Source organism: Cervus elaphus, chromosome 20 (genome assembly GCF_910594005.1).
Source record: "Cervus elaphus chromosome 20, mCerEla1.1, whole genome shotgun sequence".
Lineage (NCBI taxonomy): Eukaryota > Metazoa > Chordata > Mammalia > Artiodactyla > Cervidae > Cervus > Cervus elaphus.
The window spans coordinates 132,384,429-132,815,954 of record NC_057834.1 but is presented as its reverse complement, the minus strand read 5'-3'; the positions used below and the strand labels follow the sequence as shown (position 1 = coordinate 132,815,954).

Here is a 431,526-nt window from a genome sequence, read left to right as displayed (position 1 = left end):
CAGCCCTCTGCCCTACCCTGAGCTTTCCACCTTCCTGTCTACTCCCTCTGACATGCCCATGGGCCAGAGGCTCACAGGGCTGGGCTTCTCAACTGGGGCTGAGGCCTGCACCCCCACCCCCTGCCGAGGGGGGTACCAGCCGAGCCCCCCTACTCATACCGAGACACACAGGGCCACCTGGGCACCATTCAGCTCCTGGGGGCTGGGAAGACCTTGGGCAACACCACCCGTGGGCCCCCTGGGGACAGCTCTGTGACACTTTATATCCATCATGGGGGCCGGCAGTTATATGGGAGCCCATGGCAACCCTTTTCCAGGGCAGCACATCCTGATCCCAGCGGCCCAGCGGCCCAGCTTAGGGACGGAGCTGGGAGGGCTCTTGGGACATGGACCTTTTGCAGGGTGACACCTCTGGATCTTTCTGGGACACTTGGGACACTCACACATGCCCCCACCACCCCCGGGGAAAGTTGGCCACCTGGCAAGGATGGCGTTCCTTCCTGAGTCCCACGTCTCAGGTAGAGCTGGAGTTGGAGGTGGAGGTGGCTGGGCATGGTTGCGTTGGTCCACAGCTCAAAGGTGGGGGGGGGGGCACTGCCTTTGAGGAGGTGGGGCCCACCACCCAGGATCAGTAGGTACCCTGCTTGGACCCCAGACAGGGAGCCCTCAGTGCTCAGGTCAGTGCCCCAGGGTGAAGGGGCAGGTGCCGGCCTGTTGCACAAGACCCCCGGTCCTGTCTCGGCCCTCAGCCAGCCCCCGAACATTGACAGAAGAAGCCGTGTCCAGGCAGCTGGGCCAGGCAAGCCTCCACTCAAATCCGGTCCTCTGCGTCCAAGCTGCAGGAGCTGGCTGGTTCCTTCTCCCTCTCGGCCTCGGTTTCCTCTTCTCTGCCTGAAGGAGAGCAGCCCCAGAGGAGCTCACATGTGCCCTGCAACAGTTGATTCTGAAAAGCAAAACTAACTGCTCTGATTCTTGAATCCTGAATCCTGGACCCGGCTCGCCTCCTGCCTGAGGGAAGAGTGGAGGGGTGCGGGGGGGGGCGGGGAGGAGATGGTCAACTCAGGCCTGAGGTGGGGGAAACTGGGCCCATTAAAGGGGCCCCACGGGGTGGGCTGCTCCCCCTGTGGGGTCATCTCCGGGGTCCTCTCCAGCAGGGGTATGGTCAAGGCGTGGCTGTCCTCCGGCAGGCCTTCTTGGCTTCTAAGGGCAGTTCCTTTTGGAAACCTAGCCCAGCGAACTCCCTGGTCCCCGCATTCACCTTCTCAAAGCCAGTTCCTCCTCGAAGCCAGTTCCTCCCCCAGCTGCTCTGAGCTTCCCCTTCCCTAACACTGCCCCCTCCCTCCCCCCCACCAATGCCCCCTCCCTGCTCCTCTGTCTGAACCCAGGGAAGAAACTCCCAAGCCTTCAGAAAGCCCGTATCAAGGCTGAGCTAGGTATGGGGCCACCGAGTTGGGGCTAAGAGACTTGCTCCTGGGATGCTCCCACCATACACTTCCCAGCCTTCTCCTCGTTCCCCTGCTGAGCTCCATCAGCTTCCTTCCTCGAAGCCCCCAGGTTGCTTCAGGGTCCTTCAGGAGGATCCACCCACAGTGCTGGCCCCATAGCACCTTGACCAGCTTATCCACAGAGACCCACCCTCTAGCACATCCAAGACCCTTCCACTTACATCGATCTCCCCTAACACTCCTTCTGACCTGCCATGCCTCACCTCTGTTCCCACTGAGTCCCATCGTTCAGCAGGGTCGGGGTGGCCAGTGGGACTGTCCCTGCCATTTGGTCCAGTGTGGTTTCCCTTTGACACACACCACGCATTTAAGACAGACACAACATATACAAGACACACACAACACATACAGGACACACACAGCACACACAAGACACACACATGTCATCCATGTTCCCCTAATTTTTAAAGTCCATCCTATCCTGTCATGTCCTCCTGAGAAACCTGTATGCAGGCCAAGAAGCAACAGTTAGAACTGGACATGGAAGAACAGACTGGTTCCAAACTGGGAAAGGAGTATGTCAAGGCTGAATATTATCACGCTGTTTATTTAACTTGTATGCAGAGTACATCACGTGAAATGTTGTGCTGGATGAAGCACAAGCTGGAATCAAGATTGCCAGGAGAAATATCAATAACCTCAGATATGCAGATGATACCACCCTTATGGCAGAAAGTGAAGAAGAACTAAAGAGCGTCTTGATGAAAGTGAAAGAGGAGAGTGAAAAAGTTGGCTTAAAACTCAACATTCAGAAAACTAAGATCGTGGCATCTGGTCCCATCACTTCATGGCAAATAGATGGGGAAACAATGGAAACGGTGAGAGACTTTATTTTTTTGAGCTCCAAAATCACTGCAGATGGTTACTGCAGCCATGAAATTAAAAGACACTTTCTCCTTGGAAGAAAAGCTCTGACCAACCTAGACAGTATATTACAAAGCAGAGACATTACTTTGCCAACAAAGGTGTGTCTGGCAAAGCTATGGTTTTTCCATGAGTCATGTATGGATGTGAAAGTTGGACTATAAAGAAGGCTGAGCACTGAAGAATTGATGCTTTTGAACTGTGGTGCTGGAGAAGACTCTTGAGAGTCCCTTGGACAGTGAGGAGATCCAACCAGTCCATCGTAAAGGAAATCAGTCCTGAATATTCATTGAAAGGGCTGGTGCTGAAGCTGAAGCTCCAATACTTTGGCCACCTGATGCGAAGAACCAACTCATTGGAAAAGACCCTGATGCTGGGAAAGATTGAAGGTGGGAGGAGAAGGGGAGGACAGAGGATGAGATGGTTGAATGGCATCACCGACTTGATGGACATGAGTTTGAGTAAACTCCAGGAATTGGTGATGGACAGAGAAGCCTGTTGTGCTGCAGTCCATGGGGTCGCAAAGAATTGGACACAGCTGAGCTACTGAACTGAACTGAACTGATCCTGTCATGGCAGTCTGAAGGCAGGTTGGAAAAGAATTTCCTGACATAGAGCATTTCAGAAAGGAGTGAGTTTATTATGAACAGAGAGCAGAGACAATGTGGGCACTGTGAGCACAGCAGGCCAACCTCCTGACAGACCAGGGAGAGCTGACAATTTTCGTGGGTTAGTAGCCAATTTTTATAGCCTCAAGACAAAGAAAATTCCTGCTGGAAGGTTGGCGTTAGGTGATTGGTTAGGGCATTCTATGGTGATCACTGAGGTGGGCGTTTTTGCCTAATTTGAAGTGAGGAAGCCTGCTGGTGATGATCAGGTGCGGGGGGTGGTGGGGGGCTTTGGGGAACATTTACAAAGGGACTCAGTCATTTTCAGAGGGGATCTTGGTTCTGGGCTCCACTTCTGTGGCCTTGGGGCAGGGCTCCACACATCCCGTCTTCACTTCCTTCCCAACCCAGTTACCTAAACTGTCTCACACTGTCAGCTTCCTTGTCCGCCAGCCCTTCTGCCCCTGACGTTCAGAAAACCCCAGCTTCTAGATCAGAAATGCCCTTATGGTGAATGGGGCTTCAGTAAATATTTTCTTCTGCAGGACCCCTGTCTACATATAAACAATTTCATTAAAACTTGTCTTTTAAAATTCAGGGGCCCATGTAAGGTAGGGATTTCTCAATGACAGTTTAGAATAATGGACAGAGAGGAGATAATTATGTATGTTCCGGGTCCAATTGGCACCCTAGAAGAGTCTTTGTGATGTCTTTCTCTTCCTGCTCAGGTGCTGTTTTTTATTGTCAAATGCATCTGGCTGATTTTATATCCCCTCCAGCAAGAGGAGGGGAGCAGGGCTGCTATTATTCACAGTCTGGTGGCATTCAGAACCTGTTCATAAAAACATAGGCAGAACACTCTCTGACATAAACCACAGCAGGATCTTCTATGACCCACCTCCCAGAATATTGGAAATAAAAGCAAGAATAAACAAATGGGACCTAATTAAAATTAAAAGCTTCTGCACAACAAAGGAAACTATAAGCAAAGTGAAAAGACAACCTTCAGAATGGGAGAAAATAATAGCAAATGAAGCAACAGACAAAGGATTAGTCTAAAAAATATACAAGCAACTCCTGCAGCTCAATTCCAGAAAAATAAAACACCCAATCAAAAAGTGGGCCAAAGAACTAAAGAGACATTTCTCCAAAGAAGACATACAGATGGCTAACAAACATATGAAAAGATGCTCAACATCACTCATTATCAGAGAAATGCAAATCAAAACCACATGAGGTACCATTACACGCCAGTCAGAATGGCTGCTATCAAAAAGTCTACAAGCAATAAATGCTGGAAAGGATGTGGAGAAAAGGGAACCCTCTTACACTGTTGGTGGGAATGCAAACTAGTACAGCCACTATGGAGAACAGTGTGGAGGTTCCCTAAAAAACTGGAAATAGAACTGCCATATGACCCAGCAATCCCACTGCTGGGCATACACATTGAGGAAACCAGACCTGAAAGAGACACATGTACCCCAATGTTCATCGCAGCACTGTTTATAATAGCCAGGACATGGAAGAAACCTAGATGCCCATCAGCAGACAAATGGATAAGAAAGCTGTGGTACATATACACCATGGAATATTACTCAGCCATTAAAAAAGAATACATTTGAATCAGTACTAATGAGGTGGATGAAACTGGAGCCTGTTATACAGAGTGAAGTAAACCAGAAAGAAAAACACCAATACAGTATACTAACGCATATATATGGAATTTAGAAAGATGGTAACGATAACCCTGTATGTGAGACAGCAAGAGAGACACAGATGTACTGAACAGTCTTTTGGACTCTGTGGGAGAGGGCGAGGGCGGGATGATATGGGAGAATGGCATTGAAACATGTAAATTATCATATGTGAAATGAATTGCCAGTCCAGGTTCGACGCATGATACAGGATGCTCGGGGCTGGTGCACTGGGATGACCCAGAGGGATGGGATGGGGAGGGAGTTGGGAGGGGGTTCAGGATGGGGAACACATGTACACCCATGGCGGATTCAAGTCAATGTATGGCAAAACCAATACAATGTTGTAAAGTAAAATAAATAAATAATTAAAAAAAAAAAGAACCTGTTCATTTTGAGACATCACTCTGCCTCTGCATTTTCTAACCCTGTTCTTTTATGTCATTACTCGTGGCACTGCTTCATCCATTGTGCCGCCTGTGAATACTGGCTTCCAGGGGTCCCCTCTGAGGTTGTTCTTTTGCTTGCTTGGTACCCACAGATCTTACCTAGAGCATGCCAGGAAATGCTAACAAGAAAGGAGGCAAGATGGCAGAGTAGGAAGCCTCTGCCTCTCTCTCTCTCACTTTCTGTGTGTCCCTGTCTCTCTCTTTCTCCTTCCTTCCTCATCATCCCTCTCCCCTTCCCTTCCTCCCTCCCTCTCCCTCCACTCCCTTCCTTCCTCCCCTCTCCTCTCCCCACTTCCCCACCTCCCCCCTCCCTCCCTCCACCCATGAACCCTGAGCCCACCTCCACCCATGGTCACACCAAAATTAACCTTCTTACAGAGCAACTATCTAAAGAGTAGCAGGACAGATTTCCCACAGCTGAAGATGTAAAGAAGGGACCACAATGAGATGAGCAGGAAGGGCAGAGACGCAACAGAGTTGAGATCCACACCCCCTGGGGTTGGCAGCCCCAAATGGGATGACTATCACAACCACGGGCATCCTCCCCAAGGAGTAAGGCGTCTGACCCTTACATCAGTCTCCTCAGCCCAAGGGTCCTACACCAGGATGACAAGCCCCTAGCATGTCCAGTTTTGAAAGCCAAGCAGGGCTTATGTTCAGGACAGCCAGAGGGCTTTAGGAACCAGAGACTCTGCTCTTCAAAGACACACACAAGATGATGTAACAACAACATCTTACACATTCTGAGACCCAGTACAGAGGCGGTAGTTTGAAAGGAACCTGATAGATCAGACGTATTTGCTGACCTTGGAGAGGCTCCCAGAGAGGGTGCAAGGCAATTGGGACTCCCCTGGGGACAGGGACACAGGTAGTGTCCATTTGGGGGAGCTTGTTCTACCCCAATAACACTGGCACTGGCAGGTGCCATTTTGGAGTCTTCCCTCTAGCGTATCAGTGTTGGGGACTCACACCCACTGACCAGTGAGCTGGTACCAGGTCCCCGCTAACCCTACCCTGGGCCACAGAGACAACCATGCAGGGATCCAACCCCACTCACGAGAGGGCCAGCAGAGGCCCCAGTCCCCTCTGGGCTGCACAGCCAACCATGGAATAAGCCTACCCTGTCCTCCAGTGGGCCCACATCACTGCATAAGGCATGGCCTTGCAGTTATCTGGGCTGGGGTCCAGCCTCATCTACCACTGTGCCCACAGTACCTGACCTCACCACAACAGAAGGGCACACGCCGCCATACAGGGCCACTTCTAGAGCCTAAAGCTCTGGTGACCAAACAGGAGTTCGCTGTTGGACCCCATAGGACATCTCCTATGTAGGGCCACTTCTCCAAGATTGGGAAAGGTAACCAACTTAACCTAACACAGATAAATAAACACAGAAAGTTGAGGAAAATAAGGAGACAGAGGACTAAGTGCCAAATGAAGGAACAAGATATAACCTTAGAAAAAGAACTGAACCAAGAGGAGATAAACAATCTACCCCATAACAGGTTCAAGGTAATGATCATAAAGATGTTTACCAAACTCAGGAGAGGAATTGATGAACACAGAATTTCAATAGTGTTAGAAGACATAAAAAAGAATCGAAAAGAACTGAAGAATACAATAACTGAAACAAAAAGACACTAAGAGAAATCAACAGTATATTAAATGATACAGAGGAACAGATCAGTGATCCGAAAGACAAAGTAGTGGAAATCACCCAAGCTAAACGGAAGACAGAAAAAGAATTTTTTAAAGTGAAGATAGTTTGGGACTTCCCTGGGGGTCCAGTGGCTAAGGCTCCATGCTCCCAATGCAGGGGTCACTGGGTTTGATCCCTGATCACGGAACTAAGATCCCATATGCCACAACTAAGACCAGTACAGCCAAATAAATTCATCAAATAAATTTTTTAAAAGAATTTTTAAAAAATGAAGATAGTTTAAGAGACCTCTAGAAGAACATCAAGCATACTAACAGCTGCACTATAAGGGCCTCAGAAGAAGAAGAAGAGAGAGAAAGGGTCAAAGGACATATTTGAAAAAAATAACAATTGAAAACAGTCCTAACCTGGGGAAGGAAACAGGTTCAGGAAGCACACAGAGTCCCTAATAAGATGGACCTGAAGAAATCCGTGCTAAGATGCATCATAATTAAATGGAAAAGATGAAAGATAAAGAGACGATCTTAAAAGCAGCAAGAGAAAGCAACCAGTTAGATACAAGGGAACTCCCTTTAGACAATCAGCAGACTTTCAGCAGAAACTGTGTAGGCCAGAAGCAAGCAGCACAACGTATTTGAAGTGATGAAAGACAACCTCTTCAGTGAATGGTTTGGGGAAAGCTGGATAGCTACATGCAAAAGAATCAAACTGGACTACTCTCTCACATCATGCACACACACAAAAATTGTTTGCTGGGTTAAAGACTTAAATGTACGACCTGAAACCATGAAACTTCTGGAAGAAAATGTAGGCACTATGCCATCTAACATCAGTACTAGTAATAATTTTTGGCACTATATCCTCAGGCAAGGGAAACAAAACCAAAAATAAACAAATGATACTACATCAAACTAAGAAGCATTTGCATAGTGAAGGAAGCTATCAACAAAATGAAAAGGCCACCTACTGAACGAGAGAAGATATTTGCAAATGATATATCCTACAAGGAGTTAACGTCCAAAATACCCAAAGCATTCATACAGCTCAACGTCCAAAAGCCAAACGACTCGATTAAAGGTGGACAGAGCGTCTGAATAGAGCATCTCTAGAAGTTCTGGAAAAAACAGACAAAACTTCAGTGTTGAAGAAACGAACTTCCATGGCAGGTGCCAAGGCATAGGAGGGACTCTGCTTCTGAAATTTCCGGAGGTGGCAAGTGACAGAGACAGGAGCCAAGAGAGAAGTGTGATGATCCCGTGGGACCATGAAGCTACTTGTCCAGGGGTCTTTCCACCATGGACAGGAAGCAGAGTGGGTTTCAAGGTCTGGGAAGGGGGTCAGACGAGGAGAAGGATTATGGAGTCCCAGGTGTCAGGATGAGGGTTGGGGAGGAGGAGGAGGTAGAGATGTAGATCACTTCACACATGGTGGACAATATTTCTAAGTATTAATCACCATGTTTCCCCTTCGCTCCTTTGCTCACCAAAGCACTTTACTGTACCCCAGGGCTCCGCAGTCCCCACCAGCCTTGGCAGAATTGGTGTCAACCATACAATCTTATGGGAAGGAAGTGGGGGAGTGAAAGTGGTTACTGAGTCATCAAGAACAAAAGGAGCTGAGATAGTTTTAAGTGTCAATGTGTCTGGGCCAGCGTACCCAGATATTTGGCCAAACATTATTCTAGATGTCCCTGTGAAGATATTCATAGAAGTGATCAGCCTTTGAATCAGTAGACTCTGAGTCCATTGCTCTCCAAAGCACAGGTGGGCCTCATTCAATCAGTGGAGGGCCCTAATAGAAAAAGACGGAGGTTCCCCAGGGAAGAGGGAATTCAGTAAGCAAACCGCCTTCAGCCTCAAACCACAGCCTCAGCTCCTCCCTGAGTCCCCAGCCTGCAGCCCCACTCTGCAGATCTGGGGCTTGCCAGCCTCTGCAATCACATGAGCCAATTCCTGAAAATAAATCTGTGTACATGCATTGCACTGGCATTGTTTCTCTGGAGAACCTAATACAGAAGGAAATACGTGACAATGAAGTTTGAAAGCTGCTCACTCAGCCGCGTAATGAGGAGTGAATTTCCCTCACCCCAGACCTGCCGTCTATGGGGTCGCACAGAGTCGGACACGACTGAAGCGACTTAGCAGCAGCAGCAGCAGACGTGATACAAAGGCATCTTGGGGTTGTAGAAGGGGGTGGAGTACCGCTCACAGAGAACCAGGTAGGATGGGAGGCCCGAGCCTTCCCTCTCGGTCCAGGTCAGGGGGGTCAGGCCCCCCGTCCCAGAAGGAGCGACACCCTCCTCTGTCCTGATTAACTTACCTCCCCCCGTGTTTATTTGTTGTTTTAGTCATTCAGTCCTGTCCAACTCTTGGCGACCCCATGGACTGCAGCATTCCAGGCTCCTCTGTTCAGGGGATGTTTTTCAGGCAAAGATACCGGAGTGGGTTTCCACTTCCTTCTCCAACCGCCCCCCATGGGCCCCTCTCAAATCAAAGGCCAGAGACGACTATTACAGAGGGATCATACCTTTGACCCTCTGCTGGGAAGGAAGTCTTCCTCCCCGCTCAGCCCTCTCTGTCCCAGCCCCGCTCCCAGCTTGTTCTGGGGGTCTGTCGGACCCCCGGCTCCCCCACCTGCTGACTCCTCCACTTCTGCGGCTGGCATCTTTGAGAGGACCTTTCCACATCCTCTCCCCAGGCTCCTGAAGACACCGATTGGCTTCCCTTTGGGTCCAGCAGTCCTCAGAACACTTGGCTGGGCCTCTCCCAGGCCCCTAAGCCTCAGGCCCCTGAAGAGCAGGAAGGTGTTGCCTGGTTCACGCACCGCCCAGCCCCCCACCTTCACCCCACCCGCACCACCCCACCCCTCACAAACCAGGCCCAGAGGAGGAGGCCAGGGCGGCAAATCTCACTCAGTCATAAATGCCTGGGGTCTGTGGCGTCAGGTAAGGTGCCTGGCGAGGTGGGTGCTGTCAACCCGGCCAGAGTCTCAGAGGGGACCCTCTTGACTGGTGTCTGGAGGGCCAGAGCAGTTGCGGGGGCGCTCCAGTCTGCAGACGGCGTCCGTGACGCTCGCTGTTGGTTTATCAAGACGGCAGGACTCTGGTCATTTCTGGAAATAACCTGAAGGGGTCAGATTCCAAGCCTTATCATTCCCTGCCACCAGGGGGAGCCTCGAACTCCGCCCTCCACCCAGGAGTCGTGTGTGACCTGCTGCCCGGCTTGTCGCTTTCCAAGAGTCTCAGTTCACAGATTCCTGTCCTAACGAGTTCAGCAGGAACGGATGCAATTTCCCCAGGGATCCGTGGGCTCACAGAGTCCATGAACTCTGCTCCAGGACGTCCCTGGAGTACCACAGGCCTGGCAGTGAGTCACTCTCCCCTTCCGCCAGAGATGAAACAGACGAGAAAATCAAATGGACTTGAACTGCCACTGGGAATAATGAAGCTCGACTTTGGGGAGAATTGGGTGATGGACACTCACAACCATGAAAACAATGAGGGTCCTTCACTAAGATTGTTAAGGACACCGGAAAATATTCATAATACAGTGTTAAGTAAAAAGACAGAGAGAGAGAGAGAGACAGAGAAAATCTCAGGAAACTGGAAATGCTGATTCTAGCTATGGAAAAAGCTTTATCTTGAGAAATCACCAAATACGAAGATTGCAGAGTTTGGCGGCAAATCTTCTTTCTACTTTATCCTATATGACCGCATACTACTTTTATGAGAATAAAGATTAAGTAAATTAAAAAGACAACGCTGGCTCTGGATGGTGTGTGTGAAATCCCATGGGGCAGCTTGGCTTTATGTGGATGGCTGGTGGTATTCCAGGTGACACCTCCCCCAGCTCTCCTCCCTCGGGATTCGTGAGGAAGAGACGGATTTTTTTTCTTTAACTGAGAAGTAATACATTCACAGAGTAAAAAGTCAGCCAGCACAATGCGAAATAAGTTTCCCTGCCATGGCAGACTCACCCACATACCCCACCCACTGTCACAGTGTATAGTATAAGTTGCTCAGTCATGTCCGACTCTTTGTGACCCCATGAACTGTAGCCCTCCATGCTCCTCTGTCCACGGGATTCTCTAGGCAAGAATACTGGAGTGGGTTGCCATTCCCTTCTCCAGGGGATCTTCCCAACCCAGGGATCGAACCTGCATCTAACTGCACTGCAGGTGGTCTCTTGCATTGCAGGTGGATCCTTTACTATCTAAGCCACCAGGGAAGTCCCCCCACTGGTCCAGGGCCAGCATCTTATGTCTTCTCGCAAAACTTTCTGCACACATGCAAGCATATTTTTGTAGATCTTTTCTTTTTACCCTGTTGTACACCTGGCTTTTTTCACTTAGCGATGTTTCTGAACATTTCATGGAGCTTTTTCTTTGTATCTACCATATTCTTTTTAAAGCCAGCATACTATGCCTATAGCCCAGCACAGTGCATTGGACCAGTCACCTGTTGACAACATGACAACCTGTACAATGGCCATTTGTCTTTGGGCTCTATGCAGTCAGGTATCCATAAGATATATACCTTAATATTAAGAGAAACTTTAGGGTAAGGGGTCAGTAAGCATTACCCAGTGGCTCAGCAATTAAGAAGCTGCCTGTCGATGTAGGAGACACAGGTCCGATTCCTGGGTTAGGAAGATCCCCTGGAGGAGGAAGCGGCAACCCACTCCAGTATTCTTGCCTGGAGAATCCCATGGACGGAGGAGCCTGGTGGGCTACAGTCCATGGAGTCGCACACCCACACACACACACACACCAGTAAGTAGCTTGAGTTTCTGCAGATGTTCTGAATGATTTTGTCAGGTCAAAAGATCAGATTCCATCCAGGCTGGGATGTAATTGCACTCATCTCACACTCTAGCAAAGTAATGCTCAAAATTCTCCAAGTCAGGCTTCAACAGTACGTGAACCGTAAACTGCCAGATGTTGAAGCTGGATTTAGAAAAGGCAGAGGAACCAGAGATCAAATTGCCAACATCCACTGGATTATAGAAAAAGCAAGAGAGCTCCAGAAAAACATCTACTTCTGCTTTATTGACTACGCCAAAGCCTTTGACTGTGTGGATCACAACAAAGTGTAGAAAACTCTTCAAGAGATGGACTACCAGACCACCTGACCTGCCTCTTGAGAAACCTGTATGCAGGTCAGGAAGCAACAGTTAGAACTGGACTTGGAACAACAGACTGTTTCCAAATTGGGAAAGGAGATCGTCAAGGCTGTATATTGTCACCCTGCTTATTTAACTTATATGCAGAGTACATCATGAGAAACATTGGGCTGGATGAAGCACAAGCTGGAATCAAGATTGCTGGGAGAAATATCAATAACCTCAGATATGCAGATAATACCACCCTTATGGCAGAAAGTGAAGAAGAACTAAAGAGCGTCTTGATGAAAGTGAAAGAGGAGAGTGAAAAAGTTGGCTTAAAGCTCAACATTCAGAAAACTAAGATCATGGCATCTGGTCCCATCACTTCATGGCAAATAGATGGGGAAACAGCAGAAACAGTGGGAGACTTTATTTTGGGGGGCTCCAAAATTACCTCAGATGGTGACTACAGCCATGAAATTAAAAGACTCTTGCTCCTTGGAAGGAAATCTATGACAAACCTAGATAGCATATTAAAAAGCAGAGGCATTACTTTGCCAACAAAGGTCCATCTAGTCAAAGTTATGGTTTTTCCAGTAGTCATGTATGGATGTGAGAACTGGACTATAAAGAAAGCTGAGCACTGAAGAATTGATGGTTTTGAACTGAGGTGTTGGAGAAGACTCTTGAGAGTCCCTTGGACTGCAAGAAGATCCAACCAGTCATCCTAAAGGAAATCAGTCCTGAATATTCATTGGAATATTCACTGATGCTGAAGCTGAAGCTCCAATACTTTGGCCACCTGATGCAAAGAGCTGACTCATTGGAAAAGACCCTGATGCTGGGAAAGATTGAAGGTGGGAGGAGAAGGGGACGACAGAGGATGAGATGGCTAGATGGCATCACTAATGCGATGGACATGAGTTTGAGCAAGCTCCGGGAGTTGGTGAAGAACAGGGAGGCCTGGCATGCTGCAGTCCACAGGGTCGCAAAGAGTTGGACATGGCTGAGTGACTGAACTATTGGCCCCCTGGCACCACTTTCATTTCATTTTATTTTACTAACTGTGCCGTGCAGCTTGCAGGACCGCAGTTCCCTGACCAGGGATTGAACCTGGGCCACAGCTGTGACAGCGCTGAGTCCTAACCACTGAACTGCCAGGGAGTTCCCTGCGGTAGGATTTTTATGTGACTTTTACCCTCTTATTTTTAAAAAATCCTTTCTGCTATCAGTTTTCTAGATGTCCAGGGCATAATATGTATAGAATAGTTGACAGGGAAAATACTGGAAGAAGAGACCAATCAAATTTCTGTTTCAGTAGCTCAGAATTACATGATGAGTCAAGTGAAGAAAAAGGTAAGAGAGGAACAAGATCAAGATGGTTAAGAAATTCCCCAGCTAGGCCACCAGGGGATTGTCCTGGCTCCATTTTAGACAGCTCTCTTAGCGATACCGACTCCATCTTTACTTTCCTTTACAGGCGGCTCAACACCTTCCTTGTACGAAGCCCACACCGAGGGTGCGAAAGTTAGGCAGTCAGTGCCCGAGGTAACTGAATTGCCAGAACAACTGCCACCCTCTGCAGGCTCCCTGACCCCTAGGGTCAGATTTGCCAAACTCTGGAGACGGTAACTCTGACCCTCAGACTTGGGTACACCTGCCTGGACCAACTGCCACTGACCTGTCCTAGGGCAGCTGTGCCGCCCTGGGCCCCTTTTCCACCACACCCTCTGTCATGGTACCGGGCACTTCCCAAGCCTGAGTCGTGATCATCCTCCCTTGGCAGAGCCTGTTGCCATGTCCCCTAAATGCGTCTTCTGCCCACGGCTGTGGGGATTACATGCCAGCCCCTTTCCAGCTTCCTATTCTGTTCCTCTGCCTCTCGGCCCTGGCAGCCAGCAGTTCTCTTAGCTGATGCGCCAAAACCCAAACACCCAGTGGGTTCCAGTGTTATTCCCATCAGAATCTTCTGCCCAGTGTCCTCAGGTGCACTTCCTCCTCCTGTGTGGGTGCCCAGGGTCTCCGGAAACCCTGGGTGTCCCGACTACATCCTTGCCCATCATTCGGCTCCCAGAACTGCCTGGAAGTCCTCTCTGGATCGCCACGCTGCCCCCTCTCCCACCATCGCCCCATGGCACCCTCTCTTCCCTGATGCTCCAGACCCCCAGGCTGCCGGAAGCAAGGGCTTTTTTCTGACACATGTGCTAAATAGCATCGCTTCTCTTGGAGCCCAAGACCGGAGCCTTCACAACTTTGCTTGCTCAGAGCGTTTCCTATCACGACTCACACTTGCATTGTTTCGTGTGCACCTCTCCTGTGTGCTGTGTGGAGTCGCTTAGTCGTGTCCAACTCTCTGCGATCCTATGGACCATCCAGCTCTCTGAGATCCTATGGACCGTAGCCCGCCAGGCTCCGCTCCTCTGTCCATGGAGTTCTCCAGGCGAGGATACTAGAGTGGGCTTCCATTTCCTTCTCCAGGGGAATCTTCCCGACCCAGGGAATCCCCTCCTTATCACCTCCTCAAGAATCCACATTTGTCTTTTAATCCCTCAGGGCTGTAGTATCCGGCCCAGAGTGCCAGGTAGGAGGTATCATAGCACAAGCTGCCATAGCAAAACATCACAGACCAGAGGCCTTCAACATTAGACATTTGTCAATATTTTCTCACAGTTTTGGAGGCTGGAAGCCTGAGATCATGACACAGATGGCTGCTTCTCGCTGTGTCCTCATTTGGCTTCCCTTCAGTACCTATATATATAGAGAGATAGACAGAGACAGACAGACAGACAGACACACACACACACACACACACACACACACAGAGGTATCTCTCTTCCTCTTATAAGGTCCCCAACCCAATAGGATTAGGACCCCATCCTTATGAACTCATTTAATCTTTTTTTTTAATTAAAAATTTTTTTTAATTGAGGTATAGTTAGTTGATGTATAATATTATATGTTTCAGGTGTTACAACACAGTGATTCACAATTTTTAAAGGTTATACATCCAATATAAAATATTGGCTATATTCCTCGTGCTGTACAATATATCCCTGTAGCTTACTTATTTTTATTTTTTTTAGATCTGTTTTTTTTTTTTTTTGATGTGGACCATTTTTAAAGTCTAAAATTTGTTACAGTGTCATTTCTATTTTATATTTTGTTTCTTTGGCCACAAGGCATGTGGGATCTTAGCTTCCAGACCAGGAATCAAACCCACGCCCCCTACCTTGGAAGTTCATTTCAGTTCAGTTCGGTCACTCAGTCATGTCTGACTCTTTGCAACCCCATGAACTGCAGCACACCAGGCCTCCCTGTCCATCACCAACTCCCAGAGTCCACCCAAACCCATGTCCGTTGAGTCGGTGATGCCATCCAACCATCTCATCCTCTGTTGTCCACTTCTCCTCCCACCTTCAATCTCTCCCAGCATCAGGGTCTTTTCCAATGAGTCAGCTCTTCACATCAGGTGGCCAAAGTATTGCAGTTTCAGCTTCAATATCAGTCCTTCCAATGAACAACCAGGACTGATCTCCTTTAGGATGGACTGGTTGGATCTCCTTGCAGTCCAAGGGACTCTCAAGAGTCTTCTCCAACACCACAGTTCAAAAGCATCAATTCTTTGGCATTCAACTTTCTTTATAGTCCAGCTCTCATATCCATACATGACCACTGGAAAAACCATAGCCTTGACTAGACAGACCTATGTTGACAAAGTAATATCTCTGCTTTTTAATATGCTGTCTAGGTTGGTCATAACTTTCCTTCCAAGGAGCAAGCATCTTTTAATTTCATGGCTGCAGTCACTATCTGCAGTGATTTTGGAGCCCCAAAAAATAAAGTCAGCCACTGTTTCCACTGTTTCCCCATCTATTTGCCATGAAGTGATGGGACCAGATGCCATGATCTTAGTTTTCTGAATGTTGAGCTTTAAGCCAACTTTTTCACTCTCCTCTTTCACTTTCATCAAGAGGCTCTTTAGTTCTTCTTCACTTTCTGCCGTAAGGGTGATGTCATCTGCATATCTGAGGTTATTGATATTTCTCCCGGCAATCTTGATTTCAGCTTGCCCAGCGTTTCTCGTGATGTACTCTGCATATAAGTTAAATAAGTAAAGTGATAATATACGGCCTTGATGTACTCCTTTTCCAATTTGGAACCAGTCTGTTGTTCCAAGTCCAGTTCTAACTGCTGCTTCCTGACCTGCATACAGATTTCTCAAGAGGCTGGTCAGGTGGTCTGGTATTCCCATCTCTTTCAGAATTTTCCACAGTTTTCTGTGATCCACACAGTCAATCTTAATCACCTGTTAAAAACCCCATTTTGAAATAGTCACTTTAGGGGGGTCAGGGTCTCAATATGTGAATTTGGAGGGAAAACAATTCAGTCCATAGCAGGACCCACTAAATATTTATTGAATTATAACAGCAAGGAGAGCACACCAGTCAATCCTAAACGAAATCAACCGTGAATATTCACTAGAAGGACTGACGCTGAAGCTGAAGCTCCAATACTTTGGCCACCTGATGTGAAGAGCTGACTCATTGGTAAAGACCCTGATGCTGGGCAAGGTTGAAGGCAGGAGGAGAAGAGGACAAGAGAGGATGAGATGGTTGGATGGCATCATCGACGCAATGGACATGAGTTTGAACAAACTTTGGGAGATGGTGAAGGACAGGGAAGCCTCGTGTGCTGCAGTCCATGGGATTGCAAAGAGTCAGACATGACTGAGTGAACAACAAGGACAACATCAGTTAGTGAATGTCTTTCTACCAGCACCCACGTGTAAGACCCTGAGCAAAGCTCTTGGCGTGAACTACCGCATTCAATCCTCATGAAACCTCATAAGGGAGGTCCTGTCATTATCTCCATTTTACTAGTAGGGAAACTGGGAATGAGAGAGGTAAAATAATCCACCAGCAAGTGAGTGGCAGGTCGGAGATTCTAGCTCATGTCTGCTGAATCATATAACCGCTATGCATGCTCCACACTTTGAGTTAGGTGGGCCCCAAATTCTGCGCTTGACTCTGAAATTCTCAGGGCAGAACCTTTGCTCCGTTCACCTAAATCCTCTTGGAAGCCCCTGAGGCCCCCATCACTGCAGTCACCCAGACCATTGTTAGAGGTGGCGCAGATGCAGGAGTAGCTAGGTTCCAGGCCTGGGGGATGGACCCCTGCATAAGGTTTCAGAGGATCATTTTAAGGTCCTTGGAGATGTGTATGGACCCCAGAATCAGAACAGGTTCCTGGTAGAAGAAAACCTGGTGGAATAGTCTACCCAGTCCTCTAGGCTTTGTGTGGTGTGCTCAGAAATGACTTGATGAGCACCCGGTAGACTGTGGTAGAATAGCCTGGGCTGGCTATCAAACCATCAGACTGCAAATCCCTTCCCACCAGAAGGGGCTTGTTCAAATTATAACTGTGACCTCTTTCATGTCCCAAACCTAAAGTTCCAAGCCCCGGTTTGCAAAGAACATCCAGGTGCATCTTCTTACAAGACTTGCTTGTAAGAAGCACCCATCACTCCCCTGCTGACAATCTTTGAGTAGCTCTTACAGCCTACAGAACAAAGTTCAAAATCTCTTCCTTGTAAAGACTCTCTAATCTGGCCAGTACCCATTCCTCTCCTTATTTCCCATCCTGCTCCTGGGTGCCTGACAAGAGTCCTCCTTACCCCCATGTCTGGATTGGCCTCTACTCCCACCTCTGCCCATGGTAGCTGCCGCCCTTGAAATGTTTGTAACCCAAACCTTGACCTCTGGACCTAGCTCCACCCCTCAGACCCAGTTCTCCTTCCCTTCCATCTCTCATAAGCCCCAGTCTTTGCCCCAAACCTGCCTTTTTCCCTGCCCACGTCCACACATTCAGCCCCTATCACACACAGCATCCACACCCTGGACTCCTCTCCTTGGGGCTTCCAGTCACCTCATCACCCCCCTCCTCCTTCCATAGCTCCCTGAAAACCTCCAGCTAGACTGCCTCCTGATGGGATTACTGACCCTCACCAGAGAAGTCCCCCTGCCAGGCAGCTTAGCACCGAACAAACCCACAGCTCCAACCAGAATGGTGGCCAGGGTTTTCCAGACATCAGTTTTGCCTTCCTTATTGGCTGACCTATCAAAACCTGTGTTTTTCTAGTTCATCTTGCTTTCCTATTTCAACCCTCCACACTCTTCAGAGCAGCTCATTAAAAAAAAAAAACTCATTTTTCTGCCCACAAACAGTAGATGGGTCTCCCAGACCACTCACGAATGCATCGTCAGCCTCTAGCCCCATGGTCCTCTAGTATCTCTCCATGGTTCCCTTGGCACCTGCTGGGATAGCTCCCAAACCACCCTGACCCTTCTGGATATTCTCCTCTCCCCCATCTCACTCCTCCCCCCTCCCTATAAGCAAGTTCAGTGTTCTTCCATCTTTAAAAAACCACAGCAATCTCCCCTGCTAATGGTTCTCAGCCTTGACTGTGTATTTGAAAGGCTCCACCCCAGGCCAATTAAATAGACATGTCTCTGCTGGGGTGCACACATCCTCTGGCTTGGCCCATGGGCAGTCACGACTGAGAATCAGGCATCCACTTGCCTCCTCCTTGCCTGCTCTTTTTCCCATTACCTGATGACTTTGGCCACCTGCCTGATGCAAAGAACCGACTCATTGGAAAAGACCCTGATACTGGGAAAGATTGAAGGTGGGAGGAGAAGAGGACAACAGAGGATGAGACGGTTGGATGGCATCACCTACATGATGGACATGAGTTTGAGTAAACTCCAGGAGTCAGTGATGGAGAGGGAAGCCTGGTGTGCTGCAGTCCATGGGGTCACAGAGAGTCAGATACGACTGAGCTACTCAGCTTACTGACTGACTGATGACTTTGGGGAATGATTTGCCCTCACTCACTGTCACATTTCTTCGCCTCCCGTTGAAAGCGTCTCATCTGGATCTCCACGGACTTCCTGCTCCCGAGTCCTCATCACAGCACGTGACCCTGGAGGCCTCTCCTGCCCCCGCTGCAGTGCCTCGGGTTTCTTCTCCAGTTCCCCATCTTCCTCTCTGACCACCCATCTCATCTCCACCCTCTAAGACCCTGGCATCTCCCCAGCTTGTGTTATTGAACTTCTCTCTGTCTGTCCCATGATCTCAGGGTGTTACCCCACTTCACAGCTTCCAAACCTGCACTTCCCACCCTGACCTCCTTCCTAGGCTCCCACCCACACTTCCGCTGCCTTCGTGCATATCCAACGGACACGTGAGCCCCGCCTCGTCTGAGTTTTCCATCCGTACATCATAAACCTGCTCTGCCACATGCATCACCTGTCTAGATTACCCAGTCTCCCAAGCCGGAGTCTGAATGGCATCTTCATCCCCACCCACATCTGCTGGATCACCGACGGAGCCCTCTGGGATCCACTCCCTTCAATGCACTTGGTTTCACTCCACTCTTCTGTGGTTTGTCCCCTGCATTTTCAGGAGGACCTTCTCCAGCCCATCCTCCTTCAGGCTCCTTACCAGCCCACCCACACCTCTCACTCTGTCCTCCACATTTCTACCAGGGCTCTCTAAAATGCAAATCTGAGCCTGCCCTTCCTCCAGGTGAAATTCCCTGATCGTGCATGCTAAGTCGCTTCAGTTGTGTCCGACTCTGTGTGACCCTAGAGACTGCAGCCTGCCAGGCTCCTCTGTCCATGGGATTCTCCAGGCAAGAATACTGGAGTGGGCTGCCATGCCCTCCTCCAGGGGATCTTCCTGACCCAGGGATCAAACCCACATCTCTTATGTCTCCTGCATTGGCAGGCGGGTCCTTTACTAACATGACCTATACTGATCCTCTAATGTTGGATGGAATTCTAGCTCCCTGGCAGCTCATACCAAGCCCTTCAAGGTCCATACCTCACCCACCTTTCCTGGTCTTTTTGACCCTCTCCCATGCTCACTCCAGCTCTGCTGTGACCACCTCGGATCCTCACATGTGTCCATTCATCCCTTCATCCTTCACTTAATAGATATTGACTGAGAGCCTGCCCTGTGCCCACATGCTGCCCCGGACCCTAGGGCACAAGGCCTCTGCCGCCCTGAAGTTCCCACCCTATGCTGTGCTGTGACACGCCCACCACCTCACTCCTCCCGAGTCAGGCAGGAAAAGGGCAGACTAAGAGATCTGACCTCCTGGTGTGGCCGCTTCCCAGCTTGTACTAAAATCATGGTTAAGAGGCTTCGTTCTGCTCTGCCTCAGTTTTCTCCTCTGTAAAATGGGGGTGATAATAGTGACCTGCCCCACAGTGCGGTTGGAAGGGCTGAATGAGCGAGTGCCTGCAAAGAGCCTGGGATGATGCCTGTGGCACAGTCAGGCCTCAATAAGCAATCACTTTTTTAAAGATTTTTTTGATGTGTACTGTTTTAAAGCCTTTACTGAATTTGTTACAGTATCACTTCTGTTTTTATTTTGGTTTTTTGGCCTCAAGTCATGTGGGCTCTGAGCTCCCCAACCAGGATTTGAAGCTGCATCCCCTGCATTGGAAGGCAAAGTCTTAACGACTGGGCCACCAGGGAAATCCCCAATAGATGTTCACTTTTGTTTTATACACTCAGCTAAGTGTCTAACACACAGTGAGGATGCAATACATGCTTTCTTCATGGATTAAAGAAAAAAAGAAAGCATTTAGCACACTGAAAGTTAGGTTCTCACTGAAAATCAGTGGCCCTGTGGTTATAAAACCACACTCAGAATGTCACCCTGAAAGTTCTAGAAAGAAGGAAAATGCTCCACGTGTGGATGGAATATGAGTCAGATGACAAGGGCTAACTGAGCGCCCTCTGACCCAGAGCCTCCTTGGGTGGAAGAGAGGGTCTGACGGAATGAAGGAAAGGGAAGGGAGGTGACAGTGGTCGGGAGGCCACATTTTTTTCCTGGGACCCTTGAACTTCTGGTCCAGGGAAGGGTGGGAGTCGGGGTACCTGCAGGGGCCTGATACAGTCCAGGCCCGGGCTGTGTGGCTCTGAGCAGTCACTCATCTCCCCAGACCGCTGTTCTCATATTGTCAGATTGTGAGCCAAGTTCGAACAGGTGATATGCAGGGCCATTTTGACCTTTTTGATTCTAGAAAAGTGAAAGTTAAAGTCGCTCAGTCGTGTACAACTCTTTGCGATCCCATGGATTCCAGGCCGGAATACTGGAGTGGGTAGCCTTTCACTTCTCCAGGGGATCTTCCCAACCCAGGGATCAAACCCAGGTCTCCCGAATTGCAGGTGGATTCTTTACCAGCTGAGCCACAACGATTCTAGATGTCTTATATGCTCAGTCACTCAGTTATGTCTAACTCTTTGCGACCCCATGGACTGTAACCTGCCAGGCTCCTCTGTCCATGGAATTTTCCAAGCAAGAATACTGGAGTGGGTTGCCATTTCCTACTCCAGGGGATCTTCCCCACCCAGGGCTCAAACCCATGTCTCCTGTGTCTTCTCTATTGCATGCAGTGTCTACCTCTGGTATTTAACCAGGTTATAAACCACATCAGAGAGAAAGCAGGGGCCATGATTAATGAATTAAAGGACAAATGCATGACATTCATCTTTTCTGGGAGCTCAGCTGTGTTACAGTATAAAAGGAGAAAGCTATTTCAGGGCATTTTAAACTCATAATAGGGAGTTGGGCCTTCCATTTACAAACTACACATTTCAAGAAAATTCAACTGCTCATCTTTGACTCAGCAATTCTTTTCAGGGGATTAAATTTACAGAAATAACCACAGATAAGGACTAAAAGGTACTCACATAGTTTTTCACCTCAGTGTATTTATAACAGAAAAAAATGTAAGTAACTTCAATTTCTTATATTCAGGGAATAGTTAAATAATTTGAGGTACATCTCTTGATGTCTTATCTTTTGCAAGAAAATGGTGTGGAGGAAATGCTTATGATATAACCTCAAGTGGGGGTAAAAAGCGTGATTCATTGTGCAGCATATTCTCAATTTTTGGGAAAAAAGAAAAGTTCACAGATTAAAAACCCAGAAGAAAATGTGCCTCTTGTTAGTGGGATTATGGGTGGTTTTTTTTTTTTTTTTGCTTCTTTGTACTTCGAAATATTTGGCACCTGTTACTCTGAAACCCTCCCCTAAAAAGAGTACAGAAACGGAATTTGAAAAAGCAGCACCTTGCCAAAAGTACAGTCAGCTTTCTCACTTCTGCTTGGAGCAGCATGATTTAAGCATCACATTTCAGTGTTGGATTCTTTCCTTTCGTCTGCACGTGGTGGGATGAGACGCGGGTGGCAGTGTGGCCTGAAATCTCACGACGCAGCACAGGAGCCTTGAGCCCTGAGCTCTCTGGCTCCTCCTGGCTCTGCATGAATCGCCACTTTCTCAGGCACACCAGGCTGGCAAGACCACACACCGGGGCTGACATCCTGGCTCCCTCTCCACCCACTTTGGTGAGGCTAGGAGGGAATGCCCAGGAAGGCGGCACAGTGCTCGGAGTTAAGGACACAGGCTCTGGAGATGGGCCAAGCAGAACTCCATGTTCCAGAACCCACAAGCATGAATCTCTTTGAACTTCTTGGATGTTCAAGACGAGATGAAGGAGACAACTTGGAACAGATGTACGAACATTGGTTTGGGCTCAGAAAACCCAATGCTCCGCTGGCCCTATCTCCAACTGGCTGTCTGTGTGGTCTTGAGGAAGTCACCATGGTCCCTGGGGGAGGGGAGGAGAGGATAGGAGAGAAACTGTGTGAGTGTCTGCATGTGGGTGCATAAGTATGTGCACCTGTATGGGTGTGCATGGGTGTGCATGGGTGTGTGTGCATGTTTGCATGCATGTGTGCATGCATGGGTGCATGTGTGTGCACACAGGTGTGTGTGCATATGTGCATGCATGGGTGTGTCTGTGCACGGGTGCATGTGTGTGCACAGGTATGTGTGCATGGGTGCATTGTGTGTGCACGGGTACGTGTGTGTGTGCATGGGTGCATGTGTGTGGCTTTGGCATGATTAAAACTCTAGGGAGGAGACAGATTCTACCATGGCCATAGTGGACCACACCAAAAGATGACTCTCACAGCTTTTTCATTTTTGGTCTTAACAAATTTCAGACAGTGCCCACTGTCATGAGATAGGCTGTCCAGTGGACGACTTCATTAAACTCATGTCCCATGATCTTGTGCACCTGGCACATGCGTTAGTTAAAGGAACAAAGGCCAGTGGTAGACTTGTCAAGAGCAGGAGGACCCCCCACATGGAGAGCCTGTGCACACAGAGGCTGCAGAAGCTCTCTGTGTAGCTTCATGGCTTTAGAATCTAGCAAAAATTCACTGTCAACCTTACTGTTAGGTTATGCTAATTAGAAATGTATACTTAAGCTACAGAATGGTCAAGGAGGGACCAGACTTACCTGCCAAATGCTCAGAGGTGTAGTTCAAGATTTGCAAAAGAGGAAGGGCATTAGCTGAGCCAGGGTTGGGGTGGACCACAGCTGAGAGAGGAGGGCATAGTTGTAAGAGGTCAGCAGAACAAGAGTGGGCTGCAGACCCACTGGTCCCAAAGGAAGGCTAATTGAGACATCGTGGGCCTTTATTCCAGGCCCAAAGAATATCCTTTTCTGATCATTCTGACCAAGTTAGACAGGTGTGCCCAGTCATACCTTCTCCTCTGGGGAGAAGGCAGGGTGGAAGCCCAGGGAAGGAGGAGCTTTGTCAACTTTCTTTCCCATCATCAACCACCCTCCTCTGGGGGCCATGCATTAAATCCCACCAGGGCTGTTTGTATCAGGAAGACCACCAGGGTGGCAAGGGAGATTGTAGAACCGAGAGGCTCTTCCTGCATCTTGAACAAAGTCCTGAGCAGGTTGGGCCCTATACCAGGGTTTCTTTAAGTTGTCAAACTTCCGCACATGTCAGAATCATCTGGAGGGCTTGTTAAAAGCCAGCTTGCTGGGCACTCCCGGCTGCCCCTAGTGTTTCAGATTCAGAAGGTCTGTCGGATTCAGCAGGACCTAAGGATTTGCATTTCTCACGGCTCTTCAGGTGATGCTTTTTCTCTGGGGACCACATCATGGTAGCCTCTGCTCTATGTACATGGCAGATGGAAACCCATGATGTGGACCCCAAAGGCAACACTGGGGCAAGGCCAGAGACTGAGGTCCTGGGGGCCAGCTGCCAGCTGGACGCTGGTGAGATGCTGGGTCCACGGCTATACCTCCTTGAGGGGAACAAAGTGTGTTGTTGTTTCTCCAGGGCCTCTGCTCAAGTGTCACCTCCTCTTATCTTCTTGCTGTTATTTAGTTGCTAAGTCGTGTCTGACTTTTTTATGACCCCGTGGATCATAGCCCACCAAGCTCCTCTGTTCATGGGATGTCTCAGGCAAGAATACTGGAGTGGGTTGCATCTCCATCTCCAGGTGCTCTCCCTGACCCAGGGATTGAACCCATGTCTCCTGCGTTGGCTGGCGAGCTCTTTATCAATGATCCATCAGGGAAGCTCTGAGCACATGTACATTCTCTTTATTGCTAACCTGGGTTGCAATTCACTCTAAATTGCTTACATGTTTATCAACCACTTCCTCCCACGCGGTCCAGGTTTCTTGAGGATGGGGCTCTGTCTTGTCACTGTTGAATCCCCAGCTCCCAGAGCATCATCTACTCCATGGCTGACACTAAAAAACACTCCTCTGTGTAATGGTGGACTCAGCCATCCCAAGGAAGCAAACCAAACTCTTGGCACCTGGAGTGGGTGGTGTGGGAAAGGGTGCCTTGGCCATGTCGCTGACCGTGATGATCCATTCCTGCGTCCGTAGGGGACCCATTCTGCAAAGTTTCAGCAGTGCGTGTGGCCACAGGAGAGACCCGGCACGTAGTTCTCAGCTCTTCAATCAGTTCCCATGAGCTATCAGCTGTTTGGGCAGAACAAAGACAGTTCAGTCACTCAGTCGTGTCTGACTCTTGCAGACCTCTTGGACTGTGGCCCACCAGGCTCCTCTGTCCATGGGATTCTCCAGGCAAGAATACTAGAGTTTATTGCCATGCCCTTCTCCAGGGGATCTTCCCGACCCAGAGATCGAACCCAAGTCTCCTGCATTGCAGGCAGATTCTTTACTGACTAAGCCACCAAAGAAACTCCAGAACTTCCAGAACAAAGAGGGGAAATAAATGGGGACATTTTGGAAATGACGATCCTGTCCCAGGATTTCTAATAGTGACAAGAGCACCGACTCCTTGGCACTGATTGTGCTTCTGAGCTCTGGTCTCTGGATGACAGATATCTAGCAGGTCCCCGATCCTCAGGAAGCCTGCCCCCATCAGAGAGGCAGGGGCTGTAGAGATAGTGCATGTGTAATGGGGCTCCATCGATCCTATTTGACCACAAATAGAAGGACCCGGGTGGGGCTAAGGAGTCTCTGGATACCAGTACATTCAATATAGGCTTCCCACATGGTGTCGGTGGTAAAGAACCCACCTGCCAATGCAGGAGACATAAGAAATGCAGGTTCAATCTCTGGGCCGGGAAGATGCCCCTGGAGAAGGAAATGGCAAACCACTCCAGTATTCTTGCCTGGAGAATCCCAGGAACAAAGGAGCCTGGAAGGCTACAGTCAATTCCACATTTAACAGGTCAGGAAGGGTCCTGGACACTAACCCCTTGCCACAGACAGTACCTCTTGGGACATGGCCCAGGTCCCTGAGGGCTGACTGGTGGGAGTAGAAGGTTGCCATGGTAACATAGTCTACCTTCCCTCTCCTGAGGGTTTGGAAGATGGAGTCCTTTCAGAACAGGAAGGCCTGGGTTCCCCGGGATGGACGGGAGGATTCTGTCATCCCAGGAAAGGTTGTGACAACAGGGAAGTTAGACGTCAATACTCCCCTTTCTCCTCCCTCGAGTCATCAGATATCAGGACGGGCCAAAGAGAGGAATTACATGACATGACAGAAATGTGACAGAGGATGAGATGGTTGGATGGCATCACCGACTCAACGGACATGGGTTTGAGCAAACTGCGGGAGATAATGAAGGACAGGGAAGCCTGGCATGCTGCGGTCCGTGGGGCCGCAAGGAGTAGGGCATGGCTTAGGGACTGAACAACAGCAAACATGATAGAAATGATCCCTTTCCTAGCTTCTCATTTTCTGTATGTTTTGGGGGGCACTGTGACCTTGAGGTGTCCCGGGATGCGCTTGTCACGCTCAAAGCTGAGCACAGAAGCAACCTCTCACCTCACCACACCCGGTCCCCCTTCTCAGCTGCTGAGGCAAGAAGACTAGGGTTGTACAAACCCCCACCCACTTGGTGGCTTAAAACTATACACGCTTATTCTCCTCTGGGATTGCCAGGTGGCTCAGTGGTAAAGGATCTGCCTGACAGTGCAAGAGACTCAGGAGATGTGGGCTTAATCCCTGGGTCAGGAAGATCCCTCGGAGGAGGAAATGGCAACCCACTCCAGTATTCCTGCCTGGAGAATCCCATGGACAGAGAAGCCTGGCAGGCTACAGTCCATAGCGTCACAAAGAATTGGACACGACTGAAGTGACTTAGCAGGCACACATTCACGTGTGTGTGTGTGTGTGTGTGTGTGTGTGTGTGTGTGTCTAAGGACACAAATTACAGTAAAAATTCAGTTTCACTGAATGTATCCTGGATTGAATCCCAGAACAGGAAAAGGACATCGGTGGAAAAACTAGAGAAATCTGAATGAAGCCCAGAGTTTAGTTAATAGTAAAGTACCAGCGAAACCTCTTTGTTTTGACAAATGTACCACAGTTACATAAGATGATAATATTAGGGGAGACTGGGTGTGGGGTGTTCGGGAACACTCTGTACTAACTTTGTAACTTTTCTGTAAATCTAAAATTATTCCCCCCCAAAAGTTCATTAATAATATTCACCCCCTCCAATTTTTTAATTAAAAAGTCTTCCCTTCCAAAGTTTTACAACTCAACACAATATACTGATGTGGAGATTTAACTAACACATCTACTGTTCTGTTCAGTGTTTATTTTATTATTGAGGTATAACATGCATAGAGTGAGGTACACAAACCTTGTGCTCATAAGCTCATTCTTTTTAACACATGGAATCACTCACGTCACCAGCACTAGATCAAGCAAGAGAAGGTCCCCAGCACCCAGAAGTCTCCTTTTAGCCCATTTTTAGTCAACAGCTCTCCTCCATAGAGCTGGCCACTGCTGATTTATTTGGAAGACTGGTTTAGTCTGTTCTTGAATTTCATATAAATAAAATCATAAAGTGTGTCCTCTTTTGAGTCAGTCTTGTTTCACTCAACACAGTGTCTGAAAATCAAGCATGCTATTGCGTGTAGCGGTTCATTCTTTACTGTTGCGTTGTTGAGTTGTTGCGTTGTTGAGTTGCGTTGTTGAGTCGCAAAGTCGAGTCTGAGTCTTTTCAACCCCGTGAACTGCAGCATGCCAGGCCTCCCTGTCCTTCACCATCTCCTGGAGTTTGCTCAAACTCATGTCAGACATGAGTAAAGCACTTAGCATGCAACCACACAACCTCTGCGAAAGGAGAATGTTTCAGATGTGATTTTTTCTTAAACTTGCATTGGGGTTTTTGTTGTTGTTTAGTTGCTAAGTTGTATCCTACTTTTTGTGACCCCTGGACTGCAGCACACCAAGCTCCTCTGTTCTCCAATATCTCCCAGAGTTGCTCAAACTCATGTACATTGAGTTGATGATGCCAGCCAACCATCTCATCCTCTGCTACCCCCTTCTCCTCTTGCCCTCAATCTTTCCCAGCATCAGAGTCTTTTCAAATGAGTCGGCTCTTCCCATTAGGTGGCCAAAGTATTAAAGCTTCAGCATCAGTCCTTGCAATGAGTATTCAAGGTTGATTTCCTTTAGGAATGACTGGTTTGATCTCCTTGCTGTCCAAGGGACTCTCAAGAGTCTTCTCCAGCACCACAATTTGAAAGCATCAGGGCTTCAGTGCTCAGCCTTCTTTATGGTCCAGCTCTCACATCCATACATGACTACTGGAAAAACCACAGCTGTGAATGTGACATTATTTGGAAAAGAGTCTTTGCAGATGTAGTTAAGTGCAGGGTCATCCTGGATTGTCCAGGTGGGCCCTCAGAAGAGAAAGCAGAGAGGAAGGAGGAGGGAGCCATGGGAAGACAGAGGCAGACCTGAAAGTGATGCAGCCACGAGCCAAGGGAGGCCTCAGGTTCTGGACGAGGGAGGGAAGGACGCGCCCCATGCTCCCTTGGGGTGAGCACAACCCTGTGGACACCTTGGTTTGGGGCTTTTAGCCTGCAGAACTGTGAGAGAGTAAATTCCTGTTGTTTTAAGCCACTGAGTTGGTGGTACTTTTTTACAGCAGCCCTGGGAAGCTTATACAATATAAGCCAGCTTACTTTTCCTAGCCCCTGCTTTACCTCCCTGCAAAGCCATGCTCATGGTCCCTGCTCTAACGCATTGAGGACACACAGAGAGACACACACAGACACACAAACGTACATGCACGTCTCTGCTAATTTGCATCTTTGTCCCAGCCTGAGCCCAGGAACATGATGAGCTAAGGAGAAATGGGCTGGACTAGATAATTCATGAAGGCCTGCAGAAAACCCGGGCTGTGGGGGAGCAGGCAGGCTGACACCAGGGGCTCCAAGAAGCCAGGTTCCTTCAGTTTCTGGGCTGAAAATAGAATCCTCTGGGGAGGCTGAGACAATGGAGGAGGGAAGGAGCCCAGCGGCAGACACACACTAGGCACACTTTTGATCACACGTACAACAAAGGGAAGCAGGAGGCGGCCCCCCCCCCGCGTCCAGAGGGGCCTGGGTGGAAGAGAACCGCCAGCCCCTTGGTGGGCAAAGCCCTCGTGGGCAGCACCCAGTGGGCTCGCTGCTCACTGCGGCAAAAACTCAGCTGGGAAGGCTTGTTTCAGGGTGAACATGACAAAGACGATCTCCTTGTAATCATTCGATTCATACAGACACCCAAACTGGGGTGACCCGTCGGGGCCGGTGCCCATGCTCTGCAGGTCTGAGTAAGCACAGCTGCCGGGAGCCAGCAGGGTGGGCTCCGACCAGGTAGCGGGCGTGGGGGGCCACCGGTTGAGGTACACGCCCAGGTTGGATCTCTGCTGTGGGTCAGTCGGGTGGGTGTAGAGCAGCCACCAGGCCGGGGGTTCGGAGCCTGCGTGGGGGCTGGGGAAGCCAATGATGCTCCCTTGGCAGCCGTGGGGGGGTTCCACCAGCTTCTGCACTGACTGAGACTGATTGAAATCCAGGCCGTTGTTGGCACTCTGGGCCTGGACCCTGACTCGGAAGGGGCTTCTCGCATTCAGATACACCACCCTCTGTTGCCCATCCCCGACTTCGGCCACCTGGCACTCCAGGGTGCCCTGGGCCACGAAGCTCCCTCTCGCCCAAGTGGACCCGTGGTCGTGGCTGACCAAGCAGAAGGCGGAGGGGGAAGGCGCCTGCAGGGAGGAGAGGCAGCGGTACGCGTAGGCCGGCACCACCAGGCTCCGCGTGGGGTTGTTCAGCTGCAGGCAGTGCCCGGGGCCCACCGCGAACGTGGCCCAGTCGCTGTGGGCGGAGGCAATGACGGAGTCTGTGAGGTCGATGGCGGGGCTCCAGGACCTGCCATGGTCCCGGCTGGTGACCTGGCACAGGCGTGTCATGTTGACCCTGCTCTCCAGCTGGTGATGCTCCGACACCTGCCCGGGGATGGCGATGAAGAAGAGGAAAATGGTACCCGTGGTCTCATCATGCAGGGGGCTTGGGTTCATGGATCGGTAGCCCTGCAGCTGGGCTTGGGACACCGCCTCCTGCGAGTGCCACTGCGGGAGAGGAGAGGAGGAGAAGCGTAACCCGGAGACGGCCAGAGACCCTGACAAGGGTGGTGCTCTGGGGGCGGGCGAGTTAGCGTGAAGGCTCGTGGAGGAGAACTCTTGGTCTAGCATTCATTCATTTTCACAGCACTTCCCAGAGCGGGAGCCAGGGCTCCACCTCACGCCCTGCAAGATGGCCCAACTCCACCCAATCCTTCCAGCACACATCCGGGGCAACCATGATGTGCTAGACCTCAAGTACAAAGATGCTTCGGGCACCAGCCCTGCCCAGCTCCATCCAGCTTCCGCTTCTTGAAAAGCAAAGCCTTAGCTAGGAATAACAAATGGTCTGCCAGGGTGGGACCGAGCGTGACAATCACCTCCCATCTTTTATACTTCATACGCTACTAATGTGGTCTGAGAGGGGGCAGCACCTTGACCCTAGGACTCAGTGAGCTTCCCTAGTACCCGAGTCGATGTCATAGATGCTGCCACTCTGCTGTCTATCCCTGTTCTTTAATGTGAGAATACTGGAGTGGGTAGCCTTGCCCTCCTCCAGGGGATCTTCCCAACCCAGGGATTGAACCTGCATCTCTTACATCTCCTGCATTGGCAGATGGGTTCTAGCAGGGAAGCTCCTATTCCTTAATAACCATCCCCCAGTGAGTGAGTCTAAGGGCAGACACGTGCCGAGGGTCTAACACTCATGGTCTTATCTAACCCTAAGCTCTAACTCCTGGGGCGCAGGTAGGACTACCTCCATCCTACATCTGCAGACTGAGAGGCTTAGATAAGGTAGATGAGCTTCCCAAGGCCATAGTTCTGGTAAGCCGTGGAACCGGGACATGAACCCAGGTCCCTCTGCTTCAAACCCATGCTCTAAGCAACTACAAGGAAGCAATGACCACACAGTAAAGATAGTCACAATATTAAATCCTTCATATGTAGTAAGCCAGCTTTGAGGATCTTCATCAGAATTACTTATCTACATGCTGGAACTTCAGGACCCAAGCAACCGCCCCAATTACCCACTCCAGGTCAATTTTACTCAGAGGATGAACTGCCTCGCAGGTAGGTGATGCTGAGCTGGTCCTCCCTCAGTGTCTCAAGGATGTAGGGAATCTTTCCAAAACCAGTTTCCCCGACTGACTTGTACCGAAGCAGATGCAGCCAGGCCAGCCAAACTTGTTCCGGGTGAACCCATGTGAGATCCGGGCGATCACCGGGGGGTACCTTCTCTGTCCATCCCTGATGGGTCCTTGAACACTCTGGCCCCCAGACCTCAGTCATCTAAAGGTGAGCTGGTCCCCGTATGCCTGGCAAAGCGGCGGTACCCCCATCTGGCCTTACCTGGACCTGGCGGGTGGTTGCATCGTAGCTTCCCCTGCGCAGGACAATGAGCTTGGCATGCTCGTCCTTCTTGCTCGTCCGCTCTTCTGCAAAGGCCAGTAGGGTCTCCTGCTGAGGCAGGTAGAGCAGAGCCGGGATTCTGTAGATGTGGTCTCCCGACTGGAACACCTTCTCCCTCTGCAGGACGGGGCAGGATGCCATGGTGCTGGAAGGGGCACAAGAACAGAAGATGAGTCCCTGGCAGTCCCGTCCTGAGATGCGCCAGAGCCACCCTCCCAGGCAGGTGCAGCGCAGCCCTCGGGCCAGCTGACTGTTGGTCCTTTATTGGACCGGATCCTGGTGGTCCAGAGTTGACGATAAGGAAGTGAAAGAAGGAAAGAGGTTAATATTCCCTGGGTTACACAGCCGGCCTTTGTGCTCCAGGGAATCAGCCAGAGAGAGAGAGAGAGCAGAAGAGAAAAGAAAGAAAGACATGGGGACCCAAGCTCTGATGGAGCAAAGGTGCTTTATTGAATCCTGTAAGAGTATATATATCAGTAGCTTCTTTAGTTAAAGATCAAGAGACCAGACTTTACAAGTTTACCAAGGAAGCAAGGAACAATAGAGGCCATAAGGCCAAGAGGAGATCCATATCAAAAGAGGGTTGTAAATAACACCTTTCACCAAATGGAAAAGCTAATGAAGGATGAAGGAGTCTTTTGGGCCTAGGAAAGAAAACAACAGTCTCAAAGGCCCTTGCTGAATCATCTAACTTTGGAGAAAACAGAACAGAACTTTAGGTCCCGCCCTGATGCTCCAGGCCAGTTGCATCTATCTGGGACTCATCACCCGCTGTCCAGAAACCTTCCACCCCCTACACCTGCCCAGAAGACTTATCACCCCCTGTCCAACTACAAATGCCATCTCAACTAAAGAATACCCAAAGCATCCCACCTGATTAACGTTTCCCTTATCGCTTCCGCAAACCTCCCTATAAATATGGAGCCTCCCTGATCCCTCTCGGCGCTCAGCCTGGTTGTTAGGCCGACTGTCGCCCTTCCTTGCCTGAATAAAGGTGACCTACTTCTGTTTATTCCCTGGTAGCTCAGACGGTAAAGCGTCTGCCCACAATTCGGGAGACCCGGATTTGATCCCTGGGTCGGGAAGATCCCCTGGAGAAGAAAATGGCAGCCCACTCCAGTACTCTTGCCTAGAAAATTCCATGGATGGAGGAGCCTGGTGGGCTACAGTCCATGGAGTCGCAAAGAGTCAGACAAGACTGAGTGACTTTTCACTCACTTCTGTTGAGGTCGTCTTTCCTTTTCTGCCTCGGCCCAAACTGTGCCTTACAAAGAAAATCCTATGCAAGCATCCCATCTCTTTGGATCTCTGTCCTGGGAGAGGCTTGCCTGCTCCTCTCGCCCAACATGGACTGATAAGGAACAGAGGGCTCAAGAGAGATAGGAAACAGCACACAGGAATCTTACTGTTAAATCTTCCTGACAATTCCCCCTATTTTATTATATTTGTAAAAAAGGTCCTGACCAAATGAGTTTGGTTAGTATTAACCAACCTTATAGAAAGGCGACGATAAACAACAAATACAATTATCAAGACAATCACCAAAGTTACAGTTCCAGACCCGATGCTGTGGGTAACACTTTGAAACCATCTTCGCGGGTCTAGCCCAGACAATTGATCTGCGAGCTGTTTAGCTAAAGTTTCCAAATTAGTGAAAGAGGGCAGATGTTTAGAAAAAGTTTAAAAGATTCCCTTTTGCAGTAATTGTACATTCAGAGAGTCATTATCATGTAAATGAAATTTGATTTGTTCCCAATTGTAGGCACTATGATTGAACAGGAGTAACACAAAATTGGCAATTAACACCAAGTTACAGAACATAAAGTCTTATTAAATTGTAAATTTCTTATGGCTATAACAAAAGGAAGTGGGACACAGGCCTGTATAAAATATGACTGATTATAGCGAAAGAAAGAGTTACTATGACCATGACTGGTCTCTGTGAAATGTCTAGTCCAAGTTTCAAGTTCTTCGGTGTTTGCAGCAAGTTTTTATATGTCCCATAGTTCAGGCCCAATTTGTTTATCGAGGACAATTCGAGGATGAGGAGGGGTGCCATTTCACCCTCAAGCCAGCCAAGAAGTCCTTTGTCATGGTAATGTTCCATTAGTAACCTTTTACATAATATTTTTTGTTCTTTCCCTAACTCTTTCTGTAAAGTTTCTGTTCATGGTTCACAGACAAAGGACAGCAGTGTCCGAAAGTCTTCTTTTGGAGGCAGGAAAAAAGCCCAAGTTTGTCGGCTAACATTTACGCATAATTTTGCTTGGCCCATGCACAATGGAAGGACTTCATAGCCTAAAGAAATGTTAATTAGCTTTCCCTCCTCCCCAGGGTGTGAGGCTTCCAGGGAGGGGGCATATGGGTGGAGTCATTGGTTGATACTATAGGTCTTTTCTCCGTCCATTTCATATGACCTATAATAAAGGGGGGTTGGGTAAGTAAGCCCAGTTAAATCTGATTTGTTAATCTGGCTCAACCAGGGGTCACGCAGGTCAGCATAGCGATAGAAAGGTTTTTAGGACTCAGGCATTTCTTGTTGAGAAACCAGATTTTTAACTTCATTAGTAAGGGTTTTCATTTGTCCCCAAGTGGGGTGATCATAGGGTTGATGTTGCTGAGGACAGCACTTCCTGGAGATGTTTAGAGCCGCCATGGCCCGTATTGGAACTTCTTCCTCCGGGGGTTCTAGTTATTTCATCTCCATTTTGAATGCCCAAGGGGGGCCCCCTTGGGTTGAATTTTCCGAGGAAAAAGTTTGTTGGATCCATCTGGGGAAATACAAACATATCCCTTTCCCTGTAAGATTAATATCCCAGATTTCCATTGTTTATTGAATCCATCTTGATACCAAACGGGCAGAGGAAGAGAAGTGTCCTTCAATTCCTCGAAATGTATTTCTGTTCTTGTCAAGATATCCCCTTGTGACAAGTTTAAAAAATTTAAAACAAATAAAGCTGTATTAACAATTGTTATAGGCTTAGAAAATATCTTATGTTGGAATCTGGTAAAGTCTGCTTTAGATAAGGAAGACAGTAGTGTTCCTGTGTATTCCCCCTTTTTAAATTTTTTTTATTTGCAACTTTAGTGTGTGATGTGTTTGTTCGACTGTCTTGTGTCTGTGGATTATAAGAAATACCTGTAATATGTTTAATAGAAAAAGATTGTATGTGTAACATAAATGGGAGAAGAGCGGTTTTTAATAACAGATTGTAGTTTAAAAAAAGAGTTGTTGAATAATAGGTTGATTGGAGTTTATGGTGGAGGTTTTTGTATTTTTTAATACAAAAACTGAATATATAGAATCAGAGACTATATTAATGGGGTAAGGATGTAGGCAAATTACTTGAATAAGAGCATATCATTTATTTGTTGAGCAGAATGAAATTTAGTATAAAAGACTTCATATTCTTTAAGAGACCAGAATGAAGCTTTGGTGTTTTTAGTCCCATCTATATAAAAAAAACCTCAGCTTGTGGTATAGGCTGTGAACTGATAATGTGGGAAATAATAAATTCAGTATTTTTGAAGAAATTTCACAGCTTACCAGAAGGATAATGAAATGAAATTTCTCCAAAATATTTTAGAAAAGCTATTGGGAAATTGGTAGAAGTTTGTAATGTGTTTTCAAATTGAGATTTATTTGTAATAAGGTTTTATTAAAGTATAAAGGAGATAGAGAAAGCTTCTGACAGATATCAGAAGGGGGCAGAAAGAGTGCCCCCCTGCTAGTCTTTAGCCAGATGTCTTATAACTACTAGCAGTCTGCTAATTAGAGAATTAGAGAAAGGAAATGTATCAAAACTCAGAGAATAGCACCAGGCCCCTCACCCACAACATGCATTTTGAGATAACCTTGGCACCAGCTGAGTTGTCCCGGGCCATAAAATGATTGACATGAATCTTGAAGAAAGGCAGATTACCATACAAATAGTTTTGTTTACATAGATTAGGGGAACAATATCTGAGTATAACATACTGGTTTGTCAAGTAGGTTCTGAGCCATTAGGCAGAACCGACTTGAAGACAGAGTCTGGGGTAAATGTATAGCACATTAACATAGCTTAAGACAAACATTTTCATAAGAAAAATGCATTGGTTAACTCAGGGTTTGAGAATAGTTAACTTTAGGTGAAACCAGATATCATTATGGCAACATAGTATTTTAAGAGAAACCTCTTTTTAAATTTGTATGGAGAAGGAAAAACAAAAATATATCGCTAGTTTGTTTCCTCCTGCCGCTTAAAAGAGATAAAAATGTCTGACACTTGCAGCCTATTTTCTCCATTTGGAGACCCCCGGCCTTCCTGCCTGTTAAGTCAAACTAGATCGGCCAAGCAAAAGACCGAAGGTTTGTGGGGGCAGGGACCCAAAAAGTCTGGTAGATATTCTAGAGGGGATTGCTTGAGGGTAAAGGAGAAAGTCATTTAGGGCTAGTATATCAACAGCAGCATTGCTGGATGTTGAGGGTTTGAGGGAAAAGATGGAATTTGCTCCTGCTTTTTGTTGAAGGGGACCTGGGGGGTCTCCTGCTTGGGGTTTTCTGGAATAGGTTTTCCTTCAATATCAAATTTAGATTTATACTCTTTGGCACAATGCATTTCTCTACGGCAGCAGGGGCAGACTTTTGGAGGTTTTTTTTTTTTTTTTGAGCTTTCTTAGGGAAGTCCCTTTTTAAATCTTATCTCCACATGTAACGCATCCTTCATTTCCCCTTCTAAAGGTAGCAACCATTGTTTTAGCTAGCATTTGCACCTTTTGAGTTTCTGATCCAATATTGCAACAGGCTTCAAATAATCAATAATAGTCCCTGTCTCACAAATTGAAGCTATAGCCTTTTGACATACTTGCTTTGCATTTTCATAAGCAAGTAATTTTTCTAGTTGCCTTTTATCTTTTTCTCTGATTACAGTACGGGAAATAGCAGTTTCTAATCTAGCTAAAAAATCAGCGTAAGTTTCATTAGGTCCTAGTAAAGGAGAGACTTTTGGATTTGCACCTGTTGGCAGAGGAGGAGCATTTGGAGCAGCCAGGGCAAGGCTTGTAGGAAAATTCTGAAATATTTTATGTTGCCGAATATCAGGAGGGCTAGAATTACCTTGAAATGGCAGAATCACAGGTTTAATGAGAGCCCACAGGGGCCAGAAATCTATCAGAATATCTTTTCCCTGTCTGGTGGCTTGTTCAACATTCTCTTTGACCCAGTGCCAAATTTTTAAATCAAAACTGCCTTCATCAGGGCACCAGGGGACAAGCCTCTACTCATTGGCATGAAACCAAAAGTCCCTGAACTTTAAATAAGTGATGAAGTAAAGCAGAAAAGTGAGGGGGCTTTCCAGCTGATTGACCCGTGTCTTAGTACTTACCAGCCTCAACAGGCCCTCTGGGGTCACTCCGTCTGAATCTGCCACGTGTATTGGAGTCCCTGTTCAGTGACCACTTGTTGGCCCCTTATTGGACCGGAACCTGGTGGTCTGGAGTTGATGATAAGAAAGTGAAAGACGGAAAGAGGCTAATATTTACGCAGCCGGCCTTTGCACTCGAGGGAATCAGCCAGAAATACAGAGACAGAGAGAAAGAGCAGAGGAGAAAAGAAAGAAAGACACGGGGACCCAAGCTCTGATGGAACAAAGGTGCTTTATTGAATTCTGTAAGAGCATATATACCAGTAGCTTCTTTAGATAAAGATCGAAAGACCAGACTTTACAAATTTACCGAGGAAGCAAAGAGCAATAAAGGCCATAAGACCAAGAGGCGATCTTATATCAAAGGGGCTTCCGTGGTGGCTCAGAGGTTAAAGCGTCTGCCTGCAATGCAGGAGACCTGGGTTCAATCCCTGGGTCCAGAAGATCCCCTGGAGAAGAAAGTGGCAAACCCTCCAGTATTCTTGCCTGGAGAATCCCATGGACGGAGGAGCCTGGTGGGCTACAATAGTCCATGGGGTCACAAAGAGTCAGACACAACTGAGAAAAGAGGGTCGTAAATAACTCCTTTCACCAAATGGAAAAGCTCATGAAGGAAATCCTATGCAAGCATCCCATGAGGCTTGCCTGCTCCTCTCGCCCCTGACAGGGACTGATAAGGAACAGAGGGCTCAAGAGAGATAGGAAACAGCACACAGGAATCTTACTGTTAAATGCTTCCTGACAGTCGACCACGCTGGGGGCCTGTCCCCTTCCCACATAGGGTTCATCCTCCATTATTACTCACCAAGCCCCTGTTCCCTCACTCTCACCTCCCTCCCATGGAGTCTGTCAGCACCTCTGTCCATGAGATGTTAGGAATGGCTATTCGGAAGAGAGTATTTTGTGTTGTATTTTTATTACCAGATGACAAACCTCCTTAAGACAGATTTGTGATAACCTGCAACTACTTTTGCTAAACCCAGCATATCTTAATCAAACGCTGAGCCCCTGGTGGGATGGGAGGAGCGCTGAGTGGCATTCTGCAACTGTCCAGCCTCCAGAAACTGACATATGTGAGCTTTATATAAATCCAGAGCTCCAGAAAGTTGTCTTTGAAAAAAAGGAGGAGTGGGGGGGGGGGGGGTAGTGAAAGTGTTAGTGGCTTAGTCCTGTACAACTCTTTGCAACCCTGTGGACTGCAGCCCAGCAGGCTCTTCTGTCCATGGAATTCTCCAGGCAAGAACAATGTGGTGGGTAGCCAGTCCCTTCTGCAGGGGATCTTCGCAACCCAGGGATCGGACCCAGTTCTCCTGCATTGCAGGCAGATTCTTGACCTTCCGAGCCCCCAGGGAATCCTGAGGGGTGGGGGGAAGCCTTGATTCTTGAGGTTCTCCTCTCCAGGTTGCTGAGGCTGAGGCCCCGTTGCCCTTCCATGTGGACTCCGACCCTGGAGAAGGGGCAGGGCGCTGGGAATGGAACAGAGAGGCCCCTGACAGCTCATTCAGGCTCAGGGGATCCTCCAGAGTGACAAGAAAATGACACTTTACAACAAGCATTTCAGGGGTCTTCGCTGGAGGTCTAGTAGCTAAGAGTCCACAATTCCACTGCATGGGGCATAGGTTCAATCCCTGGTCAGGGAACTAAGATCCCACATGCCATGAAGGCAGAAATAAGAAGTCAATAAATAAACATTTTAGGAGGTTTCCTGGTGGTCCCGTGGTTGTGACTTTGCGTTTCAATACAGACACTGCATTTTCAATTGCTGGTCAGGGAGCTGAGATCCCACATGCCTCATGTCCAAAAACCCAAAGCAGAAAAAAAATACAGAAACAATATTGCAATATGGGCTTCCCTGTGGCTCAGTTGGTAAAGAATCTGCCTGCAGTGCAGGAGACATGGGTTCAATCCTTGGGTTTGGGAAGATCCCTGGAGAAGGAAATGGCAACCCACTCCACTGTTCTTGCCTGGAAAATTCCCATGAACAGATGAGCCTGGCAGGCTACAGTTCACGGGGTCACAAAATTCAGACACAATTTAGGGACCAAACAACCACCACCAATTTTGTAACAAATTCAGTAAAGACTTTAAAAATGGTCTGCATTGAAAAAAAAAATCTTAAAAAAAAAAAAAGCATTTGGCTCAAAAGGGTGACTTTCCCGGTGGCTCAGATGGTAAAGAATCTGCCTGCAGTGCAGGAGACCCAGGTTCGATTCCTGCCTCAGGAAGATCCCCAGAGGAGGAAATGGCAACCCACTCCAGTATTCTTGCCTGGAGAATTCCATAGATGGGCCATAGGCTACAGACATGCCTGAGTGACTAACACACACATGAAAAGGGTGGCAAGGGCCAAAGGGAACTTGGAGACCATGAATGACATGAACTCCATTGGTGCTGGGCCACCTTGGTCCCCTTCAGGGGGCTGAAAATAACTTCCTCCTGGTCACACTCCAGGAAGGACTGTATTTGATGACTGGCCTGCCCAGAATACACAGACCTGATCCTCTTGTCCTGACTGATAACTCTAAAGTGTCCCAGCTCCAGGGCTCCCCATGGGCTGAGCCAAAAAGTCCTTTAGATTCTCAGCCCAGCATCTCCCTCTGCACAATCCCCACCATCTTCCCTTCCTTTCCACAGCATTGGCCCCAGGAGGCTCCCCTATAAACATTGGGCATTGGAGCCTACTTTCTGGGGAGTCCCACCTGTGATGTGATTCTGGGGAGGGAAGTAGGAAGTGAGGTGAGGTCTAACAGTCACATGGCCTCCTGTGTACGCCCGTTACAGTACAGTTCAGTTGCTCAGTTGTGTCTGGCTCTTTGTGACCCCATGGACTGCAGCACGCCAGGCTTCCCTGTCCACCACCAACTCCCGGAGCTTGCTCAAATGCATGTCCATCAAGTTGGTGATGCCATCCAACCATCTCATCCTCTGTTGCCCCCTTCTCCTGCTGCCTTCAATCTTTCCCAGCATCAGAGGCTTTATCACTGTGTCAGTTTTTCAGCTCTTCGGATCAGGTGGCCAAAGTATTGGAGCTTCAGTTTCAGCATCAGTCCTTCCAATGAATATTCAGGACTGATTTCCTTTAGGATTGATTGCTTTGATCTCCTTGTTGCCCAAGGGACTCTCAAGAGTCTTCTCCAACACCACAGTTCAAAAGCATCAATTCTTTGGTGCTCAGCTTTCTTTATGGTCCAACTCTCGTATCTATACATAACTACTAGAAAAACCATAGCTTTGACTAGATGGCCCTTTGTTGGCAAAGTAATGTCTCTGCTTTTTAATATTCGCTCTAGGCTGGTCATAGCTTTTCTCCCAAGGAGCAAGCGTCTTTTAATATCATGGCTGCAGTCACCATCTGCAGTGGATTTTGGATCCCCCCCAAAATAAAGTCTATCAATATTTCCATTGTTTCCCCATCTATTTGCCATGAAATGATGGGATGGGATGCCAAGATCTTCATTTTTTGAATGCTAAGTTTTAAGCCAAAATTTTCAATTTGTTCTTTAACTTTCTTCAAGAAGCTCTTTAGTTCCTCTTTGCTTTCTGCCATAAGGGTGATGTCATCTGCATATCTGCGGTTATTGATATTTCTCCCAGCATTCTTGATTCCAGCTAGTGCTTCATCCAGCCAAGCATTTTATATGATATGTTCTGCATATAAGTTAAATAAGCAGGGTAACAATATACAGCCTTGATGTACTCCTTTTCCAATTTTGAACCAGTCTGTTGTTCTATGTCCAGTTCTAACTGTTACTTCTTGACCTGCATACAGATTTCTCGGGAGGCAAGTAAAAGCGGCTTGGTATTCCCTTCTCTTTAAGAATTTTCCAGTCTGTTTTGATCTACACAGTCAAAGGCTTTAACCTAGTCAATGAAGCAGAAGTAGATATTTTTATTGAATTCTCTTGGTTGCTTTTTCTATGATCCAGTGGATGTTGGCAATTTGATCTTTGGTTCCTCTGCCTTCTCTAAGTCCAGCTTGAATATCTGGAAGTTCTCGGTACATGTACTGTTGAAGCCTGGCTTGGAGAATTTTGAGCATTACTTTGCTAGCGTGTGAGATGAGTGCAATTGTGTGGTAGTTTGAGCATTCATTAGCATTGCCTTTCTTTGGGATTGGAATGAAAACTGACCTTTTCCAGTCCTGTGGCCACGCTGAGTTTTCCAAATTTGCTGGCATATTGAGTGCAGCACTTCCACAGCATCATCTTTTAGGATTTGAAATAACTCAGCTGGAATTCCATCACCTCTGCTAGCTTTGTTTGTAGTGATGCTTCCTAAGGCCCACTTAACTTTGGACTTCAGGATGTCTGGCTCTAGGTGGGTGATCACACCATCGTGGGCCATTCAGATCTTTTTTTGTATAGTTCTTCTGTGTATTCTTGCCACCTCTTCTTAATATCTTCTGCTTCTGTTAAGTCCATACCATTTCTGTCCTTTCTTGTGCCCATCTTTGAATGAAATGTTCCCTTGGTATCTCTACTTTTCCTGAAGAGACCTCTGAAAGGTCGGGGCATGCCCCCGGGAAAGTGCTGCAAGGCAAATTCCGGAGGCTGGCTAAACTTCCAGGGGCTGGCCCCCTGCAGCCTGGCCCAATCAGGTACCAACATAAAGCCCTCGGACACTGACCACCGCTGTAGCCCGCGCTTTCTTCCTTATATGAAAAGACCTGGCCTGGATGCCTGCCCGGACTATAAAACCCCTCCCCACCCCTCATACCTTGCAGACTCCCTTTGTCTCCTCACTCACCAGCCCCCCGGGAGTTCTGCCCGAGAGCGACGCTTAATAAAAGGCCTTTACCACCGGTCCTTAGAGGCGGCTTTTTCCTCCCGCGGCGTTTTTCCTAACATCTGGCGCCCCAACGTGAGGCCCGAGGTGAGGGCCCCCGGCACTTGCCGTTGAGGCCCCCTCGAGCTCCACCGCCACGGAAGCCTCGGACCCAGGCGGCCGACCAACCCCCTGGACGGCAGGATACGGAGTAAGTCTCTTCGGCTTTGGGGCCTGCATTCCCTGACGACCACCTCCTAGGGCCCCGTAACGAGTGCGCACTTACTGGGCCCTCCCGGTCACCAGCTGGTGGGGAGACGTCCCCAGCGGCTGAGTAGACCTCCGGCTTCGGCCTCCGGCTTCGGCCTTTCCGGGTCCCTGCGGTCATGAGGAAGACGTTCCCCGCGACTACACGGACCTCCGGCTCCGCTTGACTCATCCGAAGACGTTCGGACAGCGGGGGTTGCCTCCACGCCCCGTGGTCGTCATGGGATTGACAGCCTCCAAACCCGATCCCCGATACTCCACCCCCTTAGAGTGCCTGCTAGCTAACCTGCAGACTCTAGGGCTAAAGAGAGATATCCGCCCCCAGCAGCTCACTTTTCTGTGCTCACAGGCCTGGCCTCAGTATTCCCTAGATAATGGCTCACAATGGCCAGCCACAGGGACACTAGACTTTGACGTCCTCCGTGATTTGGATAATTACTGCCGGAGAACGGGAAAATGGTCTGAGGTCCCCTATGTTCAGGCCTTTTGGGCGTAGCGCTCTCGCCCCACCCTGTGCACTAAGTGTGCTCCTAGCCAGATCCTACTCACCATGGCCCCCCGACTCCACCCTCCCGAGCTAAGCCAACCCCTCCCGCCTCTGAGTCCTCTGCTTTCTCTGTTCCCCCAGAAGATCTGGTGGCCCCCCCTCCCTACGCCTCTCCCACGGCCCCCTCCCCTTCCTCTCCGGTTCCTACTCCCTCCCCTTCCACTCCGGCCCCTCCTAACCTCTCCCCCTCTAACCCTACTCCGGCCTCTTTTGCTCCTGTTCCCGCCCCTGAGGCTTCACCGCAGGCCCCAGATTCTCCGGCCCTTAACCCTATCTTGTATCCTCCTCTTCCCCCCGTCACTCCCTTCTCGTCTCCGTTTAGCTCCCACACTCGCTCCCATAGCAACCCTCCAGGGGCCTCCCCGCCCCCTCCCCCAGCCCCACTACTCCCTCTGCGACAAGTAGCCGGAGCTGAGGGTCTAGCCCAGGTCCACGTCCCCTTTTCTCTCCAAGACTTAGCACAGATTGAGGCCAAGCTGGGATCCTTTTCCTCCAACCCCACTCAGTACATTAAGCAGTTTACTGGTCTGACCCGCGCCTACACCTTAACATGGCAGGACATATATGTCATCCTGGGATCTACCACCACCCCCGAAGAGAGGCAGGCCATTTGGACGGCAGCCAGGGCTCAGGCCGACCAGCGGCACTGTGCCAACCCCTCCCTCGAGCGCCCCCCGGGAGCTCAGGCAGTTCCTGGCACCGACCCTGATTGGAACTACCAGGAAGGGGGTGGCGGCCAGCTGCGGGTACGCTATATGATAGAGTGTCTCCTCGATGGGATGGAAACGTCCTCCCATAAGGTAGTAAACCTCCTCAAACTAGATGAGGTGACTCAGGGGCCCGACGAAAACCCAGCCATGTTTCTTAATCGGCTGACTGAGGCCCTTGTTCAATACACCAGACTGTCCCCTGAGTCCCCCATTGGGGCAGCTACCTTGGCCAATCATTTTATCTCCCAATCCGCACCTGACATCTGAAAAAAGCTGGCCAAGGCCGAGGACGGCCCTCAGACCCCTATTCGAGACCTGGTAAAAATGGCCTTTAAAGTTTATAACGCCCGTGAAGAAACTGCTGAGGCCAGCCGAAAGGCAAGGCTCAAGCAAGAGGCCAAATTTCAGGCAAGCCTCCTAAACCAGCAAACCCAGGCCTTAATAGCGGCCCTGCGGCTGGCGGCGGGCTCAGGGTCCCAAAACCCCCCTCCGGGGGCCTGCTTCAAGTGAGGCCAAAAAGGACACTGGGCCAAGATGTGCCCCAATCCGCGGCCTTCTTCCAAGCCGTGCCCGTTGCGCAAACAACGAGGACACTGGGCTAGTGACTGTCCCCGGGCCTCTCGGGCCCCGACCTCTAGGGGCTGGGGACCAGAGCGCCCCAGGGAGACCTCCTGCCCTCCTCCGGCCTTCGAGCTGCTGAGCTTCGACGATGGCTGACATCGCCCAGACTCGGGAACCCTGATAACCCAAGCCAAGCCCAGGGTAACGCTCCAGGTAACGGGTAAAGTCTGGTTAATGCGGGGGCTACCTATTCGGTCCTTCCCTCTTTCAGGGACACTTTACGTCCTTCCCAGGTTTCGGTTATGGGCATTGACGGCCAACCCTCATGTCCACTCCAAACCCAACCACCACCCTGTCAATTAGCTTCCTGCCTATTTACCCACTCCTTTCTGGTCATCCCCTCCTGCCCTACTCCTCTCTTAAAAAAAAATAAAAATAAATATATATATATATATATATATATATATATATACTCTCACAGATCTCCCAGCAGGTGGCTACGGCCCTGGACATCGACTGGCATCTCCACAGCCCCTATCGGCCCCAACCGTCAGGCCTGGAACAAAGGCGCAGACAGCTCCAAGAAAGCCCCCTCTGGACCAGACTCAATGGTTTACTCCCATACCTCTTGCCCTTTCTAGGCCCTATACTCCTGCTGGTTCTGGGCCTCACCACAGGCCCCTGCCTCGTCCAACTTATTCTTCGCTGGGTCCAAGAAATAGCGCAGGCTGCGACCGGACGGGCCATGCTCCTAACAGCTTATACTCGACTCAATCAAAAAGACATAGACCCACTTCACAATCCTGCATAAGCTGACCTTTCGTCCCGGCTGGCCCCTACCCCTCGTCGCCCCCGTTCAGCAGGAAATAGCCAGAGAGAACCGGCGCCCCTTGTTCTATAACAAAAAGGCCGGGATGAAAGGTCGGGGCATGCCCCCGGGAAAGTGCTGCAAGGCAAATTCCGGAGGCTGGCTAAACTTCCAGGGGCTGGCCCCCTGCAGCCTGGCCCAATCAGGTACCAACATACAGCCCTCGGACACTGACCACCGCTGTAGCCCGCGCTTTCTTCCTTATATGAAAAGACCTGGCCTGGATGCCTGCCCGGACTATAAAACCCCTCCCCACCCCTCATACCTTGCAGACTCCCTTTGTCTCCTCACTCACCAGCCCCCCGGGAGTTCTGCCCGAGAGCGACGCTTAATAAAAGGCCTTTACCACCGGTCCTTAGAGGCGGCTTTTTCCTCCCGCGGCGTTTTTCCTAACAACCTCTAGTCTTTGCCATTCTATTGTTTTCCTCTGTTTCTTTGCATTGATCAGTTAGGAAGACTTTCGTATCTCTCCTTGCTATTCTTGGGAACTCTGCATTCAGATGGGTATATCTTTCCTTTTCTCCTTTGCCTTTCACTTCTCTTCTTTTCTCAGCCAGTTGTAAGGCCTGCTCAGACAACCATTTTGCCTTTTTGCATTTCTTTTTCTTGGGAATGGTTTTGATCACAGCCTCCTGTACAATGTTACAAATCTCCATCCATAGTTCTTCAGGCACTCTGTCTATCAGATCTAAACCCTTGATTCTGTTTGTCACTTCCACTGTATAAATTGTAAGGAATTTGATTTAGGTCATATCTGAATGGTCTAGTGGTTTTCCCTACTTTCTTCAATTTTAGTCTGAATTTTGCAATAAGGAGTTCATGATCTAAGCCACAGTCAGCTCCCAGTCTTGTTTTTGCTGACTGTATAGAGCTTCTGTTGCAAAGAATATAATGAATCTGATTTCAGTATTGACTGTCAGGAAGCATTTAACAAGAGGCTTCCTGTGTGCTGTTTTGGATCTGTCAGGAACCTTCTGGCCCTTATTAATTACTGAATATTCAGGAATTAAGAGGAGAGGCACGCCTTTCCTGGGGCTGAGGAATCCAGGCATTTCTCATTACGGTGATAAGTACCCTCTTCCTTTTTATGAACTATACGGTAAAAAGTGATTGTTTGCAACACTCTCTTTGATAGGGATTGTCTTAAGTTTTGTATATCTGGAATTTTAATCTTTATCTTTGCTGAGAATAACTACCTTGTAAGACAGTATATATGCCCACACCATGTTGATTAAAGCATCTTTGCTCCATCAGAGCTTGGGTCCCCGTGTCTGTCTTTCTTTCTTTCTTTCCTTCCTTCCTTTCTTTCTTTCCTTCTCTGTCTCACTCAGGCTAATTCCTTGGGTGCAGAGGCCCGCTGAGCTCACTTTCTTGGGCTTCTAAGACCCTCTCGAGAAGGTGCACTGTGCCTTCACCCCACTCAAGAGGGCGCCTGGTGCCTACGTGCAGCAGCGCGAGCTCTTCTAAGAACAGGGCTTTATTGGCTTTCCGCGTAAACCAGGGGCTATCAGCCTCTTCCTCTCTCTTACTTTCTTATCTTCAACTCCGGGCCACCAGGTTCTGGTTCATTAAAGGACCAACAATTGACCATCTGGTGATGTCCATGTGTAGAGTTGTCTTTCGTGTTGTTGGAAGAGGGTGTTTGCTATGACCAGTGTGTTCTCTTGACACAACTCTGTTAGCCTTTTCCCTGCTTCATTTTGTTCTCCAAAATCAAATTTGCCTGTTAATCCAGGTATTTCCTGACTTCCTACTTTTGCATTCCAGTCCCCTATGATGAGAAGGACATCTGTGTTTTGGTGTTAGTTCTAGAAGTTCTTGTCAGTCATCATAGAACCGTTCAGCTTCTTTAGTGTTAGTGGTCGGGGGGCATAGACTTGGATTACTGTGATATTGAATGATTTGCCTTGGAAATGAACAGAGATCATTCTGTTGTTTTTGAGATTGCATCCAAGTACTGCATTTTGGACTCTTTTGCTGACTATGATGGCTGCTCCATTTCTTCTAAGGGATTCTTGCCCACAGTAGTAGATGTAATGATCATCTGAGTTAAATTCACCCATTCCAGTCCATTTTAGTTCACTGATTCCTAAAATGTCAATGTTCACTCTTGCCATCTCCTATTTGATCACTTCTTTTTTTTTTTTTTTTTTTCTATTTGATCACTTCTAATTTACCTTGATTCATGGACCTAACATTCCAGGTTTTTATGCAATATCATTCTTTACAGCATTGGACTTCACTTCCATCACCAGTCACATCCACAGCTGGGTGTTGTTTTTGCTTTGGCTCAGCCTCTTCATTCTTTCTGGAGTTATTTCTCCACTCTTCTCTGGTAGCATATTGGGCACCTGCCTACCTGGGGAGTTCATCTTTCAGTGTCATATTCTTGTGCCTTTTCATACTGTTCATGAGGTTCTCAAGGTAAAAAGACTGAAGTGGTTTGCCATTGCCCTCTCCAGTGGACCATGTTTGTCAGAACTCTCCACCATGACCTGTCCCTCTTGGGTGACCCTGCAACACATGGCTCATAGTTCCATTGAATCAGACAAGGTTATCATCCATGTGATCAGTTTGGTTAGTTTTCTGTGATTGCAGTTTTCATTCTGTCTGCTCTTTACAATTTCTTGCATTTTCTTTACCATGTGCACGTATCATTTATTTAAAACTTAATTCAACATTTTTGAGAAAGAAATATAATCTATCATTATTTTACTCAGTCCATTATGAATATTATTGCTTGGACATGTGATTGCCTAAGAATATGTGATTGTCTAAACACAGCTGGAAGAACAGTCTCCATCATAAAATGACCTGCAAAGGGCAGTCCAAGAGAATGGGGCTTGTAATACATAATGGTGTTGCTAAGTTGAAACTTTATTAAGAAACGTAGATGGGAAAGAAATATAATTAAAAATAGAAATGAAAATAGGGTAGAAAGATGCAGTTCAACAGTGTCCTCTAGAAAATCGATCAAGAGTTTGTAGGTATTTACAAGAGAAGGCTCTTAGGTATTTACCCAGGAGAAGAGTTACTGGGTAGGGTGGTAATTCCGTGTTTAACTTTTTGAGGAGTTGCCAGGCTATTCTCACATCAGCTGCAGCACTTTACATTCCTAGGAGCAATGTGTTAAGATTCTAATGCCTCCACGTCCTCATCAACACTGGCTATTGTGTCTTTTTTAATAACAGCCACGCCAGAGGGTGTGAAGTGGTACACTGTGGTTTTGATTGGCATTTGATACAATGATGGCTAATGATGTTGAGCATCTCTGCATGTGCTTATTGGCCTTTGGAGCTGGACTTCAGCCTGGAGGCAATGGTAAGATTTCAAACTGCTTTAGACAAGGGAGTGATCTTACCTGATTTACTTTTTAGGAAATCCCTCTTTGGGTTTCAGGGGAAAAGGGACAGAAAGTGAGTCTATTATTTTCCAGGTGAGAGAGGGCAAGCAGTAGAATGAATAGGATTGGGAGAGCAAATTGGGGAGGAGTTGAGCGTGTCCCAGTTTAAAGAAGTCTGAATTGATTTCCACAGCCTCTGTGACTGTTTTCTGGATTCCTCTTTCAGACCTTAATCTCCTGTAGGGCAGGGACAAATTGATTCATTCATATTGCAAAACTGTATTGTGTTCCTACCCTGTGCCTGCATTGTTCCAAAAACTTGGGATGCTTCATGGATGAAACAGAGATCCTGGCCTTGTGAAGTTTGCATTCTAGCAGGGATGAGTGGGTTATTATTATTGCCCCATACCAAATAGTCATGGCTGATACCTGTCCAAGGACCTGACGAGGATAGCCTCCTGTGACCTCACAAATGCCCACAAATGTCTTGTTCTGTAAAACCTATGAGGTTGATGATGACGCCCCTGTGTGAGAGATGTTGATGTGGAGTGGGAAGGCTGTGGATACATGCTAACTCGAGCCCCTATGGGCTGCTGGTGTAAGTATTTGTCACGTGTGTATTTAGGACCAAAGCTGGCACAGGACAGGGCTTCCCAGGTGGCACTAGTGGTAAAGAATCCACCTGTCAGTGCAAGAGATGGGTTTGATCCCTGGGCTAGGAAGATCCCCTGGAGTAGGCAGTGGCAACTCACTCCAGTATTCTTGCCTGGAAAATTCCATGGACAGAGGAATCTGGAGGGCTGCAGTCTATGGGGTTGCAAAGAGTCAGTCTGAGCATGCATGCTCCCTAGAACAGGACAGGGGAGTGGGGAGGAAAAAGGGGACCCCAGTGTCTGCTTAAGAATTCTCTATCCTCAGCCACTCAGTGCGGGCCCAAACATGCACACCCACCAGCAACACCAATTTCTAAATATCTTCATAGTAATAACAGCAAATACTTCAGTGGCTCTTCCAAAGTGCTAGACACTCTTCAAGTACCCTACAATAATTTTTAAGTGTTTTGTAAATTGTATTTACAGACTCTATTGCTTACAATACAAATTACAACTATTCATTCATTTAATCCCCACGACATCCCCATGACATAGACATTATTATCATTCAATTGTACAGATGAGGAAACCGAGTTCACTCAACCCTCCAGTGTCTGAGCTGGAGCTAAAAACACTTCTAACCCCATGCAATACTGCCTCCAAGAGGAGGTCTGGAAAATGCCATCTTCCTGCATCTCGTGACATTTCCACTGATGCCTCATGTAGTTAGCTGGCCCCCTGGACCCCCTTATGGCTCCAAGCTAGCAGCAACCTCCAATTGGCCTAGTGGGAAGAGAACTAAATCAGCAGTCAGAACTTCAGAATCTGGTGGTAGGTCCACTCTTAAGAGGTGTGTGGGAAAAAAGTGAAAGTGAAAGTCACTCAGTCATATCTGACTCTGAGACCCCATGGACTATACTGTCCATGGAGTTCTCCAGACCAGAGTACTGAAGTGGGTAGCCTTTCCCTTCTCCAGGGGATCTTCCCAACCCAGGGATCGAACCCAGGTTTCCCACATTGCAGGCGCATTCTCTACCAGCTGAGCCGCAAGGGAAGCCCAAGAATACTGGGGTGGGTAGCCTATCCCTTCTCCAGCAGATCTTCCCGACCCAGAAATTGAACCAGGGTCTCCTGCATTGCAGGCAGGTCCTTTACCAGCTGAGCTATGTGCATCTTTGGGTAAAAATCCACCTCCCTGGGTTGTCTCCCCACCCGGCAAGAAGGTAGCTGTAGGGGTGTCTCGTGGTCCCGCCATCTCCAGGGAGGGGGCTGAACAAGGACCTGACTCCTGGGGGTGGGCAAGGTCCTCAGCACAACCCAGTCTGATCCATGGCATCAGGCAATCAGAGAGAGGACAGTGTCTGCGGTTGAACTTCAAGAAGGTACCATTTCAGAGGTCAAAAATAGAGGCATAGCAGCGAGTCAGAAAGTCCTACCTGATGCCACAGCAGCTGCTGCAGTTTGTGGCCTTGTGGGTGCTGAGCCCAGAGCAAAACATCTTATAAAGGACACTCACTTGTCTCCACATGGCATCTCAGAAGCGGGGATGCTGAGACGTGGATCAGGGAGGCAGAGGGTGGATTTGACCTGGGTCTGCTGGATTCCAGAACCCGCAGCCCTAACCACTGGGACTGCCCAGCAAAAGACGCACAGCCGGGACCCTGAGGCCTGAAAGCCTTGCTCAGAAAGCCTTGCTCAGTGGAGGGTCCCTGCCTGCCTCTCTCCCTCTCCCGTTGGGAACACAACCTCACAAGCACCATCCAGATCCAGGGGCTCCGTCACCAGCATTCACCTGCCCAATTTCAGAAGATGCTTTCACAGTTTATAAATCCACACTGCACCCCTTCTGTGTGCCAAGAAACAGATGAACAGGTGGGTCCTAGTCCCTGCCCTCCAGAAGCCAAGGACAATGAGAGCCATTAAATCTGGGGAGCAAGAGAGAGGACCCCCGCAGCCTTCCCACAGGAAGAGCCTTGATTGTGGGGCAGATTGGGATGAAACATTTGGCCCTGGCTACCCTGTTGAAATAATGCCTCTCTCCAAAGCAGGCAGCTGTGGGCACCTCGTCTGCCAACAAAACTGGCAGAGTCAGGCAGTGGGGCAGGAGCCTGAAGCTTGGGCAGCCTCTGCCTAAAAAGACCCCATTTCCAGAGGACCCAACACCTCTGCTCAGATTCAGCTTGCTGGGATTCCAATCCCAAAATAAGAGGACATCTCTCCACACCCCCGCCACTGAGCACTGACCTGGAAGTTCAGACCATTGATTAAACCATGGGCAGAATTAGGGGCTCTACTGAGATGAGCCTTCTCCCCACATTCCCCATCTGACATGTCCTCTGGACACCCTGAGAACAGAGCAGATGCCATTATCTAGGGGTTGAGGGGCCATGATCTGGCTGGATCTTTAAAATTGCCACCACCTTCAGCATTCCCAAGAATCCCACCCTCACTCTATGATTACCTGGTGCAGAAGAGCTCTGGTTTATGCCAAGAAAGAAACAGGTGGGTCGACTTGTTGAGAAGGTCGTGCCTCAAGGAGCGTGTTCCAGTTTGGATCCCAAGGCTCTGGGTGGGAAGTCGGGGGTGTGAGCAGAGGCCGTGGGGACCCAGCTTCTAGAACAGGGCAGCTCTCGTATCCTCCAGCCTCACCTGGAGCCTCAAGGCCTCCTCTGTCCAGCTCGTGCCTATAAACACCTACGGGAGGCTGGCACCTCTCCGCCTACTCACCTGCTCCGGGAGTGCAGGACCAGCCTTGACCTAGTTAGGATGCTGCCTCTCATTAGTCAGGAAGCAATCTGTCTAGTTCTCTCCACAGCCTTGCTGAATCAGAATGAACCACAGGAAGCCTGAGCCAAGCTCACCCCTTGAATGAAACCAGGGCCCGGGAGGGTCCGGAAGGGCAGCAAAAGGGAAGCGGAGGGGCTGGATCTTGGGAGGACACAGCTTCCCTTGGGGCTCTGCGGCTGGGTGAGTGGGACCTCCTGACCTCTTGGGACCTCAGTTTCCTCCTCTGAAAAATTAAAGCAAAAATAGCACAGTGGGCTCCAAGCCGCATGAGTGCAGACCGTACCCCTCATGGGCTACCACCACCCAGAATCCAGAGTGTTTCTGGATGGACCTAGAGATCTTCAGACTGCATGAAGTCAGAGGGAGAAAGACAAGTATCCTATGATTTCATTTACAAGTTCAATGTTTTAAAAAACAGAAGTGCAAGTGGACTTATCCACAAAACAGAGTATAAAATAGAGTTATAAACGTAGGGCACAAACTTATGGTTCTCAAGGGGTAAGGGAGTGGAGAGGGATAAATTGGGAGATTAGGATTGACATATACATGCTACTACATATAATATATAAAATATATGAAGTGTGTACGTATTTAGTCGCTTCACTTGTGTCCGACTCCATGGACTGTAGCCCCCCTCCTCTGTCCTTGGGGATCTTCCCGACCCAGCAATCGAACCCACGTCTCTTATCCCTTGGTAGCTCAGTTGGTAAAGAATCTGCAGCTGATAAGGAATGCAGGAGACCTCAGTTCGATTCCTGGGTCGGGAAGATCTGCTGGAGAAGGGGTAGGCTGCCCAATCCAGTATTCTTGGGCTTCCTGACTGGCTCAGACAGTAAAGAATCCTCCTGCAATGTGGGAGACCTGGGTTCAATCCCTGGGTTGGGAAGATTCCCCTGGAGAAGGGAATGGCTATCCACTCCAGTATTCCGGCCTGGAGGATTCCATGGACTGCGTAGTCCATGGGGTTGCAAAGAGTCAGACACAACTGAGCAAATTTCACAGCTCATGTCTCCTCAATTGCCATTAGCACCACCTGGGAAGCCATTTATATATTATGGGGAGCCATAATATATAAACTTCATATAAAATATATAAAAATACAGATATATATTAATCAATTCAGTTCAGTCATTCAGTCATGTCCAACTCTTTTTGACCCCATGGACTGCAGCACGCCAGGTTTCCCTGTCCGTCACCAACTCCTGAAACTTACTCAAACTCATGTCCATTGAGTCAGTAATGACATCCAACCATCTCATCCTCTGTCATCCCCTTCTCCTCCCGCCTTCAATCTTTCCCAGCATCAGGGTCTTTTCAAATGAGTCAGTTCTTCGCATCAGGTGATCAAAGTATGGGAGTTTCAGCTTCAGCATCAGTCCTTCTAATGAATATTCAGGACTGATTTCCTTTAGGTTTGACTGGTTGGATCTCCTTGCAGTCCAAGGGACTCTCAAGAGTCTTCTCCAACACCACAGTTCAAAAGCATCAATTCTTTGGTGCTCAGCCTTCTTTATAGTCCAACTCTCACATCGATACACAACTACTGGAAAAACCATAGCTTTGACTAGATGCACCTTTGTTGACAGAGTAATGTCTCTGCTTTTTAATGTGTTGTCTAGGTTGGTCATAGTTTTTCTTCCAAGGAGCAAGCATCTTTTAATTTCATGGCTGCAGTCACTATCTGCAGTGATTTTGGAGCCCAAAACAATAAAGTCTGTCACTGTTTCCATTGTTTCCCCATGGATTTACCATGAAGTGATGGGATGGAATGCCATGATCTTAGTTTTCTGAATGTTGAGCTTTAAGCCAACTTTTTCACTCTTCTCTTTCACTTTCATCAAGAGGCTCTTTAGTTCTTTTTCGCTTTCTGCCATAAGTGTGGTATCATCTGCATATCTGAGGTTATTGATATTTCTCCCAGAAATCTTGATTCCAGCTTGTGCTTCCTCCAGCCCAGTGCTTCTCATGATGTACTCTGCATATAAGTTAAATAAGCAGGGTGACATTATACAGCCTTGAAGTACTCCTTTCAAAATTTGGAACCAGTCTGTTGGTCCATGTCTGGTTCTAACTGTTACTTCTTGACCTGCATACAGATTTCTCAGGAGGCAGGTCAGGTGGTCTGGTATTCCCATCTCTTGAAGAATTTTCCACAGTTTATTGTGATTCACACAGTCAAAGGCTTTGGCATAGTCAATAAAGCAGAAGTAGATGTTTTTCTGGAACTCTCTTGCTTTTTAGATGATCCAACGGATATTGGCAATTTGATCTCTGGTTCCTCTGCCTTTTCTAAATCCAGCTTGGACATCTGGAAGTTCATGGTTCACGTACTGTTGAAGCCTGGCTTGGAGAATTTTGAGCATTACTTTGCTAGCAGGTGAAATGAGTACAATTGTGCAGTGGTTTGAACATTCTTTGGCATTGCCTTTCCTTGGGATGGAATGAAAACTGACCTTTTCCAGTCCTGTGGCCACTGCTGAGTTTTCCAAGTTTGTTGGCATGTTAAGTGCAACACTTTAACAGCATCATCCGTGCATATAATGTATAAAATAGATAAGTAATAAGGACCTACTGTATAGCACAGGGAACTCTACTGAATACTCTGTAATAACCTATGTGGGAAAAGAATCTAAAAATGATGGATATATGTAAATATATAACTGAGTCACTTTGCTTCGCACCTGAAACTGACACAACACTGTAAATAAACCAGACTCCAGTGAAAAAAAATTTTTAGACAAAGAGCATTTCTGATGCATCACTGATGAGCCATCAATGCCTTTCATCAGTTGAGTGAATGGCTGGTGCCACCTTCCCAGGCAGAGCCGATGATGTGAGGATTACATGTGAAAAGTCATCCACATCTCTTAACCCAGCATCCGGCATATGGCAGGGACCCGCTAGATGCTAGTGCCAGGCAAGGAGCACTTTCCTTCTGTACCCACTGCAACCAAGCCTAAGGCTCCATGGGCCATGAAGATGAGTCATTTGCTGGCCCACAGCCAGAAGATATAGCCCTTATCACCCCAGTTCATAACCATTGTGGGGGAGGCTGCAGGAATTAGAAATGTCAAAAGGCAGCCCCATTCAGTTCAAAGTGCATTTCTTGCCTCAGTCTAGATCCGGGGTGAGGGCAGTCTCCCTAATGTGTTCCCCCTCCCTGCTCTGGACACAGGCCTTTCTCAGCATCTTTAGCTCAGAGTCAAGTGCAGACATACCCTGTCACCTCTCTCCTGGGAGGTCAGCTCCCCCTGGGTGATGGTTCTGGGCCCTCTTGTCCCTGCTCTGGTCTAGCCTCTCGTTAGTTCTCAAAGGCACGGTCACCTGGCTTCAAAGTTTATCACTGAAAGCCCCACCCAAAATCCAGCCTACATGAAGGCCCAGTGAACTCCCACCTCCAGCGCTGACTCACTCAACCCAACATCCATGAATCCCCTTGAAGTGGATGCCTTTACGTTCCTGTTTTTCTCCTGCTAATTCATCGGGCTGCAGAAGGGGTTCTTTTAAAGTGGGTTAAGTGCAGGAGTAATGACTCATTGCAGAAACTGTGACATATCAATAAAATGGGATATTGTTGCTTAGTCACTCAGTCATGTCTGACTCTTTTGCTACCTCATAGACTGTAGTCCGCCAGGCTCTTCTGTCCATGGGATTCTCCAGGCAAGAATTCTGGAGTGGGTTGCCGTTTCCTTCTCTGGAAGGTCTTGCTGACCCAGGGATTAAACCTTTGTCTCTTGCACGGGCAGGTAGATTCTTTACCACTGAGCCACCAGGGAAGCCCAAGGCACCAATTAATTAAAATCAAGCCTTGAAGACTAGACAATGTGTGAGTTAATGCTGGGATGATGTAAAGTATAAAAAATAGGATACATGACAGCATATAAGGTAGGATCCCACTTTTGTAAATGTGTATATTGTCTATTCAAAATTAATATTAAAAATAAACAAAAACCCTATGAAAAATATGTATTGCTACCCTGCTAAAACTTAGCATGGTACTTGGAATAAAATAGATATTTAGCAAATGTCTGTTGAATGTAGAATGAATAAATAAATATTTTCAGTAATTAATGTTGACCAGGAGGATGACAAATGATGTTTATTTACTTCTTTGTACTCTTTCAGGCACACATGGATTTTGTTATTAGGTTAAAAATAATGGTAAGTACTAAAGTGAAAGGCTTTAAATGTGGCTGGATAATGCCTATTAACTTCATTCTGGCCAGATCATCAAGTAGAGAAATAGGCTTTCAAAAGGGCCTAAAGAACCTGTGAAAATGGACTTGACTCAGCATGCAAATTCAGCTTACATTTGGCTCCAAAGGACCGACTGATGAAGTGTTCAAAGTATTTGTTCAACACATCTCGTGTAGCCAACACCACGCTCACTTGGGCAGGAGATGGAGAGGAAGTTCACAGAGATGCTCCCAGAGCTCCGAGGGCTTATTATTTATGTGAGGGAACCAGTCGAGCCCACAGGAAACAGAGGCCAGTGAAGACAGGGGCATGGTGGTGGCAGGCGGACTGTGATGGTGGCAGTGATGAAGAGTGAGGGGAGAGGCGAGGACAGGAGAAGCCTTGGAGACTTCCTGGGCCTGGGCTGGGCCAGGAGGAGGGAGATGTACAAGGTGGAGCTGGAACATCTCAGCAGGAATGCACAGAGCACCCAGTGGGTTCCCCCACTGGAGAAGGTGGGAGAGGATGCCTGGAGATGAGCTTGTATGGAGACAGTGGGGCGGGGAGGGGAGGGGGTGGGCACCCGGCTTGGCAGGGCCATCAGGGCTTGGAATGTAGTCTGTTTTCTCTCTGCTGGCTTTCATGATTCTCCTCTATCTTTAATGTTCTGCAGTCCCAGTATGGCTTGTCCAGGTGTGAATTTATTTACCTCGTCTAGGACTCAGCACACTTTTTCAAATTCAGAACGTGTGTCTTCAGTTCTGAAAATCTCTCAGTCATTAATGCTTTGAACACTGCCTTTTCCCACTCTCTCTCGTCTCCTTCAGAACAGCCTATTAAATGCAAATTGAGTTTTCTTGATTTAGTCACCAAATGTCTTTTGACTTATTTTTCACATTTTTCATCTCTTTGCCTCCTGGTGCTTTATTCTGTGTGATTTTCTCAGATATACCTTCCAAATTACTAAATCTAAAATCGTGTCTAGCTAAGATTTTTTTAAATGCAATATTTTTTATTTCTGTGGTTTCTACTTAGTTCTTTGGATTCACTTTTTAAAAAAATTAATTTCCTCAGCACTAAAAAGAAATGAACTAACAAACCTTTGAAAAGACTTGGAGGGACCTTAAATATATATTACTAAGTGAAAGCAGCCAGTCCGAAAAGGCTATATACTGTACAATTCCAACTATGTGACATTAGGGAAAAGGCAGAATAAGGAGACAGCAGAAAGTGCAGTGGTTGCCAGATCTCACGGAAATGGGGGTAGGTAATGAATGGGAGAGGCATCCATGATTTTTCATGGATGAAAATACTCCGTATGATATCATATGATGGACATATGTCATTATTCATTTGTCCAAGCCTATACAAAACCAAGGATAAACTATAATGCAAACTATGCACTTGCGGGTGATTATGACGTGTCAGTGCCGGTTCATCAGTTATAACAAAGGTCCTGCTCTGGGGAGCTGGGAATGTTGATAATGGGGGAGGCTGTGCATGTATGGGGGCCAAAAGCCATATGGGAACTTTCTGTACTTTCCCCTGGATCTTGCTGTGAACCTAAAACTTCTCTGACAAGTAATGTCTTAACTTTAAAAACATGATTTTTTATTCTTATTTTATAGATTTTATTCCTTTATCTCTTTAAGCACCTAAGGATACTTATTTTTTAAGTCTTTTATATTCTAGCATTCCATTTCCTCATGGGTCAACTCTCTTATTGCTGTGGGATACTTTCCTTCATATTGGACTTCCCCAGATATTTTATAATGTTTGTGTGTGAGCTCACCCTCAGTGGGAATGATCTTTTGGCTGTGGTGGTGGAGTTGCTCCCACTGGTGCCCCAGATTGTGAACACCTTCCCTCGTTGTCCCTACGTAAGTCTCAAAAGTTCACGGTTTCTCAACTTTCTTTCTCAGTTTCTGTCTTAGGCTTTCTGTTCTCTGTGAGTGGTGAAATTTTGGGCTATATGTACAAAACCAAATTACCCTCAGTTTCTAGAGGATTTTATTTCTATTCATGGCCTGTACATTTAAAAAAAAATTTCTTAGCCATAATTTCTGTCTAAACTTCTTGCTGTGTTCAGGTCCAAAGGTTTTGATTCTTATCCCCTCATAGCTGTTGAATTAAAAGACAAACATATTTCCTGGCGATGGAAGTAACAGTCCCTAAAAAATGATATCTCTGAGGTAGATATAGAATGACTTAAGAATAACTTATTTATTTAAGGCACTGGAGATGAAAGATTATTTCTCTTTCTTGCTCTTGGGACCAAATATATATTTATATCACATATATATGATTTTATATTTTTTCCAGCATTTCTGTGTGTCTAGGAAATTTCATGTGATCTTGAACAAGCTACTAATATTTAACATCTACATGTCTGGCCTTATCATCATAGGACTGTAATGATGACTAAACAAGATAATTCATGTAAGGTGCCTAGAACAAAACCTGGCCTGAGGGCAATCCATAAATATTATAATAATAATTCCTGCTTCAGTTCATTTCTTTTTCTTGACCAGACCTGGCCACTCACCTCTATATACTTCAAATATTTTTTTAAATAACCACAACTTTTTTTTTAACCTCAAGCTTTTAAATTCCTCTCCCTTCCCCACCCCCAACAGCAAACTCAATACAGGAAGTTATTAACCTTAAAAGAAATTCTCTTACAATGAATTAAACTTACTATACTTGAATATTCAACTTATGCTGATGCACAATTATAATAATTACTTTAAAATAACTGGTTTATGATTACTAAATGATTACTGAATGATTTACCAAAAATTATTGCCCAGAAATCATGCAAAGATGGGCACAATAAAGGACAGAAATTGTATGGACGTAACAGAAGCAGAAGATATTAACAAGAGGTGGCAAGAATACACAGAAGAACTATACAAAATAGATCTTCATGACCCAGAAAACCATGATTGTGTGATCACTCACCTAGAGCCAGACATCCTGGAATGCAAAGTCAAGTGGGCCTTAGGAAGCATCACCATGAACAAAGCTAGCAGAGGTGATGGAATTCTAGGTGAGCTATTTCAAATCCTAAAACATGAGGTTATGAAAGTGCTGCACTCAATATGCCAGCAAATTTGGAAAACTCAGCAGTGGCCACAGGACTGGAAAAGGTCCGTTTTCATTCCAGTCCCTAAGAAAGGCAATGCCAAAGAATGCTCAAACTACTGCACAATTGCACTCATCTCACCTGCTAGCAAAGTAATGCTCAAAATTCTCCAAGCTAGGCTTCAACAGTACATGAGCCAAGAACTTCCAGATGTTGAAGATGGATTTAGAAAAGGCAGAGGAACCAGAGATCAAATTGCCAATATCCATTGGATCATCTAAAAAGCAAAAGAGTTCCAGAAAAACATATACTTCTGCTTTATTGACTATGCCAAAGCCTTTGACTGTGTGGATCACAACAATCTGTGCAAAATTCTTCAAGAGATGGGAATACCAGACCACCTGACCTGCCTCCTGAGAAATCTGTATGCAGGTCAAGAGGTAACAGTTAAAACCGGACATGGAACAACAGACTGGTTCCAAATCAGGAAAGGAGTACTTCAAGGCTGTGTATTGTCACCCTAATTTAACTATATGCAGAGTATGTCATGTGAAATGCCAGGCTGGATGAAGCACAAGCTGGAATCAAGATTGCCGGGAGAAATATCAATTACCTCAAAAATGCAGAAGATATCACCCTTATGGCAGAAAGTGAGGAAAAACTAAAGAGCTGCTTGATGAAAATGAAAGGAGAGTGGAAAAGTTGACTTAAAACTCAACATTCAGAAAACTAAAATCATGACATCAGGTCCCATCACTTCATGGCAAATAGACGGGGAAACAATGGAAATAGTGGGAGACTTTATTTTGGGGGGCTTCAAAATCATTGCATATGGTGACTGCAGCCATGAAATTAAAAGATGCTTGCTCCTTGGAAGAAAAGCTATGACCAACCTAGACAGCATATTAAAAAGCAGAAACATTTCTTTACCAACAAAGGTCCACCTAGTCAAAGCTATGGTGTTTCCAGTAGTCATGTATGGATGTGAGAGTTGGACTATAAAGAAAGCTGAGCACCAAAGAATTGATGCTTTTGAACTGTGGTGTTGGAGAGGACTCTTGAGAGTCCCTTGGACTGCAAGGAGATCCAACCAGTCCATCCTAAAGGAAATCAGTCCTGAGTATTCATTGGAAGGACTGATGCTGAAGCTGAAACTCCAAAACTTTGACCAACTGATTTGAAGAACTGACTCATTTGAAGAGACCCTGATGCTGGGAAAGATTGAAAGCAGGAGGAGGTGATGACAGAGGATGAGGTGATTGGATGGCATCACCAACTCAATGGACATGAGTTTGAGCAATCTCCAGGAGTTGGTGATTGACAGGGAGGCCTGGCGTGCTGCAGTTCATGGGGTCTCAAAGAGTTGGACACGACTGAGCAAGTGAACTGTACTGATTGCCCAGAAAACACCACAAAAGCTCTGGTCAAGGGCATCCCAGTTTTTGAAAGGGATTTCTCAGTGTCTTAGTCCATTCATGCTTTCTGTACACCATAGACCGAGGTGCTTATAAGGAACAGAAATTTATTTCTTGCTTTTCTGGAGGCTGGGAAGTTCAAGATCCAGGTACTCGTAGTTTGCTGTCTGGTGAGAACCCTCTTGGGCTTCTCAGGTGGCGCTAGTGGTAAAGAGCCCACCTGTCATTGCAGAAGACATAAAGAGATGCAGGTTTTTTCCCCTGGGTCAGGAAGATCCCCTGGAGGAGGGCATGGCAACCCACTCCAGTATTCTTGCCTGGAGAATTCCCATGGACAGAAGAGCCTGGAGGGCTACAGTCCATAAGGTTGCAAAGAGTCAGACATGACTAAAGTGACTTACATGCACAAGAACCCTCCCCCTGGTTCACAGAACGTCTTCTCTCTGTATTTCACATAGTGGAAGTGGCAAGCGAGCTCTCTGGGATCCCTTTTTAAGGACACTTGGGTTCCTCATTGGTAGAACCCTCACAACCTCAGCACCTCCCACAGACCCTATCTTCTATATCATCACATCGGGGAATTGTTTCCAACACATGAATTCGGGCTGGGGGGAGGGACAGATTCAATCTATGACACTCAGTTTCATCCCAAATACTTCCACAGTAGGGCAGTGGACAATGGTTAAAAAAAAAGAATGAAGAATTTAAAGTGTGTTGAACTGGAAAACTACCAAGAAATAGATACAGAGCAATATGTACATACTGTGGTCCTGCCTGAGTAAACAAAGGATATAGGGGTGTGTATGTGTGTGTGTATGAGAGAGAGAGGGAAATGGTATATAGAGAGAATGTTTCTAGAAGGATTCTGCAGGAAATTGTGAGCTGAGGTTATGTAAAATGTTTTGGAGCAGGGAAGTGACAGGTTCAGGACTGTATCCGCAGACTTGCATGGCATGCTGAGTGGACGTGGTGGAGAGGACTGGGAGGAACTGGGAGAGCCTGCAGCCTGGAGTCTGTTTAAAGGACACGCAGTGGTACAGCTGAGAGTTGACGGGGTCTAATCTGAAGCAGGGGGATGCAGCGGAGAAGGAAAAAAGAAACTGGATTCATTTTTGAGGGGCTTCCAGCAGTAGCCCCAGTGCCTAGGGCAGTACCTTCAGCCCATAGGTGCTCATCAATGTCTGAAATGAATGGTCTCCTGTATAGAAGACTTAGAACTCCAGCCCCTCTAGGCATCTGCTTGGCAACTCCAGACAGCATCCCGTAGGCCTTCTTCTCGGAGTTTGCTCACCCAACCCCGGACCCTGGGAGGCAGGGGCAGGAGGCAGGGTCCACAGGCAGGCGAAGCCAGGGCCCACATTTCTGTTGTGCCCTCTGGCCCTGCCCTCCTGGGAGTGTGGTGTCACTTCCTGTCCCACTGCCCTTGCTCCACCAGGCCCCCCACCAGCAGGACTGCAGGCACCTCTGAGCTGGCCTCTGTGTTTATGTGGCAAGGAAGAAGTGTCTCTAAAATGCTGAGGCCCTGGCCTCCCTTAGGACCTAAGGAGAGACAGGAAAACAGAACAATGAGAAAGAGGGGAAGAAGACAGCCAAGAAAATCAGATCTAACCTTACACTCAGGTATACTCTCAGTCATGCACACGCCTGCACCTGCCTTCATAACACTGTGTACTTAGGAGGAGCTTAAAATAGGTTTTCTGAATACATGAGACAGTGATAGAGAGAGAGCAGGAGAATGAGGACTCCCAGGAGGGTGGCGGATGAAGGAAAGAAAACAGATCCTCCTGAACAACAGACATTCCCCCAGACCCCACACATGTGAAAGCTCCACTGGGATCCTTTGGTCATTGAGGACAGTGAGGGGCAGAAGGAACAATTTCATTCATTCTGGTATCTGCTGAGCCTAATGTGGGATTTGGTTTATAGTGTCCTGCTCAAATGTTTGTTGAATAAATGAAAGGGTGTGTGGACGGATGGATGGGTGGGTAGGTGGGTGGGTGGATTGATAGGTGGGTCTATAGGTGGGTTGATGGATGGATGGATGAGTGATTGGATGGATGGGTGGGTGGGTGGATGGCTTGATGGATGGATGGATAAAAGACCAAGTCTATTTAGCTTTCAGAGGAAAAACTGAAACCATAATTTCACAGTAATCAGAGGGCTGTCATAGACAGCTTTCAAAGCCGGCCCTCAGCAATTCCTTTATCTTGGGATTCGTGCCTCTGTGTGACCCCCTAGGTCTGAATGTGGGCTGTACCTGATGACTTCCTCCCAGTGAGTAGAGTATTTTGAGACTGAAGGGATGTTACTTGTGTGTGCATAGACTACAAAGCCTATGACTTCTATCTTCTTGGACTCTGTTACCCACCCCAGAGACAAGCTGCCACAGAGGAGGGGCCCTTGTGGGGGCTTCGGGTCCACAGTCAGCGAGGAGCTGAGACCCTCAAGTTCAAGAGCCGGCAGGAACTGAATGCTGCCAGCAAGCTTGTGAACGTGAAGGGAGATCCCACCCAGGGGAGCTTCGAGATGTGGTCCACGCCTCACTGGCAGCTGGACTGCAGCCTGTGAGGGACCCTGAGCAGAGAACCCATCCAAGCCGTGCTCTGATGCCTGGTTCTCAGAAACCGTGAGGCTTCAAGCCACTACATCTAAGGTTAATCTGTTGCCAGCAATAGCTAATACAACGGCTGATTTGAGTTTAATTTAAAAATGGACATGATGACAATTAAACTTGACAGGTGATGGCAGTGGTTCAGAGCCCAGGTTTTGGTACTGATGAGATGGGGTTTGAATCCTGGATTCCCACCTTACTAGTTGTGTGGCTGTGGGCCAGATGATCAGCTTCTCTGGGTCTTTATTTCTGTGTCTTTAAAACGGGCATAATTCTCTGTGCATAGAGCTAGCACAAGGATTATATAAAACAACCGTGTAAAGTACCTAGCCCAGAGACTTCGCAGGTAGTCCAGTGGTTAAGACTCTGTACTCCCAAAGCAGGGGGCCTGGGTTCAATCCCTGGTCAGGGAACTAGATCCCACATGCCGCAGTTAAAATCCCACACATGGCAATGAAGATCGCATGGGCTGAAGTTAAGACCCAGGGCAGCAGAAAAGAAAAGTACTTAGCCCAGGACCTGTCACTGAATAGAAGGTTGCTGTTCAGTCGCTCAGTCGTGTCCAATTCTTTGCATGGACTGCAGCACGCCAGGCCTCCCTGTCCATCACCATCTCCCAAAGCTTGCTCAAACTCATGTCCATTGAGTCGGTGATGCCATCCAACCATCTCATCCTTTGTCATCCCCTTCTCCTCCTGCCTTCAATCTTTCCCTGCATCAGGGTCTTTTCTGATGAGTCAGCTCTTCACATCAGGTGGCCAAAGTATTGGAGCTTCAGCTTCAGCATCAGTCCTTCTAATGAATATTCAGGACTGATTTCCTTTAGCACTGGCTGGTTGGATTTCCTTGCGGTCCAAGGGACTCTCAGCAAATAGAAGGTAGCTATTAGCAACAATAACAGCAGTGGTAACAGTAACAGAGGAAGGTCCGGCATGAGGCAGCAAGTGTCCCTGCCTGGAAGGGATTGAGCTGAATCATGATGCCATGTGCAACCTTTTCCAGGTCTTAGATGGAGCGCTGTGGGGCTGCCTGGCCAAGACCGTGGGCTGGGGGACCAGCTGTCACAGGGCCACCAGGCTTACCTTGCGCCCGGGTGCGGCACCAGCTGCTCCTGGGCTTCACCGTGGACAGCGCCTTCCCTCCTGCACGGCCTCTGGTTCAGGTGCGGGGCCGCCACCCTGGCTGGGCCCAAGGGAGCAGGAAGGTAAACACCCAGGCAGGAAGTGATTGTCACGGGCACGGGGCCAGCGCGCAGCCAGGCGAGTCTGAAGGTCAGGAATGCTTCCCCAGGAGCCCCTTCCAGCAGAGGTCAGAGTCTCCGGCTGCAGGTTCTCGGGGAGCCGAGGAGTCCAAGAACAGCCCCCTGCTCTGAGACCCCGACAGGACACAGGACAGGAGAACAAGAGCCGTCCAGGGGGCTCTAACCCCCAGGAGCTCCTCACTGGCAGGTGAGCAAATGGTTTGAGTGTTTTGTTCTGTTTTGTTTTGTTTTGTTATGAGATGAAATGGGATGGAAAGCGGGCTGCAGCCAGGGCAGCACAGGCAAGGCCCCAGGCAGGTGAGTGAAGAGAGGCAAGCCCACTCACCCTTCATTGAGAGGGAGCTTCAAGAGAGAAAACAGCCCCGGGTCTCTCACTCACCTTGGCTTCACCATTCTCCCCTCTGGGACTCAGTTTAACCACCTGGGAACTGGGGTAATAACTCCTTCCGGGCTCCTCTCCTGTGAAGGCTACAGGAACAAGTGAGGTAATGAACATGACCAGCTGCAGAAGTTGTGGGATCCCGTGAGAAATGAACAAGGGAGCCCCTTGACCTGGGTTTGATCCCTGGGTTGGGAAGATCCCCTGGAGAAGGGAAAGGCTGCCCGCTCCAGTATCCTGGCCTGGAGAATGCCATGGACTGTATAGTCCATGGGGTCAAAAAGAGTCTGACACAACTGAGCGACTTTCACTTTCACTTTGATCAAGCACTACTAAGAATTCTAAGAATTAAGCATCTGAAGATGATTAAGAACTGCAACCACAGAACGTTAAACTAAGTGAGGGGTCCGTCTAAGGCCAGGGCCTCCTGTGACTGCACGGGTCACATGCCCGTGGCTCCAGCCCTAAAAATAACTGTGCATGTAAACTGTGAAGGGCTAAACAAACTGACGTGACTACATGCCCGAGGCTCGAGCCGCAGGGTCAGGGAGCACACGGGGGGAAGTCAGAGGGGAGCGCTGTCCCCAAGGCTGCTCCCCTGCCTCCGCACCTGCTGCTCAGGGTCCCATCTCAGAGGCCCCAGCCTCCCACCTGCTGAACTTGCACCCCTGGCCAGCATCCAGCCAGAGCCTGGTACAATTCAAAGGTATGAGGACACAGATTTCTCAGATGTGGCAATCAATGGGAGATTGTTCTTTTCAACCTTGATTTAAAGTTTCAGGTGGGCATTTGCAGTGACATGGATGGGTCATGAGGTTATTATACTAAGTGAAGTAAGCCCAGAGAGACAAATATCATTTGATGCTGCTTATACGTGAAATCTAAAAAAAAAAAAAAAAACAAATGAACATATATATGAAATAGAAATAGACCCACAGACATATTAATAGAAAACAAACTTATGGTTATACCAAAGGGGAAAGGAAGGGGAGTGCTGAATTGGGGATTAGTAGACACACACTACTACATATAAAGGAGATCAGTCCTGGGTGTTCATTGGAAGGACTGATGCTGAAGCTGAAACTCCAATACTTTGGCCACCTCATGCAAAGAGTTGACTCATTAGAAAAGACCCTGATTCTGGGAGGGATTAGGGGCAGGAGGAGTAGGGGATGACAGAGGATGAGACGGCTGAATGGCATCACCGACTCGATGGACATGGGTTTAGGTAGACTCCGGGAGTCGGTGATGGACAGGGAGGCCTGGCGCGCTGAGGTTCATGGGGTCGCAAAGAGTCGGACATGACTGAGTGACTGAACTGAACTGAACTACATATAAAATAGATAAACTGCAAGGACAGACTGTAGAGCGCAGAGTCAATATTTTATAATATCCTCTAAGGGGGAAGAAGCTGAAAACAACAGGTATATATTTATGCATAATGGAATCACTTTGCTGAACACCTGAACATTGTAAATCAATACAACATTGTAAATCAACTATACCTCAACAAAAAGGATTTAGCTTATCAATTACACCAGCAAAGAAAACCCCCAAAACATAAATTAAATTAAAAAGAGGCCTGGCGGCTCAGTGGGTAAAGAATCTGCCTGCAATGCAGGAGATGGGGGTTCGATTCCTGGGTCAGGAAGATCCCCTGGAGAAGGGAATGGCAACCCCCTCCAGTATTCTTGCCTGGAGAATGCCATGGACTGAGGAGCCTGGCAGGCTACAGGCCATAGGGTTGCACAGAATCGAACGTGACTGAAGTGACTTAGCACATATGCCAGTTAAATAAAATTTGGGATGTTCACAGCCCCTGGCTAAACCAGACTGGGACTTGTGACAGTTCTGCCGAGTTCTGACAATGGTAATTGGAAAAATGCCTATGGTGGGATTGTCCCAACATGCCTGCCCCCCATTGCACCTTTGTCCTCCCACACCTTCTCCTGCTTGGCTCTTGCTTTCAGATTGTCTCTTCCCTTTCCACTCCTGTCCTGGCTGCCTTGGCTCTCCTTAGCTTTGCAGCAGTAGAAACCAGGGTGTCTGGGAGGCATCTCAAGCTTTCTAGTCTGTGAAAACAAACAATAGACCATCTTCCTTGACCCCATCCTCAACTCTACCCCTTCCTGGGGTCCACCTTGTCTTGAAAACCCTCCCTGGAAAGGGCTCCCCACAGGAAAGGCAGGAGGTCATGTGATCAGAGATCACTGAAGGAGGAAGATCATTGCTTTAAGAACTTGCCCATGGGAGACCTCTCTGGCCTCCGTAAAGGCAGCCCAGGAAACTTACACCGGTGGACAAACCAGCCCAGAGACTCTGAGGAAGGAGGCCAGGTCGAGTCGCTGTGCCTGCTGGTTCCACCATTTACACTGTAGCCACTGTTTGTCTCAGCAGTTAGCGACCCACCAGACCCACATCAGACATCACAACTCCCAGGACGAGTCTTTCCTCCACATCCGAGAGCCTATCTCCTCCCTAAGTAGGGGTCAGTGCTGACGCTCTAAAGTTACCCCCAGCATCACCCTAGAGAGGCAGAAGTCCTTCCCTTGTTCTTTCATCAAATCATCGCAAGCACCTGGGGCAAGTGAGGCTTTGGAGAGGGGCTGGGGGCACACACGTTTCCAGGGCTGCCCTCAGGCTGGCAGAGGAGATCCAGGACAGAGGCTCCTCCTACACAAAGCGGGCACAGAGCGCCCCACCCCCAAATACAAGGACGGTTATGGCGTCGTGGGGTTGAGAGGTGTTTGGCCGACCAGGCAGGGAGTTACATCTCTGAGTCTGTGGGCTGTTTCTTTCCAGATCCCCCACTTGGCATCTTCAGGGCACTGCTGGGGCAGAGCAGCCAGGCTGCAGGAGGAATTTTCACCTTGGGCTCCCTTTCCCCAACTTTGGAGCCATCAAGCTCAGCAGATGGGGCTCTGCCTCTGGATCTACAGGACATGCCTAGGGAAGACTGTCAGCCTGACTCCTTTCTTTGGCCAGCAGAGGTTCTTGAAGCCCAGCTCCCCGGGAGACCAGACTGGGTCTGGGCAAAAACCTTGAGCACTAAAGAGGGGGCATATGTCTATAGCATCCCTTAGTGGGTTTCCTTTGGGAGAATGTCTCACGTGGTTGATTAATGACCTGGTGGTCTGGGAACCTGGGTCAGGCCATCTCTCAATCTTTCTACCTTAATAGGCCTTACCTTCTGAAGGGAAAATAATGGGGATCATCAGAGGGCTACCATCATGGAGGCCTGCATGGAGGAGGTGGCCTTTGAGCTGAGCATCACTAAACAACCTTACATCCCTTCTTAGTTATTCCACAAGAGCAGAAGAGCTGATGAGTACTGTTTCATATATGATGAAGTAAGTCTCTCTTGGAAAATAAAGTAGTCATTTTTTCACACTTAACCCTCATTGAATGTTGCAAGTTCTTTAAATAGCATTCTATTACATAGAACACATTCACAAAGAAGAGACAGCAGGGTTTCAACAAGGTGAAATGGGAGCCCTGCAGGGCCTGGGAATGGCAGAGGCAGAGGCACGAACCTGGGGAAGCAGGGGTTTTGTTTAAAGGATGCTGACAGAACAGGTTTGCTAGCGCAAAAGGAAGGTGGAGGGGGCTGGCCCCAGCCCATGAGGCCCAGACCTGGAAGGTCCCCCGGAGATCACAGCAGGGGTCTGTATGGCCAGCGTGTCTCAGGGGCACCCACTTCTCACTTCTGGACTCCAGCACTAGCTGGCTTTTGCCCCTATCACCTTTACTTCTGGCTGGAGGTTTGTGCAACAGTGCTGGTGTCTCCCATAGCCAGGAGCTCTGACCATCAGTTATCCAGGTCTTTGAGGAATTTAAAATGGGACGTTGATTCATTATTATTTAATGACTATGTTTCCTATCAGAAATAAACCCTTCAAAACCCAGGCCCTCCAGTGGACAAGCAGCTTGGACTATGCCTTAAAAAAGTCAGAGATGCTTGGGAGCCAATGGGGCAGGGACCAGCTGGGATGAGGAATGCAGGCAAGTTAGGCCTGAGGACTTGGACCCCTCGGCTCTGTCGGGAAATGACAAGGGTCGGTCCTGGGTGGCTGACTTGGGGAGCACCGTTCGATCCCACATGCTAGTCTGTATGACCTGCTAGTGTTCGTCTCTCAGTCGTGTCCAGCTCTTTGTGACCCCATGGACTGTAGCCCGCCAGGCTTTTCTGTCCTTGGAATTCTCCAGGCAAAAATATTGGCGTGGGTTGCCATTCCCTTCTCCAGGGAATCTTCCTGACCCAGGGGTCAAACCTGGGTCTCCTGCATTGCAGGCAGATTCCTTACCGTGTGAGCCGCCAGGGAAGCATTCGGGATGACTTGCTTATCTCCACGTTTCAAACCATCACAGCAGTGCGCTCCTTGCAGACTGACTCCCCAGAGAACCCCTCATTCAGCGGGTCAGCCTTTGCTGGCTTGTCCCGGGCCAGCAGCGATAAAATGTGATAGGATGATCAGAGCCGCTGCCCCTCTGCCAAGCTCCCCACCTTCACTCCAGGCCTGTCAGCTGCCCGCACCCTTCTACTGCTGTCCAAATAAGTATATAAAGAAAACCCAATTTCCTGTTCACAGCTGATTCATTTGTCATTCTTGAGCCAAAGCAGATTCCCATTAAATCCCACTAATGGGACAAAAAGCTTCCAAGTATTTTAAATTTATAACGCCTTGGCATAATGGGCTTTGTTTTTCATGGTGCTCTCTAGATGTAAATCTGCTCATAAAAGTGAGGACATCTATAAAGACATTTTTGCTCTCATCTGAGTGACAACAAAATTCCTGTGTGGATTCTTGAATGCTGGAGAAAAGCCCTCTTTTCTGCTGAGGTCCTTTTTAGGAAGTTAGCGTTGAACTTTAAAAATGATTTTGAGGTTCTTTATTTCTGGATTTAAAAGGCATCTGGCACGTTGACAATTTTTCCTGGTGCCTGAAATATCAGAGCCGTCCTCTGGCACTAACTTGCTACAATTTTCTGGCTTCTTTGGAACTGGTTCAGAGCCGAGATCAAAGCCATTTGCAGTTGGCTAATACGGGTTACAAGTCAAGGGTAAAATAGGAAAAGATGCCAGCTCGGGGTCAGAATGAAGCCATCTTGATGCTCAATCAAAGATAAACAGACCCACCTAAGCTATGCTTGCAAAAACATTATCAAAGCTGATTTGTGTATCCACTGGCGAAATATCACAGAAACTGCCAAAATAAAGAAGCATGGGTAGATACGCAGCATCTTTTAACAGGCTATGGAAGCCAAGGTGACATTTGTGTAACCACTGGGGCCCAGGCTGGATCAATGTCTACTTTTTATCTCTTTCTGAATTTTCTGTAATCTTATATGTCTGTTTTCTCGGGAAAGGCTGTTTGCTTTAAATAAGAATGTCCTAAATTAAAAGCAGTGAGAAGTAGTTTTGAAACGGTACTCTGAACCACTTTGCCAGAGCCAGGCTGCCTCCACCACTCATGGGCTGTGTGACCTTGGCTGAGGCAGTTAAACTCCCTGACCCTCTGAGTTCTCTACTGTGAAAATGGAGGACATGGGACAAGGACAGTAATGACCATATAGGCTCGCTTTGAGTGTTCGATGAGATGATGAATGAATCGATGATGAACTACTTAATGAGGAATAAGTGTGGTTCTCATTACTATTATCCCAATAAGCCTTGAGCAAGAAAATGAATGCTTTTTTCCAAAATACAAGTTGATTTTAAGTAGCAGGGAGTGGGAGTTCTCTGGCAGTCCAGTTGTTAGGACTCACTGCTTTCACTGCTGAGGGCCTGGGTTCAATCCCTGCTCGGGGAGCCAAGTTCCTACAAACCATGCAGAGCAGCCAGGGAAAAAAAAAATAGCAGGAAGAGAACTTGTCAGCTCACAATAGTTAGAGAACTGAGCACAAAACAGGAGTGTGTACACGAGAACCCTCAGACATAAAGAGAACAGGCTTCCTTTGAAAACTTGACCCAATCTTTCTCACAGGCTCTGAGCTTGTCCAGCTTTGAGAACCTCCCTTCCTCGACCACACCATTCATGCCTGTGAGTGGTCAGCTGGGAAGACCACACACCAGCAAAGTCTCCCTCGATGTGTCAGCATGTTGGATCCAACGATTATTTTCCTCCAGTAAACATTTCTTGGCGAGTGAAGGCATTGTTTCTGGCGAAAACCTATTGCTCCAAAAAATTTTTTTTCCTTCCAATTTTATTGAGATATAATTTACAGGCAGCACCGTGTAAGTTCAAGGTGGAAAGCATAGTGATACATCATGAAATGATGACCACAGTAAGTCTGGTAATCACCTCTCATCTCATATAGATACAGCATTAAAGAAATGGAATAAAAAATAGTTTTTCTTGTGATGAGAACTCAGGATTTGCTCTTTAACAAATTTCATACATAACACACAGCAGTGTTATATCTATCATGTTGTACCTTGCATCTTATAACTGGACATTTGTTCCTTTTCAATGCCTTCATTCAATTCCTCCTCTCCATACGCCTTACCTCTGGTAACCACACACCTGATCTCCTTTTCTATGAGTTTGCTTGTTCATTTGCTTTTGAAGTGTAATTGACCTACAGTGCTATGTTAATTCCTGTTACACAACATAGTTGGATATTTCTATACATTTCAACATGATCATCACGTGAAGTCTAGTTACAATATGTCATCATACAAAGGTATTATATAGTTATTGCTGTATTCCCCACACTGTACATTTCATATCTGTGACTCATTTATCTTGCAACTGGAAACTTGTATCTCTTAATCTCCCTCAGCTATTTTTTTCCTTCCCTACTCTCCTCATCTCTGGCAACCACCCCTTTGTCATCTGTATTTATACTGTTTCTGTTTTGTTGCATTTGTTCATTAGTTTTGTTTCATAGCTCCCACATGTAATGAAATCACACATTTATCCATTTATCTGTGGATAGGTACTTAGGTTGCTTCCATGTCTTGGCTACTGTAAATAATGCTGCAATGAACATAGGGGTGCATATTGGAATTAGTGTTTTTATTTCCTTCATACAAACACCCGGGAGTGGATTGCTGGATGGTACAGTAGTTCCATTTTTAATTTTTTGAGGAACCATCCTAATGTTTTCCACAGTGGCCGCACCAATTTACAGTTCCACCAACAGTGCACCAGGGTTCTCCTTCTCCACATCCTCACCATCACTGTTATTTGTTGTCTTTTTTATAACAGACATTTTGACAGCTGGTATCTCATTGTGGTTTCGATTTGCCTTTCCCTGATGGTGGTTAGTGATGTTGAGCATCTTGGCAAATGTCTGTTGGTGATCTGTATGTCTTTTTTGGACAGATGTCTATTCAGATCATCTGCCCATATTTTAATAAGGTGGTTGTTGTTGTTTTGGTATTGAGTTGTGTGAATTCTTTGTACAGTTTGTATATTAACCCCTTGTAGGATATATCACTTGGAAATATCTTCTCCCATTCAGTAGATAGCATTTCAATTTGTCAGTAGTTTCCTTCTATGTGCAAAAGATGTAGTCCCATTTATTTATTTTTGCTTTTATTTCCCTTGCCTGATGAGACATATCCAAAGAAATATTACTAAGACTGATGCCAAAGGGCTGACTGCCTATGATTTCTTCTGGAAGTTTTATAGTTTCAGGTCTTACTGTTAAGTCTTTAATCCATTTGGAATTTATTTGTGTGTGTGGTATGAGAGAGTAGTTTGGTGTGATTCTTTTGCATGTAGCTGTCTGGTTTCCCCAAAACCATTTACTGAAGAGGTTCTCTTTTCCCCATTGTATACTCCTGTCTCCTTTATTGTAGATTAACTGCCCGTACAAATGTGGGTTCATTTCTGAGCTCTCTATTCTGTTCCATTCATCTGTGTCTGTCTTTGAGCCAGTACTACATTGCTTTAATTACCACAGCTTTGTAGTAGAGTTTGAAAACAAGGAGCATGATCCCTCCTGCTTTGTTCTTCCTTCTCAAGATTGTTTTGGCTATTTGGGGTCTTCATGTTTCCATACAAATTTTAGAATTATTTGTTATTGTTCTATGAAAAAAAATGTCTTTGGTATTTTGTATTGAATCTGTAGCTTACCTTGGTTAGTATGGTCATTTTAACAATATTCATTCTTCCAACCCATGAACACAATATATTTTTCCATCTGTTTGTGTCATCTTCAATTTGTTTTACCAACATCTTATAATTTTCCAAGTACAGGTCTTTTATCTCCTTGAAAAGTGAAAGTGATAGTTGCTCAGTCATGTCCAACTCTTTGCAGCCCATGGACTATAGCCTGCCAGGTTCTTCTGTCCATGGAATTCTCCAGGCAAGAATACTGGAGTGGATAACCATTGCCTTCTCCAGGAGACCTTCCTGACCCAGGGTTTAAACCCAGGGCTCCTGCATTGCAGGAGGCTTCTTTGCCATCTGAGTTTATCCCTAGGTACTTTATTCTTTTTGATGCAATTATAAATGGGATTATTTTCTTAATTTCTCTGATAGTTTGCTGTGTATAGAAATGCAACAGATGTCTGTGTATTAATTTTGAATCCTGCAACTTAACTGAGTTCACTGACTTCTAGTAGTTTTTTCTGGTGTATTTAGGATTTTCTATGTATAGCATCATGTCATCTGCAAACATGATAGTTTTACTTCTTTAGATTCCTTTTATTTAGGTTTAGATTCCTTTTATTTCTTTTTGTCATCTAATTCTTGTGGCTAGGACTTCCAATACTGTTATCAAGCAAAGGCTCTTTGCCCCATTGGCACTAGTGGTAAAGAACCTGCCTGCCAATGCAGAAGACATAAGAGACGTGGTTTGATCCCTGGGTTGGGAAGATCCCCTGGAAGAGGGCATAGCAACCCGCTTCAGTACTCATGCCTGGAGAATCTCATGGACAGAGGAGCCTAGTGGGCTATAGTCCATGGGGTCCCAAAGAGTCGGACACATCTGAGCAACTAACACACCTAGATAATACAGGATAATCTCCTTATCTCAAGAGTCTTAATCACATCTGCAAAGACCCTTTTGCCATATAAGGAGACAGATTCACAGGTCCTAGATATTGGGACATGAACATTTAGGTGTGGGGTGGGTGAATGGGCATTATTCATTGAACCACTGAGAGATATGAGAGTTTTCTTAAATATCTTTGATGTGTTTGGAAACAATGAATGACTTTTTGACATTTTTTAAAAATTTCTAAAGCCATGTAATCAAAAGTAAAATATAACATGTAATATAGACTATTTGCAATGAACGTCTCATAATGTTTATTTTTATACAGATTTACTTTTTTCCCTTTGGCCGTACCACATGGCATGTGAGATCTTAGCTTCCTGACCAGGGATTGAACCCACACTTCCTGCATTAAGAGCACAGAGTCTTAACCACAGAACTGCCAGGGAGGTCCCTATGTGTGCCAAGTCACTTCAGTCAAGTCTGACTCCGTGTGACCTCATTAACTGTAACGTGCCAGACTCCTTTGTCCATGGGATTGTCCAGGCAAGAATATTGGAGTGAGTTGCCATTCCCTTCTCCAGCGGATCTTCCACACCCAGGAATCAAACCCATGTTGCTTCTGTCTCCTACATTGGCAGGTGGAGTCTTAACCTCTAGCTTACCTGGAAGTCCCTATTCAGTTCTATATTTTTTAACTTCAGCTGACAAAGGATGGGTCAGTGGTATCTGCTGTTTTGTTGAAACCCTCTGGCAATTCCAGTGTTTATGTCTGAGACTCTGTTGTCCCCAGTCCATGTGAACATGCCCAGAGTATGTTTTTGCCCAACCCTAAGCAGTTCAAGGCAAAAAGAGGTTTTTCTGTGATACCTCTGGGGTTTAGTTCTTGCAGGGGAGGGGGTGTGGTGCAAGCACGTGGTTTTTCTGACCTCAGAGGAGCCATCCACAGGGTCAGCAAAGACCTTCTTCTCTCTGAGAACCTGGACGGAAGTGTGTGGCAGTGTGTCTACTTCCTGCTGGTGCTCGGGACTGTGCCCACGGTGTGTAGGGACAACCGCATGGGCACTGCTTCCTTACCCCATCCTCCACATGGAGACACATCTGAGGATGAGCTGTCCTGCAAGCTCAGTTGTCCCTGTTGTAACCACAGGTCTGAGCACTTCAGGGAGAAGCAAAGAGATGAGAGTGGGGAACCTGAAGGTTCAGACTGACGGAGTGCTCTCATCAACCTCAGGAGAGGATGAGGAAGTTGAATGCAAGGCTCTGAAAGTCCAGGGGTTGACCAGCATTCCGGGCTGTATTCCAGAAATGGCAGATAGGAACCATCACGTGTTGGCTCCGATCCACACTGATAGCTTCCCAGAGAATCTACTGAGTTCATTCCAGTTCAGTGGCTCAGTCGTGTCTGACTCTTTGTGACCCCCATGGATGGCAGCATGCCAGGCTTTCCTGTCCATCACCAACTCCCAGAGCTTACTCAAACTCATGTCCATTGACTCAGTGATGCCATCCAACCATCTCATCCTCTGTCATCCCCTTCTCCTCCTGCCTCAATCTTTCCCAGCATCAGGGTCTTTTCAAATGAGTCTGCTCTTCGCATCAGGTGGCCAAAGTATTGGAGTTTCAGCCTCAATATCAGTCCTTCCAATGAACACCCAGGACTGATCACCTTTAAGATGGACTGGTTGGATCTCCTTGCAGTCCAAGGGACTCTCAAGAGTCTTCTCCAATACCACAGTTCAAAAGCATCAATTCTTCAGTGCTCAGCTTTCTTTATAGTCCAACTCTCACATCCATACATGTCTACTGGAAAAACCATAGCCTTGACTAGATGGACTTTTGTTGGTAATGTCTCTGCTTTTTAATATGTCTAGATTGGTCATGACTTTTGTTCCAAAGAGCAAGCATCTTTTAATTTCATGGCTGCCGTCACCATCTACAGTGAATCTACTGAAGACAAGGCCAATCTTGGCTTAGAGGGGGAATGTGCTGTGACTGATTAGTAATGTCTGTCATGTCAAACAGACAGGAAAAGTGGTCCGTGTGCACAGGACCTGCCATTCCCTGTAGGAAAGGCGGCTTTCCATGCAGATTGACGCTTGGGAAACCAGGGGAGAAGCTGGGTCTTATCTATGTGCCCCTGAGAAGCTCTGCTGACAGAGTCTTAGCTTCCTCATCTTTAGAATGAGAGAGACTGGTGAAGCGCTTACCAGCTCCCTGAGAGGGTGATGGGCTGTGAATGGGAAGAACGTTACCCATAACCAACTGCCCAGGCCTTCATTTGGGGACAGAGGTCCAAGTAGCCTGGGTCTGTGACTCAGGTCTTGGTGAGAGGGCCTGGGAGTTCTTCCACCTGGTGCGGGTCTGAGCCTATGTCCTCAGCCCCATGGGCGCTGGTCTGTCTGGAAGAAACTGTCCACTTGGGTGGACTCCACAGACATGCACCGCGGCACATGAGTCTCAACTTCCAGACTCGCTGAGGTGGAGCAGGGCTTCACCTGAACCCCTGCGGGGGGCTTGTTACAGCCCAACTGTCCCCTCCCCCAAGACACCCTCTTCCCCACCCAGGCTTCTGGAAGGTCTGGGGTGGGGCCAGGAATCTGCATATCTTAAAAGTTCCCAGATGCTGCAGCTGTTGCTTAGAGTGGACCACGTTTTTGGAACCACTGGCTTAATGTGAGGGAAAAAAGACTCAGTTCAAAGAACAATGAACCAGGTGATGTCTGGTTCATCCAAGTCGCTTCAGTGTTTCCGGAATGTCAATCACTTACTTTCCACATGTACAATTCTTAACATATCCATGTACCATCTGTCCCACTAATACTGTCTACAGACTGGCTTTACATTGAATTCTCTGTTTTCATCCTCAGCATTAATACCTATGAAATCGCAGCTTTGATGTGCTAATTGGATTTCTCTTAAAGATACATAGAGCACAAAACTACTGGTTTTTTTGCATGTTTGACTGCTGCACCTCTTAGAATCAGCCACTGGTTCAAATCTCCTGCAGCTGGAAGGCGCAGGGAGGGACTGTCTAGATTCATCCAAATCTCATGAATATTTTGAATGAGAGACAATTCAAAGAAATCATAGTCCCTCAATGATTCTGCTAGGTTGTTTGCTTTTGAAAATACCTCCTTCTTGAATTACTCACCCCAGTGGAAACAGAAACCCTAGCCCCTCTGCCCGGCTGCCCCCCATGGCTCGTGGCCTTCCATGTCTTCTAGCGCCCTGTTCTCTTTGGCTGTCCCCATGCGCCTCTCTGCCCACCTTCAAGGCTCAGGCACACTCTGCCAGTCCTGATTCCAACAGCCTATGCCTCCATGTGCCTCAGTTGACCTAACCTCCCAGGTGAACCTTCCCCAGGGCCTGCCTCACCTCCCTGCTACCCACAGGCCATGGGGAGATCCCAGGACCACGCTGGGAGGCAGGCAAAGGCCCTGGGATGCTACCCGCACCGCAGAGATGACAGAAGGTACCAGAGAGAAAGAGAAGCCAGAGGAGGAGCAGCATTTGGGCTGATGAGGGATGTCAGGAAATTCCCTCCTGCCAGTCCCTTGGGGCCCACATCTGTGAGGAGACCCTGTCTGTCTCAAGAGCTAGGGCTGAACACAGGGGGACCACAGCCGTGCTCAGTGAGTGAGTGGATGGAACCCACAAGGACACAGCTGACCAGTTTAACTCACATCCTAAAAGCAGTGTAAAAACCTAGATCTATGCAAATAGGAAAGGCCAGATTTGGACAACTGGGAAATAATGCATAAGAACCCCTTCAGGGTGGGATAAAAAAAGATTTTAAGAGATTTTATGGGAAAAATACACAAACAAAACAAACACCCCAGCTTGCAGATGGTTAACCAGGAATGAGTAACAAGAAAGTTATTTCTCCCTCCCTCTTTGTGTGTGTGTGTGTGTGTGTGTGTGTGTGCGTGTGTCTGCCCCTCCACACCAGCTGTCCCTGCTACACACATACATGGCATGGTTAATTCAAAATACCCCTCCTACCCCCATGGCCATCCAGCCCAGAGCCCCTGCCTACTGGCCTGATCTCCATCTCAGTCCTTATCTCTGGCAGAAGGAATCCAATTGGCTCAGCCCAGCCTCTGGCTTGACTCCTCCTGGGTCACAGGCCCACTCTCTGGGGTCAAAGGTCCACCCTGTGCTGGTCAGCTATGGCCAGGAGGCTGGGGGCAGTGGTACTCAAGGTCCCCCCCACGCAGGGCTAAGGATGGAGCAAACACTGTAGGAAGGGCTCTAGAGCAAGAGGAAGGAAGGATGGCTACCTTCTGCACAAATCCCTGCTCCCCAGAACCATTTTGAGAAACCAGGTTGGAATTGAGATTTTCCCAACCAGAGATGCAAGTACCATCTTCACTCCCTACCAAGTGCTATAAACTAAGTATTCATGCCCTTCCAAGGTTCATATGTCAAAGCCCAAACCAGCAATGTAACGGCATTTGGAGATGAGGTCTTTGGGAAATATTAGGGTTAATATTTATGGTTAATAATTAATCCTAATATTAGGTAAATATTAGGGTTAGTAGGTCATGAGGGTGGGGCCCTTCTGATGGGGTTGTTGTTGTGTTCAGTGGCTAAGTCGTGTCTGACTCTCTGTGACCCCATGGACTGCAGCACGCCAGGCTCCTCTGTCCTCCACTATCTCCTGGAGCTTGCTCAAACTCATGTCCATTGAGTTGGTGATGCCATCCAACCATCTCATCCTCTGTCCTCCCCTTCTCCTCCTGCCTTCAATCTTTCCCAACATCAGGGTCTTTTCCAATGAGTCCGTTCTTCACATCAGGCGGCCAAAGCATTGGCACTTCAGCTTCAGTCTCAGTCTAATGGGGTTAGTAGCTTTATAAGAAGAGGAAAAATAGCTTTTTCTCTCTCTCTCCCCCCTCATCCCCATTTCTCTCACCCCTCTTCCTTCTCTCTCTCTGTCTCTCCTTCCTCATGCACAACCTAGGAAAGGCCATGTGAGGACGTATCAGGAAGGTGGCTGTCTGCTGGCCAGGAAGAGGGCCCTCACCAAAACCCCAGAACCCAACCATCTTGATGTCGGACTTCAGACTCCAGAACCGGTAGCAAACAAATTTCTGTTGTTTAAGCCTCGAGTCTACGGTATTTTGTTAAGGCAGCCCTGGCTGACTAAGACATCACCAGGTCTTGTCATTTTTAGCAGGCAGGCCTTTTTGTAACTCCTCTAGGATTTGGGTGGATACATGAGTTCACAGCAGCTCCATGTGAATGGCCCCACTGCTAGAATCCAACAAGTCCCAGTGTTGGGAGGGCAGCTTCCTGAACGTGAAGATCCCTGTCTGGCTACTGAGATGACATCGCCCACTTTCACACAGTGTCTCTTTTGCACTGTGCCTGGGAGCTTGGCCGCCCTGACCCGCCTTCCTCTGGCTGGTCCCCAGACCTTGGCCCACAGGCGGGCGGGAGTTTGCCAAGGGCGGTGGCCGATGGAGGTCACTCACCCCAGAAGGAGTGGTCCTGTCCCCAGCTCACTCTCTCCTATTGCTCACAGCCTGTCTGGTGGTAAGGGCGTGGGACAGAGGGTCAGTGTCCACGGAGTGAGTAAAAATCTCTTAGCAACAGGACAACTCTGCAGCAGCTGGCTCTCCCTTCACTCTGAGAAAGTAGGTTGTGCCCTGTCCTTCCCCCACCAGCTGAGAAGGGCTGCTGTCCCCATGGTGCCCAGAGAGGATGACTCTTGGGAGCTGCCACCAGCCAGTCGCCAGAGATGAGGCATAGATTCCGCTCGCTGGGACAGAGACAGGGCTCTCATGGACCCTAGAGCTGTTTTGTTTTGTTTTCAAACTCCATACCTGTTTTTTTATGTCAATCATTATATCCACTTTATAATCTTGGAGTCTTTTTAATACCCAAATGTAAAAATGAGTTACATAAGTGGCTCATTCATTTAGCTTGCAAAGAGTAAAAAGCACAGCCTGGGAGTATCGTTCTGGGTGTTGATGCCTTGCCAGACGCCATAATCCCATTTAATTCTTGCACTTTCAATGCACAAATGAGAGACGGTTCCAGAAGGAAAGCAAAGCCAGAGGAAAGGCGAGCTCGTGTTTGGGATGACAGAGGATGTTAGGCAGTTCCCTCCTGCCAGCTCTCTGGGGCCCGGAGTAAGGGGCCTCCGCTATCTCACAGCCCAGAGCCCGGCATGGGGCGGACATAGGCATGAGTGGACAGAGCCCACCCAGGACGCCACTGGCCAGTTTCACTCCATGGGAGCCTGGAGAGCACCATTGCCCTCCAGATGGTGAGTTGAGGGTCGAGGGTGTGTCAGGGGCCCATCCCCGGAGCCATGCCTGTACTCCGGAGGTCCTGAAGCTTCAGCCTTAGACACTGGAGGAAGGAAGGAGACCACCCAACACTAGCTGGGGTGTGCAAGAAGTGAGCGGGTAGGGGACACCATGAGAAGTCACCAAATAGGCGACTGGGGCCACAGCCACTTAGGAGAGGACACCTCCCACACCTGGCTTGAATCTTTGCACCCATACTGCCCAGGGCTCCCCGCAAAGCCTCCCCACACAGAAGGAGAGGGGTGCTGAAAAGACATGAGTGCCTAAAGGAGCCTGCTGGCGCAGCCCGCAGACATCCCCACGCTGCATGCCCCGCTCTCTGCTCTCTCCATGGTCGTCTCTGACTTCCTACGTGCTCCCAGGGTATCTCTCCACCCTCTCCTGTGCTCAGCCCCTCTCCTCCCAGTGGCAGCAGGGTTCTGGGACCAGCAACACCAGCATTCAAATCCAGCCTCAGTCACTTCCCGGCTGCATGACCTTGGACAAGTCCCTGAGTTTCTCCAAGCTCCAGGATGTGACTAACAATGGTACCCTCCCTCCCCAGGATTGTATAGGAGGAACCAATGAGTCAAAGGGAAAGTGCTGAAAGTGAGATGAGGCCTGAGCTCCTCTGAGAGCAAGGATGAGGTGTCTGCAGCTGGGGGCATTTCCCTCCAGAAGCATCTCGGTTGTTGCTGTTCAGTCACTCAGTCGTGTCCAACTCTTTGTGACCCCATCAACTGCAGCACGCCAGGCCTCCCTGTCCTTCACCATCTCCCGGAGTTCCCTCAAACTCATGTCCACTGAGTCGACGTCTCAGTTCGGTCACTATTTCCTGACCCGGGTCACCACTGTCCTTCTCAGACTTCAAGCCCGAGTCCTGAGCTCTTCAGAGACCAGGATGGGGCTGCCTGGGTGACCAGGAGTCTCCTCCTATCCTGCAGGCATGGCCCTTCCCAGCCCCGGGCAGGACTTGAGGCTGGCAGTCCACCTGTGGGGGCTGCACAATATTCCAGGAGGAGCCTCAGGCTATCAGATCCGGTGCCTCTGGGAGGAGCAGCAGTGAAGGCCCCGGAAGTAGATGAGATCTGGAGAGAGGGGCAGCAGGAGAAGAGAAGGACAAGGAGGATGTTGAAACGGGAGTGGACTTGACCCGTGAGCAGGGAGGGAGCCTGGGTGCTCGGGCCCTCGTCCATTCATGTCTCAAATGAAGAGGGAAGACGGAGAAGGACAGTCCTCACCTAAGGCCCCTCTGAGACTGAGGTGGCCAGGGTCCAGTTGGCGGTGGCAGGGGTGGGTGAGGGAGTGAGCTGACCAGTGCTGTGTGCCCAGACCCCGGGGCCTCTGGCCAGTGTCTGACCAGCTTACGGTCTGGAAATCTCCACTGTATCCACCCACGCCTTGAGGAGCCAGAAAGCCCTGGCTCGGGTGTGCCCAGCTCATAAATCGAGAGTCATGAACCACAGCAGTCCCTGTCAGGAGCAGACAGGAGAGGGTCTTAATTCTCTCTCTCACCCTGGCTGACGACCAGCGACCCCCGAGGACACCAGCTCTGGCCTCCGCACTCTCCCACCCCTCCCCAGGCTCGCTGCTTAGGCTTCCAGATGCAACAATGATGTCCTTCTTCAGGGCAAAACGGGCCTTGCCAGATTGGAGGGGTGGTTCTCCAGGTGTGGTCCCCACACCAGCCGCAGCAAACGCTGAGAACTTGTTGGAAACACAGATTCTTGGGCCCCACCCTCAACCTCCTGCATCCAGAAGCTCTGAGGTGGAGCCCCCAGAATCTGTATTTAACTGTCCGGGTGATTCTGAGGCCCCTGCATCGTGAGAACCACAGAGCCCTGACAGCAACGTGTCCCCACGACGTGGAACAGCGTGGATGGGTCTCCAGGGCCAAATGTCACGGGAAGAAGTCAGACAAGAGAGAACATTGTGAACGAGTCCATTCACACAAAGGACCGAAACAGGCAAAGCTAGTCCTTGCTGTGAGAAGTCAGAGACTCCCCCTGGGGCCTGGGGAGGAAACGGCAGAGTTTCAGAGGCCTGGGTGATGTTCTGCTTCTGGGCCTGGGTGTGGTTACAGAGGTAAACATTCAGCCTCTATACTTAGAATATGGGCGCTTTCTGTATTCTACTATACTTAGATTTTTAAAAAAGAAAAAATTTAACTAGATGACAAGATAAAATAGAAGCATCACCTCCCTTTTCATTGTATAGCCTAGTAATTGGTTGAATTCATTTCGGGATGACCTAGGGGTCCGCTACAGGTTACAGAGAGTAAAACGTTCAGTGTTCTTTGATCCTCAGCCAATAAGGTTTTATGACTTCAACCTAAAAGTGGCCTCAACGAAGACAAGATGGGCTGACTAATTAAAACCAGAAAGGAGCCGGAGGTCCACACGTCTAAAACTGACGCTGTCATCTTTGGTCAACGCTGCTGCTCCCATTTCGCCCCTGGTTTATAGGTAATATTTCCCGAGAACAAGCTGCCTCATTCAGTTACCTTCACAAAAAGTTTATCTTGGAGGAGACACTAGGAAATCAGGTTGCACAAGGAGAGGCATTCTGTGGATGTTTGACTCTGGGTTGGGGTGGGGGGCAGGTTGGAAGCCAGCAGAAGAATCTTGCCTCACCTACCAAGGAATTTTCCGGGCGAGACGCTTCAGGACGGTGGGGACAACCAGAGCATGCAGCTGTGTGGCTCCGTGGCCTGTCTGCCTGTGGGCTGGAGGAGATTCAGAACAATGCTCTTTATGAAGATAATCTGGGCCCTCCTGGAGGGACGCTGTGCCCTGTCGTTTCCCTTAAGGATGTCAGCTCTCCGACCCCCTCCCCTGTTCTGCGTGGGAAGTTAACAGACAACCGGACGCACCACCTCTGGGTACTTACTCCAGCTCAGGATAATCCCTCCAAATGTTTACCGAACATTCCACCAAAGGGAGGAGGGCCATTCCATGTCTCCTTCTGAAATCTAAAATCTCCCCCAGGGCTTCTCTGCTGGTCCAGTGGCTAAGAATCTACCTGCCAATGCAGAGGACACAGGTTCGATCCCTGGCCCAGGAAGATTCCACATGCCGCAGAGCAACCAAGCCCAAGAGCCACAACTACTGAAGCCCACGCACCTAGAGCCCCTGCTCTCCAACAAGAAAAGCCACCACGATGAGAAGCTGCAGCTAGAGAGTGGCCCCACTCGCTGCAACTAGAGAAAGCCTGAATGCAGCAACAAAGGCCCAGTGCAACCAAAAATACATAAACAAATTCGAAAAGTAAAAGAGGATACCATAAAAACCCTTGAGGGAAATCTCTTAGTATTCATAATTTCTCCTGAGCAACTGGTCAATTTTTATCCCTGAATGAAGGAGAATGAGTCACCGACCCTTTCCTGTTTTAGTACCACACACTATTCTCGATTATGTTGCTTTGTAGTAAGTTTTGAAATCAGAACGTGTAAGTCCAACTTTATTCTTTTTCAAGATTGTTTTGGCATGGGTCCTTGAATTTCCACATAAATTTTAAAATCAGTTTATTAATTTCTGCAAAGAAGCCAGCTGGGATGTTGATTTGGATTGTGTTGAATATCTAAATCAATTTGGGGAACAATACTACCTTAATGGGGGCTTCCCAGGTGGCGCTTGTGGTAAACAACCCACCTGCCAAGGCAGGAGACATAAGAGATACGAGTTCGATCCCTGGGTCAGGAAGATCCCCTGAAGGGGTGTGTGTGTGTGTGCGTTAGTTGCTTATTCGTGTCCAGCTCTTTGCAACCCCGTGAAGTGTGACCCACCAGGCTCCTCTGTCCTTGGAATTCGCCAGGCAGTAATACTGGACTGGGTTGCCTCTCTAGGGGATCTTCCCAACCCAGGGATTGAACCCAGATCTCCTACATTGCAGGCAGATTCTTTACTGTCTGAGCCACCATGGAAGCCCTGGAAGAGAAAATGGCAACTCATTCCAGAATTCTTTCCTAGAAATCCCATGGACAGAAGAGTCTGGCAGGCAACAGTCTCTAGCGTCATAAAGAGTCAGACACGACTGAAGTGATTTAGCACGCTCACACATACCACCTTAATATGAAATCTTCTCATCCATGAAAATGGAATGTTTTTCCATTTATTCAGGTCTTCCTTAATTTCTTTCAACAATATTTTATAGTTTTCAGAATATAAATTTTGCACTGCTCTGTTAAATTTATATTTTTTAGTATTTTTTATCATATTATAAGTGAAATTCTTTTTTTAAAATTTCATTTCTGGTATGTTCATTCCTACTGTGTAAAAATACAGTGGATTTTTGTATGTTGATCTTATATCATGAGAACTTGCTGAACTTATTTTCAAAAGTTTTCTTAGGGAATTCCTTAGGATTTTCTAACCACAGGGTCATGTCATCTGCAAACAGAGTTTTACTCTTTCCTTTCCAATTTGAGTATCTTTTGTTTATTTTTATTGACCAATTTCTCTGGTTCAAACCTCCAGTGCAATGTTGAGCAGTAGTGGTGGCAGTGGGCATTCTTATCTTCCTTTTGATTTATAAGAAAACATCCAAAAAAAGAAAAAGAAAACATCCAATCTGTAACAAGTGTGATATTAGATGTGGGGTTTTCATAGATGCCCTTTATCAAGTAGAGGAAATTTTCTTCTTTTATCTGTTTTGTTGGCTATTTTTATCATGAAAGATTACTGGATTTTGTCAAGTGCTAATTGATGCCAAATAGTGGAGATATCATGTAGTTTTGTCCTTTGTTTAATTGGTATAGTGCATTATATTAATCAATTTTTGTGTGTTAAAACAACTGCATTTCTGGGATAAATTCTACTTGCTTATGGTGTATAATCTTTTTTATGTAACAGTTTGCTAGTCTTGCATTGAGATCTCTTTCATTTATATTAATAAGAGATATTGGTATATATTTTTCCTTTCTTGTGACATTTTTGTCTGGTTTTATAATCCCTCCATTTTTTGTATCTGTGATACCTGTTTTATAAAACAACACTTTAGTACATAAGTACTCATTCCTGAGCTGGCATTCTGTTTCATTGACGACTCCCTTGTTGCATTACCACACACCTTTTATTATTGCAGTATTTTATGATATTTAGGAAAAGAAGACTCTCTCTATTACCTATATTTCTCAAAATTTGAGCTAATCTTGCCTATCTGCCAATCTTGCCTATGAACTTCATATTCATTTTATGAAAATACTCCAGTGAAAGTTTTTCAATTGGAATTTGCTAGGTGGAATGGCACTAAAACTCTATATTAACATAGTGAGAATTGACATGTTTTTAATTTTCCATTTTCCCATCCAAGAAAAATCAATGCTTTTCTTTAAAAAAAAAAAAAAACTCAAAAAAATAAATAAATAAAATATTTTAAAAAACTCATAACCTGAAAAAAAATAAAAATAAAACTCATACTTTTCTAAAGATGTCAGTTTCTTCCATCTCCCATGTTTTTCCTTTACATAGGTTATATTTATTTATGCAATTATCCTACATTTTCTGATTTTGTTTCTACTGTGATTGGGAGTTCGCTATTTTCTTGCTGTTGACATGAAGTCAATCTATCCTATTCTGGCCCTGGGCTGAATTCTTTATAATTCCAATAGTTTCCATTGGTTCTTGGGGCTTTCTAGGCATTCAAATCATCTGCAAATTGCAGTTTATTTCATCTTCTTTTCTGACAACATTTGTTTTATGTCTCATTACTTTGGCTAAGCCCCCAAGGAACAAGTTAATAAAGATGAGAGCAGCATCCTGCCCTGACTTTTCAGCATCGCTGCATTCGAGACGTGCTCGGTGCCCTTTTTCATGATGACTTTTCCTTCTAGTCTTATTTTTGAAGGTTTTTCCTGGAGACTTGTGTTTAATTGTATTGCTAACTCACTGGCAAACTATATTATATTAAGACTGCCTAAAGATTATGAAACTGCCTCTGTTTTATTAAATTACTCTGAGACTCTTTTAATTAGGGGATTAAAACAGCCCATTTAACAGTTCATTCTTCTTCTGTACTGATTTCTTGAAGGTATAAACAGAAGACAGCTTTATTTTTCCCTGTTATGGCCACCAGTTGCCTTCTGTCCACACCCACTTGCCTGCTGCTGAGCAGGGCTCTCAGTGGCTTCCTGTCAGATGCCATAACTTCTCCATCTCCTTCGGTTTTTAGAATCGATTCATTTCTGCATCTAAGATTCTGTCCTTCTCATTTTTTTTTCTCAAAAGATTTATCTACTTAATTTTGAATAGGTTGATACATTGACATAACCTTTAAAAACCCAAAAAAAAAATATTAAGTGGTATATGAAGTCTGCCTCCCTTCCAATCCTATTTTCCATCTGCCCAGGCTACCCCCTCTAATAAAAGTACATTTGTATATGTAGCCATTGATACTAAGTTTTTGTAACTCCTTCCAGAAGTTTTCAGGCACATCCAAATAAACTTGTTCCCCTTTTACACTGGTGAAAACATGATACTCTCCTGATCTTTTGTTTTCTTGAGATACCCTAGGATTCTTTCTTGATAAATACAACCACATCTGATTCCATTGATGGAAATGTTTAGACTTTTCTAAAAGATGCTTGCTCCTTGGAAGGAAAGTTATGACCAACATAGACAGCATAATAAAAAGCAGAGACATTACTTTGCCAACAAAGGTCCATTTGGTCAAGGCTATGGTTTTTCCAGTAGACATATATGGATGTGAGAGTTGGACTATAAAGAAAGCTGAGCACTGAAGAATTGATGCTTTTGAACTGTGATGTTGAAGAAGACTCTTGTGAGTCCCTTGGACTGCAAGGAGATCCAACCAGTCCATCCTAAAGGAGATTAGTCCTGGGTGTTCACTGGAAGGACTGATGTTGAAGGTGAAACTCCAATACTTTGGCCACCTGACGTGGAGAGCTGACTTATTTGAAAAGACCCTGATGCTAGGAAAGATTGAAGGCAGGAGGAGAAGGGGACGACAGAGGAGGAGATATGTTGGATCACCGACACAATGGACATGGATGTGGGTGGACTCCGGGAATTGGTGATAGACAGGGAAGCCTGGCGTGCTGCGGTTCATGGGGTCACAAAGAGTCAGACACAACTGAGCAACTGAACTGAACTGAACTGAACAGTGTAATCAGTTCCTGATTGAAATTATAACATCTTCAATCTGTTTCTCCCAGACAAAGCTGTGCAGATTCACAAGTACAGGCCACTTCCCACATCTGCAAGCAGATCCATAGGGCAAATTCCTGCAGATGGAATTGCTGGGTTAAAGCATATATGCTTTTTACCTTGATAGAGGTTTCCAAACTGCCTTCGTTAGGATGGAATCTATGTAAAATCCTACCAGTGATGATTCGGGAGGGAGATGCCTCTGGTTCCTCAGCTTCACCAATCACTTTTCAAAGTTTTGATTCTTTGCTAGTGTAATAAGTGCAAAAAACTTTTCACAGTGTGGTTTGGAGTTCCTCTCCTCTTATGAGACATGGGGTTGAAAATCTCTCATGGATTGTTAAGGATTTGTATTTTCTGTGCGCTATCTCATCATATCCTTTGCCCATTTCAACCATGTTCATGTTTTCCAAAGTTTAAACTCACACTGTTCAAAGTTTCTCTTCCTTTCTTCTAGCACAGGCTAGACTGTTGGGATGGGAAATGGGAGATGGGGGATGGGAGACATGACCTGGAGCCACCTCAACACCCTCTTCCCTTCCTAGGGGTGGGGGAGGGAGCAGGGGCAACCCCCTCTCATTGTGGTGGCTTCTCTTGTTGTGGAGCAAGGGTTCTAGAGCATGGGCTTCAGTAGTTGTAGCATGCTGGCTCAGTAGTTGCAGCTCACAGGCTCTAGGGCTCTGGTTCATTAGTTGTGGCACATGGGTTTAGTTGCCCCTCAACATGAGTGATCTTCCTGAACCAGGGATCAAACCAGTGTTCCCTGCATTTGCAGGTAGATTCTTATTCTCTGTACCACCAGGGAAGTCCTTCCTCTTGTTCTATAAAGGTAGGATGCAGGGGGGAGGCATACCTCTTTCAGTAATCCCTCATGGTGGCTGGTTGGCTGATGCAAGCTGCAGCAGAAATTTCGATAGAACTAAACCCTGTTTAGCCTTAGCAGCAATCCCAGAACAGGAGGAAAAATCCTGCTCTACACCTGTGATGCTTCCTTCACCTTGTTTAATGCCTCTCCTCTGTATGCATGCACACGTGCTTGCTCAGTCGCTTCAGTCATGTCCAGCTCTTTGCAACCCTATGGACCATAGCTCACCAGACTCTCCTGTCCATGGGATTCTCCAGGCAAGAATACTGGAGCAGGTTGCCATACCCTCCTCCAGGGGATCTTCCCAACACAAGGATCAAACCTGCATCTCTTATGTCTCCTGCATTGGTGGGTGGGTTCTTTACCACTAGCGCCACCTGGGAAGCCCCACTAAAGTACAAGGACCTCCAAATATTGAACTCCTAACTATTGTACTTGAAGCTCTTTGGTTCCTTGAGGAACTGCTTTAGAAATTCCATTGTCTGCAACTTTTCTGTAAATCTAAAGTAAAAGGTTTATTTTTTTTTTAACTTCCATTACCTGTTTCTCTAGCCTCCTATGTCCCTACCATAACCTGCAGGAGATACCTGGAGTCCTTTCATCTGACCTTTTCCTTCCTTCTTCACCCACAGTGACATAGCTCCATGGTGCTTTGACCTCTGCTCCTTATGCTTGTCACTAACCATTTTTTGCGAGCAAGAATATTTGGTTTGGTTTTTTAACCTCTGACTTTCTCTTCCCTCATGTTGCAGGTTATATGTAATGTGGATGGATGGGTGGATAGATAGATAGATCTTACAGAAAAACCTAAATGAACTTTTTGGCCAACCCATCTATATAGGTAGACAGATGGATGGGTAGGTAGGCAGACAGATGGGTGGATGGATAGATAGGCAGATGGATAAATGGATGGATAACTAGATGGATGGATGGATAGGTCGGTGGATAGATAGATGATGGATAGATAGGTGGGTGGAAGGATAGATGGATGGATGGATAGATGGATGGGTGGATAGATAGGTAGATGGATGGATGGATAGATAGATAGATGATGGATAGCTAGGTAATGAATGGATAGATGGATAGAGAGTTGCATTCATATCGATGTCCCACCATTCTCTGGCATTTAAGTACTGTCCTGTGAGAAAGAAATGCCTTTACCCTCTCTATACCACTGTCTAGGTCCCAGTTTTAAAATTAATTCCACTGATTTCTGTTGCATTTTGGGGGAAAGCAGTGCTGTTCACACTTGATCTATCACCATCCATTTTATCCTGCACATGTATCTTGTCCCTGTATGTAACCCACTTCTGTCTTGTGTGTGTGTCCTGGGCTGCTAGGATACAGTGCTGAAGGAGGCTCAATGGGAAGCGTGTGGTCCCAGAGGAATGCAGCAGCCTCATGGCCTTGAGAACATCCCTTATCTCCCTGTGTTCTATTGTTCTCACCTCTAAAGAGACAGTTGTTTGGATTAGAAACTGTTATTGTTAAGTCAGTGTTCAAGGAATTGTCACTGTGATTTGTATTCAGCCTTCCAGGGTACTTTGGTAGGCTCAGCGCCAGTCACAAAGGACCATTTTCAAGTCCAGCTTCCTGCCAAATGTGTCTTCTCTTTGATCTCAGACCTAATGTCTCCTTCAAGCTCCTGCTTTCTTTCCCAGTGTATCAACTTTAATAATCTACAAGGAGAATCAAGGTTCATCTCTCCTTTTCTCCCTCAAGCCAAAAGCAAGTCAACAAATCCAGTTTAGAAGCTCTGCCTCCCATCATCCCCAGGCTCCTCCCTAGCTTCCTCCAGGCCTCTGCACAAACTTGCTCTAGAGAGGCTCCCCAACTGAACCCAAGTCCCACCCCCTGCCCCACTGTGCCTGTCCCCTTCCCCCTCCCTCTCCACTCCCTTATTTCTATACACTCAACTTTCCAATTCACCCTGGTCTGGGTCTTACAAGGACTCCCCCACCTCCTGAAGCCAAGCCAGCCCCCCAGCACGGCCCCAGCGCAGCCGGAGCTTCATCCCATGTGCAGAGCCCGTGGGTGCCTGAACCTTGCCCCCAGCTCCCCTTCTCCCGCTGCCTTTCTGATCTGGCCCCTCCCCCACTACCTGTTCCCCACTTTCTGGATGTCCACTTCAGATTCTCCGAGGCTCCTATTCTCTTTGGGTCTCCCATTCCCTTCCTCTCCTCTGTTCCCACTGAGAACACCAAGACATTCCCAGCGGCATCTCCTCCAGGCGCAGGGGCAGCAGCGGTATTCCCTGCAGTCAAGCGGTATTCCCTGCTTTTCCACAGTTTCTGCAGCTGGCACGTGTTACGCGTGTGATTCTCGCAGTGAAGGTCATCCTCCTGGCAGAGCAGCTCCCGGGGCGGCTTTCCTCCACACTGAGGCTTTCCTCCCAAACCAGAGAGTTCAGGCTTTCTCGTCTGGTGTTCCCAGAATCTTCCTCACTAGCTTTCCTTCTTTGCTCCAGGGGAAGGAAAGAAAGAGAGAGAGAGAGAAAAGGAAAGAAAGAGAGAAAGAAACAAAGAAGGAAGAAGGAAAGAAAAGAAAAGTCTTTGTCGTTTGAAGCTCAAGGCAAACTCTGTTGCTTACCTGGGAGGAGTCTTAGGCACCAATTCAGTTCTAGGACAGGAATGAAATGATGCAGGTGAGCTGGCTTGAGCCAGCCTGCCTCCCCCTTAGGGTCTCAACTTGCCTGCCCCTGAGTTAGTGCACTCAGGCCCTTCCTGCTGTCATGTCAAGTCACAGCTAAGGGGCCTTCATTCTCCCACTGCTTTCAGGTCACAATCCCCCTGCCCCACAGCCCCCCACCTGGATAGCTAACACATCCCAGGGTCACAGTGCCCTGGAGCCTCCCTGGAGATGAAGGCAGTCTTCAGTGTGGTCCTGTTGAGCCTTTTCCACAAGTGTTCCTGCCTGAAGCTGCCAGGGTCTCCCCCTGCTGAGCCCCTGCTTGGCTGAGCCCGAGCCCAAGGCCCTGGCCCCAGGCACTGACCTTGAGCTGCCTTCCAGGACGTTCATGAGAATGAAGCTCCCTGACTCAGGCCTCCCTGTGACCTGTTCACCACAACCCTTCCCAGCAAGGCACCTTCCACTGTTCCTGTTCATCGCTGCCTCCCTTCCCTGTAGTCTTTACTCCCTCCTGTAGCCCCCATTAGCTACAGGAAGGCATGGCCAGGTCTTACTGGGCCACCCCAGCGCCTAGAAGGCCTGTTCAGAGCAGGTGCCCAGGGCTCTCATCTAGAGCCCACATGTGCTTCATCCCCTGGCCCCTGGAGGACTCTTCCTCCACATCCTCTTGTTTCCCACCACCCCTCCACCCCAACACTTCTTTCCCTTGTAAGAGGCAGAAGGGGACATTGAAGGGACAGCACCTGCTTCAGTCCCCTCCCCCTCCAGACCTCTCCTCCTCTTCCCTCCCCAGCCCTGCTGTCCAGCAGGACTTCTGTCTTCTACCTCTGACCAGCGGCAACGCCTCCCAGACCTGCCCAAAGCGAAGGGCAGCTTGGGCCCCGCTCACCCCCACATCTGTCAAGGATGCTGTGGTTTTGCTCAAGGCTGGTCCTCAGACTCACAGCATCGGCATCCTGAGCCCCGCCCTGGACCTCCTGAGTCAGAATCTGCCTCTTTAGAGCCCCTGCACATGAATGCCTGAGACGCCCTGGTCTAGGGGACGCATATCCTAGAGCCCACCATGACATCATAGGCGCTCCCCTCTGACAGCTGGCTTGCATGGCCACAGCTGGGCTTGTGGTCAGCTCACCCACTCCCCTCTTCATCACCTACTCCCATGAGTCCTGACCTCCCAGGCAACTGACTCACAGAGGGAGGCCCCCTGGCTCTCAGCCCAGTGCCCGGAGGTCTATTGGTCGCCCTTGGCTCATGTACCAGCGGCCACACAGCTAGCAAGGAGAGAGGACCCACCTTCACTAACCCAGGCCAGCCTTCAGCCAGTCCTTACAACAGCATCTTCTGACCCCATCACAGGTTCCCCCAACAAAGTCAGACAGATGTGGCGTGATCCTTGCTGTACCACTTAGCAGCTGTGCAATCCTGGGCAAGTGACCAAAGCTGTCTCACTTGCAGCTTCCTTATCTATGAAATGATGCTAATGATCACCTCCACCTCGCAGAAGGAACTCAACCATTCGTCCGTTGTTGTAAGCAGCACGTGTTTACAGCGTGCTGTTGTGTGCCGGGCACGAGGAACGGCAGTGAACACAACAGACCAAGTCCTGCCCGTCTGGAGCTTCTTAAGGAGGGAGTGTGGGCTGACACGGAACAGATACGTGTATGCTGTGCCAGCAGGTGCCAGACGTGGACGACGTGGCACCAATGCTTATGAGTGAGTGAGCGAATGAATGAATGGATGCTATGCAGTTTTGCCATAAGGGTTCCCTTCCAATCACAAAGTCACGCCCCCACACTTCCCCCCTGAAGCCACCCAGAACAGGAAGATATGGGGCTTAAAGCTACTGGGAGTTTAAGAAAAATAATCGAAGACAGGGGAGGGCAGTCAGGCTTTCCAGCAGTTAACGGATATGGAAGAAGTGTAGCGATTATAAAAACATTGGAAAGCTAGAACACATCTGCCTGAAATAGGCAGTAATTGAGGTAGAATCAGAATTGTTTTTTCTAGGTTTCACAAATTATGTGTTTGCATGTGTATGTGTGTGTGGTGTCTTAAGGATGGAATATGTTTTTCAGGCTTTCAGAGCTCCCTCATTTAAACATAATGATAGGGACATTTGGGAACATTCTCCAGGGTTCCTGTCACTGTGAAATTCTCTCTGAGGGCTCTCTGAGTCTCCCTGGATCACAGAATTTGAAATCTGGCTAAAGTGAAAGTGAAAGTCTTAGTCACTCAGTCGTGTCTGCCGGCCCCATGGGCTGTAGTCCATCAGGCTCCTCTGTCTATGGTATTCTTCAGGCAAGAATACTAGAGTGGGTTGCCATTCCTGTCTCCAGGGGATCTTCCCAACCCAGGGATCAAACCTGGCTCTCCTGCATTGCAGGCAGATTCTTAACTATCTGAGTCACCAAGGAAACCCTGAGGCTTGGCTAAGGAGCCCCCAAGAACACCCACCCAACCCCATGTCTCCTGGACAGGAAACTGAGGCCCTGACTTGCCCCGTGTAAGTAACTGACTACAAGCAGCAGGAAATGGAGATTCAAACCTAAGTGCCCTGACTCCCAGCAGAGAGCCCTTCACGATATATTGTGTTGGCTTCCATGAATTCATAACACTGGTGACTGTTACTGATAGAACTGGGCTGCGTGGCGGATGCACCACACCAGCCAAAGGAAGCCAGACGCCAAAGGCTGCAGTTCCACTGACACAATAGTCATGAAAAGGCCACCTAGGGGAAGAGATACAGGTCAGTGGTCTCTGGGGCCAGGGGCAGGGGAGGGGCTGACTATAGAGGCGCACAAGGGAATTTCAGAGTGATTGAATATCCTGTGTTTCCACTGTGGTTACATGAACTGTCTGCGTTTGTCAAAACTCAGAACCAAGACAAAAAAAAAAAAATGTAATAAAAAAAAAAAGTATAAAAAAAAAAAAAACTCAGAACCATACAGTTAACAAAGACACATTCTACTGCATAGAAAGTATACCTTAAAAAAAAAAAAAAGAAAGTATACCTTAATTTTTTTTGAACAGCCTAAAATGATGGGGCTTCACTGGTGGCTCAGCTGGTAAAGAATCTGCCTGCAATGCAGGAGACCCAGCTTCAATCCCTGGGTTGGAAAGATCCCCTGGAGGAGGGAATGGCAACCCACTCCAGTATTCTTACCTGGAGAATCCCATGAACAGAGGAGTCTGGCAGGCTACAGTCCATTGGATCACACAGACACGACTGAGTGACTTTTTCACTTTCAAAATAATAATGGTGGTGATAACAATAATAATAATAACCTTGAAGTCCAAAGGGCTGCCACGTAGTAGGGGCCTGTGAGGTGCCCCACGGTCAGAGCAGGAGATGCTATGAAACCAGCACGCTCCAAGCCCAAGCTGGCTTCTAGCCCACTCCACACCAGCCTGCCCAGTCACCCCAACCCACCAAGGCCATTGGGACGGTCCCCTCCCTGCTCCTCTCAGGACCATCTTGAGTCACAGATCCTGTCATTCCTCTCACACACCTTCCCCACCCTCGCCCCACCTGCCACACCTGGGTGATACACCTGTGTGATGCCTTCCAGCCCAGCCTGCCTAGAGCTTCCAGGATCCCACTACCTCCTCCCTCACAGTCAAGAATGCGGTAGAAATTCCGCAACCCAGTTCAGAGACCTCCTCAGACTGGCCCCAGCACATTCTTCACTCCTGCATTACCTGCCCACGGGATGCCTGCCCACTTAATGCCCCCTGATCAATTCTAAGCTAAGAACAGCCTCAGGATGGAAGTGTCTAGGCCCTGGGTCTGAGAGGCCCAGATCAGGGGCATAGGGCAGAGTCACTGAGTCCTAAAGTCCCAACAGTCTCGTCTGGACACCTCCAGTGACCCAGGAATTCACGACCACCTTCAGACTGCTCTGAAACCCACAGCTGAAGACTGTCCTTGCCTGTGGTCCTCATTCCAACCCCTCCTATCCCAGGCCCCAGAGGGCATAGCTTTAACGACCTTGTCCCTCCTGGGGCTCCTCTGCTTGCCCACTCAGCCCCTTTGTGGATGGGCAGGTTCTCACAGAGCATAGAGCAGGGGTCCCCAGTCACCTGGTGGGGACAGAACCATCCCTTCCATGTCGTCATCTGAGAACAGTTGAATGTTCTTTGTAGTTTCATCTTCAGGAGGCTGACTCCAGGGCCTCCCTCGTAGCTCAGTTGGTAAAGAATCTGCCTGCAATGCAGGAGACCCAAGTTCGATTCCTGGGTTGGGAAGATCCCCTGGAGAAGGAAATGGCAACCCTCTCTGATATTCTTGCCTGGAGGATTCCATGGACAGAGGAGCCTGGTGGGCTATACAGTCCATAGGGTTGCGAGAGTCAGACACGACTTAGCGACTAAGCCACCCTTGCTGACTCAGATTAAATCTGCTTTCAGTGAAAATCGCCCAACCTGCCCACCAGCTGTGGGTTCCTTGCTGCGTCTGTAATAAACGACGCCCCTCCCAGGTACTCCTATTAATTGTCCAGTACCTAAATGTGACCTCTTAGCCACTGCTCTCTCCTCTCTGGTTACCTGAAATTGCAGCCAGGGACTTCCCTGGTGGCTCAGTGATAAATAACCTGCCTGCAGGAGACACAGGTTCGATCCCTGGTCTGGGAAGATCCCACACGCCGCAGAGCAACTAAGCCCAGAAGCCACAAGTACTGAGCCTGACTCTAGAGCCTGTGCTTGACAAGAGAAGCCACTGCAGTGAGAAGCCTGGCACCGTAATGAAGCGTACCCCCCCGCCACTCACCACAACTAGAGAAAGCCCACATGCAGCAAACAACCAAGACCCAGCACCATCAAAAATAAATAAACATTTTTTTTCTTTAATGCAGCCGGATTCTCGAAGGGATGCCTGGCTTAGCCAACAAGACAGCGCCTGTCCGATCACTCCCATGTTGCACACCCAGCTGGGACCATGGGGGTCTTGCTGGTGCTGCATAGCTGACCTTGACAGTGAAGGAGCTCCCGCTGCCCCCAACTGAGCTTCCTTAGGGCAGGATCTCATCTTAACGCTTGTCAGTCTCTAACACCATAGTGCTTGGGTCTCTGGGCTGATTCTTCTTGTGTGTGTATGTGTGTGTGCAAGCGCTCAGTCGTGTCCAACTCTTTGTGACCCCATGAACTGCAGCCCGCCAGGCTCCTCTGTCCATGGGATTCTCCAGGCAAGAATACTGGAGTGGGTTGCCATTTCCTCCGAGGGGGTAACCATGGGATCAGGGAGGGTTTCTGCTTCCCGCAGCTGCTGGACAACCTCATCTTATCGAAGAGGTCACTAAGCCACCAACCAGACTTGGCTCCCAGTGGACAGCAAGAGGTTTGCTCTTGCAGGGTTCAGACTTCCCATCTCTAAATTTACTGTCTCGGGACCTGTCACTCACTGACAGCCCTTCCTATTCTTCCCACAGCTCTTTCTTTTTGGGGTCCATACATCTTCCTTTCCTCCCCGCATCGTTTTTGCTACTCTGTCTTGAATTATTCAGCAAATGTTTATTTGCAAGTTAGCTCCACAAGCCACTTTCAGCATTTTCCCCATAAGTGCAGCTTCTGAGTAGAATTAACAAACCTCAATTATAAAATGAGACATGAATGCATTTAAATTGCAGTGGTTAAACTGTAATTTTCGTCGACAAAGATGTGGTTTGCCAGGATGCACAGATTATTGCAAATTTCATCAAATCTGAATGGGAGCGGAATTCCATGTTCTGCACAGCAACTTTAGTCTGATGACCCTGACGGAAAACTGGTCTCTTTATCTTCTAGAGCACTCAAAACCAGGGACGTTGGAGAAAGGGTACTGATCTCTAGTCATCCTGCCGAGAAACAATCAGACATATGTCAATGGAGACCAGGGACTCTGAGGACTCGGAGAAGCTGCAGAAGAAATCAGTGAGTGGTTCATGGGAGGTTGATGAGCTGGCCAGTGTGACACCTGAGGTCCTCTCAGAAGCGGGAATGCCCCATGCCGACCAGGAGACGCAAGACAAAGCATCCCGTACCAACGCAATCCAGAGAAACTCCATCTTCAATCGAGCCGTGAGACTCCGAAGCAGAGGCAAAGCCAGAGGCACTTCTGAGAGGAAGGCCGGCCACCCAGCAGGTCAGTACCAGGCATGGCGGTCACAGCTGCTGGTTAATATCCAGCTGAAGTCAATAGGGCTGAAAGTCAATGGGGCTATTAAATGAAAAGAGATGAAAGGCATCGAGAATGATCAAGGACAGGTCCAATAAGGTGGAATTCTCTGAAGCCATTATCCAAAGAATTCAAATTCCCCCAATAAGATGATGCAGATACTACAGGAGGAAATGTTGACCCAAATGATCCAATAGGACTGGCTTCTATTTTAAATACATGTCTTGTTCCAGGGCTCAGTACACCCCCAGATTCCATGCCTTCTAGGAGGGAGGCTTGGTGCTGTGTGTTCGGATGTCTGGGAACATGAGTTTCCTGGGTGGTCAGAGTCTATCCTGTTCTCTCTCCATCGCCATGATAGCCAGAGTTTCTTTTGCCCTGAAAATATGTGAGATTAATACCTGGGGATTAATGCTGGGAAAGATTGAGGGCAGGAGAAGAAGGTGGCAACAGAGGACCAGATGGTTGGATGGCATCACCGACTCAATGGACATAAGTTTGAGCAAACTCCGGGAGATAGTGAAGGACAGGGAAGCCTGGTATGCTGCCATCCCTGGGGCCGCAAAGAGTTGGACACGACAGTGGCTGAACAACAACAATACCTTGGGAATAGCTTTACATCAGGATCCCTTTTTTTTTTTTTTTTTTGGCCTCGCTGCATGGCAAATGGGATCCTAGTTCCATGAGTTCCCAGAGCAGGGATCCAACCTGAGCCCCCCTGCCTTGGAAGCGCGGGGTCTTAACCACTGAACCCAGAGGGAAGTCCCTTTCCCTTAATCTTTTAAACCAATTCCTAGCACATTTTATCTAGCATATTCAAAGCATATTTGAAAGCATATTTGTTCAAAGCATATTTGTTGAGCACAACAAGTCCATAAACGCTTACAAATGCGGTTCGTCAGATCAGCCCCACTCTGCCAGTGGTTGGCCTAGAGGCTGAGAGGACAGCATGCTGGGGTTGTAGAGAGGGTGACAGGTTCTTAGCCTCTGGGGGACAGACAGCACGCTGCCCTGTGTGTGCTGGGGAGGCCTTAACTGGTTCAAAAACTTGCACTAAACACTGTTGAGTAGCCTTCTGCCACGTGTCAAACCTCCCTTAAAACACAGAGACAGAATTAATGATGTTTATTATTTCTCCTGATTCTGGGGGTTGATTGGATGGCTCCTGGCTCCTGGCTCTGGGCCACTTTGTCTGACCTCTGCAGTGGACTGATGGCTCAGCTGGGGTTGAAAGGTCAAGGACAGCCTCCCGGGCCACTAGTGAGCTGGTTGGTCCCGGAGGGCCTCAGCTGGGACTGTCTGTCTCCGCTCCCCGTGGTGGTCACCCTCCAGCAGCCTAGCTCGGGCTTGCCCACCAGGCGGCAGGGTTCCCAGAGAGCAGGAGCAGAAGCCCCCAGGTCTTGAGACCCAGGCCCAGAGCCCGCACGGTCACTTCTACCACAGTCTATTGGCCCACGCAGTTCACAAGGCCAGTCCAGAAGAAAGCAGATGGAGAAACTGACTCCACTGCTTGATGGAAGGAGCCGCAAAGGAAGTGTGGTGGTCTGCCATCGACCACAGACACAGAATCGTGTGTTGAGTGCCCTGAGAAGCAAGAGAAACACAGTGATGGGGAGACTATAGCCATGGGATCAGGGTGGCTGATACACTATGTTACTCTCTTAACTTCTGCACATGCTTGAAAATTTCCACAAGAGTTAAAAGCAGGGACTTCCCTGGTGGTCCCGTGGTTAAGAATCTGCCGTGCAGTGCAGGGGGTGTGGGAACGTAGTTAGGGAACTAAGATCACACATGCCACGGAGCTACTGAGCCCGCATGCCACAACCAGAGAATCCATGCACCGCAACAAGGACCCTGCATGCTGCAACTAAGATCCAATGCAGCCACAGAAATAAATAAATTTTTTTAAAAAAAGAATTAAAAGCACATACTCACACACAAAGAAGTGGGACTCTCTGCCCTTTGAGAAAAACCACAATACTGTAATGATGTCATTTTATTGCAAGCAATGCATCAAGAGAGGTAAAGGCAAAGAACTAGACCCTTCCCACAGAGTTAGGAATGATCCCCACAAAGATGATATTTTAGGTGAGCTTTGAGGGTTGCATTAGGACATGACTAGAAACAATAGCAGCTAACTTGGTTGAGCACTTGTAGGTACTCAGTGGCTGAGGTAGACAGGCATTTCAATATGGTTCCTACCATACCCATTTTACAGATTTAAAAAAAAATAACTGAGACCCAGAGAGATTGAGTCACTTATCCCAGATCATGCAGCTAGTGAACGATATGGCTTGAACCAGAGTTCACATTCTTCTGGTTCCAGAGCCTGGGCAGAGAAGAGGGTTAGAGAAGCTCTGTCAACAGAAACACAATGAAAGCCACATAAGTCATTTAAATTTTTGTAATATTAAGAAGTAAAGAAATGAGTAAAATTTATTTTAACAATGCATTTTATTTAACCCAATACATCCAAAATACCATCACTTTATCATGTAGTCAATAATCAATATAAAAATTACTAATGAGATATTTTATATTCCTTTTTTTTTCACTGTTGTGAAAATCTGTTGAGTATTTTATTCTTACAGTCTCTATCAATTTGCATACTAAATTTTCACTGGAAATTCTCGATCTGGATTTAGATTTCACAAAAGGCACAGTTAAAGAGTCGTTTACAGCCAGAAAAGTTATTAAATGTACAGCCAGAAGTTAAAGTAGAGATAATCCTCAAATTACTCCAAATATCCTCAAAAGTTTTCCAATAATGAAATTGACTCTGTTTTTATATTTAAATTTAAATTAGCTTAATTTTTTTTTTAAATGAAGAATTTGCTTCTTTAGCCACACAGGCCACATTTCAAGCGTGTAATGGCCCCACGGAGTTATCAGCTACCCCACGGGGGACTTACAGGGATAAGCAGGCGAGCAGGAAAGAGCAGATACAGATACAGCTGGTCAGGGCGGGGGTCTTCCCGAGCAGGAGGAAAGGTGGGTGTGGGACTGTGTCTGAGATGAGGTTGGAGGGGAAACGGGATTGATGATGGGGGAATCCACCCAGCAATTCAGGAGACATAAGAGACGTGGGTTTGATCCCTGGGTCAGGAAGATCCCCTGGAGGAGGGCATGGCAACCCACTCCAGTATTCTTGCCTGGAGAATCCCATGGACAGCGGAGGCTGGCGGGCTACTGTCCATAGGGTCACAAAGACTCGGACACAACTGAAAGGAGTTAGCATGCGTGGGCCTCAAGTTTGTGGCTTCCAAGCTGAACAGAGGCTGCTGACACCAGTGTAGACACAGGGACCATGGCACACCGTCCCGCAACCAAAGACACCATTTACGTTCAGACTGTAAATACTCTCATTAAACTCACAGTTTTATTTGTAGAGTGACTCCCTCATTTCACTTCCTTGAAGCTAACTCTCAAGACAGCCCAGCATCCCCTGATCCAGGGTCCAAGGAGAAAACACTCTTCTGCTAAGGAGCGGACAGAACAGGCCACCCAGCACCAGGTTTCTCCATTCTATCCCCTGACAAGGAAGGGAGCTGGTGCTCTGAGTCAGCGGTTTGTGATCTGGGTCTGGAAAGGGAAGACAGTCTCCGTTTCATTTGCTGAGAGGTATCCATTCAAAGTCACAGTAGAACATTAACTGACAACCTCACCTTAGCTGATCTGACACTCTAGGGGAGGTGATTTATTACTTAACATCTATTAGGACTCAGACATTGTAAAGTCAGATGTTAAACAACTGGTAAATTGCAAAGGATTTTGTTCAGTAGAAATGATAACACCAGTGGTTATGGTTCTATTGTCCTCTGAGACATTAACCATAACATGTATCCAAGTTTTCAGGCTCATTCATGATTTTCTTTTTTCGACTGTGAGTGCATGGATGGATGGATGGATGGATGGATAGATAGATGGATATATGCATGGCTATGAAATTTCTTGTACCATAAGTATGATTTTCGTAGTGAAGGCATTCCAGGTCATTTAATAGAGCACGAAGAGCGGCAATTTCCCCTTCAAGGGCTTGAGGGGAAGGGCATCCTTTTCACTCCACTTCCTTCCCCTCTCAGGGTGACAGCTGCTACAGTCTCTTAGAATTGCCTGAAAAGGGGAGATACACGTTTCTAACTCCCTACGTTTCTCACACATCACAGATCCACTGGAAAATGAGCCCCCGACCTTGAATTTGCCGCAGAGCAGAAAGCATCTCTGGAGGATACCCACCCAGACAGACCCAGGAGCCAAGAGAATAAGGTAAGGGACAGCAAATCCCGAGGGGCTGGTTCATGAAACAGTGTAACAGGGTTCGATCTGCAAAGTCTTGGCAGAGCTACAGGAGTGTCTTCTTGTGTTTGAAAAATAACACAAGTGTTTTAGTTGTTCATATTTTTTAAAACTCTACAATTTCCTTAAAAAATAAAAAGCTCCACTGTTACTCTATCACAAAATTAGGAAACTTTAGATACTAAATACAAGAAAACTCACTGCATCACCACCACCCAGAGGCTTTTGTGTGTTGCAACTCTTTCAAGTCTTTTTTTCTATGTCTTATGCATGCTATCTCTTCATAAATTTGGATCTTATATACATGGCATCTTGAAACCTACTTAAAAATATAGGCACACCTTGGAGATATTGAGGGTTTGGTGCTGGATCATCATAATAAAGTGAATGTTGTAGAAGAGCAAGCTGCATGAATTTTTTGGTTTCCCAATGCATATAAAAGTTATGTTTACACTACACTGTGGTCAATACTACTCTTGTGCAATAGTAGGATGTCTAGAAAACTGTACAATCTTCAGCTTAAAAATACTTTATTGCTAAAAAATCCTAATCGTCATCTCACAACACAAGGTTGCCACAAACCTTCAATTTGTAAAAGAAAAAAAAAAAACCTTTCCAATATCTATGAAGCACAATAAAGCAGAGTGAAATAAAACAAAGTATCTCTGAATGTCATATTACTAAATATTTTTCTACACCATGATTTAAAGGCTATAAAATAATCTATAGTATGATTGGATTGTTACTAATTAATCATGCTCCTGTTGTTTGGATGTTTGGATATTATATCAGCTGGGACTGAATTTAGCTTCTTGTAACCAAAAAAACCCAAATAACACAGCCTAACAAGGCAGAGGTTATTTTGCTCTTGTGTGAAAGAAGTCTGGAGAGTTGTGACAGCAGCTTCTCATGCCATTAAGGACCCAGGTTCCTTCTAGCTTTTCCTCCACCATCTGTCAAAATGACTACCAGATCTCCAGCCATCACAGCCACAGTTTAGATGGAGGGAAGGAGAAAAGCAGAGGATAGGCGGGCATATGCCAGCCAAGTCTGCTCTCCTTTAAGATTTCCTGAAGCTTACTTAACAACTGGTGGCCAAATTGGGTCAAAAAGTCAGTCACATGGCCACCTCCCCCTGCAAGGAAGCTGAAAAATGTATGTTGTTTTTTAAATCAGGTCTATTTCTGTCCCCTGTAAATTGGTTCCACAGGAAAGAAGAAAGGAAAATGGATACAGGGAAGCAATAGCAATTTCTGATCTGGAAGAAGTTTACATTTTTGCTATGTAAATATATGTGTGTGTGTGTGTATTTGCTTATTTCTTTATTTGACTGTGCCAGGTCTCAGCTGAGGCACACAGGATCTATGATCTTCATTGAGGCATGTGGATCTTTTAGCTGTGGCATGAGAACTCTTAGTTGCAGTAAGTGGGATCTAGTTCTCCGATCAGGGATGGAATCCAGCCCCTTCATTGGGAGCACAGAGTCCTAGCAACTGGATCACCAGGGAGGTCCTGGTGGACTTCATTTTCGCTATTTTGTAAGCTACACTATGATAAATATGATTGTGACAAAATCCTGAAGCCAATCCCTCATTATTGCATTAAGTTAATTCCTGGAAACTTCACACCCTACAAATTCCTGGATGGTTATGAGAAATCGTGTTTCCATATCTGCCCTTGAGAAGCATGGACTGGACCATCTGTCCCACCAGGAGGTGGTGAGGCACCCTTCGCTTCCTGATGTTGCTTTCCCCACAGGGCCTTGATTTATATAGAGATATAGTAACAATGACCTAATTTACTTACATGTAAGCATATATTACATGTAATTCCTAAGAGAAAGAAATGAAAAAAGGCAAAATGGTTATTGGAGGAGGCCTTACAAATAGCTGAGAAGAGAAGCTAAAGGCAAAGGAGCAAAGGAAAGATATACCCATCTGAATGCAGAGTTCTGAAGAAGAGCAAGGAGAGATAAGAAAGCCTTCCTCAGTGATCAATGCAAAGAAATAGAGGAAAACAATAGAATGGGAGAGACTAGAGATCTCTTCAAGAAAATTAGAGATACCAAGGGAACATTTCATGCAAAGATGGGCACAATAAAGGACAGAAATTGTATGGACCTAACAGAAGCAGAAGATATTAAGAAAAGGTGGCAAGAATACTCAGAAGAACTATACAAAAAAGATATGCATGACCCAGATAACCACAATGGTGTGATCACTCACCTAGAACCAGACATCCTGGAGTGCAAAGTCAAGCAGGCCTTAGGAAGCATTGCTATGAACAAAGCTAATGGAGGTGATGGAATTCCAGCTGAACTGTTTCAAATCCTAAAAGGTGATGCTGTGAATGTGCTGCACTCAATATGCCAGCAAATTTGGAAAACTGAGCACTGGCCACAGAACTGGAAAAGGTCAGTTTTTGTTCCAATCCCAAAGAAAGGCAATGCCAAAGAATGTTCAAACTACCACACAATTGCACTCATCTCAGTTCCATTCAGTTCAGTCACTCAGTCATGTCTGATTCTTTGCAACCCCACATACTAGCAAAGTAATGCTCAAAATTCTTGAAGCCAGGCTTCAACAGTACATCAACTGAGAACTTCCAGATGTTCAAGCTGGATTTAGAAAAGGCAGAGGAACCAGAGATCAAATTGCCAACATTCGTTGGATCATCCAAAAAGCAAGAGAGTTCCAGAAATACATCTACTTCTGCTTTATTGACTATGTCAAAGGCTTTGACTGTGTGGATCACAACAAACTGGAAAATTCTTCAAAAGATGGAAATACCAGACCACCTGACCTGCCTGCTGAGAAATCTGTATGCAGGTCAAGAAGCAACAGTTAGAACTGGACATGAACCAACAGACTGGTTCCAAATTTTGCAAGCAGTACTTCAAGGCTGAATATTGTCACCATGCTTATTTACTTACATGCAGAGTACATCATGAGAAGCACTGGGCTGGATGAAGCAAAAGCTGAAGTCAAGATTGGCAGGAGGAATATCAATAACCTCAGATATGCAGATGACACCACCCTTATAGCAGAAGTGAAGAACTAAAGAGCCTCTTGATCAAAGTGAAAAAGGAGAGTGAAAAAGCTGGCTTAAAACTCAGCATTCAAAAAACGAAGATCATAGCATCTGGTCCCTTCATGGCAAATAGATGGGGAAACAATGGAAACAGTGACAGACTGTATTATCTTGGGCTCCAAAATCACTGCAGATGGTGACTGCAGCCATGAAATTAAAAGATGCTTACTCCTTGGAGGAAAAGCTATGACCAACCAAGACAGCATATTAAAAAGCAGAGACATTACTTTGTCAACAAAGGTCCATCTAGTCAAAGCTATGGTTTTTCCAGTAGTCATGTATGGATGTGAGAGTCTGACCATAAAGAAAGCTGAGTGCCAAAGAATTGATGCTTTTGAACTGTGGTGTTGGAGAAGACTCTTGAGAGTCCCTTGGACTGCAAGGAGATCCAACCAGTCAATACTAAAGGAAATAAGTCCTGAATATTCACTGGAAGGCCTGATGGTGAAGGTGAAGCTCCAATACTTTGGTCACCTGATGCTAAGAGCTGACTTACTGGAAAAGACTCTGATGCTGGGAAAGATTGAAGGTGTGAGGAGAAGGGTACGACAGAGGATGAGATGGTTGGATGGGATCACTGACTCGATGGACATGAGTTTGAGCAAGCTCCGGGATCTCGTGATGGACAAGGAGGCCTGGTGTGTTGCAGACCATGGGTCACAAAGAGTCGGACACAACTGAGCAACCAAACTGAATTGAATTATATATTAGGAGCAGCTGCTTCCTGTTGTCTCTGATAAATCTCAGGAGCCAAGTACAACATCATCAGCATGCAACCACCTACACGGGACACTCCAAGAGACAGTAGGATTGCCCATGTCATGGGCTCAACAGGGGGGATTCAGGACACTGGCTCTTCCCCAATTATCACATAAGTGTTTTCATGTCTTAACATTCAATTTTTAAAAAGAGGGTAGAGATGAGAGTAACTGCCAGGTTTTGTTTGGAGGGAATTGTCAGGGTGCCCTCAATTGTCCATTTGTCCCTGTGGGAGGCTGCTCCTTGAGTCTGTCCAGGTCAGACAGACAGAGAAACAGAACCAACAGGATATGGAGAGAGAGGCAGAAAGAGAAAGCTTGAGAGAGATTCATTTTAAGGAACTGGCTCCCACAGCTGTGGAGGCTTGCTGAGTGGAAAATCTGCAGGGGGTGCCAGCAGTTGGGGATTACCACTGTCATTTGAGCCCATAGGCCATCTGCTGGCACAATTCCTTTTCCCTTGGGTGAGGTTAGTCCTTTTTCTATTAAGAACTTCAACAGTTTGGATGATGAGACACATTCACATTAAGGAGGGTCATCTGCTTGACTCAGTCTGCTGATTTAAGTGTTACTCTCATCCTGAAAGCACCTTCTTGGAAGAAAAGCTCTGACAAACCTAGACAGCATATTTAAAAGCACAGACATTACTTTGCCAACAAAGGTCCATAGAGTCAAAGGTATGGTTTCTCCAGTAGTCATGTATGGATGTGAAAATTGGACCATAAAGAAAGCTGAGTGCCAAAGAACTGATGCTTTTGAACTGTGATGTTGGAGAAGACTCTTGAGAGTTCCTTGGACAACAAGGAGTCAAGCCAGTAAATCCTAAGGAAATCAGTCCTGAATATTCATTGAAAGGACTGATGCTGAAGCTTAAGCTCCAATTCCTTGGCCACTTGATGTGAAGTACTGACTCATAATAAAAGACCCTGATGTTGGGAAAGATTGAAGACAGGAGGAGAAAGAGACAACAGAGGATGAGATGGTCGGATGGCCATCAGTGACTCAATGGAAATGAGTTTCAGCAAGCTCCAGTAATAGGTGATGGACAGGGAAGCCTGGCATGCTGCAGTTCATAGGGTTGCAGAGTCGGACATGACTGAGCAACTGAACTGAACTGAACTGAACTGAAAAAACACCTTCACAGAAACATCCAGAATAATGTTCGACCAAATATCTGGGCATCGTGTCCCAGGGAAGTTGATACATCAAATTAATCAACACACTTCTCACTTTGACCCTGGTAAGGGGGGCTTTAAGAGGTTGTGGGGGAGAGGGGGTCTTAGAAATCTCAAATGTGGGAGATACAAGGCATGAAACATCTAGAGGTGAGCTGGCTGGCAGCCTGCATGGGAGGTGAGGGGAGAGGGCTGGGTAGGGGTTGAGGGTTATCTACACCAAAGGCAAGGCAGAGGTGTGTGTTTTCTTAGAATCAAGTGTGGACCCCAAGGAAAGGAGCCACCTCTGAACCACTTTGAAAAGGACTTCACCCAAAAGGCTGCCTGCTAGGGTCCAGGTGGATCTTGGCAGGAAGTGGCTATAGAAACTTGGAGAGTCATGAGTGACCAGCTTGAGAGCTTTGTGCGTGCCCAAGAACTGCAGTCAGAGACACCCCCCCCAAAATGGCATGTCTGAGGAGCCCCCAAAAGCTTTGGAGGCCCAAAGTGCAGTTAGGGGGATGGAGAAAAGACAGCAAGAAGCAGAGGTTTCACAGGAGGCCTGGATGGCCAGAAGGAGTTGGAGTTCTGAAAGAGCTTTCAGATGCACTTTTTATACCCAGCGAAAGAAGCCATTTGTTTATAAGCCAAGAGTGACCAGAAAAGCTTTGCATGTGGTCTGCCTGAAATTTCACCCAAGGCTGGGCAGGCAGTTCCAACCCACACAGCAGGCTGAAGTGGGGAGTCAAGGGGGAGATGAGAGCCCTTCCTGTCTGCTTCCCAGTGAGTCCAGCTTGGCCCACAGAGGTCACCTGTGTTCCTTCTGTCTCAGGCTTCATGAGGACAGAGGTTTTGAAGAGTGTATCTAGGTCAGTCTCAGATGCCCCACTGTGACCCTTGTTTCTATTATGTTTTCTGAGTTGGATTTCTATGGCCAGGTAGGTCATCATGTACCTGTACTGGAAAAGTTTTCTAGACAAAAAGTTCCTGATGGGCTGTCAGGCTTCCACAGCTCTGAGTTACCACTTTAATGTAGAGTTCAGGATACGAATTTCTCCTGGGAAACACTACCACTCAGCAGCTAATGAGCCACCACGTCAATATTTGCTTGACATGCGATGTTTGGGGTACCATTCTGTGTGCTGTCCATCCTCTTCTGCTCACTCTTCATTTCACTAGCACCTTGGCATCAGAGGCTCAGATCTTTATTTTTGTAAAGTAATTTGATCTCTGCCCTCCCCCATATCTCTGTCCCTAACTTTGTATACTGTGTCCTTCATATAAAGTGCCATGTTTGACTCTAAGCATCTCTTGTTCAGTTTCCATTGTCACTTTCCCAATGCTATTAACCATCCATTCCTGTTAAATTCCAAAGTCCCCTTTGCTCTAAGAAAGAAAAACAATCTCTGACTCTTTGGTAATTTGTACATGTAAATGCAAGCTTCTGATCTAAATTTGAACCCCTTCAAAATTTTTTTAAAAAACAGAACTCTACAATGTACAAAGACTGGAAGCAATTGAAGAAGGACTCAAATATTATCTCATGCTGGGCCCCAAATATTTCAGCTCTCTTTTTTGTAATTGCCATCATAGTAAATGCTTTCATAAAGGCATTTTTAATAGTACTTATTAAAAGAAATTTTACATTACAACAAAATATACAAATCTTGGGTATAGAGCTTGATGAATGTATCAGCTTGGGCTGCCATAACAAAATACCATGTATTGGGTACTCAGATCACAGAAATTGGTTTCTCACAGTTCTGGAGGCAGAAGTCCTAGATCAGGGCACCAGTATGGTCGAGTTCTTAGAGGACTCTCTTCCTGGCTTGCAGACAGCTGCCTTCTTGCTGTGTCCTCACATGGTGGGAGGGAGAAGTGAGCTCTGGTCTTTTCCTCTTCATGGGGGCCCCACCTTCCCAAAGACGCCCTCTCCAAATACCATCACACTGGGAGTCACGGCTTCAACATAAAAATTTGAGGCAGAGGTGGTGGATTACAATTCAGTCCATAGCCACGAATGTTTACGTACATATACACCCACTTCACCATGAACCAGGCCAAGATCTAGAACATTAGCCATGAAGCTAAGACCCTTTTCCTGTTAATAACCATCCCTCTTAGTCAGAAACATCTTCTGGTTTCCAGCATTATTAGATTAATTTTGCTGGCTCCTGAACTTCATAAAAATAGGATCATATAGTATGTCATCATGATGTCTCTCTCACTTGGCTCAACATATTTGAGATTCATATTCATGTGTGTGTGTGTGTGTATAAGACTGTTCTTTTATTGCTGATAATAAAATAATTATTAACAATTTTTTATTATAAACAATTATTACCAATTACCAATTGTTTATTAATTAATAAACAATTATTACCACAATTTGTTTATCCATCATTCTGTTAATGAATATTTGGAGTGTTTCTAATTTTTGACTATTACAAAGTTGCTATGAATGTTCCTAGAAATGTCTTTTTATGGATGCATGTACTCATTTCTCCAGAGTGTGTCCCCAGAAGTGGAAGTGTTGGGTCTTAGGATAGGTGTTAATATGTGTTAACATTAATGTTGGTGGCTCAGACAGTAAAGAACCTGCCTGCAGGAATCTCTGCAGGAGACCCGGGTTTGATCTCTGGGTCGGGAAGATCCCCTAGAGACAAGAATGGCTACGCACTCCAGTATTATTGCCTGGAGAATCCCATGGACAGGGTAGCTGGGCAGGCTACAGTCCACGGGGTCAAAAAGAATCAGACGCAACTGAGCGACTAAGCATGCACACAACATTAATAGTTAATGTTATTAGAAACAGCCGAGTAATTTTTCAAAATGATTGACTATTTTATATTCCCATCAGCAAGATATGAAAGTTCTGGGTGCTCTAGAGTCTCACCAGCATTTGGAATTGTCAGTCTTTGTAACTGTATCCACTCTAATACATTGTGGTTTCTCACTGTGGTTTTAAGTTTTATTTCCCCTGATGACTCATGATGTTGTATGTTTGTTGGCCATTCATGTGTCTTCTTATGTGAAGTTCTTGTTCAAGTCTTTTGCCCATTTATTATTATTATTTCTTAATTTTTTGGATACTTTATAAATCTTGACCACAAGCCCTTGATCAGATAAATGAATTGCAAATACATTCTACTGGTCTGTGGCTTGTCTTTTAATTGTACTGTGTTTTAAAGAGCAGACATTTTGACAACGACTAACTTATCATTTTTTTTCCTTTATTGTTTGTCCTTTTCCATTAAGAGAAAGATTTGAGTACTTCAAAGATACTCTCCTATGCTTTTCTTATGGATTTTTTATACTTTTAACTTTCACATTTAGGTCTATGATCCATATGGATATCCAGTTGCTCTGGCATCATTTATTAAAAAGAACTCCTGGCTCTCCCAATGAACTGCTTTGGTGTTTTGTCTGGTTTTGATTTTGCTTTTCCAAAAATCCACTGACTGTGGACACATGGATCTTCTCTGGACTTTTATTCTGTCTCACTGATCTAATTGTCTCTCCTTATGCCAATATTACACTGTCTTAGATACTGTAGCTTTATGATAAGTTCTAAAATCTGGTAGAGTAAACCCTCCTACTTTATTCTTTTTTAAGATTGTCTTGGCTATTTTAAGTTGTTCACATTTCCATATAAATTTTAGAATCAGTTCATCAATTTATCTTCTGAAAACAGCCTGCTAGGATTTTGGTTAAGATTACATTAACTCTATAAATAAATTTGGAGATTATTGACACCTGAAGATTGAACAATTTAAGGTACCGATCGATGAATATGTCCTAATTCTCTATTTATTTAGGTACTCCTTAGGTTAATCCAGGACTTCTCTCATAGCTCAGTTGGTAAAGAATCTGCCTACAATGCAAGAGACTCCGGTTTGATTTCTGGGTCAGGAAGATCTGTTGGAGAAGGGATAGGCTACCCACTCCAGTATTCTTGAGCTTCACTTGTGGCTCAGCTGGTAAAGAATGCGCCTGCAATGCGGGCTAGACCTGGGTTCAATCCCTGGGTTGGGAAGATCCCCTGGAGAAGGGAAAGGCTACCCACTCCAGTATTCTGGCCTGGAGAATTCCATGGACTGTGTAGTCCACAAGGTCAAAATGAACTGGATACAACTGAGCAACTTTCACTTTCACTTTTCACTTTTAAATTTATCCAGCAATGGCTTTATAGTTTGCTATAGAATATTTTTACATATTTTATTTTTATTTGTTCTTATGTATTGATTGAATCATTTTGATCCTATTTTAAATGCTTGTGTTTTGTAATTTAATTTTTCAATTGTTTTAGTAGTATACATAAATGCAATTAATTTCTGAGGGTTCACTCAGTATCCTGTGACCTTGATTAAGGTCACATGTAGCTCTGTTGTACATTCCTTCAGATTCTCCGTGCACTCAATCCTGCCTTCTGTGAACAAAGACAGTTTTAACTGTTTCTTTCCAATCAGCATGCTTTCTATTTGTTTTTTCATGTCTTATTACACTTGTGAGGAATTCCATTGTGATATTGAAAGACGTGGTGAGAGTAGGAATCCTTGTCTCATTCTTTGGTCACAGTTGCTTTGATTGCAAAGATTACAGCCACACAAATTTGTTCAAGTGAAAGGGGCACATGGTAAGGATTCTGGAATCTCAAAGAATCCAAGTAAAAGAGGTGAAACCCAACTGTATTGGAAGGGAAATGCCATCAGGAGAGCCACTTCCTCCTTTGCTCAGGGTCCATGGGACCTCCTGCTTTCTGCTCTTTGGACTGCCTTATTCTCCTGCTCGCTCCTCAGACCATCTTCTCTGGCTTGTCACCTTGCGTATGACCCAGAATGGCAGCTATAGTGGATATGACCTTGCAACTTGGCTCTCCACAGCAATGGGGACTTTTGGATCTCTAAAACAGAATTTCTAAGGAAAAGAATCTGATTAGCCATCCTTGGGTCAGGGGTTTAGCTTTGGGCCAATCAACTTAAAAAAAAAAAAAAAGGCAGGATTAACGAGGTCATTCCCACTGCAGAGGGACCTACGTTGGGGAGAATCTTTGGAAAGTATGTGAAGGAGAGCCAGGCACCCAAAACATGTCTCGTGTGGTTACAGTCTGGGTCTCCCATACGAGGGAATGCCAGTGGGGACTTGACTGAGGTGAGAAGTGGAAGGATGGAAATTAGAGCAGTAGGGCTGAAAGTTAGATGAGAGGACTAACGTCTTCTGAGACTCAGATGGCCAAGGAACCAGTCCTCCATGTGCTAGAAGTATGTTCTTCTTACTGGTCAGTGCCTGTCCCCAGAGGTCCTAGAATTGTCCACGGCTCACCCAACGGTGTGCTGCAAGTCCCCTTCCATACGGCCACAAGCAGGGGTATTGGTGGGCAGTGCAGCAGGAGGGGAACACAATTACTGTAGACAGATGTGCTAGAAACAGGAATACTGGAAAGGAACTAATCTCTGTTGAGGATTTTTATGTGTACTATCACTTTAAAGTCTCTTATGTTATTCCCATTTCACAGATCAGAAAACTAAGACTCAAAATTAGTAACTAGCCTGAGGTTGCACAGCTAGTAAGACAGCCAGACCATCAATCCAGAGGCTCAGACTCCACACCCCACATTCTCCCACCCGCCTAGGCTGCCCCGATGGAGGTATTGCAGGATAAACTTGGCTGTGCAAAGGAGGGTGTTACTGTTGAAATGCCCACAGTGGGCAAAGCCCTAAGGTACCCCCAGTCCATCACCAGATTGGTCCCTTAGAAGTCCTCTTAAGTCAAGATGTTATAAATTGGGTCTTTACTATAGATGCACTGTCCCAGAAATCACTTCGTACCACAAAATCACCAAATTGATAAATATAGATGCACACATATGAGAAAAGGATAGAATGCAAACATGTGCTTTTTATAAATTGACATTTCTATATAAAATTAAACTACATTATAAAATTTCACATAGGGTAATTTTTCTGCATGAACTGGGCAGGCTGATGCTTCTTAAAATATTTGTCCACTGACCTTCCCAGTGAAGATGCGTTTGTCTATTCCTGGCAATGACCTGAGGGAACTGCAGAAGTTTCTAATTGTTCTAAGGATGGTCAGCCTGCATTAAGCATTAGATTTACCCCAGGGCTTACACTCAGGGGGCAGCCAAGGACACCCTCAGTAAGTGTTAACAGCTCTGCTCTAGTCGGTCCAGCCAAACCTTCCTAATTATTAAATATTGTGACAACTTTCCCTGGATCCAGCTCCAGAATGATCACTGCATGAAATCCCTCATCACCATTAAAGACTCATTAAAGACTCATGAACGAAAAGACAGCGTTCACTGCAGCACTATTTACAGCAGCCAGAACATGGAAGCAACCTAGATGTCCACCAACAGATGAATGGATAAAGATATACACATACACAATGGAATGTTATTCAGCCATAAAAAGAACGAATTTGGGTCAGTTGTAGTGAGGTGAATGAGCCTAGAGCCTGTTATACAGAATGAAGTAAATCAGAAAGAGAAATACAAATATCATATGCTAATGCATGTATATGGAATCTAGAAAAATGGTACGGATGAACCTATTTGCAGGGAAGGAATGGAGACGCTGATGCAGAGAATGGATGAGAGAAGGAGAGGGTGGGATGAATGGAGAAAGTAGTCTTGATATGTACACAATATCATGTGTAAAATAACCAGCCGGTGGGAAGTTGCTGTAACACAGGGAGCCCATATGGGTGCTCTGTGATGGCCTAGAAGGCTGGGAGGGGGGAGGGAAGGGAGGCTCAAGAGGTGATATATGTATATTTATGGCTGATTCGCATTGTTTTACCGCAGAAACCAAGGCAACATTGTAAAGCAATTTCCCTCCAATTAAAAAATAAATAAATAAGATTTTTTACCAGTAGGGAAAGAAAAAGAAAAGACTCATGAGTCTTTGAATGCTTACATGAGGCAAGGACCAGTTTCCATATAGGGAACTGTACACATTTCCATGGAAATACAGAAGTTCCATGTATTATAACCATGGGGCAGCTTGTCAGATGTTCATAAGTGCTAGTTCAGGTTGTCACTAGCAGAGTCTCACAGTCTTTACAATCTGTAAACCCAAGAAACAATTGCCAAGTCATTGCAGGTTGGGGGGCTGCCTCTTTGATTCAAGGAAGCCGTTTTAGGGTTTGCCATTAGTCAATCATTTGTGACAATACAGATCTGAAGAAATGCAGCCGGACTCTAATCAGCCTCCAGAGCTACCAGTTTAGAAGAAACACAGGAGACAGAGAAGCCAGTGAAACACACTGCAGTCACAATCAACAGAATCCGGGCAGGACGGATGACCCAATTTCTCAACCAAGTACAAGCAGAAGACAAAAGTGAGGTAGTGATCCAAAGGTTTTCAGGCAACATCAACCAACTGCACTGTGTAAACCTCACTTGAATCCTGTTTCAAACAAACGCTTTTCCCCTTTTCTTGTGGGAAAGTTTCAAAGACAATCAGGGAAATTTGAACTCAGATCGGATGTTTGATGACGCTGTGTGTGCCGTCACTCAGGCACGTCTGACTCTTTGCCACCCTGTGGATTGTAGCCCACCAGGCTCCTCCGTCCATGGGATTCTCCAGGCAAGAGTACTGGAGTGGGTTGCCATTTCCTCTTCCAGGGGATCTTCCCCACCCAGGGACTGAACCTGAGTCTCCTGTGTCTCCTGAACTATAGGCAGATTCTTTACCTGCTGAGCCATGGGGGAAGCCCCTTGATGATGCTAAGAAATTGCAAATTTTTTAAGACATGTTAAAGGTACAAGGGCCATTTTTAAAGTCCTTTTCTTTTAGAGATACACTCTGAAAGATTTTGGATGAAATGATAAGATGTCTGGGACTTGCTTCAAAATCATGCAGGCCCAGGAAGGCGTGGGGAAGAATAAAGATGGAAGAAGATAAGACTCACGTATTTAACAACTGCTGAGCTGGTGAGGGGAGTTCATTATACTTTCCTGTCTGCTTTAGTATATGTTTGAAATTTTCCATAATAAAAAGCTGGCTTTTATTATATTTTTGAGAGCTTATTTTTAAAATAAATAAATAAAAAGGGCTTCCAGATGTTCAAGCTGGATTTAGAAAAGGCAGAGGAACCAGAGATCAAATTGCCAACATCCGTTGGATCAACAAAAAAGCAAGAGAGTTCCAGAAAAACATCTACTTCAGCTTTATTGACTACGCCAAAGCCTTTGACTCTGTGTATCACAACAAACTGTGGAAAATTCTTCAGTTCAGTTCAGTTCAGTCGCTCAGTCATGTCTGACTCTTTACGACCCGAAGAACTGCAGCACGCCCAGGCCTCCCTGTCCATCACCAACCCCCGGAGTCCACCCAAACCCATGTCCATTGTGTCGGTGATGCCATCCAACCATCTCATCCTCTGTCGTCCCCTTCTCCTCTTGCCCTCAATCTTTCCCAGCATCAGGGTCTTTTCAAATGAGTCAGGTCTTCGCATCAGGTGGCCAAAGCATTAGAGTTTCAGCTTCAACATCGGTCCTTCCAATGAACACCCAGGACGGATCTCCTTTAGGATAAACTGGTTGGACCTCCTTGCAGTCCAAGGGACTCTCAAGAGTCTTCTCCAACACCACAGTTCAAAAGCATAGAAATACCAGATCACCTGACCTGCCTCCTGAGAAATCTGTATGCAGGTCAAGAAGTAAGTCAGAACTGGACATGGAACAACAGACTGGTTCCAAATCGGGAAAGGAGTACGTCAAGGCTGTATATTGTCACCCTGTTTACTTAACTTATATGCAGAGTACATCATGCGAAATGCCAGGCTGGATGAAGCACAAGCTAGAATCAAGATTTCCAGGAGAAATATCAATAACTTCAGATATGCAGAAAGTGAAGAAGAACTAAAGAGCCTCATGATGAAGGTGAAAGAGGAGAGTGAAGAAGTTGACTTACAACTCAACATTCAGAAAACTAAGATCATGGCATAACTTCATGGCAAATAGATGGGGAAACAATGGAAACAGTGACAGTCTTTATTTTTGTGGGCTCCAAATTCACTGCAGATGGTGATTGCAGCCGTGAAATTAAAGGACGCTTGATCCTTGGAAGAAAAGCTATGACCAAGACAGCATACTAAAAAGCAGAGACATTATTTTGCCAACAAAAGTCTGTCTAGTCAAAGCTATGGTTTTTCCAGTAGTCATGTATGGATATGAGAGTTGGACTATAAAGAAAGCTGAACACCAAAGAATTGATGCTTTTGAACTGTGGTGTTGGAGAAGACTCTTGAGAGTCCCTTGGACTGCAAGAAGATCCAATCAGTCCATCCTAAAAGAAATCAGACCTGATTATTCATTGGAATGACTGATGCTGAAGCTGAAACTCCAATACTTTGGCCACCTTATGGGAAGAACTGACTCATTGGAAAAGACCCTGATGCTGGGAAAGATTGAAGGTGTGAGGAGAAGGGGACGACAGAGGATGAGATGGTTGGATGGCATCACCGACTCAATGGATGTGAGTTTGAGCAAGCTCTGAGAGTTGATGATGGACAGGGAGGCCTGGCGTGCTGCAGTCCATGGGGTTGCAAAGAGTCGGACACGACTGAGTGACTGAACTGAGCTGAACTGGATGTAGAGAGACCCTTCAGTCCCCACTCCCATCCCCCTGCCTCTGTCCCGCTCTCCAGGAGGCTGGGCAGAATCATCAGCCCCCACCACTGATCTTGGTGGCCTGGGGGAGTGTTGACCGTCAGACACAACTGAGCACTTGTCAGTAGCAGCAGGGGGCATTGACCACAGGCTCCCTGAAGGCCCAACCATGCCATGTTTTGTTCCCCCTGTGCACTTAGCACATGGCTGACCACCAGAAGCACTCAACATTTGCAGAGGCAGGGACGCTCCCTGGGCAGAGGCTGTAGCCTGGGAACTTGACAAAGCCTTGAAGGCTTACTTGTGCAGGCTACTGCAGCAGGGGCCCAGGACTGCTCCAACCAAGGTTCTCACAGTCAGGTCATGATGTCACCAGGATAAGTAAACACAGCCCCGGCGGGAAGACAGCAGCTCTAATGTGGATGGGTTTGCCTGCCCAGATCCTTTTGGAGATAACCCACTTCTGCAGCTCCCCTAGAAGGACAGGAGACCCAGTACCCTCAGCAAAAAGAATGCAAACAGAGCATCAGCAGGTAACTTCCTCTCCAGCATCCCTCCAGCTGGGCATTGGCTAAGCCCTGGTAGTTCCAAGAACGTGAGCATCAACTGTGCAACATGAACAAAGGACCGGGACACACTCAAAGGATCTCAGGCCACTTGGACACGGTGACTGCAGAGGTTTAGATGTTCTATCTCTGAAATCGTTTCTATTCTTACACTATCTCAGAACAAATATAACTGTGACTTATGTTTCACAGTTTAGGCAGCTAATTTCATATACTTCTGACAGTTCTATCTTATTTTCAGCCTTTAGCACTGTTTCTTCTCGCTGGGAGGTTGAAGGAGCTTATTTCTCACCTCCCTACCAGGCCTTGCCATGGGCTGAGGGGCCAGTGGCTCTTTTAGGGTGACCTTGGGGCGGTGACCCCTAGCTCTCCCCACTCCTGCTCAGCCTAGAGGAGACTAGACACAGGCTCGAGAACTTGCAAGGACTCAGATCTTAAGGGGTTAAAAGGACAGTCTCTTAGACTTGTTAGCTCCTTTAGCATTTGAATTAATAGTAATAATAATAATGGGCATTGGACTGAACTTGATGCATGGGTTTTACCTATGTAATTATATCTTTGGTGTTTTAAACTGTTGTTGTTCAGTTGCCGAGTCATGTCCTCTTTTTTGAGACCCCACGGACTGCAACACTCCAGGCCTTCCTGTCCCTCACCATCTCCCAGAGTTTGCCCAAGTTCATGTCCATTGAATCAGTGATGCCATCCAACCGTCTCATCCTCTGTTGTCCCCTTCTCCTCCTGTCTTCAATCTTTCCCAGCACCAGGGTCTTTTCTAATGAGTCAGCTCTTCGCATCAGGTGGCCAAATTATAGGAGCTTCAGCCTCAGCATCAGTCCTTCCAATCAGTATTCAGGACTGTTTCCTTTAAGATGGACTGGTTTGATCTCCTTGCAGTCCAAGGGACTCTCAAGAGTCTTCTCCAACACCACAGTTTGAAAGTAACAATTAAACTGTAGACATCTTGCTATTTGTTAAATTGTCCTTTTAGGGTTATTTTGCCTTAATTTAGTTATTCTAGTTTATTTTACATATCATTATTTTAATTTTTAGGCTTCCTTACTTTACCTTCCTTCTTGGGTACATGTTTGGTCACTTCAGTCCTGTCTGACTCTCTGCAACCCTATGGAAGTATAGCCCGCCAGGCTCCTCTGTCCATGGGGTGCTCCAGGCAAGAACACTAGAGTAGATTGCCATGCCCTCCTCTTATCTTCCTTTTTATTCTCCCTCTATTTAAATCACCTTTTAAATGTTTTATTTTTGCATTTTACCTTTCTGGTTATTTCCACTATTAAAATTCAGTGCTTCTGATTTTGCTTTACTATCAATTCCTTCCCTCCCCCGATCCCATTTTGTTTTTATCTTACTTTTTAAATACCTAAACTTTTGAGGATTTGTAGGTTTTAACTTATTATTTCTTGTTTCTTTTAAAGCTATTGATATAATCCTTTATAAGTCCTTTTATTTTGTTTGCTTGGCTGCTTACAACAACTTCTCAGTAACCTAATGTTGATCTTAAATTATTATTTTAGTGGTTCTATCCCTTGAGCGTAATGTGAATTATTCCGTTTCTTTGGTTGTCCCAATCCTGTATCTTATTAGTTGTACTTTCTCTAATTCTTTGAATTCTTAATTTCAAAAATTTTACCTCCTGGCCTGGCCTTGGGGAGGATGTGCCTCCATCATTTATTAGATGTGACCTTAGGCAAGTTATTCAGGCTTGCTTTGACTCAGTTCATGCATCTTTAAATTGGGGGTGATAGCAATGCTTAACTCACTGGAGTTGTTACAAAGAAAACTAAAGTGCTGAGAACAATGGTCAATACCCATTATTACTCATCCAGGATTTACAAGTGCTCTAAATTCAGGGCCTTTGCTGCTCCCCCAACCATCAGTGTTGCCTGGATACTTTCTATTCATTCTTCAGGTCTCACTTAGCTTCTTCCAGGAAGCCTTCCCTGACCACCCCCCTCCCCCCCAGCATCCCTCCCTCACGCTTCATGCCACAGGCTGCATTAGAAGCTTCTCTCTCAAGCTCACAGAGCACCATGTACTATCCCCATTGTATTTATTTCCTGATGACTTATCATTTCTATCAGATGATACTTTGTTCATGGTCACATCCCTAGGCCTCAGATAGCTGATAAATGAATGAAGTGGATGTTTGCCTCCCCTGCCATGGATTTGAGAAGGCAGTATCTTTTGTTTGAGGAACCATTCACACTGTCATCTATGTAACCCCCTGGTGTTGGGCAGTGCACAACCTGAGCTGCTGTACGTGACAACCCTGAGGACAAAATCAACAGCTGCTTTCATAGATGATCTGTTCTGTTATCCATATACTGGTGCAAAGAATGAATCATTTTTGCGGTTAGCTGCTTTGAAACAAAAATCATTACTCTTGGCAGATGTTTCACCCCTGCAAGCCAGAGGAACGTATTATTTATGTGTTCATTCATTTAATAAATGTTTATTAAGCACCTCCACTGTTTTGAGTGCCAATTTCTATCAGAAAACTCCTTATTTGGTGCCTCAGGGACACATTAAGCAACCACTTTCCTGGAAATGTCCCAGAAAACCTCAGTGCCCTAAAGCCCATCATCCAGGAGGCTATTGTTTAGCTTTAGTTGTGTGGCTCTGATGCATTCCTTGAAAAGGTTTCTAGATGCTTGGAAAGGTTCCTAGACCCCAATCACCTCAAGTCATGCTCTGTGGAAAGAACTGTGACCTTGACTACATGACCTGAAGGCAATACAGAACAGCTCTTCCAGGGGAGATTCTGGTTGTTGGCAGATTACTGAGAAGTTTGTGCTACTTAATTCTCATAAAAGGATGTATGTCAACGATCCTCTGGCCTGATTTCTTACTGCCTGTTCCTCACTCATTCATTTAGTATGTTGGTTGTATAGGAATAGCAGTCACAGATTTAAACCACCAATACTGAGAGGTAGATACACTAATCCCTTTTTAAAGGTAGGTTGGTAAAGTCAATTGGTTATATTGCCAAAACTTCACAGCAAAAAGATGGCAAAGTTAGAACATACAACCCCCGAAATATTGTTTTGCGAATAATACTATTTCTTTGTAGAAAATGATATATGAAGTTAACTAATCTACTATTGGAAAAACATAGTAATCAGTAAAAAGTTACTAGATGCAATGAGAGATCATCTCCCAGAATTTATAATGAAATGTACATTGGCTGGTATATAAAAAGAAAAGCAAATACCACACAGCGGAAGAGTTTCTGAAATTTAATAAGTATTACCCTGCTCTACAGGCTCCCCAGGTGGCGCTAGTGGTTACGAACACACTTGCCAATGCAGGAGACAGATGTAAAGACGGGGATTTGATCCCTGGGTCAGGGAGATCCCCTGGAGAAGGGAAAGGCAAGCCACTCCAGTATTATTGCCTGGAGAATCCCATGGACAGAGGAACCTGGCAGGCGACATTCCATGAGGTTGCAAAGAGTCGGACATGACAGAGAAGCTAACACACACCCTACTCTACAGAGTCACGAGAAAGTAATGAAAGAACATACGGAAAATACTGAAAACAGTGCTTGCCACATAGTAGGTCCTTGATAAATATCTGTCAGAGCTCGAACAGCTTGAATTTCCTCTGTAATTCTTATACGTATTAACAATTCTTATATTACATGGTTCTTATGTATTGTCCTTGGATTTATATTCCTATCTCCAGTTTCCATTAGCATGACTCTGGCCTTATTTTTAAAAATCTGCCTCAGTCACCACGCAGAGCACACATAGCCCAGGTCTTCGCCTGAGGCGTGAGCCCCAGCCTCTCACCCACAGAGCCCCCCTGGAGCCCACTGAAGGTTTTGCGGCCCCTTCATCCTATGGTAACCTGGGTTTTGCCCCTGGAGGGTGCCAGGCCCTCACAGGCTTTGTGCTTCCCCTTGGCCTTTCAACTCCAGCCGCAAAGCCTCCACTAAGCCTCTCCTCAGCGTCCTGCCTCTGGCTCACGTTACAGGATAAGTGAGCCACAGAAAGACAAATGCTGTGTGCCTTCACTCATGAGACATCTGAAAAATAAACCAGCAAAACGGAAACTGACTTACAGATACAGAGAGCAAAGAAGTGGCTGTCAGTGGGAAGAGAGGGAGGGGTAAGATGCGGGAGGGGGATAAATAGACACAAACTACTGGGTATAAAAAAAATAAGACACAAGGATGTCATGTATAAATCAGAGAACATAACTGATATTTTATTTTATTTTTTTTTAATAGCTGATATTTTATAACTTTAACAGAATTCAATGGAACATAATCTGTAAAAATATTGAATCACTATGTTGTTCATCTGAAACCGGGCTTCCCTGGTGGCTCAGATGGTAAAGAATCTGCCTGCAATGCAGGGTTCAGTCCTTGAGTTGGGACTATCCCCTGGAGAAGGTAACGATTACTCAATCCAGTAAAACCAGTAATTGACTGGTAAAACTAGTCAATCAGCTATACTTCAACTTTTAAAAAGGAGATACCAAGAAAAACTGCCACTCAAAATTTCCGGTCACTGACAACAGCGATACAGTCAAGCAAGTCATCTTTCTTACAAGAATCCATGGGAGGGACTTCCCTGGTGGTCCAGTGGTTAAGACTCTAATCTTCCACTTCAGGGGCCATGGGTTCGAGCCCTGGTTGAGGAACTAAAATCCTGCATGCTGCATGGAGTAGTCAAATACATTAAATTAATGTTTAAAAAAGTAATTCGTGGGAGAGAGGACTTCTTTTGCCCACAGACAATGTACTGGGATTTCCACTGAACATAAGGGAATGGCTTCCCTGCTGGCTCAGAGGGTAAAGCACGTGCCTACAATGCGGGAGACCTGGGTTCGATCCCTGAAATGGGAAGATCCCCTGGAGAAGGAAATGGCACTCCACTCCTGGGGTGAAGCTTCCTGGAGAAGCCTGGTAGGCTACAGTCCATGGGGTCACAAAGAGTTGGACACGACTGAGCAACTTCACTTTCACTTTTAAGGGAATGGGGTGGGAGTAGGTTACAGAGAGAAAAGAGTGAGTGGCAGGGCCCTTGGCACCCTGGAGGCCCCGAGAGCCTCCACGCAGCGAGAGAGCCTCCACGCAGAGAGAGGCACGCAGCGCCCTGGAGAGAGTGTCAGACCTCCCCGCCCTCCCCTCACCTCGGCTTTCTCTCTCTGACGTGGGTAATTGGCACCGTCGGCCTCCCAAATCCTGACACTGCCAGTCATGCAACTACAAAACCTCCAAATTAAGATCTTGACTCCGCGCTGTAACATAATCGCCTGCTCTATTTTGGCCAAGTTTAATTAGTATGTCAGGAGTCAGGTCTTCCCAGGTTGCAAAGTCACATGCCAGCCAAGACAAGGCCACCCCGCCTGGCCTGGGGAGAGAGCTAAGAACCTGTAACAAGCCAAAGAGGCAACATGCTGGATCTGGGCTCAAGGCGGAACATTAAATCACAGGTAGTGCATTTTACCGCAAGAGTCTGCTACATGGAAAGAGGGCCAGAGGCAGTGCCTGGGAGGGTTCACGAGTGGAAAACCCCGAGCTGACCGAGATAACTCCTGGCCCCCCCAGACAGGACACAACTAAGCTGACTCTCTCTCTCTCACACACACACACACACAATAGGTAATTAACACATTGGAGACATTCTATAAACTGGGCTAGAAAGTAAATTCTACCCATATACAGGATATGCTGGGCAGAATGCTTGGCATCAGGTCCGTCTGACCCCATCTGCCTTTCTCCTGTTCCCCTGCCATCCAGGGGAATGTACATACATATACCGATACACACACACAGTGTCCTCAGAGCCCTCAAGTAGCAACTGACATCAACGTATAAATTTTCAGCTTTCTTGTGACCAAGGGGCAGTTCATGTCCCAGAGCCCCTCTGGAAGAAGCTGAGACAGGCTCATCCTGAAACCCTCAAGCTTGGCATTTCATCTCTTCACTTCTTCCCTCCCTCTCTCATATTTCCTGGGAGCTCTTCCTTAAGGGGGCTTCCTTGGAGGCTCGGATGGTTAGGAATCTGCCTGCAATGCAGAAGACCCAAGTTGGATCCTGGGTTGGGAAGATCCCTTGCAGGAGGGAGTGGCAACCCACTCCAGTATTCTTGCCTGGAGAATCCCATGGACAGAGGAGCCTGGCGGGCTACAGTCCATGGGGTCACAAAGAGTCAGACACGACTGAGTGACTAACACACACGCACGTGCACATTTGTCAGCTCTTCTTCCTTTTTTCTGAAGCGTGCGGTGAAATCAATCATAGGTTAGTGAGAAGGAGAATGAAGTGACAGACAGGCAGAAGTCTGGTTTTGATGGCGACCGTTTCAGGACAAACCATCTCAGACAAGGGCAGGGCGGCAGAGGCAACGGGTCTCCCTGTAAGTGACCTGAGGTCACAGCAACCGCCAGGACTAGGAGGCTCCCCGAGCCCCTCCTCGCCCACTCGGCCCTGGAACGGCACGGGTCCATGCACAGAGGTCTTGCCCTCTTGATCGTCCTTTCGGTAAAACTGGAATACAGCTCTCTAGCCTGACTGAAGGCAGGGGCTGGACCAAAAGACCTTGTGAGGCCCCTCTTTGCCTCCCGAGACCCTCATCTCCAGGCCTAAGACCTTGCCCACCCTCCAGTGGGAAAGTGGAGTCAGGAATCCTGGGGAGGAGGGAGAGGAGAAAGGAGAGGGGAGGGGCTGCAGAGTCGACCCCGCTGCCCAAGACTCAGCACCCAGAGCCCTCACTGATACTTCCACTCATACATATCTTAGAAATGAGCTTTCCCTACAAAATGGCCCATGTTTTCAATTTTTTGGCAGCACTGTGCGGCTTATAGCATGTTTGTTCCCTGACCAGGGATTGAACCCAGGCCCTCAGCAGTGAGAGCATGGAGTCCTAACCAGTGGACCGCCAGATAATTCCCAGGTCATGCTTAAAAAAAAAAAAAACTTAGACAAACAAAACAGCTCACTGAATGTACTAATCCATTGGAAAGCCATATTATCTTAAAAATTAAAACAAGCAAAAGATATGAAAAACATCACTGAACCAAGTTGGCTTTGCCCCACATGCAGCAAGCCAAAATTCTGAGATGCCAAGGTTTGCAGCAGCGAAAGAGTTTACAAAGGAAAAGGGCAGGCCAAGGCATGTGGGAAGCCTGGGGAGCTGGGGAGGGGAGACTGGGGGAAAGATTCAGGCTTGTCTTCCTGCGCAGGTGAAACCAAGCTACAGGCCTCTGCATGTTCAAAAATGCAGGCTCTTAGCACCATGTGAGGGTGGAGTTTTCGGCACTTTGCTGTCGAAGGGTCTCTGTGTGAACACTTGCTAGTGCCCAGTTGGCTGAAACTAGACACAAGTGACTCCAAGTTCCTGGAAAACAACTCAGGCAAACATCTTATCATTTAGGCTAAACCCTGTTTGGAAGAAATGCAAGTTTTAAAATGACCTTGATTCATAAAGGCAGGAGACGTGGATTTGACTAATAATTCCCCATGGTTTCAAAAAGATTATTCACAAAAGAAAAATACAAAGCCATCATAAACGCATACAAGAAACCAACTTCACTGGTAAAGAAAAAAAAATGCAAAACAGAGCGTGATATCATTTTTCATGTATCACACTGGCAAATTGCTTAAAATTCAAATCCTGAATACCAGAAAGGGTACAGAGAGAGACACTGGTTGAGTATAAATTGGTATAACATTTCGTAGTTTCATGGAATACGTGAAAAGCAATAAAAATGCTTTTAAACTTTGACCAAGAGTCTCTCCTGAAAAAACAAACCAGAAATCGGATAAAGGTGTTTATCACTGAGCTATTCACAGTTCATTGTGTCAGATGGATGTTCTTGAGTACCTAGTAGGATCCAGGCTTTGCTCTAGGTACCAGGGGGTCGGCAGTGGACAGAAGACCTCAAGCTCTGCCTTCCTGGGGCTCACATTCCAGTAGGGCCTCCTTTGGGCCACCTCACCTAGCAAAGGCCACTTCACTCCTTCAGCCTTTATACCATGCCTGACTCAACATCCTATACCTTACATCGGATTGCATTTAAAATTGATTGTTAATACGGTTTTTTAAATCAAATGTGCTTTTTCTCTAAGTACTTTTTTCCTTTCCCCCAATTTTTTATAAAGAAAGAAATTTAACATACAGAAAAATGGAAACAAAAGTACAACGAACTCCCATGTACGCTCAACCTAGATCCTCTAAATTATTAACACCTAGCATATTTGCATGCTCTTTCTCCCTCCTCTGTTTCCACTAAATCATGAGAAAGTAAATTGCAGGCATCAAACACTTCTCCCCTAAACATCCATCATAAAGCTTCTAGGAATAAGGTTATTCTTCTACATAATCACGATGCCCTTCTCACGCCTAAGAACATTCACAATCGTTCCATAATCTATCTAATAGCCAGTCGATATTCAATTTTCTTCCACTTTTCCCCAAAATGCCTTTTTTTGTTTTTGGCTTTGGGATATCAGTTCCCTGACCAAGGATTGAACCCAGGCCACCAAAGTGAAAGCTCTGAGCACTAACTGCTGGACTGCCAGGGAATTCTCCCCTAAAATGCCTTTTACAGCTGGGGTTCATGTTGTTCATTGGCTCAGTCGTGTCCGATTCTTCGCAACCCCATGGACTGCAGCCGTCCAGGCTTCCCTGTCCTTCACAATCTCCCGGAGTCGTCTCAAACTCGTGTCCATTGAATCGATGATGCCATCCAACCCTCTCATCCTCTGTTGCCCGCTTCTCCTCCTGCCCACAACCTTTCCCAGAACCAGGGTCTTATCCAAACTTGTGAATCAAGGTCTAATCAAAATTTGAGCACTGCATTTGTCAGGTGCTCTCCTTAGATTCCTATCATCTCAACAGTTTCCCCATTTTTTTCCATGACTGACTTTGTGAAAATCCAGGCTTATCAACTGCAGAATGGCCTCCATCGTGTCTTTGTCTGACTACATCCCTGTGCAGGGTTTTAACTTGTTCCTTTACTCCCTGTATTCTCTAGCTCTGAAGTCAGAGCTAGATACTTGGTTAGATTCATGTTAAACATTTTCAGCAAGAATGCACCCAGGTGGTGTGTACTTCAAACTGTACCCCATCCAGAGGCATTAATGTCAGCTGGCCTGCTATTCCTGATGCTAAATTTGAGCGTTTGGTTAATTCAGATGCTGCCAGATTGCTCCAAAGTAAAGCTATAATTTTTTTCCTTTTGCAACTAACAGGTTATCTGTAAAAGTGATAGTTTAAGACCATGTACATACCCTCTTTCCTTCACTCCGTGGCTTTTAGCATTCATAATGATTCTTCCTGAATCAACCATTGCATTGGGAATTGCAAAATGGGAATGTTCTTTTATTCCTCCTTCTTATATTAATCAATATTCAGTGAAGAAGTCCTCTTCTCTGTCTTTTATTTTGTTTTTGAGTTTTACTGTGAATTCATATAGTTATTTGTTGTTGTGGTTTAATTCAATATATCCATTGAATCTATTAGTGTCTTATTCCCGTTGGTGTTCAAACTGTCACAAATTTGGCCAGTAAAAGCCCTTTAAGCTGACTTTTATGTCCCTTTGATATATTTCTTCATGTCCTTGAGCACTTCCTCATTATCTGACACAGGAAGATCTTAATATAATTTCTATATCCCAATCCTGGAGTCAGCCATTTCTCCAAGAAGTCCCAGTTCCTGAAAGGATTTTGAAAATGCAGAATAATATTTAGAAACCAAGATCTTTGGGCTCTATGTGCTCATTACTACTGGAAAGTCATTGCTACTACAGTAGACAGAGCTATGAAACATGTGTGCGTGTGTATACACACACGCACACATGTGAGTTCACATGGACACCTTCAATTCCAGCGCAACACACAGCATTCCTACCCTTCCTCCCTATTCCATATGAGGCCCTCGGTTCTCAACATCAGTGTATTTACTATAGGATAATGCTTTATCCTATGAACACACAAAGAAGAATTTCACAGTTACCCTACCTGTACCATAACCAATAACGAACCTCCCATATTAGTCTCCCAGGGCAGCTGCAATAAAGCACCACAAAGGGTGGCTTAAGAACAACAGAACTTTGTTCTCTCACAGTCTTGGAGATCACAAGTCCAAAATCAAGGCATGGCCACACTCTGAAGGCTGCTGGGGAGAACCCGTCCCATGCCTCTCCCCTAGATTCTTGGGGGTGCTGGCCACCCTTGGCATTCCTTAGCTTGTAGATGCATCACTCCAGTCTCTGCCAGCATCTTCACACAGTGTTCTCCTGTCTACGTGTCTATGTCTCTGTGCCCAGATTTCCTTCTTCTTAAGACACCAGTTACTGGATTAGGGCTCAGCAGTATATCATCTTAAGGCCATGACATCTGTAAAGACCCTGTTTCCAAATCAAGTCACATTCAAGGTACCAGGCATTGGGATCTCAATGTATCTTTTCAGGGTACACAGCTCAATCCAGAACACTTACCAAGTAAAGTTTAAAATGTCTTTGCTCTTTTTTATTCCTAGAATAGATCTCAGTAACAGCACAAAGACAGAACACGTTTTACAAATTGCTTGAATTTTTTTCTCTCATTTTTTCTCTCATTTCTCTCATTTTCTCTCATTTATTTCTCTCATTCTCTATCAATTTGATAATTACTTAGGCTCATTTGTTTCCGTTTATTTTCAATTCTAGGATTTGATGCTCCCCCATACTTTTAATCTTTCAAAAACTATTTGAATATGTAAAACATCTACATGGTTATACATTCAAAACTATATAGAAAGTACATTCAGAAAGATCTTACTCTCTACCCTAACTCTGGAAATAGCCATCTTTACTAGTTTCCCTTTTTTCCTTCCTGTGTTTCCTATTTGGGACAGGGGTGCAGTGGGGTGTATAATTATATGACTTCCTCTTCTTTAGTTCACAAACTGCATGCGGTCTTCCATACCTCGCTTCTTTCACCTAGCTTTGGAAATCACTCCATATCAGTTCAGAAACACCTTCCTCATTCTCAGTTCTGCCACATAGGACTTCATCCTGTGACTATACCATGGTGTATTCAACCAACCTTCTTTGCATGGGTATGTGGGTTGTTTCCAATATTTTGCTATCAAAACAATGCCATGGAGAGTGACCTTGTACACATTTTGTTTCATATTTCAGGATGTGTCTTCAGGGTAATTCTGAGAAATGGAATTTCTGGGTCAAAGGGATAATGCCTGTTGTTTTAGTCCAACCAGGCCCTTCTAACAAAATAACATAGAATGGGTGGTTTGTAAGCTGCAAACATTTATTTCTCACAGTTCTCGAGGCTGGGAAAGCCAAGATCAAGACAAGGGATCTCTCTAGGGCCTCTTTTATAAAGGCACTAATCTCATTGATAAGGACCCCACCCTCATGACCTAATCATCCTCCAAAAGCCCCACCTCCATCACTTCAGGGGTTAGGATTTCAGCATACGAATTTGTTGCTGCTGTTCAGTCACCCAGGTGTGTCCGACTCTTTGCTACCCCATGGATGGCAGCACGCCAAGCCTCTCTGTCCCTCACCATCTCCTGAAGTTTGCCCGAGTTCATGTCCATTGCATTGGTGATGCCATCCAGCCATCTCATCCTCTGATGCCCTCTTCTCCTTCTGCCCTCAATCTTTCCCAGCATCAGGAACTTTTCCATGAGTCAGCTGTTCACATCAGATGACCAAAATACTGGAGTTTCAGCTTTAGCATCAGTCCTTCCAACGAGTATTCAGTGTTGATTTCCCTTAAGATTGACTGCTTTTATCTCCTTGCTCTCCAAGGGACTTTCAACAGTCTTCTCCAGCACCACAGTTCAAAGGCATCAATTCTTCAGTGCTCTGCCTTCTTTATGGTCCAGCTCTCACAACAGAAAGTGACCACTGGGAAGACCATAAACTTGACTATATGGACCTTTGTCAGCAGAGTAATGTCTCTGCTTTTCAACACACTGTCTAGGTTTGTCACAGATTTCCTGCCAAGAAGCAAACGTCTTCTGATCTTGTGGCTGCAGTCATCATCCACAGTGATTTTACAGCCCAAGAAGAGGAAATCTGTTACGACTTCCGCCTTTTCCCCTCTATTTGCCATGAAGTAATGGGGGCTGGATGCCATGATCTTAGTTTTTTTAATATTTAGTTTTAAGCCAGTTCTTTCACTCTCCTCCTTCACCCTCATCAGGAGGCTCTTTAGTTCCTTTTCACTTTCTGCCATTAGCGTGGTATCATCTGCATATCTGATGCTATCGATGTTTCTCCCGCCTATCTTGATTCCAGCTTCAGCTATTCGTAAGGCCTCCTCAGATAACCACTTTGCCTTCTTGCTTTTCCTTTTCTTTGGAGTGGTTTTGTTCGCTGCCTCCTGTACAATATTACAGACCTCCATCCATAGTTCTTCGGGCACATTGTTAACTAGATCTAATTCCTTGAATCTATTCATTACCTCCACTGCATATTCATAGGAGATTTGATTCAAGTCATGCCTGGCTTTCCCCACTTTCTCTAAGCCTGAATTTTGCTATGAGAAGCTGCTGATCCGAGTCACAGTCGGCTCCAGGTCTTGTTTTTGCTGACTGTATACAGCTTCTCCATCTTCTCTGGGTGGGTCTGTGGGGGAACATAAACAGTCTGGGGCTTCCCTGGTGGCTCAGCAGTAAAAAAAAATCTGCCTTCAGTGCAAGAGACACAGGAGTCGTGGTTTTGATTCCTGGGTCAGGAAGATTCCCTGGAGTTGGGCATGGCAATCCACTCCAATATTCTTGCCAGGAAAATCCCATGGACAGAGGAGCCTGGCGGGCTACGGTTCATGGAGTTGCAAAGAGTCAGACACCACTGAAGCAGCTGAGCACACACGCACACACTTGGTCCATTGAACTTGTGTGGTTCTGTTAGTTATGGCAAGATCCCTTCCACATGGGGTGGGACAGTTTTGCTCTCCCATCAGCAATGCACAGCACCTGTTTCCCCTGAAGATTTTCAGGTTGGTCATAACAGAAAATTTAGTGCACTCCGTCTTTAAGACACACACACAGTCGATGGAGATTAACAGCCTGTGAAGGAAACGGAGGCCTTGGGTTAGGAAGGGACACGGCGTATGCTCAGGTGCTCTCAACAGGAAGGAATTTTCCGGTTCTGTTCTGTCATTTCTCTGACTCACAGTGTCAACGAGGCTTTTCTCTCTCCTGGTAAAAATCCATCACTTCTTACAGAAAACATTCAACTGATGACAGGTTAGAGTCTCCTTCTTTTTAAAGAACAAATGCTAATTTCAAATGCAAGAATGCTGAGCTTAAGACCCTCCTTTGAGACTCCCCACAAAAGACCCTCTTTGTTAGGAAGAAAAGAGACAAATAAGGACCATCTTATCCTGAGCCTAATAAAGAAACCAGCCTCGAGATCCCGCTGACTCTGTGACAAATAAAAGCTACTCCAAGGGCTGAGCAACACTTTAGAAATAGCAATAATTTAGCATGCAATCTTCACTGCGTGGAAAAAATGAGACATGGGTTTAAAATTAGGAAAAGAAGCATCAACTGGTCAGCTCAGGGGAGGGGTGAACTACAAATAGGTAAAGAAACAAGAATGAAATTTCACTTCTCTGCTGGTAAGCTGCTGTTTCCCCCAGGAAATGATGGTATTTCAGCTACCAGTGCACTCACTTGCTTCGGGAGTAGCAAGGAGAGTAGGTTTGAGGAAAGGGTTTGTAAACATTTCTCTGACTGTAATTTACCGAGAAACACTGGGAAGAGACCAAAAGAACGCCTATACTTTCACACCTCCTCCACTTCACCTCCATCCGGCGACAATGTCTTGAATGTCCAGGATGCACAAGGTCTCTCCCAACATAGTGGCGGCAGGGGGTTGAGGGGGCGCGGGAAGGGAAACATTAGTCAGGCTGAGTCCTGTCTCCATGCACAGTCCAAGAGGACAGAGAACTCATTCTCCAAGAAAATGATCACACCTCCAGAGCAGCCCTGGTGAAGTGCTACAGGAGATCCTTAGCCATGGGATGGGCTGCAGGGTGGGCTTCATGGGGCAGGTGGCGTTTAAGCCAGCACACGTGGGACAGAGCCATGCAGCTGGGCAGGGAAAGGCTTGTGGTGTGGGGAGAACCGCCTTTTACTGGAGACAGTCATTTCTTGGATGACTCCTTTAATGAGACCAGGACTTCAGTGAAAAAAAATAAAGCAGCATTCTGGTTAGGAGTGTACACGTGGGTTTGTGGAAGGTAAAGGGGGATTTCTGGGGGAAAAAAGACTATTTATACAACCAGGCAGATCAGAATATCAGGTAAGTGCTTTAATTTTAGAGATGCCAGGAAGTAATCTACTGTAAAACTTGAATTCGTGAGTCTTTGGAAACTGAAGAGCTTTTAAAAGATAGGTTTATGTAATGAATTGAGTTGTTTTTCCCCAAGTAAATCTAGAGAATGTACCCTAATGAACTGTACTCAGCTCCCCCTTTTCAACTTCATCAAGACTCCCTATGGTCATATGAACACTTTAAACTCATGTTCTAAGTGTTTGCACACTAAGGGATTGATGTTCTCAAGTAATTTTTTCCCTTATTACATAAGTGACACATTTTTTGCAAAAAAATAAAAATTTTTTTAAACACATATGAGTAAAAAGATGAAAATTCCCTCAGAATCTGACCAATCAACTACTAGTACTATGAAATGTTTTTGGTGATCATTCTTCCGGTCCTTTTCAAATGTATATGTATGCTTAAAAGTCTATAAAGTCTAACTCTATAAACAGAATAAGATTGTACTACCATCCAGTTTGGGAATCTACTTTTCTAGTCAGTATATTATGGGCATCTTTCCAGATTTTCAAAAAATCATTTTAGGGACTTCTCTGGTGGTCCACTGGTTAAGAATCTGCCTTGCATGCAGGGGACACAAGTTTGATCCCTGGTTGGGGAACTAAGATCCCACCTGCCAAAGAACAACTAAAGTGCACCTCACTGTGTGCTACAATGAAGACCTCGCCTGCCGCAGCTAAGACACAATGCAGCCAGATAAATGAATATTTTTAAATGAATAAATAAAACTATAGTTCCCTGCTCCAACCAAAAAAAAAAAAAAGATCATTTTAATGATATTTTATTTTAGAGACATGTCATAGTTTATTTTTTAACTTTTTATTTTATATAGGAATATAGCCAATGAACAATGTTGTGATAGTTTAAGGTGAACAGCAAAGGGACTCAGCCATACATATGTATGTATCCATTCTCCCCCACACTCCCCTCCCATCCAGGCTGCCACCTAACAATGAGCAGGGTTCCCTGTGCTGTACGGTTGGTCCTTGTTGATTATCCCTTTTAAATATTGCAGTGTGTACAGAGATGTCAAAATTTAAATAGTCAATCTCCTATTATTGGACAGTTAGGCTACTCCAACTATTCCATTATGATAAATAATACCATAATAAACATTCTTGTTGCTAACTTTCCACATGGATTCCTACAGTTCATTAGGATACATTCCTAGAAATACAATCTCTTTGCCAAAGAGTATGAACATTTGCAGATTTACGAAATGAATGCCCTCTAAAAAGGTTGCATCAACTCGCATGCCCACCTCCAGAAGCAAACAGGAGTTCACAAGGCTTGGCTAACACTGGCTGATCAGTTTTTTAATTCTTTGACTGCTGTGTATCTGATATGATTTTGAAATATCGTGCTTTGTCTTTACAATAACATTCCTTTGTTTATTGTACACTGTGGTCACCAGTTCCCTTATTTCAGAAATTTCAAATAGATACTCCCAACAGTAGTCAAAAGCTTTGAATTCCTGGGATGAAACGAAAGGCATTTTTGTCATCATAGTGACGGGCAGTCAAGGGCCTGGAAGCAGGCACCCTGTTTGGTAGGACACCTCATTCGAGCCTGTAATAGCCCTTGTAAAGTGACCAGTCTCTACCAAAGACATCTTGGTCTTTTTATGAGACTCTAAATCCTTGAACGTTTAGTCCTGGTGACTCAACATAGAACATTCTTTCTAGTGGATGTTAAGGACGAGGTGGTTTGTTTCAGTAGGAAATAAGAAGTTTTTGCACTGCTAACTTCTTGCTAAGGAAAGCATTTCTCTAAAATCCAATTCGATTTTAGAAAATTGCCATTTTCAAGGAACAACGTATGAATAACGTCTAGTTATTAATTTTGTCAACTATTAACACGTGCTTTTCCTTCAAGTCTATTTTATTCATGATGGACATCTTTTTCTTTCTGGTTTTATACCTTAAATAATTTTACTACATTTGGTTAATAGTTAAGGCAATGTATTCTCCATCACAACAAGTGCAGACTTCCAAATAATAATAGTATCACTTTCTATCTGTATAGTGTGCTATAGTTTACAAAATGGTCTAATTAATATAGGACTAAATTAGATCTAACTATATAATTTGTAAAGTGATTTAAAATGAATAAATGTTTAAATGGGAGAAAGTAGGGTATTAATGCCTTCACAGTTTGAGTTCCAACTAAGAGTGTATAAATCCTAATGGCCACAACCTAACATGTAACTGATGTGTACAGAGGCAACTCACAATCTCATTTTCTCCAAATTTCATCCTCAACATATTTTGGAAATAACTGTATTTTCCCTTAGGTCCCTCTTATTTCTGAAATGCTCCTGTTGGTCAAAGTATATGACATCACCCACAATCAAAATCCTCAGACCCCATGTGTTTCTGGCTCCCTGGTTAGTAATGTTCCAAACAAACCCATATTCCAGGCCCTCTTTTATTTTCTGCAGTTTCAGATAAAGACACAGCATTATAGCATCTTACCCATAAGTTATTTTGGGGAGCCTGTTTTGAGAAATACATTTCCATCAAGACCATACAATTGTCTGCATCTCATAATTGACTATATGGCCACTATTTGTCTCAGCCTTTGAAGGACGGTACCAGGGACACACAAACCATCAAAGTGTTTTGGAAATTTTGACATTTCACTAGCCACGTAACATCATCCAGGCCCCTCTCACGCCTGGAAGTGGAGCAAAGCTTGGCTGCCTATTTTTGATTCCAAAGATGTATTCAACAGAGCAATGTCAAATCTTCGGCAGCTAAGCCCTAAGACCACAATGCCTGCTTCCCGTGATCACTGAAACCTGTCCAACACTCACATATCTCCCTAAACCAGACAAATATTTGCATGCATCTCTTCATCCCTCTAGGTTTTTCCCTATTTAAGCAAAACTATAAACAATCGTCCACCCTAGCAACCACGTCAAAAAAGAACAAAAACAAAACGCTCCTCACTTCACCAAAACGGTGAATCCAGTTTTCATAGGTTTTTTTGATTCACCACAGCAGGTCAGTTACATCCTCAACACTTGGTGCATCAAACCCCAGAAGGCCTGCTAGTTCCCAAAGAGGTCGGTTAAAGAAATATCTTCATTAACCAAAGAAAGGCAAGATGTAATACCAAGGGCGTGCTAATGTTACACTCAATAACTGCAGAAGAGAGACTGAAACCCAGGACGCGACAACAGAACAGCTATCAACTTCCCCATATTTTTTAATTCACTCTTTCCCGATGCCTCCTGGATGGGCAGGATGCTGGAGATGCAGAGATAAATGACATCTTCAGAGCTGCCCCGTCCCCACACCTCAGGTCACCGGGAAGAGGAACCGTGAAAGTGGGTGATAACAGGGCAGAGCAAGCAGAGCAAAGACAGAGCCGTGGGTGCTCTCAGGGTGACCCAGCTCCCTGGGTCAGAATGGATGCCATGATATCTCATTGTGACTTTTATTTGCATTTTTTTGACTAGTAAGAGGGTAAAAACACTGTTTCCCACCCTTTCGGCCTTTGGGACGTCTTCTTTTGAGAACTGACTATTCAGATCTCTTGCCAATATTTGACTGAGTATTTCTGCTTGCTTTTTCCTTGCTGATTTTGGAGACCTTTGTCATAGGTATAGTGAATATCTTCTCTCATTTTGGGAGTGAGAAGCCACTGCAGGCTGCACCTTAACTCTGTTAGCAAGGAAGTACCGGCCAGGTGCTGGGGTGGGGGAGGTCACTGAAGACAGCAGATGGGTGGAAACAGATGTGTTTGAGGAAAACTAACCCGCCAGTTGTGTATGGGGCAGACTAAGGGAGAGAAAAAGAGATCAAGAAAACTGAAGGCTCTAAGAGGAATGTAGTCACTGTACTTTAGGCCGGATTCAAGGTTTGCAAAGTCGGGGACAGCGCACAAGACCTCCATCAGTTCCAAAATTCATGAAAAGGACTCAGAACTATTACTTAATGGTTATGGTTTATTACAGTGAAAAGCTACAGTTTTAAATCAGACAAGGGTAGAGATGCACAGGACAGCATCCGTAAAAGTTCCACTCAGAACTTTCAGTTATCTTGTCCCTATGAAACTGCAGACAGAGCCAACATTCCTGGGGAACAGGATGTGACCATACTGCCAGCCAGGAAGCTCCTCTGAGCCTGGGCACACAGGGCTTTTACTGGGGCTCCATCAGCTAGGACTGACTGGCTACCCAGGTGACTGACCTCCGTCTTCAGCCCCTCTGGAGGTCAAGCTGTTGTCACATGGCCCAAAGCCTCCACCTTATCTGATGTGGCCCCAGCCCCTGGGTAAGCAAAGACACTCTGATCAGGTATTTCAGTGGCTTAGCTAGGTCACCTCCCAGGAGCCCAAGGAAAAGGCCAGACCTCTCTTTAGGTAAGATTAATAAACAGGGATAAACTGATTGTGTTTGAAACATTTCTATAACATGTGACGATCCCACATTTACAAATGAGCCTCATGGTAAAAATCAAGGAAAGATCTCCACCTCCACGTCACCAGTAAAATATTTCCAACTATGCAACAGAAGAATCTACTTCCAGGAGAGTCTTCTTGTGGGGAAATCTTCTTATCTCACCGACTTGTTGGACATGAGTTTGAGTCAGCTCCGGGAGTTGGTGATGGACAAGGAAGCCTGGTGTGCTGCAGTCCAAGGGGTTGCAAAGAGTCAGACACGACTGAGCAACTGGACTGAACTGAATGGCTTCTCTTGGAGCTGCAGAGAAAGAAACTACGTCTTGTCCTTTTCCTAATTGTCCTAATTTGGGAGGTCACTTAGCTTCTGTGGATTGACGGCTGGCACTGCCTCTCTGGTTTAAATGTGTTGATTTTCAAGGCAACTGAAAGGTATTTTAAGAATGACAAAAATAAATTGTGTTTATAGATTTAAAATATATACTTAATTAAGAGTTATCAAGTACCTGTTTCTAGAAGATTTTAAATGTATATTTGAGGATTTTCTTCTCACTACAAAGTCACTTTCCTACTAGATGTAAGCATACAGATGCATTTTAATGTTTGGTAATCTGGTGGTATATCATACGGCCCTAAATTTTGAAAAGTATTTATTTATTCATTTCTTTTACTTGACTGTGTGGGATCTTTCCTTGCCACGCCCGGGCTCTCTAGCTGTGTCATGCAGGTTTAATTGCCCAGAGGCATGTGGGATTGCAACAAGTTCCCCAACAAGGGATCAAACTGGAGTCCCTGCATTGGAAGGCAGATTCTCAACCACTGGACCACCAGGGAAGTCTCCCTAAAAATATTTAGAATAAGAACACAGAAATTTGCCGCTCCTTATCCCACACAATGCAGTCTTGACTTACTAGCACATACTTCCAAAATTGACCATTAGCCAGCTTTGGGATCTTGGGCTTGTCATTTCAACCCTCTGGTTCTGCTGCTTCTTTTTCTAAATAAGAACTGGACCAGATCATTTCTAACTTCCTTCTGCTTAGAACAATTCTCTCTCAGAATAAAGTTGATGTTTTGTAAACATACATGGGAACTCCTGAAGACTGAGGTTGCTACACAAATAAGAATCCACTTCGTTTCTAATATTTACCTTTTATAACCCAAAGTAAGAAATAATCTTTAGATAAAATACATAAAAAATTAAATATTTTTTAAGAAACATATCATTAATTCCTTAACAAATACAGAGCAACAACTATGGACTAATGGAGCATAAATACTTAAAATATTTACCTGTACTTTATTTTGTGAATGATTCAGAACGAAATGTCAGTTAAATAGAGACTTTAATAATAGCCTGCCCAGTAAGCACCAAGTGTGATAGAAAATAGAACATGAGGAATGGAATGTAGCTTCAGGTGATATGCCTTCAGAACTCAGTGACTTTCTAAACTGATTTTATAATTAGAAGGATATTTTTAGCTTATTTTTCAATTGGAAGGTTTTATTATACTCATCTTAATATACGTAATTTCACTTGAATATTTTCTGATTTTAAAAAAAAGGATCTTTCCTCCTTGGTGCAGCCCTGTGTTCCCAGCTTCCATTTAGTTTTATACCATGTTTCAGGGGTGCTGAAACCACGCAAAGCAGCAGGTCCCAGTGACTGCCCACCCACTGCACCTCCTGGGACCCCGAGGAAAGACATCAGGACAGCAGGGTGACCAGTCCATGTCTCGGTGTAGGGACAGCCCTATTCACCCCGAATACAGTGCCAGGCGGTGCCGCCGCTTATACAGAGTTAAAGGCCCAGTGGCGATGCCCTAGGGAGCCTCAACCAGGAAGGGTGAGGACTTAGGGGATGGATTGGGCAGAGTCCTAGCAGAGGAAGATGGCAAGGAGTGGGATACATGGTAAAGAGCCTGTTACAGAGCCAGGAGGTGACCTTCACCCACAAGGGTTGGGACCCCAGCAGAGGTTTGTAAGCAGAGAAGAGACAAGAGCAGACCCATAGGTTAAAAGGGGGACAGAGAGAAGGCTGGACAGAAAGAGTGAAAGTGAAAGTGACTCAGTTGTGTCTGACTCTTTGCAACCCTGTGGACTATACAGTCCATGGAATTCTCCAGGCCAGAATACTGGAGAGGTTAGCCTTTCCCTTCTCCAGGGCATCTTCCCAACCCAGGGATCGAACCCAGGTCTCCCGCATTGCAGGCAGATTCTTTACCAGCTGAGCCACCAGGGAAGCCTGGGCAGAGAGAGAGAGAGGGGTCCAAATACCAAAGAGGGGACTGCTTTGAAAGCCTCAAAGGATTCAGGGGACAGTGAGGCTTTGACCTGGGGGGTGACAGGAGGTACAAGCGCACTTGAGGCTGGCTCTGGGTTCTGCCTGGTCTCCTGGTTGGCTGGGGGGCATCCGGCAAGGGGAATGTGAGCCCTAGTGGAGTGTTTAGCAGACATCCCAGTGGAGAAGGCCGGTTGACAGATGAAAGTGCAGAGCTCGAGAGAGGACTGTCTGGAGAGACTCAGAATGAGTCAAGGAAGGGAGGGGCTTGGATTGGAGATGATGACCAGATGGTTGTCGTGCAAATATCCTGGGGCCTTAAGGGCAAGAAGAGACCAGACCTGTGCGTTCTGGCCCTTCGCGGGGGAATGGGGCTAAGAGGCAGGTATAGGAACCGGTTTGTGTCAGCCTGAGCACCTGTTGAGTGGAATGCGCCCAGATCGCCAGGGGCGCCCACTGTAGTCTGCGTAGGGGAGTTAGTTTCCTCCAGGCAAGAAAAACTGACTCATTTGAAAAGACCCCGATGCTGGGAAAGATTGAAGGAGTGAAGAGAAGGGGACAACAGAGGATGAGGTGGTTGGATGGCATCAGCGACTCAATGGACATGAGTTTGAGTAAGCTCTGGCATTTGGTGAGGGACAGGGAGGCCTGGCGTGCAGCAGTCCATGGGGTCGTGAAGAGTCGGACATGACTGAGCGACAGAACTGAACTGAACTGAGGCAAGAAGGCCCCTTCCTAAAATGCTTTCTCACTGTTGCCGCGAGCTCTAGGCGGCTGGCTAAGTAAGTGTTAGGCGCTCAGTCATGCCAGACTCTGCGACCCCATGGACTGCAGCCCACCAGGCTCCTCTGTCCATGAGATTTTTCCAGGCAAGGATACTGGAGTGGGTTGCCATTTCCTTCTCCAAGGGATCTTCCCAACCCAGAGATCGAATCCGGGTCTCCTGCACTGCAGGGAGATAGGCGGCTGGCTAAAGATGCATTAAAGCCAAACAGCTAACTAGTTGGTGAACCCCTCCCACCAGGAGTATTTGCATCGGGAAAAACGGGGAATTTGTTAATTTAAACAAATGCCCCGTGGGAGGACCGTGCAGGGGGAGATGCGGAGATTTCCCACGTTGGCCTAGTCTGTACTGCCCTGCACCCAGGTGCCCTCCGGAGAGCTGGGCTGGTCTTGGCCCGCAGAGACGGCTGTCCGGGCATCCGCACCGCCCAGGGTAGCGGCGAGGGGGATGGGCTGCGCGCAGAAAAGGACGCCAGGGATTGCAGCCACTTGTCTTGCTGGACTTGGAGTCGGATTTTGGAGCCGTCCCTCTAGATTTCTACTTCACACCCGACCACTCGCACTCCCCTCCACTCCAGTTTCCCTTGTTTGCTCTCTGTATCCCTAAGCGCGTTGAACTAGCTAACACAGAGGCGGTTGTTGTTGCTTAGTTGCTAAGTCTGACTCTGCGACCCCGTGGACTGTATGTAGCCTGCCAGGTTCCTCTGTCTATGGAATTCTCCAGGCAAGAATACTGGAATGGGCTGCCATTTCCTCCTCCAGGGGATCTTCCATAGCCAGGGATCGGACCCACCTCTCCTGCTTGGCGGGCAGTTTTCTTTGCCTTCCAAAAGTCAGTGTGAGTGGGCAGGGGGACTGAGGGTAGGATTGAAGACACTTTGTTTCTCCTCCTCTCTCCCCTGTACCCATCCCGGGCCGCCAAGGCCTCGGGGTACCTGGGGGCAGCCAGATTCCTCCGTGAGAGGCCTCGCCGCTGGCCCCCTCTCCACAGTCTGGTCAGGAGCGGACGCCCTCGAGGGTCCCTCTCGGGGCTGGACCCGGGGCGGCAGAGGCGGGGGTCTTCTGGCCGGTCCCTGTGATGGACCGCAGGGGATGTGCGGCGTGGGCAAGGCGGGGATTTGAGGGCGAACCGGGCAGAGGGTCGCCTCGCCCCTTCCTTCCAAGCTCGCCCCGCGATCTGGCGAGGTCTGGCCAGATGTCGAGCAAGGGCCCAGAAGACCAAGACCGCAGCGCGCCGGCCCCCACCCATCCTGCCCTCCAAGTCTCCTCTGGTGGGGCCAGGCCCGCGGCCGAGGAGCGAGGCGCGGATCCGGCGGTGAGGTCCCGGGCCGCAGTCGGCGCCCTGTGGGCCCGGGTCGCGCCGGGTCCAGGCTCCCCCGCCCCGCTGCCGCCCGGCCTCGCCCCCGCCGCGCGCGCCCCTCCCGCCTCCCCCGTTGCCGTGGCAACCCCGGGAGCCTCCAGGCGCGCGCCCGCCCGCCCGCCTGCTGGAGCGCTCGGCGGCGGCGGCGGCGGCGGCGGCAGCTCCGGCTCCAGCCGAGCGCGCGGTGACCCCGCTCCGGAGCCCGTTCGTCGCCCCTGGCCCGGCTCGGGGCCCCCAGCGCGGCTCCCGACCCGGCCCCAGAGCCGGCCTGGCTGCCGGCCCTCATGGAGCTGCTGGCCGCAGCCTTCAACGCCGCCTGCGCCGTGGACCACGACAGCTCCACCTCGGAGAGCGACACGCGCGACTCAGCGGCGGGACACCTGCCCGGCAGGTGAGGACGAGCGGCCGTGCCGACCCCCGAGCGCCGCCGCTGCGCGTCCGTGGCCCCAACTGGCGTCTCCGGCCAGGGACGCCTACCCGAACGGCCTGTCCCCCGCACCCCTTCCCGCGGACCAGGCAGCCCCTCACTGCCCCCCGCGGCCCCTCGTCGTGCCGGCAAGCCGCCTGGGGTCGGGGGTGCGCCCCAGCCGGACCGCCGACACCCCGGTCCCCGTCCTGGCCACCTCCCGCGCCCTCTCCCGGGAACCCTGGGCGCACGCGTCCCGTTGGGCTCCCAGTCTCCGCGCCGCGTGGCCCTGGGGCGGTCGCTACCCGGAGGGGACAGGGGGCCGTGTGACGGCGCGCGGCGCGGGGTGCGCAGTGCGCGCAGGGCTCCTGGCCGCGGGACCCGTCGGGGCGGCCGCTCGGCGCCGCGGAGCGGACAGGGCGCGCCAAGTTTCCTACGCCTGCCCGCGAGCTCCGAAAACATGAAGGTCTGGGCGGGCTGGGGTGGGAATGAATCACCCGGTCGCGCCCTGGTGCGGTGACAAAAAGGGCCTGTGGGGCGCGCTCGGCCGGGAGGGGCGGCGGCGGCGGCGGCCGCTCGGCCTGGGCATCCCGGGGCAGAGTCCAGTTGGCCAGGGCCGCCCGTGCGAACGCCTCTCGCCGGCTGGCCGAGGTGGGTCGCTGCTTAAAAATAACCCGCCCTGCCCCTCCTACAGCGAGTCGTCCTCCACCCCAGGAAATGGGGCCACGCCCGAGGAGTTCCCAGCCCTCGCCGACAGCCCCACCACGCTCACCGAGGCCTTGCAGATGATCCACCCTATTCCCGCCGACTCCTGGAGAAACCTCATCGAACAAATAGGTGGGTGTCCCTGGCGGCGGCGCGGCGTCCCTGGGGGGAAACGGGGGCTCCTGGTGGGCTCAGGGGAACCCTGCTCCTGGAATGCAGTTGCGTTTCACCTGGGCAAAACGCACCTGACAAGGAAGGTTCTTAACATATTTGGCTCTAATGGTTCCATAGGCAAAACTGCGGCACGTTACTAGTAAGCTGTATAATTGGGCTTGAGCGAATGTGTTTCTTTCCTGCTCCCTTGGACAGGTGTACTTGCCCAGCTCTTTCCTGGGCAAGGAGGGCTTTCTGTCCTCTTATCTTTTCTGCCAGGAAGTCCAGGGGCGAAGTGCTTCTGGGCCATGCAGGAGGGAGGGCTCCGTGAGCCACTCTGGCCATCCCAGGGGGCTGGGGTAGACCTGGAAAGGGAGAGGGGTCTGCAGAGAGTCAGGCTGACCCGAGCCATTCTGGAAGGAGAAACAATGACCAACTTTGCTCCGGGGAGGAGAGGTACGGTAGAGAGAAGGCGGGAGCCCCAGAGGCCCCCACCCTCACTCCCCGGGTTAGGGAGAGAAGCCTGGCTCCACCTGCCTGTTCCCATTGTGGCTGGAAGTCCAGCTGCCTCACAGCTGCAGCTGAGACTCTGAAAGCAGTCCGTGGAGTGGGAAGGTGTCCCAGGAACCCGAGCACTTGCAATTAAAAGAACTGTTGATGACATCGAACTAGTTCTCATTGTCCTCATGAGAGGGGGCTGTGAGTGCCTAACATGGGGAATGGGACGGCCTCTAGATCTTTTCTGTTCTTCAGTGTTGTCAGAGCAGCCGTTTATTCATTGAATTAAAATTTTGACTTGAAAATGCCCTTCCCTAAATTGATCATCATTGTCCTTCATCCCAAACACTCGGACAGACACAAAGTGTCTCTCGTAGAAGGGGGCTTCCTTTGCCCTGGGACACCGGTGTTTAGGAGACTTTTCAGGCAAGTTCTCTCTTCCCCTGGCTGGGGTTTTTCTGGACTGAACCCTGGGAGGAGCTGAGCCCCTGCAAAGCTGAGGGTGGAGCCCTACACAGTTAAGCCTCGCCAGACTCCAGGATTTTGTTCCCAGCCCCCTGGATGTGGGGCTGAGTGGTAGCAGCTTTTCCCTTTGTTCACTGGGGCAAATGGAGAGGGGCTGTTCTGAGGACAGGCACCCACGAAAATCCCTTTGTCCCACCTCGGTCACATTGCCCTTTATAGCGAGGAGGGCCACTGTGGCCTCAGCATAAGCTGGGAGCCTTGACTCTCACCCTCTAGAAAGGGATACCTCTGGCTGGGATCAACGTCAGAACTAGGAAGGAAATCGGGGTGGGGGTGGGGAGATCCGTGCCTCAAATCACGGGAGAGAGGCTCCCTTCTGCGGCGTGGGCGTGTGGAGACCTCCTTCCTGGGGAGCCAGCGGCATCAGCTCAAGGCTGGGAGTTGGAAGCCCTGAACTGGGGTACAGCGCTCCTCCCGGCCCTCGTTTCCTCCTGTGGTGAACAGTGGAGACTGACATCCCCAGGCGTTTCTCCCACCCTGTGCTGGTGGGAGAATATGTATTTCCGGCTTCTGGGCTGGATCCCGGGTAGGTGCTCAACAGATGTGCTGAACACGCAGGGCCGAGGCTGCCTCCTTCTCACATCCTTCGTCCTCGACTCGAGGCCTGTGCCAAGCAGATTCCTACAAGAGGCCAGCTGCTCCCACTTAGCTCAGTGAATGAAGGGGATTCTTTGCCAGGTATCAGGAGAGGACAACACGTTCCTAAAGACGCAGACGAGTTAAGAGGGGAGGAAAGTGGGAAGACGCTGGGCATTTATGCACCACTGTGTTGGACTGTGGCGGCTCCCACTCAGGCCAGGAGAGAATGATGCCAGGACTGTGTGGCGTGGTGTACAATTGTCGTTGTTGCTGGTGGCCCTAGAGGTCACAGACCCCGAGGCCCTGTGATTGCACGTGTGTGTGTTTGCGTGCGCACACGTGCGTGTGTGTCCTGTGGTTGTCTCTGGCACCTAGCAACTGCTTGGGGCCTAGAAGGTGCTCACTAAGAAACAAAATTCCCTGCCCTTTGGAAGTTTCTATCTGAAGAATTCAAAGGAAAAAGAAGAAAAAATTCTCTTCAAAAAGTAAGATTTTGAAGGACTCCAGGAGCCTTGCTTCTGCAGGGCAGCATGGCCAGCCTGATATAGATCATTTTAATTAAGAGAGATGAGAACTGAGCCTTCTAATTCTGCTTGGATATAATACCAGGTGCAGGCTTTTACAGGGAAAGTTAATTTTGCTTAATGAATGTACAAAATTGAAAAACATGATACATCATCAGTATATCTCAAATACAAAACTTTAATCTGCTAATCTAGTTCCTCAGTTATAGCTACTTTGTTTCTATTGTAATCTGAATTTTAAGGCTAATAAAAATAAACACATTACCAAAAAAAAAAAGGTTACCCAGTGTGTCAGGTAATCCTTTGTAATCACAGTAACTCCAGGAAAACTGGTATTTAAATTCATATTCTGAAGGCTTCAGAAAGAAGTATGAAGTTTTAAGAAAATGCTAAAATTACTTGTATTGGAAGTCTTTGGCTTATTCTAATAGAATATCCAGGTTTAAAAAAAAAAAAATGACCTGAAAGAATGAATGTATTCTGTCAGTCCAGGAATGAGGAAGAAAGTTCTGGAGTTGGTTCAAGTCAAGCAGTCACCTAGCTCCCTTCCCTCCTCCATTCTCAGTGTTTGGGCTTCATGTCACCAGATGGCTGCCACAGCTCCATGCCTCACATCCTCAAGCAGTCACATATAAAAACCAATAAATAAATAAAAGCAGCTTGTCCAGGGATCAAACCCATGTCCTCTGCATTGGCAGGCAAATTCTTAACCTCTGGGCCACCAGGGAAGTTCCCCTGGTTTCTTTAAACCTCCATAAAAATAGTATTGAAATCACAGAAGATTAATTGATACAGTGTTGCCAACAATAGTTATATCTTATGCTTATCACTGAACCGGTTTGTGTACTGGCTTTAAACCTCTGCCATTACAGCTCAATCTGGGTTGCATTTAGCATAGATTTAGATTCTCTTTTTTGTTCCTTTGTCAAATTAACTCCATGTTGTAATCTGCTAGATTCTAATGTAAAATCACATCATCTTTTTTTTTTTTAAGTAAAGCTATATTAATCATAAAGGATTTATAATTTAGCATTACGGAGCATAAGAAGCCAAGTAATTTAACCCACACGTAATTTATTGGGTTCCTGTTATTTATAAACTATGAATATAATTTATCCAGCCATTTTTTAGGACTTAGAAGATGGTCTGTTTTTCCCTTCCTTTTCTCTTCAGGTTAGATGTACTTAGCAATTAAAGAAGGAATAATAGGTAATATTTATACTGCATTGCGTGAGAAAGTGCTTTACAAGTAGTACACTTATCCTTGTTAGAACTTTCCCAGGAAAATCATCTTTTGGGCGGGGGGGCAGTTTGTGCCAGGTCTTACCTGTGGCACACAGGATCTTTGATCTGTGTTGCAGCACATGGGATCTAGTTCCCTGACCAGGAATTGAACCCTGGCCCCCTGCAATGAGAGCAAGGAGTCTTAGCCACTGGACCACCAGGGAGGTCCCCATCTTTGTTTTTATAGATAGAAATATCAAGGGCCTCAACTGCTCTCCCAGGCTCCAGACCAGTCCAGCGTAGCCATCAGGTGGACCCACATCTCTCCACCACCCTATCCCCAGTCAGACCCTCCTCCCATGTTCCCCATCTCCTGAATAGGGCCACCAGCCCTCCCCTGCCTACTGGTCACCCGAATATCAGTCATCACCCAGCACCCGCCAATCACCAGGCCCCATCTTATACCATGTAACTATCCCTGAATCAGGCACACGGCCCCATCCTTCCCCCACCACGGTGTGCAGGCCTCCATCACTGCTCCCCTGGAGAGTGGGCATGGCCTCTTTCTTCCCGTCCGTGGGCCTCCTACAATGCAGACCAGAGCTGCTTGCCTGAGGGGCTTCCCCTGGGGCTTGCCTTTTGCCCGCAGGATGGGTAAGACCCCAGAGGTGACCCTCTTCTCTTCCCAGTCTCATCGCCAGCTGGGCAGCCCTGCCTCCCCTCTCCCTGGGCCGGGAGCCTTCTTGCCCCTGATCCTTTCCGCTGCTCCTCTGTGGGGAGACCATCCCTCGCCCTGTGGCCAGGACATCTGAAAAGGAATTTTTCCCTGTGGAGGTGCTGCATTTTTACTGACTCCTCTGTACCCCCAAATCTCCTTGGAAACTCAGAAGGCACTTATTTCAGATCAGGGAAGTAAATCTAAAAGTACGAAAGAAAAAAAAAAAAAGGAATGTTTCCCTTTTGAATCATAAGATTGATGAAATATTGTTTTTTTTCCTTCAAAATGAGAATTTACAACGACTCCCATTTTACCGATGAATAGACTTGAGTTTTAATATTGAAGCACTTAAGGCTTTGAGAAGCGTCCTGCTGGGATGCTGAAACATAATCGGGCCATTTCCATCAACTCTGCACATGTTGGTTATTAACATGACAAGTTCTGGATCCTTGTTGTTTGCTGATTATGTGTGTGAAAAGCATTTATTTGTGCGACTGGGTTTTGATTCTATTCAGGGATTTCTTTATTCCTTGTTAGAAAAAAAAAATAAACTTATGCGCGCAGATCCTTCCCAAAAAATGAAGACAGTGGCAGTCCGTTCAGTGGCCCTTCCCTGAGACCTGTGGGGGTCTGGCTTCTTTGTGTTTTCATGGGCAAAGCATTTGCCCTTGATCCCTTGTGGCTCAGATGGTAAAGTATCTGCCTGCCATGCAGGAGTCCTGAGTTAAATCCTTGGGTCAGGAAGATCCCCTGGAGAAGGGCCTGGCAACCCCCTCCAGTATTCCTGCCTGGAGAATCCCAAGGACAGAGGAGCCTGGAGGGCTACAGTCCATGGGGTCACAAAGAGTTGGACAGGACTAAGCAACTGACACTTTTGACTTTTTTGCTTTCAGGAGTCTAAAGCTGTGACTTAGTGATTTGGAAAGCTCCGCATCTGAAATCTCTATCGTGTCTTCAAAATGGTTTGATTTGATTTCAGGGCTCCTGTATCAGGAATACCGAGATAAGTCAACTCTCCAAGAGATTGAGACCAGGAGGCAGCAGGATGCAGAAATACAGGGTAGTGCTGACGGGTGCCCGTCCAGCGAGGAGGCTCCGGAGGAAGATGACGGGGAGGAGGAGGAGGAGCCAGCAAGCCCACCCGAGAGGAAGGCCCTGCCCCAGATCTGCCTGCTCAGCAACCCCCACTCGCGATTCAACCTCTGGCAGGATCTTCCGGAGATTCAGAGCAGCGGGGTGCTGGACATCCTCCAGCCGGAGGAGATCAGGCTGCAAGAGGTAACGGGCTGCCCGGGGTGAGAGCTTCCGGTCAGAATGAATGGGTGTTTTAACAGCTTGGGTGAGGCGTCCTCTCTGGGGTGAGGCTGGTTCACCAGAGGAGTTACTGGCAGGGTACCTCTACCCCCAACATGCAGGAAAATTCACATTATTTTACGTGCGTGGGTGCATGCCACATCACTTCCATCGTGTCCAACTCTGTGCGACCCCAGGACGGGAGCCCAGCGAGCTCCTCTGTCCATGGGATTCTCCAGGCAAGAATACTGGAGTGGGTTGCCATTTCCTCCTCCAGGGGATCTTCCCAACCCAGGGATCGAACCCACATCTCCTAAGTCTCCTGCATTGGCAGGCGGGCTCTTTACCCCTGGCACCACCAGGGAAGCACAGGCAACAAAAACTACCTTGTTACCTCCTAAGGTAGCTCAACCCCGGTGCTGTGTGTTCTCCACGTCGTTGTTTCTGTAGACAGTAAGACTGCATTCTCTAAGCTCTTGCTTGTTATTGTGGAGACTCTCCGTGGCACGTGTGAGCACCGATACAGTTGGTGATGCTGAACTCGTGACCGTGAACTGGCTCTGTTCCTCCGTGCTTTACTTTTCACTGGCACATCTTTATTTCTAATTTTCACCTGAACCCTGGGTGAGTGGGGCTCTGAAAGAAAGCCCTCAGCATGTCCACCCTTCCTGAAATGGTGTGGAAATCTAGGACTTGGTCTCTTCTTGGCCTTCATCCGATGGTCCAGGCAGACCCTGCCTGTCAGGTAGGCTGAGGCAGGGTCACAGAGTCGCTTAATAGTTTGTGGCTAACAGGGAAAAATAACCTATAAAACACAAACAGTAATAGAAATGAGAAGCTAAGAAATGTAGGTGTTGGTGTATATATATATGTAGTCATATATATATATATACACATGTAGCTTTATATAGAGAGAGTCGAATCAGTTCTTTTAAGATTTTTTTTAATGTGGGCTATTTTTAAAGTCTTTAATGAATTTCTTACAATGCTGCTTCCATTTAATGTTTTGGGTTTTTGGCCATGAGGCCTGTGGGATCTTAGCTGCTCGACCAAGGATTGAACCCACACCCCTTGCATTGGAAGGCGAAGTCTTAACCACTGGGCTGCCAGGGGTCCCTGTTCAATCCAATTCTGTCATCTCTAACCTCTCACGCCCCGTTTCCCCAGCCCCACCACTCACATGCTCCTTCAAGCCCACCCTTGAGCTTGTTCCTAGTTGCAGTCCTGACTTTCTTTAGCTCTTGGCCCGCCTGTGCGAGATTCTGTAGAAACGTTCATTCTTCTCATTTATTTAAAAGGCAAGACTGCAAACTGTGCGCACACGTACTGACCAAGGCTGAGACTAGTTCCCGACCGGGTTCATCAAACACAGGCTCGGGTGGTATGATGCCTTTGCTCCTTGAGAAGCCTTGATGACACTCGATTTTTGAAGGGCCACCCAGGGTCCACTGCGTCCTGCCCAGCAGACTCAGAAGAGGTGGTTTTAGAGTCTGACACCACTTGTGACTCATGAGCGGTGATTTGTAAGCAATGCCACAGGAATTTTGTTTTGTTTTTTAATGAAACTGATGTCAGAAGTGTCTAGTCATACTACAGGGCTCCTCCCAGCTTCTCACAGGATACTGTGAGAGGACATAAAGAACCACATGCCCCACCTGAAGCAAAGATGCATGGTCAGGAGATCTCCACGAGGCAGGTGGAGCTAGACTGGGGAAATCCCAGCAGGCTTTACCACCCAGAGCAACCACGTGGAAGGTCTAGAACCCAGGGAGAAGCCCCCCTGCAGGTGGCCATCCCTCCTACCTGAGAGACCCAGGGGCTCCACCACCTGCAGATAGAGCCACCATCACTCACCTTTTTTTCCTTCCAGTTTTATTTGAGATATAATCGACACACTTCACTGTATAAGTTTAAGATCTATGATTTGCCTTCCATGCGTCATGAAATAATGACCAGAGTAGTTTTCATCGCTAAGCTGTTTCTGACTCTTCGTGACCCCATGGACTACAGCACGCCAGGCTTCCTTGTCCTTCACCATCTCCCGTAGTTTACTCATATTCATGTCCGTTGAGTCTGTGACGCTATCCAACCATCTCATCCTCTGCCACTCCCTTCTCCTTTTGCCTTCAACCTTTCCCAGCATCAGGGTCTATTCCAATTAGTCAGCTCTTCACATCAGGTGGCCAAAGTATTGGAGCTTCAGCATCAGTCCTTCCAGTGTATATTCGGGGTTGGAAAATTCCGTTTTGGATTGACTGGTTTGACTTCCTTGCTGTCCAAGGGACTCTCAAGAGTCTTATCCAGCCCAATTCAAAAGCATCATTTCTTCAGCATTCAGCCTTCTTTATGTTCCAACTCTCACATCCATACATGAGTACTGGAAAACCATAGCTTTGACTCTGTATGGACTTTGGATAGCAAAGTGATAGCTCTGCTTTTTAACATGCTGTCTAGGTTTGTCATACCTTTTCTTGCAAGGAGCAAGCATGTTTCAATTTCACGGCTGCAGTCACTGTCCACAGTGATTTTGGAGCCCAAGAAAATAAAATCTGCCACTGTGTCCACTTTTCCCCCATCTATATGCTGTGAAGTGATAAGAATGGATGCCATGATCTTCGTTTTTTGAATGTTGAGTTTTAAGCCAACTTTTTCACTCTCCTCTTTCACCTTCATCAAGAAGCTCTTTAGTTCCTCTTTGCTTTCTGCCATAATGGTGGTGTCTTCTGTATATCTGAGGTTGTTATTTCTCCTGGCAATCTTGATTCTAGCTTGTGATTCATTCAGCTCGGCATTTCACATGATGTGCTCTGCATATAAGCTAAATAAGCATGGTGACAATATATAGCCTGGACATACTCCTTTCCTGATTGTGAACTAGTCTGTTGTTCCATGTCGGATTCTAACTGTTGCTTCTTGACCTGCATACAGGTTTCTCAGGAGATAGGTAAGATGGTCTGTTAGTCCCATCTCTTTAAGAATTTTCATCAGTTTGTTGCCATCCACGCAATCAAAGGCTTTAGGGTAGTCAGTGAAGCAGTTTTTCTGGAATTCTCTTGATTTTTGTATGATCCAGCAAATGTTGGCAATTTGATCTCTGATTCCGCTGTCTTTTCTAAATTCAGCGAGTGCGTCTGGAAGTTCTTAGTTCTTGTACTATCAGAGCCTCGCTTGAAGGATTTTGAGCATTACTTTGCTGTCATGTGAGATGAGTGCAATTGTACAGCAGTTTGAACATTCTTTGGCATTGCCTTTCTTTGGGACTGGAATGAAAACTGACCTTTTCCAGTCCTGTGGCCAAATTTTGGTAAGGTTTGCAAATTTGCTGGCATGTTGAATGCAGCACTTTAATAGCATCGTCTTTTAGGATTTGAAATACCTCAGCTGGAATTCCATCACCTCCACTAGCTTTGTTTGTAAGTAATACTTCCTAAGGCCCAGTTAACTTCACACTCCAGGATGTCTGGCTCTAGGTGAGAGACCACACCATCATGGTTAACCAGGTCATTAAGACCTTTTCTGTACAGTTCTTCTGTGTATTCTTGTCACTTCTTCTTAATCTTTTCTGCTTCTGTTAGGTCCTTGCCATTTCTGTCCTTTATTGAGCCCATCTTTGCATGAAATGTTCCCTTGGTATCTCTGATTTTCTTGAAGAGATCTCTAGTCTTTCCCATTCTGTTGTTTTCCTCTATTTCTTTGCATTGATCGCTGAGGAAGCCTTTCTTATCTCTCCTTGCTATTCTCCAGAACTCTGCATTCAGTTGGGTGTATCTTTCCCTTTTCTCCTTTGCCTTTCACTTCATTTCTCAGCTATCTGTAAGGCCTCCTCAGACAGCCACTTTGCCTTCTTGCATTTTTTTCCCTTTGGGATTGTTTTAGTCACTGCCTCCTGTATGGTGTTACAAACCTCTGTCCATAGTTCTTCAGGCACTCGTCTATCAGATCTAATCCCTTGAATCTATTTGTCACTTCCACTGTATAATCATAAGGGATTTGATTTAGGTCATACTTGAATCGTCTAGTGGTTTTCCCTACTTTCTTCAATTTAAGACTGAATTTGGCAATAAGGAGTTCAGGGTCTGGGCCACAGTCAGCTCCCAGTCTTGTTTTTGCTGACTGTATAGAGCTTCTCCATCTCTGGCTGGAAAGAACATAATCCATCTGATTTCAGTATGGACCATCTGATGATGTCCATGTGTAGAGTCTTCTCTTGTGTTGTTGGAAGAGGGTGTTTACTATGACCAGTGCGTTCTCTTGGCAGAACTCTATTAGCCTTTGCCCTGCTTCATTTTGTACTTCAAGGCCAAACTTGCCTGTTATTCCAGGTATCTCTTGACTTCTTAATTTTGCGTTCCAATCCCCTATGATGAAAAGGACATTTTTTTTTGTTGTTCGTTCTAGAAGGTCTTATAGGTCTTCATAGAATCGTTCAGCTTCAGGTTCTTTGGCATCAGTCCTTGGGGCATAGACTTGGATTACTGTGATATTGAATGGTTTGCCTTAGAAACAAGATCATTCTGTCATTTTTGAGATTGCACCCAAGTGCTGCATTTTGGACTCCTTTGTTGACTATGAGGGCTGCTCCATTTCTTCTAAGGGATTCTTGTCCACACTAGTAGATATAATGGTCATCTGAGTTAAATTCTCCCATTCCCATCCATTTTAGCTCACGGCATTCCTAAGATGTCGATGTTCACTCTTGCCATCCCCTGCTTAACCACATCCAACTTACCTTGATTTGTGGATCTAACATTCCAGGTTCCTATGCAGTATTGTTCTTTACAACGTCAGACTTGACTTTCGCCGCCAGACGCATCTGCCGCTGGGAGCTGTTTCTGCTTTGGCTCAGCCTTTTCTACCGTAGAGCCTGTGGACTCCAAGACTGGGCCGCCTCAGGCCAAACAAATAACAGGGAGGGAGCATGAACCCCACCATCAGCAGAATATTTGATTAAAGATTTGCTGAGCGTGGCCCTGCACCAGAGCAAGACCCAGTGTTTCCCCACAGCCAGTCCCTCCCGCCAGGAAACTTGCACAAGCCCCTTCTCATCCGTCAGAGGGTAGACAGTAAGTTTAGTGATCCCCTGTCATCTCATTAGATACAACATTAAAGAAATAAAGAAAAAAAAAAAAGGAAAAAAAAAGAAATAAAGAAAAAAATGTTTGTTTACGCTGAGAACTCAGGATTTACTCTCTTAACTTTCATATATAGCATGTAACTAACAGTAGTGTTAATTATATTTATCATATTATACATTACATCTTATTACTGGAAGTGTGTACCTTTTGATTGCCTCAGTCAGTTTCCTTTCCCCATCCCCGTACTTCACCACACCCCACTCCCGCCTTGTTAACCATAGTCTGATCTCTTTTTCTAAAAGTTTTTTGTTTTTGATATGTTGTTAATCTACAACACTGTATTAGTTCCCATTATACAATGTAGTGATTTGGTTCTTCTATACATTTCAAAATGGTCACCTAAGATGTTTTGACTTAGTCTAGTTACAGCATGCCACCATACAGAAGTGTTGCATAGATATTCACTATATTCTGATTTCCTGGTGGCTCAGACGGTAAAGAGTTTGCCTGCAATGCAGGAGACCCGAATCTGATCCTTGGGTAGGGAAGATCCCCTGGAGAAGGAAATGGCAACCCACTCCAGTATTCTTGCCTGGAGAATCCCATGGATGGAGGAGCCGCACAGTCCCTGGGGTCACAGAGTGGAACAGGACTGAGCAACTTCACTTTCTTTCACTGTTTACTATATTCCCCACACTGTACGTTTCATACCCATGATGTTCACACCCCTGACTCACTTATTTTTCAGCTGGAAATTTGTACCTTTTAATCTCCCTTACCTATTTCTTTCCTTCCCCTACCCTTATCCACTCTGTTTTCTGTATGTTTCTATTTGGTTGTGTTTGTTCATTTGTTTTGTTTTTTAGATTCCACATGTAAGTGAATCTTATACACTTACAGTATTTGTCTTTGTCTGACTTATTTCACTTAGCATGATACTCTCTAGTTCTATCCATGTTGTCTCAAATGACAAGATTTCATTCTTTTTTATGGCAATTATTCCATAGCGTGTGTGTGTGTGTATAACATATCTCTTTATCTGTTCATCTGTTGATGAACACTTCAGTTGCTTCTGTATCTTGGCTGCTAGAACACAGAGGTGGAGACATCTTTAGAATTAGTGTTTTTGTTCTCTTCAGATCAATACCCAGGAGTAGAATTGCTGGATCATATGGTAGTTCTATTATTAATTTTTTGAGTGATCTCTATACTGTTTTCTATAGTGGCTGAATCAGCTTACAGTCCCACTAAGAGTGCATGAATGTTCCCTTTCCTCCACATCCTCTCCAACCCTTGTTATTTGTTGTCTTTTTGATAATAGCTTTTTTAACCAGTGTGACGTGACAACTCCCTGTGGTTTTGATTTGCATGTCCCTAATGATCAGTGATGTGGAGCATCTTTTCATGTGTCTTTGGTCATCCGTGTGTCTTCTCTGGAAAAACATCTATTCAGATCCTCTTCTCATTCTTTAATCAAGTTGTTTTTTAATGGTCAGTTGTATAAGTTCCTTGAATACTTTGGATATTAATCCCTTATCAGATATATCATGTGTAAATATCTTCTCCCATTCAGTAGCTGGCCTTTTCATTGGTTGATAGGTTCCTTCTCTGGGCAAAAGGTTTTTAGTTTGATGTAGTCCCGTGAGTTTGTTTTTGCTTTTGTTTCCCTTGCACCGTTCCTAAGTTTGACTTTCATATAAAAGGAATTATACAGTGCAATTTTGCATTTGGCTGTTTTTCACACAATATTACCATCATGGGCCTTTTTCCTAGTCCTCAAAATAAGGAAAAGTGTCTAGTTTTTTGAGAGAATTCTTGTTGTTGTTTTTTTTTACCTTGATAATTAGATAAATAAATTTAAATTACTTTGGAAAGCTTAGAGATAAACCCCAGTGGAACTTAAAACATGGTATAAGTCCCTTACAACAACAAGCAAAAAGCAGAGAAAGCAGGGATCTTATAAGAAAAGGAAAGCAAACAGTGAAAGGTCAGCATAAAAAAAAAGTATAAAATAAGGTGGCAGAGTTCATAGCAAACATATGTGCTGTAACCATAAATGTAAATTGCTTAAATCCTCCATTGAAAGCCAGAAATTATCCAACTGATGAGAAAACTAAACCCACAATATTATCACACAGATTAGAATTCAGAGCAAGAAAAGTTACCAAAGAGAACAGTGATGTCATTTTGCACAGTTAAAGATTATCACTTTATTTTTGTTTTAAAATTAAATAAGCTACTCATTAATACATTTTCATTGTTTAAAAAAATGTACTTGTGTGCAAGCCTTTTCTTGGCTCCTGGCTGGAGGACCAACTGTTTTCACTTTCTCCTGATAAATTACAGTCATTACATGCTGTGTGATTTTGGACTTTAGACACTTGTGAAGACTCTTAAGTGCAAAATCCTTATCGATCCTTATGATGCTGTCCCTGTATTTTACACTTGTTTTATTCAAGAGCAGTTTGATTCTGGTTTTGGTTTTTAGCAACTTGACTTTCACTGATCTCTGAGAGCTTCCAGGTTACTTTCATAAAAACAACTCCCTTTGCACTGAAAATTCTTTCGTTTTTTTTCACTTAAGGACATAATTGCAGAACAAGTACAACTGGCTTGAATAAGTGTAAGGACAAGCACGGGGCTCACAGATGGGGAGAGACGCTTCAGGTGGCGGGGGGACGGTGGGGGACAGCCTGTGCCCGGCCCGCAATGGACCCTCGCAGGAGCATGGGTCACTCAGGGCTTGGTTAGGAGAACTTCTGTGGGCCTGCATCTTCATGCTCCCAGGAGACCACAGCTGTCCGATCCATCAGTCACTCACTGCTCACTCAGTCGTGTCCAACTCTCTGGAACCCCTTGGACTGTAGCTCGCCAGGCTCCTCTGTCCATGGAATTTTTCCAGGCAAGAATATTGGAGTGGGTTGCCATTTCCTCCTCCAGGGAATCTTCCTGATCCAAGGATCAAACTCAGGTCTATTAAGTCTCCTGCATTGACAGGTGGATTCTCTACCACTAGTACCACCTGGGTAGCCTCAGCTGTATGATAGATACCCGGAAATGGAATTGTGGATCGAAAGTGAAGTGCGTTTTAAGTGATGGAGGTGGTGGTGTGGTGGTTTAGTTGTGTCTGACTCTTTGTGACCCCATGGACTGTAGCCTGCCAGGTTCCTCTGTCCATGGGATTTCTGGATACTCCCAGTCGACTAAAAAGATGCACAATGTGAGAGTTGCAAGTCATTTTATTTGGGGCAAAATGAGGATTGCAGCCTTAGGGACAGCACCTCAGATAGCTCTGAGAGCCTACTCCAAAGAGGCAGTGGGGCAAGGTCAATATATAAGGTCCTGGTGAAGGAGGAGTTCAGTAGAATCAAGCATTCCTTTTACAAAGGCTTTCTGCTAGTCAGGAGGAGCTGATATCATCATGAAGGGATTTAGTGCTTTTCTAGATAGGAGGAGTTGCAAGGATTGGGGTCATGAAAGGAGTTCCTAAAAATATCTAACTATCTAAAGACTCGTTCCACCACATTCCCTGGAGCACAGAGTGCCTCACTCTCCACCCCGAACTCCCTCAGGGGGTGTTGAAGGTCAACAGCCGCAGCAGCACGGGGTTCAGTCTCCGCAGAGGCAGATGGCAAATGCCCTTGTGGTTCGTGCATGGGTGCGTGCTAAGTCGCTTCAGCTGTGTCCGACTCTTTGTGACCCCACGGACTGTAGCCTGCCAGGCTCCTCTGTCCATGGGGATTCTCCAGGCAAGACTGCTGGAGCAGGTTGCCACGCCCTCCTCCAGGGGATCTTCCCAACCCAGGGATCAAACCCAGGTCTCCTACATTGCAGGCGGATTCTTTACCGTCTGAGCTACCAGGGAAGCCCATGAATACTGGAGTGGGTAGCCTCTCCCTTCTCCAGGGGATCTTCCCGACCCAGAAGTTGGACAAATTACTGAACTTCTCTGTGCCTCTGCTTCCTTGTCTGTAAAACTGAGCTCATACACAGGGTTGTGGAGATCAAATGAGTGAGCACAGATAAGGAGCCGGCTGACAATGCTCAAGCCTTCTTCAGTTGTATCTTTCTCTACTGAAAAATCTTTTTTCATTTTTATAGAAAATCCATCAGTCTTTTTCTTCATTTAAACCTACTCTTCTGGATGTTGTGTTGTATGATTAGGAAGTCCATTCCCAAGAGGTACAGTTTACAGGGATAGGTAACTGTGACAATGTCTTGAAATGGAAGCTTGGGTGGAGCAGTCAGGCAGAGACCTGCTCCGAAGCTGTCATGCCCACCCTACTGCTTCTGTAAGAATGGGGCACAGCTGGGGTGCAAGGAGCCTACCGACAGGAGTGAGGCTGACTTTACGTGTTTTCACTGGACTCTGTGCTCTCTAAAGCTGCACTGCCCACTTGGTTAGCCCCCGGTGACACATGGCTCTTCAACACTTGACATGTGACCAACCCTCATTGAAACGGGCTGAGTGTATAAAACACATACCAAGTCTTGCAGACTTGAGACACAGAAAAAGAAAGCCAACTGTCTCATCAATAGTTTTTGTATTACATGTTGACTTAATATCCTGGATATATTAGATTAAATAAAACATATTAGAAATTTTTTTTACCTTTTTAAATATGATTACTAGAAAACCTTAAATTGTATATGAGACCCAGATTATATTTCTGTTGAACACAGTGCTCAAAAAAGAGGCAATATTTTATTTCCCCATGTCCATAAACACCATCAAAAAGTGGCCATATATTAAGCCTTAAGAAAAAGCTCAATAAATATTTATTAAAATTGTATAGGCCCTACTCTCTCACTACAATGCAGCAAAACAAAAAAATAAGTTTAAACAATGTAAAAACCTCAAATCGGAAATGTTGGGTTGCCGTTTCCTTCTCCAGGGAATCTTCCCAACCCAGGGATCATACCATTGTTGCTTATGTCTCCTGCATTGGCAGGCGAGTTCTTTGTCACTAGCACCACCCATTTTCACATTAAAAATAAAATCCACAATTATAAAGACGTCAGCACTCCTCTCAGTAATTAGGAGAACTAGGGAACATAAAATCAGTAAGGATATAAGAAGAATTGAATGCCCTCAAACCAACTGGAATGAATTAACATTTATAAGGCACTCAACAGTAGCAGAATACACTTTTTCAAGTGCACGTGGAATATTCACCAAGATAAACCACACCGCACTTTCATAAATTAAAAGAATTTAAATCACACAGAGTGTGACCTCACCATAATAGAATTAAACAGAAATCAACAACATAGAGATAACAGGAAAACCTCCTAGCACTTGTAAATCAAGCAGCATGTTTCTATGTAATCTCTGAGTTAAAGAGGAAGTCTCCAGGGAAGTTAGCAATGAACGAACTACCCTTCTTCACAGATGGTATGATGTGGACATAGAAAATCTCAAAGAATCTCCCCCCAAAAAAGAAAAACTCTTAGAACTAATAAAACTAGGGCTTCCCTGGTGGTCCAGTGATTACGAGTCTTCCTTGCAATGCAGGTGACGTGGGTTCAAACCCTGCTCTGGGAACTAAGATCCCACGTACTGCAGGGCCGCTAAACCTGAGAGTCACAACTAGAGAAGCCCGCCTGCCACAGCTAAGACTCAACACAGGCAAATAAATAAATGAATATTTTTTAAAAATAGTAAACACTGACTGAAAACACCTGAAATACAATGCCCAGTGCTGCTGTGGAGCAACTGGAACTCTCACACACTGCTGATTTCAAAACGGTACAGCTGCTCTGGAGAATCATTGACAGCTTCCTATAAAGTGAAACGTGCACTTCCCTCCAAGCCAGCGATCCCAATCCTGGGTATTTACCTACAGCGGTGTCTCCATAGCAACGCTACTGAATTTGGGGCTGCTCCCTCCTTGGTTCAGGGAATGCTCTCCTTCCTGTTCTTTGCAGGTTTAGCACCATCCTGGCCTCTGCTGCTGGACGCCTTGTAGCACCCCTGCCCCCACATGTAACAACCCACAATGTCTCTCCACCTCGCTAAGTATCATCCAGGGAGCAAAAATAGTTTGTAGCTGAGAACCACTACCCCTGAGAAGCAAAAATCTGTGTTCATACAGAAATCTGTACACGGATGTTTATACTAAGTCTGTTCATAATTGTCAAAAGCTGGTAACAACTCAAGTGTCCTCTAACAGATGGATAAACAGACACAGGAGCATTCATACAATGCATATTATTGTTGTTGTTTAGTCGCTAAGTTATGTCCAACTCTTTGCGACCCCATGGGCTGTAGCCCGCCTGGCTTCTCTGTCCATGGTCTTCTCTAGGCAAGAATACTGGAGTGGGTTGCCATTTCCTTTTCCAGGGGATCTTCCCGACCCAGGGATCGAACCCATGTTGCTTACATCTGGCAGGTGGGTTCTTTACCACTACTCAGTAATAAAAAGAAATGAACTGTTGGCACAACTCAGATGAATCTCAGAGGCATTTTGCTGAGTGAAAGAAGTCAGAAAGTTTCCATAGTATGTGATTCCACTTATATGACATTCTGAACAGGACAAGGCTATAGGGATAGAGAACAGATGAGTGGTTGCCAGGGGTGAGGGGTGGGGGGAGGCTGTGACTCAAGTGGGAAGCCCAGGAGTGTTTGAAGCGATGGAGCTCTTGTGTGTCCTGCTTGTAGTGTTGGTGACAAGAATCTATACAAAGGTCGAAATTCATACAACGGTATACACCAAAAAGTCAATTTTACTGTATGTTCATTTAAAAGCTGACACGTTGTAAAAAGAGATGTCCTCATTTAGGTTAAGTATTTTCTGCCCCCTCTCTCCAAATATAATAAAACAGTGATCTGTCTGGCTCTGAATTAAGGCAGACATTTACATACAGCATAAGAAAATCAAATCTGGAGATACTTTAGAAGAATAACATTGGGCACAGAAATTACTTCAAACACAGAATAATGTTTGAAATAAAAATTTATCATATTAATAGGCCAGAGGAGAAAAATACCCCAATCTTCAAAGAGGTTGGAAAGGGAAGTGGTACATCAATTTCCATCTAAACAAAACTCAGAAGCATGCTTGCTGAAATTTGTAAAGAGCATCTCAGATCTATAAAAGCATCCTATGTAATGAAGAATTGCTGGTGGCAATAAAGGCAAGACGATGATGCTTGATAACCCTGTGGTGGTTCTGGAAGCTGTGACTAGTGCAATGCAATGAGGAAAGAATAAGACATAAACCCATAGAGAAGGAAAGTCAGACCCACCGTTGTCTGTCAGGGATGGCTGCCTACGTAAGATCCTGAGGGAGTCAAAGATACTGGATCTGACAAGGCAGTTCGGGGAGGTGGTGGATTATAAAATAAGCATGCAAAAATTAGTCGTTTGGGAGATTTCCCTGGTGGTCCAAGTGGTTAAGACTCTGCCTTCCAATGCAGATGGCATTGGTTTGATCCCTGGTCGAGGTACTGAGGTCCCAAATGTCATGAGATGTGTCCAGAAAATATATTATAAAGAACTGAAAATTAGTTCTTTTTGTGTACATCAGCAAAACGCAGGTTTTCCATCAATTAGAGAGCTCTGTTGATAAGAAAACAGTGAGCACCCTAAAGAAAAATAGGCTAAACAATTCTCTTAAGAACAGTGGCTGGTGATTAAATGAAAACAGGAAAAAAAACCCACCAAACTCACTGGTAATGACAGAAGTACAATTAAGCAACACAGAGGCACCAGGCATTTCAAAATAGCAGAGACTTTTGAATATAAATACATTTAAAACCTCATGTTGGGCGTATTTTTAAATGAGTGCTCTTGAGCACAGCTGATGGGAAGAGAGAGAGCAATATTTGTACCAGTCTCCTTATAAGAACATGTTCGTATACTGTCTAGTGTTTCTGCTTCTGGAAATTTATCTTGAAGAATAATCAGAAAGGTACACAAATATTTATTAGGCTGTCCTTTCAAGAAAAAATTTAGGGAGGGATGGAGGAAGAAGCCTAAATGCCCAACGATAGGGAATTTTTTATTTTAAAGACAGTGTACAGCTATGCAAAGACACAAACATTAAAAAGCATGTTTTCAAAGAATGGGTGAATATTCATGACATACTATTTTTAAAAGGCAAGATAGAGCATTACATGTATAGTAGAGTGGGCATAGGAACTAAAGATATTTTTGTCATTTTCAATGTATCGGACCAAAAATATTTAAGTAAATTAGGATGACATAAGAGTAACCGTGGTCCCATGCAGTGGTGAATAACACAGGCATGCAAGCTTCAGTGCATCTCGTCCTGAGTCTTTATGGACTAGTGACTCTTCATGTCTATGTTAAAGAACTTAATGTGAGTTTCTATTTAACATCTGGCAATGGACACAACACTGAGATCTTCAGATTTTATGTTCCAAATCAGAGACTTCTGCATCAGGTTATCTTTTCATTTATCAAAGCAAGTCAGGCAACTTGTTCTGGCAGCTCAATCTGTTGTTGAAGCATCTCTTTCTTTAGCTACAAAAGCAGCAGATCCCAGCGAACTCCCGTTCACACGAGGAAAATACCCCCAAATGGTGGCCTTTTGGTAGGTCTGAGTCTCAGTTGGTCACTGAAAGAATCAGGATTTAAGAATAAAATTGTCTGTTTCCCCCCCTCCTCTTTGAAGTATAAAAATTAGGCAGCTGACATTTGAACATGTTCTCTTAGATGTCATGTAGGATTTCCTGGGTTTACTTTTTGTTTTTTAACTTAACTCTGAAGCTCTTGGTTCCCACCCTCCTGTTTGGAATGTTTCTCAATTACTGATTGAGAACGTGACGGTTTGAGAAAATAATTAGACAAATACTCAAATCACAAACTTAAGAAGAAGGCCGCTGAGGAAGGGCTGAGTGTTCAAATGGGAGAGGTGGGGACGGTCACTGCATTGCTTGACTTTCACCACACCTGGCACCAGTGTCGTGAGAAATAAAGGAGAAGCTGGGGTCCTGCTCTAGCACCATCCCCTGGAGAAGTCGCCCCTGCCGCTGGTGTGGTTGTGTCCCCAGACCAGATAAAGACGAAGTCCCCATGATCTTGGGGGACTGGCTGTATAGAGCTCAAAAAGTTGAGCAGGGCATGATATTTCGAGCATCTCCATGGAAACAAGGATGCACGCACACGCCCCGGCTGGCACGGTGGTGACACCGCCCATACGTGTCTGAACTAATTTCCCAATTCCATTCCCCTGGGAACAAGGTGGAAGGGGACTTCCCAGGGTGCTAGCCAGTTTGGGTGGGACTTGCAGTCTGAGTCTGATCAGCCTCTGAAATCAGAGTTGTGTTTTTGTCGCTTTTCAACCTGTTTTTACAACTTAGTACTTAAATATAAATATACTTTCTTTCTTTTTTTCTCCCCCCAAAAGAAGACTGTCCATTTGACTAGGAAACTGCTCGTGTTTTTTAATGATATACTTCTATCAGAAAATTAAGTCATGGTTGTTTTATTTACCAACCTTCATTGAGTCATATATTTGTCTCTGTAGGATAAACCCCAAATAATTCAGCAAATTAGTCCCCAATTGTCCCATGCTTTAAGATGGACAGTAGCCATCACCCAAAACATCAGATACTGCAAGCATTTATACCTATTTTGGGCTTTCCAGGTGGTGCTAGTGGTAAAGAACCTGCCTGGCAATGCAGGAAACATTAGAAACACTGATTCAGTTTCTGGATTGGGAAGATCCCCTGGAGGAGGGCATGGCAACCCACTCCAGTATTCTTGCCTGAAGAATCCATGGACAGAGGAGCCTGGTGGGCTACAATGGGGTCACAAAGAGTTGGACATGACTGAAGTGGCTGAGCACGCACATACCTGTTTTAACAAAGTGATGTTACCATTTAGCATTTTTAAAATAAATCTGTTGGATACATAACTTACTCACTTGGCATAAATTTCCAACAGAGCAAACAGAATTATGGTGAAAAAAGCCTCCCTGTCTAACCCCTGGCCGTTGGGGCCAGTATGTGTGTGTGTTACACAAATAATAAGCTATTTATGTTTGGTTGCGCTAGGTTCTTCATTGCTCTTCACAGGCTTTCTCCAGTTGCAGCAAGCGGGGTCTACTGTCTAGTTGTGGAGCTTGGGCTTCTGTGATGGGTTCTCTGTTGCAAAGCACAGGCTCTGGGCACACGGGCTTAGTTACTCTGTGACATGTCGAATCTTCCCAGACCAGGGATCGAACCCATGTCCCCTGCTTTGGCAGGCGGATTCTTATCCAATGTGCCAAAATGTTTTGACAGTTTTTCCAGATCAGCCCAAGGAGAGTTCCCAATTTTTTTTTCTTCTCTCTCTCTCTCTTTTTAAGCTTTATGGAGCTCCCCTGCTTATGATATTCCATTATCGATTCAACCAGTCCCCTGTTGATGGACATTTGCAACTAGAAATGTTGTGTATCCAGGATGTTCATTACAGTGTTATTTATAATAATAAAAGACAGCTCTATACAATGGCATACTGTAGGAATTGCCAAGTGAAACTGTTGGGTGAAAGGTTATATACTTTTGAAATTTTGAGACCTTATCACCAGGCTGTCTTCACACTTCAGCTGTGTGTGAAGGTGCTGGCTCACTCTGACCAGTGAGGTACAACATCCGACAGGTTTATCTTGTGAGCTGGACATAAATGATGCCGCGTTGTGGTTTTACTTTGCATTTCTCTTGTTGTGAATGAGGCTGAGCATTTTCTCTAGCATGTGTCTTTTCAAATCTGTATCTGTTTTGGTACCAAGCCATCTTGAGAAAAAACTAACAATCGGCTTGTGATGTGTGTGAGCTTGCCAAGGCTTGGGTTTGGGCACACCAGGCTTGGTTAGTGTGGGGGCACACCAGGCCCCCCGGGGCCTGCAGGTTAAGTGTGACCTGTAGTCCCACAGCGAGCGGGGGAGTAGCTGTCAGCTCCCAGGGTGACACCGAGGTCCCGTGGCCCCCATGGCGGCCCTCCTTGCATTTCTCACACGGACTAGACACCACGCTGCAGCAGGACTCGGCCTGGGCTCTGAACTCCAGCTGCATCGTCATTAATCAAGGATAAAAAGAGGTGCTCTAAGGGCCGCTTCTTAACTGCAAGCCTTTTCAGAGTCGCTTCTGTCCACCCTAGTGCCTGCGGGGTTTGAGTTACTCCTCTAGCCGCAGAAGTGGGCACAGCTTTGTGCCTGGACAGTCGTGTCACGCGGGAAGCAAGGCCTGGCGGCGGGAGGACACGAATCCACCCAGAGTGGCCGCGGCTGGCGGCAGCAGGACTCAAGGGCCGGAGCAGAGGGCAGAGCTGGCCTCGGACAGCTTTCTCTCTGCCTCCCCCCACTCTCCAGGAAGCAGCACTGTGGGGAAGTTAGGTATTGGGCAGGTGCCCAGGGCTTAGCACTGATACGTGAGAAAGAAAGGTATGCGGGGAGGCTCTGGAGCTGGGGAACACCCCAGCCCTGACACCGGGGTCTCAGACTCTGCCACGCCTCAGAACCGCCTGGGGATCTTCTGGAAGGACAGGTTTATGCGTGGGTCTGGGGAGGCGCCTGGGAATCTGCATTTTCACAAACATGTGGTCATGGGGTCAGGCTGAGATATGTGGGACTTCCCCCTCTTTTTTTCTCTGCGTCAAACTTGGACTGGTGATCTGTTCTGCATATGATAATATTCATGTTTTAATGCTATTCTCTCAAATCATCGCACCCTCACCTTCTCCCATGAAGGCCAAAAGTCTGTTCTTTATATCTGTTTCTCTTTTGCTATCTCACATATAGGGTCATTGTTACCATCTTACTAAATTCCATATATATGCATTAATATAATGTACTGGTGTTTTTCTTTCTAACTTACTTCACTCTGTATAATAGACTCCAGTTTCATCCACCTCATTAGAACTGATTCAAATGCATTCTTTTTAATAGCTGAGTAATATTCCATTGTGTATATGTACCACAGCTTTCTTATCCAGTCATCTGCTGATGGACATCTAGGTTGCTTCTATGTCCTGGCTGTTGTAAACAGTGCTGTGATGAACATTGGGGTACACGTGTCCCCCCTCCCTTTTTTGTCCGGCTAACTCTTATCGGTTCTTTGACTCTGACAGCCCCTTCTGGAAGCCTGCTGTCTCTGGCTGGCGGCCTTCCCCCTCGCCTGCCAAGGTGAAGCCCCCCCCCGACTCACTGTGGACATCCCTGCAGAGCTGTCGTTGGCTGTGCCCAATTTGTGGTCCCTCTGTGTCACCAGCACTGAGCCCATACACTACCTGGAGGTGACTCTGGGCACATGTCTATGGAACGAGTGAGCTGGGGAGGGCAGACGGTGTCACCGACCCCAGCCCCCCAGCAGGGTGGCCTCCTGGGCCGGCCACCCTGCTGGGGGCAAGGATCAGGTCTTGGTCATCTCAGGATCCCCAGAGCCCACAGCTCCTAGTAGGTGCTCAGCAAACACATGGAGTCTCCTGTGTGCTGACCGGGGCCACGCCTTTCAGGAAGCCAGATGGTAGAGGAGATGGGACATCAGGCGTCCAGTCCAGCTGGAGCCAGGAAAGGAGGCCGAATGGCGGGCACAGCTAATGGCATCCTTGGGAAGAGAGGCCCACGGCCGCGAGGAGGAGGGGTCTGGGAGCCAAGGCTTCGGGTGGAGGTTGTGAGCCATGGGCAGTACAGGAGTAAGCTCCATCCCTCGGTGCCAGGCCTGGTTCCCATCTGAGAGCTGGTTTAGAGGTTCTCCCTTAACACACTGTCTCAAGCACCTACTTGAAAGGGATTCCCTGGTGGCTCAGTCGGTAAAGTGACTGATTTACCAGGTTCGCTCTCCAGGTTGGGAAGATCCCCTGGAAGAGGGCATGGCAACCCACTCCAGTATTCTTGGCTGGAGAATTAGACAAACAGGAGTCTGGCGGACTACAATCCATAGGGTTGCACAGAGTCGGACACGCCTGAAGCGACTTAGCACGCACATGCATGCACCTACTTGAAAGCACCATGTAAAGCTAAAAAGACAATTAGCCGGAAAGAGCCAATAATTGAGGGTGGGAAGGAGGGAGCTTCTACACAAGTGACATCACGTCGACCTGCAAGGAGAGGGGACAGTGGCCCCGTGCCACCACCGGCCTGTGGGCTTTCGGGAAAGCCTGGGCGTGTGTGTGCGGAAGGGCGTCCCTAGCAGGGCAGTCCAGGCACAGAGCCCTGAGATCAAAGGAGGAGGTGTGAACCTTGGTTTTGCCGCTCACAAGCTCTGTGACACCCTCATCCACACAGCAGGGACCGTCAGGGGATCTCCAGGGCTGTAGTAAGGACCGAGGGAGGTGACACGTTGGGGGTACCCAGCAGGACACCAGGTGCAGGGTGGGAGCTGGACAGGCAGCAGCTGTTACTGTCCTTCGCTCACTGGTGTTTTGTCTCTGACAACGCTGCATAAACAAGGTGGAGAGAACAGGACATTTATGGTCAGTGTTTATCAGTGAAGTGTCACACCCGTTGACGTGTCTCAGACAGGACGGTGATGACTAAGAGAGAAACACGGCCAAGAGTTTCCTGGGTTTGGACAGAAAGTGATGCCCATGCTGGCAAAGGGGCATCGGGGAGTGGTCCGCAGTTCTTGCAACTCAGCCTTTTTCTCCCCAGTGCGATTTTTTTTTTAAAATCTATTCGGCTGCTTCGGGTCTTAGTTGCAGCACTTGGATCTTCTTTGTGGCGTGCAGGCTTCTCTAGTTGTGGTTCAGGCTTCTCTCTAGCTGTGGCATGCGGGCTCTAGAGCACACAGGCTCAGTAGTTGCCGCGAGGGCTTCGTTTCCCTGCGGCATGTGGGATCTTAGTTCCCCGACCAGGGATGGAACCCGTGTCCCCTGCATTGGAAGATGGAGTCTTAACCACTGGGCCACCAGGGAGGTCCTGAGGAAGTGTGCCAGGCAGCAGGCGAGTCCGTGGGGTTCACAGAGGAGAAGTGCTGGGGGCCTGGACCAGTTCATGGACTAGTGAGTGAATGAGTGGATGGATGGATGAATGAATGAGTGGACAAACGAATGAGTGGATGATGATTGATCAAATGAGTGAATGAATGAATGGATGGATGAGAAGATGAATGGAAGATTGACTGAGTGAATGAATGAGTGAATGGTGAGTGAATGGATGAATGAGTGAATGGATGAGTGGCTGGATGAATGAATGAATGAGTGGACAAACAAGTGGATGGATGAACGAATGAGTGGATGTATGAATGAATGAATGGATGAATGAATGAATGAATGATTGGATGGATGAATGATTGCTTGAATGAGTGGATGAATGAGAAGATGAATGGAAGATTGAGTGGTGAATGAATGGATGAATGAGTGAATGAATGAGTGAGTGAGTGAATGAATGAATGAATGAGTGAGTGAATGACTGGATGAGTGAATGAATGAATGAGTGGATGGATGAGTAAATAAATGAGCAGGGCCTGGATCCCTGTCAACTCCACACGCCCATTCAAAGGCTTGAATGAATGAGGATGAAAATAATATTGATGAGGAAAAGACAACCATATTGATGTGGCAAGTAATAAAGACAAACATCCTGGAAAACTAAAATCCACAGATGACTAATCACCCTATAAACGGAGAAAGAGGGGGTGAGCTTGCAGTGAATGGGCACAGCGGTATCAATTAGCGGTGATTCAGGCCCAACGCCTGCAGTGTGTCAGTGGCTGAGTGGCCCGCCTGCCTCTGCCCAGCGGCCTCTGGCCCCGTGTCCTCCAGGGGATCAGGATGAGATGCTGTCTGCGATCTGGGCACCTTTCCCACCTGCGACCCCAGCTGTGCTTCAGGGGCGTCCCCGGGGAGACGGGGTTCAGCAGACACACCTTATCTGAGGGGCTCACCCTGGGACCGGTGTCCTTTTCCTCTCTCGGTATCTGCAGCACTCATCCGTCTTGGTTTGGGGTGTTTTTTATTTTCGGTTATATTTGCTTAGAACTAGCAAGCTCTAATGGCTTGACCTTTTCTTAAGTAACTTAAATTTAGCAGCAGGAAAAGTGATTTGTTTCAGCCCCTGTAACAGAGGCGCTTCCGGGAACTTCCTGCCCAGTGCAGCCTTGCCGGGCAGGGCTTGGTGAACACTGGCAGAGCAGAGGGTGGGGCCTTCCGTGCCAGGGCCTCAGCTCAGACACAGGTGAGGCCAGCAGGACGTGCTGTGTGTGGTTTTGAGTCTTTCAGCAGACCGACCACGCGTGCCTTGGGGACAGAGAGGCCGCGGGCTCATTTCAGCGCCTCGTCACATTGTCTTGCATGAGGCACAGACACAGGTGGGGAGACAGGGTTCTCCTGGGCTGGTGGCCCGCGGCCTGTCACTGGTGGGCCACCCGGCAGTGGTGTGTGTGTGTGTGGGAACTTTCTTATTGGTGCTGGGCAGGTTTAGGCTGTTGCTCTGCAATGCTGGGCTAAGTCGCTCCAGTCGTGTCCGACTCTGCAACCCTGTGGATTGTAGCCCACCAGGCCTCTCTGTCCATGGGATTCTCCAGGCACTGGAATGGGTTGCCATGCCCTCCTCCAGGGGATCTTCCCGAACCGGAGATCGAACCCTTGTCTCTTACGTCCCCTGCACTGGCAGGCGGGTTCTTTACCACTAGTGCCATGGCCAGATCCCGTTTATGCTGTTAGGCATGCCCAACTTGCAGATATGCCGCTTATTTTAAAGCACTTTGCTAGGTCGGCTGTTTGAGCTTTGCATGGAGGCAGCAGAGTAGCTGCCCGGCAGGCTGCCTACAGACCCCACTGGATCCCCAGCGTTGTCTGCATCTTAAGTTGTGAGGGGTGGGTAGTGGGGGGCAGAGCCCAGAACTTGGAAAACCCTTGGGTTGAGTCTTGCGCCCTGCAATGGTAACTTCGGGGGCATTACTTAACCTCTACGTCCGTTTCCTTTTAGTAAAATGGGACCTTCCGTGTGTCCTTCCTGGGGGCCAGTGAGGATGAAGTGGGAAAGCGCCTTGTGTGTCTGGGGCACATACTGGTCCTCCCTCCCTCTCCCTGCCCACCTCCCTTCCTTCCAGCATCCCTCCCGGCCCTGGGAGCGCTAGTGTTCATTACCAGAGTCTTGAACCCTGGATCAGGGTTCCAGCCAGTGGGGAGGATGGAGGTGTGAGACATGGGGGGCGGGGGTCGGGACACTGGGAAGGGACCAGGGCCCCCAGCGTTCATTGCTCTCCTGGCTCCCAGCCCTCCTCTGTCTGTCTGTTTCTTTCCCTGAGGCCGCTGTAACAAATGACCACAAACTGGGTGGTAATTAATTCTCCCCCAGTTGCAGAGGCCAGAAGCCTGAAATCGAGGTGTCCACAGGTTCCGCCTCTTCCGCTTCCGGTGGCTCCGTGTGCCCCTGGACTTGAGGCAGCATCGCTCCTGTCTCTGCCTAGGTCCTCACCTGGCCTTCTTCCCTGTGTCTCTCTCTCTGCATCTCTCCTACAAGGACACCCGTCATTGGATTTAGACCTCAATCCAGGATGGTCTCCTCACCTTGACATCCATAACTTAATGTGCAAAGACCCTTTTGCCAAACAGGTTCCCATTCGCAGGTGCTAGCGGGTGGGATGTAGACCCAGGTGTGGAGGAGTTGTTTAGTTGCTCAGTCATGTCCGACTCTGCAAACCCATGCACTGTATAGCCCGCCAGGCTCCTCTCTCCATGGAATTTCCCAGGTGAGAATACTGGAGTGGGTTGCCATTTCCTTCTCCAGGAGATCTTTCCAACCCAGGCATCAAATCCACGTCTGCTCCATTGGCAGGTGGATTCTTTACCACCAAACCACTGGGGAAACCCCACAGCTTTGGAGGGGCAGTCACAATTCACCCCACTAGACCATCCCTGCTGGGGGGCCACAGTGGGACCTGAACCCATCCTAGGTTGGGGAACAGCAGAGGGAGATGGGGGGGGGGAGGAAGGTAAGGCTGGCCCCAGGGTGGCCTCAGGAAGGCTCATGGGTTTGCTTGTGAGTGGCGAAGGAGGGTGAGCTGGCATTGCCACCCTGCTTCACAGACAACACATGAGGAACAGAGGTCCAGTGAGTTTGTTGTTTCAGAGGCTCAATAATCACACAATAAGCATGATAGAGAGGACGGTGCCTCCAAAAATTTTATTGGATTATGGATTTCTCTTTTTTCTCTCTTCTTCAAAATGAAGTTTGCTTTATTGATTACATTATAAGATCAGACCGTGAAAGAAATAATCTATGCTCATTCTTCAGTGCTCAGACAGTTGAAAGGGTAAAAAGAAAAGAGTTGGGCTTCCCTGGTGGCTCAGTGGTAAAGAATTTGCCTGCCAATGCAGAAGACAGGAGTTCGATCCCTGGCCCGGGAAGATCCCACGTGCCACGGAGCAGGTAAGCCTGTGCGCCATAACTGTTGAGCCTGTGCTAGAGCCTGGGAATCACAACTACTGAGGCCCGCCTGCCTAGAGCCTGTGCTCTGCAACAAGAGAAGCCACCACAATGAGAAGGCTGGGCACCACAGCTAGAGAGTAGCGCCCACTTGCTGCAACTAGAGAAAGGCCCGTGCAGCAGTGAAGACCCAGCACAGCCAAAAATAAAAAAATAAAGAAATTTTTTTAAAAAAGAAAAAGAGTGAAATTCACCCTCAAATTCCACCCCCTGTTGACACCTGTGGTCGACATCATGACCTGCTTCCTTCTAAACGTTTTTCTGGGTGTATAGAAGTGGGGCTCTCTCTCCCACCCATTCTGCACCAGGAAGCAGCCCTGAGTCACCCTTGGCAGCTGTCGGAGCTCTGATGAATGGATGACCTCTCAGGTTTGACCTTGGACACGAGGGCGTCTCCAGCTTCACTACTGTGAGCAGGCGAGCGGTCTCTGAAAGGGTGCTGGCCACCTTTGCATCTGGGGAATTCCCTGGTGGTCCAGTGGACTTGATCCCTGCTTGGGGAACTAAGATCCTGCAAGTTGCACATTGCGGCCAAAAATAAAATAAAACCTTTGCATCTGTCTGAGGGGCCTCCCTGGTAGCTCAGCTGGTGAAGAATCCACCTGCAATGCAGGAGACTCTGGTTCAATTCCTGGGTCAGAAAGATCCTCTGGAGAAGGGATAGGCTACCCACTCCAGTATTCTTGGGCTTCCCTTGTGGCTCAGCTGGTAAAGAATCTGCCTGCGATGTGGGAGACCTGGGTTCGATGCCTGGGTTGGGAAGATCCCCTGGAGAAGGGAAAGGCTGCCCACTCCAGTATTCTGGCCTGGAGAATGCCATGGACTGTATATAGTCCATGGGGTCGCAAACAGTCAGACACGACTCAGTGACTTTCACTTTCATCTGTCTGAGTGTGGGGAAAGGTGAGCCCTGGGTGCTGACCATTGGCCCTCCTCTCATCCACTTTGCCCGGTGTCCCAGGCCATGTTCGAGCTCATCACTTCTGAGGCCTCCTACTATAAAAGCCTGAACCTGCTGGTGTCCCATTTCATGGAGAACGAGAGGCTGAAGAAGATCCTGCACCCATCCGAGGCCCACATCCTCTTCTCCAACGTGCTGGACGTCATGGCCGTCAGCGAGCGGTAAGCCAGCGCCCCAGTCCTTGTGGGGCGCCTTACAGTCCCTCCTTCTCACCTGGGGTGCACCTGGGGTGCATGCCTGCTATACTGGCTTCTCTGCTTTGAATCTTTGGAGTTTTCTTTAATAAGCTATAACTAAATTGTTGTTGTTCAGTCGCTAAGTCACGTCTGACTCTTTGTGACCCCATGGTCTGCAGCACACCAGGCTTCTCTGTCTTTCACTATCTCCCAGAGTTTGCTCAAACTCCTGTCCATTGAGTCGATGATGCCATCCAACCATCTCATCCTCTGTCATCCCCCTTTCCCCCTGTCCTCAATCTTTCCCAGCATCAGGGTCTTTTCCAGTGAGGTAGCTCTTCACATCAGGTGGCAAAGCATTGGAGCTTCAGCTTCAGCATCAGTCCTTCCAGTGAATATTCAGGGTTGATTTTCTTTAAGATTGATTGGTGTGATCTCCTTGCTGTCCAAGGGACTCTCGAGCGTCTTCTCCAACACCGCAGTTCGAAAGTGTCCGTTCTTCGGTGCTCAGCCTTCCTTATGGTCCAGCTCTCACATGAAAAGATGAAAAGGCAAAAGATATACCTAAATACATAAACCCAAAGACTGCCCACCTCCCAGCAACAAGGCCGGTTGCGTCCCCCGGACAGAACTGCTGCCTGCAGGTCCCTCCATCAGTGCAGGTGCTCTGTCTGTCCTGCGCCTACACTGGACACAGGGGTGTCCAGGTGACATGCTCTTTATCCTGATGTCACAAGGCCCTGGCTTGGCGCCTGCAGGGTCCAAGATCCCCTGAGGGCAAGTCGGAGTGCAGTCCTGGAGTTACTTTCTCCTCTCCAGTTTTGTGGAAGTGGTGATTGGAACTGTGCTTGTATTTTGCCTCAAGAAGGATGGGATGTGCTTAAGTGGAGGAGGAATAGATATCTACTGACGGATCATCGCAAAGAAGAAAAGAGCTCCAGTCATTCTGTTAGGATGCTGCTGCTGCTGCTGCTAAGTCGCTTCAGTCATGTCCGACTCTGTGCGACCCCATAGACGGCAGCCCAGCAGGCTCCCCCGTCCCTGGGATTCTCCAGGCAAGAACACTGGAGTGGGTTGCCACTTCCTTCTCCAGTGCATGAAAAAGTGAAGTCGCTCAGTCGTGTCTGACTCTCAGCAATCCCATGGACTGCAGCCTACCAGACTCCTCCGTCCATGGGATTTTCTAGGCAAAAGCAGTGGAGTGGGTTTCCATAAGAGATCCATTTACCATTTGCACCTTATTCTGTGGAGGTTTGCAGCTAAAACTCAGCTTTTATCAGCGGGTCCGACCGCGCCTGTTCTGATGAGAAATAGCACTTGGGCAGCAGAGCCCCTGCTCCCCATGTGGCTCTCCGTGGACCCTCCTGAGTGGGTCCTCCTGCACACGGACAGCCCACCTTCCTGTTTGCAGCCCCCAGATCCTGTGGCAGTCCCCACCAGGTGGGCTTAGGGAGGGGAGAGCTTTCTGAGACCAGAGCGATCTTGGAGACCCCTTTGGCCTCTGCTGCTCCACCCCCATGCTGGGAGAGGGGTATCTACTTGTTTACAGATTTGTTTATATGTTATTATGGAAAATCCCAAACATGCAGAAGTAGAGACAGCAGAACAAGCCCACGTTTCAGCATCTCGGTTCTTCCACGGCCCCATCCACCCCCTCCGCCGCCACCCACGGGAGGATTCCAAAGTGAATTCCCATCGTCATCTCACTTCATAAACACATCAGTACGCAGGTACAGAGGAGGTCTCTTTAGCAAATGTTCCAAATGTTATCATTTACCAGGAAACCTGAACAAGTAATTCCTTGATGTGATAGAACACGCCCGCTCGCGGGGACGCCCTCCTGTGGTGTTGGTTTGGTGAAGACGGGTCCTCAATCTCCCCCCCACCCCTAACCCAGACGCTGCCCCCCAGGTTCCTCTTGGAGCTGGAGCGCCGGATGGAGGAAAACATCGTTATCTCGGATGTGTGTGACATCGTGTACCACTACGCCGCTGACCACTTCTCCGTCTACATCACCTACGTCAGCAACCAGACCTACCAGGAGAGGACCTACAAGCAGCTGCTGTGAGTGTGGCCGGGGGGCGGGGTCATCGCAGAGGCGCGGCCCGGGCAGCCCCCTCCTCTGACACTGACCCTGAGCTGTGGTCCCTGGACCTCTGCTTTCCCGGGATGGCATCCAAGCCTGGCACGTGCTGGGGCTTTTGGTGCCACCGGGGAAATGCTGGCCCCGGACCATCGGCCAGGGTGCCCATTGAACCTGTGTCCAGACGGCCACTCAGGGCTCTGGGAGGTTTAGAAAAGGGAGCTTGAGGCCAAGAGGACAACTCAAGGCCCAAGAGTGGTTTGAATCAGAGACAAAGGCAAGGACTGGGGGAGAGAGTCTTTTTGGTGATTCTCCAGCATCTGGATTGCGTGTGTGCTCCATCATGTCCGACTCTTTGTGACCCTATGGACTGTAGCCCGCCAGGCTCCTCTGTCCATGGGATTCTCCGGGCCAGTGTACTGGAGTGGGTTGCCATGCCCTTCTGCAGGGGATCTTCCCGACCCAGGGATCAAACCAGCGTCTCCTGCATTGGTAGATGGATTCTGTATCACTGCACCACCGGGGAAGCCCGCTCCAGCCAAAGCCATTGAATTTTACTAATCTGCCCACTTTGTAAACTTCCTTGGGATTTCCGTTGATGAGAGAAGTTTTTCATCAACTTGCCTCTTTTGAGTTCTTCACTATTCTGTGCCATGTTTCAACCACAGCTTAACGGATGATATGTTCTTAGCACACTCAACAGGCACCTTAGGACTCTCCGGGTGGTGGCTCTGGACTTTATGCTTCACTGGGCGTTTCCATCAGTGCAGTTCACCGGGGGTGTTTTAAAGGTTGAGCCCTCAGGGATTTAGGTGTTTGACATTTGGGGTTTGCAGGGGGATATGAGGGAATCTGGATGCCAGTTTTGAGGACAAGCATTGAGAAGACAGTCACACAGGAAGTGAGGACTCTGGATACTGCTGTGCCCCGGGGTCCACTGGTGTGGCCCGTGAGAGCAGACTCTCTGGGCTGACTGCCATGTCCCTGGTGACGGGCAGTCCCGGGCCTGCATCTGCCCTCCAGCTGTGGTTTCCACTGCCCAACCCGTCTGCAGAAGAGACGTCCCCGCCGGGCTGGAGCAGCCCAGGTTCTCCATGCAGCCATCTCCAGCCTGCTGCCTGCTCCTGTCACTACGTGGGTTTACCTTGCCACCGTTTCCTGCTGGGGAAATCGTCGAATTATGCATCTGATTCATACTCTCGGCCATGCGAGGAATTCTTGCCTTCCCACACAACAACATATTTTGCTAAGTTTTCATGGGCTGGGCATGTGAAGTCACTATTGTTATTTGACTCGTACATGAACAGTTTGCTTTGCAGAGAAAAAAAAAGAGAGGGAATGGATGCATGGACACATTCTCTGTGCCCGTGGGCTGTCTGGTTCCTATGAGGCTGTGCATGGGGAGGAAGCCTGTCCAACTCACGCCTCCTACAAGCCAGAGAGGGCTTCCCAGGTGGTGCTAGTGGTAAAGAACCCGCCTGCCAATGCAGGAGACATAAGAGATGCGGGTTCCATCACTGGGTGGGGAAGACCCCCTGGAGGAGGGCATGGCGGCCCACTCCGGTATCCTTGCCTGGAGAATCCCCATGGACAGAGGAGCCTGGCGGGCTGCCGTCCATGGGTTCGCATAGAGCTGGACACGAGTGAGGCAGCTGAGCACGCACGCCCGAGCCCGACGCTCTCATCCGTGTGCCCAGCCAGGAGAAGGCAGCCTTCCGGGAGCTGGTCGCGCAGCTGGAGTTGGACCCCAAGTGCAGGGGGCTGCCCCTCTCCTCCTTCCTCATCCTGCCTTTCCAGAGGATCACGCGCCTCAAGCTGTTGGTACAGGTACCCGACTCTCTCCCCCTGCCCACCCCCCACTCACGCTTCAGCTACTGCCCGTTTCCTTGGGTCAGCCCAGGTCTCTGCTGGCTTTCTGAGAAGTCCGTGTGCTCCACAGATCCTAATTAAGCTCCTACTGTGTGCCAGGCAGTGGGAGACTCGGCCCCTGCTGCCAGAGAGCCAGATCCTGGTGAGGAGAGACACAGCCAGGAAGTGGTCATGGCTGAGGACGGCGAAATGGGGTGACACGATGGGGTGACGGCCTGGCCCTCTTCCAGGTTGCGGGTCGGGAAGGGCTCTCAGATGAGTGACATTTAAGCGAAGACTTGACTGACAGGGCGGAGCCATTCATCTGACAGGGAACTGCTTTCAGGCAGAGGTCCTGGGGCAGCAAGGTCCACAGAAGGGTCAGCCAGCCATGAGCTGGGGAACGTGATGGGCGTGAGTGTGGAGATGTGGGCAGAGGCTGGACAGGGGCCTGCGGGGCCAGCTGAGGCATTGGGTTCTATCCCCTGTGATGATGGGGGGTCACTGCTTTTAGTGGACTTTGGTTAAGAGCTCAAAGCAGCTGCCATGTGGAGAGTGCCAGGCAGGAGGGCAAGGGTAGAAGTGGGAGCAAAAGTTCAGGAGTGATTCGAGAAAGAAAGGTGGGTTGGCAGGCATCGGTGTGGAGCATCCTGGAGGGACATCAGTGAATTGAGCCCTGCACTTGCTACCGTGGAGAAAGAAGGGAGGAGAATCTTTGGTTTGAGCAGCTGGAGTGATAATGCTGTTTCCCGAGGTGGGGAAGGCACGGTTTGGTGTTGGACCATTGGGAGGACTTTGAGCTGTTGAACATCCAAGTTTAGAATCAAGGGGAGAAGTCAGGGTGGGCGCTCTTGGCACCCAGGTGGCATTTAAACCAGGTTTCAGCCCGGTGAGAAAAGGTGGACTTGAGTCACACTGTCCGCTGGGAGATGGATTTGCGAGTCGGGATGGCTAAAGGCGGGGTTTGCTGAGCCCCACCCCTTGGTACGGGAGGAGAGGTGACCACACAGAACGGGTTGGGCCTGCAGCTGAGGGAGGTCCAGGGGTGGATCTGGTCTGGAGCTCAGGAGAGAGAGAAAAGGGTGCCCATCACCCTGGTGTCCAGCTGGTGGGGATGATCCTCCGCCGTGTGGGGTGGCTGGAGATGTTTGTCCTGTAGCCGCCACGTTGGGGCAGCCTAGATGGGGCAGAAGGGAGGTGGACATTGCTGAGACAGGCCCAACCCTCCTATGGGACAAGAGCAGATCCAAACTACAGGCACGAGAAGACCTGGGAGACAGGAACCTCATAAAATATGGAGAGAAATGCAAAAATTGTCATTTGTAGGCTAAATCCCCGAAAACCCAACTATTGGAAAAAAGACTTTTTTTTTTTTTTCAATACAACCGGAGTGAACAAAACCTCCGGATCATTGCTACTTGGCTTCAAATGACAGGCCCGCTGTTGCTGCTGCAAACATTGAGCTTGATTCAGGACAGGCAACCCTGGGTGACCCCCCCTGGGCTGCTGGTCCTGCCTTCCTGCCTCCCCGCTGCCACATGGTCAGTCCCTCTGCTTTGGTCTCTGCTATAGGGAGATTGGGGCTCTGGCGTGGCCCTCGTAGTTAGTCCTGGGGGGAGACCGTGACTCACCTTAGAGCCAGGCAAGGCTTGTGTGCAATGCGGGGCCCCCGGGTCGGTGGAAGGTTCTCCCGCCCCATGTCCGCACTCTTCATGGGGGGTGTCACAGCCACGTGAGGCTGTTGAGACCAGCAGGGAGGCCGCCACGCAGAGGGGTCGGGGAGTGGAGGAACGGCCATCCACGATGAAACTAAGTGCGGACTCTCCCTGTGTCCAGAACATCCTGAAGAGGGTGGAGGAAAGGTCTGAGCGCGAAGGCACCGCCTTGGACGCCCACAAGGAACTGGAGCTGGTGAGTCGCGCTTCCTTTTTCCACCTTTCCCAGTAAACTGTCTTCTCTGGACCCATCTCCCCGTCCTGCTCCCTCCTGTCTTGGTATTGTCTCTGGACGATGCAAGTTCACTTTCACATTTGCTCTGACAGTTCAGAAAAGTCACTGGCTCCAAAAATTAAGTCAGGTGGGGCCTGCACAGGCAGAGGGCTTCCTTCTCACCCCAGGCTGCCACCATGTGGGGTGGACCAGGCCCCCAGTGGGCGCCCTTTATCCACTGACATGTTTGTGGACCCCTCCCGCCAACCCCACACAGCTGCCATCATCACGGCCCTCAGAGGCCCCGCGTTCATCCTTGCCCATTTCCAATGTCAAACGCTCCGGCTTTTCCCTCCCCGCCCACGTTCTGAGGACAGTGCTGGCTCTTCTTAGGCCCTGGTGCAGCTCTGCCCCAGGCTTCCTACTGCAGTCCCCTCCATCCCACCTCTCCCCTTCCCACCTCTCTCCCAGCTCTCAGCTATAGAGCTGCAGGAGATGCGCCCGCCCCGCCAAGCTTGGGCTCTTACTGCCCCAGAGTGGAGAGAAGCCATCTCTGCTCTTCATCCTCAGACAGAAGAGCTCCCTCCTGGATGTTGTCAGCAGAGCAGACGCTGGGCGGGAGGGGTTGGTGGACGTTCAAGGATTTGTCTTAAAATGTTTGTCTTAAAGCACCATCACGTGTGTTTGGTTCTGGGTGTCCGCTGGAGCTGCGAGCCCACTCTTGGCATCTGTGCAGGGGGCCACTCTGTCATGCTGTGACCCTGTAACAGGGCCTGGTGTGGAGAATTCCTTTCCACTTAGTGTACCAGCAGCAGCAGCTTAATAAAAAGACTAGCCTCCATGGCTGCCAGGTGGTGGTTCTGAGCCACTTCTGAAAGGTTGTTGCTGAGCCATGAAAGACGCCGGGATTCTTGGCCTCCGGAGGAGATGAATTGTCTGGGGCCAGTGACGAGGCTTGATCACTCAGAGCTTTTTGTGTGATAAAGTTTTATTAAAGTATAAAAGAGATAGACAAAGCTTCTGACATAGACATCAGAAGGGAGCAGAAAGAGTGCCCCCCTGCTAGTTTTTAGCAAACTGTTTTATGTCTGTTCAGTTCAGTTCAGTCACTCCATCATGTCCCAACTCTGTGCAACACGCTGGGCCTCCCTGTCCATCACCAACTCCTGGAGTTTACTCAAACTCATGTCCTTCGAGTCGGTGATGCCATCCAACCATCTCATCCTCCATTGTCCCCTTTTCCTCCCACTTTCAATCTTTCCCAGCATCAGGGTCTTTTCAAATGAATCGGCTCTTCTCATCAGATGGCCAAAGTATTGGAGTTTCAGCTTCAGCATCAGTCCTTCCAATGAATATTCAGGACTTTGTCTGAAGGCTGAGGCAGTTTCACCAGGCCCCTCTCCCACAATACGCATTTTTGAGATGGGATGGAATGAGGCCATAAAACAATTGATATGAATACTGGTTTATTGAGCCATTATCAGACCAAGGTTTGAGAAAAGAAAAAAAAGTTAGTCTTAGGTGGAACCATTTTGAATAAAGGCAAATTCCAAAGCAAATACATAGTTTCATTACCATAGCTTAAGAAAAACGTTTCCACAAGAAAACCACATTGGTTAGCTCAAAGTTTGAGAGAAGTTAAGTTCAGGTGGAACCAGGTGTCGTCATGGCAACCCAGAACTTTTAGGAGAAAGCTCCTTTTAATTTTGTATAGAGGAGGAAAAAAATCTGAGACTTGTAGCTTTGTTTCCTCCTGCCACTTAAGGGAGAGATAGAAAAATGTCTGACACTTACAGCCTGTCCTCCGTTTGGAGACCGCTGGCCTGCCTGCCTGTTGCTGTCTCACTTTGAGCCACGAGGACTTTGTAACTGAATGCAGTTATTTCTCCCCAGGTCTCTCCTCGTGTCATTCACTCCAGGCCAGGTAGCCACTAAATCCCTCTGGCAACTGTACCCTTTGAGTACTGGGGAAAATGGCACTCCCCTGCCAGCCTAGTTGGGGAAAGGCTGGCGCCCTGACCGGGCTGGTCAGGGAGGGTCAGTGACCCTCCAGCCTGGCTGCCTCTCCCAGGGTCCTCTGCCACGCCTGGAACACACGCACCCGGTCAGCTGGGGGCTTCCTCCCAGCTCCCAGTGGGCCCCAAGAGGTCTTGGGGTACCAGCAAGTGTGTTCTGTTTTCAAGTTGTTTTCTGCTTTCCCCTCCCTTTTTTATTTTTCCTTGTAATGTAATGCTTCTCATTATTTACATATTTTTTTATAAAGGTGGGTTGTTTTCCCCCTAATGTATAAAATGGTGCTGAATACAGATTCACAAATTGTTGACAAGCAGAAAGGTGGCAAAGATCCACAGTTCTCCCACACCCCACTGCCAACATGCTGGAGCCCACCCTTCCAGACAGACGCCTGCACACCCAGTGGTATTCCCTGCAGGAGGGGCTTGTGGTTTATAAGCCGGCTTTGCCCTCCATTTCAGTGAACGGTGAACGTGGGCGTCCTGGTGGCTCAGCGGTAAAGAATCCGTCAGCCAATGAAAGAGACCCTGGTTCGATCCCTGGGTCGGGAAGATCCCCTGGAGAAGGGAATGGCTACCCACCCCAGTATTCTTGCCTGGAGAATCCCATGGACAGAGGAGCCTGCTGGGCTACAGTCCTTGCAGTCGCAAAGACTCGGACACAAGTGACTAACATATTCTCTCAGTGTGTGTAAAATTAGTGCATTTTTTTCTTGACTTCAGAGTACAGGGTTATGTGGATTTACAAGCACTAATCAATCCCAGTTGCCCCGCTGGTGGACATTTAGGTTGAGGACAGCTTTCCTCGTTCCAAACACCACTGCAGGGGGTACGCCACACACGCACCTCTGGGCACCATCTTCCTTCCCACGTGCTGAGTGCCAGGCCCTGTTCTCAACACCCGTGATCCTGAGAGGATATCATGTCCTTGGAACAAGGTCACAGAAAATCTGCTTTCATTCGGCCTCTTGGTACCTGGGTCGCCTCCCAGGAAGCTTGGGGGGAACCTGTGTTCCCTTCACATGTGACAGGGCCCAAATCCCAGGCCTCCGGCATTTCCAGGCTGACAGATGAGAAAGGACGTCTTGCTGAAAACCATTCCCTTAGATGATGCAAGGGGTCGGCGCTGCTTTCTGTGTTCCCTGGAGTCTGCGTCCCGGTAGGGACAGGGCCCCAGCTTTCTCCACTGGAGCTGAGACCCCACTGAGACTGGCCAGTCAGTGTCTCAGCTGCGGCCTCAGTGCCTGAAGGATGTGGCCAGAGACCGCCGGCTGCCAGGGGTGCCTGACGTGTCCGCCTTCCTGTTCCAGGTGGTGAAAGCGTGCAACGAGGGTGTCAGGAAGATGAGCCGCACGGAGCAGATGATCAGCATCCAGAAGAAGATGGAGTTCAAGATCAAGGTCAGCCACGCGTCCCCAGCCCCGCCCGCCGGCCTGGAGCGCGGGCCACTGGCCAGGCCCGCTGAACGGCCACCCTTGGGTCTCAGCACGGTGCCACCCCCGCCGAGGCCCTCCCTGACGCCCCAGCGGAGGGCCCTCCCCTGCCCCCAGTCTCCAGGCCGTCACCTTGGCCTAGACTGTTTTCTTGCGGGGCAGTGCAGGGACCCGGAAGCGGCCTGCTCTCATTTATAGGCTGCGTGACCTTGAACAGTCAGCTTGCAGGAAGAACATGACATGAACCAGTCCAGGGATTGTTAAACCTGGGCAATTTGAACATCTGATGGAAATTACCGACCTTCTTCCCCAACTTTGTGTAAAGCTTCAGGCATCAGTGACCCTAAGGGCCCCCAGGGTTTCTGGGGATGTGGGCACAAGGGCACAGTGCCCGCCGAAGGTCTGTGAGGTCACACTGGTTCTTTGGGCACCGAGCCTCAGTTGAAGATGCAGACCTCGGGGTAGTGGGGAGGCCTCTCGTAGCTCCACTTGCTAGCCGAGTGCTGGGTGCTGAGTAACCGGCCCTGAGCCGTGGAGCGGGGGAGTGCAGGCCTGGCCTCCTTGCCCTGGGGGACCCAGTTCTCCCCTCTCCCCTGGGAACCTGAACCCTCCTCTGATTGTGCATCACGCAGGCTGAGCCTGGTGAGGGATGACAGCACACACGGGCATCCACATGTACACACACACCCCCGTGAGTGCAGACGCATACAGGACACTCGGACACACTTGGACATGAGCATGTACGCACAGACGCACACGAGGACACACAAACAATAGACAGATACACACCTGCCCACTCAGGCACACACACACCCCCTTCCTGCGTGCGCCCAGCACCCGCCCGTCCCTCCCACCAGTGCCCCGTGTCCTGGGCCCAGCGCGGTCCCCGACACCCATTACCATGGTTACCACCCCAGTAGGGGGTACCAGGGGAGCCAGGGCAGGGTGCAGAGGGCACAGACGTCCTGACACGGGCGCCCCCCTGCCCCCCAGTCGGTGCCCATCATCTCGCACTCCCGCTGGCTGCTGAAGCAGGGCGAGCTGCAGCAGATGTCTGGCCCCAAGACCTCGCGGACCCTGCGGACCAAGAAACTCTTCCGGGAGATTTACCTCTTTCTCTTCAACGACCTGCTGGTCATCTGCCGGCAGATTCCGGGGTGAGCGGCAGGCGGGAGGGGCGGGGAGTCACCGGGGCCTGAGGGCAATGCCGTGGGCCTCTGGGCAAGTTTATTTAAACCCCTGCCCTCGTGCCGACTAGGGGCGGTTCTCCTAAGTATGTGGGGGTGCAGCTCAGTGCCTGCCGCCCGGGGTGTGCCCAGCCGCTCCCGTGTCAGGGGTGCGGACCCTTGTCCACTGTCCACACCACGGGTGGGGGGGGGACTAGGGGTGAGGGGGACAGGCGTTCAGGTGGGGGGCTTCCGGAAGTAGGTGAGGAACAGCTGCAGCGGGGCCAGTCCCGCTGGCCAGGGTTGCAGTGGAAGGTCTCCTGGTAATCCGAGCATCCTGGGGACCAACACGCCCCTCCTGCCACCTGGGTCCCCAGAGACAAGTACCAGGTGTTTGACTCGGCCCCGCGGGGCCTGCTGCGAGTGGAGGAGCTGGAGGACCAGGGCCAGACACTGGCCAACGTCTTCATCCTGCGGCTGCTCGAGAACTCGGACGACCGGGAGGCCACCTACATGCTGAAGGCGTCCTCTCAGTGAGTGCCCAGGGCTGCCGACCCCTTCCCCGGGCTCTCTGCCCGCCCAGCTCCCGTGTTTCCTCCCCCAGGCCATGTCCAGAGGGTTTCCATCCCGTGTTAGTGTCGGGGTGGGGGGTGAGCGCGTTGCTGTCTGTGTCTGTGTGTGTGTCTGTGTTTCAGTGAGTGTTCCCTTGGGCCTCAGACTCTGATGAGCTGTTGTAGAGCCCTTGGGCCAGGCCAACCAGTGAACCGCCGCTGCTGGGCAGCCTCGGGCCCACCTGTCACCCCTGAGCGGCCAGGCCGTCTCCCCTGCACCCCCAGGGCTCTGAGAGGGACGGCCAGGTCCACGCGGGGCGATTCTCTGTGAGCCCCGGAGCTGGGACGCCCAGCGCCCAGTGCCCTGCAGCCCGGAACTCACAGGTGTCACCCAGCACATCCAGCCCAGTTCCGACTGCCTCGGGGGGACGGGGAGGCATCAGCCTGTCCGAGTCCACAATTGTGGCTCAGGGCAGCCGGCCACCCAGGGCTCACCTCTGGGTGGATGTTGGGGTGTCGTGGGCTCACCCTCACCCACTGACTTGAAAGATGCCCCAGGGAGGTTCTGCAGAGCTCCACCTGGCCCGCTCCCCGCTGCCCTGCCGGGGCCCAGTGCCAAGCTCGGGACCCCGGGGCCAGCCTGCCGGGTGCCTGGCACCGCGGTTCCCCTCGGGTGGGCGCTGATGCTCTGTGGTGGCAGCATCTGCACTCTTCCTGACCCAGGAGCGAGATGAAGCGCTGGATGACCTCGCTGGCCCCCAACCGAAGAACCAAGTTTGTTTCCTTCACATCCCGGCTGCTCGGTAAGCGGCGCACTGGGGAGGGGGCGCCCGCCAGGTGGGACAGGTGACGGTCAGGGAGGACCCTGCAGGTCAGCCTTGGACAGGGGCCTCTGCACTCCTCCTAAAAGGCCTGTGAGGCTGCTGAAAGTCTTCTTCGACTGCCTGGAGGTCCTTCACACCCCGATGCACGCTTGGTACCCCACGGAGGAGGACATGGTGTGCCTGAGCTTTGCAAACGTTTCCACGGTTAATGAAGACATAAAAGTCACTAGGTCTTAAGTGACCAGTGCTGCAAGGAAACCAGAAGGGATTTGGGCCCAGGAGGCAAACGCCAGTGTTCTCTGGGGCGGCCAGTCATCTGAAAACCTTCCAAAATAGGAAAGGGCTCAAGCACCATCCTGACCACACTCACCGAGTCCTGGGTGTCCCCAGGCCGCTCCCAGGGCCCAGCCCAGGACCGAGGAGCCTCCTTCAAAGTCTAAGAGCCCCCCACAGCCTGTTTATCCCTGCACCCCAGATGACTTGTTCAGAACTCCCGGCTGTTTTGATGTCCTTTTCTTTGGAGCCACGCCCACCCCTCCCTCCAATGAGCCCTTTTCCAGAGGCTGCCTGCGGTCCGCCCTGTCTCCTGGATAGGGTGGGATGGGGGTGGGGGGCGGGGCTGGGTTCTGCGGGTGCCCGGCCAGGGCGGGTACCACGTGATGAAGACGGACCACCTCCTCCTCCCTTCAGACTGCCCCCAGGTCCAGTGTGTGCATCCCTACGTGGCCCAGCAGCCAGATGAGCTGACTCTGGAGCTGGCCGACATCCTCAACATCCTGGACAAGACAGAGGACGGTGAGGCCCGGGGCTGGTGCCTTTGCCCGCGGGGCTTCCTGCGCCCACCCATGGGGCTCTGCTGGGGGGAGGGGGTGCCTCTCCCTGTGTGGCTCCCCACGCCCACCCCATGCCCAGCGGTCCCCTTCCCCTCATCCGGCCCTGGCATCAGCCTCCCCATCACGGTAGGAGGAGGGATGAAGACCAGGAACACCCCGACCCACACCTGTATTTGCAGCAAGCTTCCAGATGAGCCTGTGAACACCAGGCTTGTGGCCCCACGTGGGCCATGAAGCCACCCCCTGGGGCTCCTGCCCACTCCTGCTGTTGATACCAGCGCCAGAGGTTGGCTCCCCTCTCCTGGAAAATGGATCCCTTATTTCTACATCAATTGTTCCTAATCTAAATCCCCAAAGTGCACAAAGCGTCTCTCCCCACCCCAGTTCCTCCCCTTTTTTGAGATCCTGGCTGCAAGGTCTCAGGCTGGTGACCTCCGGGGAAGACCATGTCCACCACCACAAATCCTAGGGGCTCACCCAGCACTGCATGGGCTGTGGTTCCTGCCCTCTCCCCCCGCCCAGAATAGTAACAGCCTGACACCCCTCCCAGTGGCCTGCAGAAGACGTGCCCCTGCCCCTCCGACCCCAGGCCTCAGCCCCGCCCAAGGACCTGCCAGCAGGACCTGCAGTTTAGGCCACAGCCCCCCACCCGCCCCCCGCAGGGACACCGTGATGTGGGGGTGGGGTGGAGTAGAGAGTCAGGGCACCTGGCCGGTTGGTGATCTGGCCGCCCTCAGCTCTCAGGAGCCTGAGGCTCAGGGAAGGGCTGCCCAACAAGAGGGTGAGGGTGGCATCCTGGGCCAGCTGCCATCCCACCAGCCCCTTGATGCCTCTCGCTTTTGGGGGTGGCGCCTGGGGTTTCCTGGCCACAGGTGAGGCAGCCTGAGATTGCTGAGGGCTTGGGAATGGGTCCCAGAGTCAATGCGTGTGGGACCCTCAATGGCATAGGGTGTGGCCTGCTCCTCCGCCTCCCTGGGCACAGGCGCCGTGCCCCCCAGGAGGGCAAGCTTCTGGGGGTACCCCCGGCCTGAGCCTTTCCATCAGCGGGCGTGAGGGCAGGGAGCCCCTGGGAAGGCCAGCCGGACTTCGCAGTCTCCCTTCCGCCTGCTCCCCATGCACCAGAGGGAGGCCCAGCCCGAGCCACTTGGAGAGAGTTTGTGACCCTCCGTCTCCCATCCCTCCTAGGCTGGATCTTCGGCGAGCGTCTGCATGACCAGGAGCGAGGCTGGTTCCCCAGCAACATGACTGAGGAGATCTTGAACCCCAAGATCCGGTCCCAGAACCTCAAGGAGTGTTTCCGTGTCCACAAGATGGACGACCCTCAGCGCAGCCAGAATAAGGACCGTAGGAAGCTGGGCAGCCGGAATCGGCAATGACCCCTGACTGCCCCCACACCCCCCACCCGGTGGAGGGATGTAGGCAGGAAGGAGCGAGGCCTGGCAGGCAGACCCCACTGGACAGTGGAAGGGGCTCTGGGGGAAGGCCCCGCCTCCCCAGGCAGCAGGGTGTGACCTGACCTGGGTGGGGGTGGTCTTTGCCGGAGTCACCCCACCCCCTCCCTGCCACGCGGTTTGTGCTCATGTGTCCTGTCCCCTCGCTCACCCACTGGAGAGAGGGTGCCCACATCTCTCTGCTGCATTTGTAGATGAGAAAGTGTACTTTAAGCAGTATTACACCCCCTCTTCTTCTGTCTCTTGGAGGGCAGATGATGGGCAGGCTCCAGGGCCCGCCCCTGGTACTGAGAGGCCCCAGACCCCAGGGCGCCCTGGGCCCAGGGCAAGTGCAAAGGTGATGGTGTCATGACTTCCTGCACGTGTCCTCTCCCCCCGGAAGCTGTTAGACTTGGCCAGGCGCACATGTGGACCACCCTGGCCTGACGCGCTTGATGAGCGGCCCTTGGTCTTCGATTCAGAGGACCAGGAGACCATCCGTCCGCCTCTGTCCGCCTCTGCCCCTGAGCCTCCACCCACCTCTGGCTGCACGGCTGGCCTCTGCCTCATGGCAGGCCTGCCAGAGCTTGGCTGAGGGCCCACGCCACCTTTGGCCCCCTGACCGGCTGGAGGTAACTTGTTACCTGCCCCTTCAGGAGCCCGGGTGTCACAAAGGAATGACTTGGCCACTGCATCGTGTACGGGTTATGGTTCCGAGAAAAGCAAATATCATTTTTGGCTGCATTAAAAGAAGCATCATGTATAAAATAAAAGAGAGGAAGGTCTCCTTGTTTTATTTCCCTGGTGCACACAGGAATGCCGTGTTTGGGTCTGGGCAGGGACAGAAGAGCCCCCTTCGAGGCCGTGGAGGCAGCCTGTCCCAGGAGACGGCTGAGGAGGCTTCCCGTGGAGGAGGAAGCAGCCAGGATGGGGCCTCAGGATGGAAGTGGATCTGGACCTCCACTTGTGAGGGACTCCACAAACAGAAAAAGGTGTCTGAGGCGATGGGGGATACCCTCTTGCAGTGAGAGTGAGAAGGCAGGGTTGGAAGACCACTGTGGGACAGAGGTGTGTGTGGGGTGCGGTGGTCCCCTAGGGGATCCGACCACCAGGCTTGAGACTTCAGTTTCCAATCCAGCCAGCCACTGGCCCAGGGCACTTCTTCCCAACTTCAGAGGCGGTAGCCAGTTACCTGGAGGTTGCAGTGGGTCCTCGGAGCCACGCCCCTTCCCTGGTGGAGGGGGGTGCCCCTGGAAACCAACCCTGCCCAGCCCTGCCTGGGGCCGTGCCCTCCTTGTCAGGACGCTGATCAGAAGCCCAGGATTTAGATGGAGCATCTTCCCCAAAGTCACAATATAGTTGGGATTCTTGGGACCTCAGACCCTTTGAGAACCGGATGAATCCCTGGAAGATTCAGACCCGTGCCACCTGCTGGTCCAACTGGGGAGGGACCCCCGGATCCCAGTGAGGGGCTGATACTCTTGGCACTTCCTTGCTGCAACCCCAGCAGGGGCAAGGGGCCTACCTGCACCTGAGTTTCCCAGGAGTTGGGGAAAGGGGAGAGGGGCCATTTCTGAGCTGCATGCTGCTCTTGGGGGTGGGGGTGGGGGGCAGGTCGTTGGTCCTGGTCTTTATCCAGCTTTTGTTTTTGGAGCTGGGAGACGGCATAGTGACTTGTGTCATCTACTCTAACGAGGCTTTGGCTACTGGAGGTTACGTGTAATAATTTATAAACAGTTTCATGAAAACCAGTCAGCACCATAACAGTCTTTTATAGGCCGAAACTTTGAAGCCATGACGTGTCTTGGGGAGTGTGAATGGGTACCACGTGTGGTCATCTGGTGTATCCAAGTGGAGAACACTGATCTTAGCCAGAACAAGCGGGTCAGGGGCTCAGACAAACGAATGAGGTCAAGGTGGTTGCTAGAGATAATGGTGGGGGGAAAAAAAGGGAAGAAGGACAGCTCCCCTTTCCAGCGCTCACTCAAAAGAATCCTCCTGTGGACCAGGTGTTAAACCATCCCTGGGGTTTGCAGACAGCCCCTCTACCCCAGGCCTTAGGGTCCTCACTCCAAGACAGTTCTAGCTTCTTTCCTGCTGCATCCAGAGCAAGTAAGCCACTATTTCAAATCCCTCTCTAAATCACAAAGGTTAGCCTTCCTGGGAGGTATGGGAGACAGAGGGCCTACCCAGGGACCCAGTGCGGGGGCCAGGTTGGGAGACGGGGTGTTCGGTCTGGGTGGTTCCTCATGCTTCACCCAGCCCCTAGGATTTCAGGGCTGAAGGGACGAGGGTCGAGCTTGAAAGCCCTTTTTGTTTTCTAACAAACAGCCATCGCGCGTGGGCTTGCCTGCTGGGCCAGAGGCTGGGCCACTGTCAGCTGGAGCTCCACCCGGCCAGGCGTGGGAGGCCATCTGGGGCTTGGGTTGGGGAGCGGGGACCGGGGCCCACAGCACCCAGGCTTCACCGCGTGGCTCATTGGCTCCTGGGAGTCGAGGGGCCCCAGGGGTCCGGAGGGTGCGGGTCTGGGACTCAGACCCCACAGACGAGCGCCCCGGTCGGCTGCCGGAGTCAGAAGACTCCACCAACAAAATCACCGCCCTGTGGTTGGAAGCCGGGACGCCCGCGAGTCACGCCGACCCCGCTGGGACCCAGCGAGGCCGCGAGAAGCAGGGCGGTGGGCACGGGGCTGGCCTTCCCTCTCCAGCCCTGGGGGCCTCCCGCCGGTCCGCGCTCCCTCGCAGCGCTCTGGGGCCCGCGGAGGGGCCGGCGGGAGGCAGGCGGCAGGCAGTGCGGAGTGGGGACGAGCAGGGGCCCCGCAGACTCTGGCCAGAGCGCACCCCGACGGCCCCCGCACGCACCCGCGCTCCCGCGGGGGGCCCGGCGCACGGGCGCTCCCGCACGCGCCCCGCGAGCACAGCGACAGCCCCGCGCCCCCCACGCCCCCGCTCGCCGACACACTCACGCGCGGACATAAGGAGACTCGGGGGGCGCGCACCTGGGGTGCCGCCGAGCCGCACCGCGGCCCCTTTATTCGCTTCAGGAGGCGGAAAACTTTCTCAGCGCGACCACCACGAGCGCCAACACCACGCAGGTGGCCAGCAGGGCGGCGATGACGATGGCGGCGATGGCGCCGGGCCCCAGCGAGCCTGCGGAGACGGTGTGGGGGGGCCGGGTCAGCCAGAGGCCCGCCCTGCACCCGCCCCCCACCTCTCCTCCCGGCCCGCCCCCCACTCCTGCCCCCGCCCCCACCCCTTCCTCCCGCGCCCCCATCCCTAACTCCCCCGACCCCCCCCACCCTTCCCACGATCTCCCGTCCCCCCAGCCCTCCCCCCCAACCCCTTCCCCGCAATGTCCCGCCTCCGCACCGCTCCCCGCACCTCCCGCCCTCGCCTACCCCCGCCCTGGTCCAGGCGCTCCTGCGCGGTGCTGTCCTCGGGGCTCGGCGTGGCGGTGGGCGCGGGCGGGCCGCTGACCGCCGGCTCCCAGGCGGGGCTGGTGCTCTCCACGGGGTCTTCTCCCGACGGCAGCTCGGCGGGCTCGTTCCACAGGGTGGGCGCGGGCTCCTGCGGGCCCTCGGCTGCAAGGCCAAGGACAGATGTGGGGGTCCCCGGCGGTAGGTCCGACGGGGACCTCGTCCCCGCCGTTGAACGACTGGGAAGGGGCGCTTCGCGGTGCTTTGCAGGAGGCCGGGGCGAGGTGGGGGCGGGTTGCCACGTGTGGCCCTGGACCCTCTACTGGGGCCAGGCTGCCCCCACCCAGGACGGGACAGGTTGATGGGGGCGGGGCCCACCCGCAGGAGGAGCTTCAGGGCAGTAGGGACCGAGGAGGGGGGACCACAGTGGAAGGGGCACTATATTCCCCAGCAGGCCCTGCAGACCCAAGCTGAACTTAGCCTGGGGCAGTGACACTTTAAGGGTTCTCTCCCCACACAGGGCAGCCTTCACCCTGGAGAGGGCGCCAGGACGGGGAGGCAATGTCCTCTCCAGGAACCAGGGACTCTGCCCAGCGGGCGGTGAGGGGCAGCTGTCGTGGGAGGTGGAGAGGAGAGGCCCACCCCACCCCTGGGCGGCCAGCCCTGCTTCTCCCAGGGCCTGGGATCCCGCGCGGGCACGTGCTTCCACACGCCCCCCAGTGTCTGAGGCTTAAAGCCTAAGAGCCTCTGTAGCCCGAGAAAGCGTGATGCCTGCACTTTGCTCCCTCCAGACCGGACAGGGCCAGAGGGCTGGGCAGGCGGAGCTTGTTCGGGAAGCTCCAGGAGCCCCTCACCCCCACCCTGGGATCAGCAGGGTAGCCTCTGGGCAGCGTTTATTTTGCAGGACCCTTCCTCCGCTGGTAGGTTGGCAGGTTCAGGGTACACAGGGGCCCCTGAGGGCAGGATGAGAATCTGGCTTGGGAACCCCAGCCCCACCCCCATCCCCACTGTGGTCCCAGACACCCCAGTCTTGCTCCGCCTTCAAGAATCCTAGCCTGGGGAGCTACACAGCAACACCCCAGCCATGGGCCCATCCAGCCTTCTCAGACTCCCAGTCAAGTTCAAGACCAGGCTCCAGGCTTCCCACCCCAGCTGCTGAGTGATCTGGGTGTGATCCAGGGATGCTGGAATGGGCTGAGTGGGCATCACAACATAGCGTCTCAATGACGCCAGCAGGGAACCATGTGTTCCTGCTTCTGAGAAGACCGGGGCTAAGGGTAAATTTAGGTGGGTGCTGGCAGTTAAGTGCTCCTGGGGGTTGAAGCCCCGGCCAACAGTCACAGGTTGTGCCTTCCCAGAAACTTCCCTGGAAGGTGGGGTTCAATCAGTACAGCCCTGGTGCTGGTGGTAAACAATCCGCCTGCCAGTGCAGCAGATGCAAGAGACCTGGGTTTGATCCCTGGGTCGGGAGGATCCGCTGGAGAAGGAAATGGCAACCCATTCCAGTATTCTTGCCTGGAGAATCCCATGGACAGAGGAGCCTGGTGGGCTAAAGTCTATGGGGTTGCAAAAGAGTTGGACACGACTGAGCACGTAGCAGCAACACAGCCCCGGCCAGCCTCCCTGCCGGTTCCTGGGGCACCTTTCACTCTTGGGGCCTCCACTCCCAAGAGCCCCCCCCCCAACCCCGGCTCCTGGGCACAGACAAGCCAGACCCACACCCTGCTTCCAGGCTCAGCACCTCTTGGAGAGGGGGTGCTCTGGGAAGACACAAAAGTATTTCCAGGGGTCTTCTGCCAACAGTTTCCACTTGGGGCAAATCATGAGTGAACAGCCAAACCCAAATTCCAGGACAGTCTTCAAATAACTAGGCTTTCAAAAATATTAAGGTCGCGGGAGACAGAGAGTGAGGGGCTGTTCCGGATTAGAGACCGAGGAGTTGTGAGAACACAACGCAGCGTGAGTTCCTAGAGGGGACACTGTGGGGTCCACTGGTGAACGGTGAACTCGAACGCAGGATAGGTAAGAGTACCGCATCCTTGTTCATTTCCTGATTTGGACAACTGACTCTGCTGGGTAAGAGAATATCCTTGTTCTCAGAAGTATTTAGGGGCAAACGGGCATGGTGTCTGTAGCTTAACTGTCAGATGGTTCAGCAGTTGGACGGGTGAGTGAGTAGACAGAGATGGGAAAACAGATGAGAAAATACAGCAAAAAGTTGGTGGTTGGTGAATCCAAGAGAAGAGTCTACTGGAATTGATTGGATTATTCCTGTAACTTTCCTGTAAACTTAAAAGATCTTTTCATGATGAAACCTTACGGGGTCCCCAGCTCCCCAGGCCCTGTCCCTGGCCGCCTCTCTCAGGCCTTGGCTGGATCATTGGCGAGGCTCAGCTTGCAGGCAGGGACCACTATCACACTCCCAAGGCTTGCCCCGGCCTGGGCCCCTTTTCCAAAACATCCCTGGCCGAGGAGACCTCCCAGGGGTGGAAGGTCCCTGCACCCAGTGGGTGGAAGCTCCTCTCTGCAGGGCCCCAGCTGAGCTGCAGTGCTGGGGTCTGGGGGCCACCCTGCTGTAGCACCCACTTCGGTGACTTCCCTGTGACTCTGTCAGGCCTCACTTGTCGCTGCTTGGGAGGGCTGAGGTCTGCCACCGGCAGCTGCCTACAGAGGGCTCCATGCCCTCTGCATGCTTGCCTCGGGCTCCCCGGGGCTGAGCAGAAAGAAAGGCCTGGGTCTGAGATGGTTGGATAGCATCACCGATACAGTGGACATGAACTTGGGGCAAACTCTGGAAGACAGTGAGGGACAGGGAGGCCTGGCGTGCTGCAGTCCGTGGGGTTGCAAAGAGTCGGACAGGACTGAGCGACGGAACAGCTACCACCCGCCGCTGGGCAGGCCCTGGGGTCTGGGGCTTGCAGACTGTGAGTCTCCCAGATAAATGGACAGGCCCCCGGGTCCCCACTTGCTCACCACTCACCCAAGATAGAACAGCAGCCAGGCACCTCCCTATCCCACCTCCAGCCAAAGCTCACCCCAGCTGCCAGGCATCTGGCCAGGGAAGCCTCCACAAGGCTACTGGGTACCAGGCCCTGACAAAATGGGTGGCATCAAAGGAACCAGCCCCTAGCTAAGGGAGAGGGGTGACAGGCCCCTCAGCGCCTGGAGAGCCGGGGCTCTCTCCCAGGAGCTGGCAGTCACCCTCTGCCCTCCGCCAGAGCCTGGGGGGCCATCTCTGGGGGAGAAGGGGGCCCTCTGAGGAGGGTACTTGGGAGGCCCAGCCAGCCCGTCTCCCTGTCTGTCCCCAGTGCCCCGGCCCCGTTCTGTCCCTCCCCCGCAAAAGCCTGGACCCTCCCTGCCAGACACACCAGCCCAGGCCTAATACACACACTGCCCCCCAACACACACACACCCTCCAAAACTCAGCCAGTCTCTGAAACTTGAGGGGCTGCCCCACTGGTTTCCAAATCAGAGAAAGAAAAGAAAATGAAGTCGCTCCGTCATGTCCGACTCTTTGTGACTCCATGGACTGTAGCCCACCAGGCTTCTCCATCCATGGGGTTTTCCAGGCCAGAATACCGGAGTGGGTTACCATTTCCTTCTCCAGGGGATCTTCCCCACCCAGAGATCAAACCCAGGTCTCCTGCATTGCAGGCGGATTCTTTACCAACTGAGCTATAAGCCAAACCAGAGCAAAGTGAAAATGAAAGTCGCTCAGTCGTGTCCGACACTTTGATGGAACTCTCCAGGCCAGAATACTGGATTGGGTAGTCTTTCCCTTTTCCAGGGGATCTTCCCAACCCAGGGATCGAACCCAGGTCTCCCGCATTGCAGGCAGACACTTTACCCTATGAGCCACTTGGGAAGCCAAATCAGAAGGCTGGGTCCAAATCCAGCTCCATCGCCCCAGGACCACAGCAGACTGGCTCGGCCGCCGGCCTGCCCTCCCCGACCTGTGAAACGGGGGTTGGGCCGTGCCTCTCCCAGTCCTCCAAGTTAGTGACTGTGCTGTCACGGCCACCATCAGCTGCTGCCTCTGCCCCCCCACCCCAGGCCTTTGAGGCCTGGACAGCATGGCCCTGGACACTCTGCGGGCTCCGCGCCTGCCACAGCTGACTGTCACAGGAGACCCCCGCACCGCCACAAGGCTGATCCGGGCTGCACGGACTCATCAGGACCCCAGGGTCCCGGCCAGCCCGGGGGGCCTCCCCAAGGCAAGCGTGGGCCAGAACCAGAGCCTGAACTGGGGTCCCCAGCACTCCCGCCAAGGAGGTGCAGCTGCCAGGGAGAGGGGGGCGGGTATTTTCCTGTCCTCGCCTGCTTGCCTCCATGTCTGCTGTTTGCTGGGGTTCCCCAAACCTACCCTTGTGGGGAGCCGGGAACAGGAGCACTTCTCCGGGGGGTTCCCCACTGTAGGCCCCTTCCGGGGAGGGGGGAAGGTGGGGAGCAGAAGTGCCAGGCAGAGAGGGGCTGGCGTGGAGGCAGGCGTGGAGGCTGGGACCCAGGAGTAGAAGGTGTGGGACCCAGGTGTGGAAGGCGGGCAGAGATGCGACGTGAGGATGGAAGATGGTGGGGGGGACAAGGACTGGGGTGAGCACGTCCTGTGACTCTGCCGCTGTGACTGGAGAAGCCAGAAGTGGGGGCCTTGTGACCTCGCCACGGGCCTGGGCACTGTGGGCTCCCCGCTCCGTCCCCCAGCCCCACCGCCCCCAGCCGCCCTGCCTTTCGGTAAATAAGTTTGTTTTAACGCTCACCCTGACCACTGGGCCCCGAGGCCAGGCGCCCAAGCTCACAGACGGCCTTTGTGCAGCCATGAAGGGCCTTTTCATCGGAGCCCTGGCCTCCCGCCCATTCAACCTGGCTTGCTCCCTCCGCCGCAGTAGCTGTGGCCACAGGCGACCGGCAGGGAGGGCGGCAAGCCAGGCCTGGGTCTCAGCCAAGGGGGCCACCCCGGCCTCCCTGCTCGGGACCAACCCCAGCCCAGTGAGCAGCAGGCCAGGGGCCTGTGGGGCCGGGCGCACACCTGCTCTGAGCCTCTAGCCCGGGACAGGACAGTCAGGAGGCTCCCCGACATGCTCCCGCCCCGAACGGCAGGAGGAACAGCAGTCCCGCCGGAGCCCAGAGGCACTGGGGTGGGGCTGGCCCGCCTGCCCCCCAGTTGGACCCGTGGAGGGGAGTCGGGAGGTGAGGCCAGGTGAGGTCCCCATGCCGCCCACCACGAGGCCGTGCCCAGCATTCCTGTGGCGGCAGAGGAAACCCACCCACCTGTGTACACCCCGTCTGACCTGGCACCTCTGGCCGGCAGCCTCGGCTGGAAGAGCTTGGCTGCGTGGGCACCCAGGAATGGCACAGAAGCTGCCCACATGGGCCCTCAGACCCCGGGGCAGACGGGGCGCCAGCATCTTCGCCTCCACCCGCTTTGACCACCAGGCGGGAGAAGCCGTGTCCCTGGGGTGGGTGGGGCCCACAGGAGCCACGGAAGATGCCACCCTACTTTGGATCACTTCCCCAGGGCCCTAGGCACCACGCCAGGCCCCTGGCTCGCCCAGCAGACGCCTCTCCCACCCAAAGGCAGGCGAGGCAAGGAGGGGGTTCTGCCCTGAGACTCCCCTGCGCCCAGCAGAGGAGCTGGAGACGTTTCCACATGTTCTCCCAACCTGTACTGAGGGCCGCCAGCCGCCTGGCCCGTCCCGCGAGCCTGTGCGCCCGGGAGACCTACAGAGACTCTCCCGCCAGGGAGGCAGAGACCCTGCGGTTATCACGGTCACGCGGAAGAGGAGAGGTGCAGAGCGCCTGAGGGACAGCAAGGAGGACAGAACCAGCAGAGCCAGCCTGCGAGCTGCTTCTGGGGCTTCTGGAGAGAGTCCGGGGGCCCACGGGCTCCTCACCGCCCCCCACCCCGTTCCTCCAGGTCTGTGTCTCCATGCGTGGCTGTGGGAGTCACCCCAGGCCTCACCTCCTCTAGCAGCTCTGCCCAGCACATATCCACACAACACCCAGATCCACAGACACCCCCAAAGTCCACGCTGCAGAGAGGGTCTCTCAGGGGCCCCCCCACTGGTTTCTCCAGCCCCAGGACTCCCCACAGGAGCCCTGACACCGCCCTCCTGGCCACAGGAGATGGCTTTCTTCCAGGAAAGAGACCACCTGGGAAGTGTGTGCCTTTTAGCAGCCGGCCTGGGCCAGCCCCTCCCGGCACAGGGCCCCACAGCAGTGTCCAGACGGGCTCAGGTCCCTAGGAACCCGCCACTTCGAGGTTGGCGGGACTCTTCCCGCCAGACCCCAGACCTGGCCGTTTTCAAGCCTCAGCGCGGGAGCATCTGGCCAGCATCCTCCTTGTTTTCCAGAGGGGTCTCAGGTCCTGTGCTCCCCCCTGGAGTTTTTTTCCCAGGATGGAAATAGTACCCGGGTTTTCCTTTTCAAAGGACATTTGAGAAAAACAGAGGGGAAGGGTTTGTGGGGCTTCAAAACATAGACGGCAGAGCTCTGTGGACCTCACATCTGGGGCCTCTGCCTGTCAGCTGCTTGCCCCCTGCCTGGTGCCCCCTCCCGACTCCCACCCAGATTCTCAAGGCCTTCCTTCAGATTTTAGGGTGCTGGAGTAGCCCCCACCTCCCCTGGGCAGCTAAGGTCCCTGGCCCTGCTCCCCAAGCCACTGTCCTGCTTCAGAGGTCACTGTCTCTGTGACGAACGACTCCCTGAGGCCTCCGATGCGTCGGTGCCAGCCTGTGTCCCAGGGGAGCCCTTCCCGGAATCACCCCAAATGGTCACCCCACCCGGCAGGCCTCAGAGAGATCCCGACCTCGAGGCGCTTCTTCGCCTCAGGAGGCCGGTGGCAGGGAGCACCCTTACCTGTGAGCACCGCAGGGGCCAGCACCCCGCAGAGGAGCAGCAGCGCCATGCGCAGGGCCAGACAGCACGCCATCCTGGCCGGGGGGCGAGCGTGGCCAGCGAGCGGGAGGCACCGGGGACTGAGCTGCTCAAACTTCAGGGCAGAGGGAACGAGGCATCAAAGGGCTGGGGAGGGTTTTCATCAATGCAAACTCTGTCCTCCTGGGACACCGTGCCCGCCCCCCACACATGAACACACACACACACACACACAGCCAAGCTCAGAGCTGACTGCTTCCCTGAACCCTGTAGCAGCCCCACCCTCAGAGAGGGAAAGAGGAAATCGCTCTTTCCCTCCTCCTTCTCTCTCTCTGTCTCTCTCTCACACACACACACATATGCACACACACATGGGTGCACCTGGGCCACTGAAAGAGATTCTCAAACCTCCACGTGCAAAAGACTCACCCAGGGCGACTGATAAATGCAATGGCTCTAGCACTGTCTCCCAGTGGGTCACGGGTGAGCCCAGGAATCTGCATTTTAGTGCTCAAGGCCCAGGCCTGAGTGACCCCAGCCGTGGGCTGGCAGCACGGACCAGGGCCAGGCTCTGCTCACATCTGGGTTCTTGACACCTGGCAGGGAGCGGGTGCTCGACAGAGTTGGTGCAGCTGCGCTTCTAAAGCCGATTCCATCCAGCCTTCTAGCAGCTCTCCTCTCTCCGGAAAAACCCACGGCATTAAACGCCCTGTGTCCCTTCCTCCTGCTCTCTGTTCTCCCAGGTACCTGGGACTTGAAATACCGCTCGTGTGTTCATGACACTTGTGTCCAGCCTGGGTCTGGCCCCACCGCCCACCGCCTCCCGGAAGGCCCCAAGGGCATCTAATGAGCGTCTCCAACTTAGCATTGCCAAAACAAACCTGATGCCACTGCCACCCCAGCCCTGCTCAGTTAAATTCCAGCTCCCCACCTTCCAGATGTCCCAGCCACATAAAATTCATCAACAGTCTTTTTCACTTACTCCCCACGTCTAATCTCTCAGAAAGTACACCCTCCTACATCAAACCCTTCATGGTTCCCCACTGCTTTTAGAATAAAAAGTCAAACTAAGGACTTATGTTCAGTCTGATAGCCTAGAGGAAGTTCCTCCAATACACCAAAGTCCCAGGGCCTTTGCACTTGCTGTCCTCTCTCCCAGAAGGCAGTCTCTCAGCTCAGGACATGGCTACCTCCTTATCACCACTCAGGTCTCAGCTCTGAGCAGTCAGTCCCCCACCCACTCAGCACACTTCTTTAAGTTTTTTCTTGGCATTTACATTTATGTAAAACTTTGCTGTCTCTTACTTTTGGGGGTGGGTAATTTTCTGAAGTGAAGTGAAAGTCACTCAGTCGTGTCCAACTCTTTGTGACCCCGTGGACTATACAATCCCCGGAGTTCTCCAGGCCAGAATACTGGAGTGGGTAGCCTTTCCCTTCTTCAGGGGAATCTTCCCAACCCTGGGATCAAACCCAGGTCTCACGCATTGCAGGTGGATTCTTTACCAGCTGAGCCGCAAGGGAAGCCCAACAGTACTGGAGAGGATAGCCTATCCCTTCTCCAGCAGATCTTCCCAACCCAGGAATTGAACCAGGGTCTCCTGAATTGCAGGCAGATTCTTTACCAACTGAGCTATCAGGGAAGCCCAGTGTCCCACAGCAATTATTTGAGGAATGACCTAAATATTGTAAAATACACAAATTTTATGCTTACAGCTTGATGGACTTTCATACACATATGCTGCTGCTGCTGCTGCTAAGTCTCTTCAGTCGTGTCCGGCTCTGTGCGACCGCATAGACAGCAGCCCACCAGGCTCCCCCGTCCCTGGGATTCTCCAGGCAAGAACACTGGAGTGGGTTGCCATTTCCTTCTCCAGTGCATGAAACCAAAAAGTGAAGTCGCTCAGTCGTGTCCAATTCTTAGCGACCCCATGGACTGCAGCCTACCGGGCTCCTCCGTCCATGGGATTTTCCAGGCAAGAGTACTGGAGTGGGGTGCCATTGCCTTCTCCATCATACACATTACACCTGTGTAAATACCACCCAAATAGACAGAGAATGAGCAGGATTCCTCCTGCCCCTCCCTATCAGTGCCCCCAAAGTGCTGATGTCTTCTCTCATCATAGATTAGCTTTCAGATCAATGGAATCATGTGACATGTACCCTTATGTCTGGCTTTTGTTCAGCCTTCTGTGAGATTCATCCATATCGTTGCGTGTAGCAGTGACTCATTCTTTTTCATTGCTGAATATGGCATTACCAACTCAATGGACATGAGTTTGAGCAAGCTCTGGGAGACGGTGGGGTTGTAAAGAGTCCATCACAACTGAGTGATGGAACAACAATTCAGTTGCCACAATTTACCTCTTCTTTTATCCATTTATTTCTGTCTGTTTGGGGTATTTCCAGGACTGAACTCCTATGAATATAGCTCCTATGGGCATTCTTATACCTACCTTTGGTGAACATGTACACTCATTTTTCTCGGTTATGTATCTAAAGATGAATTGGAAAGTTGGCTTTGACATATATACGCTACCATGTGCAAACTAGACAGCTAGTGGGAACCTGCTGTAAGCCACGGGGAACCCAGCTCGGTGCTCTGTGATGACCTAGAGGGGTGGGAGGGAGGTTCAAGATGGAGGGAATATATGGAAGCGTATGGCTGGTCTACTTCATTGTGCAGCAGAAACAAACACAACATTGTAAAGTAATTATATTCCAATTAAGAAAAAGAAAGAATTGCTAGGCTCGAGTATAATATTTAGATTCTACAGAGGCTGCCGAGCCACTTTCCAATATGTCCTCATTTATACTCATCAACAGTCTGAGTTCCGGTTCCCCACATCCTCACCCACACCTGGCATTGCCAGTCTTGTTCTGGTAGGTACGTTGTGGTGTCTCAAGTGTGGCTGCATTTTCATGACTAATAAAATTGAATACATTTTTATATTAATATTTATTGACCACAGGAATATACTCCTTTGTGAAGAGCTGTTCAATTTTTTTTTGGGGGGGGGGGCTGATATATTTATTAGGGAGGCCTATCACTTTGAATTTATTTTTAGGGTTTGTTTTTTTTTTTGGTGTGTGCACCCAGATAAAAACCTTTTGTCAGACATATGTAATGGTGCCCTTAAGTGACGTGTCCATTGGATGCCTGTCCTTACTCTGTGACTCTTAAGTCCCAGATAGCAAGGACTGCTTAGTTCACCAATGCAAATGCACGAACTGACATGCATTGGTGCAAAAGTAATTGCGGTTTTGCGTTGTTGAACTTTGCCATCTGATGTGGGAATACATTCTTAAATAAATGTAGTTATATTATACATCATTTTAATACAAATTTCTTTATGTTTTTTGCTAATGAATTCTTACTTGCTGTCTATTTTATTTGCATTTTAGACTATGGAAATGATGTTAGGCAAAAAGCAAATTCGAGCAATTTTCTTAATCTCGTTCAAAATAGGTCACAAAGCAGCGGAGACAACTCACAACATTAGCAACACATTTGGCCCAGGAACTGCTAATGAAAGTACAGTACAGTGGTGGTTCAAGAAGCTTTGCAAAGGAGATGAGATCCCTGAAGGTGAGCAGCCTAGTGGCGGGTCATCGGAAGTTGACACCAGCCGAGAGCAATCATCGGAAGCTGATCCTCTTACAACCACATGAGAAATTGCTGAAGAAGTCAACATTGACCCTTCTGTGGTCGTTAGCATTTGAAGCAAGTTGGAAAGGTGGAAAAACTCGATAAGCGGGTGCCTCATAAGCCGACCACAAACCAAAAAAATCATCTGAAGTGTCATCATCTCTTATTCTACACAAGAATGAACCATTTTTTGATTGGATTGTGATGGGCAACGATTTTAATACAACAAGCAGCGACAACCAGCTCAGTGGTCAGACCAAGAAGAAGCTCCAAAGCACTTCCTAAAGCCACACTTGCATCAGAAAAAAGGGTCATGGTCACCGTTTGGTGGCCTGCTGCTGGTCTGATCCACTACAGCTTTCTGAATCCTGGTGAAACCGTTCCATCCGAGAAGTATGCTCAGCAAAGTACTGGTGAGATGCACCAAAAACTGCAACGCCTGCAGCCAGCACTGATCAACAGAAAGGGCCCAGTTCTTCTCTGTGACAAGGCCTGGCTGCACGTCACACAACCAACATTTCAAAAGTTGAATGAATTGGGCTACAAAGTTTTGCCTCATCTGCCATATTCACCTGACCTCTCACCAACTGACTACCACTTCCTCCAGCATCTTCTTCCTGCTTCCACAACCAGCAGGACATAGAAAATGCTTTCCAAGAGTTCACTGAATCCTGAAGAATGGATTTTTATTTTTTATTTTTATTTTTTGCTACAGGAGTAAACAAATTTATTTCTCATTGGCCAAACTATGTTGATTGTAATGGTTCCTATTTTGATTAATAAAGTTTGAGCCTAGTTATAATAATTTAAAATCTAGGACCCGAAATGGCAAATCCTTTTGCACCAACCTAATAGAACCTAGTGAGGCTCCCAGGTGGTGCTACTAGTGGTAAAGAACCTGCCAACATAGGAGACACTGGTTCGATCCCTGGGTTGGGAAGATCCCCTGGAGGAAGAAATGGTAACCCACTCCAGTATTCTTGTCTGGAGAATCACATGGACAAAGGAGCCTGGTGGGCTACCGTCTGTGGGGTCACAAAGAGTCAGACATGACTGAAGTGACTGAGCAACAGAACCTAGTACTACCATGCCCAGCACATGACTAGAATATTGAAATTCAGTGAGCTGAGATTTCTTGGATAGAATTAATATCCACTTCTTACTTGTTCTCACTTGGCAGCCCACTTCAGTATTCTTGCCTGGAGAATCCCGTGGACAGAGGAGCCTGGTGGGCTACAATCCACGGGGTCGCAAGAGTCGGACACGACTTAGCGACTAAACCACCACCACCGTCTCACTTGCTCACTCATTTGTTTGTGCTGCTCATTTGCTCTATCTCCTGTCCTCACCTTTCTGTGCCATATACCAGAGCCAGGTCCCCAGATCACACTCCTGAGAGATTCTTGCCAGCTGACTCCCTGTGAGCATCTCCAGTGGAGGCACTGGTGGGAGATGAAAGAGGGGAGTGGAGAAGTGACTCTCTTTCTGCTTCAGATTTCTCAGAGTGTCTGGCGGCAGCAGCACTGGCTGCAGAAATGTCAGTAACGCACAGGTGCTGAGGACTGCAGGGGTAACCTCGGAAGCCTGGAAGCGCCGGCTCCAGGATCCCTGTCAGGCGGCTGCATCCAGACCCATAGCGGACAGTGCTCTGGCCTGTGATCATTCTTTCTGCTCCTCCACCGCAGGCTGCTGTCAGTTTCTGAGTTGAGTTACTAATTTGGGTTGCCTTACCTTCCCTCTTTTGTTCCTTCAACAGTTCTTTCAATATCTTTGTGACAAATTCCTGTATTAAGTCTCTTCTGTTTGAAATACCTACAGTGAACTCTGTGTCCTAGTCAGATTCAGACCAGAGCTTGGCACTTGAAAGGATTCCCCAGAAACTGACCCTTAAAGATATGCTTTCCAATTTGACTTGCCACCCTGTTTGAGCTTGAGCTCACTGCCAGTGGGAAACGAGATCTGATAACACATGGCATATCCTATATTAAGACCTGGGGCTGTTTAGCATGAAGCACCTATTCAAGACAAGGCTTGAAGGACCAGGTAGATGCTCTTTAGTGATGATGATCAAGAGGATAATGGAATGAACTGGCTACTTTTTACTGCCTTGGGTGCTTAAAGAAAAGTTCATGGCTTTAAGTTTGAAAGTCAAGGCACGATCAAAGACCTGGAGCACTTCTATGACAGTCTTTCAAAACTCTCTTATTTCTTGTAGATTACAGAGCTTAATTGGCAGCAGCCCAGGCCCTGAATTTGTGTGGCTTGCAGTATCACAATCCTGAATTCACAACTGTGTCAGTTTTTTCAGGTGAAATTACTGATTGGGAAGGAGCTAGCCCTTGAGATCTGGAATGTGGAGGAGGCAGTAATTTGGACAGACTCAAATCGGAGAATCTTCCACCCACAAGTCCTCAGGCCTCCCCTGCAGAAGTAGCGGGCTCCTTAGAAAAATGGCTAATTCCAAATCTAGAGACACTAAGTGAAGAGCCTAGAATATGTCATGCCAAAGTAAGGAAGTGCTCAAAGGATGATAGGGATATAGCAAAAGGACAAAAAAAGTCAACTTGGAGGGTCTCCAAATAGGCGGCTTGTGCACAAGAAATAGTGTCAGATTATAAGCTACAGTGTGTGCATGTGTGGGTGTGTAAAGTTCTTCCTTATAGTAGAATGTTAATCAGTTCAGTCGCTCAGTCGTGTCCAACTCTTTACAACCCCATGGACTGCATGCAGCACGCCAGGCTTCCCTGTCCATAGCCAACTCCCAGAGTTTACTCAAACTCATGTCCAATGCTAACAAATTACAAGAAACCTTGACAAGCACTAATTGTTCAAGCCAGGAATCACCAATGACTGCTAAAACTAGTGGATCAAAGTTTGATGAGAACTGAATATTTAGTCTCAAAGTATCTCCCATAAAGAGAAAAATCATTACAGTGGAGAAACCTGGCAGATATCATCTTTAAGTAATTAAAGTTACCATCACCAGTAATGGTTCAAACTGATATCAGGTACCTTCTGATATGATACATCAAGGACAGACATAATATCACTTCTGTTGTAATACTGCCCAATTGCATAATACGAATTAAATCATGAAAAAGTACCAAATGAAATTTAAGTGCCAAATGAATTTAAAGGCCCCACCAATTTAACTACCAAATGAATAATTCATTTAAATTTAAATGAAATTTAAATTTAAGGTCTTTGATCATGCCCTGACTTTCAAATTTAAAGCCATGAACTTTTCTTTAAGCACCCAAGGCAGTAAAAAGTAGCCAGTTCATTTCATTATCCTCTACAAAATAATTGTCCCTTAAAAAATTCCAAGGTATGAAAGAGAAACTGCTCCAGGTTGGAGGAGACTCAAGAAATGAAGTCCCATGGACAGAGGAGCCTGGTGGGCTACAGTCCATGGGGTGGCAAGTCAGACATGACTTAGCGACTAAACCACCACCAAGAAATATGACATCTAAATACAAAAACCAATCATGATGGCATCCTGACCTTTTCATATTTTTCCTTACAGAAGACATTAGCGGAGCAATTGGTGAAATACGAAGGAAGCCTTGATATTAACTGATAGTATGAAATACTCTATTTCCTAATTTTATTCATTGTATTGTGGTTATGTAACAAAATGTCCTTGTTTCAAGGAAACACAGTCTGAAATGTTTAGGGATAAGGGACATAATGTCTACAAGTTTGCTTTCGTGAAATAGTTACCGAGAGTCATTATTGAGGGTGTAGCTCTAGAGGTGTGGGTAAATGTTAGCAACTGGAGAATCTGGATGAAAGATATGTGGGAGTTCTTTTTACTGTTCTTACAAGTTTTAAGCCTGAAATTATTCAAAATAAAAATGCCCCCTCTCCTCAAAAAGAATCGCTTTATTTCAACAACTGATGAAATAGACCTAGGCAATGTTCATCAATGAATGCTAAAACTGCTACATAAAAGAACAACAGAACTTTTATAGTGGATCATAGCAACAGGACTAACTGATGAAATCTGACAAAAGTAAAAATGGGACAACGAGACAATGCTGCCTGTGATATCACAGGACGAATGCCAATTAACTATTCTTGGAGGGGGAGAGGAGAATCTGAAGCTAGTCAAGTTTCTAGACCTACCAGTTTACAGAAAATGTGGGGGAGATTAACAAATTGACACCATAAGGACGCTCCTTGCTGGATCCATATTATGGGCTGTTCTGTGGGTAAATGATCTTGTTTTTTCAATTTTTTTTTTTTTTTTTGGATGGGAAGCTGGTTAGACTAAAAGAGACTTAAAACTTAGCAACCAAATGTGATCCATGAACCTCATTTTGATTTTGATTCAAATTTTTGTAAAAAGACACTTCTGAGATAATCTGAAAAGAATAATATACAGACTGCGTTTAGATATTAAGAATTATTCATACCATTAATGTGGTACTGGCCTGTGCTTTTCTAAAGGTATGTTACAACGTGCACTGAAACACTTTATGGGTGACTCAATATAACTAGGATTTGTTTTAAAATATTCTAAGGGGAAAAGAAAAAGTGAGATTAAAAAATAATTGGTATTTTACCTGCCATTTTGGCAGGAGTTTGTTACATTAGTTGTTAGGACAATGTTTGTGCCCTCTCAGATTTATATGCTGGAAGCCGTAATCCCAGTGTGATGGTATTCAGAGGTGGGGCCTTTGGGAGGTGGTTAGGTTAGGTCATGAGGGTAGGATCCTCGTGTTGGGGTAAAAAGATGATTTTTAAGAGATAGAAAGGTGAGATAGAGAGAGAAACATGAGATCTCTCTCTGCCACGTGAGGACATAGCAAGAAGATGGTCACGTGTAAACCAGGAAGATTTTTAGCGGACGCTGGCTGTCAGCACCAAGCCTGTGGGACTTCCCAGTCCAGACCAAGACATGCGTCTCCTTCAAGGTCTCCTTACATTTTTTCCAATTAAAAAGAAAAAGGCTAAACTTAGGCAAAAGTTATGCATCTACGTTCCAGTTGACAGAGACTTGGCAGTGTTCCCAAGAGCTCCTCAAGGGGGGTGACCGAGCAGGGAGGTGCACGCCTGTCTGCCTCACCCACTCCCTACTGCCTGCAAGATGGGCATGATGGTTTGGGGGCTCCAGAGGTCACCTTGGACCATGAGTGACCTTGAGAAGGGAAGCCACAATCCGGATGGCGAAACAGAAAGAACCTGGGTCACTGAGCTATAGCAGCCTTGGGATGACCACCTCCGGGTTTCACTTGAGACATCATCTCGATAAGTCCTTGTTACCTCGTGGCCGCTGTTGTTCAGTCGCTAAGTAGTGTCCAACTCTTCGACCCCATGGACTGCAGCACTCCAGGCTTCTCTGTCCTTCACCGTCTCTGGGACTTTGTTCAAACTCATGTCCATTGTGTTGGTGATGCCATCCTACCATCTCATCCTCTGTCTCCCTCTTCTCCTGCCCTCAATCTTTCTCAGCATCAGGGTCTTTTCCAATAGGTCCAAACCTAATAGTGACCTACTGACCTTCAGGGCTATTTTTCATGTTAAAAGAGACCCTTCAAAGGAAAAACAATTCTGCTATCAAGGCAAACTAACTTTCCACTCATAGATTTAGAGGGACAGGTAAACAACCTTTAAGAAATGAGGTTTCTGCTTAAGACCAGCTGAACTGTTAGAACTGTGGTGAGTCCCATCCCCGTGACATCATCCCTTTGCCACCAATGAAAGGGGAAGCGAAGGCAGCTGTGAGGCTGCAGTTAGGAAGAGCCTGCTTCTCTCGTTTCCCAACATCTGTGTGCTGTTTCTCCCACAGGCTGAACCCATAACCTTGTTACTTTAGCTGCAAGACATTGCCACCGACGAATCCTTGGAGGGAAACTCTTCTCTCAGAGGCTCCGGGTTTCCCTGCCCAGAACCAACACTACCAAAAGCTGTGCAGGTCCATCACACTCAGGGCATCTGATATCTGCAAAACGACCACCACCCGCCTGGCTGCCTCCAGGTTCCCAGGCTCTCCACGCTTCCAGCAAGCACTGCAGCTGCTTCATCTGGAACTGCCTGCACTGAAGCACGGTCAGTCACGCTCTAGAGCTGGACTTATATTCGTTCCCAAAAAACTCATCCATTCTGAGGACAACTTCCATTTGGAAGTTGATTAAGAATGTGCATGCCTATCGCTCTTTTAATGAAGCTCAACTTACCTCATGGGAAGCACAGAAGAGAACCAGCTTCACCTCACAGTAGAACCATACAGACTTTTTAATAAATAATGGAGAGGGGGCATTTTGTACAAAATACATTTCAAATTCTTCAACTGATCAATGTAAGACAGTGTGTATAAAATGGCACACACACTGTACATGTGTATACATGTACACGAGTTGTATATATAGCGCCCCTAAAAGAGAAATGAGCTTCCCTGGTGGCTCAGACGGTAAAGAATCTGCCTGCAATGTAAGCGGCCCGTGTTCAATACCTGGGTCAGGAAGATTCCCTGGAGAAGGGAATGGCAACCCACTCCAGTATTCCTGCCTAGAGAATCCATCAAGGACAGAGGAGCCTGGTGGGCTACAGTCTATGAGTTCACAAAGAGTCAGACACAACTGAGCAACGAACACACACACACACACACACGAGAAATAATTATTTAAAATAAAGCCTAAAGTTAGCCTGGGTGGGAAGAGAGTTTGGGGGAGAATGGATACACGCATACAAAAGGCTGAGTTCCACTGCTGTCCGCTGAAATTATCACAACATTGTTAATAGCCTACATTCCAATATAAAATAAAAAGTTAAATAAAACCTTAGGCAAACCATTCAATATCACAGTAATCCAAGTCTATGCCCCAACCACTAATGCCAAAGCAGCTGGAATTGAACGGCTCTATGATGACCTCAAGACCTTCTAGAACGAACATTAAAAAAAAAGATGCCCTTTTCATCATATGGGACCGGAATGCAAAAGTAGGAAGTCAAAAGATACCTGGGCTAATAGCAAGTTTGGCCTTGGAGAACAAAGTGAAGCAGAGCAAAGTTAGTAAGAGCTCTGCCAGGAGAATGCACTGGTCGTAGCAAACACCCTCTTCCAACAGCACAAGAGAAGACTCTACACATGGACATCACCAGATGGTCAATACTGAAATCTGATTACATTCTTTGCAGTCGAAGATGGAGCAGCTCTATACAGTCAGCAAAAACAAGACCAGGAGCTGACTGTGGCTCAGATCATGAACTCCTTACTGCAAAATTCAGATTTAAATTGAAGTGGGGAAAACCACTAGACCATTCAGGTATGACCTAAAAATCAAATCCCTTATGATTATACAGTGGAAGTGATAAACAGATTCAAGGGATTAGATCTGACAGAGTGCCTGAAGAACTATGAATGGAGATTTGTGACATTGTACCGGAGACCATTCCCAAGAAAAAGAAATGCAAAAAGTCAAAAATGGTTGTCTGAGGAAGCTTCACAAATAGAAGAGGAGCTAAAGGCAAAGGAGAAAAGGAAAGATATACCCATCTGAATGCAGAGTTTCAAAGAATAGCAAGAAGAGATGAGAAAGCCTTCCTCAGTGTCCCTCACTCAGTCGTGTCCGACTCTTTGCGACCCCATGGACTACACAGTCCATGGAATTCTCCAGGCCAGAATACTGGAGTGGGTAGCCTTTCCCTTCTCCAGGGGATCTTCCCAACCCAGGAATTGAACTGGGGTCTCCTGCACTGCATGTGGATTCTTTACCAGCTGGGCTATCAGGAAAGCCCTTCCTTGGTGATCAATGCAAAGAAATAAGAGGAAAATGATAAAATGGGAAAGACTAGCAATCTCTTCAAGAAAATTAGAGATACCAAGGGAACATTTCATGCAAAGATGGGCACAATAAAGGAAAGAAGTGGTAGGGACCCAACAGAAGTGAAAGATATTAAGAAGAGGTGGCAAGAATACACAGAACTAAACAAAAAAGATCTTCATGACCCAAATAAGCACAATGCTGTGATCACTTACCTAGAGCCAGACATCCTGGAGTGTGAAGTGGGCCCTAGGAAGCATCACTATGAACAAAGCTAGTGGAGGTGATGTAATTCCAGTTGAGCTATTTCAAATCCTAAAAGATGATGCTATGAAAGTGCTGCACTCAATATGCCAGCAAATCTGGAAAACTCAGCAGTGGTCATAGGACTGGAAAAGGTCAGTTTTCATTCCAATCCCTAATAAAGGCAATGCCAAAGAATGTTCAAACTACTGCACAATTGCACTCATCTCACACGCTAGCAAAATTCTCCAAACCACGCTTCAACAGTGCTTGAACCGAGGACTTGCAGATGTTCAAGCTGGTTTTAGAAAAGGCAGAGGATCAAATTGCCAACATTTGCTGGATCATCAAAAAAGCAAGAGAGTTCCAGAAAAACATCTACTTCTGCCTTAACTGACCAGGCCAAATCCTTTGACTGTGTGGATCACAACTAACTGTGGAAAATTCTTAGAGACAGGAATACCGGACCACCTGACCTGCCTCCTGAGAAATCTGTATGCAGGTCAAGAAGTAACAGTTACAACCAGACATGGAACAATGGATGGGTTCAAATTGGGAAAGGCTGTATATTGTCACTCTGTTTAATTTATATGCAGAGTACATCATACAATATGCTGGGCTGGATGAAGCACAACCTGGAATCAAGATGGCTGGGAGAAGTACCAATGACCTCAGATATGCAGATGACACCACCCTTATGACAGAAAGCAAAGAGCCTCTTGATGAAAGTGCAAGAGGAAAGTGAAAAAGCTGGCTAAAAATTCAACGTTCAGAAAATGAAGATCCGGTCCCATCACTTCATGGCAAATAGATGGGGAAACAGTGGAAACAGTGAGAGACTTTATTTTCTTGGGCTCCAAAATCACTGCAGATGGTGACTGCAGCCATGAAATTAAAAGATGCTTGCTCCTCGAAAGAAAAGCTATGACTAACCTAGACAGCATATTAAAAAGCAGACATTACTTTGCCGAAAAAGGTCTGTCTAATCAAGGCTATGGTTTTTCCAGTAGTCATGTATGGAAGTGAGTTGGACCATAAAGAAAGCTGAGCGCCAAAGAATTGATGCTTTTAAACTGTGGTGTTGGAGGAGACTCTTGAGAGTGTCCCTTGGACTGCAAGGAGATCCAACCAGTCCATCCTAAAGGAGATCAGTCTTGGGTGTGTTCATTGGAAGGACTGATGCTGAAGCTGAAACTCCAATACTTTGGCCACCTGAGGCAAAGAGCTGACTCATTTGAAAAGACCCTGATGCTGGGAAAGACTGAAGGCAGGAGAAGGGGACGACAGAGGATGAGATGGTTAGATGGTATCACCGACTAAATGGACATGAGTTTGAGCAAGCTCCAGGAGTTGGTGATGGACAGGGAAGCCTGGCATGCTGCAATCCATGGGGTTGCAAAGGGTCAGATAGAACTGAGCGACTGAACTGACCATTATCTTGAAGTTAAGAAAAGACCCCTAAACTCAGAGCCAATGAAGAGTTCAAGCTCCTTGGTGTATACACAGAACCTCGTCTCATGAAGATAAATCCCATCCGCTTGCTCTTCTAGAATGACCTGACCACTCACTCCAGTTCCCAAACCCCTGAATCTGAATGGCTTGTGACTACCTTGAGAGAATAAAGTGTCAGAGAAAGTCAGAAGGGATGAGGCAGCCTCTGCCCCAGGGGTGGGAGTCAGCAGCCCAACAAGCAGCCCACCTACCCGCAGCCACCACCCACACTGGAGAGGCACAGACAGCTCCTCCAGCCACCGACCCAGCGGAGTGCCCAGCTGACAACCGCCAGCGCCAGTCACCCACTGTTCACAAGTGAGCGCCGTCATGCTGGCCAACCCAAGATCACAGCCCCTGCTGACATCTGAGTAAGACCAGAGAACAACTGTGGAAGAACTGCCCAGCTGAGCCCTTCCTACGAGGTCCTGGCTCACAAAATTACCAATAAAATGAAAGGGTTGTTGTCAGCCAATTTGGGGGCATCATGTAGCAACAGTAACCAGGACACCAACGCCCTTGGGGAAAGTGTCCATAATCAAATTATCCTGTCTGGGTATGTTTTTGAAATCTCTGACTTATGACAACTAGAAGCAAACAGTGTACAAAACAAGTACTTTAAAACTCAGGAAGAGCTTAGATAATTTGCCACTATGTTCACAGAAAGGGGCTTCCCTGATAGCTCAGTTGGTAAAGAATCCACCTGCAATGCAGGATACCCTGGTTCGATTCCTGGGTCGGGAAGATCCGCTGGAGAAGGGATAGGCTACCCACTCCAGTATTATTGAGCTTCCCTTGTGGCTCAGCTGGTAAGAATCCACCTGCAATGCGGGAGACCTGGGTTCGATCCCTGGGTTGAGATGATCCCTTGGAGACGGGAAAGGCTACCCACTCCAGTACTCTCACCTGGAGAACTCCACGGACTATATAGTCCATGGGGTCTCAAAGAGTCGGACACGACTGAGGGACTTTCACTTCACTTCACGTTCACAGAAAGAGGTAAGAACATGGTCGCTGGAAGTGAAAGAGTGAGTAAATGAGACTGAAAAACTGATAGAACTGCAACAGAAACAAACATTCCTAGGAAAGAATGGTTTCTTTCCAAGATGTGGGAAATTTCTCATGTAGAAGCAGTGCTCCTGGTTAAGCAAGTGTAATGTTCCATGACTAAAGCGACTTTGCTTCCCCCAAATCTGCCGACCCTCTCCCAAACGCTTGTGTTTTTATTTTTAACTTTCCCCCTAACAAGCAGAGACGAGTCTAGTCTGGAAGGTGTGGGCAGGCTCTGGAGGGGATCTTCAGGGGTGTGTATGTGTGGTGAGGGAAGGAGACGAGCCACAGGTCAGCAGAGAGAGACCAAGGAGGATGGACGCTGAATCAACTTACCCTGTTTACCTTGACCTCTACGCTCTCCAACTAAACAACCAGGCGGCACCTCAGAGCCTGCCAGAGAAAGCCATGGCTGCCTCCACGTCCCGGGTACTCACGTGTCTGCAGCTTTTCCATGGTGTCAAGAACATGGCTTAGTACAAAACTCACCTCGACAAGCGTGAGTACAAGTGATGTACCCAGACAGAATACCACCAGGTTTTATTTAAGGTCTTTTTTATTTTCCTCCACACTGGCAAAAGTTCCGAGGGAGCTTAAAGTTCTGTAAACATCTTAACTGTCCCTCTTCCCCACCCCCACTTGTGAATTTACAAAGCAAAGGAGAGCAGGAGTCCCAGTTTTTAATGGTTCCCCATCTCCTCATGCTGTTTGATCCAAAAACTATATACACGTTTGTAGCAGTCTCTGTATAGTTATTGTACATGTTTAGGAGGGAGGGTGGCCAAAAGGGATAGGGAAATGCTGATCCAAAAGAATAAAAACAGAAACCAAATAGAATCATCCCAAACCAAACTGCTCTCAGAGCAACTCCAGCCTTCCTCGGGCCATGATGTCAGAAAGGAAAGGCGCTCGACCAGGAGCCGCCCGAACCACAGCACTTCTTGCGCGGGGATGGATGGTCCGGTGGCTGCAGACCAAAGTGTGATTGGCAATTTCAGGTGATGCTCTGTTGGGGGTTGGCGGAGGCAGGAAGAGTATTTGCTTATAAATAGGGCTTGAATACATTTATATTTGCAGTGAAAGGGTATTAGGAGGCCACGACTGAAGCCAGAACCAGGCTTCTCTCTCTCATCCCCTCCATCCCACAGGAATCTCCTGTTTAGTGGTTTCCATGGATGAAGGTCTTAAAAGATGGTCAGGTTTTGCATGTTCTCTTTTCAGAAAAGGCAAGCCAGCAACTTGCCGTTCCAGAATCTTTAGACAAAACCTTTCAGGGCCACAGCAAGACACACACGCAATGCTCTGAGGAACCAGATGAAATTCCGGGCTTTTATCAGAAGCAGAAGTTTATCCCTATCCAAAATGAAATTATACAAATTCATACATATGGTAAAGATCCTAACTGCCTCTTAAACGAGACAAATTTTCAGCAGAAAGGCCCAAAACAAACTGGTCCTAGTCCTCTGAAGTAAAAATATTTATGGGAAAAAATCCGTTTTTGTAAGAAAGAAAAATTAAAAATAAGTTCCTCTCCCAGGCCATAGGGCTTCCTTTGTCCAATCAGGTTGGAGTATGCCAGGGGAGAAGTCAGCTTGCTTGGAAGTCACTATCTAATGAAGAAAAAACAAGAATCCTTTCTCTGAAAGGATCCTCAGAAAGAACGAGGGTGAGGGGTGTGCAGCATCAAACCAACCAATCTAAACACCACCCCACTCAGGGCCTCTTGAATGCAATCCCGAAGTTAGCTGTGGCGATGCCACCTGCAGACTGGAAGAGCTGACTGTCTCTGTCGGACACTCAAGTCACAGTCCACGGGAGCTTTGTTGCTGGCCAATGTCTGTCACCATTAACTCTCTTCATGATTGCACCAGTCAGACCCCTTGCCCGTTTTGGGGGTGGGGTGGGGAAAAAGAAGAAAAAGAAAAATCAAACAGAAGGAAAAAAGTGACAAGAGAAAGTAAATTGCTATTGGCAGATCCCAACACACTTTCTGGGAGACAGGAGGTGAAATCACGGCACAGTAAACACGTGCTGCCCAAAATCAGCCTTGTTGGGGAGGAATCCCCACTGCCACCCCCGAGACACAGCGTCCGGTCCACTCATCTACAGTCTGAGATGCGCACCAACAAAAACGGTTTAAAGAATCTTGGACACAAAGGGCTAGAAGAAAAAGCCTGAGATGATCGGTTCTGTGATTTCTTGCAGTGACAGAGAGTATATGGTGAGTGAGTGTTGTGTCCGAAGCTGGAGAATCCATGGTCGGCAGAGAGGAGAGGGAAGGCCAGTCTGCTCTGGCAGGTGCTCAGTAGTCATCCAGAGTTTCGATCTCACCCATATTGAGTCGCTCCGAGGAAGCATTGACTGAAAACCCTGCAGGGAAAAATCAGCAATGAGTGACCGACCACCCCCAGACAACTCTGTGGCTGAAACTCAGGCAGGGGGCTGGAATTTCGGTCTCCCGTTTTTGAGCACACCAACAAGGATACGAAAAGGAGGAGGATAAAAGAAGAAAGGATGAAGGTCAGTGCAGTGGTTTTCTTGCCCTTCCAATGAGAGATTCTATTTTTATATGTTTTATTTCTTAAGGTTCTGATATAATTTAATTAGGGAAGAAACACACACACCCCAGCATCACTGATTAAAAAGAACTGCAAACCACTGCCCTAGGGAGCCCTGAATCCAGGCCTGGGGGTGTGTGTGTGTGTGTGTGTGTGTGTGTGTGTGTGTGTGTGTGGTGTGTGTGTGTGTGTGCCTGGGTGTGTGTGTGTGTGTGTGTGTGTGTGTGTGTGTGTGTGTGTGTGTGTGGTGTGTGTGTGTGTGTGTGTGTGTGTGTGTGTGTGGTGTGTGTGTGTGTGTGTGTGTGTGTGTGTGTCAAAGCCAAGGCGTGTGTGCCCTAGGGAGCCCTGAATCCAGGCCTGGGTGTGTGTGTGTGTGTGTGTGTGTGTGTGTGTGTGTGTCAAAGCCAAGGCGTGTGTGCCCTAGGGAGCCCTGAATCCAGGCCTGGGGGGGTGTGTGTGTGTGTGTGTGTGTGTGTGTGTGTGTGTGTGTGTGTGTGTGTGGTGTGTGTGTGTGTGTGTGTGTGTGTGTGTGTCAAAGCCAAGGCGTGTGTGCCCTAGGGAGCCCTGAATCCAGGCCTGGGTGTGTGTGTGTGTGTGTGTGTGTGTGTGTGTGTGTGTGTGTGTGTGTGTGTGTGTGTGTCAAAGCCAAGGCGTGTGTGCCCTAGGGAGCCCTGAATCCAGGCCTGGGTGTGTGTGTGTGTGTGTGTGTGTGTGTGTGTGTGTGTGTGTGTGTCAAAGCCAAGGCGTGTGTGCCCTAGGGAGCCCTGAATCCAGGCCTGTGTGTGTGTGTGTGTGTGTGTGTGTGTGTGTCAAAGCCAAGGCGTGTGTGCCCTAGGGAGCCCTGAATCCAGGCCTGGGTGTGTGTGTGTGTGTGTGTGTGTGTGTGTCAAAGCCAAGGCGTGTGTGCCCTAGGGAGCCCTGAATCCAGGCCTGGGTGTGTGTGTGTGTGTGTGTGTGTGTGTGTGTGTGTGTGTGTGTGTGTGTGTGTGTGTCAAAGCCAAGTGTGTGTGTGTGTGTGTGTGTGTCAAAGCCAAGGCGTGTGTGCCCTAGGGAGCCCTGAATCCAGGCCTGGGTGTGTGTGTGTGTGTGTGTGTGTGTGTGTGTGTGTGTGTGTGTGTGTGTGTGTGTGTGTGTGTCAAAGCCAAGGCGTGTGTGCCCTAGGGAGCCCTGAATCCAGGCCTGGGTGTGTGTGTGTGTGTGTGTGTGTGTGTGTGTGTGTGTGTGTGTGTGTGTGTGTGTGTGTGTGTGTGTGTCAAAGCCAAGGCGTGTGTGCCCTAGGGAGCCCTGAATCCAGGCCTGGGTGTGTGTGTGTGTGTGTGTGTGTGTGTGTGTGTGTGTGTGTGTGTGTGTGTGTGTGTGTGTGTGTGTGTGTCAAAGCCAAGGCGTGTGTGCCCTAGGGAGCCCTGAATCCAGGCCTGGGTGTGTGTGTGTGTGTGTGTGTGTGTGTGTGTCAAAGCCAAGGCGTGTGTGCCCTAGGGAGCCCTGAATCCAGGCCTGGGTGTGTGTGTGTGTGTGTGTGTGTGTCAAAGCCAAGGCGTGTGTGCCCTAGGGAGCCCTGAATCCAGGCCTGGGGGGGGGGGGGTGTGTGTGTGTCTCAGAGCCAAGGCATGTGTGTGTGTGTCAAAGCCAAGGCGCGCGTGTGTGTGTGTCAAAGCCAAGGCGTGTGTGCCCTAGGGAGCCCTGAATCCAGGCCTGGGTGTGCATGTGCGTGTGTGTGTGTGTGTGTCAAAGCCAAGGCGTGTGTGTGCGTGTGTCAAAGCCAAGGCGTGTGTGTGTGTGTGTGTGTCAAAGCCAGGGCATGCACGTGTGTGTGTCAAAGCCAAGGCGCGCGCGTGTGTGTGTGTCAAAGCCAAGGCATGTGTGTGTGTGTGTGTGAAAGCCAAGGCGTGTGTGTGTGTGTGTCAAAGCCAAGGCGCGTGCGTGTATGTGTGTCAAAGCCAAGGCGTGTGTGTGTGTGTCCAAGCCAAGGCGTGTGTGCCCTAGGGAGCCCTGAATCCAGGCCTGGGTGTGTGTGTGTGTGTGTGTGTGAGAGAGCCCTGAATCCAGGCCTGGGTGTGTGTGTGTGTGTGTGTGTGTGTGTGCGCGTGCGCTGGGTGTGTGTGTGTCAAAGCCAGGCCATACTGGCTAGGTGGAGAAGTTCATTCAGAAGGGAGCCCTGAATCCAGGCCTGGGTGGGTGTGTGGGTGTGTGTGTGAGCCCTGAATCCAGGCCTGGGTGTGTGTGTGTGTGTGTGTGTGTGTGTGTGTGTGTGTGTGTGTGTGTGTGTGTGTGTGTGTGTGTGTGTGTGTGTGTGTGTGTGTGTGTGTGTGTCAAAGCCAGGCCTGGGTGTGTGTGTGTGTCAAAGCCAGGCCTGGGGGTGTGTGTGGTGTGTGTGTGTGTGTGTGTGTGTGTGTGTGCGCGCGTGCGCTGGGTGTGTGTGTGTCAAAGCCAGGCCTGGGGGTGTGTGTGTGTGTGTGTGCTGGGTGTGTGTGTGTCAAAGCCAGGCCACACTGGCTAGGGGGAGAAGTTCATTCAGAAGGTGTAGCTACCTTAGAAGAATGGGGCAGGGGGAGGACGAGAATAACACACTAAGTACTTTATAACCACTCAACCAAATGACTCTGAAATATGAGTGAGAATCATCACTACTTCAGCCCCATTCACTAATTGGGAATACTCTGGGTCCAAAACACTGCCAAAGTTCTGGTTGAGAGGTTCTGCTTTGCGGCAGGAGGCTCCAAGGAAGGCTGGCTACAAGATCCTGAGAGCTCTCAGCTGCTCTTCCTATCACACAGAAGATGGCACAGAAATGAAAAAACTCCCTTATTCACCTCAACCTACTCTAAGTAGACCAGCAAAGGCAAGGACCTCCCTGGGCAACACTGATTAACCAAAATGCTACCTGGTTTAGAAAAAGCAATACTAGCACAGCTGAGCTTACAAACACTACTGACGTCTGAAAACCCAATGCCATCAGTCATGTGTAAGTTTTCAATAAACTTCACATAATCAGAGACTGATAAAAGGTACTATTAACAGGGCCTTTCTGGAACGAGTGAGTCTCAAAACGCTTTCAGTTCAACCACCCTAAATGAAACCCCAAACTGTCTCAGTTGCTGTTTGAGTATCAAAAAGTAAACAGGCGAAGCTCTCCAGTCTAAAAGCAGCTCTGTTAATGTTACTTTGAGCTACTGCCCCCTCCTTTTTGTCCTTTAACAGACAAGTTTTCAAACAAATACACATTTTAAATGTACCAATAATACACAAAAATGTCTTACATAATAAAAATAGTTGAATTATATTACATTTTGACTCCAAAATATCCTGATTTGAAAACATAAACATGCCTATTTTTTAATCAAGGAAGCTGTGGTACAAGCTGTTTCCAAGGCCTCCTATTGGAAGAGGTTAGGATTCCAAACCCCAACCTGAGTTCTACCCCTCAACTGTGTTCCCATAACCTGCAGGACTTTTTTCCCGTCAAAATAATGAAAGCCTTAGTGTGTTCGTACTTGAAAATAACAGTTATTTAGGTAAACGAAAACCCTAAAGAACAAACAGTCTATGAAATGAACTACTACTCGGCTCTAAAGCAGGTTTTTCTTTGACTTCACATGTATCTCGAAAACAAATGTGATAAAAACAAAATGAGCTACATGCAATAAAAGCGGGAATGCAAAAAAACACAAAATATTTTAGTCATGCAGACACAGGACTGGGAAAAGAAGCCTGGGGCCAAAAAACGGTGAAGTATCCATTGCTCTAACAGAATGATTACTGGACTGGCTTTAGCAGATGTGGTCTCATTTACTTGTCAAGAAAACCAGTGAGGAGGGCACTCTTCCCCACCTGGCAGAAGCGGGACGCTCTGGGGTGTCATAAGACCCCAAGCAATACCAACAGGGACTGAGCCCCGGTATGCCCAGCTCTAACGACCACACTCTTAGGTTTAGAACAACAGACACTCACTCACATGACTTTAAGGTTTGGGGGACTGTTTCTGTAAGAAAACTATGACTGGTGAAAAATGGTACTTTGTGTGTATATTTCTCATATCCAAGCACAGGATGCTCACAATGGCACTTGCCAGCTTGAAAAACTAGAAAACCCAAGTACAGTGGAGGACATGAGCATTAAGATGAGGCTGAGCTCGTTCTGAAGGTTTGTTTTAGAAGCGAAATGCAATTTTGGTCAGTGATCACTTTCTCAATGGATATGATGGGGTCAAATTTGAATTTGTTTTCCTATTATGTGCATGGCTAACTTGTGACTGATGTATATTTGTTAATTTTTCTTAATCTGCAAGTCAATAAGGCATATATCAATTAGAAACAATAATAAATGGTTAGTAGGTATGGGGCAGAAATTATCAGAGGAATTTCCAGAAGGTTTACTTGAGCAAAAATTCTCATTATAGGGTATATAAGCAAGAGCCCACCCAAGTGAGTTTCTTCAGTATTTTCCAAATAGTTTTACTTCCCTTATATTTAATTTTTCTCATTCCTTTTCAAGATATATAATCCTTAAAACTCTAGTCCTAGAACGACCTCCCTTCTCATTCCCCTGAAGGGGGATTTTAAGTCCCTTTCTTTCTTACGTCTATAATAAACAATGGGGTCAGATCAAATATTTAATCCAAAAACATTTACACCTCATTTTCAGAAGAACTTACCCCTACTGCCCTAGCCAAGTACCACCGTTAAATAGTGGGAGATTCTTAGCTAGAACTCACAACCAGAACTGAAAAACACTCTAAAGTCTACATTCATCTATTTCTGTCAAAACTGGACAAAATTTTGGACTGATCCATCCATCCTTAACATAACCTTCCAAGACAGGCAGAAGAAAACAAAACTGCGCCAGACCTCTAGGTTTCCAAAGCCCGCTTGCAGAGCACAGTTCCAAGGGGCGATGCGCAAAGCTAGGTTTGTTACTGGTATATTGATTTCTCCGGGGCAGGAAACCTTTGCAGCATGGATCCCAGCAAGGGTGAGCAGTCTACCTCTCACTGTGCTGTCAGCTTGTTCACCTCCGTATGATGCCTCCCTGTCACTTCACACTCGGTCCATCAACACTGAAACATCATGTCCTCTCCCCATAAGCCTGCTGCGCTTTCCAGTGCTCATCATTTGATCAAAAGGGCGACTCTTTCCATCCTGCTGCCCAAACCTTTCCTTTCTCCTTGCCCAAGCCTATCCCCTAACGTTCCGAAATCCATCTAACTCCTCTCCATCTTCACTGCCAAAGCCCTACCCTAGGCTACCAGTATCTTTCACCTGGTCTATACTGCACCCTCCAGCAGGTTTGCCTGACTTCCCAACCTGCTATCTTTGCCAATATAACCATTCTATTCCAGACAACACAGTTTTATAACAGCTCATGAATACATTTATGAACAGAGAATAATTTTAATTTCATCCTTGCTGGTGAGGTTGTTAGGCCCAGTTTAAGAAACAAAGGCAGCCCATCAACTTTGCCTATGCTGCCTGTTATTCCAGAAACACCATACCCTATCCTTCCTGCTTTTTCAAAGCCCCAATTCAGGTGTCACGTTTTCCGCAGAGCTGACCTGTATGAGGACACTGGTCCCTAACATTGGGTAAGAACAGTCATGGGAAAAAAAGAAAGAATAGCTATGGCTAACACAGAAGAGTGAAGAGAAAACAGACCTGCTCTGAGACCCCAGCTGCGCTGCTAAATGCTGAGTGACTCTGGGAAGCGTCCTCAATCCTGTAGGCCTTGGTTTACTATTGTTACCGCTGGAACACTGCCTCATAATGCAGGGTAATTCTGAGCATATTATACAGTGAATATCAACAAATATCAGTTCTTTTTTGAGCATCTGCTTCGATTATGGTCTGCTTCCATGCAAATCAGCATTTTACATTTTAAACAACATTTACTGTTCTCCATTAGCATTATTTTCCAACTAAACTGGAAGTTTTTTTAGGAAAATTCATGTTAGATATAAAAAGTCTTTAAAATATAAGACACCATACAATATATTTTTTTCTTACTCCCTATAGTAGATGAGGCATAGCTCTTGCAGAGATGCCCAGTAAATACTATTTATTTTGAACTGGCTAAAAAAACTTTTGTAAGAAAAATTTCCCTTCATGAAAAACCCTCCACCATAGTACTTGCATATACTCCACCCCCAACACCCAGCTAAGACTTCAGGCCTGTGCTCACCTAATAGACTAGGATCTGCTCGGACCATCTTCTGCTTTTTCTTCTTCTTGCCACTTTGTACAGCTTCAAAATTGGATTGTTGGTTGTTGGTCTGATTGGTCTGAAATACTGAATGGAGTGCACTGTGGTTCATCCCCCACACAGAGTCCTGTAACACAAGATGGCACTGCTGAGATTACACAGTGGACACAAGCCTGGCCCACCCTCAGAAAATGGCTGACCTGGCCTCACCTTACCAAGGAGGAGTTTAAAGACAGAAAGCCTACCGTGGATTCTGGTAACAAGAAAGTGGGAGCAGTCCACTGAGCCACCTTCTTCCCTTCACTGAGATTCAGGCAGCCCACTTAGGCTGTGTGTCTCCACAGGCCCATCCTGGGGACTCCAGGTGTCCATACTGCTGGGACAGCACAGCGGTCAAAACCTCTCCAGGGGCTTCCCTGGTGGCTCAGTGGTAAAGCATCCGCCTGCCAGTACAAGGGTCACAGGCTCGATCCCTGATCTGGGAAGATCCCACCTGCTGTGGAAGGACTGAGCCTGGGCTCTGGAACCTGGGACCCACAAGTGCTGAGCCCGCACGCCCTAGAGCCTGTGCTCCCTAAGAGAAGCCACTGCAATGAGAAAGCCTGTGCATCGCGATGGAGATGGGCCCCGCTCACTGCAACTAGAGAACAGACCACAACCCAGCACAGCAAAAAATGAAACAAAATTAAAAAAAACCAAACAACTCTCCAGACATACATGGAATCTGTGCCATCCACCAGGAATTCGCTCTCTGGCAATTTACACCCCTCACCTACTCAAAGTGGAAGGCTCCTTTATTCTCCGGGCCCCAGGACAGAGAGGAGAGCCTACAGACCGGCCGACGGCCCATCACCCAACAATGTTCATGTCATGTACTTTATTCCCATCAGCAATCCCAGAAGGGATCTGTTCCCAAAATATTCTTCACATACTTTATACCAACTGGTTAAACTATGAAACAATCTACCAGCCATTCATACTACATGCTGCTCTCATGGGAGCAACTCATTTTAAACTGGGATCAGGTTCCCGAGCTAGGTGACGGAACGGGGTTGGGGGGGGTGCAGACTGGAGCGAGCACGTGGGGAGGACAAGCCTGGCTGTGCGCACAGAAGCGGCCCTCTCACAGACGCAGAGACTTCCATACTGCCGCATGGTGTCTTCTGATTCCTTAAAATATTTTTCCTGGGGCTGTTTGTGTTCACGTATTTCATTTTCCTTCAGTTGATCCATTAGCCCCATCTATCCAAATGGATTTTAAACGCCCTATACTTCTCTGTACCTTACACATTCCTAAAGGTGCGCTATGACAAACATTCTAGTAGAAGAACTACGACATTAAAAATATTCTTAAGCCTGTCCTTGAGTTCTGACAGACTGTTTTTCAGAAAACTTGTAAAGACAACCCTTATCATTCATGGATTCCATTATCTGTGAATTTGCTTACTTATAGTGTTTCTGTCCTCATTCGGAACATGCATGTCTATAGAGCAATGAAAAACTGAGCTGCCCAAGATACATGTTCCCAGTTGAGGCAGAACTGGGCAATACTTTCTGCCTTCTTGTCCCAGCTCTCATACTGCAAAGGAGCATCCTTCTCGGTCTATTTTGGGTCATGTTTTGCACACTGCTGTTGGTGACTTCATTGTTTAAAATGGCTCCCGAGGGTCAAGTGCTGTCTAGTGTTTCTCAACGGCCCAAAGACTGTGATGTGCCTCAGAAAATGTGTGTGTTAGGTAAGCTTTATTCAGGCATGCATCATAGTGACAGTGGCTGTGAGTTCGGTATTAAGGAAGCAGCAATGTATTTAAATAAGGTATCCTTAAACAGAAACACACACAGAATAAGGTTATCAGTATTAACAGTTATCAGCTGACAAAAATGCTGTAACACAGGTCCACAGAAACCTAACCCCGCTAGGAGCAATGGTTCAGCACTTGCTAATTCTGTGTTGGCAGCAAGTTCACAGAACAGAACTCCCGAGAATAACAAGAACTGATTATGCCTTTACATTCTCATCAACAGTGTATGAGATATTTGGCAGGTACAGTATTGTCAATACTGGGAACAAATGATCTGAAGCTTCAGAGAGTTAACACTGGTGAGTTTTAACTATTAAAACCAAATTTATGCACCTATGACAAGTTGGCATTTGCAATTGGACAGAGGCACTTATATGAACCAAGAAAAATGGGGCTGGCATGCCTATCAGTGAATGAATGGTTATATACTTGGTATTTGGGAAATTCACAAAGGTCTCAGGACATGTAACTTGAAAACGTCAAGACTACCTGGTTTTAAAAGGTTCCAGTCATGTGATGTACAAAAATGGTAGTAGTATTTTAAATTTTCATTTCTCTGGCTGCTCCACTTTCAAGACGCTAGCACTGCCCAGGGCGTCACATTCTGCTGCCTCATACCTGCTGCTGCTGCTGCTGCTGCTGCTGCTGCCGCTGGTTGGCTTTCTGTTTGGCACGGCGCTCAAGGAACTGCTTGGCAAACTCCTTGGCCTCAGAGGTATCTCCCAAATAGGCCCTAATGTAATCATGGACCTCATATGGAGATTCTACTTCCTTCAGGAAAGAAACAAATGTGGGCACTGTATCATGAGAGGGGAGAAGACATAAAAAGTAACAATGAAATACCACACAGCAGAGATCAGGTTCAGTCTTCAATATATTTTAACACCTAACAGGGACATGAATGATGGAAACTGGAAAGGCATGCAGCTATTAGGCTAAGTATTCTTTAACCTACTCTGTAGTCATGGGGGGGGAACCCCAATCTCACTGTAACACCCCAAATCATCTGAAATATCACAGAGATGAAGATATCATGCGTTTGTTTCACTAAATGTTATTTTGGTAGAAACTAAGTTATGTTGATGAAACAACTGCTTGCCTAAGACTAAAGTAATCTGGGGATTCCTTTCTTTTCTTCTTTAAATTCAGTCAATATGTTTTAAGTGCCATGGTGTATGCCAGGCACCGTGACAGATACTGAAGATACAGCTGCAGCCTCCTTTCACTTCACTGAGGTAACCTCTGTTTACACAGAAAAGTTCGATATGAAGCAGTGTGGTGCAGGAGAAAAGTGCAAGTATCAGAGTTAGACAGACATGGGTTTAAAACTTGACTCTGAAATTTGCTCACTGTGTGACCTTGATGAGCTACTTAACCATCCTGAGCCTCCGTTTCCTAATTTATAAAATGGGGATAACATCACCGACATTGTAAAGGTAAGTTATGGCAAAAATTAAGATAACTAGGATAACACATATTAACCCCTAGAAAGTGCCTAGTACATGGTAGGTGCTTAATGGATGGTAGTCATTACTCTTTTTCACTCTTGCTTTCTCTGACTCGTTCTGACCATCAGCTATTGTCACACTGCTGCAAAGGAACCCTTCTTTTCCTGCTCTGTTTTTTTAAAAAAAAGGTTTCTGGCTTTAGAAAAGACATCAGAGATGGACTAGCTCAGCAAAGCTCACAAGTTATGGGAATGCCGTCCACACCGAGCTGACTGGTCTCTGTTCGAACATTTGCGGGTGAGGGAAGTACTCGCTTCCATCTCAGGCAGACACTTCTCTTTGTGAACAATCAACAAGCAGCAAGTTTTTCTTCAAATTGCACCGAAACCTTTTCATTTGCACATTACAGGCCTCAGCTTTATCCCATACAAAGCACGTCTACCTGCTCTGTCACGACTCCCACCCCTGCCCCCAAAGGCAGGAACGGAACAATTCTCACGTCACCTCAGTCTCCTCTCATGTAGGCTAACCTATGTCCTCAGTGTAACAGTTACTCTCCTTCGTCCATCTGGCGATGCCCCCCATAAATGAGCAGGACGGAACTATCATCTCTTCCGCCCTGTCCATCATAGGACAGCCTGCAACAGCAGCTACGTTTTGGTGTCCACTGGTAACCTAGTTCAGTATAGTATTACAGAACTTTTCTCACAAGTAATGCTGTAAAAGAGTCAAGTCCTTACAGTAGGTGCAGGACTTGACCTCCATCAGACTTCACCTCCTGAAGGCTGGCCCATCATTTCAATTTCCTAACTCTTTGTAGGGCCTGCTCTGCCATTCCACATGCTGGGTTTCCCTCCCCAGTTCTTACCATCCAAGTTATTTGCCGTATTAAGGGCATGAAGCATCTGTTCACACCACTGGGTAAATCCATCTTGGGCTTTATTTACTCCCTGAAAGAGCTTCAGCAATTTTTCTTCTTCTTCTACTTTCTTATTCTGCCGGTTAGACACACCTACAGATTTACTAAAGCAAAACAATAGGGTGGTATTATATTCCCAGGAACTGTTACTATTATGATCATACTCTAACACCATACATAGATAATGTCTTGGCAACATTGGATGGCTGTCCAGCAATCCAATTCTTGGCTCCAAAAATGAAAACAAACAGACAAACAAACAAAAGCCCAAAAACAAAAAAGTGAAATACTGGGGTTGGGGGTGGGAGAGTTTACTCAATACCTATTAAAATCTAGCCTCGGTTAATACATTTTAGTTTGTGAATACAGGGCTTCTTTTCAGAGAAATTATTAAGTTCTTATGTGTCCGTCAGTAAGATTTTAAAATCTTGCTAAGCCTCAGTTTCCTCATCTGTAAAATGACACTAATACTTCTTTGGGTTATTAAAAAGAACAAAAATATTATATGCAAAGGCCTAGAGCACAGTGCCTGGCAAAGATGCTCAACATGTTATTCAGTGTCCTATTCATCACACATTAAGCCCTCAATTAATCGAGAAGAAATAGTCTGACAACACTACCATTTATTAAGTGGTTACTATGTGCCAGGCACTTTACTAACTACTTCACATGTATTCACTTAACCTTTACAACCACACCCATGAAGTTGCTATTGCTATCTTCATTTTACAGATGAGGGAACTGAGGCTCAAAGAGGTTCCCTCCTGCCCAAGGTCACACAGCTCGTAAGTGCTAGTGCTGGGATTTGAGTTCATGACTTAACAGTAAAACCCATGCTTGTTCAACAAAAGAAAGATGAATGTAAGATATAACAAATTTATCATAAAAATAAAACAGTTTAAGTGTTCATAATATTCTAACTTAAAATTTTAGAGAAAATGCTACACTCTTTTAGAGACTACCTTGGAGAAATATTCAACAGCAGTAACAAAAAATATTAAGTGGTTACCACGTGACAGGCAATGGACTCCATGTCCAGCAACCAAAGGAGCCGCTAGTAATAATACCGATGTGTTTCCATAGGGAAGAAAAACAATCATCAAACTATCACCTCACATGCCAGGAAACAGGGGAAAGTAAGTAAAAACTAAATAACTACCTTTCTCTGGCCACCCAGTATCATACTCCTCACGTGCCCTTCCTCCCCCAATCCACCAAGGAACACAGGTCGATCGCTTTGAGCCCTACCTGAGACCGGCGTTTTTATTTTTGTTTGTTGAGTTCCTAGGTCCCACCTCTTTCACTGCATCATCCCAGAATCCCATGTTGGAGTTTTTAGTGTCAGCATTGCTCCAGATACTACTGACTAGGTCAGAGGCCCACTGGTTAGGGGGACCAGTATTTATAGAGCCCCAAACAGAATTCCCAATGCTGGTGTGCAGGTTGGAATGCTGTTAACGAAAGAGACACGAATAACTAGTTGACAATATGAAAAGGGCACAAAGAGAGCCCACCGCAGTCAGAGCAGGTGGCTCACGCCGCCAGCCCGCATGCCTGCGTGGGAAGGCGGACCCACCGTGTTACTCCGGGCTCTGTTTGGCTGCTGGTGTTGCTGCTGCTGCTGCTGCTGCTTCTGCATCTGCCTGGCTTCTTCCTGTTGGATCTCCAGGAGAGACTTCGCGGCGCCTGCAGGTTTGCTGACGGTCCCCCAGCCCGAGAGCTTCTGCTGCTGCTGCTGCTGCTGCTGCTGGAGAGCTTTCATCAGTTCCCTCTGCTGGCGCCTCTGCTGCAGGCACAACAGAAGCTACCTCAGGATTCCAGTTTTTAAAATAAAAGTCACAAATGTCCAGTGTACCAAATGGAATATAAACACATAGTGTGTGTGCTGAGATGCTTCAGTTGTGCCTGACTCTGTGACCCTACGGACTGTACCCACCAGGCTCCTCTGTCCATGGGATTCTCCAGGCAAGAATACTGGAGTGCATTGCCATGCCCTCCTCTAGGGGATCTTGCCAACCCAGGGATCAAACCTGTGTCTCTTATGTCTCTTGTACTGGCAGGTGGGTTCTTTATCACTAATGCCACCTGGGAAGCAACTATATAAAATTAAACGCCTAACAGTTAACTCCTCTGCTGCAAATAAAGATGTAAACTGTCAGAAGTACTAAGAGAAGAATAAAAAGAAATTAAGAATTACTTCTTAAAAATTAAATAGGACTTCTATTTAAGCATAAGAATGTAATATGCTTATTTCCAAAGTCCTATCAAAATAACAAAAATAATTTTTTTCTACAACATAAACTTTAAGGACAAAGAGAATGAAAAAGTTTTTAAAAGCTGGAAAGCAGGCAAATAAAGACAGCCAATACAACAGACCCAGTAAGTTGAAACCTAAGTAAAGAAAGCTCAGAAACAGGTCAATTCATACAGAAAGCTCAGGAATTACAGGCATGGGTATCTCAAACAAAGGGAAGACAGGCTGAAAGTCTGTAAAAAGCAACATTAAGACCCTGAATTACCCTCCCCACCCAATGCAGTTGGCAACTTTCCCTCACCTCTCCCCAGCAGAAAATTAAAACTTTCCTTTTTGAAGAGGCTGAACCAGCTAAGTGGATTATTCTATAAGAAAGCTGACCTACCACAAGAGAATACACCCACAGATGCCAACAGATGGTGGGATTTGAACAGGAGAGACCACTACAAACACCATCACAGCAAACCCCAGCAAGGCGCCACATGTCCCAGAGCCTCCCAACAGCACCTCAGTGCCACCTTCCTAAATAAGAACAAACAGCCCAGGATGCAGACATCTGACACAGCCTGTAAGATGAAAGCCAGAGCCCAAATCAAACAAGCAAAGTTCTGCTGTAACAGAAACGAGACAAGGGAAATAGAAGCGACGAATAAGTATTACTCTTAGAGGTAAGATGCTGTATTCAGTGAAACAAGAGTAAGAGACTATAAACACAAATACTTAAGAGGGAACAATATATGGACTCAGAACTTTAAGAGAGAATATGCTAAAAGTTCAATAGAAGGACTGAAAGAAAAGATACTGTGTGATCCCATGGACTGTAGCCCACCAGGCTTCTCTGTCTATGGGATTCTCCCAAGCAAGAATACTAGAGGCAGCTGACACTTCCTCCTTCAGGGGATCTTCCCAACCCAGGGACTGAACCCTCGTCCCTTATATCTCCTGCATTGGCAGGTGGATTCTTTACCACTAACGCCACCTGGGACAATATGCAGATGACAAAATTTTGAGAAACAGCACATGTGTGCAGCAAGCCAAGCATGTTCAGATCTGAACAAATTAGAGGGTCCTGGAAAGGATACCTCCAGGGAAAGAGTGAAATAGAACTGTCAGATACTATCTGCTGGGTGGCACTTTATACATTTTGAAGCGTGCAGACTTAACTGTTCAAAGAAAATCAAATGAAAACACAAGGCAATTATTAATTTCTAACAGACAAAAATATGAACAAGAAAAAACCTGTGATTCCAACTCTGATGACCATTATTATTATTATTTTTTCATTTTGCAGAGACCGAAATTATTGGAACAATTTCTAGCCTTGGAGGCGGAAGCTACACTCTGCTCTGCATCCAGCTGTTAACGTTTGAGAAAAGAGAGATGATTTCAGAGAAAGCTCAGCCTTTTTTCTTTCGAAAGAGGGTAGGAAATATGGTAAATTTTAAGGCGAAGAAAGCTTTTAACCTACTGGGTGATATCATGCACACTACACGGTGAACATGCACAGACAATTTTCACAGCCTTTAGTGAACCACACCACCCAGATCCAGAATGACAGCTTGCATTCTCGAACAAATTGACTGCTCTGCCTCAAATCATACCCACGTACAGTACTTCCTTTAAGACTCAGTTACCTCATGCCACCTTCTCAGAGAGGCCTTCCCAGTCTGTACTATCTAAAATAAAACTAGATAGTCAATTGCTACCCACCACCAATACTATTCCCAACTCCCAACCTTCTCCCTATGCCCCTTCCCACTTTATTTTTCTTTCTGACAGATACTGCCTTCTAGAACTCCATATGTCTTTTCCGGTCCTTGTTCCCTCAACTAAAGGTAAGCTTTATGAAGGGAGAGACTTGTCTGTTTTAGATTCAACTATATCCCCACGAGCAGCAAATACACAATGGACGGATGGCACTCAGCTAGTGGTATGCTGAGCCAAACCATTTCACTTACTCATTTTTTCCTTTCTGTCAAGAACTATGTTCTACCGCCCCCAATCCCTTTCTCTTTTTTGTATCCTCTCTATCCTAATGAGGAACTACAGGATACAGATGAACAAACAGAGAGACTGTATTTGTCATATTTTAAGGTTTTATAGGTTAGTCAGAACCCAGTACCCTTTAGAGAAAAAAATTTCTGCATTGTAAGCATTAAATTTATAAGAGGCTATCTGCACAAAACTCACCCCTAATTCTGAAACACCCATGTAACTTTTATTTCTGAGCTATTCTCTCAAGAGCTACGGTAAAATGTTTAAGGTAATCGAATATTTTTGTACCCAATCTTAATGTTATTTCTGTTAGATCCTTCATATTCGCTAGTGACCATTGTACAGGCTAAAGAGCTGAAAAATAAATATCTAACTCGGATACACAGCAACTCTGACAACAATATTTATCTTTAGTAGCCACTAATCCAGAATGCACACTGGCTATTCTGAATCACCGATTGTCTAGATTACTTTTAAAATTTACCTCCTCTCGAAGCTGCCGTTCTCGTTCCTCTTCTAGTTTTTGGATTTCAGCCAATGATAGTGTTGCCTGAGACTGACATGCTGTCGTGTTGGACTGCTGGCCCCACGTTGAAGAAGAGGGAAGCTAGCAAAAAAGGAAGGCAGAAGAGTTCATGAGGACACACGGATAGGAAACGGAGGGCAATAATGCATTGTGTACAGCCAGAACATTCATGCTTCCCTCAATTCCATTTATAACAGTCAATTCAAATTTCCTTCTTTGATCCTTTTACATGACTATTCTACCAATCAGTTTTGCTTCTTTTACTTAATTTTCTTTTGTCACAAGATAATTTTAAAACAACTTAAAACATATCAATATTATTGCTGTTTTAGTTGCTAAGTGGTGTCCGACTATTTTGCAACCCCACAGACTGTAGCCCACCAGGCTTCTGCATGGGATTCCCCAGGCAAAGAATACTGGAGTGGGTTGCCACATCCTCTTCCAGGGGTTTTTCCTGACCCAGGGATTGAAACACTGCATCTCCTGCACTGTCAGGCAAGTTCTTTACCACTGAGCCACCAGGGAAGCCCAAAATACATCAATACACTTTTATTTGATTTACTCTTATGAAACTGCAAATTTGTTACACCTGTCACTGATATACAGCCATAAAGGGAGAGAATGAAACAAAAGAATCACTAAGTTTTTAATCCAAGGAGGTAATAAGGACATGATACCCTGTTTTCCAGTGAAAGGGTTAAGGACAAGATTTCTGAAGGGAAAGCTGAGGTGGGTGGCTAACGCCAGGCAGTTTTCAATCAGTCTTTCACCAAAGAGAATTAACCAGGCTGTGGCTTCTAGTCATGAGCACTAAATTGGTTTTAATCGATTATTCTGTTTTTCCTAGCCCTTAAAATTTTCGACTAAAATAAAGTGTAAACATGAGTCCTGTATACTTTAGTGTTCTCAAAAGTTTGATTATTTCTAAGGGAATCCCTTGGTCTTTCTGAGCCAGAAAAAGATTCACTCAATTTTCATACATCTTATGGCTCTTAAAAACTAAAACCAAATCTAAACCAGATAATAAAAATAGTACGTGTGTGTGGATCAAAACAAAATGCCAAAATAGAAAGGTTCTTCAGTAGGAATCTCTAAAATTGGAACTGATGGGATAAGGGTCTGCTGCTGCTGCTGCTAAGTCACTTCAGTCGTGTCCGACTCTGTGCGACCCCATAGACATCAGCCCACCAGGCTCTCCCGTCCCTGGGATTCTCCAGGCAAGAACACTGGAGTGGGGTGCCATTTCCTTCTCCAATGCATGAAAGTGAAAAGTGAAAGTGAAGTCGCTCAGTCGTGTCCAACTCTTAGCGATACCATGGACTGCAGCCTACCAGGCTCCTCCGTCCATGGGATTTTCCAGGCAAGAATACTGGAGTGGGTTGCCATTGCCTTCTCCTGGGTAAGGGTAAAAGCAGGTTAAACTGTCACTGATGTTACCAGACAGCTCTCCAAACGAGTGCCCTCAACACTACTGAACATCCCCAACATAATGAGCAACCCTCAACATTTTCTGCCCAGTGGTGGGTAGTATGAGCACTTCTCTTATATGCACCTTTGCTCCGGGAGGAGAGGGTACAGAAGGGAGCTAAGAGAGAAAGACGGGGGTACCAAAGTAGGAAAAGTGGGGCACAAATGAACTCTTCCTCTTCATAGGAAATGACACATTTGGAAAGTCCTATCAAACCTGCAGCATCACTCGGAAGACCCGTAAAAACAGAGATGCCCTGGCTCCCATGTTCAATGAACAGCCAACGGTAAAGCCAGAGAATTTGCATATTTTTGTAATTCTGATGCAATCAACCAACAACTACTGTTGTTGTCTAAAATCCCAGTGGCTATATCACCCCACCGTACCAAGGAACCAACTGCCAGTCCTCTGCAGCAGAAACTCAGCCAGCACCAAGAATAGATTCACTGCCTCCTGAAATGGCCTGTTCCCCTTACAGGCACCTCTGAAATCCTCCTTTATTTGTGCCAAAATATACTTCACTGTACTTTCTGCTCGTGATTCACGAGTCTGTTCTCTGGAGCAATGCAGAACAAATCTAAGTCTCCTTCACATGACAGATCTATATCATTTCCCTTAAGTCTTATTTGTAGGTAAGAAATACTATCCCATCACTCCATCAACACTGCCTCAGGGCATTTTCCAGTTCAACCAACATCCTGTACTGCCCAGAGAAGTGAGGGTTGTCAATCACGTTTTTCAGAACAACTCTTTCCCAAATGAGAAGTAAACAGTAGGGAATTTGGGACATTTTCAGACCCCTGAATGTCCTTCACTGGTATTTAAAAATCTGCATTTTCCCCCTGCTCTGATACTGCTACCTTACTTTTTCAACACCATTTTTAAGTAACATTTCTTTAAGAAGTATTAAGAACAATCCTTAAGAAAACAGAGAGTCTGCAGGACTTGTGCCCTGACCTACTCTCTCCCAACCCTCAGCTCAGCCAGCACTTCAGATGAGGGAGTGGGAGCCAAGAACACAGGCCTCCCTCTCTCCCCTCGGCTGCCAGACAGAGGGCTGGCTTCCCGGAAAGAGCCCAGTGTTAGCAATTCTCATTCTGGCTCCAGCTACCTGTTGCAAAGGCTAAGTTAGAGACAAGCACTGCTGAGAGATGGGAGCTCCCTTCTTATATCTAGCTTACACTTATGGAATGGAAACTACATAGAGCTACTGAGTTTGCTGTTGTTTAGCTGCAAAATCATGTCTGACTCGTTTGCTACCCCATGGACTGCATGGTATTTCCCAGGCAAGAATACTGGAGTGGGTTGCCATTTCCTTCTCCAGGGGATCTTTCCGAGCCAGGGATTGAACCCGGGTCTCCTGAGACCACTAGGGCCCTGACTGCCACTGCCCTACAGTTTGAAAGGCAGAGGTTCCACTCCACCAGGAGAGGTAAGCCAAGGAGACCTGAGGCTACTGTCCCTCCCCCAAGGGCTCAACTGAAAAATCGGGTGCCACTGTTCCCAAAGCAATTCCCTCTTAGCTCAGTAGGTAAAGAGTCTGCCTGCAACAATTAAACAGAGACCCGGGTTTGATTCCTGGGTCGGAAGGATCCCCAGAGAAGGAAATGGCAACCTACTCCCAACATTTTTGTCTGGAGGATCCCATGGACAGAGGAGCCTGGCGGGCTATAGTCCATGGGGTCACAAGAGTTGGACAGGACTTCGTGACCAAACCACCACCACCACTGTTCCCAGCTCCAGAGCTGTGACTCGAAGAACTCTGGCCTTGAGGTTGAGGTAGGAGGAACAGACTGGAATAGGGAGAGCTCCAGATCTCTTCTCAAAGGAAACTGACTTCATCTGCAACAGAGTGTGGAGAATGAGGAGTTCAAGCCTAAGGGCACTTTCAAAATCAGTGGATGTTGGGGTAAAAGGCAGTTAGGGGGTAACTGGCAGATTCACTGGAGATACAGGCTAAACTGTAGGCTGCTTCTTGGTCTCAGCATTTGCAGATAACATGATATAAAAAATCCTAATGAATTCACTAAGAAACTATTAATAAATCAGTCCAGCAAGATAGCAGGATATAAGCTCAGTATACAAAAATCAATCGCACATCTATACACTTACAAAGAACAATCTGAAAATGAAATTTTGAAAATTTTGAAAATTTCATTTACGATGAAAGCAAGACAAGATACTTAAAAATAAATTAACAAAAAAGTACAAAAACTATATTCTTAAAAACTATAAAACAGCGAAAGAAATTCAAGATCTAAAGGAACATAAAAATATCTTATGTTTACAGATCAGAAGACTAAGTATTGTTAAGATACCGAAACTCCTCAAACTGATCTAGAGTCAATGCAATTCCTATCAGAATCCCAGTTGGCTTCTTTACAGAAACTGACAAACTCATTCTAAAATCCACATGGAATTTAAAGAAACACAGAAGAGCCAATAAACTATGAGAAAAAGGAACAAAGTGGGAGGACTGACTCACTTTCTGATTTCAAACTTAATGACAAAGCAATAGTAACGTCGATACAGTGTATTACTAGCACAGTGATCATACAGATCACCTGAAAAGAATTCAGAGTGCAGAAACGAATCCACATGTCCAATTTTTTAAGGAGAATGCCGCAGCCATTCAATGGACAAACAATAATCTTTTCAACAAATGGTGCTAGGACAACCAGATAAATGACATGCAAAAGAAGGAAGTCAAAGCCTCACCTCACATAATTTACAAAAATTCACTCAAAATAGATTAGGGAGCTAAAACTACAAAGTCTTAGAAGAAAACATAGGATTCTGTAAAACTATGACCTCAGATTTAGTAATTCTTAGATATAACAAAAGCACAAGCAAGAGAAGAAAAAACAGATAATTCGGACTTCATCATAATGTAAAACTTTTGTGCAGCAAAGGATACTGTCAAGGAAGAGGGAAAAAAACAAATAAGAGAAAATATTTTTAAATCATGTGATATGGAACTCAAATATCTAAGACATATAAAGAACCCTTAAAAAACTCAGTAATAAAAAGAACCCAGTTTAAAAATAGGCAAAGGACCCACACAGACATTTCTCCAAAGAAGATTTACAAATTGTCAATAAACACATAAAGAGATACTCAACATCATCAGTCATCTGGGAAATTCAAACCAAAATCACTACAAGTTATCATTTCACACCTGGGATGGCTATAATCAAAAAGTCAGATAATACAGATAGATGAGGAAGAGAAGAAACTTGAACCCTCAGCCACTGAACATAAAATGGTGCAGCCAATTCAGAAAACAATCTGGCAGTTCCTTAAACCATTAAAGACACTGGCATCATGTGACCTAGCAATTCAAGTTCTAGATATGAAGCCTCGATAGGAACCTCGTGGCTCACTCTCCAGCGACTTCTACTGCTCTCACAATCCCCTCCATTCTCCAAACTGGCTATGTGACCTTTATGTTTTTCTTTAAATTTAAATTTTCACTCCCTTCATGACTCAGTTTGGAAGTTATCTTCTTTCAGCAAAGCTTCCCCAATGCCTCAGATGGGCAGTGGGTCTCACATATTAGTGAGCATCAGAAGCCCTGGAAGGTTTATTCAAACACAATTGTTGTGTTCCATTTCCAAGAGGTTCTCATTCAGTAAGTCTGGATAGGACCCAAGAATGTGCCTGCCAGGCTGGATGAATTTCAAGTTGGAATCAAGACTGCTGGGAGAACTATCAATAGCCTCAGATATGTGGTGTGGCTCACATGATAAAGAATCTGCCTATAATCCAGGAGACCCCAGTTCAATTCCAGGGTCAGGAAGATCCCCTGCAGAAGGGAATGGCTACCCACTCCAGTAGTCTTGTTTGGAGAATTCCATGGACAGAGGAGCCTGGGGGGGCTACAGTCCATGGGGTTGCAAAAGTCGGACACGACTGAGTGACTCACACTTTTCACCTTCAAATATGGAGATGATATCACTTTAATGGCAGAAAGTGAAAAGGAACTAAAGAGCTTCTTGATGAGCATGAAAGAGGAGTAAAAAAGCTGGCCTAAAACTCAACATTCAAAATACTAAGATCATAGCATCCAGTCCCATCACTTCATGGCAAACAGATGGGGAAAAAGTAGAAATATAAACACACTTTTTTTCCTTGGGCTCCAAAATCACTGTAGACGGTGACTACACCCATGAAATTCAGACACTTGCTCCTTAAAACAAAAGCTATGACAAACCAAACCTACACTGCATATTAAAAAGCAGAGACATCACTTTGCCGACAAAGGTCCATATAGTCAAACGTGTGGTTTTTCCAGTAGTTGTGTACAGATGCTCAAGAGTTTGATCATAAAAAAGGCTGAATGGCAAAGAATTGATGCTTTTGAACTTCGGTGCTGGAGAGGACTCCTCAGAGTCTCTTGGACAGCAAGGAGATTAAACTAGTCAATCCTAAAGGAAACCAACCATGAATATTCATTGGAAGGACTGATGCTGAAGCTGAAGCTCCAATACTTCGGCCACCTGATGCGAAGTGGTGACTCACTGCAAAAGACTCTGATGCTGGGAAAGACTGAGGGCAGGAGGAGGTGGAGGTGACAGAAGATGAGACAGTTAAATGGCATCATCAACTCAATGGACATGAGTTTGATCAAACTGTGGGAGATAGTGAAGGACAGAGAAGCCTGGTATACTGCAGTCCATGGGGTCACAGAGTCAGACACAATTCAGCAACTGAACAGCATCAACAAATTCCCAGCTGATCACACCTTAAGAACTACTGCTTCGTGCTCCCTCTCTCACTACACCTACCCCACTGTATTCCAATTTTCTGTTTATGTCTTTATCCTACGAGCTCCTTGAAGATAGGGGATACCAAGCCTCACGACCAGCCATACGCTCCATAAGAAGTTCTGTAGACCCTACCATAAATCTGCTCCTCCCTCTCCAATTACTCCTATTTCATCAACAGTTCCACTACTTTCCCAGTCATGGAAGGCCTACCATCTAAGAGCCATATCAACTTCTGCCCTCACCCCTCAGATTCAGAGCATCACTAAGTCTTGCTTATTAATGTTAGCCAGGTCTCATCTTGGCCCTCTTCATTCTCACTACCACCATCACACTCTCTACTGGTTTCCCAGTCTTACTTTCTACTATTTCAAATAAGGCTTTGAACCCTCCTAAAACAACACTTTGCATACATCACCTCAATCCACCTTTCAATAACCCCCACAGTCAGCTCTATTTCAAGCCCTGTATGATGGTTCCTACTTACACACCCAAATGTTTGAGTTTCCTGTACTCATGAGTCTATGGGCTCTTTGAGGACAGTCGCCTTGTCTCGTTTATCCTTGCCTTAGCACTGTTGAACTGATAGAGTAGGCACACCAATGTTTAAATTTATGAACCATATAGATCTACTTGGTTTTTGCCTATGTTGCTGCTCACGTCCTAGACTCCTTTACTTATTCTTCCCTTCTTTAAATGTCTAACACAAAGTACAATGCATCTTGTTATATTTTGCTGATCAAAAAACGGGAAGTCGCAATACTTAACATGAAGAACAGTTTATGCCTCCGCACCGCCAGCACCCACCCACCCACAGAAGCGGGCAGGCGGCTCCGCCAGCGGGTGGCCTGCCCGGCGCCCGGCTTACCTTCATCTGTGCCAGCTGCTGCTGCTGCTGCTGCTGCTGCAGCCTCCGGAGAGCCTCCTGCTGCTGCTGCCTCTGCCGCAGCAGCTCCTTCTGCCGCTGGAGCTCCAGCTCTTTCCGCTTCCGCTCCTCCTCCTCGTGCCGCAGCCTGGCTGCCTCCTCTTCCATCCGTAGCCGGTTCTCCTCTAACCTACGCTGGGCTTCCTCTTCTTCCCGGGCCCATTTCGCAGCCTCCTCTTCCTTCCCAGAAGGAAAAGAAAATAATAAAATTTAATTATGTTTTAAAACAAATCCAAGTCACTTTTCAAGGCTTCGGTCAGAGGTGTGCTTACCGGATAACATCATGTTTCATTTATTTGCTAATTTCTACATAAAAGGAATATCACTTTGCACTTCTGTGGTAATACTGATTTCTAAGAGATTGCCACAACCTCAGGCAAGAACCCTTGAACCTGCTCCAACCCTGAGGCAGAGTCAGCTCGTGACGGATGCTGGGTGCAGAGAGCTGCCAGGACCTGCAAGGAAACTGACTCTCAGGAAAGCCTCAGCCAGGGCCAGACCCAAAGCAGCTTTACAAGACCACTTAACTCCATCCGAGGGTCTCGCCCCTGGTGGCTCACAGGCCCCTGGGAGAGCTCCCCTTCACACATCCTCTATCCCTCTACTACTTTCGGTAGTACCCTGGATCATTCTCTTCCTGCTTCTCTCCCTCAAAACCATTCCATGTGCCCCCTGGAGTTCTCCTGGCCTTCCTCTGTGAAGGCTGGTTACAGCACTTGCAATGCTCTATCTTATGCAGATAGCACACGCCCCTCCACTCTCCAGAACTCAGGGCAGACACTGGCTACTCTACAAGGACTTTCTTTGCCTTCAGAAGGTAGATGTCCCCTCTGTCTTTCGCTTACACTCAACTATACTTTGTCTTCCTCTCTCTGGATGCTCTTAGCCAACTGGTGACAGCAACTATTCTTAGCTATCCAGCACCCATTCCTTTCCGTCGTCTTCTTTGTAGAGAGAGCCTCTGTCACATTCAAGGTTTAAAATGCCAAGCTTCGCTTTTTAAGCTTCCAGTGTAAACTGGGACACCCATGTAATCTAATTTAGGCCAAAGGGCTGATTCTAGAAAAGATATTCTTCCCAGAGGAGAAGAAAGAAGCACGAGAGAAGGGCCACTCCCTTTCTGGGTACAGTATGGTATCCAACACTACTAACCATCAGGTAAAAAACATGAACTTAAAAGTCAACACACCAAGACCTGGTAGAGCAGAGTATGAACTGTGAGAGAAGACGTCAACACACCAGGACATGACAGAGAAGCTTGGGGAGCACCTGGAGTCTTAATGACATCACTGAGTCACCGAAGTTCATGTTTAGCTGCCTTATCTCCAGAACACCTTGACAGGTGAGGCAATAATATTATCTGCTGTTTTAGCCAATTTTAGGTCAGTATTTTGATTTTTCAGCTGAAAGATCTACAATGTGGTATTTATTTCTTATAAAATCATTACCTACATAGTCTGTGAGCTTCTTGAGGGCAGAAACAATTTCTCAGAAAGTTTTGGACTTGAGCAGGAAACAATCACAGTAACTAGCATGTGGTATATTAACAGAATATATATTAACTGTTGAATAAATAAACCAAATAATGCATTAACATACAATCTAACCTGGAAATTATCTACCTCTAAAGAATTTAGATTTCTCTAAAGAGTTTTAATCAAGAACTGAAGCAAAAGCAGGTAATCTCCAGTTTTGTGTCAATCTAATCAACAAACAAAAACCTACATCCGTAAGTGTGGACTGCTGCACGTGGTGACTTCCTTCCAAAGAACACAGTAAAGGGGAAAAGTATGGCGGAGAACCCGATAAGCACTACTGCAGCCAGGAGATCAATGTCACCATTAATAATGATGTATTAGCACACATCATGGTGCTAATATACAGCCTTGGTATGTGATGAAAATGGTACTTTACTGCTGTGATCTTCTTCCCCAAACACCCCTAACACCAGTTTAATTGTGAGAAAAACTTCACAAGAACTCTAATAGAGGGTTACCCTTCAATATACTGACCAGTATTCCTTAAAGTGGTTTAACTCAAAAAAAAAAAAAAAAATTCTGAGAAACTGTCATGGCCAAGAACAAGCTAAGGAGACATGACAACTTAATGCAATATTCTGAATGAAATCCTAAAACTGAAAAGAGACATGAGGGGAAAACTGAAGAAATGTTAATAAACTACAGCCTTTAGTTAATAAAAATGCATCAATACTGACTTAGTCATGTGTCAGCATTGGTTTATCACAATTAATGTACCATACTAATGTAAACTAGTAATATAGCAAACTGTACTACCATCCCAATTTTTCTGAAAATCTTTGTACTACCATCCCAATTTTTCTGAAAATCTAACACTGTTCTAAAAACAGAATCCACTAATCAAAAATCTATTACTGTTCTTAAACATTAAAGCAAAATGCTGCAGGGGTCCTGGCTGCACCAGAGTTAGGTAACAGCACCGCTGTGTGATCTCACGGCTACACTAGGCAGCAGAGAACTACACGCTCTAACGGTGCGGACAGGGGAGAACCCTAAGGCAACAAGGCATCAACCTCCACGCCGCACGTTTGGTTTTTTAAGAGGAGCCCTTCTTTGATTCCTGTGGTGCTGTTTTTTGTTTGTTTTGATTGCTTGACATCTTGTTCAGCTTTTATAATTACACATGGGATGGCTATTACAGAAGTATTAAGAGCCACTCAGATCTCCTTTGGTAACTTTCCGCAACCTGAAAAAGCTTTAATGGGCTCTCCTAATATCCTAAGACTTTCTAAATCACTAATTCCTAGCTTCAAAGAAGAAATGAGGAGAACAAGTGCTCTGATCACCTGCTTGCGTAACAATTCTTCTTGCTTCCGCCTCTCCTCCTCTTCTCGCCTTCTCTCCTCCAGTCTCCTAAGAGCTTCTTCCTGCTGCTGTCTCTCTTCCTCTTCTCGCTGCCGCCTTAACGCGATTTCTTGCTCCCTCTGGCGTCGCAGAGCCTCTTCCTGAATTAAAGAGGGTATGTGTGAGTGTCTGCATATCCTTCTGTGTGTCTCAACTAATATGTTATCAATACATTATAATTTGAAAAGAAACAGGCTATGTGCTGCTAAGATTCTGTTAACAGCAAATAGAAAAAGTATCTAACCAACGTCTAGAGTAAAAAGTGTTCAAGTGAGCTGGGGAATAGGTATGTTAAGAGTCAAAATAATTTGTACTTAAAATATTGATCGTTAAACAGCACTGCATGGTTAAGTCCACCCTGGTTTCAGTGTTAGCACCGTCATTTCCTGATTAACACTAGTAAGGACTCAAGCTTGTGTTTCTCTGTTGCTACCAATAGTCCCGATTTTTTTAATCAACTGAGAACCTAAGTCAGCAGCAAAAACACCTGGTGAGTAGAGAGAAGTTCTCCAGTCAGAAGGATGGAATAAAGCCACGTGTCGCAGAACATGTTCTCAAGAACTGAAGTCCTATGGATATTAAATATACAGAAAAGGGTCCCACTGTCAAAATAACTCAGGAAGAAACCCTCAGCAAACAGATGCCTTTACTGTAACACTTCTTAAAGTCGTTACACACTAGTGTGGAGTGTGACTCTAAGAAATATTAGTAGTTCTAATCTAATCTCAGCATGGGCTTCCCTTGTGGCTCAACTGGTAAAGAATCCACCTGCAATGCGGCAGACCTGGGTTTGATCTGTGGGTTGGGAAGATCCCCTGGAGAAAGGAAAGGCTACCCACTCCAGTATTTTGGCCTGGAGAATTCCATGGAGGACACGGATGCTTTTTGTTTTTCAGTTCTTATGGCAAAAGACAAGGAAATATGTAATAAAGGCTAGACACGCTGGGCTGTTAAGAGTTGATTCTTTCAAATGGGATCTTTAAAAATCCAAGGAGAAAATGGTCCAAGCACATAATAAAGAATTCCCCAAAAAGAAATACAAATGGTTGTGAAACATGAAAAACTTTTAGTGTCACTGGTTATAAATACTTCAAGGTTTCATTACTTTTCAAATCTAACTGGTTTATAATACTCCAGGAGATATGTGAAAGCAATCAATTCTAATGATATACTAGAACTGACGAACATCCCTCCAGTAGCTGTTAATGGATAACAGACATTTCTACTGAAGGAAGTGAGTGTCCTAACATTCTAACCCCCGTCCTGCTGAGAACTCCCCAATGCCTTAGGGGAAGTCCCCTCCAGGAGAACTAGGACCTGTGAGATGATGGGAGAGTAGGTATCGGGAGGCCCTCCCTCTTTCAGCACTGATCCTTCGGGCAGAGTTCTCAGAGACACACCTGTTTCCTTCGGGCAAGCTCTTCTTCCTCCCGCCTTTTCCTTTCTTCCTCCTGCTGTCTCCGAAGAATTTCCTCCTGTTGTCTCCGGAGTTCTTCTTGCCTCTTTCGCTCCTCCTCTTCCCGTTTCGCCCTCATTTCTGCCTCTCTCCTCTCCTGCTCCAGCTGAGGTTACACAAGGGTACTCTCAGAAACTTGAAGCCACACACAGGAACACTCCACATCACGACAAGTACTGTCAGGAGCTGGCCCATGCAGACACGACCATTCACTCAGTTACATGTGGAGCGACTGGGAAACGAGAGAGCTCTGAGCGCTCCACGCTCTGCGGTCACAGCCACCGCGGGGCTTCATGCTCCTCCCCCTGAAAGCTCTCCCCTCTACCCTCGCCCACGCCTTCGCTCCATGCTGGCACTACATCCCACCTCCCACCTGTGGGGAGAGCAGCAGGCCTAACAGTAACACCAGGATGCTCTTGGCTTGGCATTTCTTTGCTCATCCCTACAAAGGATTTTCTGATTGAAGATCTAACAGTGTGTCTAATGAGGTTTCAACTGAAATGTCACAAAAGCTGCTAGTGTGATAAATTACAGAATTCTTTAAAAACTTGAGGACCAACCACTTCACAAACTCCATCCTGTAGAGCTCCCGAGTACTGGTCAAATCCGGTCCTGAGACTCCAGTTCTATTGCCACACATACGACTCGGGCCTTTACTTTCTCGTCCACATGCCTAAGAATCTATTACCTGGCTGCCCATCGTCCAGTTTTGCCCAGGGTCCCCAGCTCTACATCTGACTCTCCCAGGCTTATATTTAACACCATCCTTCACCTCGAAAAGATAGCCTAAGTCTTTAATGTGACACAGGCAAGTTATTGGCCTGCCTCATCTTCTTTAATCTCTGTCATCGTTTATTCTTCAGACACACCAGCTCCCGGCTAGACCAAATTATTTAACTGTTTCCTGTGCCAAGATGTTCACATATACTCCTAGCCTTTACAAGTCTTGCTTCCTTCAACTGCAGTTTAATTTTCACTTCCTTTCACTGTCAACCCCAAATCCTGCAACTGAGCTAACTCCTACTATCCTTTAAGTGACTAGCTCAGGAATCACTGTCTATCCAAGTGTCATCCACTTCCTGGTCCCCACCTCCCCTACTAGGTAGCTGGCCCATCTGCTTTCCTGTGCTCCTTGTCTGTGCCAGGATCCTCCCTATCCCTGACACACATGTGCACACAGACAAGAATGCAAGGTTTCATCAGCTATGTGTTCAAAGCACAAAGCATGGAAGGAACAAGAACAGACTCAAAAACTGTTGGAACTCTGGTCTGTCAACGCATATGGAGACAGATCTTGACCACGAACTCTTTTCATATTCTGGGCACTCTAAAGATACTGTCACTACCTCAGGGGATAAGAATGCACTAAATATAAAATAGGAACAAGATTCTCTTGGAGGCATGAGAACCCAGAAATCATTACAATGACACCAGGCATTGACAAGCAACCTCTTCTGACAAGTATTAAAACCAAAATTCAAGATTGCTAGCTCCTCCAAAATATGCAAATGATAATGTTAACGCTGAGATTTTTAGCTGTGTGTCTTGGACTCTAGAGTGCAAATAACCACCACCATGAAGATTCAATGTGGTGAACTCAAGCCTCAGATCAAGGGTCGAATAAGCAATGTAGTGGATATTTTCTTATGGTCTTATAATAAGCAATTATCATGAACAGTGTTATATATGACCGTGATTGTTAATGTGTCAACAAACCCATATTGACTGATTTAATTTAAACTTGTTAGTTTTAACTGTTTTGAGGCCTTTTGAGGGAGAAGAAGGCACAATAAGGAGAGAGTGTGAATACCAGCTACAAAGCTGTGAATTTAAAGGAAAGATGTGTGAGCAGCTAGAGTGATACCGGTAACAATAAGCAAATGTCTATGTCCTGCAGCTGGAAAGCAGGCACTGCTATGGAAGAATGAGTTGCCGACCTTTGCAGCTTTGGCCTTCTCCATCTGCTGAAGCTGTTCAAGGGCAGGTCCTGGAGTTGCGGGGTCAAGGGGAAGATCCCATACGCTACCACCTTCCCAAACTGGAAGACAGGAAGGAACAGAAGTGAGGGGTATGAGAGCTGACACATACAGCTAAATACCCAGAAGCATAAAGAAGCTGCTCTCCTGTCCCAGAGCGAGCTTCATCACAAGTGTCTGCTTTGCTTCCAAATAGACTGAACTACCAGCGGGTTCTAGTTTATAACAATACTCATCAACATATCCAGAAGGAAAGAGAGCACCAGGCAGAAAGATGAGAAAATGAGGTTAACAGCAGCCTTTTCCATTTCCCAAATTTCTGGGTACCTACAGAGGTTAAGTTACACATCAGTCCTTGACTCAAAAGCATAGGTCATCATTACTTATGTCTTTATTTATGTTTTCTCTCAAGTGATTAAAGACAATTTAAAAGACTTTTCTACAATGGGTTAGGACAATGTTTTAAAAAAAAAAAAAGAGGAGGCTCAAGTTCAGAAAATCTATCTACTAAAGAATTTCCAGGAACTCATTAACAGCTATTTGCAATCCTTTGCTGGGGCCTATTAAAAAAATAAAATTTTTCTTTAAAAACTACTTTTCATTAATATTCACTACAAAGCAGGTCCCAAAACTGATTAAAAAAAAAAAACTGAATTATAAAAGTTATTAGAAAGCTATATCCTTGAAGCTATACTAAAGGCCAATCTTAAGTTTTTACCTGTAGGCTGTGAGGGTGCTGGCTGGAGTTCCCAGATAGAACCAGTATCTGGCACTGACACAGACCTAGTTACTGAGGGAATGATGTTCTGATCAGATATTCTGCAAAAGGGAAATTAGAAAATTAACAAAATTAACTTGTTCTTGTCATTCAAGAAAACAGATAAAGAGGTATTTTCAGAGATTTGTAGGTTTTCAAGGTTACTTAGCCAAAAAACGTCACCGTTTTAACTACAATATAACACTACCAAAACATTTAGGAAAGAAAAAAGGATAGAGGCAAAGTAATCACACTTCTGGACTCCTCAAGGTATTGGCAAATTTTGATTTCCAAATAATAGATATGCCTACTGTCTTTTAAAAATTCAGTAAGAGTCGCAGAGGCAGCATTTCTCATGAAAAAAAACTCACCGATCATAAGTCAAAAGGTGTGCATTTTAGTTCAGTCTCTGAAGTTTTCTGCGTATTATGTCAACTAAGTCCTTTAGCCACTCTGAGACATAGTTTGCTCATCTTTAAAACTAAGACCTTAACATGATTTAACCTCCCTATCTCACAGAATGGGTTACGGCTCAAGGGAGAAATGTAAAAGGTTTTGGTTAAATTGGACAGTAAAGTTTTTAAGAGCAATGAAATGACTAAAACCTTTGTGGGAGATAAAACAAATACTACCCTGAAAGATAATCTGAAACAGCAGGAACTTAGGACTTTTAGCATAGTTTCCATGTCTTTAGACTCACTTTAATGGCTTTTGGGTCTGGAAAAGTATAACTCTGTGTGGCACCATTAATATCATTCTTGAAATATTACAGGTAAAAATGAGATTAAATTTCTCGACCACAAATTTTTGCCTTGCTGAGTTCATGAGACTACACTGCTTTTCAAGTGTTCTTAGAATTCTTTGGTTATTATGCAAATTTTATCCTCTGAGTAAAAAGACGAAATAAATGCTCTATTTATTAGTTATTTTTTAAAACTATGTTCTTACACACAACACAAAGATATGTGTTTTTGTGTGGGTATTTTGATACTAAACTTCACAGATTAAAAATTTCCTTTTCTCTCTTTCTTTAAAACACATATATACACACACAATGTGACACATCACGCAAAATAGCACCAACCTCATCTTCAGTGCCTGGAACTGCTGGAGAAGAAGAGCCAACTGCTGCTGCTGCTGGGAAGACAGTGCTGCTTTCTGCTGCTGGGCCAGAACTTGTGCATACTGTTGTCTTCAAAAAGTAAAACATGGTATAACCTGTCTATCCACATTTAGTTCACTTTACAGAGACATTACCAGACAAAGTTCAGTCCCCACACAAACAAAAGAAAATCCCATTAGAAATAGCTATCAAATATATTTTTACAATACTTCACAACAGTCACACAAACAATTCTATACATTATTCTAGAAAGAACTAAACTAATAGATAACATGCTGCAGAGTGAAAATAGAAAAAAAAAAATTTAAAGAAATGTCAAAAACTGGAAAACTCCCTTAAGATGTTAATAACCTTTTATCAGAAAATAAAACAGATTCAAACTAACAGCTATTTCCACATGAAGAACTCTTTGCAAAAATAAAATCCCACTTGTATAAAAATCCTCAAATTTATACATTTCAGCTTGGAAAATTTTAGGTTAACATTTTTTTCCACTAGAACAGAGATGGACAATGTTTTCCTGTAAAGGGCCAGACAGTAAATATTTTTGCCTTTGCAGGCCATTCACAACTACTCAATTCTACCTCTGTAGTGCAAAAGCAGTCATAGATAATACACAAACAAATGCGTGTGACTCAGTTTCAATAAAACTCTGCTTAGGAAAACAGGCAGCCAGTCAGTCCGCCAACCTCTGCACCAGATGATAGCAAATCTTACTTCTTCCACGAAAGGGACTCACAATCTAAGTGACTCCATGCCACTACTAATAGCATAAACTTTTACTTCTTTCCTGCCTTCTCATCTGCTTTTTCTCTGTGGCAAAGCTGACCCATGCAGAAGGCAATTAATTCTTAAAATCACTGATTCTTGCTTTAGCAGCTAAATATCTTGCAAAATTATAGTTATGTGTCACCTTCTGCAAACTTCCAATATTTAAGAAACCAGCTAAGACCAGACTTAGGATGTGGAGTGGCACTGTGCCACTAGCTGGATGACTGACGTATCCTACAAGCTTAGTCTTCTGCTGGAAAAGGTGAAATCTGGGAGCAGACTGCATCTGAAGGCCCTCCTGGTGCTGCAGCGCACCCTACCACAGTACTGTCCTTACTGTATTAGGAACTGCTGATACTGAAGGTGCTGCATCTGGTACAAGGCTGTGAGCTCCTGCTGCCTGGTCAGTCGTTCCTGGTCCAGCTCTCCCTGGAGTGAAGGGATGGGGGAAAGAAATACCAGTAAATAAACTGAAAAGAGTCTAAGAGCCATTTAGTACTTACATTTGAAAGGAAAAGGACTCCTAGACCTCTTTTTGCCCCCAAACACTTTAACTATTAAAAAAAAAAGTCAGAAACCTTTAGAAACGAAGCAGTGCCATCTAGTGGAAGAAGGTGGTGTTGGTACGCAAGAGATACCCTGAGGTGGGAAATGGCCCCTATTTTATTTTAGCTTGTCTTCTCTCTTGCCTTTGAAGCTGAACATTGTTCTGTAATCCAGAGTTCATACTATAACTAAAACATAACAACCAGGGACCTCCCAGCTGGTCTAGTGGTTAAGACTCCGCGTTCCAAGGCAGGGGACCAAGGTTTGATCCCTGGCCAGGGAACTAGATCCCACATGCCGCAACTGAAGATCCTGAGTGCCACAACTAAGACTGGGCACAGCCAAACAAATAATTTAAACGAACAAAAAAAAAATCGTTCTCCCAATCTTAACAGTGATTTATAAACTTGAAGATTATGTAAAAATTAGAGAAGTAGGACAAAACAGAATGGAGTAAAATTAAATGCTATGGTAAGAATTTTACAGTAGCTCGTAACAGATACAGGGAACCAGTATATGTCGTCTTGAAGAGGATGAGACATTTAAAATTAAATGGAATATAAAAGAGCTTTCACAACTGTTTAACTCTCTATCCAAAAATTAGAGGTGCTTCTATTGCTTTTAATACATCACAAATTTAAAAATAAGGGGTAGTAAAAACTTTTTTAGCTTACATATCAAATTACATGGCTGGAATTTAAATTTTGAAGACAAATAAAAGTGAGGGAAAAAATGAAAAGTGAAAGATAAGATAGCAGAAATAAAAGCATAAGGGTGACATACACTAAAATTAGACAAATCATTAATGAACAGTTTATATCTTTATCGCACACTTGATTACAGTTCAGAAAAACACATTTGATGTATGACTCCTTTGAGTGAGGTTGACCTGAAACTCAAGGACATTTTTCTTTCTCATTTAACTATTCATGGATAAAAGCTACAGTAGGTTAGTTGACAATTAAGGGCAAAGGCAATACCCGACAAGAAGCAGAGCTTCCCACCGTCTTTCCCCTGAAGTGGGTCTGACTGAGGCTCATCCCCTATAACTGGAAGTCAGGAAATGGATTAGAGCTAGCATGCCAAGCTCCAAGTGGCTAACTGTCAGCTCTCAAACATGCAAGATAAAAACGCATCCCAATTTCTGAGTATATGGTAAAAGTACAATTTACATACAATAATATAACAATTTTTCTGGATTTACAACAGAAATGTCAGGGTAATTCCCTAGGACTCTTCACTGCTCTCCAAACTTATAGGAGGTCTCAACCCATCAGTAGACAGTGAAATTAATTATCGGGTCAAGATAAACTTTTACATATTGGGGGAAAAGAGAAGAAACAGAGAGAATATATGTACATGGCGCCAAATGTTTCGTGGAACTTGCTTCAGATATATCCGCAAGTTAATGAATATATGAAGTAGTGATGTGAAAATCCTTTGTTTTTTACTATCTGCTATGGTCAAAAAAATGTGATAGCTACTGTTCTCACTTATGAACTCTCTTGGCTACAGATGTTGCAAATGACTTACTGATCTTTATCTCATAAGAACCTAACATAGCCCTGGCACAGATCCTCAATACATAATTGGTGAGTAAATCCATGGATCTTACTGTAGAAATCCAGTGTTCAGACTAAAGATTTCTGACTATGGTCACTTAAAGACTATGGCCAGCAATCAGATACTCCAACCTGGAAAATGGAAAAGTGAGGCCCAGAGCCAAAGGAACTCAACAGGGAGAGGCCCAGGAGCATCTGCAAAAAAGACTTCCCCTTCAAAGGTCTCCAGTGTCAGCATACTAAAAGGGTTACGTTATGATCCAATTTTTAGTTAGATATCAGTAACATATTTTAAAAGGGCTTCCCTGGGGGCTTAGATGGTAAAGAATCTGCCTAAAATGCAGGAGACTGGGGTTGGATCCCTGGGTTGGGAAGATCCCCTGCAGAAAGAAACAGCAAGCCATTCCACTATTCAACCCACTCTGTCCATGGAGAATCCCATGGACAGCGCAGCCTGGTGGGCTACAGTCCACGGGGTCGTAAAGAGGCACGTATTTTTTAAAAAGGTAAATAAATGGAGAGAAGAATGGGCATTCTAACTAGAAGCAATGAGAAACTCTAAGTCAGTTGTATTGAAACACAGTAGATAAAGGTAAAAGCTCTGAAATGAATTTGGAAAGGTAAAGAGCCAAAACATGCATGAACTGGTAGGGAGGCCAAGGCAAAATAGTCTTCCTTGAACACATGCTATAAAGCTACTGGAGGATTCTATTTCTTTAGAATGAGTGTGGGGTATGTGTGAGTGTGGGTATATATATATATATACCCACACACATGTGTATATATATGTGTGTGTGTGTTGAGAGAGAGGAGGAGGAGGACAGGTGTGTGTGTGTGTGTGTGTGTGTGTGTGTGTGTGTGTGTGTGTGTGTGTGTGTGTGTGTGTGTGTGTGTGTGTGTGTGTGTGTGTGTTGAGAAAGAGACAAAAAAGAAGAGGAGGACAGGCACAGACATCTGAGTTTTAAAAGATCATTGTAGCTACATATGTAGTCTGGGTCAGACTTCCCACTGTTATCTGATCAATTACTTTCAAGGAACTACAGTTTCTTCTTCGTGAGATGTAACATCTAGGGCAAGTGCTTCTGGGGCTACTGTGTTCTGAGTGAGGCATAAGTTACTTACCATATGCGGAGGGGGAGCTGGTCCGGGAGAGAAAGGAACCCTTCCCCACATTTTCATGATATCACCAAGAGGCTGGAAGCTTTCATCACATGCTCTCTTCACCAACAAAGACATGGTGAAATAGCCCGCCTGAAACCATTCTGCCATCTCCTGATTATTGAAGGGACCTACAATAACAAATATTAAACAGAAGAGCAATAAAAATCCTTTCAAGCTAAAAAGAAAAAAAGTATTTCCTGGGTCTGATCCTTACCCAGATAAAGGTAACAACCTGTTTCAGATGGCTCCTGATCTTAATTTATCAAAAAAAGTGGTGAACAGACTTCAAACTAATACAATACTACAGAAACAATTTAAAAATAAGCCTTATGTATACACATCCTAATTTCTGCAGTGTTTTAACTATTTTAAAGAGCACAATTGTCTCCAACTTGCTCAGTCTCTCAGAGCTCAGAAGCTCATCTAAGCTCAAATGGGCTCAGAAGCTCATTTCAGAAAAGCAATCACACTGAAAAGAGTGAGTATTTGTTAGACCTGGTATCACACAGGCATAGAGAACATAAACATGCATGGCAAGAATATGCTCTTCTCCAATTTTCATTTCCCGTCAGAGCTTGTTGGAAGTTAGGCAAACTATAAACAATAATTAATTAAATTAAGAAAGATGACCAATTTTTTTATTATTTATCTGAGGTAATTCAGGCCTTGGGAAGGGGAAAAAAACAGACATTTTCTGGATCTTTTACAATAAGAAATAATCAAATATTTTATACATAAAATTAATGAACACACTCTGATCAATAACTAGTGATTCAGGAAGTATTTGTTGCTGTTGTTCAGTTGCCAAGTCATGTCCACTCTTTGCGAGCCCGTGGACTGCAGCACACCAGGGTTCCCTGTCCTTCACTATCTCCCTGGGTTTGATCAATTTCATGTCCAGTGAGTCGGTGATGCTACCTGTCTCATCCTCTGCTGCCCCCTTCTCCTCCTGCCTTCAATCGTTCCCAGCATCAGGGTCTTTTCCAATGAGTCGGTTCTTCACATCAGGTCGCCAAAGTATTGGAGCTTCAGCATCAGTCCTTCCAATGAATATTCAGTGTTGATTTCCTTTAAGACTGACTGGTTTGATCTCTTTGCTATCCCAGGGATCTCAAGAGTTTTCTCCAACACCGCAATTCAAAAACAGCATTCTTCAGTGCTCAGCCTTCTTTATGGTCCAACTCTCACATCTGTACAAGACTTCTGGAAAAACCATAGTTTTAACTATATAGACCTTTGTCAGCAAAGTGATGTCTCTGCTTTTTAATATGCTGTGTAGGTTTGTCTTAACTTTCCTTCCAAGGAGCAGCAACTTATAATTTCATGGATGCAGTTACCATCCACAGTGATTTTGGAGCCCAAGAAAAGAAATCTGTCACGGCTTCCCACTTTTTCTCCTTCTATTTGCCATGAAGTGATGGGACCAGATACCATGATCTTTTTTTTTTGAATGTTGAGTTTTAAGCCGGTTTTTTCACTCTCCTCTTTCACCTTCATCAAGAGGCTCTTTAGTTCCTTCTTTACATTCTACCATTAGAGTGGTATCATCTGCCTATCTGAGGTTGTTATTTCTCCCAACAATCTTGACTAGAGCTTGTGAGTCATCCAGCCTGGCGGGGATGTACTTTGCAAAGAAGTTAAATAAACAGGGTGACAATATACAGCCTTCTTGCACTCCTTTCCCAATTTTGAATCAATCTGCTGTTCCATGTAAGGTTCTAACTGTTGCTTCTTGGCTTGCATGCAGGTTTCTTAGCAGACAGGTAAGGTGGTCTGGTATTCCCATCTCTTCTAAGAATTTTCCAGTTTTCTGTGATCCACACAAAGATTCTAGCATAGTCAGTGAGCAGAAGTAGATGTTTTTCTGGAATTTCCTTGCTTTCTCTATAATCCAATGAATGCTGATAATTTGATCTCTGGATCCTCTGCCTTTTCTAAGCCCAGCTCGTACATCTGAAAGTTCTTAGTTCACATACTGCTGAATCATAGCTTGAAGAATTTTGAGCATAACCTTACTAGCATGCAAAATGAGTGCAACTGTACAGTAGTTTGAACATTCTTTGGCCTTGCCTTTATTTGGGATTAGAATGAAAACATGTTTTCCAGTCCTGTGGCCACTGCTGAGTTTTCCAAATTTGCTGGCATATTGAATGCAACACATTAATCATATCATCTTTTAGGATTTGAAATAGCTCAGCTAGAAATCTATCACCTCCACTAGCTTTGTTTGTAGTGAGGCTTCCTAAGCCCCACTTGACTTCACACTTCAGGATGTCCAGCTCTAGGTGAGTGACCACACCATTGTGGTTATCCTGGTCATTAGCACCTTTTTTGTATGGTTCTTCTGTATATTCTTGCCACCTCTTCTTAATCTCTTCTCTGTTAGGTCCTTAATGTTTCTGTCCATTATCATGCCTATCCTTGCATGAAATGTTCCCTTGGTTATCTTCAATTTTCTTGAAGAGATCTCCAGTCTTTCCCATTCTATTGTTTTCCTCTACTTCTGTGCATTGTTCATTGAAGAAGGCCTTCTTGTCTTTCCCTGCTATTCTCTGGAACCCTGCATTCAGTTGGGTGTACCTTTTCATTTCTCCCTTGCTTTTCATTTCTCCCCTTTCCTTAGTTATTTGTAAAGCCTCCTCAGGCAACCATTTACCTTCTTGCATTTCTTTTTCTTTGGGATGGTTTTGGTCACTGCTTCCTGTACAATGTTACGATCCTCTGTCGTCCATAGTTCTTCTGGCATTCTGTCTACCAGGTTTAATCCCTTGAATCTATTCATCACTTGCACTGTAAAATCATAAGGGATTTGATTTAAGTCATACCTGAATGGCCTGGTTGTTTTCCCTATTTTATTCAATTTAAGCCTGAATTTTGCAATAAGGAGCTCATGATCTGAGCCAGTCAGCTCCAGATCTTGTTTGTGCTGACTGTATACAGCTTCTCCACCTTTGGCTGCAAAGAATATAATCAATCTGATTTTGGTATTGACCATATGACAATGTCCATGTGCAGAGTTGTCTCTTTGTGTTGTTGGAAAAGGGTGTTTGCTATAACCGGTGTGTTCTCTTGACAAAACTCTGTTAGCCTTTGCCCCACTTCATTTTGCACTCCAAGGCCAAATTTGCCTGTTACTCTAGGTATCTCTTGACTTGCTTTTGCATTCCAATACCCTGTGATGAAAAGGACATCTGTTTTTTTGCTGTTAGTTCTAGAAGGTCCTGTAGGTCTTTGTAGAACCGGTCAATTTTAGCTTCTTCTGTATCAGGGTTTGGGGCACAGATTCAGATTACTGTGATGTTGAACGGTTTGCCTTGGACATGAACTAAGATCATACTGTCGTTTTTGAGAAGTGCACCCAGGCACTGAATTTCAAACTCAGGAAATATTTACTGAATACCAATCATACAGGTCCAGGCAGGAATCTACAGCAGTAAACAAACAAACAAAAGCCCTGGAATTTCCACATCTGGAAAGGTGGAGTAGATGTACTTTCCCCTGCTCCTGCCAGATGCAACTAAAAACCCTGGACATTAGATATAAAACAAACAAAAAAGACTCTGTAAGGTAGAGACAAGGCAAGAGGCTGACTAGAAGCCTTTAGCAAGACTGACAGAGATTAAAAAAGAAATGAACAAGTTACAGTTACCAACTTCAAGAATGAAACTGGAGATTAGCACAGAACCTACACATATTAAACACGTAACAGAACTCACATAAACTATCACAGTTCACTCATTCGCATCAAATAGATAACTTAATAAACTGTCCCGTAACTATCAAGATTTTTGAATTTGTAGTTTTTATATTCCAAATGGAAAATTTTACCAAACATTTAAACAATTAACACCCTGTGGCAAACATATGGATTTTTCTCAAAAAAAAACAAAAAAAACAAAAAAAAAAAACCTAAGAACAGAACTACCATACAACCCAGCAATTCCATTCCTGGGTATACATATCTGAAATAAAACAAAAACACTAATTCAAAAAAATATATGCATTCCAATGTTTACAGCAGCATAATTTACAATTGCCAAGATATGGAAGCTACCTAAGAGTCTGTCAACAGATCAATGTATGAGGAGGATGTGGTATATACATATACAAAGGCATGCTCTGCTGTGTGCTGTGTGCTAACTTGCTTTAGTCATGCTCAACTCTGTGCAACCCAATGGACTGTGGCTTGCCAGGCTCCTCTGTCCACGGGATTCTCCAGGCAAGAAAACTGAAGTGGGTTGCCATGCCCTCCTCCAGGGGATCTTCCCGACCCAGGGACTGAACCCATGTCTCTTGCATCTACCTGCATTGACAGGTGGGTTCTTTGCCAACAGCACCACCTGGGAAGTCCACAATGGCATGTTACTCACTCATTAAAAAAAAGAATGAAATTTTGCTATTTGCAAAAACATAGATGGACTGGTAAAATCAAAGACAAACAAATACTATATGATATCACTTATATGTAGAATCTAAAAAATATAACTAATTAGTAAAAACAGCCAAAAAGAAACAGACTCATAGACACAAAGAACAAATTAGTCGTTAGTAGTGGGAAGGAAGGTGGGAAGGAACAAACAAGAGTAGGAGGTTAAGAAGTACAAACTACTAAAGCAAAAACCACACACACACCAAGAACTAACACCAACTCTAAACAATGTTTTCCATAAAACAGAAGGGGAGGAAGTAATTGCCAGTTCATTTTATGAAGCTAGTATTATCCTGATACCAAAACCAGACAATAAGAGTACAAAAAAAAAAAAAAAAAACTACAAAATATTCTTTAGGAATAGAGATACAAAAATCCCAAACAATTTGTCACTAAGATTCAGCAATATATAAAATGAATTACATACCATGACCAAATAGTTTATTCCAAGGATGAAAACCTAATTCAATATGCAAAAACCAGTCAATGTAATCTACCATATTTAACTGGGTAAAAGAAAAATCACATGATCGTTATCAAGGGATGCTGAAAAAGCATTTGGCAAAACCCAATATCCAATCATGATAAAAAGCTCTCAAAATAAAGGGTACTTCCTTAACCAGATAAACAGCACCTAAAAAACTCAACAGTTAACATGACCACTTTATTATTATTTAAAGTTCCCCCTAAGGCAGAAAAGTAGGATAAACAAAGCAAGTATGTCTGCTCTCACCCCTCTTACCTAACAGTTTGGAATATACAGTAAAGCAACAAAAGGAAAGAGGCTTACAGATTGGAAATGAAAAAAAGAAAACCATCCCTATTTGCAGATGACAATAGTCTACATAGAAAATCTATGCAATCTAACAAAACAACTCCTAGCACTAATAAAAGAGCTCAGTAAGGTACACAAACATCTAAAATTCAATTCTACATAGTAGCAATAAACACACTGAAATACGGCAAGATTTACAACTGCTCAAAAAATCATATACTTAGGTAAAAATTTAATAAAATATGTACAGAATCTATACTGAAAATTACACAGTGCTGAGGAAAGAAATTAAAGATCTAAAAAAACTGACAGACATACCACATTCATGGATTGGAAGACTCACCATGGTAAAGATGTCAGTTCTCTTCAAAATGATAGAAGTTTAACGTAATCCCTATATGGCAACCCACTCCAGCATCCTCGCCTGGAGAACCCCATGGACAGAGGAACCTGGCAGGTTACAGTCCACAGGGTCGAGAAGACTTGGACACGGCTGAAGCAACTCAGCACACACATGCACTAGTAAATCTCAACAAGACTCCTGGTGTGTATAAATAGGGTTATTCAGAAACTTATATGGAGAAGCAAACCAGGAGAAAGAAGCCAGGAGGAACCAGCACACCCAATTTCAGGACTCACTTTATACCTCTGATAATCAAGACCACACAGTATTGGCTGGAGGGACAAGCACAAAGATCAAATAAAGAAACCAGGGAATTTCAGGGAGTCCAGTGTTAGGGCTCTGTGCCACTACTGCAGGGGCAGAGGTTCAATCCCTGGTTGGGAAACTAAGACCTCATAACCCACGCAGCATGGCCAAGAGAAAAGAAAAAAGAACCCAGAATAAATCAACACAAATAAATATGTTCAACGAAATCTTGAAGAAAGTACAAAACAATTCAGGGAGGAAAAGTCAGATAGAAAAAAGACAGAGGAAAAGGTACCAGTACAACTGGATATTCATAGGGAAAAAACATTAAAATCTTGACGTAAGTCACATACCTTATATAAAAATTAACTCAAAATGGAATACCAACTTAAGTACATAAAGCTATAATGTAGAGGGAGGAGGGGGAAAGGGATAAAACCTTGAGATGTGTTCAGCAAAGAGTTCTTAATTAAACCAAAGCACAATCCATAAAAGAAAAAAGGTATTCATAATCAACTGTACTTCATCAAAATTTAAAACTTTTGTCCTGTTCAAGACTGTTCAGAGTCTGCTCTGAATCTTGACTGTATCAGTGTCAATATCCTGGATGTGATATTGTTAGTTTTTCAAGAGGTTACCACTGGGGTAAACTGTGTAAAAGGTGCATGGAATCTCTGTATTATTTCTCACAACTGTTTGTGAAGCTATAATTACCTCAAAATAAATATAATTAAAATACACACCTGTACATGTTTTAATTAAAACATTCTACAGGCATGTAAATTCAGATAATCAAAAAATATACACAGTGCCATGTAGTGATAGATACTATAAGGAAGAATAAAGCAGGGGAGGGGGACTGAGGATAGAAAAGGAATTACGATGTTAAAGAAAGTTAACGGTCAACAACGAAATTCAGGTTACAAGCAAAAATTCCAAAATGCAGAAATGAAAAATCAACAGATGTTCTTCACAACATTCTCTCCCCATTCTAATCTAACTTACATACCATACACATACTTTAAGCAATTAGTTTAAAATATGGTACTCTTCTCAAATATTTTAAATATTTCTTTTGTCATTTAGGATATCAACTCCACTTCAGTGAAACATTCAAACAAGCTTTTCCAAGATGATTGCCATCATCTTTTTTTACAAGGTGACTAAAACACAGTGAATGTATGAAATTCAACTGCCCAGTCAATAGCCAGCATGCCAGAAATGAGGGGGTCTTAAGCATACTGACTACTCCCCCCATCATATTAGTAATCACAATCTGCCTTGTATTCAAATTATTTTCACTAGACTCCTTCCCATCATTGAAATATAAAGTACTATGGAGGGAACCTATTAACCAGACGTCTATACAAAAGAAGAAAGCCTGTAGCACTGACTTTTGTTCTACTATTACACAAATTAACATTAAATAATCACCATGCTTTTGTTCTGTGGTACTGAAGACCCTTGAGAGTCCCCTGGACTGCAAGGAGATCCAACCAGTCCATCCTAAAGGAAATCAGTCCTGAATATTCACTGGAAGGACTGATGCTGAGAAAGACTGAAGCCGGGAGGAGAAGGGGATGACAGAGGATAAAATGGTGGGATGGCATCACCAACTCAATGGACATGAGTATGAGCAAGCTCTGGGAGTTGGTGATGGACAGGGAAGCCTGGCATGCTGCAGTCCACAGGGTTGCAAAGAGTCAGACATGACTGAGTGACTGAATGACTGAATCACCATCTTAGAGAATCTGGAGGTAATGGCATACTTCTCTACTTAGAGCAGAATGGAACAACCTACCTTGAATTTCTCCCTGAGGATCTTTGTAATACCACTTCTGCATTGCTTCGTGCATCAATGGAATTGAGACTCCCTTAGCTCTGTGTTCTTGCAGTTTTGATGCCAGTCTCTCATCATCTAGTGCACTGTCTTGGAGATAAGCCACCATTTTCTCAGCTTGCTAAAAGAAAAAATTAAATAATGAATTGTGGAAACAAATGATCCTAAATTAATACTTGTACACATAACTGTCCGTCTCTTTTGGACTACATGATCTGTGAGAGGCACTCTGCAAAGGACACAGCAGGCAACAATTTAATTCATCCAATAATGCCATGAAATAGGTACTATCCTCATTTCACAAAGGGGGAAACTCTGTGAACTAAGGCAGGTTCAGGGCTATCAAGTCTTGCTTAAGGTTTCAAAATTATCAAGCAAACTCAAATGAGACTAGAACTGGAACAGATTAAAGTCCAAGCATCTTATCAATACAATATTGTAAAGTAATTAGCCTCCAACTAATAAAAATAAATGGGGGAAAAAAAAAGAGTGCCATTTAAACAAATAGCCCTATATTATATAAACTAAATCTGTAAAAACATGTTAATAGATCAAAAAGCTCAATTATAATACAATTACAAATATTTTACAAGTTTTTATTCCTTTCTGCAATACTTCCTTGCCACCAACAACTGTACCCTGAAGGAAAAAGAATTTCCTCTGTAGAAAGCAAGCTATCATTTACCTTACATACAAGCAACAGCATATAAAAATGTTAGGGAACTCTAGAGACATGAATATGATGGTATTTCTGTTTTCCCTGTTACACTTTAGGTGAAAAATATAGAAGACACAGTGCCTCTCCACAGCTGCTTGTATTTGCCATTTCTGGCATTCCATTAATTTCCAAAAGAAAAAAGAAAACAGCTCAGGGCAACCTCAGAAGAGCAAAAAATAATCGGACTTAATGACTACTACATAGCAGAAACTTAAAAGCATGAAATGATTTGAAAGACAATTACTCATACAAATAAATACTAGACATAAAAACAACTTTTCTAGTACACAAAATCTAGTGCACAAAAGTTCCATTTCTGAATATTCATTTAATGCTTTTCAATTTTTATGGCAGTTCGAGAGGCAAGAAAAAAGAAATATGTTGATTTGTACCTGCTCCAAGTGTTTGAGACCCTCTTCATCATCTGGCTCTGTGGAAACACTACCCATTCCAGGAGCACCTACAACTGGCGTTTCAACTGGCCGGAGGACAGGACTAGGATTGGGAACAGGAGGTGGGAGGATGAGAAGAGGAGAGGCTGTATCTGAAGGGATCTGTGACAGGGGCTGCTGGACATCAGGAACCATTTCTAGAGAGAAAAAAAAAATGTAGACAGAGGAAAATCCTCTAAAATAGACTCTTAGAAAGAATAACTATCACCAAGTTGAGCAGCTTGCTAACTGGGCTCAACAGATTTATGAACCATGTCATGAACACTGCTGCTACTTCTTACGTAGAAGTGTGTATTCCTCCCCAGAATGACGAAGTACCTCCATAGGGTGACAACAAATAAGATTGAAAGGTATCCAGAAAGGGCTTCTACAGTGCCATACTGTGTCACGAGAGTATCTACCCAATAATTATAGGTCTACCTCTTGAAAACAAACAGAATTAGTCCAATCCCTTCTTCACATCATGTCTCTGAGTTGTAAAGACAGTAAAAAGCACTGCAAATCTCCTCAAATACACCATATCTCAGCATGTGAAAGTGAAAGTCGCCCAGTCGTGTCCAATTCTTAATGACCCTAGGGACTACACAGTCCCTGAATTCTCCAGGCCAGAATATTGGAGTGGGTAGCCTTTCCCTTCTCCAGGGGATCTTCCCAACCTAGGGATGGAAACCAGGTCTCCCACATTGCAGGCGGGTTCTTTACCAGCTGAGCTCCAAGGGAAGCATAAAAACCTTCACCTCAGCATAAAAACCTTTATTAAAAACATCTGCAATTACTTTGAATAATTACCTATTTCAACTTATAATTAACATAGTTCAATACAATACATTCTGCAGGGTAGCAACAAGTTCATTGGGTCTACCTGTACAGAGCAGGAGGTTCTTCACAGTAAGAGTAAAGACTACAAAAGAGGTTCTGTCTTGGTTCCTATTTCTAACCTCAGTATTCAGGCTCTTGAGGAGGAAAGGGGGATGGAAGTAATTAGATACAACTGTAGCTTCCCCTTTGAAATCTTGTTTGTTCAATTACAGCAAGCTTCTCCAAATTCCCATTCCTCTCCACCCTTTGCCAGACTTCTTAAAAGGACAGTGTGACCTCTATACAACTTTCTCTACTTTATCACCACCCATACCAGTTATAAGGTAACTTCTACTTCCAACAACCCCAGTAAAGCTTCTCTCCCAAAGATAAGCATTCACCCAAAGTGCTCAAACACAATGGTTGTTCCTAGTCCCCATCACTTAACCTTAGGTTCGACATTATCTTCCCAATTCTAAGCTGGAACATTCTCCTTCCTTCCTTTTCCTGCACTCTTCTTCTTGCCTTGCCAAGGTTTTTCTCTGGCTCCTCTATCTACCCTCTAAAAGTAGGGATTACCCAGGTTCTGTTCTCAGTCCACTTCTTCTCACTCCTAACAGTGTATGTAATCTTTTAAATGTTCATTCTCTCTGTGGCCCAGAACTCTTCCCAATGAGCTACAGCCCCCTCTCTCTCAACTGCTCTCTGGCTATCTCTATCTAATTTCTCACCAACACCTCCTTGTTCATAACCTGAATTTGTTCTCCCCCCTCCCAAATGTGCTCCTCAAAACTTCCACTCTTTCTCTATTAAGGATACCCTAACCTCTCACACACCGAATTCATCTTTGACTTTTCCTTCCCCTAATAAACAACAAGCAGTAACTATGTCCTGTCAGCTTTTACTTTGAAATCTCATCTGCCACTACTTCCCTTCACAAGTGCACTGCTCAGGACACCAACGGGTCACAAAGCAGCCCATCTGTCAACACAATCTACTCTTCACACACAGCTTTCAAATATATGATCCAACCGTTTCCCACCAGCCTCCTTTCCACATCTCATACTTCATCTAAATAAAAACAGAAACTGATTTCCTGCCCATGCTTGGATCAGCCCCATTTCCTCGCTGTAGCTTTCACTGCAACCTACTACTGCAATGCCCTCTCCTAATTCATCCTGCTATACCTAACTCCAAATTCTACTTATTATTTTAAGACAAGTTCAAAGGCACTTGCTTCCTGATCATTCCAGGAGTGTGCCAATCATGAATTCGTATCATTTTTTGTGTCCTAGGTTACTGATATGCACATGCTTTATTTCCCCTATAAATTGTTAAGTCCAGAGTTAAGTCCAATGCACATTTAAGCAGCTTTTCCAAAAGATACGTGTCTAGACCCTACCCTAAAACCTCCTAGAATAAGGCCGTAGATGTGGACATTTAAAAGTATGAACTACAAATAATCTGAGGGCACAGCATAGCTGAAAAATTACTACTACAAATGAAAGAGGTCTCAAAATGTACAAGTCTCATGGTACCTGATATATACAGTTGAGATTCAAATACTTGCTGAATTCATTCATCTAGCTTTGTTACAAACAAAAAAAAAAATGAAGGAAAAAATTCTTGGTTCAAGCTCTCAAAACAGTATTTACTGGGCAAGAAAAAGAACAGTTCTTCATAATGCTGTTTTTTAGAAACAGTGCTGGCTGTTTAAGGAGAAGACACCTAACCTAGCTTGGGACCTTGGGGTGGCCGAGTTTCAGCCCAGAGAACAGCGTATGCTGAGGCACAAAGGCAAGAGAACAAGGCCCATTCCGGGACCTAGCAGGCTGTGAAGCAGACGAGCGGAGTGCAAAGTGCAGAGAGCTTAGTGCTGAAACTGCAGAGGCAGCACAGGCGCCAGACCACGCAAGGCTCTCACAGGCCAAGGCAACAGGTGTGAATTTTCATGGTGAGAGTCAAAGGTGTTCAGTCGTGTCTGACCCTTTGCAACCACAGTCCATGGAATTCTCCAGGCGAGAATACTGGAGAGAGTAGCCTTTCCCTTCTCCAGGGGATCTTCCCAAACCAGGGATCAAACCCAGGTCTCCCTCACTGCAGGCGGTTTCTTTACCAGCTGAGCCACAAGGGAAGCCCAAGAATACTAGAGTGGGTAGCCTATCCCTTCTCCAGGGGATCTTCCCAACCCAGGAATTGAATCAGGGTCTCCTGCCTTGCAAGCAGATTCTTTACCAACTGAGCTATCAGGGAAGCTCTAATTTTCATTGTGAATAAATCAATTTACCTTTCAATATCAGGCGTAACACTGCCATTTTTTAGTACATACAAGAAGAAACATGGAAATGAACATTAATACTGCCTGTTAAGGTGTATGAGCAACTTAAAATCAATACAGTAACACTGGAAAAGGAGATATAACTTTAAGCTTATTCTCTAGTAAAGGTGATGGGTCTTCCTCAGAGTTATATTGGCCTCTTTGAAACAATGGCATTATGGTCTGTCATCTGGACACATACACAGCCATTACATAAATGGAATCTGATATGGAAATCAAACTACTGCAGAGGATCCCAAATCCAGTTTGCTTGACTGATACCAGGGTGGCTGTACCCCTAGGAAGTGATAGTTACCTTGCTGCTTCTAATTCTGTTTTGATGAATTCTGGGATAGATACACAGGGGAAGCAGTGTTTGAGTAGGCGGACTGATAAAATGGGCTTCCCCTGTGACTCAGTGGTAAAGAATCTGCCTGCAAAGCAGATGCAGGAGAGTCCCATTTGATTCCTGGGTCAGGAAGATCCCCGGGAGTACGGCATGACAACCCACTGCAGTATTCTTACCTGGAGAATCCCATGGACAAAGGAGCCTGGCAGGCTATAGTCCATAGGGTACCACAGACTTGGACACAACTGAAGTGACTGAGCATGCGCACACACAGGTAAAATAACCTATTCCAATAATTCACCACTAGAAGCAGCTCAAGGAGGCATAAATGAAGCCTATCATATCATTTAATCACTGGTCCCAGCAAAATCCAAGTCTGGCTTGCTGACTCTCATAAATACATACCATCCCCCCTGCTGGATACTTTGGTTGATAGACTATTATCTGTCCGACTCTCTTCTTCAGCTTTTTCCATTTGCTCAGTTTTGGATTCCTCTTTCCTCTCAAACTGTGGTGCTTCCTGAGGTTGGTCTGAAGGAGAACCTGGTCTAGCAGATGAAGAGGAGGTCTGGGGTGTTTCCTCACTAGCTTCTGCAATAGGAAGCAATCTTAAATTAACAACTTAGGAAACTTAGTTTGATTAAAAATAAAGGGCAAAATGAGCCTTACCAACTCCTACTCTGTCTGGCTTCTCTGCCTCCTTCTTATTTGTCTTATCGGGTTCTTTGGCTTCTTCATTATGGCTGCCCTCAGAGTCAGAGCACTCCTCCCCTTCCTCTACAGGCCGGAAGTCCATCTCCTGCTCTTCTGGAATAGGCTCTTTCTGTACTTTCTGTGGGGAGAAAATAAAGCCAAAGATGAACAGCATATTTGGATTTGGAAGAAGGTCAGTACCTGTGATAACATTTAAAATAAATTTCTTACCTTCAGAGAGAGGAACGCTCCAGATGAGTCAAATGTGCCCATTTCCTCTTCCGCGTCCTCCAAGCACCATTCAGGCAAGCTATCCCTGTCATCATCTATGCTTCCACTGCCGGAGCGCACCCTTCGGTAACCCCGTTCATCATCCCGGTCTCGAAAATCAAACTCAAATCTTCGCCGTCGTTCCATGTGTTCCCGCCAGCCTGCAGAACGAGGGCCATCTGGGATGAGGAGGAGGACACAAACCTTAGAGAAGTTTTGTGACAGTATTCGAAAGAGAAAACCATGGACAGGAAACAAAGGAGAAAATTACAACTGACAGCTAATGCAAATGTATCAACCTGTAAAGAAAAAAGTAGGAAATGAAGCAAACGAAGCTCAAAGTTCACAATTATATTCTATGCACCGTCAGTAAGTGACAACAGTAGTTATCGTCATAAACTACTATCACAACATACTCTTAAGTTTTTAAAGATAAACTTAAAAAATTGAAAAAAAAAAAAGATAAACTTAAAAGAAACCACTTTTAAAGGACAGTTCTTCAAAGTATCTACTTTTAATAATCTCTAGAACTGAATGTCTGACTGAAATGATGATCAGTCACTCATGTGGCCCACTCCTAGACTAGACTGAGGCACTGGATATCCTTCCATCCTGAGTCCATGCCCTCCCGTTGGCAAGTCTTAAAGCATTTTCTTTCTTCTGATGAAAATATCATTCTTTATGGATAAGACCAGCCCCCTTGATAATATAACAATATCCACGACATGATGCTATTGTGTCAATTCTTAATACCAGACTCATCATCTCCACCTACTAGTGTCAGGATCCCATTGGTAATACCGATTCCTCCCCAGTTCCCAAAACAGTCATGAAATTATAGCACTGACAGGTCATATCTGGCCCACTATCCCAATTATATAGTTTATGAAACAAAACCTCTGACAGCAGAAGTAATGTGCATAACAAAGGAACTGGAATCCAATCCTGCATCCTCTACTGCTTTTTCCACAGTAATAGGCTTGCTTTCCTTTCCCTTTTCTCTTAACTCTCTCTAGGGAGTTTTAATTTCCGTGGAATACCCCCAGGGACATTCCTAAATCCACCCTTGCATATTACTTAGAACATCTACTTTCCAACAGAAAACAACTGCCCAAGAAGAAAAGATCTAAGTAAAAAAACAAACAAAAAACAGGTGGGGGGAGTCCTCTTGTTAATACTGACAAATCTGAATCTAAGAGTCTTAAAAAGAGATGCAAGTTTTATCCTATTATGATTTTATATCCTTGAGTGCTCTCTCCGAGGGAGATATGCAGGGGGAAAAAAAAAAAAAAGAGGTCAAAGTTAAATGTTACTGTACTCTTGAGGCCCAATTTGCTAAAACCTGTGATCTAAAAATCAAACTGAAAACCAAAGGGCAAAATTGTTAAAACATCAAATACATGTAGCATCTTATAAGCCTCTTAAAGTGAAAGGCTGACTCACTGAGGCATGTCTGACTCTTTGTGACCCCATGGACTGTAGCCCACCAGGCCCCTCTGTTTCATGGAATTCTCTAGGCAAGAATACTGGACTGGGTTGCCATTTCCTTCTCCAGGGGATTTTCTGCACCCAGGGAATTGAACCCAGGTCTTCTGCACTGCAGGCAGATTGTTTTTTTCACTGTCTGAGCCACCAGGCAAGTCTCATAAGTCACTTACAAAAAGGGAAGAAAACTTTATTCTCCCTTTCCCCACACTTTACTTACAACAAAACACAATTTATTGCCTCCTATGAAAATGAAGGAGTTTTATAACGAGATTGTCTAAATGTAAACCTAGAGCCATTATCCCAAAGAAGTATTCATGATCAAAAGCTGAATTCCAGACTGCTCTGTCTGCTGCTCTCATTTCTAAGTATGCACTGTGATAGGAATCTATCCTTCTAGGCATGTGGCTCATGTTTCCCTCTAAGTTTCCTAAGTTCACCTCCCAGAGCGGGTGCTCTGCTGTCCTTAATGCTCCCAACTCCATATGTACCCAGTTGTGAGATGTACTTTAATAAAACTACACCCTATAATTGTTTTGTTGTCTTAAATAGTTAATAAAATTTTATTCATGGAACTAAATGTACCAGATAAGGCACATCTATAGCTTATTAAGACTGACCACTGCATTATAGACCTTAAATCTGAACTAAATTATGATACTATTTCCTTAAGTCAAGATCACTGTATTTAAAATTTTAATCAAATCTAATAAAAGATTAACTAAAATGTTAAGATAGTAACTAATAACAACTGATATAATCAGACTTGCTTTTAATATGCTGGGTTTAAAAAGTAGATTTTTTAAATGCATATTTACACTGTTCAGCCCCCATGTATCTTTATGTCCCACAAACTGTCTTTTTAAAATAAATGGATTAAAAAAACTGGAAAATTGCCAAGCTGATGGCAAAACTGATGTGAAAGTCAAATTTCACTGGAAAGAAAGATTTACAAAAGATAGGGGGACAAAAAAAGAGACAATATATATCCAAAATCTAAGCTCTTGGGTGAGGTGGTAAGTGGCAGAATATAACACTAATGTTTTACTTTTAACTCACTTTAATAGAATGAATGTTAGACGTTCGGGCTCAGAAACACTGTTCATCTTCCAAAACATTCACCTTGTTTGTTTTTGATCAGCTGGAATTTTCTTCCCACTCAGCCCAGATCCCATCCATTCTTTCACTGAATGCTTGTTGGGAACATAGTCTATAAGCCCCTCTGCTTACAGGCAAGCTCAGCACAAAATCCCATAATGCCCTGAAGAGAACTGTAAGATCTGGTTGCCCAGGACACAGATTGATAAGAACTGCCTAGATAACTGTGATGCAAACAATGCCCACTAATGACAGAAATCTCTCCCCAGAGGCAGCCAGTGAGGAGTTGAGGTAAAAGGATTATGACTCTATCCGGGCATCACCGACTCGATGGGCATGAGTTTGAGTAAACTCCGGGAGTTGGTGACGGACAGGGAGGCCTGGCGTGCTACAATTCATGGGGTCGCAAAGAGTCGGACACGACTGAGAGACTTAACTGACTAACTGAATGATTAACTTCACTAAGTGTCCACCTATCCACAACTCCATAAAGGACCCTAAAGGCCAGTTATAATGTTTACTCAGGCCAATGACTTGTTAATAACTTGATTCTTTTAAGTAAATGAAAACAGTTTACATTATTATCAGTTCAGTTCAGGCACTCAGTCATGTCCGACTCTTTGCGACTCCATGGACTGCAGCATGTCAGGCTTCCCTGTCCATCACCAACTCCTGGAGCTTACTCAGACTCACGTCCATCCAGTCGGTGATGCCATCTAACCCATCTAATCCTCTGTCGTCCACTTCTCCTGCCTTCAATCTTTCCCAGCATTACATTATTATATCTTCCTGTATTAAAGTAAGCTTCCTTGGCATAGAGTCAGTACATAAAATAATGTTATGCATGTGAAATTCAAAAGACATGTACACACTCTTTGTATGCTTCAGTTCTGCATGACCCAAGATTCAAACTGCAGGGGCATCTGCTGATCATGAGGCATGGAATCAGCACTTGGGTAGGGAACGAACTTTGACACAAAGCACCAGTGTCTTCAATTACCAGCATATCTAATGTCAGGAAGAACAGTCTGAAACCTTCGTTAAGAGTCAAACAGAAGAACTTACAAAACCACTAATCATGACTATTCTCTCTCCTTTTTCTAAAGTTAGAGAGACAAAAGGATAAACTTACGATTATGCTTCTGACCTAGGTCTAAAGTTTATTCTTCAAATAAGAAGAAATCACATTTTCAAGACAAAAAAGGAATAAATCCTTTCTTATGCAGGGGGGGAAAAAAAAACCTCACTTCAGGGAGAGCACATATTCCTAAGTAAGCATAAAATTACCACATAAAAAAAGCATGCTGAAAAAAGATTCAGAGACTTAGAAAAACCAAATGAAATCCTCTCTCATTTTTACAGTTAAGGGCAGGTGCTTCCCATTAAACCACACTGCCCCAGAAAAAGAAAAGTGAGTTTTTCTAATCAACTGAACAGGTGTGGGGAATTTTTATGTTAAATTTTTTTGTGGTAATAAGACTGAGTGTGACAACATAAATATGACTCCTCTCTTTTTTCTTTATCAGTTTAGGTTTTCCACTTTATTCTTAAGAATTCCTGCAAAATCCTCGCTTCCTTGGGTCCCTGTGTGCTTCTGCTCAACAGGGTTCTTACCAGGGCTGTGGGGCCGCCACCTTTCTCCATCCCTTCTTGATCCAGCTAGTCGCCAGCCTCCATCTTCATCTTCTCCATTCTGTTCCTCTCTAAAAATACGCCAATTTTCACTCTCTGATCGTATAAATTCATGCTTTCTTCCCGCTGACACTGGTCCGCCTTCCTCAAAATTTGGTCTCCCTGTAAAGAAATAGAGTAACCATAAGCCTCAGCCAGCGAGGATTTTGAAAACAGACTTAATTGCTCAAATCAAGCTTTTCTGCAAATATATCCCTCTCAATGTTCAGGCAGTATAAATAAAATAACTGTGGATATATGAGTATATTATTAGACACATTTCTTAAAGCTGAATGTTCAAAGACTGAGCAATTATTTTTTCAAACACAACTAATATGTGCTTTTTTTTTTTTAAAGTCATGCAGTGAAAAGCAAATCAACCGTCCCCTACACAAGATCCCCCAGAGTAAAACCACCATCAACAGTTTCTTACAAAGCCTTTCAAAAACTGACCGTGGCTATACTTACGCATGTATACAGACTCCCCATTCACGCTCCCACTCTCCCCTCAGACTGCTACACGGGCTGCTTTGTGCCCTTCCCGTTTTCACCTGGCAATCCTTCCTTACCAGCATATCTCTTTTTTTTTTCCTAAGTCATACAATTCTTTTAACTATCTGATTTAGTAAATCAATGTATTTAATATCAACTTCTACCAGTGATTCTGTCCAAAAGGGTATTGGTAAACTTCAACCTCTTTTATTCCAAACAGATTGTAAACTCAGAAATAGGAAGTATAAGCTACAACTTGTCCTTTACTCTGGCACCCAGGACATTACAGGCAGACAACAAATTGCTTTTGAACAAAATCCAAAGCTAAGTTATGTCTAACCGGATACAACTCAAGAGTTACATTAACAGTAAAAGAGAGACTGTTATACATAAAAAACTAAATTGGTACTTTCAAAAGACAAGAGAAATCTAAACCATGCAAATTTGTTAGTCACTATAACTATACCACATGTGCTAACATATGTAATTCATAACGAACTATAGAAAATTTCACATTAAAGTATGTGGTTGAAAATCTAAAACATACACTGGAATCCTCAGTTTATAAAAGTTACATAGTCTCTCAGTGATAATCTCAATTCTTTTCAATAAACTGGATTAAAGTGAAAAAAAATTGTATATTTGAAAATGAGGAAATTCTACTCATCCTTTTATATTCCATTTCACACATATTAAGAGTCCCTATCCTGTTTACCCAAACAGTTATTAGGTTGTTATCAAGTACTGGGTTGGCCAAAAAGTTCGTTTGGGTTGTTCTATTACACAATAAAATATCTTGGAATTGGGGGGGGGGGGGGGCAGGGTACAATTATTTGCTGGGCAAAATCTTATTACTATAGGCAGCCTCTAAGACAACTCTCAACAATCCCTGCCTTCTGATCTTTGTGTAATTACCTCACCTTAAGTGTGGGCTGGACTTACTGACTTGCTCCTAACAAACAGAATCCAGTAGACCTGATTGACATGTCATTTCTGATACTGAGTTAAAAACTTCCATCTTGGATGCTCTCTCTGAGGGAATCCAGCAGCCCTGTTGTGAGGCAGCCGTGTGAGAAGCCCACATGGCAGAGAACTAAGGCTTGCCAACAGCCTTGTGAGTGGGTGTGGAAGTGGATCCAACCCCAATCGAGCCCTGAAATGACTGAAACCACACAGAAGACCCAGGCCAGACCTAAGCTAAGAGACGGAGCTAAGCTGCTTCCTTCCTGGCCCACAGAAACTGAGAGAATAAATGCTTGCTATTTTCAGCCACTAAGTTTTAGAGTAACTTATTACACGGCCATAGTTAACAAAAACACTGATTTAACCAATTTAATCTTCGTAACAATCCTCAGTATTAGAAATTATTTTTCCAATTTTACAGCTGAGAATGTTGAGGGTCAAAAAGATAACCCATGGGAACTGTCCAAAATCACACACCACTGTTTAAATGACGTAACTACAATTCTCATGTTAATCTTCTGATTCATTTAACAAATATTTATTGCACAGCAAGTACCAAGTTTTATGAATTTAACTATAGGTACATTCCACATCTGCCCTTGGGATAGAAAGGTTAGACGTTCCAAGCTCTCCTGCTCAGAGTAAGAAGGGACAAGACATTTTAAAAAGCCCACATCTATTTATATGACTTGATGAAAAATACAGCTATATATACAGAAGAAAAATTTAAAACAAAGAAATCCCTAATGTGTATAAATTGGTAAGTGATAGGAAATAACTTTTAACCCATGTAATTATTCAGTCACAAGTAATACGTGCCAGGCACATTGGGAATACAAATACCTGATGGATGAGCTGCTCAAAACACTCATTTCCATCTACTTTTACACTAAGGCTCTGAGAAGTAATGAAGGCACCAAAATAAGCACCCTCCCCCCCCCAAAAAAAAACACCCACTAATGACTATGCCAAAGCCTTTGACTATGTGGATCACAATAAACTGTGGAAAATTCTGAGAGATGGGAATACCAGACCACCTGACCTGTCTCTTGAGAAACCTGTATGCAGGTCAGGAAGCAACAGTTAGAACTGGACATGGAACAACAGACTGGTTCCAAATAGGAAAAGGAGTACGTCAAGGCTGTATATTGTCACCCTGCTTATTTAACTTATATGCAGAGTACATCATGAGAAATGCTGGGCTGGAGGAAGCACAAACTGGAATCAAGATTGCCAGGAGAAATATCAATAACCTCAGATATGCAGGGAGTTCCCTGGTGGCTCAGACAGTAAAGCGTCTGCCTACAATGCAGGAGACCCGGGTTCGATCCCTGGGTCAGGAAAATCCCCTGGAGAAGTAAATGCCAACCCACTCCAGTACTCTTGCCTGGAAAATCCCATGGTTGGAGAAGCGTGATAGGCTACTGTCCATGGGGTTGCAAAGAGTCGGACACGACTGAGCCACTTCCCTTTCCTTTCCGGTACTCTTGCCTGGAAAATCCCATTGATGGAGGAGCATGGTAGGCTATACAGTCCGTGGGGTTGCAAAGGGTCGGACACGACTGAGTGACTTCATTTCACTTCAGATATGCAGATGACACCACCCTTATGGCAGAAAGTGAAGAAGAACTAAAGAACCTCTTGATGAAAGTGAAAGAGGAGAGTGAAAAGAGTTGGCTTAAAGTTCAACATTCAGAAAACTAAGATCATGGCATCCGGTCCCATCACTTCATGGGAAATAGATGGGGAAACAGTGGCTGACTTTATTTTTCTGGGCTCCAAAATCACTGCAGATGGTGACTGCAGCCATGAAATTAAAAAGACACTTACTCCTTGGAAGGGAAGTTATGACCAACCTAGACAGCATATTAAAAAGCAGAGACACTACTTTGTCAACAAAGGTCCGTCTAGTCAAGGCTATGGTTTTTCCAGTGGTCATGTATGGATGTGAGACTATAAAGAAAGCTGAGCGCCAAAGAATTGATGCTTTTGAACTGTGGTGTTGGAGAAGACCCTTGAGAGTCCCTTGGACTGCAAGGAGATCCAACCAGTGCATCCTAAAGGAGATCAGTCCTGGGTGTTCACTGGAAGGACTGATATGGAAGCTGAAACTCCAATACTTTGGCCACCTGATGCGAAGAGCTGACTCATTTGAAAAGACCCTGATGCTGGGAAAGATTGAGGGCAGGAGGACAAGGGGAGGACAGAGGATGAGATGGTTGGATGGCATCATTGATACAATGGACATGGGTTTGGGTGGACTTCGGGAGTTGGTGATAGACAGGGAGGCCTGGCGTGCTGCAGTTCATGGGGTCGCAAAGAGTCGGACACGACTGAGTGACTGAACTGAGTGGCAAAATGCTTAACTCATCAAAAATTGGTCATTATAATTTTTTCTAACAGATGGTAAGTTGCAAAAAAAAAATATTAAAGATACTAAAAATAAAAATACCAATTCCTCAATCTTAGAAATAAAACTGTACGCACTTACAGCTAGCTTTTACATAACATTTTTAAAACGTAGTTTCAATCAGTATAACCACTATTTCAAAATCTACGTTTCATTTAAACAGCAAATATCTCTGTGATTATGTATCTTTGTTGTTGTTCAGTTGCTAGGTCATGCCCAACTTATCTTAATAATAATATGAATGCATATATACTAGGTTTACCCTGCTGCTGTTGCAAACTGCTAGGTAATTCCCCACTGGACACTTACTTCATAACTAATTTATTGAGAACTAGATAACTTAGGAACAGATATCTGTGTGATATGTGTTTTGCTTTTCTGAACCACTTCTTCTGAAAAAAGCTTCAAAGAGCAAAATTACTAGGTCAAATGACAGACTTCATATAGTGACATACCTTTTTCTCCTCCTCAAAAAAAGGTGTAGGTAAGACCACCAGATCACTTAAGATTATCAAAGCTAAGCGCTGTTACCTCTTTGAAGCTTTTCTACGTTAATGGTTGTAACACAGTATACTAATGTGGCTCAAATATGAATTTCCAAATCAAAGATTTTTCATATTATTTGCTGTTTTCAGCAGCCTGAATTTACATAAACACTAGCCCAATCCAGTGAGGGGGGTACCTAGTTGTGGTTTTGATTTGAATTTCTGTAACAATTAGAGACATTTAGCATCTTTCCATGTCCTACAAGCCATTTCTATTTCTTCTTAGGAGAAATGTCTATTTAGATCTGCCGATTTTTCACTTAGGTTGTCTAGTTTTTGTTGCTGATTGTGTGAGCTGTTTGTACTGTTTGCAAATATTTTCTCCCATTCTGTAGTGCGTCTGGCTTCTTTCACAAAACATTATAGGAAATTCACCCACACAGTTACAGAGAACATAAGCTTGTTCTTTTGCAGTGTGATATGGGATCTCATTGTATGAACAGAAATAGTACTAAATAGTACTACTTTATCATTTTTTGTTTGTTTGTTTACTCAAACCTCTAGCATATTAAGATGAGGGCTTTCTCCATGGACAAATATTAATATTAAAAACACAGGATTAAAACTAAAGAAGAGACTTAAAACACAACACTTACCCTCCTGTCCACTGCCCAGGGATACACACATAAACAAATGAGTTGACAGCTTACAGACTGACAAACTGTACTGAAATAGCTCGCACAATCCTCACAATTACCACAAGGGCTGACTCAGACTTGGTCACCTCCATTATCCCTGTGGGCAAACGGATGCCCTAGGGGGACCCTCTCAGCCACACGGCCGTGCTGTGCTGTGCTGAGTCACTCAGTCGTGTCTGACTCTTTGAGACCCCAAGGCCTGCAGCCCACCAGGCTCCTCTGTCCATGGGACTCTTCAGGCAAGACTACTAGAGTGGGTTGCCATGACCTCCTCCAGGGGATCTTCCCAACCCAGGGATGGAACCCAGGTCTCCCGCATTGCAGGTGGATTCTTTACCATCTGAGCTACCAGAGAAGCCCATCACCCAGCTGAGTAGTCACTAAATCAGAAAGAGAACACAGATGTTCAAACTCCTAATCCAGGGTTTACTCACAAATTAAACCCATCAGAAGCAGCCAGAAATGCTGCAGAAACTGAAGAAGAAAGAGGAAGTTCTAGGATCTAAGTCTAAAGTCCTCTTAAGGAAAAAAAAGATACCATGCACAGAAAAGCTTGGGGCCAGAGACTGCCAAGATTCCTAAAGGGAACTAAATTTGTTAATCTTCCAGCAGACAAACATGTCAAAATGTGTACCCCTAAAATAATGTTAAGATCAACTTGTATATTAACAATATAACAATTTTACTCGAAATAAGTATCTTGAGGGGGGAAAATGACTTTAAGTACCATCTAATAAAATACACATTTCCAAAACTATCCCGTATGCAAAGAATTGCTCTAAAACATGAAAATAAATCCTTTACAACCTAAATGATTACAGCAGATTTATATTTGTGTAAATATGAGTGGGAAGTGGGGGGTTCCAAAGAGAACTTCAACTCTATAATGAGTTAAATAAATACATATTTGTGTATTACTGATACAATTAAATTATAAAGTTGTTCACAGGCAACTCAAAAGACAGTATCTACTAAAGTTCCTTTAAGGTCTAAAAATTATAGGGCTCCACAGTGACCAGGGCTAAAATGAATGAGGGATACCCACATGGCCTTTCTCAGCACTCAAGTCTTTCTCCTTCTATAACATCTGCAATATGACAAAGCTGAGTAACCAAATGTTTTAGCTGACTTTAAAAAAAATCTTAACAGATTAACTTGTAAACTTGTAAACAAGATGATTAAAAGCACACATAATTAAATAACTTAAAAATTGATGCCTGAACCAAATATTCCTAACCACAGTCAACAAGAGAGCTTGTGGGTAGTGAATCCTTAAAACTGGAAACACACAGCACGTGGGCATGCCTGTCTTTTTTCAGGAAAAAGGGTCTAATGTTTCTGCCAGAGTCTCAAAGGTATCTATGACCCCTAAAAGGTAAAAAAATATAAGTGGCATTCAATACGGCAAACATGACAGTTTTATGAGCAAACTGTACTACCTGTAAAAACTGTAATTTTATATTCATATATCTTCAAGATATACAGAAAGTGCTAAAATACAGTGTACTACATATATAAATACTTTCCCCAATGGCAGTAGACACTTGGTTGTTTCTGCCTTAATGTATTAAGTCTAAATAGAACTCTTCTAAAAATAATATAAAATTAAAATGCAATATTGGTTTTAGTCTGGTCTAACTAAGTGGACTTCCTAAGGAGAAAGAGCAGTAAAAGGGCACCTGTGTGCATGTTTGACTTGCAGCCAGAAATGGTGTTTATGGAAAACTTCAGATGGAGCAAAAGGGCACTCAGCCAACAAAATCTACAGCTGTGAGACTTGGAACTTACAAGTGCCCAAACTCCAAAAGCAAAAGTGGAATTATGGGACAGACTTTGAAGCTTGTTTATGTGCAAATTTTTCTAACAAGTAACTTTGTATTCCTGTATTCAGATACAGATTCTTTGATTAACACTAAAAATATTTCCTAATACCAAAAAAACAGTGAAAGGGAATCCCATCCAGGTACTGATATTTTCTTTTCCCCCTCAATTGTCAACAAAACTCAGGGTAGCTAGGATGGAGTAGTTTAAAGTCTATATCCAGAGATTTGCCATTTTTCTCCCATCCTAACCCCTGAGGGGGTCACAATCTGCTCCAGTGGTTAACACGGTTCTGCAAACACAGCAGTTCCTGGTTGGAAGACAGAGACGGGAAGGGCTGCAGTGTATGAGACTCTGAAAAAGACCTCATGTGGTCTGAATATGCCCCACAGTCCTGTAACCCTTGAGCTCAGTCATCTGCTAGTATATATCCAGACGCTGCCTGAAATCTCTGGGGACGATGATCAGCAGTGGGCTTCAAGGCAGAACTGGAAAGAGACCAGGCCTCTTCTAAAGAAAGCAAAGTACACTATGGAAGAAAGAGCACTGGGGACCATGGCTAAAGTTTAAAACTTGTGAAATGACGTATGTACACAGGCAAAACATTGCACTCCGACTAAAGATTTTGTTGCTTGCAGGTTCAATGTGGTACAAATATGGATTATACACTGGAATGGTTTAGCCAGAAAGCAAAGCAAACATTTTAGGGATACAGAATTTAATTTATTTAATAAAGAATAATGTACCTGATCTTGGTATCTTTCTTAATCATTATAATTTGGGGGGGGGAATTCATTGATAGATAACTAGCACTTATGTTCCTTTATAGAATGTTTTAGAGCCATCTCCAATTTAAATCATTAATTCTGTTTCAATAGGAGGGCCCATTTATTTTAGGGTGAAGTTGGTCTAACATCAGTATCAATATCAGTTTCAACTCAGCTAACCTCATTTCAGTGCTATTAAATTCAAACAGCAATGAATTTAACTGCTCAGGCTATTAAAAGGGGAGTGCTAAGCCCCTGAGGAAGCACTCCTGAACAGGTCTACGACTTCCATTCAGTTAGCAATTAAGAATGACTGTTTACAGACCATAGCCGACTTTCAAAGTGCAAAATTCAGAAACCAGAATACTTCTTCATTTGATATGTTTCTTGACAATCATCTTGTAAATAACTTGTCTCAATATATTATGGAAAAAGGCTTCTAATTTTGGTAAAACCTTTATTATTTTCCTTATTATAACATCTATTCAGGACACACGGCAGGTACACTTTCAGTACCTCTTTATGAAAGGCAGCGTTGCGCTGTATTAGCTCTGGTTTCCCTCTGCCACCCCAAGCAGTTACCTGGCAATTGATACAAAGCTTAATTCCTACCAGAACATACAGAGAAGGTGCATCAACATCACAAGTCCCTCCTTGATGCTTTTACCTTCTCTAGTTCTGAAGGTCAAAGTTTCCAGTGCTGTGTCTGAACTTGTACTGAAATGCTTGGCATTAATAAAACAAAGACGGAATTAAGTTATTTTTTTAATTGTGGTGGGGGCAAGGAGGAGGAATCTACAAAGGCGGATTTCACTTTCTAAGTAGCATTATATTGGTCTACATTAATAATTTCCCCAGCAGGTTGTCCATGACTTCACTTTGAACAATCGGAGCCTTTATACCTCAGATCCCCTTACATGTGACATTTGATCAAAGTTTTAAAATGAGCAGCTAACGGAGGTGGAGAAAAGTGTTGCTCAGTAAGTCATTATACAAAGCCAGGCCACAGCTCATTTGAAGGTTGCTGAATGCTGGATCACAGATGTTTCCCAGCTAAACATTATATTTAGACATCAAGTTAAATTTTCTGTATACTGAACACTGTATTTATTGCATGTCATCATACTTTTTCTTAAGTCATGCTTCAATGATCACTGAAGCATGACTTAAGAAACTTTTTCTGTTCTTTTACACCAGTGTGTTTTTAAAGGTAAATGCAAGGAACCAACAATTAAATGTATTCTTATTCAAGCTCTCTGTACACAGCCATAAAAAAATTAAAAAGTCTGCCTCCTTACCCCCCCGCAAAAAGATTTCAGGTAACAGAATTAACCTATATTACTAGTTTCACAATTAGTGGTAGTCATTCTGATGAGATGGGATATGAAAAGAATACTAATAAAATCAATTCATTAACTTATACCTAAAAGTCCTTATCCAAGGAAATGTTCCCCAAAGAAATGGAGGAAAAAAAGATTAGTAAAGGAAACATCTCACACTTCAACATGCTATGTAAGGAAAGACGGCTGAAAGGAAATCTTGCAGGGAATTTTATCCCTTTGAACTTTCAAATAAACTCTTAAGTAAGATTATGCAAACTTACTAAAGACCGGTCCTGATTAGAGGGAAAAAATGCACCCCTTCTCCAAGTCAGTTCTGGAGGCTTTCTCCAGAGTTGTGCTGAGTAAAGAAAGACCTCCTAACAAACCAGCGTTCTTTCCCACATGATCAGAGCTAACTGGCCCCCCTGCAGACTAAGTGACCAATCACATCAGCTTCAGCTGAAACCAGCCCCCACGACATTATAAACAGAGGAATGTGAACTGTAAACCCAGTCCAAGAAGAGAACCTACAAACTGGACTTGTAGATTAAAATTACCTTATCAAAAAGACAGACTGAGAGTTTCCTCAAGACCTGCCTCGGTGTATAGGCTGACCCACCAAAAGAACTGGTGAGTACCTGAGATAATACTCAATCCTATTTCTTTCCTTCAGGGAAACAGAGAAAAAAAACTGACTGACAAATAGGGACAGAACTAGATATTGCCAATAGAGTTTCAAAACAAAGATATTACCTATAGGGTCATACATTCCTTATTCTTTTTCCTTAAATTTTAGAAACAGAGTAACAGTCTTATTGAAAGCATTATTGAATATTTTCTTGTGTTACTAAATGTGTTCTAATTCTGCATTATAATACAGAAATGAGAAAAGAAAAATCCTAGAAAAAAATTCAGTGGCTTTCAAAAAAAAAAAAATCTTTTTCCTCTGGACAGGATTAAAGAAACCAAAAACGAGCATTAAAAAAAACCATCAAAAAAAATTTTGTTTTTATCTTTTTAACCACATAGGAAAAATAATGAGTGTCCTAATTTCTTTTTAAGCATGAAATTATTGCTGAAATTATGTACCTTTACAAATAAGAAATTAAAATATAAAAGAATCTCTGAGCTTATATAACAGAATTAGAACTCACACTGTTTGTCCCAATTATGGGAGGGCAGGAGAGATGATTAGGACTCTCTACAGTCTTAAAAGTGTTTCCACCAGAAGTGAGCAAATACACGGTAATACTTTTAGTCACGTAACAACTGTAGTTATTATAACTTATATCTAACTGTTTAATATGAGCTGCACTACTACAGTACAACATGACAATAAAAGACATAATTTTGAGTGCTACAACCTAATGAGTAGAATGAGTTCATTATTTTGATGACCAATGAAGCAGCCAAAATATCATTTTTATAAAGTACAATTTTTTTCCATCAAATGATTTATATGCAGGCAAATATCTTTTGGCCCACACAGAGAAATACAAGCAAACCATACCGAGCTTCTATTCTACGTTCTACTGGGACCAGTTTACAAGAATCACACAAATACAGACTAAGATGAAAACATTCAAAAAGCACTTGTGTGCCTGTAGGGATATAAAAATTACCTTGAAATACAATAGCATAATGTCTGTCCCTCAAACACTTTTAAATTTGATGGAGAGAAAATCTACATATATTAGGCAACAATAATTTAATGCTTTAAATGTCATATGAGCAGATGTAAAATCATATAGAAAACAATCATACAAGAAACCTGTAAAAGTTGAGGGAAATGGTAGTAAGTTTACAAACATGCAGGATTTTAAAGGAGCATGTTATTTAATTCCCTCTTTTCTTTCTCTCTCTAATATAAGGAAACCTGGCCAAGGGGATTGGCTGGCTTGCCCAAACTGACACAGCTATATAACCAACAGAGCCAGAGCCCCGGCAGCTACATGTCCCACCCTGTCTTCATTACGCTAAACCACACTGACCACACGAGTCCAAAGAACGGAATTATTCAGGGTAATCTGTTAAGTGGGGATCAAAATCTTACTTCTCTCAACTACTCTACTTTCCAACACCATCTAAACAAGATCTAGGACCGTTTTATATATAAAAAGGATAATGCTCCACTGTTTTTGCTATTAGCCTTCTGTTCACAGGCTTTTCCTTGTATTTATTCAGTTCCAAGAGGAAAAAAAAAATTGAAAAAACCTAGAACAAAATCTGTGCTACAAAATCTGTAAGGAAGAAATTACAATCCTGAAAAAAGGCCCAGATTAGAACAATTAATTTTATTAGCTATAGTATGTATACAAAGGCTATCTTTTCAGGTAATGAATTTTATAACTTAATGAAGCAGGTTGAAATCAAGAACAACCATGGACCTTTCCTCTCACAAATGACTGTGACACAATAAGCAATCAGTGGTTCCATAAGTGGAACAGCACCAGTGTACAGGTCCACAACGGGCATTTGCCAAAATAGGCAGAAAGCAACAAACAATAAACGTCAAAGTCACGGATAATGCAAAACCACACAGCAGTTCATCAACTTGGTGCAGGCAGCCAGTTACCCTTTACTGTCAGAATGTCTTTTCTTTCATAAAATTATGATGAAAGTAGTAATCTTTAAAATTATTTTCTCCATCTGGTAAAGTACAAATTTGGCAATGTTTTATAAGAACTCTCTTCTCCACATTTTAACTCTACTGTTCTGCAGAATCCAAGACTAGACTGTAATAATTCTGATTTTACTCATCTTCAAACCATGCAAGATGTCTTCCTTAATTGAAAATATATTTCTTGTCTACAAATCACAGGTCTTAGCCTAAGCATTTTTGAAGAATACTCAGAAGGGTTCTTGGACAAACTAGTCAAATGGAACACTGTTATTCACAAAGGCTAATAACTAGGTCAAAATGTCTATTTTTGAGGCAATATAGCACTGACTCTGGTCTGGTCTACGGACTAAGCAGAAACTCACTAACACTACTTTTATGATCTTAGGAAACGTACTGTGCCTCAGCTTCATTATGTATAAAATGTCATTAATAATGGTAATAGTAGGAAAGTTAAGAAACATTGGGCTTCCCAGGTGGCTCAATGGTAAAGAACCTGCCTGCCAATGCAGGAGACCTAAGAGACACTGGTTTGATCCCTGGGTCAAAAAGATCCCCTGGAGAAGGAAATGGTAACCCACTCCAGTATTTCTGCCTAAAGAATCCCACTGACAGAGGAGCCTGGCAGGCAACAGTCCATGGGATCACCAAGTGTCGGACACAACCGAGCACTCATGCATGCATAAGAAACAAGATTAATACTAATAAAGCAACAAATAGCCCAAGAGGTTACTCTGTGAAGCTACTGGCTTCACATGAGTCAATACATGTGAAGTGTTTGGTATGATTCCTGGCACATAATCAACAATCTATATTAGCTAATCCAATTAATCATTATTGACACAAAAATCATGCATAAAGCTAACAATGATTTAAAATGGATACTAGAGACATTTATGCGGACAGGAAGAATATCTACTAAAGGTGCTAAAAATTAGGCTGTCAAAGATGATCTTGTGAATGTTGTATCAATTATCTTGAGAAGATTTTTATCTCGCCAAACTCTCTAAATAAGGCAGCTTCTTGGAGTTAAAAAAAAAAAACAAAAATTCAACTGTAAAGTTAGCCAGACTTGGAAAATAATCCATATGCCCTGTGAAAATTTTGATCCTCAGTGATCTCACCAGAAGAATGGGATATGAATGTCTATCTTGCTGATTCCAAAGAATTAGAGACAATGCAATATGAAATATTTATGAATATTTTATTATTATTACTAAAGGGTAGAGATCAGGTCTTCTAAAACATCATCAAATCTAATAAAATGAGTCATTAGTGTGCCAAGAAAAAAAAATAAAAACTAAATAAAACAATAATGACAACTTGTTAGGATAATAAATTATAAGACATTGAGGTCCTAAGACTTTTTAAATTTATAATATGAAACTGAAATGACCATCTAATCTAAATAAACTTAACAGTCATCCCAGTGTTCCATCAGTAACTCAAATCTGAAAAAAATATAAGAGAATGTCTCTAATATCAGCAATAAATATTAAATCAGCCTTAGGACAAAAGGGAAAGTATCTACCCAGCTGCTAAGATCCAATTCCAACATGGGAAGGCAGTGTCCAAAACCCCAAAGTTCCTAAACAGAGGAGGGTCCAGCAAACTCAAGCAATAGCCTAGCTCCACACACCTCCAGTTACCTTCTTAAACATCGCTGTCATTCAAAAGGGAGGAAGGTGATACGCAACACTTCCAAGGGCATCTACTTCTGAAGGAAGAAGCCTCAAAAAAGAGAGTCACTAACACATATATATGGAATTTAGAAAGATGGTAATGATAACGCTATATGCAAAACAGAAAAAGAGACACAGATGTACAGAACAGACTTTTGGACTCTGTGGGAGAAGGCGAGGGTGGGAAGTTTCGAGAGAACAGCATCAAAACATGTATATTATCTATGGTGAAACAGATCACCAGACCAGGTTGGATGCATGAGACAAGTGCTCGGGCCTGGTGCACTGGGAAGACCCAGAGGGATTGGGTAGAGAGGGAGGTGGGAGGGGGGATCGGGATGGGGAATACGTGTAACTCCATGGCTGATTCATGTCAGTGTATGACAAAACCACTACAGTGTTGTAAAGTAATTAGCCTCCAACTAATAAAAATAAATGGAAAAAAAAAAAGTAAAAAACAAAACAAAACAAAAAGAGTCACACACAAACCCCAAGTACTGGACTGCGGCAGAGAAGAGAGGAGCACTCAAGGGAAGCAAAGCCGCATCTCCCGGTCTGTCCCTGGCTGCCTCTGCCCGAGTCCTCTGCACCTCTGTCGTATGCGGGGACGGTCACATGGAAAGTACATGTTCGACTTCTATGTACCACACAGAGAAAACAGAAACATAGACGAAAACTGACTACAGCTAAAAACTAGTTTTACTAATATGTTCTAAAAACTGCCATTTGATGCCTTAATGATTATCTTAGTTCATTGAACTTGAAACTTTTTCTAATGGTTCATTTACTTCCAAAATTAATACTACCTTGGAATCTCTACCTGGAGATTCTTATTTTGGGTAGAGAGAAAATTCCTTACTATCTAGTCAGAATCTAGACTATTCAAAAGGGTGGCAATCCACCAGCCACAGAAGGAAAGCCTCCATGAAAATGGCCACAAAGTAACAAAAACAAATAAAATCTAATTACAAAACTTTCAATAGGCTAATTATAAAGCATACAATAGAACTACAGATCTCTAAAAGCTTAATCTTATCCTAGCACTAAGTTTGGCTTCAAAACATTTTCAGTCAGCTAAACACTACACTTCTAAATGATTTCTATTTTAAAAAGGAACAGATATTTAACATTCCATTCCATTATTCAGTTATAAGCTATTAATTAATTATGAAAAGTTATTTACATATAATGTTTAGTCAAATCAATACATACTTGAAGGCTGGACTTGTGCAAGAAAAATACAAAAGTGTCAAGACATGAATGGTAACCCCAGCCCTCAGAAATTTTTTAAAATGCCAAACAAAACTTTAACAGTCCTTGAAAGAACCAGTAAGAGATATCTCAAGGCAATCCACAATGAGCTATCAAATGAATGACTGAGTAAATGCTCCCTCATGTGAAAACAGAAAGAGCTATCAGATTGGGAAAGCCTGCCTGGTAGTTGAGGAAGCATTGCAAAAAAAAATTACAAAACTAAGTCTCAGGATATAAATAATATTAACTATGAAACAGTTTAGGGTTTACTAATACACTCTCGATTTCAGAGCATTACAGCCTGAGATGGATGGCAGTCACTGCAAAGTTATTGCTCCTCTCCTGACTCAGAGGCGCCGGAGGATGGTTACCAAGGATGGTCACAGCACGCTTCAAATGGACGGCGCGCAAACAGGTCTTGCGTATCTTCGAGACGCCTGGGGAACCCTAATGGACATGCGCTGGCGCTGGATGATGCTGGTCTTCGCCGCCTCTTTTGTCATCCACTGGCTTGTCTTTGCAGCGCTCTGGTATGTTCTAGCTGAGATGAATGGTGACCTGGGACTAGATCATGACGCCCCACCTGAAAACCACACTATCTGTGTCAAGCACATCACCAGTTTTGCAGCGGCATTCTCCTTCTCCCTGGAGACCCAGCTCACCATTGGTTACGGCACCATGTTCCCCAGCGGCGACTGTCCGAGTGCTATCGCACTGCTTGCCATACAAATGCTCCTGGGCCTCATGCTAGAGGCGTTTATCACAGGTAATGTTTCTGCTCTTTAACAAAGCACAGGGATGTTTTGGAATGGGTGTAGTCAGTTACAAGCAATCGTATTCCAGAACAATCCATTTGCGTTATTGACAAGTAATGCCTGAGACTAGAAAAGAGTCTTGGGTCAAACAATTGTAGAAATTTCTTAAAATTTGACTCTATATTTAAATTTTACCCAACCTAAGAAAAAAGGTATCATTACGACAGTAGCCAAAAACATATGAAGAAAAAAATCTAAAAGGATTTTTCAAAGGTACTAAATATTTTCTTAAGTGAATAAATGTGTTCAATGCATATTATGACAGTCATTTTACCTAACAGAGGAATTTCATTTTTTTTGTTGTTAACCTTTACTGGGCTAGAATTTTCTCCTGAATTCATCTTTTCAACATTTACTCAATACTAGTGAGCCCAGAGTACCAGTCAGTACTGCATGATAAAGAATAAGAATACACATCCTTAGCAAGAAAAAAAGAAAAAATACATACACACACACACACACATATATATATATATATTTGGCTTCCTTTTTATGTATTTTACTTTAATGCATTTAAAGCATAATTTTGATAAGAGGTCCACAGACCTCACCAGGCTGCCAACATCTGAGGCACAGTAGTAGTTAAGAAACCCTGATCTAGAGGTGGGCGGGGGGCGGTGGAGGAGAGAAGGGGTGGCTAGGAAGACGATGCACTTGAAGCATACACTCAAATCACCTGAGAGTCAGAGCCTTTTTAAAAGAAAAAAGGCTTTGTATAAATTTCTAAGTTAAAAATTCTTCAATGGGCCACTTGTTCTACTGGTCCCTTCCCTACACCAAATCATTCTACTATGAATCTAATCTCTATTTCAACTTGAAGTAATCTGGTGGCAACGAAATTGCATTTACTTTCTGTTGCCTTTCTTTTTAAAGCAGGGGTAGGAATATAGGCAATGACCACTCTGACTTCCTAACAAACTTAAAAAGTTTTACATTTCTATGTGACAAATGAATTTTCCTTATCCATTTTGAAATCAGTTTTAAAATAAGAATATATGTACTGTTTTGAAAAAAGCTTCAGGCTAATGAGAAATCAGTAAGTTGAATTTCTGAAATATTTGGCAGGCACGACACTAAGAAATGTATAACAATTTGCTAGATCCTTGTCATTCAGAAAAGGTAATGACATTTCTAGTGTTCGTTCTAAAAAAAAACTCAATGGTTTCTAATTTAGGTGCCTTTGTGGCGAAGATTGCCCGGCCAAAAAATCGAGCTTTCTCAATTCGCTTTACTGACTTAGCAGTAGTAGCTCACATAGATGGCAAACCTAATCTCATTTTCCAAGTGGCCAACACTCGACCTAGCCCTCTAACCAATGTCCGGGTCTCAGCTATACTCTATCAGGAACGAGAAAACGGCAAACTCTACCAGACCAGTGTGGACTTCCACCTTGACGGCGTCAGTTCTGAGGAGTGTCCATTCTTTATCTTTCCACTCACCTACTACCACGCTATTACACCATCAAGTCCTCTGGCTACTCTGCTCCAGCATGAAAACCCTCCCCACTTTGAACTGGTCGTGTTCCTTTCAGCAACGCAGGAAGGCACTGGAGAAACGTGCCAGAGGAGGACATCCTACCTGCCCTCCGAGATCATGTTACGTCACTGTTTTGCATCTCTGTTGACCCGAGGCTCCAAGGGGGAGTATCAAATCAAGATGGAGAATTTTGACAAGACCATTCCTGAATTTCAAACTCCTCTGGTCTCCAAGAGCCCAAACAGGACTGACCTGGACATCCACATCAATGGACAAAGCATTGACAGTTTTCAGATCTCTGAAACAGGACTGATAGAGTAAGAAGTATCTATTTTAGCACCCTATTTTCTAATGTATTAAATACACTCAGCCAGTTTTGCAGTTATTTTTCCTTCATCGTATCTCATGTTTTCTTTTTCCAATGCTGATTACATCTTTCTGATTACATCATGGTGATCAAGCCTCCACCCATTAAAAAAAAATGGCTGAGCTAACAATACATGTTGTGGAAATATAACATTATACAAAATTTCTCTTGGTGGTTATCTGCTGAAATCAATGCACATGAAGGTAACAGATTATATGTAACAACAGAAATGCTGTTGGTGAGTTTGTATGAATGTGCTATGATACCAGTACATGGCCACACTTTACACAGCTGAACTCTAGGTAAATCAGTCATAAATTTTTCATTTTCATCTGCCAATTGGAGCAACAGTCTAGTTTCAAACCTAGCTCCCTGGATAGAATGATGATTGCATAATATTTAGTGAACATCCTTTTAAAACTGCTACTTTCTTCAAGACAACAAAGATCATTCCTTTGGTTCCTTATAAAACCGAACTGGGGTAAATATTACCCACTTAATTTTTAACAGCTAAGAACAAATATTCACAAGAAAACAGCAAAAATAACTGAAAAATCATTTGGGCCTGACACTCAGACACACTCACATATTCATATATTTGTGGCAGAAAGTGATCAGAGCAAGTAAAGTAAGTACTAGCCTGACGGAAACTGTAGGGTGGTATTAGGCAAAATTAGGTATTAGATGCAAAATTTTATCCACTTTAAAGCTATTGTGCACATTAATCAAATAGTGATTTAAAAATTACAACTATTCACCTGAATGACTTCCAACCAAAGTAAAAACTTTACCTTTCTACTTAGGATCCATTGAATGGTATAAAAACTTCATAGATGCAAATATATTTATGTTTTTGTAGATATAAAGGTTTACATATAATGTAACTCAGGGAAAAAAACCTCCACTAGAAAAAGCAAAAAATAATTAGGCAATGAAGCATTTTCAAACCCAAATTCCTGTTTCAAACTTCAAATAGTTTTTTCTATAAACACACAATGAGTGTTTATTCACCAGTAGGAGGTTGGACGAGATGAACTCTATTATTTCTTTCCAAATCTAATACTCCATGAAAATTATGCTTTCTCTGCTATTTTAATTTTACATGTACGAGGATGAACCCTTTCCCTTACCTCTGGTTTAACTTAAGACTATTTTTGTATACTCGTCATTTCCATTTAAAAAAAAAAATCAAACTGTCCTCAACCAAAACAAGACCCAAAAATGTCACCCTATCAGATTTCAAACAGATTTGTTGCTGCTCCTCTGAAATCTCCCTTATCCAGTCCTATGCGGGCAAAGGGAAAGATGAACCCTCCCCACTGGTGATGACCCACGCAGGAATCATTTCTTGAAATAAATACTAGACAGTAAAGGCAAGCAGTTGTGAAAAGCAGGGCACGGCAGCAAGTCACATTTTCCTATTCTTTGACCAAAAGGAGAAGAAAATAAAGAACTCTGGAGTGGTCTAAGACTGATAATAGCAAAGTATATCAAGGACACAGAAACTTAATTATTGAGAACTTTTGCAGTTTAAAAATCTTAGACATTCTTAAATACTAGCTAGAACAGATTTTTTTCCAACCCAAGACTGCTGTTACACAGATAAGACAGCAGGAATTCTTATTTCTATAATAAGGTAACAAAATTCACCTAACCTGTGAAAATAAAGCAGTACTGAAGATTCACATGGTATGTTTTTTCCTAAGGGCTCCACATCACTTACACAGGTCACACAGAGAGGATGCCCAAAATGGCATAACTTGGACATGGACAGGCCTGTCTGGGCTCTCAGTCTCAATACAGATGCAGGGCCTTCTCCATTCAGGCCAGAGGACTCTCCCACCATACTATTTATACATAAACTTTGCATCTGAAAATTAGATACGACTTTTCCAAGACACATACGCACTGCCCCCCCCCCGCCCCGCCAAAACACTCTGTTGGTATACTAATGCTATTTAATAACAGACAGCTAAAAAATTCAATCAAATACTTTTGTCTAGGAGATCGAAAGCTTCTGAGAGAATGAGTCTTTCACTTCAAAGAAGCACACCTTCTGTGTTGAGGGGACTAAGTTTTCTGCAAAGGCCCCATTATCCATTCAGGTGAATGGAGTGCAAACTGAAAGAGGGGACATTTACTAGAAAGTGAGACCAGCAGCTCTAACTCTTGGCTCTATCGCTCACTTACCTGGGCCACCTGGGAAATTAGTGACAGTATCTCAGATACATGATCCAGGAGACCACAATGTCTCGGGTAGATGATCAAGGAGACCACAATGGAATGATGCTAAAAATGCTTGTGGAAACCAATACAGATAGCATAACAGTCCCAATAAACTGAAGACAGTTCAGTTCAGTTCAGTTGCTCAGTCGTGTCCGACTCTTTGCGACCCCATGAATCGCAGCACGCCAGGCCTCCCTGTCCATCACAAACTCCCGGAGTTTACTCAAACTCATGCCCATCGAGTTGGTGATGCCCATCGAATTGGTGATGCCATCCAACCATCTCATCCTCTGTCATCCCCTTCTCCTCCTGCCCCCAATCCCTCCCAGCATCAGGGTCTTTTCCAATGAGTCAACTCTTCGCATGAGGTGGCCAAAGTACTGGAGTTTCAGCTTCAGCATCAGTCCTTCCAATGAACACCCAGGACTGATCTCCTTCAGGATGGACTGGTTGGATATCCTTGCAGTCCAAGGGACTCTCAAGAGTCTTCTCCAACACCACATCAATTTCAAAAGCATCAATTTTTCGGCACTCAGCTTTCTTCACAGTCCAACTCTCACATCAATACATGACCACTGGAAAAACCATAGCCTTGACTAGATGGACCTTTGTTGGCAAACTAATGTCTCTGCTTCCTAATATGCTATCTAGGTTGGTCGTAACTTTCCTTCCAAGGAGTAAGCGTCTTTTAATTTCATGGCTGCAGTCACCACCCGCAGTGATTTTGGAGCCCAAAAAAATAAAGTCTGACACTGTTTCCACTGTCTCCCCATCTATTTCCCATGAGGTGATGGGACCAGATGCCATGATCTTAGTTTTCTGAATGTTGAGCTTTAAACCAACTTTTTCATTCTCCTCTTTCACTTTCATCAAGAGGCTTTTTAGTTCCTCTTCACTTTCTGCCATAAGGGTGGTGTCATCTGCATATCTGAGGTTATTGATATTTCTCCCGGCAATCTTAATTCCAGCTTGTGCTTCTTCCAGCCCAGCGTTTCTCATGATGTACTCTGCATATAAGTTAAATAAGCAGGGTGACAATATATAGCCTTGATGTACTCCTTTTCCTATTGGGAACCAGTCTGTTGTTCCATGTCCAGTTCTAACTATTGCTTCCTGATCTGCATACAGGTTTCTCAAGAAGCAGGTCAGGTGGTCTGGTATTCCCATCTCTTTCAGAATTTTCCACAGTTTATTGTGATCCACACAGTCGAAGACTTTGGCATAGTCAATAAAGCAGAAATAGATGTTTTTCTAGAACTTTCTTGCTTTTTTGACGATCCAGTGGACACTGGCAATTTGATCTCTGGTTCCTCTGCCTTTTCTAAAACCAGCTTGAACATCTGGAAGTTCTTGGTTCACGTATTGCTGAAGCCTGACTTGGAGATATTTGAGCATTACTTTACTAGTGTCTGAGATGAGTGCAATTGTGCAGTAGTTTGAGCATTCTTTGGCATTGCCTTTCTTAGGGATTGGAATGAAAACGGACCTTTTCCAGTCCTGTGGCCACTGCTGAGTTTTCCAAATTTGCTGGCACATTGAGTGCAGCACTTTCACAGCGTCATCTTTCAGGATTTGAAATAGCTCAACTGGAATTCCATCACATCCACTAGCTTTGTTCGTAGTGATGCTTTCTAAGGCCCTCTTGGCTTCACATTCCAGGATGTCTGGCTCTAGGTGAGTGATCACACCATGTGATTTATCGGGGCATGAAGATCTTTTTTGTACAGTTCTTCTGTGTATTCTTGCCACCTCTTCTTAATATCTTCTGCTTCTGTTAGGTCCATACCATTTCTGTCCTTTATTGAGCCCATTTTTGCATGATATGTTCCCTTGGTATCTCTAATTTTCTTGAAGAGATCTCTAGTCTTTCCCATTCTGTTGTTTTCCTCTATTTCTTTGCATTGATCGCTGAGGAAGGCTTTCTTATCTCTCCTGGCTATTCTTTGGAACTCTACATTCAAATGGGAATATCTTTCCTGTTCTTTGCTTTTACTTCTCTTCTTTTCACAGCTATTTGTAAGGCCTCCTCAGACAACCATTTTGCCTTTTTGCATTTCTTTTCCATGGGGATGGTCTTGATCCCTGTCTCCTGTACAATGTCACGAACCTCCATCCATAGTTCATCAGGCTGTCTATCAGATCTAGTCCCTTAAATCTATTTCTCACTTCCACTGTATATTCATAAGGTATTTGATTTAGGTCATACCTGAATGGTCTAGTGGTTAAACTGAAGACAAGTCGATACCAAAAACCATAAAGCCCACTTATATGTATGTGTGTTGTTGTTGCTATGTTAGTTGCTCAGTTGCGTCCTACTCTTTTGACCCCATGGACTGTAGCCCACCAGGCTCCTCTTTTAATGGAATTCTCAAGGCAAGAATACTGGAGTGCATAAGCCATTTCCTTCAACAGGGGATATTCCCAACCCAGGGATCAAACCTGGGTATCCTGCCTTGCAGGTGGATTCTTTACATCTGAGCCACAAGAGAAGCACCTTACACATGTACAGGCCCTTATTACCAACTGCCAGCAGCAACCTAACAGCCAAAAACTGCCACGCCTGCTTCAAAGCATTTCAAAATGCACTGAGCTGAACCTTTCTGTACCACCTAGATTTTACTTTAATCATCTTTTAATTCCATCCTTACAGAATCATTACTGTAAGATGATTCCTAACGAACAGAAATTATAATCTGAGTATTACAGGGCTTTTTCTGCCTCTACATTCTCCTGTGGGTATTCACAAAGATCATGCACAATTCTTACCCACATGTTTCTAATTCCACCCATTTCTCCACACATAAGAAGCAAATACATGATAAGAACAGTCTCTAATTTATTAAAAAGAACAAATCATTCTGGAACTTTCAGTATTTAAATTATCTTAATTTGCTGTCAAAGGGTATCTCACAATTGATCAGTATGTCAGTGTGTCTCAACAAACTAATCAAGTGCTGCTATTCTGCAGACTGTAAGACATAGCAGGAGCAACTTTTTTTTTAATCTACAACATTTTCAACAAAAGTGGATTACTTATAAAAGTTCAGAATCATTAGCATGGTTTAATAAGCCAAAGTGAAAATCTTATTAAAAAGCAGTCAATAAAAGCCACTATAAAATATTTTCATAGATCTAATGTGAAAATTGCCCCTTAAGAAAGACTGTCATTTATCAAAAAGACCAGATGAATAAATGACTAAAGTAAAAAGTCATAGTTTTAGACTTTGCTCTCAGATACAAAAGCAAACCTTCTAGCATTTTTTCTATTTCTTCTCAGCTGTGAGAGGCACTGGAAAAGGAGTTAATAGGCTGCTTCCTAACTTGAAATTTCAGTTCATAAGGTAGCCTTAATAAAGAATATGTCTTAAAGAGAACACACAGACTTAAAAAATTAAACCAAGTAAATCCTAATAGTTGTATTTATTATCCTTGGTTTCATGCAATACAGCCCTCATATAACCATGGAACTCTAAATGCAAGCAATGTTACAACCCCATCTACTGGAGAGAGGCAAGTAACTGAGTCAATTTTTAATAAAGGTATCCTTTGTAAGCCTTGTTAAGAACTAATGCCATGGAAATCCAGATAAAAATACTTCAAAAGAGTAAGAAAGTCTTACCTACATCTTTTCGTCCTGGTTTTTCAAAACGTCTGTCACCCCTAGAAAAGGGAAAATGAAGTTTCAAAAAAAACATGAGTAATACAAAGATTTCCCATCCATGACACCCACTTTCCTATCTTTAACAGCATTTCCTTTTCAAATTATAAAACAAATACATGGTTTTTGCCTAACATTTGGAAAACACAGAAAAGCACAAATATGAAAGCAAAAATATCCAATGTCTCACCTACCAATAGTTAGCTTCTATAGACCCAGTAACTTTTTTTATTAGGTACATTTTAAATTAAATTCATGTTTTATTTTAGGTATCTGCTGTACAGAGCTTTATATACTGCTTTCACAATGTGTTTTTACACATGAGTAAATATTTTCAAACTCTTCCTAATTTTTGTGGACAAGGATTCCTTGGTGACTCAGAGGTAAAGAATCCGCCTGCCAATGCAGCAGACGTGGGTTTGATCCCTGGGTTCGGATGATCCCCTGGAGGAGAAAATGGCAACCCACTCCGGTATTTTTGCCTGGGAACTCCCATGGACAAAGGAGCCTGGTTGGGCCACAGTTCATCGGGTCAGGAAAGAGTCAGACATGACTCAGTGACCAAATAACAACTGTGTGGATATGCCATTATATAAGAAACCACACTGAAATTAAGTTGTTTGGCTTATTTCCCATTGTTTTATAAATATTATCACATGGACATCTTTGTATATTATCTGTGCAACTGCTTTTGCTCATGTTGAAAGACTTCATATAAAGTCACAAGCAATATAGAGAAGATGCTTTGATTAACAGCAACAAACAATAAAATGAAAATGCTTGTCACTGAATACTAATCAAACAGCATATCTAATTAACTATTAAATATCCATGCAGGGACAAAAATATTAATGTATTTATCTAGAATGCTTCTTCCTTTAAATAAGGATCATTTAAACACTTCTAACATAACTCTTATTTAATTAGTAGCATTTTTTGAAAAATAAAACTTTGTAACTATACAAAGAGCATTCTCCTCTGCAGAAAGCAGAGAAGAAATGCTTTTACACCAAGAATCTTTATCCCAGGAGGTAACTCCTTCAGTTACCTTTCCTCCCAGCTCTGTGACCTGTGCATTTCCCTGCCGCCTCCTCGGCCAAACACCCCTTCTACTTCATCAAAGCTTCTTTGGTAGAAACCACATTCGCCTCTGCCTCTGCCTGAAAACAACAACACAGAGAAAATGGTCAGATGTCAACATCTGGCACAAGCTGAACACCAAACATTCATCTCTAAAGTGCTGTCTATACACAAAGCAGGATGTCCACATTTAAATATTCAGCAAGGCCCACTGACTCTTCACCAGCGAGACCAGTGACAGCAGGGAAGCAGCGAGACCAGAGGGGGATGTTTAAAAAACCGTGTCAGAGTCCCAGCTCCAGTCCTGAACAAGAACAGTGCCGACATCAAGCTCCTCAACAGAAACGTCAATAGTGAAATTCTAAAATCAGTAAACCATTATGACAAATCAAACCTTCTGTTGGACTATTTTCAATAAAAATGGAAAATGTGAGGAGTTTGAGAAGAGAGCAGACAAAGTACAAAAACCAGGCATAAATGTTAATTTCTTTAACTCCAGAGAAAGGATAATTTAAAACTGTCAACTCTATAAACTATCAATTTCGTGAACTAACTTCTTAAAGAATATTCCACACCAACCAAAGGCACTCTTTCCCATTTGCACAAATCTTGGGGAAAACTATCAGGCAGCACTAAATTCAAACCAATGTGCCAGTAAGAAAGTGTGCATGTAGGAATTCATAGAGGCTCCAGTGGCTCAAATGTACACTGGCCTTTACTGAAGGCAATCTGATTAGATTTATCAAATTTGACTCAATATTCTAATTAGAATTTATCCTAATAGAAATACTTGCATAAATATGCAAATATATATATATATATGGAGATTTTTGTTGCAAATTTTTGAAAAAGAGAAACATGATCAGTAAAGGACTGGCTAAGTAAATTTTGATAAAACAGTTCAGTAGAATACTAGGAAGCCATAAAAGATAAAGTACTGTCATTAAAAGAAATCTACACACACACACACACACAAAAGAAATCTACATTATTCTGTTGAATGACTAAAGCATGCGCAAGAGCAGCAAGAGCAATACATTTATAAAAAAATTACAATGTATACAAATGATATGATTGCATGGTTAGGATCAAGAAGGACATAAACCCAAATGCTCCATCTGGGGGCAGAAGGCAATATGCACTTTCAGCTTTATATTTTCTGTGTACTGTGAGGATTTCCCAACTAATGTACACCACTTGTATCCAACACACAAGCTGAAAACTGGGCGGGGGGCGGGGGGGGGGATTTGGTAAAAATTGTGCCTAGGCATGTATTTATATCTAGATAAAATCTTAGCCATTATCCCCAACTCACTTCTCCAACAGTAAAAAACCACCCAAGGAAAAATGATGAATCTTGAATAAAAGAATGAATCCATTCCAAAGCTAAATACAATTGAGTTAAATAATTGTTTCAAATATCCATACAGTATTTTTATTTTCTAGCATCACTTATCAAGAATTGACTCAGAATACAATTATACTTCTATATGATCTTATGATGGAATACAAGAATAATGCATAATTTTATGTATGTAATCATAGAACAATGATACCTTCTTTAGTCTAAGTATCAATATCTTCACCTGTAAAATGGAAGTGAGGACTAGAGTTGAACTATAATAATCCTAAAGTTACCTTCCAGTTCTATCAACTTAACTTCCACTTAATGTACAGTTTTGTACCTCTATCCTTAGGAAATACAGATGTATTATTTAAGATCTATCTTAAAAGAGTTTAATACACACTGTTAAATAACACTGTGGTGATATTTACAAAGATATTTTTAGGATGAAAGAAAAAAGTCCCCTGTCCTTTTAGAGAACAATTTTCTCAAGAAAACCATTAAGCACATAGCACCTTGAAAAAGCATTTTATTCTGGAAACATGTGAATATGAAAAACAGCATTCAAAAGCTGCCAGAAAAATAAGCAAACCACAAAATATTTCCTGCCAGTTATAACTAGCATTGGCACTGGTCCTCCTTATGAGCCCAAAGCTTTGTAAGTGGGCACAAAAAAAGAACCTGATTCTAGAGCTTTCCAGCTTGCAAAACGTGAGGAACACTCTTCACAGTGCAAGGCCCATAATCATCCATAAGAGTAGCTCCCATATGAGGAGAAGCAAGTAAATATAACATGGAGAACCTTTCATAAAGTTTAATTTAAATGACTGTCCTAATCTATGAGATTTCACCCTCTTCTTTGGGGGGATTAAAATATACTTCCTTTAAAAAAAAATAAAATATACTTCCTTTAATAATGAGGAAGGCAATGGCTGACAACTGTATAGATACGCTTTATTTTTAAACATCTTCACCAGACAAAATAAAAAGATGACAAATTCATATTGTTTCCCTGTTCACTTATTTAAATTTTACTGCTTCATGATAGTCAGAAGTATGAAAGTCAGCTGATTTTCACAACAAACTTCTCTCAAGTTGGAAAGAGGCAGGGCAATCATCTGATGTCAGGTCTGATCATGCCAAAAAAAAAAAAAAAAACCAGCTACACTAATCACTATTTATTTAACCAACAGGTTAAAATTAAGCAATAACTGAAGAAAACAAAACCACAGATTAAAGGTCTCATGGAACCAATAAGAATCACAGTTGGGACAATGGTATCAGAAGTATTTCTCACTAAGTCAGTTCATTCATTTAACTAGTTTCATGTCATCCATTCATATCAATGTTAATTAAGTCACTGCTTTTATTACAGTATCTTTCATACAAGTCCCATTTAAATTCTGAATGTAAGAGTCCTATTCCTATGTAATAGCAATATGCACTTCAAACCAGAAGGCAGAAAGAAAGTAATCAATGGTTCATCAGTTTCTAGACCTGGAATTTGTTTTAACAAGTATTTAGAGATTGGTTGGTATTTGCAACACACAACACTGGTGGTCACTTGAGGAACAAAAAACAGCTGCTTGTTGGCCTCACTTCTTAATAAATAAGACCTCTCACCGTCATGCCCTGAAAAGCACTAGAGGAAAAGCTCCCCAAGGGCAATCTCTTCTCAGTGCGAGCCCACTGCAGAAAAACCCAGGCAACATCCAAGGAGCAGGCCACAGTCACCCTCAAAACACCATCATCACATCCCCAAGCAGCACAGATCTCAGACGATTTCTGGACCAACAGAACCTAACTATGCCTGGGAATCTAAATGGCCTGTGGACCTTCTGAAACACACATGCTTAAATCTCACCTACCACTATATTCTGCTGCAGATATTTTTTCCTGTTGAGTTTTATAGATGATTCTAACAACTCCCCAAGTTAAAAACCACCATTCTAGAGACTGACAAATTCAGAAGGAAAACACATGGACAACCTGGTAACAGCACTTGATCTACAAGTAGAGTTTTAGTTAACCTCTTCATTATTCAGAACAGTTGCCTTCCCACATTCTGAATGAAACCCCTTCACAGGAATACACAATTTAATACAATCTCTATAAAGAATGGATATAAATCACTCTATTCATAAAGCATAACTTTAAGAAAAAAGAATTTAGATACTCCACATTCATGATCATGCCAACCTGGACGGTGCAATGTGTGGAGGCAATGACTTCTTTTTTTGCAGACATCCATCTTCCAAAAGCACCTTTGAAAACTGCAAGGTGTGTTGAGACTTCTGCTATGATTTAGCCAACTTAGAAGTAAAAGCTCAAGTAAATATTTATATTACAAACATTAAGAATGCCCTTAAGCAGCAGAAGATCAACAAACTCCAAGTAGGGAGCAGATATCAAAGAGCAAGTAATATCAATTATTCTTCTAAGAAAAGACAAATCTATAAAATATAAAACTACAGATTATATAAAGGATTGTTGCATAATGTTTTCTTTCTTCTGCACCCTAAAAAGGTCTCGTACTGAGGAGATGGCTTTTACAAAAGCCTCTCTCTGGCTGGGGACACTCCTGGCACATGGCCTTATATGGGGACCCGAGTCCCAGCGGCCTGCAGGGACCTGGGTGCCACTCCTGCAGCCAAGGCACTTCAGGGAGCTCCGGCTCTCAGTGTAAGGTCCCGGGGGGCGAGGAACATGGATCACAAATACTTGCCAAAGAGAATGAGGACCATCTAAAATCATTCACACTCAAATCTCTAGGCTCAAATCACCCTCTTCTACTCCAAATCAGGGGCTGTGGACTAGATACACTGAGAAATGGTTCCAAAAACAAATGGTCAGGACATTTATTATGCAGTTAATGTCAAAAAGCAGTTTTCAAAAATCAAATATCAAAATATTCTTAAAGTGATTTATTTATTTCCCTGTTCTCTTTCTCCACCGTTCCGTTATTACTTTTTTTTCACATGAAAGCTCACCTCGCCCTCGTGAAGAACTTCGACCTCTAGGAGCCCCCACCACTGTTCCTCCTCCTCCTCGTCCTGTCAATCGCAGGACAGCAGCACTATTTACGGACATGGAAAAGTTTCTCTGCCAAAAAAAGAAAAGAAAGGAAAAAAATGGATAAAACAGATAAAACCACATGTTGCTCCTCACCATCTCCCACAGCATCTATAAACCGGCATCTGATGACTACCAGCGATGAGAGACGATCACCACATGGCACACTAAGATGTTACAAATTTTGGGTTTAGCTGAAAATTTTAAACTAACATTTCAGATCAACAAACATGAACCACTAATGCCTTACACCATGTTAGGTTCTGTATGTACCCAAGAGGAGGCAAGATATGTACGCATCATCATGATAGACAGAGAATACACAGTAAAAGAGATCTGGTTTGAAAGGGTCCTTTAACTACTGAAAGGTGGAAATGAGCGGGAGTCACAAAAGGTCTGAATCAATAGTAACAGGATGAAAAAAAAAATGGATCATTTTGCCTCATTCTGCTCATCAGTGTGAATGAGCAATTCCAACTAGAGTTTAATAGAATGACAGCTATCAGGGATGAATGGGGAAAGGCAAAGAAAGAAGAGGGGAGGGGAAGAGAATGCTTGAGAAGAATAAACAAAATCCCACTCACTTAGTCATTAGCTTACATCTGCACCCACAGTCAATGTGGAAAAGGGTCAAACATGACAAGACCAGTAGTGGGGGGGCATCCTTCAAACATGAAGAGGGGACACAGGAAGACAAGAGGTCTGGGATTCAAAAATATGTTTAGTCGATACTTCTGGATAAATGGAACAGACATGGCTTAGGAAAAGGTAAAGCAGGAAGCAATTATAGAAATACTGGAAAATGATCTATGAAATATCAAAATCCTAGGCATATGAAACAATTTAATGAGAGAGTTTTAAACTCAAAAACTGCTGGAATACATCTTTACCTGAATTCTTTCTATACACTTGGGCTTCTCTGATAGCTCAGTTGGTAAAGAATCCACCTGCAATGCAGGAGGCCCCAGTTTGGTTCCTGGGATGGGAAGATCCACTAGATAAGGGATAGGCTACCCACTCCAGTATTCTTGGGCTTCCCTTGTGGCTCAGCTGGTAAAGAATCCGCCTGCAATGCAGGAGGCCTGAGTTCGATCCCTGGGTCGGGAAGATGCCCTGAAGGAAAAGGCTACCCACTCCAGTATTCTGGCCTGGAGAATTCCATGGACTGTACGCAAAGAGTCGGACACGACTGAGCAACCAAGCACAGCACAGAACCTAACAGACATCTGTGCAAAAATGCAGTGGTATGGGAGTGTGGGAAACCTGACTTCAGCAGGGCTGCGGCAACGGTCCTCGGGACAGAGAGGCAACAAGTGAGGCCTAGAGTACACAAGTTTGGTAGCAGCTAACTAAATTTCAGGGAAATAAAATTCTGCAATTCAACTACTTATTTTAAGTCCAAATTGTTTCCACTGTGTTTGGATTCAAAATCAAATGAAATATGATATTCCTATCTTAAAGAAATCAACATGTAATTTTGGTTTGAAAAACTTCTACTTTCATTACTAAATTTTTCTTGTTTTAATATGTGGATGATTTTCTCCTCATTAACTGTCACTACTTGTCTTTATCAGAACTGTATTCAATAGAATTTGTTCAGGTAAACTTTAGAAACTTATTTTTTTCCTTTGACTTTTATAGGCATATAATAATACAATCAAGTAACTTCAAAACTGAAGACCAAGATATAATTAATAATGGAAAACTAGAGGCAGATACCAAACTTAATCAATACTTACTTCAAACTGTATTTTATTTATTTTTTTTTTTTTGTATTTTAATAAAAATTATTTTTAAGAAAAGCTAGTTGAAACAAATGCATTAATTTATCTTGGGGCACACAGTAAACAGCAGTGTTACTGAATAACTCTTCTGGGATCACAATTAAACAAGACTGTGAAATCCCAAAATCTAGATTCATGTATTCTAATACTGGAAAAATAGAAGTCAGTGTTAAATGTACTGTCCATGCCAGAATCTGACACTGTTGAATACCTCATAACCAAAGTATTACATGTATGAAACTCAAACACACCCATCTACAGGGTTCAGGGAAACTCTCATATGCTTTCACACTTCCTAATACACTGCAGCTGAATGTGAAAGTTGGTATAATCTCTGGAAGGCAATATATATACTTATCAGATACATTTGTCAAAGTCTATTTCAATGTCCACCCCTTTTGACATAACACTTTCTCTTTTTACACGTGTGAAAAATAACATAAGCAGAATGATTTTAACTGCAGTACTGTTTGTAAAAGCAAAAATGGCAACTGGCTAAGTATCAATCAAAAGGAGCTGATCTAAAAATCATGATTCTACACAATTTTTTAAAAACATAAGGCAACTCTTACTTATTAGGGTTAACCATACAAAACTGGGCTTCCCTGGTGGCTCACTCAGTAAAGAATCTACCTACAAGACAGGAGATTGCATGCAACAGAGGAGACTTGGGTGAAAGCCGAGTCAGGAAGATCCCCTGGAGGAGGAAATGGCAACTTAACTCTAGTAGTCTTTTTTTTTCCACTCTGGTAACCATTCTTGCCTAGGAAATCCCATGGACAGAGGAGCCTGCCACGCTACAGTTCATGGGGTCGCAAGAGTTGGACATGACTTAGCAACTACACCACCACCATCATCATACAAAACTGCTAATATTCAATCATTTCTGATCCAGAAAACCACATTTCCTACAGTCCGCCTAATCAGGCTCCAGCCTAATAGCTGGAGTGAAGTGCACAGAGAGGCTAGACTGCCTGAGAGTGAACTGCGGCTCCTTTACTCAACTCTGTGCCTCCTTTTCCTCATGCATGTAATGTGAAAAGCAATCTACTTCATGGGCTGTTGTAAGCACTTAATACATTAACAAATAGTTAGGACAGGGACACATCTTAAAAGTTAAATAAATATGTCATTACCTCCCAAATAGATGCTTAGGTAGAAACAGTGTAGAACTGTATGCCTAACAGGCGTGCGAGCGTGTGTGTGTGTTTTAAAGAACAGATACAAAAGTAGCTGCAGTTGTACTAAATAGCAGCCGTGTGTGTGTGCGTGCGTGTTTTAAAGAACAGACACAAAAGTAGCTGCAGTTGTATTAAATACCCTAGAAAGGGAACACAAGAAAATGGAAATAACAGTTAATCCTGAGGGAGAAAAAAACCTAGGTCACTCATAGACTTGTTTTTCACTGTATGTGCTTTGTGAATTTTGCATGTATACACATGTATTGTCTAATAAAAAAATGCATAAATGAAGTGCCTTTCTTTCATGTCAAATAAATAAAATACGCCAATCTGGTAGCAGTTACTTAAATTACACGTGTAATATATGGAGCTTCATTGATTATGCCAAGGCCTTTGACTGTGTGGATCACAATAAACTCTGAAAAATTCTGAAAGAGATGGGAATACCAGACCACCTGACCTGCCTCTTGAGAAATCTGTATGCAGGGCAGGAAGCAACAGTTAGAACTGGACATGGACTGGTTCCCACAGGAAACGGATATGTCGAGGCTGTACATTGTCATCCTGCTTATTTAACTTATAGGCAGAGTACATCATGAGAAATGCTGGGCTGGAGGAAGCACAAGCTAGAGTCAAGATTGCCGGGAGAAATATCAATAACCTCAGATATGCAGATGACACCACCCTTACGGCAGAAAGTGAAGAAGAACTAAAGAGCCCCTTGATGAAAGTGAAAGAGGAGAGTGAAAAAGTTGGCTTAAAGCTTAACATTCACAAAACTAAGATCATGGCATCTGGTCCCATCACTTCATGGCAAGCAGATGGGGAAACACTGGCAGACTTTATTATTTTGGACTCCAAAATCACTGCAGATGGTGACTGAAGCCATGAAATTAAAAGACGCTTGCTCCTTGGAAGGCAAGTTATGACCCAACCTAGACAGCTTATTAGGAAGCAGAGACATTACTTTGCCAACAAAGGTCCGTCTAGTCAAGGTTATGGTTTTCCAGTAGACATGTATGGATGTGAGAGTTGGACTATAAAGAAAGCTGAGCGCCGAAGAATTGATGCTTTTGAACTGTGGTGTTGGAGAAGACTCTTGAGAGTCCCTTGGACAGCAAGGAGATCCAACCAGTCCATCCTAAAGGACATCAGTCCTGGTTGTTCATTGGAAGGACTGATGTTGAAGCTGAAACTCCAATACTTTGGCCACCTGATGTGAAGAACTGACTCAATGGAAAAGACCCCGATGCTGGGAAAGACTGAAGGCAAGAGGAGAAGGGGATGACAGAGGATGAGATGATTGGATGGCATCACCGACTCAATGGACATGAGTTTGGGTAGACTCCGAGAGTTGGTGATGGACAGGGAGGCCTGGCGTGCTGCAGTCCATGGGGTCACAAAGAGTCGGACACGGCTGAGCAATTGAACTGAATGCTTTTCAAACTTGAGAAGGACATACAGGGCAATGTCAAATCAAACAGCAACCAGAAGATCTTATTTGAGCATTAATTTTGTTCAAAGAAAACCTTTTATGTAGTTATATTTTACACATGCGTGCATTCATGTATGTGTATACATCTATGTGTAAGAGTATATGTGGTGGGGAGGGTGTGGGCAAGAAGTGCGCACACTCAGTTAACTTGCATTTTAAAGATAAAATACCCTCTTTAGGTAACATCAGGAAACAAGATATATAGCAAGAAGCTATTTTAGGTTATTAGAATTATTTACCTCCCGGATAGGAGTAACAGGGTGAATAGGTATGCAAAACTCTAGCCTAGGAAGGTCTAAGCAATTCCTGAACAGGTAACCATCCAAAATATTAATTTCAAAATATTAATGAATCTTTCGCCAGCTCTAAGTACTGTCCTATTCCAACATATATTATAAAAAGAAAGGACAGCAAGTGTCCAGAATTCCTAAATTTTGCATTTTTGTGCTGTGCTATGCTTAATCGCTCAGTCGTGTCCAACTCTGCGACTCCATGGACTGTAGTACACCAGGCTCCTCTGTCCATGGAATTCTCCAGGCAAGATTACTGGAATGGGTTGCCATTTCTTTCACCAGGGGATGTTCTCCACCCAAGGATCAAACTCCAGGTCTCCACATTGTGAGCGGATTCTTTACTGTCTCAGTCACCATGGAAGCCAATCTTTACATTAAGCCCTGGTAATTACAGCATTCAAATCTTAACACCTCAAGATAAACTTTTCCATTATAAAAACAAAATGAAGAGCTACTTCTTTAGTCATTCTAGAACTAATTTTCATGTGAAGGTGTACTGCACATCTAACTTTATTCCTTTTTAAAAAACCAACAGTTTTCAGCATTTATTGAATAATTTTTGATTGTTCAAGTAATCAGTGTAGCCCTTAAACTGTATCACATGTTAGTAACTAGTACCAAGTCCTTCCGCCTACTTACTAAAAAGCTTTTCTAACCCATGTTGTCTCTAAGAAAACTAGGCAGTCATTTAATGAAAAATAAAAAATGATTATTAAAAATATTCATAAACAATTGGAAAACTAATTACTAAAGACTGAAACTGGTATATTGAGATATATAAAAATAAGCTTCTGTATTAAAAAATATCATAAATGAAAACAAATGCAATTTTAAATTTAGAAAAATGAACAAGTTAGTAGATGGGTAGGATGAGGGGTGGGAGGGAGTTTCAAGATGGGATACATGTACACATACAGGTAATTCACTTTATTGTACAGCAGAAACTACCACAGCACTGTAAAAATTATACTCCAATAAAAAAGAAACTGAAAAAAAAAAAAAGAAAATTTAACAGGTTAGGTTTAGGACTAGCTCAAGAAAAAGATTACTATCCACCCCCCTCCTCCCCCAAAATGGCGAAGAACAAAAAATTAAAAGAAATATAAATGCAAGTATCTGAGAAACTCTGCACCAGGGAAGGAAATGCAAACTAAAAGAAAGAATACTTTTTCCAAATATGCAGAGAATATTTTTCAATAAAAATACTGTAAATATAGAACAAAGCTTAGTATATACACCACCACCTGCACAAAAAGGGGGAAATATATTCAATATTTACTTGGAAAAATACACAAGAAACTGCTAATACAGGCTGCCTTTCAGAAAAGGAGACAGACGGCTGGTGGAAAGGATGGGAGAGAGATCTTCTATTATGCACTGTTCTGTAAATTTTGATTTCTAAACCATATGATTTGGGCTTCCCTGACAGCTCAGTTGGTAAAGAATCTGCCTGCAATGCAGGAGACCCCAGTTCGATTCCTGGGCTGGGAAGATCCGCTGGAGAAGGGATAGGATACCCACTCCAGTACTCTTGGGCTTCCCTTGTGGCTCAGCTGGTAAAGAATCCGCCTGCAATGTGGGAGACCTGGGTTTGATCCCAGGGTTGGAAAAATTCCCCTGGAGAAGGGAAAGGCTACCCACTCCAGTATTCTGGCCTGGAGAATTCCACATGCTTTACTGCTCATGAAAAAAACAATGAAATCATGGAAGAGCAAGGGTAAAACAGTACAGGTATGGCAACAGTGAAACAAAAGTAATATATACCCTCATACAATGATTCTTCAAAGTGATCCAGCAGTATGGAGTGATTTGGTTTTATTTCCTAACTTTCAATTATAATCAGCTGGTAGGTGCAACTATCCTTAAGCCAATTTTTTGTTTTGCAATTTTTTAATTTTTTTGCCACAAGGGATGTAGGATCTTAGTTCCCTTAGTCCAGGAATCAAACCCATGCCCCCTAAATTGGAAGCACAAAATCTTAACCACTGGACCGCCAGGGAAGTTAAAAACAGTTTTGATTCCTGTAGCTTTGCAGTAAAGTTCTAAAACTGGAAGTATAGGTCTTATTTCTTCGCAAAACTCTTTTGACAACTTGGGGTCCTCTGTATTTCTATATAAATTTTAAGATCAGCTTCTACCCAAAAAGCCACTGGGGTTTTGGTGGGGATTGCACTGGCAGCAAATCATTAATAATATTAAGTCTTTCAAGGCTTAATAAAATGCTAATGCCTTTCCATTTATTGAGATCTTAATTTCTTTCAATAGTGTTTCTTCTTTCTTTTAATTGTACAAAGTTTCATACTCCTTAGTTAAATTTTTTTTTCCTCTTTTTTTTTCCATTTATTTTTATTAGTTGGAGGCTAATTACTTTGCACGGAATTTTCTTAATTTCCTTTGCAAATTGTCCATTGCTAGTATATGGAAATGCTTCCCTGGTGGCTCAGTCAGTAAAGAATCCACCTGCAATGCAGAAGACCTGGGTTCAATATCTGAGTTGGGAAGATCCCCTGGAGGAGGGCATGGCGGCCCACTCCAGTATTCTTGCCTGGAGAATTCCCATGGACAGAGGAGCCTGGCAGGCTACAGGGCATGGGGTCACAAAGAGTCGGACACGACTGAGCGACTAAGTACACAGTAATGGAAACACAACTGACTTTTGTGTACTGATTCTGTAGCATACAACTGTGCTATATTCACTTACTGGTGTTAATAGTTATTCTGTGGATTCTTTAGGATTTTCTATATGTAGGATCATGTCATCTTCAAACAGAGATAATTTTACTTCTTCCCTCCCAATCGGGATCCTTTTTATTTCCTTTTCTAGCCTAAGAGCTCAGCTAAAACTTCCAACACAAGGTTCAATATCAGTAGTGAAAGCAGATATACTATCTTGTTCCCAATCCAAGAAGAAAAGCTTTCAGTCTTTCATCACAGAGTATAATGTTGGTTGTGGGTTTTTCATAAAAGCCCTTAATTAAGTTCACTTCCATTCCCAGTTCGTTAAGTTTGCTTTCACAAAAGGGTGTTGAATTTTGTCAAATGCTTTTTCTGTGGAAACTGAGGTGATCAAGTGCTTTTCTTTTCTTCAATCTATTAATAGGGTATATTATATTGGTTTATGTTGCACCACCCTGGAATTCTGGGGATAAACCCCACTTAGCCATGGTGTATAATCCTTTTGATACGCTGTTGGATTCAGTCTGCATTACCAGCGTATTCTGACAACTGAAGATACACAAAAATAAACTACTTAAACATACTAAATGTTAACAAGTAATTATTTCTACATGGTGATTTTATAGGTAAGATTTACTTCTTCGTATCTTTCTGTATTTTCTATAATCAAATATGAATATCTTTTATAGCAAAAAAAAATAAGTATTTTATTGATTTTTCTCACTTATGAAAATATTATAAAGCAGAGATGAACAAACTGATGCCATATGTATGAATGTGAAATCTAAAAATCATTACTCAAAGAAAAAAACAAGCTGCAGAATATAATTATACAGTGGTGCTGTCACTTCAATCATGTCCGACTCTTTGTGACCCCGCAGACTGTAGCCTGCCAGGCTCCTCTGTCCATGAGATTCTCCAGGCAAAGATACTGGAGTGGTTGCCAGTTCCTCCTCCATAATATACAGTACACTATATTCAATATAGGCTTCCCTGGTGGTTCAGATGGTAAAGAATCTGCCTGCAATTTAGAGACCTGGGTTCAATCCCTGGGTCAGGAAGATCCCCTGAAGAAGGAAATGGCTACCCACTCCAGCATGGTTGGTTGGAGCATTTCATGAACTGAGGAGCCTGGGAGGCTACAGTCCATGTAAAATTTATAACCCTATAAGATGGAACTCTTATGGGTATATGGACACACAAAAATATAATGACAATATCAAAACATGAATGATGAAAATAATCTGATTCATAGTAATCCCTGGAAATGCAGAGAGGGCTACACCCCAGGCAGTCTCAACTGTGGTGAAGAAGAAATTTTGTTTCTTAAAACAAAGGTATACACAAATTATTTTAAGATTAGATGTATTTGAGTTGAAAATATTCAGGTCATTGTAATAATATTCTCTATACTATTTGAAATGCTTCATAATAAAAATATTTTTGAGAAAAATTAAACCAAAATATAACCAGATGTGCAATTTTTTTTTAAAGGAAATTCACCACTTTTGAAAAGAAACTTTTCACCAATTACTAGAGACAGGACCCTTCCTTTCCCATGCATTCTTTATAACAATAACAACTTTTCATCAATGAAAATATTTGTTGATGACCCTAGATGATACTGGGTTTCATGAATAAAGAAGGAACTATTAGCCTGATTTTGGACCTCCCTGGTAGCTCAGCTGGTAAAGAATCTGCCTGCAATGAAGAAGACCCTGGTTAGATTCCAGGGTCGGGAAGATCCCCTGGAGAAGGGATAGGCTACCCACTCCAGTATTCTTGGGCTTTCATGGTGGCTCAGACGGTAAAGAATCCGCCTGCAAAGCAGGAGACCTGGCTTCGATCCTGGGTTGGGAAGATCCCCTGGAGGAGGGCCTGGCAACCCACTCCAGTATTCTTGCCTGGAGAATCCCCACTGACACAGGAGCTCGGCGGGCTACAGTCCATGGGGTGGCAAAGAGTCGAACACGCCCGAGCAACTAAGCACACAGCACAGCCTGATTTAGGAGAGACCACAAATGAGACAAAACTGCTCACAAGCATGGTGCTCAAAGTCACCAAACAAACATCACACCTTTCTTAAAACTTAACGCGGGTTAACGAAGTCTAGTTTTTATTTGGCCACGCCTCGTGGCTCGTGAGATCTTAGTTCCCCATCAGTTCTGAACCACCAGGGAAGTTTCAATAAGTTCTCTTAATAGGCTTTTCCCTCTGAATAGACTGATTTCACCATGCACAGCACGGCAAGAGTGCAGAAAAAACACCCAGAGCTGTCACAAAAAATAATGAAAAATGTTCTGGAATTAGATAGTGGTGATGGGTTACACAACGCTGCATCTGCTAAAAACTATAAAAATGTTTAATTTTATGGCATGTAACTTAGGTCTCAATAAAAGTTTTCTTAAAAAGTAATGATGATTCTTCATTTAAAGTGGTATTCCAACAAAGCTCTTTCCTTCTCCATTTTACTATAATCACCACGGTGGTGGTGGTTTAGTTGCTAAGTTGTGTCCAACTCTTGCGACCCCGTGGATTGTAGCCCACCAGGCTCCTCTGTCCATGGGATGCTTCAGGGAGGAATACTGGAGTGGGCTGCCATTTCCTTCGCCAGCGGATCTTCCCGTCCCAGGGACTGAACCCAGGTCTCCTGCATTGCAGGCAGATTCTTTACCAACTGAGCTATGAGGGTAGCCCAATAATCACCATAGTTCGTTGAAATCAGAAACTCCATTATTTATCTATGGACATCGTACACTGTAACACAGAATCTGTTACTTTACAGCCCAAAACTCTTTCTCACAATTATCATTTTAAAAAATTTGTGACAGAAAAGCACCGTTTTAAGCACACTGTGAGCTGATTATTTACATTTTCCTTTAGTGGTAAAAACTGGTGGGAATTCAGGTTTAGCAGATTACTTTTGAAAAACGACAAGTTTCTGAAAAGAAGGCCCTCTCCCCTGAAAAATACCTTTTTCTCTCTAATCTAACACACATCCTTATCTCTACATAATATTCAACAGCCTCAGATCTAAAGCAGAATCTAGTCAACTCAGAGAGGCATCCATACGCCAAGAAGAGTAGAAGGAAGCAGGCCCTGGGGAAGGAGGACACTCCTGAGAGCCTAAGGGGGAACTTCCTGTTTTCATGCCTCAGTGGGAAGGAACAAGGGTGGGGCCTGAGGCTCAAAGCTACGCACACACCTGCTCTTCTTCCGTGAAGGGCACAAGAGCCAGTGGCAGCAGGGGCTCCTCCTGTAGGATGGGCAGAAATTCTTTATCCAGAAGGTCTGAAGGGATCTGTTTGACCAAACACATGACCATGAGATTAATACTCTCCCTGCAATTCTAAGAAGCAAAAGCAAGAAAATATTGTTTGGTTTACCTGTTGCTGATTATCAAAGATACGGATTAAAAGCTTATTCAGTCACAATGAATATTCTGACAGGGTCAAACATTAAGAAGCCCAGTCACACACCCTGTCCTCACATCAGACTACCACACTCAGATTTGATACACAGCACTGACCCTGATACTCCAGAGTGCACATTTAACTCAAACCACAGGTGGTGAGGAGAATTTTACAAGCAACTGTATCTGTTCTTAGCAATGATCATTAAAATTTGATCCTTAATCCATTAATAAAATTAACAGCAAAGTACACTTAAGTAGAAAATGTTATTTCTCACTAGTTACATAACAGAAGTGTACTTTATACTGTTTGAGTTTTGATCATTTATAAGTAACACAAATGAAGTACTATATTTTAAGATTTTCTCCCCACTAAAAATTTTACATTTAACTCAAAAGGAAGAACAAGAGAAGCATCTGCCCTTCTGGCTCCTAACATCTAACTGGAAAGAATGACAGATGCAATAAAGAGAAGAGAAAACTTTCTCAGCCATCACGGAGGGATAAAAATAAAGGTTGTGAGGAAATCAGTTAAACAAAGAATTAAGTCCTGCCCACTCTCCTGCTTCCATGAAGCTTTCTACTTCTGTGATGAAATCTTAGGTTTTCTTTTCTAAAACATAAAGTGTGCATCATTTAGAAGAGCCTCTGTGAACTACTGAAGGTTTCAACACAAGAAGAAAAGAGAGAAAAACCATAGCTATTTCATATATCAACACATAACTGTACACACTCAGAAATCGCATTTGCAATTTTGAACTCTTTCCTACGTTCTTACCTTGTTGTCTTTAAGGAAAAGTGCTAACATTTCTTCTCTCCCGTAACGATAGTCTGCTAACTTATACTTAGGCAATGCTGGCGAAAGAGGGGGGGATGTAATACTCCCACCGCTGGACAGAGCTCGGAGCCTAAAACAGTAGACAGAACAGAAAAACAAAGTGTCAAATGTGCTGGCAGTAAGGACTTTTTATTTCCACATAATGTAATATTTTCATTTTAGTTCTTCAAAAGAACAGAAAGGAAAAGCCATTATCTCAAGGTATCCAAGATTTTAGCTCTAATGCAATCTGCTGCTCACTTAAGAGAACAGTTCATTGAGTTCATTGACAAATAAGTAGACAACTTCCTTAAGTATTGTGCCATATCCCTGAGAAGTTTAGGGAATGAGGAGGAGACACCTTTTTCTAAACTATAAAAGTAACATATAATTAAAACAAAAATGAGACATCACCTCACACAGGGTTAATAAAAATTAATAACTAACAATACCAGCTATTGGCAAGGATGTAAAACAACGCAACATTCTCCAGTAGTACTTGTGGAGTTAAAAACTAGAACAGTCACTTCAAAGAATGATTTTCTAATATTTAACAAAATATTTTAAAAAATATTTTTGCTCCCAAAGAGAAAATGCAAAATACAGATACCTGTAAAAAAGATACTTCTAAATATGCCCATACTTCATAATTCACTTTTAATAAAAGCAATTAATGATCAGTGTAGAGAATTTGAAAATGCAGTGGGAAAAAAAAGATGAAGTACAAGGAGAAAAAAAAATAAAAGCCATATTTACTGCTAAGGAAAAAAAGAAAGGTAAAAATATACTTCAAGCTGATAACAGAAATTACCTCAAAGGAAGAAAACTGGGAAAAGGGGAACAATTTTATAAGATGTTATTATTTTAAAAAGGAGTTGAACCTCAGCAAAAAATGGCAAGTTTTCCTCCAGGGAAAACTTTCATCAGGAGTAGCCCAAAGTTCTACAAAGTAGTAGATTACAAGGGTAAAAGGGACCAAAGTACTGCAAGTCAGTAGTTTAGCCCAAAGAAAATTCAACAGAAGCTCTGAAATATATCCCCAAATTGCTAAGCTGTATTGACAAAAAAAAGAGGGGACCAGTCTACAACTTGTACGTTAAAAAGTATGAAGGTCAAGCAGAATAAATACTTGCACATTATTCAAGAATGGCAGAGAAAGTAGCAGGTACATAGTAAATATACAGAATGTGTTCACATGTAGAAAGCAATACCAAGGAAAAAAGAAAAGGAGAATGAATCAGTACAGTAAGACTAATAAAGTTTTGTTTTTTATTTCACTGTTTCTTATTTTTTAATGTTTTATTACAGATAATTTTGAACATATATAAAAGCATCAAGAAGAAACTCTCCTGTACCCACTGACCCAGTACCCAGGCCATCCAATTCCTTCTACAGCCCCATTTAAGCCTCCTTTAATATTATTCTGAAGGAACTCTTTTGCTTTCAAAATTTTTAAAGGAAGTTATTTTCAAGTTTGGAGACAATTCTTTTAAGAAAAGTTATCATTTCATCTGTAAATATTTCAAAATGTTGTCTCTAAAAGATACGGATTTTTCTTTAGGTGTGAATTTTGCTAACTTTATCCCTGTGATATAGTTTAATACATTTCTCTGCTCTCTGCATTTCATGTAAACAGGTGACTGGATGTAGACTTGGCCAAGACTGATGTAGACTGATCAGACTTGGCAAGACCACATCCATGTGGTGGTTATGTAACTCCACCAGGAGGCACATACTGCCTGGTTGGTTTTGCAAGGCTAAGCAGTCCTTCAGGAGCGAAAGCTTAGATCCCCAAATTCACTAGGGTTACAGACTGACTTTATTCTATCATTTCTTCTTTATTTACTAGGTAGAGTAGTTGTACAAAGAGAAACTTCCCTCTCATACTATCTGGTATGACCTAATAGAATATAGCTCATACAAGAAAACAAACAGCTTTCGTTCTTCCATTTCATTTATTAGTTTCCATAATAATGACTTTATTCACTAACAATCCTCCAACAGTAAAATTATTTTCATTAATGCATTTCATTTCACTGCAATTATTCTTTTTTTTTTTTTTTGCAATTATTCTTAACAATAATCAAACTGTCTCATCTTTGCCTAGTGGGAGAGGCTTCAGGTTAGCTTCGAAGTCCTTCTGACCCAACCCTAGTAGTTTTTGAGAGCTTCACTTCTATCTGGTATGTCAAATGTTCCAAAATCAGCTTATTTCTTGCCTCAGATGTGGAATCAACCGTTTCACCAGGGAGCCTGATTCTCTTTGGTAATAAACAGGTTAAGACTACAGTCTGGGTGCTCAAAGTGTTCATTGTTATTGGGTTGGTTTTTTGTTTTCTTTCCAATTATTCACAGACTTAGAGGTCACCTCAGTGACTCATCCAACTCCTATAAGACAGGCTAAACAAGTCAGTAAGAAAACAACGTGCCCACAAAGGAGGACCCAACCACTGCTGAAGGACCTGCCAGCACGGCGGTTCACATCACATTCATGAACATTTGGGCTCTTCCCTGGAAACGTGGGATTAAAATCCACTGAGAACTGAAGCTGGGAATGTTACATGTACTCATTTAATTTTTAAAACCACTCCCAATATGACAGATGAGAAAAACAAAGCCAAGGAGTTAAGCCATTTACCCACAATCACAGTCAGTAGAACCAAGAGTCAAAAACTAGGTTTTTATGACTAAAAAGACCAAAATCTTTCCAACAGTGAGGTCTCAAATTTTTCAATAGTCATGGTTCAGTGTGCCAAAAATTAATTTTTACATATACATCTATATAATTAGAAATCAGTTTAAAATATCTTATACTAAGTCAATATGTTCCCTAAGAGTGTCTACCACTAGAGGGCACATCTAGGCGCTCTTCCATTTTCCAATGGAAAAATCATCCCAGTATCTACAATGATGTTTCACTAGAGACTTTCCAGCTCACCGTCCAACACCCCTAATTTCTTCATCTGCTCCTCATAAGGTTTCAAATCCACCCAACAATCCCTAGAGAATGAAATGGTTGGATGGCATCACTGACTCAATGGACACGAGTTTGATACCTCCAGGAAACAGTGAGAACAGGGAAGCCTAGTGTTCTGAGGTTCGTGGGGTCACAAAGAGTCAGACGCGACTGAACAACCCCCAGGGGCTTTCCATGCCTAGGAACTGAACACTTCTTACAGGTACCAGACCTAAAGAGTAACATGACCAGGAATGCATACTCAAAAGAGTTCTCCAGCTATTGTGAAGGCAAGCTAAGCGTAATGCAACCTAGAGAAGACAGTAGCCTGAACCAGAAGAATGGCTGTGCTCCACTTAGCAATCAACAAATCCTGTCCCAAGTCCTCCTTCATCCACAGATAATCTAAAAAGCTGAAATATATCTGGATAATATCCTTCCCCAAAAACCCACCAGTGACCTTTACCTGCTCTAGAATCATGCCCCATATAGCCCTCTCTTCTAGAAACTCAATCCTTCCCTATTAGCGTTCCACTCATCTCTCAATATATCTAATAGTGATTTGCTTAAAAGGCCTCTAATGCAGCATCCCTCTCTGGCGATGCAGCACTGGTCCTCTTCCTCTTCATCTCAGAGACATCTTCACCGCCTCACTTCCCAACCACTTCAAAACCCAGCACAACCTGGCTTCTCCCCACTGCTCCACTGCTCTAGAAAAGTTCAACCACCTCAACACTAGGCCTGAGTGAATTCCCTCTCCTGACCATCTTCCTGGCCACATGGAGGTCTGTTTAACACAGGAGGCGCAGTGCTCCTCCCAGCAGGACTAGCAGTCACTGACGGGTAGCAGCAGGGCCTTCTGAAACCAGCCTCCCCCACACCCAACACCCACAACCCTCACTTGTTAACTGCTGCTCAAAATCCAAACTTCAGCTTACAGAAGTAATTTACAATGTCCATGTAGAAGTGTGAAGATGTACAAATCTAAAGGCATCTCTGTGTAAGCTCATGACCCTCAGGTCCATGTGTGAACTCCCCCTGACAGAGTACGGCTTTCTTATTCAACCACTCACAGCCCTTTAGGTCTAACAGACCCCAAACCTACTCAAAACCTCCTTCATCACCGGTATTCCCAAAGGTAGGTAAGGATACCACCATCTACTGAGCAAATGGTTAAGAGTCTGGGAATCATCTCCCACACCCAATTATCACATCCTACCAGGTTTTAAGGGCTTCCCTGGTGGCTCAGTGGTAAAGAAACTACTTGCTAATGTAGGAGACATGGGTTCAATTCCTGGGTCAGGAAGATCCCCTGGAGAAAGAAATGGCAACCCACTCCAATATTCTTGCCTGGGAAATCCCATGGACAGAGGAGCCTGGCTGGCTACAGGTGATGGAGCCGCAAGAGTCAGACATGACTTAGCAACTAAACAATCAAGTTTTAAATCCTAAATCTCTCAAACCATCCTCTGGCCAAGTAACCTTCTATTGTTCACACTTATTACCTCAACTGCTACAATAGCACCCTAAATGATCTAACCAGTCAAAGTCCATCCTCCACACTACTACCAGTTATTTCTTTCAAAAGCAAATGCTCCCTGATGAACAATTCATTGGCACGCAATGATCAGGTAAAATAAAAAACTTCATAACATAGAAAGGCTACCTGCAAGCTCTTCTCGCCCATACTTCACAATATAGCCAAGGCAAAATGTCTTGAAATTTCCCTCTTAAACCTATAGTTTCCTGTCCACTTATCTTCAAACAGGCTTTCTGCTGTCTGGAATATTTTTTCTAATTGTTTTCACCTGGGACGCCATGGGAACTGCCTGGAAGTAAAGAGGTTAAGTGGAAAGAAAGAAAGGAAAAGATGAGAGACGGCAGGAGGGTAGGGGGTAGGAAAGAGGGTCATAGGAGGGAAAAGAGAGAAATCTAGATCCTGGGTGTTTGGCTGTACACAAGTACCCATGGATGTCCATAGAACTAATTGGCTAGTGGAAGGAAAAGCTAATAAACAGTCATACAAATGGAGAACTAGAGAAAGATTTTGGAGACAATTTGACCCAATTTACATTTTAAGATTAGTCTGGCTGCAGTGGGAACAGCAATCAGAAGAAGAGGAGCCAGGAAACATTAGAAGGCCTGTCCTTTAGTTTCTATCAGAGATGATGGTGGCTTACACTAGGCTGGAGGCAATGAAGAGAGGAATGAATAGGTTCAAAAGGTATTTTGGTGGAAGAATTGACACAGCATTGTGATGGACTAGACACAGGGATATAGAAGTAAAAGAAAATGATCTGGTTAACTCCAAGACTTCTGGCTTGAGCTAATGGGCACACTGTGATGTTAAGATGAAATAAAAGAAATTTAAAAGGGCAAAATTCATGAGCTCAGTTTTGGAAAACCATAAAGGATGAGATGCCTGCAGGCATCAAATGAGCAGCTGAATATCCTGTATAAGCATTATACTCCCTTTACAACGTGCATGTGTGCATACCAAGTCGCTTCAGTCCTGTCAGACTCTTTGCATCCCTACAGACCATATAGCCTGCCAGACTCCTCTGTCCATGGGATTCTCCAGGCAAAAATACTGGAGTGGGTTGCCATTACATCCTCTGGGGATCTTCCCCCTCTTACAACACTGACAGCGAAATTACTTAGTGTCAGCTTCCCCACTAAATAAATAATTCAAAAGTAGGGACCATGTCCGTTGGCTTCCCTGGTAGGCTCAGATGGTGAAGAATCCACCTGCAATGCAGGAGACCTGGGTTCAAACCCTGGGTTGGGAAGGTCCCCTAGAAAAGGAAACGGCTACCCACTTCAGTGTTCTAGCCTGGAGAAATGCATGGACAGAGGAGTCTGGGAGGCTACAGTCCATGGAGTCGCAAAGAGTCGGACATGACTGAGCGACTTTCATTTTTTCATGTTCCTTATCCTTGCTGCCTCCTTATCTCCTTACCTAACCCAAGACGTAAAACATGAGGCCCTTGATAAAATGTTTTCTAAACAACTCTTAATGTTCTCTTTTAAAATACACCCTAGGATAACAACAAATTCCTTCAGATGGCCGTTATCTTTTTACTCTTTTTGAAAACTGGGACTATTAACGCATTCCATCCTCCAGAATGTCTCATGACCCTCACAACTCCACAAAGATCATGAACAGTAATCTAGAAATCTCAGCTTTGAATTCTCTTGCCCCGTGTCCCCCACCGTAAGACCTGAATCATTCAACATTTACTAAGTGCCCACACTAGCTAAACAATGGACTTACCAAAATTGAGAAATATAGTGCTTTTCTTAATGGAAGTAGCTCTTTTCTGAGTAAGGTAAATGGATATAAACAGACACAGCACGAGGTCCTAACTACTTTAACACAAGTCTGAACAAAGTGCTTTGGGAAAAACAAAAGTACCTCATTCTTTGCAAGGGAAGACATGGGTAAATTTCCTTAAGGCCATGAAGGTGAGACAAAAGAAACCCCAAACCAGGTTCCTTGGCTCCTTCTCCATAAAGCCAGCTATCGGTCTGCAATCGTTTCTTTCCCCTATGATAAATTCGTTTATTATCCAATTTATCTGAATAGATTTTCAATGCTCAAAATAAAAAAATTAAAATACCAAAATAAAGGTTATAATGAATTTGTTTTCCTCCTTCAAAATGTCTTGAAGTACACAATCATTTGCAAAGAAAAAAGAATAGGAGGATACAAACCAAAATATTAACAACGGTTCTTTGGGTGGCAGAATTAAGGGTAATTGAGATCTTCTGTTTTTCCTTTCATACTATTGCTTCCTCCAAGGTTTTCTGGAGTGAGTGTGAATTATCTTATTACTAGGACTAACAAAAAATTCTTTAAAAAGAAGAAACCTACCAGATTTAGAACTAAAAAAGTTTTTTTTCTTTAAGGTAGTACTTTGTGTTTTGTTGAAAGTGAAATAAACAGGCAACAGATGGGAATTAAATTCATACAATCGTTCTTGTGGTCAGTCTGTCCATATATCATCCAAAGCCTTAAAAATTAAACTTCTGATTTAAAAATTCCACTTCCAAGATATTATTCCAAAGGAAATCAACAGTAACACAAACAGAACTATTAAAGGATGTGTATACATATTCACAATAGCAAAATATTAAAAACGACTTTACTTTCCAACACTTCACTCATGCATTTAATAAATATTTATTGAGTATCTACTATGTGCCAGGCACTCAAGTTACAGCAATGAACAAAGTGTACAAAAATCAAGACCAAAGTACTTGCCCTCAAAGGAGCGCACAGTCTAGTGGGGGTTGAAGGATGGTATATAAATAATAAAGAAAATCAGTAAAATATCTGGCATGTTATATTTTTATATAGACTCAGAAGAAAAAATTAAACAGGGAAAGGAGGCAGGGAATGGGGGTGGTTTTTATAGATGGTCAGAAAACCTCTAAGATGGTAACATTTGAAGTTCAAAGACTTAAAATGACTCGTTTTATATATAAAAATGACTTACTGCTCCATTAACTATATCACAGTCTTTTTAAAACTGCCTTCATTAAATCTATCATACTCTTTTTAAAACTGCTTCAGTAATTATGGAATACATTTCTTTATCCTAAATATAAAGATAAGCTAAGACCTAATGATTCTACCAGATTCTACCAGCTAAGACCTAAAGATTCTATTCAATCTTTTCTACTAGCTTTAGAAGTCCACACTTATGGTCATCCATGGTCTGTCCCGACCACAATTTTCTTTGCTCTCTCATCTTCACTACTGTCAAATCAATCTCTTCATTTCACACAACTCTTACCAAACTTCCTGTTTTACATGATGATAAAAATGTTAGTAAAAAGAATACAGTATCACCACATGTTTCTGTATGTTTCAAAGTTACACACTGATTCAGTGTAATCCTCCTCAACTATGACTCTCAAGTTATTCTGGACACAGCTCCTTACCTCAAGTTTCACAATGAATGCAATGGCACATGCAGAAAAAGCACAGCAACAGTCTCCATTCACACTGCAGCTGTCTGGATCAGGGCCACCCGAGTTAGTACCTTAATATGGGAGATGTACTATGTGTATATACGGAGCTTCCCTGGTGGCTCAAATGGTAAGGAATCCGCCCACAAGGCGAGACTCCGGTTCGATCCCTGGGAGGGGAAGATCCCCTGGAGGAGGGGACGCAGTATTCTCGCCTGGAGAATGCCATGGACAGTGGGAAAGCAGCCAGATAATGTGGAAACAAATGAGTGTGGCTGTGTTTCAACAAAACCTTACAGTCCCATGGCCACAGTCTGTCAACCCATTTAGCATCACGTCAAATGTGCAATGACTCTACACAGAGCATCAGCAGGAGTGGTTCTTTTCCTTTTGTTTTAGATAAACTACTAGTACTCTCTCTCTCTCTCTCTTAACTCTTAACAGAGAGAGACTCAGACGAAAAAAAAAAAAACTTCCTTAAATTAGCTGATGATTTTAACCATGTTTTCACAAAGAAAAGACGTAAGTGTGTAAGTGCAAAACAGCAGCAGTTACAAATGAAGGCAAAAAACTGCACACAAAATGGTTTACACATTGAGCTGTATGATTTAAAGCCACCTGGTAAGACGTGAATAAGGTTTTAGCTACAAGAACATTCATCAAAAATTTTTTTCTAATAATGAAAAACTGAGAACAGCCTATATTTGCTACATCTAGAAGACTAATTAAATAAATGATGGTACATCCATACAGTGCAACCATTTAAGGTAACAGAAAATATTTATTGATAAAAAAGATACTTTTGGTGTGTTTTTTTAAGACAAATTACAAAACTGAATGTACAGTATTATCCCATTTTTATGAAAATAAACGTACATTTACACAAATGAGCATACATAAAGCTACCTAGAATGATATACCAACCTATTTACAGTGGTTACCATGGATAGTGAAATTACGGTAGTTATATCCTCTTGTGGATTACTTGTAATTTCTAATTTTTCTAAAAGTATATATTGATTTGGTAATAAAGTTATTTTTAAAATATAAAATAAGAACTAAAACAGGTGATTTAGGTCAACATTTCCAAAATAAACTCTCAAAGCATATAACTTGCATCGGTTCTTAAAACTTCAAATGATTTCTCCTCAGTCTCCAAATGCTAGCTACATGGACCAAGAAAATTAAGGAATTACATATAAAAAGAAATGCATATAATAATTTAAGTTAATAAGAGTCTTCAAATAGGAAGTTACTACAGGAAGTCTGGAACATTTATCAAAGCACCACCACTGAAACAATCAAGGACATTTATGACACTATTCCAATCATCTACTTTATATACTGCCTCTGATTCAAGGTCTGAATGGGGAAAGCAACTATCATTATTCACGCCACTGACGAGGATCTTCAATCACCAACTTTGGGGGGAAAGGAAGAAGAGGGGGAAAGAATCACACTACAATGTGATGGATTTCAAAATCCCATGAGAATTCCATATTCAGGGTCCAAACATATCTGTAAGAGACTCAAAGGTTGATTAATTGGTATTACGGCAAATGCTAACCTGATTCTAGATGGGCTATAGCCAGTATAATTCTGGATCACCTATGTAGCCCATCAATAAAATAAAACTCAAATAATAATTCAATAAAAACTATTTTTCCCAAATAAGTATGAACAGCACTCACAAAACATTGTAGCAGAAAACATATAAACATTAAAATGTTACAATTATATAAAATTATACTCACACCTACATAAGGGTTCAAACACAAAGTAAATAATTTGCTAGGGTGGTGGGACTATGAGGAGTTCTAAATTCATTATCATTACACAACCAGAATAGGAAGACTTTTTAATAAAGGATAAATGCAGTCACTAACCAAATATAAATTATTCCTGACTGGCTATATTGTTTTCAACTAGGCACATAAAGCAAAGTCTCTAAAACATGCACATTTTATAAGCCCCCAACACCTGCACAAATACCTTACTACTGAACTAGTCATGCAACTCTGAACAGGATGAGGTTTTGAAAACTCACCATTCAGGCCCAAAGTTCAGTGTCTGCGTTTCCGCTGCCATTCTTTTCCGTATGTTTACAACAGATTTTTATATGCAGAGAAACCTGTTCAAGAGAAAACATCTCCATGCAGTTGGTCAAGATTGAATGCAGAATTCCAGCCCAGAAAGTACAGTGAGGAAGGGTGTTTTGCTTATGCTCCTCTCAACCAGTCACCAGAATGAGGTTTTTTTAATGCCTATTTATAATACAGCAGGCAAAGTAAAATGAATAAATCCACCCTTAACTCCAATCCACCATCTTTTTATGTTGACACAGGAAGAGGAGGCAAGGTGTAAGAGATGCTGGTGAGACAGGTCGTAGCGGACCATGCACCATGCAGGCACTGGAGACCAAACGAAGAATTTCCTTTTTTCAGTCTTTAGGCAGTGGGGAAGGAATGAGGGGTAACAGATTTACATTTTATTAATAATTTGTATTACTCACTTGCAACGGCTCACCCATCACCATGAAGTACATCAAAGATTCTTAAAGACCCCTCCTTATCTATCTCACAGCTTCTGTCACAACTCTCCCCACTGTTTCCTTAGCACTTTACACTCCAGGGATCCTTTCAAGTTATCTTGGACCATCAAGTGAAAATAATCCACTAATCAATTTCACGAGTCATCTTTCAAGAGCAATTTTAAGATATCAGAACTTAAAGTGAAATGTCAGACAGGGAAGGACAAATACTGTATATTACTTATATGTGGAATCTTTAACAAGCCAAACTCACAGACCGTGAAGTGGTGGTTACCAGGGACCGAAGGGTGAGAGACATGGTGAGAAACTGGTCAAAGGTAAAAACTACAGCTTTAAGATTAACAAGTTCTGGGGATCCAGGGCACAGCATGGTGATTACAGCTAATAATACTGTATTATACATATGAAAGTTGCTAAGAGTAGACCTTAAATATTCTCACACGCACACAAAATAAGAAAAGGTAATTATGTGATGGGAAGGAGATGTATGCTATGGTGATAATCATTTTGCAATATACATTGAAAAATTAATCAAATCAACACATGAACACCTTAAACCAAGACAACGTTATATCAATCATATCTCAATAAAGCTGAAAAAAATGAGTTTAGAAAACAGAAAATACTATAAATATTGTAAACATATGATAAATATAGGCAAGATTTATCACATCACCCTGACTGTTCTTTAAAAGATCTAAAACCAATAAACTACATACTGATCTAAAACACAGAAAGGGCAAAGTAAAAACGTGCTAACATCCATAATCAGCTATTTATCTGACCTCTCCCTGGAAGGTATTTCTGATGGTTGGATGGCATCATGGACTCAATGGACATGAATTTGAGCAAACTCCAGGAGACAGCAAAGGACAGGGAAGCCTGGTGTACTGCAGTTCACGAGGTCACAAAGAGTCGGACAAGACTTAGCAAATGAACAACAAATGTCAACCACGTGGGTTCCAGGGAGAGTTCCTTATTCTTACTTAACGCTGATTACATTTCCCTGGCCAGATAAGCGTACACACCAGACTCAAATGAGATCAACTTAGTGCCCTCACCACCTCACAAGCAACTGATGATTCCAAAACAAGGTAAGGCGTGTGGCTTTTAACTTTAAACTCTCTGAGACTGGAATGCACCCTAACAAGTGCCGTGCTACAACGGCTACTGGCCCACAGTGGAAGTCGTGTCACCGTTGTCACTGTGTGGCAAGTACAAAACCTGGACAGGGCTGCTCATTACTGTCATCTTCTCAATTGTGTTGTTCCTAGTAGCTGATTTTAAGGGCTGCTTACAATGCCTTCAAAAAGATTATGCTATAATTCTAAATTGAAACATGTTGTGTATCAAAAAAGAAAGCAAATAAAGCCATGGAATAGTAGTGAAGTAACTCTCCATCACTGGAGAAACGACTGCACGTGTTTTACAGAACTTGAGAAAGGAAGAACACACATAAAAAAGATAAGCTTGTGGTTTGTTAGTGAGACTTGACACCGCACAGTCCACAAGGCCACATGCAGCAGCCCTGAGGTATTAATATTTAAAGGGGAAAAAATTAAACAGCTTAGAATGCTTTTAGGAACTACACAAGCACCAAAGTGCTGCATTTCAAAATGACAAAAGAATAATGGAGCACTCTCTTAAGAAATGTTTCATCACCAATACCCTTAATGACCTGACACTACAAAGGTGGGGAGAGCAAGGAGGAAGGAGACTTCTACAATTCTAAGTTCTGCATGATTTAGAAAAGTAATATAATGTGCAGAAGCTGAAGAATATCTAAATAGAAGCTGAAGAATACCTTAACAACTGATTTTACTCCTATTTTCCTTTTAACATATGCACAAAGTATATACTGCCTGATGAAAATCTGTTAAGACTTATTTGCTAAATAATTTTAAAAGAATTTTTTAAAAACTGTAAAATAAAAATGCTAAGTAATTAAAGAACTATGGCATCAGTTTACTCTGCAGTATGATTTACTTCTTAGTAATACATAAATGAAGAATCTCACAAGTGATGCACACTAGACTCAATTAAATTATGGTATGCTGCTGCTGCTGCTAAGTTGCTTCAGTTGTGTCCGACTGTGCGACCCCATAGATGGCAGCCCACCAGGCTCCCCCGTCCCTGGGATTCTCCAGGCAAGAACACTGGAGTGGGTTGCCATTTCTTTCTCTAATGCATGAAAGTGAAAAGTGAAAGTCAAGTCGCTCAGTCGTGTCTGACTCTTCGCGACCCCATGGACTGCAGCCTACCAGGCTCCTCCGTCCATGGGATTTTCCAGGCCAGAGTACTGGAGTGGGTTGCCATTGCCTTCTCCAAAATTATGGTATATCCCTACTGAAATCACTTGTCAAGGGAGTGATAATGACCAGACCTCAGGTAAGGTACCCACTGTGAATTAAGACAAGTATCCTCCTTACAAAAGGCAGAGCAACCAGAGAACAAATTGCCAACAACCAGTGGATCACACAGAAAGCAAGGGAATTCCAGAAAAACATCTACTTCTGCTTCACTGACTACACAAAAGCCTTTGACTGTGTGGATCACAACAAACTGGAAAATTCTTAAAGAGAGAGAAATACCAGACCACTTTACCTGCCGCCTGAGAAACCTGTATGCAGGGCATGAAGCAACAGTTAGAACTGGACATGGAACAACAGATGGGTTCCAAATTGAGAAAGCAAGATGGTGTACTGTATATTGCCACCCTGCTTATTTAACTTACACGCAAAGTACATCATGCGGAATGACGGACTGGATGAATCACAAGCTGGAATCACAACTGCTGGGAGAAATATCAACAACCTCAGATGTTACCACTCTAATGGCAGAAAGCCCCTTGATGAAGCTGAAAGAGGAGAGTGAAAAAGCTGGCTTAAAATCTAACATTCAAGAAACTAAGATCACAGCATCCGATCATATCACTTCATAGCAAACAGAAGCAGAAAAAGTAGAAGCAGTGAAAGATTTTACTTTCTTGGGCTTCAAAATCACTGCAGACAATGACTGCGGTCATGAAATTAAGACACTTGCTCTTTGCAAGGAAAGCTATGACAAACCCAGACAGTGTATTAAAAAGCAGAAACATTACTTTGCCAAAAAAAAGTCCATCTAGTCAAAGCTTAGTTTTACCAGTAGTCATGTATGGATGTGAGAGATGGACCATAAAGAAGCATGAGCATAGAAGAATTGATGCTTTCAAACTGTGGTGTTGGAGAAGACTCTTTGAGAGTCCCTAGGACTGCAAGGAGATCAAACCAGTCATTCCGCAAGGAGATCAAACCAGTCATTCCTAAAGGAAATCAATCCTGAATATTCTTTGGAAGGACTGATGCTGAAGCTGAAACTCCAATACTTTGGCCACCTGATGCGAAAAACTGATTCATTTGAAAAGACCATGATGTTGGGAATGATTCAAGATGGCAGGAGAAGGGAACACAGAGGAAGAGACAGTTGGATGGCATCACCGACTCAATGGACATGAGTTTGAGTAAGCTCCAGGAGATGGTAAAGGACAGGGAAGCCTGGTATGCTACAGTCCATGGGGTCGCAGAATCGGACACACTTGAGTGACTGAACAACAAGTGGTGGGTGGTTTAGTCACTAAATTGTGTCCAAGTCTTTGTGACCCCACGAATGTCAGCACACCAGGCTCCTATCCACAGGATTTACCAGGCAAGAATTCTGGAGTGGGTTGCCATTGTCTTCTCCAGGGGATCCTGGACCTACTTGGCTAACAAATTGACCTGTAGAGCCTACAACTGTAAGATTTTGTTGTAATATGAAACATCCTGAAGGAGTGTTTTTTATCACCATTTTAAGCCCCATCTAGTCAACTGTTTTATATTCAAACCCCTATGGGACTCTGACCATTGGAAAACAGCTCTGAATTAATAAAGCAAGTCAATACTTGAACCAGACTGAATTTATAAAGCAAGTGAATCTTAATTAAAAACTGAATTATTTGTGATATTTGTGAAAATACTAAAATCATTCTTAAGAGATTTAATATGCTTTTACCCTTTAAATTACTACCACAAGGCTACACAGGTCCTGGAAATACAAACTCCAGGAGTGTCATTACCACAAAGGATGCAAACGGAGCCCCTAGAGGCTGTGCTGTACAGGCAATGGTCTTAAGTTACAGAAGCCCTGGATTCACGAAACACTTGAAGAACATCAACCAAGGAAATCCTGTTCCCGTCCTCTGTCACTTATTCCACCTATGAACTTTCAGGAAGAGTTAAAAACTACCATACAGCAGAAACACTGAAAGCTCAGAAGTTTCTTTAATGCCTTGAGCTGGGAGCCTCACAACCATCTATAATGTGGGTGTCCATAAGATTATGCCCTATGGTAGTCTTCTGGACAACTCTTATGAACCTAAGGCAGTAATCCAAGCAATTTAATTATCAACTAAAGAGACCTACATTACTCAGAATGGTGTTCTGTTCATTCTCCTTTATGAATTAAAGCAGGAAATCTAAAAGTTATCACTGTTGAAGAACTCTAATTTAAGGTACTATAGATTCTAATTCTGAATTCCCCACCCCAGATTACTCCTTCCAAATCAAATTAAATGAGCCCAGTTCTAATAGATTTATTTCTATGTATTGGATTGTCTGACACGATGTCTCTGAATTATAAATTATTTGGAATGGAAAGTGGGACTTATTTCTCAATTGCCATTTCTAAGCATGCAGTGAAGTATCAAAACGAGTATAAGCTTTGCCGCCATTTAAATCCCACCAAGCTACATGTTGTCAACTCAAACCCCCAGGAGACTTGTGATCATTAGGAAACAGCTTATTTTTATAGCAAATTGGGATCTGAACCAGACTCTGTAGGCTGTGCCCCCACCATGCTCTTCTGCCTCTTTAGATAGTCTTATTCTTGAAACTATTTCCTTCCTTGTCCTCCATGACCAGCCCTTTACAGATATATTTCCCCCATCTTTACTCCTTTCCAATTTAGTCACCATTCCCCAAGTTTCTCTCCTAACTTCCCTCAGTGTATCCACAGATTCTTTAACTGTAAATTCTGTTTAGATATTGTCTTGAATCTTATTTACAATGATGCTCTCCACTAGTACTTCAGGTAGAACTCTGCCGACTAAATCATGGGGCATTTAAAATAGGGGCTCAGACAGTAAAGAATCTGCCTGCAATGTGGGAGGCCCAGGTTCAATCCCTGGGTCAGGAAGATCCCTGGAGAAGGAAATGAATACCCATGAGAGTATTCTTGCCTGAAGCATTCCAAGGACAGAGGAGCCTGGTGCTCTACAGTCCATGGAGTCACAAAGAGTTAAAAGACACAACTGAGCAACTAACATTTTCACTTGCACCTGGATATAGCGTGTACAAGAAGTGAGGGTGTTATTACAGCAAGAGCAAAAATTCTCCCACAAATTCCACCCCTGCTCTGCATTACAGATTTTTTTCTCCCATGACCTATGTGGCATTTCCAGCAGCCTGCTCCTCTTGGATATCTATCTAATCAACAACTGATCAAGGTATCACTGTTTTTGGGCTTTCCAGGTGGCTCAAGTGGTAAAGAACCCTCCTGACAATGCAGGAGACCAAGACACAGGTTTGATCCCTGGGTAAGGAAGACCCTCTGGACGAGGGCATGACAACCCACAGCTGTATTCTTGCCTGGAGAATCCCATGGACAGAGGAGCCTGGCGGGCTGCAGTCCACAGGGTTGCAAAGAGCTGGATACGACTGGGTGACTAACAGACCACTATTTTCAGTTTACTAGTCAGTCAGGCTCAAAAGCCTAGAATCATCTGAAACTCCCTCCTCTTCTCTGTCCCTCATATGTAATCATTTTGCCTGAAATTTGGTCAATTTCCCTTCAAGATTCCACCTGCATTCTTTCATCATAGCCAAACTTTTGTTAACCCATGTCTGGATTACTACAATAAAATTTCTAATCTGCTCTCCTGACTCAGCCTCTGATTACATCCAACAAGATCAATCTTTCTAAACCCTCTGTGTATGATCAAAACTCCTCATATTTTCAGGTTTCCATCAATCTGACAATCTATACCTTCTCAACTCAACCTTCCACTGTTCCACCTCCAAACTCAAAGCCAAATGATAACTTTCAACTCTCTACTGCATTCTCCTTCTTCTGTCATTGAGGCTCATGCCACCCCCTTACCCTCTAAGGCCCACCCTCACATCCGCCTTCCTTTACAGTGGCTTATACGAAACCCAGGATACATTCAAATAAACACTCCATAAAATATTTCCCAAAGGAGAAGGAAAATCTGAACAAAAGATGCAAAAATGGAATGGAATCTATAGCGTGCAATACTGGGGGTGAGGTGCTTTTTGAAACTGTATAGAAAACCTTGAAAGGAAAGAAAAAACAGAAAAGAAATTTGGGAGGAAGGACACACCGTTTCAGACAAAACGAATGTGAGGAGCCATCCTAAGTAACTTAATATATATGTACATCTTGAACTCCAGTGTGGAGCGATAATGAGAGACAGAGATTTGGAAGCAAATCTACAGACTTGTATCCAAATATTGCATAAAACTATCCCAAAGAAGAGGTCAAGAAGGGACATGTACGAGGATGAGGATATAGAGAGGAAAAAAAGACCATGCGGTTAGGTCTCTTTAGCCCTAACCTTTCACCTGAAGTCAAATTCACTGACTCTAGCTTCTTCCACATCCACTTTATCTAAAGCACAAAGGAAAAAGAACTAGGTTCTTTGGGGAGATTATCTGATTATCCATCCATTAGCTCAATAAGGTTAAAAATTAAAGTGAAGTGTGAAAAAGGATGGCCATATCACAGAAGTCTTTGTATTTTATGTCTCAAGAGCAATGGAAGGCTATGAAAAGATTTGGGCCAGAAAGTGTCCACGATGAAACTCACACTTTAGAAAGATCATTCAGGATGCCAGGAGGAAATAAATCAGCAAAAGTTAAGAGAAAGGAGAGGTATCAGTAATCCAACAGATAGCATGGATCTGCATACCAGGAGAAATGAGAGAGAAGTGACAATAACAACAATACTCACTGATACGAAAAAAACGTCAACAATATATGTAGTGTTCAAGACAAGGTTACAGGATACAGAGGATATAACTACAATCAACACATCTTAAAATTCATTCCTAGTGGGTATTTACATATGCCCCCAGGTGTAATATTTACTTCTGAATGGTGAAATTATGAGTAATTCTTTTCCTAGTAAGTTACTAATTTGTGTTTAAAATAAAGATAACACTGGCCCAAAAATATATATATATTAATGGAAGAATTCAGAAGTTTCAAATATTGAAGTCAAAAAAGAGAGACTGGAAAGTCTTCACTGGCTTCCATAATGAAGTGGCCGGTGACCTGAAGGGCGCAATGAAAGCAGCATGATGAGGACAGTGAGACTGCAGAGGCTGGGAGGTGAGAAAGGGAGACTACAAACGCAGCCGACTGTTTCTAGGATCTTAGCTGCGAAAAAGCAACGAGAAACGAAGCAGGGTAGAAAGAAAATTTCCACTTTCACTTTAGAGGAAAATATCCTAAAGGAAAACTACCAGTACAATCAAAAAGTGAAGAAACTATTTAGCAAAAATATGATGGAAGTGCAGCTGTGAGAAGGCAGGCTGGACGGGGCTTCAAAAAACAAATGCGAAAAAAAAAAGACACGCTATGCCTATCCACTTGTGACAAGAGCAAAGTATGTTCAAATGACTGAAGATACCTGCAAGCTTTTTGCGGGGGAATAGCAAGTGGTGGGGAATTCACATTCGATAGCCTCAATTTTCTCAGATAAGTAAGCAAATGACAGTAGGTGACAGGGTAAGGTTTGAGAAGAATGCAGAAATGGTAGCTGCTGTGATCTACAATAGCATTTTTTTTAATTAAATTTAGGAATAATTATGAATTTACCCCTGGAGAAGGAAAGAGCAACCCACTCCAGTATTAATGCCTTGAGAATCCCATGGACAGAAGAGCCTGGCAGGCTATACAGTCCACGGGGTCACACAGAGTCGGACACAACTGAAGTGACTTAGTACACATGAATTTATACAAATGTTACAAAGATATTACAGATATTCCCTCAGTTTCCCCTAACATAAACAACTTACATTACCACAGTACACCTGTCACGACTAAGACACCAACATTGGTACACCACTAGTAACTACACTCAGACTTAACCAGTTTTTCCAACAATGTCCTTGTTCTGTTCTGATCTCATCCAGAACTGGCATGTGAATGGAAGAGGATGACGATCCCGATGCTGCCTGCTGATGCACCTACCACTGGGTGGGAAAACCAGTGAGAGAACCTCAGAGGGATAAAGGAAAGGTAAAACGTCAAACTATCAGGGCAAGACGGGCCTCGGTAACCCTGACAACACTGGAAAGCGTCCTGTGAGCAGTGTAATGCACAGAGAGGTGATGAGGCCCTCCCCCCTTCCGTCTCTCCTCTCTCGCGACTCCAATTCCGGGGATAACGACCTCAGAGGAAGGGCTACCCTCGGATTTTAAACAGAGCTGACTTAAAAATAGCTGAGAGGATATTTCTGCTGCCGCTGCTGCTAAGTCACTTCAGTCGATATTTCTACATAACTGCTATTTCAGACCTTGCCCGTTATTCAAAATTCCTTATAAGTGAATCCAAGTAACATAGTTCTTCTGCACTTAATACCAGAAAGTTGACAGTCTTTGATAAACTGCATCCTATGCCTGACAATGTATTTAATCTGGCCTTTTTGTCAACTTCTTAAAGACACTGAATCAGCCCTCACTAGCACTGATTACTAGTATATAATTATTTTTCTTTTTTTCTATATATTTTTCTAGCTTTCCTGAACTTCCTCAACTCCTCTTTGGGACCTCATCTATCACTCTGTGTGCATCCAAATACATGCTCAATGGTGAACAGAGAAGAAATCAACATAGCTCTTTTATATTGTTGGGTCTGCAACAAAGAAAAGAGAGACCCTGGCCTCTCAGCTCTTACGTTTACCATTTTCTCACAACCTGGTACAGTGCTGAGGAGCCAGATGACTTCTGGGCACACACAATCACCAACAACAGGAGGAAGCTACAGTTCTACATACTAAGTTCTGCCTGGACAAAGACAAATCAGAAGCCAAAGCAGAATCAAAACCTGGCACAATGGCTAGTGTTCTACTCTGAAAGTGTTCCCCAGTACTGCTTCCCAGGGGAAGTCTTGATGTATTGATTAGCTAACACTATGCTACTAACATATCAAAACATACGCTCCTTTGAAAACCCCCTGAATCTTTCTTTAAAAAATTATCTGCTACTGTATCGCTCCGATATCAATGTAAAAACTGCCCAGAAAAAACCTATGGCAAACCTGGGATGAAGTCCAGCCAGTACGGTGCAGAGTCTGCCAAAAGACTAACAAAGAATAAACACCAAGAACCTGAATCTGCCTCCATCTTCCCCACCTTCACTTTCCCAAAAGCAGAAAAAAGAACTACTCCCCTAGCACTCTTAAGATGTACCAAACAATTAGTTGTGTTCCCATTCCAGCAACCAGCTATTCATATCTCAGCCAGACCTAGAGTAATACAAGATTAGTAACTCCACTTCTGCAAATTAGTTCAACCACTTCAAAAGACAGTTTAGCAGTTATCTATTACATCTAAATAATACACCTTCTGGTGACCCCATAATCCACTGCTAGGCATACACTCAAGGAAAATTTCTACCCAGAGAAGAGTATAAGATATGCATAGTAGCTTTATTCATACCTGACACGTGGCTATCATGTTTACCAACACAAATGTCCATCAACAGGTGAATGAATAAGCAAATATATGGGAGCTTCAAGGTTGGTGAAGATGTGGAAAGGATGGCGCAAAGCACTCTGATGCGCCCTTTCCCACACGCCGTGCCCTATGCATTCCTGCCACCTGGCTGTTACTGACTTAGGTAACATCACTAATAATGAGACAAACTGGCACCACATGCCTCCTGATGAGATACATGGACAAGGACACAGTATCACTAATGTTATATTCCTGACAAAAATGCATAAACTAAAATTAATTTTGAAAAAATCAGTAAGTCCAAATTGACAATACAAATTCAATCTACCATAGTCACCAAAAATACCAATGCCACAAAAGACAAAGGCTGAAGAACCATCCCAGATTAAGGGAGACTAAAGAGACATAAAAACCAAGTGTAAGCATGATTCTTAATTCCATCCTGAACCAGCAAAAAAAAAAAAAAAAAAGCTGTAAAATACATTAAAGAGATAATTAGAACAATTTGAATAGGAGACACGGATTAGACAACAGTATTATACCAATATTACTTTTCTATGATTTTGAAATTTTTACTGTGATTATGTAGAGGAATGTTCTCATTCTTAGAAAATAACACTGAAATGTTTAGAGGAAAAGGAGTATGAAGTCTGTAACAGACTCTCAAATAGAACAGAACTACAAAAATTTAAAATTAATATTATATATATATCTGCATATGTGGAGAAAGAAAAAAGAAAATGAGAGGTAAAGAAAATACGCCATTCAGTCCCTAAGTCATATACGACTCCTTGTGACCCCATGGACTGCAGCATGCCAAGCTTCCCTGTCCTTCACCATCTCTTGGAGCTTACTCAAACTCATGTCCATTGACTTGGTGATGCCATCCAACCATCTCATCCTGTCGTCCCCTTCTCTTCCTTCCTTCAATCTTTCCCAGCATCAGGGTCTTTTCCAATGAATCAGTTCTTCGCATCAGGTAGCCAAAGTATTGGAGCCTCAACTTTGGCATCAGTCCTTCGAATGAATATTCAGGGTTGATTTCCTTCAGGATTGACTGGTTTGATCTCCGTGCTGTCCAAGGGACTCTCAAGAGTCTTCTCCAGCACCACAGTTCAAAAGCATCAACTCTTTGGTGCTCAGACTTCTTCACAGTCCAACTCTCACATCCGTACAGGACTACTGGGATAACCATAGCTTGACTAGACAGAACGTTGTCAGCAAAGTAACATTTGCTTTTTAATACACTATCTAGGTTTGTCATAGCTTTTCTTCCAAGGAGCAAGCATCTTTTAATTTTATAGCTGTAGTAACGGTCTGCAGTGATTTTGGAGCCCAAGAAAATAAAGTTTGTCATTGTTTCTACTGTTTCCCCCGCTATTTGCCAGGAAGTGATGAGACCAGATGCCATGATCCTCGTTTTTTTGAATGTTGAGTTTTAAGCCAGCTTTTTCAGTCTCCTCTTTCACCTTCATCAAGAGGCTCTTTCTTTAGTTCCTGTTCACTTTCTACCATTAGGGTGGTATCATCTGCACATCTGAGGTTGTTGATCCAGCTTGTGATTCAACCAGCCCAGCATTTCTCATGATATACTCTGCATATAAGTTAAATAAGCAGGGTGACAATACACAGCCTTGATGTACTCCTTTCCCAATTTTGAACTAGTCCTCTGTTACATGCCCAGTTCTAGCTCTTGCTTCTTGACCTGCATACAGGTTTCTCAGGAGGCAGGTAAGGTAGTTTAGTACTCCCATCTCTACAAAAATTTTACAGTTTTATTATCAGGAAATGTTAAAAATGGTAACCAAATGGGTGAAGGGCATATGGAAAGTTTAAGCAATTTTTTGCAACTTTTCTGTATTTCTGTTTGAAATTATTTCAAAATAAAGTTTTTTTTTTTAATTATATATATTTACACAACAAAATACTGACCAACAAGGAAGAATTAATTGATACCTGCAACAACATTGCCTGAGTATCAGTCACAGTGTTCAGCAAAAGGAGCCAGCCACCAAAGAATATACACTGTAACATTCCTTTTATGATGTTCAACAGGTAAAATAATCAATTCTGACAGATGTCTGAACTCTGTTCACCAGGGAAGCAGGGACTACTTACTGGGAAGGAGAAAAGGAAAATCTTTTGGGGTGCTAGAAATGCTCACTATCTTGATTTAGATGGTGACTACAGAACTGATACATTATGTAAAAAATTTTCCAACTATACACTTCAGATTTGTGCACATATTTACTATATTTTATACTTCAATTTTTAAAAGGTTACAATAAACCATAAATGGTTTAGCTAAGGGGGGAAAAGAGTACAAGTAAAAATATTTTAATGGACATGAAGCAAAACTATTTTAAAGGCAAATCTTCTGATAATACTAAATTCACTCCCTACTTAAATTTGTCATTAAAAAGATCTTATACCACTATCTTGATAACATAATCTATAAATATATCAACTTTTAAGACTATAAACAAGTCCACGCTCAAAGGAAGCAAGACTCAGGCACTAAGCTAAAATAATTCATTTTTTCAAACTTTAGCAAAAAGCTAAGTAAAAAAATGAAAAGGTTCAAACATGAGAGAGGAATCACACTTACCACGTCACTTATAATTATAAAAGACTGAAAGCAATCCGTAAAAAGCAGCACATTCCCTCAACATAATACAAGTACAATAATGTTTGCACACAGAGTGTAACTGTACACACAGTCATCCCTCAGTACTGAGGGGGACTGGTCCCAAAACCCTATCCGATACCAAAATTCAGGGATGCGCAAATCCTTTACACTCTGCCCTCCACATCCAAGAATGTGGAACCCATGGATACAGAGGGCCAACTGTCTTAAAAAACAGAACAAATAAAGACATGCTCATGAAGTGGGATTAATAATTGTTTTTCTGTTTTCATAACTTGCAGCAATATTCTTAAATTACTTTTACAGCAAAGTACATTTTAATTCCCACAAAAAGTGCATGCCTTGTCTGTTTGAAATACTTTTACAATCCCAACATAAATGTCAAAGGAAGTTTATTTCTTTGCAACATAAACTCCTTTTAAAAAATAACTTAAAGGTACAAAAATAAAAGGAAAAATTCACCTATTAGAGCAAAAAACACATTTTCCTTCTGCACCCACCTGTATGACGATACCAACTCTCTTCATTTTTAAACATGCAAACTTTTAAAAATATTTCTTAAAATATGATGTTAACACATCTACTAATGACAAAAATTCATGAAGCAAAATTAGGCTTCACTACTAAACATTTATCCTAAAGAACAAAGGACTCCTTCCCCACCTCCCCAGGAAATCATAAGTCAAAACTGTCTACTTCTCTGTTACCACACATTATTGTATGAAATTTAACAAAAAATACTATTTATTTCTATGTTAATTATACTTATGACATATCTTCAAAAATACTATAGATGCTCTGTTGGCTTCTCTTCTCATCCTAAAAAGAATTCAAATTTGAATTTACAGCACTGAAATGAACACTGCAATCCAGCACAATCTGAATCACTACCCACTGCCATGAAACTAAGGTCAGAATTATTCCTAACGGCTCCAAAGCAAGATAAATGGATAAACGAATACTACAATAAACATACCTTGGAATATTCTCATCACTTAAAAAAAAACACCTAATTACTGATACATGCAACAACATGGACATATCACAAATACTACACTAAGCAAAAGTCAGAACCAAAAAGAACACATACACAATAATTCCATTTACATAAAACTGGCAGAAGAGGCCAAATTATCTATAGTCACAGAAAATAAATTAGTGGTGGGAGAAGGAAAAGGACTGCAAAAAAGCAGGAGGAGAGTTCTGGGGGTGATGAAAATGTTATATATCTTGATTGTCGTTATGGTTACAGAAGTAAATACACTTATCAAATCTTATCAAATGTACGCTCAGCATGAGTACACTTAAAATGAGGACATTTTATTGAATATAAATGAAACCTCAGAAAGTTAATTTTGAAAAACACTAAGCTTACTAAAAGCAGACTGCCTCCTCAGAAAGCAATGCATTACAAGACTAACATTTTATATTTCTTTTATGTTAAACTGCCTTTCTTTACATCTATTAAAATAGAGGTTAAATAAAGTTTTGGATAATATTTAAAACTGAGAAACACTGTTCAGAACTGTGCCATTTTATATAGTTCCTATTAACCACATGTAGCTATATCAAATTAAATCAATTAAAATTTAAAATCTAGCTCCTCCAAGAGGGAGGAAAGTAATTTTACAGTAGTCAAACCTGACAAAGTACAACAGTCAAGCAAGTATCAAAATCAATATTAACAGTAATAAATCACGCTGACAGTATATGCTCTTGATATATGATGTGGCACTTTACTTCTGTAGTCTTCCTCCCAAAAACCCATGACTCATAACCAGGAGAAAATCATTAGACAAATTCCAACAGAGAAGCAGTCTACGAAATACTTAACCAGTACCCCTCAAAATTGTCAAAACTGTTAACAGAAGGGAAGTATGAGAAACTAACACAGCCAAGGGGAGCCTATGGATTGAATATGTGACTAAATGTAATGTGGTATCCTGGACAGGGTCCCGAAACAAAAAAACAGACTAGGGAAAACTAAGGAAATCTGAATAAACTTAGTGAATAAGCGATACTGATTACTTAGTTATAACAAATGCAGGACAGTAATGTAAGATGCTGACAATACAAAAACTGGGTGTGGTATACTATGGGAGCTCTCTTGTACTATATTCTCAATTTCTCTGTGAATCTAAAACTGTTCTTTTTTTTTTTAACTGGAGTATAATTGCTTTATAATGTTTTGTTTTAGTTTCTGCTGTACAACGTGAATCAGCTATATGTATACATTATCCCCTCTCTCTTTACAACTATTCTTAAAAACAAGGCCTCCGAGGGAATTCCCTGGCAGTTCAGTGGTTAGGACTTCTAACTTCTACTGCAGGGGGCATAAATTCAATCCCTGGTCAGGGAATTAAAATCACACAAGATGCACAGCCAAAAAAAATTTTTTTTAATTAAAAAAGTAAAGCCTACTGAGTTCTTGTAATAAAAAAGTAAAGGTTTCTGCATTTTAAAAATTGCAGGTTCCCTCAGTCACACTAACCACATGTCAAGTGCTCAACAGTCACATGTGGCTAGTGGTTACAGTGTTTGACAGTGGAGATTTACATACAGAACATTTCTATCACAGCAGAAAATTCTGTTAGACAGTGCTGGCGTAGATGACTATTTTTAATGGGACCAATACAGAAGAGTATTTTATAACTGCCTACAACTTATGAACAGATATACCTCTACCCAGAATTAAAAACCCTCACTGAAATCTAAACACCCCCAATATGTTTATTCCAGTTTCTAATTCAAACAATTACTTTTTGAAAATGCTTTTAAAAAGTCAATGTAATATATATAAATGTAACACTGAAAAATGTTTCACTCACCAGAGAGCAATTCTCTGAAACTCTTTCAAAGTATCCAAGATGTCAAATCTGTTAATTTTAAGATATTCTCTGCATTTTTCACTATGTTGGCACTGCACCAGTCGTGGGTAAACCGCTGACCGCTTTAGCACCATTCCAAGTAATGGTACCAAACTGTGCTAGTACCCACCGTGTTCTTCACTGCCATGTGCCATATACTCACGAGAAAGAAAAAAGCCAGGTTTACTTAAGAATGCCCTTAATAAAGCAGCAAAAGCTGCCAATTAATCTTGGTTTCTGTGTACACATCTTTTTAATATTCCTAATGTGATGAAGTCAGAAGTATACATGACGTACTTCTGCTGCACACCACCATCTCTAAGAAAGGCACTTAGATGCCCTTGAGTTAGAAGCTCAACTACTTACTTCCGTTCATGAAACACACTGAATTGAAAGCGCTGAAACACAAATAAAATCATCCAAACCTAGGTATATACCAGACACTTTTCAAAAATGAACAAGGCGAGATTGTCACTTTAAGGAGAACAACTATTTGCTGCCAATTATAAAACTTAAGCTTTCAAGCAAAAGTTAAAATTTTAGAAAACTTCCATTCACTACCATGAGTTTGACAGATTTTACTAGTACTTATACTTTCCAATAAGTAAAGGATTTTCTGATGCACGTTGGTATTAACAAGTATGGAGGTTTTTTTGGATACTGTGTAATGTAAAATATCCATTTAATGTGCAAGATAGACCAACAGATTTTAACATAATGGAATATAAAAGTGCACTGATATATAGTAATTCAAATTTCACAATGCAACTAACCTTTAAAAACTACTAGCTGTCCAATTTTAGTGCAATATCAATGCAAATCTGCAATTATCTGAAAAAGCTCTTAAAATATTCCTCCCTTTTCCAACTACATACATGGCTTCATGAGGATGAATTTCCTTCATATACTTCAACTAATGTAATAAACAGCAACAGACTCAATGCAGAAGCAGCTATGAGAATCCAGCTGCCTTCTACAAAGTAAGACATAAAAAGCAATTTTTAAAAAGGGAAAACAGTGTCACTCTTCTCAGCAAATTTTTTTAGAAATATTTTAGAAAACTAGTATTTCTCATTAAAAATATACTTATGTTAACATGTAAAGAAATTGTTGCTATTTTTAAATCAATAAATCAATTGAAATTTCTCAATGTGGTGAAGATAGATATAACTGAAAAGCCAAAAGCTCTTTGGGGTCCTCTAATTCTTACGAAGGTAAAGGAGATCTAAAATCAAAAAGTTGAGAGCATCTATCTCAGAGAAAGAGGAAAATATAACACAACAAATGTATAAATTAACTTAAACAAACATACACACATACACTTGAAAGTATCAAGAGACATAAAACATCCCTGATGACAAGAATACCAAGATCCAAATGGACACTTCAAAAGTATCTCAGGTTAAAAATGTATTTTTCAAAAGACAGAGAAACTTTTCACATTTTTGAGATTTACTTATATGATTTCTTTATTGCCTCTACTACTAGGCTGTGAGACCCACAAGACAGGACTTTGAGTGTTTTGCTCATCACTATGGCTAGCCCAGCACCTGGAACAAAGCAGGTATTCAAATAATTTGTTGGATTGAAAACAAAACAAAAAAGACAAAAGACTTAAAAACAGAACCCACTGAGGTCTCTATGCACATTAAAATATGACACTTGACAATCAAAATGTATCTATCTGCATAGTAATAAAATTATAACCGCTACCAATCACTGAGAGTCTATTTATCAACACCACATGCCAGACACTGTACTGCGCAGACTTTTAATTCCCAAATCACCACAGGATGTATTTTCCAGTAAGGAAAACCAGGTTCCAAGAAGTTAACTTATTTATCTAGAGTTACAGGTAGTTAAGTGACAGAAAATTAAACCCACACTTCTGTTTAATGACCACAAGCTTTTTCTCTAAATACTGACACAGTGCTCAATACTCCTTAGTTATTTTCTTCCTCCCATTTCCTTGCAATTTTCAGAGGAATTTAGTTGTGAAAGTAACTTTTTCTCCTTTTCCCAATCTCCCACTGTCCCACTATCACTATCCTCCAATTTCTATTCCTTCTCGTCACTCAAGCAATACAGTGAGCCCCTCTGCCCTCTGGTTGCATGCATGCATGCGCAGTGGTGTCTGACTCTTTGAGACCTCACAGACTGTAGCCGCCAAGCTCCTCTGTCCATGGGATTTCCCAGGCAAGAATACTGGAGTGGGTTGCTATTTTCTTCCCCAGGTGATCGTCTCAACTCAGGGACTGAACCCATTTCTCCTGCGTCTCCTGCACTGGCAGGTGAATGCTTTACCACTGAGCTACTAGGGGAAGACCCAGGCCCTGTGGTTGGGGAAGAATACATATTCTCAGAGCACACTATCAGAAATTTCATTAACAATAGCAAAATTAATATAACAGATTAAAAAGTGTCAGATTCTAGAACACGAATTAAGGCTTTCTGACCTACCGATCCTGCAAGATGACTTCATCCAGTTACTCAATTAGCCATGGTTTGGGCAAAACCATCTTAATTCCTAAGGGGCTAACCATGAAATCCCCTGGATGTAACCATCTCTTCAAGGACTGAGCCAAGATTTACCAATTACTAGGTACCAAAACAGTACCTCTGACAATTCTGTCAGTCTCTGCAACCAAAGGACCATTACTGAAGAGACCAGAGCTCCGAAGACTTCCTCAAGGTTCAGAACAACTAGAATAAAAAGAGCTTTGTTCCAAAGAACACTCTGGGCACAGTATCACCACACAAAAAGCTATTACTGTTACTGTCATTTTCCCCACCTTATAGTTCTGAACAATATGTAAATGTTTCTTTTTCCCCCCTTTTGGTGAAAGGAGAATAAAATTAGCAACTAATAAACTAGTCAAGAAAAATTACAATGCCATAAACATGACCATGTTATTTGATAATCTCACCACAAGCCAATCTTTTCCAGAGAGGGCTCCCCAAAGCCTGTGCAAGTTTACACTTTTTAAGCCCCACAAAGCCTTGAACATGCTTTACCTCAACTTGTGTATTATAAAGAAAATGAACAATATGAGAAAGGACTCTTCTACCTTAAAAATTAATTTAGCAGACTTCCCTGGTGGCATAGTGGGTAAGAATCCACCTGCCAATGCAGGGGACAGGCGTTGGATCTCCAGTCTGGGAAGATTCCACATGCTACAGAGCAACAAAGCCTGTGTCCCAAAACTTCTGAGCCCATGATCTACGGCCCAGGAGCCCTAGATGGCCCATGGCTCCTAGAAACTGGAGCACCTAGAGCCCGTGCTCCCCCAACCAGAGAAGCCAACACAATGAGAAGCCGGACACCACAATGAACAGCAGCCCCTGCTCTCTGCAACTAGAGAAAGTCCACACAAAGCAACGAAGACCCAGCACAGCCAAAAATAAATAAAAAAAAATTTTAATTTAGCTGCAATCTGCTAAAGAAATCTTGCCTGAAAAAAAAAACAAAACACATATCATAGGAAGTCACATTTGTGGTCTGTCACTCCACAAATCATTCTGTAACAGGTCACTTTTAATAAAAGTAAATAAAAGTAATCCCTATTCTTTTCATCAAAATCTTTATATATTAATTTACTAGCATAACAAGATCTGAGTAATAAAAAGATGACTTAAGCAATTAGATGTCACCAAGTACATACAAGCTACAAAAAAAAATAAACAGGACTTCTAAATGCTCCACTAAAAAAAAGTTTTTCTTCAATACTTAGCAACTCTAGTATACAAAAACACATAATACAAGTTTATGCTGTCTCCCTGATTCTTTCCCAAAAGTAAAAATCCCTGCTACCACTCAAATGTGAATTTAGATTCATATACAGAAGTCCTACCCTTCAAATCCTCTACAGACCTCCTCATATCCAAGTGTTATGTAAAAAGTACAAATTAAAATTTATCAAAGTAATCAATGTAAACTAAATAACCAATTAATTTTTCCAAACTAAGCCTCGTATCTGCTAATAGTTCTTTACAAAACCTTTATCACACATGATCCTCTGAACCCACAAAACCAAGAAATTTTGTTAAAACACTGCACTTGGAACCAACTGTTCCAAGAATGGTTGGTTAGACCTACTAGGCCTCATTCACCAAAATATACACATGTATTTTAACTCTTCAGGACACGTAAATTAAAACCACCAAGATAAATACAGGAAAATTTTCGAGGAAAAGGGAAAACATCTAGAAGCTTCTGTGTGATTCTGCATAGAAAAGGCAACATTCCACCTTCTCTGAGACCTGCCGCCACTCTTAGGAGTGGGACCTTTCAAGATCCCAACCCCATGGCCATACTAACTAGAACAATGACGGAAATTTGGACAAAGTTCAATCTATCAAATTTTCCCTCTCAGCAATCTGAAAAGGGGATACCGAGCTAGTAACCATTTGGCTAGTGACACTAAAGCTTGAGTTTATATATGTGGCTCCAGGAATGAGGTGGCAATTTTCTTCTGTGTTTGCTAAAGCAGAAAAAGCCAGAGTGTGGAAAGACAACTAAAGCAAGATACAAAGAGATATGAGATAATACCTACTAGCCAGCAGGGAAAAAAGTGCTCTCTGGACTACTTTGTCTCCTGAATCCGTCCCAGTTCCTGGTTCATGTTGTTCATGAAGTTAAGTGCTCTTGGGTTCCTTAATATACCCTCTTACCTCTCCCCTCAGATGACTCCTCTTCCTGTCTTATGTCATCGAAAAATCATTATGATACTTTAAGACACAAATTCATACCAGGATCAATGCAGAAAAGGTATGCTTATTCTTACGGTTCATAAGGGATATGAATGGTACCAGAGAAATTGCTTCTATTTACTATCTGTAAGTTTGGAGAAATAAAAAGAACAAAAATAACCAGAGCCTTAAAAGCAAAAATTCTCTGCATAAGCCCTCAGTTTTGTGCTCCCCTTCAAAACTCACCTGTTCAAAAGTTCTGCTGGTTCACAGCAGGAAGTTTGAGCAGACTTTGTTCAGGTCCTTTTAACACTGTAAATAATAAAAGTATCACAGTAAATGACCCAGCAATCTCTTAGGAAACTTTAAAAACACAACTTTTACAATGAATATGCTTTGTAAAAACTGGATTCCAAACCTGGTTAAAATATTATAATTACCTGACATGCTTTTCATCCAGAGTCCCTGTCCTAAACTCTAAATAGTCTGTCTCAGTAGCTCTGAAATGCGACTTTAAAATATATTTTTTAAACCAAAGTTCCAAGTGATTCTGATGAAGCCAATAAATGAGCACCACTATAAGATTTCAGGAAATTATTCCTTGGCATTTTCATTCAAAACTACCACATATCTGATAGAAAACTGAGAGCTAGCAAGACAGCAATACAATATGTATCCTATGCAAATAATCAATGAGCCCCAAGATGTATGACCACTGCCAAAATGTTCAAGGAGCAAAGCTCCAGAAGTACTTTCAGATGCAAAATCAAAATCACCTTTTAAGGCTCTGAAGAGACAATATCTTAAACGTCCACAAGACGATGCTATTTCAAGTGACAAATTGAAACAATAGCTTCAAGAGATTTCTTAGCTAAATTCAAATGATGATTTGAAGGCTGCTTCTAAAGAGTCAAAAAATAATAATTAAAAATTAAAGTTGACAATTTTACTGTCAAGCAAGAAAACAACTTGAGAAAGCCACTTTCATCTTTAATTTTGAAAAAAAGTAGCCATGTTACAATGTGCAAAAGGTCATCTAACTTTATCCACTGCACTCTACATTTTATAAGAGCAAGCAGAAGCAAAAGAGGGGAGAACTAGGTAACAAACTCTTCTCTGGGCCTAACTCAAGAGAACAAGCTCTACTGTTATCTCCTGTTTTAAGTATAAACAAAGTTCAAGGAAACTCTAGTTAACCAGAAAATATAAAAGGTGTGTGTTCTTTACTTAATTACTTAAGGTGAGGAAGCATATCATACTTTGAAAGTATTTTTATAAAATTAATTTTGGCTACAGGATAATATTCTTTTGTTTTTCAAATCTCCCCTCTTCTCTTTCAACCTCAAGTAAAATTATGGGCAATTCAAGAAAGGTAACATTTTTGTATTCCTGTGTAATTAATCTAGTACATTTCTCAGTCATCTGAGAGCATAAACAAATGATAAAATGCAATCCTGGTCAAGAAATAATAAGTGTCTAACTTGTATGTGTTGTATGTTTACTTATATTTTTAAAGACATGCAATTCTTCAGGGCATTAAAAGTGAATGGAAATCCTAAGACCTGATCACCATAAAATCTAGTGGGGGTTAAGGGGAGGAAAAAAAAAAAAACTTGGGTTCAGAGTTTTAACAACAATGGCCAAGTCATGTTAAGGCAATTCAAACTGCTGAAGAAAAATAGACATTGAACTTGCCTCTAATATACCTGGATTAACACCAACATAGGCTGGAGATTCAACCTAATGAGACTGGTCCCACTATAATCTATAAGAGATAGAATAAAACAGAAAAGTACCGAAAATTTAGTTATTAGAGGCTAACAGAGAACTACAAATGAAGTCAGTCTTCAAAAATGGCACAAATCAAAGATCCTTCAGAAGAGAAAGATAAACAAGACAGTAATAATCTCATCATCCAAAATGGTTCCCCCAGATGGCAATCACTACCAAGAGTGTCATCTTCCAATGTGAAGGTCAAAAAAAAAAAAAGACATATGGAATATTAAAATGCAGAGTCATGCGAGCAAATGAACCAATATGACATCAAAGACATAATTTGGAACTGTCATTTCAAAAACTCACCAAAGGAACAAAAGAGAGGAAGGCAATTTGTAAAAACACTACCTCCTCCCTAGCATCACTATCCCTGAAGCTGTAATTCCTAACGACACATTATTTTCAGGCAAGCAAAGATAAATTATTTTACATATATGCAACTCACCAACAAAAGCATTTCAAAATCAAAATATTAAATTCCTGAAGTGAATTAAAATGAAAGAAGACATTTGTGAGAGCTCAGTAATAAGAATATGGAAATAAGTTGAAAGAAAATCAGAAGAAAATTTCCAAACCAACAAAAGTCTACTATCATAAAATTACTGAAGAACTAGTCTGAAAGATCAAAGTTGATGAACAAATAACTCAGCACAGTAAGTTTTACACATGTAAGATGCTATAAAAGATATACAAACAAGTTAGTGGACCAGTCCCTGAGGAATTTAAAACTAGGCTGGACAACACAGAAATCATTAAAAGGAATTCTTTACCATTAAAAATGTGAGTTAAAACACTTCTTCCAGGATATATTTCTTAATGATCTGTGTCTAAATTTCAAAGGAAATTCATTTCTCTACATTTTCAAATAGTCTGAAATATTTCAAAGACCCTCTTTTTAGAAAGCAAGTTCTTTTGAAAAATCCTTTTAGGCAGGTCATCATCAATCTCATTTAAAAACTTTGAGAAAGCTATTTCCTAACAATTTCCTGAAATATATGAGCCCCCTCAATTTTTCCAATTGGGGCAGGGAAGGATGTCCTGCTGGGGAGAAAGGGGTGGGCACACTGGCCCAAATTTCCAGATTCTGACTTCCAAGAGTCACAGAGGTGTGGAAAAAGACTCCAGGACAGCTGAACAACTCTACTCATCAGGACCAATGAGCCAGCACACTTCTTCTAGTAGGTTCCTTGCGATAGCGCCTCTCTGGCTTGACTACCTCGGTACCTTCCCAGCCACACCTGACCAGCTCACTTCAGTTTCTACCACAGGGTCTTTGCCCTTGATTCCTAGCCTGGGGCATTCCTCCTCCAGAGAGATACAGGGATTAGCTCCGCTACCTGTGTCAAGTCTTTCCTCAAATATTAGTTTTTACCCACCAAGGCCTTCCCAGGGCACTTCTAAAATGAACCCCTCCCCCCAAATCCCTATTATCCCATTACCCTGTCTCATTTTTTCCCACATCACTTATCACTACAGTATATCTTACCTAAAAGTATGTATTTACCTGTCTAGGAATGAGGTCCACAGAAACAGGAATTTTTGGTCTGTTTTGCTCCCAGCACCTAATAGTGTGGTATGATCTCAATATTTTTCAAATAAATTAATGCACAAATGACAGAAGAAATGAATGGAAGCACATAGTACTTTCTCCCTCCTTCAGTCTCAAAATCCTAAAATGTACAGAAAAGGCCAAGTACAGAAAAGGTTCAAAGCCTTTTCTTCTCTAGTGAATCACGACCATTACCTGTGTACTTTCCATTGTTAAATGTCTGTGTGACATTAAGAACTGTGTGACATTTTTCCAGATACATCCCACTTTTTAAACTTTTTTCTAGTGTCTTCTACTGAAGTCAACATTTGTTGGGACAGAAATGTACATGTTCCACTTTGAGCACTACACTAACTAGTTAAACGCATAAAAACATCAAGGAATGAGGCAACATATTTGTGTTCAAAATCAACAAACTCTGACAGGCCAGAGCTGCAAATACTAGGATAAAAGTTAAGTGTTCAAAAACGGTGACAATTTTTTCTAATTTAGAAAATCATTAGATTCTAAAAAGTAAATACTATGTAAGGGGAAAATATCTTCCATGCATACACACGGGTAACCAAAACTGCCTGTAATCCAAGGTATAAAACACTGAGTAAGTATAATCCAAGGTACACAACACTGTATAAGAAGCTGGTCACAGGTTCCGGCCCCTTCCTCGATCTCTCGCAAGTTAAACTGAAATACTTACCTTTCTTACAGAGAAAATAGATGTGCTTAAGTGTTCTTTCAGGGAAAGAAAGAATTTTTTAAAAAACAAAAACCCAGTGCTAGATAAATGCAAAGCAACGTAACTGGTTCCCGAACACGGTTAGACAATCTGCCTCTCCATACCCTCTTCCCTGGTCGCTTGGTTTATGTTTCAGCCAGAAAACTGAATTGATTCTGAGTGCTTTCGTGGGGAACCGCGGTCACTCAAGGCTAATGCCCATTTCAACCTGACGTGAAGGCTCGGGTCCCAAAGCTGCCATGGGTTCTGTCCTACTCTTCCCGACCTCCGTCCCAGGTTCGGATCATGGCTCCACCTTGGCTTCGGGCCTGGTCCAGACCCGGTCCTCTTGCCGCGGAAGGAGTCTCCCCAGCGCAGATGCTCGGTGAGGCAGGCAAGGGCGCATCTCCCCGAGGCCAGGTGTGAGGAGGAGCGCGGGCAGAAGCAGCTGTCTGGCCGCAGCAGCTGTTACCCCGGGCACCCCGAGGCTGGGCGGGCGGCTGGCCCGGAGAAGCAGGTAGCGGAAAGGCGAGCTCTCTGGCCCTGAGCGAGCCGGCCTGACACTGTCCACCCATCACCCTCCTCCCTTCCTCGGCTCCCCCTGCGATGCCAACGGGCCCGGGAGGAGAGGGCTCCCCAGCTCGACGGCAGAGACGCGCCAGGGCCCGGCGTGCCCCCGGCCGGGGAGGCGGCTCCCTCCCGCCCCGCACCTGACCTGTCCGCTCGCCTGACGCCCCAGCCGGCCGAGGCGGCTGCCGGGCGGCCTGGGGGTGTCCATGCGGCTGGGCCGGGTCGGGCCGGAGCGGAGGGGACGCCAGAGCGGGCGGCAGGCCCAGGAGAGCCAGGCAGGCCGGCGGAGCCCGGGCCGCGGAGCGGAGCCGGGCAAAGGGAGTGAGACCGAGTCGCTGGTTACCTGCGGTCCGGGACAGGGGAGACTCTCGGAACCCGTCAGTCCTCAGCCTCAACAACACAAGATGGCCGACACGTCGCCACGCACGTCACGTGACAGCGCGCTGGCTGCGCCCCGCCCCCGCTCCGCCCCCGCCCCGCCCCTCCTCTCCTCCCTCCCCGCTCCTCCAGCCTCCCACGACGTCCTTCCTTTCCGCCACCTCCCTCCCGTCTTCCCCGGACACGCCCCTGCCCGAGCCCCGGATGTCAGGCGGGAGGAGGGCGGGGCCGCGGCAGAGCGCAGGCGCCTGCGAGTCCCTGGGCCAGAGCTCTCCCCGCTTGCCCTTGAGTTGAGTGGAGTTGGTATCCATAGTTGGATCTGGGCCAGTCGCCATGTGACTCACCGTCGTGTGCGCCCAGTCCAGAGCCCATTAGCAGTTCAGAAAGCTCTGCATCGTTTAGGAGCTGATTTTCCACACCAGAACTTTTCCACAGGTTTTCGTTCCGCCTTTTCCCTGCTCATTAGCCATCCTAGAGAAAAACGGGGACGTGACACGCTGAAATGCAAAGCAGTTTGTCTGCTTGTTAACGGTTCTGGTAGAACTGGGAATTCATTCTAGAGTCTTGGAATCTGACAGCTGGGGAGGACTTTAGAGATCAAGTCCCTCCTAGTGCGTCTCGGGCTATAGCTCTTCTGCCTAAATATCTCTTTATTTGCAGATTGCCAGGTAAAATACAGGCCACCCAGCAGCATCACGGACATACACTAAAAAATTATTCACTGCCTTTTCTGAAATTCACGTTAAACTGGGTACCCTGTATTTTTCTTTGGTACATAAGGTGACCCTACCCTTCTCAGGTCATCCCATTGTTTTCTTGTGCCTTCATCCTCTCCCTTATTTACAGGATCCTTCCTTTTACCTTTTAAAATACTCAAGTATCTTTCATCTTACAATTGAGTGTTAAAACCTTCCAATTCCCCCTACAACCACCTCTCCACCTCTTTGTTCCCTTTCAAAGCCAAACAGCACATGGGACTTTTCCTGGTGGTCCAGTGGCTAAAACTCCACACTCCCAGTGTAGGGGGCCAAGATTCAATCTCTAGTCAGGGAACTAGATCCTGCATGCTGCAACTAAGAATTTTCATGCTGCAACTAAAGATCCCACGTGACTCAGCTGAGACCCAGTGCAGCTAAATAAATACTTTCATTTTTTAAAAAGTCAAAAAGCACAGAAGAGGTGGTTTTAAGTACTTTCCTGATTTCTGTACCTAGCAAGCAGTTATCAACCATTCTAATGTGATTTCAGTCCTGACTGTTCACCCATTGCTTGCTCAGCCTACAAGTTGATAACTGGAGTTTTTCAGTCCTTATCATTTTTTTTTTTTTTCAGTCCTCATGTTAACTCAAGGGCTTCCTCAATGGCTCAGCCGGTAAAGAATCTGCCTGCAATGCAGCAGACACAGGAGTTGTGGGTTCAATCCCTGGGTCAGGAAGACCCCCTGGAGGAGAAAATGGCAACCCAGTCCAGTATTCTTGCCTGATAAATCCCATGAACAGAGGAGCCTGGCAGGCTACAGTCCAAAGGAACACAAAGAGTCAGACACAACTAAGCAACTGAGCACACACACACACACAACTTGACTTGGTTCTTCCCCATTTTCAATGTCATTGACCACTCCCTACCTCCTGAAATACTTTCTCCCTTCACCTTTATGCTCTTACTGCTCAAAATATGATCAATGAACAAGCAGTATCAGCATCACTTGGAAATTTGTTGAAAGACAGAATCTTGAACAGGTTCTTCACAGTCCCAATCTGCTGAACTCTAGAATCTCTACCATCCACATTGTCCCCCTTTCTTTCCTCTATCCCCTGAGTTTAATGCTCCAGATATGACCGTGTATGAAGTTCCTCAAATATGCCAGTCTGTTTTAGCCTTTGCACTTGTTGCTCCCTCTTGTTATGATGCCATTCCCAATACTTACCCCACTTTTGCCAACAGGCAAAACTCCTGCTCATCTTTGAAAGCCTAAATCATGTGTTACTGATGTGGCTTGTCGTGCCACATCTCTGAGGCTATGCCATCAGTGCCTGTAATTTTATATATGTATGAAATATATATACACAAAATTTTATATATATTTAAGGTATAATTTATATACAATAAAAATTAGCATTTTAAGTATGCAGTTTTATATATATATATTTAAGGTATAATTTACATACAGTAAAATTTAACATTTTTAGTATACATTTTTGCAACTTTTGAAAAATTTAAATAGGTGTGTACAATTACTACTAAAATCAAGGTACGTAATAGTCCTATCTCCCACAAAATTTCCCCAAATGACCCTTTGTAGTCAGCCCTAACATCCACTCTCAGCCGCTAAAAACATTATTCTGTTTTCTATCCTTATAATTTTGCCTTATGGTGTCATATGAATGAAACCATAGAGCATATAGCCTTTTGAGACTGGCTGCTTTCACTTAGGGCTTCCCAGCTGACTCACTGGTAAAGAACCTGCCTGCCAATGCAGAAGACACTGGAGCTATGGGTCAGGAAGTAGCAATCCACTCCAGTATTCTTGCCTGGAAAATGTCATGGACGGAAGAGCCTGAAATTCAGCCACACTACTGCATGCTTCAGTACTTTCTTCTGTTTCATGGCTGAGTAGTATTTCATTGTATGTATGCACTATGTTTGTTCATCCATTCCTCAGTTGGATATTTGGGTTGTTTCCATGTGGAGAGGTTATGAATAAAGTAGCTATATTCACATGCAGGTATTTGTGTGAACAAAGGGTTTTATTTCGCTTGGGTAAATACCTCGGAATGAAATTGGTGGTTATATGGCAAATGTTTGTTTAACTGTATCAGAAACTGCCAAATCATTTTTCAGAGTGCGTTAGACATATTTGTAACCCAGTATAAGCTTTCAGAGAGCAAGAAACAAAGTTAAGGCATGATCATGATGGTGATGAGGAAAGCTAACAAAAGTCCCCTGCTTTTAACCATTATACATACTCTACTGTTCAACTTTGCATCCTCAGCAGCTGGCGTTGTCCTGGCACACGGTAGGCACTCAAAAAATATCAATACCTATACAATCAAATAAATTCTTGATGACCTACTCCTCAGGAAGGGCACTTTTCTCCTTTCATTCTCTGTCTCTCCAATGTTTCTTCCAACAGTAGTTTTAAAATGACAGCAGTAGACTCATGCCTGCCTTGTTGTTGTTCAGTCACTAAGTCGTGCCCAGCTCCTTGTGACCCCATGAACTGTAGCTTGTGATCTCCCCTGTCCTTCGCTATCTCCTGGAGTTTGAGCAAATTCACATCCATTGAGTCAGTGATGCCATCCAACCATCTCAGCCCCTGCCGCCCCTTCTCCTTTATGCCCTCTATCTTTCCCAGCATCCGAGTCTTTTCCAATGAGTTGGCTCTTCACATCAGGTGGCCAAAGTATTGGAGCTTCAGCTTCAGCATCAGTCCTTCCAAAGAATATTCAAGATTATGTCTGCCCTAGTCATTGTATAATAACAAAGTTTCAGGTTTACTATATCATTGATAGAAACAGAAGTTGAAAATAATAGATCCTTGGTGGGGAAGGAGGAGTAAGGAGCTTAGCTCAAAATGAATTTAATTTGAAATTAACACAGGTTGATTAACTGTGATAGATTATATTTTTCTTAAGAAAATACATCTGTTCAACATACTCTTCTAGAACCTACCCACTACCCTCTCCAGATGTTGCTGTTTGTTGTCTGACTCTTTGTGAGCCCATGGATTGTAGCCCACCAGGTTCCTCTGTCCATGGAATTGTCCAAGCAAGAATACTGGAGTGGGTTGCCGTTTCCTTCTCCAGAGAATCTTCCCAACACAGAGACTGAATCCACGTTTCCTACATTGCAGGCGGATTCTTTATCACTGAGCCACCAGGGAACTAGAGTTTAATTCTCCTCAATCCCTCATAACCAGTAGACCCTGGTGGAAGTGAAACAAGACGCCTTCCAAAACTAAACCATAAATGTGATGGAGTTTGTTTGCTCACAGTTCCTTTTAAGGCAAGAGCTGACGTAAAATAATAATAATAATTTTTTAAAAAGAGCTGACAAATGGTAAATCCAAATGTCTTGAGGCTGCCATTCTGGGAGAACGTCCAGACAATAAGGAGAGACCCAAGTAATTGCCCGCATCAATAGCCCCAGCTAAAGTCCCAGTATCAACAACCAAACATTTGAGTGAAAAATGCCACCAGATGATGCCAACCCCAGCTGTCAAGTTATACCCAGGCATCCAAGCCAGGACATCATGATGCAAAGACAGGTATCCTCACTGTGCCTTGTCTGAATTCCTGGTCCACCAGATCCATAAGCATAATAAAATGGTTGTTTGAAGCCGCTTAATTTTGGAATAATTTGTTACATAGCAATATGATACTGAAGTATCATTGTTATGGATTGAATTGTGTCCCTCCCCCACAAAAGATATGTTGGCCTCCTAACCTCAGAATGTACCCCAGAATGTGATTTTATTTGGAAATAGGATCTTTGAGGTAATCAAGCTAAGATGAAATCATTAGGGTGAACCAAAATTCAGTATGACAAGTGTCCCTATAAAAAGAGGAGATCTGGGGACTTCCCTGGCAGCTCAGCGGTAAAGAGTCCACTTGCCAGTGTGGGAGACGCAGGTTCGAACCGTTGTGCCGGAAGATCCCACATGCCTCAGAGCAGCTAAGCCCTCGTGCCGGAACGACAGAACCCATGTGCCACAACTGCTGAGGCCTTTGTGCCTTGAACCTGTGTTCCACAACAAGAGAAGCCACTGCCACGAGACGCCTACCCACCACACCTAGAGAGTCATCCCCGCTCACTGCAACTGGAGAAACACCCACACAGCAACGCAAACCCAGCACAGCCAAAAATAAATAAATGAGTAACATTAGGTTTGCTTGTTCTTTCTAAAAAAAGAAGAAATCTGGGGACATCCCTGGTGGTCCAGTGGTTAAGAATCCACCTTCCAGGGCAGGAGACGTGGGTTCAATCACGTGCCATTAGGCAACTAAGCCAGAGAGATGCAGCTAGTGAGCCCACGGAGTCTGGAGTCCGAGTTCTACAGCTAGAGAGAAGCCCGAGCTCCCCAACAAAGATCCCATGTGATGTAACTAAGACCCCATGCAGCCAAATAAATAAATAACAAAGAAAATAAGCTAAAAAGAGGAAATCTGTACACAGACATGTACAGACAGAGAGCTCCACGTGAAGATGAGGTAGGAATCATGTGATACTTCTACACCCCAACGGACACCAAAGGTTGCCGGCAAACCACCAGAAGCAGGGAGAGAGGCATGGAGCATGCATTCTTCCTCGGCCCTCTGAAAGAACCAGAGAGCACCTTGATCTTGAATTTCTATCACCCAGAACTGAGACAATAAATTTCTGCTAAGCCACCCAACTGGTGGTACTTTGTTACAGCAGCCCTAGCAAACTAATAGTGTTCGTTGTCCAGTCGTGTCCGACTCTTTGCAGACTACAGCCCGCCAGGCTTTGTGACCCCACGGACTGTAGCCTGCCACGCTCCTCTGTCCATGGGATTCTCCAGGCAAGAATACCGGAGTGGGATGCCATTATGGAATCATCTAAAATTTTAAAGAGACAGTTTGAAATGAAGGAGATATAGAGGCAGTCAGAACTAAAAATCTGAGAGTCACCCATGGAGAGGAGATCTGTGAAACCCTGGGGAATCATGCCTAACCAGCAACTGTAGAGAGGAAAAGCCTGGAGATAAGGCAGGCTCTCAGGAAGAAAAAGTGTAGCTGGTGGACAGAGAGGAGTTACAGGGAGGATCAGCTTAGAAGCAGGAACCAGTCTCAGAAGAGAGGGAGGAAGAGACTGGCTGGCAATGACAAATCTGTAGCATTATCAAGGCGTCTGGGACTGGAGACTGGAGGTGTGTCTGTGGAGCAGGGCGTACAGAGGCTTAGAAAAGAGTAGGTGCTGAGGGAGGGAGGGTGCAGACATTTGGAAGTGGGTAAAAAAAGGAGGATGGGCTCACTAGTGGAGAAGGCAGTGCCGCTCAGATTGGCACCCTAACTCACAGCGTTGGGCACACAGCTGAAAAGCAAAGAGGAGACACAGGAAGGGAGGGCAGCAAGAGAGCACAGGAAACAGCAAGGAAAGGCTGCTCAGATGATAATTATGGAAACAGATCCATTTTTATGTTTGAAAACATTTTTATTCTACAAGTACTTGCATATTTAAACTTTTTTAAAAAATTTCCAACCTCCAGATGTACCAAGAAAATTAAATCATAAAAACGATCTTGGAATACGATAAACGTATCCTTTCATGTAAACACCCCACAGTGTGTCCCAAAATGGTATTCTCTTTCTCCTGTCTTGCATATTGAGGATTTCATATTTTTGCTGTCCCAAAGAGTTCCCACATGCATGTTCAACTGCTCTTCTCACTTTCTTTGCAGTCAGAGTCCCCCTTTTTTTTCAGTAACTGTTATTAGCAGTTGCAACAGTAAAGCAGTATGTGTTTACAGTTTAATATTTTTAAGAATTCAAAAACATAAAATAGAAAAAATTTAAACCCCTCTCAAACCTAGATTCTTTCCCTAGGAAACTCAGGACCCTTAGGTTCTCTCCTCTCTCACGTAACCCCACTGATGACAGTCTCCTTTGTGACTTTCTGGTTGTATGCGGAAACAAGCATGATGTGTTTCTTAATTCTCATTACCACTGAGAGCTGAGGATACAAGCAGTTGCCCAAAATCTACCTGGCACTGACCTCATACAGCTTAGCCGACGTGGGCAGAGACATGGCGTTGTATCTCTCAAGTAAAACAGAACAAAACACCTGAGTGGTACTGTGTTTACTGCTCTGCTCCCAGCCTTTCTCCAAGAACATGTGAGAGTTGGACCATCAAGAAGGCTGAGTGCCAAAGAATTGATGCTTTTCAACAGTGGTGTTGGAGAAGACCCTTGAGAGACCCTTGGACTGCAAGCAGATCAAACCAGTCAATCAATCCTAAAGGAAACCAATCCTGAATATTCTCTAGAAGGACTGATGCTGAAGCTGAAGTTTCAATAGTTGAGCCACATGATGCGAAGAGTAGATTCATTAGAAAAGACCTTTGTGGGGTCTTTTGGGAAAGATTGAAGGCAGGAAGAGAAGGGGGTGACAGTGGATGAGATGGTTGGATGGCATCACCGACTCAATGGACATGAGTTTGAGCAATCTCCGAGAGATGATGAAGGACAGGAAAGCTTGGCGTGCCGCAGTCTGTGGGATCACAAAGAGTCAGATATGACTGGGCGACTGAATAACAACAATGTCTGCAGCAGACACCTGCCTTTCATTCACAACTGTTCTGTATCTGAAATACTTTTCCATGTTTGTGGAAAATAAGAATCTTGGTGGGAGACCTCCCCTTACAGAAGACAGGTGGTCCAGATACTAACCCTTCCCACCCCCAACACATGGGCAAGTGACTGGGCTCCCCCTCAGACTCTGAATCTGGACTAAGCACCTGCAGAAGCAGGGCATCCCAAAGATCTTATCACCCAGGGCAATGGCACCAGGCCTGGCTTGTCTCCATGGAGCTCTTTTGGCTGTGGTCCCCAGCCACTTGGCTTCCTGCCTATTGCTGGGTCCCCCAACCAGCTAGTGATTCTATGAGCCCCTCAATGTCTTTTCAAGAAATTCTCCTTCTGCTTCAATCAGTCTGCTTAGATTCTGTTACTTGCAATTAAGAATCCAGACTGATTCTGTAGTAGTCAGCCTCCACGATGGCTCCCAGTGTTTCCTACCGATTGGGCTGGCTTGTGTAACCAGTAGGATATTGTGGGAATGACAGAGCGTGATTTCCGAAGTGAGGTCTTAAAAGATGTTGTGGGTGGCTTACACCTCTAGTATCACTTGCTTTGAGAGAGACCAGCTGTCATGCTGTGAAGACACTCTGACCATCCAGCGGAGAAGTCCACTTAGCAAGAAAACAGGCCTCTGGCCAACAGCCAGCACCAACTCGTGAATCACATGAGTGAGTCACCTTAGGGATGGGTCTTCCAGCCCCAGTCAAGCCTTCAGATGACTGCAGCCTCAAGTGACATTTTGACTGTTTATAAAAGACGCTGAGCTAGAAACCAGCTAAACCACTTCTGAACTCCTGACCCTCAGAAATGGTGTGGCATAATAAATGCTAATTATTGATTTAAGCCACTAAGTTATAGGATGATTTGTTAAAGCAGAAATTAATGACTGACACAGATACAGCTCAATTAATTAATTTACTTGACTGCATCAAGTCTTAGCTGTAGCATTGGGTTCTTTAGTTGTAGCATGTGGGGGGGGTCTAGTTCCCTGACTAGGGATCAAACCCAGGCCCCCTGCCATGGAAGTGTGGAGTCAGCCATTGGACCACCATGGAAGTCCTCATAATTGTAAATTTTGACAGTTTATCAGATTGCCCTTCAAAAGGACCACAGCGATGTGTACACCCACCAATACCATGTGGCAGAGTGCCAAAAGTGTTGGTTTTGGAAAGCAGAGGAAAGGAGCAGAGGCCCCGGATAATGTCCCCTCCCCAGTGCCTTCCTAAGTGGGCGGAATTATAAGTTTGGCCTCCTACGGCCCCCCTACCAGTCAGGCTAGTGGGCAGGGATGTGGCCAGAATCTGGCCTGGTGTACAAGCAGGGTCAGAAGGGAGAAATCTGAGCAGGGACAAGGCCACACTTGTCAAGTCACACGATCCGGCCAGGAGGGCTCAGCAAGTGTCAGCTGCAGGGGTGTGGCAGGGGAGCAGGCAGACAGGCAGAAATCTCTCCAGGCTGATTGGGAAAGGGGACTCAAGAAAATAGAGAAGCTGGGTAAGTGAGTAACTGCTTGGGGCCAAGGCAACAGCCAGGACTGAGCACTTCCAGGCAGGAGACGTAAGGCATATGCGTTGATTCCCTGGATTGGGAAGATCCCCTGGAGGAGGAGATGGCATCTCCCTCCAGTATTCTTGCATGAAAAATCCCATGGACAGAGGAGCCTGGTGGGCTACAGTCCATGGGGTTGCAAAGAGTCAGATACAACTAAGTTTCTGAGCACATACAAACTAGCCTGGAATCTCCTGCATGTGACCTTAAAGACCCAGAGCTCAGGAGGAGACAGAATTGTAGCAGGGGAAGGTAGAAGCTGGAGAGGGGACCCATATGTCCTGAGCACCAAGTAAATGCCAGACACAGAATCTGCAGTCACCATCCCCATTTTACAGATGAGGAAACAGAGACTCAGCGAGGATACCGTGCCGGCCTAATTAGTGTCTGATTGTGGCTCTTGTTACATCACACAGTCTCCAGGGCAGAGGCAGAGCTGACTTGTTTGTGGGTGTTCCCTACCACTCTAAGGAGGACCTTGGGGAGTAGACTTGTCACCTTTCCAGTGAGACAGATGTCCGCACAGTCTCTGCTGTCCTGACTTTCCGAGCTGTCTCCTCAGGCCAGGCTCCCGTATCGGGCATCCAGAAGGCCCCTGAGTCAATGGCAGTGTCCCTATCCTGTCCGTCTGTCTGCTCCAAAGAACCTGGTACGTCCTTGTGAAACGAACGTGCATGGGGGGCGGGGGGCATGCTCCCACGTTGCCAAGCAACCTGTTAGGCCTGCAACAACGGGTGAGGCAGAGCTTCTGCCCTTCAAAGAGCTCATAGTCCAAAGAGTTCAAAAGTCCAAAGAAGGAAGAAGGAGGAGGGGGTGGGATGAATCCGGAGGTTAGGAGATTGGGAGATTGGGATTGACATAGATACTATGATATTGATACTATGTATAAAATAAATGAACAAGAACCTGCTGTATTGCTCAGGGAGCTCTGCTTAGTGCTCTGTGGGGACCTAAATGGAAGGAAATCAAAAAAAGAGGGGTTCTATGTATAGGTGTAGCTGATTCACTTTGCTGTCCAGGAGAACCTAGCAACATTGTAAAGCAACTATACTCCAAAAAAAGAAATTAATCTTTAAAACAAGGAGGAAGAGAAGTAAAGAAAAGAATACTGCACGATGTCATAAGGATTACAGTGGAGAAAAACTTAGGGTGAAATGGGAACCCTGAGACGGGGTACTTATGAGCATCAGAACGCTTCTTGAGGTTCATCTCTGAGCTGAGTGACAGTGAGAAGTCTCCGGGGAAGGGAGGGCGTGCCAGGCAGAGGGAACTGGAAAGGTCTGGCTGAGTGGCCCTTCCTAGGAATCACTAGGTCTTGCATATTCCTGGAGAGTACCATTTGGAGGGGAGGAGGGGCAAGACAGGGGACAAGACGGGTGAGTAGGGGCCAGATCCTGAAGGCAGGGAGCCAAAGACTGAAGGAAAGATGCTAGAAACACTTTACAGTTTAGAAAGGTGATTCTAACTAGGGCAAAGTGAGGACAGGGAAACCAGTTATGAGGTCCCTGTAGACGCCCAGGAAAATCAATGAAGGCCATGACCATGTTGCTGAGGAGGGGAGCTGTGGATGGCAGGCATGAAGGCAACACTGTTTACAGGACTTCATGACGAAGAGGGGGCAGAGAAGACCTGTCCCTGGTCTTTGTAGTCCCATAACCCAACAGGTGTCCTTGTTTCCCTCATAAGTCCTTTTGTGTTTCATTTTCTATCATTTGCAAACAAGAGGTCTTAGCTCCTACATGGGCCTAGAAGTCCACAGAAGGAAATGGACATTTGAAGTATTTACACTGTTATCTTCTTTCCTTCCTTCCTTCCTTTTCCTTTGCTTTATTAATAGACTTTATTTTTTGGAGCAGTTTTAGGTTTACAGAAAACATTGGCAGAAACTTAAGTTTCACATACCCCTCTCTTCCTTCCCCCTCCGATTCTGCCTGTTATCAACATCTTGCATTAGTGTGGTACATTTGTTACAACCGATGGGCTCCTATTGACATGCTATTATCAAATAAAGTCCATAGTAACTTTAGGTCCCACTCTTTGTTATATATTTTCTACATGGGTTTTGACAAATGTATTATGACCATTATAGCATCATGTGGGCTTTCCTGGTGGTTCAGTAGTAAAGAACACGCCTGCCAATGCAAGAGACAGGTTCAATCCCGGGGTCATGAAGATTCCCTGGAGAAGGAAATAGCAACCCACTCCAGCATTCTTGCCTGGAGAATCCCCATGGACAGAGAAGCCTGGCCATCTACAATTCACAGAGTTGCAAAAGAGTCGGACATGATTTAGCAACTAAGACAACAGCAACATGCAGAGTAAGTTTCACTGCACTAAAAATCCCCTATTCAGCCCTTCTTGCCCGCCCCAACCCCTGATAACCCTAATCTTTTCACCGTCTTCATAAGTTTGCCTTTTCTAGAATTTCACATAATTGGAATCATATATGATGTAACCTTTCCATATTGCCTTCCTTTACTCAGCTATATGCACTTAAGTTTCCTCCATGTCATTTTGTGATTTGATAACTCATTTCTTTTTAACACTGAATAATATTTTTCACCACTGAATTAATACTCCATTGTATGGATCGACCACAGTTTAATGATTCGCCTGTTGAAGAACACTTTGGTTGCTTCTAAGTTTTCAGCTATGAATAAAGCTGCCATAAACATTCATGTGCAGGTTTTTGTGTGGACAAAAGATCTCAGCTCATCTCGATAAATACCAAAAAGCATGATTGCTGGATTATATGGCGAGAGTCTTTCCATTCCTTTTTCCTCTCCATTTCTTTTTCTCCATTTCCTTTTCCATGTCTACTTCCTCCAACATGGAGGTGGTGGGGTGACCTTCCATGGAAAAATGATGCCACAGAGTTGTAGGTCTTGGATTTGTATAGAAACAGAAATTGTCCTCCCCGGGGAGCCAAGGGTGTTCTTTTAGGCCAGGGGTCCTTACCATATTTAGGTCCGCCATATACCGTGGAATTATAGATGGGAGCAAGGGGTCACTGGCCCTCATCAGAGTTTCAGGGGGTCTAGGAAGCAAGAGAAATTAAGGTATAGATTTCATCTGCAGCTGAAAGAATCCTCAGTGATGGGAAAGGGAAGGGCAGTGGACAGACAACCTTCCTACTGAGAATGCCCTGGAGGGAAAATCAAACTTCTAGACTTCACTTTTTTGTTTGTCTGTTTTTAATTTATTTATTTTTGGGTGTGCTGGGTCTTCGCTGCTGCACAGGCTTTTCTCTCATGGCGGCGAGCAGGGGGCTCCTCTCTAGTTGGGGTGCGTGGGGTTCTCGCTGCAGTGGCTTCTCTTGTTGCAGAGCACAGGCTCTCCAGCTCCGGGGCTCTAGAGCACACGCTCAGTAGTTGTGGCGCATGAGCTTAGATGCTCCAGGGAGCTTAGCTCCCTCCTGGATCAGGGATCGAACCCATGTCTCCTGCATTTGCCAGGTGGATTCTTTACCTCTGAGGCACCAGGGAAGTCCCACAGTGACCACTTCTAACACTACTTCAGGGACACAGTGTCAAACAGGAGCCTGGACTGGAAGTGGCCCACACAGAAAACATCCTCCCCTCTCCTCCAATTCAAAGAAGACAAGAGGCACGCGGATGTGATGGCTAAGCCCACTTGCACCGTTTATTTAAAAAGAATAGCTGTAAGGTAAAAATGCAGATGTTTTCTTCATTGTAAAGACAGCAGTTAAAAAAGGGAAGAAATAAATATGACGTTAGAAATTATTTTATCAAGTACAACAAACCCCTGATATCTGGGAGCAATCCCAAGAACTCATAACATGTACAAATTTGTGCTGAAGAACAGCTTCATTTTGAACACCTTAGAGCAGATGTTGGGAACTGGCTAGATGGTGAAGATGGTCATAACTTTTCAGATTCTGAAAGACTCTGGATTTGTTACTCGGCGACGGCAAGGGTCTACTGTAATATAATTTGCATCGAGTCAGAATTAATAAGAATTCTTCTACTCATTAATATTATTTATAATCATTCTCTCATTCTTACGGTTAAGTAGCACAGTATTTAGGAGAAGGGGGGAAAGGCTGAGAAGTGCAGAGGGGAAGGAAAAGGGAGGGACCTAAGAGGAACGCCAAGGACAGGAGAAAGGCGATGGGGAGGACCAGAATCCCCCGTCTCTTCACTCTTTCCTGTCACCTCAGCAGCATGCTGTGGCCCACTGTTGGAGAGGGACCAGGCTATGGTCCAGCCTGGCCTGCCTTAAACCTCACATCACCAAAGGACAGAAGATGCGGGAGCATCTGGCAGGATCAGGCGAAGAATGAGAACAAGGAGGCTGGATGGGAAAGAAAGGAGAGACACAGAAAAGGATGACCCAGGGAAATGGATGTTGTTAACATCACTGGCCTCCCTCGACTCTCTCCTCTGAGGACCACCAAGGAAAGTAGTATCTGCATGAATTAACACAACAGACCACTCTTTGTTGGGGAGGGGTAAAGAGACAGGAACAAGCAGAGGTTGCCAAGTGGAGGCACGTTCAGGCTACAGAGAAGGGTGGAGGAAGGCACGCAGGAGAGAGACTTGAGGGGGCAGTGGGACCTTCTGGGAGGGGTTCCCAAATGGGTATGAGAGCCGCCCCCGCCACCCCACGAGGCCAAGGAGTGTGCACTGGGTGGTGGGTGTGGAGGCTGGTTGGGGCAAAGGGTCAGCAGGGGTGAGGGTGCCTGGCCAGCTCTCCCCAGAGCATCTGTGAGGCACAGCGGTGCTCAGAGGTCAGGGTCAGCCCCGCTAAGCACTGAAAGCGGCCTTGAGTTCCCGGAAGGCTGCTTGGCGGACCTTCCTCTTCTCTTCCTCCCGCTTCCGCTCATCTTGCTCTGCTTTTAGCTCCGCTTCAAACTTACTGGCACAGGACAAGGCTTGGACCTGCAGAGAAACAGTGAGGGCAGATCAACAGTGAGAGACGAAAGAGACGCCTGGAGCGGGAGCAGCCCACCAAACAGAACTCGGCGGTCTCCAGCCACATGGCCCGGGACCCCGGCCCCGCTGCAAGCAGGACCCCTGAACCAATGCTCCCTGCCCGCGGTCTTCCCGTGTTTGCTTTCTAACAGCGAGGATAGCGTCATTTTACTTGCTTCTGTGTTACACATGCTCCTTCCAATCTGTTGCGGTTGCCTATTCCACCTGGGCTTTTTCTTTTTTTCTAGCTTGTTCATGATACTTTTTAAAATTAATATTTATTTATTTAGCTGTAATGGGTCTTTAATTGCAGCATGTGGGATCTAGTTCCCTCATCTGGGTTCGAATCTGCGCCCCCTGCGTGGAGTCTTAGCCACTGGACCATCAGGGGAGTCCCGGGATACTGTTCATATCCACACCCACTTCTATTGCCCACTTCTACTTACTTTCCACCTTTAATTTCACAATGGTATACTTTAGTTCTAGGGGAAGTCAAGAACAAAATGAGCTCCCTGTGGGCATTTTGACTGGGATTGCATCAATCTGCCTGCAGCAAAGGGATATTTTTAGGTGGTGTTGTTTGGTTGCTAAGTCATGTCTGACTCTTTGTGACTCCATGGACTGTAGCCCGCCAGGCTCCTTTATTCATGGATTTCCAGCCCAGAACACTGGAATGGGTTGCCATTTCCTTCTCAAGGGGATCTTCCCCACCCAGGGATCAAACCCCTATCTCCGGCATTGGCAGGCAGATTCTTTACCCCTGAGCCACCAGGAACATCCCATCTTTAGGTGTACACTATTTTTAATAAAAACTGCTAGATCGCCCTCCACAGAGCTGCTCCAGTCTGTACCCCACCATCATGAAATGCAAGGCTCCTTTCCCCATAACCTTACCAATGCTTATCATTAACCTTTTTCCTGTTTGCCAATCTGATGTGGAAGAAAAACTGGCACCTTCTTTTATTTCTTCTTTGATAAACTGGAGAAGGAAATGGCAACCACTCCAGTACTCTTGCCTGGAAAATTCCATGGATGGAGGAGCCTTGTAGGCTACAGTCCATGGGGTTGCAAAGAGTCAGACACAACTGAGCAACTTCATTTTCTTTCTTTCTTTCTTTTCTTGATAAACTACCCATTTATATTCTTTGCCCATTTTATTCAGCTAATGTTTTTTTCCCCTTTAATCTGCAATTCTTTACATAATTTAGATATATATTTTTCAGTTAATTTCCTCCAGTCTCTTGTTTGTCTCTTTACTTCAAGGTACCTTAGGTCATACAAACATTTAAATTTTGATGTCATCAAAAAGTTCACCTATTTCCTTTCCAGCTTTTGTACTTTATATCATGTTTAAGAAGTTCTTCTATGCCACCCTGGTTCTAAACCCATTTTCCTGTAATTTCCTCTCATACTTTTTTGTTTTCATATTCCCGTCTGGCTCTTGAAGTCCCCTGCAATTTATTTTGGTGAGGGAGCCTAGTGGAGGGAGTTACTTCATTTTCCTAAGTGGAGAGCCAATTGTCTCAACACCTGTTACTGAATAGCCCATTATTTTCCCACTGATTTGAAAATTATCTTTTCCATATACTAAATTCCCACATGAAGGAGATCAGTTTTTATTATTTTCTATCCCATCCCACTAACTGGTTTGTTTATTCCTGCACTTGTATACATTAGTTAATGTTACTGCCTTATAGAATGCCCTAATATTTATAAAGAAAGCAAATCTTCTTATGTTGAAGAGCATATTTTCTTATTTTCAAATGTGTGATTATGAATGTGTATTAAACTTCACCAAATGCCCTTGAGACATCTGATGGCAATGGTCACATTCTTCTAATTTAACCTACCTATGAGGAGTATATTTAAAAAATTATCCCTGCCATCTTAACATAAATTTCAAATATTATAATTGCATTCCATTCCTTAATGTTTTAGGATTCTTACAGCGATATTTATTAGGTGGATATATGAATTGGTTGGTGTTATTTTTATCTGATTTTGTAATCAGATTCATGATGGCTTTAGAGAATGACTGTGATATAACCTTTTATGTAAGTTTCAGGTACACGGCATTATAGTTCAGCATCTGTATACCCTACAAAGTGATCACCGCCGTGAGTCTCATTACCACCCATCACCACGGAGTTGACTCTCTTCATCCATTTCTCCCATCTGTCCCCCAACTTCCTTCCCCTCTGGTTACCAAATCTGATTTCTGTAACTATGAGTTTCTTTATGGAGCCTTTAATGGTTTTAAATTGATGTATCATCATCTTTCATTACTTCTACCTGTGGGCATCATCTCCTTGATTTCTCTGTCACTAGCTCCCTTATCTGGAGAAGGCAATGGCACCCCACTCCAGTACTCTTGCCTGGAAAATCCCGTGGACGGAGGAGCCTGGTAGGCTGCAGTCTATGGGACTAAGAGTGGGACACGACTGAGCGACTTCACTTGCACTTTTCACTTTCATGCACTGGAGAAGGAAATGGCAACCCACTCCAGTGTTCTTGCCTGGAGAATCCCAGGGACGGGGGAGCCTGGTGGGCTGCCGTCTATGGGGTAGCACAGAGTCGGACACGACTGAAGCGACTTAGCAGCAGCAGCAGCTCCCTTGTCTCATTGTCTCATCAGTCTACCCCCTGGTCCACTCATTCACTTCCCTGCAGTGCTGCAGCTAAGAGTTACCATTCCCTACAATGCTTTTTATTTAGTCCATTCTGATTTTCATTTCACTACATCCATGGTTGTTGTTTAGTCGCTAAGTCGTGGCCGACTCTTTGCAACCCCATGGACTGCTGCCCCACCAGGCTCTTCTATCCATGGAATTTCCCAGGCGAGAATACTGGAGTGAGTTGCCATTTCTTTCTCCAGGGGATCTTCCCCAGGAACCAAATCCGCATCTCCTTCACTGGCAGGCAGATTCTTTACTGCTGTGCCACCTGGGAAAACCACATCCATGGTAGCCCAATACAGAATCTCATATTTCACTGAAAAATTATAATACCCTTTTCAAACCCTCCCTGTACTTACTTCACAAGGGTCCATTTCTGAAGCCAAATACCAATGAAATTACCAATTGGCAGTACGTATTATGTTTTTACTCTTTCTGGATCCAACTCCCTAGAGATAGGGTCAAGGAAATTATGTTTTCCAAACGTCCCCCCAGGTATTTCTCAGGACCTTGGGGCCCTGCTCTGACCCAGCAGTTCTCACCCCTGGCTCCCTATGCCAGAGTCCTCAGAGACTGCTCTTTCTTGATTAAGGCAAGATGTCCAAGTTGGAGGTTACTGTCGTCTACCCAGCCCCTCCCCCAAGTATCCCTAATGGTTGTAGAATCCTGCGACCTGGGTTCTAGCTCCTATTTCCTAACGTGGGCCTCGCCTTTATTCACTTTCTAACCCAGAACAGATGCCTAAACAATCTTCACAGCAGCAACCGTCACATAACCTCCGACTGCCAGGACCCGCACTTCTGCCAGACACTTCGGCCACCCTTGGGCCAAGGCCTTTGTCTGCTTGTAGGCTGAGAATGTGTTTTTCTTAGAAGCCTCACCAGGACCCACTGGGAGTGAGGATTTCCAGTTTGGGCTGGTCCTTCACTGAGGCTCTGCCCTCCTCCCAGCTCTTTCCCCACAGTGGTCATCCAGATGACCGCAGTCTCCAGGGACCCTGTCACTCTGCGGTCCATCTCCTCCCCCCTTGTTTAGAAAACAGAGGAATTTGGTCTGTCCACTCTGGACTCCTCTCCCACCCTCTTCATCCCTCCCCCTTTCCCTGTGTTTCAGGGTGGGCAGGAAGCAGATCCTGGGCCATTCATTGAACCTCTCTGAAACCAGAGAAGTACCGGCTGCTACCTGCTTGCAAGCCAATTGTTTGATTTTCAGGAATTTTATGAGCTGGTTGTGAAATATAGCCATTGTTAAAAATTAGATTTATATACTTTCACAATAAAATTATATTACAAGCAAAGGTAATACATACTTAAAAGTCATCATTTTCTGGTGATTGTGTTACATTTTACTACTGTCTGTATCCTCAAGGTTATCTACGTCTGTCACATCTCTAAGGTGGAAATCATGTATGATGACCTGGTACCATGAATTGTCCCAACTCCATGTTCAAAGGCATTCTGTTGGTAGCTCGAAAGCAATCTCAGGAGGAATATTCACACCTTGGAAGAACAATGCTACAAACAAGGGTTTGATTATTGTTTCAGTGACTGTCTAGACAATCTTAAGAAAGTGATGGAAAAATGTAAAAAATGTGGATTAAATGTAAACATGTGTAGCGTCTGCAGCCTTCACATTATAAATAGCTCCAAAATGGAAAGACTGTTCTCCCAATATTTAAAACCTACTTCGAATTCAGCAAAGATGTTGCTCACATCATTGAGGAATGAATGAAGTTCTGACACGTCTTTTCACTTTTTTCTCATAAATTAAACAAAATACTACCCAACACGCATGTTGGAACTACATTCCTTTGTCAGTTGCAATCATAGACTGCCTACAGACATAAGAGTCCAGCAAAAATCAAGGAGTTATTCTTTAAGAATCAATAGCCTCCTCCAACTAATAAAAATAAATGGAAAATAAAATAAAATAAAATAAAAATAAAAAACATCCTGGGATAACAACAACAAAAAAAAAGAATTAATAGCCTATAAGGGGGACTTCCCTGATAGCCCAGTGACTAAGTCTCTGAGCTCCCAATGCTCAGAGTTCAATCCCTGGTCAGGGAAATAGATCCCACATTCTGCAACTAAGAGTTTCCATGCTACAATGAAGACCCGGTACAACACAATAAATTTAAAAAGTATTTTTAAAATACTTTGCTCTTCGGACTTCCCTTGTAGCTCAGTCAGTAAAGAACCTGCCTGCAATGCAGGAGACCCGGGTTCGATTCCTGGGTTGGGAAGATCCCCTGGAGAAGGAAATGGCAACCCACTCCAGTATTCTTGCCTAGAGAATCCCATGGACAGAGAAGCCTGGTAGGTTCCCAATCCATGGGGTCACCAGAGTCAGACACGACTTAGCAACTAAACCATCGCCATTTTTAAAAAATAGACTATATGAAATCTACAATAAAAATAGTGTATATTATTATTTGTACATTGCATGTTATGTATCCTTTTTATCAGCAAAATATATAATAAACTTATATATATAAACATATATATATTAAACATATATATGCCTTCTTATATATAAGAACTAAAAATATAAGTTCCCTTCTCCAGGGAATCTTCCCAACCCAGGGAGTGAATCCAGGTCTCCCACATTGCAGGCAGATTCTTTACAAGCTGAGTCACAAGGGAAGCCCAAGAATACTGGAGTGGGTAGCCTATTCCTTCTCCAGCAGATCTTCCTGACCCAGGAATCGAGACGGGGTCTCCTGAATTGCAGGTGGATTCTTTACCAACTGAGCTATCAGGGAAGCCCATATATATGTGTGTGTGTGTGTGTCTGTGTGTGTGTGTGTCTGTGTGTGTGTGTGTCTGTGTGTGTGTGTGTCTGTGTGTGTGTCTGTGTGTGTGTGTCTGTGTGTGTGTGTCTCTGTGTGTGTGTCTGTGTGTGTGTCTCTGTGTGTGTGTCTCTGTGTGTGTGTCTCTGTGTGTGTGTCTGTGTGTGTGTGTCTCTGTGTGTGTGTCTCTGTGTGTGTGTCTGTGTGTGTGTCTGTGTGTGTATTTTATACATATATAAAATACACACTTTGTCCAGAGAGCCAGTTGTTAAACATTGATCAACAAACCACTGTCTAAGCCTCAGTCTCCTCATCTGCAAAGTGGGTCAATAACACCTACCTGCAGAGAGCTTGTATGAAGATTAGATTGTGTAATCTGAAGTGGTCAGCAGAGGGTCACCATCAACACTCACATGCTTGCTAATCATCCCACCTGCCCATTCCTGGCAAGGTCAGAGGAAGGTTGGGGACCTGTGCAATTACTTTACTTGAGGTCCTTCTCCTCCACCTCTCCTCTCCATTCTATGATCTCCAAGTACTTGTCCTGTCAATCATTCCACTCTTTATGTTTCCCTCCCCTGGATCACTTCCTTGTGACCTAGAAACATGCCGATATCTATCTTCTCTAGGCTAAAAAAAAAAAATTTCTTTCCTGATCCTAAGCTACCATCCCCACTTTGTCTAGGCCTCCTCTGCCAACCTTCTAGACAAAAAAGCCAGCTATCAGGGCCCTTTCCCCAGTTCCCACCTACCCCTTACCCTATTACAATCTGCCCTCTCTCCACAGTGAACCTCATCTGTCAAAATTCTCCACTGACCCATTTGCTAGACCCAACACCTCTGCCCCAACCTCATCTGATTCAGTCTCCTCTTGAAATTGCTCCTGTCCTCCATATCAGCATTTCTCCAGAGTTTCCTTGTGTCTCTGATTATTTCTTTTCCCACTCTAGTCGCCATGATGTTCTGCCCTTGGTCAATTCCCTCTAGTTTCAGGTTTCAGTTTGTATCCTGTGAAGCTAGTGCCTGTGGTCTGTGTGGCTGGTTGTCCATGAAACAACCATCCTCCCCTGCCCCCCGCTTTCTGTCTATGAGATGCTTCCCTGGCACATGGCCCAAGGGCCTAGGGAAGACTGGCCTCACCCCTGGGCTCAAGGAGAGGAGCCCATCAAAGTAACAATATTGCAGCCCTTGTCAGGAGTCAGTTCAGGAATGGACAAGGTGGAAGAGATTATTCCATGACTATAGTATCTAGTATGCCTGTCTTCCTTAATAGCAGAATTGCAGCTGAGCACAAGGATCCCCAGGAAAGAAAAAAAAAAAAAAAGGCATTCTGTAGTCTCCCATTTAACGGGGTGTGGCTAAGTTCTGTCCAACAGGACTGAGCAAAAGCTAGTAGCAAACAACAGTGTGCCCTTCAGATAAAGGGGCAGGTCTTTCCCTTGCCTGAAGTCACCTCGGACTTGACAGTCAAACCCAGCTTATCACTTTTCCTCCCTAAACCATTCACATTCAGGGACAGGGGTCCTGTTTTGATTTTTCTTGGTATCACCAACCCCTGGCCCCACAGCTCCAATAATCTTGTCGCTTTTTACTTTCCACCTCCAATCACATGGTCGTGAACACAGAGTTTTGGGGTTTTGTTTTTGTTTTTGTTTTTTTGCTGCAGTGTGCAGCATGCAGGATCTTAGTTCCCTGACCAGGGATCCAACCCATGCCCCCTGCACTAGGAGCACAGAGGCTTAACCACAGGCCCACCAGAGAAGTCCCAACACTGAGAGCTCTGGAGGGTTTGGGATTCATCCCCACCTCCTTCCCAGCCCACTGTCATACTCCTCATTGGAGTTCTTCTCCAGGCGTCTACAGAGCCTCCCTGAGTCCAGTCTCTCCCCAGGCAAGTCTGTCCCCATTGTACCCAAGGCTGATCAGAGCAAGGCCATGCTCTCCAAGATTGGCCATGCACCGAATCCTCCCGCAGAGCCCGGGGAAAGTTGGGTGAGGTCTGGGAAGCTGGTCAGCAGATAATTCTGGTGATCCACAGGCTGGGGAAAGCCTGACCCTCAGGGGAGCCCAGAGCTTCCTGTCCAGCTGTGTCGAGTACGGACAGGGGCCAGCCTCCAGCCCCTCCCCACCCCATGCCTCAGAGCCTTGCTCTCACAGTTCCCACGGCAGGAACGCCTTCTCCTCCCTGATTACAAGGTGAATCCCCATTCATCTTTTAACATCTGTCACGAATGTCAGCTCCTTTATGGCCTTCTCCCAAATTCGGGCAATGATTTCCTCCATTCATCATTCATGCCAACACTTCTTGAGGGCCATTATTAGCCAGGCACTGTAATTACACAGGCAACACACCTACTCTGCCTTTGAGTCTGTGGGTGAGGAGGCAGATGTATAAACAGAGCACGTTCAAAAAAATTTATTGTTATTCTTTTCATCTTTTCTCCCGGTTGTAAAAATAACGCACAGACATTATAAAGCCTCACAAAATTATTTTAAAAAGTCAGTCCTTCTGACATCACTATTACTAATACTTTGATACAAAGCTGTCCAGGTTGTATTTACTATTTCACAAAATTGGGTTTCAAGCATACTGTTTTGCCTAATTCACTTTGGACATCTGTCCACACATAAGGGGATGACAGAGGACGGGATGGTTGGATGGCATCGCCGACTCAATGGACATGAGTCTGAGCAACTTCCAGGAGATGGTGAAGGACAGGGAATCCTGGCGTGCTGCAGTCCACGGGGTCGCAAAGAGTCAGACACGACTGAGGCCCTGAACAACGACCAAACGTAAATGCAGCTGCATCTCATTCTTCAAAGCTATCGTATGTGTAAATGTGTGGGTGAACCACAGTGGACTCAATTCCCGGGTCACAGACATTTCTGTTATGTTCAGTTCTCCTCCATTACCAACCAACTGTATGAAAAGCTTTGTCTATACATCTGTGTACATTGGCACGAGGGTCTCTGAAGGATAAAATCCTTGAGGCAGGGACTTCCTTGGTGGCGCGATGGATAAGGGTCTGCCTGGCAGAAAGATGCTGGACTCTTGTCTCCACGCAGCATCACAGAGCTGCGGAGAGAGAGTGCTGGGCTTTGAGGCCTGAACAGGCTGGGCTGTGTCACCCAGGACACGCTGTTTCTGGGCAAAGAAACTCCTGGGATAAGCCAAAGCTCCACGAGAGGTGGGGCTTCCATGGTGGCTCAGTGGTAAAGAATCTGCCTGCCAGTGCAGTAGATGTGAGTTTGGTCCCTGGATCAGGAAGACTAAGCAACCACTCCAAGGGGTTGGCCCCTGGCTGGAGCTGTAGGGAGGCCCAACAGCTCGTATCATATATGGAGTGCGGTCAGTGAGCCAGGCACTTGCTAAACGCTTCAGACGCAAGGAAGCATTTCATCCTCGTGGCGATCTCATTATCAACTCCCTGGTACAGATGAGGAAACGGAGGCACCGAGGTGACAGGTAAGTGGAGGAGGCAGAAGGTGAACCCAGGCGGTCTTATCCACGGCACCCCTCCCACCCGTCCCCCCAGCCCCACCCTCAATTGCAGAGGGAAATTTGGAGTGTTTTCCTGATCTCTCTTTCTGCCAGTGTGCTCTGTGGAGAGGAAAACGACAGCACCCAGCCTGAGATAAAATCTCCAGAAACATTCAATGACCGTATGAACTCATGAATGAACAGAAGCACCCAGAAGGGCTCCAAGACCCCGCGCTGCAGAATCCTTCCCGGCTTCATGGCATCGTCAATGCTGCACACAACAATTCGGATCCAGAGCAAGCCAACGAGGCAGCCTCCTCGGGGCCCGTTAGTCACTTGTTTACACACAGGTGTCTAAGGTACAAACACGGAGATAGCCATTCAGATAATCCGTGTGGTTTGGGGTAGAGAGGAATTCTCTAGGAAAGTCTGGCTCCAGAGCTGTCTGGGACCATTGCACCCGCAAGCCTGTTTGAATCTGATATCAGGGGCTTCCTTGGCGGCTCAGTGGTAAAGAATCCGCCTGTCAATGCAGGAGACATGGGTTTGATCCCTGGTCTGGGAAGATCCCACGTGCTGCCGAGCAATTAAGCTCATGCACCACAACTATTGAGCCCGTGCTTTAGAAAACCTGGGAGCCACAACTACTGAGGCCACGTGCTGCAGCTCCTGAAACCCGAGTGCCCTAGAGCCTGTGCTCCTCACAAGAGAAGCCAGTGCAGTGAGAACCTGCACACCACAACCAGAGAAAAGCCCGAGGCGCAATGAAGACCCAGCACAGTCAAAAATTTTTTAAAAAATCTGAAACCAGGATCCAACGCATTTGCCGTTTTCCCATTTTCCCATTCGTTTTTAATTGTCAGATGGCACACAGACACACACTCTCCTTTCCTTGCAATCTCACATGCTCAAGTGATCGCCGTTTCCCTTGTCCTGGGGGAGTTGATGAGCTGGTCGCCGGCTGGGAGCTCGGCTGGGCAGGCTGCAGGGACAGACGGACTGTGCCACGCAGGAAGGAGGCACCTACCTTGGCTTCAAAGAAGTCCTTGGCACCTTTGACGCCCTCCAGGGCAACATCGATCTCAGAAAGCTTCGCCAGCGCCATCAGCCCGCTGTCCTCCTGCAGTTCTCCCGCAGCGGCCTTGTGGAATATGAGCAGGAACTGCAGGGGAAGGTTGGTAAGGGTCAAAGTCAACATCACCGAGAGATTTATAACAGTCCCCTCTGACCCGAGCTGCAGTCATTACAGCCACGCCTATTACAAATGGTGCCCACGTGTCCACGTGACAAGTTATTTTTTTCCCTTATCACACTGTCAACACTGAAAACATGGGGAAATTCCCTGGAAGTCCAGTGGTTAAGACTCCATGCTTCCACTGCAGGGGATGTAGCTTCGATCCCTGGTCGGGGAAACTGAGATCCCGTATGCCTCGAGACACAGTCAAAAAAACAAAACAAGGGGTTTCCCTGGTGGTCCAGTGGTTGAGCCTCCGCCTTGTGATGCAAGGGACACCGACTTGATCCTGGTCTGGAAAGATGCCACGTGCCAAGGAGCAACTAGGCCCACAAGTACTGAGCCTGTGCTCTAAGAGCCCAGGAGTTACAACTGCTGAAGCCTGCTCGCCCTAGAGCCCGTGTTTCACAACAAAAGAAGCCACGGCAATGAGAAGCCCGCACACAGCAACAAAGAGTGGCCCCCGCTGGCCACATTAGAGAAAACCCACGTGCAGCAATGAAGACGCACTGCAGCCAATAAACAAACAAACATATAAATTTTTTTTTAAAAAAGGGCCCATCTTCCCACAAGGATGTAGGAGAAGGGGCACCCTCATGTCGATGAGAGTGTAACCTGAATCAAAATTTTTGGAGGGTGTTTTGGAAATATTTACCAAAAATAAAATGCTTTCACCCTTCCAATCATTAATTCCACTTCTTGGAATCCATCCCTTAAAACATGCACATAAATGTTATATCACATAAAAACATTACATAAAATGGTTTAAGAAGAAGCTCTATCCATAAAAGCAAAAAATTGGCAACATCCTGCTTAACAGCCATGAAAGAAAAAGTCCAGTAGACTGGTATGCACTACTTTTAAAACTAAATAACTTAATATTTCTGATATTTTAAAAAACCATTCCTACTTCCCATTTGTGTCCCATTTTGATGTTAAACTATTTACCTTTCTTGGTGTTTTCTACTTTAGTTCTGTCATTTGCCTTTCAATTTTGTTTATGGTGAAAATTTTTTTCAAAAGCTATCAATCTTTGCTTTTCTCTCACCAGTGTTATGCTTAGAAAATTCTTCCTTGCTACCAAGGTTACAGAAACAATCACCTGAGTTTTTGTCTACAGCTTTTAGGACTCTTTCAAAAAAAAACATGTAAATATTTAATCTCTGAAATTTATTCTGATCTGTCATGTGAAGTTGATCATTAACCTTATTTTCTTCCACATGGTTAGTCAGTAATCCCCACACCACTTATTGAATAATCCATCGTCTTCCTGAAGATTCAGAATGTGACCTGAATGAATTTGTCTTTAAAGTCAGTCTCTACTAAGAGAACACAATACATACAATACTCTGGAGAATACATTTTTAAATAAACAAATGGGTCAACCTGAATGAGTGTCCTTGCTCTATCTCAACCCTTGCATGTTCTTCCATCACCCCAAGGCAGTTTTATGGCTTTTTTTACTTAAAAATTTTTTTGTGAATTTATTTGTCAAACAGCTTCTATCCAACTTCCATAATTTATCCATCTGAAAAGAATAGATCTTCTCAGGTGGCTCAGTGGTAAAGAATCCCCCTGCCAATGCAGGAGATGTGGGTTCGGTCCCTGGGTTGGGAAGATGCCCTGGAGGAGGAAATGGCAACTGACCCCAGTGTTCTCGTCTGGAGAAATCCATGGACAGAGGAGCCTGGTGGGCTACAGTCCATGGGGTTGTAAGGAGTCAGACACGACAGCATCTGAGAGTACACGCGCACACACACACACAATATGTATGCCTAAAGGGAAATTTCAATTTTCCTCTAAAGATTGTCTTCCCCAAGAGGAAAGAGCATTTTCTAAAGCAGAGTAAGAGGTAAGACAACCTCAATGCTCTTTTTCCAAATTCCGACTTGAGTGTCTCTTACCGCCTAGAGGGAAGCATGTTTCATTAAGTGAAAATCCGAGCTTCCACCATCACCACCCCAAAACGCCTTGCCAACAAGTCCTTCTTTGTCATTCTTGCTTTGAGGGTCCTAACTCCACTGTGGACTTCACCAAAAACAAAGCAACCGGTGAAGCAAGATGTTGCAGCACTTTCAGCTTCACGGAGGAGGCTGCCACTGTGGTCAGCTTGGCTCGACAGAAATGCCACGGTCACCCACCTGCAGCTTCAAACTCTCTCACTAGAGGCCGGCAAAGACTCAGTTTGCGTCAGACTCTCAGAGCCAGAACACCGGCTCCAGAGAAGACATGGAAGTCAAGCCTGTTGAAGGAGGAGAGGTTCTCCCAAGAAGAGGATGGGGGACAAGGGGGCTGGGGGATGGTGGTGAGCGGGCTCTCATAGAAGAGACTTAAGAGCCCTGCACATGTGAGCCTCAGACAGAGGGAAAGAGTACAACACCCAACCATCTCTCGGTCACCTACGCATCCTTAAAGCACTTAGTTACAGAAGCCACCCTCCTCCCCAATTCTCCACAAGGCAGACACAAAACAGGTCGTCTCTCCCTCCCAGGGAGACAGCTTAGGAAAGACAGAGCACCGCCCCCAGCCAAGCACCAATCCTAGTGACCTGGGGCTGGGGAGTCTCTTCTCCGAAACTCACTTTTCTTACTCTGCAGCAGAGATGACCATGTTGGTGTTTACAGAAGGGTTTGGGAAGATCCTCTGGAGCAAGAAATGGCAACCCACTCCAATATTCTTGCTTGGAACTTCCCATGGACAGAGGAGCTTGGCGGGCTAGGGTCCGTGGGATTGCAGAGAGTCAGACTTGACTCAATGACTAAACAACAGCAACAACAGAAGGGCTTCAAGTTCCTCAACAGTCCTTTCCCCTGAGTGGATCCCAGCCACGTGTGCTCACTCTTAACTCTGCCAGCTCACAGGTGACCACAAGCAGCTCTGTCATAACTTAGGGCTCTCCCTGCCCCAGCCAGTTAAAGAAAAAAGATCCAGCTCAACTCGAAAATCTCCAGCCTTTCATAAAGCACGCCAGACTTTCCCATTTAATGTATCACAATCACCAACCCCTGAATGACAATTTCTCCAACTGCCCAGCCTTGTTTGTCTTCCTATTTATAGTCCACAAAGACTGGTATGTTGTAGAGAATTGGAAAGTGTCCTAGCTGTGACTCTGAGCAAAGAGGGGGGAGGGAAGGAGAAGTAGAAAACAAAGAAACAGAGAGAACTCACAAAGCTAAAAAGCAGTTTCAGACATGAGCTAGCAAATGCTTGTGATGAATTTAAGGGAATTTTTAACTCCGTGGCTCTGATTGGTGATGCAAACACTTCCCCACATTAGTTAGAGCTCTGAGGTGGCGAGTGACAGAAACACACTTGTTGGCTTAAGCAAAAAGAAGGTATTCATTATACAAATAGGCTATCTCAAAAGCCAAGGGCAAAATACAGTGGCCTGGATGAAGATTGGAATGGGGAGAGCCAAAGTGTTCAAGACAGGGAGGCCACATCCTCTCTCGAGCGCTCGTGTCTGGACCACATGGTAGAAAATGGCCACCCCACACTGAATTACCCTTGCAGGGCCACTGTGCCGTACTTCAGCCCCAAATTCCCAGATACAGAATCCAATTGACCTAGTCTGGCCAGGGGTCCACCCACGGTCCAATCAACCGTAAACAGACAGGGCAGCAACCCAGGACAGCCAGGGCTGCCATGGACCCTCTTAGGGAGGGTAGGGTGGGAGGAGAAAAGAAGACCTACAGTTCCCAATGTATGCTGTGCATGCATGTGCATGTGTGATCAGTTGTGCCTGACTCTTTGAGACCCTATGGACTGTAACCTGCCAGGCTCCCCCGTCCATGGGATTTTCCCGGCAAGAATACTGGAGTGGGTTGCCACTCCCTCCTCCAGGGGAATCTTCCCACCTGGGTCTCCTACACTGGCAGGTGGATTCTTTACCACTGCACCATCTGGGAAGCCACCCAGTTCCCAGAACTGACAGGTAATCTAGTAAACCCCTTATCCAGCCTTTGTACAAAACCACCACACGTCTGGTCTTAGAGCAATTCTTTGAGACAGATGTTAATGGAATTAGTAAGGACTGCAAGCAAAAGGGAGGAAGATATTAAGGGCTCTCTGTCTGCCTCCAAAGGAGACTGAGGTGGGGAGTGCCTGGAATCCGATTCTAGATCCCCAGAGCTATGGAGATAGAACTGCTAACTCCAGTGCGTCCTGTGACTTCTCCTACCTGTCTGTACATGTACATAAACTATAAAGGCGAACAATTATCTTTTACACACAGTTTGGCAATCTGCTTTTGTTCCTGCTTCTCACACTGTCAACATTTGTCCTCTGGTCATCAAACACTGTCCTAGATCATCGTTTTTAAAGGCTCCATGTGTGCCATTTTGTTAAATACCCCAAATGTGCACATATTATTTTCATAATTGGAAAAGAAGTGGTTTAAAAGAAAGATCAATTCCCTTGAACGTTGGGGGAAAGTAGCAAACTGGTGCTTAATGGAGACATATTTTCTGTATCAAAGGGCTTTTCTTTGGATGTAACTCACTTCAGTCAAGTTAATTCAAAGAAAAATAAAGGGAATATAAACTCACCAAGCATCTACTAAGTGTCAGGTCAGGAAGGCACTATAGAAATGAGCCATTTTGTCTATCTAGCAGCTCCTGCCATGTGATGATGGTGGTGGAGCTGTTGACTATGATGCCCTGTGGCACATGACCTGGATCTAACCAATCACAGTATCCTGGATGCAATGATTGGCCCAGGAGGTGGGCATATACCCCTATGAGGGCCAATCAGAAGCCTTCTTCTGAGAGTGCTGTGGATTCTGGGATGAAGTAGCCCTGCATCCCTTAGGGCAAGGTAGCCTGGAGCTGCCAGCAACCATCTTGGCAGGCACCAGGGACAACACCCTATTTGGAAAGAAAGGATGTAGAAAAAAGCACAGTCAAGATACAGAAAGAGAAAATCCCTGATTACTTGTGTCTAAAACACTTTCACTTCTTCATCTCCTAGGTATGTGAACCAAGAGTCGCTTGTTCTTTTCTTGTTTAAATTAGTTAGCATCCTCTTTCCGTCACTAACAGTCAAGCATTCTAACTGATAGAGGCATAGAAAGAGAACTTTGTCCTCAAAACAGTCCTGAGCAAAAAAACTGTTAACAGCCCTATTTTAAGGACATAAAAACTGAGGCTGAGAAATAATGTGTTCCAGTTGTGCCGCTCTGTGTGGAAGATGGAAGTTGGAATGTACACCTCTTTTCATTATACACACTCGGCATCAGCCCACTGGTGGCTTACAACATGGGTGGATATCAGCAGAGTGAAATCCTAAGAGCAGGAAGTTGGGCTGTGGAGTATTAATGGCAAACGCATCCACACTTCCAAATCTGTACCTCTGGGCGTGACTCCTAGAGATGGGGCCACAGTGGGGCTCTGAATTGACAAAGGACTGAACGTGAACACCACTGAAGGCCTGTAGGTGGGTTGAGTACCCACAACGAAACCCTTTGGAAATGTCCAAGCCTCTGATCGAAATGGCCAAACCAGCAGCTAACCCAAGGCTAACTGAGCATCTTGGAGACAGCGAGGGGCACATGCGGGAGGCTCCTGGGTAAAACAGAGGGGAGGGATTTTCAATCGGCGACTTGCACAGACGTCTAAGCACCCTCGATTTCCATTCCCCAGAGGTTAAAACTTTGCCACAGAAGTTCTTTCCCCAGCAGTGCCTCCAAAGCTTCACCAGCCAGCACTCCACTGTTTCTGGAATAATCAAGGTTAAAGACCAGAAGACAAGGACTATCCGCTCTTCTTTCAGCTTCCGAGGGTCCCAAAAGAGACACGACTGAAAACGAGACCACAGCAGCTGGGCTAGTGTCTAAACCTTCAGCCTGGATGGTGTCGCCAAAGTTATGGCAACATAACTTTGTTATGTCGACAAAGTTATGTCGCCAGGTCATGGATATATCTAAAAACCTTTCAATAAAACTCAAACATACAAGACATGCAATTCCCTTCCTTGTGGAGCTGCATTCCTGCCGTGGAAGAAACCCAGTGGCCCTGAGATTTATTTCCCAAAATAAAAATGGCTGAGGTTTTCACCCATTGGGAGATCAGGTGAATCTATATGTACCCTTTGAGGAAGATATCTGTATGCCCACAATTTCAGGGCTTCAAAGACCAAAAACCTATCCTGGACTTGTTTGGAGGGGAAGGTTCAGGGGCAGAGAGTAAGACCCTTTGTATAATGGCTTTAAAAAAAAAACTACCTTAAAATGCTTATTATAAAAATTAATGAGCTTTTCAGGTGGTTCAGTGGTAAAGAATCCACCTACGAAGCAGGAGACGAGGGTACGATCCCTGGGTCAGGAAGATCCCCTGGAGAAGGAAATGGCAACTTATTCCAGCATTCTTGCCTGGGAAATCCCATGGACAGAGGAGCCTGACGGGCTAGAGTCCATGGGTTTGCAAAGAGTCGGACAGGACTTAGCGAATAAACAACAACAACATAAAAATTCACAGTTTAAATATATTTTTAAAGTGTAAAACTAAAAACCACCAAAACTTTACACCCACAGACATTCACTATGAATGTTTTGGTGAACATCCCTCCAGATTTCTCAACACTAACTATTTTACCCAGAGGAGGCTATCCTACCCAAAGTGATTTTCAAACTGCTTGCTGAGCATTTTCTCATGCCAGCACTGTGGTTCACTAGCTCCTGAAAAATATGTTAAAAAGCAGAACTGCAGGTTAAATATCCAAGCAGCTCTCTAGAGGGGCCCAAGCCATTGTGTAGTCCAGGGGATGGTAAATCGGCGGGTCCTCTCAGGGGCTCTCCCCCTCCAGGGGCTCAGGGCCAGCAGGACCCAGGTACCTCACGGAAGCTGAGTTTGCCATCAAAGTCCTCGTCCACCTCCTTGATCATGCTCTTCAGGCCCAGGTGGGTCTGGGGAGCCCCCAGCTTCTCCATCATCAGCTTCAGCTCCATCAGGTCAATGAAGCCATCCCTTCCAGCGTCATACCTGTGGGGTCAAATGAAGGATGCTGGTGAGGGATGACCACGGCCAGGACCAAAAGACACTTGTTAATCTACCAAATGCGAAATGCTTTTGGCCTTAGTTAACTGAAAAACGACTTAAACAACTCCTGCCTTGCAGTGCCCACCAGGGTCACTGCGTTGGAAGGGTCCCCTGCCTCTCTTTTAACACCCCTCTGCAGGATCCGACTCAAAGTGGGTCTTGCATTCCAGGAGTGTTTTCAGATCTGTTAATGCCTTAACTAGGCTGTAAGTTTCCTGAGGATGAAAAACATGCCTGTTTACCTTTATTTTTCCCTGTTTTGGTCAACAAACATCCACGGAACCTCCTAACACTGGACAACCTAAGGGCTGCCACAAGGCACCCTATGCACCCACTCTATTACACTGACGGTTCTGGAAGCTTCCTTCGGTCACCAGTCCCGGGGTCCCCGTCACCCCATTTCCACCCACCTCTCCTCTTATCTGCAGGTCTCCTGTCTCTGGAAGCTGCTTTCTCGACCTGGCACTCTGGTTTCACGCTTTGCCCTCCGGCTCACAGATATCCAGTCCCCAGGTCTGAATGGTCACGCCCTGATGTCACAGGTGAGCCGGGACTCGGCACAATACTCCTGGCCAAGTTTTGACACAGAGCCAGCGCTTCTGCTGACGGTGCCCCCAGCCCCCCAGCCAGAAACAACCCCAGCCTCCCCACAGCAGGGATCCTGGCCCTGCCCTGTACTCCTGGGAGCCTGGGTCAGCCCCGTGGGAGCCTTCCTCACCCTCTGTTCTTCTGCCCCAGCCACTCCACCCAGCCCCACCCCCAGCATCCTTCTCTACACACCTGGGCTATTATGGAGCTTCTCACAGACTCTCTGGCTCTTCTCCCAGCAAATCCATCCTATTCTCCACTTCCCAGAGATCCCTTGTTGCTATGGTATGAACATCATGCTTTAAAATCAAATCCATTCAGAACAGTCCAAAGGTGGGAACAACCCCAGAATCCCCTGATGGATGAACAGATAAGCAAACTGAGGTATATCCATACAATGGGATATTATATATTCACACAATAGCATATTATTCTCCATTTCAAAAATGAAATTCTGATCTTCCCTGGTGGTGAAGTGAATAAGAATCCACATGACAATGCAGGGAACATGGGTTTGATCCCTGGTCCAGGAAGATTGCACATGATGCAGAGTAATTGAGCCCCAGAGCCACAACTACTGAGCCCACGGGCAGCAACTACCAAAGCCTGAGCACTGAAGAGCCTGGGCTCTGCATCAAGAGAAGCCACTGCGATGAGAAGCCCACGGGTTGCAACCAGGGAACACCCTTGTAGCAACAAAGACCCAGCGAGGTCAAAAATAAATACATAAAATTATTTTTAAAATGAAATTCTATACATTGCTGACAAAGATCCATACAGTCAAAGCCATGGTGTTTCCAGTGGTCATGTATGGATGTGAGAGTTGGACCGTAAAGAAAGCTGAGTGCAGAAGAATTAATGCTCTTGAAATGTGGTGTTGGAGAAGATTCGTGAGAGTCCCTTGGACTGCACGGAGATCAAATCAGCCCATCCTTAAGGAAATCAACCCTAAATATTCATTGGAAGGACTGATGTTGAAGCTGAAGCTCCAGTACTTTGGCCACCTGATGCGAAGAGCTGACTCTTTGGAAAAGACCCTGATGCTGTAAAAGATTGAAGGCAGGAGGAGAAGGGGACAAGAGAGGATGAGATGGTTGGATGGCATCACTGACTCGATGGACATGAGTTTGAGCAAGTTCCAGGAGTTGGTGGTAGACACGGAAGTCTGGTGTGCTGCAGTCCATGGGGTCAAAAAGAGTCGGACACGGCTGAGCACCTGAACTGAATACATGCTACAACACGGATGAAGCTTGAGAACATTATGCTAAGGCTGAAATAAACCAGACACAAAAAGACAAACCTGCATAATTCCACTTATATGAGATTTCCAGAATTCCTAGAGTAGCTACTAGCGACCAGGGGGAAGGGGGTGGGAGTTACTGTTTCATGGTTTAGAGTTTCAGTTTGGGATGAGGGAAAGGTCCTGGAAATAGAAGGTGGTGATGGTTACATGACAATGTGAACATATGGTGATCTCAACACTTGAATGGTTAAGACGGTAAACATTATGTATATTTTACCACAGTTAAAAAAAATTAAATGCTTGAATGAGCAAACAAAAAAACAGACTTCTTGACTGTCCTGCCCACCCTCAATTCCACAAAAGAAACCACCATTGTTGGGAACCACACCACACCCCCAGCCAAGCAACATAGCCTGTGGGCATCCAGAAATCTAACCGTGTGGGCTGGTGGTATTTTGAGGCCCACGTGGTCTTGCTGGAGATGAAGCCTAGTACTGCCCAGCGTGCTGTGTTCCAGCCACAGTGGCCAGCTCATGCTATCCCTCCTACCCACAACATACCCCCACCCCGTCCTCCTCAGTGGCCTTTCCTGTCCCCCGGAGCCAAGGAGCTGCCCCCCTTCCTCTGATCTCCGATAGTACTGTCTGCCCTCCATTCCTCAGCAGATGCCACCTCCTCCAGGCAGCTCTGTGCTCCCCCTGGACTCCCACCTTCTTGGCTGGAAGGATCACGTTGCAAGATGAGTTCACAGATGAGTCGCCTGGAAGCTCCAAGAACCCTGAAGGACAAGACAGGTGTTCCAGTGCGGTTTCCAGGTGTGCCAGGGTTTCCAGGAAGCAGGCAGAGTTTATAAATCACAGATGGACTAGCTCAGGATCTAGTATTATCAACAGATGGTTTGTGAGCACTTAAACTAGGAAGCCGTGATTGCCAGGGATTCCCTAAAAGTGATTCAGGGATTGCCCTTATTTTCTTGGTTTTTAACTTAAAAAAAAAAAAAATAGTAATAGCTTTATCATTCTTCCCTGGTGGTCCAGTGGTTAAGAATCTGCCTGCCAGTGCAGAAGACACAGGTTCAATCCCTGGTTCAGGAAGATCCCACAAGCCTTGGAGCAACTAAGCCTGTGTACCACAACTCCTGAAGCCCGAGCACCTGTAGCCCCTGCTTGCCACAACCAGAGAAAGCCTGAGCACAGCAATGAAGACCCAGAGCAGTCACAAGTAAATAAATACGTAATTTTTAAAAATAACTCCAACATTGAAAATAGCGGCTTTATTGAGATACAATTTATATACCACAAAATTCACTCTTTTAAATTTCAGTGGAAGTGAAAGTCGCTCAGCTGTGTCCGACTCTTTGCGATCTCATCGACTATACAGTCCATGGAATTCTCCAGGCCAGAATTCTGGAGTGGGTAGACTTTCCCTTCTCCAGGGAATCTTCTGAACCTAGGGACTGAACCTAGGCCTTCCGCATTGCAGGCGGATTCTTTACCAGTTGAGTTACCAGGGAAGCCCAAGAATACTGGAGTGGGTAGCCTACCCCTTCTCCAGCAGATCTTCCCAACCCAGGAATCGAACCGGGGTCTCCTGCATTGCAGGCGGAGTCTCTACCAGCTGAGCTATGGTGGCTCAGTTTAAATTGCACACCTCAGTGGTTTTTAGCATTCTCACAATGTTGTGGAACCATCATCACCACTTATCAATAACTCCTCAACATTTTCATCACCCCGAAAAGAACTCCATGCCCTGCAGCAGTCATTCCCCAGCCCCTCTTCTCAATTTCTAGCAACTACCAGCTTGCTTTCTGTCTCTGTGTATTTGCCTATTCTCAGCATTTCATATAAATGGAATCACACTATATGTGACTTCTTGGGTCTGGCTTCCATCACTTAGGGTAATGTTTTCAAGGTCCACCCATGTTGTAGCACACATCAATCACTATTTTATTCTTGTTATTTATCGCTGAATAATATTCTATTGTATAAATATACCATATTTTGTTTATCCATTCTTCAGCTGAGAGACATTTGAGTTGTTTCCACTTCTTGCTATGATGAATAATGCTGCTATGAACACTTCTGTCCAAGTTTTTGTATGGACATACACCTTCATTTCCCTTGGGTCATTATCCCAGAGCAGAACTGCTGGGTCACAGGCTTATTTGCTTTTAAAACAAGAGTGTCAAGCGGGTTCACCAGAACACCAGGACTGACTCTGTCAGAATCAGCAAGGCCCTCTATCAGGCTTCTGGAGGGAAAGATAAACAGGGTAGATGCCCATGCAATTCAGTGGCTTGCCTGTTAGGTAGGTGTAGGTAGGCCACCTAGGAGGAGTGCTGACTGTCAAATTTGCTGGGGCAGGGCTTCCCAGCTGAATCAGTGGTAAATCCGCCTGCCCAGGCAGGAGACACTCATTCAGTCCCTGATCTGGGAAAAGATCCCACATGCTGGGGAGCAACTAAGCCCGCACACCACAACGGAAGAGTGGCCCCCGTCACAGCATGAATGAACCTTGAAGACATGACGCTAAGTGAAAGTAAGTCAGATGCAAAAGGACAAATTTGCATGATTCCACCCGTCTGACATTCCGAGAATAGTCAGATTCACAGACAGAAAGGAGAATGGTGGTGGACAGAGTGGGGAATGGGGAGTTACTGTTTATTATTGTTAGCATGTATGCTAACTCACTTCACTTGTGTCCGATTCTTTGAGACTCTACGGACTGTAGCCCGCCAGGCTCCCCTGTCCATGGGATTCTCCAGGCAAGAACACTGGAGTGGGTTGCCATGCCCTCCTCCAGGGGATCTTCCCGACCCATGGAAGACCGTCTCTGAGGGTGGCAGGCTGCAGTCCACGGGGTCGCAAAGAGAGTCGGAGACGACCTAGCGACTGAACAACAAGGAAGACCTTTCTGGCAAAAACAGCTAACACACGACCTGAGGTGGGAAGAGCTCTTACAAACAGGCCGGAGGGACAGTTTCTGTTACAGGGAGTCCTGCTCCAAGTAAACAGGCTTCTCTAGTGTGGAACTTTCCGAAGCCTTCCATACGGTCATGTGTCCGAGGGAAACAGCACTCGGGCCACACAGTTCTCTGCGTTCAGGGACTTTCCACGGGGGGGAGGCTCCTCTAAGCAATCGTTCCAAGGAAAACACTTGGGAAACAGCTTCTCAGGGCAATGCTACCTCAGAAAGGCGGCCAGGTAAACAGCCCCTGTGTTCTCCCCTCCAGGCCCAGGGTGTGGACGGGTGTTCCCTGCCCTCTGCTCAGTACACGGTGCAAGTCCCAGCGAGGTCTGCAGAGGAGACGGAAGCCACGAAGAGGGGATGCATCCAAGACACAGATCTTCCGGGGCAGAGGCAGAGGGCTGGGGTCCAAACGCAGAGAAGAAAGGGAGGGAAATGAAGGGAAGACGAAAACAGCTGAAACGCTCAAGGGTGAGGACAAGGGAGGAGGCCTCGGGAACAGGAGATGAACTGGGATGAGATAAGAGAAGGTCAGGGAACAAGGCAGGAGTTTGTCCTCACCCGGCAGGACACTCCCCATCACCTGAGCCCACAGCCAGCTCAGGCTCCCCAGCCAGAAGGGCGGTCAGGCTGAGCCCACAGGCCGCGAGGGGCTCGGAGACCCTATCCCTGAATTTCTCTGGGGTTCTGACTGAGAAGGGCCATGAGAGGTTGGAAAACTTCTCTTAAGCCCTCAAGCCTGAAATACTTTCCAGGCCTAAGAACAAAAGGCAAATGTGTGAGAAACGGCCTTGGTGAAGGCTGGGCAACAAGTGAAGGGAATTCACATTTCTTTAAACAGGCAGGAAATTGGGGGTTGACCACAGTGGGGGCAGAAGCCCACCACCTCTGTAGGGGGACAAATCCCAGATGGAGGAAAGGGTCCGCCATTCGGCCAGAAGGCCAGCTTGGCCCAGGAATAACGCCCGTGTGTGGACAGAGAGGGGACGTCTCTGAGGGAAGAGGGGCAAGGAAGACAGGGGTCACGAGCCAGCCATTGCCTCCACGCCCAGGGACCCAGCAAAGACTGCGTCCCTTTGTTCCTGCCTGAAGCACCAGCCAAGCGCCATCGTTAAGTCCCGGCCAGACTAGAAAGAGACCACATTAGCGGTGTCCCCGCCCTCCCCTTGGAACTGGGATTCGTAAGCCTGAAGCACACCCTTCTCCCTTTAAAGTGACCGTCTCTGAGGGTTGGTCCACAGCCACCTCCTCCAGGGCCTGCATTTGCAAGGCCGGCAGGAAAACCCTCCCAGGTGCCCCCTCATCATCTCACGGTTTTATCTGCTCCTCTCAAAACATCCGATGACCGTCTGTGGTCAGCGCAGACAATGGGGTTCAAAGCACCTAATAACTACCACTGGTCAGCTTTGCAGTTCGCCACACATTGTCTCATATACAAACCCTTTCAACAATCCTATAAAGAATTAATAATAGACGCCTGCGTTTACTCTTTATTGAGCACTTCCTAAGTGCCAGGCACTGTGCTAAATCACCTTATTTAATTTAGCAGGGCTTTGAGGTGGTAATTAGTCACCCCCCTTGACAGGTGGTGACAGAGTGCATACATGATATTCCAACAAACAGACCACTAGTTAACTGTGCAAGTTAGATGTTTTACAATTTGTGTCTGATGGCGTTGGCAGAGATAACAGGAGCCGCGTTGCTGAGTCCTCACATGTGGGGCTTTCCTTCTCCCTACAAGACTGGCTTGAACTGCATCTAAATATTTTCAAAGCATCCAAATATTTCCTTTCCTCGCCCCTCCACAGTTTATATACTATTTCAAATGCTCACAGGCTCATTGGCATCCCCTTACATCCTTGACTCCTCCTCTACCAACATCTTAGCTCCATACACCAGTCTTTTCCCCCCTATAATTTAAATTTTAACCCACATTCTCCCTCTTAAAGGCAGTCTAGGATATTAAAAAGAAAAGCCACTCATGGTCCCAAGACACCCCTCATCCCGCCCCAACCTTGTTTGTCTCCTAGGGCTTCCTTCTAGCCCTCTTCTGGATTGGTGAGCTTTTTTTCTTGCTTTTGCTTTGAAAGGTCCACATTCCCTTCCTCTTGCTATTCTCCAGGATCTGTTAGGGGGGAGATTCCAGTCCCATCAGAGGTGCACATGGCCCTGCAGACACAGGCCTGGGTGCAGTCCCAGCCTTGCCATTCACTCGGGAGAGACAGGCTGCAAGCCCGCTGCAGACTGTCACTGAGCTGTCTGTGCCGTGCAGAGCTGTTGAGGGGACAAAAAAAGATAACCCACCAGCTCTGGCCCTGGTACCTGGTAAGCGTGCAACGGGAGGGAGCTATATTTAAAAGTAGGACCTGTCCGCAGCCATGAAGAGGAAGCAGACAACTTCCAGGGCTGCTATTGAAGAGGTACCCACACCACTGGCCTTAAACAGCATCTACCACCTTGAGCATTCTGGAAGAAACCATAGTCCGCAGCCTGCTGTGGCCCCTTGGGCTGAATTTCCAAAAAGCCCTTACAGAGTAACTCATCAACCAGCCCGTCCTGAGTGACAGCATCAGATCTGCCCTCCAAGGGCTCACTTGAGGGCTTCCTGACTCTGACTGGGGCCAATACTGGCTGGTGGAATGGGGTGGATTGAAGCAGGATGGTCTGAGGCGCCCAAACTGGGCCTGTGACCTGGGAAAGCCCCCAGCCTGGCCAAAGGGGCCCAAGTGAGCCCTAAATCTCATCCTGCCAAAGGCCCCCCAGCAAAGGACAGAGGCAAGGGGGCAGGGGCCAGTTTCCAGCGTCCACCCTGTGCTGGTCCATGAATGGCTTGCTTTCTGGGCGCTACTGTGCAGAGCCCCTGGGTTTTCTTGGGTTTCACCTCCCCAGAATAATCCTGCTATCAGCGAAGAAAGAAGCTGGCCAGCCTTTGTCTGCCTGGGGCTTGGCCATCAGAAACCACCCTGGGGATCCCCAGGGGGTAGAGAGTTCTCAGGAAATGGCAGCGCCCCAGAAAATGCCTTACTCTTAATGTTGGGGGAGGGGTGCCTAGGCGTCAAGGCACCAGGAGCTTGGAACACCCGGCTTTACCCTAGAAAGTCCTGGTACGGGAATCTTCAGACAGGCAGGCTCTGGCCACTCAAAGTATGGTCCCCGGACCAGTGACGCAGGATTATCCAAGACGCAGAATTTCCTGTCGCTCCCCAGACCTGTTAAATCAGAACCTGCGTTTTCACCCTGCTGCCCAGGCTCTTTCAGTTAGGAGAAGGGCACTGTACCAGACCATGCCCGAAGCAGGTGGCCTTTCCCAGGGCCTGTGGGTGTCCCAACTGTGTCTACCCAGATGAGCTCAGCCCCCTCCCCCAGGTCAGTTCAGTTCAGTCTCTCAGTCCTGTCTGACTCTTTGCGACCCCATGAACTGCAGCACGCCAGGCCTCCCTGTCCATCACCAACTCCCGGAGTTTACTCAAACTCATGGCCATTGAGTTGGTGATGCCATCCAACCATGTCATCCTGTCGTCCCCTTCTCCTCCCGCCTTCAGTCTTTCCCAGCATCAGGGTCTTTTCCAAGGAGTCAGTTCCCCCAGGTCACAGGACTGGGTTCCTCCTCCAGGCCTCCCTACCTGCCCCTTCTCTGAGGTCCTGATTTCCTGTCTTTCGTGTGGTACCCCCGGCTCTCAAATTATCTGCCCCTTCCACCTCTCTCCTTCCTCCCCTCCCTCCTGATTCACTGCAGACTGAGAAACCCCATCTCCAAGTGTGTTACCACTGCAGGCAAACTAGGAGTCTGCAGGCTCTGACGGAGGGGGACTCTGAGGAATTAAGCACAAAAGCCTGAGCCCAGAGTCTGATTTCCAATCAGGCTGCCCCCGGCTGCCTCTGTGGGACCAGCTCCATTCACTCAGTCACCACCTGGCTCGGGTCTACCCAGGGCCTCTCTGGAGTCGAAGGAGAACAGAGACGGGTCCCAGCGGGGAGGCAGAGGTACAGATGGCTGAGCTGTGATACGGCCGGAACTTGGGCAGAGCTGGGTCTGACAGCAGCAAGGCTGCAGAGCCCTGGGAGGGAGCCCCAGTCCCCAGCGAGGTCCACAGAGAATGGGATGTCCCAGAAGCGGGGAGGGGGTCTGGTCCCACAAAGCAATCTGGGAAAGCTGTGTCTTCCTAAGGGGGAATGGGGGCAACCCCCAAAGAGTGTGACTCAGAGACGCGACATCAGATAGGTATTTCAGAAAAGAGGTCTCAGCTCGATGTGCAGGACGGATGGGGGTGTGGGGAGTGGGGGGTGGGGGGAACGGCGTGAGCAGACTAAGGCGGCTGGGGGAGCACACAGTACCCACCGTGGAGAGATGCAGGGAGGGCGAAGGCGAGGTGGCAGTGGCTCTGGGTCAGGTGAGCGCCAGCCTCCTCTGTGCTGCAGGGACGCGCCTCTGGCTGATACCCTGCTTCTTCCAATAAGAGGCCAGCACCTTTACCATCTCATCCTCTGCCACTGGAGGAGATGGTTAGAAAACAGTCGATGGACATGAGTTTGAGCAAACTCCAGGAGACAGCAGAGGACAGAGGAGCCCGCGCGCTGCCGTCCATGGGGTCACAAAGAGTAGGACACGACTAAGGGACTGAACAGGCACGGCAGCAGCACCTCTACAGGCTGCAGACCAGCCCCCCGTAGGTCCACACACGGTGTCTGAAAGCTTATAATGAAAAGGAGGCTGGCAGGGCAGAGCTGAGGGGCCACCCCCACCCCTGCAGAGCAGCCACCGTGAGCTCAGGGCCCCGCAAGACAGCAGAGGGGACGCAGAGTCAGGCCGCTGCTACCGAGGGTGTTGAGAGAAGCAGGGAAACCTGCTTTGTCCCAAATGCCTTCAGCGGGAGCACACAGCCCCCACCAGGGACCCTCCACACGGGTTCAGGAGAGGGAGCCGAGGGTGAGCCTAGCTCCCCCAGCCTTGTGCTCTCAGGCTGCAAAAGGCTTCAAACTGGGAGGTTTCAACTACATGCAAATTCTCCCTCTGACGCCAGCACCCCAGGGCTGGCACAAAGAAAGCCAGGCCCCCTCGACCACCCCCCACCCCAGAGGAACGTGCCAGTGACACCAGTTAACAGGTCAGGAGTGCAAAGTGCTTCAGCCACACGCAGGGCCCAGGTGCCAAGAACCCTCTGGCCACGAGTGACGGGGTAGGGAGGGATGAGCCCTGGAAAGCTTCTGACCTGGCAAATGAAGCAGGGCACAGTTGGGTCCACGGGAGCCCGAGTGGGCTCCTCCTAAGGAAGGCGGAGGATGGCAGGAGATGGGAGTGTGTTCCTGCTGTCAGACATCCCTGGTTCAAGGTCCCGGTGACGTCCTGGGCTGTGTGTCCTTGGTTGGGTTTTGTCTGGGTTTTGCCCCAGAGTGACTCCCTTGTCGCCAAGATCACAGGAAGGCAGATAAGCTCTCAGCTCATCAGCAAGGACTCCCCCCGCCCCTTATTTTTTTAAGTTTTGGCTCATTAAGAGAAAGACCCTAATCCTGGGGTCTCCCTTTGGTCCTCTTGAAATCAGGGCACCTTTGCTGGTTTTGGATAAATGCAGGCGGTTGGGGACTCAGTGTGGGAACAGGAACAGAGCAAGTGGGTCTGGGAATTGAGAGTTACCAGGCTATTCATCCAAAAGGAGGGTGAGAAGAAAGGGTGTCCCAGGGGACGCCTGTCGTGAGCACTCCCTGATGGAGGTCATGGGGGCCACAAGGGCACTCCTGATCGGAGGTGTGGAAATGAGCAGGGTAGGTTCTTTGCTGTAACAATGAGGTGCCTCCCCTTGGTTCCCAAAAAAGTGAAAAACACTGAAAGTCGCTCAGTTGTGTCTGACTCTTTGCAGCCTCATGGACTGTAGTCCATGGAATTCTCCAGGTCATAATACTGAAAGTGGGTTGCCTTTCCCTTCTCCAGGGGATCTTCCCAACCCAGGGATGGAACCCAGGTCTCCCACATTGCAGGTGGATTCTTCACCAGCTGAGCCACCAGGGAAGCCCTTGGCTCCCAACAGCTCCCATAAAAGCCCTGATGGGCTGGGAAACTGGGCCCAAGGGGGCCCCTGGAAACCTAGTTGTCCTGGGAATTCCCAGGAGCCCTGTGGATCATGGGGGATGGGTGACCCCAAACAACTAGGGGTTTCCACACCCGGACCCGGCCGGGCCTGGGGCAGCCCTGGCAGTGATGCACACCACCTTGAGTCAGGGAGGGACATGGCCGGGGGAGACCCTGAGGGAGGGGGAGGCCAGGGATCGTGGGCCCAGAGGAAGTGGGCTGTGGGCGACTCAGCTGTCCCTCCCAACAGAAAGGAAGACGCCCAGGCTGGCAACCCCTGGGTCCTCAGAGCCTCCGCCTCCACCCACCACTTCCCAGCCAGCAGCTCCTCCCCAGGCCCCGCCTCTGGGCTGGCACCACCTTAAATCCCGCAGCCCTGCTGGGGGCCCAGACCTGCAGCTCCCTCAGTGGAAAGAACCTGGGGCTGCAACCTAGGAGTGACCTAATTAAGGCTGCCACCGCACACCGGGTGGTCACGCGATCTCGGGGACAACCTGAGAAGGTGGTCACTCTCCTTGTTCCACGTCTCACTTACAGGCCCGTCTGAGCCCACGTGGCCTGCGGGTGGTGGGGCTGCCAGAGGGCCCTGCAGCACCCCATGGCAGGCTCCCACTCCTGACAACCCTGCGGGCTGGGAAGCTCCCCTGGGGCCGTATTTAGGGTCTTGGGACAGCTCCAGAACAGAGATCAGATCTCTCTACAGAGGTCCAGGCTCCCCCGCCCTGCCTGTGGCCGGGGGTCCAGCCCTGGGGACTGAAGAAAGAAGTCAGCCACGCTCAGCCATGAAGGGCCGGGGAATTCCCTGATGGTTCCTGGTATGGGAACTAAGATCCCACCTGCTCTGCGGCTACTGAGTCCGTGAGCCTCAACTAGAGAGGAGCCTACGCCCTGGAACAAAGAGCCAAAAAAAAAAAAAAGAGCCAAGCCTGCTTTACCAGGATAAACACTATGGAGGGCGAGGGGAGCCTCCTAAGCATCAATAGTAACAGATTGGAGATGGGGGTTGGGGGATGGGGGAGATTGGGGGCTGTGGGCCCAACAGCCCAACTGGAGGGGGGCCTGGTGGGAGCAACTAGCGAGAGAGAAGAATGCAGTAGCCAGCCGTGACTGGCCTTAAGGGTCATCGTGAAGAGGCTGGACTGTGTCCCATGAGCAATAGGGAGTCACCGAATGTTGTGGGCTGTCCCCAACCCACACGGCTTCTCAAGAGGGAAGAAGGATAATGAGATCTGGGCTCTGGCACGTAGGATGGATCAGGGGAGGCCACGTAGGAGGTAGTAGCCCCGGGCGGGGAGTGGGTGTTCCCTCGAGACCTGGAAGTCAGGCGACCTGCCACCCAGGGCCCTGCCTGGCTGTGCAGGGGAGGGTGTCAAGGACGGCCGAGGGCTTCCCTGGTGGTCCAGTGGTGAAGAAGTGAAGTGACGTGAAAGTCGCTCAGTCGTGTCCGACTCTTTACCACCCAGTGGACCATAACAGTCCATGGAATTCTCCAGGCCAGAATACTGGAGTGGGTAGCCGCTCCTTTCTCCAGGGGATGTTACCAACCCAGGGATCGAACCCAGGTCTCCCACATTGCAGGTGGATTTTATTTTTACCAGCTGAGCCACCAGGGAAGCCCCAAACCACCTGCCAAAGTGGTAAAGAATCCACCTGCCAAAGCAGGGGACATGGGTTCTATTCCTGGTCCAGGAAGATCGCACATGCTGCAGAGCAACTAAGCCCGTGTCCCACAACTTCTGAAGCCCTCCCGCCTAGAGCCTGTGCTCTGCAACAAGAGAAGCCATTGCAATGAGCTGCTTGCTCACAGAAACGAAGAGCAGCCCCTGCTCACCACCGCTAGAGAAAGCCCGAGCAGAGCAAGGAAGACCCTTCTGCAGGGGATCTTCCCGACCCAGAAATTGAACCCGCATCTCTGTGTTGCCTGCACTGGCAGGCAGATTCTTTACCACTAAGGCCACCTGGGAAGCAGTGAAGACCCAGAACTGCTAAAAACAAATTAGCTATTTTTTTTAAAAAAGGATGGTTAAGATTTGGTGGCACAGGAGACAAGAACACGGGCCATCTGGGTTCAAACCCCAGCTCCGCCACTTACACAAGATGTCATGCTGGGCAAGATTCTAGCTTCTCTGCGCCTGTTTCCCCATCTTTAAAATGGGATGCTGAAAGCACCCACCTCCTCAGCTGACGATGTAGAAACGCTAAGAACAGTGCCGCACAGAACCGCAGGTGCTCTGCTAGTGGTGGCTCTGATGGACAGGAATCAATCAGAGTGTAACTTCCTACAGCTAGCCGTGGCAGGAAAGGGTGCGGGGAGCACGCGTCATTTAGGGAGGGGACAGAGACCCTGTCACCGAGGCCAAGACAGACAGAGTTGCACAGGATCAGGGCCAGCACCTCTCCAAGGCTGGGACAGAGCTCACCCGGTCCCTGAGGGCACTGAGTTGGGCTTGTCATCAGCCAGACCTCCTTGGTAGAGGACTGATGACCGGGGTCCACCGTCCCAGGCACAGTGCCAGGTGGGGCCGGGGGATCCCCGGGAGCTGACACCCCAAGGCTGGGATCAACCACAGCCCTGGGGTCCCTTGCCATTCTGACCAGGAAGGGGCGGCAGGGCCAGCCTTGGGCACGTGAGAGTTTCTAAGTCCTGAACGACATCCTCTACTTCCTGCAAACCTGACCCAAGCTGGCAGAGCGCGAGGATGTATTGTTAACTAGAGGCAGCCTTGTACGGGGACAGACCACCCAGTCTTTGCTTCCAAAAATCAAAGGATTGACTTTCATTTAGCAACACACGGAGCCGCCAGACTGGGACTGAAAGAAAGCAAAGCCAGGTCAGGACCTCCCCCCCGGCCCTGGACACACACAGCGACCCACCCACGACTTGCACAAATGCCTCCCCACAGAGAAGGGCCGATAGCAAGACAACATCAGACAGCTACACTTTCAAAGGGCGCAAGAGCCATTAGTGTAAGGAGACGCCCACCGAAGAGGGCGCTGGCCCCAAGCACTCCCACCTCTCCACCTGGAGACCTCCTAAAAGAAGAAGAAATCAGAAATGATAAAGATAATAAAGGAGCATTGGGGGGGGGGGGCGTGGTGTGCTGGTCTAAAAACTTGAGATGAAGAACGCCGCCTCTAACCATGGGGCTCAAGGAGGCAGACACCCAAGGCCAAGGTCTTAGTGCAACCAACTTAGCTTTCACTCTCCTTCTCATCTGGAGTTTTTAAGCTCTCCTCCCCCCCCCTTTTTTTTTTTTTGGCTGTACCACTCAGTTTGTGGGATCTTGGTTCCCTGACCAGGGATTGAACCTGTGCCCCCTGCAGTGGAAGGGCAGAGTCCTAACCACTGGACCACTAGGGAAGTCCCTAAGTTCTCCCTGACCACAGCCCGGCTCAAACACACCTTGGCCACTGCTCAGAGGAAGGAGCACCGAGGCAGCCCTCCAAGGGCTCCCAGCTGCCTGGTCCTCTGAGTTGGCGAGAGAAGCAGACAGACCTGTTGCTCCTGCTCCAGCAACAATCTTCCAGAAGCAACTCTGGGTCCTGGGTTCCGGGCTCACTCTGTGGTCCACATCCACTTCTGGCTCCTTTTCCCCTGGGGGCTTGAGGTCCACCCCAGCCAGCGAAACCCCGGGCCACAGACAGAGAGAAAGGCCAAGAAATGAAGAAGGGGATGAACGAGGCCATCAAAGACTCACAGGGCTCAGCATTCAGAAGTTTCCAAAACAACGGCCTTGAATAGGGGCTGGCACACTACAGCCTGCAGGCAAACCCCACTCACCAAGTTTGCTCTGGACGCAGCCATGCTGGTGAGTTTAGGTTCCTGGACGTACTGTCTGCAGCTAATGTCTATCACGGTGGCCAAGAGGCCCTAGGGACCCCACAAGGTCAAGCATATTTACCACCTGGCCCTTTACAGACCAAGCTGGCCCAACCCTGGTCCAGAAGGAACCTTGATGGTCATCTAGCCCACCCCCCAGCCTCCCAAGAACTTCCCAACCCTTTCCTACTGCAAACCTCTCACTCTATGAAGACAGACCACCCACCATCCATTGGAACTCCAGACAAAGGGGCTTACCACCTTTGAGATCATTCCTTCCATTGCTCCACAACTGCAACCATGAGAAAGTTCTTTCTTCTCTACACTGAATCAAGGCTGTATCTTTCACTGCAGCTTCATGGCCCACCTTCTGCTCCCTGAGGTCAAGCAGGTCCCCACCAGACTTCAAGCTCCCAGCCCCCATCCTCTGGCTCCAAGAGGCCTTTGATCCATCAAGGGCCCAACCCCCTTCCCAGTCCTGGCTGGCTGCTCCTCCCTGGCTATGTCCAGAAAGACCATGACCACCCTCCTGAATGCAGCATCCCCCAGGGTCTGCTAGGCTACATGGGGTGTCTTATACATGGCTTTCCTGGGATTTGAATCCTTCCCTGTCAAACAGTATTGTGGTCAAACCATCCCACTGTTCAAAGTTTGTTGAGTGTCTCAAGGGCAGAAACCCCTCCAGATCAATCCATACAACTCCAGTACCTGGCATGTGCTTCACTGAATGAATGAGAAAGCTGAATGAATGAATAGGTGATGACAGGAGATGAGAAAGAGATTCATCATTATCACCATTATTACCATTCCACAGAAGCAGACATCAGCAAACAGACACTGCTGGCCACAGGAGCCCAGGGGTGGCAGCACGGAAGAAGGGGTCACAGAAGGTCCAGGCAGCCTGGGAACCTAGGAAGGATTTACCAGGGGGCCCCGGGTCTGCGTCTTGGGGCCACTGAGTACAGGTCAGGACTGCAGGATGGCACAGTCCACATTCCAAGTCACTCAGGTCCCCCTGTACACAGGCCTTCCAAGGAGCATCTGAGACTTAAGACCAAGGTGCCCTTCAGTCATCAACACTCAGGGGACACAGAAGCAGGAGGGAAGGCAGAGGTTTGTTCCAGGAGGACTCCATGATGAGGCCAACGCTGTGTGTGAGAGAGTGTGAGTGAGAATGCCGCTTGTAATGTGTGAGCCTTCGAGAGTGCACGTTGTCCACAGCTATCCATGAAGCAGGCAGCCAATAGCAAGCTGTGCAAAATCCAGTGTGAGTGCTGGGCTCCTCCACTGAGTATCTCTGCCCAAGAAGACAGGTCCGGCAGCCACTAGCTCCGGAGATTTGATTCATGCAACACATCCTGAGAGACCCCCTGGGTCAGCTGAACTGTAAAACCGCACGTGACGTGGCCCATGTCCACCAAACTCCCCAAATCCAGTGGAGGAAGGTATTTCTATTCACTAGTTAGACTAGGGCAGGGAGGTGTTATAGCGCTAAGGGTGTAAATATGGTTAGAGTCCCCTGGACCTTAAAGCTTCGAACGTGCTCAGTCACTCAGTTGTATCCGACTCTTTGTGACCCTATGGACTGTAGCCCGCCAGGTCCTCTCTCTCCATGGGATTTTCCAGGCAAGAATACTGGAGTGGGTTGCCACTTCCTCCTCCAGGGCATCGTCCCGATCTAGGGCTCGAACCCGAGTCTCCTGCATTGGCAGGCGGATTCCTTTATTGCAGGCAGATTCTTTTACTGCTGAGCCATCCGGGAAGCCCTGAAGCCTTGACACCAGGCACTTAATTAATTTTGCAAGGGAGAAAAGGAAAAAGACTTTTTATTTTTGCCTCATGTAGGATTTTAATAAGTCCCTCGAATTCTCACAAAACAGGATGCTCAGTAATCAGGAGGGTGGCGGAGATGTCCCCAAGAGAGGAGGTGAGGAGCAAGGAATGAGAAAGAAGGAAGCTCTCTGCAAAGATAAAACTGCCAAAAACTGCGCCACCTCCTTCCAGCTCCTCCCACGTCACCCAAGCAGGGCAAAAAAACCAGCGCTTAAACCCCTGTAAGAAATAGTTCCCAGTTACAGCATCTTTCTGCCAGAGACCAAGGCCTCCAACAGAAGCCGACCTGGCTGGGTTCTGGCTGACCACTCGCCAGGAATTCAGACAAGCCCTGGGTTCTCCTGCCCCACCTTCAACCAAAACAGTCAAACGTGCATAATCCAGTGCAGGTGAGGGAATTTCAACTCTAAGGTGGATCACTTTGCACTCAATCAGGAGAGTCAGAAGCCCTTGCCTTTCTCTAAGGGGGAAAAAAAAGCACTTAATGTCCGGTTATTTCCACACACCTTTCCCTGTGTAGAAGGCAATTCACTCGAGAGATACAGATAAGAGTGGTGGACTGCCTCCCCTCCCCCTTCCCTAGTAAACCTTAACGTGACTCCCTTCACCCCTTTAGCAAATTCCCAGCCTTCCATCTCCACATCTCTTCCTCCTTCTTCCTCAGAGAAAAATCGAGGGAGAAGAAAAAGAAACTGGGGTTGGGGGAGACGAGAAATGAAGAATTCCAGGACAGCCCCGCCTTTTTGGAGTTCAGTGGTGACGGGGCGTCCATGACATCATCATTTCGGATTCTGAATAAAAAGACAACTTTCCCATAGCCAAATGCTCCTCTCCCCACCCTCTCTGTGGGGAATTGAAACACAAGCATTTAGTGTGCTGCAAAAACATCACAGCTGCATTTTTAAGATGCTGTATTTGGGTCCTGCCTTTAATGGTTGCCCTCATTACCTCCCTTTGAACGGGGCCTCTGGATAAGCCCAGGGTAATTAAAATTTCCTGTCTAACCTTGACCGCTCCACCAGCTCCTATTACAGTCCTGGATACACACTGTAGAGTCAGTTCCTTCGGGGCCCTCTCCCTCTTCGTTTAAAATCAGGCCACTATTCTCTGGGCCGAGGCTATCCAGTAACACGCTTGGCGAAGGAAAGGGAACTTTTTCTGGCTGGGCTGGTGATGCCTCTGGCTTCCCACACTCATTAAAAAATTCTCTCTCTTCTATAACACACCAGGTCCCAACAATATAAAGACAAATGACCCCCACTCCAAGGATCCACTATGTTCACAGGCTGGCAAGAATCTAGGGAGGTTTTAAAACCTTGAACATGTAAGAAATCCCTAGGCAAAATACTTTTAAATAGTATTTAAGAGATCAAAGCACGTTTTGCAATGTCTATGCGAATAGAGCCCCAGACAAAAAGAATGGGCATACTCCGATCTGGTCAAGTCAGGTTCTGGGCAAACTCAAAGGCGACATCACAATCTGGATCTAGAGACTGATTAGAAGTGAAATTCTTGCTGAAAGTAAGTGCACTCCTGGCACAAGTCGGGGTTTTCTGCTGGTTTTGTTTATTTTTTTGCAGTTAAATGGCAACTCCATCTGATCCCCCTTCTGTTGGGGTAGGAATCATTCTGGCTTGGGTTACGTCTCAGACAATTCCTAAATCACCTAAATAACCTAACGTGGTTACGACTCTGACATTCCTGAACTCGAGGGCTCCTTGGCAGGGCGTCCCCACCACTGCACTCTCCCAGGAGGTCAGGACGAGGCAGTCATGGTGCACACGAACTGGACACCTCTGCCCACCCTCAATAATGGGCTGAAGGCGGTCCCCTCAAAATTCACAGCCACCCAGAACTGCAGGATGTGATCTCTTGCAAATAGGATCTTTGCAGACGTGGTAAAGTGAATTAGGATGAAGCCATACTGTGGAATTCCCTGGTGGTCCAATGGTTAGGACTCCGCACTTCAACTGCAGGAGGGGAGGGTTTGATCCCTGGTTGGGGGACAAGGATCCCCCACGTCCCTCAGCATGGCCACAACTACTGGGAGTCACAACTACTGAGTCCAAGCACTGCAACTACTGAAGCCCATGTGCCTAGAGCCTGTGCTCTGCACCAAGAGAAGCCTCTGCAATCAGGAGCCTGTGAACTGCTCGCCACAATGAGAGAAAGCCTGGGCAAAGCAATGAAGACCAGCACAACCAAAAAAAAAAAATAGATGATGAAATCACTGGATTCGGGTGAGCCCTAAATCCAATGACAGGTGTCTATACAAGAAGGCCACATGAAGACAACACACAGGGAGAATGCCACGAGGCTATCAAGGCAAAGACTAGAGTGATGTGTCTATAAGCCCGGGATGCCAAGGATTGTTGGCAACCACCAGAAGCTAGAAGAGGCATGAAGCATTCTTCCCTAGAGCCTGTAGAGGGAGTGTGGCCCAGCTGACACCATGACTTCAGTTTCCAGCTGCCAGAATGGTGAGAAAACACATCTCTCTTGTTTTAAGGCACCAGCTTGCGGTCCCTGTTACAGCAGCCCTGGGACTCGCATCCACTCACCCCGCAGTGCAGTGAGTAAATCCCTTCAATAAACCCCCTGGGTGCAGTCCCAGAGGGACCAATAACCCAGCAAGCGGCCACACTCCATGTCCACGCTCCACAGCTCAAGCTGCAGGAGAAATCAGCTTCAGAGGACAAACCAGACATTGCAAAGTGTTTGCAAACTGTTCAACAAAACGGACAACACAGAATCTGCATATCCACCCAAATTACAGTCGTGAAAATTAGTGACTCAAACCTACTGGCCTCACCATAGGCCAAGCATTGCACTAACAGCTTCACATACATGAATGCATTTAATTTCCACAATAATCTCACAAGGCAGGTGCCATTCTATCCCCACCTGACAGAAAGGGAAACTGAGGCACAGAGCCTTCAGGTAACCTGCCTAAAGTAACCTTTGAAGTTGCAAGTGGTAGAGTCAGGTTTGAATCCAGGGAGCCTGGCTCCAAGTTCATGTTCTTAACAGTCTCGCAACACTGCTTCTGCAATGGATAAAATATGGAAAGCACAGAAAACAAGTTAATGTGTTATGTTTTCTTTGAGATTTTTCACACGATTTTTTTTCACTTTAAGCATAAAAAGCAAAGGAAGTAGAAAAAGGGAGGAAGAGGTATTTTTCCAGTAGTCATGTACGGATGTGAGAGTTGGACCATAAAGAAGGTTGAACGCCAAAGAACGGATGCTTTTGAATTGTGGTGCTGGAGAAGACTCTTGAGAGTCCCTTGAACTGCAGGGAGATCAAATCAGTCAAACCTAAAGGAAAACAATCTTGAATATTCATTGGAAGGTCTGATTCTGAAGTTGAAGCTCCAGTACTTTGGCCACCTGATGCGAAGAGCCGACTCACTGGAGAAGACCCGGATGCTGGGCAAGACTGAAGGTGGGAGGAGAAGGGGACGACAGAGGATGAGATGGTTGGATGGCATCACCGACTCAATGGACACGAGTTTGAGTGAGCTCCAGGAGATAGTGGAGGACAGGGAGGCCTGGTGTGCTTCAGCCAAAGGGGTCACAAAGGATCAGACAAGACTTAGTGGCTGAACAACAACAATGAGGTATGCTTCAGGTGGAGCAGACACGTGGCAATGACCAGCTTCTGGCTGGACAAGGTGACGCCGTAGCAACACATTCACAGGGCGGGGAGAGGATCAGGGTGGGGTGAGCATGCCCAGGAGGCATAGGCACCTGGAAGACCCCCACGAAGTGCTTTTCTTACCCAGCCCTCAGAGAGCAGCTGCAGAAAAGGTTCAGTGCAGGAGTGACCGGCTTGTGAAGGGGGCTGTGAACAAAAATGAGGTTTTCAAGAGGACTTACGTAGATGTAGTTTTTTTTTTTTAAGTCATGCAGTTTTTGTTTTTTTTAAGTCATGTAGGACAGCAGGAAGAGGGAAACATGAAAGAGGGCCAGCAGGAAAGCTGGGCTGAGCTGCGAGCAAAGCTGGGATCAAGGACCTCACCAACTGCAAAGGGCACCTCCAGGAAGGTGGCAGTGCCAGGCCAGCAGGTGGCAAATCCCCAGATGCCAGGCCCCACTGCAGCCTTCCCGGGTAAGAGGGGGATGAGGACTGAAGGGCAGAGCTGAGTCAGAGGGTCCAGGTGACAAACACCCCCAGGCTGGGAGCTCCTGACCCTGGTGGGGTGAGGGGAGCAAGATTTCAGCTGCCTCGCAGGGGAGAAAGCTGGGCAGGAGCCCCTGAGGGGGGACCCTGTCACGCTCAGGTGGACGCTCACGGGGGTCAGGGCCAAGGAGTCCCTGTTTGTGCCGGTGTGGGTAGCAGGGCAGGGAGGGTTTCGGACACCGACATGGGGCTTGGAGCCAAAGCTGGGAACAGCTCTCAGCAAAACGCCCCTGTTTCATGTCTCAGGCTGACTTGGCATTCGTCACCCACTCCTCTCAGTTCTCAACAAACCTTTGAAAGAGGGCTTTCCTGGGAGCTCAGTGGGAAAGAATCTGCCTGCCAGTGCAGGAGACGTGGGTTCTATCCCTGATCTGGGAAGATCCCACATGTGGCAACTAAGCCCGTGAGCCAGAACTGCTAAGCCTGTGCTCTGGAGCCTGGGAGTCAAAACTACTGAAGCCCCGATGCCCTAGAGCCGGTGCTCCACAACAAGAGAAGCCACGGTGGTGAAAAGTTCAGGCACTGCAACCAGAAAAAAGCCCACGCAGCAACGAAGACCCGGCTCAGCCAAAAATAAATTTTAAAAACTTAAAAAAAAAACCTTGAAAGAAACAGCTGCCCCCATTTTACAGAGGAAGAGCGAGATGTGGTTAAGCAACTTGCCCACGATCACAGTGAATGACCCTGGAATGGGGGTGGGGGGGGCTCTGTCTGTACCCTCTCCAAACTCAAAATGGATAATTGGGTCTTGATACTAGATTTAAGGGGGGCTTCCCAGATGATGCTAGTGATAAAGAACCCACCTGCCAATGCAGGAGACCCGGGTTCAATCCCTGGGTGGGGAAGATCCCCTAGAGAAGGGCATGGCAACCCACTCCAGTATTCTTGCCTAGAGAATCCCATGGACAGAGGAGCCTGGAGGGCTACAGTCCATGGGGTTGCAGAGTCGGACACGACTGAAGTGACTTAAGCCCAGCGCAGCACTACACTTGGTGGGGAGGGAGGGGTCTTTCCAAACCACCGTCAGGGAAAGCATGATTCCCCCAGTGGTCCCTGCCCTTGGCAGTCACAGCAGCTACCTGGCCTTCACCGGAAGGTGGTATTTTCATCACAGTGCACCCACCTGCTTCCTCAGCAAGAGCCCCACTGCCAAGCCCTCTGCCAGTCACCGGGCAGGTGGCTCAGGCCCGGCCAATCAGAGCAAGGAATTCCTCTGGCAGCAACAACAGATTCGGAGCGAACCAGAAACAACAGTAAAGCTACAAAAGACACACACACGATAAGGCCTTTGCTATGGTTACCTTTCCCGCTGGACCTACGGGAGCTGCTGTGGCCACACCGCCACCTCCAGGGATAAGCCACCTGAGAAGGGGGACCACACAGAGAGGAAGCTGGCTTCAGAAAAAGACATGAAGCTCTGAGGGCATCATTTGAGCTCCCAGATCCAGCCATACCTGACACCAGCCCTTTTTTCTTAATTTCTTGAGCCCATTAATGCCCTTTTCACTTCTGCCAGTTTTGGTTGCAAGTGGCAGAAAACCCCACCTAGACTTGTGGCTGACACAGTAGCGCTGGAGAAAGAAGTCCCACACTTGACTTGGCTGCCAGTTCTTCAGGACCCTAGACCACACACTGCCTGCCCTTTAGCTTGACCTTCTTTCAGCATCTGTTTCCTCATCGGTGCCATCTTGCTTGATCTCCCAAGCTCCTCTGATTGTGTTCAATTCAGTCCAGCTCTTTGAGACCCCATGGACTGCAGCAAGCCAGGCCTCCCTGGCCATCACCAACTCCCAGAGTTTGCTCACACTCATGTCCATCAATTCTGTGATGCCATCCAACCTTCTGATTGTGTGGACTCCCTTTATTACTCTTAGGCAGCCAACAAACAAACAGCCTTTCAAAGTCTGTTCTACGGAAAAAACATAATAATAATAAAAATAAACAAATGAAAGAAATCTAAATGACCCCAAGGCGAGAAGAATATGATGGTCCCTGTGATGCCCTCTCTAAAGCCACCTGGACTGGGAGGAACCGCTGGGCCCTGGGAGCAGTCAGTCGGGGAACAGTATGCCAGGAAAGGCATAACCCCAAATAAGTTAAAGGGGTGCTGACAAACCATGCACTTTTCAGTCTCTGCCCCAGTCACAGTCTTCTGCCTCGACTCAGCCCTCCTTGCCGTGTTAAGTCACTTCATTCATCTCAGATTCTGTGTGATCCTAGGGACTGTAGCCCCCAGGCTCCTCTGTCCATGGGAGTCTCCTGGCAAGAATACTGGAGTGGGTTGCCATGCCCTCCTCCAGAGGGTCTTCCCCACCCAGGTTCAGACCACGTCTCTTATGTCTTCTTTCCTGGAGAAGGAAACGGCAACCCACTCCAGAAAGCTTGCCTGGAAAATCCCAAGGACGGAGGAGCCCAGTAGGCTAGAGTCTATGGGGTTGCCAAGAGTCGGACAGAACAGAGCGACTTCACTTTCTTTCTTTCTTCTTTGTCTTCTTACCACTAGCGCCACCTGAATGTTGAGCTTTAAGCCAACTTTTTCACTCTCCTCTTTCATTTTCATCAAGAGGCTTTTTAGTTCCTCTTCACTTTCTGCCATAAAGGGTGGTGTCATCTGCATATCTGAGGTTATTGATATTTCTCCTGGCAATCTTAATTCCAGGTTGTGCTTCTTCCAGCCCAGCATTTCTCATGATGTACTCTGCATATAAGTTAAATAAGCCGGGTGACAATATACAGCCTTGACGTACTCCTTTTCCTATTTGGAACCAGTCTGTTGTTCCATGTCCAATTCTAACTGTTGTTTCCTGATGGGGAGACAGTGGAAACAGTGTCAGACTTTATTTTTTTGGGCTCCAAAATCACTGCAGGTGGTGACTGCAGCCATGAAATTAAAAGAAGCTTACTCCTTCGAAGGAAAGTTATGAACAACCTAGATAGCATATTAAAAAGCAGAGACATTACTTTGCCAACAAAGGTCTGTCTGGTCAAGGCTATGGTTTTTCCAGTGGTCATGTATGGATGTGAGAGTTGGACTGTGAAGAAAGCTGAGTGCCGAAAAATTGATGCTTTTGAACTGTGGTGTTGGAGAAGACTCTTGAGAGTCCCTTGGACTGCAAGGAGATCCAACCAGTCCATCCTGAAGGAGATAAGTCCTGAGTATTCATTGGAAGGACTGATGCTGAAGCTGAAACTCCAGTACTTTGGCCACCTCATGTGAAGAGTTGACTCACTGGAAAAGACCCTGATGCTGGGAGGGATTGGGGGCAGGAGGAGAAGGGGACGACGGAGGATGAGATGGCTGGATGGCATCACCGACTCGATGGGCATGAGTTTGAGTAAACTCCGGGAGTTTGTGATGGACAGGGAGGCCTGGCATGCTGTGATTCATGGGGTCGCAAAGAGTCGGACACGACTGAGCGAATGAAATGAACTGAGCGCCACCTGGGAAGCCCCAGAGCTCCTTAATGGCCCAAATTAGACCCACCAGGTGTTAACTCCAGAGAACAAAGCCTGGAAGCGAGGGACCGGGAAATTAGGGTGTCAAGGAAGCCGAGGAGGCGGTGGCTCCGGGTACCAATCTGCCGACCTCGGTGCCGAGGCTGGAGCCGGACACGGTCCGGCCTCAGCAAGGGGCTCAGGCTCCCGCCACATAGCGCCGGCCACAGCGCCTTTAAATAGAACCTCCGCGGGTAGGACAAACACATTCCAAGCGCTTTTTAAATCGCCCCAAGCAAGACCTGGCCGGCGGCCTCCGGTCCCCCCAGGCATTTCCCGGTCTTGGCGTAATTCTCCAACAAATATTAATAGCTCAGTTGGGAGCTTATGGTGTGCAAAATACTTTCTGGCCTTAAAAGGCAGGATGATTTCTTCTCCCCACTCTCCAGATGAAGAAACTGAGGCCCGGGGAGCTGCCACACTACGAGGCCGACTACTAGTACAAGCCTCCAGGCAACGCTGCCTCCATCGTCCGGGGTTGGGGCTTCCGCGAGGGGCACGACCGGAATGAGCCCCCGCCGGACCAGCTGCCAGCTGCCGTGTCCGGTTCCGACGGGCGCCTCCTGCCCAAGAGGCAAGAACGCGGAACACCGCCAAGGCGACGCCCCCGGGAGGCTCCCCAAACGCGCTAGCTCCCGGAACGTACTGATCTCCTGCGAAGAGTTTAACAAACTCCCAGTTCTCTGTCTCAGCGGGTACATCAAACCCCGCGCGGCATCCAAGGATAAGTTTCCTCCTTTGTTTTTAAAAAGATAAAGGACAAAGAGGCTAATTTCTCCCTCGGGAGATAAAGTTGGCAGGTGAGGCGCAGCGCGTCTCCGTTTCCTAGAAGTTGCGCGCTGGGCAAAATCTCCGAGCCCAGGCGGCGGAGGGGGCGGGACCCGCCGTCTGGACCCCTGAGCCCGGGACTCGGGCTCGGCGGCCCGAGCGGAACTTCTGAGCCGGGTCAGGGAGAACCGCAGCTCCTGCCCTCGGCGTCCCAGCCCGGCTGGATCGCCCACCACCGCCGCGCCGGGATCGCTGGGGGCGTGCGGGATCTGGGGGACGTTAGGGTTAAATGATAAAGAAACCCCTGCACTGGCCCCCTCCGTTCCACCCCAAGCGGGGCCTGGGACTCCGAGATACCGACCCACTGCCACCGCCCCCTCCCTACGGGGCTCCGGGTCCCCGGGTCCCCGGGGGCGCACGGCGCGGAGCGCTCACAGTTTGAACATGCTCTCCAGGTCCTTGATGAGGCGGCGGCTGAACTCCGGGAACTCCGAGTAGGGGTGGAAGACCTTGCAGCGGCGGGGCCGCGCCGCGCCCTCGTTGATGTCCAGCCGTCGGTTCAGCTGGGCGCTCAGCTCGGCGTCGGCTCTGGCGGTGGGCGCCCAGGCGGGCGGCTGCGGCTGGGGCTCGGGGTCTGGGGCGGCTCCGGGCGCGGGCTGGAGCCCGCTGTCCCCTTCCTCCCACTGCAGTCTCCGCTGCAGCTTGCTCGCCAGCTCCTCGCTGGCCATGGCCTCGGTGGATCCGGAGACTCAGGGACTGGGCGGACAGTGCGCTCCTGGGCGGCTGGCGACTCTGCGACACTTTGCCGAGACGGCGGGGACCCGGCGGTTGGGTGGAACCGTGGGCAGGCGGGGCGGAGCCGCGGCTTTAAGGAGGCGCTGTGGCTCGGGAACCGCCCGCCCCGGAGGCCACAGGTGCCCGCCTGTCCCGGGGATGTCGACCGGCCGAGCGCCTCTCGGGACGGGGCGCGGACCCTCGGATCAACCCTGAGCTTTCCGCCCGCCCCCCGGGGGCCCGGGGACCCTGGGGTCCTCCGGGAACGGCAGCGGGCGAAAGTTTCACTACCGTTCTGGCGGTTCCTTTCTCGTCCCCCAGAAGTGCCCCGACTGCCGGCGCTCGCGGCCGGCGACAGACTGGGGGTGGGGGGAGCCGAGCGCCCCCGAGTGACACCCGCGCGACCCCAGGACTGCGGGAGGCACCCCCGCCGCCACTGGCCGCGAGGTCCGGGAGAGGGAGGCGCCCTCATGGAGCGCGGGGAAGGGCGAGCTGACTTTTTAAACACTCGCTGTAAAGACATGTCTCCAAAACATACTAAAAATACTAAAAACAAATAAGCAAACAGAAAAAAAAAAAGGCAAGCAAGCAGAGAGGAACTCCTGGCTCTCTTGTGGTAAGACACCAGCGCCACTTTGGGGACTCTGACTTTTTCTGTGAAACACAAGAAAGTAAAAAAGAAGGTTGAAAATAAATAAGTCAGCATTTTAACACCATGGTAAAAAAAAAAAAAAAAAATCAGTCATTCCCTACAGAAGGCTGATGTGGATGGCTGTTACGTCAGCCAAGCCTTGAGAAAAATCTTGTAAACAACACTCTGCCCCTGAGGACTCTGTCCTGACTCTGTTCTGACTGCCTGGGGGCTGCTGCCCAGGGCCTGTCCCCACTGCTGGCTGTGGGCACCTGAGATCCAGGACCAGCCTTTGGCACTGGGGTGTGTAGGGGCACGAGGGGTCCTGGCAGGGATTCTTAGCATCTGGAGAGGCCTGTGTGTTTATTCCTTCAGCCCTCTGGCCCTTTGCCACACCATGGACTGTAGCCCACCAGGTTCCTCTGGCTGTGGGGATTCTCCAGGCAAGAATAGTAAAGTGAGTTGCCATGCTCTCTCCTCCAGGGGATCTTCCCGAAATATATATATATATCTATAAAATTAGGGAAAATATTAAATTTTTAAATAAAGTGATCAAATAGAACCTTTTCAACATCCCTACTGGGAAGCCCCATACCTACATACATACATATATATATATATATATAATTAGGGAAAAATTAAGTTTTTAAATAGTGTGATCAAATAAAATGTTTTTAACATCCCTATTGGGGCTTCCGAGGTGGCACTAGTGATAAAGACCCTTCCTGCCAATGCAGGAGACATAAGAGACAGTTTTGATCCCTGGTTCGCAACGATCCCCTGGAGGAGGGCCTGGCAACCCACTCCAGCATTCTTGCTTGGAGAATCCCCACGGGCAGAGGAGCTTGGTGGGTTATAGTCCATGGGGTCACAAAGAGTCACACATGACTAAGCTACTAACACACATATACATCAATACTACTGTGCAAATATGACTGATATTTTGTAAAATACATTTCTATGCACAGAAGAAGAAAAAAACTAAAGAGAGAGGGGCCAAATTATTATTTTTAAAAATAATTTTATTTATTGCTTGGCTATGCTCGGTCTTCGCCGATGCATGGGCTTTTCTGTAATTGTGGCAAGTGGTGGCTCCTCGCTAGTTGCAGGGCACGGGCCTCTCATTGTGGTGACGTCTCTTGCTGTGGAGCACTGGCTATAGGATGCTGGGGCTTCAGTAGGTGGGGCACGTGGACTCAGCAGCTTCAGCTTCCAGGCTCTAGACACAGGCTCAATAGCTGTGATGCATGGGCTTAGTTGCTCAATGGCGTGTGGGATCATCCCAGACCAGGGGTCGGACGCGTGTCTCCTGCATTGGCAGGCGGATTCTTTACCACTGAGCCACCAGAGAAGCCCGAGGTCAAATTATTAACCATTGTAAATGCTAGGAGTCCAGCCATTTCCGTCAACTGTTTTAATTCTCACTTCTCTGAATGTTCTACAATGACTACACAAAACTGCTGTAACCAGAAAACAAACATGATTGCTTGCAATGGAGCAGTACAAGGGGGAGGTGCGGTAGCTGTAGAGCCGTCGAAACCATTTTGCCTGTGTCATCCCATGAGTGGTTTATTTCACTAACATTCCTGGAGGATGGGTACAGGAGATTTTGCCTTTCTTCTGTCCATGGGATTCTCCAGGCAAGAATACTGGAGTGGGTTGCCATTCCCTTCCCCAGGGGATCTTCCCGACCCAGGGATCGAACCTGGGTCTCCTGAACTGCAGGTAGATTCTTTACCGTCTGAGCCATCAGAGAAGCCCCTTTGCATTTCACAGGGGAAATCAAATGTATTTTACCTCCAGGACTTCTTTTCAGTTCCCTATTGCAGTGTAACAAACCATCCCCAAACCTAAGGCCCAAACAACACCTTTACTTTGCTCACAAGTCTGCACTTTGGACAGACCTTCATGCGGAAGTCCCTTCTCTGATCCACCTGGTGCAAGCAGGGGTAGCTCAGAGGCTGGAGGGGAGAATCCATCTGAAGACTTATTCCCTCCCAGGTATGGACTGATGCTGGCTGATGCTTGGCCCTTCCTTGGAGCTGTTGACTAGAACACCTACAAATGGCCTGCGCTTCCTCCCAGCATGGTCGCTGGGTTCCCAGGGCGGGCTTGCAAAGAGGGAGAGTGAGGTAGAAACTTCATTGCCTCTTATGAATAGGATCAGAAATCACACAGCTCGACTCTATTGGTCAGAACAGTCATAAAGGAGAGAGGACATGCATCTCCTGTCCTCAGGCTTCCCTGGATGGTGGTCCAGTGGGTAAGAATCCGCCTGCAAATGCAAGCATACAGGTTCAATCCCTGGTCCAGGAAGATCCCACATGCTGCAGAGCAACTAAGCCCGTGTGCCAGAGCGACTGAGCCTGTGCTCTAGAGCCTGGGAGCCGCAAATACTGAGTTCACATGCCACAACTACTGAAGCCCACGAGCCCTAGAGCCCACGCTTCGAAATAAGAAAAGCCACGGCAGAGGAAAGTCCATGCACTGCAACTAGAGCGTAGCCCCTACTCGCCACTAGAGAAAAGCGCAGCAAGGAAGACCCAGAACAGCCCAAAATGAAAAACAAAATCTCCACCTCTCAATGGAGGCATGATAAAAATCATCTAAAAATAGTGTGTGAGATGGGATATGTGTCACTGTGATCATCTGTCTTCATTTTTAAAATCTATTGACTTTTTAAAATTGCTCATTTTGTTCTCTTTTCGTAAAAAAAAAAAAAAAATTTTATTTGGCTGCACCGAGTCTTAGTCATGACACTCGGGGTCTTCGATCTTTGCTGTGGCCCTCGGGATATTTAGTTGCAGTATACGGGATCCGCTGACCAGGGATCGGACCCAGGCCCCATGCATTGGGAGCAGGGAGTCTTAGCCACTGGACCCCAGGTAAGCCTCCATTGTGACCATGTTAGGAAAATACAATTTGCCAGTCCTCCCTCTGAAAACGCCTGCAGGCTTGAGTCTCTTGTGGTTCTGTGGCATTCAGACGAGAACGGGTATGCCCTTCAGCCTAGATGGGTTGGCACCAGTCTCTCGGCCCTCCGGGAAGCGTGGACCTGCAAGTTACTAGGAAGTCAGAATGAACCCAAGTCCAGAAATGGAAAAACGTTTCCAAGTGAGCAGAAACCTGGGTCTGAATCCATCTCTGGAGGCATTCAGTCCTGCCTATCTTGGCATTCTCAACCTCTTTAATAAGACAAAATCTCAGGGCTTTGATTTGTTTTAGAGGAAAAGGTTTTGTCCTTGACGAATGAAGTAATTGTTAGTGTCTGTGCTCTTCCTAAGTCTCTTCATGCCATCCCTCATTGCACTGGAAATATTCTAAAATTAGATAGTGATGATGATTGTACAACTCCATGAATATAATAAAAACCATTGAATTGTATGCTTCAAAAGGATGAAGTCTATGCATGTGAATTATATCTCAACAAATCTGTTCTTTTTAAAATGACAATAATAAGCCATTACCTATTAACATAAATAATATAAGTGAGAAGACCAACATTGTTTCACATTTCTGCATATCTTTCATACACACACACACACACACACACACACACACACACACACGTCTTTCATCTCTGCCTTAACAGTAGACTTGGATATCACATCTGTTTCTGCATTAGAATGCTTTGATTTGTGCTTTCTCTGAACTCTGTGAAGAAAATCCAGGCTTCCAAAGACCACTGGGAATGTCAGTTCAGTTCAGTCACTCAGTCGTGACCGACTCTTTGCGACCCCATGGACTGCAGCACGCCAGGCTTTCCTGTCCTTCACCATCTCCCAGAGCTTGCTCAAACTCATACCCATCGAGTTGGATGCCATCCAACCATCTTGTCCTCTGTCATTCCCTTCTCCTTTGCCTTCAATTTTTCTCAGCATCAGGGTCTTTTCCAGTGAGCGGGTTCTCCACATCAGGCGGCCAATGTGTTGGAGCTTCATCTTCAGCATCAGTCCTTCCAATGAATATTCAGGACTAAGTTCCTTTAGGATTGACTGGTTTGATGTCCTTGCAGTCCAAGGGACTCTCAAGAGTCTTCTCCAACACCACAGTGCAAAGGCATCAATTCTTTGGCACTCAGCTTCCTTTGTGGTCCAATTCTCACATCCACACATGACTACTGGAAAAAATCACAGCTTTGACCATAGCTTTCATTACTGGACAAACCATAGCTGGGAATGTAGTTGGATGTATAAACGGAAGAGGTGGGAGTGTTTGTTTCGTCTTTTCAGATAATTGTGGTTATCATTTTTCTTTGTTACTACACCAAAACTCCCAAGTGATAGTTTCCTGAAGTTTAATGGCTACAAGGAAGATGAAAGCATCCAAACCAAACTCTTCATACTCTGTTACTCTGAAAGTGATAACACTCTATCTTGCACATTTCATGGGTCCTTGAGTTAGGCATGTTACTTTGTACCATTACAGGGCTTCCCTAGTGGCTCAGTGGTAAAGAATCTGCCCACAATGTCGGAGACTGGAGTTGGATCCCTGGATCAGGAAGATCCCCTGGAGGAGGAAATGACAACCCACTATAGTATTTTTGCCTGGGAAATCCCATGGACAGAGGAGCCTGGTGGGCTACAGTTCATGGGATCACAAAAGAGTCAGAAAAGTCAACTCTTTGGAAAAGACCCTGTTGCTGGGAAAGACTGAGAGCAAAAGAAAAGGGCAGCAGAGGATGAAATGGTTAGATAGCATCACTGACTCAAAGGACATGAATCTAGGCAAATTTCGGGAGATAGTGGAGGACAGAGGAGCCTGGCAGGCTGCAGTCCATGGGGTTGCAAAGAGTTGGATAGGACTTCCTGACTGAACAACATTGCAAGGAAAAGTAATGGAAGGTTTAACATGTTAACTGGAAGAAGATATCAACAAATGCAACAAAGTATCCAGAACCTCATTGGGCACTCCTACAGAGCAGTAGTTAAAAAGAAAAACAAACTGATGAAAACTTGGGCAAGGGTATGAGCAAACTCACCTAAACCGGTTTGATCCGGTACAACTCAGACTTTACTTGGTTGGTTAGTGTATTGGGCAAAGAAGTTTAGGGGGGTGTTTACTCCCCCAGATTCTTGTTATCACATTATAAGGAAAGCCAGCCCCAGACCAAATTCTCCTAAACATAAAATTATTTATTATGGGAATTCCCTGGCAGTCCAGTGGGTGGGATTCTGTGCTTTCACTGCCGAGGGCAAGGGTTCGATCCCTGGTCAGGGAACTAGTATTCCTCAGGCTTAAAAGTGAAAGTCGCTCAGTCATGGGCAACCCTTTGCGACCCCATGGACTAGTCCATGGAATTCTCCAGGCCAGAATACTAGGGTGGGTAGCCTTTCCCTTCTCCAGGGGATCTTCCCCACCAGGGATCAAACCCAGGTCTCCCGCATTTCAGGCAGTTTCTTAACCAGATGAGCCGAAAGGGAAGCCCAGCAATACTGGAGTGGGTAGCCTATCCCTTCTCCAGTGGATCTTCCTGACCCAGTAATCAAACTGGGATCTCCTGCATTGCAGGCGGATTCTTTATCAGCTGAGTTATCCGGGAAGCCCCTAAGCATCAAGGCAAGTACACACACACACACACACACACACACACACACACACACACACAAAGATGTTTATTAAACCAACATTCCCCAGCAAGCAGACACAGACTAGCTCAGACAGACTATTCTATAAATTTGATGAAGTCTCAAGTCCCTGCTCTTGACCACTGTTAAGAAAATCCAACCAAAGCCTTCACCAGAGGCAGGCATACACTCTAAAGACCAGATTCCTTGCCTTACTTATGACCATCATCAAACAACCAGAAGCCCTCCTACATCAGTGGCTGAAAGCTGGTTAATAAAAATCAAGCCTTGGGCGCAGCTTAGAAATTTGGTATTCTCATGTCCTTTGCAGTATGGATGTGGGTGGGGGGTTAAACTATTTTACAGCAACCCACATATCTTAAAAAAACAGTGCTTTTAATTTCACCAATGAGGGCCTGCTTTGAACATTATTCAGTTTAGTCAATGAGCCGCTGTATTCACCGATGCTTTTCTTTTCTTTTTTTTAAATTTCTGACATCATTAGCTTAATTCGTAGTCATGCTTCAGTGATTGATCAAGTTATGCATAACAGGAAGACTTGCATTAGCAACATCTGAGGTGAGATCCTTCGGATACCATGCTGACTGGTACATGTGGACTGTGTTCCCTTTGTAAAAAAAAAAAAGTTAAGGTAAAACTTGAGCTTCCCAGGGGGCACTAGCAGTAAAGAACCTGCCTGCCAATGCAGGAGACTTAAGAGACACAAGTTCAATCCCTGGGTCAGGAAGAGCCCCTGGAGGAGGACATGGCAGCCCACTCCAGTATTCTTGCCTGGAGAATCTCACAGACAGAGGAGCCTGGTGGGCTGCAGTCCAGAGGGTCGCAAAGAGTCGGACACAAGTGAAGCATGCACGCAAGGTGAAATTCACAAAACACACAGTCGACCATTGTGAAGTATACAATTCAGTTCAAGTCAAGCGAAAGTAACGTGCAGCGTCAGAAATCAGGGATGAGGGTGGGGGGAACGACTGGGAGGGAACACAGGAGGGCTTTCAGACAGTGTTTTATTTCCTGATCTCGCTGGTAACGATATCATGTTGGAAAATTTCATCAAGAAATACCCTCATGATGGGTACACACGTTTTGTAATTTTTTTGCATCTATGTCTGTGGTTTGGAAACATGGCCACAAATGATTTGACATTCCTCCTACTGATAGAGTCTGTGGTTTGGAAACATGGCCACAAATGATTTGACATTCCTCCCACTGATAGAGTCTGTGTCCTCACCCCTTGAACTTGGATGGGCCTGTGTGACTGGAGGACCAAAAGAATACGGTGGAAGTGCTTCCCTGATGGACCAGTGCAGAGGACAGATTCCATCCCTGGTCTGGGAAGATTCCACACCCCTTGGGGCAACTCAGCCTGTGCGCCACCACCCCTGAGGCCGTGCTCTGGAGCCTGGGAGCCATAACTAGAAAAAGCCCAAGAGCAGCAGTGAAGATCCAGCACAGCCAGAAAGAGAGGGAGAATACGGTGGAAGGGATGCAACATCGCTTCTGAGACTAGATGAAGAAGTCTCTGTTTCCTCCTTGCCTTCTGGGAACACTCATTCTTGCAACCCTGCTTACTCTGAGGTTGCCAGACCAGAGACGCCCCTGCTGGGGCTCTCGTCCGCGGGCCCAGAGGAGCCAGTCCATCCCAAGCGCCACACACGGGAGCAAAGAAGTCATCTAGGGCATGGACTCTGGGACACAGGTCTTCCGACCCCAGTCACTGGGGTCGCCCCTGCGGAGGGCCCAGGTACCCAGAAACAGAGAAGGGCCACTGCCCCTGTGCCCAACTCCTGACCCAGATGGTCCATGAATACAGTACAGTGGTGGTGGCCGTTTTCCATCACTGTGTCTTTGGGAATTGTGGTAAAAACAACAGCAGGGCTTCCCTCGTAGCTCAGTTGGTAAAAGATTCCTGGGCTGGGAAGATCCCCTGGAGAAGGGATAGGCTGCCCACTCCAGTATTCTCGGGCTTTCCTTGTGGCTCAGCTGGTAAAGAATCCACCTGCAATGTGGGAGACCTGGGTTTGATCCCTGGGTTGGGAAGATCCCTTGGAGAAGGGTAAAGGCTGCCCACTCCAGTATTCCGTCCTGGAGAATTCCAGGGACTGTATAGTCCACGGGGTCGCAAAGAGTCGGACACAACTGAGCGACTTTCACTTTATGAACGCCGCTGAGTTCCAGGTGTTTTGTTACATCACAGCAAAGACTGGAGCAATGCTTGTGGTTCAGTCGTGTCCGACTCTTTGCAACCCCACGGATTGCAGCACGCCAGGCCTCCCTGTCCATCATCAGCTCCCAGAGCCGCAGAGAAGAGGCTTTCAAATCTGCTGCCAGGCAGGGGATTTAAAAACTGGAAGTGCCACCCAGTGGCGGCAATGAAGAATTACCATGTCCCTACACAGCTACAAGAAATTTGCTAGAGTAGACCTTTAAGCAAAAACGAAACGAAAGAAAAAAAGATAATTATTATGTGAGGTGATGGATGTGTTAATTAACTAGATCGGGAATGCTCTCACGATGTATACATATATCAAATCACCACAGTGTACACTTTATATATGTCAATTACACTTCAATAAAGCTAAAACTAAAAAAGATCAGCTGGTTAACATAAAAAATCATGGACTTTCAAGACTGAAAGGGGCTTTAAAGAACACCTAATAAAGAGTGTTGGAATTTTTATGGGAAGCAGTTATTAGTAGTTTACTTGCAGATCACTTTGATCTTTTAAGACTTGTTTTTAAGTTCTTTCAAGGTTCGTCTAGCCTTTCCTCTATGACCAATTTAACCCACTTGTAAGGTGTGGCATGTCTGGACTCTCTACCCAACACCCTATGAATTCAATGAAATCTCTTCACTTTGGCTGATGATACAATTCCTCATGCTTCTGAGTTTGCGGAACTGTTCAGTTTGGCAGTAACTGTTCCTTCCCTGAAAGTGTTTCCATCTGCCCCATGGCACTTCCCCCATGCATGTACAATTGGCACTTCCCCCATGCATGTACAATTCGTACTTAGCCAAAGACTCAGGGAAGTCCATGCAAAGCCCTTCTTCTGCTTCTTCCTCTGCCTGCTTGCTCTGTCCTGTCAGTTCCAGTTATCTTGACCTCTACAAATTTCCATCTTTGACTCTTTAACTCAGGGAGATTACTGGGTTCTGCTTTGGTTTCCCTTCTTTGTGCCAGTTTGGATTTTACCTTCTAGGCAGAAAGCCTGGGAGAGATTAAGAAAAGAAAAGAAAGTGTTAGTCGTTCAGTCGTGTCCAACTCTTTGCAACCCCATGGACCGTAGCCTGCCAGGCTCCTCTGTCCATGGAATTCTCCCGGCAAGAACACTGGAGTGGATTGCTATTTCCTTCTCCAGGGATCGTCCCAACCCAGGGAACTAACCCAGGTCTCCTGCATTGCAGGCAAACTCTTTACCATCTGAGTCACTGTAGAACTCACCTCATTTCCTCCCTCTTCTCCAGCACTGCCTGCTCCCCAAGGCCATTTGAGCATTTCCTCCAGTTATCCAGTTGTTTCTGACCGGAGTGCGGGGGAGGACTGTCTGATGCTCTCAGGGCAGGAAGCAGAAGATTCTATTCTTCCCTGGAGCCAGCAGCCCCATCCTCTAGTTTGTTTCAACATTTTAACATAAAACAGCTTCAAAGTTACAGAAAAGCTGCAGGATCAGGACAAAGAGCTTCTGTACCTCCTCCAGCTGGAGACTATTCACCACATGTCCCAGGAGCAGCGTTTAGGGAGAAGGTTCCAGGGAGAAGGTTCCAGTTCAGTATCACACATCGCAGCCAGCTCTCTTGCCTCTGCAGTCACTTTCCATCTGAGGCAGCCCCTCAGTCTTCCTTTGACTTTCAGGACTATGTCTTTTTTAAAGCACAGAGGCTGGTCGTTTCACAGAAGGACCTCCGTTTGGGTCCGTCCAGTGTTTCCTCGTGGTTAGAGTGTGTCTCATGCATTGTGTCCCCCCCCACCCGCCCCCGCAACCTGGTGGGTAACACGTGACGTCCCTCGGTCACACAGCTGGTGGTCATGGCTTGGTCCACTTAATGAAAACAATACATGTCTGATTTTTTCAAGATAAAGTTTCTTTCCTTCCTTTTGTATTTAATACATATTTTGTGGGGAGATATTTCGAGACCATATTGCGGCCTGTCCCTCTCCCCTTTCACCCACTCATTTTAGCAGCCTGAGTGTTTCTTGCAGGAATTACTTCTTCTATAGTGAACAGAAGTGATATTCTCATGCCTCGTGTCTCCAATTCCTTCTACTGCTGCCTTATCATAAACTAGATTTTAATATGTATGTTAAGATCGTTTGGGGGGGGGGTGCTTGAAGAATCATTGAAAAGTGAAAGAAATTATCCTGCAGTCAACTGATGTCTCCTCTGCACAAGAGTAGTCATGGATGAGGGAGCCAGATGTCCAGAGCAAAGTGGGTTGGGGATGAGCTTGGTTTACGTTCAGTTCAGTTCAGTCGATCAGTCGTGTCCAACTCTTTGGGACCCCAAGGACTGCAGCATGCCAGGCCTCCCAGTCCATCACCAACTCCCGGAGTTTACTCAAACTCATGTCCATTGAGTTGGTGATGCCATCCAACCATCTCATCCTCCGTCGTCCCCTTCTCCTCCTGCCTTCAGTCTTTCCCAGCATCAGGGTCTTTTCCAATGAGTCAATTCTTTGCATGAGGTGGCCAAATATTGGAGTTTCAGCTACAACACCAGCCCTTCCAATGAACACCCAGGACTGATCTCCTTTAGGATGGACTGGTTGGATCTCCTTGCAGTCCAAGGGACTCTCAAGAGTCTTCTCCAACACCACAGTTCAAAAGCATCCATTCTTCAGCGCTCAGCTTTCTTTAGAGTCCAACTCTCTCACATCCATACATGACTACTGGAAAAACCGTAGCTCGGTTTAAGCCTGGTGAATTGGGAGTGACAGTGATATGTGTGTCTAGTGGGAAGGTGGGAAGAGGAGACGAGAGGCCGGACACCCCCACCCCAGGTGACAGCTGTGTAGCTCCACGCCCTGCCTGTCCGCTCTCAGCTGCCCCCTGAGTCGGGAGCCGCCGGATAAACTGTCGCTGGTGTCTCTTTCGTCCTCAACCAGCGCTCCCTCTGTTCTTGGACCGGGTGTGGGGAAAATGCAGCAAAGCAGAGAGCGACCGCCAGAGGGCGCCGCCGCGCCGCTCACATTCGGCCTTGAGACCAGCGAAGTTCTTCCCCCGGCATCCACCTTATCTTGATATGTGATAGTGGCGGATCATTGGTCCTCACCACGTCCCAGGCACTACGCTGGCTCCTGGGGTATTTTAGTGTACTTGATGCTAAGGGAACCTCAGGCGGAGGAAACCGCTACCTTTCCAGAGGAGGACCCGAGGCGCAGAGCGGTCTAGTGACTTGCCTGAGGTCACACAGCTTGCAAGCAGCAAAGCTGGCCTGACCCCCAAAGGCCGTACCCTCCCTCCGCACTTGCCCAGCTCTCCCAGGGATTAAGCTTTCTTGTTGAATATGTTTTTTCTAGATGCTCAAGAGTCATTGACAAAAAAAAAAAAAAAAAAAAAAAGCCACTGCCTAAAGTAGAAGAGGGTGGGGAACTTTGGGGTCACAGTCTTGAGGACTTGGTCCCTAAGTCTTTAACGTGCCCCTGAGACTGGGGGCGGTGGGGGGGAGGGCTGCAGCTTAGTGTTTGGGTCCCTGGCTCTCCTGCGGAAGAAAATGAGGCAAGAGACCAAGACAGGCCAGTGAGACATCCAGGGAGCTGGGACACACCCTGGAGAGCAGGTCTGCTGAGGACTTCTGGGGGCCTGGTGCCCGCCCCCCACTTCTTCCTAGGCTCTGCAATTATTAGTAGGTGCACAGTCTGGTAAATTGCTTCCTTTCCTGGAGCCTCCACTTCCTTATCTGTAAAATGGGATCTCAGTTGTCTGGCTATCAGAGCTTGGATGGACAGAATGAGATTGTGTATTAAAGGCATAACCACCCAAGAATGTGTGGGCGCCAAGGCGAAGGGCAGCTGTGAGAAGCGTGTCCAAGGAGGGGGGCCACGGTTTCTGAGTCCAGTCTGTGCAGGCTGAGACGGGGTTTCTGTGTCTTGAGGAACTGTGGGAAATAGGAAGCTGGAGATGAAAATGAGACATCTAGCTGGGCAAGTCCAAAGAATCAACCACCCTCTACAGGTGCACACATACACACACACACACACTCTATAAACTCAAGAAACTTTAGAACTAATAAGCTAGTTTTCAATAAAAGGTGGTTATAAAGGAGAAATTTATAAAAACAATACTTCTTCCCTTCCCTATATTATCAGTTTAAAGTATAATGAAAAAAATAACAATAATAGCAAGATATAAAGTATGAATTACATGAATGACTTTAACAAATATGAATAGAACCTAGATTTAAAAGTAAACAAAAATAAAACTAAACAATAAAACTTTGCAGAGACATAACAGAATTGATTAGAGAAGAATATACACCACGGCCTTGAAAATAATGTATGTTCTTAAAATATTCAGATTTTAATTCCATTAATTATTTTTGATTAATTAAAAATAAATTCTAAAAAAAATAAATTCTAATACATGTACAAAAATAGTCAAGAAACTTTTGAAAAAGAATAATTGTGATAGCAGACTTTCTTAGTTATTAAAATGTATTTTTAAATTATGGTTATTGAAACCATGTGTTATAGGCATAGAAAAAGCCATTCAGTGACAAAACACCTTGGGTAGTTTTATTTGTGTTTTTGCATATTATAAATGCAACATCACAGCTAAAAAATAGAGATCATTTCTAAAGGTAAAAGAAAAAAGAAACAGCCATTCAGATCCAAGGAACTTAATAGAAAATCCATAAGTGGGCCCATGAACTGTATGTTTTGAACTGTGGTATTGGAGAAGACTCTTGAGAGTCCCTTGGACTGCAAGGAGATCAAACCAGTCCATCCTAAAGGAAATCAGTCCTGAATATTCATTGGAAGGACTGATGCTGAAGATGAAGCTCCAATACTTTGGCCACCTGATGTGAAGAACTGACTCATTTGAAAAGACCCTGATGCTGGGAAAGATTGAAGACAGGAGGAGAAGGGGACGACAGAGGATGAGATGGTTGGATGGCATCACGGACTCAATGGACATGAGTTTGAGCAAGCTCTGGGAGATAATGAAGGACAGGGAAGTCTGGTAGGCTGCAGTCCATGGGGTCACAAAGAGTCAGAAACAACTGAGCGAATGAAGAAAAAATTCATGATAAGGGAAGCATTTCAAGTTCTTGGGAGAATGTTTAATAAATGGTGTTTTAAAAAACCTGGTTTTTGGGACTTTTTGGTGGTCCAGTGGTTGAGACTTTGCATTCTAATTCAGGGAGTGCAGGTTCAACCCCTTATCAGAAAACTAAGATCCCACATGCCTTGCTACTAAAAAATGAAAACAAAACAGAAGCAAGATGCTAATAAATTCAATAAAGACTTTGAAAAAGACCTGGCTAATGTCATAGACTGAAAAATATGGTTACACGCTTATCTAATATCTGAAGCCAAACTTATTCCAGATTTACTAAGGATTTAAACACAAAAGAAAAAACAAAACAACAAACAGCAGTTTTACTGGAAAAAATATGCTTGGTTAAAGATTCAGGACTTTAAAATAGAAGAACTAAGCAAAAGCTAACAGCATAAAGAAAAACTTGATAAACTTAACCAGGTGAAAAAAAATTAAATATACCATAAATGAAACTCAAAAGAAATGACATTCTGGGGAAAATATTGGCAACAGCTATGACAAGAGATTAGTATATTTAATCTGTAAAGAGCTCTTCATCAAGTAAAAATGTTTATTTTAGTAGAAAAACTGGACATAAGTAGGCAATTTACAAAATACATGAATACCCAACAAATAAGTCACAAATAGAATAATATACTTTCTTACTTATCAAATTGCAAAGATTTTAAAAACTTATAGTAAGACCCAGAGTAGGAGAATGTGTAAAAGATAGGTATTTTCTAGGGGCCAGTTTGCTGGTACATGTCAAAAGCCTTTCACAGCTGTGTAGACCATGCTATGATTCCCAGTATCCCTGACATCCCTGCCCTGTACTGTGAAAAAACCAGGAGGGGGGGGGGGGGCGAAGGAGGGGTCATTTTAGTCCAACTGGGATAAATTCAACCTCTTGCCACAGCAATTGGCCAAGTAACCCACTTCCCTTGGCCAAATGCCTGGTTTGGTTTGGCCACTTTGTCCAAATCAAGCCACAGAGACTCGAGGGAGATTTGCTGGGACTACTGGGAAGGAAAATTCCTTGTTCTTTAGCCAGAGCTCCCAGATGTGTGCTCTCCATCCTTTTCTGGAAGAAATGGAGTGCATTGAGAACCCAGGAAGTGTTGCAGCCACTTTGCCACAATGAGGGGGCGCTGCCAAGCTGTCTTGAGGGAGGCAGATTGGAGAGAAGAGGATTGGGTCCTTGATGATGTCAGGAGGCCAGTGAATCACACCAACCCTGAAGTCCACTTTATCTCTGGACATTCTGGTTTTGTGTGTCAGGGAATCTCCTCTTATCGTTTGGTTTGGGTTTTCCTAGAAGCCATCCTAGAGCAAGGATTCAGCGCAAATGGCTTATTTGAAAAGTGATCCCAGGCAACACCAGCAGGAGAGTGTGGAAGTGACACAGGGGAGGGAAGTATTTTTTTGTTTTTAAAATAGCATTAAATTTATTTATTTATTGGCCATACCAGTGAGGCACTCAGGATCTTAATTCCCTGACCAGGAATCAAACCCACCATGCTTTCTGCTATTGAAGCATGGAGTCTTAACCACTGGACTACCAGAGATGTTCAGGGAAGTGTGTTTTATGAAGCCACTTCAGGGAGGCATGTTGAGTAAATACACTTACATGTAACTGTTATTAAAATTCGTGCAAAAAATAAAACAAAGTTAATGCTTTTGGTGACAGCAAAAAAGTTGGAAATAAACCAACATCCAACCACAGAGACTATCGAGTGCATTACAGCAGTTTACACAGCAATTATGTAGCCATCAGAAAGTCCACAACTGCAGGGATGTAACTGTTGGAAGATGTTCACATTCACTGCTGAACAAACAGCCAATTACAAGACCAAAAGCACAATTGTGACACTGTCAGTTTCCTAGTTTTGTTCCTGTGATATCTTTGTGCAAAATGTTACCACTGGGGGAAGCTGGGTGAAGGGCACTGGGGACCTCTCTCTACTATTTCTGCAACACCCTGTGAGTCTATAATTATTTCAAAAGAAAATGTGAAAACAAGAAGAAGATGCACTGCAGATGGTGACTGCAGCCACGAAATAGACAAATGCTTGCTCCTTGTAAGAAAAGCAATGACAAACCTAGACAGCATATTGAAAGGCAGAGACATTACTTTGCCTCCAAAGATGCGTATAGTCAAAGCTATGATTTTTCCAGTTGTCATGTATGGTTGTGACAGTTGGCCCATAAAGAAAGCTGAAGGCCAAAGGATTGATGCTTTCCAATTGTGGTGCTGGACAAGACTCTTGAGAGTCCCTTGGACTGCAAGGAAATCAAATCAGTCAATCCTAAAGGAAATCAACCCTGTATATTCATTGGAAGGACTGATGCTGAAGCTGAAACTTTGGCCACCTGATGCAAAGGGCTGACTCACTGGAAAAGACCCTGATGCTGGAAAAGATTGACGGCAGGAGGAGAAGGGGACAACAGAGGACAAGATGATTGGATGGCATCACCGACTCAATGGACATGAGTTTGAGCAAGCTCTGGGAGATGGTGAAGGACAGGGAAGCCTGGTGTGTTTCAGTCCACGGGGTCGCAAAGAGTCGGACATGTCTGAGCTGCTGAACAACAACAGAATAATCCCATTTGTTAGAAATCTCTAACGTGTATATATGTTTATAGTAAAGGTTTCACATACTGTGGTGGTAAAAATTGCTGAGTGAGGTAATGGATTTTTCTAGATCACCTCACCCCTTTTTGTACTTCCTGTAAGGGAGCAGTTTTAGGTTTACAGGAAAATTTGAGCAAAAGTTAGAAAGAGTTGCCAGATCCTCTCTACCACCCTCCCCAACTTCCCATATTTTTCACATCTTAGTGTAGTGTATTTGTCACTATTGACAATCCAGTACTGGTACATTATTATTAAACTAAAGCCCATACTTTACGTTAGGCTTCACTCTTGGTGTGGCGCATCCTATGGATTTTGACGGCTGTATAATAAAGTTACCCACTCTTACAGTATCATACAGAACTTTCACTGCCCTAAAAATTCTGTGTGCCTCCCTTATCCTCCCCTCTCCCCTGCAACCACTAGTTTTCTTTTTTGTTTTTGCTGTCTCCATAATTTTATCTTTTCCAGCATGTCATGGAAACACATGATATGTAGCCTCTTCAGACTGGCTTTTTTCATTTAGTACTATGCATTTAAGTTTCTCATGTCTTTTCATAGCTTGAGAGTTCATTTCTTTTTATGTTACTTAATAACATCCTGCCGTATAGATGTAGCAGTTCGTTAATCTACTGAGCACTTTTTAAAATAAAAAAAAAAAAAAACCCACCAAACCCTTCCTTAGAAAGGGGTATAAAGCGTATTTGAGGGAGAATGAGACGGTGTGGCAGAGGCACCATATGATGGTGCTGTGGGCTGGGAGGACCGGGCACAGCCAGGCATTCCAGGGGGGCAGGCGTTAGCTTGCCGGGGCTGGAGAGGGGACTGCAGAAGGAAGGGCATCACAGGAGGTGCTTCGCTGGAGCCCTGGGCCTCTGGGTCCTGGGAGAGGGGGCGGAGGCATGACAGGTGCTGGAGCGGTTAGGTCTTACGTTGCTTCGTGTTGACCTGTGTCTTGAGGAATTTCCTGCCCAGCTTATGGTGGGTTTCACTCATCCTACCCCTTCCTAGCAGCTGCAGCCTGGAAAAGCTCACCACCAAGCCATCATTTTATAAACATGCTGTAAGAATTTCCCAGGAGGCCAGGGGCTCAGAGCCTGGACATTTAGCACCTTCGTGGCCAAACTGGCACGCTGCTGGTTGTCACTGGGGCTGGGGTGTAATTCACCAGCCAGCGGCAGACTGAGAGCCTGATGCCATTGCATCTCCAGAAGCAGTGTGGCTGTGGGGGTTGGCAGAGAAGTTGCCCCCTCAGTTCTAAGACCAGATGCTAGAGATGACTGTGGCCTTAAAGGCCATCTGGTCTACCCTGGAGTGGGCCATGGGAATCTTCCCGGTAAATCCCCCAAATACGTGACCTTCCAGCCTCTGCTCATTCACCTGCACTGCCTGCACCAGTCACTCCATCTACAGACAGCTCATATTATCAGGAACCTTTTCTGAAACTGAAAGCCTGTCTCTATCTACCCAGAGGTCCTGGTTCCATGGCACAAGGCCATTTTTCCACAGTCAGCGAGCCATTTGAAGCCATTCACCTATTGACATTCCTTTCTCCAGACTAGGGGACTTCTGTGGCCACCCTCCTCCCCACCAGACCCACCATCTGCCTTAACCCTGTGTGTAGTTAGCTAATCTCTCTTCTTCCAGAGAACCGAATAAGGTTTCTCTGTCTCCAGTTGTCAGCACACCTCCTCTCTCCTGCCTGGCTGAGTGCCGGGCATGCATGATTTCTGGGTTCTTCTCTGCTCCCATGCTTCTGGGCCCACCCTTCCATGCTTGGGAGACAATTCCATCTCCCTCCGACAATACTATCTTGCACCAACTGGCCCTTATTCCTTTTATGCTCTGATAATCAATTAAACGATCCTTTCTGTTGCCAATGGTCATTTTGGTGGGCCTGCGCTCATTTGGGACTTACATTTTACCGATGATTGTTCTAGAGGTCCGATCTTGGTACGGTGCCCTTTTCCTGCCTTTCCGCTGGTATGGTTTACCTGTGACCACCTTACCAAGCCTTAACTTGGGAGAAGACAGTCTGACCGTTGGCCCATCAGCCGGGGGGGTGCCCCCTTCCTTTTGGTCTCCAGCCCCCTGACTTGTGTGGCCCACCCAGAGCCCATGCAGGGCTGGTGGGGGGAGTCTGTGAGGCTCCTCGATGGGAAGGGCTCTGCCTTCCACTCCTGGGGCTCCCACCTTGTCCTCTTTCTGCTGGTCCTTCAGGAGCCACACCTGTGCTCTGGGGCCCCTTTCTTTACCCTCTGCTCCTTTGGGTCTTACTCTTCCTCCCCTCCCACTGTGGTTAGGGTGGGGGGTGGCCCTGTTCAGCTTCATAAGCATTTTTAAAAATCTGAGCTCATGAATGTTTCCCTTGTGTCAAGTGGGGCTCGTGTTGATTTACTGTCAGGCTGGAAACGTACAGCAATTGCGGGCTGGGTGCTGGCTCAGGACAGGCACTGGGGAAGGTGGAGGCTGGTGGGTGGAAAACAGGCAGAGTTTCCCTGAGTAACAGGCCTGCGGGCGTTCCCCGAGGCTGGCACTGACGGAGCTGCTGGAACCTGCTCTAGGGAGCAGGAACCTGGGTGCCACCTCAGAGCAAGATCTGGGCGTTCAAATCAAGAATCGCCCCTCGAGAAATTTCTTGGGCTTCTTATACTAAAATAACTTTAGATTTATGCAAGAGTTGCAGAAATAGTACATAAAGTTCCTGTATACCCTTCACCTGGCTTCCTCTAATATTGGCATCTAATATAACCATGGTACATAGATCAGAACTAAGAAGTGAGCATTAGTACACGGCTTTTTTTTGGGGGGGGAGCATGCATGTGGCATGTGGAATCTTACTTCCCTTACCAGGGATCGAACCCGTGCCTCCTGCAGTGGAAGCACAGAGTTCTAACCACTGGACCCCCAGGGAATTCGCACACTGTGAGTGTGCGAAGTCGCTTCAGCCCTGTCTGTTTGCAACCCCATGGACTGCAGCCCACCAGGCTCCTCCGTCCATGGGATTCTCCAGACAAGAGTATTGGAGTGCACTGCCATGCCCTCTTCCAGGGGATCTTCCTGACCCAGGGATCGAACTCCCATCTCTTACCGCTCCTGCATTGGTGGGTGGGCTCTTTACCACTAATGCCACCTGGGAAGCCCTCCCTGATACATTACTCTTTACAAAACGTCAGGCTTTCTTCAGATTTCCCCACGTTTCCCTCTAGTGCCCTTTTTTCTTGTCCAGGATTCCACATTAATCGGTCATCATGTTTCCTTCCTCTCAATCTGACAGTTTCTGGGTCTTTCATTTTCTTTCATGATGCTGACACTTGGGAATAGTACTGGTCAAGTGTTTTGGTGTTTTGCAGACTGTCTCTCAGTGTGGATTTGTCTGAGGCTGTCTCATGAGTAGACAGGTTATGAATCTGGGGAGGAGGACATCAGAGATGAAGTGTCCTCGGCCCATATCAGCACTCATGGCGTCAACATGACCCAGCGGTGCCATGAACCCGGGTCACTTGGCGAAGAGGGTCTCTGTCAGGCTTCTCCATTAACAGCCACTATTTTTATTTTCCACACATTCCCTCATTAGAAGGGAGTCTTTTCTTCTCCTCCTTCTTCTTTTGGCAGCACCTTGCAGCTTGTGGGATCTTAACTCCCTGAGCAGAGATTTCTACTTTGGCAGCTGGCAGCCCACTGGATTTCTCCAGCCGGGGGCACTTGGGTGCTGGAGGAGAAGAGATGAGCTCTGGCCTCATCTCAGCAGCAGCAGTGTGTTCCTGAAGCTCAACAAGCTCAGGCCAGCTTCGTTCCACCCTCAGACACCAGGACCAGGTGAGCGGCATCCACCCCGAGGCGCCTCCCCGTGGACTCACTGCCTCCTTGGTTTTGTCTCCTTTAGGCCTTTTCAGTGGCTGAGTCAACAATTCGATCATACTGTTAAAATAACTTGCCTGGTTTGTGTCTCCACTTGGACTGTGACTGATAGAAAGGAAATTTCTATTGAAATGCAGTCTCAAACCTACACTGTTTTAAATCTTTTGTAAGGCTCTGCATTAAGTTTCATTCTCCCCTGGTATTTCACATGGGCAAGGGTCAGTGGAATGCCCCACATGTCCACCATTGGGCTAAATAAAACATTCCAGGCTAAGACCTGGGGTGATTTCTTACTTCCAAATCTAAATCTTTGAATTCCAACATTCCTCATTCCCAATTCAGAATTAAAATTATTTTGGTATTAAAAGTGTAAATTGTTTTGGCAGTGATTAATATCAATTAGAGAACAGTTTTCAGACATTACATTCATGTAAATGACACTGGCAGGGTCTAGACTCCTCCACATACTTCGTTCTGGAATGCACTTGAAGACTCACGTGCTGAAGGACAGAAGCAGGAAGCAAAGCACTACTAGTCTCCCCCTCCCCCACTGTATTAAAGAGTCCTCAACCAGGTTCTTGCTGATATTTTCCATTTATTACTGCAGTAGACAACTGCTCTGAAAGCGCAACATAAATCACTCTTGTCACAGCCTCTGCTCCTCCACTGGCAAACACTTGGAAATTCATTCTTGGAGCATCGTGGACCACAAGCATCTCTCTGGGTGGAAAACTGTCACTGCCGTCACAGGGCAAACACACACACACATGAATGGGAGGCTAAGAGGAGAAGAGCAGGTGAGGCGTGGGGCCGACTTCTGGGGGTCCTGGGAGCAGCCCGTCTGGGCACAGGGGCGCCCCGCCTCCAGCAGCCACCCCACACGTCTGCAGGCTGGCCCACGCCGGGTGCGCCTTGCTTCCTGTTTCTCTGGAACTGGTGACACCTTAACCGCAACTGCGTCCTGTTTCAGTGTCACGGGGGTCCAGGGAGTCATTAGGAATTGAAAAGACATTGCAAACTAGTGTGAACAACAGGTGGTTTGGAGAAACTGACTCTTTGATCTCGGATTTAAAGCTGTTAGGCAGAAGATCTGGAGAGATCTAGGGCAAGATGCTGCCTAGCAGAAATAACTCTTGCTCTAGCCAGCATATTTTTGATGGGGAAAAAATAACTTTCAAATACTGCAAAGACAAAGAGGAAGGTGGTGGTGGGGGGGGCGTGGAATGACACGAGCAGCTCTAGAAAACACAAGAGACTAAGAAATCAAAATGAGACACCCCCACCCCCCCCAAAAAAAAAAACCAAAAAACACAAATATGGACAATTAAGCACTCGGCCCAACAAAACCTTCACTTGTGAACATGTTACACACATATGCACCCACATGCACACACTAACAGTCAGGTAGATGCCCAGTGGGCAAATCCAAACATCTGCTCTGTTTGGAATTTTCATGGCAAATCTGAGTTTAGGCAAAAGTGAAGACCTCCCTGGGGTCTAAGCTCAGGAGGAAGCCTTGTCCCCTGCTTGGGCCAACGCTGCTCCTGTATTTGTGAGCCCTTCACAGCTGTCTGGGCACTAGAGTTTACTCTTCATACTCCTGGAGTTTAAATCGCTGCTGGACCTCTGATCTAGGTTCACCTGCAATGGAAGCACCTCCCTTTTGGCCCCTATAGGCCTCTATATTCTTTTAGGAATAAGCACCCCAAGATAGTGGTAATCAGAGTGTGTTCAGGAGTTGGAAAGTAGGAAGAATAATATCAATACCAGAAGGAAATGCCTGTTACTCTATGACTTCTCTGACACCAGGTGGTCAAGCCCCCCGGCCTGCAAGCATAGGTTTTAGGGGAGGCCTTAATTTAAGGTACTGCAATCTGCGCTCACAAGAGCCAAGTAAGATGGCACTCCTCGGAGGTTGCCGAAGACTGGTCCTTGGTACTTATTCCAACCCTAGGTGCTCCCTGACCTCTCTGACTTCAGTCCTTCTGGAGTCAGATCACCTGGCTTCTCTGGCATGTGCCAGGCCATTTTTAGAGCCTGCCTGCAGCAGCCCACAAGGTTTGTGTTGGGCTCCCTGGATCAGCACACACCAGCTAACACGTTTACCAGCTGATGAGGACTGACAGGTTTCTCCACCATTGCAGACAGGTAGAACCACGCAAGGAAAGCTGTCCATCACAGTCACCTTTTCTCCAGATGTCCCAGTTTTGAGATCACAGAACTGACCATGTTAACACCTGACAGCAGCCAACCTCTGCTTCCCCTCCTCCACGAGGGAAATGCAAGAACCCACAGTGACAGCCTGGACACAACAGGTCCTGCCCGTCTGGGAACCTGGGTCAGAAACTGCCCTCAGCTCCAAATCCTGCCCTTGGAACCTCTAGTATAACCTCGCTCCTCATCAAACTGCAGTTTGGTGCAGTTTAATCTACAATCCTACCTTCTAAGCTGCCTCAGTGAGACCTGTGTGGCCCACCGCTTACAATTCTAAGTGCAGCAGTGCCTAAAAGCAAAGAGTCCCACAGGAGGGAAGACTGGAGGGTGTAAGGCAGGAGACTACAGCATCAGTAACACACGTTCCGAAAGGGTGGTCTTGGGGGACAAGGGGTGTGAAATAAACAAAATGTCTCAATAATGGCAGATCTGGAAGAGAGCATTTATAAGCAGTTGCGGGACTCTCCAACAAAATGCTTTTCCTGGATGCACAGACATTCCTAACACTGCTCACTCTCAGTCAACAGCTCTGGCTGGTACACGTGGTCACGACGCCCTCCGTACAGCAGAGGCGAGCACGACAGAGTGTCTGGGAGGCGTCTGGACAGCACACAGAAAGATGAAAGGTGAACTCCCCCCAAAAACCCCATTAAAAAAAAAGTCTGCCTATTATAAAGTCACGTGTTCCGTTTATTCCGCTTAATAAAGTCAGCGACGCTGGAGGCTGTCTAGCGGAATCTGTCCTCCAGGAACGAGTGCAAAAGGGGAGCACGCGGCTGGGGGACGTCCCTTCGCTGAGCAGGAGGGGCCAGCCGGAGCCCTCCCAGCCTCTTCGGACAAACACACACATACAGAGAAAAGGATTACTGCCAGCTTGTGCGCTCTCACGAGGTGATTTTCCTATTTCGAAAGCTTGAACTGTCCCTGAAAGAGAAAAATGGGAGAAGAGAGAGCATTCAATACACAAAGCAGCAAGAGGTAAACAGTGTAAGGGACTGTTTTCTATGCCAAAAACAGTCAATAATGAGAATTTCTGGATTATATAACTGTGTTGGCATTTCAAATGCATTTGAGAAACTTCCCTTTCTACCCTGCCACTTCTAACCATCTTTCCTACCGTTCCCCACTGCTACGCTAACCATTCAACTTCCAAGCTTAGACCTCTCCACTGTCCCATGCGCTCCCATGTCCACCACGTGGGATATAACACAAGGAAACGTAAGATCCTCTACAACTCAACTCCCGTCAACTGGTATCCTCTTTCTCTCTCCCCACCTCCCAAAGCAACCACATCTGTGCTATGTGCAAACACCACCCCTCAGCCTAAGGCACCATCCCTCCCACATCTGTTTCTCCTACTAGATAAAGGGGGCCCTAGATTGGTGTCTTGTTAACCTTTGTATCGTCAGCAACAATGACGAGAAAATGCTGGATTGATGTTAAATGAAAAAGAAATGAAAGGACTGAAGAAATGTCTTCTTGCCTTCTAAGTTCAGTCAAAGGTACAACAGGGGCCACCCTTTCAGGAGCAGCGAAACTATCCTCAGTGTTGTGTATTGGTTTGCTCTGATTTCAAACTCACTTATTTATGACTTAAATGAAGATGTTGTTTTGAGATAAGAAGGAAGTGTCAGTTCAGTTCAGTCACTCAGTCGTGTCCGACTCTTTGCAACCCCATGGACTGCAGCAGGCCAGGATTCCCTGTCCATCACCAACTCCCAGAGCTTGCTCAAACTCATGTCCATCAACTTGGTGATGCCATCCAACCATCTTATCCTCTGTCATCCCCTTCTCTTCCTACCTTCCTACCTTTCCCAGCATCAGGGTCTTTTCCACTGAGCCAGTTCTTCCCATCAGGTGGCCAAAGTATTGGAGCTTCAACTTTAGCATCAGTCCTTCCAGTTAATATTTAGGACTGATTTCCTTTAGCAGGGACTGGTTGGATCTCTTTGCAGTCCAAGGGACTCTCAAGAGTTTTCTCCAACACCACAGTTCAAAAGCATCAATTCTTCAGCCCTCAGCTTTCTTTATGGTCCAACTCTCGCATCCATACATGACTTAGAAAAACATCCATACATGACTTAGAAAAACCAAGCTTTAACTAGATGGACCGTTGTTGGCAAAGTAATGTCTCTGTTTTTTAATATGCTGTCTAGGTTGGTCGTAGCTTTCCTTCCAAGCAGCAAACATCTTTTAATTTAATGGCTACAGTCACCATCTGTAGTGATTTTGGAGCCCAAGAAGATAAAGTCTGTCACTGTTTCCATTGTTTCCCCATCTCTTTGCCATGAAGTGATAAGACCGAATGCCATGATCTTCGTTTTTTGAATACTGAGTTTTAAGCCAGCTTGTTAACTCTCCTCTTTTCACTTTCATCAGGAGGCTCTTTAGTTCTTTGCTTTCTTCCATAAGGGTGGTGTCATCTGCATGTATGAGGTTACTGATAATTCTCCCTTCAATCTTGATTCCAGCTTGTACTTCATCCAGCCTGGCATTTCACATGATGTACTCTGCATAGAAGTTAACTAAGCAGGGTGACAATATACAGCCTTGATATGCTCCTTTCCCGATTTGGAACCAGTCTGTTGTTCCATGTCCAGTTCTAACTGTTGCTTCTTGACCTGCATACAGATTTCTCAGGAGGCAGTTAAGGTGGCCTGGTATTGCCGTCTCGTGAAGAATTTTCCATGGTTTGTTGTGATCACACAGTCAAAGGCTTTGGTGTAGTCAATAAAGCAGATGTTTTTCTGGAACTCTCTTGCTTTTTCGATGATCCAACACATGTTGGCAATTTGATCTCTGGTTCCTCTGCCTTCTCTAAACCCAGATTGAATGAATGAAGTGTATCAGGATAGTATGTGTAGTCATTCATAAGCGCTAGCAGTTCAGTTAGCCGAGTGGCCCCTACTGGGGGCTTATCAGTAAAAACAGATTAAGAAGGAAGCATGGTGAGTGGACATTTAGACTATAAATACTGAGTGTTGTGTGAGGAATATCAGAGTTTCCATCTGAACAAAGCTGTCCTTTGCTGATCTTGCTCTCTGAAGATCTTGAGCCTCTTGCTCCTGCAGTGACCAAGGCGACTCTTTGGTGGGCAGTGGTGTTAAACCCTGCAGCAGTCTCTGAAGAGAAGGGACATCAGCTCTGCTGTGGTAAAGCTGACTCCTTCAGCAGTGGTGACAAAATGTTTAGCAGCCCTGCAAAGATTAGCCTGCCCATCACCACCAGTGCTGGAGTTCCCTAGCAAAAACTGACTTTTATTTTTGAGCAGGCAGCTGGACTTCACTTCTTGATTGGAAAAGCCCTCTCAGTTCAGTTCAGTTCAGTCGCTCAGTCGTGTCTGACTCTTTGCGACCCCATGAATCGCAGCACGCCAGGCCTCCCTGTCCATCACCAACTCCTGGAATTCACTCAACTCAAGTTCATCGAGTTGGTGATGCCATCCAGCCATCTCATCCTCCATCGTCCCCTTCTCCTCCTGCCCCCAATCCCTCCCACCATCAGGGTCTTTTCCAATGAGTCAACACTTCGCAGGCCAAAGTACTGGAGTTTCAGCTTCAGCATCAGTCCTTCCAATGAACACCCAGGACTTATCTCCTTTAGGATGGACTGGTTGGATCTCCTTGCAGTCCAAGAAACTCTCAAGAGTCTTCTCCAACACAACAGTTCAAAAGCATCAATTTTTTGGCACTCAGCTTTCTTCACAGTCCAACTCTCACATCCATACATGACCACTGGAAAAACCATAGCCTGGACTAGACGGACCTTTGTTGGCAAAGTAATGTCTCTGCTTTTTAATATGCTATCTAGGTTGGTCGTAACTTTCCTTCCAAGGAGTAAGCGTCTTTTAATTTCATGGCTGCAATCACCATCTGCAGTGATTTTGGAGCCCCCAAAAATAAAGTCTGACACTATTTCCCCATCTATTTCCCATGAAGTGATGGGACCAGAGGCAATGATCTTAGTTTTCTGAATGTTGAGCTTTAAGCCAACTTTTTCACTCTCCTCTTTCACCCAGTGCCAACTCCAGTACACCTGGAACTAAATTTAGACTTTATTCCTTTCATATCCCTGTGCCTAGAAAAATACTGTGAGTAATCTATCACTGGTTTGGAGTATGTTATTTATTTACTAGCTAAAAAGAGACATCAGCATGCTGTTGGTTTATGAAATTACTGTAACTCCCACAATGAACCTGTGTTAAGTAAACTACTGGCAAAGAAAATCTGTCTCTGAGCATATTTTGTCACCCTCCAAAACAAAATACTAAGGCTCTCAGTGAACCTAAAATTCATTGGATCTAGACAAAAAGATAAATGGAAGGTGAATTCACAAATGTTTAGTCTAGACCTGGACCATCAACTTACGTATCTTTTCTGAAATCACTTCTCTGGCCCTACCCAGTCACACGGAATTTGGCAATTCTCAGGAAAAGTACCAGAAATGGTCAAACTGTAACTCAAGACACAGGAATGTCTCAGAGCTGCTGTGGGTTTGATTCCACATCACAGCAATAAAGCAAGTATCACAAGAAATGGAGTTTCACAGATTGTTTGGTTTCTCAGTTGCATTTAAAAGTTAGGTTGACACTACCCTGTAGCCTATTAAGGAGGCACTAGCAATATGTCTAAAAAAGTACGTATCTTATTTGAAACCTTCGAGTGGACAAACTGCATATGTGCCGGGGTGCCCGCTCTGCCCTTTCCACAGCCCTGGCTGTAGGACACACTCCGGAGGTCGCGCACTGTGCCACACCCAGCCCCAGCCCCTCCCTGGTCGAGGCAGGACGATGAAGGGCACTGGTAGCCCGGCCTGGCCAATAGCCTATGCCCCAGTGCCTCCCTCGGCTTTTCAACCAGGGTGTGAAAGATCTTACAGGTTCAGGAGCTGGGGCAGTCAGTCATGTGAGTCGCATGTAAGAAAACCCGTGAGGGGATAAAGACAATAAGCAAAGGCAGAGAAGGGCTGGAGGGGCAAGGGGGATGGAGCAGATGAGCAGAGTGGGGAGGAGAATGGGGTTGTGCACGATGCTGCCATCTCTTTGGCTTCCCTGGACGCCTGGGAGACCTAATGGTGCTTACAATAACTCCTTCCCCGGTATGAAATTTGAGTCCGTAGGGTTTCCTTTTGAAGAGGGGCCTGTCCGAGCATCCAGGTCCCACAACATTGACAAGCATGCTGTGTGTATCCGATACTACAGAATATCTGACACAGTCCTTCCCTCCTTTCCGCCCAGTGGTACCAGCCCACCTGCAGTCCCCAGCCTCACCCCTCCGCTGCTCATCACCTGGGCTCTCAAGGAGCCCCTCTTCCCCTACTTAACTTGTCCTTCAGGACCCAGACTAAGGGCCGCTGTCTCTTTAAAATATCCCCTGATCTCTCTCGAGGCCGAGTTGGGACCCCTCTCCTAAACATCCCCATATAAATGTCTGCGCTTGTCCCAGCTACACTGTCAGTACTTTTGTCTCCTGATTACAAGTATTTCACCAGTCTTTCTTTCTTTTTTTTTAACTGCTTAGGTCCAAGACAGCTCCTAACTCTCTTCTTTAGGGCATACCCTCATGGACTCAAACCATTTCTCTCTTCTCAGCCCTCAACTTCCCACTATACCAGCTGGGGTCCTTTCCCTTCAATCTTGGTTGAAAAAGGGCACAGCTGATCTAGCACTTCACATTTTGCTAGCTCTCAGCAAAGCATGTAAGTTCCTTTCTTTTTAGTGCTTTTGCTGCCAACCACTACTGGGAAACAGAAAAATAATAACAATTATGTCAGAGAAAAAACTATGCTATTGTGACCCCTGGTTCCCAACTCTCGACTCCCTTCTAAAACACTAACTGGAAACCCTAATGGACCTTCATCTAATGCTGTTATTTCTTGAGGGTGGAGCTAAGCAATCTCTCTGCTCTCCAGGACAACACGTAAGGCAAGTCATTTGCATCCTATCTTCAGAGGCTACTCTTTCCAGCTGGATGCTGGATTTGAGCAAAGATATTATCCAGGTGGAAATATCAATGCTCCTTAGACTCAGGCAGGCAATTAGCATCTGAGGCTATCCATGCTGGGTGATGCCTAATCAGCTCACCAAGCTTCTGCCCAGGTATGTCCCGATACTCTGACTAGACAATTCACTGCAGGTAGGAAATTGGGCTAATTCACCTTCACATGTCCAGTATCAGGAAACTCGGGCAGAAAACAAACATGTTTAACACATGGATTTCGAAAATCAAGGCAATACAAGGCAGAATAATAAGTGCCAAAGAAGTGGTTCAGATAGTAGGTAAGAATGGGCCAAAGCTAACAAAGAGAACAGGAACAAAATAAAATCTGGCACCTGGATTTGAAAACCAAGCTCACCCCAGTAGGGACTGCAGTACTTAGAAAGCATCTTAACGGTTTTACATATGAATAGGATCGATAGCAACGATACCTACTGACTTGATGCTGGGGGGAGGGGGGAAGGAGTGGTGTGTGTGTGTGGGATTAGTTTACATATGAAGGCCACACAGGAAAGGAGACTAGACTTCTCTGTAAGCTGAACCCATCAGATTAGACTGGACAAGTCACTTGCAGGACTCTGGCAAACCGAAACATGTCCACATGTCCTTAGGAGCCAAGTGGTGAAGAGTATAGAGACCAAACAAGAAACCAGCGGTCTAAAAACTGCACATTTTTGCATTTTAAAAAACACAACCTAAGGGCTGGAGTGCCTTCTTCAGTTGCTGATTTCTAATGAGAGTTTACTTTTTTCTCATGAATAGCTATGAGACAGATGTTTTAAAAAATCTGGCTCAGTATAATGAATAGTTGCAACTAATTAAAAATGACCCAGGTTAGGGACTTCCCAGATGGTCCAGTGGTTAAGATCTCACACTTTCAATGTAGGGGGCCTCAGTTCAAACTTTGGTCAGGGAACTAAGATCCCACGAGCCACAGGGCACAGCAAAGAAAAAAAAGAATCCAGGTTAATTTTTGTCAAGATGTGCTTGAACCATCATTGAACAACCTGGGTATGAATCTCACCATATGTGGCCCTTCCTGCTGTGGGCAACTTATTTCATCTCAGAGAGTCTTTTTCCTTATTTGTAAAACAAGGTAACAAGATCCCCCTTACAGGGTTGTTTGAAGCAGTTAATGTGTGAAAAGCAGCAAAGTGCCTATGGAAGCCATTACTGCCATTCTCAAATTAGCTTACTGCAGACCAAGAAATAAGAAATGATTTGGGTAGGACTGGGCCAGATGTCCCATGAAGTATCTTAAAAAGAAATTTTGATTTCTTCGGTTTGGTGGAGAAAGGAGTATAGGGTTGGCAGAAAGCTCCACTGAGGCAGGACTTCTATCTGGAGCTAAGAGTTGCAGGGCTTAGGATGGGGTTTTTGTTGTTCAGTCGATCAGTTGTGTCTGACTCTTTTGCAACCCTGTGGACTATAGCCTGCCAGGCTCTGTCCATGGGATTTACCAGTCAAGAATACTGGAGTGGGTTGCCAGTTCCTCCTCGAGGGGATCTCCCTGACCCAGGGATCAAACCTGCATCTCCTGCACTGGCAGGTGGATTCTCTAGCAGTGACCACCAGGGAAGTTCCTGATGATCAGGGTCGGGGTGGTGGTAGTCAGCATAGAGGTGAGCTCAGCTACACAGTGGGCTACAGAAGCAAACTCCCAAAGACATTTTTCAAGTAGCAGAGTTCTCTCAGCAACCAGGAAACATTCCCGAGGAGCTGCCAAGAGTGCTGGAATCCAGGACCTCTGAATTTGCACACCAGCACTCACTGTCCTGGAAAAACTCCAAGTTCCCCTCAGCAACAGTGGGTCAAACACTAAACTAAAAGTAATTTCATTTCACATGTATATCTCACTATTTAACAATTTACAAAGTACCTTTAAGCATTGGTGAATGTGATTTGATCCTTAGCACACCCCATGCAGCAGCAGGACACTAATCACTAACACGGTTTGGGTTACCAGAGGCTCAGAGACTGGGTAAATAACTGCTGTCAAATAACTGGTAACTGGGGGGTCTGAGACTGGAAATCTAGGTCTTCGGAAAAGAAGACAGATTTACTGCTAGACTACTAGAAGAGAGCCAAGAACAAAATCTACCTCCAGACACAATCGCTGCAGGGAAGTGTGCAAAAATATTACGCTCTGCACCTGCAAACTGTTTGATGCTAGAACTAGAACTCAAACAATAGGTAAGATTCACCTGTTGGGCAAGAAACTGAAATCCTGGGAGAGAGTGTTCGAAGACGGGGAAAGAAGAGGAAGAACATTCAGGACGATGATGACAACTCCATAACAGAGCAGCCGCTGCGCTAAACGCGGCAGTCACATTACCTCACTGCATCCTCGCAACTCTATGACATGGGCTCTGTTACGGTCCCTGCTTCGCAAATGAGAAAACTGAGACTCAGAGGAGAGATGACCCGCCTAGGCCAGAGGGGTGTGTAAGAAAAACTGGATTCAGTGGCAGGGAGGCCAAGCTGCGGAAACACCCAAACCGCCGAGGTCTCCGCACTCCACGCCGCGGGTAACCCGCGCCCGGGCAGGGCGTCCGAAAACCTCCTTCCGGGCCGCACGGCCACCTCCTGACCCCCCGGACACCGCACTTCGCCCTGGGTCCGTTCGACCCTGGGGTCCCCGAGACCCCTTCATCCCCGCTGGCCGCCCAGCCCGCTGCCCGAGTCAGACAGCGTGGCCCGTGCCGCAGTTTGTGCCGCCTGCAGTCTGGGCGGGGGTGGACGCAGAGAACAGTTTCGGGGAAGGGGCCCCGGGGGGCGGCCATGCGCCTCTCACGCCTCGAACTTGTTCACCCTCTGTCTGCTAACAGTCATGGTCTCACGGAATGGCTTCGCTCTGCCAGGTCCCTCCTCCTTGGGTCCGACTACTTCCGGTTACTCAGCGCACAGCGGAACGTTGGCGCGTTGCCTGGGTAGGGGACGGATATCTCAAGACGCCTTCCTCCTGAGCGGAGGAGTTCAGGTTAGGCGGATGGGCGGCGTGAAATCGGGTCTCTTTTCCTGTCCCGGTCCTTGTTCCTACCTGCCGCCCGCTCGGCTTAGCCAAGTGCGTCCTGTCCGCCTCCCGAGATGAGCTCCGAGAAGGGCCGCTCCGAATCGTTAAGGGAGCAGGATCTTTGTAGAAATCCCGACTCCACCCACAGTGGGACTGCGCGATCCTGGACTCTCTCCTAACCTCCCTGAGGCTCTTTATTTGGTACTGACCATCCTATGCTGTGGAGAGGGCAATGGCACCCCACTCCAGTACTCTTGCCTGGAAAATCCCATGGATGGAGGAGCCTGGTGGGCTGCAGTCCATGGGGTCGCTAAGAGTCGGACACGACTGAGCGACTTCACTTTCACTTTTCGCTTTCATGTATTAGAGAAGGAAATGGCAACCCACTCCAGTGTTCTTGCCTGGAGAATCCCAGGGACGGGGGAGTCTGGTGGGCTGCCGTCTATGGGGTCGCACAGAGTCGGACACGACTGAAGCGACTTAGCAGTAGCAGCAGCAGCAGCATCCTATACTGTAGTACCTGTATCTTCACGTTGCTTTGGGGATTGATCGAGATAATCGGTGTCAGGCTGTAGACAAAGTAGCCCTCAAGAAATGGTAGCGATTGTTTATCTTTGCTTACTTGCGCCAGGAGCTACAGAGCTCCTCTCCACCTTCTGAGGCAGTCAGAGAGGTTGAGAGACTCACCCCAGGTAATTACCTGCTGCTCCAAATGCACAGCAGTGCATGCAGCGCGCACACACACGCTCTGGAGTAAATGCAATGAACCTGCTGATGAGTGATCCCAAAAGCCAGCAACCCTGGCTATTTCCGGGATCTCTTCCCCCCACAACAATGTCCCGTTGTCAGGTGTTTATGTGACACTGTAACATTTTTTTAATCTTCATTGGCACCTTTGATCCTGTGATGAAGGTGGATAGGAACTGATATTTGTGCCCATATTCACAGATGAAGACACAGGTTCAGGAAGCACAAAATGTGCTTGTGTCTTGTCACCAGTAGAACTCAGGCCTCAGGCTCCAGCCATACTCTAAAAGCAAGGCCTTACCGACACCGCCCCCACCCTGCCTGCCCCAAAGACCAGCTAGCTACCTTGTTTCCTAATGGGCCAGGGAGGCTGGTCAGGGTCTCCTCTCAGGCTCCCTCCTTCCCACCCTAGCTCTTTCTTAACCATCCCTTCAGACCAGTGCAAATTCCCTGGCCTTTGAGAAAAGAAGGAAGACGAGTCATTTCACAAGCCATAGAACTTTCTTAGAATGTCTAAGATTAGGTCAGAGTTGGGAATTCTGAACTCCAAACCTTATTTATTCATCACTGTTCTGGCAAGCCCCAATTTGCCCAACCTAAACATAGAGGAATAGTGACTCTTGCTTATCCGTGATGCTAAGAGGAGCTCTTGACAATGAAAAAAAGAGAGTAAAACTCATAAAATATTTGGTGCCTACAGCCCCCAGAAGGCAGGCAGATGCCAGCTGGAGTGGGCTGCCTCCCTTCTTTCGAAAGAGCATTGGCCGCCACTCTTCACTTCTCTCGACTCCCCTCTTTCAAGAGGCTGCAGGGAACTTGTAAAAGGGAAGGGAGGCCCAGGCCTGGAGGACTAGGGCCGTGTCTAGCAGGGGACAGGATAAACAGAGTCAGAAGGGCTCCAGAAGTGATGGGAGTTGACAACACTTCGCTGAAGTCAGGAGAGTGCCAGGACAAGCAAGCCAGTGCCTCGTGCATGCTGATTCCACTAGCGCACTCTGCCCACATCCCAGCTCCGACCACTCTGGGGTTCCAGCTCTGTCTCTATTTCTCCCACTTTTCTCACATATCCCCCAAGGGTGTTTCCCGAAGAGCATACTCATGACCTCAGCATCAGAACACAGCTGATAAGACTCCACATGGCTAGTGGTGATCCGTCAGCTCAGTCAGAGGAGGGCAGACAGGAGTGGGGGTCCCCGGAAAATGGCAGGGCGGGCACTCGGTTGTAGTGGGCCGTGAGGAAGATGCCAGCAGTGCCACAGACAAAAGGTGAGGGCATGGCCAGGAAGCAGACTTGATCCAGCACTCGGCCCACCGGAACACTCCTGGTTCCCCTGAGGGTGGGAGGCAGGGTAAGAGATGACCAGAGGTGACACCAAGGCTGGATCTCTGGAGCATCCTTAGCCATCCAGCAGGCTTCTGCTCTTCATTTCCGTGACCCCTTCTGACGTACATTAAGTCTGACCCTGGCTTTTTCCAGGGGCCCATGGCGCCACTCCCAACCCCACTTTTCCCATGCCATTGGCCTACCATGGCCACCCCACTCATCCTGCCCCATCTCAGGTCCAAGTCCCTCACCCAGTGTGCAAACCCCACCCCACCCCCTGCTGACTTACACTGTCAGAGTGAGTCTGCTGGTGCTGGGTGCGGGCAATGAGGTTGCAGGTCTCCACACAGGCCTGGATGGCGTTCCTGAGAAGGGAAGGAAGGAGGTGGGCTCAGGAATTAGAGTCAGCCGTACTTGCTGATGAGTGGCACGGCCTGGGAGGTCTCGGGCACCTTCTTGGCCGCGAGGAAGAGGAAGACAGTCTGGGCCAGGAGCACATTGATGGCAACAGTACACTTCTGACCCCCCGCTGCCCATGACCAAGAGGCCCTCAGAGCCAGTCTCAACCTCCTCACCGTGGGGCAGCCCCCTCCCCACAAGGATTCCGTGTCCCGGGTCCCAGGTCCCAGAGCCATTCTGCCCTCCCCACTCCCTGTGCCGCTGGCCGGGCCACAGCCCCCCCTCCCACCAGCACTAGGTACCCTTGGCAGGAAGGAAGTAGATGAGGATGGCCACGGAGAAGATGAGGACACAGGGCGCGATGATGTTGATGATGTAGAAGAGGCGCTTGCGCTGGATGAACAGGTAGAAGACGACCTTCTGGCGGCCTGCCTCCTCGGCTGGGGACACCTTGTCCAGCAGCATCGTGGCTGGCCAGTGCCGGATCACCCACTCGCCGTTTTCTGCGGGAAGCAGGCTGGGGTGGGCACAGGGACTGGGGGCGGGCAGCCCACAGGACCCAGCTGCAGGGCAGCCAGCCTGTACCCACAGGAGCACCACTGTGCACAGATGGATGCTCGATGGCCCTCCTGCCAAAATGGAGTCATTATCAATGAGTAAGATCACTTTCCTGGGCCCTTAAATTACATGCATTTTATGGTTTACTGTTACTGTTGGCTTCCCTGGTGGCTCAGATGGTAAAGAATCGACCTGGGTTCGATCCCCGGGTTGGGAAGATCCCCTGGAGGAGAGCAGGACAACCCACACCAGGATTCTTGCCTGGAGAATCCCCATGGACAGAAGAGCCTGCTGGACTACAGCCCATGGGGTCGCAAACAGTGGGACACGAGTGAGTGATATAAATGCTGACGTATGGTTTACAGGAGTTTTCATCTTGAGTGACACGGGAGGGGGCATGGTCTCTGCCTGGCCCTGCGCCCACAGCCAGGTCCAGCAGGGGCCTTGGATGCAGATTACCTGTGAAGGCCCCGGCGTCAATGAAAATCCACTCGATGGTCTGACCATCTTTCTGGCTCAGCTGCAAACTGATCTGCTTGGTGCTGTAGGTCTGGGACCTGGGAGATGGGGAGGGAAAGTGGATAAACTGGAGTGCGTGTAGACTCACCCCGGAGGTCACATAGACCATCACCTGAGGGCAACTGTGGGCAGTTTTGCCTCAAAAAGCGCAGTCAAAAATTTCTGAGTTCTCCACAAAACCTTGGCATGATATGGGGCGGGGCAGGGAGTCAGCTCTTTTTTGGAGTCTGGAAAAGTTTCAGTTGAAGGACCAGGAGGCTGCAGCTCCGGTGCGCCCCCTCGTGGCGAGAGCCCAGGTCCGTCTCTCCCATTGCCTCCAGAGCAGGAGGGGCAGATGGTGAGAAGGAAATACAGCCTGTACCTCTCAGATCTGTTTGCCTTATTAAAACAAAGCAAACTGCTCCTCTAAAATAGGGGGAAGCCCTCCCACAGACCGCCTTCCCCCCACTGATGGAGGAGGACACTGAAACAGCCTCAGCGTCTCCCTGGGTCTGAGGGTGCAGTGGTCTAACCTGCGTGTGCACGTGTGTCATGGGCGGGTGTGTTCCTTCTGGCCCACCCACCGCAGTCCCTGATGGTCCTAGCACCTAGGTCAGAGCCTCATACTCTGTATTTGCTAAACAGGTGAAGACATGAGGTCTGGCGCCTGTTCTGGCTCCAGGGACCGGCACATCAGCGTCAATCTGTCCGAAGCATCCAGGATCTCTAGGTTCCCGTCCCCTGTGGGCTCTTCCCCACCAGGTGCCTTTCATTGCAGCGGGGCAGGGCCTGGTCCGCGGCCCCCTTTCGCTCGGGCCCACGTTCACTCTGCCCGGTCTGTCCTCTCCTCTGGAGTGCGGGTCTCCCTTGGAGTGCGGGTCTCCCTTGGAGTGCGGGTCAGCGGAGCAAGGCAGGGTTGGGGGTTGGTGGGAACCAGCACTTTCCACGGTTATCTCCTAACCAGCAGGTGGCAGAGCTGGGGTCTCCCCCTCACCTCCTGCTTCCCTGTCCTTCCCTTTTTCCTCCTGGTTTTTCTGGGGCTGGGGGCAGGATCTCTGTCCAGGGTGTGGGATGAGGAGGGGCTGTTAGTGACGTCTGCGGCCCCTGCTTCCCAGGCTCCCCTCCAGGCCCCAGGCTCCTGCCTGCGAGGTGAGCCGGCCTTGTCTGCTGACCCTCCTGCCCTGGGTGCCTTCTGAGGCCACAGCAGCTCCACCCTCACCCCCCACCCCCCACAGGTAGGAGCAAAGTCTCAGCCCCAGCCTCCCACCTTCAGAAGGAGGGAGACAACCTTGGACCTTTCAGTCGATACCTTGGGAAAGCCCCAGCAGGCTCAGGTCAGGAGGCCCTTGTGGGCTCTGGTGACCTGGGCCAGCCCCACAGTCTCCCTGCTGGCTTCAGGCCCTCTCTTGTATTTGAAGGAGGACAGGAGGGGGACAGTGGGCATCTGGAAATGGTGAGGAGACACCCACACACTTGCCACCCTGGGCTAGGACCTTCTACGCCTCCCACATCAGGCCCCTCCAGGCCATGGATGTGCTTGCCCCTCCCCTCACCCCAAACCATCCTGACCTTCTGGCCCCACCAGGGGGTGGACAAAAGGGCAGCTGGGGGGGGGGGTGACTAACCCAGAGCTGACCAGGCCACCTTTGAGGGCAGTGTCCCGGGACATGATGGTGGGACCCAGAACTATGCTGGCTCTGCTGGCTAAACATAGCCGGCTGGACACAGAAGCGGGCACAAACTGGCTGCTGACATATTGAAATCTCAGGAGAGGTGGAAGCCAGGCTCTTCAGATGACAGGCTGCTCCGGCCATGATTCAGAACTCAGGCCTTGGGATTCTGCCTGTTCCTCTGGGTGATTTGGGGTGAGTCACTTTCTATTGAGGGTTGGATTGTGTTCCCCAGAAGATGTGTTGATGTCCTAACCCTCAGGACTTCAGAATGTGATCTGGTTTGGAAACAGCTTTTGCAGATATAAAAAGTTAGTTCAGTTCAGTTCAGTTGCTCAGTTGTGTCCGACTCTTTGTGACCCCATGGACTGCAGCACGCCAGGCTTCCCTATCCATTACCAACTCCTAGAGTGTACTCAAACTCATGTCCATTGAGTCCGTGATGCCATCCAACCATCTCATCCTCAGTCATCCCCTTCTCCTCCAGCCTTCAATCTTTCCCAGCATCAGGGTCTTTTCCAATGAGTCAGTTCTTCGCATCAGGTGGCCAGAGTATTGGAGTTTCAGCTTCAGCATCAGTCCTTCCAATGAATATTCAGGACTCATTTCCTTTAGGATGGACTGGCTGGATCTCCTTGCAGTCCAAGGGACTCTCAAGACTCTTCTCCAACTCCACAGTTCAAAAGCATCTATTCTGCAGTGCTTAGCTTTCTTTTATAGTCCAACTGTCACATCCATACATGACTACTGGA

General features: G+C 46.0%; 7 protein-coding genes across 19 annotated transcripts; 2 read left to right on the top strand and 5 right to left on the bottom strand.

The window, feature by feature from the left end:
* Nucleotides 1–28,724: 28,724 nt before the first annotated feature.
* NEU2 (neuraminidase 2) lies at nt 28,725–63,379 on the bottom strand. Its single transcript, XM_043878746.1, has 3 exons — nt 63,279–63,379; nt 31,005–31,209; nt 28,725–29,663 (listed from the first exon to the last, which is right to left on the bottom strand). The coding sequence occupies exons 2-3, from the start codon at nt 31,203–31,205 to the stop codon at nt 28,725–28,727; spliced, it is 1,140 nt and encodes a 379-aa protein (XP_043734681.1). The 5' UTR covers nt 31,206–31,209; nt 63,279–63,379.
* Nucleotides 63,380–63,500: 121 nt separating this feature from the next.
* On the top strand, nt 63,501–183,657 carry NGEF (neuronal guanine nucleotide exchange factor). 2 transcript variants are annotated; one of them, XM_043877057.1, is made up of 15 exons: nt 63,501–63,644; nt 95,522–95,858; nt 100,058–100,157; nt 139,649–139,791; nt 144,860–145,158; nt 168,588–168,748; nt 170,675–170,827; nt 172,544–172,673; nt 174,531–174,605; nt 177,946–178,035; nt 179,062–179,225; nt 179,612–179,767; nt 180,509–180,588; nt 181,300–181,404; nt 182,628–183,657. In XM_043877057.1, the coding sequence occupies exons 2-15, from the start codon at nt 95,594–95,596 to the stop codon at nt 182,816–182,818; spliced, it is 2,112 nt and encodes a 703-aa protein (XP_043732992.1). In that variant the 5' UTR covers nt 63,501–63,644; nt 95,522–95,593; the 3' UTR covers nt 182,819–183,657. The 2 variants fall into 2 exon arrangements, with proteins under 2 accessions (XP_043732992.1, XP_043732993.1); XM_043877058.1 differs by lacking the exons at nt 63,501–63,644; nt 95,522–95,858; nt 100,058–100,157 and adding an exon at nt 138,666–138,939.
* Nucleotides 183,658–185,855: 2,198 nt separating this feature from the next.
* Nucleotides 185,856–193,390, bottom strand: SNORC (secondary ossification center associated regulator of chondrocyte maturation). The gene is made up of 3 exons (XM_043877059.1): nt 193,140–193,390; nt 186,270–186,452; nt 185,856–186,021 (listed from the first exon to the last, which is right to left on the bottom strand). Exons 1-3 carry the CDS (start codon nt 193,210–193,212, stop codon nt 185,912–185,914), a joined length of 366 nt encoding a protein of 121 aa, XP_043732994.1. The 5' UTR covers nt 193,213–193,390; the 3' UTR covers nt 185,856–185,911.
* A 14,504-nt stretch (nt 193,391–207,894) lies between these two features.
* Nucleotides 207,895–337,697, bottom strand: GIGYF2 (GRB10 interacting GYF protein 2). 8 transcript variants are annotated; one of them, XM_043878982.1, is made up of 30 exons: nt 337,607–337,654; nt 334,352–334,421; nt 332,903–332,968; nt 312,176–312,259; nt 302,160–302,289; nt 301,175–301,270; nt 290,459–290,570; nt 286,092–286,203; nt 285,005–285,045; nt 261,931–262,110; nt 257,695–257,912; nt 257,440–257,602; nt 257,176–257,361; nt 253,247–253,443; nt 252,098–252,257; nt 244,405–244,571; nt 241,512–241,603; nt 240,365–240,472; nt 239,242–239,342; nt 238,485–238,585; nt 236,492–236,653; nt 235,034–235,192; nt 232,153–232,389; nt 225,009–225,131; nt 221,852–222,061; nt 221,524–221,726; nt 220,225–220,379; nt 218,527–218,705; nt 216,086–216,236; nt 207,895–209,726 (listed from the first exon to the last, which is right to left on the bottom strand). In XM_043878982.1, the coding sequence occupies exons 4-30, from the start codon at nt 312,214–312,216 to the stop codon at nt 209,659–209,661; spliced, it is 3,852 nt and encodes a 1,283-aa protein (XP_043734917.1). In that variant the 5' UTR covers nt 312,217–312,259; nt 332,903–332,968; nt 334,352–334,421; nt 337,607–337,654; the 3' UTR covers nt 207,895–209,658. The 8 variants fall into 8 exon arrangements, with proteins under 8 accessions (XP_043734917.1, XP_043734919.1, XP_043734920.1 ...); XM_043878984.1 differs by having other exon boundaries at nt 334,363–334,421; nt 337,607–337,636; XM_043878985.1 differs by lacking the exon at nt 334,352–334,421 and having other exon boundaries at nt 216,086–216,233; nt 337,607–337,696.
* Nucleotides 276,768–279,389, top strand: KCNJ13 (potassium inwardly rectifying channel subfamily J member 13). Of its 2 annotated transcripts, none has more exons than XM_043878990.1 (2): nt 276,768–277,267; nt 278,491–279,389. In XM_043878990.1, the coding sequence occupies exons 1-2, from the start codon at nt 276,808–276,810 to the stop codon at nt 279,111–279,113; spliced, it is 1,083 nt and encodes a 360-aa protein (XP_043734925.1). In that variant the 5' UTR covers nt 276,768–276,807; the 3' UTR covers nt 279,114–279,389. The 2 variants fall into 2 exon arrangements, with proteins under 2 accessions (XP_043734925.1, XP_043734926.1); XM_043878991.1 differs by having other exon boundaries at nt 276,797–277,031; nt 278,491–278,551.
* Nucleotides 337,698–350,125: 12,428 nt separating the features above from the next.
* Nucleotides 350,126–394,771, bottom strand: EFHD1 (EF-hand domain family member D1). The gene is made up of 4 exons (XM_043877634.1): nt 394,053–394,771; nt 368,453–368,600; nt 361,417–361,551; nt 350,126–351,409 (listed from the first exon to the last, which is right to left on the bottom strand). Exons 1-4 carry the CDS (start codon nt 394,343–394,345, stop codon nt 351,275–351,277), a joined length of 711 nt encoding a protein of 236 aa, XP_043733569.1. The 5' UTR covers nt 394,346–394,771; the 3' UTR covers nt 350,126–351,274.
* A 20,178-nt stretch (nt 394,772–414,949) lies between these two features.
* LOC122677108 (acetylcholine receptor subunit gamma-like) lies at nt 414,950–431,200 on the bottom strand. 4 transcript variants are annotated; one of them, XR_006335712.1, is made up of 5 exons: nt 430,730–431,198; nt 429,066–429,163; nt 428,351–428,551; nt 427,939–428,109; nt 414,950–417,493 (listed from the first exon to the last, which is right to left on the bottom strand). XR_006335712.1 is itself a non-coding variant. In XM_043876933.1 (5 exons), the coding sequence occupies exons 1-5, from the start codon at nt 430,771–430,773 to the stop codon at nt 417,454–417,456; spliced, it is 459 nt and encodes a 152-aa protein (XP_043732868.1). In that variant the 5' UTR covers nt 430,774–431,198; the 3' UTR covers nt 414,950–417,453. The 4 variants fall into 4 exon arrangements, 2 of the variants coding, with proteins under 2 accessions (XP_043732868.1, XP_043732867.1); XM_043876933.1 differs by having other exon boundaries at nt 427,939–428,014; XM_043876932.1 differs by lacking the exon at nt 414,950–417,493 and adding an exon at nt 426,842–427,656 and having other exon boundaries at nt 427,939–428,014; nt 430,730–431,200.
* Between the last annotated feature and the right edge of the window lie 326 nt (nt 431,201–431,526).

Bases quoted from the DNA above. Each gene is read 5' to 3' on its own strand.
- NEU2 (XM_043878746.1), bottom strand. From the start codon at position 31,205: ATGGCATCCTGCCCCGTCCTGCAGAGGGAGAAGGTGTTCCAGTCGGGA. The intron at 29,664-31,004 runs GTAAGGCCAGAT...CCTCTCCCGCAG, and splicing joins CAACCACCCGCCAGGTCCAG to TGGCACTCGCAGGAGGCGGT.
- NGEF (XM_043877057.1), top strand. From the start codon at position 95,594: ATGTCAATGGAGACCAGGGACTCTGAGGACTCGGAGAAGCTGCAGAAG. The intron at 168,749-170,674 runs GTAAGCCAGCGC...GCTGCCCCCCAG, and splicing joins GTCATGGCCGTCAGCGAGCG to GTTCCTCTTGGAGCTGGAGC. The intron at 181,405-182,627 runs GTGAGGCCCGGG...CATCCCTCCTAG, and splicing joins CCTGGACAAGACAGAGGACG to GCTGGATCTTCGGCGAGCGT.
- SNORC (XM_043877059.1), bottom strand. From the start codon at position 193,212: ATGGCGTGCTGTCTGGCCCTGCGCATGGCGCTGCTGCTCCTCTGCGGG. The intron at 186,453-193,139 runs GTAAGGGTGCTC...TTGGCCTTGCAG, and splicing joins GGCCCCTGCGGTGCTCACAG to CCGAGGGCCCGCAGGAGCCC. The intron at 186,022-186,269 runs GTAGGCGAGGGC...CCGTCTCCGCAG, and splicing joins GCGCCTGGACCAGGGCGGGG to GCTCGCTGGGGCCCGGCGCC.
- KCNJ13 (XM_043878990.1), top strand. From the start codon at position 276,808: ATGGATGGCAGTCACTGCAAAGTTATTGCTCCTCTCCTGACTCAGAGG. The intron at 277,268-278,490 runs GTAATGTTTCTG...TTTCTAATTTAG, and splicing joins GCTAGAGGCGTTTATCACAG to GTGCCTTTGTGGCGAAGATT.
- GIGYF2 (XM_043878981.1), bottom strand. From the start codon at position 312,216: ATGGCAGCGGAAACGCAGACACTGAACTTTGGGCCTGAATG. The intron at 262,111-285,004 runs GTAAGACTTTCT...ATTTCTTTACAG, and splicing joins ACCAGGACGAAAAGATGTAG to GGAGACCAAATTTTGAGGAA. The intron at 238,586-239,241 runs GTAAAAACTTAA...CCTGTCTTCCAG, and splicing joins AGCACCCTCACAGCCTACAG to TTTGGGAAGGTGGTAGCGTA.
- EFHD1 (XM_043877634.1), bottom strand. From the start codon at position 394,345: ATGGCCAGCGAGGAGCTGGCGAGCAAGCTGCAGCGGAGACTGCAGTGG. The intron at 368,601-394,052 runs GTGAGCGCTCCG...TTGACCCCACAG, and splicing joins CTGGAGAGCATGTTCAAACT to GTATGACGCTGGAAGGGATG. The intron at 351,410-361,416 runs GTAGGTGCCTCC...GTTTCTCTGCAG, and splicing joins AGGACTTCTTTGAAGCCAAG to GTCCAAGCCTTGTCCTGTGC.
- LOC122677108 (XM_043876932.1), bottom strand. From the start codon at position 430,773: ATGTCCCGGGACACTGCCCTCAAAGGTGGCCTGGTCAGCTCTGG. The intron at 428,015-428,350 runs GTACCTAGTGCT...TTCCCTTCTCAG, and splicing joins CTACTTCCTTCCTGCCAAGG to GAACGCCATCCAGGCCTGTG. The intron at 427,657-427,938 runs GTAAGTCAGCAG...TCCCACCCTCAG, and splicing joins AGCAGACTCACTCTGACAGT to GGGAACCAGGAGTGTTCCGG.